At 45.8% G+C, this 537910-nt stretch overlaps 217 non-coding genes and 27 pseudogenes across 217 annotated transcripts; 126 read left to right on the top strand and 118 right to left on the bottom strand.

The window, feature by feature from the left end:
• Positions 1 to 9619: 9619 nt before the first annotated feature.
• On the bottom strand, positions 9620 to 9810 carry LOC141208054 (U2 spliceosomal RNA). Its single transcript, XR_012278324.1, has one exon. It is a non-coding gene; the product is annotated as a U2 spliceosomal RNA (small nuclear RNA).
• A 1115-nt stretch (positions 9811 to 10925) lies between these two features.
• On the bottom strand, positions 10926 to 11116 carry LOC141208053 (U2 spliceosomal RNA). Its single transcript, XR_012278323.1, has one exon. It is a non-coding gene; the product is annotated as a U2 spliceosomal RNA (small nuclear RNA).
• Positions 11117 to 12231: 1115 nt separating this feature from the next.
• LOC141208052 (U2 spliceosomal RNA) lies at positions 12232 to 12422 on the bottom strand. Its single transcript, XR_012278322.1, has one exon. It is a non-coding gene; the product is annotated as a U2 spliceosomal RNA (small nuclear RNA).
• A 1115-nt stretch (positions 12423 to 13537) lies between these two features.
• LOC141208092 (U2 spliceosomal RNA) lies at positions 13538 to 13728 on the bottom strand. Its single transcript, XR_012278360.1, has one exon. It is a non-coding gene; the product is annotated as a U2 spliceosomal RNA (small nuclear RNA).
• A 1115-nt stretch (positions 13729 to 14843) lies between these two features.
• LOC141208096 (U2 spliceosomal RNA) lies at positions 14844 to 15034 on the bottom strand. Its single transcript, XR_012278364.1, has one exon. It is a non-coding gene; the product is annotated as a U2 spliceosomal RNA (small nuclear RNA).
• Positions 15035 to 16149: 1115 nt separating this feature from the next.
• On the bottom strand, positions 16150 to 16342 carry LOC141208148 (U2 spliceosomal RNA). Its single transcript, XR_012278414.1, has one exon. It is a non-coding gene; the product is annotated as a U2 spliceosomal RNA (small nuclear RNA).
• Positions 16343 to 21913: 5571 nt separating this feature from the next.
• Positions 21914 to 21991, bottom strand: LOC141208195 (U2 spliceosomal RNA; annotated as a pseudogene).
• Positions 21992 to 23106: 1115 nt separating this feature from the next.
• Positions 23107 to 23297, bottom strand: LOC141208051 (U2 spliceosomal RNA). The gene has a single exon (XR_012278321.1). It is a non-coding gene; the product is annotated as a U2 spliceosomal RNA (small nuclear RNA).
• A 1115-nt stretch (positions 23298 to 24412) lies between these two features.
• On the bottom strand, positions 24413 to 24603 carry LOC141208050 (U2 spliceosomal RNA). The gene has a single exon (XR_012278320.1). It is a non-coding gene; the product is annotated as a U2 spliceosomal RNA (small nuclear RNA).
• Positions 24604 to 25718: 1115 nt separating this feature from the next.
• On the bottom strand, positions 25719 to 25909 carry LOC141208049 (U2 spliceosomal RNA). Its single transcript, XR_012278319.1, has one exon. It is a non-coding gene; the product is annotated as a U2 spliceosomal RNA (small nuclear RNA).
• Positions 25910 to 27024: 1115 nt separating this feature from the next.
• LOC141208048 (U2 spliceosomal RNA) lies at positions 27025 to 27215 on the bottom strand. The gene has a single exon (XR_012278318.1). It is a non-coding gene; the product is annotated as a U2 spliceosomal RNA (small nuclear RNA).
• Positions 27216 to 28330: 1115 nt separating this feature from the next.
• Positions 28331 to 28521, bottom strand: LOC141208046 (U2 spliceosomal RNA). Its single transcript, XR_012278316.1, has one exon. It is a non-coding gene; the product is annotated as a U2 spliceosomal RNA (small nuclear RNA).
• A 1118-nt stretch (positions 28522 to 29639) lies between these two features.
• LOC141208160 (U2 spliceosomal RNA) lies at positions 29640 to 29854 on the bottom strand (annotated as a pseudogene).
• A 6386-nt stretch (positions 29855 to 36240) lies between these two features.
• Positions 36241 to 36423, bottom strand: LOC141208178 (U2 spliceosomal RNA). The gene has a single exon (XR_012278436.1). It is a non-coding gene; the product is annotated as a U2 spliceosomal RNA (small nuclear RNA).
• A 799-nt stretch (positions 36424 to 37222) lies between these two features.
• LOC141208214 (U2 spliceosomal RNA) lies at positions 37223 to 37314 on the bottom strand (annotated as a pseudogene).
• A 9278-nt stretch (positions 37315 to 46592) lies between these two features.
• Positions 46593 to 46783, bottom strand: LOC141208045 (U2 spliceosomal RNA). Its single transcript, XR_012278315.1, has one exon. It is a non-coding gene; the product is annotated as a U2 spliceosomal RNA (small nuclear RNA).
• Positions 46784 to 47898: 1115 nt separating this feature from the next.
• On the bottom strand, positions 47899 to 48081 carry LOC141208144 (U2 spliceosomal RNA). The gene has a single exon (XR_012278410.1). It is a non-coding gene; the product is annotated as a U2 spliceosomal RNA (small nuclear RNA).
• Positions 48082 to 48605: 524 nt separating this feature from the next.
• On the bottom strand, positions 48606 to 48721 carry LOC141208203 (U2 spliceosomal RNA; annotated as a pseudogene).
• Positions 48722 to 49836: 1115 nt separating this feature from the next.
• On the bottom strand, positions 49837 to 50027 carry LOC141208044 (U2 spliceosomal RNA). The gene has a single exon (XR_012278314.1). It is a non-coding gene; the product is annotated as a U2 spliceosomal RNA (small nuclear RNA).
• A 1112-nt stretch (positions 50028 to 51139) lies between these two features.
• LOC141208043 (U2 spliceosomal RNA) lies at positions 51140 to 51330 on the bottom strand. The gene has a single exon (XR_012278313.1). It is a non-coding gene; the product is annotated as a U2 spliceosomal RNA (small nuclear RNA).
• Positions 51331 to 52442: 1112 nt separating this feature from the next.
• Positions 52443 to 52633, bottom strand: LOC141208042 (U2 spliceosomal RNA). The gene has a single exon (XR_012278312.1). It is a non-coding gene; the product is annotated as a U2 spliceosomal RNA (small nuclear RNA).
• A 1115-nt stretch (positions 52634 to 53748) lies between these two features.
• LOC141208041 (U2 spliceosomal RNA) lies at positions 53749 to 53939 on the bottom strand. Its single transcript, XR_012278311.1, has one exon. It is a non-coding gene; the product is annotated as a U2 spliceosomal RNA (small nuclear RNA).
• A 1116-nt stretch (positions 53940 to 55055) lies between these two features.
• Positions 55056 to 55246, bottom strand: LOC141208040 (U2 spliceosomal RNA). Its single transcript, XR_012278310.1, has one exon. It is a non-coding gene; the product is annotated as a U2 spliceosomal RNA (small nuclear RNA).
• Positions 55247 to 56358: 1112 nt separating this feature from the next.
• On the bottom strand, positions 56359 to 56546 carry LOC141208155 (U2 spliceosomal RNA). The gene has a single exon (XR_012278421.1). It is a non-coding gene; the product is annotated as a U2 spliceosomal RNA (small nuclear RNA).
• A 6470-nt stretch (positions 56547 to 63016) lies between these two features.
• LOC141208039 (U2 spliceosomal RNA) lies at positions 63017 to 63207 on the bottom strand. The gene has a single exon (XR_012278309.1). It is a non-coding gene; the product is annotated as a U2 spliceosomal RNA (small nuclear RNA).
• A 1115-nt stretch (positions 63208 to 64322) lies between these two features.
• On the bottom strand, positions 64323 to 64513 carry LOC141208038 (U2 spliceosomal RNA). The gene has a single exon (XR_012278308.1). It is a non-coding gene; the product is annotated as a U2 spliceosomal RNA (small nuclear RNA).
• A 1112-nt stretch (positions 64514 to 65625) lies between these two features.
• Positions 65626 to 65816, bottom strand: LOC141208037 (U2 spliceosomal RNA). The gene has a single exon (XR_012278307.1). It is a non-coding gene; the product is annotated as a U2 spliceosomal RNA (small nuclear RNA).
• Positions 65817 to 66931: 1115 nt separating this feature from the next.
• On the bottom strand, positions 66932 to 67129 carry LOC141208154 (U2 spliceosomal RNA). The gene has a single exon (XR_012278420.1). It is a non-coding gene; the product is annotated as a U2 spliceosomal RNA (small nuclear RNA).
• Positions 67130 to 73516: 6387 nt separating this feature from the next.
• On the bottom strand, positions 73517 to 73707 carry LOC141208035 (U2 spliceosomal RNA). Its single transcript, XR_012278305.1, has one exon. It is a non-coding gene; the product is annotated as a U2 spliceosomal RNA (small nuclear RNA).
• Positions 73708 to 74822: 1115 nt separating this feature from the next.
• Positions 74823 to 75013, bottom strand: LOC141208034 (U2 spliceosomal RNA). The gene has a single exon (XR_012278304.1). It is a non-coding gene; the product is annotated as a U2 spliceosomal RNA (small nuclear RNA).
• Positions 75014 to 76128: 1115 nt separating this feature from the next.
• LOC141208033 (U2 spliceosomal RNA) lies at positions 76129 to 76319 on the bottom strand. The gene has a single exon (XR_012278303.1). It is a non-coding gene; the product is annotated as a U2 spliceosomal RNA (small nuclear RNA).
• Positions 76320 to 77434: 1115 nt separating this feature from the next.
• Positions 77435 to 77625, bottom strand: LOC141208032 (U2 spliceosomal RNA). Its single transcript, XR_012278302.1, has one exon. It is a non-coding gene; the product is annotated as a U2 spliceosomal RNA (small nuclear RNA).
• Positions 77626 to 78740: 1115 nt separating this feature from the next.
• LOC141208176 (U2 spliceosomal RNA) lies at positions 78741 to 78922 on the bottom strand. Its single transcript, XR_012278435.1, has one exon. It is a non-coding gene; the product is annotated as a U2 spliceosomal RNA (small nuclear RNA).
• A 5989-nt stretch (positions 78923 to 84911) lies between these two features.
• LOC141208031 (U2 spliceosomal RNA) lies at positions 84912 to 85102 on the bottom strand. Its single transcript, XR_012278301.1, has one exon. It is a non-coding gene; the product is annotated as a U2 spliceosomal RNA (small nuclear RNA).
• Positions 85103 to 86217: 1115 nt separating this feature from the next.
• LOC141208119 (U2 spliceosomal RNA) lies at positions 86218 to 86408 on the bottom strand. The gene has a single exon (XR_012278387.1). It is a non-coding gene; the product is annotated as a U2 spliceosomal RNA (small nuclear RNA).
• A 1115-nt stretch (positions 86409 to 87523) lies between these two features.
• Positions 87524 to 87714, bottom strand: LOC141208030 (U2 spliceosomal RNA). The gene has a single exon (XR_012278300.1). It is a non-coding gene; the product is annotated as a U2 spliceosomal RNA (small nuclear RNA).
• A 1115-nt stretch (positions 87715 to 88829) lies between these two features.
• On the bottom strand, positions 88830 to 89020 carry LOC141208118 (U2 spliceosomal RNA). The gene has a single exon (XR_012278386.1). It is a non-coding gene; the product is annotated as a U2 spliceosomal RNA (small nuclear RNA).
• Positions 89021 to 90135: 1115 nt separating this feature from the next.
• On the bottom strand, positions 90136 to 90326 carry LOC141208029 (U2 spliceosomal RNA). Its single transcript, XR_012278299.1, has one exon. It is a non-coding gene; the product is annotated as a U2 spliceosomal RNA (small nuclear RNA).
• Positions 90327 to 91438: 1112 nt separating this feature from the next.
• Positions 91439 to 91629, bottom strand: LOC141208028 (U2 spliceosomal RNA). The gene has a single exon (XR_012278298.1). It is a non-coding gene; the product is annotated as a U2 spliceosomal RNA (small nuclear RNA).
• A 1115-nt stretch (positions 91630 to 92744) lies between these two features.
• On the bottom strand, positions 92745 to 92935 carry LOC141208108 (U2 spliceosomal RNA). The gene has a single exon (XR_012278376.1). It is a non-coding gene; the product is annotated as a U2 spliceosomal RNA (small nuclear RNA).
• A 1115-nt stretch (positions 92936 to 94050) lies between these two features.
• LOC141208107 (U2 spliceosomal RNA) lies at positions 94051 to 94241 on the bottom strand. The gene has a single exon (XR_012278375.1). It is a non-coding gene; the product is annotated as a U2 spliceosomal RNA (small nuclear RNA).
• Positions 94242 to 95353: 1112 nt separating this feature from the next.
• Positions 95354 to 95544, bottom strand: LOC141208027 (U2 spliceosomal RNA). The gene has a single exon (XR_012278297.1). It is a non-coding gene; the product is annotated as a U2 spliceosomal RNA (small nuclear RNA).
• Positions 95545 to 96659: 1115 nt separating this feature from the next.
• Positions 96660 to 96850, bottom strand: LOC141208026 (U2 spliceosomal RNA). Its single transcript, XR_012278296.1, has one exon. It is a non-coding gene; the product is annotated as a U2 spliceosomal RNA (small nuclear RNA).
• Positions 96851 to 97965: 1115 nt separating this feature from the next.
• LOC141208106 (U2 spliceosomal RNA) lies at positions 97966 to 98156 on the bottom strand. Its single transcript, XR_012278374.1, has one exon. It is a non-coding gene; the product is annotated as a U2 spliceosomal RNA (small nuclear RNA).
• A 1112-nt stretch (positions 98157 to 99268) lies between these two features.
• LOC141208024 (U2 spliceosomal RNA) lies at positions 99269 to 99459 on the bottom strand. The gene has a single exon (XR_012278294.1). It is a non-coding gene; the product is annotated as a U2 spliceosomal RNA (small nuclear RNA).
• Positions 99460 to 100574: 1115 nt separating this feature from the next.
• On the bottom strand, positions 100575 to 100765 carry LOC141208023 (U2 spliceosomal RNA). The gene has a single exon (XR_012278293.1). It is a non-coding gene; the product is annotated as a U2 spliceosomal RNA (small nuclear RNA).
• Positions 100766 to 101880: 1115 nt separating this feature from the next.
• LOC141208104 (U2 spliceosomal RNA) lies at positions 101881 to 102071 on the bottom strand. Its single transcript, XR_012278372.1, has one exon. It is a non-coding gene; the product is annotated as a U2 spliceosomal RNA (small nuclear RNA).
• A 1112-nt stretch (positions 102072 to 103183) lies between these two features.
• LOC141208021 (U2 spliceosomal RNA) lies at positions 103184 to 103374 on the bottom strand. The gene has a single exon (XR_012278292.1). It is a non-coding gene; the product is annotated as a U2 spliceosomal RNA (small nuclear RNA).
• A 1115-nt stretch (positions 103375 to 104489) lies between these two features.
• Positions 104490 to 104676, bottom strand: LOC141208157 (U2 spliceosomal RNA). Its single transcript, XR_012278423.1, has one exon. It is a non-coding gene; the product is annotated as a U2 spliceosomal RNA (small nuclear RNA).
• A 6390-nt stretch (positions 104677 to 111066) lies between these two features.
• LOC141208020 (U2 spliceosomal RNA) lies at positions 111067 to 111257 on the bottom strand. The gene has a single exon (XR_012278291.1). It is a non-coding gene; the product is annotated as a U2 spliceosomal RNA (small nuclear RNA).
• Positions 111258 to 112372: 1115 nt separating this feature from the next.
• LOC141208135 (U2 spliceosomal RNA) lies at positions 112373 to 112564 on the bottom strand. Its single transcript, XR_012278401.1, has one exon. It is a non-coding gene; the product is annotated as a U2 spliceosomal RNA (small nuclear RNA).
• Positions 112565 to 113680: 1116 nt separating this feature from the next.
• Positions 113681 to 113871, bottom strand: LOC141208019 (U2 spliceosomal RNA). The gene has a single exon (XR_012278290.1). It is a non-coding gene; the product is annotated as a U2 spliceosomal RNA (small nuclear RNA).
• A 1115-nt stretch (positions 113872 to 114986) lies between these two features.
• LOC141208103 (U2 spliceosomal RNA) lies at positions 114987 to 115177 on the bottom strand. The gene has a single exon (XR_012278371.1). It is a non-coding gene; the product is annotated as a U2 spliceosomal RNA (small nuclear RNA).
• Positions 115178 to 116289: 1112 nt separating this feature from the next.
• Positions 116290 to 116480, bottom strand: LOC141208018 (U2 spliceosomal RNA). The gene has a single exon (XR_012278289.1). It is a non-coding gene; the product is annotated as a U2 spliceosomal RNA (small nuclear RNA).
• Positions 116481 to 117598: 1118 nt separating this feature from the next.
• LOC141208102 (U2 spliceosomal RNA) lies at positions 117599 to 117789 on the bottom strand. Its single transcript, XR_012278370.1, has one exon. It is a non-coding gene; the product is annotated as a U2 spliceosomal RNA (small nuclear RNA).
• A 1115-nt stretch (positions 117790 to 118904) lies between these two features.
• LOC141208101 (U2 spliceosomal RNA) lies at positions 118905 to 119095 on the bottom strand. Its single transcript, XR_012278369.1, has one exon. It is a non-coding gene; the product is annotated as a U2 spliceosomal RNA (small nuclear RNA).
• A 1115-nt stretch (positions 119096 to 120210) lies between these two features.
• Positions 120211 to 120401, bottom strand: LOC141208017 (U2 spliceosomal RNA). Its single transcript, XR_012278288.1, has one exon. It is a non-coding gene; the product is annotated as a U2 spliceosomal RNA (small nuclear RNA).
• Positions 120402 to 121516: 1115 nt separating this feature from the next.
• LOC141208016 (U2 spliceosomal RNA) lies at positions 121517 to 121707 on the bottom strand. The gene has a single exon (XR_012278287.1). It is a non-coding gene; the product is annotated as a U2 spliceosomal RNA (small nuclear RNA).
• Positions 121708 to 122822: 1115 nt separating this feature from the next.
• Positions 122823 to 123013, bottom strand: LOC141208015 (U2 spliceosomal RNA). Its single transcript, XR_012278286.1, has one exon. It is a non-coding gene; the product is annotated as a U2 spliceosomal RNA (small nuclear RNA).
• Positions 123014 to 124128: 1115 nt separating this feature from the next.
• On the bottom strand, positions 124129 to 124319 carry LOC141208222 (U2 spliceosomal RNA). The gene has a single exon (XR_012278458.1). It is a non-coding gene; the product is annotated as a U2 spliceosomal RNA (small nuclear RNA).
• A 1115-nt stretch (positions 124320 to 125434) lies between these two features.
• On the bottom strand, positions 125435 to 125625 carry LOC141208014 (U2 spliceosomal RNA). Its single transcript, XR_012278285.1, has one exon. It is a non-coding gene; the product is annotated as a U2 spliceosomal RNA (small nuclear RNA).
• A 1115-nt stretch (positions 125626 to 126740) lies between these two features.
• On the bottom strand, positions 126741 to 126931 carry LOC141208138 (U2 spliceosomal RNA). The gene has a single exon (XR_012278404.1). It is a non-coding gene; the product is annotated as a U2 spliceosomal RNA (small nuclear RNA).
• Positions 126932 to 128043: 1112 nt separating this feature from the next.
• On the bottom strand, positions 128044 to 128234 carry LOC141208095 (U2 spliceosomal RNA). The gene has a single exon (XR_012278363.1). It is a non-coding gene; the product is annotated as a U2 spliceosomal RNA (small nuclear RNA).
• Positions 128235 to 129349: 1115 nt separating this feature from the next.
• Positions 129350 to 129540, bottom strand: LOC141208180 (U2 spliceosomal RNA). The gene has a single exon (XR_012278437.1). It is a non-coding gene; the product is annotated as a U2 spliceosomal RNA (small nuclear RNA).
• A 1115-nt stretch (positions 129541 to 130655) lies between these two features.
• On the bottom strand, positions 130656 to 130842 carry LOC141208168 (U2 spliceosomal RNA). Its single transcript, XR_012278431.1, has one exon. It is a non-coding gene; the product is annotated as a U2 spliceosomal RNA (small nuclear RNA).
• Positions 130843 to 133695: 2853 nt separating this feature from the next.
• LOC141208012 (U2 spliceosomal RNA) lies at positions 133696 to 133886 on the bottom strand. Its single transcript, XR_012278283.1, has one exon. It is a non-coding gene; the product is annotated as a U2 spliceosomal RNA (small nuclear RNA).
• A 1114-nt stretch (positions 133887 to 135000) lies between these two features.
• On the bottom strand, positions 135001 to 135191 carry LOC141208011 (U2 spliceosomal RNA). Its single transcript, XR_012278282.1, has one exon. It is a non-coding gene; the product is annotated as a U2 spliceosomal RNA (small nuclear RNA).
• Positions 135192 to 136306: 1115 nt separating this feature from the next.
• Positions 136307 to 136497, bottom strand: LOC141208136 (U2 spliceosomal RNA). The gene has a single exon (XR_012278402.1). It is a non-coding gene; the product is annotated as a U2 spliceosomal RNA (small nuclear RNA).
• Positions 136498 to 137615: 1118 nt separating this feature from the next.
• LOC141208110 (U2 spliceosomal RNA) lies at positions 137616 to 137806 on the bottom strand. The gene has a single exon (XR_012278378.1). It is a non-coding gene; the product is annotated as a U2 spliceosomal RNA (small nuclear RNA).
• Positions 137807 to 138921: 1115 nt separating this feature from the next.
• LOC141208010 (U2 spliceosomal RNA) lies at positions 138922 to 139112 on the bottom strand. The gene has a single exon (XR_012278281.1). It is a non-coding gene; the product is annotated as a U2 spliceosomal RNA (small nuclear RNA).
• A 1115-nt stretch (positions 139113 to 140227) lies between these two features.
• LOC141208009 (U2 spliceosomal RNA) lies at positions 140228 to 140418 on the bottom strand. The gene has a single exon (XR_012278280.1). It is a non-coding gene; the product is annotated as a U2 spliceosomal RNA (small nuclear RNA).
• A 1115-nt stretch (positions 140419 to 141533) lies between these two features.
• Positions 141534 to 141724, bottom strand: LOC141208008 (U2 spliceosomal RNA). Its single transcript, XR_012278279.1, has one exon. It is a non-coding gene; the product is annotated as a U2 spliceosomal RNA (small nuclear RNA).
• Positions 141725 to 142839: 1115 nt separating this feature from the next.
• On the bottom strand, positions 142840 to 143021 carry LOC141208143 (U2 spliceosomal RNA). Its single transcript, XR_012278409.1, has one exon. It is a non-coding gene; the product is annotated as a U2 spliceosomal RNA (small nuclear RNA).
• Positions 143022 to 143545: 524 nt separating this feature from the next.
• On the bottom strand, positions 143546 to 143661 carry LOC141208202 (U2 spliceosomal RNA; annotated as a pseudogene).
• A 1115-nt stretch (positions 143662 to 144776) lies between these two features.
• Positions 144777 to 144967, bottom strand: LOC141208007 (U2 spliceosomal RNA). Its single transcript, XR_012278278.1, has one exon. It is a non-coding gene; the product is annotated as a U2 spliceosomal RNA (small nuclear RNA).
• Positions 144968 to 146082: 1115 nt separating this feature from the next.
• LOC141208109 (U2 spliceosomal RNA) lies at positions 146083 to 146273 on the bottom strand. Its single transcript, XR_012278377.1, has one exon. It is a non-coding gene; the product is annotated as a U2 spliceosomal RNA (small nuclear RNA).
• A 1115-nt stretch (positions 146274 to 147388) lies between these two features.
• Positions 147389 to 147579, bottom strand: LOC141208006 (U2 spliceosomal RNA). Its single transcript, XR_012278277.1, has one exon. It is a non-coding gene; the product is annotated as a U2 spliceosomal RNA (small nuclear RNA).
• A 1115-nt stretch (positions 147580 to 148694) lies between these two features.
• On the bottom strand, positions 148695 to 148885 carry LOC141208005 (U2 spliceosomal RNA). The gene has a single exon (XR_012278276.1). It is a non-coding gene; the product is annotated as a U2 spliceosomal RNA (small nuclear RNA).
• Positions 148886 to 150000: 1115 nt separating this feature from the next.
• LOC141208004 (U2 spliceosomal RNA) lies at positions 150001 to 150191 on the bottom strand. Its single transcript, XR_012278275.1, has one exon. It is a non-coding gene; the product is annotated as a U2 spliceosomal RNA (small nuclear RNA).
• A 1115-nt stretch (positions 150192 to 151306) lies between these two features.
• On the bottom strand, positions 151307 to 151497 carry LOC141208003 (U2 spliceosomal RNA). The gene has a single exon (XR_012278274.1). It is a non-coding gene; the product is annotated as a U2 spliceosomal RNA (small nuclear RNA).
• A 1115-nt stretch (positions 151498 to 152612) lies between these two features.
• LOC141208142 (U2 spliceosomal RNA) lies at positions 152613 to 152794 on the bottom strand. Its single transcript, XR_012278408.1, has one exon. It is a non-coding gene; the product is annotated as a U2 spliceosomal RNA (small nuclear RNA).
• Positions 152795 to 153318: 524 nt separating this feature from the next.
• Positions 153319 to 153434, bottom strand: LOC141208201 (U2 spliceosomal RNA; annotated as a pseudogene).
• Positions 153435 to 154549: 1115 nt separating this feature from the next.
• LOC141208001 (U2 spliceosomal RNA) lies at positions 154550 to 154740 on the bottom strand. The gene has a single exon (XR_012278272.1). It is a non-coding gene; the product is annotated as a U2 spliceosomal RNA (small nuclear RNA).
• A 1115-nt stretch (positions 154741 to 155855) lies between these two features.
• Positions 155856 to 156046, bottom strand: LOC141208099 (U2 spliceosomal RNA). The gene has a single exon (XR_012278367.1). It is a non-coding gene; the product is annotated as a U2 spliceosomal RNA (small nuclear RNA).
• A 1115-nt stretch (positions 156047 to 157161) lies between these two features.
• Positions 157162 to 157352, bottom strand: LOC141208111 (U2 spliceosomal RNA). Its single transcript, XR_012278379.1, has one exon. It is a non-coding gene; the product is annotated as a U2 spliceosomal RNA (small nuclear RNA).
• Positions 157353 to 158467: 1115 nt separating this feature from the next.
• Positions 158468 to 158665, bottom strand: LOC141208153 (U2 spliceosomal RNA). The gene has a single exon (XR_012278419.1). It is a non-coding gene; the product is annotated as a U2 spliceosomal RNA (small nuclear RNA).
• Positions 158666 to 164228: 5563 nt separating this feature from the next.
• Positions 164229 to 164306, bottom strand: LOC141208199 (U2 spliceosomal RNA; annotated as a pseudogene).
• Positions 164307 to 165421: 1115 nt separating this feature from the next.
• On the bottom strand, positions 165422 to 165612 carry LOC141208000 (U2 spliceosomal RNA). Its single transcript, XR_012278271.1, has one exon. It is a non-coding gene; the product is annotated as a U2 spliceosomal RNA (small nuclear RNA).
• Positions 165613 to 166727: 1115 nt separating this feature from the next.
• Positions 166728 to 166918, bottom strand: LOC141207999 (U2 spliceosomal RNA). Its single transcript, XR_012278270.1, has one exon. It is a non-coding gene; the product is annotated as a U2 spliceosomal RNA (small nuclear RNA).
• Positions 166919 to 168033: 1115 nt separating this feature from the next.
• LOC141208163 (U2 spliceosomal RNA) lies at positions 168034 to 168223 on the bottom strand. Its single transcript, XR_012278428.1, has one exon. It is a non-coding gene; the product is annotated as a U2 spliceosomal RNA (small nuclear RNA).
• A 6175-nt stretch (positions 168224 to 174398) lies between these two features.
• Positions 174399 to 174589, bottom strand: LOC141207998 (U2 spliceosomal RNA). The gene has a single exon (XR_012278269.1). It is a non-coding gene; the product is annotated as a U2 spliceosomal RNA (small nuclear RNA).
• A 1115-nt stretch (positions 174590 to 175704) lies between these two features.
• Positions 175705 to 175888, bottom strand: LOC141208152 (U2 spliceosomal RNA). The gene has a single exon (XR_012278418.1). It is a non-coding gene; the product is annotated as a U2 spliceosomal RNA (small nuclear RNA).
• A 789-nt stretch (positions 175889 to 176677) lies between these two features.
• Positions 176678 to 176769, bottom strand: LOC141208212 (U2 spliceosomal RNA; annotated as a pseudogene).
• Positions 176770 to 177883: 1114 nt separating this feature from the next.
• Positions 177884 to 178074, bottom strand: LOC141208089 (U2 spliceosomal RNA). Its single transcript, XR_012278357.1, has one exon. It is a non-coding gene; the product is annotated as a U2 spliceosomal RNA (small nuclear RNA).
• A 1115-nt stretch (positions 178075 to 179189) lies between these two features.
• Positions 179190 to 179380, bottom strand: LOC141207997 (U2 spliceosomal RNA). Its single transcript, XR_012278268.1, has one exon. It is a non-coding gene; the product is annotated as a U2 spliceosomal RNA (small nuclear RNA).
• Positions 179381 to 180495: 1115 nt separating this feature from the next.
• On the bottom strand, positions 180496 to 180686 carry LOC141208100 (U2 spliceosomal RNA). The gene has a single exon (XR_012278368.1). It is a non-coding gene; the product is annotated as a U2 spliceosomal RNA (small nuclear RNA).
• A 1114-nt stretch (positions 180687 to 181800) lies between these two features.
• Positions 181801 to 181991, bottom strand: LOC141207996 (U2 spliceosomal RNA). The gene has a single exon (XR_012278267.1). It is a non-coding gene; the product is annotated as a U2 spliceosomal RNA (small nuclear RNA).
• A 1115-nt stretch (positions 181992 to 183106) lies between these two features.
• Positions 183107 to 183297, bottom strand: LOC141207995 (U2 spliceosomal RNA). The gene has a single exon (XR_012278266.1). It is a non-coding gene; the product is annotated as a U2 spliceosomal RNA (small nuclear RNA).
• Positions 183298 to 184412: 1115 nt separating this feature from the next.
• On the bottom strand, positions 184413 to 184588 carry LOC141208181 (U2 spliceosomal RNA; annotated as a pseudogene).
• Positions 184589 to 185382: 794 nt separating this feature from the next.
• On the bottom strand, positions 185383 to 185474 carry LOC141208211 (U2 spliceosomal RNA; annotated as a pseudogene).
• A 1115-nt stretch (positions 185475 to 186589) lies between these two features.
• On the bottom strand, positions 186590 to 186780 carry LOC141207994 (U2 spliceosomal RNA). Its single transcript, XR_012278265.1, has one exon. It is a non-coding gene; the product is annotated as a U2 spliceosomal RNA (small nuclear RNA).
• Positions 186781 to 187898: 1118 nt separating this feature from the next.
• LOC141207993 (U2 spliceosomal RNA) lies at positions 187899 to 188089 on the bottom strand. The gene has a single exon (XR_012278264.1). It is a non-coding gene; the product is annotated as a U2 spliceosomal RNA (small nuclear RNA).
• Positions 188090 to 189207: 1118 nt separating this feature from the next.
• LOC141207992 (U2 spliceosomal RNA) lies at positions 189208 to 189398 on the bottom strand. Its single transcript, XR_012278263.1, has one exon. It is a non-coding gene; the product is annotated as a U2 spliceosomal RNA (small nuclear RNA).
• A 1115-nt stretch (positions 189399 to 190513) lies between these two features.
• LOC141207990 (U2 spliceosomal RNA) lies at positions 190514 to 190704 on the bottom strand. Its single transcript, XR_012278261.1, has one exon. It is a non-coding gene; the product is annotated as a U2 spliceosomal RNA (small nuclear RNA).
• Positions 190705 to 191822: 1118 nt separating this feature from the next.
• On the bottom strand, positions 191823 to 192013 carry LOC141207989 (U2 spliceosomal RNA). The gene has a single exon (XR_012278260.1). It is a non-coding gene; the product is annotated as a U2 spliceosomal RNA (small nuclear RNA).
• A 1109-nt stretch (positions 192014 to 193122) lies between these two features.
• LOC141207988 (U2 spliceosomal RNA) lies at positions 193123 to 193313 on the bottom strand. The gene has a single exon (XR_012278259.1). It is a non-coding gene; the product is annotated as a U2 spliceosomal RNA (small nuclear RNA).
• Positions 193314 to 194428: 1115 nt separating this feature from the next.
• LOC141207987 (U2 spliceosomal RNA) lies at positions 194429 to 194619 on the bottom strand. The gene has a single exon (XR_012278258.1). It is a non-coding gene; the product is annotated as a U2 spliceosomal RNA (small nuclear RNA).
• Positions 194620 to 195734: 1115 nt separating this feature from the next.
• Positions 195735 to 195925, bottom strand: LOC141207985 (U2 spliceosomal RNA). The gene has a single exon (XR_012278257.1). It is a non-coding gene; the product is annotated as a U2 spliceosomal RNA (small nuclear RNA).
• Positions 195926 to 197040: 1115 nt separating this feature from the next.
• On the bottom strand, positions 197041 to 197231 carry LOC141207984 (U2 spliceosomal RNA). Its single transcript, XR_012278256.1, has one exon. It is a non-coding gene; the product is annotated as a U2 spliceosomal RNA (small nuclear RNA).
• A 1115-nt stretch (positions 197232 to 198346) lies between these two features.
• LOC141207983 (U2 spliceosomal RNA) lies at positions 198347 to 198537 on the bottom strand. Its single transcript, XR_012278255.1, has one exon. It is a non-coding gene; the product is annotated as a U2 spliceosomal RNA (small nuclear RNA).
• Positions 198538 to 199652: 1115 nt separating this feature from the next.
• LOC141207982 (U2 spliceosomal RNA) lies at positions 199653 to 199843 on the bottom strand. Its single transcript, XR_012278254.1, has one exon. It is a non-coding gene; the product is annotated as a U2 spliceosomal RNA (small nuclear RNA).
• A 1115-nt stretch (positions 199844 to 200958) lies between these two features.
• Positions 200959 to 201149, bottom strand: LOC141207981 (U2 spliceosomal RNA). The gene has a single exon (XR_012278253.1). It is a non-coding gene; the product is annotated as a U2 spliceosomal RNA (small nuclear RNA).
• A 1115-nt stretch (positions 201150 to 202264) lies between these two features.
• On the bottom strand, positions 202265 to 202455 carry LOC141207980 (U2 spliceosomal RNA). The gene has a single exon (XR_012278252.1). It is a non-coding gene; the product is annotated as a U2 spliceosomal RNA (small nuclear RNA).
• Positions 202456 to 203570: 1115 nt separating this feature from the next.
• On the bottom strand, positions 203571 to 203761 carry LOC141207978 (U2 spliceosomal RNA). The gene has a single exon (XR_012278250.1). It is a non-coding gene; the product is annotated as a U2 spliceosomal RNA (small nuclear RNA).
• Positions 203762 to 204876: 1115 nt separating this feature from the next.
• Positions 204877 to 205063, bottom strand: LOC141208170 (U2 spliceosomal RNA). The gene has a single exon (XR_012278433.1). It is a non-coding gene; the product is annotated as a U2 spliceosomal RNA (small nuclear RNA).
• Positions 205064 to 211453: 6390 nt separating this feature from the next.
• Positions 211454 to 211644, bottom strand: LOC141207977 (U2 spliceosomal RNA). The gene has a single exon (XR_012278249.1). It is a non-coding gene; the product is annotated as a U2 spliceosomal RNA (small nuclear RNA).
• Positions 211645 to 212759: 1115 nt separating this feature from the next.
• Positions 212760 to 212938, bottom strand: LOC141208165 (U2 spliceosomal RNA; annotated as a pseudogene).
• Positions 212939 to 213732: 794 nt separating this feature from the next.
• Positions 213733 to 213824, bottom strand: LOC141208210 (U2 spliceosomal RNA; annotated as a pseudogene).
• Positions 213825 to 243222: 29398 nt separating this feature from the next.
• Positions 243223 to 243413, top strand: LOC141207976 (U2 spliceosomal RNA). Its single transcript, XR_012278248.1, has one exon. It is a non-coding gene; the product is annotated as a U2 spliceosomal RNA (small nuclear RNA).
• A 1115-nt stretch (positions 243414 to 244528) lies between these two features.
• On the top strand, positions 244529 to 244719 carry LOC141207975 (U2 spliceosomal RNA). Its single transcript, XR_012278247.1, has one exon. It is a non-coding gene; the product is annotated as a U2 spliceosomal RNA (small nuclear RNA).
• A 1115-nt stretch (positions 244720 to 245834) lies between these two features.
• On the top strand, positions 245835 to 246025 carry LOC141207974 (U2 spliceosomal RNA). Its single transcript, XR_012278246.1, has one exon. It is a non-coding gene; the product is annotated as a U2 spliceosomal RNA (small nuclear RNA).
• Positions 246026 to 247140: 1115 nt separating this feature from the next.
• LOC141207973 (U2 spliceosomal RNA) lies at positions 247141 to 247331 on the top strand. The gene has a single exon (XR_012278245.1). It is a non-coding gene; the product is annotated as a U2 spliceosomal RNA (small nuclear RNA).
• Positions 247332 to 248449: 1118 nt separating this feature from the next.
• On the top strand, positions 248450 to 248640 carry LOC141207972 (U2 spliceosomal RNA). The gene has a single exon (XR_012278244.1). It is a non-coding gene; the product is annotated as a U2 spliceosomal RNA (small nuclear RNA).
• Positions 248641 to 249755: 1115 nt separating this feature from the next.
• On the top strand, positions 249756 to 249946 carry LOC141207971 (U2 spliceosomal RNA). The gene has a single exon (XR_012278243.1). It is a non-coding gene; the product is annotated as a U2 spliceosomal RNA (small nuclear RNA).
• Positions 249947 to 251061: 1115 nt separating this feature from the next.
• Positions 251062 to 251252, top strand: LOC141207969 (U2 spliceosomal RNA). Its single transcript, XR_012278242.1, has one exon. It is a non-coding gene; the product is annotated as a U2 spliceosomal RNA (small nuclear RNA).
• Positions 251253 to 252367: 1115 nt separating this feature from the next.
• Positions 252368 to 252558, top strand: LOC141207968 (U2 spliceosomal RNA). The gene has a single exon (XR_012278241.1). It is a non-coding gene; the product is annotated as a U2 spliceosomal RNA (small nuclear RNA).
• A 1115-nt stretch (positions 252559 to 253673) lies between these two features.
• On the top strand, positions 253674 to 253864 carry LOC141207966 (U2 spliceosomal RNA). Its single transcript, XR_012278239.1, has one exon. It is a non-coding gene; the product is annotated as a U2 spliceosomal RNA (small nuclear RNA).
• Positions 253865 to 260252: 6388 nt separating this feature from the next.
• On the top strand, positions 260253 to 260442 carry LOC141208159 (U2 spliceosomal RNA). The gene has a single exon (XR_012278425.1). It is a non-coding gene; the product is annotated as a U2 spliceosomal RNA (small nuclear RNA).
• A 2412-nt stretch (positions 260443 to 262854) lies between these two features.
• LOC141208158 (U2 spliceosomal RNA) lies at positions 262855 to 263047 on the top strand. The gene has a single exon (XR_012278424.1). It is a non-coding gene; the product is annotated as a U2 spliceosomal RNA (small nuclear RNA).
• Positions 263048 to 264162: 1115 nt separating this feature from the next.
• Positions 264163 to 264353, top strand: LOC141208121 (U2 spliceosomal RNA). The gene has a single exon (XR_012278388.1). It is a non-coding gene; the product is annotated as a U2 spliceosomal RNA (small nuclear RNA).
• A 1115-nt stretch (positions 264354 to 265468) lies between these two features.
• On the top strand, positions 265469 to 265659 carry LOC141208098 (U2 spliceosomal RNA). Its single transcript, XR_012278366.1, has one exon. It is a non-coding gene; the product is annotated as a U2 spliceosomal RNA (small nuclear RNA).
• Positions 265660 to 271771: 6112 nt separating this feature from the next.
• LOC141208171 (U2 spliceosomal RNA) lies at positions 271772 to 271948 on the top strand (annotated as a pseudogene).
• A 1115-nt stretch (positions 271949 to 273063) lies between these two features.
• Positions 273064 to 273254, top strand: LOC141208114 (U2 spliceosomal RNA). The gene has a single exon (XR_012278382.1). It is a non-coding gene; the product is annotated as a U2 spliceosomal RNA (small nuclear RNA).
• Positions 273255 to 274369: 1115 nt separating this feature from the next.
• Positions 274370 to 274560, top strand: LOC141208134 (U2 spliceosomal RNA). Its single transcript, XR_012278400.1, has one exon. It is a non-coding gene; the product is annotated as a U2 spliceosomal RNA (small nuclear RNA).
• A 1115-nt stretch (positions 274561 to 275675) lies between these two features.
• On the top strand, positions 275676 to 275866 carry LOC141208091 (U2 spliceosomal RNA). The gene has a single exon (XR_012278359.1). It is a non-coding gene; the product is annotated as a U2 spliceosomal RNA (small nuclear RNA).
• A 1112-nt stretch (positions 275867 to 276978) lies between these two features.
• On the top strand, positions 276979 to 277169 carry LOC141208113 (U2 spliceosomal RNA). The gene has a single exon (XR_012278381.1). It is a non-coding gene; the product is annotated as a U2 spliceosomal RNA (small nuclear RNA).
• A 1115-nt stretch (positions 277170 to 278284) lies between these two features.
• On the top strand, positions 278285 to 278475 carry LOC141208133 (U2 spliceosomal RNA). Its single transcript, XR_012278399.1, has one exon. It is a non-coding gene; the product is annotated as a U2 spliceosomal RNA (small nuclear RNA).
• A 1115-nt stretch (positions 278476 to 279590) lies between these two features.
• LOC141208090 (U2 spliceosomal RNA) lies at positions 279591 to 279781 on the top strand. Its single transcript, XR_012278358.1, has one exon. It is a non-coding gene; the product is annotated as a U2 spliceosomal RNA (small nuclear RNA).
• Positions 279782 to 280896: 1115 nt separating this feature from the next.
• Positions 280897 to 281087, top strand: LOC141208125 (U2 spliceosomal RNA). The gene has a single exon (XR_012278392.1). It is a non-coding gene; the product is annotated as a U2 spliceosomal RNA (small nuclear RNA).
• Positions 281088 to 282202: 1115 nt separating this feature from the next.
• Positions 282203 to 282393, top strand: LOC141207965 (U2 spliceosomal RNA). The gene has a single exon (XR_012278238.1). It is a non-coding gene; the product is annotated as a U2 spliceosomal RNA (small nuclear RNA).
• Positions 282394 to 283508: 1115 nt separating this feature from the next.
• On the top strand, positions 283509 to 283699 carry LOC141207964 (U2 spliceosomal RNA). Its single transcript, XR_012278236.1, has one exon. It is a non-coding gene; the product is annotated as a U2 spliceosomal RNA (small nuclear RNA).
• A 1115-nt stretch (positions 283700 to 284814) lies between these two features.
• On the top strand, positions 284815 to 285005 carry LOC141207963 (U2 spliceosomal RNA). Its single transcript, XR_012278235.1, has one exon. It is a non-coding gene; the product is annotated as a U2 spliceosomal RNA (small nuclear RNA).
• Positions 285006 to 286120: 1115 nt separating this feature from the next.
• Positions 286121 to 286311, top strand: LOC141207962 (U2 spliceosomal RNA). The gene has a single exon (XR_012278234.1). It is a non-coding gene; the product is annotated as a U2 spliceosomal RNA (small nuclear RNA).
• Positions 286312 to 287426: 1115 nt separating this feature from the next.
• LOC141207961 (U2 spliceosomal RNA) lies at positions 287427 to 287617 on the top strand. The gene has a single exon (XR_012278233.1). It is a non-coding gene; the product is annotated as a U2 spliceosomal RNA (small nuclear RNA).
• Positions 287618 to 288732: 1115 nt separating this feature from the next.
• On the top strand, positions 288733 to 288923 carry LOC141207960 (U2 spliceosomal RNA). The gene has a single exon (XR_012278232.1). It is a non-coding gene; the product is annotated as a U2 spliceosomal RNA (small nuclear RNA).
• A 1115-nt stretch (positions 288924 to 290038) lies between these two features.
• Positions 290039 to 290229, top strand: LOC141207959 (U2 spliceosomal RNA). Its single transcript, XR_012278230.1, has one exon. It is a non-coding gene; the product is annotated as a U2 spliceosomal RNA (small nuclear RNA).
• Positions 290230 to 293182: 2953 nt separating this feature from the next.
• LOC141208191 (U2 spliceosomal RNA) lies at positions 293183 to 293366 on the top strand. Its single transcript, XR_012278447.1, has one exon. It is a non-coding gene; the product is annotated as a U2 spliceosomal RNA (small nuclear RNA).
• A 1118-nt stretch (positions 293367 to 294484) lies between these two features.
• LOC141207958 (U2 spliceosomal RNA) lies at positions 294485 to 294675 on the top strand. Its single transcript, XR_012278229.1, has one exon. It is a non-coding gene; the product is annotated as a U2 spliceosomal RNA (small nuclear RNA).
• A 1115-nt stretch (positions 294676 to 295790) lies between these two features.
• Positions 295791 to 295981, top strand: LOC141207957 (U2 spliceosomal RNA). Its single transcript, XR_012278228.1, has one exon. It is a non-coding gene; the product is annotated as a U2 spliceosomal RNA (small nuclear RNA).
• A 1115-nt stretch (positions 295982 to 297096) lies between these two features.
• On the top strand, positions 297097 to 297287 carry LOC141207955 (U2 spliceosomal RNA). The gene has a single exon (XR_012278226.1). It is a non-coding gene; the product is annotated as a U2 spliceosomal RNA (small nuclear RNA).
• A 1115-nt stretch (positions 297288 to 298402) lies between these two features.
• Positions 298403 to 298593, top strand: LOC141208064 (U2 spliceosomal RNA). The gene has a single exon (XR_012278334.1). It is a non-coding gene; the product is annotated as a U2 spliceosomal RNA (small nuclear RNA).
• A 1112-nt stretch (positions 298594 to 299705) lies between these two features.
• Positions 299706 to 299896, top strand: LOC141207954 (U2 spliceosomal RNA). Its single transcript, XR_012278224.1, has one exon. It is a non-coding gene; the product is annotated as a U2 spliceosomal RNA (small nuclear RNA).
• Positions 299897 to 301014: 1118 nt separating this feature from the next.
• LOC141207953 (U2 spliceosomal RNA) lies at positions 301015 to 301205 on the top strand. Its single transcript, XR_012278223.1, has one exon. It is a non-coding gene; the product is annotated as a U2 spliceosomal RNA (small nuclear RNA).
• A 1118-nt stretch (positions 301206 to 302323) lies between these two features.
• Positions 302324 to 302514, top strand: LOC141207952 (U2 spliceosomal RNA). The gene has a single exon (XR_012278222.1). It is a non-coding gene; the product is annotated as a U2 spliceosomal RNA (small nuclear RNA).
• Positions 302515 to 303629: 1115 nt separating this feature from the next.
• Positions 303630 to 303820, top strand: LOC141207951 (U2 spliceosomal RNA). Its single transcript, XR_012278221.1, has one exon. It is a non-coding gene; the product is annotated as a U2 spliceosomal RNA (small nuclear RNA).
• A 6390-nt stretch (positions 303821 to 310210) lies between these two features.
• LOC141208169 (U2 spliceosomal RNA) lies at positions 310211 to 310405 on the top strand. Its single transcript, XR_012278432.1, has one exon. It is a non-coding gene; the product is annotated as a U2 spliceosomal RNA (small nuclear RNA).
• A 1115-nt stretch (positions 310406 to 311520) lies between these two features.
• On the top strand, positions 311521 to 311711 carry LOC141208137 (U2 spliceosomal RNA). The gene has a single exon (XR_012278403.1). It is a non-coding gene; the product is annotated as a U2 spliceosomal RNA (small nuclear RNA).
• Positions 311712 to 312826: 1115 nt separating this feature from the next.
• On the top strand, positions 312827 to 313017 carry LOC141208239 (U2 spliceosomal RNA). The gene has a single exon (XR_012278474.1). It is a non-coding gene; the product is annotated as a U2 spliceosomal RNA (small nuclear RNA).
• Positions 313018 to 314135: 1118 nt separating this feature from the next.
• Positions 314136 to 314213, top strand: LOC141208198 (U2 spliceosomal RNA; annotated as a pseudogene).
• A 5564-nt stretch (positions 314214 to 319777) lies between these two features.
• LOC141208146 (U2 spliceosomal RNA) lies at positions 319778 to 319974 on the top strand. Its single transcript, XR_012278412.1, has one exon. It is a non-coding gene; the product is annotated as a U2 spliceosomal RNA (small nuclear RNA).
• Positions 319975 to 326579: 6605 nt separating this feature from the next.
• LOC141208161 (U2 spliceosomal RNA) lies at positions 326580 to 326768 on the top strand. The gene has a single exon (XR_012278426.1). It is a non-coding gene; the product is annotated as a U2 spliceosomal RNA (small nuclear RNA).
• Positions 326769 to 327883: 1115 nt separating this feature from the next.
• LOC141208238 (U2 spliceosomal RNA) lies at positions 327884 to 328074 on the top strand. Its single transcript, XR_012278473.1, has one exon. It is a non-coding gene; the product is annotated as a U2 spliceosomal RNA (small nuclear RNA).
• Positions 328075 to 329189: 1115 nt separating this feature from the next.
• LOC141208237 (U2 spliceosomal RNA) lies at positions 329190 to 329380 on the top strand. Its single transcript, XR_012278472.1, has one exon. It is a non-coding gene; the product is annotated as a U2 spliceosomal RNA (small nuclear RNA).
• A 1115-nt stretch (positions 329381 to 330495) lies between these two features.
• Positions 330496 to 330686, top strand: LOC141208124 (U2 spliceosomal RNA). Its single transcript, XR_012278391.1, has one exon. It is a non-coding gene; the product is annotated as a U2 spliceosomal RNA (small nuclear RNA).
• A 1115-nt stretch (positions 330687 to 331801) lies between these two features.
• On the top strand, positions 331802 to 331992 carry LOC141208236 (U2 spliceosomal RNA). The gene has a single exon (XR_012278471.1). It is a non-coding gene; the product is annotated as a U2 spliceosomal RNA (small nuclear RNA).
• A 1112-nt stretch (positions 331993 to 333104) lies between these two features.
• On the top strand, positions 333105 to 333295 carry LOC141208235 (U2 spliceosomal RNA). Its single transcript, XR_012278470.1, has one exon. It is a non-coding gene; the product is annotated as a U2 spliceosomal RNA (small nuclear RNA).
• A 1115-nt stretch (positions 333296 to 334410) lies between these two features.
• On the top strand, positions 334411 to 334601 carry LOC141208233 (U2 spliceosomal RNA). The gene has a single exon (XR_012278468.1). It is a non-coding gene; the product is annotated as a U2 spliceosomal RNA (small nuclear RNA).
• A 1118-nt stretch (positions 334602 to 335719) lies between these two features.
• LOC141208196 (U2 spliceosomal RNA) lies at positions 335720 to 335797 on the top strand (annotated as a pseudogene).
• Positions 335798 to 341360: 5563 nt separating this feature from the next.
• LOC141208156 (U2 spliceosomal RNA) lies at positions 341361 to 341554 on the top strand. The gene has a single exon (XR_012278422.1). It is a non-coding gene; the product is annotated as a U2 spliceosomal RNA (small nuclear RNA).
• Positions 341555 to 343414: 1860 nt separating this feature from the next.
• On the top strand, positions 343415 to 343506 carry LOC141208209 (U2 spliceosomal RNA; annotated as a pseudogene).
• Positions 343507 to 344300: 794 nt separating this feature from the next.
• LOC141208164 (U2 spliceosomal RNA) lies at positions 344301 to 344481 on the top strand (annotated as a pseudogene).
• Positions 344482 to 345598: 1117 nt separating this feature from the next.
• On the top strand, positions 345599 to 345789 carry LOC141208232 (U2 spliceosomal RNA). Its single transcript, XR_012278467.1, has one exon. It is a non-coding gene; the product is annotated as a U2 spliceosomal RNA (small nuclear RNA).
• A 1118-nt stretch (positions 345790 to 346907) lies between these two features.
• LOC141208231 (U2 spliceosomal RNA) lies at positions 346908 to 347098 on the top strand. The gene has a single exon (XR_012278466.1). It is a non-coding gene; the product is annotated as a U2 spliceosomal RNA (small nuclear RNA).
• Positions 347099 to 348213: 1115 nt separating this feature from the next.
• LOC141208230 (U2 spliceosomal RNA) lies at positions 348214 to 348404 on the top strand. Its single transcript, XR_012278465.1, has one exon. It is a non-coding gene; the product is annotated as a U2 spliceosomal RNA (small nuclear RNA).
• Positions 348405 to 349519: 1115 nt separating this feature from the next.
• LOC141208229 (U2 spliceosomal RNA) lies at positions 349520 to 349710 on the top strand. The gene has a single exon (XR_012278464.1). It is a non-coding gene; the product is annotated as a U2 spliceosomal RNA (small nuclear RNA).
• A 1115-nt stretch (positions 349711 to 350825) lies between these two features.
• Positions 350826 to 351016, top strand: LOC141208228 (U2 spliceosomal RNA). Its single transcript, XR_012278463.1, has one exon. It is a non-coding gene; the product is annotated as a U2 spliceosomal RNA (small nuclear RNA).
• A 1118-nt stretch (positions 351017 to 352134) lies between these two features.
• Positions 352135 to 352325, top strand: LOC141208227 (U2 spliceosomal RNA). Its single transcript, XR_012278462.1, has one exon. It is a non-coding gene; the product is annotated as a U2 spliceosomal RNA (small nuclear RNA).
• Positions 352326 to 353443: 1118 nt separating this feature from the next.
• On the top strand, positions 353444 to 353634 carry LOC141208226 (U2 spliceosomal RNA). The gene has a single exon (XR_012278461.1). It is a non-coding gene; the product is annotated as a U2 spliceosomal RNA (small nuclear RNA).
• Positions 353635 to 354749: 1115 nt separating this feature from the next.
• LOC141208225 (U2 spliceosomal RNA) lies at positions 354750 to 354940 on the top strand. Its single transcript, XR_012278460.1, has one exon. It is a non-coding gene; the product is annotated as a U2 spliceosomal RNA (small nuclear RNA).
• A 1115-nt stretch (positions 354941 to 356055) lies between these two features.
• Positions 356056 to 356246, top strand: LOC141208223 (U2 spliceosomal RNA). The gene has a single exon (XR_012278459.1). It is a non-coding gene; the product is annotated as a U2 spliceosomal RNA (small nuclear RNA).
• A 1115-nt stretch (positions 356247 to 357361) lies between these two features.
• On the top strand, positions 357362 to 357552 carry LOC141208221 (U2 spliceosomal RNA). Its single transcript, XR_012278457.1, has one exon. It is a non-coding gene; the product is annotated as a U2 spliceosomal RNA (small nuclear RNA).
• Positions 357553 to 358667: 1115 nt separating this feature from the next.
• On the top strand, positions 358668 to 358858 carry LOC141208220 (U2 spliceosomal RNA). The gene has a single exon (XR_012278456.1). It is a non-coding gene; the product is annotated as a U2 spliceosomal RNA (small nuclear RNA).
• A 1115-nt stretch (positions 358859 to 359973) lies between these two features.
• On the top strand, positions 359974 to 360164 carry LOC141208219 (U2 spliceosomal RNA). The gene has a single exon (XR_012278455.1). It is a non-coding gene; the product is annotated as a U2 spliceosomal RNA (small nuclear RNA).
• Positions 360165 to 361279: 1115 nt separating this feature from the next.
• LOC141208207 (U2 spliceosomal RNA) lies at positions 361280 to 361371 on the top strand (annotated as a pseudogene).
• Positions 361372 to 362170: 799 nt separating this feature from the next.
• Positions 362171 to 362353, top strand: LOC141208190 (U2 spliceosomal RNA). The gene has a single exon (XR_012278446.1). It is a non-coding gene; the product is annotated as a U2 spliceosomal RNA (small nuclear RNA).
• Positions 362354 to 368743: 6390 nt separating this feature from the next.
• LOC141208166 (U2 spliceosomal RNA) lies at positions 368744 to 368934 on the top strand. Its single transcript, XR_012278429.1, has one exon. It is a non-coding gene; the product is annotated as a U2 spliceosomal RNA (small nuclear RNA).
• Positions 368935 to 370049: 1115 nt separating this feature from the next.
• Positions 370050 to 370240, top strand: LOC141208128 (U2 spliceosomal RNA). The gene has a single exon (XR_012278394.1). It is a non-coding gene; the product is annotated as a U2 spliceosomal RNA (small nuclear RNA).
• A 1115-nt stretch (positions 370241 to 371355) lies between these two features.
• On the top strand, positions 371356 to 371546 carry LOC141208127 (U2 spliceosomal RNA). The gene has a single exon (XR_012278393.1). It is a non-coding gene; the product is annotated as a U2 spliceosomal RNA (small nuclear RNA).
• Positions 371547 to 372661: 1115 nt separating this feature from the next.
• On the top strand, positions 372662 to 372753 carry LOC141208206 (U2 spliceosomal RNA; annotated as a pseudogene).
• Positions 372754 to 373547: 794 nt separating this feature from the next.
• LOC141208182 (U2 spliceosomal RNA) lies at positions 373548 to 373732 on the top strand. The gene has a single exon (XR_012278438.1). It is a non-coding gene; the product is annotated as a U2 spliceosomal RNA (small nuclear RNA).
• Positions 373733 to 374847: 1115 nt separating this feature from the next.
• LOC141208205 (U2 spliceosomal RNA) lies at positions 374848 to 374939 on the top strand (annotated as a pseudogene).
• Positions 374940 to 375733: 794 nt separating this feature from the next.
• Positions 375734 to 375912, top strand: LOC141208179 (U2 spliceosomal RNA; annotated as a pseudogene).
• Positions 375913 to 377027: 1115 nt separating this feature from the next.
• LOC141208218 (U2 spliceosomal RNA) lies at positions 377028 to 377218 on the top strand. The gene has a single exon (XR_012278453.1). It is a non-coding gene; the product is annotated as a U2 spliceosomal RNA (small nuclear RNA).
• Positions 377219 to 378330: 1112 nt separating this feature from the next.
• On the top strand, positions 378331 to 378521 carry LOC141208217 (U2 spliceosomal RNA). The gene has a single exon (XR_012278452.1). It is a non-coding gene; the product is annotated as a U2 spliceosomal RNA (small nuclear RNA).
• A 1115-nt stretch (positions 378522 to 379636) lies between these two features.
• LOC141208216 (U2 spliceosomal RNA) lies at positions 379637 to 379827 on the top strand. The gene has a single exon (XR_012278451.1). It is a non-coding gene; the product is annotated as a U2 spliceosomal RNA (small nuclear RNA).
• A 1115-nt stretch (positions 379828 to 380942) lies between these two features.
• LOC141208215 (U2 spliceosomal RNA) lies at positions 380943 to 381133 on the top strand. The gene has a single exon (XR_012278450.1). It is a non-coding gene; the product is annotated as a U2 spliceosomal RNA (small nuclear RNA).
• Positions 381134 to 382248: 1115 nt separating this feature from the next.
• LOC141208208 (U2 spliceosomal RNA) lies at positions 382249 to 382439 on the top strand. The gene has a single exon (XR_012278449.1). It is a non-coding gene; the product is annotated as a U2 spliceosomal RNA (small nuclear RNA).
• Positions 382440 to 383554: 1115 nt separating this feature from the next.
• LOC141208197 (U2 spliceosomal RNA) lies at positions 383555 to 383745 on the top strand. Its single transcript, XR_012278448.1, has one exon. It is a non-coding gene; the product is annotated as a U2 spliceosomal RNA (small nuclear RNA).
• Positions 383746 to 384857: 1112 nt separating this feature from the next.
• LOC141208186 (U2 spliceosomal RNA) lies at positions 384858 to 385048 on the top strand. The gene has a single exon (XR_012278442.1). It is a non-coding gene; the product is annotated as a U2 spliceosomal RNA (small nuclear RNA).
• A 6114-nt stretch (positions 385049 to 391162) lies between these two features.
• Positions 391163 to 391346, top strand: LOC141208184 (U2 spliceosomal RNA). The gene has a single exon (XR_012278440.1). It is a non-coding gene; the product is annotated as a U2 spliceosomal RNA (small nuclear RNA).
• Positions 391347 to 392461: 1115 nt separating this feature from the next.
• On the top strand, positions 392462 to 392652 carry LOC141208130 (U2 spliceosomal RNA). The gene has a single exon (XR_012278396.1). It is a non-coding gene; the product is annotated as a U2 spliceosomal RNA (small nuclear RNA).
• A 1115-nt stretch (positions 392653 to 393767) lies between these two features.
• On the top strand, positions 393768 to 393958 carry LOC141208173 (U2 spliceosomal RNA). The gene has a single exon (XR_012278434.1). It is a non-coding gene; the product is annotated as a U2 spliceosomal RNA (small nuclear RNA).
• Positions 393959 to 395073: 1115 nt separating this feature from the next.
• LOC141208162 (U2 spliceosomal RNA) lies at positions 395074 to 395264 on the top strand. The gene has a single exon (XR_012278427.1). It is a non-coding gene; the product is annotated as a U2 spliceosomal RNA (small nuclear RNA).
• Positions 395265 to 396379: 1115 nt separating this feature from the next.
• On the top strand, positions 396380 to 396570 carry LOC141208151 (U2 spliceosomal RNA). Its single transcript, XR_012278417.1, has one exon. It is a non-coding gene; the product is annotated as a U2 spliceosomal RNA (small nuclear RNA).
• Positions 396571 to 397685: 1115 nt separating this feature from the next.
• On the top strand, positions 397686 to 397876 carry LOC141208140 (U2 spliceosomal RNA). Its single transcript, XR_012278406.1, has one exon. It is a non-coding gene; the product is annotated as a U2 spliceosomal RNA (small nuclear RNA).
• Positions 397877 to 398991: 1115 nt separating this feature from the next.
• On the top strand, positions 398992 to 399182 carry LOC141208129 (U2 spliceosomal RNA). The gene has a single exon (XR_012278395.1). It is a non-coding gene; the product is annotated as a U2 spliceosomal RNA (small nuclear RNA).
• Positions 399183 to 401949: 2767 nt separating this feature from the next.
• On the top strand, positions 401950 to 402140 carry LOC141208116 (U2 spliceosomal RNA). The gene has a single exon (XR_012278384.1). It is a non-coding gene; the product is annotated as a U2 spliceosomal RNA (small nuclear RNA).
• Positions 402141 to 403255: 1115 nt separating this feature from the next.
• Positions 403256 to 403335, top strand: LOC141208194 (U2 spliceosomal RNA; annotated as a pseudogene).
• Positions 403336 to 408897: 5562 nt separating this feature from the next.
• On the top strand, positions 408898 to 409090 carry LOC141208147 (U2 spliceosomal RNA). Its single transcript, XR_012278413.1, has one exon. It is a non-coding gene; the product is annotated as a U2 spliceosomal RNA (small nuclear RNA).
• A 1115-nt stretch (positions 409091 to 410205) lies between these two features.
• LOC141207950 (U2 spliceosomal RNA) lies at positions 410206 to 410396 on the top strand. The gene has a single exon (XR_012278220.1). It is a non-coding gene; the product is annotated as a U2 spliceosomal RNA (small nuclear RNA).
• A 1115-nt stretch (positions 410397 to 411511) lies between these two features.
• On the top strand, positions 411512 to 411702 carry LOC141208105 (U2 spliceosomal RNA). The gene has a single exon (XR_012278373.1). It is a non-coding gene; the product is annotated as a U2 spliceosomal RNA (small nuclear RNA).
• A 1115-nt stretch (positions 411703 to 412817) lies between these two features.
• LOC141208094 (U2 spliceosomal RNA) lies at positions 412818 to 413008 on the top strand. Its single transcript, XR_012278362.1, has one exon. It is a non-coding gene; the product is annotated as a U2 spliceosomal RNA (small nuclear RNA).
• Positions 413009 to 414123: 1115 nt separating this feature from the next.
• Positions 414124 to 414314, top strand: LOC141208097 (U2 spliceosomal RNA). The gene has a single exon (XR_012278365.1). It is a non-coding gene; the product is annotated as a U2 spliceosomal RNA (small nuclear RNA).
• Positions 414315 to 415423: 1109 nt separating this feature from the next.
• LOC141208082 (U2 spliceosomal RNA) lies at positions 415424 to 415614 on the top strand. The gene has a single exon (XR_012278351.1). It is a non-coding gene; the product is annotated as a U2 spliceosomal RNA (small nuclear RNA).
• A 6176-nt stretch (positions 415615 to 421790) lies between these two features.
• Positions 421791 to 422009, top strand: LOC141208174 (U2 spliceosomal RNA; annotated as a pseudogene).
• A 1118-nt stretch (positions 422010 to 423127) lies between these two features.
• Positions 423128 to 423318, top strand: LOC141208117 (U2 spliceosomal RNA). The gene has a single exon (XR_012278385.1). It is a non-coding gene; the product is annotated as a U2 spliceosomal RNA (small nuclear RNA).
• Positions 423319 to 429494: 6176 nt separating this feature from the next.
• On the top strand, positions 429495 to 429684 carry LOC141208188 (U2 spliceosomal RNA). The gene has a single exon (XR_012278444.1). It is a non-coding gene; the product is annotated as a U2 spliceosomal RNA (small nuclear RNA).
• Positions 429685 to 430799: 1115 nt separating this feature from the next.
• On the top strand, positions 430800 to 430990 carry LOC141208071 (U2 spliceosomal RNA). The gene has a single exon (XR_012278340.1). It is a non-coding gene; the product is annotated as a U2 spliceosomal RNA (small nuclear RNA).
• Positions 430991 to 432105: 1115 nt separating this feature from the next.
• LOC141208058 (U2 spliceosomal RNA) lies at positions 432106 to 432296 on the top strand. Its single transcript, XR_012278328.1, has one exon. It is a non-coding gene; the product is annotated as a U2 spliceosomal RNA (small nuclear RNA).
• A 1115-nt stretch (positions 432297 to 433411) lies between these two features.
• LOC141208132 (U2 spliceosomal RNA) lies at positions 433412 to 433602 on the top strand. The gene has a single exon (XR_012278398.1). It is a non-coding gene; the product is annotated as a U2 spliceosomal RNA (small nuclear RNA).
• A 1115-nt stretch (positions 433603 to 434717) lies between these two features.
• Positions 434718 to 434908, top strand: LOC141208047 (U2 spliceosomal RNA). The gene has a single exon (XR_012278317.1). It is a non-coding gene; the product is annotated as a U2 spliceosomal RNA (small nuclear RNA).
• Positions 434909 to 436023: 1115 nt separating this feature from the next.
• LOC141208193 (U2 spliceosomal RNA) lies at positions 436024 to 436113 on the top strand (annotated as a pseudogene).
• A 5544-nt stretch (positions 436114 to 441657) lies between these two features.
• On the top strand, positions 441658 to 441852 carry LOC141208150 (U2 spliceosomal RNA). The gene has a single exon (XR_012278416.1). It is a non-coding gene; the product is annotated as a U2 spliceosomal RNA (small nuclear RNA).
• A 1115-nt stretch (positions 441853 to 442967) lies between these two features.
• LOC141208036 (U2 spliceosomal RNA) lies at positions 442968 to 443158 on the top strand. Its single transcript, XR_012278306.1, has one exon. It is a non-coding gene; the product is annotated as a U2 spliceosomal RNA (small nuclear RNA).
• Positions 443159 to 444273: 1115 nt separating this feature from the next.
• Positions 444274 to 444464, top strand: LOC141208025 (U2 spliceosomal RNA). The gene has a single exon (XR_012278295.1). It is a non-coding gene; the product is annotated as a U2 spliceosomal RNA (small nuclear RNA).
• Positions 444465 to 445579: 1115 nt separating this feature from the next.
• Positions 445580 to 445770, top strand: LOC141208141 (U2 spliceosomal RNA). Its single transcript, XR_012278407.1, has one exon. It is a non-coding gene; the product is annotated as a U2 spliceosomal RNA (small nuclear RNA).
• A 1115-nt stretch (positions 445771 to 446885) lies between these two features.
• Positions 446886 to 447076, top strand: LOC141208123 (U2 spliceosomal RNA). Its single transcript, XR_012278390.1, has one exon. It is a non-coding gene; the product is annotated as a U2 spliceosomal RNA (small nuclear RNA).
• A 1115-nt stretch (positions 447077 to 448191) lies between these two features.
• On the top strand, positions 448192 to 448382 carry LOC141208013 (U2 spliceosomal RNA). Its single transcript, XR_012278284.1, has one exon. It is a non-coding gene; the product is annotated as a U2 spliceosomal RNA (small nuclear RNA).
• Positions 448383 to 454558: 6176 nt separating this feature from the next.
• On the top strand, positions 454559 to 454777 carry LOC141208172 (U2 spliceosomal RNA; annotated as a pseudogene).
• Positions 454778 to 455895: 1118 nt separating this feature from the next.
• LOC141208115 (U2 spliceosomal RNA) lies at positions 455896 to 456086 on the top strand. Its single transcript, XR_012278383.1, has one exon. It is a non-coding gene; the product is annotated as a U2 spliceosomal RNA (small nuclear RNA).
• Positions 456087 to 462262: 6176 nt separating this feature from the next.
• On the top strand, positions 462263 to 462452 carry LOC141208187 (U2 spliceosomal RNA). Its single transcript, XR_012278443.1, has one exon. It is a non-coding gene; the product is annotated as a U2 spliceosomal RNA (small nuclear RNA).
• A 1115-nt stretch (positions 462453 to 463567) lies between these two features.
• LOC141208002 (U2 spliceosomal RNA) lies at positions 463568 to 463758 on the top strand. Its single transcript, XR_012278273.1, has one exon. It is a non-coding gene; the product is annotated as a U2 spliceosomal RNA (small nuclear RNA).
• Positions 463759 to 464873: 1115 nt separating this feature from the next.
• On the top strand, positions 464874 to 465064 carry LOC141207991 (U2 spliceosomal RNA). Its single transcript, XR_012278262.1, has one exon. It is a non-coding gene; the product is annotated as a U2 spliceosomal RNA (small nuclear RNA).
• Positions 465065 to 466179: 1115 nt separating this feature from the next.
• Positions 466180 to 466370, top strand: LOC141208131 (U2 spliceosomal RNA). The gene has a single exon (XR_012278397.1). It is a non-coding gene; the product is annotated as a U2 spliceosomal RNA (small nuclear RNA).
• A 1115-nt stretch (positions 466371 to 467485) lies between these two features.
• Positions 467486 to 467676, top strand: LOC141207979 (U2 spliceosomal RNA). Its single transcript, XR_012278251.1, has one exon. It is a non-coding gene; the product is annotated as a U2 spliceosomal RNA (small nuclear RNA).
• Positions 467677 to 468791: 1115 nt separating this feature from the next.
• LOC141208192 (U2 spliceosomal RNA) lies at positions 468792 to 468881 on the top strand (annotated as a pseudogene).
• A 5544-nt stretch (positions 468882 to 474425) lies between these two features.
• Positions 474426 to 474620, top strand: LOC141208149 (U2 spliceosomal RNA). Its single transcript, XR_012278415.1, has one exon. It is a non-coding gene; the product is annotated as a U2 spliceosomal RNA (small nuclear RNA).
• A 1115-nt stretch (positions 474621 to 475735) lies between these two features.
• Positions 475736 to 475926, top strand: LOC141207967 (U2 spliceosomal RNA). Its single transcript, XR_012278240.1, has one exon. It is a non-coding gene; the product is annotated as a U2 spliceosomal RNA (small nuclear RNA).
• A 1115-nt stretch (positions 475927 to 477041) lies between these two features.
• On the top strand, positions 477042 to 477232 carry LOC141207956 (U2 spliceosomal RNA). The gene has a single exon (XR_012278227.1). It is a non-coding gene; the product is annotated as a U2 spliceosomal RNA (small nuclear RNA).
• Positions 477233 to 478347: 1115 nt separating this feature from the next.
• On the top strand, positions 478348 to 478538 carry LOC141208139 (U2 spliceosomal RNA). The gene has a single exon (XR_012278405.1). It is a non-coding gene; the product is annotated as a U2 spliceosomal RNA (small nuclear RNA).
• Positions 478539 to 479653: 1115 nt separating this feature from the next.
• LOC141208122 (U2 spliceosomal RNA) lies at positions 479654 to 479844 on the top strand. Its single transcript, XR_012278389.1, has one exon. It is a non-coding gene; the product is annotated as a U2 spliceosomal RNA (small nuclear RNA).
• A 1115-nt stretch (positions 479845 to 480959) lies between these two features.
• On the top strand, positions 480960 to 481051 carry LOC141208204 (U2 spliceosomal RNA; annotated as a pseudogene).
• Positions 481052 to 481845: 794 nt separating this feature from the next.
• Positions 481846 to 482032, top strand: LOC141208183 (U2 spliceosomal RNA). The gene has a single exon (XR_012278439.1). It is a non-coding gene; the product is annotated as a U2 spliceosomal RNA (small nuclear RNA).
• A 1115-nt stretch (positions 482033 to 483147) lies between these two features.
• LOC141208234 (U2 spliceosomal RNA) lies at positions 483148 to 483338 on the top strand. Its single transcript, XR_012278469.1, has one exon. It is a non-coding gene; the product is annotated as a U2 spliceosomal RNA (small nuclear RNA).
• The last annotated feature ends 54572 nt before the right edge of the window (positions 483339 to 537910 follow it).

The raw sequence follows: 537910 nt of genomic DNA, 5'->3' as shown, positions 1-537910 counted from the left end.
TCTGCCCGCTGCTTCGGCAGTCCTGTCCTGTCCTGCCCTGCTTCTGCCCGCTGCTCCGGCAGTCCTGTCCTGTCCTGCCCTGCTTCTGCCCGCTGCTCCGGCAGTCCTGTCCTGTCCTGCCCTGCTTCTGCCCGCTGCTCCGGCAGTCCTGTCCTGTCCTGCCCTGCTTCTGCCCGCTGCTCCGGCAGTCCTGTCCTGTCCTGCCCTGCTTCTGCCCGCTGCTCCGGCAGTCCTGTCCTGTCCTGCCCTGCTTCTGCCCGCTGCTCCGGCAGTCCTGTCCTGTCCTGCCCTGCTTCTGCCCGCTGCTCCGGCAGTCCTGTCCTGTCCTGCCCTGCTTCTGCCCGCTGCTCCGGCAGTCCTGTCCTGTCCTGCCCTGCTTCTGCCCGCTGATCCGGCAGTCCTGTCCTGCCCTGCTTCTGCCCGCTGATCCGGCAGTCCTGTCCTGCCCTGCTTCTGCCCGCTGCTCCGGCAGTCCTGTCCTGCCCTGCTTGTGCTTGCTGCTCCTGCAGCCCCGTCCTGCTCTGTTCTTGCCCACCGCTTTGGGTGTTCCCTCTCTGCTGTGGTTGTCTACCGCATCTGCGGTTCTGTCACCCAGTCTGTACTGGGTCTTAACCTTTCTGTGCTCCAGCCCGTCCTTTCGGCCAGTACCTCCCTGCCTGCATACTCGCCTGTATCCACCCCTCTGCATACCTGCCGTGTTTGCTTACATCCACCAGTCTGTGCCAGCCTAACCTGCCTGTTCCAGTAATTCCAGTGTGGGTCAACCCCCGTGTCCGGAGTTTGACCTGGAGTAGCACCTGGTCCCTCTGCCCGGTTTCTCCCTGGTGCACTGGCGTCGTATGCCGTCGTGCCACCTTGGTCGGATCGGCCAGATACTTAGTCACGCCCCTCCAGGCACTCTCCGGTCCATGGTCCAGTGGAACCACAACACCCGCACACGCCAGTCAGTCCGGGCGTGTGCATAACAGCATGCTCAGGCCATGGTTCCCGTTGAGCCCCACGGCCTTCGCTCTCTGAGAAGTTTTCCAGCGAATACATGCATTAAAAATATATAAATAAAAGTTTTTTTTTTTCTCAGCTGAGTTCCAGGCGAATTACGCACCCGTCCAGATGGATCTATCTGCTCTCGTTCCTGCGGATCCGCCACGTTACTATGGGGATCCAAGACAAAGTCGTGCATTTGTGGAGCAATGCATGCTACACTTCAAGTTCTACCCTCTATGTTTTCCCACCGATCGGGTTAAGGTGGCATTCATTATGTCTTACCTGGCGGGTGATGCCTTGGAATGGATCAACCCCCTATATGAAACACGGGATCCGATCCTCCTGGACCTAATGGCCTTCCTGGTGGCCTTTCTAATGGTCTTCGATGATCCTAACCCGGAGCTCCTGCTGAAGCTTCACCTCCCAATATCCCGGAGCAGCCCCGATGGGTAATGTGTGTGGGTAGCGCAATAGTCCTCCAGCCCAATGAGACTACTGCCCACCCAGAATCCTCACAGGGTGACTACGCTTTCCGGAATACTTCTCCCAACCTCAAGAGGCAGTCCAGACGTGCTAGACGTAGAGGCAAGCCGTCACGCCAGGGTCTGTCCTCCCTGAGACCTCCTGACCCCAACCTTGAAGTCCCTACTGAAGCTTCATCTCCCTGTATCCCGGAGAAGCCCCAATGGGTAATGTGTGTGGGTAGTGCTCCGGTTCTCCTGCCCGAAGAGACTTCTGCCCATCCAGACTCCACACAGGAGAACTTCCTGCACCCAGCATCAGATGCTTCACCCACTTTAACCGGTGTGCATGTCCAAGGATGCTCCAAAGCTGTGGTTACCTCAGAGTCTGTGCACCTCTACTACCTGGCGGAGGACCCCCTGTTGCCTCCTGAATCCTCCGGGATACCACTCGATGACAAATGGAGAGAGACTTCTCTACACTCGGTACTCGATACTTTGTCCGCTTCGTCCTGTGAGCCTGACAATGGGTACCCCAAAGTGGTAGTTACCCCCGAGTCTCTACACCCCTCCGACCAGGCGGAGGACCTCCAGTTGTCTCCAGAACCCTTCGGGGTGCTACCTGGTAGCGAAAGGACAGAGACTCTCCTATACTCTGTACCTGATACCTCGCTCGCTTCGTCCAGTGAGTCCAACCTAGTGTACTCCGAAGCAGAGGTTACTCCCGAGTCTCTACACCCCTCCGACCAGGCGGAGGACCTCCAGTTGTGTCCAGAACCCTTCGGGGTGCTACCTGGTAGCGAAAGGACAGAGACTCTCCTTTACTCTGTACCTGATACCTCGCTCGCTTCGTCCAGTGAGTCCAACCTAGTGTACTCCGAAGCAGAGGTTAATCCCGAGTCTCTACACCCCTCCGACCAGGCGGAGGACCTCCAGTTGTCTCCAGAACCCTTCGGGGTGCCACCTGGTGGTGAATGGACAGAGACTTTCCTATATCCTGGATCTGATACCTCGCTTGCTTCGTCCAGTGAGTCCGACCTTGTGTACTCTGAAGCAGATGTTTTCTCTGAGCCTCTGCACTCTTCTGACCCGGCGGAGGACCTCCAGTTGTTTCCTGAATTCTCCGGGGTACCACCAGATAACAAAGAGACAGTGACTTTTCCTCATTATGTACCTGATAACCCGTCTATTTCTTCCTGTGAGCTTGACAAGATGTACCTCGAAGCAGAGATTACCCCCAAGTCTCTGTCCCCCTCCAACCCGGTGAAGGACTTCCAGTCGTCTCCTGTACCCTCTGGGGTGCCACCTGAAAATATGTGGAGAGAGACTTCCTTGTGTGCTGTTCCTGGTACTCCACCCGTTTCGTCTGTTGCTAGGGATGGCTGGATAGGAGGTAGCATCCTAGCTAACCAGATGAAATCAATTTTTCCTGTGGACAGTGGAAGTGATCTCCTTGAAGTGAACGACTGGTCCTCGAATTCCCTGCGGAAGATTCTGGCAGGCCTGAAGAAGAGGGGGCGTAAGGGGGGGGGTACTGTAACATACCTGGCGGCGTCCTTGCATGGTGGTCCATCTCCCACTGTGCAAGAGCGCGCACTTGATCTCCAGTCCAGAATGTCTCTCTGGCTTCCCTCCTTGCTGTCTGTTTGTCTGTTTTGGCTGCATAGGGCGACACCCGCTGAACTTCCTGTTTCTTGTACCTGCTGTGGACACGCCCCTGTTGCACCTTCAGCCTATTGCTGTCCATCTTTGGGTATTTATACCACCTTCTTCCTCAAGATGGCGCCTGAGCATTGTGTCCTGTCAGTCGGCTTTTTGTCTCTGACATGCCAGGTCCTATCCTGTTTTCCTGCCTGTTTTCCAGTTCTGTGTCTGAACTGTGGTCTGTTTTTGTGAACACGCTTCTTGCCTGTTCTTTCGCCTTCTAGGGGCCGTATTCCTAGATCTGCCTGTCTGTGCCTTGCGATATCTGTTCCCGTCTGAACAGAGTCCTGTTTGTGTCCCTGCCTTGTGGTATCTGTTCCTGTCTGAACTGAGTCCTGTCTATTTCTCCTGTCTTGCAGTATCTGTTCCCGTGTCTGAACTGAGTCCTGTCTATGTCTCCTGCCTTGTGGTATCAGTTCCCGTGTCTGAACTGAGTCCTGTCTGTGTACTCTTGCCTGCTGCCTTTCCTGGAGGCTGTATTTCCAGGCCTGTCTGAACACGCTCCTAGCCTGTTCCTCCCGCCTTCTAGGGGCCGATTACCTAGATCCGTTCCTGTATCTTGTCTGTCCTGTCTGAACACGCTCCTTGCCTGTTCGTCCCGCCTCTCTGGGGGCCGTATTCCCAGACCCGCTCCTGTATCCCGCTGCAGTGTCGGTCTCTTCCGTACACTCAGTTCCAGTCTGAACTCTCTCCTATCCTTTACCTGTTTTGCCTCTGTCTGTTCCTTTCCTTTTTCTGCAGAGTCTGAACTCGTACCTAACTCCTGCTTGTTGTCTCTGTACTCCCGTTTGTGAGTTTGTGGTCCCCTCGCTACTTCACTGCAAGTACCCTGTGGGTATCTGGCTCTGCCTTTCCCTTCCTGTCTGTTCCGTGTGAACAGAGCCCTGTCCGTCCTGCTCTGACTCCTTGCTCACTGCTCCGGCAGTCCTGTCCTGCCCTGCTTCTGCCCGCTGCTCCGGCAGTCCTGTCCTGCCCTGCTTCTGCCCGCTGCTCCGGCAGTCCTGTCCTGCCCTGCTTCTGCCCGCTGCTCCGGCAGTCCTGTCCTGCCCTGCTTCTGCCCGCTGCTCCGGCAGTCCTGTCCTGCCCTGCTTCTGCCCGCTGCTCTGGCAGTCCTGTCCTGCCCTGCTTCTGCCCGCTGCTTCGGCAGTCCTGTCCTGTCCTGCCCTGCTTCTGCCCGCTGCTCCGGCAGTCCTGTCCTGTCCTGCCCTGCTTCTGCCCGCTGCTCCGGCAGTCCTGTCCTGTCCTGCCCTGCTTCTGCCCGCTGCTCCGGCAGTCCTGTCCTGTCCTGCCCTGCTTCTGCCCGCTGCTCCGGCAGTCCTGTCCTGTCCTGCCCTGCTTCTGCCCGCTGCTCCGGCAGTCCTGTCCTGTCCTGCCCTGCTTCTGCCCGCTGCTCCGGCAGTCCTGTCCTGTCCTGCCCTGCTTCTGCCCGCTGCTCCGGCAGTCCTGTCCTGTCCTGCCCTGCTTCTGCCCGCTGCTCCGGCAGTCCTGTCCTGTCCTGCCCTGCTTCTGCCCGCTGCTCCGGCAGTCCTGTCCTGTCCTGCCCTGCTTCTGCCCGCTGATCCGGCAGTCCTGTCCTGCCCTGCTTCTGCCCGCTGATCCGGCAGTCCTGTCCTGCCCTGCTTCTGCCCGCTGCTCCGGCAGTCCTGTCCTGCCCTGCTTGTGCTTGCTGCTCCTGCAGCCCCGTCCTGCTCTGTTCTTGCCCACCGCTTTGGGTGTTCCCTCTCTGCTGTGGTTGTCTACCGCATCTGCGGTTCTGTCACCCAGTCTGTACTGGGTCTTAACCTTTCTGTGCTCCAGCCCGTCCTTTCGGCCAGTACCTCCCTGCCTGCATACTCGCCTGTATCCACCCCTCTGCATACCTGCCGTGTTTGCTTACATCCACCAGTCTGTGCCAGCCTAACCTGCCTGTTCCAGTAATTCCAGTGTGGGTCAACCCCCGTGTCCGGAGTTTGACCTGGAGTAGCACCTGGTCCCTCTGCCCGGTTTCTCCCTGGTGCACTGGCGTCGTATGCCGTCGTGCCACCTTGGTCGGATCGGCCAGATACTTAGTCACGCCCCTCCAGGCACTCTCCGGTCCATGGTCCAGTGGAACCACAACACCCGCACACGCCAGTCAGTCCGGGCGTGTGCATAACAGCATGCTCAGGCCATGGTTCCCGTTGAGCCCCACGGCCTTCGCTCTCTGAGAAGTTTTCCAGCGAATACATGCATTAAAAATATATAAATAAAAGTTTTTTTTTTTCTCAGCTGAGTTCCAGGCGAATTACGCACCCGTCCAGATGGATCTATCTGCTCTCGTTCCTGCGGATCCGCCACGTTACTATGGGGATCCAAGACAAAGTCGTGCATTTGTGGAGCAATGCATGCTACACTTCAAGTTCTACCCTCTATGTTTTCCCACCGATCGGGTTAAGGTGGCATTCATTATGTCTTACCTGGCGGGTGATGCCTTGGAATGGATCAACCCCCTATATGAAACACGGGATCCGATCCTCCTGGACCTAATGGCCTTCCTGGTGGCCTTTCTAATGGTCTTCGATGATCCTAACCCGGAGGCTCCTGCTGAAGCTTCACCTCCCAATATCCCGGAGCAGCCCCGATGGGTAATGTGTGTGGGTAGCGCAATAGTCCTCCAGCCCAATGAGACTACTGCCCACCCAGAATCCTCACAGGGTGACTACGCTTTCCGGAATACTTCTCCCAACCTCAAGAGGCAGTCCAGACGTGCTAGACGTAGAGGCAAGCCGTCACGCCAGGGTCTGTCCTCCCTGAGACCTCCTGACCCCAACCTTGAAGTCCCTACTGAAGCTTCATCTCCCTGTATCCCGGAGAAGCCCCAATGGGTAATGTGTGTGGGTAGTGCTCCGGTTCTCCTGCCCGAAGAGACTTCTGCCCATCCAGACTCCACACAGGAGAACTTCCTGCACCCAGCATCAGATGCTTCACCCACTTTAACCGGTGTGCATGTCCAAGGATGCTCCAAAGCTGTGGTTACCTCAGAGTCTGTGCACCTCTACTACCTGGCGGAGGACCCCCTGTTGCCTCCTGAATCCTCCGGGATACCACTCGATGACAAATGGAGAGAGACTTCTCTACACTCGGTACTCGATACTTTGTCCGCTTCGTCCTGTGAGCCTGACAATGGGTACCCCAAAGTGGTAGTTACCCCCGAGTCTCTACACCCCTCCGACCAGGCGGAGGACCTCCAGTTGTCTCCAGAACCCTTCGGGGTGCTACCTGGTAGCGAAAGGACAGAGACTCTCCTATACTCTGTACCTGATACCTCGCTCGCTTCGTCCAGTGAGTCCAACCTAGTGTACTCCGAAGCAGAGGTTACTCCCGAGTCTCTACACCCCTCCGACCAGGCGGAGGACCTCCAGTTGTGTCCAGAACCCTTCGGGGTGCTACCTGGTAGCGAAAGGACAGAGACTCTCCTTTACTCTGTACCTGATACCTCGCTCGCTTCGTCCAGTGAGTCCAACCTAGTGTACTCCGAAGCAGAGGTTAATCCCGAGTCTCTACACCCCTCCGACCAGGCGGAGGACCTCCAGTTGTCTCCAGAACCCTTCGGGGTGCCACCTGGTGGTGAATGGACAGAGACTTTCCTATATCCTGGATCTGATACCTCGCTTGCTTCGTCCAGTGAGTCCGACCTTGTGTACTCTGAAGCAGATGTTTTCTCTGAGCCTCTGCACTCTTCTGACCCGGCGGAGGACCTCCAGTTGTTTCCTGAATTCTCCGGGGTACCACCAGATAACAAAGAGACAGTGACTTTTCCTCATTATGTACCTGATAACCCGTCTATTTCTTCCTGTGAGCTTGACAAGATGTACCTCGAAGCAGAGATTACCCCCAAGTCTCTGTCCCCCTCCAACCCGGTGAAGGACTTCCAGTCGTCTCCTGTACCCTCTGGGGTGCCACCTGAAAATATGTGGAGAGAGACTTCCTTGTGTGCTGTTCCTGGTACTCCACCCGTTTCGTCTGTTGCTAGGGATGGCTGGATAGGAGGTAGCATCCTAGCTAACCAGATGAAATCAATTTTTCCTGTGGACAGTGGAAGTGATCTCCTTGAAGTGAACGACTGGTCCTCGAATTCCCTGCGGAAGATTCTGGCAGGCCTGAAGAAGAGGGGGCGTAAGGGGGGGGGTACTGTAACATACCTGGCGGCGTCCTTGCATGGTGGTCCATCTCCCACTGTGCAAGAGCGCGCACTTGATCTCCAGTCCAGAATGTCTCTCTGGCTTCCCTCCTTGCTGTCTGTTTGTCTGTTTTGGCTGCATAGGGCGACACCCGCTGAACTTCCTGTTTCTTGTACCTGCTGTGGACACGCCCCTGTTGCACCTTCAGCCTATTGCTGTCCATCTTTGGGTATTTATACCACCTTCTTCCTCAAGATGGCGCCTGAGCATTGTGTCCTGTCAGTCGGCTTTTTGTCTCTGACATGCCAGGTCCTATCCTGTTTTCCTGCCTGTTTTCCAGTTCTGTGTCTGAACTGTGGTCTGTTTTTGTGAACACGCTTCTTGCCTGTTCTTTCGCCTTCTAGGGGCCGTATTCCTAGATCTGCCTGTCTGTGCCTTGCGATATCTGTTCCCGTCTGAACAGAGTCCTGTTTGTGTCCCTGCCTTGTGGTATCTGTTCCTGTCTGAACTGAGTCCTGTCTATTTCTCCTGTCTTGCAGTATCTGTTCCCGTGTCTGAACTGAGTCCTGTCTATGTCTCCTGCCTTGTGGTATCAGTTCCCGTGTCTGAACTGAGTCCTGTCTGTGTACTCTTGCCTGCTGCCTTTCCTGGAGGCTGTATTTCCAGGCCTGTCTGAACACGCTCCTAGCCTGTTCCTCCCGCCTTCTAGGGGCCGATTACCTAGATCCGTTCCTGTATCTTGTCTGTCCTGTCTGAACACGCTCCTTGCCTGTTCGTCCCGCCTCTCTGGGGGCCGTATTCCCAGACCCGCTCCTGTATCCCGCTGCAGTGTCGGTCTCTTCCGTACACTCAGTTCCAGTCTGAACTCTCTCCTATCCTTTACCTGTTTTGCCTCTGTCTGTTCCTTTCCTTTTTCTGCAGAGTCTGAACTCGTACCTAACTCCTGCTTGTTGTCTCTGTACTCCCGTTTGTGAGTTTGTGGTCCCCTCGCTACTTCACTGCAAGTACCCTGTGGGTATCTGGCTCTGCCTTTCCCTTCCTGTCTGTTCCGTGTGAACAGAGCCCTGTCCGTCCTGCTCTGACTCCTTGCTCACTGCTCCGGCAGTCCTGTCCTGCCCTGCTTCTGCCCGCTGCTCCGGCAGTCCTGTCCTGCCCTGCTTCTGCCCGCTGCTCCGGCAGTCCTGTCCTGCCCTGCTTCTGCCCGCTGCTCCGGCAGTCCTGTCCTGCCCTGCTTCTGCCCGCTGCTCCGGCAGTCCTGTCCTGCCCTGCTTCTGCCCGCTGCTCTGGCAGTCCTGTCCTGCCCTGCTTCTGCCCGCTGCTTCGGCAGTCCTGTCCTGTCCTGCCCTGCTTCTGCCCGCTGCTCCGGCAGTCCTGTCCTGTCCTGCCCTGCTTCTGCCCGCTGCTCCGGCAGTCCTGTCCTGTCCTGCCCTGCTTCTGCCCGCTGCTCCGGCAGTCCTGTCCTGTCCTGCCCTGCTTCTGCCCGCTGCTCCGGCAGTCCTGTCCTGTCCTGCCCTGCTTCTGCCCGCTGCTCCGGCAGTCCTGTCCTGTCCTGCCCTGCTTCTGCCCGCTGCTCCGGCAGTCCTGTCCTGTCCTGCCCTGCTTCTGCCCGCTGCTCCGGCAGTCCTGTCCTGTCCTGCCCTGCTTCTGCCCGCTGCTCCGGCAGTCCTGTCCTGTCCTGCCCTGCTTCTGCCCGCTGATCCGGCAGTCCTGTCCTGCCCTGCTTCTGCCCGCTGATCCGGCAGTCCTGTCCTGCCCTGCTTCTGCCCGCTGCTCCGGCAGTCCTGTCCTGCCCTGCTTGTGCTCGCTGCTCCTGCAGCCCCGTCCTGCTCTGTTCTTGCCCACCGCTTTGGGCGTTCCCTCTCTGCTGTGGTTGTCTACCGCATCTGCGGTTCTGTGACCCAGTCTGTACTGGGTCTTAACCTTTCTGTGCTCCAGCCCGTCCTTTCGGCCAGTACCTCCCTGCCTGCATACTCGCCTGTATTCACCCCTCTGCATACCTGCCGTGTTTGCTTACATCCACCAGTCTGTGCCAGCCTAACCTGCCTGTTCCAGTAATTCCAGTGTGGGTCAACCCCCGTGTCCGGAGTTTGACCTGGAGTAGCACCTGGTCCCTCTGCCCGGTTTCTCCCTGGTGCACTGGCGTCGTATGCCGTCGTGCCACCTTGGTCGGATCGGCCAGATACTTAGTCACGCCCCTCCAGGCACTCTCCGGTCCATGGTCCAGTGGAACCACAACACCCGCACACGCCAGTCAGTCCGGGCGTGTGCATAACAAAAATGAACAAAAAACATTGAATTCAATTCTTTCTGATTTTAGAAACTGCATTAAAGAAGGGGTGCACCGGTCCTGGAGATACTGCAATACCAGGTCAATGCGTGGAGTGGACAGAGCAAGCTCTTTTTCCATCTCCCTGTTCTAAAAATCCATTTAATATATGGTCCCCAGATAGGGGACGTATCAGATATTAAACTGATAAGAACAGATACTACACTTGATCTTAGCCAAAAGGCCGAGAAGCGATAACCAGAATTGGTTTCAAACTACGGAGCCACCCAAGGATCCTGAAAAGTCCATTTGTGGAGATGAGCTCCTGGACTCCCGTTAAGAAGACATGTTGTCAACCTCTAGATCCCTTACATGCCTGCACTTTTCGGCTTGCTGCTGCTGCAATCCACGCGTTTTAGATCTGCATAACTCCACCTCTTTAAACACAGCACCTTCACCCCCTGCTGTTCCCACCCGCCTCAACACCGTTGGAAGGGAGGAGAACCAATTAAGGCGGGGGGTGGGGTGGAACGAGCAGCTGTCTACCCTTAGCAGGAGGGCTCCTGATTACATACCTCTCCTGCTGCTGCTGCTGCTGGCTGTCCAGCAGCAGACTGAAGGTGGCTGCTGCTGTGCACAGGTATATAAAGGCTCAGAGCCTATTATGACACGCGCAGCCAGCGTTCCATTGCCACATTCCATCTACTGCAGGCAGGATACCTGGCTGGCTGAATGTCGCTGAGAAGCTCACAGAGACCGCCATAAGCAACAGTTTAACAGAATGCCACAGACTAATCAACCAAACTTTTTGGGTTGGGTTCTCTTTTATAGTCTGCAGGCATTAAATGAAAGAAGTCAGTGTTCCAGCAGAAGGAGACAACGTTTCAGAAAAGGCATTGTAGCAAACCAAAAAAGAAATTTTAAGCGCAGCAGAGTAACCAGCGCACATACCTGTTAGCTCAGGTGAGTTTAAAAGGCTGCTGTTGATAACAAGGGCATTTGCTAAATAGATGGTGTGTGTGCAACAATATACTGAAATGTCAATTATATTGTGCAGCTTATCTCACCACCTGTAGTTATTTAGGTGAAAGCTCCAAAATGCTTGCCTAATATGTCTGTTTATCCAAAAGGAAGTAAAAAGGGAGAGCTAGAAAGATAGCATTGCATCACATTACATGGCAATGCAATGCACAGTTGCTGAAGTTGAACCAAAATGAGCTTGTAATCTGGCTTCTGCAACTTTGAACATGAAAAATCCAATGAGGAGAAGAAAAGCAAAGCCAAAGAGTCCATCCCAAAATCCGACAAACAAGCAAAATGAACAAAAAACATTGAATTCAATTCTTTCTGATTTTAGAAACTGCATTAAAGAAGGGGTGCACCGGTCCTGGAGATACTGCAATACCAGGTCAATGCGTGGAGTGGACAGAGCAAGCTCTTTTTCCATCTCCCTGTTCTAAAAATCCATTTAATATATGGTCCCCAGATAGGGGACGTATCAGATATTAAACTGATAAGAACAGATACTACACTTGATCTTAGCCAAAAGGCCGAGAAGCGATAACCAGAATTGGTTTCAAACTACGGAGCCACCCAAGGATCCTGAAAAGTCCATTTGTGGAGATGAGCTCCTGGACTCCCGTTAAGAAGACATGTTGTCAACCTCTAGATCCCTTACATGCCTGCACTTTTCGGCTTGCTGCTGCTGCAATCCACGCGTTTTAGATCTGCATAACTCCACCTCTTTAAACACAGCACCTTCACCCCCTGCTGTTCCCACCCGCCTCAACACCGTTGGAAGGGAGGAGAACCAATTAAGGCGGGGGGTAGGGTGGAACGAGCAGCTGTCTACCCTTAGCAGGAGGGCTCCTGATTACATACCTCTCCTGCTGCTGCTGCTGCTGGCTGTCCAGCAGCAGACTGAAGGTGGCTGCTGCTGTGCACAGGTATATAAAGGCTCAGAGCCTATTATGACACGCGCAGCCAGCGTTCCATTGCCACATTCCATCTACTGCAGGCAGGATACCTGGCTGGCTGAATGTCGCTGAGAAGCTCACAGAGACCGCCATAAGCAACAGTTTAACAGAATGCCACAGACTAATCAACCAAACTTTTTGGGTTGGGTTCTCTTTTATAGTCTGCAGGCATTAAATGAAAGAAGTCAGTGTTCCAGCAGTAGGAGACAACGTTTCAGAAAAGGCATTGTAGCAAACCAAAAAAGAAATTTTAAGCGCAGCAGAGTAACCAGCGCACATACCTGTTAGCTCAGGTGAGTTTAAAAGGCTGCTGTTGATAACAAGGGCATTTGCTAAATAGATGGTGTGTGTGCAACAATATACTGAAAGGTCAATTATATTGTGCAGCTTATCTCACCACCTGTAGTTATTTAGGTGAAAGCTCCAAAATGCTTGCCTAATATGTCTGTTTATCCAAAAGGAAGTAAAAAGGGAGAGCTAGAAAGATAGCATTGCATCACATTACATGGCAATGCAATGCACAGTTGCTGAAGTTGAACCAAAATGAGCTTGTAATCTGGCTTCTGCAACTTTGAACATGAAAAATCCAATGAGGAGAAGAAAAGCAAAGCCAAAGAGTCCATCCCAAAATCCGACAAACAAGCAAAATGAACAAAAAACATTGAATTCAATTCTTTCTGATTTTAGAAACTGCATTAAAGAAGGGGTGCACCGGTCCTGGAGATACTGCAATACCAGGTCAATGCGTGGAGTGGACAGAGCAAGCTCTTTTTCCATCTCCCTGTTCTAAAAATCCATTTAATATATGGTCCCCAGATAGGGGACGTATCAGATATTAAACTGATAAGAACAGATACTACACTTGATCTTAGCCAAAAGGCCGAGAAGCGATAACCAGAATTGGTTTCAAACTACGGAGCCACCCAAGGATCCTGAAAAGTCCATTTGTGGAGATGAGCTCCTGGACTCCCGTTAAGAAGACATGTTGTCAACCTCTAGATCCCTTACATGCCTGCACTTTTCGGCTTGCTGCTGCTGCAATCCACGCGTTTTAGATCTGCATAACTCCACCTCTTTAAACACAGCACCTTCACCCCCTGCTGTTCCCACCCGCCTCAACACCGTTGGAAGGGAGGAGAACCAATTAAGGCGGGGGGTGGGGTGGAACGAGCAGCTGTCTACCCTTAGCAGGAGGGCTCCTGATTACATACCTCTCCTGCTGCTGCTGCTGCTGGCTGTCCAGCAGCAGACTGAAGGTGGCTGCTGCTGTGCACAGGTATATAAAGGCTCAGAGCCTATTATGACACGCGCAGCCAGCGTTCCATTGCCACATTCCATCTACTGCAGGCAGGATACCTGGCTGGCTGAATGTCGCTGAGAAGCTCACAGAGACCGCCATAAGCAACAGTTTAACAGAATGCCACAGACTAATCAACCAAACTTTTTGGGTTGGGTTCTCTTTTATAGTCTGCAGGCATTAAATGAAAGAAGTCAGTGTTCCAGCAGAAGGAGACAACGTTTCAGAAAAGGCATTGTAGCAAACCAAAAAAGAAATTTTAAGCGCAGCAGAGTAACCAGCGCACATACCTGTTAGCTCAGGTGAGTTTAAAAGGCTGCTGTTGATAACAAGGGCATTTGCTAAATAGATGGTGTGTGTGCAACAATATACTGAAAGGTCAATTATATTGTGCAGCTTATCTCACCACCTGTAGTTATTTAGGTGAAAGCTCCAAAATGCTTGCCTAATATGTCTGTTTATCCAAAAGGAAGTAAAAAGGGAGAGCTAGAAAGATAGCATTGCATCACATTACATGGCAATGCAATGCACAGTTGCTGAAGTTGAACCAAAATGAGCTTGTAATCTGGCTTCTGCAACTTTGAACATGAAAAATCCAATGAGGAGAAGAAAAGCAAAGCCAAAGAGTCCATCCCAAAATCCGACAAACAAGCAAAATGAACAAAAAACATTGAATTCAATTCTTTCTGATTTTAGAAACTGCATTAAAGAAGGGGTGCACCGGTCCTGGAGAAACTGCAATACCAGGTCAATGCGTGGAGTGGACAGAGCAAGCTCTTTTTCCATCTCCCTGTTCTAAAAATCCATTTAATATATGGTCCCCAGATAGGGGACGTATCAGATATTAAACTGATAAGAACAGATACTACACTTGATCTTAGCCAAAAGGCCGAGAAGCGATAACCAGAATTGGTTTCAAACTACGGAGCCACCCAAGGATCCTGAAAAGTCCATTTGTGGAGATGAGCTCCTGGACTCCCGTTAAGAAGACATGTTGTCAACCTCTAGATCCCTTACATGCCTGCACTTTTCGGCTTGCTGCTGCTGCAATCCACGCGTTTTAGATCTGCATAACTCCACCTCTTTAAACACAGCACCTTCACCCCCTGCTGTTCCCACCCGCCTCAACACCGTTGGAAGGGAGGAAAACCAATTAAGGCGGGGGGTGGGGTGGAACGAGCAACTGTCTACCCTTAGCAGGAGGGCTCCTGATTACATACCTCTCCTGCTGCTGCTGCTGCTGGCTGTCCAGCAGCAGACTGAAGGTGGCTGCTGCTGTGCACAGGTATATAAAGGCTCAGAGCCTATTATGACACGCGCAGCCAGCGTTCCATTGCCACATTCCATCTACTGCAGGCAGGATACCTGGCTGGCTGAATGTCGCTGAGAAGCTCACAGAGACCGCCATAAGCAACAGTTTAACAGAATGCCACAGACTAATCAACCAAACTTTTTGGGTTGGGTTCTCTTTTATAGTCTGCAGGCATTAAATGAAAGAAGTCAGTGTTCCAGCAGAAGGAGACAACGTTTCAGAAAAGGCATTGTAGCAAACCAAAAAAGAAATTTTAAGCGCAGCAGAGTAACCAGCGCACATACCTGTTAGCTCAGGTGAGTTTAAAAGGCTGCTGTTGATAACAAGGGCATTTGCTAAATAGATGGTGTGTGTGCAACAATATACTGAAAGGTCAATTATATTGTGCAGCTTATCTCACCACCTGTAGTTATTTAGGTGAAAGCTCCAAAATGCTTGCCTAATATGTCTGTTTATCCAAAAGGAAGTAAAAAGGGAGAGCTAGAAAGATAGCATTGCATCACATTACATGGCAATGCAATGCACAGTTGCTGAAGTTGAACCAAAATGAGCTTGTAATCTGGCTTCTGCAACTTTGAACATGAAAAATCCAATGAGGAGAAGAAAAGCAAAGCCAAAGAGTCCATCCCAAAATCCGACAAACAAGCAAAATGAACAAAAAACATTGAATTCAATTCTTTCTGATTTTAGAAACTGCATTAAAGAAGGGGTGCACCAGTCCTGGAGATAATGCAATACCAGGTCAATGCGTGGAGTGGACAGAGCAAGCTCTTTTTCCATCTCCCTGTTCTAAAAATCCATTTAATATATGGTCCCCAGATAGGGGACGTATCAGATATTAAACTGATAAGAACAGATACTACACTTGATCTTAGCCAAAAGGCCGAGAAGCGATAACCAGAATTGGTTTCAAACTACGGAGCCACCCAAGGATCCTGAAAAGTCCATTTGTGGAGATGAGCTCCTGGACTCCCGTTAAGAAGACATGTTGTCAACCTCTAGATCCCTTACATGCCTGCACTTTTCGGCTTGCTGCTGCTGCAATCCACGCGTTTTAGATCTGCATAACTCCACCTCTTTAAACACAGCACCTTCACCCCCTGCTGTTCCCACCCGCCTCAACACCGTTGGAAGGGAGGAGAACCAATTAAGGCGGGGGGTGGGGTGGAACGAGCAGCTGTCTACCCTTAGCAGGAGGGCTCCTGATTACATACCTCTCCTGCTGCTGCTGCTGCTGGCTGTCCAGCAGCAGACTGAAGGTGGCTGCTGCTGTGCACAGGTATATAAAGGCTCAGAGCCTATTATGACACGCGCAGCCAGCGTTCCATTGCCACATTCCATCTACTGCAGGCAGGATACCTGGCTGGCTGAATGTCGCTGAGAAGCTCACAGAGACCGCCATAAGCAACAGTTTAACAGAATGCCACAGACTAATCAACCAAACTTTTTGGGTTGGGTTCTCTTTTATAGTCTGCAGGCATTAAATGAAAGAAGTCAGTGTTCCAGCAGAAGGAGACAACGTTTCAGAAAAGGCATTGTAGCAAACCAAAAAAGAAATTTTAAGCGCATCAGAGTAACCAGCGCACATACCTGTTAGCTCAGGTGAGTTTAAAAGGCTGCTGTTGATAACAAGGGCATTTGCTAAATAGATGGTGTGTGTGCAACAATATACTGAAAGGTCAATTATATTGTGCAGCTTATCTCACCACCTGTAGTTATTTAGGTGAAAGCTCCAAAATGCTTGCCTAATATGTCTGTTTATCCAAAAGGAAGTAAAAAGGGAGAGCTAGAAAGATAGCATTGCATCACATTACATGGCAATGCAATGCACAGTTGCTGAAGTTGAACCAAAATGAGCTTGTAATCTGGCTTCTGCAACTTTGAACATGAAAAATCCAATGAGGAGAAGAAAAGCAAAGCCAAAGAGTCCATCCCAAAATCCGACAAACAAGCAAAATGAACAAAAAACATTGAATTCAATTCTTTCTGATTTTAGAAACTGCATTAAAGAAGGGGTGCACCGGTCCTGGAGATACTGCAATACCAGGTCAATGCGTGGAGTGGACAGAGCAAGCTCTTTTTCCATCTCCCTGTTCTAAAAATCCATTTAATATATGGTCCCCAGATAGGGGACGTATCAGATATTAAACTGATAAGAACAGATTTTTTGATTGAATATATCTTTTATTAGCACAAAAAATAAGTTAACAGACAGTGTACAGTGCCGCAGCCCAGTACACACAGAATTCTACATCATATTTACATAGCATGAGGATACGACGCACTAACTAGACACATCACACCCCTATGCTACACAAAACACTCAATCTGAAAGAAAAAGCATGTCAATCAATACAGTACGAAGAATCGTGATAAGAGATGGGGATTGGGAAAAAGGGGATGGGGAGGGGAAAATCACAGGCCCGAAGCTTTATTGAAAGACAAGACACATAAGGGGAGAGGGGGAGGAGGGGTTTAGTCCTCATCCTCGTCCTCCGGACCGTCCACGATGGAATAGTCTCTGAGCAGGCTGTGGATCAGCCTGCGGCAGTCCTGGATGGACATCCTCTCCCTCCTCAAGATGAGCCGGTTCCTGGCGACCCAAACGGCATCCTTGAAGCAGTTCATAAGGCGCCAAGCCTCCTGGATGGCTCCGACGGTATGAACCCCAGGGAAGAGTCCGTAAAGCACAGAATGGTGCGATAGGCTCGCCCTGGGGACAGAGTTCCTCAGGTCGTCCTCAAGGGCAGTCAACAGGCGCTGTGCAAATCCGCAGTCCCAAAAAGTGTGCAAAGATGTTTCCTCCACGAAGGGGCACCTTGGGCAGTACCGGGTCTTGCACAGGTTCCGGGCATGCATGAATGACCGGACGGGCAGTCCGCCCTGAATCGCCATCCACGACAAGTCCTTGTGCCCGTTGGTCAGCCTGTCAGACGACACATTTGTCCACACAGTCTCCAGCGTGTCCTGGTGAAGTCCTGTGATGTTCTCCACGTCATCCTTGGCTCTGATGAGCTTGTGGATAGTTTTGGGCTTCCACAAGTCGGGCTTGAGTCCCTCCAGTTGATGTTCCCCCACAAATCGAACGACGTCTCCGTAGAACCATGGCGTCGTCCAGTTGTAGGGGAAGGAGCTGTCCCACTTGTCCCAGCCGAGTCGCCTCCAAAGAGGAAGCAGGAAGAAGCGAGACATGGACCTGCCCGCGGAGCCATTCTTGACTTGCAAAGTCCGGCGGACACAATCACACACAAAAGAGGATCGCAGGAGGGTGGGGATATCTGGAACGCCCTTCCCACCCTTGCGAGGCTCCTTGTACATGACGGCCCGCCTGACTCTGTCCATCTTGGATCCCCAGACAAAGTGAAACACTGTCCTGGTAATGGCCCTGCACACAGTGACGTGTGGGGGCCAGGCCTGCGCCGTGTACTGCAAGACGGGCAGGACCTCATTACGCAGGACGAGTGCCTTACCCTCACAAGTGAGGTGTCTGAGTCTCCAGAGTCCGATCCGTTGCTTCACTTTGGCCAAGCGTTCTTGCCAGGACTTGAGGGCCGCTCCTTCCTTCCCGAACCAGACTCCCAGCACCTTGAGGAAATCCGGTTGAATGTTGAAGGGGAAGAGGGCGGAGGAGGCCGGCTGCCAATCCCCGAAGAGCATGGCTTCCGACTTCCTGCAGTTGACTTTGGCCCCTGAAGCCCGGCCGAACCTCTCACACGTCTGGACGAGGGCGTCGACTGAACCACGATCAGCGCAGAAGACGGTGACGTCGTCCATGTAGAGCGAGCACTTGACCTCGTGTCGTCCCGGACCCGGTGCGGTGATCCCTCTGATCTCTCCATTCTGCCGGATAGCCTCTGCGAAGAGTTCTATAACACAAACAAAAAGAAGAGGTGATAGAGGGCAGCCTTGTCTGACCCCAGAGAGGACAGGGAAGGGGTCAGTCTTCCAGCCGTTCACCAACACCGAGCTGTGGATATCAAAATACATCAGACGGACATACGAACAAAACATGTTACCCAAACCTAACCGGTGCAGAGCTCGGCCCATGAACTCGTGGGAAACCCGGTCGAAGGCCTTCTCCTGATCCAAGGAGACCAGGGCCGCGTGTGCGCGGCGGACCTTGATGTACTCGACCGTGTCCCGCACGAGAGCGAGGCTGTCTGCGATGCGACGTCCAGGGATGCCGCAGGTCTGGTCCGGGTGGATGATCCGTCTGATGACCGTCTTAAGTCGTGTCGCCATCGTCTTGGCCAGGATCTTGTAGTCCACGTTGAGCAGAGTGATGGGACGCCAATTCCTCAGGTCGCACCTCTCTCCCTTCCGCTTGTACAGGATCGTGACCATTCCTTCCCTCAAAGATGGAGGCATTCTACCCTCCACCACCATCTCCTCGTACAGGTCCAACAGGTCCGGACAGATGAGGTCTCCCAGCGCTACATAGAGCTCCGCTGGAAGACCATCACTGCCCGGGGTCCTGCCGGTCCTAAAGGATTTAGCGGCAGAGAGCAATTCGCCCACCATCAGAGGTTTGTCCAAGGCTGCCGTGCCTGCAGGATCAAGATGGTTAGTGATACCTGACAGGAACTTATCAGCAGCGTCGGGGTCGGTAGTCTTGTGGGAGTAGAGTTTGCTGTAGAAGTCGCTGACGACCCTCATCACGTCCTCCTTCCCACGTCGCATGTTTCCGCTCTCGTCTCGCAGCTCGTTCAGGGGCGTGTGACCGGCATGAAGTTTCCTGAAAAAGAATGAGTTACATTTCTCACCCTTCTCCAGATTCTCCACTTTGGAACGGAAGACGATTCGCTTGGACTCCTCCTCAAAGTGCCTTTTCAGGCTCTTCTTGGTCTCCTCCAGCTCCTCCCTCACGTCCCACGTCCCAGCCGCAGTGAAGAAGGTCCTGCAGCGACCGCAGCTCGCGCTGCAGCCCTCTGAAGTCCCTCCTCTTCTCACACGCCTGTTGTCGACCCTTGGCCTGAAAGAAACAGCGAAACTCAAGTTTAACATATTCCCACCAATCAGAGACTGTTTGGAAGCTACCCTTGTAGGACTGCCACATTGCGTAGGCTGCTCTCAGCTCCTCCACGACTTCATCCTGAGCCAGCAGAGCACAATTCAGCTTCCAGGAGCCGGGGCCGGACGGAAAACCGTCGCCGAGGACACCTTGTAAGTGAATGGCTCTGTGGTCGGAGAAGAAGCAGGGGACCATCGAGCGCCTACTCTGCCTGACTGCCCGAGAGGTGAACACAAAGTCAATCCTGGAGCGGAGTGAGCCATCGGGTCGGCTCCACGAATAGTTCGTGGAGCCTCTCCCCATGGAGCCCACCACGTCCTGAAGAGAGGCCTCGGTTACCATCTCGATGAGCAGCTTGGACGTGATGTCCAACTTGGCAGATGTGCCAGAACTACGACCATCCTCCTCGATGGGGCAGTTGAAATCCCCGGCCATCACTAAGGTCCTGGTGGTGGCAAGCTGAAGCCGCAGGGTCTGGAAAAGCTCCAAACGCTCATTCTTCAGTGGGGACGCATACACGTTGATGAACCTGACAGGTTCTCCTGCCCAGTTGCCATCTACAACAAGAGCCCTGCCGCAGATGAGCTCCTGGACGGACTCAAGCGTGAATGCGCCCCCCCTGATCAGAATTGCGACCCCCGCAGACTTGCAGTCACCCCCACCGGACCAGTAGGATGGACCGTGGGACCACTCCCTGGCCAGATGTTTGAAGGACCTAGAGGAGGGAAGGGAACATTCCTGCAACATATAAACATCACACAACTGGGAAGTAAGGAAGGCATAAATAGTCTGACGTCTGAACTTGTCCTTGATGCTCCTGACATTAATGGAAAATAAGTTAATATTAGCCATCATGTAGGGAAAAAAGAAAAAGTTAGCGCAGGCAATACACCTTAGTTACCACTCCGGTCGGGTGGTCCCTCGTCGGTGTTGACTGCTGGTGACGGGATCACCAGCAGGCCCTCTTCCTCCATCTGGTCAAGCAGCGCGGCCTCGATCTCGGCGACCACCAGTTCCTCCTCTTCTGGCTCGGCCACCAGGGTCTCAACCATGTGCTCCATCTCTTCTGGCTCAGGGAGGGTATCCTCCTTTTCGCCTACGAAATCCAGAATCTTCTTTTTGGAGGATTCAGTAGCAGGGCTGTCCTCCACTTTCCTCTTTCCCCGGGTTGGAACTGGGGAGACAAGAAGGGGAAAATCCTCCTCGGAATAGATAGCGGCGGGTGGAGGAAAGGTTAATTCCACCGCTACCATGGTCTGGGGAGGGAGAGTGGCTGCCGGGGCAGGGGAAAGGACACCTGCTGAGGAGTAGGGGAAGGAGGAAGAGGAAGTGGAATCCTCAGCAGGGGTGGCCGGGGTGGGGGGGGATTGGACGGGGGTGGCAGGGGGAGGGATCGAGAGAGGGGTGACAGAACTCTTACCCTCCTTTGACTTTTTCTTCTGCTTCGGAGCTGTTGGGACCGTTGCTGGGGCTTTGGCCACCGACTCCTTGACCGCTTTGGCCTTGGTCATCTCGGCCTTGGCCGCTGGGGCCTTGGTTGTCGCGTCCTTGACCTTCACAGGCCTGGTCGTCGGGGCCTTGTCCTCCGGAGCTGGGGTCGTCCCAACCACCGATGCCCAGGATCTCTCACGCTTGGGGCAATCCTTGTATAGATGAGCCGCCAGCCCACACAGGTTGCAGGACGTCTTCTTCGGGCAGTCCTTCGAGCTGTGTCCCGTCACTCGACAAATCCTGCAGGCATCCTCCTTGCAGTCCTTCATCTCGTGGCCGTTCTTGCCGCATCTCCTGCAGTTCCGCGGCATGTCCGGGTAATAGATGAGGCCGTAGGAGTTGCCCAGGGAGAATGTCGGGGGCAGGTGCCGAAGTCCGTCTGAGTACGCCAGGTCCCTGTGAAGTCTAACGGTCACCGACCACTTACCTGTCCAGAAGCCGAGTCCATTCAGGATGTGAGAGGGTTCCTTCACAACCAAACAGAAGCGTCTCAGGAAGGTACAGATGTCTTGGCCTGGGGTGTGCGGGTTGCGCATGGAGACCGTGATCCTCCTTTCGTCCCTCTGGATAGGGCAGCTACCTGTAAAGGCAGAGGAAGAATTATCCGGTCCTTTTGCGCTTACCATTTCCCAGAACCTCCTGCAGGTGTTCACAGTGGCAAAGGTGACGAAGAAGATCCCCGTCAAGAAGGTCTGGATGCTGAGGGTGTCCGACCTGGAGAAGCCTCGATCCAGCAGCATCTTCTGGCAGAACACGTCCGAGGACATGTCCGGCACCCTCCCATCCACTTCCTTCAGCTTCAGGGCCACCGTCTGCCGCATCCATGGCTCCAGGGCTGGAGCTTCGTGGTGGGGCTTCTGGGGTCCCTTCTGCTGGCCAGTCGTGGAGGCAGAGTCCTTGGGGTCAGAATCGGCTCCTGGCTGGGCCCTCCTGGCTGTCCCCTGCTCCAGGCTCTTCTTTTCAGCCTTCCTCGCAGCGCTTGCCATGGCTTTCCTCCTGCAGTTACTTCTTGGAGCTGGAGCTGGAACTCTTCCCGGAATGGGTGGAGCTATGCAGATTCTTCTCCCGTCGTGTTCTGGACAAATTCCCCGAAAGGTCTTTGTCTCGATGATTTTCTTCCTCGAAGATTCCACAGGACAGCCCGATTCTTCTCCGAGTCTTCGTCTTCTTCTGGATTCTTTAGAGCTTCTTCCTCCCACCGATATCCGCCTTCCTTCTCCGATGTCAGCTGGGCTCCGAAGCTCCTCTCCTTCCGAGTTCGATCGCTCTCGTCAAGTGTAGATCGTAGCTCTTGTGTTCTTAAAAGAACAGATACTACACTTGATCTTAGCCAAAAGGCCGAGAAGCGATAACCAGAATTGGTTTCAAACTACGGAGCCACCCAAGGATCCTGAAAAGTCCATTTGTGGAGATGAGCTCCTGGACTCCCGTTAAGAAGACATGTTGTCAACCTCTAGATCCCTTACATGCCTGCACTTTTCGGCTTGCTGCTGCTGCAATCCACGCGTTTTAGATCTGCATAACTCCACCTCTTTAAACACAGCACCTTCACCCCCTGCTGTTCCCACCCGCCTCAACACCGTTGGAAGGGAGGAGAACCAATTAAGGCGGGGGGTGGGGTGGAACGAGCAGCTGTCTACCCTTAGCAGGAGGGCTCCTGATTACATACCTCTCCTGCTGCTGCTGCTGCTGGCTGTCCAGCAGCAGACTGAAGGTGGCTGCTGCTGTGCACAGGTATATAAAGGCTCAGAGCCTATTATGACACGCGCAGCCAGCGTTCCATTGCCACATTCCATCTACTGCAGGCAGGATACCTGGCTGGCTGAATGTCGCTGAGAAGCTCACAGAGACCGCCATAAGCAACAGTTTAACAGAATGCCACAGACTAATCAACCAAACTTTTTGGGTTGGGTTCTCTTTTATAGTCTGCAGGCATTAAATGAAAGAAGTCAGTGTTCCAGCAGAAGGAGACAACGTTTCAGAAAAGGCATTGTAGCAAACCAAAAAAGAAATTTTAAGCGCAGCAGAGTAACCAGCGCACATACCTGTTAGCTCAGGTGAGTTTAAAAGGCTGCTGTTGATAACAAGGGCATTTGCTAAATAGATGGTGTGTGTGCAACAATATACTGAAAGGTCAATTATATTGTGCAGCTTATCTCACCACCTGTAGTTATTTAGGTGAAAGCTCCAAAATGCTTGCCTAATATGTCTGTTTATCCAAAAGGAAGTAAAAAGGGAGAGCTAGAAAGATAGCATTGCATCACATTACATGGCAATGCAATGCACAGTTGCTGAAGTTGAACCAAAATGAGCTTGTAATCTGGCTTCTGCAACTTTGAACATGAAAAATCCAATGAGGAGAAGAAAAGCAAAGCCAAAGAGTCCATCCCAAAATCCGACAAACAAGCAAAATGAACAAAAAACATTGAATTCAATTCTTTCTGATTTTAGAAACTGCATTAAAGAAGGGGTGCACCGGTCCTGGAGATACTGCAATACCAGGTCAATGCGTGGAGTGGACAGAGCAAGCTCTTTTTCCATCTCCCTGTTCTAAAAATCCATTTAATATATGGTCCCCAGATAGGGGACGTATCAGATATTAAACTGATAAGAACAGATACTACACTTGATCTTAGCCAAAAGGCCGAGAAGCGATAACCAGAATTGGTTTCAAACTACGGAGCCACCCAAGGATCCTGAAAAGTCCATTTGTGGAGATGAGCTCCTGGACTCCCGTTAAGAAGACATGTTGTCAACCTCTAGATCCCTTACATGCCTGCACTTTTCGGCTTGCTGCTGCTGCAATCCACGCGTTTTAGATCTGCATAACTCCACCTCTTTAAACACAGCACCTTCACCCCCTGCTGTTCCCACCCGCCTCAACACCGTTGGAAGGGAGGAGAACCAATTAAGGCGGGGGGTGGGGTGGAACGAGCAGCTGTCTACCCTTAGCAGGAGGGCTCCTGATTACATACCTCTCCTGCTGCTGCTGCTGCTGGCTGTCCAGCAGCAGACTGAAGGTGGCTGCTGCTGTGCACAGGTATATAAAGGCTCAGAGCCTATTATGACACGCGCAGCCAGCGTTCCATTGCCACATTCCATCTACTGCAGGCAGGATACCTGGCTGGCTGAATGTCGCTGAGAAGCTCACAGAGACCGCCATAAGCAACAGTTTAACAGAATGCCACAGACTAATCAACCAAACTTTTTGGGTTGGGTTCTCTTTTATAGTCTGCAGGCATTAAATGAAAGAAGTCAGTGTTCCAGCAGAAGGAGACAACGTTTCAGAAAAGGCATTGTAGCAAACCAAAAAAGAAATTTTAAGCGCAGCAGAGTAACCAGCGCACATACCTGTTAGCTCAGGTGAGTTTAAAAGGCTGCTGTTGATAACAAGGGCATTTGCTAAATAGATGGTGTGTGTGCAACAATATACTGAAAGGTCAATTATATTGTGCAGCTTATCTCACCACCTGTAGTTATTTAGGTGAAAGCTCCAAAATGCTTGCCTAATATGTCTGTTTATCCAAAAAGAAGTAAAAAGGGAGAGCTAGAAAGATAGCATTCCATCACATTACATGGCAATGCAATGCACAGTTGCTGAAGTTGAACCAAAATGAGCTTGTAATCTGGCTTCTGCAACTTTGAACATGAAAAATCCAATGAGGAGAAGAAAAGCAAAGCCAAAGAGTCCATCCCAAAATCCGACAAACAAGCAAAATGAACAAAAAACATTGAATTCAATTCTTTCTGATTTCAGAAACTGCATTAAAGAAGGGGTGCACCGGTCCTGGAGATACTGCAATACCAGGTCAATGCGTGGAGTGGACAGAGCAAGCTCTTTTTCCATCTCCCTGTTCTAAAAATCCATTTAATATATGGTCCCCAGATAGGGGACGTATCAGATATTAAACTGATAAGAACAGATACTACACTTGATCTTAGCCAAAAGGCCGAGAAGCGATAACCAGAATTGGTTTCAAACTACGGAGCCACCCAAGGATCCTGAAAAGTCCATTTGTGGAGATGAGCTCCTGGACTCCCGTTAAGAAGACATGTTGTCAACCTCTAGATCCCTTACATGCCTGCACTTTTCGGCTTGCTGCTGCTGCAATCCACGCGTTTTAGATCTGCATAACTCCACCTCTTTAAACACAGCACCTTCACCCCCTGCTGTTCCCACCCGCCTCAACACCGTTGGAAGGGAGGAGAACCAATTAAGGCGGGGGGTGGGGTGGAACGAGCAGCTGTCTACCCTTAGCAGGAGGGCTCCTGATTACATACCTCTCCTGCTGCTGCTGCTGCTGGCTGTCCAGCAGCAGACTGAAGGTGGCTGCTGCTGTGCACAGGTATATAAAGGCTCAGAGCCTATTATGACACGCGCAGCCAGCGTTCCATTGCCACATTCCATCTACTGCAGGCAGGATACCTGGCTGGCTGAATGTCGCTGAGAAGCTCACAGAGACCGCCATAAGCAACAGTTTAACAGAATGCCACAGACTAATCAACCAAACTTTTTGGGTTGGGTTCTCTTTTATAGTCTGCAGGCATTAAATGAAAGAAGTCAGTGTTCCAGCAGAAGGAGACAACGTTTCAGAAAAGGCATTGTAGCAAACCAAAAAAGAAATTTTAAGCGCAGCAGAGTAACCAGCGCACATACCTGTTAGCTCAGGTGAGTTTAAAAGGCTGCTGTTGATAACAAGGGCATTTGCTAAATAGATGGTGTGTGTGCAACAATATACTGAAAGGTCAATTATATTGTGCAGCTTATCTCACCACCTGTAGTTATTTAGGTGAAAGCTCCAAAATGCTTGCCTAATATGTCTGTTTATCCAAAAGGAAGTAAAAAGGGAGAGCTAGAAAGATAGCATTGCATCACATTACATGGCAATGCAATGCACAGTTGCTGAAGTTGAACCAAAATGAGCTTGTAATCTGGCTTCTGCAACTTTGAACATGAAAAATCCAATGAGGAGAAGAAAAGCAAAGCCAAAGAGTCCATCCCAAAATCCGACAAACAAGCAAAATGAACAAAAAACATTGAATTCAATTCTTTCTGATTTTAGAAACTGCATTAAAGAAGGGGTGCACCGGTCCTGGAGATACTGCAATACCAGGTCAATGCGTGGAGTGGACAGAGCAAGCTCTTTTTCCATCTCCCTGTTCTAAAAATCCATTTAATATATGGTCCCCAGATAGGGGACGTATCAGATATTAAACTGATAAGAACAGATACTACACTTGATCTTAGCCAAAAGGCCGAGAAGCGATAACCAGAATTGGTTTCAAACTACGGAGCCACCCAAAGATCCTGAAAAGTCCATTTGTGGAGATGAGCTCCTGGACTCCCGTTAAGAAGACATGTTGTCAACCTCTAGATCCCTTACATGCCTGCACTTTTCGGCTTGCTGCTGCTGCAATCCACACGTTTTAGATCTGCATAACTCCACCTCTTTAAACACAGCACCTTCACCCCCTGCTGTTCCCACCCGCCTCAACACCGTTGGAAGGGAGGAGAACCAATTAAGGCGGGGGGTGGGGTGGAACGAGCAGCTGTCTACCCTTAGCAGGAGGGCTCCTGATTACATACCTCTCCTGCTGCTGCTGCTGCTGGCTGTCCAGCAGCAGACTGAAGGTGGCTGCTGCTGTGCACAGGTATATAAAGGCTCAGAGCCTATTATGACACGCGCAGCCAGCGTTCCATTGCCACATTCCATCTACTGCAGGCAGGATACCTGGCTGGCTGAATGTCGCTGAGAAGCTCACAGAGACCGCCATAAGCAACAGTTTAACAGAATGCCACAGACTAATCAACCAAACTTTTTGGGTTGGGTTCTCTTTTATAGTCTGCAGGCATTAAATGAAAGAAGTCAGTGTTCCAGCAGAAGGAGACAACGTTTCAGAAAAGGCATTGTAGCAAACCAAAAAAGAAATTTTAAGCGCAGCAGAGTAACCAGCGCACATACCTGTTAGCTCAGGTGAGTTTAAAAGGCTGCTGTTGATAACAAGGGCATTTGCTAAATAGATGGTGTGTGTGCAACAATATACTGAAAGGTCAATTATATTGTGCAGCTTATCTCACCACCTGTAGTTATTTAGGTGAAAGCTCCAAAATGCTTGCCTAATATGTCTGTTTATCCAAAAGGAAGTAAAAAGGGAGAGCTAGAAAGATAGCATTGCATCACATTACATGGCAATGCAATGCACAGTTGCTGAAGTTGAACCAAAATGAGCTTGTAATCTGGCTTCTGCAACTTTGAACATGAAAAATCCAATGAGGAGAAGAAAAGCAAAGCCAAAGAGTCCATCCCAAAATCCGACAAACAAGCAAAATGAACAAAAAACATTGAATTTAATTCTTTCTGATTTTAGAAACTGCATTAAAGAAGGGGTGCACCGGTCCTGGAGATACTGCAATACCAGGTCAATGCGTGGAGTGGACAGAGCAAGCTCTTTTTCCATCTCCCTGTTCTAAAAATCCATTTAATATATGGTCCCCAGATAGGGGACGTATCAGATATTAAACTGATAAGAACAGATACTACACTTGATCTTAGCCAAAAGGCCGAGAAGCGATAACCAGAATTGGTTTCAAACTACGGAGCCACCCAAGGATCCTGAAAAGTCCATTTGTGGAGATGAGCTCCTGGACTCCCGTTAAGAAGACATGTTGTCAACCTCTAGATCCCTTACATGCCTGCACTTTTCGGCTTGCTGCTGCTGCAATCCACGCGTTTTAGATCTGCATAACTCCACCTCTTTAAACACAGCACCTTCACCCCCTGCTGTTCCCACCCGCCTCAACACCGTTGGAAGGGAGGAGAACCAATTAAGGCGGGGGGTGGGGTGGAACGAGCAGCTGTCTACCCTTAGCAGGAGGGCTCCTGATTACATACCTCTCCTGCTGCTGCTGCTGCTGGCTGTCCAGCAGCAGACTGAAGGTGGCTGCTGCTGTGCACAGGTATATAAAGGCTCAGAGCCTATTATGACACGCGCAGCCAGCGTTCCATTGCCACATTCCATCTACTGCAGGCAGGATACCTGGCTGGCTGAATGTCGCTGAGAAGCTCACAGAGACCGCCATAAGCAACAGTTTAACAGAATGCCACAGACTAATCAACCAAACTTTTTGGGTTGGGTTCTCTTTTATAGTCTGCAGGCATTAAATGAAAGAAGTCAGTGTTCCAGCAGAGGGAGACAACGTTTCAGAAAAGGCATTGTAGCAAACCAAAAAAGAAATTTTAAGCGCAGCAGAGTAACCAGCGCACATACCTGTTAGCTCAGGTGAGTTTAAAAGGCTGCTGTTGATAACAAGGGCATTTGCTAAATAGATGGTGTGTGTGCAACAATATACTGAAAGGTCAATTATATTGTGCAGCTTATCTCACCACCTGTAGTTATTTAGGTGAAAGCTCCAAAATGCTTGCCTAATATGTCTGTTTATCCAAAAGGAAGTAAAAAGGGAGAGCTAGAAAGATAGCATTGCATCACATTACATGGCAATGCAATGCACAGTTGCTGAAGTTGAACCAAAATGAGCTTGTAATCTGGCTTCTGCAACTTTGAACATGAAAAATCCAATGAGGAGAAGAAAAGCAAAGCCAAAGAGTCCATCCCAAAATCCGACAAACAAGCAAAATGAACAAAAAACATTGAATTCAATTCTTTCTGATTTTAGAAACTGCATTAAAGAAGGGGTGCACCGGTCCTGGAGATACTGCAATACCAGGTCAATGCGTGGAGTGGACAGAGCAAGCTCTTTTTCCATCTCCCTGTTCTAAAAATCCATTTAATATATGGTCCCCAGATAGGGGACGTATCAGATATTAAACTGATAAGAACAGATACTACACTTGATCTTAGCCAAAAGGCCGAGAAGCGATAACCAGAATTGGTTTCAAACTACGGAGCCACCCAAGGATCCTGAAAAGTCCATTTGTGGAGATGAGCTCCTGGACTCCCGTTAAGAAGACATGTTGTCAACCTCTAGATCCCTTACATGCCTGCACTTTTCGGCTTGCTGCTGCTGCAATCCACGCGTTTTAGATCTGCATAACTCCACCTCTTTAAACACAGCACCTTCACCCCCTGCTGTTCCCACCCGCCTCAACACCGTTGGAAGGGAGGAGAACCAATTAAGGCGGGGGGTGGGGTGGAACGAGCAGCTGTCTACCCTTAGCAGGAGGGCTCCTGATTACATACCTCTCCTGCTGCTGCTGCTGCTGCTGGCTGTCCAGCAGCAGACTGAAGGTGGCTGCTGCTGTGCACAGGTATATAAAGGCTCAGAGCCTATTATGACACGCGCAGCCAGCGTTCCATTGCCACATTCCATCTACTGCAGGCAGGATACCTGGCTGGCTGAATGTCGCTGAGAAGCTCACAGAGACCGCCATAAGCAACAGTTTAACAGAATGCCACAGACTAATCAACCAAACTTTTTGGGTTGGGTTCTCTTTTATAGTCTGCAGGCATTAAATGAAAGAAGTCAGTGTTCCAGCAGAAGGAGACAACGTTTCAGAAAAGGCATTGTAGCAAACCAAAAAAGAAATTTTAAGCGCAGCAGAGTAACCAGCGCACATACCTGTTAGCTCAGGTGAGTTTAAAAGGCTGCTGTTGATAACAAGGGCATTTGCTAAATAGATGGTGTGTGTGCAACAATATACTGAAAGGTCAATTATATTGTGCAGCTTATCTCACCACCTGTAGTTATTTAGGTGAAAGCTCCAAAATGCTTGCCTAATATGTCTGTTTATCCAAAAGGAAGTAAAAAGGGAGAGCTAGAAAGATAGCATTGCATCACATTACATGGCAATGCAATGCACAGTTGCTGAAGTTGAACCAAAATGAGCTTGTAATCTGGCTTCTGCAACTTTGAACATGAAAAATCCAATGAGGAGAAGAAAAGCAAAGCCAAAGAGTCCATCCCAAAATCCGACAAACAAGCAAAATGAACAAAAAACATTGAATTCAATTCTTTCTGATTTTAGAAACTGCATTAAAGAAGGGGTGCACCGGTCCTGGAGATACTGCAATACCAGGTCAATGCGTGGAGTGGACAGAGCAAGCTCTTTTTCCATCTCCCTGTTCTAAAAATCCATTTAATATATGGTCCCCAGATAGGGGACGTATCAGATATTAAACTGATAAGAACAGATTTCTTTTTTTTTTTTTTTTTTACACTCAGATTACAAAGTCTTGGAATCAACAAAAAGATAAGAAGACTCAAATCCATCATCGTGCATTCTACCAATTTTAATACTTCTCCAAATCTTTTATTTTCCTTTTTCTTTTATATATATATATTTATTTATTTTTTCCCTCTTTTTTTTTTTTTTTTAAAAATTATATAGTTTTGGCTATTTTTTTTTGTTTGTTTTTGTTCTTCTTTTTTTGTTTTTCCACAGGTTTTCAAAAAATCAAATCTTACAAGGTAAGTTCATTCCATTTACATTGTTTCCATTTCTCATTTGCTTTCACCTTGCCAAGCGTCATTTTGTCCCTCCAGAAATACATGTACAAATAACTTAGACATAATTTAATACACTGGTCGACTGTTACTTCCTTATGTTTAAACACTAAAATGTTCCTTGCTTTCCACAATGCCGCCTTCACACATGCAATAATAATCCATACAATTTTAAAATCCTCCTCTCTTATCCCCATCCCATAAAATACTCTGTAAAAATCCAAAAAATTAACAGTACTCACAGCTCTCACTATATTGCACACTTTCCTCCATATTGTCTGTGCAAAATTACAATTCCAGAAGATGTGCATGGGTGTTTCACTATTCCCACACCTGGATCTTGGGCACACTTCAGATCTTACCAACCCACGCCTGTGTTGGAACTCACGGGTTGGCAGGCAGTCTTTTACTATACACCAGAGTAAATCCCTGTGTTCATTAGATAACACACTATAATTTACATTCATCCAGATTCTTTCCACAATTTTGAATGAAAAATGTTCCACAGGACTGATACCTATTCTCTCTTCCAGGATTTTTAGGATTTTTTTATGGCATTTAAGAACATTTATTTCGACCATCTTAAGTTTAAAATCTCTTAAAATTTTTTCTAAAACAATATAATTTCCTGGAGGTAAAAACCTATAAGGCCTATTTAGAGACATCTCCAACCATTTATAATTTCTAATATAGAAACCTAAATTATATATAGAAAACAACTTTAGCTTAGAGCCTGGTCCTAATAAAGTGCATACACAGTTCGCTACATACTTTGCATATAAAAAGGACCTAATATCCGGAAAACCTTTCCCACCTTTTTTCTTTGATTTATATATCTCCTCTCTCTTTACTCTTTCCATCTTGGATCTCCATAAAAAATTAAAACATACCTTAATAACTCTCTTCATGATATTATTTTGGGGGATAAAAACTGTTGAGACATATAAAAACATTGGGAGTAAAACCTGTCTAATAATTAAAATTTTTCCTTCCAGGGTAAGATCTCTCAACTGCCAGAAAGTAATCTTTTTCTTAACTCTTTCCAGCAGAGACTCCCAATTTCTTACATTACCACTTGACTCTGAGAAATAAATACCTAAAATTTTTACTTCATTCATTCTTGTTAATTTACACTCAGAATCTACAATAAAATCACCAACAGTTAAAATACCAGATTTTTCCATGTTAATTTTAAAACCCGATGCGCCCCCAAACCAATCCACTGTTCTTATGGCTCTGTTCATGCTTCTAGTGTCTTTAACTAAAACCGTCACATCATCCATATATGCCACCACTTTAACTTGTTCATTGCAACTCCCGGGAATAAAAAAACCATTGATTACCTTATCTCTCCTAAAAGCTGCTAAAAGTGGTTCAATTGCACAAATAAAAAGAATAGGGGATAAGGGACACCCCTGTTTAACGCCACAGTTTATTTTTACATTATCAGATAAAAAACCATTAATAGATATTTTGCTAAAACATGATTTGTAAAGAGATTTAATACGTTTGCTAAAAACATCCGGGCATCCCATTTTCTCTAAAACTGCAAATAAAAAATCATGGGCAACTCTATCGTACGCTTTTTCAAAATCCAAAGTAATTAGAGCAAGCTTTTGTTTTCTGTCTAAAACATCCCATAAAACATCCCTGATTAAAATCAATGAGTCGCTGATTCTCCGATTTGGCACTGCACACGTCTGATCCACTTCTATTACTGAGCCGATTACCTTTTTTAATCTATTTGCTAGTAACTTTGCATATACCTTACAGTCCGTATTTAAAAGGGTTATTGGTCTCCAATTTTTAATCAGTTCTTTATTTCCTTTCTTAAATAATAAAACAATAAGACCCTCCCACCACGACTCTGGGACACTAAAAGATGCTTCTGCTTCTAAAATTACTTCATAAAAATCCTCACCCATGATCTCCCATAAACACTTGTAAAATTCAACAGGTAGTCCATCTGCTCCCGGCGTTTTGTTATTTTGTAGCGTATTAATTGTATTAAAAACTTCCTCTTTAGTAAAATTCCCTATTAAAAAAGATTTATCTTCCGCATTAAAATTTTTTTCCAGTCCTTCTAAAAAATGTTTTTTTAGAGACACATCCGTGTTTTTAACAGAAAATAAATCATCATAAAATTCTTTTGCTTTCATCTTCTTCCCCTCCAAACTTGTTTCTCCTTCCAAAACCTTCATATAATCCTTCTTGTCACATATTTTTTTAAAAAAGAATTTTGTGCATTTTTCATCCTCGTCTAAAACTTTTACTCGGGAATTAAAAATAATTTCTTTACCTTTTTCTTTCAGGCAGTTTTGGATCTTTTCTTTTGTTGTTCGGATCGCCTCCTGCAGATCACATCCGTTATTTTCGAGGTGAAAAAAACATTGCAGTTTAGCATTAAGATCATTATAAAAAATACGTTTTGCAGCAGCTTTCTTCTTTCCTTCTTTAATAAAAAATATTTTTACCTCCTTCTTGACAAAATCCCACCAATTAAAAATAGATTTAAAAAACGTTTTTTTTAGCTTCAGTTTTTCATACAGCTTTTTAAAACCTTCCATAACCACCTCGTCTTGTAGTAGGGATACATTAAATTTCCAGTGTGACGGTCTTTTATCCACATCTGATTCTATTTTAAAACTACATTCTATTATTTTATGATCTGAAAAAGGTGTTGAATGCGTTTTAAAACCTGAGCATGTTAGGGCTTGAGATATAAAAATATAATCTATTCTGGATGAAACACCTCTCCCCACCCAAGTGACTTCATGCTCCTTTTTTTGTCCATCTAATGCCCATGTATCTTTAAGATTAAAAGCTGCTAAAATATTTCTAAGACATGAAGCTGACCCATCTTTTACATTTTTTAAATGACAATTAAAATCCCCACCTAAAACTAATGGATCTACTCCAGGTAAAAACAGCTGCAACAGTTCAAACAAATGTAATCTCAAGGCTTTTTCTGCATTTGCATACACATTAAAACACCTCACTTTCTTCCCATTTTTCTGCACATCAATTCTTAAAATCCTCCCAGGGTATATCTCTTCATAATTTACAATCTCCCAATCTTTAGAGCATAAAAACCCCACACCATCACTTTTTGACTCGTTCCCACCAGAAAAGCATAAGTTACCCTTCCATATACCCTGTAAATATTCATAGCTTATTTTTTTTGTCAAATTACATTCTTGTAGAAAGATAAAATCAATATTTTCATTATTTAAAAAATCATATAAAGCAGTTCTCTTATATAGGTCGTTAAACCCCTGAACATTCAGGGACATTGAGCGGATCATCTTCTAACATTTAGTGCAGGGCTCTTCCCTCCGCCCTCATTCTCTACTGCCGGAGAAGATGGGTCTACCTCCAGATCTGATACATCCGAAGATGACACACTCCCCAGCAGACTTGTTGCTTCTAATGCCTTTACTTTCCCACCACATGGTATTCCTTCATTATCACTTCTATCCACACTTCTTTTTAGAGATTTTTCTGTGCAGTCCATTTGTACCTGCGCGCAAGGTAAGCTCTGCGACAGGGAATTAGTAGGAGTGGACTCCACTACTTCTGGAATATCACTTTCCCCTCCACAACTACTCCCTTTACTTAGTGGAGAAATTTCTTGCAACATTTGACTCTTCTCTTCTCTCTTCTGATCTTCTTTCTTCTGTTCTTCTATCTTCTTCTTTTCATTCTTATCTTCTTTCTTCTTATCTTCTTTCTTCTGCTCTTCTCTCTTTTTCCTTTCCATCTGTTTCTTTATCTCCATGGCCCTTTTTTCTATGTCCTCTATCCTCTTCTGTTTTTCCTCTTCCTTCTTTCTCTTCCTTTCTTCCAACTTCCTTTCCTCTTCTTCTTGTGATTTTTTAACCCGTTCCTCCTTCTTCTTCTCCTTCATTGCCCGTCCCTCCTCTTCCTCTTTTCTCTTTCTTTCTGTCTCCTCCTTCTCACTCCTTTCTTTCTCCTCTTCCCCTTTTTCCTCTTCAGCAGCAATGCCTGCTTCCACATCGTCTTTAGCTTCTTGTTGCTGTTCTTCAGGCGATGTGTCCATCTCCTCTACATCCTTTTTCTTATTTTTAGGGCACTCATCCATCTGGTGAGGAGTACCCATGCAACTAAAACACTTGTTACATTCTGCATCCAGATGTCCATATTTTTTACACACACGGCAGTAGTGTGGCATCCCTGGGAAGAATAAATAACCGCGGCTATGGTTGATATAAACCTGCGGCGGAGGTCTGGACACGCCCCCCTCCTCATTCGGGTTCTTCCTAAATGATACCACATACACACGTTTCCCGTTCCACACTCCAAACTGTGTTTCCCCGCGTCTCTTAGGGATGATTTTGTCACAATACATTGATAGGTAACTTTCAACCTCAGAGTCTGTAATAAATGGACTAAACAAATGAATCGTCAGTACTTTCATTGAAAACTGAAAAGAGGGGATTACTTTCACCCCCTCCAGCTCTACCTTCTCTTTATTTACTTCATAAAGAGCGTAGGCACTTTCACACTGCGAGGCTTTATTAAGCGTAACATCATAAAGTCCTCGAGAAAAAAAAGATTGAAAGCAAAAAAGATGCTCCTTGTCGATCTTCAAGAGCTTACAAATAACATTGAAAATAAATTGAGAATCTTTCACCTGCCGGTGGTCAGGAGCAACCACGAACCTGATGGTGTCCTTCAGCGGATGCTCCTCCGAGAAATAATCATTCGGGTTGCTTGCTTGATTCTCCTTCCTTCCTCCAGGGTTTCTCCTTGTCTCCATGATTTTCCTCTTCTTTTCCAGATACCAAGGAAAATATCACACACGGATCGCAGCCTCCACGAAGTTCGTCCTCCCTCCAACACACCGTCCTCCGTAAAGAAAAGGCACTGCAGCTTTAGCACCGATTCCCAAAAGCAGCACTGGATATCTCCAAAGGCCAAGAATCGGTTCTGCCACCACAGTAACCTTCAGCCCAATGTCACAACCCACTACAGATCGTGCCAAAAGGCCGAGAAGCGATAACCAGAATTGGTTTCAAACTACGGAGCCACCCAAGGATCCTGAAAAGTCCATTTGTGGAGATGAGCTCCTGGACTCCCGTTAAGAAGACATGTTGTCAACCTCTAGATCCCTTACATGCCTGCACTTTTCGGCTTGCTGCTGCTGCAATCCACGCGTTTTAGATCTGCATAACTCCACCTCTTTAAACACAGCACCTTCACCCCCTGCTGTTCCCACCCGCCTCAACACCGTTGGAAGGGAGGAGAACCAATTAAGGCGGGGGGTGGGGTGGAACGAGCAGCTGTCTACCCTTAGCAGGAGGGCTCCTGATTACATACCTCTCCTGCTGCTGCTGCTGCTGGCTGTCCAGCAGCAGACTGAAGGTGGCTGCTGCTGTGCACAGGTATATAAAGGCTCAGAGCCTATTATGACACGCGCAGCCAGCGTTCCATTGCCACATTCCATCTACTGCAGGCAGGATACCTGGCTGGCTGAATGTCGCTGAGAAGCTCACAGAGACCGCCATAAGCAACAGTTTAACAGAATGCCACAGACTAATCAACCAAACTTTTTGGGTTGGGTTCTCTTTTATAGTCTGCAGGCATTAAATGAAAGAAGTCAGTGTTCCAGCAGAAGGAGACAACGTTTCAGAAAAGGCATTGTAGCAAACCAAAAAAGAAATTTTAAGCGCAGCAGAGTAACCAGCGCACATACCTGTTAGCTCAGGTGAGTTTAAAAGGCTGCTGTTGATAACAAGGGCATTTGCTAAATAGATGGTGTGTGTGCAACAATATACTGAAAGTTCAATTATATTGTGCAGCTTATCTCACCACCTGTAGTTATTTAGGTGAAAGCTCCAAAATGCTTGCCTAATATGTCTGTTTATCCAAAAGGAAGTAAAAAGGGAGAGCTAGAAAGATAGCATTGCATCACATTACATGGCAATGCAATGCACAGTTGCTGAAGTTGAACCAAAATGAGCTTGTAATCTGGCTTCTGCAACTTTGAACATGAAAAATCCAATGAGGAGAAGAAAAGCAAAGCCAAAGAGTCCATCCCAAAATCCGACAAACAAGCAAAATGAACAAAAAACATTGAATTCAATTCTTTCTGATTTTAGAAACTGCATTAAAGAAGGGGTGCACCGGTCCTGGAGATACTGCAATACCAGGTCAATGCGTGGAGTGGACAGAGCAAGCTCTTTTTCCATCTCCCTGTTCTAAAAATCCATTTAATATATGGTCCCCAGATAGGGGACGTATCAGATATTAAACTGATAAGAACAGATTTTTTTTTTTTTTTTATCGAAAGCCCGAATTCGTGTACAAAACCCGAGTGCGCTTAAAAATGTGACAAGTGCCACAAAAAAAAGTGCACTAGGATGCTGGTCTTCTTGAAACCCTCTCCAAAAGGAGAAGGGTCCCCCAAACCATTCCCCGTCCCTCCGAGCCAGAAGGCCACAGCGAGGAACAGGGACAAATAGCCACCTCCAGCCGGAGCCAGAGGCGACCCAATCTTACCCCCAATACCTGCCCGAGTTCTCACCCGAGCAAGGCACTGGGAGCCAAAGACTGTGCTCCCCTCCCGGAAGAGGGGAGCCAACAACGCTCTCCTCCCGAAAGAGGAGAGCCAGTGGGGTTCAGGGGGGAGCGGAACCTGATGGCCACACACTCCCCCCCTAGACCTGCCAAGAGAGGAACCCGTAAGGGAACCGCATCCCGACAAAATCCTAGTAAGGACGTGGACACACGTGAAAAAGTGGACACACAGTGACAAAAAAAAATTAAATAAATAGTGAAGGTTTCACAGTATAATACTGCCCGGACCTTCGACCGGGAATTGAAAAATTCCCCATCCTAAGGCCAGAAGGCCCGGAATAAGGGTGTGTGTGAAGAAAGAAATATTGAAGTGCTAGTGCAAATGTGCCATAAACTCAAGTGGGGTTCCCAATCCCAGTGAGTTAAGGCACCCCAGGGTCACCACTCCTGGGGCACTTCACACTTTGGGCTTTCGATCTTCCCCGGCCCAATGGCGTCGATCCTGGGGGGCCATGCTTTCCACCAGATGACTATATTAGCCACCTGGCGTACTAACAAGCGCCTAAACCCCAGTGTGCATAATGTATCAATCTACTAGGGCGGCCAACATCCAAAACCGCCTTTTCGAAAGATACTACACTTGATCTTAGCCAAAAGGCCGAGAAGCGATAACCAGAATTGGTTTCAAACTACGGAGCCACCCAAGGATCCTGAAAAGTCCATTTGTGGAGATGAGCTCCTGGACTCCCGTTAAGAAGACATGTTGTCAACCTCTAGATCCCTTACATGGCTGCACTTTTCGGCTTGCTGCTGCTGCAATCCACGCGTTTTAGATCTGCATAACTCCACCTCTTTAAACACAGCACCTTCACCCCCTGCTGTTCCCACCCGCCTCAACACCATTGTAAGGGAGGAGAACCAATTAAGGCGGGGGGTGGGGTGGAACGAGCAGCTGTCTACCCTTAGCAGGAGGGCTCCTGATTACATACCTCTCCTGCTGCTGCTGCTGCTGGCTGTCCAGCAGCAGACTGAAGGTGGCTGCTGCTGTGCACAGGTATATAAAGGCTCAGAGCCTATTATGACACGCGCAGCCAGCGTTCCATTGCCACATTCCATCTACTGCAGGCAGGATACCTGGCTGGCTGAATGTCGCTGAGAAGCTCACAGAGACCGCCATAAGCAACAGTTTAACAGAATGCCACAGACTAATCAACCAAACTTTTTGGGTTGGGTTCTCTTTTATAGTCTGCAGGCATTAAATGAAAGAAGTCAGTGTTCCAGTAGAGGGAGACAACGTTTCAGAAAAGGCATTGTAGCAAACCAAAAAAGAAATTTTAAGCGCAGCAGAGTAACCAGCGCACATACCTGTTAGCTCAGGTGAGTTTAAAAGGCTGCTGTTGATAACAAGGGCATTTGCTAAATAGATGGTGTGTGTGCAACAATATACTGAAAGGTCAATTATATTGTGCAGCTTATCTCACCACCTGTAGTTATTTAGGTGAAAGCTCCAAAATGCTTGCCTAATATGTCTGTTTATCCAAAAGGAAGTGTGATGAACCTGTAGCCGCCATCTTGGTAATGATAAATCATATCCAGGGATGGCCACACTTCAGCAGCCCCCACCCTTGGGACCTTCTGTTAAAACGTCAACTAGATAGTTTCCCCCCATCCAGGCTCCTGTAAGATAAGAAGCCTACTTAACACTTGAATGCTAGGAGCTTCAAAGACTTCGAGAGGAAACACAGCCAGCAGGGGGGGGTGCTTCGTCTATCTGTACCTGACCATTTGTCCCATAGGACTAGTTTCTTTGTCTGTCACAAGCATGGAGGCATAAGATATAGAAACATGAAAAGTACACGCATGTTGCATGGGATGGGCCAATAAAAAAATATCACGGCGTCCCGGAGCCATTGCGCACACAAGCCTCCGCGGTAGACGTTTGTACGTGCTCTGGAAGCCAAGATATAGCGCTGAGCCATTCCTGAGGACCGTATGGTATCATAATTGATATCAAAAGGTCGGTTACGGCGGCCCGAATCCATGGGAACCCCTGGGGGTATCATGAGACCATCCCAGAAGAAGTTATTGGGTTCCATAGAATTTGGGCTTCTGATCGAAGTTAGACCTGAGGGTGGAGACTGAGCCAGCTGACCTCACCAGCAGTGGGCGGGACGGGGCAGGTAAGATAGCAGGACAGACAAGAGACAAGTCAGTCTTGACCCAAGAGTGGTGTGCTGAACATCTGAGCACCAGCTGAGGCCACCAAGGGGAGGAGCAGTTTGACCATGCGGTGGTAGGCCTCAGCCTGTAACAAAGAACCGTGCCTGCGACCGCAGAATCCTCTCCCTGCGTCACAAGAAAATCAAGAAACCGGTAACTGATATGCTGTGGTGATTCTGTGTGTTGTATTCCATTGTTGTATAGTTTAGCCTGACCTTATACCTGTGTATATTTAGTTGTATATCGTGTATCTAGTGTATTATTATAATCAATTACCTCAAGTAATTGTGGGCCCGCCTTTTATTCTGCATAACGAACGCACGTCCGTGTGAGCTCGGCTCAAGCCAAAAACGCTACCCAGGGTTGGTTCCTGACCCGATATAGGCCCATTCACGGACTGGGCGTATATCTAAAATAGGGACTGGTGGCAGCATACCAACTGGGGATTGGGGACGGCTGGTAGTGACGGTCGGAGGTTCAGATATATATATTCCTGGCGCGGCCAAGGAAGATATATATACCGCCCTCACTACAGAGGGCCCCGATACCCAGTAGGTTACAGGACAGTCTCTCTGGCGACCGCTTATCCTAGGTGCAGTTCCTTGACTGACCTGAGGCTAAGAGGGCGCTAGCGAGTTGTGCTGTGTAGTGACGTTGAAGGGATAACACACTACCGTGTTCCCTGCGCTGGTTGCAGCTACCTGGCACTACTTTCTCTAGGTGCAGTACCTTGACTGACCTGAGAGGTAAGGGGGCGCCAGAGAGCTGCACCCACCGGCCGGCTTTCATCACATTGGTGGCAGAGCGGTGGGATTGCAGAATAATAGTGTTGTGGGACCCCTACTCCCAGGCACTAAAGACTGCCAGTGGTAACTTCCACTGCTGGAGTCTTAAGGTCAGCCCAACGTTAGACGGTCAGGCTAAAAGTATAACAAGGTGTGTGCAAACTCAGGGTTGCAGCGGTGTCGGTTACCAAGATGGCAGACGGCACCAGGAGCAAGACCCTGCAAGAGGCTAATGCTACGGTCCGTGTGGCAGGAGGGGAGGACATTGTTACTCATGGCGAGGAGGAGTCCAGCCCGGGCACCTCAGGGAGCCAGTCCCCAGTATACGGTCCCGCAGTGGGCTGCCCACCACCTACCCAGCCCAGCCTGTCCAGATCACAAGCCCTTTTACAAGCGGCTATGGCAAGTCTCCAGTCTCATGGCGATGCCGTCTACAAAACCCTCCTGGCAGCATCAGAGAAGGCAGCGGAGGAGGAGCGTGCAGAGCGGGCTGCGGAGCGGGCTGTGGAGCGGGCTGCGGAGCGTGAAGCTGCAGAGCGCCGGGAGGCTGCGGAGCGTGAAGCTGCAGAGCGCCGGGAGGTTGCGGAGCGTGCAGAGCGAGCTGCGGAGCGCCAGCACCAACTGGACCTGGCCCAGCGGGGGCTTCCGCTAGAGCAACCAACCCATCAGGAGACCAAGTCGTCCAAAGTCCGAGCTGAGGACTTCCCTCTACTGGAGAAGGATGGGGACCTGGACTCCTTTCTGGTGGCATTTGAACGGACCTGTCTTCAGCACCATCTGGCCCGGGATCAGTGGGCCAGATACCTGACCCCCCGTTTGAGGGGTAAGTCCCTGGATGCCTTGGGGGACTTACCTGCCGGGGAGGTACAGAACTACGACTGCATCAAGCGGGCCCTGATCCGGCAGTACAACCTCACTCCCGAGTCGTACCGCCAGAAGTTCCGGAGCCTGCTGCGTGGCCCCAAGGACACCTGGACCGATCATATGCGGGCGCTGTTGAGAGCCGCAGAGCACTGGACCTCGGGTCTAGCGCTTACTACCCGCCAGGAGGTCCAGGAACTGTTCGTCACGGAGCAGTTCTTGTGGAACTGCCCAGAGGACCTCCGACAGTTCCTCCGTGACCGAAAACCAACAGGGGCTTCTGCTACAGCCGCCCTGGCAGACGAGTATGCCAATAACAGGGCGCCTGAGCTGAAGAAGTCTGCCAGCAGCACCTGGAGAGGGGGTAAGCCCAGTCATGCCCCTGTTTCCCCGGCCCCTAGAACACAAGGGGTGTATCCCCCTGTTGCCCTCTCCAGGCAAGGACCAGACGTAAGACGTTGTCATCTATGCAACAAACCAGGACACTTTAGGGCTGAGTGTCCCCAGCGCCAAAAGACCCCATCCCAGTCCCAGAGAGCGCCCAATGTTTTGTGTGTGGGAGGGGGTGGTGGTAGGTCCCTGGACAACATCCAACCCGTCACCATAGGCCGTTCTGCGGTCATGGGACTGCGGGACACGGGCGCTGAACGAACACTGGTACGGCCTGAGGTGGTGTCCCCCCAGGACTTGGTACCAGGAAAGACTCTTTCCGTCTCCGGGGTTGGAGGCGTGGAGCCGGCACTTCCCGTTGCCATGGTGTATTTGGACTGGGGTGCCGGAAGGGGGATGCGGGAGGTGGGAGTAACGCCAAATATTCCCGCAAATGTTTTATTAGGGACCGACTTGGGGCGTCTAGTATCGCAGTATGTACCCTCTGAACCCCCAAGTTCGGCCCCCCAAGAGTGTATTGATTTGTCTGCTGCTAATGCCAACCATGTTGTATGTAGTGTGTGTCCTGCTGAGGAGGAGGGAGTGAAACCTGAGGGTAACACCTGCACAGACACAACACAAACAGGGTTAGTGAAAGCAGGTGGGGAGTGTGGGGATGCCCGCAGAGGTGCTCAGCCGGCGTGCCGTGACCTCTTGTCCTCCGGTGAGGGAGGGGGCGGGCAGGATTCTGTAGAGGGAAGCTCAGGGATGGAGAGGGGGGCAGCTACCGGCAGTGTAGGGCTCCCAGGGGTATCCAGGCTGCTGAGTATAGGCCCACTGCAGGGGGAGGAACAGGCCATGGGAGGTGGGGGTGTCCCAAGAGAGGAGCCGCCAGGTAAGACCCCAGGGCAGGAGTTCCCCACATCCGAGATGTCCAAAGGCCTAGGAAGCCTGCCTGATCGGGCGGCTTGGTCAGAAACAGAGGGGAAGCAGGCACTACCCACGGTCACAGCGGTCATAGCCGCTGTCACCAGGAGTGGGAGCGCCGGAGCCCAAGGAGCCTTGCAGAGGTCCGACGGCTTCCCCACTTCTGACCAAGTGTCTGCCGGGTCAGACAGCGGCCAGGTGACATGCCCGGAGGGGCTGACAGAGGATGTGGCAGTTTCGTCGATTCTGGCCACATCAAGTCAGGAATTTCAGGCTGCGTTGGAAGCAGACGACAGCCTGAAAGCTCTCAAGGAACAGGCGGCACAGCCTCCCATGGAGTCAGACTGCGAGCGTGTGGTCTGGGACCAGGGACGGCTGTACCGGGTAACGGTCCAGCAGGGTTCACCGGAGGCGTGGCCCAGGGACCGACAGTTAGTGGTACCCTATCCGTTCAGGGCGGAATTGTTGCGGATCGCACACGAGATTCCGATGGCCGGACACCTAGGGATCGCTAAAACCAAGGCCAGGATAGCTCAGCATTTCTACTGGCCTGGGATGGGAGCCGCGGTGGGTGCCTACTGCCGTTCGTGTGACACCTGTCAGAGGGTGGGGAAGGCGGGGCCGCGCCCCAAAGCCCCACTGGTAACTCTGCCAATCATCGAAGAGCCTTTCTCGAGGGTCGCTGTGGATCTTATTGGACCTCTGTCCACTCCCAGCCACTCCGGGAAATGCTTCATACTCACGGTAGTGGACTATGCCACCCGGTACCCGGAAGCGGTAGCTTTGTCGTCCATTCGGGCCGACAAGGTGGCTACCGCCTTACTGGAGATCTTCTCCAGAGTGGGTTTCCCCCAAGAAATGCTCACCGACCGAGGGACCCAGTTCATGTCGCGGCTGATGGAGTCCCTCTGTAAGCAAATGCAGGTGCAACATCTGGTGGCCAGCCCGTATCACCCACAGACTAATGGCCTGTGTGAGCGGTTCAATGGCACCTTAAAGCAGATGCTTAAGATGTTGGTCGACTCCCACGGGAGAGACTGGGAGCGTTACCTCCCACACCTCCTATTTGCTTACCGGGAGGTTCCGCAGGCCTCAACGGGGTTCTCCCCCTTTGAGCTCCTGTACGGGCGACGGGTACGGGGCCCCCTGGCTCTGGTGAAGGAAGCATGGGAAGGGGATTTGGCCACCCCCGAGGTGTCGGTCATCGAGTATGTCGTGCGCCACCGGGACAGGATGATGGCCTTGGCAAAGCTGGTGCAGGACAATATGGCCCAGGCCCAGGCCGACCAGAAGCGGTGGTACGACCAGAATGCTTGTGAGAGGACCTACCAGGTGGGTCAAAAGGTGTGGGTACTGGTCCCCGTACCACAGAACAAGCTTCACGCAGCCTGGGAAGGTCCCTACTTCGTGCACCAGAAACTCAATGCCGTCACCTATCTGGTCACCCTGGATCACGCCCGTGGAAGGAGGAAGGCCTTCCACGTGAACATGATGAAGGCTCATCATGAGCGGGAAGCGACTGCCCACCCAGTGTGCAACCTTCCCGAGGAAGGAGAGGTAGAAAGCCTCCTGGATCTGCTCACCCAAGCCAAGGCGGGTGGGTCCATCGAGGATGTGGGGGTTGGCCACCAGCTCACGGAGGACCAACGGTCCCAGCTGGGGACCACCCTGCACCCCTTCCGGGGGCTGTTCAGCAGCCTGCCCGGAAGGACTGAGATGGCTGTCCACGACGTGGACACTGGCGATCACCCGCCGATCCGGCGTTCAGCATATCGGGTCTCTTTCGAGGTGCAGGGAAACATGCGCCAAGAGATAGACGAGATGCTGAAGCTGGGGGTGATCCAGGCATCCAGCAGCGCGTGGGCCTCGCCTGTAGTCCTCGTACCAAAGAAGGACCGAACTACACGGTTCTGCGTGGACTACCGGGGGCTCAACGCTGTAACGGCCACCGATGCGTTCCCCATACCACGCATCGATGACCTGCTCGATCGGATGGCCGGGGCTAAGTACCTGACCATCATGGATCTGAGCCGGGGGTACTGGCAGATTCCTCTGACCCCCGCGGCAAGGGAACGCTCTGCCTTTATCACCCCTTTTGGACTGTACGAGTCCACAGTGATGCCATTCGGCATGAAGAATGCCCCTGCCACTTTTCAGCGGATGGTCAATACGCTGCTTGAGGGACTTGAAGGGTACGCGGCTGCGTACTTGGACGATATTGCAGTCTTCAGTCCCACTTGGGAGGATCACCTAGAGCACCTGCGGCAGGTGCTCGGTCGGATCCACCGGGCAGGCTTGACCATCAAGCCGGAAAAGTGCCAGCTGGGCATGAGTGAGGTCCTCTACCTGGGTCACCGGGTAGGCGGGGGGGTTCTGAAGCCAGAACCGGGGAAAGTGGATGCCATCGCATCCTGGCCCACTCCTAGGACCAAAAAGCAGGTGATGTCCTTCTTGGGGACCGCCGGGTACTATAGGAGGTTCGTCCCACACTATAGCACCCTGGCCAAGCCCCTGACGGACCTCACCAAGAAGAAGCTGCCCGTCGCAGTCGACTGGACAGTCGCCTGCGAGACAGCTTTCGGGGCACTCAAGGCCGCCCTAAGTAGCTCCCCTGTACTGCAAGCTGCCGACTTCGACCGGCCGTTTGTGGTACAGACCGACGCCAGTGACTTTGGCCTCGGTGCTGTGCTAAGTCAGGTCAACACGACAGGCCAGGAACATCCTGTCTTGTACCTGAGCAGGAAGCTACTGCCCCGGGAGGTGGCTTACTCCACGGTGGAAAAAGAATGCCTGGCAATTGTATGGGCCCTGCAGCGTCTGCAGCCCTACTTGTACGGGAGCCATTTCACCGTGGAGACGGACCACAACCCCCTCAGCTGGTTACACACGGTCTCTGGGTCGAATGGCAGGTTGCTACGCTGGAGCCTCGCTCTCCAGCAGTACCACTTCTCCATTCGCCACAGAAGAGGCCGTGACCACGGTAACGCTGACGGGTTATCCCGGCAAGGGGAGGGTGCAGAAGGACGCACGGGGGAACACAGGAATGTGCTACCCCCTCGCGCCCTCGTATAGGGGGAGGTGTGATGAACCTGTAGCCGCCATCTTGGTAATGATAAATCATATCCAGGGATGGCCACACTTCAGCAGCCCCCACCCTTGGGACCTTCTGTTAAAACGTCAACTAGATAGTTTCCCCCCATCCAGGCTCCTGTAAGATAAGAAGCCTACTTAACACTTGAATGCTAGGAGCTTCAAAGACTTCGAGAGGAAACACAGCCAGCAGGGGGGGGTGCTTCGTCTATCTGTACCTGACCATTTGTCCCATAGGACTAGTTTCTTTGTCTGTCACAAGCATGGAGGCATAAGATATAGAAACATGAAAAGTACACGCATGTTGCATGGGATGGGCCAATAAAAAAATATCACGGCGTCCCGGAGCCATTGCGCACACAAGCCTCCGCGGTAGACGTTTGTACGTGCTCTGGAAGCCAAGATATAGCGCTGAGCCATTCCTGAGGACCGTATGGTATCATAATTGATATCAAAAGGTCGGTTACGGCGGCCCGAATCCATGGGAACCCCTGGGGGTATCATGAGACCATCCCAGAAGAAGTTATTGGGTTCCATAGAATTTGGGCTTCTGATCGAAGTTAGACCTGAGGGTGGAGACTGAGCCAGCTGACCTCACCAGCAGTGGGCGGGACGGGGCAGGTAAGATAGCAGGACAGACAAGAGACAAGTCAGTCTTGACCCAAGAGTGGTGTGCTGAACATCTGAGCACCAGCTGAGGCCACCAAGGGGAGGAGCAGTTTGACCATGCGGTGGTAGGCCTCAGCCTGTAACAAAGAACCGTGCCTGCGACCGCAGAATCCTCTCCCTGCGTCACAAGAAAATCAAGAAACCGGTAACTGATATGCTGTGGTGATTCTGTGTGTTGTATTCCATTGTTGTATAGTTTAGCCTGACCTTATACCTGTGTATATTTAGTTGTATATCGTGTATCTAGTGTATTATTATAATCAATTACCTCAAGTAATTGTGGGCCCGCCTTTTATTCTGCATAACGAACGCACGTCCGTGTGAGCTCGGCTCAAGCCAAAAACGCTACCCAGGGTTGGTTCCTGACCCGATATAGGCCCATTCACGGACTGGGCGTATATCTAAAATAGGGACTGGTGGCAGCATACCAACTGGGGATTGGGGACGGCTGGTAGTGACGGTCGGAGGTTCAGATATATATATTCCTGGCGCGGCCAAGGAAGATATATATACCGCCCTCACTACAGAGGGCCCCGATACCCAGTAGGTTACAGGACAGTCTCTCTGGCGACCGCTTATCCTAGGTGCAGTTCCTTGACTGACCTGAGGCTAAGAGGGCGCTAGCGAGTTGTGCTGTGTAGTGACGTTGAAGGGATAACACACTACCGTGTTCCCTGCGCTGGTTGCAGCTACCTGGCACTACTTTCTCTAGGTGCAGTACCTTGACTGACCTGAGAGGTAAGGGGGCGCCAGAGAGCTGCACCCACCGGCCGGCTTTCATCACAGGAAGTAAAAAGGGAGAGCTAGAAAGATAGCATTGCATCACATTACATGGCAATGCAATGCACAGTTGCTGAAGTTGAACCAAAATGAGCTTGTAATCTGGCTTCTGCAACTTTGAACATGAAAAATCCAATGAGGAGAAGAAAAGCAAAGCCAAAGAGTCCATCCCAAAATCCGACAAACAAGCAAAATGAACAAAAAACATTGAATTCAATTCTTTCTGATTTTAGAAACTGCATTAAAGAAGGGGTGCACCGGTCCTGGAGATACTGCAATACCAGGTCAATGCGTGGAGTGGACAGAGCAAGCTCTTTTTCCATCTCCCTGTTCTAAAAATCCATTTAATATATGGTCCCCAGATAGGGGACGTATCAGATATTAAACTGATAAGAACAGATACTACACTTGATCTTAGCCAAAAGGCCGAGAAGCGATAACCAGAATTGGTTTCAAACTACGGAGCCACCCAAGGATCCTGAAAAGTCCATTTGTGGAGATGAGCTCCTGGACTCCCGTTAAGAAGACATGTTGTCAACCTCTAGATCCCTTACATGCCTGCACTTTCCGGCTTGCTGCTGCTGCAATCCACGCGTTTTAGATCTGCATAACTCCACCTCTTTAAACACAGCACCTTCACCCCCTGCTGTTCCCACCCGCCTCAACACCGTTGGAAGGGAGGAGAACCAATTAAGGCGGGGGGTGGGGTGGAACGAGCAGCTGTCTACCCTTAGCAGGAGGGCTCCTGATTACATACCTCTCCTGCTGCTGCTGCTGCTGGCTGTCCAGCAGCAGACTGAAGGTGGCTGCTGCTGTGCACAGGTATATAAAGGCTCAGAGCCTATTATGACACGCGCAGCCAGCGTTCCATTGCCACATTCCATCTACTGCAGGCAGGATACCTGGCTGGCTGAATGTCGCTGAGAAGCTCACAGAGACCGCCATAAGCAACAGTTTAACAGAATGCCACAGACTAATCAACCAAACTTTTTGGGTTGGGTTCTCTTTTATAGTCTGCAGGCATTAAATGAAAGAAGTCAGTGTTCCAGCAGAGGGAGACAACGTTTCAGAAAAGGCATTGTAGCAAACCAAAAAAGAAATTTTAAGCGCAGCAGAGTAACCAGCGCACATACCTGTTAGCTCAGGTGAGTTTAAAAGGCTGCTGTTGATAACAAGGGCATTTGCTAAATAGATGGTGTGTGTGCAACAATATACTGAAAGGTCAATTATATTGTGCAGCTTATCTCACCACCTGTAGTTATTTAGGTGAAAGCTCCAAAATGCTTGCCTAATATGTCTGTTTATCCAAAAGGAAGTAAAAAGGGAGAGCTAGAAAGATAGCATTGCATCACATTACATGGCAATGCAATGCACAGTTGCTGAAGTTGAACCAAAATGAGCTTGTAATCTGGCTTCTGCAACTTTGAACATGAAAAATCCAATGAGGAGAAGAAAAGCAAAGCCAAAGAGTCCATCCCAAAATCCGACAAACAAGCAAAATGAACAAAAAACATTGAATTCAATTCTTTCTGATTTTAGAAACTGCATTAAAGAAGGGGTGCACCGGTCCTGGAGATACTGCAATACCAGGTCAATGCGTGGAGTGGACAGAGCAAGCTCTTTTTCCATCTCCCTGTTCTAAAAATCCATTTAATATATGGTCCCCAGATAGGGGACGTATCAGATATTAAACTGATAAGAACAGATTTTTTTGATTGAAGCTGCATCCAAGGCACTGAAAAATGTGACCGAAGTCACACCAAAACAGCGCACGAGGCGAGGATTCATGTGGACCCTTCCCGGAGGAGAGGGTCCCCAATAAACCATCCCCATCCCTCCGAGCCAGAAGGCCACAGCGAGGGTCAGGGATCTCCGATGCTCTCCCTAGCCGAAGCCGGAGAAGAGCCGTTTTCGTGCTCCCAGCTTCCATCTAGGCTGCCACCCTAGTGGAGCTGGAGCCTGTGTTGGTTTCTCAGCCCAAAGCTGACCGGACCTCCGACCGGGTTTATAAAAATTCCCCTTCCTAGCCCGGAGGCCAGGAATAGGGGGGGTTGCTCAGAAAGTATGATTGGCAAAGGTGCGGCGTGCTACGAAGCCAAGTCTTTCTGGGGTTCCCAGTCCCAGTAAGCTTGGACTCCCACCAGGGCGCCTACTCCTGGGGCACATTGCTCCAAAGCCCTCACACTTACCCAGCCTAGTGACTTCGATCCTGGAGGGCCATGTTTTCCATCAGATAACTCTATGAGCCACCTGGCGTACTAACAAGTGCACCAAACCAGTGTGTAATATGCATCAATTTACTAGGGCAGCCCAAGGACAAAACTGCCTTTTCAAAAGATACTACACTTGATCTTAGCCAAAAGGCCGAGAAGCGATAACCAGAATTGGTTTCAAACTACGGAGCCACCCAAGGATCCTGAAAAGTCCATTTGTGGAGATGAGCTCCTGGACTCCCGTTAAGAAGACATGTTGTCAACCTCTAGATCCCTTACATGCCTGCACTTTTCGGCTTGCTGCTGCTGCAATCCACGCGTTTTAGATCTGCATAACTCCACCTCTTTAAACACAGCACCTTCACCCCCTGCTGTTCCCACCCGCCTCAACACCGTTGGAAGGGAGGAGAACCAATTAAGGCGGGGGGTGGGGTGGAACGAGCAGCTGTCTACCCTTAGCAGGAGGGCTCCTGATTACATACCTCTCCTGCTGCTGCTGCTGCTGGCTGTCCAGCAGCAGACTGAAGGTGGCTGCTGCTGTGCACAGGTATATAAAGGCTCAGAGCCTATTATGACACGCGCAGCCAGCGTTCCATTGCCACATTCCATCTACTGCAGGCAGGATACCTGGCTGGCTGAATGTCGCTGAGAAGCTCACAGAGACCGCCATAAGCAACAGTTTAACAGAATGCCACAGACTAATCAACCAAACTTTTTGGGTTGGGTTCTCTTTTATAGTCTGCAGGCATTAAATGAAAGAAGTCAGTGTTCCAGCAGAGGGAGACAACGTTTCAGAAAAGGCATTGTAGCAAACCAAAAAAGAAATTTTAAGCGCAGCAGAGTAACCAGCGCACATACCTGTTAGCTCAGGTGAGTTTAAAAGGCTGCTGTTGATAACAAGGGCATTTGCTAAATAGATGGTGTGTGTGCAACAATATACTGAAAGGTCAATTATATTGTGCAGCTTATCTCACCACCTGTAGTTATTTAGGTGAAAGCTCCAAAATGCTTGCCTAATATGTCTGTTTATCCAAAAGGAAGTAAAAAGGGAGAGCTAGAAAGATAGCATTGCATCACATTACATGGCAATGCAATGCACAGTTGCTGAAGTTGAACCAAAATGAGCTTGTAATCTGTCTTCTGCAACTTTGAACATGAAAAATCCAATGAGGAGAAGAAAAGCAAAGCCAAAGAGTCCATCCCAAAATCCGACAAACAAGCAAAATGAACAAAAAACATTGAATTCAATTCTTTCTGATTTTAGAAACTGCATTAAAGAAGGGGTGCACCGGTCCTGGAGATACTGCAATACCAGGTCAATGCGTGGAGTGGACAGAGCAAGCTCTTTTTCCATCTCCCTGTTCTAAAAATCCATTTAATATATGGTCCCCAGATAGGGGACGTATCAGATATTAAACTGATAAGAACAGATACTACACTTGATCTTAGCCAAAAGGCCGAGAAGCGATAACCAGAATTGGTTTCAAACTACGGAGCCACCCAAGGATCCTGAAAAGTCCATTTGTGGAGATGAGCTCCTGGACTCCCGTTAAGAAGACATGTTGTCAACCTCTAGATCCCTTACATGCCTGCACTTTTCGGCTTGCTGCTGCTGCAATCCACGCGTTTTAGATCTGCATAACTCCACCTCTTTAAACACAGCACCTTCACCCCCTGCTGTTCCCACCCGCCTCAACACCGTTGGAAGGGAGGAGAACCAATTAAGGCGGGGGGTGGGGTGGAACGAGCAGCTGTCTACCCTTAGCAGGAGGGCTCCTGATTACATACCTCTCCTGCTGCTGCTGCTGGCTGTCCAGCAGCAGACTGAAGGTGGCTGCTGCTGTGCACAGGTATATAAAGGCTCAGAGCCTATTATGACACGCGCAGCCAGCGTTCCATTGCCACATTCCATCTACTGCAGGCAGGATACCTGGCTGGCTGAATGTCGCTGAGAAGCTCACAGAGACCGCCATAAGCAACAGTTTAACAGAATGCCACAGACTAATCAACCAAACTTTTTGGGTTGGGTTCTCTTTTATAGTCTGCAGGCATTAAATGAAAGAAGTCAGTGTTCCAGCAGAAGGAGACAACGTTTCAGAAAAGGCATTGTAGCAAACCAAAAAAGAAATTTTAAGCGCAGCAGAGTAACCAGCGCACATACCTGTTAGCTCAGGTGAGTTTAAAAGGCTGCTGTTGATAACAAGGGCATTTGCTAAATAGATGGTGTGTGTGCAACAATATACTGAAAGGTCAATTATATTGTGCAGCTTATCTCACCACCTGTAGTTATTTAGGTGAAAGCTCCAAAATGCTTGCCTAATATGTCTGTTTATCCAAAAGGAAGTAAAAAGGGAGAGCTAGAAAGATAGCATTGCATCACATTACATGGCAATGCAATGCACAGTTGCTGAAGTTGAACCAAAATGAGCTTGTAATCTGGCTTCTGCAACTTTGAACATGAAAAATCCAATGAGGAGAAGAAAAGCAAAGCCAAAGAGTCCATCCCAAAATCCGACAAACAAGCAAAATGAACAAAAAACATTGAATTCAATTCTTTCTGATTTTAGAAACTGCATTAAAGAAGGGGTGCACCGGTCCTGGAGATACTGCAATACCAGGTCAATGCGTGGAGTGGACAGAGCAAGCTCTTTTTCCATCTCCCTGTTCTAAAAATCCATTTAATATATGGTCCCCAGATAGGGGACGTATCAGATATTAAACTGATAAGAACAGATACTACACTTGATCTTAGCCAAAAGGCCGAGAAGCGATAACCAGAATTGGTTTCAAACTACGGAGCCACCCAAGGATCCTGAAAAGTCCATTTGTGGAGATGAGCTCCTGGACTCCCGTTAAGAAGACATGTTGTCAACCTCTAGATCCCTTACATGCCTGCACTTTTCGGCTTGCTGCTGCTGCAATCCACGCGTTTTAGATCTGCATAACTCCACCTCTTTAAACACAGCACCTTCACCCCCTGCTGTTCCCACCCGCCTCAACACCGTTGGAAGGGAGGAGAACCAATTAAGGCGGGGGGTGGGGTGGAACGAGCAGCTGTCTACCCTTAGCAGGAGGGCTCCTGATTACATACCTCTCCTGCTGCTGCTGCTGGCTGTCCAGCAGCAGACTGAAGGTGGCTGCTGCTGTGCACAGGTATATAAAGGCTCAGAGCCTATTATGACACGCGCAGCCAGCGTTCCATTGCCACATTCCATCTACTGCAGGCAGGATACCTGGCTGGCTGAATGTCGCTGAGAAGCTCACAGAGACCGCCATAAGCAACAGTTTAACAGAATGCCACAGACTAATCAACCAAACTTTTTGGGTTGGGTTCTCTTTTATAGTCTGCAGGCATTAAATGAAAGAAGTCAGTGTTCCAGCAGAGGGAGACAACGTTTCAGAAAAGGCATTGTAGCAAACCAAAAAAGAAATTTTAAGCGCAGCAGAGTAACCAGCGCACATACCTGTTAGCTCAGGTGAGTTTAAAAGGCTGCTGTTGATAACAAGGGCATTTGCTAAATAGATGGTGTGTGTGCAACAATATACTGAAAGGTCAATTATATTGTGCAGCTTATCTCACCACCTGTAGTTATTTAGGTGAAAGCTCCAAAATGCTTGCCTAATATGTCTGTTTATCCAAAAGGAAGTAAAAAGGGAGAGCTAGAAAGATAGCATTGCATCACATTACATGGCAATGCAATGCACAGTTGCTGAAGTTGAACAAAAATGAGCTTGTAATCTGGCTTCTGCAACTTTGAACATGAAAAATCCAATGAGGAGAAGAAAAGCAAAGCCAAAGAGTCCATCCCAAAATCCGACAAACAAGCAAAATGAACAAAAAACATTGAATTCAATTCTTTCTGATTTTAGAAACTGCATTAAAGAAGGGGTGCACCGGTCCTGGAGATACTGCAATACCAGGTCAATGCGTGGAGTGGACAGAGCAAGCTCTTTTTCCATCTCCCTGTTCTAAAAATCCATTTAATATATGGTCCCCAGATAGGGGACGTATCAGATATTAAACTGATAAGAACAGATACTACACTTGATCTTAGCCAAAAGGCCGAGAAGCGATAACCAGAATTGGTTTCAAACTACGGAGCCACCCAAGGATCCTGAAAAGTCCATTTGTGGAGATAAGCTCCTGGACTCCCGTTAAGAAGACATGTTGTCAACCTCTAGATCCCTTACATGCCTGCACTTTTCGGCTTGCTGCTGCTGCAATCCACGCGTTTTAGATCTGCATAACTCCACCTCTTTAAACACAGCACCTTCACCCCCTGCTGTTCCCACCCGCCTCAACACCGTTGGAAGGGAGGAGAACCAATTAAGGCGGGGGGTGGGGTGGAACGAGCAGCTGTCTACCCTTAGCAGGAGGGCTCCTGATTACATACCTCTCCTGCTGCTGCTGCTGCTGGCTGTCCAGCAGCAGACTGAAGGTGGCTGCTGCTGTGCACAGGTATATAAAGGCTCAGAGCCTATTATGACACGCGCAGCCAGCGTTCCATTGCCACATTCCATCTACTGCAGGCAGGATACCTGGCTGGCTGAATGTCGCTGAGAAGCTCACAGAGACCGCCATAAGCAACAGTTTAACAGAATGCCACAGACTAATCAACCAAACTTTTTGGGTTGGGTTCTCTTTTATAGTCTGCAGGCATTAAATGAAAGAAGTCAGTGTTCCAGCAGAGGGAGACAACGTTTCAGAAAAGGCATTGTAGCAAACCAAAAAAGAAATTTTAAGCGCAGCAGAGTAACCAGCGCACATACCTGTTAGCTCAGGTGAGTTTAAAAGGCTGCTGTTGATAACAAGGGCATTTGCTAAATAGATGGTGTGTGTGCAACAATATACTGAAAGGTCAATTATATTGTGCAGCTTATCTCACCACCTGTAGTTATTTAGGTGAAAGCTCCAAAATGCTTGCCTAATATGTCTGTTTATCGAAAAGGAAGTAAAAAGGGAGAGCTAGAAAGATAGCATTGCATCACATTACATGGCAATGCAATGCACAGTTGCTGAAGTTGAACCAAAATGAGCTTGTAATCTGGCTTCTGCAACTTTGAACATGAAAAATCCAATGAGGAGAAGAAAAGCAAAGCCAAAGAGTCCATCCCAAAATCCGACAAACAAGCAAAATGAACAAAAAACATTGAATTCAATTCTTTCTGATTTTAGAAACTGCATTAAAGAAGGGGTGCACCGGTCCTGGAGATACTGCAATACCAGGTCAATGCGTGGAGTGGACAGAGCAAGCTCTTTTTCCATCTCCCTGTTCTAAAAATCCATTTAATATATGGTCCCCAGATAGGGGACGTATCAGATATTAAACTGATAAGAACAGATACTACACTTGATCTTAGCCAAAAGGCCGAGAAGCGATAACCAGAATTGGTTTCAAACTACGGAGCCACCCAAGGATCCTGAAAAGTCCATTTGTGGAGATGAGCTCCTGGACTCCCGTTAAGAAGACATGTTGTCAACATCTAGATCCCTTACATGCCTGCACTTTTCGGCTTGCTGCTGCTGCAATCCACGCGTTTTAGATCTGCATAACTCCACCTCTTTAAACACAGCACCTTCACCCCCTGCTGTTCCCACCCGCCTCAACACCGTTGGAAGGGAGGAGAACCAATTAAGGCGGGGGGTGGGGTGGAACGAGCAGCTGTCTACCCTTAGCAGGAGGGCTCCTGATTACATACCTCTCCTGCTGCTGCTGCTGCTGGCTGTCCAGCAGCAGACTGAAGGTGGCTGCTGCTGTGCACAGGTATATAAAGGCTCAGAGCCTATTATGACACGCGCAGCCAGCGTTCCATTGCCACATTCCATCTACTGCAGGCAGGATACCTGGCTGGCTGAATGTCGCTGAGAAGCTCACAGAGACCGCCATAAGCAACAGTTTAACAGAATGCCACAGACTAATCAACCAAACTTTTTGGGTTGGGTTCTCTTTTATAGTCTGCAGGCATTAAATGAAAGAAGTCAGTGTTCCAGCAGAGGGAGACAACGTTTCAGAAAAGGCATTGTAGCAAACCAAAAAAGAAATTTTAAGCGCAGCAGAGTAACCAGCGCACATACCTGTTAGCTCAGGTGAGTTTAAAAGGCTGCTGTTGATAACAAGGGCATTTGCTAAATAGATGGTGTGTGTGCAACAATATACTGAAAGGTCAATTATATTGTGCAGCTTATCTCACCACCTGTAGTTATTTAGGTGAAAGCTCCAAAATGCTTGCCTAATATGTCTGTTTATCCAAAAGGAAGTAAAAAGGGAGAGCTAGAAAGATAGCATTGCATCACATTACATGGCAATGCAATGCACAGTTGCTGAAGTTGAACCAAAATGAGCTTGTAATCTGGCTTCTGCAACTTTGAACATGAAAAATCCAATGAGGAGAAGAAAAGCAAAGCCAAAGAGTCCATCCCAAAATCCGACAAACAAGCAAAATGAACAAAAAAACATTGAATTCAATTCTTTCTGATTTTAGAAACTGCATTAAAGAAGGGGTGCACCGGTCCTGGAGATACTGCAATACCAGGTCAATGCGTGGAGTGGACAGAGCAAGCTCTTTTTCCATCTCCCTGTTCTAAAAATCCATTTAATATATGGTCCCCAGATAGGGGACGTATCAGATATTAAACTGATAAGAACAGATACTACACTTGATCTTAGCCAAAAGGCCGAGAAGCGATAACCAGAATTGGTTTCAAACTACGGAGCCACCCAAGGATCCTGAAAAGTCCATTTGTGGAGATGAGCTCCTGGACTCCCGTTAAGAAGACATGTTGTCAACCTCTAGATCCCTTACATGCCTGCACTTTTCGGCTTGCTGCTGCTGCAATCCACGCGTTTTAGATCTGCATAACTCCACCTCTTTAAACACAGCACCTTCACCCCCTGCTGTTCCCACCCGCCTCAACACCGTTGGAAGGGAGGAGAACCAATTAAGGCGGGGGGTGGGGTGGAACGAGCAGCTGTCTACCCTTAGCAGGAGGGCTCCTGATTACATACCTCTCCTGCTGCTGCTGCTGGCTGTCCAGCAGCAGACTGAAGGTGGCTGCTGCTGTGCACAGGTATATAAAGGCTCAGAGCCTATTATGACACGCGCAGCCAGCGTTCCATTGCCACATTCCATCTACTGCAGGCAGGATACCTGGCTGGCTGAATGTCGCTGAGAAGCTCACAGAGACCGCCATAAGCAACAGTTTAACAGAATGCCACAGACTAATCAACCAAACTTTTTGGGTTGGGTTCTCTTTTATAGTCTGCACGCATTAAATGAAAGAAGTCAGTGTTCCAGCAGAGGGAGACAACGTTTCAGAAAAGGCATTGTAGCAAACCAAAAAAGAAATTTTAAGCGCAGCAGAGTAACCAGTGCACATACCTGTTAGCTCAGGTGAGTTTAAAAGGCTGCTGTTGATAACAAGGGCATTTGCTAAATAGATGGTGTGTGTGCAACAATATACTGAAAGGTCAATTATATTGTGCAGCTTATCTCACCACCTGTAGTTATTTAGGTGAAAGCTCCAAAATGCTTGCCTAATATGTCTGTTTATCCAAAAGGAAGTAAAAAGGGAGAGCTAGAAAGATAGCATTGCATCACATTACATGGCAATGCAATGCACAGTTGCTGAAGTTGAACCAAAATGAGCTTGTAATCTGGCTTCTGCAACTTTGAACATGAAAAATCCAATGAGGAGAAGAAAAGCAAAGCCAAAGAGTCCATCCCAAAATCCGACAAACAAGCAAAATGAACAAAAAACATTGAATTCAATTCTTTCTGATTTTAGAAACTGCATTAAAGAAGGGGTGCACCGGTCCTGGAGATACTGCAATACCAGGTCAATGCGTGGAGTGGACAGAGCAAGCTCTTTTTCCATCTCCCTGTTCTAAAAATCCATTTAATATATGGTCCCCAGATAGGGGACGTATCAGATATTAAACTGATAAGAACAGATTTTTTTTTTAATTTGGCTATCCCCTCACAGGGATAAAACCAGTTTTATTTAAAAATTACACAGATGTACAGAAATAAAAGCAACATTTTACATCATTACAAATTTTTATACATTGTCTCGAAACATACGAGACTTAAAAGCATAAATTATTCAAATAGGATAAAAATTTGCATATATTCAAATTAATAAAATGTTACAAAAATTCAAAATGTGTTCCATACATTGACATCCCATTTTAGGGAGATATTTGGATTATTTTTTTTATCTAATAAAAAATATACATACATTTCACTTAAACAAAAACTAAAAACATCATTTAAAGACAATTCATCATGATTAAAAATTAAAATATTTCGGGCTTTCCAGAGAGCTATTTTGGCGCAATTTATTGTCTTCCATGCCATAATTTTTTGGTCTTTTGTTGGGCATTCCATAAGTCCATAAAGTATTGTGGCGTAGTTAAAGTCTTTGAGGTCTGCCACTTTTTCCATCAGAGGGAGCAATTTTCTCCAGAACGCTTTTGCAAAAGGACAAGTCCATAGTAGATGTTTCACTGATTCCTCCTCTTGACATCCGCTTCTTGGGCAAATGGCAGACCTCACGAGTCCTCTTCTATGTTGGAATGCCCGGCACGGAAGACATTGGTGTGCGCAGCTCCAAGCCAAATCTTTCTGTATATTAAAAAGATATTTTGCATTAATGACTTTCCATATATTCAATATTTGTTCATCATCATAGCGCTCAATGTTACATAACTCTTCATTTTTACAAAGACTTTTAATTAATTTCTTACTATTTTGTAGATCTCCCGCTTCTTTACCCCCTAAATTAAAATGAATCACTATTTTTTCTAAAATTAAATAATGCGTTGGCAGTTTAAAAGCATATGGAGATGATAAAACCGTTTCAAACCACCCAAACTTTCTCATAAAAAAACCAGTGTTATAACGCATAAAAAAGGACCAATAGTGATTTTTAAAAAGGGCATTAAAACAGAAGCAAAAAAATTTAATTAAAAGGAATCTACTAAAATCTGGAAAGTCTTTCCCACCTTTGAGCTTTGGTTTTGTTACAATTTCTCTTTTTAATTTCTCCATCTTAGAACTCCAGAAAAAAGTAAAACATGCTTTAGTGATCTTTTTTAAAATATTTACAGGGGGAGGGAAAACCAAACTCAAATACAATAAAAGAGGCAAAATGACCATTTTTATAATTAATACTTTACCCTCCATCGTTAATTTTCTCATATTCCACATACATATTTTCGTATTCACTTTCTGAGCTACCGCCTCCCAGTTATTTAGACCATTATTGGATTCACAGAAAGAAATACCTAAAATATTAATAGATTCAGTTATTGGAATAAAAACATCGTGTAAAATCATCTCCCCAATATTTAAAATACTACTCTTATTAAAATTAACCTTAAAACCAGAAGCTGTACAAAAGGATTGGATCTGTTTGAGTGAGTTTTGTAGTGATGGTGCATCTCGGCAAAGGACCGCCACATCGTCCATGTAACCCACCACTTTTGCTTCTGTTCCTTTGCTTCCAGGTAGAGGGATACCACATATTTGTCTATCTCTACGGATTGCACATAAAAGTGGCTCAAGAGCACAAATAAAAAGTAGTGGGGACAGGGGGCACCCCTGTTTTACCCCTGATTTTAAAAAAACATCTTGTGTCTTAAAACCATTTACTAAAATCTTACTTGTGCAGTCCTTATAAAACGCTTTAAGAGATAATAAAAACCTTTCTGGTATGCCCATTTTTTCTAAAACCTTAAAAAGATAAAAATGAGAAATCTGATCAAAAGCTTTTTCGAAGTCAATTGATAAAATTGCCATCTTCCCTTTTCTGTTTTTAATGTCTTCAATACAGTCTTTAACAAGGTTTAGATTGTCCCAGATACTGCGCTCAGGCACACCACATACTTGGTTTGAGTGGATTATTTTTCCTATAATTTTTTTAAGGCGGTTTGCACAAATTTTTGCCATTATTTTATAGTCACAGTTTAGTAGGGTTATAGGTCTCCAGTTTTTTAAGTCTGTCTTATCACCTTTCTTATATAATAATGAGACCTCCCCTTTTTTCCAGGATTTTAATAAAACCTTATCATTAAAAACTTCAGTAAAAACATAAAACAGATCCTCTTTTAAAATATCATAAAATTTTACATAAAACTCTATAGGAATACCGTCTGATCCAGGGACTTTTCCAATTTTAAAACTTTTTATGGTTTGTAAAATTTCTTCTTCTGTTATGTTTTGTGATAAAAATTCTTGGGAGGCGGTATCTAAAACAGATGTTATTTCTTCTAGGGAATTTTGCATTATATTTTCATCTATTGTTTTATCATTAAAAAGATTAAAATAGCAACCATGTACCTTTTCCAAAATTTTTCCCATATTTTTCTCTCCATCTATATCTTCAATTACTGTTTTTTTCTCTCTAATTTTTTAAAAAAAATATCTAGAACATTTTTCGTCTTCCTCCACATGTTTTATTCTGGAGCGGAAAATGAGCTCTTTCCCTTTTTGTTCTAGTGATTTTGTTATTTCTTCTTTCAGTATTTTAATATCTTTTTCTACTTCTAGACCATTTTCTCTAAGTTTATATAAGGTCTGTAACCGGGTATTTAAATTATTATATAATTCTAGCTTTTCTTTTGCTTTATATATGCTTTTCTTAATAAAAAAATCTTTTATTTTTTTTTTCATTTTATCCCACCAGGCACTTATAGGGACATTTACATCTTTCTTCCTCCTGCAGTTTTTATAAAATTCAATAAAATCCGATAAAATCTTAGAATCATTTAAAAGGGATACATTCATTTTCCAAGTTTTTTTCCCACATTTTTTATTAGCATTAATTTTTACACTAAAAGATAAAAATTTATGATCTGAGAAGATATTATCGTGGGTTTCACATTTATCAGGTAAAATTTGTTCTGAACCAAATATAAAATCTATTCTTGAACTGCAATTTAAATTGCTCCAGGTAAAGCCGGCTTCTACTGAACTAGTCTTGTTGCATTCTTTATAAATATCAACAAGTCTAAAATCACTTAAAATATTACTTAACATACCGGAAGTTTTGTCATAATTTCTACTTACGGCTGTAGAGCGCCGACTTTCACCCTTTAAAATACAATTAAAATCACCTGCCAAGATAAAAGGTTCAGAGGTATTAATAAATAATGGTAAAATCTCTAACATGTCAGCTCTTTCATTTTTATCTGGGGACCCATAAAAATTTAAAAATTGCCATTTTACACCATTAATAAAAGCTTTAACTAATAACATACGACCTGGTAAAATCTCTTGGATAAAATCAATTTGAACGTTTCCCTTAAAAAGTATAGCTATCCCTGCTGATCCGGTAACATTTGACCCGGACCACACTGATGGGCCACATTTCCAATCCTCTTTGTATTTTTTGTAGGATACTGTGTGAGGGATATTGCATTCCTGTAAAAAGAAGACGGAAGCCGTAAGACAAGTTAAAAAATTAAATAATGTTACTCTTCTGGTTTTTGATTTTAGACCCCTCACATTGAGGGAAATGCCCTTAAGTTCTGCCATTGGAGGAAAGTAAAAAAATTATATAAAACAGAAATCCGGAACTTACTTCCTATCCGCTGAACCGGCCAGACCACTTACGCTCGAGCTACTTCCCTCGTCCGAATTTATCGTAAGTAAGGACTCCATGGAGGAGGAACTTGACTCACCAAGACAATGACCCAACGCTACATGTGAGTAGCTTGGGAGACAACTAAGAAGAACAGCACCCTGGGTCTCCATGGGCTGGCCATTCAGATCCTTATCAGGTGGGTCCCCAGGTGGCTCCCCTGCACCCAGGGGAGGCCGACACACAGGGGAAGGTTGTGTACAAGGCAATGTACCCGAGCTCATGGAGCTGGCAAGGTCCGGCTCCCCACCGGGGTCAGCAGGGTCCGGGACCTTTGGGGGACCAACGTCCACCTCCCCACCAGGAGATGTGTCCATCTGATCCCCATCAGCCGCTCCATTCGAACCATCTTTCTTCCCTCTTTTCTTTTTATGGGGACCCACCGTAGTCCAGTTAGCCTCAGACTCAGGCCCAGGAAACCCAGTTTTTGCCTCGGGCTCGGTGTCAACCTTCTGCCGGTCTCTTTTGGTTTTACCGATCATGCCCTTTTGTTCCTTTTCCGCCTTTCTTTTAGCCTCCCTGTTGTCTTGGTGCCAACTTTTCCTCACTGCTTGGGAGTTACCCTTCATTACCTCTGAGCTTTCCTCATCACTCGAATCGCCCTCTTTGCTCGCTGAGGCTCCAGGTTGTTGTTCCTCCTCCTGAGGGGTGGTCTGACCTGTTGGTTCATTTTCGGATGTCCTGGCCTTTTCCTTCCGTCTCTGTTCGGCCTCCCAGAACCTATGTGGGCATGAAAAATAAAAATGACCAGGTTTTTGGCAGAAATTACATTTTTTATCATGAGGACATTCTTTGGTGTCATGTTCTGTACTAGCACAGTTTCTACAGGTTGCCTCACAGTCATCCTTAAAATGGCCATATTTTCCACAGTTTCTACAAAAGGGTGGCATACCAGAAAAAAAGAAGTCTCCATTTGAGGAACCTATTTTAAAACGTGCAGGAGGGAGTTTCACACCACCTGGGAAATTAGGGTCTCTTTCACATGTTACTAGAAATTTCCATTTGGACGTCCATATGTGAAACTCATTAAGTACTTTCCCTATACATTTTACACTTTTAAAGTACATTGCAAGAAAACATGTTAGTTCCACTGAAGTAACGAAAGGAGAAAATACTTTAAGGATTACCATTTTTACCTCATCCAGGACGTGCTCGATAACTAGTATTCCTTTTAGAATAGGATTGTTTTTTGCCTTTCTGGCTCTTACCAGGACATCCTGAAAAATGCCTTCCCCGGTGAAGGTGATGTCATAATCGCCACGCCTCGGATAATCCTGGATAGAGAGAATCTCGTTCTTCTGCACATGAAAGAGCCCTTCAAGCACGTCCTGGACTACGTACCGCAATTTCCTTTCATCACTTCCGCCCTCTGTGAAATGAATACGGATAGTGTTTTTAAGCCTCGCATAGTGAGGCACGAGGTTGGGGTCAACCTCCATGGTAGCGCAACAAGAAAAAGCAAATCGCAAACCTCTTGCAATCTGCGCCTTTCAGAGTTCTGTAAACAAAAACACCTGAGAGGCTGGGGGGGATCGCAACCCGTTACCCTGGGACTAAGCCCTCTCCCAATAGCAGCAGGCAGGGGAGCCCACCGAAGTGGGTCACCCTGCAAGGCCGAGGAGAGGGGTACCCGAGTACCTTCTGGACCACAGTCGCCTGTACAAGACACTTGACCGCAGCCAAAAGGCCGAGAAGCGATAACCAGAATTGGTTTCAAACTACGGAGCCACCCAAGGATCCTGAAAAGTCCATTTGTGGAGATGAGCTCCTGGACTCCCGTTAAGAAGACATGTTGTCAACCTCTAGATCCCTTACATGCCTGCACTTTTCGGCTTGCTGCTGCTGCAATCCACGCGTTTTAGATCTGCATAACTCCACCTCTTTAAACACAGCACCTTCACCCCCTGCTGTTCCCACCCGCCTCAACACCGTTGGAAGGGAGGAGAACCAATTAAGGCGGGGGGTGGGGTGGAACGAGCAGCTGTCTACCCTTAGCAGGAGGGCTCCTGATTACATACCTCTTCTGCTGCTGCTGCTGCTGGCTGTCCAGCAGCAGACTGAAGGTGGCTGCTGCTGTGCACAGGTATATAAAGGCTCAGAGCCTATTATGACACGCGCAGCCAGCGTTCCATTGCCACATTCCATCTACTGCAGGCAGGATACCTGGCTGGCTGAATGTCGCTGAGAAGCTCACAGAGACCGCCATAAGCAACAGTTTAACAGAATGCCACAGACTAATCAACCAAACTTTTTGGGTTGGGTTCTCTTTTATAGTCTGCAGGCATTAAATGAAAGAAGTCAGTGTTCCAGCAGAGGGAGACAACGTTTCAGAAAAGGCATTGTAGCAAACCAAAAAAGAAATTTTAAGCGCAGCAGAGTAACCAGCGCACATACCTGTTAGCTCAGGTGAGTTTAAAAGGCTGCTGTTGATAACAAGGGCATTTGCTAAATAGATGGTGTGTGTGCAACAATATACTGAAAGGTCAATTATATTGTGCAGCTTATCTCACCACCTGTAGTTATTTAGGTGAAAGCTCCAAAATGCTTGCCTAATATGTCTGTTTATCCAAAAGGAAGTAAAAAGGGAGAGCTAGAAAGATAGCATTGCATCACATTACATGGCAATGCAATGCACAGTTGCTGAAGTTGAACCAAAATGAGCTTGTAATCTGGCTTCTGCAACTTTGAACATGAAAAATCCAATGAGGAGAAGAAAAGCAAAGCCAAAGAGTCCATCCCAAAATCCGACAAACAAGCAAAATGAACAAAAAACATTGAATTCAATTCTTTCTGATTTTAGAAACTGCATTAAAGAAGGGGTGCACCGGTCCTGGAGATACTGCAATACCAGGTCAATGCGTGGAGTGGACAGAGCAAGCTCTTTTTCCATCTCCCTGTTCTAAAAATCCATTTAATATATGGTCCCCAGATAGGGGACGTATCAGATATTAAACTGATAAGAACAGATACTACACTTGATCTTAGCCAAAAGGCCGAGAAGCGATAACCAGAATTGGTTTCAAACTACGGAGCCACCCAAGGATCCTGAAAAGTCCATTTGTGGAGATGAGCTCCTGGACTCCCGTTAAGAAGACATGTTGTCAACCTCTAGATCCCTTACATGCCTGCACTTTTCGGCTTGCTGCTGCTGCAATCCACGCGTTTTAGATCTGCATAACTCCACCTCTTTAAACACAGCACCTTCACCCCCTGCTGTTCCCACCCGCCTCAACACCGTTGGAAGGGAGGAGAACCAATTAAGGCGGGGGGTGGGGTGGAACGAGCAGCTGTCTACCCTTAGCAGGAGGGCTCCTGATTACATACCTCTCCTGCTGCTGCTGCTGCTGGCTGTCCAGCAGCAGACTGAAGGTGGCTGCTGCTGTGCACAGGTATATAAAGGCTCAGAGCCTATTATGACATGCGCAGCCAGCGTTCCATTGCCACATTCCATCTACTGCAGGCAGGATACCTGGCTGGCTGAATGTCGCTGAGAAGCTCACAGAGACCGCCATAAGCAACAGTTTAACAGAGTGCCACAGACTAATCAACCAAACTTTTTGGGTTGGGTTCTCTTTTATAGTCTGCAGGCATTAAATGAAAGAAGTCAGTGTTCCAGCAGAGGGAGACAACGTTTCAGAAAAGGCATTGTAGCAAACCAAAAAAGAAATTTTAAGCGCAGCAGAGTAACCAGCGCACATACCTGTTAGCTCAGGTGAGTTTAAAAGGCTGCTGTTGATAACAAGGGCATTTGCTAAATAGATGGTGTGTGTGCAACAATATACTGAAAGGTCAATTATATTGTGCAGCTTATCTCACCACCTGTAGTTATTTAGGTGAAAGCTCCAAAATGCTTGCCTAATATGTCTGTTTATCCAAAAGGAAGTAAAAAGGGAGAGCTAGAAAGATAGCATTGCATCACATTACATGGCAATGCAATGCACAGTTGCTGAAGTTGAACCAAAATGAGCTTGTAATCTGGCTTCTGCAACTTTGAACATGAAAAATCCAATGAGGAGAAGAAAAGCAAAGCCAAAGAGTCCATCCCAAAATCCGACAAACAAGCAAAATGAACAAAAACCATTGAATTCAATTCTTTCTGATTTTAGAAACTGCATTAAAGAAGGGGTGCACCGGTCCTGGAGATACTGCAATACCAGGTCAATGCGTGGAGTGGACAGAGCAAGCTCTTTTTCCATCTCCCTGTTCTAAAAATCCATTTAATATATGGTCCCCAGATAGGGGACGTATCAGATATTAAACTGATAAGAACAGATACTACACTTGATCTTAGCCAAAAGGCCGAGAAGCGATAACCAGAATTGGTTTCAAACTACGGAGCCACCCAAGGATCCTGAAAAGTCCATTTGTGGAGATGAGCTCCTGGACTCCCGTTAAGAAGACATGTTGTCAACCTCTAGATCCCTTACATGCCTGCACTTTTCGGCTTGCTGCTGCTGCAATCCACGCGTTTTAGATCTGCATAACTCCACCTCTTTAAACACAGCACCTTCACCCCCTGCTGTTCCCACCCGCCTCAACACCGTTGGAAGGGAGGAGAACCAATTAAGGCGGGGGGTGGGGTGGAACGAGCAGCTGTCTACCCTTAGCAGGAGGGCTCCTGATTACATACCTCTCCTGCTGCTGCTGCTGGCTGTCCAGCAGCAGACTGAAGGTGGCTGCTGCTGTGCACAGGTATATAAAGGCTCAGAGCCTATTATGACATGCGCAGCCAGCGTTCCATTGCCACATTCCATCTACTGCAGGCAGGATACCTGGCTGGCTGAATGTCGCTGAGAAGCTCACAGAGACCGCCATAAGCAACAGTTTAACAGAATGCCACAGACTAATCAACCAAACTTTTTGGGTTGGGTTCTCTTTTATAGTCTGCAGGCATTAAATGAAAGAAGTCAGTGTTCCAGCAGAGGGAGACAACGTTTCAGAAAAGGCATTGTAGCAAACCAAAAAAGAAATTTTAAGCGCAGCAGAGTAACCAGCGCACATACCTGTTAGCTCAGGTGAGTTTAAAAGGCTGCTGTTGATAACAAGGGCATTTGCTAAATAGATGGTGTGTGTGCAACAATATACTGAAAGGTCAATTATATTGTGCAGCTTATCTCACCACCTGTAGTTATTTAGGTGAAAGCTCCAAAATGCTTGCCTAATATGTCTGTTTATCCAAAAGGAAGTAAAAAGGGAGAGCTAGAAAGATAGCATTGCATCACATTACATGGCAATGCAATGCACAGTTGCTGAAGTTGAACCAAAATGAGCTTGTAATCTGGCTTCTGCAACTTTGAACATGAAAAATCCAATGAGGAGAAGAAAAGCAAAGCCAAAGAGTCCATCCCAAAATCCGACAAACAAGCAAAATGAACAAAAAACATTGAATTCAATTCTTTCTGATTTTAGAAACTGCATTAAAGAAGGGGTGCACCGGTCCTGGAGATACTGCAATACCAGGTCAATGCGTGGAGTGGACAGAGCAAGCTCTTTTTCCATCTCCCTGTTCTAAAAATCCATTTAATATATGGTCCCCAGATAGGGGACGTATCAGATATTAAACTGATAAGAACAGATACTACACTTGATCTTAGCCAAAAGGCCGAGAAGCGATAACCAGAATTGGTTTCAAACTACGGAGCCACCCAAGGATCCTGAAAAGTCCATTTGTGGAGATGAGCTCCTGGACTCCCGTTAAGAAGACATGTTGTCAACCTCTAGATCCCTTACATGCCTGCACTTTTCGGCTTGCTGCTGCTGCAATCCACGCGTTTTAGATCTGCATAACTCCACCTCTTTAAACACAGCACCTTCACCCTCTGCTGTTCCCACCCGCCTCAACACCGTTGGAAGGGAGGAGAACCAATTAAGGCGGGGGGTGGGGTGGAACGAGCAGCTGTCTACCCTTAGCAGGAGGGCTCCTGATTACATACCTCTCCTGCTGCTGCTGCTGCTGGCTGTCCAGCAGCAGACTGAAGGTGGCTGCTGCTGTGCACAGGTATATAAAGGCTCAGAGCCTATTATGACACGCGCAGCCAGCGTTCCATTGCCACATTCCATCTACTGCAGGCAGGATACCTGGCTGGCTGAATGTCGCTGAGAAGCTCACAGAGACCGCCATAAGCAACAGTTTAACAGAATGCCACAGACTAATCAACCAAACTTTTTGGGTTGGGTTCTCTTTTATAGTCTGCAGGCATTAAATGAAAGAAGTCAGTGTTCCAGCAGAGGGAGACAACGTTTCAGAAAAGGCATTGTAGCAAACCAAAAAAGAAATTTTAAGCGCAGCAGAGTAACCAGCGCACATACCTGTTAGCTCAGGTGAGTTTAAAAGGCTGCTGTTGATAACAAGGGCATTTGCTAAATAGATGGTGTGTGTGCAACAATATACTGAAAGGTCAATTATATTGTGCAGCTTATCTCACCACCTGTAGTTATTTAGGTGAAAGCTCCAAAATGCTTGCCTAATATGTCTGTTTATCCAAAAGAAAGTGAAAAGGGAGAGCTAGAAAGATAGCATTGCATCACATTACATGGCAATGCAATGCACAGTTGCTGAAGTTGAACCAAAATGAGCTTGTAATCTGGCTTCTGCAACTTTGAACATGAAAAATCCAATGAGGAGAAGAAAAGCAAAGCCAAAGAGTCCATCCCAAAATCCGACAAACAAGCAAAATGAACAAAAAACATTGAATTCAATTCTTTCTGATTTTAGAAACTGCATTAAAGAAGGGGTGCACCGGTCCTGGAGATACTGCAATACCAGGTCAATGCGTGGAGTGGACAGAGCAAGCTCTTTTTCCATCTCCCTGTTCTAAAAATCCATTTAATATATGGTCCCCAGATAGGGGACGTATCAGATATTAAACTGATAAGAACAGATTTTTTTTTTAATTTGGCTATCCCCCACATGGGGATAAAAACCGTTTATTTAAAATTTAACAAATTACAGAAATAAAACCATTACATCCACATTACACTTTCGGGACTTCAAAGAAAAATAAAAATTCCATCACAGCAAATTTTACAAGACTTCAAATATTCCATAGGTTAAAAAGCCATTTGCCTGCCAACGTTACATTCTTTTTCCTGTCCAATAAATAGTATATGTACATTTCACTTTTACAAAAGGCTAAAACATCATCTACTGGTAACATTTCATGTTTAAAAACAGCAATATTTCTAGCATTCCAGAGCGCTATCTTGGCACAATTCACTATCTTCCACGCCATTATTTTTTGGTCCATTGTTGGGCATTCCAGAAGACCATATAACACTGATGCAAAATTAAAGTCCTTGAGGTCCACCATTTTCTCCAGCAGGGGGATTAGTCTTCTCCAGAACTCTTTAGCAAAAGCACAAGTCCATAAAAGATGCTTCACTGTCTCTTCTTCTTGACAACCTTCTCTTGGGCAGATGGCAGACCTCACAAAACCTCTTCTGTACTGGAATGCCCGGCAAGGAAGACAGTGGTGTGCGCAGCTCCAAGACATGTCTTTCTGTACATTAAAAAGATAAGGGGCGTTAATCGTTTTCCATATGTGTACAGTTTTGTCATCATCATAACGTTCAATATCACACAACGTCACATCAGTACTAATTTGTTTGAGTAGTGTCTTGCTGTTACATAGATCCCCTGTCTGTTTCTTAGTCAAATTAAAATCAAGAATAATTTTCTTTAAAATCTCATAATGTGCAGGTAGGTTAAAAGCATAAGGAGAGGATAAAACTGTTTCAAACCAACCAAACCTTCTCATGAGAAAACCAGTGTTAAAACGCATAAAATAGGAAAGGTAATTATCTTTAAAAAGGGTTTTAAAACAGAAACAGAAAAAATGTATTAAAAGAAACTTATCTAAAACAGGGAAATCTTTCCCACCTTTAACCTTTGGCTTTGTCACAATTTCTCTTTTGAGTTTCTCCATTTTTGAGCCCCAAAAAAAGGTAAAACATACTTTTGTAATTCGTTTCAACAAATTTGTAGGAGGGGGGAACACCAAACTAAGATATAACAGGATAGGTAATATCACCATTTTTACAATCAGAACTTTACCTTCCATTGACAGCTTTCTCATATTCCACATGCAGATTTTCTGATTAATTTTCTGTGCTGCCGCATCCCAGCTATTAAAACCATTATTAGATTCATTAAAAGAAACACCTAAAATAGTAATGGAATCTGTAACTGCAATTGGTACATCATGTAAACTCATTCCCCCGACATTTAAAATATTACATTTAGTAAGATTAATTTTAAAACCGGAAACTGTACAAAAAGACTGAATTTGGCTTATCGTTTTTTGTATTGAAGGTACATCACATCCAAACACGGCTACATCATCCATATAGCTTACAACTTTAACTTGTAGACCGTTCCCTCCGGGTAAGGGTACTCCACATATTTGCTTATCCCGGCGTATTGTACATAAAAGGGGTTCTATAGCACATATAAAAAGCAGGGGGGACAAAGGGCAACCCTGCTTCACCCCTGATTTTAAAACTACCTCTTTTGTTTTAAAACCATTAACTAAAATCTTACTCGTACAATCATTATAAAAAGCTTTAAGAGACAATAAAAACCCACCCGGAATGCCCATTTTTTCTAAAACTTTAAAAAGATAAAAATGAGACACGCGGTCAAAAGCTTTCTCAAAATCCACCGCTAGGATTGACATCTTTGTCTTTCTGGTTTTTACATCTTCAATACAATCTTTCACCAGGTTTAAATTGTCCCAGATACTACGGCCAGGTACCCCGCATACCTGATTTGCATGAATTACTTTATGTATCACCTTTTTCAACCGATTTGCACAGATCTTAGCCATAATTTTGTAATCACTATTTAAAAGAGTTATCGGCCTCCAGTTTTTAAGATCCGTTTTGTCACCTTTTTTGTATAGTAGTGATACCTCACCTTTCTTCCATGAGTTGAGTAAAACCTTATTATTAAAAACTTCGGAAAACAAATTAAACAAATCATCTTTTAAAATATCATAAAAACTTATATAAAACTCTATGGGGATACCATCAGGGCCGGGCACTTTACCATTTTTAAAACTCTTCATGGTTTCTAAAATCTCTTCCTCAACTAGAGGTTGGGATAAAAAACTTTGGGCATCAGCATCTAGGGTGGACTTGATCTCCCCCAGGAAAGTGTGTATTAAATCATGGTCTACAGTTTTTACATTAAAAAGATCATTAAAATAGACATTTACCTTATCCAATATAATGTTGATATTATTATCTCCATCTATGTTATCAATTATTGTTTTTGTCTGTTTGTTTTTCTTAAAAAAATACCTGGAACAAGTCTCATCCTCTTCTACGTGTTTTACCTTTGAACGAAAAATCAGTTCTTTTCCTTTTTGTTCCAACCACTTTGAAATTTCTCCTTTAAGACTCAATATATCATTACCTACATCCAGACCATTGTCTTTGAATTTGTACAATGTCTGTAACCTGATATTAAGAAAATTATAGATCTCAAACTTTTCTTTAGCTTTTTGTATGCTTTTCTTAATAAAGAAATCTTTAATGCTTATTTTCATTCTATCCCACCAGGAGCTAAAAGAAATATTGGGGTTTTTCCTTTTTCTACACTTTACATAAAACTCAATAAAATCCGATAAAATTTGTGGATCTTTTAAAAGGGACACATTCAATTTCCAAGATTTCTTACCACATTTCTTCTTTCCATTAATCCTCACTCTAAAAGATAAAACCTTGTGATCTGAGAGAATATTAGTTAAAACTTCACATTTCACTGGCAGTATTTTTTCTGAACCTAAAACAAAATCTATCCTGGAGCTACATGTAGAATTGCTCCAGGTGAAACCAGCGTCTATAGGGCTATCCTTGTTACATTCTTTATACACATCAGTTAATTTACAATCATTTATAATATTGCTTAACATTCCAGACGTTTTGTCATAATTTCTACTCACGGAACCGGAGCGTCGGCTTTCGCCTTTTAAAATACAATTAAAATCACCTGCCAGGATAAAAGGTTCAGAAATGTTAATAAATAAAGGTAAAATTTCCAGCATATCAGCCCTTTCATTTTTATCAGGTGACCCATAAAAATTTAAAAACTGCCATCTTGTCCCATCAATAAAAGCCTTAACTAAAAGAATACGACCCGGTAAAATATCTTGGATAAAATCAATAGACACATTTCCCATAAAAAGTATAGCTACCCCGGCTGATCCAGTTGCATTTGATCCAGACCAGACCGATGGACCATGTTTCTACTCTTCCTTATATTTTTTGTAAGAAATCTTATGAGGGATATGACATTCTTGTAAAAAGAAAACAGAAGCTGTAAAACAGGTTAAAAAATGTAAAACAGTAGCTCTTCTGGTCTTGGATCCTATGCCTCTCACATTGAGGGAAACACCACCAATGTCAGCCATCATAACAAATGGTTAGGAAGAAACAAAAACTGGACTTTACCTATCCGATGGACGGATCAGACCACTTGGACTTTCACCAACGCCCTCATCTGAATCCACCGTTATCAAAGAGTCTTCATCATCGGAGAAGGAACATTCACTTAAATTAAGACCCGACGCTACTGGGGTGTAGCTCGGAAGGATATTGAGAGAAAGGTTACACTGGGTCTCCATAGGCTGACCATTTAGGTCCTCGTCAGGTGGGTCTCCGAGAGGCTCCGCACTCCCCTGCTGACCCGCAGAGGGTCGTAACACAGGGGCAGGCTGCGCACATGGCGGAGCCTCAGAGTCCCCGGAGGCAGCCAGGTTCGGGGCCCCACCTGGGGCAGCAGAGCCCCGGGACCTCGGGATTCCAGAGTCTACACCCCCGTGAGGGGATGTATCCATCTCCTCCCTATTAGCCACCTCCACGGAACCATTCTTTTTCTTATTATGAGACCTCACCAAATGCCACGTACTGCCCTCGCTCTCGTGAGACCCAGTGGGAATTTTGGGCTCGGTGTCAGCCTTTTGGCGCTCTTTTTTGGCCTTACCGACCGCCCCTTTATGATCTTTCTCAGCCTTCCTTTTAGCCTCCTTATGGTCTTTCAGCCAGCTCCTGGGCTCCTGTGAGTTACCTGTCATTGACTCGGAGGGATTGTTACTAGTCGAAGCGCCCTTATCACCTCCCGAGGCTCCAGGTTGCTGTTCCTCCTCCTGAGGGGTGGTCTGATTGGCCCGTCCATTCCCGGATGTCTTGGACTTCTCCTTTTGTTTTTGTTCATCCTCTCTGAACCTGTGAGGGCAAGAAAAATAGAAATGACCAGGTGTCCGACAAAAAGAGCATTTTTTTTCATTTGGGCACTCCTTTGTGTCATGTTCAGTACTGGCACAATTTCTACAAGTGGCACCACAACTATCCTTAGAGTGCCCATAGAGACCACAATACCTACAGAAAAGTGGCATTCCTGAGAAAAAAAAATCCCCATTAGTTTGCCCTATTTTAAATCGAGCTGGAGGAAGTCTCACACCTCCAGGGAATTTTGGGTCTCTTTCACATTTTACTAAAAACTTCCATTTTGAGGTCCAGATGTTAAACTCATTCAACACTTTCCCAATCAATTTCACACTTTTAAAATAAACTGACAAAAAGGAAATAACCTCTGGTGCCGTTATGAAGGGTGAGAAGATTTTCACAACCACCATCTTTACCTCATCCAGGACGTGCTCGATAATCTGAATCCCTTTTAGACCAGGGCTATTTTCTACCGACTTAACTCTGGACAAAACATCTTTGAAAATACCTTCGCCAGTAAAGGTTACATCATAGTCTCCACGTCGAGGATAATCCTGGATAGAAAGGATTTCGTTGGTTCTGACGTGGAGCAGTTTCTCAAGCACGTCCTGGACTACATATCCCAGATTCCGCATATCGGAACCACCAGCCGTAAAGCGGACCCTTATGGTGTTCTTGAGCCTCGCATATAGAGGCACGAGGTTGGGGTCAACCTCCATGGTATGGCGCAACAAAATGCAAATTGCAACCGCCTGCAATCTGCGCCTTCAGAGCTTTGTGATAAAGCACCTGAAGGCTGGGGGATCGCTGCCCGTTACCCTAGGACTAATCCCTCTCCCTAATAGCAGCAGGCAGGTGAAGCCCACCGAAGTGGACGATCCTGCCAGGCCAAGGAGAGGGGTACCTGAGTGCCCTTCAACTGAAACCTCCTGCTGTGAAGCAATTGGTCTCAGCCAAAAGGCCGAGAAGCGATAACCAGAATTGATTTCAAACTACGGAGCCACCCAAGGATCCTGAAAAGTCCATTTGTGGAGATGAGCTCCTGGACTCCCGTTAAGAAGACATGTTGTCAACCTCTAGATCCCTTACATGCCTGCACTTTTCGGCTTGCTGCTGCTGCAATCCACGCGTTTTAGATCTGCATAACTCCACCTCTTTAAACACAGCACCTTCACCCCCTGCTGTTCCCACCCGCCTCAACACCGTTGGAAGGGAGGAGAACCAATTAAGGCGGGGGGTGGGGTGGAACGAGCAGCTGTCTACCCTTAGCAGGAGGGCTCCTGATTACATACCTCTCCTGCTGCTGCTGCTGCTGGCTGTCCAGCAGCAGACTGAAGGTGGCTGCTGCTGTGCACAGGTATATAAAGGCTCAGAGCCTATTATGACACGCGCAGCCAGCGTTCCATTGCCACATTCCATCTACTGCAGGCAGGATACCTGGCTGGCTGAATGTCGCTGAGAAGCTCACAGAGACCGCCATAAGCAACAGTTTAACAGAATGCCACAGACTAATCAACCAAACTTTTTGGGTTGGGTTCTCTTTTATAGTCTGCAGGCATTAAATGAAAGAAGTCAGTGTTCCAGCAGAGGGAGACAACGTTTCAGAAAAGGCATTGTAGCAAACCAAAAAAGAAATTTTAAGCGCAGCAGAGTAACCAGCGCACATACCTGTTAGCTCAGGTGAGTTTAAAAGGCTGCTGTTGATAACAAGGGCATTTGCTAAATAGATGGTGTGTGTGCAACAATATACTGAAAGGTCAATTATATTGTGCAGCTTATCTCACCACCTGTAGTTATTTAGGTGAAAGCTCCAAAATGCTTGCCTAATATGTCTGTTTATCCAAAAGGAAGTAAAAAGGGAGAGCTAGAAAGATAGCATTGCATCACATTACATGGCAATGCAATGCACAGTTGCTGAAGTTGAACCAAAATGAGCTTGTAATCTGGCTTCTGCAACTTTGAACATGAAAAATCCAATGAGGAGAAGAAAAGCAAAGCCAAAGAGTCCATCGCAAAATCCGACAAACAAGCAAAATGAACAAAAAACATTGAATTCAATTCTTTCTGATTTTAGAAACTGCATTAAAGAAGGGGTGCACCGGTCCTGGAGATACTGCAATACCAGGTCAATGCGTGGAGTGGACAGAGCAAGCTCTTTTTCCATCTCCCTGTTCTAAAAATCCATTTAATATATGGTCCCCAGATAGGGGACGTATCAGATATTAAACTGATAAGAACAGATACTACACTTGATCTTAGCCAAAAGGCCGAGAAGCGATAACCAGAATTGGTTTCAAACTACGGAGCCACCCAAGGATCCTGAAAAGTCCATTTGTGGAGATGAGCTCCTGGACTCCCGTTAAGAAGACATGTTGTCAACCTCTAGATCCCTTACATGCCTGCACTTTTCGGCTTGCTGCTGCTGCAATCCACGCGTTTTAGATCTGCATAACTCCACCTCTTTAAACACAGCACCTTCACCCCCTGCTGTTCCCACCCGCCTCAACACCGTTGGAAGGGAGGAGAACCAATTAAGGCGGGGGGTGGGGTGGAACGAGCAGCTGTCTACCCTTAGCAGGAGGGCTCCTGATTACATACCTCTCCTGCTGCTGCTGCTGCTGGCTGTCCAGCAGCAGACTGAAGGTGGCTGCTGCTGTGCACAGGTATATAAAGGCTCAGAGCCTATTATGACACGCGCAGCCAGCGTTCCATTGCCACATTCCATCTACTGCAGGCAGGATACCTGGCTGGCTGAATGTCGCTGAGAAGCTCACAGAGACCGCCATAAGCAACAGTTTAACAGAATGCCACAGACTAATCAACCAAACTTTTTGGGTTGGGTTCTCTTTTATAGTCTGCAGGCATTAAATGAAAGAAGTCAGTGTTCCAGCAGAGGGAGACAACGTTTCAGAAAAGGCATTGTAGCAAACCAAAAAAGAAATTTTAAGCGCAGCAGAGTAACCAGCGCACATACCTGTTAGCTCAGGTGAGTTTAAAAGGCTGCTGTTGATAACAAGGGCATTTGCTAAATAGATGGTGTGTGTGCAACAATATACTGAAAGGTCAATTATATTGTGCAGCTTATCTCACCACCTGTAGTTATTTAGGTGAAAGCTCCAAAATGCTTGCCTAATATGTCTGTTTATCCAAAAGGAAGTAAAAAGGGAGAGCTAGAAAGATAGCATTGCATCACATTACATGGCAATGCAATGCACAGTTGCTGAAGTTGAACCAAAATGAGCTTGTAATCTGGCTTCTGCAACTTTGAACATGAAAAATCCAATGAGGAGAAGAAAAGCAAAGCCAAAGAGTCCATCCCAAAATCCGACAAACAAGCAAAATGAACAAAAAACATTGAATTCAATTCTTTCTGATTTTAGAAACTGCATTAAAGAAGGGGTGCACCGGTCCTGGAGATACTGCAATACCAGGTCAATGCGTGGAGTGGACAGAGCAAGCTCTTTTTCCATCTCCCTGTTCTAAAAATCCATTTAATATATGGTCCCCAGATAGGGGACGTATCAGATATTAAACTGATAAGAACAGATACTACACTTGATCTTAGCCAAAAGGCCGAGAAGCGATAACCAGAATTGGTTTCAAACTACGGAGCCACCCAAGGATCCTGAAAAGTCCATTTGTGGAGATGAGCTCCTGGACTCCCGTTAAGAAGACATGTTGTCAACCTCTAGATCCCTTACATGCCTGCACTTTTCGGCTTGCTGCTGCTGCAATCCACGCGTTTTAGATCTGCATAACTCCACCTCTTTAAACACAGCACCTTCACCCCCTGCTGTTCCCACCCGCCTCAACACCGTTGGAAGGGAGGAGAACCAATTAAGGCGGGGGGTGGGGTGGAACGAGCAGCTGTCTACCCTTAGCAGGAGGGCTCCTGATTACATAGCTCTCCTGCTGCTGCTGCTGCTGGCTGTCCAGCAGCAGACTGAAGGTGGCTGCTGCTGTGCACAGGTATATAAAGGCTCAGAGCCTATTATGACACGCGCAGCCAGCGTTCCATTGCCACATTCCATCTACTGCAGGCAGGATACCTGGCTGGCTGAATGTCGCTGAGAAGCTCACAGAGACCGCCATAAGCAACAGTTTAACAGAATGCCACAGACTAATCAACCAAACTTTTTGGGTTGGGTTCTCTTTTATAGTCTGCAGGCATTAAATGAAAGAAGTCAGTGTTCCAGCAGAGGGAGACAACGTTTCAGAAAAGGCATTGTAGCAAACCAAAAAAGAAATTTTAAGCGCAGCAGAGTAACCAGCGCACATACCTGTTAGCTCAGGTGAGTTTAAAAGGCTGCTGTTGATAACAAGGGCATTTGCTAAATAGATGGTGTGTGTGCAACAATATACTGAAAGGTCAATTATATTGTGCAGCTTATCTCACCACCTGTAGTTATTTAGGTGAAAGCTCCAAAATGCTTGCCTAATATGTCTGTTTATCCAAAAGGAAGTAAAAAGGGAGAGCTAGAAAGATAGCATTGCATCACATTACATGGCAATGCAATGCACAGTTGCTGAAGTTGAACCAAAATGAGCTTGTAATCTGGCTTCTGCAACTTTGAACATGAAAAATCCAATGAGGAGAAGAAAAGCAAAGCCAAAGAGTCCATCCCAAAATCCGACAAACAAGCAAAATGAACAAAAAACATTGAATTCAATTCTTTCTGATTTTAGAAACTGCATTAAAGAAGGGGTGCACCGGTCCTGGAGATACTGCAATACCAGGTCAATGCGTGGAGTGGACAGAGCAAGCTCTTTTTCCATCTCCCTGTTCTAAAAATCCATTTAATATATGGTCCCCAGATAGGGGACGTATCAGATATTAAACTGATAAGAACAGATACTACACTTGATCTTAGCCAAAAGGCCGAGAAGCGATAACCAGAATTGGTTTCAAACTACGGAGCCACCCAAGGATCCTGAAAAGTCCATTTGTGGAGATGAGCTCCTGGACTCCCGTTAAGAAGACATGTTGTCAACCTCTAGATCCCTTACATGCCTGCACTTTTCGGCTTGCTGCTGCTGCAATCCACGCGTTTTAGATCTGCATAACTCCACCTCTTTAAACACAGCACCTTCACCCCCTGCTGTTCCCACCCGCCTCAACACCGTTGGAAGGGAGGAGAACCAATTAAGGCGGGGGGTGGGGTGGAACGAGCAGCTGTCTACCCTTAGCAGGAGGGCTCCTGATTACATACCTCTCCTGCTGCTGCTGCTGCTGGCTGTCCAGCAGCAGACTGAAGGTGGCTGCTGCTGTGCACAGGTATATAAAGGCTCAGAGCCTATTATGACACGCGTAGCCAGCGTTCCATTGCCACATTCCATCTACTGCAGGCAGGATACCTGGCTGGCTGAATGTCGCTGAGAAGCTCACAGAGACCGCCATAAGCAACAGTTTAACAGAATGCCACAGACTAATCAACCAAACTTTTTGGGTTGGGTTCTCTTTTATAGTCTGCAGGCATTAAATGAAAGAAGTCAGTGTTCCAGCAGAGGGAGACAACGTTTCAGAAAAGGCATTGTAGCAAACCAAAAAAGAAATTTTAAGCGCAGCAGAGTAACCAGCGCACATACCTGTTAGCTCAGGTGAGTTTAAAAGGCTGCTGTTGATATCAAGGGCATTTGCTAAATAGATGGTGTGTGTGCAACAATATACTGAAAGGTCAATTATATTGTGCAGCTTATCTCACCACCTGTAGTTATTTAGGTGAAAGCTCCAAAATGCTTGCCTAATATGTCTGTTTATCCAAAAGGAAGTAAAAAGGGAGAGCTAGAAAGATAGCATTGCATCACATTACATGGCAATGCAATGCACAGTTGCTGAAGTTGAACCAAAATGAGCTTGTAATCTGGCTTCTGCAACTTTGAACATGAAAAATCCAATGAGGAGAAGAAAAGCAAAGCCAAAGAGTCCATCCCAAAATCCGACAAACAAGCAAAATGAACAAAAAACATTGAATTCAATTCTTTCTGATTTTAGAAACTGCATTAAAGAAGGGGTGCACCGGTCCTGGAGATACTGCAATACCAGGTCAATGCGTGGAGTGGACAGAGCAAGCTCTTTTTCCATCTCCCTGTTCTAAAAATCCATTTAATATATGGTCCCCAGATAGGGGACGTATCAGATATTAAACTGATAAGAACAGATACTACACTTGATCTTAGCCAAAAGGCCGAGAAGCGATAACCAGAATTGGTTTCAAACTACGGAGCCACCCAAGGATCCTGAAAAGTCCATTTGTGGAGATGAGCTCCTGGACTCCCGTTAAGAAGACATGTTGTCAACCTCTAGATCCCTTACATGCCTGCACTTTTCGGCTTGCTGCTGCTGCAATCCACGCGTTTTAGATCTGCATAACTCCACCTCTTTAAACACAGCACCTTCACCCCCTGCTGTTCCCACCCGCCTCAACACCGTTGGAAGGGAGGAGAACCAATTAAGGCGGGGGGTGGGGTGGAACGAGCAGCTGTCTACCCTTAGCAGGAGGGCTCCTGATTACATACCTCTCCTGCTGCTGCTGCTGCTGGCTGTCCAGCAGCAGACTGAAGGTGGCTGCTGCTGTGCACAGGTATATAAAGGCTCAGAGCCTATTATGACATGCGCAGCCAGCGTTCCATTGCCACATTCCATCTACTGCAGGCAGGATACCTGGCTGGCTGAATGTCGCTGAGAAGCTCACAGAGACCGCCATAAGCAACAGTTTAACAGAATGCCACAGACTAATCAACCAAACTTTTTGGGTTGGGTTCTCTTTTATAGTCTGCAGGCATTAAATGAAAGAAGTCAGTGTTCCAGCAGAGGGAGACAACGTTTCAGAAAAGGCATTGTAGCAAACCAAAAAAGAAATTTTAAGCGCAGCAGAGTAACCAGCGCACATACCTGTTAGCTCAGGTGAGTTTAAAAGGCTGCTGTTGATAACAAGGGCATTTGCTAAATAGATGGTGTGTGTGCAACAATATACTGAAAGGTCAATTATATTGTGCAGCTTATCTCACCACCTGTAGTTATTTAGGTGAAAGCTCCAAAATGCTTGCCTAATATGTCTGTTTATCCAAAAGGAAGTAAAAAGGGAGAGCTAGAAAGATAGCATTGCATCACATTACATGGCAATGCAATGCACAGTTGCTGAAGTTGAACCAAAATGAGCTTGTAATCTGGCTTCTGCAACTTTGAACATGAAAAATCCAATGAGGAGAAGAAAAGCAAAGCCAAAGAGTCCATCCCAAAATCCGACAAACAAGCAAAATGAACAAAAAACATTGAATTCAATTCTTTCTGATTTTAGAAACTGCATTAAAGAAGGGGTGCACCGGTCCTGGAGATACTGCAATACCAGGTCAATGCGTGGAGTGGACAGAGCAAGCTCTTTTTCCATCTCCCTGTTCTAAAAATCCATTTAATATATGGTCCCCAGATAGGGGACGTATCAGATATTAAACTGATAAGAACAGATTTTTTTCTTTTTCATTTTGTTCTTATATTTCAGTTGTTATTTCTCTTCTAATATTTCTCTTGCCTTATAATCTGTTCATGCTACAAGGTTCCACAGATGAAAATTCCATAGACTCTTGGCTCTTTTTTTCCCAATTCTCTTCAGATCTAACAGGTAATAAATATATATTTCACTTAGTGCTAATTTTATGCATTCACTTTCACTTATAAAATCTCTTTTAAAAAGCAATATGTTTCGGACTTTCCATAGCGCATTCTTTATTCCATTTATCATTATCCAGATGACTCTTTCTTTTTCTTTTGATTGACATGTAAAATTTCCATATAAAACTACTTCGTGATTTAAAAACTTAAGACCAGTAACAAACTTTAAGAGACTTCCAACTTCTTTCCAGACATTTTGGGCATAAAAACAGTTCCAAAAGGTGTGTAAAACTGTTTCCTCTCTAACACAGCCTGTTCTAGGGCATCTTGCAGTATTGCACAATCCCCTTCTGTGTTGAAAAAATCTAACAGGAACACATTCTTGCACTATTGCCCATGCCAAGTCTTTATATTCATTTGTTAGATAAGGTGCATAAGTCATTCTCCAAATTCTTCCACTTTTAGTGTATGTAAAGTTTGCCACTGCTGTCATCGTTTCTTTTCTCTTTGTCTCTAGAGCCAGTCTTCTTGAATTTGACAGCATCTCCACATCTATTTCAGGTAAGTTATAAAGTCTAATTGTTTTTTCTAGTAAGACATATTGTTTTGGCAGTGTAATTAGGACAGGAGAATTTTGGGGCAATGTTATCCACTTTCTTTTCCTAAAGATATCTCCAGCTGCATATCTTAAGTAGAAAGACCAATGAGTTCTTAGATTGGTCATTTTGAAGCAAAAACTAAAGAACTTTAGGTACAAAAATTTTTTGATATTTGGGATATTCTTTCCACCATATTTATGCTGCTTGTACATTGTCTCTCTTCGAACCTTCTCCATTTTTGATCCCCACAGAAAAAGAAAAATTTGTCTCTGGAGAAACTTTACTGTGTTCTCATTCGGAGGGTACACCATACTTAAAAACAACATTATCGGCAACAACAAAGACTTAATGATCAAGTTTTTACCTTCCATTGATAATTTTCTGAGTTTCCATAAACTTATCTTCTTTTTCATTTTCTCCTTCACCAACTGCCAACTTTCTTCTCCATCATTCTTCTTTGTAAACACAACACCTAAAATTTTGATCTTATCACTTCTTATTTTAAGTTGAGGAATCTGCGCATCTGACCAATCACCGAATCCAAGACATTCGCTCTTCTCCAAGTTCAGTTTGAAGGCAGATGCTAAACAGAAAAAATCAGTAGTTCTTACTGCTCTTCTCAGCGATTGTTCTGAGTCGCACATGATCGTGATGTCATCCATGTACCCCAGTGACTTAGTACTTAGTCCATTTCCACCTGGTATGGGTACACCTTTCACCATCTTATCTTTCCTCAACATTGCCAGTAGAGGCTCGATTGTGCAGATAAAAAGCAGAGGCGAGAGTGGGCATCCTTGTTTGACGCCCGACTTTAGAAAAACTTCTGAAGATAAAAAACCATTAATTAAAATCCTGCTAAAACTTCCATCATATAAAAGTGCAATGTGCTTAATAAAAACATCCGGGAATTTCATTTTCTTTAACACAGAATACAGGTACTTATGAGAGACTCTGTCGTACGCTTTCTGGAAATCAAGGGACAGAAGAGCTAGCTTTTGCTTCCTCTCTTGCTGATACCATATTGCGTCCCGTATAATATTCAAGTTTTCTGCAATTGTACGACCAGGCACACCACATACCTGATCAGGATGCACGACCTTCTCTATCACCTTCTTCATTCTGTTCACCATGATTTTTGCCATAATTTTATAATCTACGTTGAGTAACGTGATTGGTCTCCAGTTCTCTAGATTAGTCTTATCTCCTTTTTTAAAAAGCAGGGTGACCACACCACTTCTCCAAGATTCAGGCAATTTGTCACATAAAAAGACAGCTTTAAAAAACTCAAACAGGTCGTCTTTTAAAATCTCCCAAAAAGTAAGATAAAATTCAATTTGTAGTCCGTCAGTACCCGGTGTTTTTCCTCTAGAAAAGCTTTTGATTGCACTTAGCAGTTCTTCTTCACAGATATCTTCAATCAACAACTCTTGATCTTGCTTTTCAAGGTGATTCTGCAATGAATTAAGAGCATCAGGTAAAAAATCAGCGTCAATTTTCTTTTCGCTAAAAAGATTTTGATAAAAAGTTTGCGCTTTGTCCAACAGTCCATCTTTAGTTGTTTCACCATCAAGTTCTTTAATTAATTCTTTGCGTTCTAAAGATTTTTTGAAAAAGAACCTGGAACATGTTTCATTTTTTTCCATATGTTCTACCTTGGCGTTGAAAATTATTTCTTTGCCTTTCTGTTCAATTGCTTTTTTAATGTCTTCTTTGACTTGTAAAATAACATCCTCCATATCTATCCCTGCATTTCTGAGTTTGTAACCTGTTTGCAGTTTTGTATTCAGGTCTTTAAACCATTTCTGATTCTGTCTGGCCTTCCTTTTGCCAGCTAAGAGAAAAAAATGTCTAATTTGAAACTTCACATACTCCCACCATTCTAGAATTCTTTTGTAATAACGTTTTTTCCCCTGTAGTTTTTTATAAAATTTCAAAAATTCCTCTTTTATACTTTCATCTTCCAGCAGCAGAGTGTTCAACTTCCAGACACCTCGCCCTTTCTCTAGACTGGGCAATTCCAAGTGAGTAATTAACGTTTTGTGGTCAGAAAAGATGTTACCTGTTAGATCCACTTTATTCACTTTAAAACTCTGTGATGTCAGAACAAAGTCAATTCTTGATTTTAGAAGATTTTTCTCCCAAGTGTATCCTGGTTCAGAGGTATTCTTTACTCTCCAGACATCATTCAGGCAAGTATCGTCGATTAGATTTTTTAACTGCATCTCAGTTTTGTCTTTCCTTCTAGTACCTGATGTCCTATTTTCATCAGACCGGATACAATTGAAGTCACCGCCAACCACAGTTGGTGTAGGACCAGGTATAAAGAGTTTGATGATATCTAATAAACTGGATCTTTCCTCTTTAATCGGAGATGCATAAACATTAATCAGCTTGAACTCGGATCCACAGTAACTCACATTAACAACTAGTGCACGTCCAGGTTCAACTTCAGTGAACGAGGTAACCTTAAAGTCTTTGTTTTTAAACAGGACGCCAACACCAGTAGCACGCGATCCATTTTCACCGGACCAGATGGAAGGTCCGTTCGCCCAATCTTCCCTTAGTTTGTTATAGTTAGGGTCATGGTCAATGCCGCATTCTTGAAGTAAAAAAATATCAGCATCTAAAGTCATCAGGTAAGAAAAGCAGCTCTCTTGACAGAGCCCTTTAAACTCCTCACATTTAGTGAGGCAATTTTGAGTGTAGCCATAAATCATTTAAACAGAACTTGAGTCCGTATCTGACATGAATCCGACCGGGGTAGAGGGACCCGCAGAAACGTCCGTGTCTGAGAATTCCTCGATGTTCACCGGATCAGATGGGTTTACAGGTTTAGGAACTGAGATGATCGGTTTAGGTGAGTAATTAGGGAGGACTATTTTCAAACGCCCAGCAGGTCTTTTGCTGGCGCTCTCTCCCTTAAACAAACTCGACTTCTCCTTTTTCCTTTTCCTCAAAACCTCCACGTCAATGTCAATCTCCTCCTCCTCCTCCTCACCACCAGCCTCCTTAGAAGACTCCTCTCCCATCTCCACTTCAGACTCAGCTGGATTCTCCTCCACCACATGACCATCTGGACTCTCCGACCAATCCTTGAGAACAATGCTATCCCCAGGCGGGTCCCCAGCAGTGTCCTTGGGCGGATCCCCAGAAGGGTTCCCGGGAGGGTCCTTGGATTTGTCTGTTTGTTCTTCAGGACTGGACCGCTTCGGAGGGGCTCCCCCCCGAGCTGCATCTGCATAGCTGAAGGTCTTTTTTCTCAACGGACAATCCCGAAAAGAGTGCCCAGGGATACGGCAGATATTACAGATCATCTGATTTGGGCAGTTCAGAGTGACATGTCCTTTTTGATAGCACTTCTTGCAAAGAGCGTTCTCCTCCTTGCAGCTCTCAAAGGAATGCCCAAAGTCCATACATTTTCTGCAGAAGATAGGCATCCCTGGATAGAAGAGTCTTCCTCTCTCTCTGCCAATCAGGAAGCTCTGAGGCGGATGATTGAGTCCACCAATTCCCAAACCTTCTCTCAGCTTCACGATGAACTTGTATTTTCCGGTCCACAACCTCTCAGAGTTCATGATTTTGTGAGAGAAGTGGACCTCAGAGCAATAGTTATGCAGAAACGCAGCCACATCCTTTTCAGAGACATGCGGATTGCTCATATGAACCACCACAGACTTCTCTTCTGCCAGGCAGAGGGTCACAAAACACAGTCCTTTAAGATCTTCCTCCTGAAGTCTCAGCTTGATCTGATGGTAAAAATTCTGAGATGCCACTTCAGAGGTCAGGGTAAGCACAAAGCGTCCAGGAGCATCTTGAAGTGCCAGAATGTTCTCCCTTTTCACCTGCAGGATCTCAAGCAGGACTTTCCTCATGAAGAAAGACAGGGAGAACTTGTCACGGGCTCGCTCTTCAACTTCAATCTTGAAAGAGTTCTTGATCTTCAAGTCGCCAGCTCCAGCAGAACGGAGAGTAGCCGATGTCGCCATCGCCATATTCAGGTAAGTCGATCGCCTTCTTGGTTCTCTTCAGCACGCACACCCCCTATAGCAGCAGGAGGCTTAAGACAGTAGAACTGTCGATGCCTCAAGGCCGAGGATGCGATAGGCTTTGGAGTCTTCCAGCAACAACACTTGGTCGTAGCCAAAAGGCCGAGAAGCGATAACCAGAATTGGTTTCAAACTACGGAGCCACCCAAGGATCCTGAAAAGTCCATTTGTGGAGATGAGCTCCTGGACTCCCGTTAAGAAGACATGTTGTCAACCTCTAGATCCCTTACATGCCTGCACTTTTCGGCTTGCTGCTGCTGCAATCCACGCGTTTTAGATCTGCATAACTCCACCTCTTTAAACACAGCACCTTCACCCCCTGCTGTTCCCACCCACCTCAACACCGTTGGAAGGGAGGAGAACCAATTAAGGCGGGGGGTGGGGTGGAACGAGCAGCTGTCTACCCTTAGCAGGAGGGCTCCTGATTACATACCTCTCCTGCTGCTGCTGCTGCTGGCTGTCCAGCAGCAGACTGAAGGTGGCTGCTGCTGTGCACAGGTATATAAAGGCTCAGAGCCTATTATGACACGCGCAGCCAGCGTTCCATTGCCACATTCCATCTACTGCAGGCAGGATACCTGGCTGGCTGAATGTCGCTGAGAAGCTCACAGAGACCGCCATAAGCAACAGTTTAACAGAATGCCACAGACTAATCAACCAAACTTTTTGGGTTGGGTTCTCTTTTATAGTCTGCAGGCATTAAATGAAAGAAGTCAGTGTTCCAGCAGAGGGAGACAACGTTTCAGAAAAGGCATTGTAGCAAACCAAAAAAGAAATTTTAAGCGCAGCAGAGTAACCAGCGCACATACCTGTTAGCTCAGGTGAGTTTAAAAGGCTGCTGTTGATAACAAGGGCATTTGCTAAATAGATGGTGTGTGTGCAACAATATACTGAAAGGTCAATTATATTGTGCAGCTTATCTCACCACCTGTAGTTATTTAGGTGAAAGCTCCAAAATGCTTGCCTAATATGTCTGTTTATCCAAAAGGAAGTAAAAAGGGAGAGCTAGAAAGATAGCATTGCATCACATTACATGGCAATGCAATGCACAGTTGCTGAAGTTGAACCAAAATGAGCTTGTAATCTGGCTTCTGCAACTTTGAACATGAAAAATCCAATGAGGAGAAGAAAAGCAAAGCCAAAGAGTCCATCCCAAAATCCGACAAACAAGCAAAATGAACAAAAAACATTGAATTCAATTCTTTCTGATTTTAGAAACTGCATTACAGAAGGGGTGCACCGGTCCTGGAGATACTGCAATACCAGGTCAATGCGTGGAGTGGACAGAGCAAGCTCTTTTTCCATCTCCCTGTTCTAAAAATCCATTTAATATATGGTCCCCAGATAGGGGACGTATCAGATATTAAACTGATAAGAACAGATACTACACTTGATCTTAGCCAAAAGGCCGAGAAGCGATAACCAGAATTGGTTTCAAACTACGGAGCCACCCAAGGATCCTGAAAAGTCCATTTGTGGAGATGAGCTCCTGGACTCCCGTTAAGAAGACATGTTGTCAACCTCTAGATCCCTTACATGCCTGCACTTTTCGGCTTGCTGCTGCTGCAATCCACGCGTTTTAGATCTGCATAACTCCACCTCTTTAAACACAGCACCTTCACCCCCTGCTGTTCCCACCCGCCTCAACACCGTTGGAAGGGAGGAGAACCAATTAAGGCGGGGGGTGGGGTGGAACGAGCAGCTGTGTACCCTTAGCAGGAGGGCTCCTGATTACATACCTCTCCTGCTGCTGCTGCTGCTGGCTGTCCAGCAGCAGACTGAAGGTGGCTGCTGCTGTGCACAGGTATATAAAGGCTCAGAGCCTATTATGACACGCGCAGCCAGCGTTTCATTGCCACATTCCATCTACTGCAGGCAGGATACCTGGCTGGCTGAATGTCGCTGAGAAGCTCACAGAGACCGCCATAAGCAACAGTTTAACAGAATGCCACAGACTAATCAACCAAACTTTTTGGGTTGGGTTCTCTTTTATAGTCTGCAGGCATTAAATGAAAGAAGTCAGTGTTCCAGCAGAGGGAGACAACGTTTCAGAAAAGGCATTGTAGCAAACCAAAAAAGAAATTTTAAGCGCAGCAGAGTAACCAGCGCACATACCTGTTAGCTCAGGTGAGTTTAAAAGGCTGCTGTTGATAACAAGGGCATTTGCTAAATAGATGGTGTGTGTGCAACAATATACTGAAAGGTCAATTATATTGTGCAGCTTATCTCACCACCTGTAGTTATTTAGGTGAAAGCTCCAAAATGCTTGCCTAATATGTCTGTTTATCCAAAAGGAAGTAAAAAGGGAGAGCTAGAAAGATAGCATTGCATCACATTACATGGCAATGCAATGCACAGTTGCTGAAGTTGAACCAAAATGAGCTTGTAATCTGGCTTCTGCAACTTTGAACATGAAAAATCCAATGAGGAGAAGAAAAGCAAAGCCAAAGAGTCCATCCCAAAATCCGACAAACAAGCAAAATGAACAAAAAACATTGAATTCAATTCTTTCTGATTTTAGAAACTGCATTAAAGAAGGGGTGCACCGGTCATGGAGATACTGCAATACCAGGTCAATGCGTGGAGTGGACAGAGCAAGCTCTTTTTCCATCTCCCTGTTCTAAAAATCCATTTAATATATGGTCCCCAGATAGGGGACGTATCAGATATTAAACTGATAAGAACAGATACTACACTTGATCTTAGCCAAAAGGCCGAGAAGCGATAACCAGAATTGGTTTCAAACTACGGAGCCACCCAAGGATCCTGAAAAGTCCATTTGTGGAGATGAGCTCCTGGACTCCCGTTAAGAAGACATGTTGTCAAGCTCTAGATCCCTTACATGCCTGCACTTTTCGGCTTGCTGCTGCTGCAATCCACGCGTTTTAGATCTGCATAACTCCACCTCTTTAAACACAGCACCTTCACCCCCTGCTGTTCCCACCCGCCTCAACACCGTTGGAAGGGAGGAGAACCAATTAAGGCGGGGGGTGGGGTGGAACGAGCAGCTGTCTACCCTTAGCAGGAGGGCTCCTGATTACATACCTCTCCTGCTGCTGCTGCTGCTGGCTGTCCAGCAGCAGACTGAAGGTGGCTGCTGCTGTGCACAGGTATATAAAGGCTCAGAGCCTATTATGACACGCGCAGCCAGCGTTCCATTGCCACATTCCATCTACTGCAGGCAGGATACCTGGCTGGCTGAATGTCGCTGAGAAGCTCACAGAGACCGCCATAAGCAACAGTTTAACAGAATGCCACAGACTAATCAACCAAACTTTTTGGGTTGGGTTCTCTTTTATAGTCTGCAGGCATTAAATGAAAGAAGTCAGTGTTCCAGCAGAGGGAGACAACGTTTCAGAAAAGGCATTGTAGCAAACCAAAAAAGAAATTTTAAGCGCAGCAGAGTAACCAGCGCACATACCTGTTAGCTCAGGTGAGTTTAAAAGGCTGCTGTTGATAACAAGGGCATTTGCTAAATAGATGGTGTGTGTGCAACAATATACTGAAAGGTCAATTATATTGTGCAGCTTATCTCACCACCTGTAGTTATTTAGGTGAAAGCTCCAAAATGCTTGCCTAATATGTCTGTTTATCCAAAAGGAAGTAAAAAGGGAGAGCTAGAAAGATAGCATTGCATCACATTACATGGCAATGCAATGCACAGTTGCTGAAGTTGAACCAAAATGAGCTTGTAATCTGGCTTCTGCAACTTTGAACATGAAAAATCCAATGAGGAGAAGAAAAGCAAAGCCAAAGAGTCCATCCCAAAATCCGACAAACAAGCAAAATGAACAAAAAACATTGAATTCAATTCTTTCTGATTTTAGAAACTGCATTACAGAAGGGGTGCACCGGTCCTGGAGATACTGCAATACCAGGTCAATGCGTGGAGTGGACAGAGCAAGCTCTTTTTCCATCTCCCTGTTCTAAAAATCCATTTAATATATGGTCCCCAGATAGGGGACGTATCAGATATTAAACTGATAAGAACAGATACTACACTTGATCTTAGCCAAAAGGCCGAGAAGCGATAACCAGAATTGGTTTCAAACTACGGAGCCACCCAAGGATCCTGAAAAGTCCATTTGTGGAGATGAGCTCCTGGACTCCCGTTAAGAAGACATGTTGTCAACCTCTAGATCCCTTACATGCCTGCACTTTTCGGCTTGCTGCTGCTGCAATCCACGCGTTTTAGATCTGCATAACTCCACCTCTTTAAACACAGCACCTTCACCCCCTGCTGTTCCCACCCGCCTCAACACCGTTGGAAGGGAGGAGAACCAATTAAGGCGGGGGGTGGGGTGGAACGAGCAGCTGTGTACCCTTAGCAGGAGGGCTCCTGATTACATACCTCTCCTGCTGCTGCTGCTGCTGGCTGTCCAGCAGCAGACTGAAGGTGGCTGCTGCTGTGCACAGGTATATAAAGGCTCAGAGCCTATTATGACACGCGCAGCCAGCGTTCCATTGCCACATTCCATCTACTGCAGGCAGGATACCTGGCTGGCTGAATGTCGCTGAGAAGCTCACAGAGACCGCCATAAGCAACAGTTTAACAGAATGCCACAGACTAATCAACCAAACTTTTTGGGTTGGGTTCTCTTTTATAGTCTGCAGGCATTAAATGAAAGAAGTCAGTGTTCCAGCAGAGGGAGACAACGTTTCAGAAAAGGCATTGTAGCAAACCAAAAAAGAAATTTTAAGCGCAGCAGAGTAACCAGCGCACATACCTGTTAGCTCAGGTGAGTTTAAAAGGCTGCTGTTGATAACAAGGGCATTTGCTAAATAGATGGTGTGTGTGCAACAATATACTGAAAGGTCAATTATATTGTGCAGCTTATCTCACCACCTGTAGTTATTTAGGTGAAAGCTCCAAAATGCTTGCCTAATATGTCTGTTTATCCAAAAGGAAGTAAAAAGGGAGAGCTAGAAAGATAGCATTGCATCACATTACATGGCAATGCAATGCACAGTTGCTGAAGTTGAACCAAAATGAGCTTGTAATCTGGCTTCTGCAACTTTGAACATGAAAAATCCAATGAGGAGAAGAAAAGCAAAGCCAAAGAGTCCATCCCAAAATCCGACAAACAAGCAAAATGAACAAAAAACATTGAATTCAATTCTTTCTGATTTTAGAAACTGCATTAAAGAAGGGGTGCACCGGTCATGGAGATACTGCAATACCAGGTCAATGCGTGGAGTGGACAGAGCAAGCTCTTTTTCCATCTCCCTGTTCTAAAAATCCATTTAATATATGGTCCCCAGATAGGGGACGTATCAGATATTAAACTGATAAGAACAGATACTACACTTGATCTTAGCCAAAAGGCCGAGAAGCGATAACCAGAATTGGTTTCAAACTACGGAGCCACCCAAGGATCCTGAAAAGTCCATTTGTGGAGATGAGCTCCTGGACTCCCGTTAAGAAGACATGTTGTCAAGCTCTAGATCCCTTACATGCCTGCACTTTTCGGCTTGCTGCTGCTGCAATCCACGCGTTTTAGATCTGCATAACTCCACCTCTTTAAACACAGCACCTTCACCCCCTGCTGTTCCCACCCGCCTCAACACCGTTGGAAGGGAGGAGAACCAATTAAGGCGGGGGGTGGGGTGGAACGAGCAGCTGTCTACCCTTAGCAGGAGGGCTCCTGATTACATACCTCTCCTGCTGCTGCTGCTGCTGGCTGTCCAGCAGCAGACTGAAGGTGGCTGCTGCTGTGCACAGGTATATAAAGGCTCAGAGCCTATTATGACACGCGCAGCCAGCGTTCCATTGCCACATTCCATCTACTGCAGGCAGGATACCTGGCTGGCTGAATGTCGCTGAGAAGCTCACAGAGACCGCCATAAGCAACAGTTTAACAGAATGCCACAGACTAATCAACCAAACTTTTTGGGTTGGGTTCTCTTTTATAGTCTGCAGGCATTAAATGAAAGAAGTCAGTGTTCCAGCAGAGGGAGACAACGTTTCAGAAAAGGCATTGTAGCAAACCAAAAAAGAAATTTTAAGCGCAGCAGAGTAACCAGCGCACATACCTGTTAGCTCAGGTGAGTTTAAAAGGCTGCTGTTGATAACAAGGGCATTTGCTAAATAGATGGTGTGTGTGCAACAATATACTGAAAGGTCAATTATATTGTGCAGCTTATCTCACCACCTGTAGTTATTTAGGTGAAAGCTCCAAAATGCTTGCCTAATATGTCTGTTTATCCAAAAGGAAGTAAAAAGGGAGAGCTAGAAAGATAGCATTGCATCACATTACATGGCAATGCAATGCACAGTTGCTGAAGTTGAACCAAAATGAGCTTGTAATCTGGCTTCTGCAACTTTGAACATGAAAAATCCAATGAGGAGAAGAAAAGCAAAGCCAAAGAGTCCATCCCAAAATCCGACAAACAAGCAAAATGAACAAAAAACATTGAATTCAATTCTTTCTGATTTTAGAAACTGCATTAAAGAAGGGGTGCACCGGTCCTGGAGATACTGCAATACCAGGTCAATGCGTGGAGTGGACAGAGCAAGCTCTTTTTCCATCTCCCTGTTCTAAAAATCCATTTAATATATGGTCCCCAGATAGGGGACGTATCAGATATTAAACTGATAAGAACAGATACTACACTTGATCTTAGCCAAAAGGCCGAGAAGCGATAACCAGAATTGGTTTCAAACTACGGAGCCACCCAAGGATCCTGAAAAGTCCATTTGTGGAGATGAGCTCCTGGACTCCCATTAAGAAGACATGTTGTCAACCTCTAGATCCCTTACATGCCTGCACTTTTCGGCTTGCTGCTGCTGCAATCCACGCGTTTTAGATCTGCATAACTCCACCTCTTTAAACACAGCACCTTCACCCCCTGCTGTTCCCACCCGCCTCAACACCGTTGGAAGGGAGGAGAACCAATTAAGGCGGGGGGTGGGGTGGAACGAGCAGCTGTCTACCCTTAGCAGGAGGGCTCCTGATTACATACCTCTCCTGCTGCTGCTGCTGGCTGTCCAGCAGCAGACTGAAGGTGGCTGCTGCTGTGCACAGGTATATAAAGGCTCAGAGCCTATTATGACACGCGCAGCCAGCGTTCCATTGCCACATTCCATCTACTGCAGGCAGGATACCTGGCTGGCTGAATGTCGCTGAGAAGCTCACAGAGACCGCCATAAGCAACAGTTTAACAGAATGCCACAGACTAATCAACCAAACTTTTTGGGTTGGGTTCTCTTTTATAGTCTGCAGGCATTAAATGAAAGAAGTCAGTGTTCCAGCAGAGGGAGACAACGTTTCAGAAAAGGCATTGTAGCAAACCAAAAAAGAAATTTTAAGCGCAGCAGAGTAACCAGCGCACATACCTGTTAGCTCAGGTGAGTTTAAAAGGCTGCTGTTGATAACAAGGGCATTTGCTAAATAGATGGTGTGTGTGCAACAATATACTGAAAGGTCAATTATATTGTGCAGCTTATCTCACCACCTGTAGTTATTTAGGTGAAAGCTCCAAAATGCTTGCCTAATATGTCTGTTTATCCAAAAGGAAGTAAAAAGGGAGAGCTAGAAAGATAGCATTGCATCACATTACATGGCAATGCAATGCACAGTTGCTGAAGTTGAACCAAAATGAGCTTGTAATCTGGCTTCTGCAACTTTGAACATGAAAAATCCAATGAGGAGAAGAAAAGCAAAGCCAAAGAGTCCATCCCAAAATCCGACAAACAAGCAAAATGAACAAAAAACATTGAATTCAATTCTTTCTGATTTTAGAAACTGCATTAAAGAAGGGGTGCACCGGTCCTGGAGATACTGCAATACCAGGTCAATGCGTGGAGTGGACAGAGCAAGCTCTTTTTCCATCTCCCTGTTCTAAAAATCCATTTAATATATGGTCCCCAGATAGGGGACGTATCAGATATTAAACTGATAAGAACAGATACTACACTTGATCTTAGCCAAAAGGCCGAGAAGCGATAACCAGAATTGGTTTCAAACTACGGAGCCACCCAAGGATCCTGAAAAGTCCATTTGTGGAGATGAGCTCCTGGACTCCCGTTAAGAAGACATGTTGTCAACCTCTAGATCCCTTACATGCCTGCACTTTTCGGCTTGCTGCTGCTGCAATCCACGCGTTTTAGATCTGCATAACTCCACCTCTTTAAACACAGCACCTTCACCCCCTGCTGTTCCCACCCGCCTCAACACCGTTGGAAGGGAGGAGAACCAATTAAGGCGGGGGGTGGGGTGGAACGAGCAGCTGTCTACCCTTAGCAGGAGGGCTCCTGATTACATACCTCTCCTGCTGCTGCTGCTGCTGGCTGTCCAGCAGCAGACTGAAGGTGGCTGCTGCTGTGCACAGGTATATAAAGGCTCAGAGCCTATTATGACACGCGCAGCCAGCGTTCCATTGCCACATTCCATCTACTGCAGGCAGGATACCTGGCTGGCTGAATGTCGCTGAGAAGCTCACAGAGACCGCCATAAGCAACAGTTTAACAGAATGCCACAGACTAATCAACCAAACTTTTTGGGTTGGGTTCTCTTTTATAGTCTGCAGGCATTAAATGAAAGAAGTCAGTGTTCCAGCAGAGGGAGACAACGTTTCAGAAAAGGCATTGTAGCAAACCAAAAAAGAAATTTTAAGCGCAGCAGAGTAACCAGCGCACATACCTGTTAGCTCAGGTGAGTTTAAAAGGCTGCTGTTGATAACAAGGGCATTTGCTAAATAGATGGTGTGTGTGCAACAATATACTGAAAGGTCAATTATATTGTGCAGCTTATCTCACCACCTGTAGTTATTTAGGTGAAAGCTCCAAAATGCTTGCCTAATATGTCTGTTTATCCAAAAGGAAGTAAAAAGGGAGAGCTAGAAAGATAGCATTGCATCACATTACATGGCAATGCAATGCACAGTTGCTGAAGTTGAACCAAAATGAGCTTGTAATCTGGCTTCTGCAACTTTGAACATGAAAAATCCAATGAGGAGAAGAAAAGCAAAGCCAAAGAGTCCATCCCAAAATCCGACAAACAAGCAAAATGAACAAAAAACATTGAATTCAATTCTTTCTGATTTTAGAAACTGCATTAAAGAAGGGGTGCACCGGTCCTGGAGATACTGCAATACCAGGTCAATGCGTGGAGTGGACAGAGCAAGCTCTTTTTCCATCTCCCTGTTCTGAAAATCCATTTAATATATGGTCCCCAGATAGGGGACGTATCAGATATTAAACTGATAAGAACAGATACTACACTTGATCTTAGCCAAAAGGCCGAGAAGCGATAACCAGAATTGGTTTCAAACTACGGAGCCACCCAAGGATCCTGAAAAGTCCATTTGTGGAGATGAGCTCCTGGACTCCCGTTAAGAAGACATGTTGTCAACCTCTAGATCCCTTACATGCCTGCACTTTTCGGCTTGCTGCTGCTGCAATCCACGCGTTTTAGATCTGCATAACTCCACCTCTTTAAACACAGCACCTTCACCCCCTGCTGTTCCCACCCGCCTCAACACCGTTGGAAGGGAGGAGAACCAATTAAGGCGGGGGGTGGGGTGGAACGAGCAGCTGTCTACCCTTAGCAGGAGGGCTCCTGATTACATACCTCTCCTGCTGCTGCTGCTGCTGGCTGTCCAGCAGCAGACTGAAGGTGGCTGCTGCTGTGCACAGGTATATAAAGGCTCAGAGCCTATTATGACACGCGCAGCCAGCGTTCCATTGCCACATTCCATCTACTGCAGGCAGGATACCTGGCTGGCTGAATGTCGCTGAGAAGCTCACAGAGACCGCCATAAGCAACAGTTTAACAGAATGCCACAGACTAATCAACCAAACTTTTTGGGTTGGGTTCTCTTTTATAGTCTGCAGGCATTAAATGAAAGAAGTCAGTGTTCCAGCAGAGGGAGACAACGTTTCAGAAAAGGCATTGTAGCAAACCAAAAAAGAAATTTTAAGCGCAGCAGAGTAACCAGCGCACATACCTGTTAGCTCAGGTGAGTTTAAAAGGCTGCTGTTGATAACAAGGGCATTTGCTAAATAGATGGTGTGTGTGCAACAATATACTGAAAGGTCAATTATATTGTGCAGCTTATCTCACCACCTGTAGTTATTTAGGTGAAAGCTCCAAAATGCTTGCCTAATATGTCTGTTTATCCAAAAGGAAGTAAAAAGGGAGAGCTAGAAAGATAGCATTGCATCACATTACATGGCAATGCAATGCACAGTTGCTGAAGTTGAACCAAAATGAGCTTGTAATCTGGCTTCTGCAACTTTGAACATGAAAAATCCAATGAGGAGAAGAAAAGCAAAGCCAAAGAGTCCATCCCAAAATCCGACAAACAAGCAAAATGAACAAAAAACATTGAATTCAATTCTTTCTGATTTTAGAAACTGCATTAAAGAAGGGGTGCACCGGTCCTGGAGATACTGCAATACCAGGTCAATGCGTGGAGTGGACAGAGCAAGCTCTTTTTCCATCTCCCTGTTCTGAAAATCCATTTAATATATGGTCCCCAGATAGGGGACGTATCAGATATTAAACTGATAAGAACAGATACTACACTTGATCTTAGCCAAAAGGCCGAGAAGCGATAACCAGAATTGGTTTCAAACTACGGAGCCACCCAAGGATCCTGAAAAGTCCATTTGTGGAGATGAGCTCCTGGACTCCCGTTAAGAAGACATGTTGTCAACCTCTAGATCCCTTACATGCCTGCACTTTTCGGCTTGCTGCTGCTGCAATCCACGCGTTTTAGATCTGCATAACTCCACCTCTTTAAACACAGCACCTTCACCCCCTGCTGTTCCCACCCGCCTCAACACCGTTGGAAGGGAGGAGAACCAATTAAGGCGGGGGGTGGGGTGGAACGAGCAGCTGTCTACCCTTAGCAGGAGGGCTCCTGATTACATACCTCTCCTGCTGCTGCTGCTGGCTGTCCAGCAGCAGACTGAAGGTGGCTGCTGCTGTGCACAGGTATATAAAGGCTCAGAGCCTATTATGACACGCGCAGCCAGCGTTCCATTGCCACATTCCATCTACTGCAGGCAGGATACCTGGCTGGCTGAATGTCGCTGAGAAGCTCACAGAGACCGCCATAAGCAACAGTTTAACAGAATGCCACAGACTAATCAACCAAACTTTTTGGGTTGGGTTCTCTTTTATAGTCTGCAGGCATTAAATGAAAGAAGTCAGTGTTCCAGCAGAGGGAGACAACGTTTCAGAAAAGGCATTGTAGCAAACCAAAAAAGAAATTTTAAGCGCAGCAGAGTAACCAGCGGACATACCTGTTAGCTCAGGTGAGTTTAAAAGGCTGCTGTTGATAACAAGGGCATTTGCTAAATAGATGGTGTGTGTGCAACAATATACTGAAAGGTCAATTATATTGTGCAGCTTATCTCACCACCTGTAGTTATTTAGGTGAAAGCTCCAAAATGCTTGCCTAATATGTCTGTTTATCCAAAAGGAAGTAAAAAGGGAGAGCTAGAAAGATAGCATTGCATCACATTACATGGCAATGCAATGCACAGTTGCTGAAGTTGAACCAAAATGAGCTTGTAATCTGGCTTCTGCAACTTTGAACATGAAAAATCCAATGAGGAGAAGAAAAGCAAAGCCAAAGAGTCCATCCCAAAATCCGACAAACAAGCAAAATGAACAAAAAACATTGAATTCAATTCTTTCCGATTTTAGAAACTGCATTAAAGAAGGGGTGCACCGGTCCTGGAGATACTGCAATACCAGGTCAATGCGTGGAGTGGACAGAGCAAGCTCTTTTTCCATCTCCCTGTTCTAAAAATCCATTTAATATATGGTCCCCAGATAGGGGACGTATCAGATATTAAACTGATAAGAACAGATACTACACTTGATCTTAGCCAAAAGGCCGAGAAGCGATAACCAGAATTGGTTTCAAACTACGGAGCCACCCAAGGATCCTGAAAAGTCCATTTGTGGAGATGAGCTCCTGGACTCCCGTTAAGAAGACATGTTGTCAACCTCTAGATCCCTTACATGCCTGCACTTTTCGGCTTGCTGCTGCTGCAATCCACGCGTTTTAGATCTGCATAACTCCACCTCTTTAAACACAGCACCTTCACCCCCTGCTGTTCCCACCCGCCTCAACACCGTTGGAAGGGAGGAGAACCAATTAAGGCGGGGGGTGGGGTGGAACGAGCAGCTGTCTACCCTTAGCAGGAGGGCTCCTGATTACATACCTCTCCTGCTGCTGCTGCTGCTGGCTGTCCAGCAGCAGACTGAAGGTGGCTGCTGCTGTGCACAGGTATATAAAGGCTCAGAGCCTATTATGACACGCGCAGCCAGCGTTCCATTGCCACATTCCATCTACTGCAGGCAGGATACCTGGCTGGCTGAATGTCGCTGAGAAGCTCACAGAGACCGCCATTAGCAACAATTTAACAGAATGCCACAGACTAATCAACCAAACTTTTTGGGTTGGGTTCTCTTTTATAGTCTGCAGGCATTAAATGAAAGAAGTCAGTGTTCCAGCAGAGGGAGACAACGTTTCAGAAAAGGCATTGTAGCAAACCAAAAAAGAAATTTTAAGCGCAGCAGAGTAACCAGCGCACATACCTGTTAGCTCAGGTGAGTTTAAAAGGCTGCTGTTGATAACAAGGGCATTTGCTAAATAGATGGTGTGTGTGCAACAATATACTGAAAGGTCAATTATATTGTGCAGCTTATCTCACCACCTGTAGTTATTTAGGTGAAAGCTCCAAAATGCTTGCCTAATATGTCTGTTTATCCAAAAGGAAGTAAAAAGGGAGAGCTAGAAAGATAGCATTGCATCACATTACATGGCAATGCAATGCACAGTTGCTGAAGTTGAACCAAAATGAGCTTGTAATCTGGCTTCTGCAACTTTGAACATGAAAAATCCAATGAGGAGAAGAAAAGCAAAGCCAAAGAGTCCATCCCAAAATCCGACAAACAAGCAAAATGAACAAAAAACATTGAATTCAATTCTTTCTGATTTTAGAAACTGCATTAAAGAAGGGGTGCACCGGTCCTGGAGATACTGCAATACCAGGTCAATGCGTGGAGTGGACAGAGCAAGCTCTTTTTCCATCTCCCTGTTCTAAAAATCCATTTAATATATGGTCCCCAGATAGGGGACGTATCAGATATTAAACTGATAAGAACAGATACTACACTTGATCTTAGCCAAAAGGCCGAGAAGCGATAACCAGAATTGGTTTCAAACTACGGAGCCACCCAAGGATCCTGAAAAGTCCATTTGTGGAGATGAGCTCCTGGACTCCCGTTAAGAAGACATGTTGTCAACCTCTAGATCCCTTACATGCCTGCACTTTTCGGCTTGCTGCTGCTGCAATCCACGCGTTTTAGATCTGCATAACTCCACCTCTTTAAACACAGCACCTTCACCCCCTGCTGTTCCCACCCGCCTCAACACCGTTGGAAGGGAGGAGAACCAATTAAGGCGGGGGGTGGGGTGGAACGAGCAGCTGTCTACCCTTAGCAGGAGGGCTCCTGATTACATACCTCTCCTGCTGCTGCTGCTGCTGGCTGTCCAGCAGCAGACTGAAGGTGGCTGCTGCTGTGCACAGGTATATAAAGGCTCAGAGCCTATTATGACACGCGCAGCCAGCGTTCCATTGCCACATTCCATCTACTGCAGGCAGGATACCTGGCTGGCTGAATGTCGCTGAGAAGCTCACAGAGACCGCCATAAGCAACAGTTTAACAGAATGCCACAGACTAATCAACCAAACTTTTTGGGTTGGGTTCTCTTTTATAGTCTGCAGGCATTAAATGAAAGAAGTCAGTGTTCCAGCAGAGGGAGACAACGTTTCAGAAAAGGCATTGTAGCAAACCAAAAAAGAAATTTTAAGCGCAGCAGAGTAACCAGCGCACATACCTGTTAGCTCAGGTGAGTTTAAAAGGCTGCTGTTGATAACAAGGGCATTTGCTAAATAGATGGTGTGTGTGCAACAATATACTGAAAGGTCAATTATATTGTGCAGCTTATCTCACCACCTGTAGTTATTTAGGTGAAAGCTCCAAAATGCTTGCCTAATATGTCTGTTTATCCAAAAGGAAGTAAAAAGGGAGAGCTAGAAAGATAGCATTGCATCACATTACATGGCAATGCAATGCACAGTTGCTGAAGTTGAACCAAAATGAGCTTGTAATCTGGCTTCTGCAACTTTGAACATGAAAAATCCAATGAGGAGAAGAAAAGCAAAGCCAAAGAGTCCATCCCAAAATCCGACAAACAAGCAAAATGAACAAAAAACATTGAATTCAATTCTTTCTGATTTTAGAAACTGCATTAAAGAAGGGGTGCACCGGTCCTGGAGATACTGCAATACCAGGTCAATGCGTGGAGTGGACAGAGCAAGCTCTTTTTCCATCTCCCTGTTCTGAAAATCCATTTAATATATGGTCCCCAGATAGGGGACGTATCAGATATTAAACTGATAAGAACAGATACTACACTTGATCTTAGCCAAAAGGCCGAGAAGCGATAACCAGAATTGGTTTCAAACTACGGAGCCACCCAAGGATCCTGAAAAGTCCATTTGTGGAGATGAGCTCCTGGACTCCCGTTAAGAAGACATGTTGTCAACCTCTAGATCCCTTACATGCCTGCACTTTTCGGCTTGCTGCTGCTGCAATCCACGCGTTTTAGATCTGCATAACTCCACCTCTTTAAACACAGCACCTTCACCCCCTGCTGTTCCCACCCGCCTCAACACCGTTGGAAGGGAGGAGAACCAATTAAGGCGGGGGGTGGGGTGGAACGAGCAGCTGTCTACCCTTAGCAGGAGGGCTCCTGATTACATACCTCTCCTGCTGCTGCTGCTGGCTGTCCAGCAGCAGACTGAAGGTGGCTGCTGCTGTGCACAGGTATATAAAGGCTCAGAGCCTATTATGACACGCGCAGCCAGCGTTCCATTGCCACATTCCATCTACTGCAGGCAGGATACCTGGCTGGCTGAATGTCGCTGAGAAGCTCACAGAGACCGCCATAAGCAACAGTTTAACAGAATGCCACAGACTAATCAACCAAACTTTTTGGGTTGGGTTCTCTTTTATAGTCTGCAGGCATTAAATGAAAGAAGTCAGTGTTCCAGCAGAGGGAGACAACGTTTCAGAAAAGGCATTGTAGCAAACCAAAAAAGAAATTTTAAGCGCAGCAGAGTAACCAGCGCACATACCTGTTAGCTCAGGTGAGTTTAAAAGGCTGCTGTTGATAACAAGGGCATTTGCTAAATAGATGGTGTGTGTGCAACAATATACTGAAAGGTCAATTATATTGTGCAGCTTATCTCACCACCTGTAGTTATTTAGGTGAAAGCTCCAAAATGCTTGCCTAATATGTCTGTTTATCCAAAAGGAAGTAAAAAGGGAGAGCTAGAAAGATAGCATTGCATCACATTACATGGCAATGCAATGCACAGTTGCTGAAGTTGAACCAAAATGAGCTTGTAATCTGGCTTCTGCAACTTTGAACATGAAAAATCCAATGAGGAGAAGAAAAGCAAAGCCAAAGAGTCCATCCCAAAATCCGACAAACAAGCAAAATGAACAAAAAACATTGAATTCAATTCTTTCTGATTTTAGAAACTGCATTAAAGAAGGGGTGCACCGGTCCTGGAGATACTGCAATACCAGGTCAATGCGTGGAGTGGACAGAGCAAGCTCTTTTTCCATCTCCCTGTTCTAAAAATCCATTTAATATATGGTCCCCAGATAGGGGACGTATCAGATATTAAACTGATAAGAACAGATACTACACTTGATCTTAGCCAAAAGGCCGAGAAGCGATAACCAGAATTGGTTTCAAACTACGGAGCCACCCAAGGATCCTGAAAAGTCCATTTGTGGAGATGAGCTCCTGGACTCCCGTTAAGAAGACATGTTGTCAACCTCTAGATCCCTTACATGCCTGCACTTTTCGGCTTGCTGCTGCTGCAATCCACGCGTTTTAGATCTGCATAACTCCACCTCTTTAAACACAGCACCTTCACCCCCTGCTGTTCCCACCCGCCTCAACACCGTTGGAAGGGAGGAGAACCAATTAAGGCGGGGGGTGGGGTGGAACGAGCAGCTGTCTACCCTTAGCAGGAGGGCTCCTGATTACATACCTCTCCTGCTGCTGCTGCTGCTGGCTGTCCAGCAGCAGACTGAAGGTGGCTGCTGCTGTGCACAGGTATATAAAGGCTCAGAGCCTATTATGACACGCGCAGCCAGCGTTCCATTGCCACATTCCATCTACTGCAGGCAGGATACCTGGCTGGCTGAATGTCGCTGAGAAGCTCACAGAGACCGCCATAAGCAACAATTTAACAGAATGCCACAGACTAATCAACCAAACTTTTTGGGTTGGGTTCTCTTTTATAGTCTGCAGGCATTAAATGAAAGAAGTCAGTGTTCCAGCAGAGGGAGACAACGTTTCAGAAAAGGCATTGTAGCAAACCAAAAAAGAAATTTTAAGCGCAGCAGAGTAACCAGCGCACATACCTGTTAGCTCAGGTGAGTTTAAAAGGCTGCTGTTGATAACAAGGGCATTTGCTAAATAGATGGTGTGTGTGCAACAATATACTGAAAGGTCAATTATATTGTGCAGCTTATCTCACCACCTGTAGTTATTTAGGTGAAAGCTCCAAAATGCTTGCCTAATATGTCTGTTTATCCAAAAGGAAGTAAAAAGGGAGAGCTAGAAAGATAGCATTGCATCACATTACATCGCAATGCAATGCACAGTTGCTGAAGTTGAACCAAAATGAGCTTGTAATCTGGCTTCTGCAACTTTGAACATGAAAAATCCAATGAGGAGAAGAAAAGCAAAGCCAAAGAGTCCATCCCAAAATCCGACAAACAAGCAAAATGAACAAAAAACATTGAATTCAATTCTTTCTGATTTTAGAAACTGCATTAAAGAAGGGGTGCACCGGTCCTGGAGATACTGCAATACCAGGTCAATGCGTGGAGTGGACAGAGCAAGCTCTTTTTCCATCTCCCTGTTCTAAAAATCCATTTAATATATGGTCCCCAGATAGGGGACGTATCAGATATTAAACTGATAAGAACAGATACTACACTTGATCTTAGCCAAAAGGCCGAGAAGCGATAACCAGAATTGGTTTCAAACTACGGAGCCACCCAAGGATCCTGAAAAGTCCATTTGTGGAGATGAGCTCCTGGACTCCCGTTAAGAAGACATGTTGTCAACCTCTAGATCCCTTACATGCCTGCACTTTTCGGCTTGCTGCTGCTGCAATCCACGCGTTTTAGATCTGCATAACTCCACCTCTTTAAACACAGCACCTTCACCCCCTGCTGTTCCCACCCGCCTCAACACCGTTGGAAGGGAGGAGAACCAATTAAGGCGGGGGGTGGGGTGGAACGAGCAGCTGTCTACCCTTAGCAGGAGGGCTCCTGATTACATACCTCTCCTGCTGCTGCTGCTGCTGGCTGTCCAGCAGCAGACTGAAGGTGGCTGCTGCTGTGCACAGGTATATAAAGGCTCAGAGCCTATTATGACACGCGCAGCCAGCGTTCCATTGCCACATTCCATCTACTGCAGGCAGGATACCTGGCTGGCTGAATGTCGCTGAGAAGCTCACAGAGACCGCCATAAGCAACAGTTTAACAGAATGCCACAGACTAATCAACCAAACTTTTTGGGTTGGGTTCTCTTTTATAGTCTGCAGGCATTAAATGAAAGAAGTCAGTGTTCCAGCAGAGGGAGACAACGTTTCAGAAAAGGCATTGTAGCAAACCAAAAAAGAAATTTTAAGCGCAGCAGAGTAACCAGCGCACATACCTGTTAGCTCAGGTGAGTTTAAAAGGCTGCTGTTGATAACAAGGGCATTTGCTAAATAGATGGTGTGTGTGCAACAATATACTGAAAGGTCAATTATATTGTGCAGCTTATCTCACCACCTGTAGTTATTTAGGTGAAAGCTCCAAAATGCTTGCCTAATATGTCTGTTTATCCAAAAGGAAGTAAAAAGGGAGAGCTAGAAAGATAGCATTGCATCACATTACATGGCAATGCAATGCACAGTTGCTGAAGTTGAACCAAAATGAGCTTGTAATCTGGCTTCTGCAACTTTGAACATGAAAAATCCAATGAGGAGAAGAAAAGCAAAGCCAAAGAGTCCATCCCAAAATCCGACAAACAAGCAAAATGAACAAAAAACATTGAATTCAATTCTTTCTGATTTTAGAAACTGCATTAAAGAAGGGGTGCACCGGTCCTGGAGATACTGCAATACCAGGTCAATGCGTGGAGTGGACAGAGCAAGCTCTTTTTCCATCTCCCTGTTCTGAAAATCCATTTAATATATGGTCCCCAGATAGGGGACGTATCAGATATTAAACTGATAAGAACAGATACTACACTTGATCTTAGCCAAAAGGCCGAGAAGCGATAACCAGAATTGGTTTCAAACTACGGAGCCACCCAAGGATCCTGAAAAGTCCATTTGTGGAGATGAGCTCCTGGACTCCCGTTAAGAAGACATGTTGTCAACCTCTAGATCCCTTACATGCCTGCACTTTTCGGCTTGCTGCTGCTGCAATCCACGCGTTTTAGATCTGCATAACTCCACCTCTTTAAACACAGCACCTTCACCCCCTGCTGTTCCCACCCGCCTCAACACCGTTGGAAGGGAGGAGAACCAATTAAGGCGGGGGGTGGGGTGGAACGAGCAGCTGTCTACCCTTAGCAGGAGGGCTCCTGATTACATACCTCTCCTGCTGCTGCTGCTGGCTGTCCAGCAGCAGACTGAAGGTGGCTGCTGCTGTGCACAGGTATATAAAGGCTCAGAGCCTATTATGACACGCGCAGCCAGCGTTCCATTGCCACATTCCATCTACTGCAGGCAGGATACCTGGCTGGCTGAATGTCGCTGAGAAGCTCACAGAGACCGCCATAAGCAACAGTTTAACAGAATGCCACAGACTAATCAACCAAACTTTTTGGGTTGGGTTCTCTTTTATAGTCTGCAGGCATTAAATGAAAGAAGTCAGTGTTCCAGCAGAGGGAGACAACGTTTCAGAAAAGGCATTGTAGCAAACCAAAAAAGAAATTTTAAGCGCAGCAGAGTAACCAGCGCACATACCTGTTAGCTCAGGTGAGTTTAAAAGGCTGCTGTTGATAACAAGGGCATTTGCTAAATAGATGGTGTGTGTGCAACAATATACTGAAAGGTCAATTATATTGTGCAGCTTATCTCACCACCTGTAGTTATTTAGGTGAAAGCTCCAAAATGCTTGCCTAATATGTCTGTTTATCCAAAAGGAAGTAAAAAGGGAGAGCTAGAAAGATAGCATTGCATCACATTACATGGCAATGCAATGCACAGTTGCTGAAGTTGAACCAAAATGAGCTTGTAATCTGGCTTCTGCAACTTTGAACATGAAAAATCCAATGAGGAGAAGAAAAGCAAAGCCAAAGAGTCCATCCCAAAATCCGACAAACAAGCAAAATGAACAAAAAACATTGAATTCAATTCTTTCTGATTTTAGAAACTGCATTAAAGAAGGGGTGCACCGGTCCTGGAGATACTGCAATACCAGGTCAATGCGTGGAGTGGACAGAGCAAGCTCTTTTTCCATCTCCCTGTTCTAAAAATCCATTTAATATATGGTCCCCAGATAGGGGACGTATCAGATATTAAACTGATAAGAACAGATACTACACTTGATCTTAGCCAAAAGGCCGAGAAGCGATAACCAGAATTGGTTTCAAACTACGGAGCCACCCAAGGATCCTGAAAAGTCCATTTGTGGAGATGAGCTCCTGGACTCCCGTTAAGAAGACATGTTGTCAACCTCTAGATCCCTTACATGCCTGCACTTTTCGGCTTGCTGCTGCTGCAATCCACGCGTTTTAGATCTGCATAACTCCACCTCTTTAAACACAGCACCTTCACCCCCTGCTGTTCCCACCCGCCTCAACACCGTTGGAAGGGAGGAGAACCAATTAAGGCGGGGGGTGGGGTGGAACGAGCAGCTGTCTACCCTTAGCAGGAGGGCTCCTGATTACATACCTCTCCTGCTGCTGCTGCTGCTGGCTGTCCAGCAGCAGACTGAAGGTGGCTGCTGCTGTGCACAGGTATATAAAGGCTCAGAGCCTATTATGACACGCGCAGCCAGCGTTCCATTGCCACATTCCATCTACTGCAGGCAGGATACCTGGCTGGCTGAATGTCGCTGAGAAGCTCACAGAGACCGCCATAAGCAACAGTTTAACAGAATGCCACAGACTAATCAACCAAACTTTTTGGGTTGGGTTCTCTTTTATAGTCTGCAGGCATTAAATGAAAGAAGTCAGTGTTCCAGCAGAGGGAGACAACGTTTCAGAAAAGGCATTGTAGCAAACCAAAAAAGAAATTTTAAGCGCAGCAGAGTAACCAGCGCACATACCTGTTAGCTCAGGTGAGTTTAAAAGGCTGCTGTTGATAACAAGGGCATTTGCTAAATAGATGGTGTGTGTGCAACAATATACTGAAAGGTCAATTATATTGTGCAGCTTATCTCACCACCTGTAGTTATTTAGGTGAAAGCTCCAAAATGCTTGCCTAATATGTCTGTTTATCCAAAAGGAAGTAAAAAGGGAGAGCTAGAAAGATAGCATTGCATCACATTACATGGCAATGCAATGCACAGTTGCTGAAGTTGAACCAAAATGAGCTTGTAATCTGGCTTCTGCAACTTTGAACATGAGAAATCCAATGAGGAGAAGAAAAGCAAAGCCAAAGAGTCCATCCCAAAATCCGACAAACAAGCAAAATGAACAAAAAACATTGAATTCAATTCTTTCTGATTTTAGAAACTGCATTAAAGAAGGGGTGCACCGGTCCTGGAGATACTGCAATACCAGGTCAATGCGTGGAGTGGACAGAGCAAGCTCTTTTTCCATCTCCCTGTTCTAAAAATCCATTTAATATATGGTCCCCAGATAGGGGACGTATCAGATATTAAACTGATAAGAACAGATTTTTTTTAATTTGGCTATCCCCTGCAGAGGGATAAAACCGTTTATTAAAACTTTAACAAATTACAAGCATAATTACACAAATACCAAACGTTAAAAGACAAATGAAATTTACAAAACAAAAAAATACAAAGATTTTAAATAATTAGGTTCCATTGGTCAACAAGCCATTTTTTGGAAATATGTACATTTTTCTTTTTGTCAATTAAATAATAAGTATACATTTCACATAAACATAAACTTAAAACATCATTCACTGATAAAACATCTTGTTTAAAAATAGCAATGTTGCGCGCTTTCCAGAGAGATGACTTGGCGCAGTTCACTGTCTTCCAAGCCATTGTGTACTGGTCCATTGTGGGGCATTCCATAAGTCCGTATAGCACAGTTTTATATGTAAAGTCCTTGAGGTCTGCCACCCTTTCCAGTAGGGGGAGCAGTCTTCTCCAGAAATCCTTTGCAAAATTACATGTCCATAATAGATGTTCCACCGTTTCCTCGTCTTGGCATCCGGCTCTTGGGCAGATGGCAGACCTCACAAATCCTCTTCTGTATTGGAATGCCCGGCAAGGAAGACAGCGGTGCATGCAACTCCAAGCCAGATCTCTCTGTTCATTAAAAAGATAAAAAACGTTAATCATTTTCCAGATAGACATAGATTTGTCATCATCATATCTGTCAACATTACATATTTCCTCACTTTTACGTATTTCTTTAATTAGTTTCTTACTATTTCTTAATTCCTCTATTTTCTTAGTCCCTAAATTAAAATCGGACACTATTTTCCTTAAAATCTCATAATGCGTCGACAAATTAAAAGCATGGGGCACAGATATATTAACTTCATACCATCCAAACTTTCTCATAAAAAATCCTGTATTAAAACGCATAAAAAAGGACCAATAGTGATTCTTAAAAAGGGCATTAAAACAGTAAACGAACAGATGGATTAAAAGAAACTTATTAAAATCTGGAAAATCTTTACCACCTTTTACTTTTGATTTCATCATGATTTCTCTTTTCAGCTTTTCCATTTTTGAGTTCCAAAAGAAGGTAAAACAGGTTTTGGTTATCTTTTTTAAAACATTAACAGGCGGGGGGAAAACCATGCTAAGATACAATAAAAGAGGTAAAATCACCATCTTTAAAACCAATACTTTACCCTCCATTGTAAGTCTCCTCATGTTCCACATACATATTTTCGTATTTACTTTCTGTGTAACTGTTTCCCAACTATTATAACCATCATTATTTTCAGTGAATGATATACCTAAAATGGAAATGGATTCGGAGACATTAATTGGTACATCACGTAAAATCATCCCCCCAACACTTAAAATGTTACACTTATTAAAATTGATTTTAAAACCAGAAGCTAGACAAAAGGATTGCACTTGATGGAGAGTGGCCGTAAGTGATGGTGCATCTGTACACAAGACCGCCACGTCATCCATGTAGCCTACAACCTTGGCCTCCAAACCACCGCTTCCAGGCAGAGGGACACCGCATATCTGTTTATTTTGGCGTATTGCACATAACATTGGTTCCAGTGCACAGATAAACAGTAGGGGGGACAGAGGGCATCCCTGTTTCACCCCTGACCGTAAAAATACCTCTTGTGTCTTAAAACCATTCACTAAAATCTTACTTGTACAATCCTTGTAAAATGCTTTAAGCGATAGTAAAAACCCTTCTGGTATGCCCATTTTCTCTAAAACTTTAAAAAGATAAAAGTGTGAGACACGGTCAAATGCTTTTTCAAAATCAATAGATAAAATCGCTATTTTCCCCTTTCTGTCTTTCACATCCTCAATACAGTATTTCACTAAATTCAGATTGTCCCATATACTGCGCCCCGGCACCCCACACACTTGATTAGAATGAATAACTTTGCTGATGACTTCTTTTAGACGATTTGCACAAATTTTAGCCATTATTTTATAGTCACAATTTAAAAGTGTTATTGGTCTCCAGTTTTCTAATTTTGATTTATCGCCTTTTTTGTATAGGAGGGAGACTTCACCTTTCTTCCAGGAATTTAATAAAACCTTATTATTAAAAACCTCAGTAAACAAATAAAACAAATCATCTTTTAAAATATCATAAAAACATACATAAAATTCTATTGGGATGCCATCAGGACCAGGGACCTTTCCAGTTTTAAAACTTTTAATAGTTTTTAACACTTCTTGTTCCGTTAAAACTTGGGATAAAAACTCTTGGGATGCGGGATCTAAAACAGCTGTTAGTCCTTGCAGTGAATCATCCATTAATTTATTATCTATATTTTTTCCATTAAAAAGATTAGAAAAAAAAACCTCAACTTTACCCAGCATATTTTTTATATTATTCTCACCATCTATATGGTCAATTATCACTTTTTCTTTTTTATTTTTCCTAAAAAAATATCTGGAACACTTTTCATTTTCTTCTATATGTTGTACTCTAGAACGAAAAATTATCTCTTTTCCTTTTTGTTCTAGCCATTTTGAAATCTCTTCTTTTAAGTTTGAAATATCAACTTGTACATCTATCCCATTGTCTCTGAGCTTAAATAATGTTTGTAGGCGGGTATTTAAAATTCTATATTCTTCATATTTTTCTTTGGCTCTACATATACTCTTTTTAATAAAAAAGTCTTTTATTTTTACTTTCATTCTATCCCACCATACACTCATAGTCTCATTTGTTTTTTTCCCTTTTCTACATTTCCTATAAAACTCAATAAAATCTGATAAAATCTGCGGGTCGGTTAAAAGGGATACGTTCATTTTCCAGCTTTTCTTACCACATTTTTTGTTGTCATTTACTTTTATGGTAAAGGATAAAAGTTTATGGTCTGAAAATATATTAGTTAAAACTTCACATTTGGCAGGTATTGTTTTATCTGAACCAAAAATAAAATCAATCCTAGAGCTACAATTAGCATTGCTCCAAGTGAAACCGGCGTCCTCTGTGCTGTCACTATGACACTCTTTATATATGTCTATCAATTTAGCATCTTTGACTATATCATGTAGCATACCTGAGGTTTTATCGTAGTTCCTGCTTACAGAGCTGGAGCGCCGGTTTTCACCTTTTAAAACACAATTAAAATCCCCTGCTAAGATAAAAGGTTCAGAGTTATTAATAAATAATGGTAAAAGATCAAGCATTTCGGCTCTTTCATTTTTCTCTGGGGATCCATAAAAATTTAAAAACTGCCATCTAATACCATCAATAAAAGCTTTCACTAATAAAATACGACCTGGTAAAATTTCCTGAATAAAATCAATTAAAACGTTCCCTTTAAAAAGTATGGCTACACCCGCTGATCCTGCAGCATTCGATCCGGACCAGACAGATGGCCCACACTTCCACTCATCTTTATATTTTTGATATGACATTTCATGTGGGATATTACATTCTTGCAGAAAAAATACAGATGCAGTAAAACACGTAAAAAAATTAAAAAGAGCAGTTCTTCTCGTGTTAGATTTTATGCCTCTCACGTTGAGGGAAATACCTTTGAGTTCAGCCATCATTAGAAAATGTAGAAATTTTACTTAGGTAACTAAGAGCAACGGATTTACCTGTCCGATGAACCTGATCAGACCACTGGGCTTGCGCCTCCCTCCTCATCTGATATTATCGTCACGAGAGTCTCCGTGGAGGAGGAAAGATTACCACATTTATATAAACCCGACGCTACACTGGCATAGCTCGGAGGGCTGGCTGGCAGAACCCGCTGGGTCTCCATTGGCTGGCCATGCAGTTCCTCATCAGGTGGGTCCCCGAGGGGTTCCGACGCCCCTGTTTGACCTGTAGAAGGTCGTCCTAAAGGAGGAGGTTGCGCACAAGGCAGAGCCTCTGACTCTTCAGAGGCAGCAAGATCCCGGTCCCCACTTGTAGCAGCGGAGACCGAAACCCCTGAGGGTCCAGCGTCCACGTCCCCTTCTGGAGAAGTGTCCATCTGTTCACCTCCTGCTGCCTCCTCCGAACCACCCTTTTTCTTTTTCTTAGGACCCACCTTTATCCACTCAGCGCCCTCAGCACTAGGAGACCCAGACTGGGCATGGGCTTCTGTGTCGGCCTTTTGCCGGTCCCTTTTGACCTTACCAGTAGTGCCCTTCTGCTCCTTCTCAGCCCTCCTTTTGGACTCCCGCAGGTCCTGCAGCCAGGTTTTGGGATTTGGTATTTTACCTGTCATAGACTCTGGAGACACTTCACTATTTGGTACGCCCTTATTGTCTCCAGAGGCTCCAGGTTGTTGTTCCTCCTCCTGAGGGGTGGTCTGATCTTTTGGTCCTTGGTCGGACGTCTTGGACTTCCCCTTTTGCTCATCTTCCCGAAATCTGTGAGGGCAAGAAAAATAAAAGTGACCTGGAGTCTGGCAAAAACTGCATTTCTTTTCCTTAGGGCATTCTTTTGTCTCATGTTCTTCACTAGCACAATTTCTACATGATACATGACAGTTTTCTTTTGAATGACCATAGCGCCCACAATTTCTGCAATATACTGGCATCCCAGAAAAGAAGAAATCCCCATTTGTTTGCCCAATTTTGAAACGGGCAGGGGGGAGCCGTATACCACCTGGTGTATTTGGATCTCTTGTACACTTCACAAGGAATTTCCACTTAGATGTCCATATGTTATATTCGTTTAATATCTTCCCAATACATTTAACACTTTTAAAATAAATTGCTAGAAATGACATTACTTCTGGAGCAGAAACAAAGGGCGAAAATATTTTTACAATAACCAGTCTTACCTCATCCAGGACGTGCTCAACAATTTGTATCCCTTTCAAAACAGGACTATTTTCAACTTTTTTTAACTTTTCTAGTACATCTCTAAAAATACCTTCTCCGGTGAATGTGATGTCATAGTCACCTCTTCTGGGATAATCCTGGATGGAGAGAATTTCATTCCTTTGTACGCCAAGAAGGTTCCTGAGCACGTCCTGGACTACATACCCTAATTTCCTCATATCCGAGCCACCCGCCGTGAAGTGAACTCGGATAGAGTTTTTTAGCCTCGCATAAAGAGGCACGAGGTTTGGGTCAACCTCCATGGAAAAAGGCAACAAGGTTGCAAATTGCAGCCGCTTGCAATCTGCGCTCCCAGTGTTCTTGCAGCGAAAAACACCTGGAAGCTGGGGGATCGCAACTCGTTACCCTGGGACTAAGCCCTCTCCCTAATAGCAGCAAGCAGGTTAAGTCCACCAAAGTGGACAATCCTGCCAGGCCAAGGAGAGGGGTACCCGAGTGCCCTTCAACCACAATCTCCTGCAATAAAGCACTTGATCGTAGCCAAAAGGCCGAGAAGCGATAACCAGAATTGGTTTCAAACTACGGAGCCACCCAAGGATCCTGAAAAGTCCATTTGTGGAGATGAGCTCCTGGACTCCCGTTAAGAAGACATGTTGTCAACCTCTAGATCCCTTACATGCCTGCACTTTTCGGCTTGCTGCTGCTGCAATCCACGCGTTTTAGATCTGCATAACTCCACCTCTTTAAACACAGCACCTTCACCCCCTGCTGTTCCCACCCGCCTCAACACCGTTGGAAGGGAGGAGAACCAATTAAGGCGGGGGGTGGGGTGGAACGAGCAGCTGTCTACCCTTAGCAGGAGGGCTCCTGATTACATACCTCTCCTGCTGCTGCTGCTGCTGGCTGTCCAGCAGCAGACTGAAGGTGGCTGCTGCTGTGCACAGGTATATAAAGGCTCAGAGCCTATTATGACACGCGCAGCCAGCGTTCCATTGCCACATTCCATCTACTGCAGGCAGGATACCTGGCTGGCTGAATGTCGCTGAGAAGCTCACAGAGACCGCCATAAGCAACAGTTTAACAGAATGCCACAGACTAATCAACCAAACTTTTTGGGTTGGGTTCTCTTTTATAGTCTGCAGGCATTAAATGAAAGAAGTCAGTGTTCCAGCAGAGGGAGACAACGTTTCAGAAAAGGCATTGTAGCAAACCAAAAAAGAAATTTTAAGCGCAGCAGAGTAACCAGCGCACATACCTGTTAGCTCAGGTGAGTTTAAAAGGCTGCTGTTGATAACAAGGGCATTTGCTAAATAGATGGTGTGTGTGCAACAATATACTGAAAGGTCAATTATATTGTGCAGCTTATCTCACCACCTGTAGTTATTTAGGTGAAAGCTCCAAAATGCTTGCCTAATATGTCTGTTTATCCAAAAGGAAGTAAAAAGGGAGAGCTAGAAAGATAGCATTGCATCACATTACATGGCAATGCAATGCACAGTTGCTGAAGTTGAACCAAAATGAGCTTGTAATCTGGCTTCTGCAACTTTGAACATGAGAAATCCAATGAGGAGAAGAAAAGCAAAGCCAAAGAGTCCATCCCAAAATCCGACAAACAAGCAAAATGAACAAAAAACATTGAATTCAATTCTTTCTGATTTTAGAAACTGCATTAAAGAAGGGGTGCACCGGTCCTGGAGATACTGCAATACCAGGTCAATGCGTGGAGTGGACAGAGCAAGCTCTTTTTCCATCTCCCTGTTCTAAAAATCCATTTAATATATGGTCCCCAGATAGGGGACGTATCAGATATTAAACTGATAAGAACAGATACTACACTTGATCTTAGCCAAAAGGCCGAGAAGCGATAACCAGAATTGGTTTCAAACTACGGAGCCACCCAAGGATCCTGAAAAGTCCATTTGTGGAGATGAGCTCCTGGACTCCCGTTAAGAAGACATGTTGTCAACCTCTAGATCCCTTACATGCCTGCACTTTTCGGCTTGCTGCTGCTGCAATCCACGCGTTTTAGATCTGCATAACTCCACCTCTTTAAACACAGCACCTTCACCCCCTGCTGTTCCCACCCGCCTCAACACCGTTGGAAGGGAGGAGAACCAATTAAGGCAGGGGGTGGGGTGGAACGAGCAGCTGTCTACCCTTAGCAGGAGGGCTCCTGATTACATACCTCTCCTGCTGCTGCTGCTGCTGGCTGTCCAGCAGCAGACTGAAGGTGGCTGCTGCTGTGCACAGGTATATAAAGGCTCAGAGCCTATTATGACACGCGCAGCCAGCGTTCCATTGCCACATTCCATCTACTGCAGGCAGGATACCTGGCTGGCTGAATGTCGCTGAGAAGCTCACAGAGACCGCCATAAGCAACAGTTTAACAGAATGCCACAGACTAATCAACCAAACTTTTTGGGTTGGGTTCTCTTTTATAGTCTGCAGGCATTAAATGAAAGAAGTCAGTGTTCCAGCAGAGGGAGACAACGTTTCAGAAAAGGCATTGTAGCAAACCAAAAAAGAAATTTTAAGCGCAGCAGAGTAACCAGCGCACATACCTGTTAGCTCAGGTGAGTTTAAAAGGCTGCTGTTGATAACAAGGGCATTTGCTAAATAGATGGGGTGTGTGCAACAATATACTGAAAGGTCAATTATATTGTGCAGCTTATCTCACCACCTGTAGTTATTTAGGTGAAAGCTCCAAAATGCTTGCCTAATATGTCTGTTTATCCAAAAGGAAGTAAAAAGGGAGAGCTAGAAAGATAGCATTGCATCACATTACATGGCAATGCAATGCACAGTTGCTGAAGTTGAACCAAAATGAGCTTGTAATCTGGCTTCTGCAACTTTGAACATGAGAAATCCAATGAGGAGAAGAAAAGCAAAGCCAAAGAGTCCATCCCAAAATCCGACAAACAAGCAAAATGAACAAAAAACATTGAATTCAATTCTTTCTGATTTTAGAAACTGCATTAAAGAAGGGGTGCACCGGTCCTGGAGATACTGCAATACCAGGTCAATGCGTGGAGTGGACAGAGCAAGCTCTTTTTCCATCTCCCTGTTCTAAAAATCCATTTAATATATGGTCCCCAGATAGGGGACGTATCAGATATTAAACTGATAAGAACAGATACTACACTTGATCTTAGCCAAAAGGCCCGAGAAGCGATAACCAGAATTGGTTTCAAACTACGGAGCCACCCAAGGATCCTGAAAAGTCCATTTGTGGAGATGAGCTCCTGGACTCCCGTTAAGAAGACATGTTGTCAACCTCTAGATCCCTTACATGCCTGCACTTTTCGGCTTGCTGCTGCTGCAATCCACGCGTTTTAGATCTGCATAACTCCACCTCTTTAAACACAGCACCTTCACCCCCCTGCTGTTCCCACCCGCCTCAACACCGTTGGAAGGGAGGAGAACCAATTAAGGCGGGGGGTGGGGTGGAACGAGCAGCTGTCTACCCTTAGCAGGAGGGCTCCTGATTACATACCTCTCCTGCTGCTGCTGCTGCTGGCTGTCCAGCAGCAGACTGAAGGTGGCTGCTGCTGTGCACAGGTATATAAAGGCTCAGAGCCTATTATGACACGCGCAGCCAGCGTTCCATTGCCACATTCCATCTACTGCAGGCAGGATACCTGGCTGGCTGAATGTCGCTGAGAAGCTCACAGAGACCGCCATAAGCAACAGTTTAACAGAATGCCACAGACTAATCAACCAAACTTTTTGGGTTGGGTTCTCTTTTATAGTCTGCAGGCATTAAATGAAAGAAGTCAGTGTTCCAGCAGAGGGAGACAACGTTTCAGAAAAGGCATTGTAGCAAACCAAAAAAGAAATTTTAAGCGCAGCAGAGTAACCAGCGCACATACCTGTTAGCTCAGGTGAGTTTAAAAGGCTGCTGTTGATAACAAGGGCATTTGCTAAATAGATGGTGTGTGTGCAACAATATACTGAAAGGTCAATTATATTGTGCAGCTTATCTCACCACCTGTAGTTATTTAGGTGAAAGCTCCAAAATGCTTGCCTAATATGTCTGTTTATCCAAAAGGAAGTAAAAAGGGAGAGCTAGAAAGATAGCATTGCATCACATTACATGGCAATGCAATGCACAGTTGCTGAAGTTGAACCAAAATGAGCTTGTAATCTGGCTTCTGCAACTTTGAACATGAGAAATCCAATGAGGAGAAGAAAAGCAAAGCCAAAGAGTCCATCCCAAAATCCGACAAACAAGCAAAATGAACAAAAAACATTGAATTCAATTCTTTCTGATTTTAGAAACTGCATTAAAGAAGGGGTGCACCGGTCCTGGAGATACTGCAATACCAGGTCAATGCGTGGAGTGGACAGAGCAAGCTCTTTTTCCATCTCCCTGTTCTAAAAATCCATTTAATATATGGTCCCCAGATAGGGGACGTATCAGATATTAAACTGATAAGAACAGATACTACACTTGATCTTAGCCAAAAGGCCGAGAAGCGATAACCAGAATTGGTTTCAAACTACGGAGCCACCCAAGGATCCTGAAAAGTCCATTTGTGGAGATGAGCTCCTGGACTCCCGTTAAGAAGACATGTTGTCAACCTCTAGATCCCTTATATGCCTGCACTTTTCGGCTTGCTGCTGCTGCAATCCACGCGTTTTAGATCTGCATAACTCCACCTCTTTAAACACAGCACCTTCACCCCCTGCTGTTCCCACCCGCCTCAACACCGTTGGAAGGGAGGAGAACCAATTAAGGCGGGGGGTGGGGTGGAACGAGCAGCTGTCTACCCTTAGCAGGAGGGCTCCTGATTACATACCTCTCCTGCTGCTGCTGCTGCTGGCTGTCCAGCAGCAGACTGAAGGTGGCTGCTGCTGTGCACAGGTATATAAAGGCTCAGAGCCTATTATGACACGCGCAGCCAGCGTTCCATTGCCACATTCCATCTACTGCAGGCAGGATACCTGGCTGGCTGAATGTCGCTGAGAAGCTCACAGAGACCGCCATAAGCAACAGTTTAACAGAATGCCACAGACTAATCAACCAAACTTTTTGGGTTGGGTTCTCTTTTATAGTCTGCAGGCATTAAATGAAAGAAGTCAGTGTTCCAGCAGAGGGAGACAACGTTTCAGAAAAGGCATTGTAGCAAACCAAAAAAGAAATTTTAAGCGCAGCAGAGTAACCAGCGCACATACCTGTTAGCTCAGGTGAGTTTAAAAGGCTGCTGTTGATAACAAGGGCATTTGCTAAATAGATGGTGTGTGTGCAACAATATACTGAAAGGTCAATTATATTGTGCAGCTTATCTCACCACCTGTAGTTATTTAGGTGAAAGCTCCAAAATGCTTGCCTAATATGTCTGTTTATCCAAAAGGAAGTAAAAAGGGAGAGCTAGAAAGATAGCATTGCATCACATTACATGGCAATGCAATGCACAGTTGCTGAAGTTGAACCAAAATGAGCTTGTAATCTGGCTTCTGCAACTTTGAACATGAAAAATCCAATGAGGAGAAGAAAAGCAAAGCCAAAGAGTCCATCCCAAAATCCGACAAACAAGCAAAATGAACAAAAAACATTGAATTCAATTCTTTCTGATTTTAGAAACTGCATTAAAGAAGGGGTGCACCGGTCCTGGAGATACTGCAATACCAGGTCAATGCGTGGAGTGGACAGAGCAAGCTCTTTTTCCATCTCCCTGTTCTAAAAATCCATTTAATATATGATCCCCAGATAGGGGACGTATCAGATATTAAACTGATAAGAACAGATACTACACTTGATCTTAGCCAAAAGGCCGAGAAGCGATAACCAGAATTGGTTTCAAACTACGGAGCCACCCAAGGATCCTGAAAAGTCCATTTGTGGAGATGAGCTCCTGGACTCCCGTTAAGAAGACATGTTGTCAACCTCTAGATCCCTTACATGCCTGCACTTTTCGGCTTGCTGCTGCTGCAATCCACGCGTTTTAGATCTGCATAACTCCACCTCTTTAAACACAGCACCTTCACCCCCTGCTGTTCCCACCCGCCTCAACACCGTTGGAAGGGAGGAGAACCAATTAAGGCGGGGGGTGGGGTGGAACGAGCAGCTGTCCCTTAGCAGGAGGGCTCCTGATTACATACCTCTCCTGCTGCTGCTGCTGCTGGCTGTCCAGCAGCAGACTGAAGGTGGCTGCTGCTGTGCACAGGTATATAAAGGCTCAGAGCCTATTATGACACGCGCAGCCAGCGTTCCATTGCCACATTCCATCTACTGCAGGCAGGATACCTGGCTGGCTGAATGTCGCTGAGAAGCTCACAGAGACCGCCATAAGCAACAGTTTAACAGAATGCCACAGACTAATCAACCAAACTTTTTGGGTTGGGTTCTCTTTTATAGTCTGCAGGCATTAAATGAAAGAAGTCAGTGTTCCAGCAGAGGGAGACAACGTTTCAGAAAAGGCATTGTAGCAAACCAAAAAAGAAATTTTAAGCGCAGCAGAGTAACCAGCGCACATACCTGTTAGCTCAGGTGAGTTTAAAAGGCTGCTGTTGATAACAAGGGCATTTGCTAAATAGATGGTGTGTGTGCAACAATATACTGAAAGGTCAATTATATTGTGCAGCTTATCTCACCACCTGTAGTTATTTAGGTGAAAGCTCCAAAATGCTTGCCTAATATGTCTGTTTATCCAAAAGGAAGTAAAAAGGGAGAGCTAGAAAGATAGCATTGCATCACATTACATGGCAATGCAATGCACAGTTGCTGAAGTTGAACCAAAATGAGCTTGTAATCTGGCTTCTGCAACTTTGAACATGAAAAATCCAATGAGGAGAAGAAAAGCAAAGCCAAAGAGTCCATCCCAAAATCCGACAAACAAGCAAAATGAACAAAAAACATTGAATTCAATTCTTTCTGATTTTAGAAACTGCATTAAAGAAGGGGTGCACCGGTCCTGGAGATACTGCAATACCAGGTCAATGCGTGGAGTGGACAGAGCAAGCTCTTTTTCCATCTCCCTGTTCTAAAAATCCATTTAATATATGGTCCCCAGATAGGGGACGTATCAGATATTAAACTGATAAGAACAGATACTACACTTGATCTTAGCCAAAAGGCCGAGAAGCGATAACCAGAATTGGTTTCAAACTACGGAGCCACCCAAGGATCCTGAAAAGTCCATTTGTGGAGATGAGCTCCTGGACTCCCGTTAAGAAGACATGTTGTCAACCTCTAGATCCCTTACATGCCTGCACTTTTCGGCTTGCTGCTGCTGCAATCCACGCGTTTTAGATCTGCATAACTCCACCTCTTTAAACACAGCACCTTCACCCCCTGCTGTTCCCACCCGCCTCAACACCGTTGGAAGGGAGGAGAACCAATTAAGGCGGGGGGTGGGGTGGAACGAGCAGCTGTCTACCCTTAGCAGGAGGGCTCCTGATTACATACCTCTCCTGCTGCTGCTGCTGCTGCTGGCTGTCCAGCAGCAGACTGAAGGTGGCTGCTGCTGTGCACAGGTATATAAAGGCTCAGAGCCTATTATGACACGCGCAGCCAGCGTTCCATTGCCACATTCCATCTACTGCAGGCAGGATACCTGGCTGGCTGAATGTCGCTGAGAAGCTCACAGAGACCGCCATAAGCAACAGTTTAACAGAATGCCACAGACTAATCAACCAAACTTTTTGGGTTGGGTTCTCTTTTATAGTCTGCAGGCATTAAATGAAAGAAGTCAGTGTTCCAGCAGAGGGAGACAACGTTTCAGAAAAGGCATTGTAGCAAACCAAAAAAGAAATTTTAAGCGCAGCAGAGTAACCAGCGCACATACCTGTTAGCTCAGGTGAGTTTAAAAGGCTGCTGTTGATAACAAGGGCATTTGCTAAATAGATGGTGTGTGTGCAACAATATACTGAAAGGTCAATTATATTGTGCAGCTTATCTCACCACCTGTAGTTATTTAGGTGAAAGCTCCAAAATGCTTGCCTAATATGTCTGTTTATCCAAAAGGAAGTAAAAAGGGAGAGCTAGAAAGATAGCATTGCATCACATTACATGGCAATGCAATGCACAGTTGCTGAAGTTGAACCAAAATGAGCTTGTAATCTGGCTTCTGCAACTTTGAACATGAAAAATCCAATGAGGAGAAGAAAAGCAAAGCCAAAGAGTCCATCCCAAAATCCGACAAACAAGCAAAATGAACAAAAAACATTGAATTCAATTCTTTCTGATTTTAGAAACTGCATTAAAGAAGGGGTGCACCGGTCCTGGAGATACTGCAATACCAGGTCAATGCGTGGAGTGGACAGAGCAAGCTCTTTTTCCATCTCCCTGTTCTAAAAATCCATTTGATATATGGTCCCCAGATAGGGGACGTATCAGATATTAAACTGATAAGAACAGATACTACACTTGATCTTAGCCAAAAGGCCGAGAAGCGATAACCAGAATTGGTTTCAAACTACGGAGCCACCCAAGGATCCTGAAAAGTCCATTTGTGGAGATGAGCTCCTGGACTCCCGTTAAGAAGACATGTTGTCAACCTCTAGATCCCTTACATGCCTGCACTTTTCGGCTTGCTGCTGCTGCAATCCACGCGTTTTAGATCTGCATAACTCCACCTCTTTAAACACAGCACCTTCACCCCCTGCTGTTCCCACCCGCCTCAACACCGTTGGAAGGGAGGAGAACCAATTAAGGCGGGGGGTGGGGTGGAACGAGCAGCTGTCTACCCTTAGCAGGAGGGCTCCTGATTACATACCTCTCCTGCTGCTGCTGCTGCTGGCTGTCCAGCAGCAGACTGAAGGTGGCTGCTGCTGTGCACAGGTATATAAAGGCTCAGAGCCTATTATGACACGCGCAGCCAGCGTTCCATTGCCACATTCCATCTACTGCAGGCAGGATACCTGGCTGGCTGAATGTCGCTGAGAAGCTCACAGAGACCGCCATAAGCAACAGTTTAACAGAATGCCACAGACTAATCAACCAAACTTTTTGGGTTGGGTTCTCTTTTATAGTCTGCAGGCATTAAATGAAAGAAGTCAGTGTTCCAGCAGAGGGAGACAACGTTTCAGAAAAGGCATTGTAGCAAACCAAAAAAGAAATTTTAAGCGCAGCAGAGAAACCAGCGCACATACCTGTTAGCTCAGGTGAGTTTAAAAGGCTGCTGTTGATAACAAGGGCATTTGCTAAATAGATGGTGTGTGTGCAACAATATACTGAAAGGTCAATTATATTGTGCAGCTTATCTCACCACCTGTAGTTATTTAGGTGAAAGCTCCAAAATGCTTGCCTAATATGTCTGTTTATCCAAAAGGAAGTAAAAAGGGAGAGCTAGAAAGATAGCATTGCATCACATTACATGGCAATGCAATGCACAGTTGCTGAAGTTGAACCAAAATGAGCTTGTAATCTGGCTTCTGCAACTTTGAACATGAAAAATCCAATGAGGAGAAGAAAAGCAAAGCCAAAGAGTCCATCCCAAAATCCGACAAACAAGCAAAATGAACAAAAAACATTGAATTCAATTCTTTCTGATTTTAGAAACTGCATTAAAGAAGGGGTGCACCGGTCCTGGAGATACTGCAATACCAGGTCAATGCGTGGAGTGGACAGAGCAAGCTCTTTTTCCATCTCCCTGTTCTAAAAATCCATTTGATATATGGTCCCCAGATAGGGGACGTATCAGATATTAAACTGATAAGAACAGATACTACACTTGATCTTAGCCAAAAGGCCGAGAAGCGATAACCAGAATTGGTTTCAAACTACGGAGCCACCCAAGGATCCTGAAAAGTCCATTTGTGGAGATGAGCTCCTGGACTCCCGTTAAGAAGACATGTTGTCAACCTCTAGATCCCTTACATGCCTGCACTTTTCGGCTTGCTGCTGCTGCAATCCACGCGTTTTAGATCTGCATAACTCCACCTCTTTAAACACAGCACCTTCACCCCCTGCTGTTCCCACCCGCCTCAACACCGTTGGAAGGGAGGAGAACCAATTAAGGCGGGGGGTGGGGTGGAACGAGCAGCTGTCTACCCTTAGCAGGAGGGCTCCTGATTACATACCTCTCCTGCTGCTGCTGCTGCTGGCTGTCCAGCAGCAGACTGAAGGTGGCTGCTGCTGTGCACAGGTATATAAAGGCTCAGAGCCTATTATGACACGCGCAGCCAGCGTTCCATTGCCACATTCCATCTACTGCAGGCAGGATACCTGGCTGGCTGAATGTCGCTGAGAAGCTCACAGAGACCGCCATAAGCAACAGTTTAACAGAATGCCACAGACTAATCAACCAAACTTTTTGGGTTGGGTTCTCTTTTATAGTCTGCAGGCATTAAATGAAAGAAGTCAGTGTTCCAGCAGAGGGAGACAACGTTTCAGAAAAGGCATTGTAGCAAACCAAAAAAGAAATTTTAAGCGCAGCAGAGAAACCAGCGCACATACCTGTTAGCTCAGGTGAGTTTAAAAGGCTGCTGTTGATAACAAGGGCATTTGCTAAATAGATGGTGTGTGTGCAACAATATACTGAAAGATCAATTATATTGTGCAGCTTATCTCACCACCTGTAGTTATTTAGGTGAAAGCTCCAAAATGCTTGCCTAATATGTCTGTTTATCCAAAAGGAAGTAAAAAGGGAGAGCTAGAAAGATAGCATTGCATCACATTACATGGCAATGCAATGCACAGTTGCTGAAGTTGAACCAAAATGAGCTTGTAATCTGGCTTCTGCAACTTTGAACATGAAAAATCCAATGAGGAGAAGAAAAGCAAAGCCAAAGAGTCCATCCCAAAATCCGACAAACAAGCAAAATGAACAAAAAACATTGAATTCAATTCTTTCTGATTTTAGAAACTGCATTAAAGAAGGGGTGCACCGGTCCTGGAGATACTGCAATACCAGGTCAATGCGTGGAGTGGACAGAGCAAGCTCTTTTTCCATCTCCCTGTTCTAAAAATCCATTTAATATATGGTCCCCAGATAGGGGACGTATCAGATATTAAACTGATAAGAACAGATACTACACTTGATCTTAGCCAAAAGGCCGAGAAGCGATAACCAGAATTGGTTTCAAACTACGGAGCCACCCAAGGATCCTGAAAAGTCCATTTGTGGAGATGAGCTCCTGGACTCCCGTTAAGAAGACATGTTGTCAACCTCTAGATCCCTTACATGCCTGCACTTTTCGGCTTGCTGCTGCTGCAATCCACGCGTTTTAGATCTGCATAACTCCACCTCTTTAAACACAGCACCTTCACCCCCTGCTGTTCCCACCCGCCTCAACACCGTTGGAAGGGAGGAGAACCAATTAAGGCGGGGGGTGGGGTGGAACGAGCAGCTGTCTACCCTTAGCAGGAGGGCTCCTGATTACATACCTCTCCTGCTGCTGCTGCTGCTGGCTGTCCAGCAGCAGACTGAAGGTGGCTGCTGCTGTGCACAGGTATATAAAGGCTCAGAGCCTATTATGACACGCGCAGCCAGCGTTCCATTGCCACATTCCATCTACTGCAGGCATTATACCTGGCTGGCTGAATGTCGCTGAGAAGCTCACAGAGACCGCCATAAGCAACAGTTTAACAGAATGCCACAGACTAATCAACCAAACTTTTTGGGTTGGGTTCTCTTTTATAGTCTGCAGGCATTAAATGAAAGAAGTCAGTGTTCCAGCAGAGGGAGACAACGTTTCAGAAAAGGCATTGTAGCAAACCAAAAAAGAAATTTTAAGCGCAGCAGAGAAACCAGCGCACATACCTGTTAGCTCAGGTGAGTTTAAAAGGCTGCTGTTGATAACAAGGGCATTTGCTAAATAGATGGTGTGTGTGCAACAATATACTGAAAGATCAATTATATTGTGCAGCTTATCTCACCACCTGTAGTTATTTAGGTGAAAGCTCCAAAATGCTTGCCTAATATGTCTGTTTATCCAAAAGGAAGTAAAAAGGGAGAGCTAGAAAGATAGCATTGCATCACATTACATGGCAATGCAATGCACAGTTGCTGAAGTTGAACCAAAATGAGCTTGTAATCTGGCTTCTGCAACTTTGAACATGAAAAATCCAATGAGGAGAAGAAAAGCAAAGCCAAAGAGTCCATCCCAAAATCCGACAAACAAGCAAAATGAACAAAAAACATTGAATTCAATTCTTTCTGATTTTAGAAACTGCATTAAAGAAGGGGTGCACCGGTCCTGGAGATACTGCAATACCAGGTCAATGCGTGGAGTGGACAGAGCAAGCTCTTTTTCCATCTCCCTGTTCTAAAAATCCATTTAATATATGGTCCCCAGATAGGGGACGTATCAGATATTAAACTGATAAGAACAGATACTACACTTGATCTTAGCCAAAAGGCCGAGAAGCGATAACCAGAATTGGTTTCAAACTACGGAGCCACCCAAGGATCCTGAAAAGTCCATTTGTGGAGATGAGCTCCTGGACTCCCGTTAAGAAGACATGTTGTCAACCTCTAGATCCCTTACATGCCTGCACTTTTCGGCTTGCTGCTGCTGCAATCCACGCGTTTTAGATCTGCATAACTCCACCTCTTTAAACACAGCACCTTCACCCCCTGCTGTTCCCACCCGCCTCAACACCGTTGGAAGGGAGGAGAACCAATTAAGGCGGGGGGTGGGGTGGAACGAGCAGCTGTCTACCCTTAGCAGGAGGGCTCCTGATTACATACCTCTCCTGCTGCTGCTGCTGCTGGCTGTCCAGCAGCAGACTGAAGGTGGCTGCTGCTGTGCACAGGTATATAAAGGCTCAGAGCCTATTATGACACGCGCAGCCAGCGTTCCATTGCCACATTCCATCTACTGCAGGCATTATACCTGGCTGGCTGAATGTCGCTGAGAAGCTCACAGAGACCGCCATAAGCAACAGTTTAACAGAATGCCACAGACTAATCAACCAAACTTTTTGGGTTGGGTTCTCTTTTATAGTCTGCAGGCATTAAATGAAAGAAGTCAGTGTTCCAGCAGAGGGAGACAACGTTTCAGAAAAGGCATTGTAGCAAACCAAAAAAGAAATTTTAAGCGCAGCAGAGTAACCAGCGCACATACCTGTTAGCTCAGGTGAGTTTAAAAGGCTGCTGTTGACAACAAGGGCATTTGCTAAATAGATGGTGTGTGTGCAACAATATACTGAAAGGTCAATTATATTGTGCAGCTTATCTCACCACCTGTAGTTATTTAGGTGAAAGCTCCAAAATGCTTGCCTAATATGTCTGTTTATCCAAAAGGAAGTAAAAAGGGAGAGCTAGAAAGATAGCATTGCATCACATTACATGGCAATGCAATGCACAGTTGCTGAAGTTGAACCAAAATGAGCTTGTAATCTGGCTTCTGCAACTTTGAACATGAAAAATCCAATGAGGAGAAGAAAAGCAAAGCCAAAGAGTCCATCCCAAAATCCGACAAACAAGCAAAATGAACAAAAAACATTGAATTCAATTCTTTCTGATTTTAGAAACTGCATTAAAGAAGGGGTGCACCGGTCCTGGAGATACTGCAATACCAGGTCAATGCGTGGAGTGGACAGAGCAAGCTCTTTTTCCATCTCCCTGTTCTAAAAATCCATTTAATATATGGTCCCCAGATAGGGGACGTATCAGATATTAAACTGATAAGAACAGATACTACACTTGATCTTAGCCAAAAGGCCGAGAAGCGATAACCAGAATTGGTTTCAAACTACGGAGCCACCCAAGGATCCTGAAAAGTCCATTTGTGGAGATGAGCTCCTGGACTCCCGTTAAGAAGACATGTTGTCAACCTCTAGATCCCTTACATGCCTGCACTTTTCGGCTTGCTGCTGCTGCAATCCACGCGTTTTAGATCTGCATAACTCCACCTCTTTAAACACAGCACCTTCACCCCCTGCTGTTCCCACCCGCCTCAACACCGTTGGAAGGGAGGAGAACCAATTAAGGCGGGGGGTGGGGTGGAACGAGCAGCTGTCTACCCTTAGCAGGAGGGCTCCTGATTACATACCTCTCCTGCTGCTGCTGCTGCTGGCTGTCCAGCAGCAGACTGAAGGTGGCTGCTGCTGTGCACAGGTATATAAAGGCTCAGAGCCTATTATGACACGCGCAGCCAGCGTTCCATTGCCACATTCCATCTACTGCAGGCAGGATACCTGGCTGGCTGAATGTCGCTGAGAAGCTCACAGAGACCGCCATAAGCAACAGTTTAACAGAATGCCACAGACTAATCAACCAAACTTTTTGGGTTGGGTTCTCTTTTATAGTCTGCAGGCATTAAATGAAAGAAGTCAGTGTTCCAGCAGAGGGAGACAACGTTTCAGAAAAGGCATTGTAGCAAACCAAAAAAGAAATTTTAAGCGCAGCAGAGTAACCAGCGCACATACCTGTTAGCTCAGGTGAGTTTAAAAGGCTGCTGTTGACAACAAGGGCATTTGCTAAATAGATGGTGTGTGTGCAACAATATACTGAAAGGTCAATTATATTGTGCAGCTTATCTCACCACCTGTAGTTATTTAGGTGAAAGCTCCAAAATGCTTGCCTAATATGTCTGTTTATCCAAAAGGAAGTAAAAAGGGAGAGCTAGAAAGATAGCATTGCATCACATTACATGGCAATGCAATGCACAGTTGCTGAAGTTGAACCAAAATGAGCTTGTAATCTGGCTTCTGCAACTTTGAACATGAAAAATCCAATGAGGAGAAGAAAAGCAAAGCCAAAGAGTCCATCCCAAAATCCGACAAACAAGCAAAATGAACAAAAAACATTGAATTCAATTCTTTCTGATTTTAGAAACTGCATTAAAGAAGGGGTGCACCGGTCCTGGAGATACTGCAATACCAGGTCAATGCGTGGAGTGGACAGAGCAAGCTCTTTTTCCATCTCCCTGTTCTAAAAATCCATTTAATATATGGTCCCCAGATAGGGGACATATCAGATATTAAACTGATAAGAACAGATACTACACTTGATCTTAGCCAAAAGGCCGAGAAGCGATAACCAGAATTGGTTTCAAACTACGGAGCCACCCAAGGATCCTGAAAAGTCCATTTGTGGAGATGAGCTCCTGGACTCCCGTTAAGAAGACATGTTGTCAACCTCTAGATCCCTTACATGCCTGCACTTTTCGGCTTGCTGCTGCTGCAATCCACGCGTTTTAGATCTGCATAACTCCACCTCTTTAAACACAGCACCTTCACCCCCTGCTGTTCCCACCCGCCTCAACACCGTTGGAAGGGAGGAGAACCAATTAAGGCAGGGGGTGGGGTGGAACGAGCAGCTGTCTACCCTTAGCAGGAGGGCTCCTGATTACATACCTCTCCTGCTGCTGCTGCTGCTGGCTGTCCAGCAGCAGACTGAAGGTGGCTGCTGCTGTGCACAGGTATATAAAGGCTCAGAGCCTATTATGACACGCGCAGCCAGCGTTCCATTGCCACATTCCATCTACTGCAGGCAGGATACCTGGCTGGCTGAATGTCGCTGAGAAGCTCACAGAGACCGCCATAAGCAACAGTTTAACAGAATGCCACAGACTAATCAACCAAACTTTTTGGGTTGGGTTCTCTTTTATAGTCTGCAGGCATTAAATGAAAGAAGTCAGTGTTCCAGCAGAGGGAGACAACGTTTCAGAAAAGGCATTGTAGCAAACCAAAAAAGAAATTTTAAGCGCAGCAGAGTAACCAGCGCACATACCTGTTAGCTCAGGTGAGTTTAAAAGGCTGCTGTTGATAACAAGGGCATTTGCTAAATAGATGGTGTGTGTGCAACAATATACTGAAAGGTCAATTATATTGTGCAGCTTATCTCACCACCTGTAGTTATTTAGGTGAAAGCTCCAAAATGCTTGCCTAATATGTCTGTTTATCCAAAAGGAAGTAAAAAGGGAGAGCTAGAAAGATAGCATTGCATCACATTACATGGCAATGCAATGCACAGTTGCTGAAGTTGAACCAAAATGAGCTTGTAATCTGGCTTCTGCAACTTTGAACATGAAAAATCCAATGAGGAGAAGAAAAGCAAAGCCAAAGAGTCCATCCCAAAATCCGACAAACAAGCAAAATGAACAAAAAACATTGAATTCAATTCTTTCTGATTTTAGAAACTGCATTAAAGAAGGGGTGCACCGGTCCTGGAGATACTGCAATACCAGGTCAATGCGTGGAGTGGACAGAGCAAGCTCTTTTTCCATCTCCCTGTTCTAAAAATCCATTTAATATATGGTCCCCAGATAGGGGACGTATCAGATATTAAACTGATAAGAACAGATACTACACTTGATCTTAGCCAAAAGGCCGAGAAGCGATAACCAGAATTGGTTTCAAACTACGGAGCCACCCAAGGATCCTGAAAAGTCCATTTGTGGAGATGAGCTCCTGGACTCCCGTTAAGAAGACATGTTGTCAACCTCTAGATCCCTTACATGCCTGCACTTTTCGGCTTGCTGCTGCTGCAATCCACGCGTTTTAGATCTGCATAACTCCACCTCTTTAAACACAGCACCTTCACCCCCTGCTGTTCCCACCCGCCTCAACACCGTTGGAAGGGAGGAGAACCAATTAAGGCGGGGGGTGGGGTGGAACGAGCAGCTGTCTACCCTTAGCAGGAGGGCTCCTGATTACATACCTCTCCTGCTGCTGCTGCTGCTGGCTGTCCAGCAGCAGACTGAAGGTGGCTGCTGCTGTGCACAGGTATATAAAGGCTCAGAGCCTATTATGACACGCGCAGCCAGCGTTCCATTGCCACATTCCATCTACTGCAGGCAGGATACCTGGCTGGCTGAATGTCGCTGAGAAGCTCACAGAGACCGCCATAAGCAACAGTTTAACAGAATGCCACAGACTAATCAACCAAACTTTTTGGGTTGGGTTCTCTTTTATAGTCTGCAGGCATTAAATGAAAGAAGTCAGTGTTCCAGCAGAGGGAGACAACGTTTCAGAAAAGGCATTGTAGCAAACCAAAAAAGAAATTTTAAGCGCAGCAGAGTAACCAGCGCACATACCTGTTAGCTCAGGTGAGTTTAAAAGGCTGCTGTTGATAACAAGGGCATTTGCTAAATAGATGGTGTGTGTGCAACAATATACTGAAAGGTCAATTATATTGTGCAGCTTATCTCACCACCTGTAGTTATTTAGGTGAAAGCTCCAAAATGCTTGCCTAATATGTCTGTTTATCCAAAAGGAAGTAAAAAGGGAGAGCTAGAAAGATAGCATTGCATCACATTACATGGCAATGCAATGCACAGTTGCTGAAGTTGAACCAAAATGAGCTTGTAATCTGGCTTCTGCAACTTTGAACATGAAAAATCCAATGAGGAGAAGAAAAGCAAAGCCAAAGAGTCCATCCCAAAATCCGACAAACAAGCAAAATGAACAAAAAACATTGAATTCAATTCTTTCTGATTTTAGAAACTGCATTAAAGAAGGGGTGCACCGGTCCTGGAGATACTGCAATACCAGGTCAATGCGTGGAGTGGACAGAGCAAGCTCTTTTTCCATCTCCCTGTTCTAAAAATCCATTTAATATATGGTCCCCAGATAGGGGACGTATCAGATATTAAACTGATAAGAACAGATACTACACTTGATCTTAGCCAAAAGTCCGAGAAGCGATAACCAGAATTGGTTTCAAACTACGGAGCCACCCAAGGATCCTGAAAAGTCCATTTGTGGAGATGAGCTCCTGGACTCCCGTTAAGAAGACATGTTGTCAACCTCTAGATCCCTTACATGCCTGCACTTTTCGGCTTGCTGCTGCTGCAATCCACGCGTTTTAGATCTGCATAACTCCACCTCTTTAAACACAGCACCTTCACCCCCTGCTGTTCCCACCCGCCTCAACACCGTTGGAAGGGAGGAGAACCAATTAAGGCGGGGGGTGGGGTGGAACGAGCAGCTGTCTACCCTTAGCAGGAGGGCTCCTGATTACATACCTCTCCTGCTGCTGCTGCTGGCTGTCCAGCAGCAGACTGAAGGTGGCTGCTGCTGTGCACAGGTATATAAAGGCTCAGAGCCTATTATGACACGCGCAGCCAGCGTTCCATTGCCACATTCCATCTACTGCAGGCAGGATACCTGGCTGGCTGAATGTCGCTGAGAAGCTCACAGAGACCGCCATAAGCAACAGTTTAACAGAATGCCACAGACTAATCAACCAAACTTTTTGGGTTGGGTTCTCTTTTATAGTCTGCAGGCATTAAATGAAAGAAGTCAGTGTTCCAGCAGAGGGAGACAACGTTTCAGAAAAGGCATTGTAGCAAACCAAAAAAGAAATTTTAAGCGCAGCAGAGTAACCAGCGCACATACCTGTTAGCTCAGGTGAGTTTAAAAGGCTGCTGTTGATAACAAGGGCATTTGCTAAATAGATGGTGTGTGTGCAACAATATACTGAAAGGTCAATTATATTGTGCAGCTTATCTCACCACCTGTAGTTATTTAGGTGAAAGCTCCAAAATGCTTGCCTAATATGTCTGTTTATCCAAAAGGAAGTAAAAAGGGAGAGCTAGAAAGATAGCATTGCATCACATTACATGGCAATGCAATGCACAGTTGCTGAAGTTGAACCAAAATGAGCTTGTAATCTGGCTTCTGCAACTTTGAACATGAAAAATCCAATGAGGAGAAGAAAAGCAAAGCCAAAGAGTCCATCCCAAAATCCGACAAACAAGCAAAATGAACAAAAAACATTGAATTCAATTCTTTCTGATTTTAGAAACTGCATTAAAGAAGGGGTGCACCGGTCCTGGAGATACTGCAATACCAGGTCAATGCGTGGAGTGGACAGAGCAAGCTCTTTTTCCATCTCCCTGTTCTAAAAATCCATTTAATATATGGTCCCCATTTAGGGGACGTATCAGATATTAAACTGATAAGAACAGATACTACACTTGATCTTAGCCAAAAGGCCGAGAAGCGATAACCAGAATTGGTTTCAAACTACGGAGCCACCCAAGGATCCTGAAAAGTCCATTTGTGGAGATGAGCTCCTGGACTCCCGTTAAGAAGACATGTTGTCAACCTCTAGATCCCTTACATGCCTGCACTTTTCGGCTTGCTGCTGCTGCAATCCACGCGTTTTAGATCTGCATAACTCCACCTCTTTAAACACAGCACCTTCACCCCCTGCTGTTCCCACCCGCCTCAACACCGTTGGAAGGGAGGAGAACCAATTAAGGCGGGGGGTGGGGTGGAACGAGCAGCTGTCTACCCTTAGCAGGAGGGCTCCTGATTACATACCTCTCCTGCTGCTGCTGCTGCTGGCTGTCCAGCAGCAGACTGAAGGTGGCTGCTGCTGTGCACAGGTATATAAAGGCTCAGAGCCTATTATGACACGCGCAGCCAGCGTTCCATTGCCACATTCCATCTACTGCAGGCAGGATACCTGGCTGGCTGAATGTCGCTGAGAAGCTCACAGAGACCGCCATAAGCAACAGTTTAACAGAATGCCACAGACTAATCAACCAAACTTTTTGGGTTGGGTTCTCTTTTATAGTCTGCAGGCATTAAATGAAAGAAGTCAGTGTTCCAGCAGAGGGAGACAACGTTTCAGAAAAGGCATTGTAGCAAACCAAAAAAGAAATTTTAAGCGGAGCAGAGTAACCAGCGCACATACCTGTTAGCTCAGGTGAGTTTAAAAGGCTGCTGTTGATAACAAGGGCATTTGCTAAATAGATGGTGTGTGTGCAACAATATACTGAAAGGTCAATTATATTGTGCAGCTTATCTCACCACCTGTAGTTATTTAGGTGAAAGCTCCAAAATGCTTGCCTAATATGTCTGTTTATCCAAAAGGAAGTAAAAAGGGAGAGCTAGAAAGATAGCATTGCATCACATTACATGGCAATGCAATGCACAGTTGCTGAAGTTGAACCAAAATGAGCTTGTAATCTGGCTTCTGCAACTTTGAACATGAAAAATCCAATGAGGAGAAGAAAAGCAAAGCCAAAGAGTCCATCCCAAAATCCGACAAACAAGCAAAATGAACAAAAAACATTGAATTCAATTCTTTCTGATTTTAGAAACTGCATTAAAGAAGGGGTGCACCGGTCCTGGAGATACTGCAATACCAGGTCAATGCGTGGAGTGGACAGAGCAAGCTCTTTTTCCATCTCCCTGTTCTAAAAATCCATTTAATATATGGTCCCCAGATAGGGGACATATCAGATATTAAACTGATAAGAACAGATACTACACTTGATCTTAGCCAAAAGGCCGAGAAGCGATAACCAGAATTGGTTTCAAACTACGGAGCCACCCAAGGATCCTGAAAAGTCCATTTGTGGAGATGAGCTCCTGGACTCCCGTTAAGAAGACATGTTGTCAACCTCTAGATCCCTTACATGCCTGCACTTTTCGGCTTGCTGCTGCTGCAATCCACGCGTTTTAGATCTGCATAACTCCACCTCTTTAAACACAGCACCTTCACCCCCTGCTGTTCCCACCCGCCTCAACACCGTTGGAAGGGAGGAGAACCAATTAAGGCGGGGGGTGGGGTGGAACGAGCAGCTGTCTACCCTTAGCAGGAGGGCTCCTGATTACATACCTCTCCTGCTGCTGCTGCTGCTGGCTGTCCAGCAGCAGACTGAAGGTGGCTGCTGCTGTGCACAGGTATATAAAGGCTCAGAGCCTATTATGACACGCGCAGCCAGCGTTCCATTGCCACATTCCATCTACTGCAGGCAGGATACCTGGCTGGCTGAATGTCGCTGAGAAGCTCACAGAGACCGCCATAAGCAACAGTTTAACAGAATGCCACAGACTAATCAACCAAACTTTTTGGGTTGGGTTCTCTTTTATAGTCTGCAGGCATTAAATGAAAGAAGTCAGTGTTCCAGCAGAGGGAGACAACGTTTCAGAAAAGGCATTGTAGCAAACCAAAAAAGAAATTTTAAGCGCAGCAGAGTAACCAGCGCACATACCTGTTAGCTCAGGTGAGTTTAAAAGGCTGCTGTTGATAACAAGGGCATTTGCTAAATAGATGGTGTGTGTGCAACAATATACTGAAAGGTCAATTATATTGTGCAGCTTATCTCACCACCTGTAGTTATTTAGGTGAAAGCTCCAAAATGCTTGCCTAATATGTCTGTTTATCCAAAAGGAAGTAAAAAGGGAGAGCTAGAAAGATAGCATTGCATCACATTACATGGCAATGCAATGCACAGTTGCTGAAGTTGAACCAAAATGAGCTTGTAATCTGGCTTCTGCAACTTTGAACATGAAAAATCCAATGAGGAGAAGAAAAGCAAAGCCAAAGAGTCCATCCCAAAATCCGACAAACAAGCAAAATGAACAAAAAACATTGAATTCAATTCTTTCTGATTTTAGAAACTGCATTAAAGAAGGGGTGCACCGGTCCTGGAGATACTGCAATACCAGGTCAAAGCGTGGAGTGGACAGAGCAAGCTCTTTTTCCATCTCCCTGTTCTAAAAATCCATTTAATATATGGTCCCCAGATAGGGGACGTATCAGATATTAAACTGATAAGAACAGATTTTTTTTTTTTTTTTTTTTTTTTTAAAACCTATTCAGGTTAAAATTAAAGTCCACTCCACAGTCCTCTTCTCCCCAAAGGGAGACAAGACGTGGACTCCAACTTAAATCATCATCAGGTTTTGGTACTTTTAATGTCAGAAAAAAAAATTACAAAAATACAACAATACTTACAAAGAAAGAAATGTTTCAGAACCTGAATGGATACCAAAAAAATAAAAATTAAATTATAACTGTATTAACAACAGTAATAACATCAAGTAAAATACTTGTAACCATTATCAAAAGCATGAACCCCAACCCAACTCAGAACCTTAAGGGACAAATCTTCAACCCTTGATGCTGAAAAAACTTGTTTCGATACACCATCTGGTATTCTATATTTCACACAAAAAACATTTTTATCTCTTATTAGTTCTTTCCTAACATTCTCTATAAGATAGTCCAAACGTTTCTCATCATACAACTTACGGTACAACCGGTTAAAATATTCTGCATTCTTTATAAACATAGGTTGTTGAAAAACAACTATATTTTCTTCCATTGCCACCTCCACTTCCTGTTCCTTTCTCTTTTCTTGCTTTTTAACCTTACCACGGCCAGTTCCCTGACTTACACCTCCCATTTCACTCTCTACCCTATCCCCCCAATCTACTCTTGTTTTCTCCATCTCCCTCTGCACTCCTACAGGTTTGCTTTCTTTTCCCTTTACCACCAACACCTTTTCTACACTTTCCTCCTTTCTCTCTACCAAAACCTTTTTAACCACTACCTCCTTCTCTTTATTTCTTTTCCTCTTTGGGCAATTCTTAAAAACATGCGTATCTTCCTGACACAAGTTGCACTTCCTCCGATCTTTACAATCCTTTGACTCATGATCACCTTTTTTGCAAAAACCACATACACCACCCGAACAATTTTCCTTTCCATGCCCGTATTGACGACAAACTCGACAAAAAGTGGGTATACCACTGAAAAAAATATCACCATTTATATTACCCAACTTAAACCTAGCTGGGGGAAGCAACACAGTCCCCTGCTCATCTTCTTTGAAACGGACCAAAAATTTCCACTTCGAAGTCCAAAAACCAAATTCATTATAAATCTTCCCTTTTGGTGTTACTGACAAACAAAAAAACTCCAAAAATGTAAGAACATCCTCTTCGTCCACCAATGGAGAGTACATTTTAACAATGATCCATTTATCTCTAACGGGGAAGTGTGGCATTACACTTATCCCCTCCATTCTTTTATCCTGGCTTGCAGTCATTTTCCTTAGATATCCTTCAAAAAAAACTTTGTCAACAAAAACTATATCATAAACACCCCTCCTGGGGTAGTCCATTATCGCCAACACTTCTTCTGTCTTCAAACCAAAAAGATCCACAAGAACTTGACTCATCACATACCTAAAATCCTTTTGATCTCGAAAGTTCTCCTGAACAACCAAACGAATAGAATTCTGCACCTTAGCGAATTCAGGCACATGATCTTCCTCTCCTTCATGTGATGCTGCAGACATCTTCTTCACAAACAGGTTCTCCTCTTCTCAATAGAAACCTTCAACACCGAAGTGCCAGGTAGATGATCGCCTCCCGTTGCCCGGGGACTAATCCGACTCCCTAATAGCAGCAGGGAGGTGAAGCCCTGCTGAAAAACAGAGCGATCCCCCCAGGCCAAGGAGCCGGGTACCCCGAGCACCTCTCAGCCAAGACCAAGGCAGCAGCCGCTAGATCACTGCACTTGATCTTAGCCAAAAGGCCGAGAAGCGATAACCAGAATTGGTTTCAAACTACGGAGCCACCCAAGGATCCTGAAAAGTCCATTTGTGGAGATGAGCTCCTGGACTCCCGTTAAGAAGACATGTTGTCAACCTCTAGATCCCTTACATGCCTGCACTTTTCGGCTTGCTGCTGCTGCAATCCACGCGTTTTAGATCTGCATAACTCCACCTCTTTAAACACAGCACCTTCACCCCCTGCTGTTCCCACCCGCCTCAACACCGTTGGAAGGGAGGAGAACCAATTAAGGCGGGGGGTGGGGTGGAACGAGCAGCTGTCTACCCTTAGCAGGAGGGCTCCTGATTACATACCTCTCCTGCTGCTGCTGCTGCTGGCTGTCCAGCAGCAGACTGAAGGTGGCTGCTGCTGTGCACAGGTATATAAAGGCTCAGAGCCTATTATGACACGCGCAGCCAGCGTTCCATTGCCACATTCCATCTACTGCAGGCAGGATACCTGGCTGGCTGAATGTCGCTGAGAAGCTCACAGAGACCGCCATAAGCAACAGTTTAACAGAATGCCACAGACTAATCAACCAAACTTTTTGGGTTGGGTTCTCTTTTATAGTCTGCAGGCATTAAATGAAAGAAGTCAGTGTTCCAGCAGAGGGAGACAACGTTTCAGAAAAGGCATTGTAGCAAACCAAAAAAGAAATTTTAAGCGCAGCAGAGTAACAAGCGCACATACCTGTTAGCTCAGGTGAGTTTAAAAGGCTGCTGTTGATAACAAGGGCATTTGCTAAATAGATGGTGTGTGTGCAACAATATACTGAAAGGTCAATTATATTGTGCAGCTTATCTCACCACCTGTAGTTATTTAGGTGAAAGCTCCAAAATGCTTGCCTAATATGTCTGTTTATCCAAAAGGAAGTAAAAAGGGAGAGCTAGAAAGATAGCATTGCATCACATTACATGGCAATGCAATGCACAGTTGCTGAAGTTGAACCAAAATGAGCTTGTAATCTGGCTTCTGCAACTTTGAACATGAAAAATCCAATGAGGAGAAGAAAAGCAAAGCCAAAGAGTCCATCCCAAAATCCGACAAACAAGCAAAATGAACAAAAAACATTGAATTCAATTCTTTCTGATTTTAGAAACTGCATTAAAGAAGGGGTGCACCGGTCCTGGAGATACTGCAATACCAGGTCAATGCGTGGAGTGGACAGAGCAAGCTCTTTTTCCATCTCCCTGTTCTAAAAATCCATTTAATATATGGTCCCCAGATAGGGGACGTATCAGATATTAAACTGATAAGAACAGATACTACACTTGATCTTAGCCAAAAGGCCGAGAAGCGATAACCAGAATTGGTTTCAAACTACGGAGCCACCCAAGGATCCTGAAAAGTCCATTTGTGGAGATGAGCTCCTGGACTCCCGTTAAGAAGACATGTTGTCAACCTCTAGATCCCTTACATGCCTGCACTTTTCGGCTTGCTGCTGCTGCAATCCACGCGTTTTAGATCTGCATAACTCCACCTCTTTAAACACAGCACCTTCACCCCTGCTGTTCCCACCCGCCTCAACACCGTTGGAAGGGAGGAGAACCAATTAAGGCGGGGGGTGGGGTGGAACGAGCAGCTGTCTACCCTTAGCAGGAGGGCTCCTGATTACATACCTCTCCTGCTGCTGCTGCTGCTGGCTGTCCAGCAGCAGACTGAAGGTGGCTGCTGCTGTGCACAGGTATATAAAGGCTCAGAGCCTATTATGACACGCGCAGCCAGCGTTCCATTGCCACATTCCATCTACTGCAGGCAGGATACCTGGCTGGCTGAATGTCGCTGAGAAGCTCACAGAGACCGCCATAAGCAACAGTTTAACAGAATGCCACAGACTAATCAACCAAACTTTTTGGGTTGGGTTCTCTTTTATAGTCTGCAGGCATTAAATGAAAGAAGTCAGTGTTCCAGCAGAGGGAGACAACGTTTCAGAAAAGGCATTGTAGCAAACCAAAAAAGAAATTTTAAGCGCAGCAGAGTAACCAGCGCACATACCTGTTAGCTCAGGTGAGTTTAAAAGGCTGCTGTTGATAACAAGGGCATTTGCTAAATAGATGGTGTGTGTGCAACAATATACTGAAAGGTCAATTATATTGTGCAGCTTATCTCACCACCTGTAGTTATTTAGGTGAAAGCTCCAAAATGCTTGCCTAATATGTCTGTTTATCCAAAAGGAAGTAAAAAGGGAGAGCTAGAAAGATAGCATTGCATCACATTACATGGCAATGCAATGCACAGTTGCTGAAGTTGAACCAAAATGAGCTTGTAATCTGGCTTCTGCAACTTTGAACATGAAAAATCCAATGAGGAGAAGAAAAGCAAAGCCAAAGAGTCCATCCCAAAATCCGACAAACAAGCAAAATGAACAAAAAACATTGAATTCAATTCTTTCTGATTTTAGAAACTGCATTAAAGAAGGGGTGCACCGGTCCTGGAGATACTGCAATACCAGGTCAATGCGTGGAGTGGACAGAGCAAGCTCTTTTTCCATCTCCCTGTTCTAAAAATCCATTTAATATATGGTCCCCAGATAGGGGACGTATCAGATATTAAACTGATAAGAACAGATACTACACTTGATCTTAGCCAAAAGGCCGAGAAGCGATAACCAGAATTGGTTTCAAACTACGGAGCCACCCAAGGATCCTGAAAAGTCCATTTGTGGAGATGAGCTCCTGGACTCCCGTTAAGAAGACATGTTGTCAACCTCTAGATCCCTTACATGCCTGCACTTTTCGGCTTGCTGCTGCTGCAATCCACGCGTTTTAGATCTGCATAACTCCACCTCTTTAAACACAGCACCTTCACCCCCTGCTGTTCCCACCCGCCTCAACACCGTTGGAAGGGATGAGAACCAATTAAGGCGGGGGGTGGGGTGGAACGAGCAGCTGTCTACCCTTAGCAGGAGGGCTCCTGATTACATACCTCTCCTGCTGCTGCTGCTGCTGGCTGTCCAGCAGCAGACTGAAGATGGCTGCTGCTGTGCACAGGTATATAAAGGCTCAGAGCCTATTATGACACGCGCAGCCAGCGTTCCATTGCCACATTCCATCTACTGCAGGCAGGATACCTGGCTGGCTGAATGTCGCTGAGAAGCTCACAGAGACCGCCATAAGCAACAGTTTAACAGAATGCCACAGACTAATCAACCAAACTTTTTGGGTTGGGTTCTCTTTTATAGTCTGCAGGCATTAAATGAAAGAAGTCAGTGTTCCAGCAGAGGGAGACAACGTTTCAGAAAAGGCATTGTAGCAAACCAAAAAAGAAATTTTAAGCGCAGCAGAGTAACCAGCGCACATACCTGTTAGCTCAGGTGAGTTTAAAAGGCTGCTGTTGATAACAAGGGCATTTGCTAAATAGATGGTGTGTGTGCAACAATATACTGAAAGGTCAATTATATTGTGCAGCTTATCTCACCACCTGTAGTTATTTAGGTGAAAGCTCCAAAATGCTTGCCTAATATGTCTGTTTATCCAAAAGGAAGTAAAAAGGGAGAGCTAGAAAGATAGCATTGCATCACATTACATGGCAATGCAATGCACAGTTGCTGAAGTTGAACCAAAATGAGCTTGTAATCTGGCTTCTGCAACTTTGAACATGAAAAATCCAATGAGGAGAAGAAAAGCAAAGCCAAAGAGTCCATCCCAAAATCCGACAAACAAGCAAAATGAACAAAAAACATTGAATTCAATTCTTTCTGATTTTAGAAACTGCATTAAAGAAGGGGTGCACTGGTCCTGGAGATACTGCAATACCAGGTCAATGCGTGGAGTGGACAGAGCAAGCTCTTTTTCCATCTCCCTGTTCTAAAAATCCATTTAATATATGGTCCCCAGATAGGGGACGTATCAGATATTAAACTGATAAGAACAAATAGTACACTTGATCTTAGCCAAAAGGCCGAGAAGCGATAACCAGAATTGGTTTCAAACTACGGAGCCACCCAAGGATCCTGAAAAGTCCATTTGTGGAGATGAGCTCCTGGACTCCCGTTAAGAAGACATGTTGTCAACCTCTAGATCCCTTACATGCCTGCACTTTTCGGCTTGCTGCTGCTGCAATCCACGCGTTTTAGATCTGCATAACTCCACCTCTTTAAACACAGCACCTTCACCCCCTGCTGTTCCCACCCGCCTCAACACCGTTGGAAGGGAGGAGAACCAATTAAGGCGGGGGGTGGGGTGGAACGAGCAGCTGTCTACCCTTAGCAGGAGGGCTCCTGATTACATACCTCTCCTGCTGCTGCTGCTGCTGCTGGCTGTCCAGCAGCAGACTGAAGGTGGCTGCTGCTGTGCACAGGTATATAAAGGCTCAGAGCCTATTATGACACGCGCAGCCAGCGTTCCATTGCCACATTCCATCTACTGCAGGCAGGATACCTGGCTGGCTGAATGTCGCTGAGAAGCTCACAGAGACCGCCATAAGCAACAGTTTAACAGAATGCCACAGACTAATCAACCAAACTTTTTGGGTTGGGTTCTCTTTTATAGTCTGCAGGCATTAAATGAAAGAAGTCAGTGTTCCAGCAGAGGGAGACAACGTTTCAGAAAAGGCATTGTAGCAAACCAAAAAAGAAATTTTAAGCGCAGCAGAGTAACCAGCGCACATACCTGTTAGCTCAGGTGAGTTTAAAAGGCTGCTGTTGATAACAAGGGCATTTGCTAAATAGATGGTGTGTGTGCAACAATATACTGAAAGGTCAATTATATTGTGCAGCTTATCTCACCACCTGTAGTTATTTAGGTGAAAGCTCCAAAATGCTTGCCTAATATGTCTGTTTATCCAAAAGGAAGTAAAAAGGGAGAGCTAGAAAGATAGCATTGCATCACATTACATGGCAATGCAATGCACAGTTGCTGAAGTTGAACCAAAATGAGCTTGTAATCTGGCTTCTGCAACTTTGAACATGAAAAATCCAATGAGGAGAAGAAAAGCAAAGCCAAAGAGTCCATCCCAAAATCCGACAAACAAGCAAAATGAACAAAAAACATTGAATTCAATTCTTTCTGATTTTAGAAACTGCATTAAAGAAGGGGTGCACCGGTCCTGGAGATACTGCAATACCAGGTCAATGCGTGGAGTGTACAGAGCAAGCTCTTTTTCCATCTCCCTGTTCTAAAAATCCATTTAATATATGGTCCCCAGATAGGGGACGTATCAGATATTAAACTGATAAGAACAGATACTACACTTGATCTTAGCCAAAAGGCCGAGAAGCGATAACCAGAATTGGTTTCAAACTACGGAGCCACCCAAGGATCCTGAAAAGTCCATTTGTGGAGATGAGCTCCTGGACTCCCGTTAAGAAGACATGTTGTCAACCTCTAGATCCCTTACATGCCTGCACTTTTCGGCTTGCTGCTGCTGCAATCCACGCGTTTTAGATCTGCATAACTCCACCTCTTTAAACACAGCACCTTCACCCCCTGCTGTTCCCACCCGCCTCAACACCGTTGGAAGGGAGGAGAACCAATTAAGGCGGGGGGTGGGGTGGAACGAGCAGCTGTCTACCCTTAGCAGGAGGGCTCCTGATTACATACCTCTCCTGCTGCTGCTGCTGCTGGCTGTCCAGCAGCAGACTGAAGGTGGCTGCTGCTGTGCACAGGTATATAAAGGCTCAGAGCCTATTATGACACGCGCAGCCAGCGTTCCATTGCCACATTCCATCTACTGCAGGCAGGATACCTGGCTGGCTGAATGTCGCTGAGAAGCTCACAGAGACCGCCATAAGCAACAGTTTAACAGAATGCCACAGACTAATCAACCAAACTTTTTGGGTTGGGTTCTCTTTTATAGTCTGCAGGCATTAAATGAAAGAAGTCAGTGTTCCAGCAGAGGGAGACAACGTTTCAGAAAAGGCATTGTAGCAAACCAAAAAAGAAATTTTAAGCGCAGCAGAGTAACCAGCGCACATACCTGTTAGCTCAGGTGAGTTTAAAAGGCTGCTGTTGATAACAAGGGCATTTGCTAAATAGATGGTGTGTGTGCAACAATATACTGAAAGGTCAATTATATTGTGCAGCTTATCTCACCACCTGTAGTTATTTAGGTGAAAGCTCCAAAATGCTTGCCTAATATGTCTGTTTATCCAAAAGGAAGTAAAAAGGGAGAGCTAGAAAGATAGCATTGCATCACATTACATGGCAATGCAATGCACAGTTGCTGAAGTTGAACCAAAATGAGCTTGTAATCTGGCTTCTGCAACTTTGAACATGAAAAATCCAATGAGGAGAAGAAAAGCAAAGCCAAAGAGTCCATCCCAAAATCCAACAAACAAGCAAAATGAACAAAAAACATTGAATTCAATTCTTTCTGATTTTAGAAACTGCATTAAAGAAGGGGTGCACCGGTCCTGGAGATACTGCAATACCAGGTCAATGCGTGGAGTGGACAGAGCAAGCTCTTTTTCCATCTCCCTGTTCTAAAAATCCATTTAATATATGGTCCCCAGATAGGGGACGTATCAGATATTAAACTGATAAGAACAGATACTACACTTGATCTTAGCCAAAAGGCCGAGAAGCGATAACCAGAATTGGTTTCAAAGTACGGAGCCACCCAAGGATCCTGAAAAGTCCATTTGTGGAGATGAGCTCCTGGACTCCCGTTAAGAAGACATGTTGTCAACCTCTAGATCCCTTACATGCCTGCACTTTTCGGCTTGCTGCTGCTGCAATCCACGCGTTTTAGATCTGCATAACTCCACCTCTTTAAACACAGCACCTTCACCCCCTGCTGTTCCCACCCGCCTCAACACCGTTGGAAGGGAGGAGAACCAATTAAGGCGGGGGGTGGGGTGGAACGAGCAGCTGTCTACCCTTAGCAGGAGGGCTCCTGATTACATACCTCTCCTGCTGCTGCTGCTGCTGGCTGTCCAGCAGCAGACTGAAGGTGGCTTCTGCTGTGCACAGGTATATAAAGGCTCAGAGCCTATTATGACACGCGCAGCCAGCGTTCCATTGCCACATTCCATCTACTGCAGGCAGGATACCTGGCTGGCTGAATGTCGCTGAGAAGCTCACAGAGACCGCCATAAGCAACAGTTTAACAGAATGCCACAGACTAATCAACCAAACTTTTTGGGTTGGGTTCTCTTTTATAGTCTGCAGGCATTAAATGAAAGAAGTCAGTGTTCCAGCAGAGGGAGACAACGTTTCAGAAAAGGCATTGTAGCAAACCAAAAAAGAAATTTTAAGCGCAGCAGAGTAACCAGCGCACATACCTGTTAGCTCAGGTGAGTTTAAAAGGCTGCTGTTGATAACAAGGGCATTTGCTAAATAGATGGTGTGTGTGCAACAATATACTGAAAGGTCAATTATATTGTGCAGCTTATCTCACCACCTGTAGTTATTTAGGTGAAAGCTCCAAAATGCTTGCCTAATATGTCTGTTTATCCAAAAGGAAGTAAAAAGGGAGAGCTAGAAAGATAGCATTGCATCACATTACATGGCAATGCAATGCACAGTTGCTGAAGTTGAACCAAAATGAGCTTGTAATCTGGCTTCTGCAACTTTGAACATGAAAAATCCAATGAGGAGAAGAAAAGCAAAGCCAAAGAGTCCATCCCAAAATCCAACAAACAAGCAAAATGAACAAAAAACATTGAATTCAATTCTTTCTGATTTTAGAAACTGCATTAAAGAAGGGGTGCACCGGTCCTGGAGATACTGCAATACCAGGTCAATGCGTGGAGTGGACAGAGCAAGCTCTTTTTCCATCTCCCTGTTCTAAAAATCCATTTAATATATGGTCCCCAGATAGGGGACGTATCAGATATTAAACTGATAAGAACAGATACTACACTTGATCTTAGCCAAAAGGCCGAGAAGCGATAACCAGAATTGGTTTCAAAGTACGGAGCCACCCAAGGATCCTGAAAAGTCCATTTGTGGAGATGAGCTCCTGGACTCCCGTTAAGAAGACATGTTGTCAACCTCTAGATCCCTTACATGCCTGCACTTTTCGGCTTGCTGCTGCTGCAATCCACGCGTTTTAGATCTGCATAACTCCACCTCTTTAAACACAGCACCTTCACCCCCTGCTGTTCCCACCCGCCTCAACACCGTTGGAAGGGAGGAGAACCAATTAAGGCGGGGGGTGGGGTGGAACGAGCAGCTGTCTACCCTTAGCAGGAGGGCTCCTGATTACATACCTCTCCTGCTGCTGCTGCTGCTGGCTGTCCAGCAGCAGACTGAAGGTGGCTTCTGCTGTGCACAGGTATATAAAGGCTCAGAGCCTATTATGACACGCGCAGCCAGCGTTCCATTGCCACATTCCATCTACTGCAGGCAGGATACCTGGCTGGCTGAATGTCGCTGAGAAGCTCACAGAGACCGCCATAAGCAACAGTTTAACAGAATGCCACAGACTAATCAACCAAACTTTTTGGGTTGGGTTCTCTTTTATAGTCTGCAGGCATTAAATGAAAGAAGTCAGTGTTCCAGCAGAGGGAGACAACGTTTCAGAAAAGGCATTGTAGCAAACCAAAAAAGAAATTTTAAGCGCAGCAGAGTAACCAGCGCACATACCTGTTAGCTCAGGTGAGTTTAAAAGGCTGCTGTTGATAACAAGGGCATTTGCTAAATAGATGGTGTGTGTGCAACAATATACTGAAAGGTCAATTATATTGTGCAGCTTATCTCACCACCTGTAGTTATTTAGGTGAAAGCTCCAAAATGCTTGCCTAATATGTCTGTTTATCCAAAAGGAAGTAAAAAGGGAGAGCTAGAAAGATAGCATTGCATCACATTACATGGCAATGCAATGCACAGTTGCTGAAGTTGAACCAAAATGAGCTTGTAATCTGGCTTCTGCAACTTTGAACATGAAAAATCCAATGAGGAGAAGAAAAGCAAAGCCAAAGAGTCCATCCCAAAATCCAACAAACAAGCAAAATGAACAAAAAACATTGAATTCAATTCTTTCTGATTTTAGAAACTGCATTAAAGAAGGGGTGCACCGGTCCTGGAGATACTGCAATACCAGGTCAATGCGTGGAGTGGACAGAGCAAGCTCTTTTTCCATCTCCCTGTTCTAAAAATCCATTTAATATATGGTCCCCAGATAGGGGACGTATCAGATATTAAACTGATAAGAACAGATACTACACTTGATCTTAGCCAAAAGGCCGAGAAGCGATAACCAGAATTGGTTTCAAACTACGGAGCCACCCAAGGATCCTGAAAAGTCCATTTGTGGAGATGAGCTCCTGGACTCCCGTTAAGAAGACATGTTGTCAACCTCTAGATCCCTTACATGCCTGCACTTTTCGGCTTGCTGCTGCTGCAATCCACGCGTTTTAGATCTGCATAACTCCACCTCTTTAAACACAGCACCTTCACCCCCTGCTGTTCCCACCCGCCTCAACACCGTTGGAAGGGAGGAGAACCAATTAAGGCGGGGGGTGGGGTGGAACGAGCAGCTGTCTACCCTTAGCAGGAGGGCTCCTGATTACATACCTCTCCTGCTGCTGCTGCTGCTGGCTGTCCAGCAGCAGACTGAAGGTGGCTTCTGCTGTGCACAGGTATATAAAGGCTCAGAGCCTATTATGACACGCGCAGCCAGCGTTCCATTGCCACATTCCATCTACTGCAGGCAGGATACCTGGCTGGCTGAATATCGCTGAGAAGCTCACAGAGACCGCCATAAGCAACAGTTTAACAGAATGCCACAGACTAATCAACCAAACTTTTTGGGTTGGGTTCTCTTTTATAGTCTGCAGGCATTAAATGAAAGAAGTCAGTGTTCCAGCAGAGGGAGACAACGTTTCAGAAAAGGCATTGTAGCAAACCAAAAAAGAAATTTTAAGCGCAGCAGAGTAACCAGCGCACATACCTGTTAGCTCAGGTGAGTTTAAAAGGCTGCTGTTGATAACAAGGGCATTTGCTAAATAGATGGTGTGTGTGCAACAATATACTGAAAGGTCAATTATATTGTGCAGCTTATCTCACCACCTGTAGTTATTTAGGTGAAAGCTCCAAAATGCTTGCCTAATATGTCTGTTTATCCAAAAGGAAGTAAAAAGGGAGAGCTAGAAAGATAGCATTGCATCACATTACATGGCAATGCAATGCACAGTTGCTGAAGTTGAACCAAAATGAGCTTGTAATCTGGCTTCTGCAACTTTGAACATGAAAAATCCAATGAGGAGAAGAAAAGCAAAGCCAAAGAGTCCATCCCAAAATCCGACAAACAAGCAAAATGAACAAAAAACATTGAATTCAATTCTTTCTGATTTTAGAAACTGCATTAAAGAAGGGGTGCACCGCTCCTGGAGATACTGCAATACCAGGTCAATGCGTGGAGTGGACAGAGCAAGCTCTTTTTCCATCTCCCTGTTCTAAAAATCCATTTAATATATGGTCCCCAGATAGGGGACGTATCAGATATTAAACTGATAAGAACAGATTTTTTGATTGAAGCTGCATCCAAGGCACTGAAAAATGTGACCGAAGTCACACCAAAACAGCGCACGAGGCGAGGATTCATGTGGACCCTTCCCGGAGGAGAGGGTCCCCAATAAACCATCCCCATCCCTCCGAGCCAGAAGGCCACAGCGAGGGTCAGGGATCTCCGATGCTCTCCCTAGCCGAAGCCGGAGAAGAGCCGTTTTCGTGCTCCCAGCTTCCATCTAGGCTGCCACCCTAGTGGAGCTGGAGCCTGTGTTGGTTTCTCAGCCCAAAGCTGACCGGACCTCCGACCGGGTTTATAAAAATTCCCCTTCCTAGCCCGGAGGCCAGGAATAGGGGGGGTTGCTCAGAAAGTATGATTGGCAAAGGTGCGGGTTGCAACGAAGCCAAGTCTTTCTGGGGTTCCCAGTCCCAGTAAGCTTGGACTCCCACCAGGGCGCCTACTCCTGGGGCACATTGCTCCAAAGCCCTCACACTTACCCAGCCTAGTGACTTCGATCCTGGAGGGCCATGTTTTCCATCAGATAACTCTATGAGCCACCTGGCGTACTAACAAGTGCACCAAACCAGTGTGTAATATGCATCAATTTACTAGGGCAGCCCAAGGACAAAACTGCCTTTTCAAAAGATACTACACTTGATCTTAGCCAAAAGGCCGAGAAGCGATAACCAGAATTGGTTTCAAACTACGGAGCCACCCAAGGATCCTGAAAAGTCCATTTGTGGAGATGAGCTCCTGGACTCCCGTTAAGAAGACATGTTGTCAACCTCTAGATCCCTTACATGCCTGCACTTTTCGGCTTGCTGCTGCTGCAATCCACGCGTTTTAGATCTGCATAACTCCACCTCTTTAAACACAGCACCTTCACCCCCTGCTGTTCCCACCCGCCTCAACACCGTTGGAAGGGAGGAGAACCAATTAAGGCGGGGGGTGGGGTGGAACGAGCAGCTGTCTACCCTTAGCAGGAGGGCTCCTGATTACATACCTCTCCTGCTGCTGCTGCTGCTGGCTGTCCAGCAGCAGACTGAAGGTGGCTGCTGCTGTGCACAGGTATATAAAGGCTCAGAGCCTATTATGACACGCGCAGCCAGCGTTCCATTGCCACATTCCATCTACTGCAGGCAGGATACCTGGCTGGCTGAATGTCGCTGAGAAGCTCACAGAGACCGCCATAAGCAACAGTTTAACAGAATGCCACAGACTAATCAACCAAACTTTTTGGGTTGGGTTCTCTTTTATAGTCTGCAGGCATTAAATGAAAGAAGTCAGTGTTCCAGCAGAGGGAGACAACGTTTCAGAAAAGGCATTGTAGCAAACCAAAAAAGAAATTTTAAGCGCAGCAGAGTAACCAGCGCACATACCTGTTAGCTCAGGTGAGTTTAAAAGGCTGCTGTTGATAACAAGGGCATTTGCTAAATAGATGGTGTGTGTGCAACAATATACTGAAAGGTCAATTATATTGTGCAGCTTATCTCACCACCTGTAGTTATTTAGGTGAAAGCTCCAAAATGCTTGCCTAATATGTCTGTTTATCCAAAAGGAAGTAAAAAGGGAGAGCTAGAAAGATAGCATTGCATCACATTACATGGCAATGCAATGCACAGTTGCTGAAGTTGAACCAAAATGAGCTTGTAATCTGGCTTCTGCAACTTTGAACATGAAAAATCCAATGAGGAGAAGAAAAGCAAAGCCAAAGAGTCCATCCCAAAATCCGACAAACAAGCAAAATGAACAAAAAACATTGAATTCAATTCTTTCTGATTTTAGAAACTGCATTAAAGAAGGGGTGCACCGGTCCTGGAGATACTGCAATACCAGGTCAATGCGTGGAGTGGACAGAGCAAGCTCTTTTTCCATCTCCCTGTTCTAAAAATCCATTTAATATATGGTCCCCAGATAGGGGACGTATCAGATATTAAACTGATAAGAACAGATACTACACTTGATCTTAGCCAAAAGGCCGAGAAGCGATAACCAGAATTGGTTTCAAACTACGGAGCCACCCAAGGATCCTGAAAAGTCCATTTGTGGAGATGAGCTCCTGGACTCCCGTTAAGAAGACATGTTGTCAACCTCTAGATCCCTTACATGCCTGCACTTTTCGGCTTGCTGCTGCTGCAATCCACGCGTTTTAGATCTGCATAACTCCACCTCTTTAAACACAGCACCTTCACCCCCTGCTGTTCCCACCCGCCTCAACACCGTTGGAAGGGATGAGAACCAATTAAGGCGGGGGGTGGGGTGGAACGAGCAGCTGTCTACCCTTAGCAGGAGGGCTCCTGATTACATACCTCTCCTGCTGCTGCTGCTGCTGGCTGTCCAGCAGCAGACTGAAGATGGCTGCTGCTGTGCACAGGTATATAAAGGCTCAGAGCCTATTATGACACGCGCAGCCAGCGTTCCATTGCCACATTCCATCTACTGCAGGCAGGATACCTGGCTGGCTGAATGTCGCTGAGAAGCTCACAGAGACCGCCATAAGCAACAGTTTAACAGAATGCCACAGACTAATCAACCAAACTTTTTGGGTTGGGTTCTCTTTTATAGTCTGCAGGCATTAAATGAAAGAAGTCAGTGTTCCAGCAGAGGGAGACAACGTTTCAGAAAAGGCATTGTAGCAAACCAAAAAAGAAATTTTAAGCGCAGCAGAGTAACCAGCGCACATACCTGTTAGCTCAGGTGAGTTTAAAAGGCTGCTGTTGATAACAAGGGCATTTGCTAAATAGATGGTGTGTGTGCAACAATATACTGAAAGGTCAATTATATTGTGCAGCTTATCTCACCACCTGTAGTTATTTAGGTGAAAGCTCCAAAATGCTTGCCTAATATGTCTGTTTATCCAAAAGGAAGTAAAAAGGGAGAGCTAGAAAGATAGCATTGCATCACATTACATGGCAATGCAATGCACAGTTGCTGAAGTTGAACCAAAATGAGCTTGTAATCTGGCTTCTGCAACTTTGAACATGAAAAATCCAATGAGGAGAAGAAAAGCAAAGCCAAAGAGTCCATCCCAAAATCCGACAAACAAGCAAAATGAACAAAAAACATTGAATTCAATTCTTTCTGATTTTAGAAACTGCATTAAAGAAGGGGTGCACCGGTCCTGGAGATACTGCAATACCAGGTCAATGCGTGGAGTGTACAGAGCAAGCTCTTTTTCCATCTCCCTGTTCTAAAAATCCATTTAATATATGGTCCCCAGATAGGGGACGTATCAGATATTAAACTGATAAGAACAGATACTACACTTGATCTTAGCCAAAAGGCCGAGAAGCGATAACCAGAATTGGTTTCAAACTACGGAGCCACCCAAGGATCCTGAAAAGTCCATTTGTGGAGATGAGCTCCTGGACTCCCGTTAAGAAGACATGTTGTCAACCTCTAGATCCCTTACATGCCTGCACTTTTCGGCTTGCTGCTGCTGCAATCCACGCGTTTTAGATCTGCATAACTCCACCTCTTTAAACACAGCACCTTCACCCCCTGCTGTTCCCACCCGCCTCAACACCGTTGGAAGGGAGGAGAACCAATTAAGGCGGGGGGTGGGGTGGAACGAGCAGCTGTCTACCCTTAGCAGGAGGGCTCCTGATTACATACCTCTCCTGCTGCTGCTGCTGCTGGCTGTCCAGCAGCAGACTGAAGGTGGCTGCTGCTGTGCACAGGTATATAAAGGCTCAGAGCCTATTATGACACGCGCAGCCAGCGTTCCATTGCCACATTCCATCTACTGCAGGCAGGATACCTGGCTGGCTGAATGTCGCTGAGAAGCTCACAGAGACCGCCATAAGCAACAGTTTAACAGAATGCCACAGACTAATCAACCAAACTTTTTGGGTTGGGTTCTCTTTTATAGTCTGCAGGCATTAAATGAAAGAAGTCAGTGTTCCAGCAGAGGGAGACAACGTTTCAGAAAAGGCATTGTAGCAAACCAAAAAAGAAATTTTAAGCGCAGCAGAGTAACCAGCACACATACCTGTTAGCTCAGGTGAGTTTAAAAGGCTGCTGTTGATAACAAGGGCATTTGCTAAATAGATGGTGTGTGTGCAACAATATACTGAAAGGTCAATTATATTGTGCAGCTTATCTCACCACCTGTAGTTATTTAGGTGAAAGCTCCAAAATGCTTGCCTAATATGTCTGTTTATCCAAAAGGAAGTAAAAAGGGAGAGCTAGAAAGATAGCATTGCATCACATTACATGGCAATGCAATGCACAGTTGCTGAAGTTGAACCAAAATGAGCTTGTAATCTGGCTTCTGCAACTTTGAACATGAAAAATCCAATGAGGAGAAGAAAAGCAAAGCCAAAGAGTCCATCCCAAAATCCAACAAACAAGCAAAATGAACAAAAAACATTGAATTCAATTCTTTCTGATTTTAGAAACTGCATTAAAGAAGGGGTGCACCGGTCCTGGAGATACTGCAATACCAGGTCAATGCGTGGAGTGGACAGAGCAAGCTCTTTTTCCATCTCCCTGTTCTAAAAATCCATTTAATATATGGTCCCCAGATAGGGGACGTATCAGATATTAAACTGATAAGAACAGATACTACACTTGATCTTAGCCAAAAGGCCGAGAAGCGATAACCAGAATTGGTTTCAAACTACGGAGCCACCCAAGGATCCTGAAAAGTCCATTTGTGGAGATGAGCTCCTGGACTCCCGTTAAGAAGACATGTTGTCAACCTCTAGATCCCTTACATGCCTGCACTTTTCGGCTTGCTGCTGCTGCAATCCACGCGTTTTAGATCTGCATAACTCCACCTCTTTAAACACAGCACCTTCACCCCCTGCTGTTCCCACCCGCCTCAACACCGTTGGAAGGGAGGAGAACCAATTAAGGCGGGGGGTGGGGTGGAACGAGCAGCTGTCTACCCTTAGCAGGAGGGCTCCTGATTACATACCTCTCCTGCTGCTGCTGCTGCTGGCTGTCCAGCAGCAGACTGAAGGTGGCTTCTGCTGTGCACAGGTATATAAAGGCTCAGAGCCTATTATGACACGCGCAGCCAGCGTTCCATTGCCACATTCCATCTACTGCAGGCAGGATACCTGGCTGGCTGAATGTCGCTGAGAAGCTCACAGAGACCGCCATAAGCAACAGTTTAACAGAATGCCACAGACTAATCAACCAAACTTTTTGGGTTGGGTTCTCTTTTATAGTCTGCAGGCATTAAATGAAAGAAGTCAGTGTTCCAGCAGAGGGAGACAACGTTTCAGAAAAGGCATTGTAGCAAACCAAAAAAGAAATTTTAAGCGCAGCAGAGTAACCAGCGCACATACCTGTTAGCTCAGGTGAGTTTAAAAGGCTGCTGTTGATAACAAGGGCATTTGCTAAATAGATGGTGTGTGTGCAACAATATACTGAAAGGTCAATTATATTGTGCAGCTTATCTCACCACCTGTAGTTATTTAGGTGAAAGCTCCAAAATGCTTGCCTAATATGTCTGTTTATCCAAAAGGAAGTAAAAAGGGAGAGCTAGAAAGATAGCATTGCATCACATTACATGGCAATGCAATGCACAGTTGCTGAAGTTGAACCAAAATGAGCTTGTAATCTGGCTTCTGCAACTTTGAACATGAAAAATCCAATGAGGAGAAGAAAAGCAAAGCCAAAGAGTCCATCCCAAAATCCAACAAACAAGCAAAATGAACAAAAAACATTGAATTCAATTCTTTCTGATTTTAGAAACTGCATTAAAGAAGGGGTGCACCGGTCCTGGAGATACTGCAATACCAGGTCAATGCGTGGAGTGGACAGAGCAAGCTCTTTTTCCATCTCCCTGTTCTAAAAATCCATTTAATATATGGTCCCCAGATAGGGGACGTATCAGATATTAAACTGATAAGAACAGATACTACACTTGATCTTAGCCAAAAGGCCGAGAAGCGATAACCAGAATTGGTTTCAAACTACGGAGCCACCCAAGGATCCTGAAAAGTCCATTTGTGGAGATGAGCTCCTGGACTCCCGTTAAGAAGACATGTTGTCAACCTCTAGATCCCTTACATGCCTGCACTTTTCGGCTTGCTGCTGCTGCAATCCACGCGTTTTAGATCTGCATAACTCCACCTCTTTAAACACAGCACCTTCACCCCCTGCTGTTCCCACCCGCCTCAACACCGTTGGAAGGGAGGAGAACCAATTAAGGCGGGGGGTGGGGTGGAACGAGCAGCTGTCTACCCTTAGCAGGAGGGCTCCTGATTACATACCTCTCCTGCTGCTGCTGCTGCTGGCTGTCCAGCAGCAGACTGAAGGTGGCTGCTGCTGTGCACAGGTATATAAAGGCTCAGAGCCTATTATGACACGCGCAGCCAGCGTTCCATTGCCACATTCCATCTACTGCAGGCAGGATACCTGGCTGGCTGAATGTCGCTGAGAAGCTCACAGAGACCGCCATAAGCAACAGTTTAACAGAATGCCACAGACTAATCAACCAAACTTTTTGGGTTGGGTTCTCTTTTATAGTCTGCAGGCATTAAATGAAAGAAGTCAGTGTTCCAGCAGAGGGAGACAACGTTTCAGAAAAGGCATTGTAGCAAACCAAAAAAGAAATTTTAAGCGCAGCAGAGTAACCAGCGCACATACCTGTTAGCTCAGGTGAGTTTAAAAGGCTGCTGTTGATAACAAGGGCATTTGCTAAATAGATGGTGTGTGTGCAACAATATACTGAAAGGTCAATTATATTGTGCAGCTTATCTCACCACCTGTAGTTATTTAGGTGAAAGCTCCAAAATGCTTGCCTAATATGTCTGTTTATCCAAAAGGAAGTAAAAAGGGAGAGCTAGAAAGATAGCATTGCATCACATTACATGGCAATGCAATGCACAGTTGCTGAAGTTGAACCAAAATGAGCTTGTAATCTGGCTTCTGCAACTTTGAACATGAAAAATCCAATGAGGAGAAGAAAAGCAAAGCCAAAGAGTCCATCCCAAAATCCAACAAACAAGCAAAATGAACAAAAAACATTGAATTCAATTCTTTCTGATTTTAGAAACTGCATTAAAGAAGGGGTGCACCGGTCCTGGAGATACTGCAATACCAGGTCAATGCGTGGAGTGGACAGAGCAAGCTCTTTTTCCATCTCCCTGTTCTAAAAATCCATTTAATATATGGTCCCCAGATAGGGGACGTATCAGATATTAAACTGATAAGAACAGATACTACACTTGATCTTAGCCAAAAGGCCGAGAAGCGATAACCAGAATTGGTTTCAAACTACGGAGCCACCCAAGGATCCTGAAAAGTCCATTTGTGGAGATGAGCTCCTGGACTCCCGTTAAGAAGACATGTTGTCAACCTCTAGATCCCTTACATGCCTGCACTTTTCGGCTTGCTGCTGCTGCAATCCACGCGTTTTAGATCTGCATAACTCCACCTCTTTAAACACAGCACCTTCACCCCCTGCTGTTCCCACCCGCCTCAACACCGTTGGAAGGGAGGAGAACCAATTAAGGCGGGGGGTGGGGTGGAACGAGCAGCTGTCTACCCTTAGCAGGAGGGCTCCTGATTACATACCTCTCCTGCTGCTGCTGCTGCTGGCTGTCCAGCAGCAGACTGAAGGTGGCTTCTGCTGTGCACAGGTATATAAAGGCTCAGAGCCTATTATGACACGCGCAGCCAGCGTTCCATTACCACATTCCATCTACTGCAGGCAGGATACCTGGCTGGCTGAATGTCGCTGAGAAGCTCACAGAGACCGCCATAAGCAACAGTTTAACAGAATGCCACAGACTAATCAACCAAACTTTTTGGGTTGGGTTCTCTTTTATAGTCTGCAGGCATTAAATGAAAGAAGTCAGTGTTCCAGCAGAGGGAGACAACGTTTCAGAAAAGGCATTGTAGCAAACCAAAAAAGAAATTTTAAGCGCAGCAGAGTAACCAGCGCACATACCTGTTAGCTCAGGTGAGTTTAAAAGGCTGCTGTTGATAACAAGGGCATTTGCTAAATAGATGGTGTGTGTGCAACAATATACTGAAAGGTCAATTATATTGTGCAGCTTATCTCACCACCTGTAGTTATTTAGGTGAAAGCTCCAAAATGCTTGCCTAATATGTCTGTTTATCCAAAAGGAAGTAAAAAGGGAGAGCTAGAAAGATAGCATTGCATCACATTACATGGCAATGCAATGCACAGTTGCTGAAGTTGAACCAAAATGAGCTTGTAATCTGGCTTCTGCAACTTTGAACATGAAAAATCCAATGAGGAGAAGAAAAGCAAAGCCAAAGAGTCCATCCCAAAATCCGACAAACAAGCAAAATGAACAAAAAACATTGAATTCAATTCTTTCTGATTTTAGAAACTGCATTAAAGAAGGGGTGCACCGGTCCTGGAGATACTGCAATACCAGGTCAATGCGTGGAGTGGACAGAGCAAGCTCTTTTTCCATCTCCCTGTTCTAAAAATCCATTTAATATATGGTCCCCAGATAGGGGACGTATCAGATATTAAACTGATAAGAACAGATACTACACTTGATCTTAGCCAAAAGGCCGAGAAGCGATAACCAGAATTGGTTTCAAACTACGGAGCCACCCAAGGATCCTGAAAAGTCCATTTGTGGAGATGAGCTCCTGGACTCCCGTTAAGAAGACATGTTGTCAACCTCTAGATCCCTTACATGCCTGCACTTTTCGGCTTGCTGCTGCTGCAATCCACGCGTTTTAGATCTGCATAACTCCACCTCTTTAAACACAGCACCTTCACCCCCTGCTGTTCCCACCCGCCTCAACACCGTTGGAAGGGAGGAGAACCAATTAAGGCGGAGGGTGGGGTGGAACGAGCAGCTGTCTACCCTTAGCAGGAGGGCTCCTGATTACATACCTCTCCTGCTGCTGCTGCTGCTGGCTGTCCAGCAGCAGACTGAAGGTGGCTTCTGCTGTGCACAGGTATATAAAGGCTCAGAGCTTATTATGACACGCGCAGCCAGCGTTCCATTGCCACATTCCATCTACTGCAGGCAGTATACCTGGCTGGCTGAATATCGCTGAGAAGCTCACAGAGACCGCCATAAGCAACAGTTTAACAGAATGCCACAGACTAATCAACCAAACTTTTTGGGTTGGGTTCTCTTTTATAGTCTGCAGGCATTAAATGAAAGAAGTCAGTGTTCCAGCAGAGGGAGACAACGTTTCAGAAAAGGCATTGTAGCAAACCAAAAAAGAAATTTTAAGCGCAGCAGAGTAACCAGCGCACATACCTGTTAGCTCAGGTGAGTTTAAAAGGCTGCTGTTGATAACAAGGGCATTTGCTAAATAGATGGTGTGTGTGCAACAATATACTGAAAGGTCAATTATATTGTGCAGCTTATCTCACCACCTGTAGTTATTTAGGTGAAAGCTCCAAAATGCTTGCCTAATATGTCTGTTTATCCAAAAGGAAGTAAAAAGGGAGAGCTAGAAAGATAGCATTGCATCACATTACATGGCAATGCAATGCACAGTTGCTGAAGTTGAACCAAAATGAGCTTGTAATCTGGCTTCTGCAACTTTGAACATGAAAAATCCAATGAGGAGAAGAAAAGCAAAGCCAAAGAGTCCATCCCAAAATCCGACAAACAAGCAAAATGAACAAAAAACATTGAATTCAATTCTTTCTGATTTTAGAAACTGCATTAAAGAAGGGGTGCACCGCTCCTGGAGATACTGCAATACCAGGTCAATGCGTGGAGTGGACAGAGCAAGCTCTTTTTCCATCTCCCTGTTCTAAAAATCCATTTAATATATGGTCCCCAGATAGGGGACGTATCAGATATTAAACTGATAAGAACAGATTTTTTGATTGAAGCTGCATCCAAGGCACTGAAAAATGTGACCGAAGTCACACCAAAACAGCGCACGAGGCGAGGATTCATGTGGACCCTTCCCGGAGGAGAGGGTCCCCAATAAACCATCCCCATCCCTCCGAGCCAGAAGGCCACAGCGAGGGTCAGGGATCTCCGATGCTCTCCCTAGCCGAAGCCGGAGAAGAGCCGTTTTCGTGCTCCCAGCTTCCATCTAGGCTGCCACCCTAGTGGAGCTGGAGCCTGTGTTGGTTTCTCAGCCCAAAGCTGACCGGACCTCCGACCGGGTTTATAAAAATTCCCCTTCCTAGCCCGGAGGCCAGGAATAGGGGGGGTTGCTCAGAAAGTATGATTGGCAAAGGTGCGGGTTGCAACGAAGCCAAGTCTTTCTGGGGTTCCCAGTCCCAGTAAGCTTGGACTCCCACCAGGGCGCCTACTCCTGGGGCACATTGCTCCAAAGCCCTCACACTTACCCAGCCTAGTGACTTCGATCCTGGAGGGCCATGTTTTCCATCAGATAACTCTATGAGCCACCTGGCGTACTAACAAGTGCACCAAACCAGTGTGTAATATGCATCAATTTACTAGGGCAGCCCAAGGACAAAACTGCCTTTTCAAAAGATACTACACTTGATCTTAGCCAAAAGGCCGAGAAGCGATAACCAGAATTGGTTTCAAACTACGGAGCCACCCAAGGATCCTGAAAAGTCCATTTGTGGAGATGAGCTCCTGGACTCCCGTTAAGAAGACATGTTGTCAACCTCTAGATCCCTTACATGCCTGCACTTTTCGGCTTGCTGCTGCTGCAATCCACGCGTTTTAGATCTGCATAACTCCACCTCTTTAAACACAGCACCTTCACCCCCTGCTGTTCCCACCCGCCTCAACACCGTTGGAAGGGAGGAGAACCAATTAAGGCGGGGGGTGGGGTCGAACGAGCAGCTGTCTACCCTTAGCAGGAGGGCTCCTGATTACATACCTCTCCTGCTGCTGCTGCTGCTGGCTGTCCAGCAGCAGACTGAAGGTGGCTGCTGCTGTGCACAGGTATATAAAGGCTCAGAGCCTATTATGACACGCGCAGCCAGCGTTCCATTGCCACATTCCATCTACTGCAGGCAGGATACCTGGCTGGCTGAATGTCGCTGAGAAGCTCACAGAGACCGCCATAAGCAACAGTTTAACAGAATGCCACAGACTAATCAACCAAACTTTTTGGGTTGGGTTCTCTTTTATAGTCTGCAGGCATTAAATGAAAGAAGTCAGTGTTCCAGCAGAGGGAGACAACGTTTCAGAAAAGGCATTGTAGCAAACCAAAAAAGAAATTTTAAGCGCAGCAGAGTAACCAGCGCACATACCTGTTAGCTCAGGTGAGTTTAAAAGGCTGCTGTTGATAACAAGGGCATTTGCTAAATAGATGGTGTGTGTGCAACAATATACTGAAAGGTCAATTATATTGTGCAGCTTATCTCACCACCTGTAGTTATTTAGGTGAAAGCTCCAAAATGCTTGCCTAATATGTCTGTTTATCCAAAAGGAAGTAAAAAGGGAGAGCTAGAAAGATAGCATTGCATCACATTACATGGCAATGCAATGCACAGTTGCTGAAGTTGAACCAAAATGAGCTTGTAATCTGGCTTCTGCAACTTTGAACATGAAAAATCCAATGAGGAGAAGAAAAGCAAAGCCAAAGAGTCCATCCCAAAATCCGACAAACAAGCAAAATGAACAAAAAACATTGAATTCAATTCTTTCTGATTTTAGAAACTGCATTAAAGAAGGGGTGCACCGGTCCTGGAGATACTGCAATACCAGGTCAATGCGTGGAGTGGACAGAGCAAGCTCTTTTTCCATCTCCCTGTTCTAAAAATCCATTTAATATATGGTCCCCAGATAGGGGACGTATCAGATATTAAACTGATAAGAACAGATACTACACTTGATCTTAGCCAAAAGGCCGAGAAGCGATAACCAGAATTGGTTTCAAACTACGGAGCCACCCAAGGATCCTGAAAAGTCCATTTGTGGAGATGAGCTCCTGGACTCCCGTTAAGAAGACATGTTGTCAACCTCTAGATCCCTTACATGCCTGCACTTTTCGGCTTGCTGCTGCTGCAATCCACGCGTTTTAGATCTGCATAACTCCACCTCTTTAAACACAGCACCTTCACCCCTAGCTGTTCCCACCCGCCTCAACACCGTTGGAAGGGAGGAGAACCAATTAAGGCGGAGGGTGGGGTGGAACGAGCAGCTGTCTACCCTTAGCAGGAGGGCTCCTGATTACATACCTCTCCTGCTGCTGCTGCTGCTGGCTGTCCAGCAGCAGACTGAAGGTGGCTGCTGCTGTGCACAGGTATATAAAGGCTCAGAGCCTATTATGACACGCGCAGCCAGCGTTCCATTGCCACATTCCATCTACTGCAGGCAGGATACCTGGCTGGCTGAATGTCGCTGAGAAGCTCACAGAGACCGCCATAAGCAACAGTTTAACAGAATGCCACAGACTAATCAACCAAACTTTTTGGGTTGGGTTCTCTTTTATAGTCTGCAGGCATTAAATGAAAGAAGTCAGTGTTCCAGCAGAGGGAGACAACGTTTCAGAAAAGGCATTGTAGCAAACCAAAAAAGAAATTTTAAGCGCAGCAGAGTAACCAGCGCACATACCTGTTAGCTCAGGTGAGTTTAAAAGGCTGCTGTTGATAACAAGGGCATTTGCTAAATAGATGGTGTGTGTGCAACAATATACTGAAAGGTCAATTATATTGTGCAGCTTATCTCACCACCTGTAGTTATTTAGGTGAAAGCTCCAAAATGCTTGCCTAATATGTCTGTTTATCCAAAAGGAAGTAAAAAGGGAGAGCTAGAAAGATAGCATTGCATCACATTACATGGCAATGCAATGCACAGTTGCTGAAGTTGAACCAAAATGAGCTTGTAATCTGGCTTCTGCAACTTTGAACATGAAAAATCCAATGAGGAGAAGAAAAGCAAAGCCAAAGAGTCCATCCCAAAATCCGACAAACAAGCAAAATGAACAAAAAACATTGAATTCAATTCTTTCTGATTTTAGAAACTGCATTAAAGAAGGGGTGCACCGGTCCTGGAGATACTGCAATACCAGGTCAATGCGTGGAGTGGACAGAGCAAGCTCTTTTTCCATCTCCCTGTTCTAAAAATCCATTTAATATATGGTCCCCAGATAGGGGACGTATCAGATATTAAACTGATAAGAACAGATACTACACTTGATCTTAGCCAAAAGGCTGAGAAGCGATAACCAGAATTGGTTTCAAACTACGGAGCCACCCAAGGATCCTGAAAAGTCCATTTGTGGAGATGAGCTCCTGGACTCCCGTTAAGAAGACATGTTGTCAACCTCTAGATCCCTTACATGCCTGCACTTTTCGGCTTGCTGCTGCTGCAATCCACGCGTTTTAGATCTGCATAACTCCACCTCTTTAAACACAGCACCTTCACCCCCTGCTGTTCCCACCCGCCTCAACACCGTTGGAAGGGAGGAGAACCAATTAAGGCGGGGGGTGGGGTGGAACGAGCAGCTGTCTACCCTTAGCAGGAGGGCTCCTGATTACATACCTCTCCTGCTGCTGCTGCTGCTGGCTGTCCAGCAGCAGACTGAAGGTGGCTGCTGCTGTGCACAGGTATATAAAGGCTCAGAGCCTATTATGACACGCGCAGCCAGCGTTCCATTGCCACATTCCATCTACTGCAGGCAGGATACCTGGCTGGCTGAATGTCGCTGAGAAGCTCACAGAGACCGCCATAAGCAACAGTTTAACAGAATGCCACAGACTAATCAACCAAACTTTTTGGGTTGGGTTCTCTTTTATAGTCTGCAGGCATTAAATGAAAGAAGTCAGTGTTCCAGCAGAGGGAGACAACGTTTCAGAAAAGGCATTGTAGCAAACCAAAAAAGAAATTTTAAGCGCAGCAGAGTAACCAGCGCACATACCTGTTAGCTCAGGTGAGTTTAAAAGGCTGCTGTTGATAACAAGGGCATTTGCTAAATAGATGGTGTGTGTGCAACAATATACTGAAAGGTCAATTATATTGTGCAGCTTATCTCACCACCTGTAGTTATTTAGGTGAAAGCTCCAAAATGCTTGCCTAATATGTCTGTTTATCCAAAAGGAAGTAAAAAGGGAGAGCTAGAAAGATAGCATTGCATCACATTACATGGCAATGCAATGCACAGTTGCTGAAGTTGAACCAAAATGAGCTTGTAATCTGGCTTCTGCAACTTTGAACATGAAAAATCCAATGAGGAGAAGAAAAGCAAAGCCAAAGAGTCCATCCCAAAATCCGACAAACAAGCAAAATGAACAAAAAACATTGAATTCAATTCTTTCTGATTTTAGAAACTGCATTAAAGAAGGGGTGCACCGGTCCTGGAGATACTGCTATACCAGGTCAATGCGTGGAGTGGACAGAGCAAGCTCTTTTTCCATCTCCCTGTTCTAAAAATCCATTTAATATATGGTCCCCAGATAGGGGACGTATCAGATATTAAACTGATAAGAACAGATACTACACTTGATCTTAGCCAAAAGGCCGAGAAGCGATAACCAGAATTGGTTTCAAACTACGGAGCCACCCAAGGATCCTGAAAAGTCCATTTGTGGAGATGAGCTCCTGGACTCCCGTTAAGAAGACATGTTGTCAACCTCTAGATCCCTTACATGCCTGCACTTTTCGGCTTGCTGCTGCTGCAATCCACGCGTTTTAGATCTGCATAACTCCACCTCTTTAAACACAGCACCTTCACCCCCTGCTGTTCCCACCCGCCTCAACACCGTTGGAAGGGAGGAGAACCAATTAAGGCGGGGGGTGGGGTGGAACGAGCAGCTGTCTACCCTTAGCAGGAGGGCTCCTGATTATATACCTCTCCTGCTGCTGCTGCTGCTGGCTGTCCAGCAGCAGACTGAAGGTGGCTGCTGCTGTGCACAGGTATATAAAGGCTCAGAGCCTATTATGACACGCGCAGCCAGCGTTCCATTGCCACATTCCATCTACTGCAGGCAGGATACCTGGCTGGCTGAATGTCGCTGAGAAGCTCACAGAGACCGCCATAAGCAACAGTTTAACAGAATGCCACAGACTAATCAACCAAACTTTTTGGGTTGGGTTCTCTTTTATAGTCTGCAGGCATTAAATGAAAGAAGTCAGTGTTCCAGCAGAGGGAGACAACGTTTCAGAAAAGGCATTGTAGCAAACCAAAAAAGAAATTTTAAGCGCAGCAGAGTAACCAGCGCACATACCTGTTAGCTCAGGTGAGTTTAAAAGGCTGCTGTTGATAACAAGGGCATTTGCTAAATAGATGGTGTGTGTGCAACAATATACTGAAAGGTCAATTATATTGTGCAGCTTATCTCACCACCTGTAGTTATTTAGGTGAAAGCTCCAAAATGCTTGCCTAATATGTCTGTTTATCCAAAAGGAAGTAAAAAGGGAGAGCTAGAAAGATAGCATTGCATCACATTACATGGCAATGCAATGCACAGTTGCTGAAGTTGAACCAAAATGAGCTTGTAATCTGGCTTCTGCAACTTTGAACATGAAAAATCCAATGAGGAGAAGAAAAGCAAAGCCAAAGAGTCCATCCCAAAATCCGACAAACAAGCAAAATGAACAAAAAACATTGAATTCAATTCTTTCTGATTTTAGAAACTGCATTAAAGAAGGGGTGCACCGGTCCTGGAGATACTGCAATACCAGGTCAATGCGTGGAGTGGACAGAGCAAGCTCTTTTTCCATCTCCCTGTTCTAAAAATCCATTTAATATATGGTCCCCAGATAGGGGACGTATCAGATATTAAACTGATAAGAACAGATTTTTTTTTTTGATTGAATATATCTTTTATTAGCACAAAAAATAAGTTAACAGACAGTGTACAGTGCCGCAGCCCAGTACACACAGAATTCTACATCATATTTACATAGCATGAGGATACGACGCACTAACTAGACACATCACACCCCTATGCTACACAAAACACTCAATCTGAAAGAAAAGCATGTCAATCAATACAGTACGACGAACCGTGATAAGGGATGGGGATTGGGAAAAAGGGGATGGGGAGGGGAAAATCACAGGCCCGAAGCTTTATTGAAAGACAAGACACATAAGGGGAGAGGGGGAGGAGGGGTTTAGTCCTCGTCCTCGTCCTCCGGACCGTCCATGATGGAATAGTCTCTGAGCAGGCTGTGGATCAGCCTGCGGCAGTCCTGGATGGACATCCTCTCCCTCCTCAAGATGAGCCGGTTCCTGGCGACCCAATCGGCATCCTTGAAGCAGTTCATAAGGCGCCAAGCCTCCTGGATGGCTCCGACGGTATGAACCCCAGGAAAGAGTCCGTAAAGCACAGAATGGTGCGATAGGCTCGCCCTGGGGACAGAGTTCCTCAGGTCGTCCTCAAGTGCAGTCAATAGGCGCTGTGCAAATCCGCAGTCCCAAAAAGTGTGCAAAGATGTTTCCTCCACGAAGGGGCACCTTGGGCAGTACCGGGTCTTGCACAGGTTCCGGGCATGCATGAATGACCGGACGGGCAGTCCGCCCTGAATCGCCATCCACGACAAGTCCTTGTGCCCGTTGGTCAGCCTGTCAGACGACACATTTGTCCACACAGTCTCCAGCGTGTCCTGGTGAAGTCCTGTGATGTTCTCCACGTCATCCTTGGCTCTGATTAGCTTGTGGATAGTTTTGGGCTTCCACAAGTCGGGCTTGAGTCCCTCCAGTTGATGCTCCCCCACAAATCGAACGACGTCTCCGTAGAACCATGGCGTCGTCCAGTTGTAGGGGAAGGAGCTGTCCCACTTGTCCCAGCCGAGTCGCCTCCAAAGAGGAAGCAGGAAGAAGCGAGACATGGACCTGCCCGCGGAGCCATTCTTGACTTGCAAAGTCCGGCGGACACAATCACACACAAAAGAGGATCGCAGGAGGGTGGGGATATCTGGAACGCCCTTCCCACCCTTGCGAGGCTCCTTGTACATGACGGCCCGCCTGACTCTGTCCATCTTGGATCCCCAGACAAAGTGAAACACTGTCCTGGTAATGGCCCTGCACACAGTGACGTGTGGGGGCCAGGCCTGCGCCGTGTACTGCAAGACGGGCAGGACCTCATTACGCAGGATGAGTGCCTTACCCTCACAAGTGAGGTGTCTGAGGCTCCAGAGTCCGATCCGTTGCTTCACCTTGGCCAAGCGTTCTTGCCAGGACTTGAGGGCCGCTCCTTCCTTCCCGAACCAGACTCCCAGCACCTTGAGGAAATCCGGTTGAATGTTGAAGGGGAAGGGGGCGGAGGAGGCCGGCTGCCAATCCCCGAAGAGCATGGCTTCCGACTTCCTGCAGTTGACTTTGGCCCCTGAAGCCCGGCCGAACCTCTCACACGTCTGGACGAGGGCGTCGACTGAACCACGATCAGCGCAGAAGACGGTGACGTCGTCCATGTAGAGCGAGCACTTGACCTCGTGTCGTCCCGGACCCGGTGCGGTGATCCCTCTGATCTCTCCATTCTGCCGGATAGCCTCTGCGAAGAGTTCTATAACACAAACAAAAAGAAGAGGTGATAGAGGGCAGCCTTGTCTGACCCCAGAGAGGACAGGGAAGGGGTCAGTCTTCCAGCCGTTCACCAACACCGAGCTGTGGATATCAAAATACATCAGACGGACATACGAACAAAACATGTTACCCAAACCTAACCGGTGCAGAGCTCGGCCCATGAACTCGTGGGAAACCCGGTCGAAGGCCTTCTCCTGATCCAAGGAGACCAGGGCCGCGTGTGCGCGGCGGACCTTGATGTACTCGACCGTGTCCCGCACGAGAGCGAGGCTGTCTGCGATGCGACGTCCAGGGATGCCGCAGGTCTGGTCCGGGTGGATGATCCGTCCGATGACCGTCTTAAGTCGTGTCGCCATCGTCTTGGCCAGGATCTTGTAGTCCACGTTGAGCAGAGTGATGGGACGCCAATTCCTCAGGTCGCACCTCTCTCCCTTCCGCTTGTACAGGATCGTGACCATTCCTTCCCTCAAAGATGGAGGCATTCTACCCTCCACCACCATCTCCTCGTACAGGTCCAACAGGTCCGGACAGATGAGGTCTCCCAGCGCTACATAGAGCTCCGCTGGAAGACCATCACTGCCCGGGGTCCTGCCGGTCCTAAAGGATTTAGCGGCAGAGAGCAATTCGCCCACCATCAGAGGTTTGTCCAAGGCTGCCGTGCCTGCAGGATCAAGATGGTTAGTGATACCTGACAGGAACTTATCAGCAGCGTCGGGGTCGGTAGTCTTGTGGGAGTAGAGTTCGCTGTAGAAGTCGCTGACGACCCTCATCACGTCCTCCTTCCCACGTCGCATGTTTCCGCTCTCGTCTCGCAGCTCGTTCAGGGGCGTGTGACCGGCATGAAGTTTCCTGAAAAAGAATGAGTTACATTTCTCACCCTTCTCCAGATTCTCCACTTTGGAACGGAAGATGATTCGCTTGGACTCCTCCTCAAAGTGCCTTTTCAGGCTCTTCTTGGTCTCCTCCAGCTCCTCCCTCACGTCCCAGCCGCAGTGAAGAAGGTCCTGCAGCGACCGCAGCTCGCGCTGCAGCCCTCTGAAGTCCCTCCTCTTCTCACACGCCTGTTGTCGACCCTTGGCCTGAAAGAAACAGCGAAACTCAAGTTTAACATATTCCCACCAATCAGAGACTGTTTGGAAGCTACCCTTGTAGGACTGCCACATTGCGTAGGCTGCTCTCAGCTCCTCCACGACTTCATCCTGAGCCAGCAGAGCACAATTCAGCTTCCAGGAGCCGGGGCCGGACGGAAAACCGTCGCCGAGGACACCTTGTAAGTGAATGGCTCTGTGGTCGGAGAAGAAGCAGGAGACCATCGAGTGCCTACTCTGCCTGACTGCCCGAGAGGTGAACACAAAGTCAATCCTGGAGCGGAGTGAGCCATCGGGTCGGCTCCACGAATAGTTCGTGGAGCCTCTCCCCATGGAGCCCACCACGTTCTGAAGAGAGGCCTCGGTTACCATCTCGATGAGCAGCTTGGACGTGATGTCCAACTTGGCAGATGTGCCAGAACTACGACCGTCCTCCTCGATGGGGCAGTTGAAATCCCCGGCCATCACTAAGGTCCTGGTGGTGGCAAGCTGAAGCCGCAGGGTCTGGAAAAGCTCCAAACGCTCATTCTTCAGTGGGGACGCATACACGTTGATGAACCTGACAGGTTCTCCCGCCCAGTTGCCATCTACAACAAGAGCCCTGCCGCAGATGAGCTCCTGGACGGACTCAAGCGTGAATGCGCCCCCCCTGATCAGAATTGCGACCCCCGCAGACTTGCAGTCACCCCCACCGGACCAGTAGGATGGACCGTGGGACCACTCCCTGGCCAGATGTTTGAAGGACCTAGAGGAGGGAAGGGAACATTCCTGCAACATATAAACATCACACAACTGGGAAGTAAGGAAGGCATAAATAGTCTGACGTCTGAACTTGTCCTTGATGCTCCTGACATTAATGGAAAATAAGTTAATATTAGCCATCATGTAGGGAAAAAAGAAAAAGTTAGCGCAGGCAATACACCTTAGTTACCACTCCGGTCGGGTGGTCCCTCGTCGGTGTTGACTGCTGGTGACGGGATCACCAGCAGGCCCTCTTCCTCCATCTGGTCAAGCAGCGCGGCCTCGATCTCGGCGACCACCAGTTCCTCCTCTTCTGGCTCGGCCACCAGGGTCTCAACCATGTGCTCCATCTCTTCTGGCTCAGGGAGGGTATCCTCCTTTTCGCCTACGAAATCCAGAATCTTCTTTTTGGAGGATTCAGTAGCAGGGCTGTCCTCCACCTTCCTCTTTCCCCGGGTTGGAACTGGGGAGACAAGAAGGGGAAAATCCTCCTCGGAATAGATAGCGGCGGGTGGAGGAAAGGTTAATTCCACCGCTACCATGGTCTGGGGAGCGAGAGTGGCTGCCGGGGCAGGGGAAAGGACACCTGCTGAGGAGTAGGGGAAGGAGGAAGAGGAAGTGGAATCCTCAGCAGGGGTGGCCGGGGTGGGGGGGGATTGGACGGGGGTGGCAGGGGGAGGGATCGAGAGAGGAGTGACAGAACTCTTACCCTCCTTTGACTTTTTCTTCTGCTTCGGAGCTGCTGGGACCGTCGCTGGGGCTTTGGCCACCGACTCCTTGACCGCTTTGGCCTTGGTCGTCTCGGCCTTGGCCGCTGGGGCCTTGGTCGTCGCGTCCTTGACCTTCACAGGCCTGGTCGTCGGGGCCTTGTCCTCCGTAGCTGGGGTCGTCGCAACCACCGATGCCCAGGATCTCTCACGCCTGGGGCAATCCTTGTACAGATGAGCCGCCAGCCCACACAGGTTGCAGGACGTCTTCTTCGGGCAGTCCTTCGAGCTGTGTCCCGTCACTCGACAAATCCTGCAGGCATCCTCCTTGCAGTCCTTCATCTCGTGGCCGTTCTTGCCGCATCTCCTGCAGTTCCGCGGCATGTCCGGGTAATAGATGAGGCCGTAGGAGTTGCCCAGGGAGAATGTCGGGGGCAGGTGCCGAAGTCCGTCTGAGTACGCCAGGTCCCTGTGAAGTCTAACGGTCACCGACCACTTACCTGTCCAGAAGCCGAGTCCATTCAGGATGTGAGAGGGTTCCTTCACAACCAAACAGAAGCGTCTCAGGAAGGTACAGATGTCTTGGCCTGGGGTGTGCGGGTTGCGCATGGAGACCGTGATCCTCCTTTCATCCCTCTGGATAGGGCAGCTACCTGTAAAGGCAGAGAAAGAATTATCCGGTCCTTTTGCGCTTACCATTTCCCAGAACCTCCTGCAGGTGTTCACAGTGGCGAAGGTGACGAAGAAGATCCCCGTCAAGAAGGTCTGGATGCTGAGGGTGTCCGACCTGGAGAAGCCTCGATCCAGCAGCATCTTCTGGCAGAACACGTCCGAGGACATGTCCGGCACCCTCCCATCCACTTCCTTCAGCTTCAGGGCCACCGTCTGCCGCATCCATGGCTCCAGGGCTGGAGCTTCGTGGCGGGGCTTCTGGGGTCCCTTCTGCTGGCCAGTCGTGGAGGCAGAGTCCTTGGGGTCAGAATCGGCTCCTGGCTGGGCCCTCCTGGCTGTCCCCAGCTCCAGGCTCTTCTTTTCGGCCTTCCTCGCAGCGCTTGCCATGGCTTTCCTCCTGCAGTTACTTCTTGGAGCTGGATCTGGAACTCTTCCCGGAATGGGTGGAGCTATGCAGATTCTTCTCCCGTCGTGTTCTGGACAAATTCCCCGAAAGGTCTTTGTCTCGATGATTTTCTTCCTCGAAGATTCCACAGGACAGCCCGATTCTTCTCCGAGTCTTCGTCTTCTTCTGGATTCTTTAGAGCTTCTTCCTCCCACCGATATCCGCCTTCGTTCTCCGATGTCAGCTGGGATCCGAAGCTCTTCTCCTTCCGAGTTCGATCGCTCTCGTCAAGTGTAGATCGTAGCTCTTGTGTTCTTAAAAGAACAGATACTACACTTGATCTTAGCCAAAAGGCCGAGAAGCGATAACCAGAATTGGTTTCAAACTACGGAGCCACCCAAGGATCCTGAAAAGTCCATTTGTGGAGATGAGCTCCTGGACTCCCGTTAAGAAGACATGTTGTCAACCTCTAGATCCCTTACATGCCTGCACTTTTCGGCTTGCTGCTGCTGCAATCCACGCGTTTTAGATCTGCATAACTCCACCTCTTTAAACACAGCACCTTCACCCCCTGCTGTTCCCACCCGCCTCAACACCGTTGGAAGGGAGGAGAACCAATTAAGGCGGGGGGTGGGGTGGAACGAGCAGCTGTGTACCCTTAGCAGGAGGGCTCCTGATTACATACCTCTCCTGCTGCTGCTGCTGCTGGCTGTCCAGCAGCAGACTGAAGGTGGCTGCTGCTGTGCACAGGTATATAAAGGCTCAGAGCCTATTATGACACGCGCAGCCAGCGTTCCATTGCCACATTCCATCTACTGCAGGCAGGATACCTGGCTGGCTGAATGTCGCTGAGAAGCTCACAGAGACCGCCATAAGCAACAGTTTAACAGAATGCCACAGACTAATCAACCAAACTTTTTGGGTTGGGTTCTCTTTTATAGTCTGCAGGCATTAAATGAAAGAAGTCAGTGTTCCAGCAGAAGGAGACAACGTTTCAGAAAAGGCATTGTAGCAAACCAAAAAAGAAATTTTAAGCGCAGCAGAGTAACCAGCGCACATACCTGTTAGCTCAGGTGAGTTTAAAAGGCTGCTGTTGATAACAAGGGCATTTGCTAAATAGATGGTGTGTGTGCAACAATATACTGAAAGGTCAATTATATTGTGCAGCTTATCTCACCACCTGTAGTTATTTAGGTGAAAGCTCCAAAATGCTTGCCTAATATGTCTGTTTATCCAAAAGGAAGTAAAAAGGGAGAGCTAGAAAGATAGCATTGCATCACATTACATGGCAATGCAATGCACAGTTGCTGAAGTTGAACCAAAATGAGCTTGTAATCTGGCTTCTGCAACTTTGAACATGAAAAATCCAATGAGGAGAAGAAAAGCAAAGCCAAAGAGTCCATCCGAAAATCCGACAAACAAGCAAAATGAACAAAAAACATTGAATTCAATTCTTTCTGATTTTAGAAACTGCATTAAAGAAGGGGTGCACCGGTCCTGGAGATACTGCAATACCAGGTCAATGCGTGGAGTGGACAGAGCAAGCTCTTTTTCCATCTCCCTGTTCTAAAAATCCATTTAATATATGGTCCCCAGATAGGGGACGTATCAGATATTAAACTGATAAGAACAGATACTACACTTGATCTTAGCCAAAAGGCCGAGAAGCGATAACCAGAATTGGTTTCAAACTACGGAGCCACCCAAGGATCCTGAAAAGTCCATTTGTGGAGATGAGCTCCTGGACTCCCGTTAAGAAGACATGTTGTCAACCTCTAGATCCCTTACATGCCTGCACTTTTCGGCTTGCTGCTGCTGCAATCCACGCGTTTTAGATCTGTATAACTCCACCTCTTTAAACACAGCACCTTCACCCCCTGCTGTTCCCACCCGCCTCAACACCGTTGGAAGGGAGGAGAACCAATTAAGGCGGGGGGTGGGGTGGAACGAGCAGCTGTCTACCCTTAGCAGGAGGGCTCCTGATTACATACCTCTCCTGCTGCTGCTGCTGCTGGCTGTCCAGCAGCAGACTGAAGGTGGCTGCTGCTGTGCACAGGTATATAAAGGCTCAGAGCCTATTATGACACGCGCAGCCAGCGTTCCATTGCCACATTCCATCTACTGCAGGCAGGATACCTGGCTGGCTGAATGTCGCTGAGAAGCTCACAGAGACCGCCATAAGCAACAGTTTAACAGAATGCCACAGACTAATCAACCAAACTTTTTGGGTTGGGTTCTCTTTTATAGTCTGCAGGCATTAAATGAAAGAAGTCAGTGTTCCAGCAGAGGGAGACAACGTTTCAGAAAAGGCATTGTAGCAAACCAAAAAAGAAATTTTAAGCGCAGCAGAGTAACCAGCGCACATACCTGTTAGCTCAGGTGAGTTTAAAAGGCTGCTGTTGATAACAAGGGCATTTGCTAAATAGATGGTGTGTGTGCAACAATATACTGAAAGGTCAATTATATTGTGCAGCTTATCTCACCACCTGTAGTTATTTAAGTGAAAGCTCCAAAATGCTTGCCTAATATGTCTGTTTATCCAAAAGGAAGTAAAAAGGGAGAGCTAGAAAGATAGCATTGCATCACATTACATGGCAATGCAATGCACAGTTGCTGAAGTTGAACCAAAATGAGCTTGTAATCTGGCTTCTGCAACTTTGAACATGAAATATCCAATGAGGAGAAGAAAAGCAAAGCCAAAGAGTCCATCCCAAAATCCGACAAACAAGCAAAATGAACAAAAAACATTGAATTCAATTCTTTCTGATTTTAGAAACTGCATTAAAGAAGGGGTGCACCGGTCCTGGAGATACTGCAATACCAGGTCAATGCGTGGAGTGGACAGAGCAAGCTCTTTTTCCATCTCCCTGTTCTAAAAATCCATTTAATATATGGTCCCCAGATAGGGGACGTATCAGATATTAAACTGATAAGAACAGATACTACACTTGATCTTAGCCAAAAGGCCGAGAAGCGATAACCAGAATTGGTTTCAAACTACGGAGCCACCCAAGGATCCTGAAAAGTCCATTTGTGGAGATGAGCTCCTGGACTCCCGTTAAGAAGACATGTTGTCAACCTCTAGATCCCTTACATGCCTGCACTTTTCGGCTTGCTGCTGCTGCAATCCACGCGTTTTAGATCTGCATAACTCCACCTCTTTAAACACAGCACCTTCACCCCCTGCTGTTCCCACCCGCCTCAACACCGTTGAAAGGGAGGAGAACCAATTAAGGCGGGGGGTGGGGTGGAACGAGCAGCTGTCTACTCTTAGCAGGAGGGCTCCTGATTACATACCTCTCCTGCTGCTGCTGCTGCTGGCTGTCCAGCAGCAGACTGAAGGTGGCTGCTGCTGTGCACAGGTATATAAAGGCTCAGAGCCTATTATGACACGCGCAGCCAGCGTTCCATTGCCACATTCCATCTACTGCAGGCAGGATACCTGGCTGGCTGAATGTCGCTGAGAAGCTCACAGAGACCGCCATAAGCAACAGTTTAACAGAATGCCACAGACTAATCAACCAAACTTTTTGGGTTGGGTTCTCTTTTATAGTCTGCAGGCATTAAATGAAAGAAGTCAGTGTTCCAGCAGAGGGAGACAACGTTTCAGAAAAGGCATTGTAGCAAACCAAAAAAGAAATTTTAAGCGCAGCAGAGTAACCAGCGCACATACCTGTTAGCTCAGGTGAGTTTAAAAGGCTGCTGTTGATAACAAGGGCATTTGCTAAATAGATGGTGTGTGTGCAACAATATACTGAAAGGTCAATTATATTGTGCAGCTTATCTCACCACCTGTAGTTATTTAGGTGAAAGCTCCAAAATGCTTGCCTAATATGTCTGTTTATCCAAAAGGAAGTAAAAAGGGAGAGCTAGAAAGATAGCATTGCATCACATTACATGGCAATGCAATGCACAGTTGCTGAAGTTGAACCAAAATGAGCTTGTAATCTGGCTTCTGCAACTTTGAACATGAAAAATCCAATGAGGAGAAGAAAAGCAAAGCCAAAGAGTCCATCCCAAAATCCGACAAACAAGCAAAATGAACAAAAAACATTGAATTCAATTCTTTCTGATTTTAGAAACTGCATTAAAGAAGGGGTGCACCGGTCCTGGAGATACTGCAATACCAGGTCAATGCGTGGAGTGGACAGAGCAAGCTCTTTTTCCATCTCCCTGTTCTAAAAATCCATTTAATATATGGTCCCCAGATAGGGGACGTATCAGATATTAAACTGATAAGAACAGATCAGGTTTCAACATATTTTATTAAGTGCGTAAAAGATGGTTTACAATCAAAAACAACAACACAAACAGTACATTATTAAAACACAGAATTCCACCCATAAAAACCCCATATACGATTAGCATCCCTCCTCCCAATACATTTGACATCCCTCAAGTAATAAATATTCATCTGGCTAAAAGCAATTTTAAGACAATCCTTCACAGAAATAGCATCACGTTTAAAAAGTAAAATATTGCGTGCCTTCCAAAGGGCGTCTTTAAAACAGTTAATCATACACCAACATATACAATACTGTTGAGGGGTCGGACATTTAAAAAGGCCATATAAAACATATTCATGGTTAAAATCTCTTAAACCGCAAGTCCATTTTAAAAGAATCCCAACTTTGTGCCAAAGTTCCTGTGCAAATGGGCAATTCCACATAAGGTGCAAGGTGGTTTCGTCATTAACACATGAGTCTCTGGGGCATTTGGCTCTGGCCACCAGGCCTCTCCTTTGTTGAAATTCTCTGGTGGGGAGGCACTGGTGGACCACCATCCATGCGATGTCCTTATGTCCATTTGCTAAGAATTTCCCGAAGACATTCTTCCAAACTTGCTTCGATCTCTCTTCTGAGAAATTTACTATGGGAGTCACATCTTCATTCCTCCTCAGAAAAGATAAAAGCTTCTTGCGGTCTTTAAAAATGTCCATATTAAAATCACCAAGGCTATAAAATCGAACAGTCTTTTCTAAGATTGCTTGGTGTTTGGGGGGGCATAGTAAAACAGGGGAATTCAACGACAACTTAAACCATCTTTTAAAAATCATCCCACAAGTATATTTTAAAAAATAACTTAGCGCACTATTACCATTAAAATGTTTGAAACAAAAGCAGAAATAATTTAAATACAAATAAATATGTAAATCGGGGACATACCTTCCGCCGTTCATTTTATTCTTCCTCATTATTTCTCGCCTTAATTTTTCCATTTTGGAGTTCCATAAAAACATAAAGATCATCCTAGTCATTTTTTTAATTAAAACATCAGAGGGGGGGTACACCATAGCTATATACAGTATGAGGGGTAACAACACTGATTTTATAATTAAAATTTTCCCCTCCATTGTTAGGGACCTCAAACCCCAAAATGATATTTTCTTTGACATTTTTTCTATGACATTCTCCCAGCTTTGAGTTCCCACATTCTCCTCGTTAAAAACAACTCCAAGAATTTTTACATTGTCTCGTTTTATAGTGAGCTGCGGGAGTTGGGCGGTGTCCCAGGATCCCAAAGTCAGACATTCAGATTTATTTAAATTAAGTTTAAAACCGGATGCCTGGGAAAAAAAATCAATGCGCAACACCGCCCTCCGGAGGGAAGCAGGGTCCACGCACACAACCGTCACGTCATCCATGTAGCCAAAGACTCTCACATCACTGCCACCTCCGCCTGGAACAGGAACCCCTCTAATCACTTTGTCTTTCCTTATTGCGCTCAGCAGGGGCTCCATGGCGCAGATGAACAGGATGGGCGACAAGGGGCATCCCTGCTTCACTCCGGACTCAAGGGGAACTCCATCTGTTAAAAAGCCATTAAGAGAAATTTGACTAAAACAATTTTTATATAAAATCTTAATACAATTTAAAAGCATATTAGGGATACCCATTCTTTTTAAAACTCTAAAAAGAAATCTATGAGAGACTCTATCGAAAGCTTTTTCAAAATCTAGGGCTAAAAGAGCTACATTTTGACCCCGGTCTCTGGAATACCAAATTACATCCCTTAATACGTTTAAAACCTCTGAAATACTTCTGCCTGGTACACTACAAACCTGCTCAGGCTGGATTAGTTTGGCAATGACACTCCTGAGCCGGTCTGCAACCACCTTAGCAAGTACCTTGTAATCAACATTTAGGAGAGTTATGGGTCTCCAATTCGCTAGAGTACTGCGGTCACCTTTTTTATATATCAAAGACACCACTCCTCTCCTCCACGAAAATGGCAACTGTTCACAAATAAAAACTTCTTTAAAAAGCATAAAAAGTTCCTCTTTTAAAATGTCCCAAAAAGTAAGGTAAAATTCTACAGGTAGTCCATCACACCCAGGTGCTTTGCCCTTAGAGAAACTTTTAAAAACATAAAATAATTCCTCTAAAACAATATCGCGTTCTAAAAACTCCTGGTCTGTAAAATTTAACTTAAAATCGAGATCATTAAGAGCATCAGATAAAAAGGACTCATCTATACACTTTTTACTAAAAAGATGCTTATAAAAGTTAAAAGTAGCATTCAACATTCCCTGCATAGATGTTTCACCCTCTAGATTTGTGATCACTTCTCTTTTATCCATGACTTTTTTGAAGAAGAAGCGAGAGCACTTCTCCCCCTCCTCCAAGTGCTGCACTCTAGAGTTAAAAATAATCTCTTTCCCCTTTGTGTCTATGCAGTTCTGAATTTCAGTTTTTAGGCTAGCAATATCATCTCCCACCTCCACCCCTAGCTCTTTGAATTTAAAAAGTGTTTGCAGTTTGGTGTTAAGATCACTAAAACATCTTTTTTTCTCGCTAGCTTTACGTCTCCCTGCTTTTATAAAAAACATTCTGACTTTTTTTTTCAAATTTTCCCACCAGGTTACCATAGGGGCATCAGAAGGTTTTTGTCGCCGCCAGGCTTGATAGGCTTTACCAAAGTCTTGTCGAATCAGAGGGTCCTCCAGCAGGTAAGTACTTAGACGCCAGAGGCCCCTGTTGACCCTCTGTTCATCCCGGTATTCTAGATGCACCTCCAAGCCCTTATGGTCAGAAAATATATTTGATGTTAAAACACATTTTACAGGGTTAAAATCATCTGATAGGAAAATAAAATCGATCCTGGAGGACACCCCTCTTCCGGACCACGTATAACCAGGGTCCGTCGGCAGGAGTGACCTCCACGCATCGCATAATTTAAAATCAGTTATAAAATCTTTCAATAGATGACATGACTTATCCAATTTGCGTAAAGGGTCACCCCCTGCTCGTTGTTCACTAGCACAAAGACAATTAAAATCACCCCCTACGACCAGGGGAGATGACCCAGTACAGTACAATGGCAATATCCCAAATAAATTAATTCTCTCTTGCTTATCAGGGGGAGCATAAATATTCATTACACGTAGGGTAAAACCATTAAATTTAAAATGCACTAAAACCACTCTGCCTGGTACTATTTCTGTGACAGCATTTATAGTAATATTTCTCCCACGACAGAGGAAGCCCATCCCCGCTGACTTGTTGTCATTGGAGCCAGACCAGATGGAGGGCCCCAGTCTCCAATCTGTCTTGATATCATTATAATTTAGTGCATGTTGTATCCCGCATTCCTGTAATAAACATATGTCAAAGTCAGTGGTTTCTAAATACTTGAATAGAGCAGCCCTACGAACTGGGCTCTTTAATGACCTCACATTCAGTGAGACAAGTCTTATTGTGGGCATTCATAGGTCAGGGTGGTGGATCTTCCATGAGGACACCTGACTCAAAGCCCTGTATATCAAATTGCTCCAGGACATCCGGGCTAGATGACCCAAACGACTCGATATTCTGTGAGCCGGCGGTTGCCCCCTCGTAGGTCACGGTTCCCAGCCACATTCCAGGAGACGCTGGGGATTCGACATTCCGTCTCTTTTTCGGGGCAGACTCCACTAGGTCACTGGTGCAGTCCTCCTCTTCCTCCACCTCCTCCAGGGGGGGAGACTGGTCCATCAGGACAAGATCAGCAACACAGATTTCCTGATGTTCGCCACCTAGAAGCAAAGCCCCCTCATCTGGCTGGCTAATCGCCCTGGAAGATCCTGAGGCCATCGCTGCGTGGTCCCCTGTAGCCAACCGCACAGGGGCACCACCCTCCAGCCCAACAGGATCGGTATCGGGAACCATCGATACGGAGGATACCCTCCCAGAAGGAGGACCCCCCCGCTCCGGTCCATGCGAGGTCCGCCCATCGTTAAGGGACTTCGATGCAGGTGCCGCCCCAGAGGGGCCTCCGGCTCCCTGCTCCATCCCAGCCTTCTCGCCCTTCGAACCGCCCTCCGACGCCGGCCTGCCAGTGAAGACCGGTGGGCGCATCGGCTCAGCTTCAGAAGATGCAGCTTCTGCGTAGGTCCTGGTCCTGGTCCTGTTGGGGCATCCTCGGAACATGTGCCCCGCCTCACCGCAGAGATTACATTTCCTCCCAGCGGGACAGTCCTTCATTAAATGTCCGTAACAGCTGCAATTATTGCAGCGGTCTACTTTCCTGCCCGAGCAGGACGTTTGGGTATGACCCATTTGTCCACAGTTCCTGCAACATACTGGCATTCCAGGATAAAATAAGTAGCCTCTGCTCTTACCGATTACGAAGGTTGAGGGAGGGTGTAGCATTCCTCCCACTCCACTAAGGTCCCTCTTTAGACGGGCCATATACCTTCTCTTGCCGCACCAGAAGCCTACCGCGTTCTTCACAGTACCCAGGTATCTCAGATCATCACAATAGCGGGTAAGGTAGGTCGAGATGTCTGCAGCTTCCACAAAGGGGTTCGGGAAATGCACCACGATGGGGATCTCGTCATAAGCATACAAGAGACAAAAGGTTAGTCCATCCAACTCATCTAAGTAGTTTTTCTCGTTTACCTTTTGTACGAGTTGCTGACAGCATCCCTGGCTCTTGAAGGTGATGGTGTATGTCCCCTTGTACTCGTTGTCCTGGAAGCAGAATATGTCTTCCCGCCGAAACTCCAGAACTCCAAGAAGAATCCTATGGCAGATGTAGTCCAAATTCTTCTCCATCCTCGATGCTGCTCCAACTTCAATCCTCACGGTGTTCCGCATCCGGGCATCACCCGATGAATATGTGAGCGTTGCCGGCATCCTTCACTCATGAACGTACCGACTCTTCTCTCTGAAAGGCGCAAGCCTTCATGGGATCCCTTCCCGTTGCTCCCGGACTAATCCTTCCTCCCAATAGCAGCAGGGGGGTTAAGTCCCTCCGAAGAGGAACGATCCCCCCAGGCCGAGAGAAAGGGTACCAAGAGCACCTCACAGGCAAGACCACACAGGTAAACCTGATAGATCGTGCCAAAAGGCCGAGAAGCGATAACCAGAATTGGTTTCAAACTACGGAGCCACCCAAGGATCCTGAAAAGTCCATTTGTGGAGATGAGCTCCTGGACTCCCGTTAAGAAGACATGTTGTCAACCTCTAGATCCCTTACATGCCTGCACTTTTCGGCTTGCTGCTGCTGCAATCCACGCGTTTTAGATCTGCATAACTCCACCTCTTTAAACACAGCACCTTCACCCCCTGCTGTTCCCACCCGCCTCAACACCGTTGGAAGGGAGGAGAACCAATTAAGGCGGGGGGTGGGGTGGAACGAGCAGCTGTCTACCCTTAGCAGGAGGGCTCCTGATTACATACCTCTCCTGCTGCTGCTGCTGCTGGCTGTCCAGCAGCAGACTGAAGGTGGCTGCTGCTGTGCACAGGTATATAAAGGCTCAGAGCCTATTATGACACGCGCAGCCAGCGTTCCATTGCCACATTCCATCTACTGCAGGCAGGATACCTGGCTGGCTGAATGTCGCTGAGAAGCTCACAGAGACCGCCATAAGCAACAGTTTAACAGAATGCCACAGACTAATCAACCAAACTTTTTGGGTTGGGTTCTCTTTTATAGTCTGCAGGCATTAAATGAAAGAAGTCAGTGTTCCAGCAGAGGGAGACAACGTTTCAGAAAAGGCATTGTAGCAAACCAAAAAAGAAATTTTAAGCGCAGCAGAGTAACCAGCGCACATACCTGTTAGCTCAGGTGAGTTTAAAAGGCTGCTGTTGATAACAAGGGCATTTGCTAAATAGATGGTGTGTGTGCAACAATATACTGAAAGGTCAATTATATTGTGCAGCTTATCTCACCACCTGTAGTTATTTAGGTGAAAGCTCCAAAATGCTTGCCTAATATGTCTGTTTATCCAAAAGGAAGTAAAAAGGGAGAGCTAGAAAGATAGCATTGCATCACATTACATGGCAATGCAATGCACAGTTGCTGAAGTTGAACCAAAATGAGCTTGTAATCTGGCTTCTGCAACTTTGAACATGAAAAATCCAATGAGGAGAAGAAAAGCAAAGCCAAAGAGTCCATCCCAAAATCCGACAAACAAGCAAAATGAACAAAAAACATTGAATTCAATTCTTTCTGATTTTAGAAACTGCATTAAAGAAGGGGTGCACCGGTCCTGGAGATACTGCAATACCAGGTCAATGCGTGGAGTGGACAGAGCAAGCTCTTTTTCCATCTCCCTGTTCTAAAAATCCATTTAATATATGGTCCCCAGATAGGGGACGTATCAGATATTAAACTGATAAGAACAGATACTACACTTGATCTTAGCCAAAAGGCCGAGAAGCGATAACCAGAATTGGTTTCAAACTACGGAGCCACCCAAGGATCCTGAAAAGTCCATTTGTGGAGATGAGCTCCTGGACTCCCGTTAAGAAGACATGTTGTCAACCTCTAGATCCCTTACATGCCTGCACTTTTCGGCTTGCTGCTGCTGCAATCCACGCGTTTTAGATCTGCATAACTCCACCTCTTTAAACACAGCACCTTCACCCCCTGCTGTTCCCACCCGCCTCAACACCGTTGGAAGGGAGGAGAACCAATTAAGGCGGGGGGTGGGGTGGAACGAGCAGCTGTCTACCCTTAGCAGGAGGGCTCCTGATTACATACCTCTCCTGCTGCTGCTGCTGCTGGCTGTCCAGCAGCAGACTGAAGGTGGCTGCTGCTGTGCACAGATATATAAAGGCTCAGAGCCTATTATGACACGCGCAGCCAGCGTTCCATTGCCACATTCCATCTACTGCAGGCAGGATACCTGGCTGGCTGAATGTCGCTGAGAAGCTCACAGAGACCGCCATAAGCAACAGTTTAACAGAATGCCACAGACTAATCAACCAAACTTTTTGGGTTGGGTTCTCTTTTATAGTCTGCAGGCATTAAATGAAAGAAGTCAGTGTTCCAGCAGAGGGAGACAACGTTTCAGAAAAGGCATTGTAGCAAACCAAAAAAGAAATTTTAAGCGCAGCAGAGTAACCAGCGCACATACCTGTTAGCTCAGGTGAGTTTAAAAGGCTGCTGTTGATAACAAGGGCATTTGCTAAATAGATGGTGTGTGTGCAACAATATACTGAAAGGTCAATTATATTGTGCAGCTTATCTCACCACCTGTAGTTATTTAGGTGAAAGCTCCAAAATGCTTGCCTAATATGTCTGTTTATCCAAAAGGAAGTAAAAAGGGAGAGCTAGAAAGATAGCATTGCATCACATTACATGGCAATGCAATGCACAGTTGCTGAAGTTGAACCAAAATGAGCTTGTAATCTGGCTTCTGCAACTTTGAACATGAAAAATCCAATGAGGAGAAGAAAAGCAAAGCCAAAGAGTCCATCCCAAAATCCGACAAACAAGCAAAATGAACAAAAAACATTGAATTCAATTCTTTCTGATTTTAGAAACTGCATTAAAGAAGGGGTGCACCGGTCCTGGAGATACTGCAATACCAGGTCAATGCGTGGAATGGACAGAGCAAGCTCTTTTTCCATCTCCCTGTTCTAAAAATCCATTTAATATATGGTCCCCAGATAGGGGACGTATCAGATATTAAACTGATAAGAACAGATTTTTTATTTTAATCGAAAGCCCGAATTCGTGTACAAAACCCGAGTGCGCTTAAAAAAGTGACAAGTGCCACAAAAAAAGTGCACTAGGATGCTGGTCTTCTTGAAACCCTCTCCAAAAGGAGAAGGGTCCCCCAAACCATTCCCCGTCCCTCCGAGCCAAAAGGCCACAGCGAGGAACAGGGACAAAAAGCCACCTCCAGCCGAAGCCAGAGGCGACCCAATCTTACCCCCAGCACCTGCCCGAGTTCTCACCCGAGCAAGGCACTGGGAGCCAAAGACTGTGCTCCCCTCCCGGAAGAGGGGAGCCAACAACGCTGTCCTCCCGAAAGAGGAGAGCCAGGGGGGTTCAGGGGGGAGCGGAACCTGATGGCCACACACTCCCCCCCTAGACCTGACAAGAGAGGAACCCGTAAGGGAACCGCATCCCGACAAAATCCTAGTAGGACGTGACACACGTGAATAAGTGGACACACAGTGACAAAGAAATTAAATAAATAGTGAAGGTTTCACAGTATAATACTGCCCGGACCTTCGACCAGGAATTGAAAAATTCCCCATCCTAAGGCCAGAAGGCCCGGAATAAGGGTGTGTGCGAAGAAAGAAAATTTGAAGTGCTTGTGCAAATGTGCCATAAACTCAAGTGGGGTTCCCAATCCCAGTGAGTTAAGGCACCCCAGGGTCACCACTCCTGGGGCACTTCACACTTCGGGCTTTCGATCTTCCCCGGCCCAATGGCGTCGATCCTGGGGGGCCATGCTTTCCACCAGATGACTATATTAGCCACCTGGCGTACTAACAAGCGCCTAAACCCCAGTGTGCATAATGTATCAATCTACTAGGGCGGCCAACATCCAAAACCGCCTTTTCGAAAGATACTACACTTGATCTTAGCCAAAAGGCCGAGAAGCGATAACCAGAATTGGTTTCAAACTACGGAGCCACCCAAGGATCCTGAAAAGTCCATTTGTGGAGATGAGCTCCTGGACTCCCGTTAAGAAGACATGTTGTCAACCTCTAGATCCCTTACATGCCTGCACTTTTCGGCTTGCTGCTGCTGCAATCCACGCGTTTTAGATCTGCATAACTCCACCTCTTTAAACACAGCACCTTCACCCCCTGCTGTTCCCACCCGCCTCAACACCGTTGGAAGGGAGGAGAACCAATTAAGGCGGGGGGTGGGGTGGAACGAGCAGCTGTCTACCCTTAGCAGGAGGGCTCCTGATTACATACCTCTCCTGCTGCTGCTGCTGCTGGCTGTCCAGCAGCAGACTGAAGGTGGCTGCTGCTGTGCACAGGTATATAAAGGCTCAGAGCCTATTATGACACGCGCAGCCAGCGTTCCATTGCCACATTCCATCTACTGCAGGCAGGATACCTGGCTGGCTGAATGTTGCTGAGAAGCTCACAGAGACCGCCATAAGCAACAGTTTAACAGAATGCCACAGACTAATCAACCAAACTTTTTGGGTTGGGTTCTCTTTTATAGTCTGCAGGCATTAAATGAAAGAAGTCAGTGTTCCAGCAGAGGGAGACAACGTTTCAGAAAAGGCATTGTAGCAAACCAAAAAAGAAATTTTAAGCGCAGCAGAGTAACCAGCGCACATACCTGTTAGCTCAGGTGAGTTTAAAAGGCTGCTGTTGATAACAAGGGCATTTGCTAAATAGATGGTGTGTGTGCAACAATATACTGAAAGGTCAATTATATTGTGCAGCTTATCTCACCACCTGTAGTTATTTAGGTGAAAGCTCCAAAATGCTTGCCTAATATGTCTGTTTATCCAAAAGGAAGTAAAAAGGGAGAGCTAGAAAGATAGCATTGCATCACATTACATGCAATGCAATGCACAGTTGCTGAAGTTGAACCAAAATGAGCTTGTAATCTGGCTTCTGCAACTTTGAACATGAAAAATCCAATGAGGAGAAGAAAAGCAAAGCCAAAGAGTCCATCCCAAAATCCGACAAACAAGCAAAATGAACAAAAAACATTGAATTCAATTCTTTCTGATTTTAGAAACTGCATTAAAGAAGGGGTGCACCGGTCCTGGAGATATTGCAATACCAGGTCAATGCGTGGAGTGGACAGAGCAAGCTCTTTTTCCATCTCCCTGTTCTAAAAATCCATTTAATATATGGTCCCCAGATAGGGGACGTATCAGATATTAAACTGATAAGAACAGATACTACACTTGATCTTAGCCAAAAGGCCGAGAAGCGATAACCAGAAATGGTTTCAAACTACGGAGCCACCCAAGGATCCTGAAAAGTCCATTTGTGGAGATGAGCTCCTGGACTCCCGTTAAGAAGACATGTTGTCAACCTCTAGATCCCTTACATGCCTGCACTTTTCGGCTTGCTGCTGCTGCAATCCACGCGTTTTAGATCTGCATAACTCCACCTCTTTAAACACAGCACTTTCACCCCCTGCTGTTCCCACCCGCCTCAACACCGTTGGAAGGGAGGAGAACCAATTAAGGCGGGGGGTGGGGTGGAAGGAGCAGCTGTCTACCCTTAGCAGGAGGGCTCCTGATTACATACCTCTCCTGCTGCTGCTGCTGCTGGCTGTCCAGCAGCAGACTGAAGGTGGCTGCTGCTGTGCACAGGTATATAAAGGCTCAGAGCCTATTATGACACGCGCAGCCAGCGTTCCATTGCCACATTCCATCTACTGCAGGCAGGATACCTGGCTGGCTGAATGTCGCTGAGAAGCTCACAGAGACCGCCATAAGCAACAGTTTAACAGAATGCCACAGACTAATCAACCAAACTTTTTGGGTTGGGTTCTCTTTTATAGTCTGCAGGCATTAAATGAAAGAAGTCAGTGTTCCAGCAGAGGGAGACAACGTTTCAGAAAAGGCATTGTAGCAAACCAAAAAAGAAATTTTAAGCGCAGCAGAGTAACCAGCGCACATACCTGTTAGCTCAGGTGAGTTTAAAAGGCTGCTGTTGATAACAAGGGCATTTGCTAAATAGATGGTGTGTGTGCAACAATATACTGAAAGGTCAATTATATTGTGCAGCTTATCTCACCACCTGTAGTTATTTAGGTGAAAGCTCCAAAATGCTTGCCTAATATGTCTGTTTATCCAAAAGGAAGTAAAAAGGGAGAGCTAGAAAGATAGCATTGCATCACATTACATGGCAATGCAATGCACAGTTGCTGAAGTTGAACCAAAATGAGCTTGTAATCTGGCTTCTGCAACTTTGAACATGAAAAATCCAATGAGGAGAAGAAAAGCAAAGCCAAAGAGTCCATCCCAAAATCCGACAAACAAGCAAAATGAACAAAAAACATTGAATTCAATTCTTTCTGATTTTAGAAACTGCATTAAAGAAGGGGTGCACCGGTCCTGGAGATACTGCAATACCAGGTCAATGCGTGGAGTGGACAGAGCAAGCTCTTTTTCCATCTCCCTGTTCTAAAAATCCATTTAATATATGGTCCCCAGATAGGGGACGTATCAGATATTAAACTGATAAGAACAGATACTACACTTGATCTTAGCCAAAAGGCCGAGAAGCGATAACCAGAATTGGTTTCAAACTACGGAGCCACCCAAGGATCCTGAAAAGTCCATTTGTGGAGATGAGCTCCTGGACTCCCGTTAAGAAGACATGTTGTCAACCTCTAGATCCCTTACATGCCTGCACTTTTCGGCTTGCTGCTGCTGCAATCCACGCGTTTTAGATCTGCATAACTCCACCTCTTTAAACACAGCACCTTCACCCCCTGCTGTTCCCACCCGCCTCAACACCGTTGGAAGGGAGGAGAACCAATTAAGGCGGGGGGTGGGGTGGAACGAGCAGCTGTCTACCCTTAGCAGGAGGGCTCCTGATTACATACCTCTCCTGCTGCTGCTGCTGCTGGCTGTCCAGCAGCAGACTGAAGGTGGCTGCTGCTGTGCACAGGTATATAAAGGCTCAGAGCCTATTATGACACGCGCAGCCAGCGTTCCATTGCCACATTCCATCTACTGCAGGCAGGATACCTGGCTGGCTGAATGTCGCTGAGAAGCTCACAGAGACCGCCATAAGCAACAGTTTAACAGAATGCCACAGACTAATCAACCAAACTTTTTAGGTTGGGTTCTCTTTTATAGTCTGCAGGCATTAAATGAAAGAAGTCAGTGTTCCAGCAGAGGGAGACAACGTTTCAGAAAAGGCATTGTAGCAAACCAAAAAAGAAATTTTAAGCGCAGCAGAGTAACCAGCGCACATACCTGTTAGCTCAGGTGAGTTTAAAAGGCTGCTGTTGATAACAAGGGCATTTGCTAAATAGATGGTGTGTGTGCAACAATATACTGAAAGGTCAATTATATTGTGCAGCTTATCTCACCACCTGTAGTTATTTAGGTGAAAGCTCCAAAATGCTTGCCTAATATGTCTGTTTATCCAAAAGGAAGTAAAAAGGGAGAGCTAGAAAGATAGCATTGCATCACATTACATGGCAATGCAATGCACAGTTGCTGAAGTTGAACCAAAATGAGCTTGTAATCTGGCTTCTGCAACTTTGAACATGAAAAATCCAATGAGGAGAAGAAAAGCAAAGCCAAAGAGTCCATCCCAAAATCCGACAAACAAGCAAAATGAACAAAAAACATTGAATTCAATTCTTTCTGATTTTAGAAACTGCATTAAAGAAGGGGTGCACCAGTCCTGGAGATACTGCAATACCAGGTCAATGCGTGGAGTGGACAGAGCAAGCTCTTTTTCCATCTCCCTGTTCTAAAAATCCATTTAATATATGGTCCCCAGATAGGGGACGTATCAGATATTAAACTGATAAGAACAGATACTACACTTGATCTTAGCCAAAAGGCCGAGAAGCGATAACCAGAATTGGTTTCAAACTACGGAGCCACCCAAGGATCCTGAAAAGTCCATTTGTGGAGATGAGCTCCTGGACTCCCGTTAAGAAGACATGTTGTCAACCTCTAGATCCCTTACATGCCTGCACTTTTCGGCTTGCTGCTGCTGCAATCCACGCGTTTTAGATCTGCAGACTCCACCTCTTTAAACACAGCACCTTCACCCCCTGCTGTTCCCACCCGCCTCAACACCGTTGGAAGGGAGGAGAACCAATTAAGGCGGGGGGTGGGGTGGAACGAGCAGCTGTCTACCCTTAGCAGGAGGGCTCCTGATTACATACCTCTCCTGCTGCTGCTGCTGCTGGCTGTCCAGCAGCAGACTGAAGGTGGCTGCTGCTGTGCACAGGTATATAAAGGCTCAGAACCTATTATGACACGCGCAGCCAGCGTTCCATTGCCACATTCCATCTACTGCAGGCAGGATACCTGGCTGGCTGAATGTCGCTGAGAAGCTTACAGAGACCGCCATAAGCAACAGTTTAACAGAATGCCACAGACTAATCAACCAAACTTTTTGGGTTGGGTTCTCTTTTATAGTCTGCAGGCATTAAATGAAAGAAGTCAGTGTTCCAGCAGAGGGAGACAACGTTTCAGAAAAGGCATTGTAGCAAACCAAAAAAGAAATTTTAAGCGCAGCAGAGTAACCAGCGCACATACCTGTTAGCTCAGGTGAGTTTAAAAGGCTGCTGTTGATAACAAGGGCATTTGCTAAATAGATGGTGTGTGTGCAACAATATACTGAAAGGTCAATTATATTGTGCAGCTTATCTCACCACCTGTAGTTATTTAGGTGAAAGCTCCAAAATGCTTGCCTAATATGTCTGTTTATCCAAAAGGAAGTAAAAAGGGAGAGCTAGAAAGATAGCATTGCATCACATTACATGGCAATGCAATGCACAGTTGCTGAAGTTGAACCAAAATGAGCTTGTAATCTGGCTTCTGCAACTTTGAACATGAAAAATCCAATGAGGAGAAGAAAAGCAAAGCCAAAGAGTCCATCCCAAAATCCGACAAACAAGCAAAATGAACAAAAAACATTGAATTCAATTCTTTCTGATTTTAGAAACTGCATTAAAGAAGGGGTGCACCGGTCCTGGAGATACTGCAATACCAGGTCAATGCGTGGAGTGGACAGAGCAAGCTCTTTTTCCATCTCCCTGTTCTAAAAATCCATTTAATATATGGTCCCCAGATAGGGGACGTATCAGATATTAAACTGATAAGAACAGATACTACACTTGATCTTAGCCAAAAGGCCGAGAAGCGATAACCAGAATTGGTTTCAAACTACGGAGCCACCCAAGGATCCTGAAAAGTCCATTTGTGGAGATGAGCTCCTGGACTCCCGTTAAGAAGACATGTTGTCAACCTCTAGATCCCTTACATGCCTGCACTTTTCGGCTTGCTGCTGCTGCAATCCACGCGTTTTAGATCTGCATAACTCCACCTCTTTAAACACAGCACCTTCACCCCGTGCTGTTCCCACCCGCCTCAACACCGTTGGAAGGGAGGAGAACCAATTAAGGCGGGGGGTGGGGTGGAACGAGCAGCTGTCTACCCTTAGCAGGAGGGCTCCTGATTACATACCTCTCCTGCTGCTGCTGCTGCTGGCTGTCCAGCAGCAGACTGAAGGTGGCTGCTGCTGTGCACAGGTATATAAAGGCTCAGAGCCTATTATGACACGCGCAGCCAGCGTTCCATTGCCACATTCCATCTACTGCAGGCAGGATACCTGGCTGGCTGAATGTCGCTGAGAAGCTCACAGAGACCGCCATAAGCAACAGTTTAACAGAATGCCACAGACTAATCAACCAAACTTTTTGGGTTGGGTTCTCTTTTATAGTCTGCAGGCATTAAATGAAAGAAGTCAGTGTTCCAGCAGAGGGAGACAACGTTTCAGAAAAGGCATTGTAGCAAACCAAAAAAGAAATTTTAAGCGCAGCAGAGTAACCAGCGCACATACCTGTTAGCTCAGGTGAGTTTAAAAGGCTGCTGTTGATAACAAGGGCATTTGCTAAATAGATGGTGTGTGTGCAACAATATACTGAAAGGTCAATTATATTGTGCAGCTTATCTCACCACCTGTAGTTATTTAGGTGAAAGCTCCAAAATGCTTGCCTAATATGTCTGTTTATCCAAAAGGAAGTAAAAAGGGAGAGCTAGAAAGATAGCATTGCATCACATTACATGGCAATGCAATGCACAGTTGCTGAAGTTGAACCAAAATGAGCTTGTAATCTGGCTTCTGCAACTTTGAACATGAAAAATCCAATGAGGAGAAGAAAAGCAAAGCTAAAGAGTCCATCCCAAAATCCGACAAACAAGCAAAATGAACAAAAAACATTGAATTCAATTCTTTCTGATTTTAGAAACTGCATTAAAGAAGGGGTGCACCGGTCCTGGAGATACTGCAATACCAGGTCAATGCGTGGAGTGGACAGAGCAAGCTCTTTTTCCATCTCCCTGTTCTAAAAATCCATTTAATATATGGTCCCCAGATAGGGGACGTATCAGATATTAAACTGATAAGAACAGATACTACACTTGATCTTAGCCAAAAGGCCGAGAAGCGATAACCAGAATTGGTTTCAAACTACGGAGCCACCCAAGGATCCTGAAAAGTCCATTTGTGGAGATGAGCTCCTGGACTCCCGTTAAGAAGACATGTTGTCAACCTCTAGATCCCTTACATGCCTGCACTTTTCGGCTTGCTGCTGCTGCAATCCACGCGTTTTAGATCTGCATAACTCCACCTCTTTAAACACAGCACCTTCACCCCCTGCTGTTCCCACCTGCCTCAACACCGTTGGAAGGGAGGAGAACCAATTAAGGCGAGGGGTGGGGTGGAACGAGCAGCTGTCTACCCTTAGCAGGAGGGCTCCTGATTACATACCTCTCCTGCTGCTGCTGCTGCTGGCTGTCCAGCAGCAGACTGAAGGTGGCTGCTGCTGTGCACAGGTATATAAAGGCTCAGAGCCTATTATGACACGCGCAGCCAGCGTTCCATTGCCACATTCCATCTACTGCAGGCAGGATACCTGGCTGGCTGAATGTCGCTGAGAAGCTCACAGAGACCGCCATAAGCAACAGTTTAACAGAATGCCACAGACTAATCAACCAGACTTTTTGGGTTGGGTTCTCTTTTATAGTCTGCAGGCATTAAATGAAAGAAGTCAGTGTTCCAGCAGAGGGAGACAACGTTTCAGAAAAGGCATTGTAGCAAACCAAAAAAGAAATTTTAAGCGCAGCAGAGTAACCAGCGCACATACCTGTTAGCTCAGGTGAGTTTAAAAGGCTGCTGTTGATAACAAGGGCATTTGCTAAATAGATGGTGTGTGTGCAACAATATACTGAAAGGTCAATTATATTGTGCAGCTTATCTCACCACCTGTAGTTATTTAGGTGAAAGCTCCAAAATGCTTGCCTAATATGTCTGTTTATCCAAAAGGAAGTAAAAAGGGAGAGCTAGAAAGATAGCATTGCATCACATTACATGGCAATGCAATGCACAGTTGCTGAAGTTGAACCAAAATGAGCTTGTAATCTGGCTTCTGCAACTTTGAACATGAAAAATCCAATGAGGAGAAGAAAAGCAAAGCCAAAGAGTCCATCCCAAAATCCGACAAACAAGCAAAATGAACAAAAAACATTGAATTCAATTCTTTCTGATTTTAGAAACTGCATTAAAGAAGGGGTGCACCGGTCCTGGAGATACTGCAATACCAGGTCAATGCGTGGAGTGGACAGAGCAAGCTCTTTTTCCATCTCCCTGTTCTAAAAATCCATTTAATATATGGTCCCCAGATAGGGGACGTATCAGATATTAAACTGATAAGAACAGATTTTTTTTTTTTGAAAGCCCGAATTCGTGTACAAAACCCGAGTGCGCTTAAAAAAGTGACAAGTGCCACAAAAAAAGTGCACTAGGATGCTGGTCTTCTTGAAACCCTCTCCAAAAGGAGAAGGGTCCCCCAAACCATTCCCCATCCCTCCGAGCCAAAAGGCCACAGCGAGGAACAGGGACAAAAAGCCACCTCCAGCCGAAGCCAGAGGCGACCCAATCTTACCCCCAGCACCTGCCCGAGTTCTCACCCGAGCAAGGCACTGGGAGCCAAAGACTGTGCTCCCCTCCCGGAAGAGGGGAGCCAACAACGCTCTCCTCCCGAAAGAGGAGAGCCAGGGGGGTTCAGGGGGGAGCGGAACCTGATGGCCACACACTCCCCCCCTAGACCTGCCAAGAGAGGAACCCGTAAGGGAACCGCATCCCGACAAAATCCTAGTAGGACGTGACACACGTGAATAAGTGGACACACAGTGACAAAGAAATTAAATAAATAGTGAAGGTTTCACAGTATAATACTGCCCGGACCTTCGACCGGGAATTGAAAAATTCCCCATCCTAAGGCCAGAAGGCCCGGAATAAGGGTGTGTGCGAAGAAAGAAAATTTGAAGTGCTTGTGCAAATGTGCCATAAACTCAAGTGGGGTTCCCAATCCCAGTGAGTTAAGGCACCCCAGGGTCACCACTCCTGGGGCACTTCACACTTCGGGCTTTCGATCTTCCCCGGCCCAATGGCGTCGATCCTGGGGGGCCATGCTTTCCACCAGATGACTATATTAGCCACCTGGCGTACTAACAAGCGCCTAAACCCCAGTGTGCATAATGTATCAATCTACTAGGGCGGCCAACATCCAAAACCGCCTTTTCGAAAGATACTACACTTGATCTTAGCCAAAAGGCCGAGAAGCGATAACCAGAATTGGTTTCAAACTACGGAGCCACCCAAGGATCCTGAAAAGTCCATTTGTGGAGATGAGCTCCTGGACTCCCGTTAAGAAGACATGTTGTCAACCTCTAGATCCCTTACATGCCTGCACTTTTCGGCTTGCTGCTGCTGCAATCCACGCGTTTTAGATCTGCATAACTCCACCTCTTTAAACACAGCACCTTCACCCCCTGCTGTTCCCACCCGCCTCAACACCGTTGGAAGGGAGGAGAACCAATTAAGGCGGGGGGTGGGGTGGAACAAGCAGCTGTCTACCCTTAGCAGGAGGGCTCCTGATTACATACCTCTCCTGCTGCTGCTGCTGCTGGCTGTCCAGCAGCAGACTGAAGGTGGCTGCTGCTGTGCACAGGTATATAAAGGCTCAGAGCCTATTATGACACGCGCAGCCAGCGTTCCATTGCCACATTCCATCTACTGCAGGCAGGATACCTGGCTGGCTGAATGTCGCTGAGAAGCTCACAGAGACCGCCATAAGCAACAGTTTAACAGAATGCCACAGACTAATCAACCAAACTTTTTGGGTTGGGTTCTCTTTTATAGTCTGCAGGCATTAAATGAAAGAAGTCAGTGTTCCAGCAGAAGGAGACAACGTTTCAGAAAAGGCATTGTAGCAAACCAAAAAAGAAATTTTAAGCGCAGCAGAGTAACCAGCGCACATACCTGTTAGCTCAGGTGAGTTTAAAAGGCTGCTGTTGATAACAAGGGCATTTGCTAAATAGATGGTGTGTGTGCAACAATATACTGAAAGGTCAATTATATTGTGCAGCTTATCTCACCACCTGTAGTTATTTAGGTGAAAGCTCCAAAATGCTTGCCTAATATGTCTGTTTATCCAAAAGGAAGTAAAAAGGGAGAGCTAGAAAGATAGCATTGCATCACATTACATGGCAATGCAATGCACAGTTGCTGAAGTTGAACCAAAATGAGCTTGTAATCTGGCTTCTGCAACTTTGAACATGAAAAATCCAATGAGGAGAAGAAAAGCAAAGCCAAAGAGTCCATCCCAAAATCCGACAAACAAGCAAAATGAACAAAAAACATTGAATTCAATTCTTTCTGATTTTAGAAACTGCATTAAAGAAGGGGTGCACCGGTCCTGGAGATACTGCAATACCAGGTCAATGCGTGGAGTGGACAGAGCAAGCTCTTTTTCCATCTCCCTGTTCTAAAAATCCATTTAATATATGGTCCCCAGATAGGGGACGTATCAGATATTAAACTGATAAGAACAGATACTACACTTGATCTTAGCCAAAAGGCCGAGAAGCGATAACCAGAATTGGTTTCAAACTACGGAGCCACCCAAGGATCCTGAAAAGTCCATTTGTGGAGATGAGCTCCTGGACTCCCGTTAAGAAGACATGTTGTCAACCTCTAGATCCCTTACATGCCTGCACTTTTCGGCTTGCTGCTGCTGCAATCCACGCGTTTTAGATCTGCATAACTCCACCTCTTTAAACACAGCACCTTCACCCCCTGCTGTTCCCACCCGCCTCAACACCGTTGGAAGGGAGGAGAACCAATTAAGGCGGGGGGTGGGGTGGAACGAGCAGCTGTCTACCCTTAGCAGGAGGGCTCCTGATTACATACCTCTCCTGCTGCTGCTGCTGCTGCTGGCTGTCCAGCAGCAGACTGAAGGTGGCTGCTGCTGTGCACAGGTATATAAAGGCTCAGAGCCTATTATGACACGCGCAGCCAGCGTTCCATTGCCACATTCCATCTACTGCAGGCAGGATACCTGGCTGGCTGAATGTCGCTGAGAAGCTCACAGAGACCGCCATAAGCAACAGTTTAACAGAATGCCACAGACTAATCAACCAAACTTTTTGGGTTGGGTTCTCTTTTATAGTCTGCAGGCATTAAATGAAAGAAGTCAGTGTTCCAGCAGAGGGAGACAACGTTTCAGAAAAGGCATTGTAGCAAACCAAAAAAGAAATTTTAAGCGCAGCAGAGTAACCAGCGCACATACCTGTTAGCTCAGGTGAGTTTAAAAGGCTGCTGTTGATAACAAGGGCATTTGCTAAATAGATGGTGTGTGTGCAACAATATACTGAAAGGTCAATTATATTGTGCAGCTTATCTCACCACCTGTAGTTATTTAGGTGAAAGCTCCAAAATGCTTGCCTAATATGTCTGTTTATCCAAAAGGAAGTAAAAAGGGAGAGCTAGAAAGATAGCATTGCATCACATTACATGGCAATGCAATGCACAGTTGCTGAAGTTGAACCAAAATGAGCTTGTAATCTGGCTTCTGCAACTTTGAACATGAAAAATCCAATGAGGAGAAGAAAAGCAAAGCCAAAGAGTCCATCCCAAAATCCGACAAACAAGCAAAATGAACAAAAAACATTGAATTCAATTCTTTCTGATTTTAGAAACTGCATTAAAGAAGGGGTGCACCGGTCCTGGAGATACTGCAATACCAGGTCAATGCGTGGAGTGGACAGAGCAAGCTCTTTTTCCATCTCCCTGTTCTAAAAATCCATTTAATATATGGTCCCCAGATAGGGGACGTATCAGATATTAAACTGATAAGAACAGATACTACACTTGATCTTAGCCAAAAGGCCGAGAAGCGATAACCAGAATTGGTTTCAAACTACGGAGCCACCCAAGGATCCTGAAAAGTCCATTTGTGGAGATGAGCTCCTGGACTCCCGTTAAGAAGACATGTTGTCAACCTCTAGATCCCTTACATGCCTGCACTTTTCGGCTTGCTGCTGCTGCAATCCACGCGTTTTAGATCTGCATAACTCCACCTCTTTAAACACAGCACCTTCACCCCCTGCTGTTCCCACCCGCCTCAACACCGTTGGAAGGGAGGAGAACCAATTAAGGCGGGGGGTGGGGTGGAACGAGCAGCTGTCTACCCTTAGCAGGAGGGCTCCTGATTACATACCTCTCCTGCTGCTGCTGCTGCTGCTGGCTGTCCAGCAGCAGACTGAAGGTGGCTGCTGCTGTGCACAGGTATATAAAGGCTCAGAGCCTATTATGACACGCGCAGCCAGCGTTCCATTGCCACATTCCATCTACTGCAGGCAGGATACCTGGCTGGCTGAATGTCGCTGAGAAGCTCACAGAGACCGCCATAAGCAACAGTTTAACAGAATGCCACAGACTAATCAACCAAACTTTTTGGGTTGGGTTCTCTTTTATAGTCTGCAGGCATTAAATGAAAGAAGTCAGTGTTCCAGCAGAGGGAGACAACGTTTCAGAAAAGGCATTGTAGCAAACCAAAAAAGAAATTTTAAGCGCAGCAGAGTAACCAGCGCACATACCTGTTAGCTCAGGTGAGTTTAAAAGGCTGCTGTTGATAACAAGGGCATTTGCTAAATAGATGGTGTGTGTGCAACAATATACTGAAAGGTCAATTATATTGTGCAGCTTATCTCACCACCTGTAGTTATTTAGGTGAAAGCTCCAAAATGCTTGCCTAATATGTCTGTTTATCCAAAAGGAAGTAAAAAGGGAGAGCTAGAAAGATAGCATTGCATCACATTACATGGCAATGCAATGCACAGTTGCTGAAGTTGAACCAAAATGAGCTTGTAATCTGGCTTCTGCAACTTTGAACATGAAAAATCCAATGAGGAGAAGAAAAGCAAAGCCAAAGAGTCCATCCCAAAATCCGACAAACAAGCAAAATGAACAAAAAACATTGAATTCAATTCTTTCTGATTTTAGAAACTGCATTAAAGAAGGGGTGCACCGGTCCTGGAGATACTGCAATACCAGGTCAATGCGTGGAGTGGACAGAGCAAGCTCTTTTTCCATCTCCCTGTTCTAAAAATCCATTTAATATATGGTCCCCAGATAGGGGACGTATCAGATATTAAACTGATAAGAACAGATACTACACTTGATCTTAGCCAAAAGGCCGAGAAGCGATAACCAGAATTGGTTTCAAACTACGGAGCCACCCAAGGATCCTGAAAAGTCCATTTGTGGAGATGAGCTCCTGGACTCCCGTTAAGAAGACATGTTGTCAACCTCTAGATCCCTTACATGCCTGCACTTTTCGGCTTGCTGCTGCTGCAATCCACGCGTTTTAGATCTGCATAACTCCACCTCTTTAAACACAGCACCTTCACCCCCTGCTGTTCCCACCCGCCTCAACACCGTTGGAAGGGAGGAGAACCAATTAAGGCGGGGGGTGGGGTGGAACGAGCAGCTGTCTACCCTTAGCAGGAGGGCTCCTGATTACATACCTCTCCTGCTGCTGCTGCTGCTGGCTGTCCAGCAGCAGACTGAAGGTGGCTGCTGCTGTGCACAGGTATATAAAGGCTCAGAGCCTATTATGACACGCGCAGCCAGCGTTCCATTGCCACATTCCATCTACTGCAGGCAGGATACCTGGCTGGCTGAATGTCGCTGAGAAGCTCACAGAGACCGCCATAAGCAACAGTTTAACAGAATGCCACAGACTAATCAACCAAACTTTTTGGGTTGGGTTCTCTTTTATAGTCTGCAGGCATTAAATGAAAGAAGTCAGTGTTCCAGCAGAGGGAGACAACGTTTCAGAAAAGGCATTGTAGCAAACCAAAAAAGAAATTTTAAGCGCAGCAGAGTAACCAGCGCACATACCTGTTAGCTCAGGTGAGTTTAAAAGGCTGCTGTTGATAACAAGGGCATTTGCTAAATAGATGGTGTGTGTGCAACAATATACTGAAAGGTCAATTATATTGTGCAGCTTATCTCACCACCTGTAGTTATTTAGGTGAAAGCTCCAAAATGCTTGCCTAATATGTCTGTTTATCCAAAAGGAAGTAAAAAGGGAGAGCTAGAAAGATAGCATTGCATCACATTACATGGCAATGCAATGCACAGTTGCTGAAGTTGAACCAAAATGAGCTTGTAATCTGGCTTCTGCAACTTTGAACATGAAAAATCCAATGAGGAGAAGAAAAGCAAAGCCAAAGAGTCCATCCCAAAATCCGACAAACAAGCAAAATGAACAAAAAACATTGAATTCAATTCTTTCTGATTTTAGAAACTGCATTAAAGAAGGGGTGCACCGGTCCTGGAGATACTGCAATACCAGGTCAATGCGTGGAGTGGACAGAGCAAGCTCTTTTTCCATCTCCCTGTTCTAAAAATCCATTTAATATATGGTCCCCAGATAGGGGACGTATCAGATATTAAACTGATAAGAACAGATACTACACTTGATCTTAGCCAAAAGGCCGAGAAGCGATAACCAGAATTGGTTTCAAACTACGGAGCCACCCAAGGATCCTGAAAAGTCCATTTGTGGAGATGAGCTCCTGGACTCCCGTTAAGAAGACATGTTGTCAACCTCTAGATCCCTTACATGCCTGCACTTTTCGGCTTGCTGCTGCTGCAATCCACGCGTTTTAGATCTGCATAACTCCACCTCTTTAAACACAGCACCTTCACCCCCTGCTGTTCCCACCCGCCTCAACACCGTTGGAAGGGAGGAGAACCAATTAAGGCGGGGGGTGGGGTGGAACGAGCAGCTGTCTACCCTTAGCAGGAGGGCTCCTGATTACATACCTCTCCTGCTGCTGCTGCTGCTGCTGGCTGTCCAGCAGCAGACTGAAGGTGGCTGCTGCTGTGCACAGGTATATAAAGGCTCAGAGCCTATTATGACACGCGCAGCCAGCGTTCCATTGCCACATTCCATCTACTGCAGGCAGGATACCTGGCTGGCTGAATGTCGCTGAGAAGCTCACAGAGACCGCCATAAGCAACAGTTTAACAGAATGCCACAGACTAATCAACCAAACTTTTTGGGTTGGGTTCTCTTTTATAGTCTGCAGGCATTAAATGAAAGAAGTCAGTGTTCCAGCAGAGGGAGACAACGTTTCAGAAAAGGCATTGTAGCAAACCAAAAAAGAAATTTTAAGCGCAGCAGAGTAACCAGCGCACATACCTGTTAGCTCAGGTGAGTTTAAAAGGCTGCTGTTGATAACAAGGGCATTTGCTAAATAGATGGTGTGTGTGCAACAATATACTGAAAGGTCAATTATATTGTGCAGCTTATCTCACCACCTGTAGTTATTTAGGTGAAAGCTCCAAAATGCTTGCCTAATATGTCTGTTTATCCAAAAGGAAGTAAAAAGGGAGAGCTAGAAAGATAGCATTGCATCACATTACATGGCAATGCAATGCACAGTTGCTGAAGTTGAACCAAAATGAGCTTGTAATCTGGCTTCTGCAACTTTGAACATGAAAAATCCAATGAGGAGAAGAAAAGCAAAGCCAAAGAGTCCATCCCAAAATCCGACAAACAAGCAAAATGAACAAAAAACATTGAATTCAATTCTTTCTGATTTTAGAAACTGCATTAAAGAAGGGGTGCACCGGTCCTGGAGATACTGCAATACCAGGTCAATGCGTGGAGTGGACAGAGCAAGCTCTTTTTCCATCTCCCTGTTCTAAAAATCCATTTAATATATGGTCCCCAGATAGGGGACGTATCAGATATTAAACTGATAAGAACAGATACTACACTTGATCTTAGCCAAAAGGCCGAGAAGCGATAACCAGAATTGGTTTCAAACTACGGAGCCACCCAAGGATCCTGAAAAGTCCATTTGTGGAGATGAGCTCCTGGACTCCCGTTAAGAAGACATGTTGTCAACCTCTAGATCCCTTACATGCCTGCACTTTTCGGCTTGCTGCTGCTGCAATCCACGCGTTTTAGATCTGCATAACTCCACCTCTTTAAACACAGCACCTTCACCCCCTGCTGTTCCCACCCGCCTCAACACCGTTGGAAGGGAGGAGAACCAATTAAGGCGGGGGGTGGGGTGGAACGAGCAGCTGTCTACCCTTAGCAGGAGGGCTCCTGATTACATACCTCTCCTGCTGCTGCTGGCTGTCCAGCAGCAGACTGAAGGTGGCTGCTGCTGTGCACAGGTATATAAAGGCTCAGAGCCTATTATGACACGCGCAGCCAGCGTTCCATTGCCACATTCCATCTACTGCAGGCAGGATACCTGGCTGGCTGAATGTCGCTGAGAAGCTCACAGAGACCGCCATAAGCAACAGTTTAACAGAATGCCACAGACTAATCAACCAAACTTTTTGGGTTGGGTTCTCTTTTATAGTCTGCAGGCATTAAATGAAAGAAGTCAGTGTTCCAGCAGAGGGAGACAACGTTTCAGAAAAGGCATTGTAGCAAACCAAAAAAGAAATTTTAAGCGCAGCAGAGTAACCAGCGCACATACCTGTTAGCTCAGGTGAGTTTAAAAGGCTGCTGTTGATAACAAGGGCATTTGCTAAATAGATGGTGTGTGTGCAACAATATACTGAAAGGTCAATTATATTGTGCAGCTTATCTCACCACCTGTAGTTATTTAGGTGAAAGCTCCAAAATGCTTGCCTAATATGTCTGTTTATCCAAAAGGAAGTAAAAAGGGAGAGCTAGAAAGATAGCATTGCATCACATTACATGGCAATGCAATGCACAGTTGCTGAAGTTGAACCAAAATGAGCTTGTAATCTGGCTTCTGCAACTTTGAACATGAAAAATCCAATGAGGAGAAGAAAAGCAAAGCCAAAGAGTCCATCCCAAAATCCGACAAACAAGCAAAATGAACAAAAAACATTGAATTCAATTCTTTCTGATTTTAGAAACTGCATTAAAGAAGGGGTGCACCGGTCCTGGAGATACTGCAATACCAGGTCAATGCGTGGAGTGGACAGAGCAAGCTCTTTTTCCATCTCCCTGTTCTAAAAATCCATTTAATATATGGTCCCCAGATAGGGGACGTATCAGATATTAAACTGATAAGAACAGATACTACACTTGATCTTAGCCAAAAGGCCGAGAAGCGATAACCAGAATTGGTTTCAAACTACGGAGCCACCCAAGGATCCTGAAAAGTCCATTTGTGGAGATGAGCTCCTGGACTCCCGTTAAGAAGACATGTTGTCAACCTCTAGATCCCTTACATGCCTGCACTTTTCGGCTTGTTGCTGCTGCAATCCACGCGTTTTAGATCTGCATAACTCCACCTCTTTAAACACAGCACCTTCACCCCCTGCTGTTCCCACCCGCCTCAACACCGTTGGAAGGGAGGAGAACCAATTAAGGCGGGGGGTGGGGTGGAACGAGCAGCTGTCTACCCTTAGCAGGAGGGCTCCTGATTACATACCTCTCCTGCTGCTGCTGCTGCTGGCTGTCCAGCAGCAGACTGAAGGTGGCTGCTGCTGTGCACAGGTATATAAAGGCTCAGAGCCTATTATGACACGCGCAGCCAGCGTTCCATTGCCACATTCCATCTACTGCAGGCAGGATACCTGGCTGGCTGAATGTCGCTGAGAAGCTCACAGAGACCGCCATAAGTAACAGTTTAACACAATGCCACAGACTAATCAACCAAACTTTTTGGGTTGGGTTCTCTTTTATAGTCTGCAGGCATTAAATGAAAGAAGTCAGTGTTCCAGCAGAGGGAGACAACGTTTCAGAAAAGGCATTGTAGCAAACCAAAAAATAAATTTTAAGCGCAGCAGAGTAACCAGCGCACATACCTGTTAGCTCAGGTGAGTTTAAAAGGCTGCTGTTGATAACAAGGGCATTTGCTAAATAGATGGTGTGTGTGCAACAATATACTGAAAGGTCAATTATATTGTGCAGCTTATCTCACCACCTGTAGTTATTTAGGTGAAAGCTCCAAAATGCTTGCCTAATATGTCTGTTTATCCAAAAGGAAGTAAAAAGGGAGAGCTAGAAAGATAGCATTGCATCACATTACATGGCAATGCAATGCACAGTTGCTGAAGTTGAACCAAAATGAGCTTGTAATCTGGCTTCTGCAACTTTGAACATGAAAAATCCAATGAGGAGAAGAAAAGCAAAGCCAAAGAGTCCATCCCAAAATCCGACAAACAAGCAAAATGAACAAAAAACATTGAATTCAATTCTTTCTGATTTTAGAAACTGCATTAAAGAAGGGGTGCACCGGTCCTGGAGATACTGCAATACCAGGTCAATGCGTGGAGTGGACAGAGCAAGCTCTTTTTCCATCTCCCTGTTCTAAAAATCCATTTAATATATGGTCCCCAGATAGGGGACGTATCAGATATTAAACTGATAAGAACAGATACTACACTTGATCTTAGCCAAAAGGCCGAGAAGCGATAACCAGAATTGGTTTCAAACTACGGAGCCACCCAAGGATCCTGAAAAGTCCATTTGTGGAGATGAGCTCCTGGACTCCCGTTAAGAAGATATGTTGTCAACCTCTAGATCCCTTACATGCCTGCACTTTTCGGCTTGCTGCTGCTGCAATCCACGCGTTTTAGATCTGCATAACTCCACCTCTTTAAACACAGCACCTTCACCCCCTGCTGTTCCCACCCGCCTCAACACCGTTGGAAGGGAGGAGAACCAATTAAGGCGGGGGGTGGGGTGGAACGAGCAGCTGTCTACCCTTAGCAGGAGGGCTCCTGATTACATACCTCTCCTGCTGCTGCTGCTGCTGGCTGTCCAGCAGCAGACTGAAGGTGGCTGCTGCTGTGCACAGGTATATAAAGGCTCAGAGCCTATTATGACACGCGCAGCCAGCGTTCCATTGCCACATTCCATCTACTGCAGGCAGGATACCTGGCTGGCTGAATGTCGCTGAGAAGCTCACAGAGACCGCCATAAGCAACAGTTTAACAGAATGCCACAGACTAATCAACCAAACTTTTTGGGTTGGGTTCTCTTTTATAGTCTGCAGGCATTAAATGAAAGAAGTCAGTGTTCCAGCAGAGGGAGACAACGTTTCAGAAAAGGCATTGTAGCAAACCAAAAAAGAAATTTTAAGCGCAGCAGAGTAACCAGCGCACATACCTGTTAGCTCAGGTGAGTTTAAAAGGCTGCTGTTGATAACAAGGGCATTTGCTAAATAGATGGTGTGTGTGCAACAATATACTGAAAGGTCAATTATATTGTGCAGCTTATCTCACCACCTGTAGTTATTTAGGTGAAAGCTCCAAAATGCTTGCCTAATATGTCTGTTTATCCAAAAGGAAGTAAAAAGGGAGAGCTAGAAAGATAGCATTGCATCACATTACATGGCAATGCAATGCACAGTTGCTGAAGTTGAACCAAAATGAGCTTGTAATCTGGCTTCTGCAACTTTGAACATGAAAAATCCAATGAGGAGAAGAAAAGCAAAGCCAAAGAGTCCATCCCAAAATCCGACAAACAAGCAAAATGAACAAAAAACATTGAATTCAATTCTTTCTGATTTTAGAAACTGCATTAAAGAAGGGGTGCACCGGTCCTGGAGATACTGCAATACCAGGTCAATGCGTGGAGTGGACAGAGCAAGCTCTTTTTCCATCTCCCTGTTCTAAAAATCCATTTAATATATGGTCCCCAGATAGGGGACGTATCAGATATTAAACTGATAAGAACAGATACTACACTTGATCTTAGCCAAAAGGCCGAGAAGCGATAACCAGAATTGGTTTCAAACTACGGAGCCACCCAAGGATCCTGAAAAGTCCATTTGTGGAGATGAGCTCCTGGACTCCCGTTAAGAAGACATGTTGTCAACCTCTAGATCCCTTACATGCCTGCACTTTTCGGCTTGCTGCTGCTGCAATCCACGCGTTTTAGATCTGCATAACTCCACCTCTTTAAACACAGCACCTTCACCCCCTGCTGTTCCCACCCGCCTCAACACCGTTGGAAGGGAGGAGAACCAATTAAGGCGGGGGGTGGGGTGGAACGAGCAGCTGTCTACCCTTAGCAGGAGGGCTCCTGATTACATACCTCTCCTGCTGCTGCTGCTGCTGGCTGTCCAGCAGCAGACTGAAGGTGGCTGCTGCTGTGCACAGGTATATAAAGGCTCAGAGCCTATTATGACACGCGCAGCCAGCGTTCCATTGCCACATTCCATCTACTGCAGGCAGGATACCTGGCTGGCTGAATGTCGCTGAGAAGCTCACAGAGACCGCCATAAGCAACAGTTTAACAGAATGCCACAGACTAATCAACCAAACTTTTTGGGTTGGGTTCTCTTTTATAGTCTGCAGGCATTAAATGAAAGAAGTCAGTGTTCCAGCAGAGGGAGACAACGTTTCAGAAAAGGCATTGTAGCAAACCAAAAAAGAAATTTTAAGCGCAGCAGAGTAACCAGCGCACATACCTGTTAGCTCAGGTGAGTTTAAAAGGCTGCTGTTGATAACAAGGGCATTTGCTAAATATATGGTGTGTGTGCAACAATATACTGAAAGGTCAATTATATTGTGCAGCTTATCTCACCACCTGTAGTTATTTAGGTGAAAGCTCCAAAATGCTTGCCTAATATGTCTGTTTATCCAAAAGGAAGTAAAAAGGGAGAGCTAGAAAGATAGCATTGCATCACATTACATGGCAATGCAATGCACAGTTGCTGAAGTTGAACCAAAATGAGCTTGTAATCTGGCTTCTGCAACTTTGAACATGAAAAATCCAATGAGGAGAAGAAAAGCAAAGCCAAAGAGTCCATCCCAAAATCCGACAAACAAGCAAAATGAACAAAAAACATTGAATTCAATTCTTTCTGATTTTAGAAACTGCATTAAAGAAGGGGTGCACCGGTCCTGGAGATACTGCAATACCAGGTCAATGCGTGGAGTGGACAGAGCAAGCTCTTTTTCCATCTCCCTGTTCTAAAAATCCATTTAATATATGGTCCCCAGATAGGGGACGTATCAGATATTAAACTGATAAGAACAGATACTACACTTGATCTTAGCCAAAAGGCCGAGAAGCGATAACCAGAATTGGTTTCAAACTACGGAGCCACCCAAGGATCCTGAAAAGTCCATTTGTGGAGATGAGCTCCTGGACTCCCGTTAAGAAGACATGTTGTCAACCTCTAGATCCCTTACATGCCTGCACTTTTCGGCTTGCTGCTGCTGCAATCCATGCGTTTTAGATCTGCATAACTCCACCTCTTTAAACACAGCACCTTCACCCCCTGCTGTTCCCACCCGCCTCAACACCGTTGGAAGGGAGGAGAACCAATTAAGGCGGGGGGTGGGGTGGAACGAGCAGCTGTCTACCCTTAGCAGGAGGGCTCCTGATTACATACCTCTCCTGCTGCTGCTGCTGCTGGCTGTCCAGCAGCAGACTGAAGGTGGCTGCTGCTGTGCACAGGTATATAAAGGCTCAGAGCCTATTATGACACGCGCAGCCAGCGTTCCATTGCCACATTCCATCTACTGCAGGCATTATACCTGGCTGGCTGAATGTCGCTGAGAAGCTCACAGAGACCGCCATAAGCAACAGTTTAACAGAATGCCACAGACTAATCAACCAAACTTTTTGGGTTGGGTTCTCTTTTATAGTCTGCAGGCATTAAATGAAAGAAGTCAGTGTTCCAGCAGAGGGAGACAACGTTTCAGAAAAGGCATTGTAGCAAACCAAAAAAGAAATTTTAAGCGCAGCAGAGTAACCAGCGCACATACCTGTTAGCTCAGGTGAGTTTAAAAGGCTGCTGTTGATAACAAGGGCATTTGCTAAATAGATGGTGTGTGTGCAACAATATACTGAAAGGTCAATTATATTGTGCAGCTTATCTCACCACCTGTAGTTATTTAGGTGAAAGCTCCAAAATGCTTGCCTAATATGTCTGTTTATCCAAAAGGAAGTAAAAAGGGAGAGCTAGAAAGATAGCATTGCATCACATTACATGGCAATGCAATGCACAGTTGCTGAAGTTGAACCAAAATGAGCTTGTAATCTGGCTTCTGCAACTTTGAACATGAAAAATCCAATGAGGAGAAGAAAAGCAAAGCCAAAGAGTCCATCCCAAAATCCGACAAACAAGCAAAATGAACAAAAAACATTGAATTCAATTCTTTCTGATTTTAGAAACTGCATTAAAGAAGGGGTGCACCGGTCCTGGAGATACTGCAATACCAGGTCAATGCGTGGAGTGGACAGAGCAAGCTCTTTTTCCATCTCCCTGTTCTAAAAATCCATTTAATATATGGTCCCCAGATAGGGGACGTATCAGATATTAAACTGATAAGAACAGATACTACACTTGATCTTAGCCAAAAGGCCGAGAAGCGATAACCAGAATTGGTTTCAAACTACGGAGCCACCCAAGGATCCTGAAAAGTCCATTTGTGGAGATGAGCTCCTGGACTCCCGTTAAGAAGACATGTTGTCAACCTCTAGATCCCTTACATGCCTGCACTTTTCGGCTTGCTGCTGCTGCAATCCACGCGTTTTAGATCTGCATAACTCCACCTCTTTAAACACAGCACCTTCACCCCCTGCTGTTCCCACCCGCCTCAACACCGTTGGAAGGGAGGAGAACCAATTAAGGCGGGGGGTGGGGTGGAACGAGCAGCTGTCTACCCTTAGCAGGAGGGCTCCTGATTACATACCTCTCCTGCTGCTGCTGCTGCTGGCTGTCCAGCAGCAGACTGAAGGTGGCTGCTGCTGTGCACAGGTATATAAAGGCTCAGAGCCTATTATGACACGCGCAGCCAGCGTTCCATTGCCACATTCCATCTACTGCAGGCAGGATACCTGGCTGGCTGAATGTCGCTGAGAAGCTCACAGAGACCGCCATAAGCAACAGTTTAACAGAATGCCACAGACTAATCAACCAAACTTTTTGGGTTGGGTTCTCTTTTATAGTCTGCAGGCATTAAATGAAAGAAGTCAGTGTTCCAGCAGAGGGAGACAACGTTTCAGAAAAGGCATTGTAGCAAACCAAAAAAGAAATTTTAAGCGCAGCAGAGTAACCAGCGCACATACCTGTTAGCTCAGGTGAGTTTAAAAGGCTGCTGTTGATAACAAGGGCATTTGCTAAATAGATGGTGTGTGTGCAACAATATACTGAAAGGTCAATTATATTGTGCAGCTTATCTCACCACCTGTAGTTATTTAGGTGAAAGCTCCAAAATGCTTGCCTAATATGTCTGTTTATCCAAAAGGAAGTAAAAAGGGAGAGCTAGAAAGATAGCATTGCATCACATTACATGGCAATGCAATGCACAGTTGCTGAAGTTGAACCAAAATGAGCTTGTAATCTGGCTTCTGCAACTTTGAACATGAAAAATCCAATGAGGAGAAGAAAAGCAAAGCCAAAGAGTCCATCCCAAAATCCGACAAACAAGCAAAATGAACAAAAAACATTGAATTCAATTCTTTCTGATTTTAGAAACTGCATTAAAGAAGGGGTGCACCGGTCCTGGAGATACTGCAATACCAGGTCAATGCGTGGAGTGGACAGAGCAAGCTCTTTTTCCATCTCCCTGTTCTAAAAATCCATTTAATATATGGTCCCCAGATAGGGGACGTATCAGATATTAAACTGATAAGAACAGATACTACACTTGATCTTAGCCAAAAGGCCGAGAAGCGATAACCAGAATTGGTTTCAAACTACGGAGCCACCCAAGGATCCTGAAAAGTCCATTTGTGGAGATGAGCTCCTGGACTCCCGTTAAGAAGACATGTTGTCAACCTCTAGATCCCTTACATGCCTGCACTTTTCGGCTTGCTGCTGCTGCAATCCACGCGTTTTAGATCTGCATAACTCCACCTCTTTAAACACAGCACCTTCACCCCCTGCTGTTCCCACCCGCCTCAACACCGTTGGAAGGGAGGAGAACCAATTAAGGCGGGGGGTGGGGTGGAACGAGCAGCTGTCTACCCTTAGCAGGAGGGCTCCTGATTACATACCTCTCCTGCTGCTGCTGCTGCTGGCTGTCCAGCAGCAGACTGAAGGTGGCTGCTGCTGTGCACAGGTATATAAAGGCTCAGAGCCTATTATGACACGCGCAGCCAGCGTTCCATTGCCACATTCCATCTACTGCAGGCAGGATACCTGGCTGGCTGAATGTCGCTGAGAAGCTCACAGAGACCGCCATAAGCAACAGTTTAACAGAATGCCACAGACTAATCAACCAAACTTTTTGGGTTGGGTTCTCTTTTATAGTCTGCAGGCATTAAATGAAAGAAGTCAGTGTTCCAGCAGAGGGAGACAACGTTTCAGAAAAGGCATTGTAGCAAACCAAAAAAGAAATTTTAAGCGCAGCAGAGTAACCAGCGCACATACCTGTTAGCTCAGGTGAGTTTAAAAGGCTGCTGTTGATAACAAGGGCATTTGCTAAATAGATGGTGTGTGTGCAACAATATACTGAAAGGTCAATTATATTGTGCAGCTTATCTCACCACCTGTAGTTATTTAGGTGAAAGCTCCAAAATGCTTGCCTAATATGTCTGTTTATCCAAAAGGAAGTAAAAAGGGAGAGCTAGAAAGATAGCATTGCATCACATTACATGGCAATGCAATGCACAGTTGCTGAAGTTGAACCAAAATGAGCTTGTAATCTGGCTTCTGCAACTTTGAACATGAAAAATCCAATGAGGAGAAGAAAAGCAAAGCCAAAGAGTCCATCCCAAAATCCGACAAACAAGCAAAATGAACAAAAAACATTGAATTCAATTCTTTCTGATTTTAGAAACTGCATTAAAGAAGGGGTGCACCGGTCCTGGAGATACTGCAATACCAGGTCAATGCGTGGAGTGGACAGAGCAAGCTCTTTTTCCATCTCCCTGTTCTAAAAATCCATTTAATATATGGTCCCCAGATAGGGGACGTATCAGATATTAAACTGATAAGAACAGATACTACACTTGATCTTAGCCAAAAGGCCGAGAAGCGATAACCAGAATTGGTTTCAAACTACGGAGCCACCCAAGGATCCTGAAAAGTCCATTTGTGGAGATGAGCTCCTGGACTCCCGTTAAGAAGACATGTTGTCAACCTCTAGATCCCTTACATGCCTGCACTTTTCGGCTTGCTGCTGCTGCAATCCACGCGTTTTAGATCTGCATAACTCCACCTCTTTAAACACAGCACCTTCACCCCCTGCTGTTCCCACCCGCCTCAACACCGTTGGAAGGGAGGAGAACCAATTAAGGCGGGGGGTGGGGTGGAACGAGCAGCTGTCTACCCTTAGCAGGAGGGCTCCTGATTACATACCTCTCCTGCTGCTGCTGCTGCTGGCTGTCCAGCAGCAGACTGAAGGTGGCTGCTGCTGTGCACAGGTATATAAAGGCTCAGAGCCTATTATGACACGCGCAGCCAGCGTTCCATTGCCACATTCCATCTACTGCAGGCAGGATACCTGGCTGGCTGAATGTCGCTGAGAAGCTCACAGAGACCGCCATAAGCAACAGTTTAACAGAATGCCACAGACTAATCAACCAAACTTTTTGGGTTGGGTTCTCTTTTATAGTCTGCAGGCATTAAATGAAAGAAGTCAGTGTTCCAGCAGAGGGAGACAACGTTTCAGAAAAGGCATTGTAGCAAACCAAAAAAGAAATTTTAAGCGCAGCAGAGTAACCAGCGCACATACCTGTTAGCTCAGGTGAGTTTAAAAGGCTGCTGTTGATAACAAGGGCATTTGCTAAATAGATGGTGTGTGTGCAACAATATACTGAAAGGTCAATTATATTGTGCAGCTTATCTCACCACCTGTAGTTATTTAGGTGAAAGCTCCAAAATGCTTGCCTAATATGTCTGTTTATCCAAAAGGAAGTAAAAAGGGAGAGCTAGAAAGATAGCATTGCATCACATTACATGGCAATGCAATGCACAGTTGCTGAAGTTGAACCAAAATGAGCTTGTAATCTGGCTTCTGCAACTTTGAACATGAAAAATCCAATGAGGAGAAGAAAAGCAAAGCCAAAGAGTCCATCCCAAAATCCGACAAACAAGCAAAATGAACAAAAAACATTGAATTCAATTCTTTCTGATTTTAGAAACTGCATTAAAGAAGGGGTGCACCGGTCCTGGAGATACTGCAATACCAGGTCAATGCGTGGAGTGGACAGAGCAAGCTCTTTTTCCATCTCCCTGTTCTAAAAATCCATTTAATATATGGTCCCCAGATAGGGGACGTATCAGATATTAAACTGATAAGAACAGATACTACACTTGATCTTAGCCAAAAGGCCGAGAAGCGATAACCAGAATTGGTTTCAAACTACGGAGCCACCCAAGGATCCTGAAAAGTCCATTTGTGGAGATGAGCTCCTGGACTCCCGTTAAGAAGACATGTTGTCAACCTCTAGATCCCTTACATGCCTGCACTTTTCGGCTTGCTGCTGCTGCAATCCACGCGTTTTAGATCTGCATAACTCCACCTCTTTAAACACAGCACCTTCACCCCCTGCTGTTCCCACCCGCCTCAACACCGTTGGAAGGGAGGAGAACCAATTAAGGCGGGGGGTGGGGTGGAACGAGCAGCTGTCTACCCTTAGCAGGAGGGCTCCTGATTACATACCTCTCCTGCTGCTGCTGCTGCTGGCTGTCCAGCAGCAGACTGAAGGTGGCTGCTGCTGTGCACAGGTATATAAAGGCTCAGAGCCTATTATGACACGCGCAGCCAGCGTTCCATTGCCACATTCCATCTACTGCAGGCATTATACCTGGCTGGCTGAATGTCGCTGAGAAGCTCACAGAGACCGCCATAAGCAACAGTTTAACAGAATGCCACAGACTAATCAACCAAACTTTTTGGGTTGGGTTCTCTTTTATAGTCTGCAGGCATTAAATGAAAGAAGTCAGTGTTCCAGCAGAGGGAGACAACGTTTCAGAAAAGGCATTGTAGCAAACCAAAAAATAAATTTTAAGCGCAGCAGAGTAACCAGCGCACATACCTGTTAGCTCAGGTGAGTTTAAAAGGCTGCTGTTGATAACAAGGGCATTTGCTAAATAGATGGTGTGTGTGCAACAATATACTGAAAGGTCAATTATATTGTGCAGCTTATCTCACCACCTGTAGTTATTTAGGTGAAAGCTCCAAAATGCTTGCCTAATATGTCTGTTTATCCAAAAGGAAGTAAAAAGGGAGAGCTAGAAAGATAGCATTGCATCACATTACATGGCAATGCAATGCACAGTTGCTGAAGTTGAACCAAAATGAGCTTGTAATCTGGCTTCTGCAACTTTGAACATGAAAAATCCAATGAGGAGAAGAAAAGCAAAGCCAAAGAGTCCATCCCAAAATCCGACAAACAAGCAAAATGAACAAAAAACATTGAATTCAATTCTTTCTGATTTTAGAAACTGCATTAAAGAAGGGGTGCACCGGTCCTGGAGATACTGCAATACCAGGTCAATGCGTGGAGTGGACAGAGCAAGCTCTTTTTCCATCTCCCTGTTCTAAAAATCCATTTAATATATGGTCCCCAGATAGGGGACGTATCAGATATTAAACTGATAAGAACAGATACTACACTTGATCTTAGCCAAAAGGCCGAGAAGCGATAACCAGAATTGGTTTCAAACTACGGAGCCACCCAAGGATCCTGAAAAGTCCATTTGTGGAGATGAGCTCCTGGACTCCCGTTAAGAAGACATGTTGTCAACCTCTAGATCCCTTACATGCCTGCACTTTTCGGCTTGCTGCTGCTGCAATCCACGCGTTTTAGATCTGCATAACTCCACCTCTTTAAACACAGCACCTTCACCCCCTGCTGTTCCCACCCGCCTCAACACCGTTGGAAGGGAGGAGAACCAATTAAGGCGGGGGGTGGGGTGGAACGAGCAGCTGTCTACCCTTAGCAGGAGGGCTCCTGATTACATACCTCTCCTGCTGCTGCTGCTGCTGGCTGTCCAGCAGCAGACTGAAGGTGGCTGCTGCTGTGCACAGGTATATAAAGGCTCAGAGCCTATTATGACACGCGCAGCCAGCGTTCCATTGCCACATTCCATCTACTGCAGGCAGGATACCTGGCTGGCTGAATGTCGCTGAGAAGCTCACAGAGACCGCCATAAGCAACAGTTTAACAGAATGCCACAGACTAATCAACCAAACTTTTTGGGTTGGGTTCTCTTTTATAGTCTGCAGGCATTAAATGAAAGAAGTCAGTGTTCCAGCAGAGGGAGACAACGTTTCAGAAAAGGCATTGTAGCAAACCAAAAAAGAAATTTTAAGCGCAGCAGAGTAACCAGCGCACATACCTGTTAGCTCAGGTGAGTTTAAAAGGCTGCTGTTGATAACAAGGGCATTTGCTAAATAGATGGTGTGTGTGCAACAATATACTGAAAGGTCAATTATATTGTGCAGCTTATCTCACCACCTGTAGTTATTTAGGTGAAAGCTCCAAAATGCTTGCCTAATATGTCTGTTTATCCAAAAGGAAGTAAAAAGGGAGAGCTAGAAAGATAGCATTGCATCACATTACATGGCAATGCAATGCACAGTTGCTGAAGTTGAACCAAAATGAGCTTGTAATCTGGCTTCTGCAACTTTGAACATGAAAAATCCAATGAGGAGAAGAAAAGCAAAGCCAAAGAGTCCATCCCAAAATCCGACAAACAAGCAAAATGAACAAAAAACATTGAATTCAATTCTTTCTGATTTTAGAAACTGCATTAAAGAAGGGGTGCACCGGTCCTGGAGATACTGCAATACCAGGTCAATGCGTGGAGTGGACAGAGCAAGCTCTTTTTCCATCTCCCTGTTCTAAAAATCCATTTAATATATGGTCCCCAGATAGGAGACGTATCAGATATTAAACTGATAAGAACAGATTTTTTTTAATTTGGCTATCCCCTGCAGAGGGATAAAACCGTTTATTAAAACTTTAACAAATTACAAGCATAATTAAACAAATACCAAACGTTAAAAGACAAATGAAATTTACAAAACAAAAAAATACAAAGATTTTAAATAATTAGGTTCCATTGGTCAACAAGCCATTTTTTGGAAATATGTACATTCTTCTTTTTGTCAATTAAATAATAAGTATACATTTCACATAAACATAAACTTAAAACATCATTCACTGATAAATCATCTTGTTTAAAAATAGCAATGTTGCGCGCTTTCCAGAGAGATGACTTGGCGCAGTTCACTGTCTTCCAAGCCATTGTGTACTGGTCCATTGTGGGGCATTCCATAAGTCCGTATAGCACAGTTTTATATGTAAAGTCCTTGAGGTCTGCCACCCTTTCCAGTAGGGGGAGCAGTCTTCTCCAGAAATCCTTTGCAAAATTACATGTCCATAATAGATGTTCCACCGTTTCCTCGTCTTGGCATCCGGCTCTTTGGCAGATGGCAGACCTCACAAATCCTCTTCTGTATTGGAATGCCCGGCAAGGAAGACAGCGGTGCATGCAACTCCAAGCCAGATCTCTCTGTTCATTAAAAAGATAAAAAATGTTAATCATTTTCCAGATAGACATAGATTTGTCATCATCATATCTGTCAACATTACATATTTCCTCACTTTTACGTATTTCTTTAATTAGTTTCTTACTATTTCTTAATTCCTCTATTTTCTTAGTCCCTAAATTAAAATCGGACACTATTTTCCTTAAAATCTCATAATGCGTCGACAAAATAAAAGCATGGGGCACAGATATATTAACTTCATACCATCCAAACTTTCTCATAAAAAATCCTGTATTAAAACGCATAAAAAAGGACCAATAGTGATTCTTAAAAAGGGCATTAAAACAGTAAACGAACAGATGGATTAAAAGAAAGCTATTAAAATCTGGAAAATCTTTACCACCTTTTACTTTTGATTTCATCACGATTTCTCTTTTCAGCTTTTCCATTTTTGAATTCCAAAAGAAGGTAAAACAGGTTTTGGTTATCTTTTTTAAAACATTAACAGGCGGGGGGAAAACCATGCTAAGATACAATAAAAGAGGTAAAATCACCATCTTTAAAACCAATACTTTACCCTCCATTGTAAGTCTCCTCATGTTCCACATACATATTTTCGTATTTACTTTCTGTGTAACTGTTTCCCAACTATTATAACCATCATTATTTTCAGTGAATGATATACCTAAAATGGAAATGGATTCGGAGACATTAATTGGTACATCACGTAAAATCATCCCCCCAACACTTAAAATGTTACACTTATTAAAATTGATTTTAAAACCAGAAGCTAGACAAAAGGATTGCACTTGATGGAGAGTGGCCGTAAGTGATGGTGCATCTGTACACAAGACCGCCACGTCATCCATGTAGCCTACAACCTTGGCCTCCAAACCACCGCTTCCAGGCAGAGGGACACCGCATATCTGTTTATTTTGGCGTATTGCACATAACATTGGTTCCAGTGCACAGATAAACAGTAGGGGGGACAGAGGGCATCCCTGTTTCACCCCTGACCGTAAAAATACCTCTTGTGTCTTAAAACCATTCACTAAAATCTTACTTGTACAATCCTTGTAAAATGCTTTAAGCGATAGTAAAAACCCTTCTGGTATGCCCATTTTCTCTAAAACTTTAAAAAGATAAAAGTGTGAGACACGGTCAAATGCTTTTTCAAAATCAATAGATAAAATCGCCATTTTCCCCTTTCTGTCTTTCACATCCTCAATACAGTCTTTCACTAAATTCAGATTGTCCCATATACTGCGCCCCGGCACCCCACACACTTGATTAGAATGAATAACTTTGCTGATGACTTCTTTTAGACGATTTGCACAAATTTTAGCCATTATTTTATAGTCACAATTTAAAAGTGTTATTGGTCTCCAGTTTTCTAATTTTGATTTATCACCTTTTTTGTATAGGAGGGAGACTTCACCTTTCTTCCAGGAATTTAATAAAACCTTATTATTAAAAACCTCAGTAAACAAATAAAACAAATCATCTTTTAAAATATCATAAAAACATACATAAAATTCTATTGGGATGCCATCAGGACCAGGGGCCTTTCCAGTTTTAAAACTTTTAATAGTTTTTAACACTTCTTGTTCCGTTAAAACTTGGGATAAAAACTCTTGGGATGCGGGATCTAAAACAGCTGTTAGTCCTTGCAGCGAATCATCCATTAATTTATTATCTATATTTTTTCCATTAAAAAGATTAGAAAAAAAAACCTCAACTTTACCCAGCATATTTTTTATATTATTCTCACCATCTATATGGTCAATTATCACTTTTTCTTTTTTATTTTTCCTAAAAAAATATCTGGAACACTTTTCATTTTCTTCTATATGTTGTACTCTAGAACGAAAAATTATCTCTTTTCCTTTTTGTTCTAGCCATTTTGAAATCTCTTCTTTTAAGTTTGAAATATCAAGTTGTACATCTATCCCATTGTCTCTGAGCTTAAATAATGTTTGTAGGCGGGTATTTAAAATTCTATATTCTTCATATTTTTCTTTGGCTCTACATATACTCTTTTTAATAAAAAAGTCTTTTATTTTTACTTTCATTCTATCCCACCATACACTCATAGTCTCATTTGTTTTTTTCCCTTTTCTACATTTCCTATAAAACTCAATAAAATCTGATAAAATCTGCGGGTCGGTTAAAAGGGATACGTTCATTTTCCAGCTTTTCTTACCACATTTTTTGTTGTCATTTACTTTTATGGTAAAGGATAAAAGTTTATGGTCTGAAAATATATTAGTTAAAACTTCACATTTGGCAGGTATTGTTTTATCTGAACCAAAAATAAAATCAATCCTAGAGCTACAATTAGCATTGCTCCAAGTGAAACCGGCGTCCTCTGGGCTGTCACTATGACACTCTTTATATATGTCTATCAATTTAGCATCTTTGACTATATCATGTAGCATACCTGAGGTTTTATCGTAGTTCCTGCTTACAGAGCTGGAGCGCCGGTTTTCACCTTTTAAAACACAATTAAAATCCCCTGCTAAGATAAAAGGTTCAGAGTTATTAATAAATAATGGTAAAAGATCAAGCATTTCGGCTCTTTCATTTTTCTCTGGGGATCTATAAAAATTTAAAAACTGCCATCTAATACCATCAATAAAAGCTTTTACTAATAAAATACGACCTGGTAAAATTTCCTGAATAAAATCAATTAAAACGTTCCCTTTAAAAAGTATGGCTACACCCGCTGATCCTGCAGCATTCGATCCGGACCAGACAGATGGCCCACACTTCCACTCATCTTTATATTTTTGATATGACATTTCATGTGGGATATTACATTCTTGCAGAAAAAATACAGATGCAGTAAAACACGTAAAAAAATTAAAAAGAGCAGTTCTTCTCGTGTTAGATTTTATGCCTCTCACGTTGAGGGAAATACCTTTCAGTTCAGCCATCATTAGAAAATGTAGAAATTTTACTTAGGTAACTAAGAGCAACGGATTTACCTGTCCGATGAACCTGATCAGACCACTGGGCTTGCGCCTCCCTCCTCATCTGATAGTATCGTCACGAGAGTCTCCGTGGAGGAGGAAAGATTACCACATTTATATAAACCCGACGCTACACTGGCATAGCTCGGAGGGCTGGCTGGCAGAACCCGCTGGGTCTCCATTGGCTGGCCATGCAGTTCCTCATCAGGTGGGTCCCCGAGGGGTTCCGCCGCCCCTGTTTGACCTGTAGAAGGTCGTCCTATAGGAGGAGGATGCGCACAAGGCAGAGCCTCTGACTCTTCAGAGGCAGCAAGATCCCGGTCCCCACCTGTAGCAGCGGAGACCGAAACCCCTGAGGGTCCAGCGTCCACGTCCCCTTCTGGAGAAGTGTCCATCTGTTCACCTCCTGCTGCCTCCTCCGAACCACCCTTTTTCTTTTTCTTAGGACCCACCTTTATCCACTCAGCGCCCTCAGCACTAGGAGACCCAGACTGGGCATGGGCTTCTGTGTCGGCCTTTTGCCGGTCCCTTTTGACCTTACCAGTAGTGCCCTTCTGCTCCTTCTCAGCCCTCCTTTTGGACTCCCGCAGGTCCTGCAGCCAGGTTTTGGGATTTGGTATTTTACCTGTCATAGACTCTGGAGACACTTCACTATTTGGTACGCCCTTATTGTCTCCAGAGGCTCCAGGTTGTTGTTCCTCCTCCTGAGGGGTGGTCTGATCTTTTGGTCCTTGGTCGGACGTCTTGGACTTCCCCTTTTGCTCATCTTCCCGAAATCTGTGAGGGCAAGAAAAATAAAAGTGACCTGGAGTCTGGCAAAAACTGCATTTCTTTTCCTTAGGGCATTCTTTTGTCTCATGTTCTTCACTAGCACAATTTCTACATGATACATGACAGTTTTCTTTTGAATGACCATAGCGCCCACAATTTCTGCAATATACTGGCATCCCAGAAAAGAAGAAATCCCCATTTGTTTGCCCAATTTTGAAACGGGCAGGGGGGAGCCGTATACCACCTGGTGTATTTGGATCTCTTGTACACTTCACAAGGAATTTCCACTTAGATGTCCATATGTTATATTCGTTTAATATCTTCCCAATACATTTAACACTTTTAAAATAAATTGCTAGAAATGACATTACTTCTGGAGCAGAAACAAAGGGAGAAAATATTTTTACAATAACCAGTCTTACCTCATCCAGGACGTGCTCAACAATTTGTATCCCTTTCAAAACAGGACTATTTTCAACTTTTTTTAACTTTTCTAGTACATCTCTAAAAATACCTTCTCCGGTGAATGTGATGTCATAGTCACCTCTTCTGGGATAATCCTGGATGGAGAGAATTTCATTCCTTTGTACGCCAAGAAGGTTCCTGAGCACGTCCTGGACTACATACCCTAATTTCCTCATATCCGAGCCACCCGCCGTGAAGTGAACTCGGATAGAGTTTTTTAGCCTCGCATAAAGAGGCACGAGGTTAGGGTCAACCTCCATGGAAAAACGCAACAAGGTTGCAAATTGCAGCCGCTTGCAATCTGCGCTCCCAGTGTTCTTGCAGCGAAAAACACCTGGAAGCTGGGGGATCGCAACTCGTTACCCTGGGACTAAGCCCTCTCCCTAATAGCAGCAAGCAGGCTAAGTCCACCAAAGTGGACGATCCTGCCAGGCCAAGGAGAGGGGTACCCGAGTGCCCTTCAACCACAATCTCCTGCAATAAAGCACTTGATCGTAGCCAAAAGGCCGAGAAGCGATAACCAGAATTGGTTTCAAACTACGGAGCCACCCAAGGATCCTGAAAAGTCCATTTGTGGAGATGAGCTCCTGGACTCCCGTTAAGAAGACATGTTGTCAACCTCTAGATCCCTTACATGCCTGCACTTTTCGGCTTGCTGCTGCTGCAATCCACGCATTTTAGATCTGCATAACTCCACCTCTTTAAACACAGCACCTTCACCCCCTGCTGTTCCCACCCGCCTCAACACCGTTGGAAGGGAGGAGAACCAATTAAGGCGGGGGGTGGGGTGGAACGAGCAGCTGTCTACCCTTAGCAGGAGGGCTCCTGATTACATACCTCTCCTGCTGCTGCTGCTGCTGGCTGTCCAGCAGCAGACTGAAGGTGGCTGCTGCTGTGCACAGGTATATAAAGGCTCAGAGCCTATTATGACACGCGCAGCCAGCGTTCCATTGCCACATTCCATCTACTGCAGGCAGGATACCTGGCTGGCTGAATGTCGCTGAGAAGCTTACAGAGACCGCCATAAGCAACAGTTTAACAGAATGCCACAGACTAATCAACCAAACTTTTTGGGTTGGGTTCTCTTTTATAGTCTGCAGGCATTAAATGAAAGAAGTCAGTGTTCCAGCAGAGGGAGACAACGTTTCAGAAAAGGCATTGTAGCAAACCAAAAAAGAAATTTTAAGCGCAGCAGAGTAACCAGCGCACATACCTGTTAGCTCAGGTGAGTTTAAAAGGCTGCTGTTGATAACAAGGGCATTTGCTAAATAGATGGTGTGTGTGCAACAATATACTGAAAGGTCAATTATATTGTGCAGCTTATCTCACCACCTGTAGTTATTTAGGTGAAAGCTCCAAAATGCTTGCCTAATATGTCTGTTTATCCAAAAGGAAGTAAAAAGGGAGAGCTAGAAAGATAGCATTGCATCACATTACATGGCAATGCAATGCACAGTTGCTGAAGTTGAACCAAAATGAGCTTGTAATCTGGCTTCTGCAACTTTGAACATGAAAAATCCAATGAGGAGAAGAAAAGCAAAGCCAAAGAGTCCATCCCAAAATCCGACAAACAAGCAAAATGAACAAAAAACATTGAATTCAATTCTTTCTGATTTTAGAAACTGCATTAAAGAAGGGGTGCACCGGTCCTGGAGATACTGCAATACCAGGTCAATGCGTGGAGTGGACAGAGCAAGCTCTTTTTCCATCTCCCTGTTCTAAAAATCCATTTAATATATGGTCCCCAGATAGGGGACGTATCAGATATTAAACTGATAAGAACAGATACTACACTTGATCTTAGCCAAAAGGCCGAGAAGCGATAACCAGAATTGGTTTCAAACTACGGAGCCACCCAAGGATCCTGAAAAGTCCATTTGTGGAGATGAGCTCCTGGACTCCCGTTAAGAAGACATGTTGTCAACCTCTAGATCCCTTACATGCCTGCACTTTTCGGCTTGCTGCTGCTGCAATCCACGCGTTTTAGATCTGCATAACTCCACCTCTTTAAACACAGCACCTTCACCCCGTGCTGTTCCCACCCGCCTCAACACCGTTGGAAGGGAGGAGAACCAATTAAGGCGGGGGGTGGGGTGGAACGAGCAGCTGTCTACCCTTAGCAGGAGGGCTCCTGATTACATACCTCTCCTGCTGCTGCTGCTGCTGGCTGTCCAGCAGCAGACTGAAGGTGGCTGCTGCTGTGCACAGGTATATAAAGGCTCAGAGCCTATTATGACACGCGCAGCCAGCGTTCCATTGCCACATTCCATCTACTGCAGGCAGGATACCTGGCTGGCTGAATGTCGCTGAGAAGCTCACAGAGACCGCCATAAGCAACAGTTTAACAGAATGCCACAGACTAATCAACCAAACTTTTTGGGTTGGGTTCTCTTTTATAGTCTGCAGGCATTAAATGAAAGAAGTCAGTGTTCCAGCAGAGGGAGACAACGTTTCAGAAAAGGCATTGTAGCAAACCAAAAAAGAAATTTTAAGCGCAGCAGAGTAACCAGCGCACATACCTGTTAGCTCAGGTGAGTTTAAAAGGCTGCTGTTGATAACAAGGGCATTTGCTAAATAGATGGTGTGTGTGCAACAATATACTGAAAGGTCAATTATATTGTGCAGCTTATCTCACCACCTGTAGTTATTTAGGTGAAAGCTCCAAAATGCTTGCCTAATATGTCTGTTTATCCAAAAGGAAGTAAAAAGGGAGAGCTAGAAAGATAGCATTGCATCACATTACATGGCAATGCAATGCACAGTTGCTGAAGTTGAACCAAAATGAGCTTGTAATCTGGCTTCTGCAACTTTGAACATGAAAAATCCAATGAGGAGAAGAAAAGCAAAGCCAAAGAGTCCATCCCAAAATCCGACAAACAAGCAAAATGAACAAAAAACATTGAATTCAATTCTTTCTGATTTTAGAAACTGCATTAAAGAAGGGGTGCACCGGTCCTGGAGATACTGCAATACCAGGTCAATGCGTGGAGTGGACAGAGCAAGCTCTTTTTCCATCTCCCTGTTCTAAAAATCCATTTAATATATGGTCCCCAGATAGGGGACGTATCAGATATTAAACTGATAAGAACAGATTTTTTTTTTGTTTTGAAAGCCCGAATTCGTGTACAAAACCCGAGTGCGCTTAAAAAAGTGACAAGTGCCACAAAAAAAGTGCACTAGGATGCTGGTCTTCTTGAAACCCTCTCCAAAAGGAGAAGGGTCCCCCAAACCATTCCCCGTCCCTCCGAGCCAAAAGGCCACAGCGAGGAACAGGGACAAAAAGCCACCTCCAGCCGAAGCCAGAGGCGACCCAATCATACCCCCAGCACCTGCCCGAGTTCTCACCCGAGCAAGGCACTGGGAGCCAAAGACTGTGCTCCCCTCCCGGAAGAGGGGAGCCAACAACGCTCTCCTCCCGAAAGAGGAGAGCCAGGGGGGTTCAGGGGGGAGCGGAACCTGATGGCCACACACTCCCCCCCTAGACCTGCCAAGAGAGGAACCCGTAAGGGAACCGCATCCCGACAAAATCCTAGTAGGACGTGACACACGTGAATAAGTGGACACACAGTGACAAAGAAATTAAATAAATAGTGAAGGTTTCACAGTATAATACTGCCCGGACCTTCAACCGGGAATTGAAAAATTCCCCATCCTAAGGCCAGAAGGCCCGGAATAAGGGTGTGTGCGAAGAAAGAAAATTTGAAGTGCTTGTGCAAATGTGCCATAAACTCAAGTGGGGTTCCCAATCCCAGTGAGTTAAGGCACCCCAGGGTCACCACTCCTGGGGCACTTCACACTTCGGGCTTTCGATCTTCCCCGGCCCAATGGCGTCGATCCTGGGGGGCCATGCTTTCCACCAGATGACTATATTAGCCACCTGGCGTACTAACAAGCGCCTAAACCCCAGTGTGCATAATGTATCAATCTACTAGGGCGGCCAACATCCAAAACCGCCTTTTCGAAAGATACTACACTTGATCTTAGCCAAAAGGCCGAGAAGCGATAACCAGAATTGGTTTCAAACTACGGAGCCACCCAAGGATCCTGAAAAGTCCATTTGTGGAGATGAGCTCCTGGACTCCCGTTAAGAAGACATGTTGTCAACCTCTAGATCCCTTACATGCCTGCACTTTTCGGCTTGCTGCTGCTGCAATCCACGCGTTTTAGATCTGCATAACTCCACCTCTTTAAACACAGCACCTTCACCCCCTGCTGTTCCCACCCGCCTCAACACCGTTGGAAGGGAGGAGAACCAATTAAGGCGGGGGGTGGGGTGGAACGAGCAGCTGTCTACCCTTAGCAGGAGGGCTCCTGATTACATACCTCTCCTGCTGCTGCTGCTGCTGGCTGTCCAGCAGCAGACTGAAGGTGGCTGCTGCTGTGCACAGGTATATAAAGGCTCAGAGCCTATTATGACACGCGCAGCCAGCGTTCCATTGCCACATTCCATCTACTGCAGGCAGGATACCTGGCTGGCTGAATGTCGCTGAGAAGCTCACAGAGACCGCCATAAGCAACAGTTTAACAGAATGCCACAGACTAATCAACCAAACATTTTGGGTTGGGTTCTCTTTTATAGTCTGCAGGCATTAAATGAAAGAAGTCAGTGTTCCAGCAGAGGGAGACAACGTTTCAGAAAAGGCATTGTAGCAAACCAAAAAAGAAATTTTAAGCGCAGCAGAGTAACCAGCGCACATACCTGTTAGCTCAGGTGAGTTTAAAAGGCTGCTGTTGATAACAAGGGCATTTTTAACATCTGTTTGAGGGTACCGTTGAATCGCTCACACAAACCATTGGTCTGTGGGTGATACGCGCTCGATACCAAATGCTGCTCCTGCATTTTCTTACATAGGGCCTCCATTAAGTGTGACATGAACTGGGTCCCCTGGTTGGTAAGCATCTCCCTGGGAAATCCTACTCGCGAAAAGATGGCCAAGAGGGCATCCGCCACCTTATCCACCCTAATTGAGGACAGGGCTACTGCCTCCGGATACCGGGTAGCATAGTCTACCACGGTAAGGATGAAACATTTTCCAGAGCTGCTGGGTATGGCCAGTGGTCCCACAATGTCCACAGCAATCCTCTGGAAAGGCTCCTCTATCACTGGCAAGGAGATCAGGGGGGCTTTGGGGGCCGGCCCTGACTTTCCCACTCTTTGACATGTGGTACAGGAGCGACAGTAGTTCACCACATCTGTCCTCATTTTGGGCCAATAAAAGTGATGAGACAGCCGGGCCTTGGTTTTGCTGACCCCCAAGTGTCCAGCGAGTAGAATTTCATGGGCGATCCGCAACAACTCATCCCTGAATTGGTAGGGGACGACCAGGTGTCTTTCCCTCAGCCACTCCTGTTGGGGTGTACAGGGAACTGTCTACCGGTACAACCTCCCTTGGTCCCAGAATACCCTCTCCTTATCCGACTCGGAGGTGGGTTCCTCAGCGAGGCTCCTTAACGTCTCCAGGCTAGCATCTGAGTGCAGAGCTGCCTGAAACTCCTGGCTGGAGGAAACCAGAAATGAGGTTAAGGCCACATCCTCACTGGGACCCTCTGGGACCGGCCCTGGGTCCATACATGATCCTGTTATTCCTCTGCTCGAGAAGGGTCCAGAAGGCAGGGCGTTACTTGCATTCTGGGCACTCTGACTGCAGGTAACAGCGGCTATATAGGCCGTCTCCCCGGGGAATAACACCGTCTCATTAGCCTGCGAGGCCATGAGAACTACTTCTCCATCATCCTCCATTACCTCAGGCACAGTGCTACGTATGGGGCAGCGACTATCAGCCAGGTCACCTTCTGTTGTGACTAGTGTTGAGCCACCCCCGTAGTGTTCGAGTTCGGTTCGGTTCGTCGAACACCCGTGTGTTCGCCGAACTGTTCGTCGAACTGTTCGTCGAACACCTTCGAACACCGTTAAAACCAATGGCAGGCAAACAAAAACACATAGAAACACATAGAAAACACCTTCAAAGGTGTCCAAAAGCTGACAAACTGCTCAGAAGACACAACTAACACATGGAAAAGTGACAAGTACATATAGTCATGCGAAAAGAAAAGAGGTGGAGGAGTAAAAGGAGGGGGAGACACAGATATAGGCATGTCATGCCCTTCTAAAATCCAAAAAGTGAGAAGCCGAGACGGCCAGTCCGCTCCTGCCCGTGCCACCTCCGTGTCGCCGGGTTTGTGCCAGAGCCGCGGTGAACCCTGACGGCCAGCCCCCCTCTCCCAATACTGGTGCCTGTCCGCTGGTGGGTCGAGAGAGCCCCCTGTGGTGGAGGCAGCTCTAAGCTTTTTAATTTAAATTGTCCCTCTAATTTGAATGAATACACTTTAAATCCATTTACAAGGATCTATTGGAGGGCAAGTCTCATGCCAGCAGCCGCGTAATTCCAGCTCCAGTAGCATCCACTAAAGCTGCTGCAGTTAAAAAGCTTTTATAAGGATCGAGCTCGGCTGTCCACCGCAAGGCATCCTAGTGCCAGTCCCAGCCCCTATGCCTTGGGGTGCCTCCTGATGCTCTTCACTGAGTATCCCGTGGTCCCAAAGCATTTCCTTTGAAAAAATTAAGTGTCCAAACTACAGGTGGTGTAGCTTGCTTAACAGCCGGGATAATCCGCTGACTAGCAGACACTGCTACTAGGCACAAAGTATTTCCTGGGCTAGATGCAGTTAAAAATTTGTAAGTAGATACTCTCGTTGGATGCTGAGAAAGCATTCCATAGAGTCTCCTGGCACGCCATATATGATTCTCTTAAAAAGCTTGGGGTAGGGGTCTAGGGGACCCTTTTATAGCCAAAATCACGGCCCTGTATCACAATACGTCACCTAGGCTGAAGATAAATGGAACTGTAGCACCGAGGGCTCGGTTGCTACAGACGTATTGCACCTCACCCAGAGGTGTGATATCTCACTCTCAGATAAGGATGGAGTGTGGATCAGGACCCGACACCTGCATGCATTACACCACATTGCCGTGGGGCAGGGCGACCAATATGCCCCTGAGATGGGCACGACAGTCCCTGTCCCTGGCTGGAGTGGGGGGAGGGAACACTGAGGAAGGGGAACCCTGCAGTGCAGGAGCAGGGAGGAAGCAGTTCCTGGGTGCATTGAGAAGGGAGTATAAAAGGTGGGCACCATCTTAGTTCAGTGCAGAGAAGTCTGAGCAGAAGTGGCAGGGAGCAGGGGCTCTGCATGAGCTCTGCTCCGGAGGCGGGCCTAGTAACAGAGGCCCAGGCCTGCAAGAGGGAGAAGGAAGGAAGAGGAGCGGAGAAGGCTCCAGGAACGAGGAATGAAGGGATCCCAGGGGTGCGGACGGGCGAGTCGCCACCACACGCCCGAATCCACCTGCGTGGAGGGGTCAGGCCAAAGGGGGAGACCGGTCCCCGAACTAGTGGAGGCAGGAAAGACCCTCAGCTAGAAACCGGAGGCTCTGACATTTTATGTGGCGCAGCCCCTTGCTCCACCCGCTAGGAAGGCACCACATAGGGTCAGGGAAACTGGCGCCAAGTTTACCAAGAGGAGGCCCGAGGCAGCCGGACAGAAGTGTTGGTAAGAAAGGCCAGACAAAGGACACACAAAGGGGGTCCTGTGAAGCGCTCCAAAGTTATCTGGGAGTTGTCTGAGCCCCTCACCTGGTGAGCACAGTACAACGTGGGCAGCCGTTACCTGCAGACGTGGTCTGGATAATAAGAACTGTGAGTAAAGGCCCTGAACTGCATCACTGACTCCGTGTCGTTACTGCTGCTGCCCTGCACCATCACCCCCATCCTCCGCATACACTGCCCTGAGGCTATACTCCTACCGTGGGGAGTTATGCTACGCTCTGCTGCACCCACAACACCAGCCTTAGCGGTCTGCCCTGTAGCGGCGGTTCACTCTGACCGCAATCCACGGGTGGCGTAGTCGGACATTTAAACATCAAAACCACATAAATAGTTCCGCCACTGGTTTGACCGCCCTGAGCCACGGAACCGGATCGCCGCCACGAAGACTACAACCACCAGCATCCACCAAAAAGGGTCCGGCTCCGGGTGTCCCAAGGCCCAGGGGGTGCGTCAGAACATTTTCATCACCTTTCACAATCACCAATGGGACAAGGCAGGGATGTCCTCTGTCCCCTCTCTTATACATCCTAGTGACGGAGCACCTGCTCTCATCAATTCGCCATAACCCCAATATTAGGTGGATTGAGGTGGGAGGCACCGAGTACAAGTGCTCTCTATTTGCTGATGATGTCCTAGTATATATCACTCAATCACATATATCCATCCCTGCTGTTATGGCTGAAATAGATCACTTTGTTACATGGTAAAATTTTAAAATCAATGCAGCGAAGTCTGAGGCCCTCGATGTCTCCCTCCCTAAATCCATATAGGATTCCATCCAGTCCAACTTTCCCTTTGCCTGGCCCTCACAGGGTATCAAATACTTAGGAATTCCTATTCATAGAGACCTCTCCCATCTATGTTATCTTAATTTTGGGCCCTTTATTGAACAATTCCATACAGACCACGGTTGGCAAGTTAGAACTGTAAGATTCACTACGTGAACCACTGGTGTTTTGTGGAAAAGCACATGTACACCGCGTTCCAAATTATTATGCAAAAAGTGTTTAGGAGCGATAAGGGAAGAATTTGTTTGTTTGTCAGTTAAACTCATTGATGGTGATGTGTGTCAGGGCTCTTTATATCACTGTAAGCAATTGCAGACACCTGTGCTAATTAGTTTGGCAGGTGTGTCCAATGAAAGGCAAGACTACTTAAGAAGGCTCTCTCACATTATTAAGCAGCCTACATTTTCTGCCAAAATGGGAAAGAAAAAGGATGTGTCGGCTGCTGAGAAGCAACAAATTGTGGAGTGTTTAGGTCAAGGCATGACTACAATCAACATTGTGCGATGATCAGGATGAAGTGTCTTGGCAATCAAGAAGTATGTAGCTGATTCACAGTACACACGTGTGCGTGCTGATAAGGGCAAATTGAGGACTCTTTCCTACAGGCAATTACGTCAGGTTGAAAGAGCAGCGGCAAAAAAGCCTTGTCATAGCAGCAGACAAGTTTTTGAAGCTGCTTGTGCCTCCAACGTCCCCCGAACAACAAGATGCAGGGTCCTTCAGAGGTTTGCAGCTGTGCATACGCCATCCTGTCGACCTCCTCTATCCACTTCACACAAGCAGAAACGGCTCCAGTGGGCCAAACATTACATGAAGACTGATTTCAAAACTGTTTTGTTCACGGATGAGTGCCGTGCAGCGCTCGATGGTCCAGATGAATGGAGTGGAGGATGGCTGGTTGATGGACACCCCACGCAAACACGGCTACAGCGCCAACAAGGAGGAGGTGGAGTAATATTTTGGGCTGGAATCATGGGGAGAGAGATTGTCGGCCCCTTTAGGATCCCTGAAGGCGCTAAAGATGAACTCCATAATGTATGTGGATTTTCTCAAACAGCACTTCCTGCCATGGTTCAAGAAGAAGAACCGTGTATTTCACAGCAAGATCATTTTTCTGCATGATAATGCACCATCTCATGCTGCACATAAAACATCTGCATCTCTGGCTGATATGGGCATAAAAGGGGACAAACTTATGGTGTGACCCCCATGCTCCCCTGACCTCTACCCCATTCAGAACCTTTGGAGCATCATTAAAAGGAGTGTCTATGATGGCGGGAGGCAGTTCACATCTAAGCAACAGCTCTGGGAGGGTATTCTGTCCTCATGCAAAACAATTGAAGCAGAAACCATCCAAAACCTGACAAATTCAATGGACGAGAGAGTTCAGAAGCTCCTTTCGAACAAGGGGTCCTATGTGAAAATGTAACATCACCTAGAATAAAGTTTTGAGTTGAAAACTGTTTGATTTCAGTTTCTAACAACCTGCTAATGCTTATAATTTCAAAAATGACCATTTTTTTGGTCTTTATTAAAATGAAAAGGTTGATCGAAAAGTTTGGGGGATCTAAGAGTGTGGCAACCCAGTAGTCATGATTACTTCGAATTCTGACAATATGAGGGTCATGCTGCAGGTAGTGCAGCAAGAAGGCACTTATGTGTCTTGCGCATCTCGGAGCCCCAAAATTATTTTCCGGGCTAGATGCAGCTAAAAATTATTTTTAATTTTAAATCTGGTGAAGCTTATTATAGATGGCCTAATAGGATCAGTGCTGCACACTGCTACAAAGCCCAAATTATTTTCCAGTCAAGATACAGATAAACATGATTAGTAATTTGAAAGCTTAAAACGGTTGGTAGGGTGATTTTAACCAATCATCAAGCTTTTACTCTCCCCAGGATGACACAGGGGTAGAAAAGTCGTTTCGGATCCATGATTTGTTCATCTTTATGAACGTGAGTCTGTCTACATTATCAGTGGAGAGCCGCGTGCGCTTATCTGTCAGCACACCACCAGCAGCGCTGAACACACGTTCAGACAGAACGCTGGCTGCGGGGCATGACAAGATCTCCAAGGCGTAAGTGGCTAGCTCCGGCCATTTATCCAGATTGGAAGCCCAAAAAGAGCAAGGGTCCAGTGACACAGTCGTGGCTTCAATGTTTACTTGGAGATACTCCTGTACCATCGTCTCTAGGCGTTGACTATGTGTCAGACTTCTTGTCTCCTGTGGCCTTGCAAAGGATGGGCTAAAAAAGTGGTGAAATGATTCCGCAAAATTGATGTTACCAGCAGATACTGTGGTTCTGTTACGGTTTGAGTGCTGAACACTTGACGGTCCCACGGTTGGCAAGTTGGAACTGTGAGATTCACTACGTGCACCACTGGTATTTTGTGGAAAAGCACATGTAAGATTCTGCAACAGTCTCTGCTGATACTCCTGCATGCGTGCATCCCTTTCTATGGCAGGAATAATTTCTGCAAATTTACTTTTGTACCGGGGATCTAACAGTGTGGCAACCCAGTAGTCAGGATTATTTCTAATTCTCACAATTCGAGGGTCATGTTGCAGGTAGTGCAGCAAGAAGGCACTCATGTGTGTTGCGCATCCAGGAGCACCAAGTCCCTGTTGTGTTGGTGGCGAGGTAACAATCATGCTTCCTTCCTCTGTCCTCTCCCCCCAACCTCGCACAACAGAAATGTGATCAAGGTCTCCCTCATCTGATGAGTCTTCCATCAGTTCGTCCTCCACTTCTTCCTGGGCTCCTGCACCTTCCTCACTAGTTTGGCTGCTACCATGCGCCCTGGTAAAATCATCTCCCCCACCCTCACATGCCTGCCGCCTTGGTGCTGCCGACCGTCTGGACCTTGCAGATGTTAGCCCTTCCGCATACAACTCCTCCTCCTCTACTTCCTCCACCTCCTCTTGTGCCACCACCTGACTCCGAATTCTGTTTAACATGTGCTCCAGCATGTAAATCACCGGAATAGTCATGCTGATAATGGCATCGTCAGCACTAAACATCTTCGTCGCCATTTCAAAACTGTGCAGAAGGGTGCATAGGTCCCTGATCTGAGACCACTCCTCCAGCGTGATTTGCCCCACCTCTGAATCTCGTTGGCCCAGGCTATACGTCAGAACGTATTGCACCAGGGCTTGTCGGTGCTGCCACAGTCGCTGCAACATGTGCAGAGTTGAATTCCACCGGGTAGGCACATCGCATTTTAGCCGGTGAAGTGGCAGGCCCAACGACTTCTGTAGAGATGTAAGTCGCTGAGCTGCGGGATGTGAACGGCGGAAGTGAGCACACAGCGACCGTGCCCTCTGCAGAAGGCCATCTAGTCTGGGATAGTGGGCTAAAAATTGCTGGACAACCAGGTTCAACACGTGAGCCATACAAGGCACGTGTGTGACATTGCCCCGGCGAAGGGCCGCACCCAGGTTTGCAGCATTGTCGCACATGGCCTTCCCTGGTTTCAGGTCCAGTGGAGACAACCATTCATGAAATTGGTTCTCCAGAGCTGACCACAACTCCTCAGCTGTGTGACTCACATTTCCCAGACATTTCAATGTAAAAACGTTGAGCCCTACTGCCAGCATAGTAAGGAGGTGTGCAGGATCCCTTCTGCGCAGTTAGAAAGCTTGTGGCATGACCAGACAGGCTTTGGGTGCAGGTGGAAGACCGAGAGGAGGTTGAGGAGGCAGAAGCAGTGGAGGAACTTTGACATAAAGAGGATTGACGCACAACTCGTGGGGACGGCAAGACTTGGACAGCAGCCCCTTGTCCTGCTATCACCATAGTTACCCAGTGCCCAGTCAGCGACATGTAACGCCCCTGTCCATGCCTACTCGTCCAAGTGTCTGTGGTGAAATGCACCCTGTCACACACAGAGTTTCTCAAAGAAGCGGTGATGTTGTGTGCGACATGCTGGTGGAGCGCAGGCACACCTTTCTTTGAGAAGTAGTGCCGACTGGGCATCTGGTACTGGGGCACTGCGACGGACATAAGGTCTCGAAAATCCTCTGTGTCCACCAGGCGGAAAGGCAGCATTTCTGTAGCCAAGAGCTTGCAGATGGTGAAATTCAACCTCTTAGCTTTCTCATGGCTAGGAGGAAATGGTCTTTTACTTGTCCACATCTGAGGGACCGAGGGCTGGCTATTGTGCTTAGACGGGGTTGATAAGGGTGTCCCCGGCAAACTGCCGGTCTGTGAGGAAGATGCAGGCGGACATGTTAGGTTGCCTTGATCCAAAGGTGGTGCTATCGATGTCGGACAGCGCTCAAGACCAGCTGGTGTTACCACCTCCAAAGAAAATGATGACCTGCCAATCACGCTGGCTGTTGCGGGTAAAGAGGTGGCAGGTCTGCGCCCCAAAACATGTGTGACTGCTGTCCCCCCAGTCACAGAGGATGAAGAGGCCGCGGATGCACAAGATATGGCAGACGGTGGTTGGCCCGGCCGGCTAGGCCGCATTGTAGCACACTGAGCTTCCCACTGCAACTTATGCTTCATGTCCATGTGCCGGTTCATGCATGAAGTACTCAAACTATGTATTTTTTGGCCTCTACTTAGCTTTTGCTGACAAATGTTACAGATAACACGAGTTGGGTCATCTTTATCGATCTGAAAAAATGCCCAGGCTATGCAAGGCTTAGCACCCATGCGACCTGAAGAGCCACCACGACTTGTGGTGAGAGGCAGAGTTGTGTTTGAGGATGCAGTTGTTGACGTGCTTCCAGTACTACGTCTCTGTCCAGGAAGGCGCAACCTGACCTCGTCGTCACTAGCATCTTCCTCCACCTCCTCTGCTGACCTCATCTCTTGGCTGACTGTGGGTTGACAGTAAGTGGGATCTCCGACCTCATCATCATCACCCTGTGCGTTATCACACCCGTCGTCCTCAGAGCCAACCTGTTCCTGCCCTGACAAAAAACTAAAGTTGTCGCTCCAATCAGGTATTTGAGTCTTATCATCGTCTTCCTCATTGTCTCCACCAACAGGAGTTACAGTTTGGGAATGAGGGTCTACATTATGGTCAGAACCTTCTGCGTCTGGTCCTGGATCCGACTCATAAAGATTCTGGGCATCAGTGCAGATCATTTCCTCGTCTGGATTCACAGAAGCGCTGGAGTCGACCTCTGATTCCCAGGCTATAGTATGAGTAAACAGCTCTGCAGACTCAACCATCTGTTCTACCTCATACTCAGACGGGCAGCTGGAGATTTGGGAGCTGTGAGGAAGCAAGTGCGATTTGGGTGACACCTTTGAGGACTGGAGTATTTGTGATGTTGAAGTTGATGTGGAGGAGAGCCCACTTAAAGGAGCACTTGATATCCGTTGAAGCACCTGCTGTTTTTGTGCCTCATCTGGAATTTGTAGCGATTGGCGTGGCCGTAAGAAAGGGATCTTATCACATTGTCCGCTAAAAGAAGTAGACATTTTAGTTTGGCTGGAAGATGGTCTTTCTTCTGCACCTACCCCACGGACACAACCTTTTTTCCCCTTCCCAACACGCCTATTCCCCTTTCCACCAGCAGCAGGCCTTTTTCCACTCATTTTGGTGGTTAACTAATTCACAACTCTGGAGTTGTTTGCACAAAAAAACAATGGATGGTAACCGAGCAGAGCTGAGTGGCCAAACTGTGGTATTAGGCCAAAACTATTGGCTGGGTTAGATGCTGAAAAAAATTATTTTTAATTTGCAACCTGATGGAGGTCAGTATAGATGGACTAATAGACCAAGTCCCACACACCGCTAGAAGCCCAAATATTTTTTCAGAGCTAGATGCAGAAATTTTTTTTATTCAATTTGCAACCTGATGGAGGTCAGTATAGATGGACTAATAGACCAAGTCCCACACACTGCTAGAAGCCCAAATATTTTTTCAGAGCTAGATGCAGAAAAAAATTATTTTTAATTTGCAACCTGATGGAGGTCAGTATAGATGGACTAATAGACCAAGTCCCACACACCGCTAGAAGCCCAAATATTTTTTCAGAGCTAGATGCAGAAAAAAATTATATTCAATTTGCAACCTGCTGGAGGTCAGTATAGAAGGACTAATAGAACAAGTCCCACACACTGCTAGAAGCCCAAATATTTTTTCAGAGCTAAATGAAGAAAAAAATTATTTTTAATTTGCAACCTGATGGAGGTCAGTATAGATGGACTAATAGAACAAGTCCCACACGCTGCTAGAAGCCCAAATATTTTTTCAGAGATAAATGAAGAAAAAAATTATTTTTAATTTGCAACCTGATGGAGGTCAGTATAGATGGACTAATAGACCAAGTCCCACACACTGCTAGAAGCCCAAATATTTTTTCAGAGCTAGATGCAGAAAAAAATTATTTTTAATTTGCAACCTGATGGAGGTCAGTATAGATGGACTAATAGACCAAGTCCCACACACTGCTAGAAGCCCAAATATTTTTTCAGAGCTAGATGCAGAAAAAAATTATTTTTAATTTGCAACCTGATGGAGGTCAGTATAGATGGACTAATAGAACAAGTCCCACACGCTGCTAGAAGCCCAAATATTTTTTCAGAGATAAATGAAGAAAAAAATTATTTTTAATTTGCAACCTGATGGAGGTCAGTATAGATGGACTAATAGACCAAGTCCCACACACTGCTAGAAGCCCAAATATTTTTTCAGAGCTAGATGCAGAAAAAAATTATTTTTAATTTGCAACCTGATGGAGGTCAGTATAGATGGACTAATAGAATGATGAGATGCCCAAAAGATTTTACTTCACTAGGTGCAGTAAAAAAATTGGTATTCTATACACAGGTGGTATATCTTGCAACACAGATAGGCTACTCCACTGACTAACACACTCTGCAATAGGCCAAAAAGGATTAGCTTTGCTAGATTCAGCCAAATGCTGTGAAAAAAACTTGCACAGCACTGGCACAGACCTGCCTGGCAAAAACTGATAGGAACTGATGTAACCTAGTCCTGAAAAGGACTCCAATTACAATTAGTCTTTACTCCCACAATCTATCTATTTAAGAGCACAGACCTGCTTGATAAAAGTCGTAGGAAATGCTGTAACCTAGTCCTTAAAAGGACTGCAATCACAACTATTCCCTACTCCCAAGCTATCTGTATATTTGTGCGAAAATTGGCTTGAAATTAACAAGGTATAGCGCACACAGCAACAGCGGTGCCGTCTAACACGCAGCTGCAGCAGTGAGAAAATGGTGGCGACGGGGAAAATGGCTTGGTCTTATAGGGCAAGGACATGTGACATACACTGCCAATCACACATGCCCTTGCTTGTGTGAAAAAAAGCACTTCGCTCCGTGTGTGCGCTGCTGATAGGCTGACAGATTGCACCTCCCCACTGCAAATGCGGGAAAGAGAAAAAAAAATGGAGATCTTCATTGTTCCTGCAGAGATCCATCCCCTGCCCCTCCCCCCGCCCCGCTGTACACTCAAACTGCGTATTAACATTAATTTTCATCATTACTGAGAAAAAATCCAGTTATGATTTTGGTGCACGAACAGTTATCGAACATAACCTCGAACAGCCGAATTTTTCTCAAATTGTTCGTGTTCGCCGACCGGCTCGAACACCGCCCAAAACAGCTCGAATTTGAGATTGGCGAACAGTTCGAGTAGAACAACGCTCATCTCTAGTTGTGACACTGGTCACTGGCACAGCACCACCTGCTTCATGGTCTTCGTGCCTCTCCCCATTACCCTTGGCACTGACATTTGCTCCTGCTAGGGGATCCTCAGCAACATCACCCCGCAGAGTGACATCGCTGAGTTCTCCTGCACCTTCCAATACAACATTATTAGTGTTGAGCGAACATGCTCGACACTGCTCGGTACTCGCCCGAGCATCACGCTACTCGGGATGTTCGGCGAGCTCCGAGCATTTCCGGGTTACTCGGGCGGGAGCTCGGGTCTCCGCCCTACATGTTTGGCGCTCTTTACAGAGCCAATGAACATGCAGGGATTGCCAGCCAGTCACTGTAATGCCGCAGCCATGTTGTTTGTGGGCATTACAGTGATTGGCTGGCCGCACAGCGTCACCTTGAGTATTTAAAACCGGGCGCCGCCATCTTGGACACAGTCGCTCCGGATCAGACAGTGTAGGGACAGCGCTGCTGATTTAGGGAGAGATATATGCTGCAAAATAGTTAGTGTAGGGTCTGTAAAGGCTGCCAGATCAAACAAACAGTCCTTCTCAGGACTAATATCCATCCCAGGTATATCAGGCAGGCAGGCAGGCTGTATAGGAGACGCAGTGGTTATACCAGCAAACGCTGCATTACAGTCCTGTGTGCTGCTCCTGTTGCTGAAATTGCTGGACTTAGCTCCAGGTCCCGGGGGCCAGGAAAAATCCTTTTTTTTATCTAAATCCTCTTTTTTTTTCCCTCCTTCACAATGTACAAATACCCATCTTATTAACCTTTTGGTGTCCCCCCCCCCCAAAAAAAAAAAGTGTGCCTCTGATTTTTCAGACACAAATATATCTGTTGAAAATAGTCTGGTGTAGGCCAGAGAAATAGAAGTGTGGTTTTGCAGTTCTATGGGCCATTTGTATCTAAAAAAAACAGTTTGAGTGTGTCGCTCACTGTTCAGCCGCAAATATATATATTTAAAAAAGTCTGGTATACACCAGTAAATTATTACTGTGGTTTTGATGTTCCACAGTAAAACATCTCTATTATCCTGTTTTTGGCATTTTTTGCTGTATAAAAATAATAATAGTGTCTCCCTGATTTTTCAGACACAAATATATCTGTTGAAAATAGTCTGGTGTAGGCCAGAGAGACAGAAGTGTGCTTTTGCTGTTCCACGGTAAAAAATCTCTATTATCCTGCTTTTTGCATTTTTTGCTGTAAAAAAAAAATAATAGTGTCTCCCTGATTTTTCAGACACAAATATATCTGTTGAAAATAGTCTGGTGTAGGCCCGAGAAATACAAGTGTGGTTTTGCAGTTCCACGGTTCAAACCTCTGTATTATCCACTTTTGGGCCATTTGTATCTAAAAAAAACAGTTTGAGTGTGTCGCTCACTGTTCAGCCGCAAATATATATATATTTTAAAAAGCCTGGTATACACCAGTAAATTATAATTGTGGTTTTGCCATCCCACGGTAAAAAATCTCTATTATTCAGGTTTTGGTAGTTTTTTCCGTAAAGAAAAACAGTAGTGTCTCCTGACTGTTGTGACACAAAAATATATCTGTTGAAAATAGTCTTGTGTAGGCCCGACATCCCAGTGTGGTTTCGCAGTTCCACGGGTCAAATCGCTGTACTATCCAGTTTTGGGCCTTTGGTATCTAAAAAAAAGCAGTTTGAGTGTGTCGCTCACTGTTGAGCCGCAAATATCTCTATTTAAAAAAGTGTGGTATACTCCAGTAAACAATAACTGTGGTTTTCCTCTTCCACGGTTCTAATCTACTCTTTATTACCCTTTTTCCATTGATAGTGCAAGTGTAAGCTATTTTACTTCATTTACAATGGGCAAGGTGCGTGGCAAGGGACGTGGAAGTGGACGTTTTGGTGATGGTTCGAGCAGAGGACGGGGCCGTGGCCAAGGTGAAAATGTGCCACAACCAACAGCCACATCTTCTCGCTCCCACTTCTTGACCGAATTACTAGGGAAGCACAGAACAACACCAGTATTGAGAACTGATCAGTGTGAACAGGTTATTAATTGGATAGCAGACAATACTTCCAGTTACCTGGGCACCACCACCTCCGGTCTGTCTTCCACACGGTCAACTCTTAGTAGCCGTGAGTCTCGACCGCATACTCCACCTCACCCTGATGCTCCTTCATCCCACCATGCCGAGTGTAGTCAGACAGCAAGTGATCCCACACTTGGACACTCTGAAGAGCTGTTCACTGGTCCATTTCCATATTTGGGCCCCTCGCCTGATACGCTTGAAGTGGTGGAAGAGGAGATCCCATGTTGCGATGCCCAAATATTTGAACAGCCACGGCCACAGGAAGTCAACGTTGGCAATCTGTCACAAGAGGTGGACGATGACGAGACACAATTGCCAGGAAGTGAGGAGGAGGATCGTGGTGCGCAAGTGGAAGATGAGGAGGTGGTGGATGATCTAGTAACTGACCCAACGTGGAAGGAGGACATGCAGAGTGAGGCCAGCAGCACACAGGGGGAGGGAGGCAGAGTACCCCAACAGGCAGGAAGAAGCAGTGTGGTGGCCGCAGACAGAAGGCAGGCAACCGTTCCCCGTAACACCAACACGAGGGACGTTGCCAGTACAAGCGGTAGGTCTTCCAGAGTCTGGAATTTTTTTAAAGACTCTGCTGATAACCCCAAAAAGGCCATATGTTCCACCTGCCATGCCAGCATCAGCAGGGGTGACAAAACTACCAGCCTGACCACCACCAGCATGATCAGGCACATGGCAGCAAAGCACCCGACTTTGTGGGGCGAAACCCAGGGTCCACGACCAGTGTCAGCGGGTGTCACCACTGCTTCTTCCACTGTTGTGCGTGCAATAGAACCCCCTGTTGTGTGTGCAAGGCAATCCCCTGTCCATACTGCATATAAAGATGCCCCCTCCTCTCAGTCTTCACTAGAGATGAGCGTTGTTCTACTCGAACTGTTCACCAATCTCAAATTCGAGCTGTTTTGGGGGGTGTTCGAGCCGTTCGGCGAACACGAACAATTTGAGAAAAATTCGGCTGTTCGAGGTTATGTTCGATAACTGTTCGTGCACCAAAATCATAACTGGATTTTTGCTCAGTAATGATGAAAATTAATGTTAATACGCAGTTTGAGTGTACAGCGGGGTGGGGGGAGGGGCAGGGGATGGATCTCTGCAGGAACAATGAAGATCTCCATTTTTTTTCTCTTTCCCGCATTTGCAGTGGGGAGGTGCAATCTGTCAGCCTATCAGCAGCGCACACACGGAGCGAAGTGCTTTTTTTCACACAAGCAAGGGCATGTGTCATTGGCAGTGTATGTCACATGTCCTTGCCCTATAAGACCAAGCCATTTTCCCCGTCGCCACCATTTTCTCACTGCTGCAGCTGCGTGTTAGACGGCACCGCTGTTGCTGTGTGCGCTATACCTTGTTAATTTCAAGCCAATTTTCGCACAAATCTACAGATAGCTTGGGAGTAGGGAATAGTTGTGATTGCAGTCCTTTTAAGGACTAGGTTACAGCATTTCCTATGACTTTTATCAGGCAGGTCTGTGCTCTTAAATAGATAGGTTGTGGGAGTAAAGACTAATTGTAATTGGAGTCCTTTTCAGGACTAGGTTACATCAGTTCCTATCAGTTTTTGCCAGGCAGGTCTGTGCCAGTGCTGTGCAAGTTTTTTTCACAGCATTTGGCTGAATCTAGCAAAGCTAATCCTTTTTGGCCTATTGCAGAGTGTGTTAGTCAGTGGAGTAGCCTATCTGTGTTGCAAGATATACCACCTGTGTATAGAATACCAATTTTTTTACTGCACCTAGTGAAGTAAAATCTTTTGGGCATAGCATCATTCTATTAGTCCATCTATACTGACCTCCATCAGGTTGCAAATTGAATATAATTTTTTTCTGCATCTAGCTCTGAAAAAATATTGGGCTTCTAGCTGTGTGTGGGACTTGTTCTATTAATCCATCTATACAGACCTCCATCAGGTTGCAAACTGAATATATTTTTTTCTGCATCTACCTCTGAAAAAATATTGGGCTTCTAGCTGTGTGTGGGACTTGTTCTATTAATCCATCTATACAGACCTCCATCAGGTTGCAAACTGAATATATATTTTTCTGCATCTACCTCTGAAAAAATATTCGGCTTCTAGCAGTGTGTGGGACTTGTTCTATTAATCCATCTATACAGACCTCCATCAGGTTGCAAACTGAATATATTTTTTTCTGCATCTACCTCTGAAAAAATATTGGGCTTCTAGCTGTGTGTGGGAATTGTTCTATTAATCCATCTATACAGACCTCCATCAGGTTGCAAACTGAATATATTTTTTTCTGCATCTACCTCTGAAAAAATATTGGGCTTCTAGCTCTGTGTGGGACTTGTTCTATTAATCCATCTATACAGATCTCCATCAGGTTGCAAACTGAATATAATTTTTTTCTGCATCTACCTCTGAAAAAATATTTGGGCTTCTAGCTGTGTGTGGGACTTGTTCTATTAGTCCATCTATACTGACCTCCATAAGGTTGCAAACTGAATATAATTTTTTTCTGCATCTAGCTCTGAAAAAATGTTTGGCCTTCTAGCAGTGTGTGGGACTTGTTCTATTAGTCCATCTATACTGACCTCCATCAGGTTGCAAACTGAATATAATTTTTTTCTGCATCTACCTCTGAAAAAATATTTGGGCTTCTAGCTGTGTGTGGGACTTGTTCTATTAGTCCATCTATACTGACCTCCATAAGGTTGCAAACTGAATATAATTTTTTTCTGCATCTACCTCTGAAAAAATATTTGGCCTTCTAGCTGTGTGTGGGACTTGTTCTATTAGTCCATCTATACTGACCTCCATCAGGTTGCAAATTGAATATAATATTTTTCTGCATCTAGCTCTGAAAAAATGTTTGGCCTTCTAGCAGTGTTCTGGGACTTGCTCTATTAGTCCATCTATACTGACCTCCATCAGGTTGCAAACTGAATATATTTTTTTCTGCATCTACCTCTGAAAAAATATTGGGCTTCTAGCTGTGTGTGGGACTTGTTCTATTAATCCATCTATACAGACCTCCATCAGGTTGCAAACTGAATATATTTTTTTCTGCATCTACCTCTGAAAAAATATTGGGCTTCTAGCTGTGTGTGGGACTTGTTCTATTAATCCATCTATACTGACCTCCATCAGGTTGCAAATTGAATATAATATTTTTCTGCATCTAGCTCTGAAAAAATGTTTGGCCTTCTAGCAGTGTGTGGGACTTGTTCTATTAGTCCATCTATACTGACCTCCATCAGGTTGCAAACTGAATATAATTTTTTTCTGCATCTACCTCTGAAAAAATATTTGGGCTTCTAGCTGTGTGTGGGACTTGTTCTATTAGTCCATCTATAGTGACCTCCATAAGGTTGCAAACTGAATATAATTTTTTTCTGCATCTACCTCTGAAAAAATATTTGGCCTTCTAGCTGTGTGTGGGACTTGTTCTATTAGTCCATCTATACTGACCTCCATCAGGTTGCAAATTGAATATAATTTTTTTCTGCATCTAGCTCTGAAAAAATGTTTGGCCTTCTAGCAGTGTGTGGGACTTGTTCTATTAGTCCATCTATACTGACCTCCATCAGGTTGCAAACTGAATATAATTTTTTTCTGCATCTACCTCTGAAAAAATATTTGGCCTTCTAGCTGTGTGTGGGACTTGTTCTATCAGTCCATCTATACTGACCTCCATCAGGTTGCAAATTGAATATAATATTTTTCTGCATCTAGCTCTGAAAAAATGTTTGGCCTTCTAGCAGTATGTGGGACTTGTTCTATTAGTCCATCTATACTGACCTCCATCAGGTTGCAAACTGAATATATTTTTTTCTGCATCTACCTCTGAAAAAATATTGGGCTTCTAGCTGTGTGTGGGACTTGTTCTATTAATCCATCTATACAGACCTCCATCAGGTTGCAAACTGAATATAATTTTTTTCTGCATCTACCTCTGAAAAAATATTTGGGCTTCTAGCTGTGTGTGGGACTTGTTCTATTAGTCCATCTATACTGACCTCCATAAGGTTGCAAACTGAATATAATTTTTTTCTGCATCTAGCACTGAAAAAATATTTGGCCTTCTAGCAGTGTGTGGGACTTGTTCTATTAGTCATCTATACTGACCTCCATCAGGTTGCAAATTCAAAATAATTTTTTGTCTGCACCTACCTCTGAAAAAATATTTGGCCTTCTAGCAGTGTGTGGGACTTGTTCTATTAATCCATCTATACTGACCTCCATCAGGTTGCAAACTGAATATAATTTTTTTCTGCATCTAACTCTGAAAAAATATTTGGCCTTCTAGCAGTGTGTGGGTCTCATTGTGTTAGGCCATCTATACCAAGCTCCACCAGCTTTTCAATTAATAATAATTTTTCGCTGCATCTAGCCCTGAAAATAATTTTTCTTCCCAATAGTGGTAGCAATAGAAATATGGGGCGCGCTCCTGGCTTACAAAAATATACGCTTCATAACAAAAAACACCAGCTTAGCGCACTGCATTAATAAGATGGCATCATCGTCTCTCCCAGTGCTAGGCCTACTACCCAGGCTAGCATTCCTGTGCCTAAAACACAATGTATGGGTCCACGCTAGCCACTATGCTGAGGGGTTTAAAGCTGCTGCTAACGCTTTATAACAATTCAATTGGCAGATTTTCACAGAGCTCTTCCACAAGGCCCACCCATCGGGACAACAGTTGCCCACCTTCCCTATGGGATCTAGTGGCGAATAGTTGATGCCATTAATCAGAGCGTCAGTTGCCCCGTCGACGTGGCAAGCATACGGTAAGGCATGGGAAGAGTGGACACGACTAGTAGCAGGCAGACGGGTTGACCAATGTGAACAAGCCAGATCACAAGTCACCATAGAATTTCTCCACCAGCTAATGATGAGGGGCATATCAGGGGCGTCAGCGCAGCGGTGTCTGACCGGAGTAGCATTTCACTTCCAACTACTGAATTGGGGAGATGTGACAAAGATTCATCATCAGACAATCCATAAAAGGGTGGAAAAGGGGTCAGCCAAGTCAGGAGTGTAGACGTCCCGTCCCGTGTCACTAAAACTGATTTCTCACATCATATCCCTAACACCATTAACATGACACTCACAATTTGAAGCAACACTACTGTCTACTGCATTTGTGATCGCCTTCTTCGGGGCGCTATGCATAAGCGAATTAGTCCCTCAATCCAAAATTAGCACCAGTGGAGGCTTATTACACCAGGACGTAGTCATAGGCAATAATGCAATACGTCTACGCATACACAAATCGAAAATGGTTCCAGCGGGCAGGGGCACTTGGGTACTTCTACAACCCACAAGCGGTACACTGAGTCGGGTAACAATAGTAAAACCATATCTAACCATCAGATCACAAAGTAATTTGTTCCTATCACACATTGATGGGACGCCATTATCAAGATACCAGTTCCAAGCTATATTTAATAAATGCATAACATCGGCAGGGAACCACCCCAAAGATTATGGGACACACTCATTCCGCATAGACGCGGCCACAGAAGCAGCAAGAGCAGGACTGTCAGAAACGGAAGTTCAGAGGATAGAGAGATGGTGATCCACGTGTTTGGCAAGATACATAAGACCGGACTTGTTATCCTAACGTGGTTTGTTTCTTTTACAGGTGACGCTAAGCCAACAGTGTGGGTGATAGGCCACTCGTATATATATTGGGCAGATTAAAGGGCGAAAGTTCGCCCAGGCGGGAGGAAATTAGAGTTTCATAACACATGTTTCAACTGGAGAGGTATTAGAGGCCTGCTATGGCCACAGGTACTAATGGAGGTAATCAAGGTAGGGAGAGAGGCAAGATGTCTGGTCATCTTAGTTATACAGGCCGGGGGAAACAACCTAGGTCATCACAAGAGCGCATAACTAATGGCAATAATGAAACTAGACACTGAGCGCTTCAGAGAATTTTTCACAAAACTAGCTATAGTATGGTCAGAGATTGTGCCGATAGCGGTATGGCAAGGTGCGCGAGACATCACGGCCATCGAATGGACAAGGCGGGTAATAAATATTCGGATGGCAAAATTTAGAAGAGACAGAGGCGGTGTAGTGGTACGACACCGACAACTGGAAGGAGATAAAGCAGGCCTCATACGGCCCGACGGTGTTCACTTAATGGATATTGGACTGGACATATTCCTGTCAGGACTCCAGGACGGAGTGGAACAAGCGTTAAGAGTGATGGGTGGGGGTCAGAGTCCTGCATACGAGTACGCAGGATCCTCCGTGGCCTGGAAATAGAAAGGACATGTTGGAGAGTTACACTTGTTGGCCAAGTTGCCGGAGTGGAGACCCAGGGCATGCTGCAACAAGCTGAATTATTTTAGAAATAAAATGTCTTTCTAATGGAATGAGTATAAAGAGTTAATAAAGCTGTGACCGATCCTCACCCATCCAGTTGTAAGAGTTACATTATTGTATTGTCAAGGAAAGGGGGGCGGTAGGGGGGCTGAGCGTCTGGGTTTGGTTGGGAGTCCCCACAGTCTGCCTAGGCTAGATGCATTTAAAAATTCTTATTAGATACACAGGCGGTGCAGCTTGCTTCGCAGCTGGGCTACTACGCCCAAAGTATTGCCTAGGCTAGATGCAGTTAAAAATTCTACGCTGACTAGCAGACACTGAAGATTTGGAGCAGACTTCTGAGTAAACAGCTCTTCAGACTCAATCATCTCAATCATCTGTGTTACCCCAAGCCATAGTGTATGTAGTTTCTTACAGTTAAAAGGGGGGGGGGAGCGACCCAACCCACCTGGAATTGACGATGCCAACGTCACGTAAGACACAGCAAGGGGACTCCAAAAAGAGTTTCCATTTTTTCCCAAAATTGTGGCACAGACACCACTTAACCCTAGAACGCATACCTGGGGCCTCGCAGTCCCGCCCTGTTAATTGTTTTCTATTTTCTGCAAGATTACTTTAGTTAGAATTTTGAAACTCTAGGTATTCTTCATGTATATAGTTGTTTGTCATTTGAGTTTGACTTATTCAATGTTATTTGCACACGGGCCTAAAAGGCCCCAGGTATATGAAAGTGTAGATTTTTATGGTCATGCGTTCTAGGGTTAAGTGGCATCAATTGCCCCACAGTTGCTTAAAACGGTTGGTGAGGTGATATTACCAAATCCTCAAGCTTTTAGCCTCCCAAGGATAACACAGGATTAGAAAAGTCCTTGCGAATCCATGATTTGTTCATCTTTATGAACGTGAGTCTGTCTACATTCTCAGTGGACAGCCGCGTGCGCTTATCTGTCAGCACACCATCAGCAGCGCTGAACACACGTTCAGAGAGAACACTGGCTGCAGGGCATGACAAGATCTCCAAGGCGTGAGTGGCGAGCTCCGGCCATTTTTCCAGATTGGAATACCAAAATGAGCAAGGGTCCAGTGACACAGTCATGGCTTCGATGTTCACTTGGAGATACTCCTGCACCATCCTCTCTAGGCATTGACTATGTGTCAGACTTCTTGTCTCCTGTGGCCTTGCAAAGGATGGTCTAAAAAAGTGGTGAAACGATTTCACAAAATTGCTGTTACCAGCAGATACTGTGTTACTGTTACGGTTTGAGTGATGAAGACTCGACAGTCCCGCGGTTGGCAAGTTAGAACTGTGAGATTCACTTCGTGCATCACTGGTGTTTTGTGGAAAAGCACATGTAAGATTCTGCAACAGCGTCTGCAGATACTCCTGCATGCGTCAATCCCTTTTTATGGCAGGAATTATTTCGGCAAATTTACTTTTGTACCGGGGATCTAAGAGTGTGGCAACCCAGTAGTCGAGATTACTTCGAATTCTGCAATCTGAGGGTCATGTTGCAGGTAGTGCAGCAAGAAGGCACTCATGTGTCTTGCGCATCCAGGAGGACCAAGTCCTTGTTGTGTTGGTAGCGAGGTAAGAATCATGCTTCTTTCCTCAGCCCTCTCCCCCCAACCTCGCACAACAGAAATGTGATCAAGGTCTCCCTCATCTGAGTCTTCCATGCCCATCGCCAGCTCATCCTCCACTTCTTCCTCGGCTCCTGCACCTTCCTCAACAGTTTGGCTGCTACCATGCGCCCTGTTTAATCCCTCTCCCCCACCCTCCCATGCCTGCCTCCTTGGTGCTGCCAACCGTCTGGACCTTGGAGATGTTATCCCTTCCGCATACGACTCCTCCTCTACTTCCTCCACCTCCTCTTGTCCGACCACCTGACTCTGAATTCTGTTTAATGTGTGCTCCAGCATGTAAATCACCGGAATAGTTATGCTGATAATGGCATCGTCGTCAGCACTAAACATCTTCGTCGCCATTTCAAAACTGTGCAGAAAGGTGTGTGGCGCCCCTGAGGGTGCAGTCACCACAGAGTTACTGCATCTCACCCAGAGGTGTGGTATCTCACCCTCAGGTAAGGAAGGCGTATGGCTCGGGACCCTAACACCTGCATCCAACACATACCCGCAGTGGGGTTAGGGCGAGATTGCTCCTAAGGGAGAGCACAGTCCCAGGTCCCTAGCTGGTGGGAGGATCCTATGTAGTGGGTGCTTAGGGGAGCAGCTTAGGGGAGCACATGACAGGGAGAGTATAAATAGGAAGCCATCTTAGAAAGAGCAAGCCAGTCAGAGGAGGAAAAGTGACAGGAGCAGAGGCTCGGCATGAGCTCTGCTCCGGAGGCGGGCCTAGCCTGGGAGGCCCAGGACTGAAGGAGAGAAGAGAGGAGTGGGAGCAGGAAGGCTCCAGGAACCGAAGGGACCCTAGGGCTACGGGCCGTGCAGAAGGCCACCTGTACTCCCGCTGCTACCAGGAGGTAGAGGGGTCAGGCCAGATAAGGGGAACCGGTCCCTCAACTAGAGGAGAAACAGCAAGGCTCAACTAGAAACCGGAGGCTGCAGCATTTCATGTACTGCAGGCAAAAGTCCACACCAGTCTCACTAAGAAGGTAGCCACATAGGACCCAGGGGACAGAACACAAGTCGCCCGCCAAGGCCCGAGGATACCGGATAGAAGTGTCACTGGGTGTGAGGTGCAGGGAGAAGGCCAGAGAAAGGACACACAGAAGGGGGTCCTGCTAAGTACTCCGGAGCTATCTGGGGGTGGACTGAGCCCCTCACTGAGTACGCACAGCACGACGGGTGAGATAGCTCTGGTACCTGTAATCTGGACTGCAACAACTGTGAGTAAAGATCTTGGGACTGCATCACACGGACTCTGTGTTCATTACTGACTCCCTGCACTACAACCACCATCATCCACCCACACTGCCCTGAAGCTACACTCTTCCTGTGGTGAGTAATAATACCATTGCAGCAAAACCACCAGCTTCAGAGTACTGTTCCGCAGCGGCGGCCCCTTTGGCCGCACTCCACAGGTGGCGTAGTCGGACATTATAAAATCCATATATACAAATTACCGTTGGATTGACCGCCCTGGGTCACGGACCGGGTCACCGCCACAGTGACTACAACCCCCAGCGTCTACCGGCCCGGCTCCGGGTACCCCACGGCCCAGGGGGCGCGTCAACTTCATAGGTCCCTGATCTGAGACCACTCCTGCTGTGTGATTTGCCCCACCTCTGGATCTCGTTGGCCCAGGCTATACGTCAGAAACTATTGCACCAGGGCTTGTCGGTGCTGCCACAGTCGCTGCAACATGTGCAGAGTTGAATTCCACCGTGTCGGCACATCGCATTTCAGCCGGTGAACTGGCAGGCCCAACGACTTCTGTAGAGATGTAAGTCGTTGAGCTGTGGGATGCGAACGGCGGAAGTGAGCACACAGCGACCGTGCCCTCTGCAGAAGGCCATCTAGTCCGGGATAGTGGGCTAAAAATTTATGGACAACCAGGTTCAACACGTGAGCCATACAAGGCACGTGTGTAACATTGCCCCGGCGAAGGGCCGCACCCAGGTTTGCAGCATTGTCGCACACGGCCTTCCCTGGTTGCAGGTCCAGTGGAGACAACCATTCATGAAACTGGGTCTCCAGAGCTGACCACAAGTCCTCAGCTGTGTGACTCACATTTCCCAGACATTTCAAAGTAAACACTGATGCCGTTGAGCCCTGCTGCCAGCATAGTAAGGAGGTGCGCAGTTAGAAAGCAGGTGGCATTACCAGACAGGCTTTGGGTGCAGGTGGAGGACCGAGAGGAGGTTGAGGAGGCAGAAGCAGTGGAGGAACTTCTAGATAAAGAGGATTGACGTACAACTCGCGGGGACGGCAAGACTTGGACAGCAGCCCCTTGTCCTGCTGTCACCATAGTTACCCAGTGCCCTGTCAGCGACATGTAACGCCCCTGTCCATGCCTACTCGTCCAAGTGTCTGTGGTGAAATGCACCCTGTCACACACAGAGTTTCTCAAAGAAGCGGTGATGTTGTGTGCGACATGCTGGTGGAGCGCAGGCACACCTTTCTTTGAGAAGTAGTGCCGACTGGGCATCTGGTACTGGGGCACTGCGACGGACATAAGGTCTCAAAAATCCACTGTGTCCTCCAGGCGGAAAGGCAGCATTTCTGTAGCCAACAGCTTGCAGATGGTGAAATTCAACCTCTTAGCTTTCTCATGGCTAGGAGGAAATGGTCTTTTACTTGTCCACATCTGAGGGACCGAGTGCTGGCTGTTGTGCTTTGACGGGGTTGAGTAGGGTGTCCCTGGCAAACTGCCGGTCTGTGAGGAAGATGCAGGCGGACATGTTAGGTTGCCTTGATCCAAAGATGGTGCTCTCGATGTCAGAGAGCTCTCAACACCAGCAGGTGTTTCCACTTCCCAATGAACTGACGACCTGCCAATCACACTGGCTGTTGCAGGTAAAGAGGTGGCAGGTCTGCGTCCAAAAACATGTGTGACTGCTGTCCCCCCAGTCACAGAGGATGAAGAGGCCGCGGATGCACAAGACGGGGCAGACGGTGGTTGGCCCAGCCTGCTAGGCCGCATTGTAGCACAGTGAGCTTCCCACTGCAACTTATGCTTCATATCCATGTGACGGTACATGCATGAAGTACTCAAACTATGGATTTTTTGGCCTCTACTTAGCTTTTGGTGACAAATATTACAGATAACACGAGTTGGGTCATCCTTATCGATCTGAATAAATGCCCAGGCTATGCAAGGCTTAGAGCCCATGCGACCTGAAGAGCCACTACGACTTGTGGTCAGAGGCGGAGTTGTGGTTGAGGATGCAGTTGTTGACGTGCTTCCAGTACTCCGTCTCTGTCCAGGAAGGCGCAACCTAACCTCGTCGTCAATAGCATCTGTGACGCCCCGCTGCGCTTGGTATCACAGATCCTAGAAGAGTGTATTGATGGAATCCTCCACAAGAGGCCCCCATAAACATTCACACATCTCCACCTTCCACCTCAGACCAGCAGAGGGAGCCCGTTAGGGATATAAATAGGGAAGGTGGAGCTAGGCAGTTCAGTTCCTCTGAAGAGTTCCTGCAGTAGAGAAGCCTAAGAGAGGTCAGTCTGCAGTGGAGCTCAGTCTAGTCTAGAGAACTCAGTTAATAGTTCAGCAGTGGAGCACGAGGCTCCTGCTAGCTAGATTCAGGGAGCCCAGATAGAGCTTAAGGTGTGCCGGCGTCATAAGATCGGTGAAGCGCGGCAAGCTGCCGTTAGTGTGTATAGCCTATTGAGGGCCCGAGTAGGCCGAAGGCGAGTGGCGAGTTAGTACATAAGGGGCAGAGGAGCTTAACCAGCTCACCCCGAAGCATTTACCGGACACCGGATCCGAGCTTACCGGGATCTCTATGACCCAGTAAGGCATAACCGGAATCCCTGGAGAACTACAAGTCCCAGGATCGCTAAGGTGCTGATACGTAACAGAGCCAGGAGACGCTTAGGCCCCGCATACTGGGAGCGTGAACTTCAAGAGAAGGCCCTACCACAAGGTCAGCCAGCGCAGGACAGAGACAAAGTTAGGCCTAGCTCCAGGCAGGTCAGAAACTTACTGCGCAGAGGCAAGAAACAGGAGGCCCTACACCCGCTCATTGGGGAGGATCCTGATATGCACCCTTCACCCTACAGTGCTCCAGGATGTGCCTGAATTTCCTCCAGTAAAAGGTACTGAAGTGACTACCGTGTCCGTTTCCGTTCTTGCTCTGACCCAGCTGGGTCTCGCCTGTCCTGCATTCCCCCTGCATACGCTGCCCTGAGACCTAGCTCCACCTGTGGGGAGCTATACCATCGAGCTGCCTTATCACGGGCCTCAGTGGACTGCTGCAGCGCTGGTGCTTCTCACCAGATACCACAGGTGGTGTCACAAACTCTTATAAAATTAACAATTATCCACCCTTTTAAAGAGTGACCCCAGGGTACGGGCCAGGGAGCCGACCACCGCGACATCCCAAAGGCCAGGCAAAGGCAAGGGTGACCTCATCGACTGGCTGACTGTGGGTTGACAGTAAGTGGGATCTCCAACCTTGTCATCATCACCCTGTGTGTTATCACACCCTTCGTCCTCAAAGCCAACCTCTTCCTGCCCTGACCGAAAAATCAAGTTGTCGCTCCAATCAGGTATTTGAGTCTCATCATCGTCTTCATCATTGTCTCCACCAACAGGAGTTACAGTTTGGGAACGAGGGTCTACATTATGCTCAGAACCTTCTTCATCTGGTCCTGGATCCGACTTATAAAGATTCTGGGCATCAGTGCAGATCATTTCCTCGTCTGGATTAACAGAAGCTCTGGAGCAGACCTCCGTTTCCCAGGCTATAGTATGAGTAAACAGCTGTGCAGACTCAACCATCTGTGTTACCCCATACTCAGACGGGCAGCTGGAGACTTGGGAGCTGTGAGGAAGCAAGTGCGATTGGGGTGACACCTCTGAGGACTGGAGTATTTGTGATGTTGAAGTTGAGGTGGAGGAGAGCCCACTTGAAGGAGCACTTGATATCCGCTGAAGCACCTGCTGTTTTTGTGCCTCATCTGGAATTTGTAGCGATGGGCGTGTCCGTAACAAAGGGATCGTATCACATTGTCCACGAAAAGAAGTCGACATGTTAGTTTGGCTGGAAGATGGTCTTTCCTCTGCAGATGTTACTCCTCCCCCACCGCGGGGGGCTCGACCCACCAGCGGACAGGCACCAGTATTAGGAGAGGGGGGCTGGCCGTCAGGGTCCACCGCGGCTCTGGCACAAACCCGTCGACACGGAGGTGGCACGGGCAGGAACGGACTGGCCGTGTCGGCTTCTCACTTTTTGGATTTTAGAAGGGCATGACATGCCTATATCTGTGTCTCCCCCTCCTTTTACTCCTCCACCTCTTTTATTTTCGCATGACTATATGTACTTGTCATTTTTCCATGTGTTAGTTATGTCTTCTGAGCAGTTTGTCAGCTTTTGGACACCTTTGAAGGTGTTTTCTATGTGTTTCTATGTGTTTTTGTTTGCCTGCCATTGGTTTTAACGGTGTTCGAAGGTGTTCGACGAACAGTTCGACGAACAGTTTGGCGAACACACGGGTGTTCGACGAACCGAACCGAACTCGAACACTACGGGGGTGGCTCAACACTAGTCTTCACTTGTTATGGCAGTTTCTCAAGAAACAGCATCAACGTCCACGTCCACGTCCCACCGCAGCGTTCAATTGTCCATATCCCAGACCTTTGAACGAAAGCGGAAATTCGCAGCTAATGCCCCACAGGCCACAGTCCTAAATTCGCACATTTCACGACTGCTTGCATTGGAAATGCTGCCTTTTAGGCTGGTGGAGACGGAATCCTTCCGCAATCTTATGGCGGTGGCCGTCCCTCGGTACTCGGTCCCCTGCCGACACTATTTTGCCCGGTGTGCCATCCCCGCACTACACAAGCACGTGTCCCAAAGCATCTGCCGTGCCCTCAACAATGCAGTTACTGGGAGAGTCCACCTGACAACGGACACGTGGACAAGTGCTTGTGGCCAGGGACGGTACATCTCTCTGACGGCACACTGGGTAAACATAGTGGAAGCCGGGACCTAGTCGGACCTTGGGACGGAACACATCCTCCCCACACCGAGGATTGCGGGCCCTATGTCAGTCAGAGTTGCCCCCACAGTGTACAGCTCCTGCGCATCCTCCTCCTCCTCCTCCTCCTCCTCATGTTCAGCCTCCATCTCAGATATCACCACTAGTGTTGAGCCACCCCCGTAGTGTTCGGGTTCGGTTCGGTTCGTCGAACACCGGGATGTTCGAGGAACTGTTCGTCGAACTGTTCGTCGAACACCTTAGAACACCGTCGAACACCGTTAAAACCAATGGCAGGCAAACAAAAACACATAGAAACACATAGAAAACACCTGCAAAGGTGTCCAAAAGCTGACAAACTGCTCAGAAGACACTCTCTTTAAAAAAGCCGGCCGGCAAATTCAGCAGCGACATACACCGGTACCCGACAATTTAGACAAGAAGGAATAGAGCATCACACATAGATTAGATAGATAGAAACATGGTAGTCACACATATAAGAAGCACAGTGACAGTGTTGGTTACTGCACTTGTCATTTAGTGTAAAGGATTTATTAAAAAAAATATTAGTGTTTTCATGCACCGTCTCTTTAAAAAAGCCGGCCGGCAATTCAGCATCTGTACCCGACAATTTAGAACAGAAAGAATAGAGCTTCACACATAGATTAGATAGATAGAAACATGTCAGTCACATATATAATAAGTACAGTGATAGTGTTGCTTACTGTACTTGTCATTTAGTGTAAAGGATTTATTTAAAAAAATAATAGTGTTTTCATGCACTGTCTCTTTAAAAAAGCCGGCCGGCAATTCAGCAGCGGTACCCGACAATTTAGAACAGAAAGATAGAGCATCACACATAGATTAGATAGATAGAAACATGTCAGTCACATATATATGAAGTACAGTGATAGTGTTGGTTACTGTACTTGTCATTTAGTATTAAAATAAAGGATTTATTATTAAAAAAATTGGCGTGGGGTTCCCCTTAATTTTAGGCTCTAGCGGAGGTTAAGCAGACGGCTGGGGCAGATGTTTGAAGCCTGGGAAGGGGGTAATACCCACGGAGCTTCCCAGGCTACTAATATCAGCCCCCAGCTGAATACATAGCCTTTACTAGCTATTAAAATGGGGGACCCCCCAAAAAAAATGACGTGGGGTCCCCCCTAATTTAATAGCTAGCAAAGGCTAGGCAGACAGCTGGGGGCTGATATTAATAGCCCAGGAAGGGAGCCATGAATATTGGCCCCCTCCCAGGCTAGAAACACCAGCCGTCAGCCGCCCCAGAAATGGCGCATTCATAGGATGCGCCAATTCTGGCACTTAGCCACAAATGGACTTTTCAGGATCCTTGGGTGGCTCCGTAGTTTGAAACCAATTCTGGTTATCGCTTCTCGGCCTTTTGGCTAAGATCAAGTGTAGTATCTGTTCTTATCAGTTTAATATCTGATACGTCCCCTATCTGGGGACCATATATTAAATGGATTTTTAGAACAGGGAGATGGAAAAAGAGCTTGCTCTGTCCACTCCACGCATTGACCTGGTATTGCAGTATCTCCAGGACCGGTGCACCCCTTCTTTAATGCAGTTTCTAAAATCAGAAAGAATTGAATTCAATGTTTTTTGTTCATTTTGCTTGTTTGTCGGATTTTGGGATGGACTCTTTGGCTTTGCTTTTCTTCTCCTCATTGGATTTTTCATGTTCAAAGTTGCAGAAGCCAGATTACAAGCTCATTTTGGTTCAACTTCAGCAACTGTGCATTGCATTGCCATGTAATGTGATGCAATGCTATCTTTCTAGCTCTCCCTTTTTACTTCCTTTTGGATAAACAGACATATTAGGCAAGCATTTTGGAGCTTTCACCTAAATAACTACAGGTGGTGAGATAAGCTGCACAATATAATTGACCTTTCAGTATATTGTTGCACACACACCATCTATTTAGCAAATGCCCTTGTTATCAACAGCAGCCTTTTAAACTCACCTGAGCTAACAGGTATGTGCGCTGGTTACTCTGCTGCGCTTAAAATTTCTTTTTTGGTTTGCTACAATGCCTTTTCTGAAACGTTGTCTCCCTCTGCTGGAACACTGACTTCTTTCATTTAATGCCTGCAGACTATAAAAGAGAACCCAACCCAAAAAGTTTGGTTGATTAGTCTGTGGCATTCTGTTAAACTGTTGCTTATGGCGGTCTCTGTGAGCTTCTCAGCGACATTCAGCCAGCCAGGTATCCTGCCTGCAGTAGATGGAATGTGGCAATGGAACGCTGGCTGCGCGTGTCATAATAGGCTCTGAGCCTTTATATACCTGTGCACAGCAGCAGCCACCTTCAGTCTGCTGCTGGACAGCCAGCAGCAGCAGCAGCAGGAGAGGTATGTAATCAGGAGCCCTCCTGCTAAGGGTAGACAGCTGCTCGTTCCACCCCACCCCCCGCCTTAATTGGTTCTCCTCCCTTCCAACGGTGTTGAGGCGGGTGGGAACAGCAGGGGGTGAAGGTGCTGTGTTTAAAGAGGTGGAGTTATGCAGATCTAAAACGCGTGGATTGCAGCAGCAGCAAGCCGAAAAGTGCAGGCATGTAAGGGATCTAGAGGTTGACAACATGTCTTCTTAACGGGAGTCCAGGAGCTCATCTCCACAAATGGACTTTTCAGGATCCTTGGGTGGCTCTGTAGTTTGAAACCAATTCTGGTTATCGCTTCTCGGCCTTTTGGCTAAGATCAAGTGTAGTATCTGTTCTTATCAGTTTAATATCTGATACGTCCCCTATCTGGGGACCATATATTAAATGGATTTTTAGAACAGGGAGATGGAAAAAGAGCTTGCTCTGTCCACTCCACGCATTGACCTGGTATTGCAGTATCTCCAGGACCGGTGCACCCCTTCTTTAATGCAGTTTCTAAAATCAGAAAGAATTGAATTCAATGTTTTTTGTTCATTTTGCTTGTTTGTCGGATTTTGGGATGGACTCTTTGGCTTTGCTTTTCTTCTCCTCATTGGATTTTTCATGTTCAAAGTTGCAGAAGCCAGATTACAAGCTCATTTTGGTTCAACTTCAGCAACTGTGCATTGCATTGCCATGTAATGTGATGCAATGCTATCTTTCTAGCTCTCCCTTTTTACTTCCTTTTGGATAAACAGACATATTAGGCAAGCATTTTGGAGCTTTCACCTAAATAACTACAGGTGGTGAGATAAGCTGCACAATATAATTGACCTTTCAGTATATTGTTGCACACACACCATCTATTTAGCAAATGCCCTTGTTATCAACAGCAGCCTTTTAAACTCACCTGAGCTAACAGGTATGTGCGCTGGTTACTCTGCTGCGCTTAAAATTTCTTTTTTGGTTTGCTACAATGCCTTTTCTGAAACGTTGTCTCCCTCTGCTGGAACACTGACTTCTTTCATTTAATGCCTGCAGACTATAAAAGAGAACCCAACCCAAAAAGTTTGGTTGATTAGTCTGTGGCATTCTGTTAAACTGTTGCTTATGGCGGTCTCTGTGAGCTTCTCAGCGACATTCAGCCAGCCAGGTATCCTGCCTGCAGTAGATGGAATGTGGCAATGGAACGCTGGCTGCGCGTGTCATAATAGGCTCTGAGCCTTTATATACCTGTGCACAGCAGCAGCCACCTTCAGTCTGCTGCTGGACAGCCAGCAGCAGCAGCAGCAGGAGAGGTATGTAATCAGGAGCCCTCCTGCTAAGGGTAGACAGCTGCTCGTTCCACCCCACCCCCCGCCTTAATTGGTTCTCCTCCCTTCCAACGGTGTTGAGGCGGGTGGGAACAGCAGGGGGTGAAGGTGCTGTGTTTAAAGAGGTGGAGTTATGCAGATCTAAAACGCGTGGATTGCAGCAGCAGCAAGCCGAAAAGTGCAGGCATGTAAGGGATCTAGAGGTTGACAACATGTCTTCTTAACGGGAGTCCAGGAGCTCATCTCCACAAATGGACTTTTCAGGATCCTTGGGTGGCTCCGTAGTTTGAAACCAATTCTGGTTATCGCTTCTCGGCCTTTTGGCTAAGATCAAGTGTAGTATCTGTTCTTATCAGTTTAATATCTGATACGTCCCCTATCTGGGGACCATATATTAAATGGATTTTTAGAACAGGGAGATGGAAAAAGAGCTTGCTCTGTCCACTCCACGCATTGACCTGGTATTGCAGTATCTCCAGGACCGGTGCACCCCTTCTTTAATGCAGTTTCTAAAATCAGAAAGAATTGAATTCAATGTTTTTTGTTCATTTTGCTTGTTTGTCGGATTTTGGGATGGACTCTTTGGCTTTGCTTTTCTTCTCCTCATTGGATTTTTCATGTTCAAAGTTGCAGAAGCCAGATTACAAGCTCATTTTGGTTCAACTTCAGCAACTGTGCATTGCATTGCCATGTAATGTGATGCAATGCTATCTTTCTAGCTCTCCCTTTTTACTTCCTTTTGGATAAACAGACATATTAGGCAAGCATTTTGGAGCTTTCACCTAAATAACTACAGGTGGTGAGATAAGCTGCACAATATAATTGACCTTTCAGTATATTGTTGCACACACACCATCTATTTAGCAAATGCCCTTGTTATCAACAGCAGCCTTTTAAACTCACCTGAGCTAACAGGTATGTGCGCTGGTTACTCTGCTGCGCTTAAAATTTCTTTTTTGGTTTGCTACAATGCCTTTTCTGAAACGTTGTCTCCCTCTGCTGGAACACTGACTTCTTTCATTTAATGCCTGCAGACTATAAAAGAGAACCCAACCCAAAAAGTTTGGTTGATTAGTCTGTGGCATTCTGTTAAACTGTTGCTTATGGCGGTCTCTGTGAGCTTCTCAGCGACATTCAGCCAGCCAGGTATCCTGCCTGCAGTAGATGGAATGTGGCAATGGAACGCTGGCTGCGCGTGTCATAATAGGCTCTGAGCCTTTATATACCTGTGCACAGCAGCAGCCACCTTCAGTCTGCTGCTGGACAGCCAGCAGCAGCAGCAGCAGGAGAGGTATGTAATCAGGAGCCCTCCTGCTAAGGGTAGACAGCTGCTCGTTCCACCCCACCCCCCGCCTTAATTGGTTCTCCTCCCTTCCAACGGTGTTGAGGCGGGTGGGAACAGCAGGGGGTGAAGGTGCTGTGTTTAAAGAGGTGGAGTTATGCAGATCTAAAACGCGTGGATTGCAGCAGCAGCAAGCCGAAAAGTGCAGGCATGTAAGGGATCTAGAGGTTGACAACATGTCTTCTTAACGGGAGTCCAGGAGCTCATCTCCACAAATGGACTTTTCAGGATCCTTGGGTGGCTCCGTAGTTTGAAACCAATTCTGGTTATCGCTTCTCGGCCTTTTGGCTAAGATCAAGTGTAGTATCTGTTCTTATCAGTTTAATATCTGATACGTCCCCTATCTGGGGACCATATATTAAATGGATTTTTAGAACAGGGAGATGGAAAAAGAGCTTGCTCTGTCCACTCCACGCATTGACCTGGTATTGCAGTATCTCCAGGACCGGTGCACCCCTTCTTTAATGCAGTTTCTAAAATCAGAAAGAATTGAATTCAATGTTTTTTGTTCATTTTGCTTGTTTGTCGGATTTTGGGATGGACTCTTTGGCTTTGCTTTTCTTCTCCTCATTGGATTTTTCATGTTCAAAGTTGCAGAAGCCAGATTACAAGCTCATTTTGGTTCAACTTCAGCAACTGTGCATTGCATTGCCATGTAATGTGATGCAATGCTATCTTTCTAGCTCTCCCTTTTTACTTCCTTTTGGATAAACAGACATATTAGGCAAGCATTTTGGAGCTTTCACCTAAATAACTACAGGTGGTGAGATAAGCTGCACAATATAATTGACCTTTCAGTATATTGTTGCACACACACCATCTATTTAGCAAATGCCCTTGTTATCAACAGCAGCCTTTTAAACTCACCTGAGCTAACAGGTATGTGCGCTGGTTACTCTGCTGTGCTTAAAATTTCTTTTTTGGTTTGCTACAATGCCTTTTCTGAAATGTTGTCTCCCTCTGCTGGAACACTGACTTCTTTCATTTAATGCCTGCAGACTATAAAAGAGAACCCAACCCAAAAAGTTTGGTTGATTAGTCTGTGGCATTCTGTTAAACTGTTGCTTATGGCGGTCTCTGTGAGCTTCTCAGCGACATTCAGCCAGCCAGGTATCCTGCCTGCAGTAGATGGAATGTGGCAATGGAACGCTGGCTGCGCGTGTCATAATAGGCTCTGAGCCTTTATATACCTGTGCACAGCAGCAGCCACCTTCAGTCTGCTGCTGGACAGCCAGCAGCAGCAGCAGCAGCAGGAGAGGTATGTAATCAGGAGCCCTCCTGCTAAGGGTAAACAGCTGCTCGTTCCACCCCACCCCCCGCCTTAATTGGTTCTCCTCCCTTCCAACGGTGTTGAGGCGGGTGGGAACAGCAGGGGGTGAAGGTGCTGTGTTTAAAGAGGTGGAGTTATGCAGATCTAAAACGCGTGGATTGCAGCAGCAGCAAGCCGAAAAGTGCAGGCATGTAAGGGATCTAGAGGTTGACAACATGTCTTCTTAACGGGAGTCCAGGAGCTCATCTCCACAAATGGACTTTTCAGGATCCTTGGGTGGCTCCGTAGTTTGAAACCAATTCTGGTTATCGCTTCTCGGCCTTTTGGCTAAGATCAAGTGTAGTATCTGTTCTTATCAGTTTAATATCTGATACGTCCCCTATCTGGGGACCATATATTAAATGGATTTTTAGAACAGGGAGATGGAAAAAGAGCTTGCTCTGTCCACTCCACGCATTGACCTGGTATTGCAGTATCTCCAGGACCGGTGCACCCCTTCTTTAATGCAGTTTCTAAAATCAGAAAGAATTGAATTCAATGTTTTTTGTTCATTTTGCTTGTTTGTCGGATTTTGGGATGGACTCTTTGGCTTTGCTTTTCTTCTCCTCATTGGATTTTTCATGTTCAAAGTTGCAGAAGCCAGATTACAAGCTCATTTTGGTTCAACTTCAGCAACTGTGCATTGCATTGCCATGTAATGTGATGCAATGCTATCTTTCTAGCTCTCCCTTTTTACTTCCTTTTGGATAAACAGACATATTAGGCAAGCATTTTGGAGCTTTCACCTAAATAACTACAGGTGGTGAGATAAGCTGCACAATATAATTGACCTTTCAGTATATTGTTGCACACACACCATCTATTTAGCAAATGCCCTTGTTATCAACAGCAGCCTTTTAAACTCACCTGAGCTAACAGGTATGTGCGCTGGTTACTCTGCTGCGCTTAAAATTTCTTTTTTGGTTTGCTACAATGCCTTTTCTGAAACGTTGTCTCCCTCTGCTGGAACACTGACTTCTTTCATTTAATGCCTGCAGACTATAAAAGAGAACCCAACCCAAAAAGTTTGGTTGATTAGTCTGTGGCATTCTGTTAAACTGTTGCTTATGGCGGTCTCTGTGAGCTTCTCAGCGACATTCAGCCAGCCAGGTATCCTGCCTGCAGTAGATGGAATGTGGCAATGGAACGCTGGCTGCGCGTGTCATAATAGGCTCTGAGCCTTTATATACCTGTGCACAGCAGCAGCCACCTTCAGTCTGCTGCTGGACAGCCAGCAGCAGCAGCAGCAGGAGAGGTATGTAATCAGGAGCCCTCCTGCTAAGGGTAGACAGCTGCTCGTTCCACCCCACCCCCCGCCTTAATTGGTTCTCCTCCCTTCCAACGGTGTTGAGGCGGGTGGGAACAGCAGGGGGTGAAGGTGCTGTGTTTAAAGAGGTGGAGTTATGCAGATCTAAAACGCGTGGATTGCAGCAGCAGCAAGCCGAAAAGTGCAGGCATGTAAGGGATCTAGAGGTTGACAACATGTCTTCTTAACGGGAGTCCAGGAGCTCATCTCCACAAATGGACTTTTCAGGATCCTTGGGTGGCTCCGTAGTTTGAAACCAATTCTGGTTATCGCTTCTCGGCCTTTTGGCTAAGATCAAGTGTAGTATCTGTTCTTATCAGTTTAATATCTGATACGTCCCCTATCTGGGGACCATATATTAAATGGATTTTTAGAACAGGGAGATGGAAAAAGAGCTTGCTCTGTCCACTCCACGCATTGACCTGGTATTGCAGTATCTCCAGGACCGGTGCACCCCTTCTTTAATGCAGTTTCTAAAATCAGAAAGAATTTAATTCAATGTTTTTTGTTCATTTTGCTTGTTTGTCGGATTTTGGGATGGACTCTTTGGCTTTGCTTTTCTTCTCCTCATTGGATTTTTCATGTTCAAAGTTGCAGAAGCCAGATTACAAGCTCATTTTGGTTCAACTTCAGCAACTGTGCATTGCATTGCCATGTAATGTGATGCAATGCTATCTTTCTAGCTCTCCCTTTTTACTTCCTTTTGGATAAACAGACATATTAGGCAAGCATTTTGGAGCTTTCACCTAAATAACTACAGGTGGTGAGATAAGCTGCACAATATAATTGACCTTTCAGTATATTGTTGCACACACACCATCTATTTAGCAAATGCCCTTGTTATCAACAGCAGCCTTTTAAACTCACCTGAGCTAACAGGTATGTGCGCTGGTTACTCTGCTGCGCTTAAAATTTCTTTTTTGGTTTGCTACAATGCCTTTTCTGAAACGTTGTCTCCCTCTGCTGGAACACTGACTTCTTTCATTTAATGCCTGCAGACTATAAAAGAGAACCCAACCCAAAAAGTTTGGTTGATTAGTCTGTGGCATTCTGTTAAACTGTTGCTTATGGCGGTCTCTGTGAGCTTCTCAGCGACATTCAGCCAGCCAGGTATCCTGCCTGCAGTAGATGGAATGTGGCAATGGAACGCTGGCTGCGCATGTCATAATAGGCTCTGAGCCTTTATATACCTGTGCACAGCAGCAGCCACCTTCAGTCTGCTGCTGGACAGCCAGCAGCAGCAGCAGCAGGAGAGGTATGTAATCAGGAGCCCTCCTGCTAAGGGTAGACAGCTGCTCGTTCCACCCCACCCCCCGCCTTAATTGGTTCTCCTCCCTTCCAACGGTGTTGAGGCGGGTGGGAACAGCAGGGGGTGAAGGTGCTGTGTTTAAAGAGGTGGAGTTATGCAGATCTAAAACGCGTGGATTGCAGCAGCAGCAAGCCGAAAAGTGCAGGCATGTAAGGGATCTAGAGGTTGACAACATGTCTTCTTAACGGGAGTCCAGGAGCTCATCTCCACAAATGGACTTTTCAGGATCCTTGGGTGGCTCCGTAGTTTGAAACCAATTCTGGTTATCGCTTCTCGGCCTTTTGGCTAAGATCAAGTGTAGTATCTGTTCTTATCAGTTTAATATCTGATACGTCCCCTATCTGGGGACCATATATTAAATGGATTTTTAGAACAGGGAGATGGAAAAAGAGCTTGCTCTGTCCACTCCACGCATTGACCTGGTATTGCAGTATCTCCAGGACCGGTGCACCCCTTCTTTAATGCAGTGTCTAAAATCAGAAAGAATTGAATTCAATGTTTTTTGTTCATTTTGCTTGTTTGTCGGATTTTGGGATGGACTCTTTGGCTTTGCTTTTCTTCTCCTCATTGGATTTTTCATGTTCAAAGTTGCAGAAGCCAGATTACAAGCTCATTTTGGTTCAACTTCAGCAACTGTGCATTGCATTGCCATGTAATGTGATGCAATGCTATCTTTCTAGCTCTCCCTTTTTACTTCCTTTTGGATAAACAGACATATTAGGCAAGCATTTTGGAGCTTTCACCTAAATAACTACAGGTGGTGAGATAAGCTGCACAATATAATTGACCTTTCAGTATATTGTTGCACACACACCATCTATTTAGCAAATGCCCTTGTTATCAACAGCAGCCTTTTAAACTCACCTGAGCTAACAGGTATGTGCGCTGGTTACTCTGCTGCGCTTAAAATTTCTTTTTTGGTTTGCTGCAATGCCTTTTCTGAAACGTTGTCTCCTTCTGCTGGAACACTGACTTCTTTCATTTAATGCCTGCAGACTATAAAAGAGAACCCAACCCAAAAAGTTTGGTTGATTAGTCTGTGGCATTCTGTTAAACTGTTGCTTATGGCGGTCTCTGTGAGCTTCTCAGTAACATTCAGCCAGCCAGGTATCCTGCCTGCAGTAGATGGAATGTGGCAATGGAACGCTGGCTGCGCGTGTCATAATAGGCTCTGAGCCTTTATATACCTGTGCACAGCAGCAGCCACCTTCAGTCTGCTGCTGGACAGCCAGCAGCAGCAGCAGCAGGAGAGTTATGTAATCAGGAGCCCTCCTGCTAAGGGTAGACAGCTGCTCGTTCCACCCCACCCCCCGCCTTAATTGGTTCTCCTCCCTTCCAATGGTGTTGAGGCGGGTGGGAACAGCAGGGGGTGAAGGTACTGTGTTTAAAGAGGTGGAGTTATGCAGATCTAAAACGCGTGGATTGCAGCAGCAGCAAGCCGAAAAGTGCAGGCATGTAAGGGATCTAGAGGTTGACAACATGTCTTCTTAACGGGAGTCCAGGAGCTCATCTCCACAAATGGACTTTTCAGGATCCTTGGGTGGCTCCGTAGTTTGAAACCAATTCTGGTTATCGCTTCTCGGCCTTTTGGCTAAGATCAAGTGTAGTATCTGTTCTTATCAGTTTAATATCTGATACGTCCCCTATCTGGGGACCATATATTAAATGGATTTTTAGAACAGGGAGATGGAAAAAGAGCTTGCTCTGTCCACTCCACGCATTGACCTGGTATTGCAGTATCTCCAGGACCGGTGCACCCCTTCTTTAATGCAGTTTCTAAAATCAGAAAGAATTGAATTCAATGTTTTTTGTTCATTTTGCTTGTTTGTCGGATTTTGGGATGGACTCTTTGGCTTTGCTTTTCTTCTCCTCATTGGATTTTTCATGTTCAAAGTTGCAGAAGCCAGATTACAAGCTCATTTTGGTTCAACTTCAGCAACTGTGCATTGCATTGCCATGTAATGTGATGCAATGCTATCTTTCTAGCTCTCCCTTTTTACTTCCTTTTGGATAAACAGACATATTAGGCAAGCATTTTGGAGCTTTCACCTAAATAACTACAGGTGGTGAGATAAGCTGCACAATATAATTGACCTTTCAGTATATTGTTGCACACACACCATCTATTTAGCAAATGCCCTTGTTATCAACAGCAGCCTTTTAAACTCACCTGAGCTAACAGGTATGTGCGCTGGTTACTCTGCTGCGCTTAAAATTTCTTTTTTGGTTTGCTACAATGCCTTTTCTGAAACGTTGTCTCCCTCTGCTGGAACACTGACTTCTTTCATTTAATGCCTGCAGACTATAAAAGAGAACCCAACCCAAAAAGTTTGGTTGATTAGTCTGTGGCATTCTGTTAAACTGTTGCTTATGGCGGTCTCTGTGAGCTTCTCAGCGACATTCAGCCAGCCAGGTATCCTGCCTGCAGTAGATGGAATGTGGCAATGGAACGCTGGCTGCGCGTGTCATAATAGGCTCTGAGCCTTTATATACCTGTGCACAGCAGCAGCCACCTTCAGTCTGCTGCTGGACAGCCAGCAGCAGCAGCAGCAGGAGAGGTATGTAATCAGGAGCCCTCCTGCTAAGGGTAGACAGCTGCTCGTTCCACCCCACCCCCCGCCTTAATTGGTTCTCCTCCCTTCCAACGGTGTTGAGGCGGGTGGGAACAGCAGGGGGTGAAGGTGCTGTGTTTAAAGAGGTGGAGTTATGCAGATCTAAAACGCGTGGATTGCAGCAGCAGCAAGCCGAAAAGTGCAGGCATGTAAGGGATCTAGAGGTTGACAACATGTCTTCTTAACGGGAGTCCAGGAGCTCATCTCCACAAATGGACTTTTCAGGATCCTTGGGTGGCTCCGTAGTTTGAAACCAATTCTGGTTATCGCTTCTCGGCCTTTTGGCTAAGATCAAGTGTAGTATCTGTTCTTATCAGTTTAATATCTGATACGTCCCCTATCTGGGGACCATATATTAAATGGATTTTTAGAACAGGGAGATGGAAAAAGAGCTTGCTCTGTCCACTCCACGCATTGACCTGGTATTGCAGTATCTCCAGGACCGGTGCACCCCTTCTTTAATGCAGTTTCTAAAATCAGAAAGAATTGAATTCAATGTTTTTTGTTCATTTTGCTTGTTTGTCGGATTTTGGGATGGACTCTTTGGCTTTGCTTTTCTTCTCCTCATTGGATTTTTCATGTTCAAAGTTGCAGAAGCCAGATTACAAGCTCATTTTGGTTCAACTTCAGCAACTGTGCATTGCATTGCCATGTAATGTGATGCAATGCTATCTTTCTAGCTCTCCCTTTTTACTTCCTTTTGGATAAACAGACATATTAGGCAAGCATTTTGGAGCTTTCACCTAAATAACTACAGGTGGTGAGATAAGCTGCACAATATAATTGACCTTTCAGTATATTGTTGCACACACACCATCTATTTAGCAAATGCCCTTGTTATCAACAGCAGCCTTTTAAACTCACCTGAGCTAACAGGTATGTGCGCTGGTTACTCTGCTGCGCTTAAAATTTCTTTTTTGGTTTGCTACAATGCCTTTTCTGAAACGTTGTCTCCCTCTGCTGGAACACTGACTTCTTTCATTTAATGCCTGCAGACTATAAAAGAGAACCCAACCCAAAAAGTTTGGTTGATTAGTCTGTGGCATTCTGTTAAACTGTTGCTTATGGCGGTCTCTGTGAGCTTCTCAGCGACATTCAGCCAGCCAGGTATCCTGCCTGCAGTAGATGGAATGTGGCAATGGAACGCTGGCTGCGCGTGTCATAATAGGCTCTGAGCCTTTATATACCTGTGCACAGCAGCAGCCACCTTCAGTCTGCTGCTGGACAGCCAGCAGCAGCAGCAGCAGGAGAGGTATGTAATCAGGAGCCCTCCTGCTAAGGGTAGACAGCTGCTCGTTCCACCCCACCCCCCGCCTTAATTGGTTCTCCTCCCTTCCAATGGTGTTGAGGCGGGTGGGAACAGCAGGGGGTGAAGGTGCTGTGTTTAAAGAGGTGGAGTTATGCAGATCTAAAACGCGTGGATTGCAGCAGCAGCAAGCCGAAAAGTGCAGGCATGTAAGGGATCTAGAGGTTGACAACATGTCTTCTTAACGGGAGTCCAGGAGCTCATCTCCACAAATGGACTTTTCAGGATCCTTGGGTGGCTCCGTAGTTTGAAACCAATTCTGGTTATCGCTTCTCGGCCTTTTGGCTAAGATCAAGTGCTTTATTGCAGGAGATTGTGGTTGAAGGGCACTCGGGTACCCCTCTCCTTGGCCTGGCAGGATCGTCCACTTTGGTGGACTTAACCTGCTTGCTGCTATTAGGGAGAGGGCTTAGTCCCAGGGTAACGAGTTGCGATCCCCCAGCTTCCAGGAGTTTTTCGCTGCAAAAACACTGGGAGCGCAGATTGCAAGCGGCTGCAATTTGCAACCTTGTTGCGTTTTTCCATGGAGGTTGACCCTAACCTCGTGCCTCTTTATGCAAGGCTAAAAAACTCTATCCGAGTTCACTTCACGGCAGGTGGCTCGGATATGAGGAAATTAGGGTATGTAGTCCAGGACGTGCTCAGGAACCTTCTTGGCGTACAAAGGAATGAAATTCTCTCCATCCAGGATTATCCCAGAAGAGGTGACTATGACATCACATTCACCGGAGAAGGTATTTTTAGAGATGTACTAGAAAAGTTAAAAAAAGTTGAAAATAGTCCTGTTTTGAAAGGGATACAAATTGTTGAGCACGTCCTGGATGAGGTAAGACTGGTTATTGTAAAAATATTTTCGCCCTTTGTTTCTGCTCCAGAAGTAATGTCATTTCTAGCAATTTATTTTAAAAGTGTTAAATGTATTGGGAAGATATTAAACGAATATAACATATGGACATCTAAGTGGAAATTCCTTGTGAAGTGTACAAGAGATCCAAATACACCAGGTGGTATACGGCTCCCCCCTGCCCGTTTCAAAATTGGGCAAACAAATGGGGATTTCTTCTTTTCTGGGATGCCAGTATATTGCAGAAATTGTGGGCGCTATGGTCATTCAAAAGAAAACTGTCATGTATCATGTAGAAATTGTGCTAGTGAAGAACATGAGACAAAAGAATGCCCTAAGGAAAAGAAATGCAGTTTTTGCCAGACTCCAGGTCACTTTTATTTTTCTTGCCCTCACAGATTTCGGGAAGATGAGCAAAAGGGGAAGTCCAAGACGTCCGACCAAGGACCAAAAGATCAGACTACCCCTCAGGAGGAGGAACAACAACCTGGAGCCTCTGGAGACAATAAGGGCGTACCAAATAGTGAAGTGTCTCCAGAGTCTATGACAGGTAAAATACCAAATCCCAAAACCTGGCTGCAGGACCAGCGGGAGTCCAAAAGGAGGGCTGAGAAGGAGCAGAAGGGCACTACTGGTAAGGTCAAAAGGGACCGGCAAAAGGCCGACACAGAAGCCCATGCCCAGTCTGGGTCTCCTAGTGCTGAGGGCGCTGAGTGGATAAAGGTGGGTCCTAAGAAAAAGAAAAAGGGTGGTTCGGAGGAGGCAGCAGGAGGTGAACAGATGGACACTTCTCCAGAAGGGGACGTGGACGCTGGACCCTCAGGGGTTTCGGTCTCCGCTGCTACAGGTGGGGACCGGGATCTTGCTGCCTCTGAAGAGTCAGAGGCTCTGCCTTGTGCGCAACCTCCTCCTATAGGACGACCTTCTACAGGTCAAACAGGGGCGGCGGAACCCCTCGGGGACCCACCTGATGAGGAACTGCATGGCCAGCCAATGGAGACCCAGCGGGTTCTGCCAGCCAGCCCTCCGAGCTATGCCAGTGTAGCGTCGGGTTTATATAAATGTGGTAATCTTTCCTCCTCCACGGAGACTCTCGTGACGATACTATCAGATGAGGAGGGAGGCGCAAGCCCAGTGGTCTGATCAGGTTCATCGGACAGGTAAATCCGTTGCTCTTAGTTACCTAAGTAAAATTTCTACATTTTCTAATGATGGCTGAACTCAAAGGTATTTCCCTCAACGTGAGAGGCATAAAATCTAACACGAGAAGATCTGCTCTTTTTAATTTTTTTACGTGTTTTACTGCATCTGTATTTTTTCTGCAAGAATGTAATATCCCACATGAAATGTCATATCAAAAATATAAAGATGAGTGGAAGTGTGGGCCATCTGTCTGGTCCGGATCGAATGCTGCAGGATCAGCGGGTGTAGCCATACTTTTTAAAGGGAACGTTTTAATTGATTTTATTCAGGAAATTTTACCAGGTCGTATTTTATTAGTGAAAGCTTTTATTGATGGTATTAGATGGCAGTTTTTAAATTTTTATGGATCCCCAGAGAAAAATGAAAGAGCCGAAATGCTTGATCTTTTACCATTATTTATTAATAACTCTGAACCTTTTATCTTAGCAGGGGATTTAATTGTGTTTTAAAAGGTGAAAACCGGCGCTCCAGCTCTGTAAGCAGGAACTACGATAAAACCTCAGGTATGCTACATGATATAGTCAAAGATGCTAAATTGATAGACATATATAAAGAGTGTCATAGTGACAGCACAGAGGACGCCGGTTTCACTTGGAGCAATGCTAATTGTAGCTCTAGGATTGATTTTATTTTTGGTTCAGATAAAACAATACCTGCCAAATGTGAAGTTTTAACTAATATATTTTCAGACCATAAACTTTTATCCTTTACCATAAAAGTAAATGACAACAAAAAATGTGGTAAGAAAAGCTGGAAAATGAACGTATCCCTTTTAACCGACCCGCAGATTTTATCAGATTTTATTGAGTTTTATAGGAAATGTAGAAAAGGGAAAAAACAAATGAGACTATGAGTGTATGGTGGGATAGAATGAAAGTAAAAATAAAAGACTTTTTTATTAAAAAGAGTATATGTAGAGCCAAAGAAAAATATGAAGAATATAGAATTTTAAATACCCGCCTACAAACATTATTTAAGCTCAGAGACAATGGGATAGATGTACAACTTGATATTTCAAACTTAAAAGAAGAGATTTCAAAATGGCTAGAACAAAAAGGAAAAGAGATAATTTTTCGTTCTAGAGTACAACATATAGAAGAAAATGAAAAGTGTTCCAGATATTTTTTTAGGAAAAATAAAAAAGAAAAAGTGATAATTGACCATATAGATGGTGAGAATAATATAAAAAATATGCTGGGTAAAGTTGAGTTTTTTTTTTCTAATCTTTTTAATGGAAAAAATATAGATAATAAATTAATGGATGATTCGCTGCAAGGACTAACAGCTGTTTTAGATCCCGCATCCCAAGAGTTTTTATCCCAAGTTTTAACGGAACAAGAATAGTTAAAAACTATTAAAAGTTTTAAAACTGGAAAGGTCCCTGGTCCTGATGGCATCCCAATAGAATTTTATGTATGTTTTTATGATATTTTAAAAGATGATTTGTTTTATTTGTTTACTGAGGTTTTTAATAATAAGGTTTTATTAAATTCCTGGAAGAAAGGTGAAGTCTCCCTCCTATACAAAAAAGGCGATAAATCAAAATTAGAAAACTGGAGACCAATAACACTTTTAAATTGTGACTATAAAATAATGGCTAAAATTTGTGCAAATCGTCTAAAAGAAGTCATCAGCAAAGTTATTCATTCTAATCAAGTGTGTGGGGTGCCGGGGCGCAGTATATGGGACAATCTGAATTTAGTGAAAGACTGTATTGAGGATGTGAAAGACAGAAAGGGGAAAATGGCGATTTTATCTATTGATTTTGAAAAAGCATTTGACCGTGTCTCACACTTTTATCTTTTTAAAGTTTTAGAGAAAATGGGCATACCAGAAGGGTTTTTACTATCGCTTAAAGCATTTTACAAGGATTGTACAAGTAAGATTTTAGTGAATGGTTTTAAGACACAAGAGGTATTTTTACGGTCAGGGGTGAAACAGGGATGCCCTCTGTCCCCCCTACTGTTTATCTGTGCACTGGAACCAATGTTATGTGCAATACGCCAAAATAAACAGATATGCGGTGTCCCTCTGCCTGGAAGCGGTGGTTTGGAGGCCAAGGTTGTAGGCTACATGGATGACGTGGCGGTCTTGTGTACAGATGCACCATCACTTACGGCCACTCTCCATCAAGTGCAATCCTTTTGCCTAGCTTCTGGTTTTAAAATCAATTTTAATAAGTGTAACATTTTAAGTGTTGGGGGGATGATTTTACGTGATGTACCAATTAATGTCTCCGAATCCATTTCCATTTTAGGTATATCATTCACTGAAAATAATGATGGTTATAATAGTTGGGAAACAGTTATACAGAAAGTAAATACGAAAATATGTATGTGGAACATGAGGAGACTTACAATGGAGGGTAAAGTATTGGTTTTAAAGATGGTGATTTTACCTCTTTTATTGTATCTTAGCATGGTTTTCCCCCCGCCTGTTAATGCTTTAAAAAAGATAACCAAAACCTGTTTTACCTTCTTTTGGAACTCAAAAATGGAAAAGCTGAAAAGAGAAATCGTGATGAAATCAAAAGTAAAAGGTGGTAAAGATTTTCCAGATTTTAATAGGTTTCTTTTAATCCATCTGTTCGTTTACTGTTTTAATGCCCTTTTTAAGAATCACTATTGGTCCTTTTTTATGCGTTTTAATACAGGATTTTTTATGAGAAAGTTTGGATGGTATGAAGTTAATATATCTGTGCCCCATGCTTTTAATTTGTCGACGCATTATGAGATTTTAAGGAAAATAGTGTCCGATTTTAATTTAGGGACTAAGAAAATAGAGGAATTAAGAAATAGTAAGAAACTAATTAAAGAAATACGTAAAAGTGAGGAAATATGTAATGTTGACAGATATGATGATGACAAATCTATGTCTATCTGGAAAATGATTAACGTTTTTTATCTTTTTAATGAACAGAGAGATCTGGCTTGGAGTTGCATGCACCGCTGTCTTCCTTGCCGGGCATTCCAATACAGAAGAGGATTTGTGAGGTCTGCCATCTGCCCAAGAACCGGATGCCAAGACGAAGAAACGGTGGAACATCTATTATGGACATGTAATTTTGCAAAGGATTTCTGGAGAAGACTGCTCCCCCTACTGGAAAGGGTGGCAGACCTCAAGGACTTTACATATAAAACTGTGCTATACGGACTTATGGAATGCCCCACAATGGACCAGTACACAATGGCTTGGAAGACAGTGAACTGCGCCAAGTCATCTCTCTGGAAAGCGCGCAACATTGCTATTTTTAAACAAGATGTTTTATCAGTGAATGATGTTTTAAGTTTATGTTTATGTGAAATGTATACTTATTATTTAATTGACAAAAAGAAGAATGTACATATTTCCAAAAAATGGCTTGTTGACCAATGGAACCTAATTATTTAAAATCTTTGTATTTTTTTGTTTTGTAAATTTCATTTGTCTTTTAACGTTTGGTATTTGTGTAATTATGCTTGTAATTTGTTAAAGTTTTAATAAACGGTTTTATCCCTCTGCAGGGGATAGCCAAATTAAAAAAAAAAATCTGTTCTTATCAGTTTAATATCTGATACGTCCCCTATCTGGGGACCATATATTAAATGGATTTTTAGAACAGGGAGATGGAAAAAGAGCTTGCTCTGTCCACTCCACGCATTGACCTGGTATTGCAGTATCTCCAGGACCGGTGCACCCCTTCTTTAATGCAGTTTCTAAAATCAGAAAGAATTGAATTCAATGTTTTTTGTTCATTTTGCTTGTTTGTCGGATTTTGGGATGGACTCTTTGGCTTTGCTTTTCTTCTCCTCATTGGATTTTTCATGTTCAAAGTTGCAGAAGCCAGATTACAAGCTCATTTTGGTTCAACTTCAGCAACTGTGCATTGCATTGCCATGTAATGTGATGCAATGCTATCTTTCTAGCTCTCCCTTTTTACTTCCTTTTGGATAAACAGACATATTAGGCAAGCATTTTGGAGCTTTCACCTAAATAACTACAGGTGGTGAGATAAGCTGCACAATATAATTGACCTTTCAGTATATTGTTGCACACACACCATCTATTTAGCAAATGCCCTTGTTATCAACAGCAGCCTTTTAAACTCACCTGAGCTAACAGGTATGTGCGCTGGTTACTCTGCTGCGCTTAAAATTTCTTTTTTGGTTTGCTACAATGCCTTTTCTGAAACGTTGTCTCCCTCTGCTGGAACACTGACTTCTTTCATTTAATGCCTGCAGACTATAAAAGAGAACCCAACCCAAAAAGTTTGGTTGATTAGTCTGTGGCATTCTGTTAAACTGTTGCTTATGGCGGTCTCTGTGAGCTTCTCAGCGACATTCAGCCAGCCAGGTATCCTGCCTGCAGTAGATGGAATGTGGCAATGGAACGCTGGCTGCGCGTGTCATAATAGGCTCTGAGCCTTTATATACCTGTGCACAGCAGCAGCCACCTTCAGTCTGCTGCTGGACAGCCAGCAGCAGCAGCAGCAGGAGAGGTATGTAATCAGGAGCCCTCCTGCTAAGGGTAGACAGCTGCTCGTTCCACCCCACCCCCCGCCTTAATTGGTTCTCCTCCCTTCCAACGGTGTTGAGGCGGGTGGGAACAGCAGGGGGTGAAGGTGCTGTGTTTAAAGAGGTGGAGTTATGCAGATCTAAAACGCGTGGATTGCAGCAGCAGCAAGCCGAAAAGTGCAGGCATGTAAGGGATCTAGAGGTTGACAACATGTCTTCTTAACGGGAGTCCAGGAGCTCATCTCCACAAATGGACTTTTCAGGATCCTTGGGTGGCTCCGTAGTTTGAAACCAATTCTGGTTATCGCTTCTCGGCCTTTTGGCTAAGATCAAGTGCAGTGATCTACCAGTTGCTGCCTTGGCCTTGGCTAGGAGGTGCCCAGGGTACCCGGCTCCTTGGCCTGGGGGGATCGCTTTGTCTAACGGCAGGGCTTCACCCTCCTGCTGCTATTGGGGAGTCGGATTAGTCCCTGGGCAACGAGAGGCGATCACCGTGTCACCACACATAGCTGTGGGGGGCAGTTCTTTTGGAGGAAGAAGATGGAGTTGCCGAGGAAGAGGAACTGTTTACGGTTCTATGTGAAGACGGAGTTGGAGGATTTTTCGTTGGAGGAGAATCAGATCTTGGATATTCTGTTCAAGTATGGGACGATCATTGAAGAGGACATTTTTTGTATGCAAGAAATCAAGTTTAAAAAGGTATTTGACGTAACACTGAAGTCTGAAGAAAAGTGTATTTGTCTTCTCAAGAATTGGGAAGGAAAAGAAATTGGCGTTAATGCTCTTTTTGCTGGAAGGCCGAAAAAGGTGGTTATCTGTATGGATGACCCCTTTGTAGAGATGGAGGAAGTGATGGAGTTTTTGAAGCCATGGAGTATTTTGGTAAAATTCCAGAAGGACTACTTAAATAAAGTGGGAGTCTGGAATGGGAAGAGAAGTTTCCTAGTTTGGGAAAATGGACAAAATGAACTAAGTTTAGGAAGGATTGTTATAAATGGTAAATGTGGATTCAGTTATGTGGAAAATGGTAAAAGAAGAATTGATAACGGGAAACCTGGATTTTGTTATGAGGAAGGTGGGAAAAAAGAGGAGAAAGGGAAAAAGATATTTGAAGAATCGTTTGAAGATTGTAAAGAGAAAGAAGACAAAGATATACAAGTAGTTGAAAATAAGAAGGAGTTTGTGGGAGAGAAGCAGGAGTTCTCAGGAGTTGGGGACTCTATGTTTTGCAGACTGGAGAGAGTACCTAGAAGTAAAGACGTTAAGGAAAAAAGGAAGGTGGATGATAAGGGAAAAGAGAAAGTATATGCAGGATTGTGTTGATACCAGTGCTGAAGGTGAAGAAGATGAAAAGATATTGCTGCAAGGTTTTGACTGGAAATTGTTGGACATGTCATGGAGGAAGAAGAAACGTGGAAGAAGAAAAATGTTGAGTTGATGTTTTTGTTGGAAGTTTTTTGTTGTTGACGTAAGGATATGTTATGTTATGTTTTATTTATTAATTATCATTAAATTTTCTTAAAAAAAACAAAAAGTTGAATTCGGATGATGAAGGCGTAGGCGACATTTTTTGGTTATCCATGCAAATGGAATTTAATTTATGTCGCGTCTTCTGACGCATTCAATTGAAAAAAAAAAAATCTGTTCTTATCAGTTTAATATCTGATACGTCCCCTATCTGGGGACCATATATTAAATGGATTTTTAGAACAGGGAGATGGAAAAAGAGCTTGCTCTGTCCACTCCACGCATTGACCTGGTATTGCAGTATCTCCAGGACCGGTGCACCCCTTCTTTAATGCAGTTTCTAAAATCAGAAAGAATTGAATTCAATGTTTTTTGTTCATTTTGCTTGTTTGTCGGATTTTGGGATGGACTCTTTGGCTTTGCTTTTCTTCTCCTCATTGGATTTTTCATGTTCAAAGTTGCAGAAGCCAGATTACAAGCTCATTTTGGTTCAACTTCAGCAACTGTGCATTGCATTGCCATGTAATGTGATGCAATGCTATCTTTCTAGCTCTCCCTTTTTACTTCCTTTTGGATAAACAGACATATTAGGCAAGCATTTTGGAGCTTTCACCTAAATAACTACAGGTGGTGAGATAAGCTGCACAATATAATTGACCTTTCAGTATATTGTTGCACACACACCATCTATTTAGCAAATGCCCTTGTTATCAACAGCAGCCTTTTAAACTCACCTGAGCTAACAGGTATGTGCGCTGGTTACTCTGCTGCGCTTAAAATTTCTTTTTTGGTTTGCTACAATGCCTTTTCTGAAACGTTGTCTCCCTCTGCTGGAACACTGACTTCTTTCATTTAATGCCTGCAGACTATAAAAGAGAACCCAACCCAAAAAGTTTGGTTGATTAGTCTGTGGCATTCTGTTAAACTGTTGCTTATGGCGGTCTCTGTGAGCTTCTCAGCGACATTCAGCCAGCCAGGTATCCTGCCTGCAGTAGATGGAATGTGGCAATGGAACGCTGGCTGCGCGTGTCATAATAGGCTCTGAGCCTTTATATACCTGTGCACAGCAGCAGCCACCTTCAGTCTGCTGCTGGACAGCCAGCAGCAGCAGCAGCAGGAGAGGTATGTAATCAGGAGCCCTCCTGCTAAGGGTAGACAGCTGCTCGTTCCACCCCACCCCCCGCCTTAATTGGTTCTCCTCCCTTCCAACGGTGTTGAGGCGGGTGGGAACAGCAGGGGGTGAAGGTGCTGTGTTTAAAGAGGTGGAGTTATGCAGATCTAAAACGCGTGGATTGCAGCAGCAGCAAGCTGAAAAGTGCAGGCATGTAAGGGATCTAGAGGTTGACAACATGTCTTCTTAACGGGAGTCCAGGAGCTCATCTCCACAAATGGACTTTTCAGGATCCTTGGGTGGCTCCGTAGTTTGAAACCAATTCTGGTTATCGCTTCTCGGCCTTTTGGCTAAGATCAAGTGTAGTATCTGTCCTTATCAGTTTAATATCTGATACGTCCCCTATCTGGGGACCATATATTAAATGGATTTTTAGAACAGGGAGATGGAAAAAGAGCTTGCTCTGTCCACTCCACGCATTGACCTGGTATTGCAGTATCTCCAGGACCGGTGCACCCCTTCTTTAATGCAGTTTCTAAAATCAGAAAGAATTGAATTCAATGTTTTTTGTTCATTTTGCTTGTTTGTCGGATTTTGGGATGGACTCTTTGGCTTTGCTTTTCTTCTCCTCATTGGATTTTTCATGTTCAAAGTTGCAGAAGCCAGATTTTAAGCTCATTTTGGTTCAACTTCAGCAACTGTGCATTGCATTGCCATGTAATGTGATGCAATGCTATCTTTCTAGCTCTCCCTTTTTACTTCCTTTTGGATAAACAGACATATTAGGCAAGCATTTTGGAGCTTTCACCTAAATAACTACAGGTGGTGAGATAAGCTGCACAATATAATTGACCTTTCAGTATATTGTTGCACACACACCATCTATTTAGCAAATGCCCTTGTTATCAACAGCAGCCTTTTAAACTCACCTGAGCTAACAGGTATGTGCGCTGGTTACTCTGCTGCGCTTAAAATTTCTTTTTTGGTTTGCTACAATGCCTTTTCTGAAACGTTGTCTCCCTCTGCTGGAACACTGACTTCTTTCATTTAATGCCTGCAGACTATAAAAGAGAACCCAACCCAAAAAGTTTGGTTGATTAGTCTGTGGCATTCTGTTAAACTGTTGCTTATGGCGGTCTCTGTGAGCTTCTCAGCGACATTCAGCCAGCCAGGTATCCTGCCTGCAGTAGATGGAATGTGGCAATGGAACGCTGGCTGCGCGTGTCATAATAGGCTCTGAGCCTTTATATACCTGTGCACAGCAGCAGCCACCTTCAGTCTGCTGCTGGACAGCCAGCAGCAGCAGCAGCAGGAGAGGTATGTAATCAGGAGCCCTCCTGCTAAGGGTAGACAGCTGCTCATTCCACCCCACCCCCCGCCTTAATTGGTTCTCCTCCCTTCCAACGGTGTTGAGGCGGGTGGGAACAGCAGGGGGTGAAGGTGCTGTGTTTAAAGAGGTGGAGTTATGCAGATCTAAAACGCGTGGATTGCAGCAGCAGCAAGCCGAAAAGTGCAGGCATGTAAGGGATCTAGAGGTTGACAACATGTCTTCTTAACGGGAGTCCAGGAGCTCATCTCCACAAATGGACTTTTCAGGATCCTTGGGTGGCTCCGTAGTTTGAAACCAATTCTGGTTATCGCTTCTCAGCCTTTTGGCTAAGATCAAGTGTAGTATCTGTTCTTATCAGTTTAATATCTGATACGTCCCCTATCTGGGGACCATATATTAAATGGATTTTTAGAACAGGGAGATGGAAAAAGAGCTTGCTCTGTCCACTCCACGCATTGACCTGGTATTGCAGTATCTCCAGGACCGGTGCACCCCTTCTTTAATGCAGTTTCTAAAATCAGAAAGAATTGAATTCAATGTTTTTTGTTCATTTTGCTTGATTGTCGGATTTTGGGATGGACTCTTTGGCTTTGCTTTTCTTCTCCTCATTGGATTTTTCATGTTCAAAGTTGCAGAAGCCAGATTACAAGCTCATTTTGGTTCAACTTCAGCAACTGTGCATTGCATTGCCATGTAATGTGATGCAATGCTATCTTTCTAGCTCTCCCTTTTTACTTCCTTTTGGATAAACAGACATATTAGGCAAGCATTTTGGAGCTTTCACCTAAATAACTACAGGTGGTGAGATAAGCTGCACAATATAATTGACCTTTCAGTATATTGTTGCACACACACCATCTATTTAGCAAATGCCCTTGTTATCAACAGCAGCCTTTTAAACTCACCTGAGCTAACAGGTATGTGCGCTGGTTACTCTGCTGCGCTTAAAATTTCTTTTTTGGTTTGCTACAATGCCTTTTCTGAAACGTTGTCTCCCTCTGCTGGAACACTGACTTCTTTCATTTAATGCCTGCAGACTATAAAAGAGAACCCAACCCAAAAAGTTTGGTTGATTAGTCTGTGGCATTCTGTTAAACTGTTGCTTATGGCGGTCTCTGTGAGCTTCTCAGCGACATTCAGCCAGCCAGGTATCCTGCCTGCAGTAGATGGAATGTGGCAATGGAACGCTGGCTGCGCGTGTCATAATAGGCTCTGAGCCTTTATATACCTGTGCACAGCAGCAGCCACCTTCAGTCTGCTGCTGGACAGCCAGCAGCAGCAGCAGCAGCAGGAGAGGTATGTAATCAGGAGCCCTCCTGCTAAGGGTAGACAGCTGCTCGTTCCACCCCACCCCCCGCCTTAATTGGTTCTCCTCCCTTCCAACGGTGTTGAGGCGGGTGGGAACAGCAGGGGGTGAAGGTGCTGTGTTTAAAGAGGTGGAGTTATGCAGATCTAAAACGCGTGGATTGCAGCAGCAGCAAGCCGAAAAGTGCAGGCATGTAAGGGATCTAGAGGTTGACAACATGTCTTCTTAACGGGAGTCCAGGAGCTCATCTCCACAAATGGACTTTTCAGGATCCTTGGGTGGCTCCGTAGTTTGAAACCAATTCTGGTTATCGCTTCTCGGCCTTTTGGCTCAGATCAAGTGTCTGGACATCAGGTTCCTTGAGTGCTAGCCCTCGGCCTTCCAGCATCGCCACTCCGGTGGCTTAAGCTGGATGCTGCTATAGGGGGAGAGTGAGGAGGAAACGGGAAGGCGATTTCCGTGGCTGACTATGGGAGTCAAGCTGAAATTTGCTGGGACCGGGGACCCCCGGGTCAAGAATGGATTTCGCATTGAGATTTCCGAGGAGAAGAAGGGACATTTTTCCATGTCCTACCTGGTGAATGCCATCTTCTATGAAGCATTGAAGATTAAGAAGTCGGACATTCTTTGCCTGCAGGAATTTAGAAGTCATGGAAGGTATGTGCTGGTTCTTTCTACTATGGCTGCTTGCCAAAATCTTTATAGAACCTTGAAAGGCCATACTGAGAACTCCCTCCTAGATGGACTCACTTTTACTGTCCTCTATTCAAAGGGGGATGTTCCTGTTGTTGTGTTTATGCACAATCCCTTTATCCCCCAGGAGGACATTACTGTATTCTTGAGGAGGCATTGTACTTATGTGCATTTTTCCCACAAGATCTCGAATGAAGAAGGCTTGTGGACTGGCAAATACAAGTACTTTGTTCGTTTTGCTACAGACCCCGAGGGGCCAGGGGGCATACATTATCCTCCTATGAGTTTCTCTATTGGGAGAGACACTGGTTTCTTGTACTTTCCTGATGCTCCTTTTTTCTGCAGAAGATGTAACAAGTATGGTCATGTCCAGGAGTCCTGCAGGTATCCGCCAACCTGCAGGAGGTGTAACACGTCTGGTCATATGGCGAAAGACTGCAAGAACCAGGTAAAGTGTGATGCTTGTGGTGAGGAGGGGCATGTTCTTAGGCAGTGTCAAGCTAGAACCACTCCTAAGTCTTTTGCTCAAGTGGTCGCGGAGGGGCCTGCTGTTCCTTCGACTTCTACTAGGGTTCCACAAGGTCCCCTTCCGGATGTCGGGGAGGCAACTGCTCCCCAAGAGGAAGAGGATGGCACTCAGATGGACGACATATTTGAAGATGCCCAGCTTCAGCCTCCTGCGTCAGGAGGCTTTGACATGGTGATTCCAGAGGTGATGTCACCTTTCCCTCCCCAGTTTGGTGTCCGTGGTGAGGGGGAAATGGACTTGTCCAATTCTCCTGTCATATCTTGGTGCAATACTGCTTCAGAGGAGATCGGGGGCGGTGGCCAAGGGGACTTGTCTGCTGTCCGTTTCTCTGATGAGGAGGATCCTGATGTGGTCAAGAAGAAGCCAAGGACTGAGTGTTCATCCATTGCTGCCGTGTGTGATAGCCCGGTGGACTCTCGTGCTTACCCGTCAGATGTATTTTCTCCTGACATTGTTACATTTGGCATTCAGCCAGATGGTAATAGCTTTGCTTTGCTTGATGAAGTTTGAGTTGATGTTTTCTTTCTTTTTTTTTCAGGTTATGTGTGATCCCCTTTAGTTATGCCGCATCATTCTGGATGGGACATTGTGTCCCTTAATGTTAGGCAAATTAGATCTGTTACCCGAAGAACAACAGTTCTGGATTATCTAAAGGGTTTGAGTGCAGATGTCTATTGTCTACAAGAGTGTGGGATTACTGAATCTCCAGGGGATAAGGACCGGCCTTATGGCCAGTATGTTTGGTCGGGGTCCAGCTTTAACAAAAATGATGGTGTGGGGATTTTAGTTGGTAATAAGAATATTACTATTGATAGTTACACGGTTGTGGAGGTGGGTCGCTGCATTATTGTTTTTTTGAGTTATAGGGGGTGGAAGGTTAGAATGATTAATTTATATTGTCCTACTAAAAAAGAGGAGCGGCTTGCTCTTCTTGAGAAATTGAGTTTTTTTCTCCCTGGAAAAATTCCTACAGTTTTTGTTGGTGACTGTAATTGTGTCACAGAAGGTAATGTGGACATTACGGGAAAAAAGTTATCTCAACTTATTTCTGATTTTTCTTTCTTAGACGCTGCAATACTTGAGTATGGCATTCCACCACCGCCTACATATTATGCTGACCGTGGTAATATTTCATCGAGGATAGATAGGATGTTATTTTCCAAAAATATGGTTTGTTCAAGTTATGTTCAACATAAGGTACCTTTTTCTGATCATGAGTGTTTGCGTGGAGTTTTTAGTGCGAATGGGGACATGGTGTTTGGGGGTGGGGTTTGGAAATTGAATACGAGGTTGTTGGAGGATGAGGAGGTGATGAGTGAGTTGGAGAAAAGGTATGCAAGTTGGAGGTGGCGTAAGCGTGATTTTGGTAGTGTGCTTGAATGGTGGGATTGGGTGAAATTACAGTTAAAAACTTTCTTTAAAAAATGGGGCTACAAAAAAGCTGCCAGATATCGTAATAGATTTAATGACTTAAGTAGACGGATTGATTGGTTGCGTGGGTGTGTTAGGAAAGGAATGGATATGTCTGATCAGCTTGAGGTTGCTAAGAATGAGTTAAAATGTCTTCTGGATGAAAAAGGTAAAGAGATTATTTACCGTACCAAGTTAGAGCATTTGGAAAAGAATGAAAAGTGCACCAGGTACTTTTTTAAAAAAATGAATGGAAGGAAGTTGGATTTGAGTGAAGTGGTAGGTGAAGATGGATCTAGTGTGGTTGGGAAGAATGTGTTGAATGAGGTGAATGGCTTCTATAGTAAGTTGTACGATGAGAAATGGATTGATCCTGGACTTGTGTCGCATGTATTGAGTGGTATGGAGAAGAGACTTGGTTCGGATGAATGTGATGCTTTGTGTGAGGATGTTATTTTGGATGAGGTGAGGAATGTTGTTATGAGTGCTAAAAAGAATAAGACGCCTGGGAAGGATGGGTTGCCTGTGGAGCTGTATGTGAAAGCTTGGGAGTTTTTGGGTAAGGACTTGACTGAGGTTTGTAGGTATATGTGGATGAATGGTGTTTTGTGTGACAGTATGAAAGAGGGTATAGTGGTTCTTGTGTTTAAGAAGGGTGAGAAAAAGCGTTTGGAGAACTGGAGACCCATATCATTGCTTAACGCTGATTATAAGGTCTACAGTAAATTGTTAGCAAATCGTATGCGTGAGGTGATTGGTAGGGTTGTGGAGGATGACCAAGTGTGTGCCGTGCCTGGTCGGAGTATAAGTGATAATTTGTTATTGTTAAGGGATATGCTTGGGGATTGTAAGACTAGAAAGCAGAAGTGTATGGTGTTAGCAATTGATTTCGAAAAGGCTTTTGATAGAGTTTCGCATGTGTTTCTGTTTAAAGTATTGGAGAGGATGGGTTTCCCTAGGGTTTTTCTGAATGGAGTTAAGTCTTTATATGATTATGTGTCAAGTGAGTTTTTAGTGAATGGATGGTTGTCTGACAAAGTGATGATTAGGTCTGGTGTAAGACAGGGGTGCCCTATGTCCCCTGTCTTGTTTGTATGTGTGATTGAGCCTTTGCTGTGTTTAGTGAGACGTGAGAAAATGATGAGAGGATTCTTAGTGCCTGGGAGTGGTGGTAAGCATGTGAAGGTGTTAGGTTACATGGATGATGTTGTGATGGTGAGTGAAAGTATGGCTTCAATGAGTAGGGTGAGGTTGCTTTTGGATTTTTTCTGTGGTGCATCAGGTTTTAGAGTTAACTGGACTAAGTGTAGTTTCAAATGCTTTGGAGATGACAGTATTCGTATGGAAGGTGTTAAGTATGAGGAGAGTGCAATTAAGGTTTTAGGGGTATTTTTCAATGATGATCTGAAAGGAAATGAGAGTTGGGACGAGTGTGGTATGCGTGTTGAGCGAAAATTGAATTTTTGGAGAATGAGAGATCTTTCTTTGCGGGGCAAAGTTCTAGTTATCAAAGCAGTGATCTTACCCATTCTGCTTTTTGTGGCCATAATTTTTCCATCCCCTTTTAGGAAAGTGAAGAGAGTTGAGAAAATGATTTTTTCCTTTTTCTGGTGCAGCAAGATGGAGAAGCTGAAGAGGGAAAGCCTTTATAAGGCCTGCCAGCATGGTGGTTTGGGATTTCCTAATGTTGAGGTTTTTTTAGGGCTCCATTATATTAAGACGATTGTGGTATTGTTGGGTAAAGGTAATAAGGGTGCATGTATGGCAAGTTATTCTGCAGGATGGATGTTGTATGGGTTAGGTTGGAGAAAGAGGGATGCGAGAGTGCCTGTGTCTTTTAAGTGTCCGGTGTGGTATGAGGTGATTGAGAAGTTTGTCAAGAAGTATGATTTGCTGAGTGTGCCGGTGGATGAGTTTAGAATGACTAAGAGGGTGTATAGGAAATTGTGTGCAAATGAGGTCGAGTCTAATATTGTTGGTTTGAGAGGGAATGAGGTTGCGGATGCTTGGAGAAAGTTGGGTATGTATGGGATGTCCAACAAACAGAAGGATGTAGTGTGGATGGCGTTTCACAATATTCTTCCAGTGAGAGACATTCAAAAGAAGAGAGGTTTGATTAGGTCGGATGTTTGTCCAAGAGATGGATGTAATGGTTGTGAGACGGTTATGCATCTGATGTGGAATTGTGATTTTGCGCAAGACGTGTGGAAATGTGTAGGGGGGTTGTGTAGGAGTTTGGCAGGAGTGACTTTTGTGGATTGGCGTGTGGTTATGTTTGGTACTGGTGCAAGTGGACGTGTAAAGGAGAGAGTTTTGTGGTTAATTATGGCTTGTGTGTTAGAAAGTTTGTGGGATGTGAGGAATCTTTGTGTATTTAAAAGGAAATCAATTACAGTAAATGAATGTATTAGGATTATTTTTTCTAGGCTATTTTTGATTTACAAGATGGATAGTAGTAGCGGTGGTGGAACAGATGCCGAGGGAATATGGAAATTTAAAAAGTGGAGGCATATTGTAAAATTTCAGTGATCTTTTGGTTTATATTAATAAGATGTTCTTCTTTCTGTAATATTAGGTTACTTTATGCTTAATAAATATGGCCATGATGATGAGAAGTTTTTTTTGCAACAGTTTTGGTATATCCTACTGATTTGCTATAAAACTAACCTGAATGGTTTAAAAAAAAAAAAAAAAATCTGTTCTTATCAGTTTAATATCTGATACGTCCCCTATCTGGGGACCATATATTAAATGGATTTTTAGAACAGGGAGATGGAAAAAGAGCTTGCTCTGTCCACTCCACGCATTGACCTGGTATTGCAGTATCTCCAGGACCGGTGCACCCCTTCTTTAATGCAGTTTCTAAAATCAGAAAGAATTGAATTCAATGTTTTTTGTTCATTTTGCTTGTTTGTCGGATTTTGGGATGGACTCTTTGGCTTTGCTTTTCTTCTCCTCATTGGATTTTTCATGTTCAAAGTTGCAGAAGCCAGATTACAAGCTCATTTTGGTTCAACTTCAGCAACTGTGCATTGCATTGCCATGTAATGTGATGCAATGCTATCTTTCTAGCTCTCCCTTTTTACTTCCTTTTGGATAAACAGACATATTAGGCAAGCATTTTGGAGCTTTCACCTAAATAACTACAGGTGGTGAGATAAGCTGCACAATATAATTGACCTTTCAGTATATTGTTGCACACACACCATCTATTTAGCAAATGCCCTTGTTATCAACAGCAGCCTTTTAAACTCACCTGAGCTAACAGGTATGTGCGCTGGTTACTCTGCTGCGCTTAAAATTTCTTTTTTGGTTTGCTACAATGCCTTTTCTGAAACGTTGTCTCCTTCTGCTGGAACACTGACTTCTTTCATTTAATGCCTGCAGACTATAAAAGAGAACCCAACCCAAAAAGTTTGGTTGATTAGTCTGTGGCATTCTGTTAAACTGTTGCTTATGGCGGTCTCTGTGAGCTTCTCAGCGACATTCAGCCAGCCAGGTATCCTGCCTGCAGTAGATGGAATGTGGCAATGGAACGCTGGCTGCGCGTGTCATAATAGGCTCTGAGCCTTTATATACCTGTGCACAGCAGCAGCCACCTTCAGTCTGCTGCTGGACAGCCAGCAGCAGCAGCAGCAGGAGAGGTATGTAATCAGGAGCCCTCCTGCTAAGGGTAGACAGCTGCTCGTTCCACCCCACCCCCCGCCTTAATTGGTTCTCCTCCCTTCCAACGGTGTTGAGGCGGGTGGGAACAGCAGGGGGTGAAGGTGCTGTGTTTAAAGAGGTGGAGTTATGCAGATCTAAAACGCGTGGATTGCAGCAGCAGCAAGCCGAAAAGTGCAGGCATGTAAGGGATCTAGAGGTTGACAACATGTCTTCTTAACGGGAGTCCAGGAGCTCATCTCCACAAATGGACTTTTCAGGATCCTTGGGTGGCTCCGTAGTTTGAAACCAATTCTGGTTATCGCTTCTCGGCCTTTTGGCTAAGATCAAGTGTAGTATCTGTTCTTATCAGTTTAATATCTGATACGTCCCCTATCTGGGGACCATATATTAAATAGATTTTTAGAACAGGGAGATGGAAAAAGAGCTTGCTCTGTCCACTCCACACATTGACCTGGTATTGCAGTATCTCCAGGACCGGTGCACCCCTTCTTTAATGCAGTTTCTAAAATCAGAAAGAATTGAATTCAATGTTTTTTGTTCATTTTGCTTGTTTGTCGGATTTTGGGATGGACTCTTTGGCTTTGCTTTTCTTCTCCTCATTGGATTTTTCATGTTCAAAGTTGCAGAAGCCAGATTACAAGCTCATTTTGGTTCAACTTCAGCAACTGTGCATTGCATTGCCATGTAATGTGATGCAATGCTATCTTTCTAGCTCTCCCTTTTTACTTCCTTTTGGATAAACAGACATATTAGGCAAGCATTTTGGAGCTTTCACCTAAATAACTACAGGTGGTGAGATAAGCTGCACAATATAATTGACCTTTCAGTATATTGTTGCACACACACCATCTATTTAGCAAATGCCCTTGTTATCAACAGCAGCCTTTTAAACTCACCTGAGCTAACAGGTATGTGCGCTGGTTACTCTGCTGCGCTTAAAATTTCTTTTTTGGTTTGCTACAATGCCTTTTCTGAAACGTTGTCTCCTTCTGCTGGAACACTGACTTCTTTCATTTAATGCCTGCAGACTATAAAAGAGAACCCAACCCAAAAAGTTTGGTTGATTAGTCTGTGGCATTCTGTTAAACTGTTGCTTATGGCGGTCTCTGTGAGCTTCTCAGCGACATTCAGCCAGCCAGGTATCCTGCCTGCAGTAGATGGAATGTGGCAATGGAACGCTGGCTGCGCGTGTCATAATAGGCTCTGAGCCTTTATATACCTGTGCACAGCAGCAGCCACCTTCAGTCTGCTGCTGGACAGCCAGCAGCAGCAGCAGCAGGAGAGGTATGTAATCAGGAGCCCTCCTGCTAAGGGTAGACAGCTGCTCGTTCCACCCCACCCCCCGCCTTAATTGGTTCTCCTCCCTTCCAACGGTGTTGAGGCGGGTGGGAACAGCAGGGGGTGAAGGTGCTGTGTTTAAAGAGGTGGAGTTATGCAGATCTAAAACGCGTGGATTGCAGCAGCAGCAAGCCGAAAAGTGCAGGCATGTAAGGGATCTAGAGGTTGACAACATGTCTTCTTAACGGGAGTCCAGGAGCTCATCTCCACAAATGGACTTTTCAGGATCCTTGGGTGGCTCCGTAGTTTGAAACCAATTCTGGTTATCGCTTCTCGGCCTTTTGGCTAAGATCAAGTGTAGTATCTGTTCTTATCAGTTTAATATCTGATACGTCCCCTATCTGGGGACCATATATTAAATGGATTTTTAAAACAGGGAGATGGAAAAAGAGCTTGCTCTGTCCACTCCACCCATTGACCTGGTATTGCAGTGTCTCCAGGACCGGTGCACCCCTTCTTTAATGCAGTTTCTAAAATCAGAAAGAATTGAATTCAATGTTTTTTGTTCATTTTGCTTGTTTGTCGGATTTTGGGATGGACTCTTTGGCTTTGCTTTTCTTCTCCTCATTGGATTTCTCATGTTCAAAGTTGCAGAAGCCAGATTACAAGGTCATTTTGGTTCAACTTCAGCAACTGTGCATTGCATTGCCATGTAATGTGATGCAATGCTATCTTTCTAGCTCTCCCTTTTTACTTCCTTTTGGATAAACAGACATATTAGGCAAGCATTTTGGAGCTTTCACCTAAATAACTACAGGTGGTGAGATAAGCTGCACAATATAATTGACCTTTCAGTATATTGTTGCACACACACCATCTATTTAGCAAATGCCCTTGTTATCAACAGCAGCCTTTTAAACTCACCTGAGCTAACAGGTATGTGCGCTGGTTACTCTGCTGCGCTTAAAATTTCTTTTTTGGTTTGCTACAATGCCTTTTCTGAAACGTTGTCTCCTTCTGCTGGAACACTGACTTCTTTCATTTAATGCCTGCAGACTATAAAAGAGAACCCAACCCAAAAAGTTTGGTTGATTAGTCTGTGGCATTCTGTTAAACTGTTGCTTATGGCGGTCTCTGTGAGCTTCTCAGCGACATTCAGCCAGCCAGGTATCCTGCCTGCAGTAGATGGAATGTGGCAATGGAACGCTGGCTGCGCGTGTCATAATAGGCTCTGAGCCTTTATATACCTGTGCACAGCAGCAGCCACCTTCAGTCTGCTGCTGGACAGCCAGCAGCAGCAGCAGCAGGAGAGGTATGTAATCAGGAGCCCTCCTGCTAAGGGTAGACAGCTGCTCGTTCCACCCCACCCCCCGCCTTAATTGGTTCTCCTCCCTTCCAACGGTGTTGAGGCGGGTGGGAACAGCAGGGGGTGAAGGTGCTGTGTTTAAAGAGGTGGAGTTATGCAGATCTAAAACGCGTGGATTGCAGCAGCAGCAAGCCGAAAAGTGCAGGCATGTAAGGGATCTAGAGGTTGACAACATGTCTTCTTAACGGGAGTCCAGGAGCTCATCTCCACAAATGGACTTTTCAGGATCCTTGGGTGGCTCCGTAGTTTGAAACCAATTCTGGTTATCGCTTCTCGGCCTTTTGGCTAAGATCAAGTGTAGTATCTGTTCTTATCAGTTTAATATCTGATACGTCCCCTATCTGGGGACCATATATTAAATGGATTTTTAAAACAGGGAGATGGAAAAAGAGCTTGCTCTGTCCACTCCACGCATTGACCTGGTATTGCAGTATCTCCAGGACCGGTGCACCCCTTCTTTAATGCAGTTTCTAAAATCAGAAAGAATTGAATTCAATGTTTTTTGTTCATTTTGCTTGTTTGTCGGATTTTGGGATGGACTCTTTGGCTTTGCTTTTCTTCTCCTCATTGGATTTTTCATGTTCAAAGTTGCAGAAGCCAGATTACAAGCTCATTTTGGTTCAACTTCAGCAACTGTGCATTGCATTGCCATGTAATGTGATGCAATGCTATCTTTCTAGCTCTCCCTTTTTACTTCCTTTTGGATAAACAGACATATTAGGCAAGCATTTTGGAGCTTTCACCTAAATAACTACAGGTGGTGAGATAAGCTGCACAATATAATTGACCTTTCAGTATATTGTTGCACACACACCATCTATTTAGCAAATGCCCTTGTTATCAACAGCAGCCTTTTAAACTCACCTGAGCTAACAGGTATGTGCGCTGGTTACTCTGCTGCGCTTAAAATTTCTTTTTTGGTTTGCTACAATGCCTTTTCTGAAACGTTGTCTCCTTCTGCTGGAACACTGACTTCTTTCATTTAATGCCTGCAGACTATAAAAGAGAACCCAACCCAAAAAGTTTGGTTGATTAGTCTGTGGCATTCTGTTAAACTGTTGCTTATGGCGGTCTCTGTGAGCTTCTCAGCGACATTCAGCCAGCCAGGTATCCTGCCTGCAGTAGATGGAATGTGGCAATGGAACGCTGGCTGCGCGTGTCATAATAGGCTCTGAGCCTTTATATACCTGTGCACAGCAGCAGCCACCTTCAGTCTGCTGCTGGACAGCCAGCAGCAGCAGCAGGAGAGGTATGTAATCAGGAGCCCTCCTGCTAAGGGTAGACAGCTGCTCGTTCCACCCCACCCCCCGCCTTAATTGGTTCTCCTCCCTTCCAACGGTGTTGAGGCGGGTGGGAACAGCAGGGGGTGAAGGTGCTGTGTTTAAAGAGGTGGAGTTATGCAGATCTAAAACGCGTGGATTGCAGCAGCAGCAAGCCGAAAAGTGCAGGCATGTAAGGGATCTAGAGGTTGACAACATGTCTTCTTAACGGGAGTCCAGGAGCTCATCTCCACAAATGGACTTTTCAGGATCCTTGGGTGGCTCCGTAGTTTGAAACCAATTCTGGTTATCGCTTCTCGGCCTTTTGGCTAAGATCAAGTGTAGTATCTGTTCTTATCAGTTTAATATCTGATACGTCCCCTATCTGGGGACCATATATTAAATAGATTTTTAGAACAGGGAGATGGAAAAAGAGCTTGCTCTGTCCACTCCACACATTGACCTGGTATTGCAGTATCTCCAGGACCGGTGCACCCCTTCTTTAATGCAGTTTCTAAAATCAGAAAGAATTGAATTCAATGTTTTTTGTTCATTTTGCTTGTTTGTCGGATTTTGGGATGGACTCTTTGGCTTTGCTTTTCTTCTCCTCATTGGATTTTTCATGTTCAAAGTTGCAGAAGCCAGATTACAAGCTCATTTTGGTTCAACTTCAGCAACTGTGCATTGCATTGCCATGTAATGTGATGCAATGCTATCTTTCTAGCTCTCCCTTTTTACTTCCTTTTGGATAAACAGACATATTAGGCAAGCATTTTGGAGCTTTCACCTAAATAACTACAGGTGGTGAGATAAGCTGCACAATATAATTGACCTTTCAGTATATTGTTGCACACACACCATCTATTTAGCAAATGCCCTTGTTATCAACAGCAGCCTTTTAAACTCACCTGAGCTAACAGGTATGTGCGCTGGTTACTCTGCTGCGCTTAAAATTTCTTTTTTGGTTTGCTACAATGCCTTTTCTGAAACGTTGTCTCCTTCTGCTGGAACACTGACTTCTTTCATTTAATGCCTGCAGACTATAAAAGAGAACCCAACCCAAAAAGTTTGGTTGATTAGTCTGTGGCATTCTGTTAAACTGTTGCTTATGGCGGTCTCTGTGAGCTTCTCAGCGACATTCAGCCAGCCAGGTATCCTGCCTGCAGTAGATGGAATGTGGCAATGGAACGCTGGCTGCGCGTGTCATAATAGGCTCTGAGCCTTTATATACCTGTGCACAGCAGCAGCCACCTTCAGTCTGCTGCTGGACAGCCAGCAGCAGCAGCAGCAGGAGAGGTATGTAATCAGGAGCCCTCCTGCTAAGGGTAGACAGCTGCTCGTTCCACCCCACCCCCCGCCTTAATTGGTTCTCCTCCCTTCCAACGGTGTTGAGGCGGGTGGGAACAGCAGGGGGTGAAGGTGCTGTGTTTAAAGAGGTGGAGTTATGCAGATCTAAAACGCGTGGATTGCAGCAGCAGCAAGCCGAAAAGTGCAGGCATGTAAGGGATCTAGAGGTTGACAACATGTCTTCTTAACGGGAGTCCAGGAGCTCATCTCCACAAATGGACTTTTCAGGATCCTTGGGTGGCTCCGTAGTTTGAAACCAATTCTGGTTATCGCTTCTCGGCCTTTTGGCTAAGATCAAGTGTAGTATCTGTTCTTATCAGTTTAATATCTGATACGTCCCCTATCTGGGGACCATATATTAAATGGATTTTTAAAACAGGGAGATGGAAAAAGAGCTTGCTCTGTCCACTCCACCCATTGACCTGGTATTGCAGTGTCTCCAGGACCGGTGCACCCCTTCTTTAATGCAGTTTCTAAAATCAGAAAGAATTGAATTCAATGTTTTTTGTTCATTTTGCTTGTTTGTCGGATTTTGGGATGGACTCTTTGGCTTTGCTTTTCTTCTCCTCATTGGATTTCTCATGTTCAAAGTTGCAGAAGCCAGATTACAAGGTCATTTTGGTTCAACTTCAGCAACTGTGCATTGCATTGCCATGTAATGTGATGCAATGCTATCTTTCTAGCTCTCCCTTTTTACTTCCTTTTGGATAAACAGACATATTAGGCAAGCATTTTGGAGCTTTCACCTAAATAACTACAGGTGGTGAGATAAGCTGCACAATATAATTGACCTTTCAGTATATTGTTGCACACACACCATCTATTTAGCAAATGCCCTTGTTATCAACAGCAGCCTTTTAAACTCACCTGAGCTAACAGGTATGTGCGCTGGTTACTCTGCTGCGCTTAAAATTTCTTTTTTGGTTTGCTACAATGCCTTTTCTGAAACGTTGTCTCCTTCTGCTGGAACACTGACTTCTTTCATTTAATGCCTGCAGACTATAAAAGAGAACCCAACCCAAAAAGTTTGGTTGATTAGTCTGTGGCATTCTGTTAAACTGTTGCTTATGGCGGTCTCTGTGAGCTTCTCAGCGACATTCAGCCAGCCAGGTATCCTGCCTGCAGTAGATGGAATGTGGCAATGGAACGCTGGCTGCGCGTGTCATAATAGGCTCTGAGCCTTTATATACCTGTGCACAGCAGCAGCCACCTTCAGTCTGCTGCTGGACAGCCAGCAGCAGCAGCAGCAGGAGAGGTATGTAATCAGGAGCCCTCCTGCTAAGGGTAGACAGCTGCTCGTTCCACCCCACCCCCCGCCTTAATTGGTTCTCCTCCCTTCCAACGGTGTTGAGGCGGGTGGGAACAGCAGGGGGTGAAGGTGCTGTGTTTAAAGAGGTGGAGTTATGCAGATCTAAAACGCGTGGATTGCAGCAGCAGCAAGCCGAAAAGTGCAGGCATGTAAGGGATCTAGAGGTTGACAACATGTCTTCTTAACGGGAGTCCAGGAGCTCATCTCCACAAATGGACTTTTCAGGATCCTTGGGTGGCTCCGTAGTTTGAAACCAATTCTGGTTATCGCTTCTCGGCCTTTTGGCTAAGATCAAGTGTAGTATCTGTTCTTATCAGTTTAATATCTGATACGTCCCCTATCTGGGGACCATATATTAAATGGATTTTTAAAACAGGGAGATGGAAAAAGAGCTTGCTCTGTCCACTCCACGCATTGACCTGGTATTGCAGTATCTCCAGGACCGGTGCACCCCTTCTTTAATGCAGTTTCTAAAATCAGAAAGAATTGAATTCAATGTTTTTTGTTCATTTTGCTTGTTTGTCGGATTTTGGGATGGACTCTTTGGCTTTGCTTTTCTTCTCCTCATTGGATTTTTCATGTTCAAAGTTGCAGAAGCCAGATTACAAGCTCATTTTGGTTCAACTTCAGCAACTGTGCATTGCATTGCCATGTAATGTGATGCAATGCTATCTTTCTAGCTCTCCCTTTTTACTTCCTTTTGGATAAACAGACATATTAGGCAAGCATTTTGGAGCTTTCACCTAAATAACTACAGGTGGTGAGATAAGCTGCACAATATAATTGACCTTTCAGTATATTGTTGCACACACACCATCTATTTAGCAAATGCCCTTGTTATCAACAGCAGCCTTTTAAACTCACCTGAGCTAACAGGTATGTGCGCTGGTTACTCTGCTGCGCTTAAAATTTCTTTTTTGGTTTGCTACAATGCCTTTTCTGAAACGTTGTCTCCTTCTGCTGGAACACTGACTTCTTTCATTTAATGCCTGCAGACTATAAAAGAGAACCCAACCCAAAAAGTTTGGTTGATTAGTCTGTGGCATTCTGTTAAACTGTTGCTTATGGCGGTCTCTGTGAGCTTCTCAGCGACATTCAGCCAGCCAGGTATCCTGCCTGCAGTAGATGGAATGTGGCAATGGAACGCTGGCTGCGCGTGTCATAATAGGCTCTGAGCCTTTATATACCTGTGCACAGCAGCAGCCACCTTCAGTCTGCTGCTGGACAGCCAGCAGCAGCAGCAGCAGGAGAGGTATGTAATCAGGAGCCCTCCTGCTAAGGGTAGACAGCTGCTCGTTCCACCCCACCCCCCGCCTTAATTGGTTCTCCTCCCTTCCAACGGTGTTGAGGCGGGTGGGAACAGCAGGGGGTGAAGGTGCTGTGTTTAAAGAGGTGGAGTTATGCAGATCTAAAACGCGTGGATTGCAGCAGCAGCAAGCCGAAAAGTGCAGGCATGTAAGGGATCTAGAGGTTGACAACATGTCTTCTTAACGGGAGTCCAGGAGCTCATCTCCACAAATGGACTTTTCAGGATCCTTGGGTGGCTCCGTAGTTTGAAACCAATTCTGGTTATCGCTTCTCGGCCTTTTGGCTAAGATCAAGTGTAGTATCTGTTCTTATCAGTTTAATATCTGATACGTCCCCTATCTAGGGACCATATATTAAATGGATTTTTAGAACAGGGAGATGGAAAAAGAGCTTGCTCTGTCCACTCCACGCATTGACCTGGTATTGCAGTATCTCCAGGACCGGTGCACCCCTTCTTTAATGCAGTTTCTAAAATCAGAAAGAATTGAATTCAATGTTTTTTGTTCATTTTGCTTGTTTGTCGGATTTTGGGATGGACTCTTTGGCTTTGCTTTTCTTCTCCTCATTGGATTTTTCATGTTCAAAGTTGCAGAAGCCAGATTACAAGCTCATTTTGGTTCAACTTCAGCAACTGTGCATTGCATTGCCATGTAATGTGATGCAATGCTATCTTTCTAGCTCTCCCTTTTTACTTCCTTTTGGATAAACAGACATATTAGGCAAGCATTTTGGAGCTTTCACCTAAATAACTACAGGTGGTGAGATAAGCTGCACAATATAATTGACCTTTCAGTATATTGTTGCACACACACCATCTATTTAGCAAATGCCCTTGTTATCAACAGCAGCCTTTTAAACTCACCTGAGCTAACAGGTATGTGCGCTGGTTACTCTGCTGCGCTTAAAATTTCTTTTTTGGTTTGCTACAATGCCTTTTCTGAAACGTTGTCTCCTTCTGCTGGAACACTGACTTCTTTCATTTAATGCCTGCAGACTATAAAAGAGAACCCAACCCAAAAAGTTTGGTTGATTAGTCTGTGGCATTCTGTTAAACTGTTGCTTATGGCGGTCTCTGTGAGCTTCTCAGCGACATTCAGCCAGCCAGGTATCCTGCCTGCAGTAGATGGAATGTGGCAATGGAACGCTGGCTGCGCGTGTCATAATAGGCTCTGAGCCTTTATATACCTGTGCACAGCAGCAGCCACCTTCAGTCTGCTGCTGGACAGCCAGCAGCAGCAGCAGCAGGAGAGGTATGTAATCAGGAGCCCTCCTGCTAAGGGTAGACAGCTGCTCGTTCCACCCCACCCCCCGCCTTAATTGGTTCTCCTCCCTTCCAACGGTGTTGAGGCGGGTGGGAACAGCAGGGGGTGAAGGTGCTGTGTTTAAAGAGGTGGAGTTATGCAGATCTAAAACGCGTGGATTGCAGCAGCAGCAAGCCGAAAAGTGCAGGCATGTAAGGGATCTAGAGGTTGACAACATGTCTTCTTAACGGGAGTCCAGGAGCTCATCTCCACAAATGGACTTTTCAGGATCCTTGGGTGGCTCCGTAGTTTGAAACCAATTCTGGTTATCGCTTCTCGGCCTTTTGGCTAAGATCAAGTGTAGTATCTGTTCTTATCAGTTTAATATCTGATACGTCCCCTATCTGGGGACCATATATTAAATGGATTTTTAGAACAGGGAGATGGAAAAAGAGCTTGCTCTGTCCACTCCACGCATTGACCTGGTATTGCAGTATCTCCAGGACCGGTGCACCCCTTCTTTAATGCAGTTTCTAAAATCAGAAAGAATTGAATTCAATGTTTTTTGTTCATTTTGCTTGTTTGTCGGATTTTGGGATGGACTCTTTGGCTTTGCTTTTCTTCTCCTCATTGGATTTTTCATGTTCAAAGTTGCAGAAGCCAGATTACAAGCTCATTTTGGTTCAACTTCAGCAACTGTGCATTGCATTGCCATGTAATGTGATGCAATGCTATCTTTCTAGCTCTCCCTTTTTACTTCCTTTTGGATAAACAGACATATTAGGCAAGCATTTTGGAGCTTTCACCTAAATAACTACAGGTGGTGAGATAAGCTGCACAATATAATTGACCTTTCAGTATATTGTTGCACACACACCATCTATTTAGCAAATGCCCTTGTTATCAACAGCAGCCTTTTAAACTCACCTGAGCTAACAGGTATGTGCGCTGGTTACTCTGCTGCGCTTAAAATTTCTTTTTTGGTTTGCTACAATGCCTTTTCTGAAACGTTGTCTCCTTCTGCTGGAACACTGACTTCTTTCATTTAATGCCTGCAGACTATAAAAGAGAACCCAACCCAAAAAGTTTGGTTGATTAGTCTGTGGCATTCTGTTAAACTGTTGCTTATGGCGGTCTCTGTGAGCTTCTCAGCGACATTCAGCCAGCCAGGTATCCTGCCTGCAGTAGATGGAATGTGGCAATGGAACGCTGGCTGCGCGTGTCATAATAGGCTCTGAGCCTTTATATACCTGTGCACAGCAGCAGCCACCTTCAGTCTGCTGCTGGACAGCCAGCAGCAGCAGCAGCAGGAGAGGTATGTAATCAGGAGCCCTCCTGCTAAGGGTAGACAGCTGCTCGTTCCACCCCACCCCCCGCCTTAATTGGTTCTCCTCCCTTCCAACGGTGTTGAGGCGGGTGGGAACAGCAGGGGGTGAAGGTGCTGTGTTTAAAGAGGTGGAGTTATGCAGATCTAAAACGCGTGGATTGCAGCAGCAGCAAGCCGAAAAGTGCAGGCATGTAAGGGATCTAGAGGTTGACAACATGTCTTCTTAACGGGAGTCCAGGAGCTCATCTCCACAAATGGACTTTTCAGGATCCTTGGGTGGCTCCGTAGTTTGAAACCAATTCTGGTTATCGCTTCTCGGCCTTTTGGCTAAGATCAAGTGTAGTATCTGTTCTTATCAGTTTAATATCTGATACGTCCCCTATCTGGGGACCATATATTAAATGGATTTTTAGAACAGGGAGATGGAAAAAGAGCTTGCTCTGTCCACTCCACGCATTGACCTGGTATTGCAGTATCTCCAGGACCGGTGCACCCCTTCTTTAATGCAGTTTCTAAAATCAGAAAGAATTGAATTCAATGTTTTTTGTTCATTTTGCTTGTTTGTCGGATTTTGGGATGGACTCTTTGGCTTTGCTTTTCTTCTCCTCATTGGATTTTTCATGTTCAAAGTTGCAGAAGCCAGATTACAAGGTCATTTTGGTTCAACTTCAGCAACTGTGCATTGCATTGCCATGTAATGTGATGCAATGCTATCTTTCTAGCTCTCCCTTTTTACTTCCTTTTGGATAAACAGACATATTAGGCAAGCATTTTGGAGCTTTCACCTAAATAACTACAGGTGGTGAGATAAGCTGCACAATATAATTGACCTTTCAGTATATTGTTGCACACACACCATCTATTTAGCAAATGCCCTTGTTATCAACAGCAGCCTTTTAAACTCACCTGAGCTAACAGGTATGTGCGCTGGTTACTCTGCTGCGCTTAAAATTTCTTTTTTGGTTTGCTACAATGCCTTTTCTGAAACGTTGTCTCCTTCTGCTGGAACACTGACTTCTTTCATTTAATGCCTGCAGACTATAAAAGAGAACCCAACCCAAAAAGTTTGGTTGATTAGTCTGTGGCATTCTGTTAAACTGTTGCTTATGGCGGTCTCTGTGAGCTTCTCAGCGACATTCAGCCAGCCAGGTATCCTGCCTGCAGTAGATGGAATGTGGCAATGGAACGCTGGCTGCGCGTGTCATAATAGGCTCTGAGCCTTTATATACCTGTGCACAGCAGCAGCCACCTTCAGTCTGCTGCTGGACAGCCAGCAGCAGCAGCAGCAGGAGAGGTATGTAATCAGGAGCCCTCCTGCTAAGGGTAGACAGCTGCTCGTTCCACCCCACCCCCCGCCTTAATTGGTTCTCCTCCCTTCCAACGGTGTTGAGGCGGGTGGGAACAGCAGGGGGTGAAGGTGCTGTGTTTAAAGAGGTGGAGTTATGCAGATCTAAAACGCGTGGATTGCAGCAGCAGCAAGCCGAAAAGTGCAGGCATGTAAGGGATCTAGAGGTTGACAACATGTCTTCTTAACGGGAGTCCAGGAGCTCATCTCCACAAATGGACTTTTCAGGATCCTTGGGTGGCTCCGTAGTTTGAAACCAATTCTGGTTATCGCTTCTCGGCCTTTTGGCTAAGATCAAGTGTAGTATCTGTTCTTATCAGTTTAATATCTGATACGTCCCCTATCTGGGGACCATATATTAAATGGATTTTTAGAACAGGGAGATGGAAAAAGAGCTTGCTCTGTCCACTCCACGCATTGACCTGGTATTGCAGTATCTCCAGGACCGGTGCACCCCTTCTTTAATGCAGTTTCTAAAATCAGAAAGAATTGAATTCAATGTTTTTTGTTCATTTTGCTTGTTTGTCGGATTTTGGGATGGACTCTTTGGCTTTGCTTTTCTTCTCCTCATTGGATTTTTCATGTTCAAAGTTGCAGAAGCCAGATTACAAGCTCATTTTGGTTCAACTTCAGCAACTGTGCATTGCATTGCCATGTAATGTGATGCAATGCTATCTTTCTAGCTCTCCCTTTTTACTTCCTTTTGGATAAACAGACATATTAGGCAAGCATTTTGGAGCTTTCACCTAAATAACTACAGGTGGTGAGATAAGCTGCACAATATAATTGACCTTTCAGTATATTGTTGCACACACACCATCTATTTAGCAAATGCCCTTGTTATCAACAGCAGCCTTTTAAACTCACCTGAGCTAACAGGTATGTGCGCTGGTTACTCTGCTGCGCTTAAAATTTCTTTTTTGGTTTGCTACAATGCCTTTTCTGAAACGTTGTCTCCTTCTGCTGGAACACTGACTTCTTTCATTTAATGCCTGCAGACTATAAAAGAGAACCCAACCCAAAAAGTTTGGTTGATTAGTCTGTGGCATTCTGTTAAACTGTTGCTTATGGCGGTCTCTGTGAGCTTCTCAGCGACATTCAGCCAGCCAGGTATCCTGCCTGCAGTAGATGGAATGTGGCAATGGAACGCTGGCTGCGCGTGTCATAATAGGCTCTGAGCCTTTATATACCTGTGCACAGCAGCAGCCACCTTCAGTCTGCTGCTGGACAGCCAGCAGCAGCAGCAGCAGGAGAGGTATGTAATCAGGAGCCCTCCTGCTAAGGGTAGACAGCTGCTCGTTCCACCCCACCCCCCGCCTTAATTGGTTCTCCTCCCTTCCAACGGTGTTGAGGCGGGTGGGAACAGCAGGGGGTGAAGGTGCTGTGTTTAAAGAGGTGGAGTTATGCAGATCTAAAACGCGTGGATTGCAGCAGCAGCAAGCCGAAAAGTGCAGGCATGTAAGGGATCTAGAGGTTGACAACATGTCTTCTTAACGGGAGTCCAGGAGCTCATCTCCACAAATGGACTTTTCAGGATCCTTGGGTGGCTCCGTAGTTTGAAACCAATTCTGGTTATCGCTTCTCGGCCTTTTGGCTAAGATCAAGTGTAGTATCTGTTCTTATCAGTTTAATATCTGATACGTCCCCTATCTGGGGACCATATATTAAATGGATTTTTAGAACAGGGAGATGGAAAAAGAGCTTGCTCTGTCCACTCCACGCATTGACCTGGTATTGCAGTATCTCCAGGACCGGTGCACCCCTTCTTTAATGCAGTTTCTAAAATCAGAAAGAATTGAATTCAATGTTTTTTGTTCATTTTGCTTGTTTGTCGGATTTTGGGATGGACTCTTTGGCTTTGCTTTTCTTCTCCTCATTGGATTTTTCATGTTCAAAGTTGCAGAAGCCAGATTACAAGGTCATTTTGGTTCAACTTCAGCAACTGTGCATTGCATTGCCATGTAATGTGATGCAATGCTATCTTTCTAGCTCTCCCTTTTTACTTCCTTTTGGATAAACAGACATATTAGGCAAGCATTTTGGAGCTTTCACCTAAATAACTACAGGTGGTGAGATAAGCTGCACAATATAATTGACCTTTCAGTATATTGTTGCACACACACCATCTATTTAGCAAATGCCCTTGTTATCAACAGCAGCCTTTTAAACTCACCTGAGCTAACAGGTATGTGCGCTGGTTACTCTGCTGCGCTTAAAATTTCTTTTTTGGTTTGCTACAATGCCTTTTCTGAAACGTTGTCTCCTTCTGCTGGAACACTGACTTCTTTCATTTAATGCCTGCAGACTATAAAAGAGAACCCAACCCAAAAAGTTTGGTTGATTAGTCTGTGGCATTCTGTTAAACTGTTGCTTATGGCGGTCTCTGTGAGCTTCTCAGCGACATTCAGCCAGCCAGGTATCCTGCCTGCAGTAGATGGAATGTGGCAATGGAACGCTGGCTGCGCGTGTCATAATAGGCTCTGAGCCTTTATATACCTGTGCACAGCAGCAGCCACCTTCAGTCTGCTGCTGGACAGCCAGCAGCAGCAGCAGCAGGAGAGGTATGTAATCAGGAGCCCTCCTGCTAAGGGTAGACAGCTGCTCGTTCCACCCCACCCCCCGCCTTAATTGGTTCTCCTCCCTTCCAACAGTGTTGAGGCGGGTGGGAACAGCAGGGGGTGAAGGTGCTGTGTTTAAAGAGGTGGAGTTATGCAGATCTAAAACGCGTGGATTGCAGCAGCAGCAAGCCGAAAAGTGCAGGCATGTAAGGGATCTAGAGGTTGACAACATGTCTTCTTAACGGGAGTCCAGGAGCTCATCTCCACAAATGGACTTTTCAGGATCCTTGGGTGGCTCCGTAGTTTGAAACCAATTCTGGTTATCGCTTCTCGGCCTTTTGGCTAAGATCAAGTGTAGTATCTGTTCTTATCAGTTTAATATCTGATACGTCCCCTATCTGGGGACCATATATTAAATGGATTTTTAGAACAGGGAGATGGAAAAAGAGCTTGCTCTGTCCACTCCACGCATTGACCTGGTATTGCAGTATCTCCAGGACCGGTGCACCCCTTCTTTAATGCAGTTTCTAAAATCAGAAAGAATTGAATTCAATGTTTTTTGTTCATTTTGCTTGTTTGTCGGATTTTGGGATGGACTCTTTGGCTTTGCTTTTCTTCTCCTCATTGGATTTTTCATGTTCAAAGTTGCAGAAGCCAGATTACAAGCTCATTTTGGTTCAACTTCAGCAACTGTGCATTGCATTGCCATGTAATGTGATGCAATGCTATCTTTCTAGCTCTCCCTTTTTACTTCCTTTTGGATAAACAGACATATTAGGCAAGCATTTTGGAGCTTTCACCTAAATAACTACAGGTGATGAGATAAGCTGCACAATATAATTGACCTTTCAGTATATTGTTGCACACACACCATCTATTTAGCAAATGCCCTTGTTATCAACAGCAGCCTTTTAAACTCACCTGAGCTAACAGGTATGTGCGCTGGTTACTCTGCTGCGCTTAAAATTTCTTTTTTGGTTTGCTACAATGCCTTTTCTGAAACGTTGTCTCCTTCTGCTGGAACACTGACTTCTTTCATTTAATGCCTGCAGACTATAAAAGAGAACCCAACCCAAAAAGTTTGGTTGATTAGTCTGTGGCATTCTGTTAAACTGTTGCTTATGGCGGTCTCTGTGAGCTTCTCAGCGACATTCAGCCAGCCAGGTATCCTGCCTGCAGTAGATGGAATGTGGCAATGGAACGCTGGCTGCGCGTGTCATAATAGGCTCTGAGCCTTTATATACCTGTGCACAGCAGCAGCCACCTTCAGTCTGCTGCTGGACAGCCAGCAGCAGCAGCAGCAGGAGAGGTATGTAATCAGGAGCCCTCCTGCTAAGGGTAGACAGCTGCTCGTTCCACCCCACCCCCCGCCTTAATTGGTTCTCCTCCCTTCCAACGGTGTTGAGGCGGGTGGGAACAGCAGGGGGTGAAGGTGCTGTGTTTAAAGAGGTGGAGTTATGCAGATCTAAAACGCGTGGATTGCAGCAGCAGCAAGCCGAAAAGTGCAGGCATGTAAGGGATCTAGAGGTTGACAACATGTCTTCTTAACGGGAGTCCAGGAGCTCATCTCCACAAATGGACTTTTCAGGATCCTTGGGTGGCTCCGTAGTTTGAAACCAATTCTGGTTATCGCTTCTCGGCCTTTTGGCTAAGATCAAGTGTAGTATCTGTTCTTATCAGTTTAATATCTGATACGTCCCCTATCTGGGGACCATATATTAAATGGATTTTTAGAACAGGGAGATGGAAAAAGAGCTTGCTCTGTCCACTCCACGCATTGACCTGGTATTGCAGTATCTCCAGGACCGGTGCACCCCTTCTTTAATGCAGTTTCTAAAATCAGAAAGAATTGAATTCAATGTTTTTTGTTCATTTTGCTTGTTTGTCGGATTTTGGGATGGACTCTTTGGCTTTGCTTTTCTTCTCCTCATTGGATTTTTCATGTTCAAAGTTGCAGAAGCCAGATTACAAGGTCATTTTGGTTCAACTTCAGCAACTGTGCATTGCATTGCCATGTAATGTGATGCAATGCTATCTTTCTAGCTCTCCCTTTTTACTTCCTTTTGGATAAACAGACATATTAGGCAAGCATTTTGGAGCTTTCACCTAAATAACTACAGGTGGTGAGATAAGCTGCACAATATAATTGACCTTTCAGTATATTGTTGCACACACACCATCTATTTAGCAAATGCCCTTGTTATCAACAGCAGCCTTTTAAACTCACCTGAGCTAACAGGTATGTGCGCTGGTTACTCTGCTGCGCTTAAAATTTCTTTTTTGGTTTGCTACAATGCCTTTTCTGAAACGTTGTCTCCTTCTGCTGGAACACTGACTTCTTTCATTTAATGCCTGCAGACTATAAAAGAGAACCCAACCCAAAAAGTTTGGTTGATTAGTCTGTGGCATTCTGTTAAACTGTTGCTTATGGCGGTCTCTGTGAGCTTCTCAGCGACATTCAGCCAGCCAGGTATCCTGCCTGCAGTAGATGGAATGTGGCAATGGAACGCTGGCTGCGCGTGTCATAATAGGCTCTGAGCCTTTATATACCTGTGCACAGCAGCAGCCACCTTCAGTCTGCTGCTGGACAGCCAGCAGCAGCAGCAGCAGGAGAGGTATGTAATCAGGAGCCCTCCTGCTAAGGGTAGACAGCTGCTCGTTCCACCCCACCCCCCGCCTTAATTGGTTCTCCTCCCTTCCAACAGTGTTGAGGCGGGTGGGAACAGCAGGGGGTGAAGGTGCTGTGTTTAAAGAGGTGGAGTTATGCAGATCTAAAACGCGTGGATTGCAGCAGCAGCAAGCCGAAAAGTGCAGGCATGTAAGGGATCTAGAGGTTGACAACATGTCTTCTTAACGGGAGTCCAGGAGCTCATCTCCACAAATGGACTTTTCAGGATCCTTGGGTGGCTCCGTAGTTTGAAACCAATTCTGGTTATCGCTTCTCGGCCTTTTGGCTAAGATCAAGTGTAGTATCTGTTCTTATCAGTTTAATATCTGATACGTCCCCTATCTGGGGACCATATATTAAATGGATTTTTAGAACAGGGAGATGGAAAAAGAGCTTGCTCTGTCCACTCCACGCATTGACCTGGTATTGCAGTATCTCCAGGACCGGTGCACCCCTTCTTTAATGCAGTTTCTAAAATCAGAAAGAATTGAATTCAATGTTTTTTGTTCATTTTGCTTGTTTGTCGGATTTTGGGATGGACTCTTTGGCTTTGCTTTTCTTCTCCTCATTGGATTTTTCATGTTCAAAGTTGCAGAAGCCAGATTACAAGCTCATTTTGGTTCAACTTCAGCAACTGTGCATTGCATTGCCATGTAATGTGATGCAATGCTATCTTTCTAGCTCTCCCTTTTTACTTCCTTTTGGATAAACAGACATATTAGGCAAGCATTTTGGAGCTTTCACCTAAATAACTACAGGTGATGAGATAAGCTGCACAATATAATTGACCTTTCAGTATATTGTTGCACACACACCATCTATTTAGCAAATGCCCTTGTTATCAACAGCAGCCTTTTAAACTCACCTGAGCTAACAGGTATGTGCGCTGGTTACTCTGCTGCGCTTAAAATTTCTTTTTTGGTTTGCTACAATGCCTTTTCTGAAACGTTGTCTCCTTCTGCTGGAACACTGACTTCTTTCATTTAATGCCTGCAGACTATAAAAGAGAACCCAACCCAAAAAGTTTGGTTGATTAGTCTGTGGCATTCTGTTAAACTGTTGCTTATGGCGGTCTCTGTGAGCTTCTCAGCGACATTCAGCCAGCCAGGTATCCTGCCTGCAGTAGATGGAATGTGGCAATGGAACGCTGGCTGCGCGTGTCATAATAGGCTCTGAGCCTTTATATACCTGTGCACAGCAGCAGCCACCTTCAGTCTGCTGCTGGACAGCCAGCAGCAGCAGCAGCAGGAGAGGTATGTAATCAGGAGCCCTCCTGCTAAGGGTAGACAGCTGCTCGTTCCACCCCACCCCCCGCCTTAATTGGTTCTCCTCCCTTCCAACGGTGTTGAGGCGGGTGGGAACAGCAGGGGGTGAAGGTGCTGTGTTTAAAGAGGCGGAGTTATGCAGATCTAAAACGCGTGGATTGCAGCAGCAGCAAGCCGAAAAGTGCAGGCATGTAAGGGATCTAGAGGTTGACAACATGTCTTCTTAACGGGAGTCCAGGAGCTCATCTCCACAAATGGACTATTCAGGATCCTTGGGTGGCTCCGTAGTTTGAAACCAATTCTGGTTATCGCTTCTCGGCCTTTTGGCTAAGATCAAGTGCAGTGATCTACCGGTTGCTGCCTTGGTCTTGGCTGAGAGGTGCCTTGGGTACCCGGCTCCTTGGCCTCGGGGGATCGCTGCATGTAGCAGTGCGGCTTCACCCCCTTGCTGCTTTTGGGGAGCCGGATTAGTCCCTGGGCAACGAGGGGCGATCAGCCTGCCTGCTTTTTTTAAGTAGGCGAGGAGGATTTTTGCCACGTTTGGTGTGAAGATATGGACGGGAGAAGCCCAAATATGCTGACCTGTGAAGAGGTCCCAGTTTTTGCAAGACTGAAGAATGCAGTGCGGTTTATTTTTTTGGATCCAGAGAAGAAGAAGTCTGGCTTGTTTTTTTTGGTAGAGAAGATTTTGTTTGGACTATTGGAAGTTCAAATGGAACAAGTTTTGTCTATGTTGGAGTTCCCGAAGAGAGGGATATATGATGTTATTTTTTGTTCAGAAGATATCTTTTCTGACTTTTGGAAGAGAATGGATCTAGTGAAGGAAGATTCGATACTTGAAGGTGTTTTTTTTGTGTCGCATTTTCCTAGGAAGGAAAGGCTAATAGTAATAAGGATGTATAGTCCTTTCATATTGGAAGAAGAGATCATGACCTTTTTATCCCGGTACTGTGAGAAAGTGAGTTCTGCTGGCAAAATGTTTAACCGATATGGTTTTTGGACCACGAGGTGGAGGTTCCTGGTCAAGTTCAAGGAAAGTTCGGATGGTGTTGTGGTACTCCCACCAAGTAGATTCAAAATCGGGACAGTTAATGGAGATATGTTCTTTACAGGTATGCCGAAGTTTTGTAGGCGTTGTAAACAGTATGGCCATGAAAAGGATTCCTGTACATTACAGTGGTGTGCCAAGTGTGAAGAAGTGGGACATAAGGCAGAGAATTGTGAAAAAAGTAAGAAATGTAATCTATGTGGTGGCAGTGGTCATTTATATGATTGCTGTCCTGTCAATAAAAGGGAGGAGAAGTCAGTTGACAAGGAAGATGGAAATGAAGAAGAGTCTGAAGCTGCCCCCCATGATGAAACGGAAGAGAACATATCTCAAAAGAAGGAGGAACAAATAAGAGATATAAGAAAAGAAGGTGATCATATGGAAGAAGATACTGAGAGTGATATCACAGGCGTTGAGATTGAAAATACTAGCTTGGAAGAAGAAGTGGAGGTGGATAGGGAGTCAGAAGATCAGGAGGAAAGTGAGTCCTCCAGTCAGGATGAAAAGGAAGGTGCTGTAAGTAATATGGAAGAGGAGGAGGAGGGTGAAGAAACTAGTGAAGAAGAAAGAGAGGATGTCGCATGTGAAGCCAGAGAAGAAATTGAAGGAGTTTTGTCATCTGGGAAGGACTCTAGTGAAGCAAAGGATGTTTCAGAAAAAAATATGAGGGAGATGGAGGAGAGACAAGAAGTGTTGAAAATGCTAGAGAGTTGTGAAGGGGGGAGTCAGGCTAGTCTAAGGCGCAAAGTGTGGAATAACATTTATAGCGATATGCATCGTTTTTTTTCAACTTACAGAATACCTCAGTCGTTGGCTAAAGAGGTAGAAGAAGCTTGGGATGGTCGGTTTCTGGATGGAAGGCTTTTGAATGCCTTGGCAGCATATGGCCTGAAGAGAGGAATGTTGCCTTAAATCGTAATGGTAAAGATTGTAATGTTGTGATGTAAAGAATATGGAATAACTGTATTGTGATAATATAAACGTATATATATAAAATAAGATTGGAAAAATGGATATATGACCCACAATGATGGATAACAACCGAATACCATTTGGAAATCATTGCAAAGCATGAAATGGTAAATATGGGACTTGTAATCTGAGTGGAAAAAAAAAAAAAAAAAAAAATCTGTTCTTATCAGTTTAATATCTGATACGTCCCCTATCTGGAGACCATATATTAAATGGATTTTTAGAACAGGGAGATGGAAAAAGAGCTTGCTCTGTCCACTCCACGCATTGACCTGGTATTGCAGTATCTCCAGGACCGGTGCACCCCTTCTTTAATGCAGTTTCTAAAATCAGAAAGAATTGAATTCAATGTTTTTTGTTCATTTTGCTTGTTTGTCGGATTTTGGGATGGACTCTTTGGCTTTGCTTTTCTTCTCCTCATTGGATTTTTCATGTTCAAAGTTGCAGAAGCCAGATTACAAGCTCATTTTGGTTCAACTTCAGCAACTGTGCATTGCATTGCCATGTAATGTGATGCAATGCTATCTTTCTAGCTCTCCCTTTTTACTTCCTTTTGGATAAACAGACATATTAGGCAAGCATTTTGGAGCTTTCACCTAAATAACTACAGGTGGTGAGATAAGCTGCACAATATAATTGACCTTTCAGTATATTGTTGCACACACACCATCTATTTAGCAAATGCCCTTGTTATCAACAGCAGCCTTTTAAACTCACCTGAGCTAACAGGTATGTGCGCTGGTTACTCTGCTGCGCTTAAAATTTCTTTTTTGGTTTGCTACAATGCCTTTTCTGAAACGTTGTCTCCTTCTGCTGGAACACTGACTTCTTTCATTTAATGCCTGCAGACTATAAAAGAGAACCCAACCCAAAAAGTTTGGTTGATTAGTCTGTGGCATTCTGTTAAACTGTTGCTTATGGCGGTCTCTGTGAGCTTCTCAGCGACATTCAGCCAGCCAGGTATCCTGCCTGCAGTAGATGGAATGTGGCAATGGAACGCTGGCTGCGCGTGTCATAATAGGCTCTGAGCCTTTATATACCTGTGCACAGCAGCAGCCACCTTCAGTCTGCTGCTGGACAGCCAGCAGCAGCAGCAGCAACAGGAGAGGTATGTAATCAGGAGCCCTCCTGCTAAGGGTAGACAGCTGCTCGTTCCACCCCACCCCCCGCCTTAATTGGTTCTCCTCCCTTCCAACGGTGTTGAGGCGGGTGGGAACAGCAGGGGGTGAAGGTGCTGTGTTTAAAGAGGTGGAGTTATGCAGATCTAAAACGCGTGGATTGCAGCAGCAGCAAGCCGAAAAGTGCAGGCATGTAAGGGATCTAGAGGTTGACAACATGTCTTCTTAACGGGAGTCCAGGAGCTCATCTCCACAAATGGACTTTTCAGGATCCTTGGGTGGCTCCGTAGTTTGAAACCAATTCTGGTTATCGCTTCTCGGCCTTTTGGCTAAGATCAAGTGTAGTATCTGTTCTTATCAGTTTAATATCTGATACGTCCCCTATCTGGGGACCATATATTAAATGGATTTTTAGAACAGGGAGATGGAAAAAGAGCTTGCTCTGTCCACTCCACGCATTGACCTGGTATTGCAGTATCTCCAGGACCGGTGCACCCCTTCTTTAATGCAGTTTCTAAAATCAGAAAGAATTGAATTCAATGTTTTTTGTTCATTTTGCTTGTTTGTCGGATTTTGGGATGGACTCTTTGGCTTTGCTTTTCTTCTCCTCATTGGATTTTTCATGTTCAAAGTTGCAGAAGCCAGATTACAAGCTCATTTTGGTTCAACTTCAGCAACTGTGCATTGCATTGCCATGTAATGTGATGCAATGCTATCTTTCTAGCTCTCCCTTTTTACTTCCTTTTGGATAAACAGACATATTAGGCAAGCATTTTGGAGCTTTCACCTAAATAACTACAGGTGGTGAGATAAGCTGCACAATATAATTGACCTTTCAGTATATTGTTGCACACACACCATCTATTTAGCAAATGCCCTTGTTATCAACAGCAGCCTTTTAAACTCACCTGAGCTAACAGGTATGTGCGCTGGTTACTCTGCTGCGCTTAAAATTTCTTTTTTGGTTTGCTACAATGCCTTTTCTGAAACGTTGTCTCCCTCTGCTGGAACACTGACTTCTTTCATTTAATGCCTGCAGACTATAAAAGAGAACCCAACCCAAAAAGTTTGGTTGATTAGTCTGTGGCATTCTGTTAAACTGTTGCTTATGGCGGTCTCTGTGAGCTTCTCAGCGACATTCAGCCAGCCAGGTATCCTGCCTGCAGTAGATGGAATGTGGCAATGGAACGCTGGCTGCGCGTGTCATAATAGGCTCTGAGCCTTTATATACCTGTGCACAGCAGCAGCCACCTTCAGTCTGCTGCTGGACAGCCAGCAGCAGCAGCAGCAGGAGAGGTATGTAATCAGGAGCCCTCCTGCTAAGGGTAGACAGCTGCTCGTTCCACCCCACCCCCCGCCTTAATTGGTTCTCCTCCCTTCCAACGGTGTTGAGGCGGGTGGGAACAGCAGGGGGTGAAGGTGCTGTGTTTAAAGAGGTGGAGTTATGCAGATCTAAAACGCGTGGATTGCAGCAGCAGCAAGCCGAAAAGTGCAGGCATGTAAGGGATCTAGAGGTTGACAACATGTCTTCTTAACGGGAGTCCAGGAGCTCATCTCCACAAATGGACTTTTCAGGATCCTTGGGTGGCTCCGTAGTTTGAAACCAATTCTGGTTATCGCTTCTCGGCCTTTTGGCTAAGATCAAGTGTAGTATCTGTTCTTATCAGTTTAATATCTGATACGTCCCCTATCTGGGGACCATATATTAAATGGATTTTTAGAACAGGGAGATGGAAAAAGAGCTTGCTCTGTCCACTCCACGCATTGACCTGGTATTGCAGTATCTCCAGGACCGGTGCACCCCTTCTTTAATGCAGTTTCTAAAATCAGAAAGAATTGAATTCAATGTTTTTTGTTCATTTTGCTTGTTTGTCGGATTTTGGGATGGACTCTTTGGCTTTGCTTTTCTTCTCCTCATTGGATTTTTCATGTTCAAAGTTGCAGAAGCCAGATTACAAGCTCATTTTGGTTCAACTTCAGCAACTGTGCATTGCATTGCCATGTAATGTGATGCAATGCTATCTTTCTAGCTCTCCCTTTTTACTTCCTTTTGGATAAACAGACATATTAGGCAAGCATTTTGGAGCTTTCACCTAAATAACTACAGGTGGTGAGATAAGCTGCACAATATAATTGACCTTTCAGTATATTGTTGCACACACACCATCTATTTAGCAAATGCCCTTGTTATCAACAGCAGCCTTTTAAACTCACCTGAGCTAACAGGTATGTGCGCTGGTTACTCTGCTGCGCTTAAAATTTCTTTTTTGGTTTGCTACAATGCCTTTTCTGAAACGTTGTCTCCCTCTGCTGGAACACTGACTTCTTTCATTTAATGCCTGCAGACTATAAAAGAGAACCCAACCCAAAAAGTTTGGTTGATTAGTCTGTGGCATTCTGTTAAACTGTTGCTTATGGCGGTCTCTGTGAGCTTCTCAGCGACATTCAGCCAGCCAGGTATCCTGCCTGCAGTAGATGGAATGTGGCAATGGAACGCTGGCTGCGCGTGTCATAATAGGCTCTGAGCCTTTATATACCTGTGCACAGCAGCAGCCACCTTCAGTCTGCTGCTGGACAGCCAGCAGCAGCAGCAGCAGGAGAGGTATGTAATCAGGAGCCCTCCTGCTAAGGGTAGACAGCTGCTCGTTCCACCCCACCCCCCGCCTTAATTGGTTCTCCTCCCTTCCAACGGTGTTGAGGCGGGTGGGAACAGCAGGGGGTGAAGGTGCTGTGTTTAAAGAGGTGGAGTTATGCAGATCTAAAACGCGTGGATTGCAGCAGCAGCAAGCCGAAAAGTGCAGGCATGTAAGGGATCTAGAGGTTGACAACATGTCTTCTTAACGGGAGTCCATGAGCTCATCTCCACAAATGGACTTTTCAGGATCCTTGGGTGGCTCCGTAGTTTGAAACCAATTCTGGTTATCGCTTCTCGGCCTTTTGGCTAAGATCAAGTGTAGTATCTGTTCTTATCAGTTTAATATCTGATACGTCCCCTATCTGGGGACCATATATTAAATGGATTTTTAGAACAGGGAGATGGAAAAAGAGCTTGCTCTGTCCACTCCACGCATTGACCTGGTATTGCAGTATCTCCAGGACCGGTGCACCCCTTCTTTAATGCAGTTTCTAAAATCAGAAAGAATTGAATTCAATGTTTTTTGTTCATTTTGCTTGTTTGTCGGATTTTGGGATGGACTCTTTGGCTTTGCTTTTCTTCTCCTCATTGGATTTTTCATGTTCAAAGTTGCAGAAGCCAGATTACAAGCTCATTTTGGTTCAACTTCAGCAACTGTGCATTGCATTGCCATGTAATGTGATGCAATGCTATCTTTCTAGCTCTCCCTTTTTACTTCCTTTTGGATAAACAGACATATTAGGCAAGCATTTTGGAGCTTTCACCTAAATAACTACAGGTGGTGAGATAAGCTGCACAATATAATTGACCTTTCAGTATATTGTTGCACACACACCATCTATTTAGCAAATGACCTTGTTATCAACAGCAGCCTTTTAAACTCACCTGAGCTAACAGGTATGTGCGCTGGTTACTCTGCTGCGCTTAAAATTTCTTTTTTGGTTTGCTACAATGCCTTTTCTGAAACGTTGTCTCCCTCTGCTGGAACACTGACTTCTTTCATTTAATGCCTGCAGACTATAAAAGAGAACCCAACCCAAAAAGTTTGGTTGATTAGTCTGTGGCATTCTGTTAAACTGTTGCTTATGGCGGTCTCTGTGAGCTTCTCAGCGACATTCAGCCAGCCAGGTATCCTGCCTGCAGTAGATGGAATGTGGCAATGGAACGCTGGCTGCGCGTGTCATAATAGGCTCTGAGCCTTTATATACCTGTGCACAGCAGCAGCCACCTTCAGTCTGCTGCTGGACAGCCAGCAGCAGCAGCAGCAGGAGAGGTATGTAATCAGGAGCCCTCCTGCTAAGGGTAGACAGCTGCTCGTTCCACCCCACCCCCCGCCTTAATTGGTTCTCCTCCCTTCCAACGGTGTTGAGGCGGGTGGGAACAGCAGGGGGTGAAGGTGCTGTGTTTAAAGAGGTGGAGTTATGCAGATCTAAAACGCGTGGATTGCAGCAGCAGCAAGCCGAAAAGTGCAGGCATGTAAGGGATCTAGAGGTTGACAACATGTCTTCTTAACGGGAGTCCAGGAGCTCATCTCCACAAATGGACTTTTCAGGATCCTTGGGTGGCTCCGTAGTTTGAAACCAATTCTGGTTATCGCTTCTCGGCCTTTTGGCTAAGATCAAGTGTAGTATCTGTTCTTATCAGTTTAATATCTGATACGTCCCCTATCTGGGGACCATATATTAAATGGATTTTTAGAACAGGGAGATGGAAAAAGAGCTTGCTCTGTCCACTCCACGCATTGACCTGGTATTGCAGTATCTCCAGGACCAGTGCACCCCTTCTTTAATGCAGTTTCTAAAATCAGAAAGAATTGAATTCAATGTTTTTTGTTCATTTTGCTTGTTTGTCGGATTTTGGGATGGACTCTTTGGCTTTGCTTTTCTTCTCCTCATTGGATTTTTCATGTTCAAAGTTGCAGAAGCCAGATTACAAGCTCATTTTGGTTCAACTTCAGCAACTGTGCATTGCATTGCCATGTAATGTGATGCAATGCTATCTTTCTAGCTCTCCCTTTTTACTTCCTTTTGGATAAACAGACATATTAGGCAAGCATTTTGGAGCTTTCACCTAAATAACTACAGGTGGTGAGATAAGCTGCACAATATAATTGACCTTTCAGTATATTGTTGCACACACACCATCTATTTAGCAAATGCCCTTGTTATCAACAGCAGCCTTTTAAACTCACCTGAGCTAACAGGTATGTGCGCTGGTTACTCTGCTGCGCTTAAAATTTCTTTTTTGGTTTGCTACAATGCCTTTTCTGAAACGTTGTCTCCTTCTGCTGGAACACTGACTTCTTTCATTTAATGCCTGCAGACTATAAAAGAGAACCCAACCCAAAAAGTTTGGTTGATTAGTCTGTGGCATTCTGTTAAACTGTTGCTTATGGCGGTCTCTGTGAGCTTCTCAGCGACATTCAGCCAGCCAGGTATCCTGCCTGCAGTAGATGGAATGTGGCAATGGAACGCTGGCTGCGCATGTCATAATAGGCTCTGAGCCTTTATATACCTGTGCACAGCAGCAGCCACCTTCAGTCTGCTGCTGGACAGCCAGCAGCAGCAGCAGCAGGAGAGGTATGTAATCAGGAGCCCTCCTGCTAAGGGTAGACAGCTGCTCGTTCCACCCCACCCCCCGCCTTAATTGGTTCTCCTCCCTTCCAACGGTGTTGAGGCGGGTGGGAACAGCAGGGGGTGAAGGTGCTGTGTTTAAAGAGGTGGAGTTATGCAGATCTAAAACGCGTGGATTGCAGCAGCAGCAAGCCGAAAAGTGCAGGCATGTAAGGGATCTAGAGGTTGACAACATGTCTTAACGGGAGTCCAGGAGCTCATCTCCACAAATGGACTTTTCAGGATCCTTGGGTGGCTCCGTAGTTTGAAACCAATTCTGGTTATCGCTTCTCGGCCTTTTGGCTAAGATCAAGTGTAGTATCTGTTCTTATCAGTTTAATATCTGATACGTCCCCTATCTGGGGACCATATATTAAATGGATTTTTAGAACAGGGAGATGGAAAAAGAGCTTGCTCTGTCCACTCCACGCATTGACCTGGTATTGCAGTATCTCCAGGACCGGTGCACCCCTTCTTTAATGCAGTTTCTAAAATCAGAAAGAATTGAATTCAATGTTTTTTGTTCATTTTGCTTGTTTGTCGGATTTTGGGATGGACTCTTTGGCTTTGCTTTTCTTCTCCTCATTGGATTTTTCATGTTCAAAGTTGCAGAAGCCAGATTACAAGCTCATTTTGGTTCTACTTCAGCAACTGTGCATTGCATTGCCATGTAATGTGATGCAATGCTATCTTTCTAGCTCTCCCTTTTTACTTCCTTTTGGATAAACAGACATATTAGGCAAGCATTTTGGAGCTTTCACCTAAATAACTACAGGTGGTGAGATAAGCTGCACAATATAATTGACCTTTCAGTATATTGTTGCACACACACCATCTATTTAGCAAATGCCCTTGTTATCAACAGCAGCCTTTTAAACTCACCTGAGCTAACAGGTATGTGCGCTGGTTACTCTGCTGCGCTTAAAATTTCTTTTTTGGTTTGCTACAATGCCTTTTCTGAAACGTTGTCTCCTTCTGCTGGAACACTGACTTCTTTCATTTAATGCCTGCAGACTATAAAAGAGAACCCAACCCAAAAAGTTTGGTTGATTAGTCTGTGGCATTCTGTTAAACTGTTGCTTATGGCGGTCTCTGTGAGCTTCTCAGCGACATTCAGCCAGCCAGGTATCCTGCCTGCAGTAGATGGAATGTGGCAATGGAACGCTGGCTGCGCGTGTCATAATAGGCTCTGAGCCTTTATATACCTGTGCACAGCAGCAGCCACCTTCAGTCTGCTGCTGGACAGCCAGCAGCAGCAGCAGCAGCAGGAGAGGTATGTAATCAGGAGCCCTCCTGCTAAGGGTAGACAGCTGCTCGTTCCACCCCACCCCCCGCCTTAATTGGTTCTCCTCCCTTCCAACGGTGTTGAGGCGGGTGGGAACAGCAGGGGGTGAAGGTGCTGTGTTTAAAGAGGTGGAGTTATGCAGATCTAAAACGCGTGGATTGCAGCAGCAGCAAGCCGAAAAGTGCAGGCATGTAAGGGATCTAGAGGTTGACAACATGTCTTCTTAACGGGAGTCCAGGAGCTCATCTCCACAAATGGACTTTTCAGGATCCTTGGGTGGCTCCGTAGTTTGAAACCAATTCTGGTTATCGCTTCTCGGCCTTTTGGCTAAGATCAAGTGTAGTATCTGTTCTTATCAGTTTAATATCTGATACGTCCCCTATCTGGGGACCATATATTAAATGGATTTTTAGAACAGGGAGATGGAAAAAGAGCTTGCTCTGTCCACTCCACGCATTGACCTGGTATTGCAGTATCTCCAGGACCGGTGCACCCCTTCTTTAATGCAGTTTCTAAAATCAGAAAGAATTGAATTCAATGTTTTTTGTTCATTTTGCTTGTTTGTCGGATTTTGGGATGGACTCTTTGGCTTTGCTTTTCTTCTCCTCATTGGATTTTTCATGTTCAAAGTTGCAGAAGCCAGATTACAAGCTCATTTTGGTTCAACTTCAGCAACTGTGCATTGCATTGCCATGTAATGTGATGCAATGCTATCTTTCTAGCTCTCCCTTTTTACTTCCTTTTGGATAAACAGACATATTAGGCAAGCATTTTGGAGCTTTCACCTAAATAACTACAGGTGGTGAGATAAGCTGCACAATATAATTGACCTTTCAGTATATTGTTGCACACACACCATCTATTTAGCAAATGCCCTTGTTATCAACAGCAGCCTTTTAAACTCACCTGAGCTAACAGGTATGTGCGCTGGTTACTCTGCTGCGCTTAAAATTTCTTTTTTGGTTTGCTACAATGCCTTTTCTGAAACGTTGTCTCCTTCTGCTGGAACACTGACTTCTTTCATTTAATGCCTGCAGACTATAAAAGAGAACCCAACCCAAAAAGTTTGGTTGATTAGTCTGTGGCATTCTGTTAAACTGTTGCTTATGGCGGTCTCTGTGAGCTTCTCAGCGACATTCAGCCAGCCAGGTATCCTGCCTGCAGTAGATGGAATGTGGCAATGGAACGCTGGCTGCGCGTGTCATAATAGGCTCTGAGCCTTTATATACCTGTGCACAGCAGCAGCCACCTTCAGTCTGCTGCTGGACAGCCAGCAGCAGCAGCAGCAGCAGGAGAGGTATGTAATCAGGAGCCCTCCTGCTAAGGGTAGACAGCTGCTCGTTCCACCCCACCCCCCGCCTTAATTGGTTCTCCTCCCTTCCAACGGTGTTGAGGCGGGTGGGAACAGCAGGGGGTGAAGGTGCTGTGTTTAAAGAGGTGGAGTTATGCAGATCTAAAACGCGTGGATTGCAGCAGCAGCAAGCCGAAAAGTGCAGGCATGTAAGGGATCTAGAGGTTGACAACATGTCTTCTTAACGGGAGTCCAGGAGCTCATCCCCACAAATGGACTTTTCAGGATCCTTGGGTGGCTCCGTAGTTTGAAACCAATTCTGGTTATCGCTTCTCGGCCTTTTGGCTAAGATCAAGTGTAGTATCTGTTCTTATCAGTTTAATATCTGATACGTCCCCTATCTGGGGACCATATATTAAATGGATTTTTAGAACAGGGAGATGGAAAAAGAGCTTGCTCTGTCCACTCCACGCATTGACCTGGTATTGCAGTATCTCCAGGACCGGTGCACCCCTTCTTTAATGCAGTTTCTAAAATCAGAAAGAATTGAATTCAATGTTTTTTGTTCATTTTGCTTGTTTGTCGGATTTTGGGATGGACTCTTTGGCTTTGCTTTTCTTCTCCTCATTGGATTTTTCATGTTCAAAGTTGCAGAAGCCAGATTACAAGCTCATTTTGGTTCAACTTCAGCAACTGTGCATTGCATTGCCATGTAATGTGATGCAATGCTATCTTTCTAGCTCTCCCTTTTTACTTCCTTTTGGATAAACAGACATATTAGGCAAGCATTTTGGAGCTTTCACCTAAATAACTACAGGTGGTGAGATAAGCTGCACAATATAATTGACCTTTCAGTATATTGTTGCACACACACCATCTATTTAGCAAATGCCCTTGTTATCAACAGCAGCCTTTTAAACTCACCTGAGCTAACAGGTATGTGCGCTGGTTACTCTGCTGCGCTTAAAATTTCTTTTTTGGTTTGCTACAATGCCTTTTCTGAAACGTTGTCTCCTTCTGCTGGAACACTGACTTCTTTCATTTAATGCCTGCAGACTATAAAAGAGAACCCAACCCAAAAAGTTTGGTTGATTAGTCTGTGGCATTCTGTTAAACTGTTGCTTATGGCGGTCTCTGTGAGCTTCTCAGCGACATTCAGCCAGCCAGGTATCCTGCCTGCAGTAGATGGAATGTGGCAATGGAACGCTGGCTGCGCGTGTCATAATAGGCTCTGAGCCTTTATATACCTGTGCACAGCAGCAGCCACCTTCAGTCTGCTGCTGGACAGCCAGCAGCAGCAGCAGCAGGAGAGGTATGTAATCAGGAGCCCTCCTGCTAAGGGTAGACAGCTGCTCGTTCCACCCCACCCCCCGCCTTAATTGGTTCTCCTCCCTTCCAATGGTGTTGAGGCGGGTGGGAACAGCAGGGGGTGAAGGTGCTGTGTTTAAAGAGGTGGAGTTATGCAGATCTAAAACGCGTGGATTGCAGCAGCAGCAAGCCGAAAAGTGCAGGCATGTAAGGGATCTAGAGGTTGACAACATGTCTTCTTAACGGGAGTCCAGGAGCTCATCTCCACAAATGGACTTTTCAGGATCCTTGGGTGGCTCCGTAGTTTGAAACCAATTCTGGTTATCGCTTCTCGGCCTTTTGGCTAAGATCAAGTGTAGTATCTGTTCTTATCAGTTTAATATCTGATACGTCCCCTATCTGGGGACCATATATTAAATGGATTTTTAGAACAGGGAGATGGAAAAAGAGCTTGCTCTGTCCACTCCACGCATTGACCTGGTATTGCAGTATCTCCAGGACCGGTGCACCCCTTCTTTAATGCAGTTTCTAAAATCAGAAAGAATTGAATTCAATGTTTTTTGTTCATTTTGCTTGTTTGTCGGATTTTGGGATGGACTCTTTGGCTTTGCTTTTCTTCTCCTCATTGGATTTTTCATGTTCAAAGTTGCAGAAGCCAGATTACAAGCTCATTTTGGTTCAACTTCAGCAACTGTGCATTGCATTGCCATGTAATGTGATGCAATGCTATCTTTCTAGCTCTCCCTTTTTACTTCCTTTTGGATAAACAGACATATTAGGCAAGCATTTTGGAGCTTTCACCTAAATAACTACAGGTGGTGAGATAAGCTGCACAATATAATTGACCTTTCAGTATATTGTTGCACACACACCATCTATTTAGCAAATGCCCTTGTTATCAACAGCAGCCTTTTAAACTCACCTGAGCTAACAGGTATGTGCGCTGGTTACTCTGCTGCGCTTAAAATTTCTTTTTTGGTTTGCTACAATGCCTTTTCTGAAACGTTGTCTCCTTCTGCTGGAACACTGACTTCTTTCATTTAATGCCTGCAGACTATAAAAGAGAACCCAACCCAAAAAGTTTGGTTGATTAGTCTGTGGCATTCTGTTAAACTGTTGCTTATGGCGGTCTCTGTGAGCTTCTCAGCGACATTCAGCCAGCCAGGTATCCTGCCTGCAGTAGATGGAATGTGGCAATGGAACGCTGGCTGCGCGTGTCATAATAGGCTCTGAGCCTTTATATACCTGTGCACAGCAGCAGCCACCTTCAGTCTGCTGCTGGACAGCCAGCAGCAGCAGCAGCAGGAGAGGTATGTAATCAGGAGCCCTCCTGCTAAGGGTAGACAGCTGCTCATTCCACCCCACCCCCCGCCTTAATTGGTTCTCCTCCCTTCCAACGGTGTTGAGGCGGGTGGGAACAGCAGGGGGTGAAGGTGCTGTGTTTAAAGAGGTGGAGTTATGCAGATCTAAAACGCGTGGATTGCAGCAGCAGCAAGCCGAAAAGTGCAGGCATGTAAGGGATCTAGAGGTTGACAACATGTCTTCTTAACGGGAGTCCAGGAGCTCATCTCCACAAATGGACTTTTCAGGATCCTTGGGTGGCTCCGTAGTTTGAAACCAATTCTGGTTATCGCTTCTCGGCCTTTTGGCTAAGATCAAGTGCTTTATTGCAGGAGATTGTGGTTGAAGGGCACTCGGGTACTCCTCTCCTTGGCCTGGCAGGATCGTCCACTTTGGTGGACTTAACCTGCTTGCTGCTATTAGGGAGAGGGCTTAGTCCCAGGGTAACGAGTTGCGATCCCCCAGCTTCCAGGTGTTTTTCGCTGCAAGAACACTGGGAGCGCAGATTGCAAGCGGCTGCAACTTGCAACCTTGTTGCGTTTTTCCATGGAGGTTGACCCTAACCTCGTGCCTCTTTATGCGAGGCTAAAAAACTCTATCCGAGTTCACTTCACGGCGGGTGGCTCGGATATGAGGAAATTAGGGTATGTAGTCCAGGACGTGCTCAGGAACCTTCTTGGCGTACAAAGGAATGAAATTCTCTCCATCCAGGATTATCCCAGAAGAGGTGACTATGACATCACATTCACCGGAGAAGGTATTTTTAGAGATGTACTAGAAAAGTTAAAAAAAGTTGAAAATAGTCCTGTTTTGAAAGGGATACAAATTGTTGAGCACGTCCTGGATGAGGTAAGACTGGTTATTGTAAAAATATTTTCGCCCTTTGTTTCTGCTCCAGAAGTAATGTCATTTCTAGCAATTTATTTTAAAAGTGTTAAATGTATTGGGAAGATATTAAACGAATATAACATATGGACATCTAAGTGGAAATTCCTTGTGAAGTGTACAAGAGATCCAAATACACCAGGTGGTATACGGCTCCCCCCTGCCCGTTTCAAAATTGGGCAAACAAATGGGGATTTCTTCTTTTCTGGGATGCCAGTATATTGCAGAAATTGTGGGCGCTATGGTCATTCAAAAGAAAACTGTCATGTATCATGTAGAAATTGTGCTAGTGAAGAACATGAGACAAAAGAATGCCCTAAGGAAAAGAAATGCAGTTTTTGCCAGACTCCAGGTCACTTTTATTTTTCTTGCCCTCACAGATTTCGGGAAGATGAGCAAAAGGGGAAGTCCAAGACGTCCGACCAAGGACCAAAAGATCAGACCACCCCTCAGGAGGAGGAACAACAACCTGGAGCCTCTGGAGACAATAAGGGCGTACCAAATAGTGAAGTGTCTCCAGAGTCTATGACAGGTAAAATACCAAATCCCAAAACCTGGCTGCAGGACCTGCGGGAGTCCAAAAGGAGGGCTGAGAAGGAGCAGAAGGGCACTACTGGTAAGGTCAAAAGGGACCGGCAAAAGGCCGACACAGAAGCCCATGCCCAGTCTGGGTCTCCTAGTGCTGAGGGCGCTGAGTGGATAAAGGTGGGTCCTAAGAAAAAGAAAAAGGGTGGTTCGGAGGAGGCAGCAGGAGGTGAACAGATGGACACTTCTCCAGAAGGGGACGTGGACGCTGGACCCTCAGGGGTTTCGGTCTCCGCTGCTACAGGTGGGGACCGGGATCTTGCTGCCTCTGAAGAGTCAGAGGCTCTGCCTTGTGCGCAACCTCCTCCTATAGGACGACCTTCTACAGGTCAAACAGGGGCGGCGGAACCCCTCGGGGACCCACCTGATGAGGAACTGCATGGCCAGCCAATGGAGACCCAGCGGGTTCTGCCAGCCAGCCCTCCGAGCTATGCCAGTGTAGCGTCGGGTTTATATAAATGTGGTAATCTTTCCTCCTCCACGGAGACTCTCGTGACGATACTATCAGATGAGGAGGGAGGCGTAAGCCCAGTGGTCTGATCAGGTTCATCGGACAGGTAAATCCGTTGCTCTTAGTTACCTAAGTAAAATTTCTACATTTTCTAATGATGGCTGAACTCAAAGGTATTTCCCTCAACGTGAGAGGCATAAAATCTAACACGAGAAGAACTGCTCTTTTTAATTTTTTTACGTGTTTTACTGCATCTGTATTTTTTCTGCAAGAATGTAATATCCCACATGAAATGTCATATCAAAAATATAAAGATGAGTGGAAGTGTGGGCCATCTGTCTGGTCCGGATCGAATGCTGCAGGATCAGCGGGTGTAGCCATACTTTTTAAAGGGAACGTTTTAATTGATTTTATTCAGGAAATTTTACCAGGTCGTATTTTATTAGTGAAAGCTTTTATTGATGGTATTAGATGGCAGTTTTTAAATTTTTATGGATCCCCAGAGAAAAATGAAAGAGCCGAAATGCTTGATCTTTTACCATTATTTATTAATAACTCTGAACCTTTTATCTTAGCAGGGGATTTTAATTGTGTTTTAAAAGGTGAAAACCGGCGCTCCAGCTCTGTAAGCAGGAACTACGATAAAACCTCAGGTATGCTACATGATATAGTCAAAGATGCTAAATTGATAGACATATATAAAGAGTGTCATAGTGACAGCCCAGAGGACGCCGGTTTCACTTGGAGCAATGCTAATTGTAGCTCTAGGATTGATTTTATTTTTGGTTCAGATAAAACAATACCTGCCAAATGTGAAGTTTTAACTAATATATTTTCAGACCATAAACTTTTATCCTTTACCATAAAAGTAAATGACAACAAAAAATGTGGTAAGAAAAGCTGGAAAATGAATGTATCCCTTTTAACCGACCCGCAGATTTTATCAGATTTCATTGAGTTTTATAGGAAATGTAGAAAAGGGAAAAAAACAAATGAGACTATGAGTGTATGGTGGGATAGAATGAAAGTAAAAATAAAAGACTTTTTTATTAAAAAGAGTATATGTAGAGCCAAAGAAAAATATGAAGAATATAGAATTTTAAATACCCGCCTACAAACATTATTTAAGCTCAGAGACAATGGGATAGATGTACAACTTGATATTTCAAACTTAAAAGAAGAGATTTCAAAATGGCTAGAACAAAAAGGAAAAGAGATCATTTTTCGTTCTAGAGTACAACATATAGAAGAAAATGAAAAGTGTTCCAGATATTTTTTTAGGAAAAATAAAAAAGAAAAAGTGATAATTGACCATATAGATGGTGAGAATAATATAAAAAATATGCTGGGTAAAGTTGAGGTTTTTTTTTCTAATCTATTTAATGGAAAAAATATAGATAATAAATTAATGGATGATTCGCTGCAAGGACTAACAGCTGTTTTAGATCCCGCATCCCAAGAGTTTTTATCCCAAGTTTTAACGGAACAAGAAGTGTTAAAAACTATTAAAAGTTTTAAAACTGGAAAGGTCCCTGGTCCTGATGGCATCCCAATAGAATTTTATGTATGTTTTTATGATATTTTAAAAGATGATTTGTTTTATTTGTTTACTGAGGTTTTTAATAATAAGGTTTTATTAAATTCCTGGAAGAAAGGTGAAGTCTCCCTCCTATACAAAAAAGGTGATAAATCAAAATTAGAAAACTGGAGACCAATAACACTTTTAAATTGTGACTATAAAATAATGGCTAAAATTTGTGCAAATCGTCTAAAAGAAGTCATCAGCAAAGTTATTCATTCTAATCAAGTGTGTGGGGTGCCGGGGCGCAGTATATGGGACAATCTGAATTTAGTGAAAGACTGTATTGAGGATGTGAAAGACAGAAAGGGGAAAATGGCGATTTTATCTATTGATTTTGAAAAAGCATTTGACCGTGTCTCACACTTTTATCTTTTTAAAGTTTTAGAGAAAATGGGCATACCAGAAGGGTTTTTACTATCGCTTAAAGCATTTTACAAGGATTGTACAAGTAAGATTTTAGTGAATGGTTTTAAGACACAAGAGGTATTTTTACGGTCAGGGGTGAAACAGGGATGCCCTCTGTCCCCCTTACTGTTTATCTGTGCACTGGAACCAATGTTATGTGCAATACGCCAAAATAAACAGATATGCGGTGTCCCTCTGCCTGGAAGCGGTGGTTTGGAGGCCAAGGTTGTAGGCTACATGGATGACGTGGCGGTCTTGTGTACAGATGCACCATCACTTACGGCCACTCTCCATCAAGTGCAATCCTTTTGTCTAGCTTCTGGTTTTAAAATCAATTTTAATAAGTGTAACATTTTAAGTGTTGGGGGGATGATTTTACGTGATGTACCAATTAATGTCTCCGAATCCATTTCCATTTTAGGTATATCATTCACTGAAAATAATGATGGTTATAATAGTTGGGAAACAGTTACACAGAAAGTAAATACGAAAATATGTATGTGGAACATGAGGAGACTTACAATGGAGGGTAAAGTATTGGTTTTAAAGATGGTGATTTTACCTCTTTTATTGTATCTTAGCATGGTTTTCCCCCCGCCTGTTAATGTTTTAAAAAAGATAACCAAAACCTGTTTTACCTTCTTTTGGAACTCAAAAATGGAAAAGCTGAAAAGAGAAATCGTGATGAAATCAAAAGTAAAAGGTGGTAAAGATTTTCCAGATTTTAATAGGTTTCTTTTAATCCATCTGTTCGTTTACTGTTTTAATGCCCTTTTTAAGAATCACTATTGGTCCTTTTTTATGCGTTTTAATACAGGATTTTTTATGAGAAAGTTTGGATGGTATGAAGTTAATATATCTGTGCCCCATGCTTTTAATTTGTCGACGCATTATGAGATTTTAAGGAAAATAGTGTCCGATTTTAATTTAGGGACTAAGAAAATAGAGGAATTAAGAAATAGTAAGAAACTAATTAAAGAAATACGTAAAAGTGAGGAAATATGTAATGTTGACAGATATGATGATGACAAATCTATGTCTATCTGGAAAATGATTAACGTTTTTTATCTTTTTAATGAACAGAGAGATCTGGCTTGGAGTTGCATGCACCGCTGTCTTCCTTGCCGGGCATTCCAATACAGAAGAGGATTTGTGAGGTCTGCCATCTGCCCAAGAGCCGGATGCCAAGACGAGGAAACGGTGGAACATCTATTATGGACATGTAATTTTGCAAAGGATTTCTGGAGAAGACTGCTCCCCCTACTGGAAAGGGTGGCAGACCTCAAGGACTTTACATATAAAACTGTGCTATACGGACTTATGGAATGCCCCACAATGGACCAGTACACAATGGCTTGGAAGACAGTGAACTGCGCCAAGTCATCTCTCTGGAAAGCGCGCAACATTGCTATTTTTAAACAAGATGTTTTATCAGTGAATGATGTTTTAAGTTTATATTTATGTCAAATGTATACTTATTATTTAATTGACAAAAAGAAGAATGTACATATTTCCAAAAAATGGCTTGTTGACCAATGGAACCTAATTATTTAAAATCTTTGTATTTTTTTGTTTTGTAAATTTCATTTGTCTTTTAACGTTTGGTATTTGTGTAATTATGCTTGTAATTTGTTAAAGTTTTAATAAACGGTTTTATCCCTCTGCAGGGGATAGCCAAATTAAAAAAAAAAAAAAAATCTGTTCTTATCAGTTTAATATCTGATACGTCCCCTATCTGGGGACCATATATTAAATGGATTTTTAGAACAGGGAGATGGAAAAAGAGCTTGCTCTGTCCACTCCACGCATTGACCTGGTATTGCAGTATCTCCAGGACCGGTGCACCCCTTCTTTAATGCAGTTTCTAAAATCAGAAAGAATTGAATTCAATGTTTTTTGTTCATTTTGCTTGTTTGTCGGATTTTGGGATGGACTCTTTGGCTTTGCTTTTCTTCTCCTCATTGGATTTTTCATGTTCAAAGTTGCAGAAGCCAGATTACAAGCTCATTTTGGTTCAACTTCAGCAACTGTGCATTGCATTGCCATGTAATGTGATGCAATGCTATCTTTCTAGCTCTCCCTTTTTACTTCCTTTTGGATAAACAGACATATTAGGCAAGCATTTTGGAGCTTTCACCTAAATAACTACAGGTGGTGAGATAAGCTGCACAATATAATTGACCTTTCAGTATATTGTTGCACACACACCATCTATTTAGCAAATGCCCTTGTTATCAACAGCAGCCTTTTAAACTCACCTGAGCTAACAGGTATGTGCGCTGGTTACTCTGCTGCGCTTAAAATTTCTTTTTTGGTTTGCTACAATGCCTTTTCTGAAACGTTGTCTCCTTCTGCTGGAACACTGACTTCTTTCATTTAATGCCTGCAGACTATAAAAGAGAACCCAACCCAAAAAGTTTGGTTGATTAGTCTGTGGCATTCTGTTAAACTGTTGCTTATGGCGGTCTCTGTGAGCTTCTCAGCGACATTCAGCCAGCCAGGTATCCTGCCTGCAGTAGATGGAATGTGGCAATGGAACGCTGGCTGCGCGTGTCATAATAGGCTCTGAGCCTTTATATACCTGTGCACAGCAGCAGCCACCTTCAGTCTGCTGCTGGACAGCCAGCAGCAGCAGCAGCAGGAGAGGTATGTAATCAGGAGCCCTCCTGCTAAGGGTAGACAGCTGCTCGTTCCACCCCACCCCCCGCCTTAATTGGTTCTCCTCCCTTCCAACGGTGTTGAGGCGGGTGGGAACAGCAGGGGGTGAAGGTGCTGTGTTTAAAGAGGTGGAGTTATGCAGATCTAAAACGCGTGGATTGCAGCAGCAGCAAGCCGAAAAGTGCAGGCATGTAAGGGATCTAGAGGTTGACAACATGTCTTCTTAACGGGAGTCCAGGAGCTCATCTCCACAAATGGACTTTTCAGGATCCTTGGGTGGCTCCGTAGTTTGAAACCAATTCTGGTTATCGCTTCTCGGACTTTTGGCTAAGATCAAGTGTAGTATCTGTTCTTATCAGTTTAATATCTGATACGTCCCCTATCTGGGGACCATATATTAAATGGATTTTTAGAACAGGGAGATGGAAAAAGAGCTTGCTCTGTCCACTCCACGCATTGACCTGGTATTGCAGTATCTCCAGGACCGGTGCACCCCTTCTTTAATGCAGTTTCTAAAATCAGAAAGAATTGAATTCAATGTTTTTTGTTCATTTTGCTTGTTTGTCGGATTTTGGGATGGACTCTTTGGCTTTGCTTTTCTTCTCCTCATTGGATTTTTCATGTTCAAAGTTGCAGAAGCCAGATTACAAGCTCATTTTGGTTCAACTTCAGCAACTGTGCATTGCATTGCCATGTAATGTGATGCAATGCTATCTTTCTAGCTCTCCCTTTTTACTTCTTTTTGGATAAACAGACATATTAGGCAAGCATTTTGGAGCTTTCACCTAAATAACTACAGGTGGTGAGATAAGCTGCACAATATAATTGACCTTTCAGTATATTGTTGCACACACACCATCTATTTAGCAAATGCCCTTGTTATCAACAGCAGCCTTTTAAACTCACCTGAGCTAACAGGTATGTGCGCTGGTTACTCTGCTGCGCTTAAAATTTCTTTTTTGGTTTGCTACAATGCCTTTTCTGAAACGTTGTCTCCTTCTGCTGGAACACTGACTTCTTTCATTTAATGCCTGCAGACTATAAAAGAGAACCCAACCCAAAAAGTTTGGTTGATTAGTCTGTGGCATTCTGTTAAACTGTTGCTTATGGCGGTCTCTGTGAGCTTCTCAGCGACATTCAGCCAGCCAGGTATCCTGCCTGCAGTAGATGGAATGTGGCAATGGAACGCTGGCTGCGCGTGTCATAATAGGCTCTGAGCCTTTATATACCTGTGCACAGCAGCAGCCACCTTCAGTCTGCTGCTGGACAGCCAGCAGCAGCAGCAGCAGGAGAGGTATGTAATCAGGAGCCCTCCTGCTAAGGGTAGACAGCTGCTCGTTCCACCCCACCCCCCGCCTTAATTGGTTCTCCTCCCTTCCAACGGTGTTGAGGCGGGTGGGAACAGCAGGGGGTGAAGGTGCTGTGTTTAAAGAGGTGGAGTTATGCAGATCTAAAACGCGTGGATTGCAGCAGCAGCAAGCCGAAAAGTGCAGGCATGTAAGGGATCTAGAGGTTGACAACATGTCTTCTTAACGGGAGTCCAGGAGCTCATCTCCACAAATGGACTTTTCAGGATCCTTGGGTGGCTCCGTAGTTTGAAACCAATTCTGGTTATCGCTTCTCGGCCTTTTGGCTAAGATCAAGTGTAGTATCTGTTCTTATCAGTTTAATATCTGATACGTCCCCTATCTGGGGACCATATATTAAATGGATTTTTAGAACAGGGAGATGGAAAAAGAGCTTGCTCTGTCCACTCCACGCATTGACCTGGTATTGCAGTATCTCCAGGACCGGTGCACCCCTTCTTTAATGCAGTTTCTAAAATCAGAAAGAATTGAATTCAATGTTTTTTGTTCATTTTGCTTGTTTGTCGGATTTTGGGATGGACTCTTTGGCTTTGCTTTTCTTCTCCTCATTGGATTTTTCATGTTCAAAGTTGCAGAAGCCAGATTACAAGCTCATTTTGGTTCAACTTCAGCAACTGTGCATTGCATTGCCATGTAATGTGATGCAATGCTATCTTTCTAGCTCTCCCTTTTTACTTCCTTTTGGATAAACAGACATATTAGGCAAGCATTTTGGAGCTTTCACCTAAATAACTACAGGTGGTGAGATAAGCTGCACAATATAATTGACCTTTCAGTATATTGTTGCACACACACCATCTATTTAGCAAATGCCCTTGTTATCAACAGCAGCCTTTTAAACTCACCTGAGCTAACAGGTATGTGCGCTGGTTACTCTGCTGCGCTTAAAATTTCTTTTTTGGTTTGCTACAATGCCTTTTCTGAAACGTTGTCTCCTTCTGCTGGAACACTGACTTCTTTCATTTAATGCCTGCAGACTATAAAAGAGAACCCAACCCAAAAAGTTTGGTTGATTAGTCTGTGGCATTCTGTTAAACTGTTGCTTATGGCGGTCTCTGTGAGCTTCTCAGCGACATTCAGCCAGCCAGGTATCCTGCCTGCAGTAGATGGAATGTGGCAATGGAACGCTGGCTGCGCGTGTCATAATAGGCTCTGAGCCTTTATATACCTGTGCACAGCAGCAGCCACCTTCAGTCTGCTGCTGGACAGCCAGCAGCAGCAGCAGCAGCAGGAGAGGTATGTAATCAGGAGCCCTCCTGCTAAGGGTAGACAGCTGCTCGTTCCACCCCACCCCCCGCCTTAATTGGTTCTCCTCCCTTCCAACGGTGTTGAGGCGGGTGGGAACAGCAGGGGGTGAAGGTGCTGTGTTTAAAGAGGTGGAGTTATGCAGATCTAAAACGCGTGGATTGCACCAGCAGCAAGCCGAAAAGTGCAGGCATGTAAGGGATCTAGAGGTTGACAACATGTCTTCTTAACGGGAGTCCAGGAGCTCATCTCCACAAATGGACTTTTCAGGATCCTTGGGTGGCTCCGTAGTTTGAAACCATTTCTGGTTATCGCTTCTCGGCCTTTTGGCTAAGATCAAGTGTAGTATCTGTTCTTTTAAGAACACAAGAGCTACGATCTACACTTGACGAGAGCGATCGAACTCGGAAGGAGAAGAGCTTCGGAGCCCAGCTGACATCAGAGAACGAAGGCGGATATCGGTGGGAGGAAGAAGCTCTAAAGAATCCAGAAGAAGACGAAGACTCGGAGAAGAATCGGGCTGTCCTGTGGAATCTTCGAGGAAGAAAATCATCGTGACAAAGACCTTTCGGGGAATTTGTCCAGAACACGACGGGAGAAGAATCTGCATAGCTCCACCCATTCCGGGAAGAGTTCCAGATCCAGCTCCAAGAAGTAACTGCAGGAGGAAAGCCATGGCAAGCGCTGCGAGGAAGGCCGAAAAGAAGAGCCTGGAGCTGGGGACAGCCAGGAGGGCCCAGCCAGGAGCCGATTCTGACCCCAAGGACTCTGCCTCCACGACTGGCCAGCAGAAGGGACCCCAGAAGCCCCGCCACGAAGCTCCAGCCCTGGAGCCATGGATGCGGCAGACGGTGGCCCTGAAGCTGAAGGAAGTGGATGGGAGGGTGCCGGACATGTCCTCGGACGTGTTCTGCCAGAAGATGCTGCTGGATCGAGGCTTCTCCAGGTCGGACACCCTCAGCATCCAGACCTTCTTGACGGGGATCTTCTTCGTCACCTTCGCCACTGTGAACACCTGCAGGAGGTTCTGGGAAATGGTAAGCGCAAAAGGACCGGATAATTCTTTCTCTGCCTTTACAGGTAGCTGCCCTATCCAGAGGGATGAAAGGAGGATCACGGTCTCCATGCGCAACCCGCACACCCCAGGCCAAGACATCTGTACCTTCCTGAGACGCTTCTGTTTGGTTGTGAAGGAACCCTCTCACATCCTGAATGGACTCGGCTTCTGGACAGGTAAGTGGTCGGTGACCGTTAGACTTCACAGGGACCTGGCGTACTCAGACGGACTTCGGCACCTGCCCCCGACATTCTCCCTGGGCAACTCCTACGGCCTCATCTATTACCCGGACATGCCGCGGAACTGCAGGAGATGCGGCAAGAACGGCCACGAGATGAAGGACTGCAAGGAGGATGCCTGCAGGATTTGTCGAGTGACGGGACACAGCTCGAAGGACTGCCCGAAGAAGACGTCCTGCAACCTGTGTGGGCTGGCGGCTCATCTGTACAAGGATTTCCCCAGGCGTGAGAGATCCTGGGCATCGGTGGTTGCGACGACCCCAGCTACGGAGGACAAGGCCCCGACGACCAGGCCTGTGAAGGTCAAGGACGCGACGACCAAGGCCCCAGCGGCCAAGGCCGAGACGACCAAGGCCAAAGCGGTCAAGGAGTCGGTGGCCAAAGCCCCAGCGACGGTCCCAGCAGCTCCGAAGCAGAAGAAAAAGTCAAAGGAGGGTAAGAGTTCTGTCACCCCTCTCTCGATCCCTCCCCCTGCCACCCCCGTCCAATCCCCCCCCACCCCGGCCACCCCTGCTGAGGATTCCACTTCCTCTTCCTCCTTCCCCTACTCCTCAGCAGGTGTCCTTTCCCCTGCCCCGGCAGCCACTCTCCCTCCCCAGACCATGGTAGCGGTGGAATTAACCTTTCCTCCACCCGCCGCTATCTATTCCGAGGAGGATTTTCCCCTTCTTGTCTCCCCAGTTCCAACCCGGGGAAAGAGGAAGGTGGAGGACAGCCCTGCTACTGAATCCTCCAAAAAGAAGATTCTGGATTTCATAGGCGAAAAGGAGGATACCCTCCCTGAGCCAGAAGAGATGGAGCACATGGTTGAGACCCTGGTGGCCGAGCCAGAAGAGGAGGAACTGGTGGTCGCCGAGATCGAGGCCGCGCTGCTTGACCAGATGGAGGAAGAGGGCCTGCTGGTGATCCCGTCACCAGCAGTCAACACCGACGAGGGACCACCCGACCGGAGTGGTAACTAAGGTGTATTGCCTGCGCTAACTTTTTCTTTTTTCCCTACATGATGGCTAATATTAACTTATTTTCCATTAATGTCAGGAGCATCAAGGACAAGTTCAGACGTCAGACTATTTATGCCTTCCTTACTTCCCAGTTGTGTGATGTTTATATGTTGCAGGAATGTTCCCTTCCCTCCTCTAGGTCCTTCAAACATCTGGCCAGGGAGTGGTCCCACGGTCCATCCTACTGGTCCGGTGGGGGTGACTGCAAGTCTGCGGGGGTCGCAATTCTGATCAGGGGGGGCGCATTCACGCTTGAGTCCGTCCAGGAGCTCATCTGCGGCAGGGCTCTTGTTGTAGATGGCAACTGGGCGGGAGAACCTGTCAGGTTCATCAACGTGTATGCGTCCCCACTGAAGAATGAGCGTTTGGAGCTTTTCCAGACCCTGCGGCTTCAGCTTGCCACCACCAGGACCTTAGTGATGGCCGGGGATTTCAACTGCCCCATCGAGGAGGACGGTCGTAGTTCTGGCACATCTGCCAAGTTGGACATCACGTCCAAGCTGCTCATCGAGATGGTAACCGAGGCCTCTCTTCAGGACGTGGTGGGCTCCATGGGGAGAGGCTCCACGAACTATTCGTGGAGCCGACCCGATGGCTCACTCCGCTCCAGGATTGACTTTGTGTTCACCTCTCGGGCAGTCAGGCAGAGTAGGCACTCGATGGTCTCCTGCTTCTTCTCCGACCACAGAGCCATTCACTTACAAGGTGTCCTCGGCGACGGTTTTCCGTCCGGCCCCGGCTCCTGGAAGCTGAATTGTGCTCTGCTGGCTCAGGATGAAGTCGTGGAGGAGCTGAGAGCAGCCTACGCAATGTGGCAGTCCTACAAGGGTAGCTTCCAAACAGTCTCTGATTGGTGGGAATATGTTAAACTTGAGTTTCGCTGTTTCTTTCAGGCCAAGGGTCGACAACAGGCGTGTGAGAAGAGGAGGGACTTCAGAGGGCTGCAGCGCGAGCTGCGGTCGCTGCAGGACCTTCTTCACTGCGGCTGGGACGTGAGGGAGGAGCTGGAGGAGACCAAGAAGAGCCTGAAAAGGCACTTTGAGGAGGAGTCCAAGCGAATCATCTTCCGTTCCAAAGTGGAGAATCTGGAGAAGGGTGAGAAATGTAACTCATTCTTTTTCAGGAAACTTCATGCCGGTCACACGCCCCTGAACGAGCTGCGAGACGAGAGCGGAAACATGCGACGTGGGAAGGAGGACGTGATGAGGGTCGTCAGCGACTTCTACAGCGAACTCTACTCCCACAAGACTACCGACCCCGACGCTGCTGATAAGTTCCTGTCAGGTATCACTAACCATCTTGATCCTGCAGGCACGGCAGCCTTGGACAAACCTCTGATGGTGGGCGAATTGCTCTCTGCCGCTAAATCCTTTAGGACCGGCAGGACCCCGGGCAGTGATGGTCTTCCAGCGGAGCTCTATGTAGCGCTGGGAGACCTCATCTGTCCGGACCTGTTGGACCTGTACGAGGAGATGGTGGTGGAGGGTAGAATGCCTCCATCTTTGAGGGAAGGAATGGTCACGATCCTGTACAAGCGGAAGGGAGAGAGGTGCGACCTGAGGAATTGGCGTCCCATCACTCTGCTCAACGTGGACTACAAGATCCTGGCCAAGACGATGGCGACACGACTTAAGACGGTCATCGGACGGATCATCCACCCGGACCAGACCTGCGGCATCCCTGGACGTCGCATCGCAGACAGCCTCGCTCTCGTGCGGGACACGGTCGAGTACATCAAGGTCCGCCGCGCACACGCGGCCCTGGTCTCCTTGGATCAGGAGAAGGCCTCCGACCGGGTTTCCCACGAGTTCATGGGCCGAGCTCTGCACCGGTTAGGTTTGGGTAACATGTTTTGTTCGTATGTCCGTCTGATGTATTTTGATATCCACAGCTCGGTGTTGGTGAACGGCTGGAAGACTGACCCCTTCCCTGTCCTCTCTGGGGTCAGACAAGGCTGCCCTCTATCACCTCTTCTTTTTGTTTGTGTTATAGAACTCTTCGCAGAGGCTATCCGGCAGAATGGAGAGATCAGAGGGATCACCGCACCGGGTCCGGGACGACACGAGGTCAAGTGCTCGCTCTACATGGACGACGTCACCGTCTTCTGCGCTGATCGTGGTTCAGTCGACGCCCTCGTCCAGACGTGTGAGAGGTTCGGCCGGGCTTCAGGGGCCAAAGTCAACTGCAGGAAGTCGGAAGCCATGCTCTTCGGGGATTGGCAGCCGGCCTCCTCCGCCCCTTTCCCCTTCAACATTCAACCGGATTTCCTCAAGGTGCTGGGAGTCTGGTTCGGGAAGGAAGGAGCGGCCCTCAAGTCCTGGCAAGAACGCTTGGCCAAGGTGAAGCAACGGATCGGACTCTGGAGCCTCAGACACCTCACTTGTGAGGGTAAGGCACTCGTCCTGCATAATGAGGTCCTGCCCGTCTTGCAGTACACGGCGCAGGCATGGCCCCCACACGTCACTGTGTGCAGGGCCATTACCAGGACAGTGTTTCACTTTGTCTGGGGATCCAAGATGGACAGAGTCAGGCGGGCCGTCATGTACAAGGAGCCTCGCAAGGGTGGGAAGGGCGTTCCAGATATCCCCACCCTCCTGCGATCCTCTTTTGTGTGTGATTGTGTCCGCCGGACTTTGCAAGTCAAGAATGGCTCCGCGGGCAGGTCCATGTCTCGCTTCTTCCTGCTTCCTCTTTGGAGGCGACTCAGCTGGGACAAGTGGGACAGCTCCTTCCCCTACAACTGGACGACGCCATGGTTCTACGGAGACGTCGTTCGATTTGTGGGGGAGCATCAACTGGAGGGACTCAAGCCCGACTTGTGGAAGCCCAAAACTATCCACAAGCTAATCAGAGCCAAGGATGACGTGGAGAACATCACAGGACTTCACCAGGACACGCTGGAGACTGTGTGGACAAATGTGTCGTCTGACAGGCTGACCAACGGGCACAAGGACTTGTCGTGGATGGCGATTCAGGGCGGACTGCCCGTCCGGTCATTCATGCATGCCCGGAACCTGTGCAAGACCCGGTACTGCCCAAGGTGCCCCTTCGTGGAGGAAACATCTTTGCACACTTTTTGGGACTGCGGATTTGCACAGCGCCTATTGACTGCACTTGAGGACGACCTGAGGAACTCTGTCCCCAGGGCGAGCCTATCGCACCATTCTGTGCTTTACGGACTCTTCCCTGGGGTTCATACCGTCGGAGCCATCCAGGAGGCTTGGCGCCTTATGAACTGCTTCAAGGATGCCGTTTGGGTCGCCAGGAACCGGCTCATCTTGAGGAGGGAGAGGATGTCCATCCAGGACTGCCGCAGGCTGATCCACAGCCTGCTCAAAGACTATTCCATCATGGACGGTCCGGAGGACGAGGACGAGGACTAAACCCCTCCTCCCCCTCTCCCCTTATGTGTCTTGTCTTTCAATAAAGCTTCGGGCCTGTGATTTTCCCCTCCCCATCCCCTTTTTCCCAATCCCCATCCCTTATCACGGTTCGTCGTACTGTATTGATTGACATGCTTTTTCTTTCAGATTGAGTGTTTTGTGTAGCATAGGGGTGTGATGTGTCTAGTTAGTGCGTCGTATCCTCATGCTATGTAAATATGATGTAGAATTCTGTGTGTACTGGGCTGCGGCACTGTACACTGTCTGTTAACTTATTTTTTGTGCTAATAAAAGATATATTCAATCAAAAAAAAAATCTGTTCTTATCAGTTTAATATCTGATACGTCCCCTATCTGGGGACCATATATTAAATGGATTTTTAGAACAGGGAGATGGAAAAAGAGCTTGCTCTGTCCACTCCACGCATTGACCTGGTATTGCAGTATCTCCAGGACCGGTGCACCCCTTCTTTAATGCAGTTTCTAAAATCAGAAAGAATTGAATTCAATGTTTTTTGTTCATTTTGCTTGTTTGTCGGATTTTGGGATGGACTCTTTGGCTTTGCTTTTCTTCTCCTCATTGGATTTTTCATGTTCAAAGTTGCAGAAGCCAGATTACAAGCTCATTTTGGTTCAACTTCAGCAACTGTGCATTGCATTGCCATGTAATGTGATGCAATGCTATCTTTCTAGCTCTCCCTTTTTACTTCCTTTTGGATAAACAGACATATTAGGCAAGCATTTTGGAGCTTTCACCTAAACAACTACAGGTGGTGAGATAAGCTGCACAATATAATTGACCTTTCAGTATATTGTTGCACACACACCATCTATTTAGCAAATGCCCTTGTTATCAACAGCAGCCTTTTAAACTCACCTGAGCTAACAGGTATGTGCGCTGGTTACTCTGCTGCGCTTAAAATTTCTTTTTTGGTTTGCTACAATGCCTTTTCTGAAACGTTGTCTCCTTCTGCTGGAACACTGACTTCTTTCATTTAATGCCTGCAGACTATAAAAGAGAACCCAACCCAAAAAGTTTGGTTGATTAGTCTGTGGCATTCTGTTAAACTGTTGCTTATGGCGGTCTCTGTGAGCTTCTCAGCGACATTCAGCCAGCCAGGTATCCTGCCTGCAGTAGATGGAATGTGGCAATGGAACGCTGGCTGCGCGTGTCATAATAGGCTCTGAGCCTTTATATACCTGTGCACAGCAGCAGCCACCTTCAGTCTGCTGCTGGACAGCCAGCAGCAGCAGCAGCAGGAGAGGTATGTAATCAGGAGCCCTCCTGCTAAGGGTAGACAGCTGCTCGTTCCACCCCACCCCCCGCCTTAATTGGTTCTCCTCCCTTCCAACGGTGTTGAGGCGGGTGGGAACAGCAGGGGGTGAAGGTGCTGTGTTTAAAGAGGTGGAGTTATGCAGATCTAAAACGCGTGGATTGCAGCAGCAGCAAGCCGAAAAGTGCAGGCATGTAAGGGATCTAGAGGTTGACAACATGTCTTCTTAACGGGAGTCCAGGAGCTCATCTCCACAAATGGACTTTTCAGGATCCTTGGGTGGCTCCGTAGTTTGAAACCAATTCTGGTTATCGCTTCTCGGCCTTTTGGCTAAGATCAGGTGCAGTGATCTAAAGGTTGCTGCCTTGGTCTCGGCTAGGAGGTGCCTGGGGTACCCGACTTGTTGGCCTTGGGGGATCGCTCTCTCTTAACGGAGGGAGCTTCACCTCCTTGCAGCTATTGGCAGGTCGGCTTAGTCCCCGGACAACGGGGAGCGATCGCGTCTTGTCTTCGGGGCGACCCGAGGAAATAAGGGCGTTTTCCTTTGCTGAGCTTTATCGCTTAGTGGGCTGTGTAAGTTCTTGGGGTACCCCTCCCTCGGTCTTGGGTTTGTTCCTGCTTTTGTGGGATTCATTCCCTTGTTACTATTGGGGGAGGGCTTAGTCCCTGAGGGCCGAAAATGCCTTTTTCTTTTGGATTTGCGGTGGGGGAGACTCCACTGCGACAGTCCATTAGAATCATGGTGGATGAATGCCAGCGCCATGAGAAGAATCTGCAGTACATCGTGCATGAGATTCTTTTTGGGTTCTTCCACCTGGAGCGAGATAAGATCCTGTGTCTTTACGATCAGGAATTCCGTGGGCGATATACCATTTCCTTTATGGCTAAATCATGCTGTGATAATATCCATGCAGCACTGATGGTTGCGGACAAGGACGATGAGAGACTGAACGGGCTGAGCTTTGACTTCCTGTACGGTGAAGAGGAAGTACCCTTGGTGATCTTCATGTACAGCCCATTCGTCTCTGAGGGCGATATCGAAACCTTTTTGAAGCGTTACTGCAAGTCAGTGCGCTTCTCACATGATATCCTCAACTCCCAGCGCTTCTGGAATGGGAAGAGGAAATACCTGGTGAAGTTCCATCCAGATCAGAGCGGCATTGGTGGTCTTCACCACCCGCCTGCTAATTTTGCCATTGGTAATGTCAGGGGATTCCTACGCTACCCAGGAATGCCCCTTCAATGCCGGAATTGTCATGAATATGGGCATACACGAGAAAATTGTACAAGGGCTCATGTAGTCTTTTGCAACAAGTGCGGTAAGAGTGGGCACACCTCCGCTACGTGTGACTCTGAGATCGTATGTAACCTATGTGGGAAGGCAGGTCACGCCTTCAGGAATTGTCCGAGCAAAAAGTCAAAAACATATGACATGTTTAAGTCAGGTCAACTGACTATCCAAGAATACTTCGGAGGGAGTATTACTACACCTGCCCCTGGACCTGGGTTGGCGCACGCTGACGGGTCCGGAACAAATCCTTCAACGGCTCCGCCAGAGGGCCCGCTGGTAGTTCCACAGAAGGACGGTCGTAGGGGTTCCATAAGATTAACCGAGGGTTCGCTCTCTGTGGAATTGATCGATGTTCTGGCTCTAGATGTTGCCGTATCTCAGAGTCAAGAGGAAGGGTCCTCATCCAGCATGAATGCACCACCGGCATTATGTGGAACTGAGGAGACCTCTAGTACCCCGATTAAGCAAGCACCCAGATTCGCCACACCATCATCGGTGATCTTGGGTAAGGGCAAAAAGGGTACGCTCCTTAATCGATCAACCAGTGTGTCGGATAGAGAGACCTCTAGGGCGCGAAGTAAAAAGGACCCGGCTAAGACCCAGTCGAGCCCTGGTCCTCGAACCAGAAGTCGCAGTAGTTCCGTGACCAGACCAGAGGACAAGACGACCCAGAGGGATGACACCCGTTCCATAGACCAGACCGCCATGAGGACTGCAGATGCACAGGACTTGGAAAAGATGGACAGCTCCCAGCCTCTGAAAAGGCAACGGGAGGACGTAAAGCAACCTGATATCCAAAGAAAACACGGATGTCGAGGTCCAGATGAGGAGTCAAAAGTGGATGATGCCTTTTTGCCTGCTTCAGATCCCGGTAATATTAAACAAATCCTGACCCCTGGAGATGCGGAGGAGGAGGTGCCGTGTATTGACTTCTTCCCATCTTCAGATCCTGATTCTTCTTAATGTCTGTTCCTTTTAAAATCTCCTCACTAAATGTGAGGTCCCTAAAGAGCCCTACACGTAGGGCTGCTTTATTTTCTTATTTAGAGACATTGGACTTTGATTTCTGGTTTCTACAAGAATGTGGTATACAGAGTAATTTAAATTATAAGGACTTAAAAGAAGACTGGAAACTGGGCGCTTCTGTGTGGTCCGGTGCTAATGACTGTCGTGCTGCCGGAGTTGGACTACTTTGCCGTGGACATTCTACCATCATTCAATCTGTGACTGAAATTATACCTGGCAGAGCTATTTTAATACATCTTGTTTTTAATGGACTTTCTTTACGTTTATTAAATGTGTACGCTCCTCCTGGGAAGCAGGAAAGGGCGGATTTACTTGAAATATTGCCATTATTTTGTGTTGGGTCAACCCCCCTGCTAGTGGGAGGAGATTTTAATTGTTTACGTGATGGGGAATCCCGGCAGGGTGGGGATGTGAATCGTAAAGACCGTACCTCCTATTTGTTGAAAAGTTTAATTGATGATTTTAGATTACAGGACTGCTGGAAGGAACTCTTGCCGGCGGATCCAGGTGTTACATGGTCCAATGGAAGAGTTTCTTCTAGAATTGATTTCATATTTGCTTCTACTGCCTTTAAACCTTGTAAATGTTTTCTTTTATCTAATTTATTCTCTGATCATAAAGTTTTATCTGTGTTTTTAGAGTTAGCAGGGGAACAAAATACCTCAAGAGGCCCATGGAGATTAAATACAACTCTCCTAGAGGATATTGATATTCAAAAGAGGTTTGTGCAGGCCTACCAGTGCTGGCAATCAAAGAGAGACCCCCGCGCCTCGATGCTGGATTGGTGGGAAAGCATTAAACCTAAGATTAAATTATTTTTTATTAAGGCAGGGAAAATGAAAGCAAAAAAGAAAAAGCAGTGGTTTTATGTTTTTAATATGAGATTACAAGTACTCTTTAAACTAAAAGAAGTTGGTATTGATGTGGATGATGATATTGCAAATCTTAAGTCTGAAATAAAAAATGCTCTTAATGAAAAAGGAAAACAAATAATTTTTAACTCCCATGTACAGCACCTGGAGGAAGGAGAGAAATGCTCCCGATTCTTCTTCAAAAAGGTAATGGGGAGGAGGGACGCAATCCTAAATCTTGAAGGTGAAAATGATATTAAGGGTATGTTAGGAAAAGCTTTTAATTTTTATCAACTTCTTTTTAACACTAAAGTTATAGATCCATCCTTTTTAGAGTATGCTATTAATTCCCTTGATTTTAAGTTAGATATTTTAGACCAGGGTATTTTATCTAGGGATCTCACCAGTGAGGAACTTTTACAGATTTTTAAAAGTTTCTCCAGTGGGAAAGCCCCTGGGGAAGACGGTCTACCGATTGAGTTTTATCTGACTTTTTGGGGAATTTTAAAGAACGATATGTTTTTATTGTTTAAAGAAGCTTTTAATACTAATAAATTACCCCCATCTTGGAGGAGAGGTCTGGTATCTTTAATATATAAAAAAGGGGATAGGAGCCAACTTAAAAACTGGCGGCCTATTACGCTTTTAAACCTTGATTATAAAATTTTAGCTAAACTTATTGCAGTCCGTTTAAAACCCTTTATAGCCAAATTAATTCACCCTAACCAGGTATGTGGTGTTCCCGGAAGAACCATAGCTGAGTCCCTCAACATAATTAGGGATACCATATGGTATTCAAAAGAGAGAAGTCAAAACCTTGCTATTTTATCCTTAGACTTTGAAAAAGCTTTTGACAGGGTATCGCATGAATTTCTTTTTATGGTTCTTAAAAAAATGGCGTTTCCAGAGAAAATTTTAACCCGCATTATGCTTTTATATCATTCTTGTTTTAGTCAAATTTCTGTAAATGGGTTTTTAACGAAGGGGGTTCCTCTATTATCAGGGGTGAAACAAGGGTGCCCTCTCTCACCACTGCTCTTTATCTGTGTTATGGAACCACTATTAACCATACTGAGAAAAGATAAAGTAATTAAAGGGGTACCTATTCCCGGGAGTAGGGGTATGCAACTTAAAGCCCTAAGTTACATGGATGATGTTACCATACTATGTCCAGATTCCACATCTCTGAGGAGGGTATTGAGAAACACACAATTTTTCTGTGAAGCCTCAGGTTTTAAATTAAATATAGATAAATGTGACTGTTTTAATGTGGGGGGATGGGACTCCTCTTTGACCCCTGGGATAGTGATACAGAAAAATCACATAAAAATTTTAGGAATTATTTTTAACCAAGCCAATGAGGGGGACCCTAACTGGGACTCTGCAATGGATAAAATAGAAAAAAAGATCTCATTGTGGAATTTAAGGAACCTTAGTATGGAAGGTAAAATTTTAATTATTAAAGCTGTTTTAATTCCCATTATGTTGTATGTTGCAATGGTGTTTCCCCCTTCCAATTTACAAATCAAGAAAGTAACAAGAATTGTTTTTATGTTTTTATGGGGTTCAAAAATGGAAAAGTTAAAAAGAGATCTGATGTACAAATGTAAATCTAATGGAGGTAAAGATGTACCCAATTTTTTTACCTTTTTCCATATAAAGTATTTCTGCTTCTGTTTTAAGGTTTTTAAATCTGATGGCATTTTTAGTTATTTTTTAAAATATGCAGCAGGAATGATTTTTAAAAGGTGGTTTAGCCTACCTTTAAGTTCTCCTGTGCTCCTGTGCCCACCTAAACAGTATGTGATACTTGAGAAAACGGTCAGACTTTTAGGTCTCCAGGAATTGGAGCCTGATATATTGGGGGACCAAAGGAAGGTATCTATTGCTTGCAGACACTCTGAGGACACAATTCCTGTCTCCAATTTTTCACAGGCAAGGTCCAAAACGGTGTGGCGAAATGTGTACGGGAAATATCTTGCAAATGTACACAAGGACCTTGCCTGGGCTATCGTCCACCAGTGCCTCCCTACCCGTGAGTTTCAACATAGGCGGGGGCTGGTGGCGAGAGCCAAATGTCCAAGAGATATATGCGGGGAAAGTGAGTCTGTATTGCATCTCTTTTGGAATTGTCATTTTGCACAGGAGGTTTGGAGAAAGGTAGGCCCACTTTTAAAATGGGCATGTGGCCTGAAAGATTTTAATCACTTTTATGTCTTTTATGGTCTTTTTAAGTGTCCAAATTTTAAACAATTCCGAGTTGCCTGGATTATTATTAATTGTTTTAAAAATGCCATGTGGAAAGTTAGAAATATTTTACTCTTCAAACATGATCATATTGATTCAACAGACTGTATAAAAATTGCTTTAAGTGAAATGTATATTTACTATCTCAGAGATAAAAAACTGTATGGAGCAAAAGAAGCGGCTTCTATGTGGTGTGTACAATTATGGAACACAATTAGTGGTAATTAAATAAACCCAAGTACATCTGTAATTATGATTTTCTTAATTGTTACAATGGTTTTATGATGGTAAATTGTGTTTTTACAAAAAACTTGAATTGATTATTATCATGTTTTATCATTTTATTGTAATGTTATAAATGTTCTTTTTTAAAACCTTTGTAAATATACTTTTGAATCAATAAAATTGCGTTGAAACCTTATCTGTTCTTATCAGTTTAATATCTGATACGTCCCCTATCTGGGGACCATATATTAAATGGATTTTTAGAACAGGGAGATGGAAAAAGAGCTTGCTCTGTCCACTCCACGCATTGACCTGGTATTGCAGTATCTCCAGGACCGGTGCACCCCTTCTTTAATGCAGTTTCTAAAATCAGAAAGAATTGAATTCAATGTTTTTTGTTCATTTTGCTTGTTTGTCGGATTTTGGGATGGACTCTTTGGCTTTGCTTTTCTTCTCCTCATTGGATTTTTCATGTTCAAAGTTGCAGAAGCCAGATTACAAGCTCATTTTGGTTCAACTTCAGCAACTGTGCATTGCATTGCCATGTAATGTGATGCAATGCTATCTTTCTAGCTCTCCCTTTTTACTTCCTTTTGGATAAACAGACATATTAGGCAAGCATTTTGGAGCTTTCACCTAAATAACTACAGGTGGTGAGATAAGCTGCACAATATAATTGACCTTTCAGTATATTGTTGCACACACACCATCTATTTAGCAAATGCCCTTGTTATCAACAGCAGCCTTTTAAACTCACCTGAGCTAACAGGTATGTGCGCTGGTTACTCTGCTGCGCTTAAAATTTCTTTTTTGGTTTGCTACAATGCCTTTTCTGAAACGTTGTCTCCTTCTGCTGGAACACTGACTTCTTTCATTTAATGCCTGCAGACTATAAAAGAGAACCCAACCCAAAAAGTTTGGTTGATTAGTCTGTGGCATTCTGTTAAACTGTTGCTTATGGCGGTCTCTGTGAGCTTCTCAGCGACATTCAGCCAGCCAGGTATCCTGCCTGCAGTAGATGGAATGTGGCAATGGAACGCTGGCTGCGCGTGTCATAATAGGCTCTGAGCCTTTATATACCTGTGCACAGCAGCAGCCACCTTCAGTCTGCTGCTGGACAGCCAGCAGCAGCAGCAGCAGGAGAGGTATGTAATCAGGAGCCCTCCTGCTAAGGGTAGACAGCTGCTCGTTCCACCCCACCCCCCGCCTTAATTGGTTCTCCTCCCTTCCAACGGTGTTGAGGCGGGTGGGAACAGCAGGGGGTGAAGGTGCTGTGTTTAAAGAGGTGGAGTTATGCAGATCTAAAACGCGTGGATTGCAGCAGCAGCAAGCCGAAAAGTGCAGGCATGTAAGGGATCTAGAGGTTGACAACATGTCTTCTTAACGGGAGTCCAGGAGCTCATCTCCACAAATGGACTTTTCAGGATCCTTGGGTGGCTCCGTAGTTTGAAACCAATTCTGGTTATCGCTTCTCGGCCTTTTGGCTAAGATCAAGTGTAGTATCTGTTCTTATCAGTTTAATATCTGATACGTCCCCTATCTGGGGACCATATATTAAATGGATTTTTAGAACAGGGAGATGGAAAAAGAGCTTGCTCTGTCCACTCCACGCATTGACCTGGTATTGCAGTATCTCCAGGACCGGTGCACCCCTTCTTTAATGCAGTTTCTAAAATCAGAAAGAATTGAATTCAATGTTTTTTGTTCATTTTGCTTGTTTGTCGGATTTTGGGATGGACTCTTTGGCTTTGCTTTTCTTCTCCTCATTGGATTTTTCATGTTCAAAGTTGCAGAAGCCAGATTACAAGCTCATTTTGGTTCAACTTCAGCAACTGTGCATTGCATTGCCATGTAATGTGATGCAATGCTATCTTTCTAGCTCTCCCTTTTTACTTCCTTTTGGATAAACAGACATATTAGGCAAGCATTTTGGAGCTTTCACCTAAATAACTACAGGTGGTGAGATAAGCTGCACAATATAATTGACCTTTCAGTATATTGTTGCACACACACCATCTATTTAGCAAATGCCCTTGTTATCAACAGCAGCCTTTTAAACTCACCTGAGCTAACAGGTATGTGCGCTGGTTACTCTGCTGCGCTTAAAATTTCTTTTTTGGTTTGCTACAATGCCTTTTCTGAAACGTTGTCTCCTTCTGCTGGAACACTGACTTCTTTCATTTAATGCCTGCAGACTATAAAAGAGAACCCAACCCAAAAAGTTTGGTTGATTAGTCTGTGGCATTCTGTTAAACTGTTGCTTATGGCGGTCTCTGTGAGCTTCTCAGCGACATTCAGCCAGCCAGGTATCCTGCCTGCAGTAGATGGAATGTGGCAATGGAACGCTGGCTGCGTGTGTCATAATAGGCTCTGAGCCTTTATATACCTGTGCACAGCAGCAGCCACCTTCAGTCTGCTGCTGGACAGCCAGCAGCAGCAGCAGCAGGAGAGGTATGTAATCAGGAGCCCTCCTGCTAAGGGTAGACAGCTGCTCGTTCCACTCCACCCCCCGCCTTAATTGGTTCTCCTCCCTTCCAACGGTGTTGAGGCGGGTGGGAACAGCAGGGGGTGAAGGTGCTGTGTTTAAAGAGGTGGAGTTATGCAGATCTAAAACGCGTGGATTGCAGCAGTAGCAAGCTGAAAAGTGCAGGCATGTAAGGGATCTAGAGGTTGACAACATGTCTTCTTAACGGGAGTCCAGGAGCTCATCTCCACAAATGGACTTTTCAGGATCCTTGGGTGGCTCCGTAGTTTGAAACCAATTCTGGTTATCGCTTCTCGGCCTTTTGGCTAAGATCAAGTGTAGTATCTGTTCTTATCAGTTTAATATCTGATACGTCCCCTATCTGGGGACCATATATTAAATGGATTTTTAGAACAGGGAGATGGAAAAAGAGCTTGCTCTGTCCACTCCACGCATTGACCTGGTATTGCAGTATCTCCAGGACCGGTGCACCCCTTCTTTAATGCAGTTTCTAAAATCAGAAAGAATTGAATTCAATGTTTTTTGTTCATTTTGCTTGTTTGTCGGATTTTGGGATGGACTCTTTGGCTTTGCTTTTCTTCTCCTCATTGGATTTTTCATGTTCAAAGTTGCAGAAGCCAGATTACAAGCTCATTTTGGTTCAACTTCAGCAACTGTGCATTGCATTGCCATGTAATGTGATGCAATGCTATCTTTCTAGCTCTCCCTTTTTACTTCCTTTTGGATAAACAGACATATTAGGCAAGCATTTTGGAGCTTTCACCTAAATAACTACAGGTGGTGAGATAAACTGCACAATATAATTGACCTTTCAGTATATTGTTGCACACACACCATCTATTTAGCAAATGCCCTTGTTATCAACAGCAGCCTTTTAAACTCACCTGAGCTAACAGGTATGTGCGCTGGTTACTCTGCTGCGCTTAAAATTTCTTTTTTGGTTTGCTACAATGCCTTTTCTGAAACGTTGTCTCCTTCTGCTGGAACACTGACTTCTTTCATTTAATGCCTGCAGACTATAAAAGAGAACCCAACCCAAAAAGTTTGGTTGATTAGTCTGTGGCATTCTGTTAAACTGTTGCTTATGGCGGTCTCTGTGAGCTTCTCAGCGACATTCAGCCAGCCAGGTATCCTGCCTGCAGTAGATGGAATGTGGCAATGGAACGCTGGCTGCGCGTGTCATAATAGGCTCTGAGCCTTTATATACCTGTGCACAGCAGCAGCCACCTTCAGTCTGCTGCTGGACAGCCAGCAGCAGCAGCAGCAGGAGAGGTATGTAATCAGGAGCCCTCCTGCTAAGGGTAGACAGCTGCTCGTTCCACCCCACCCCCCGCCTTAATTGGTTCTCCTCCCTTCCAAGGGTGTTGAGGCGGGTGGGAACAGCAGGGGGTGAAGGTGCTGTGTTTAAAGAGGTGGAGTTATGCAGATCTAAAACGCGTGGATTGCAGCAGCAGCAAGCCGAAAAGTGCAGGCATGTAAGGGATCTAGAGGTTGACAACATGTCTTCTTAACGGGAGTCCAGGAGCTCATCTCCACAAATGGACTTTTCAGGATCCTTGGGTGGCTCCGTAGTTTGAAACCAATTCTGGTTATCGCTTCTCGGCCTTTTGGCTAAGATCAAGTGTAGTATCTGTTCTTATCAGTTTAATATCTGATACGTCCCCTATCTGGGGACCATATATTAAATGGATTTTTAGAACAGGAAGATGGAAAAAGAGCTTGCTCTGTCCACTCCACGCATTGACCTGGTATTGCAGTATCTCCAGGACCGGTGCACCCCTTCTTTAATGCAGTTTCTAAAATCAGAAAGAATTGAATTCAATGTTTTTTGTTCATTTTGCTTGTTTGTCGGATTTTGGGATGGACTCTTTGGCTTTGCTTTTCTTCTCCTCATTGGATTTTTCATGTTCAAAGTTGCAGAAGCCAGATTACAAGCTCATTTTGGTTCAACTTCAGCAACTGTGCATTGCATTGCCATGTAATGTGATGCAATGCTATCTTTCTAGCTCTCCCTTTTTACTTCCTTTTGGATAAACAGACATATTAGGCAAGCATTTTGGAGCTTTCACCTAAATAACTACAGGTGGTGAGATAAGCTGCACAATATAATTGACCTTTCAGTATATTGTTGCACACACACCATCTATTTAGCAAATGCCCTTGTTATCAACAGCAGCCTTTTAAACTCACCTGAGCTAACAGGTATGTGCGCTGGTTACTCTGCTGCGCTTAAAATTTCTTTTTTGGTTTGCTACAATGCCTTTTCTGAAACGTTGTCTCCTTCTGCTGGAACACTGACTTCTTTCATTTAATGCCTGCAGACTATAAAAGAGAACCCAACCCAAAAAGTTTGGTTGATTAGTCTGTGGCATTCTGTTAAACTGTTGCTTATGGCGGTCTCTGTGAGCTTCTCAGCGACATTCAGCCAGCCAGGTATCCTGCCTGCAGTAGATGGAATGTGGCAATGGAACGCTGGCTGCGCGTGTCATAATAGGCTCTGAGCCTTTATATACCTGTGCACAGCAGCAGCCACCTTCAGTCTGCTGCTGGACAGCCAGCAGCAGCAGCAGCAGGAGAGGTATGTAATCAGGAGCCCTCCTGCTAAGGGTAGACAGCTGCTCGTTCCACCCCACCCCCCGCCTTAATTGGTTCTCCTCCCTTCCAACGGTGTTGAGGCGGGTGGGAACAGCAGGGGGTGAAGGTGCTGTGTTTAAAGAGGTGGAGTTATGCAGATCTAAAACGCGTGGATTGCAGCAGCAGCAAGCCGAAAAGTGCAGGCATGTAAGGGATCTAGAGGTTGACAACATGTCTTCTTAACGGGAGTCCAGGAGCTCATCTCCACAAATGGACTTTTCAGGATCCTTGGGTGGCTCCGTAGTTTGAAACCAATTCTGGTTATCGCTTCTCGGCCTTTTGGCTAAGATCAAGTGTAGTATCTGTTCTTATCAGTTTAATATCTGATACGTCCCCTATCTGGGGACCATATATTAAATGGATTTTTAGAACAGGGAGATGGAAAAAGAGCTTGCTCTGTCCACTCCACGCATTGACCTGGTATTGCAGTATCTCCAGGACCGGTGCACCCCTTCTTTAATGCAGTTTCTAAAATCAGAAAGAATTGAATTCAATGTTTTTTGTTCATTTTGCTTGTTTGTCGGATTTTGGGATGGACTCTTTGGCTTTGCTTTTCTTCTCCTCATTGGATTTTTCATGTTCAAAGTTGCAGAAGCCAGATTACAAGCTCATTTTGGTTCAACTTCAGCAACTGTGCATTGCATTGCCATGTAATGTGATGCAATGCTATCTTTCTAGCTCTCCCTTTTTACTTCCTTTTGGATAAACAGACATATTAGGCAAGCATTTTGGAGCTTTCACCTAAATAACTACAGGTGGTGAGATAAGCTGCACAATATAATTGACCTTTCAGTATATTGTTGCACACACACCATCTATTTAGCAAATGCCCTTGTTATCAACAGCAGCCTTTTAAACTCACCTGAGCTAACAGGTATGTGCGCTGGTTACTCTGCTGCGCTTAAAATTTCTTTTTTGGTTTGCTACAATGCCTTTTCTGAAACGTTGTCTCCTTCTGCTGGAACACTGACTTCTTTCATTTAATGCCTGCAGACTATAAAAGAGAACCCAACCCAAAAAGTTTGGTTGATTAGTCTGTGGCATTCTGTTAAACTGTTGCTTATGGCGGTCTCTGTGAGCTTCTCAGCGACATTCAGCCAGCCAGGTATCCTGCCTGCAGTAGATGGAATGTGGCAATGGAACGCTGGCTGCGCGTGTCATAATAGGCTCTGAGCCTTTATATACCTGTGCACAGCAGCAGCCACCTTCAGTCTGCTGCTGGACAGCCAGCAGCAGCAGCAGGAGAGGTATGTAATCAGGAGCCCTCCTGCTAAGGGTAGACAGCTGCTCGTTCCACCCCACCCCCCGCCTTAATTGGTTCTCCTCCCTTCCAACGGTGTTGAGGCGGGTGGGAACAGCAGGGGGTGAAGGTGCTGTGTTTAAAGAGGTGGAGTTATGCAGATCTAAAACGCGTGGATTGCAGCAGCAGCAAGCCGAAAAGTGCAGGCATGTAAGGGATCTAGAGGTTGACAACATGTCTTCTTAACGGGAGTCCAGGAGCTCATCTCCACAAATGGACTTTTCAGGATCCTTGGGTGGCTCCGTAGTTTGAAACCAATTCTGGTTATCGCTTCTCGGCCTTTTGGCTAAGATCAAGTGTAGTATCTGTTCTTATCAGTTTAATATCTGATACGTCCCCTATCTGGGGACCATATATTAAATGGATTTTTAGAACAGGGAGATGGAAAAAGAGCTTGCTCTGTCCACTCCACGCATTGACCTGGTATTGCAGTATCTCCAGGACCGGTGCACCCCTTCTTTAATGCAGTTTCTAAAATCAGAAAGAATTGAATTCAATGTTTTTTGTTCATTTTGCTTGTTTGTCGGATTTTGGGATGGACTCTTTGGCTTTGCTTTTCTTCTCCTCATTGGATTTTTCATGTTCAAAGTTGCAGAAGCCAGATTACAAGCTCATTTTGGTTCAACTTCAGCAACTGTGCATTGCATTGCCATGTAATGTGATGCAATGCTATCTTTCTAGCTCTCCCTTTTTACTTCCTTTTGGATAAACAGACATATTAGGCAAGCATTTTGGAGCTTTCACCTAAATAACTACAGGTGGTGAGATAAGCTGCACAATATAATTGACCTTTCAGTATATTGTTGCACACACACCATCTATTTAGCAAATGCCCTTGTTATCAACAGCAGCCTTTTAAACTCACCTGAGCTAACAGGTATGTGCGCTGGTTACTCTGCTGCGCTTAAAATTTCTTTTTTGGTTTGCTACAATGCCTTTTCTGAAACGTTGTCTCCTTCTGCTGGAACACTGACTTCTTTCATTTAATGCCTGCAGACTATAAAAGAGAACCCAACCCAAAAAGTTTGGTTGATTAGTCTGTGGCATTCTGTTAAACTGTTGCTTATGGCGGTCTCTGTGAGCTTCTCAGCGACATTCAGCCAGCCAGGTATCCTGCCTGCAGTAGATGGAATGTGGCAATGGAACGCTGGCTGCGCGTGTCATAATAGGCTCTGAGCCTTTATATACCTGTGCACAGCAGCAGCCACCTTCAGTCTGCTGCTGGACAGCCAGCAGCAGCAGCAGCAGGAGAGGTATGTAATCAGGAGCCCTCCTGCTAAGGGTAGACAGCTGCTCGTTCCACCCCACCCCCCGCCTTAATTGGTTCTCCTCCCTTCCAACGGTGTTGAGGCGGGTGGGAACAGCAGGGGGTGAAGGTGCTGTGTTTAAAGAGGTGGAGTTATGCAGATCTAAAACGCGTGGATTGCAGCAGCAGCAAGCCGAAAAGTGCAGGCATGTAAGGGATCTAGAGGTTGACAACATGTCTTCTTAACGGGAGTCCAGGAGCTCATCTCCACAAATGGACTTTTCAGGATCCTTGGGTGGCTCCGTAGTTTGAAACCAATTCTGGTTATCGCTTCTCGGCCTTTTGGCTAAGATCAAGTGTAGTATCTGTTCTTATCAGTTTAATATCTGATACGTCCCCTATCTGGGGACCATATATTAAATGGATTTTTAGAACAGGGAGATGGAAAAAGAGCTTGCTCTGTCCACTCCACGCATTGACCTGGTATTGCAGTATCTCCAGGACCGGTGCACCCCTTCTTTAATGCAGTTTCTAAAATCAGAAAGAATTGAATTCAATGTTTTTTGTTCATTTTGCTTGTTTGTCGGATTTTGGGATGGACTCTTTGGCTTTGCTTTTCTTCTCCTCATTGGATTTTTCATGTTCAAAGTTGCAGAAGCCAGATTACAAGCTCATTTTGGTTCAACTTCAGCAACTGTGCATTGCATTGCCATGTAATGTGATGCAATGCTATCTTTCTAGCTCTCCCTTTTTACTTCCTTTTGGATAAACAGACATATTAGGCAAGCATTTTGGAGCTTTCACCTAAATAACTACAGGTGGTGAGATAAGCTGCACAATATAATTGACCTTTCAGTATATTGTTGCACACACACCATCTATTTAGCAAATGCCCTTGTTATCAACAGCAGCCTTTTAAACTCACCTGAGCTAACAGGTATGTGCGCTGGTTACTCTGCTGCGCTTAAAATTTCTTTTTTGGTTTGCTACAATGCCTTTTCTGAAACGTTGTCTCCTTCTGCTGGAACACTGACTTCTTTCATTTAATGCCTGCAGACTATAAAAGAGAACCCAACCCAAAAAGTTTGGTTGATTAGTCTGTGGCATTCTGTTAAACTGTTGCTTATGGCGGTCTCTGTGAGCTTCTCAGCGACATTCAGCCAGCCAGGTATCCTGCCTGCAGTAGATGGAATGTGGCAATGGAACGCTGGCTGCGCGTGTCATAATAGGCTCTGAGCCTTTATATACCTGTGCACAGCAGCAGCCACCTTCAGTCTGCTGCTGGACAGCCAGCAGCAGCAGCAGCAGCAGGAGAGGTATGTAATCAGGAGCCCTCCTGCTAAGGGTAGACAGCTGCTCGTTCCACCCCACCCCCCGCCTTAATTGGTTCTCCTCCCTTCCAACGGTGTTGAGGCGGGTGGGAACAGCAGGGGGTGAAGGTGCTGTGTTTAAAGAGGTGGAGTTATGCAGATCTAAAACGCGTGGATTGCACCAGCAGCAAGCCGAAAAGTGCAGGCATGTAAGGGATCTAGAGGTTGACAACATGTCTTCTTAACGGGAGTCCAGGAGCTCATCTCCACAAATGGACTTTTCAGGATCCTTGGGTGGCTCCGTAGTTTGAAACCATTTCTGGTTATCGCTTCTCGGCCTTTTGGCTAAGATCAAGTGTAGTATCTGTTCTTTTAAGAACACAAGAGCTACGATCTACACTTGACGAGAGCGATCGAACTCGGAAGGAGAAGAGCTTCGGAGCCCAGCTGACATCAGAGAACGAAGGCGGATATCGGTGGGAGGAAGAAGCTCTAAAGAATCCAGAAGAAGACGAAGACTCGGAGAAGAATCGGGCTGTCCTGTGGAATCTTCGAGGAAGAAAATCATCGTGACAAAGACCTTTCGGGGAATTTGTCCAGAACACGACGGGAGAAGAATCTGCATAGCTCCACCCATTCCGGGAAGAGTTCCAGATCCAGCTCCAAGAAGTAACTGCAGGAGGAAAGCCATGGCAAGCGCTGCGAGGAAGGCCGAAAAGAAGAGCCTGGAGCTGGGGACAGCCAGGAGGGCCCAGCCAGGAGCCGATTCTGACCCCAAGGACTCTGCCTCCACGACTGGCCAGCAGAAGGGACCCCAGAAGCCCCGCCACGAAGCTCCAGCCCTGGAGCCATGGATGCGGCAGACGGTGGCCCTGAAGCTGAAGGAAGTGGATGGGAGGGTGCCGGACATGTCCTCGGACGTGTTCTGCCAGAAGATGCTGCTGGATCGAGGCTTCTCCAGGTCGGACACCCTCAGCATCCAGACCTTCTTGACGGGGATCTTCTTCGTCACCTTCGCCACTGTGAACACCTGCAGGAGGTTCTGGGAAATGGTAAGCGCAAAAGGACCGGATAATTCTTTCTCTGCCTTTACAGGTAGCTGCCCTATCCAGAGGGATGAAAGGAGGATCACGGTCTCCATGCGCAACCCGCACACCCCAGGCCAAGACATCTGTACCTTCCTGAGACGCTTCTGTTTGGTTGTGAAGGAACCCTCTCACATCCTGAATGGACTCGGCTTCTGGACAGGTAAGTGGTCGGTGACCGTTAGACTTCACAGGGACCTGGCGTACTCAGACGGACTTCGGCACCTGCCCCCGACATTCTCCCTGGGCAACTCCTACGGCCTCATCTATTACCCGGACATGCCGCGGAACTGCAGGAGATGCGGCAAGAACGGCCACGAGATGAAGGACTGTAAGGAGGATGCCTGCAGGATTTGTCGAGTGACGGGACACAGCTCGAAGGACTGCCCGAAGAAGACGTCCTGCAACCTGTGTGGGCTGGCGGCTCATCTGTACAAGGATTGCCCCAGGCGTGAGAGATCCTGGGCATCGGTGGTTGCGACGACCCCAGCTACGGAGGACAAGGCCCCGACGACCAGGCCTGTGAAGGTCAAGGACGCGACGACCAAGGCCCCAGCGGCCAAGGCCGAGACGACCAAGGCCAAAGCGGTCAAGGAGTCGGTGGCCAAAGCCCCAGCGATGGTCCCAGCAGCTCTGAAGCAGAAGAAAAAGTCAAAGGAGGGTAAGAGTTCTGTCACCCCTCTCTCGATCCCTCCCCCTGCCACCCCCGTCCAATCCCCCCCACCCCGGCCACCCCTGCTGAGGATTCCACTTCCTCTTCCTCCTTCCCCTACTCCTCAGCAGGTGTCCTTTCCCCTGCCCCGGCAGCCACTCTCCCTCCCCAGACCATGGTAGCGGTGGAATTAACCTTTCCTCCACCCGCCGCTATCTATTCCGAGGAGGATTTTCCCCTTCTTGTCTCCCCAGTTCCAACCCGGGGAAAGAGGAAGGTGGAGGACAGCCCTGCTACTGAATCCTCCAAAAAGAAGATTCTGGATTTCGTAGGCGAAAAGGAGGATACCCTCCCTGAGCCAGAAGAGATGGAGCACATGGTTGAGACCCTGGTGGCCGAGCCAGAAGAGGAGGAACTGGTGGTCGCCGAGATTGAGGCCGCGCTGCTTGACCAGATGGAGGAAGAGGGCCTGCTGGTGATCCCGTCACCAGCAGTCAACACCGACGAGGGACCACCCGACCGGAGTGGTAACTAAGGTGTATTGCCTGCGCTAACTTTTTCTTTTTTCCCTACATGATGGCTAATATTAACTTATTTTCCATTAATGTCAGGAGCATCAAGGACAAGTTCAGACGTCAGACTATTTATGCCTTCCTTACTTCCCAGTTGTGTGATGTTTATATGTTGCAGGAATGTTCCCTTCCCTCCTCTAGGTCCTTCAAACATCTGGCCAGGGAGTGGTCCCACGGTCCATCCTACTGGTCCGGTGGGGGTGACTGCAAGTCTGCGGGGGTCGCAATTCTGATCAGGGGGGGCGCATTCACGCTTGAGTCCGTCCAGGAGCTCATCTGCGGCAGGGCTCTTGTTGTAGATGGCAACTGGGCGGGAGAACCTGTCAGGTTCATCAACGTGTATGCGTCCCCACTGAAGAATGAGCGTTTGGAGCTTTTCCAGACCCTGCGGCTTCAGCTTGCCACCACCAGGACCTTAGTGATGGCCGGGGATTTCAACTGCCCCATCGAGGAGGACGGTCGTAGTTCTGGCACATCTGCCAAGTCGGACATCACGTCCAAGCTGCTCATCGAGATGGTAACCGAGGCCTCTCTTCAGGACGTGGTGGGCTCCATGGGGAGAGGCTCCACGAACTATTCGTGGAGCCGACCCGATGGCTCACTCCGCTCCAGGATTGACTTTGTGTTCACCTCTCGGGCAGTCAGGCAGAGTAGGCACTCGATGGTCTCCTGCTTCTTCTCCGACCACAGAGCCATTCACTTACAAGGTGTCCTCGGCGACGGTTTTCCGTCCGGCCCCGGCTCCTGGAAGCTGAATTGTGCTCTGCTGGCTCAGGATGAAGTCGTGGAGGAGCTGAGAGCAGCCTACGCAATGTGGCAGTCCTACAAGGGTAGCTTCCAAACAGTCTCTGATTGGTGGGAATATGTTAAACTTGAGTTTCGCTGTTTCTTTCAGGCCAAGGGTCGACAACAGGAGTGTGAGAAGAGGAGGGACTTCAGAGGGCTGCAGCGCGAGCTGCGGTCGCTGCAGGACCTTCTTCACTGCGGCTGGGACGTGAGGGAGGAGCTGGAGGAGACCAAGAAGAGCCTGAAAAGGCACTTTGAGGAGGAGTCCAAGCGAATCATCTTCCGTTCCAAAGTGGAGAATCTGGAGAAGGGTGAGAAATGTAACTCATTCTTTTTCAGGAAACTTCATGCCGGTCACACGCCCCTGAACGAGCTGCGAGACGAGAGCGGAAACATGCGACGTGGGAAGGAGGACGTGATGAGGGTCGTCAGCGACTTCTACAGCGAACTCTACTCCCACAAGACTACCGACCCCGACGCTGCTGATAAGTTCCTGTCAGGTATCACTAACCATCTTGATCCTGCAGGCACGGCAGCCTTGGACAAACCTCTGATGGTGGGCGAATTGCTCTCTGCCGCTAAATCCTTTAGGACCGGCAGGACCCCGGGCAGTGATGGTCTTCCAGCGGAGCTCTATGTAGCGCTGGGAGACCTCATCTGTCCGGACCTGTTGGACCTGTACGAGGAGATGGTGGTGGAGGGTAGAATGCCTCCATCTTTGAGGGAAGGAATGGTCACGATCCTGTACAAGCGGAAGGGAGAGAGGTGCGACCTGAGGAATTGGCGTCCCATCACTCTGCTCAACGTGGACTACAAGATCCTGGCCAAGACGATGGCGACACGACTTAAGACGGTCATCGGACGGATCATCCACCCGGACCAGACCTGCGGCATCCCTGGACGTCGCATCGCAGACAGCCTCGCTCTCGTGCGGGACACGGTCGAGTACATCAAGGTCCGCCGCGCACACGCGGCCCTGGTCTCCTTGTATCAGGAGAAGGCCTTCGACCGGGTTTCCCACGAGTTCATGGGCCGAGCTCTGCACCGGTTAGGTTTGGGTAACATGTTTTGTTCGTATGTCCGTCTGATGTATTTTGATATCCACAGCTCGGTGTTGGTGAACGGCTGGAAGACTGACCCCTTCCCTGTCCTCTCTGGGGTCAGACAAGGCTGCCCTCTATCACCTCTTCTTTTTGTTTCTGTTATAGAACTCTTCGCAGAGGCTATCCGGCAGAATGGAGAGATCAGAGGGATCACCGCACCGGGTCCGGGACGACATGAGGTCAAGTGCTCGCTCTACATGGACGACGTCACCGTCTTCTGCGCTGATCGTGGTTCAGTCGACGCCCTCGTCCAGACGTGTGAGAGGTTCGGCCGGGCTTCAGGGGCCAAAGTCAACTGCAGGAAGTCGGAAGCCATGCTCTTCGGGGATTGGCAGCCGGCCTCCTCCGCCCCCTTCCCCTTCAACATTCAACCGGATTTCCTCAAGGTGCTGGGAGTCTGGTTCGGGAAGGAAAGAGCGGCCCTCAAGTCCTGGCAAGAACGCTTGGCCAAGGTGAAGCAACGGATCGGACTCTGGAGCCTCAGACACCTCACTTGTGAGGGTAAGGCACTCGTCCTGCGTAATGAGGTCCTGCCCGTCTTGCAGTACACGGCGCAGGCCTGGCCCCCACACGTCACTGTGTGCAGGGCCATTACCAGGACAGTGTTTCACTTTGTCTGGGGATCCAAGATGGACAGAGTCAGGCGGGCCGTCATGTACAAGGAGCCTCGCAAGGGTGGGAAGGGCGTTCCAGATATCCCCACCCTCCTGCGATCCTCTTTTGTGTGTGATTGTGTCCGCCGGACTTTGCAAGTCAAGAATGGCTCCGCGGGCAGGTCCATGTCTCGCTTCTTCCTGCTTCCTCTTTGGAGGCGACTCGGCTGGGACAAGTGGGACAGCTCCTTCCCCTACAACTGGACGACGCCATGGTTCTACGGAGACGTCGTTCGATTTGTGGGGGAGCATCAACTGGAGGGACTCAAGCCCGACTTGTGGAAGCCCAAAACTATCCACAAGCTAATCAGAGCCAAGGATGACGTGGAGAACATCACAGGACTTCACCAGGACACGCTGGAGACTGTGTGGACAAATGTGTCGTCTGACAGGCTGACCAACGGGCACAAGGACTTGTCGTGGATGGCGATTCAGGGCGGACTGCCCGTCCGGTCATTCATGCATGCCCGGAACCTGTGTAAGACCCGGTACTGCCCAAGGTGCCCCTTCGTGGAGGAAACATCTTTGCACACTTTTTGGGACTGCGGATTTGCACAGCGCCTATTGACTGCACTTGAGGACGACCTGAGGAACTCTGTCCCCAGGGCGAGCCTATCGCACCATTCTGTGCTTTACGGACTCTTCCCTGGGGTTCATACCGTCGGAGCCATCCAGGAGGCTTGGCGCCTTATGAACTGCTTCAAGGATGCCGTTTGGGTCGCCAGGAACCGGCTCATCTTGAGGAGGGAGAGGATGTCCATCCAGGACTGCCGCAGGCTGATCCACAGCCTGCTCAGAGACTATTCCATCATGGACGGTCCGGAGGACGAGGACGAGGACTAAACCCCTCCTCCCCCTCTCCCCTTATGTGTCTTGTCTTTCAATAAAGCTTCGGGCCTGTGATTTTCCCCTCCCCATCCCCTTTTTCCCAATCCCCATCCCTTATCACGGTTCGTCGTACTGTATTGATTGACATGCTTTTTCTTTCAGATTGAGTGTTTTGTGTAGCATAGGGGTGTGATGTGTCTAGTTAGTGCGTCGTATCCTCATGCTATGTAAATATGATGTAGAATTCTGTGTGTACTGGGCTGCGGCACTGTACACTGTCTGTTAACTTATTTTTTGTGCTAATAAAAGATATATTCAATCAAAAAAATCTGTTCTTATCAGTTTAATATCTGATACGTCCCCTATCTGGGGACCATATATTAAATGGATTTTTAGAACAGGGAGATGGAAAAAGAGCTTGCTCTGTCCACTCCACGCATTGAGCTGGTATTGCAGTATCTCCAGGATCGGTGCACCCCTTCTTTAATGCAGTTTCTAAAATCAGAAAGAATTGAATTCAATGTTTTTTGTTCATTTTGCTTGTTTGTTGGATTTTGGGATGGACTCTTTGGCTTTGCTTTTCTTCTCCTCATTGGATTTTTCATGTTCAAAGTTGCAGAAGCCAGATTACAAGCTCATTTTGGTTCAACTTCAGCAACTGTGCATTGCATTGCCATGTAATGTGATGCAATGCTATCTTTCTAGCTCTCCCTTTTTACTTCCTTTTGGATAAACAGACATATTAGGCAAGCATTTTGGAGCTTTCACCTAAATAACTACAGGTGGTGAGATAAGCTGCACAATATAATTGACCTTTCAGTATATTGTTGCACACACACCATCTATTTAGCAAATGCCCTTGTTATCAACAGCAGCCTTTTAAACTCACCTGAGCTAACAGGTATGTGCGCTGGTTACTCTGCTGCGCTTAAAATTTCTTTTTTGGTTTGCTACAATGCCTTTTCTGAAACGTTGTCTCCTTCTGCTGGAACACTGACTTCTTTCATTTAATGCCTGCAGACTATAAAAGAGAACCCAACCCAAAAAGTTTGGTTGATTAGTCTGTGGCATTCTGTTAAACTGTTGCTTATGGCGGTCTCTGTGAGCTTCTCAGCGACATTCAGCCAGCCAGGTATCCTGCCTGCAGTAGATGGAATGTGGCAATGGAACGCTGGCTGCGCGTGTCATAATAGGCTCTGAGCCTTTACAGGATCGGTGCACCCCTTCTTTAATGCAGTTTCTAAAATCAGAAAGAATTGAATTCAATGTTTTTTGTTCATTTTGCTTGTTTGTTGGATTTTGGGATGGACTCTTTGGCTTTGCTTTTCTTCTCCTCATTGGATTTTTCATGTTCAAAGTTGCAGAAGCCAGATTACAAGCTCATTTTGGTTCAACTTCAGCAACTGTGCATTGCATTGCCATGTAATGTGATGCAATGCTATCTTTCTAGCTCTCCCTTTTTACTTCCTTTTGGATAAACAGACATATTAGGCAAGCATTTTGGAGCTTTCACCTAAATAACTACAGGTGGTGAGATAAGCTGCACAATATAATTGACCTTTCAGTATATTGTTGCACACACACCATCTATTTAGCAAATGCCCTTGTTATCAACAGCAGCCTTTTAAACTCACCTGAGCTAACAGGTATGTGCGCTGGTTACTCTGCTGCGCTTAAAATTTCTTTTTTGGTTTGCTACAATGCCTTTTCTGAAACGTTGTCTCCTTCTGCTGGAACACTGACTTCTTTCATTTAATGCCTGCAGACTATAAAAGAGAACCCAACCCAAAAAGTTTGGTTGATTAGTCTGTGGCATTCTGTTAAACTGTTGCTTATGGCGGTCTCTGTGAGCTTCTCAGCGACATTCAGCCAGCCAGGTATCCTGCCTGCAGTAGATGGAATGTGGCAATGGAACGCTGGCTGCGCGTGTCATAATAGGCTCTGAGCCTTTATATACCTGTGCACAGCAGCAGCCACCTTCAGTCTGCTGCTGGACAGCCAGCAGCAGCAGCAGCAGGAGAGGTATGTAATCAGGAGCCCTCCTGCTAAGGGTAGACAGCTGCTCGTTCCACCCCACCCCCCGCCTTAATTGGTTCTCCTCCCTTCCAACGGTGTTGAGGCGGGTGGGAACAGCAGGGGGTGAAGGTGCTGTGTTTAAAGAGGTGGAGTTATGCAGATCTAAAACGCGTGGATTGCAGCAGCAGCAAGCCGAAAAGTGCAGGCATGTAAGGGATCTAGAGGTTGACAACATGTCTTCTTAACGGGAGTCCAGGAGCTCATCTCCACAAATGGACTTTTCAGGATCCTTGGGTGGCTCCGTAGTTTGAAACCAATTCTGGTTATCGCTTCTCGGCCTTTTGGCTAAGATCAAGTGTAGTATCTTTCGAAAAGGCGGTTTTGGATGTTGGCCGCCCTAGTAGATTGATACATTATGCACACTGGGGTTTAGGCGCTTGTTAGTACGCCAGGTGGCTAATATAGTCATCTGGTGGAAAGCATGGCCCCCCAGGATCGACGCCATTGGGCCGGGGAAGATCGAAAGCCCGAAGTGTGAAGTGCCCCAGGAGTGGTGACCCTGGGGTGCCTTAACTCACTGGGATTGGGAACCCCACTTGAGTTTATGGCACATTTGCACTAGCACTTCAATATTTCTTTCTTCACACACACCCTTATTCCGGGCCTTCTGGCCTTAGGATGGGGAATTTTTCAATTCCCGGTCGAAGGTCCGGGCAGTATTATACTGTGAAACCTTCACTATTTATTTAATTTTTTTTTGTCACTGTGTGTCCACTTTTTCACGTGTGTCCACGTCCTTACTAGGATTTTGTCGGGATGCGGTTCCCTTACGGGTTCCTCTCTTGGCAGGTCTAGGGGGGGAGTGTGTGGCCATCAGGTTCCGCTCCCCCCTGAACCCCACTGGCTCTCCTCTTTCGGGAGGAGAGCGTTGTTGGCTCCCCTCTTCCGGGAGGGGAGCACAGTCTTTGGCTCCCAGTGCCTTGCTCGGGTGAGAACTCGGGCAGGTATTGGGGGTAAGATTGGGTCGCCTCTGGCCCCGGCTGGAGGTGGCTATTTGTCCCTGTTCCTCGCAGTGGCCTTCTGGCTCGGAGGGACGGGGAATGGTTTGGGGGACCCTTCTCCTTTTGGAGAGGGTTTCAAGAAGACCAGCATCCTAGTGCACTTTTTTTTGTGGCAATTGTCACTTTTTTAAGCGCACTCGGGTTTTGTACACGAATTCGGGCTTTCGAAAAAAAAAAATCTGTTCTTATCAGTTTAATATCTGATACGTCCCCTATCTGGGGACCATATATTAAATGGATTTTTAGAACAGGGAGATGGAAAAAGAGCTTGCTCTGTCCACTCCACGCATTGACCTGGTATTGCAGTATCTCCAGGACCGGTGCACCCCTTCTTTAATGCAGTTTCTAAAATCAGAAAGAATTGAATTCAATGTTTTTTGTTCATTTTGCTTGTTTGTCGGATTTTGGGATGGACTCTTTGGCTTTGCTTTTCTTCTCCTCATTGGATTTTTCATGTTCAAAGTTGCAGAAGCCAGATTACAAGCTCATTTTGGTTCAACTTCAGCAACTGTGCATTGCATTGCCATGTAATGTGATGCAATGCTATCTTTCTAGCTCTCCCTTTTTACTTCCTTTTGGATAAACAGACATATTAGGCAAGCATTTTGGAGCTTTCACCTAAATAACTACAGGTGGTGAGATAAGCTGCACAATATAATTGACCTTTCAGTATATTGTTGCACACACACCATCTATTTAGCAAATGCCCTTGTTATCAACAGCAGCCTTTTAAACTCACCTGAGCTAACAGGTATGTGCGCTGGTTACTCTGCTGCGCTTAAAATTTCTTTTTTGGTTTGCTACAATGCCTTTTCTGAAACGTTGTCTCCTTCTGCTGGAACACTGACTTCTTTCATTTAATGCCTGCAGACTATAAAAGAGAACCCAACCCAAAAAGTTTGGTTGATTAGTCTGTGGCATTCTGTTAAACTGTTGCTTATGGCGGTCTCTGTGAGCTTCTCAGCGACATTCAGCCAGCCAGGTATCCTGCCTGCAGTAGATGGAATGTGGCAATGGAACGCTGGCTGCGCGTGTCATAATAGGCTCTGAGCCTTTATATACCTGTGCACAGCAGCAGCCACCTTCAGTCTGCTGCTGGACAGCCAGCAGCAGCAGCAGCAGCAGGAGAGGTATGTAATCAGGAGCCCTCCTGCTAAGGGTAGACAGCTGCTCGTTCCACCCCACCCCCCGCCTTAATTGGTTCTCCTCCCTTCCAACGGTGTTGAGGCGGGTGGGAACAGCAGGGGTGAAGGTGCTGTGTTTAAAGAGGTGGAGTTATGCAGATCTAAAACGCGTGGATTGCAGCAGCAGCAAGCCGAAAAGTGCAGGCATGTAAGGGATCTAGAGGTTGACAACATGTCTTCTTAACGGGAGTCCAGGAGCTCATCTCCACAAATGGACTTTTCAGGATCCTTGGGTGGCTCCGTAGTTTGAAACCAATTCTGGTTATCGCTTCTCGGCCTTTTGGCTAAGATCAAGTGTAGTATCTGTTCTTATCAGTTTAATATCTGATACGTCCCCTATCTGGGGACCATATATTAAATGGATTTTTAGAACAGGGAGATGGAAAAAGAGCTTGCTCTGTCCACTCCACGCATTGACCTGGTATTGCAGTATCTCCAGGACCGGTGCACCCCTTCTTTAATGCAGTTTCTAAAATCAGAAAGAATTGAATTCAATGTTTTTTGTTCATTTTGCTTGTTTGTCGGATTTTGGGATGGACTCTTTGGCTTTGCTTTTCTTCTCCTCATTGGATTTTTCATGTTCAAAGTTGCAGAAGCCAGATTACAAGCTCATTTTGGTTCAACTTCAGCAACTGTGCATTGCATTGCCATGTAATGTGATGCAATGCTATCTTTCTAGCTCTCCCTTTTTACTTCCTTTTGGATAAACAGACATATTAGGCAAGCATTTTGGAGCTTTCACCTAAATAACTACAGGTGGTGAGATAAGCTGCACAATATAATTGACCTTTCAGTATATTGTTGCACACACACCATCTATTTAGCAAATGCCCTTGTTATCAACAGCAGCCTTTTAAACTCACCTGAGCTAACAGGTATGTGCGCTGGTTACTCTGCTGCGCTTAAAATTTCTTTTTTGGTTTGCTACAATGCCTTTTCTGAAACGTTGTCTCCTTCTGCTGGAACACTGACTTCTTTCATTTAATGCCTGCAGACTATAAAAGAGAACCCAACCCAAAAAGTTTGGTTGATTAGTCTGTGGCATTCTGTTAAACTGTTGCTTATGGCGGTCTCTGTGAGCTTCTCAGCGACATTCAGCCAGCCAGGTATCCTGCCTGCAGTAGATGGAATGTGGCAATGGAACGCTGGCTGCGCGTGTCATAATAGGCTCTGAGCCTTTATATACCTGTGCACAGCAGCAGCCACCTTCAGTCTGCTGCTGGACAGCCAGCAGCAGCAGCAGCAGCAGGAGAGGTATGTAATCAGGAGCCCTCCTGCTAAGGGTAGACAGCTGCTCGTTCCACCCCACCCCCCGCCTTAATTGGTTCTCCTCCCTTCCAACGGTGTTGAGGCGGGTGGGAACAGCAGGGGGTGAAGGTGCTGTGTTTAAAGAGGTGGAGTTATGCAGATCTAAAACGCGTGGATTGCAGCAGCAGCAAGCCGAAAAGTGCAGGCATGTAAGGGATCTAGAGGTTGACAACATGTCTTCTTAACGGGAGTCCAGGAGCTCATCTCCACAAATGGACTTTTCAGGATCCTTGGGTGGCTCCGTAGTTTGAAACCAATTCTGGTTATCGCTTCTCGGCCTTTTGGCTAAGATCAAGTGTAGTATCTGTTCTTATCAGTTTAATATCTGATACGTCCCCTATCTGGGGACCATATATTAAATGGATTTTTAGAACAGGGAGATGGAAAAAGAGCTTGCTCTGTCCACTCCACGCATTGACCTGGTATTGCAGTATCTCCAGGACCGGTGCACCCCTTCTTTAATGCAGTTTCTAAAATCAGAAAGAATTGAATTCAATGTTTTTTGTTCATTTTGCTTGTTTGTCGGATTTTGGGATGGACTCTTTGGCTTTGCTTTTCTTCTCCTCATTGGATTTTTCATGTTCAAAGTTGCAGAAGCCAGATTACAAGCTCATTTTGGTTCAACTTCAGCAACTGTGCATTGCATTGCCATGTAATGTGATGCAATGCTATCTTTCTAGCTCTCCCTTTTTACTTCCTTTTGGATAAACAGACATATTAGGCAAGCATTTTGGAGCTTTCACCTAAATAACTACAGGTGGTGAGATAAGCTGCACAATATAATTGACCTTTCAGTATATTGTTGCACACACACCATCTATTTAGCAAATGCCCTTGTTATCAACAGCAGCCTTTTAAACTCACCTGAGCTAACAGGTATGTGCGCTGGTTACTCTGCTGCGCTTAAAATTTCTTTTTTGGTTTGCTACAATGCCTTTTCTGAAACGTTGTCTCCTTCTGCTGGAACACTGACTTCTTTCATTTAATGCCTGCAGACTATAAAAGAGAACCCAACCCAAAAAGTTTGGTTGATTAGTCTGTGGCATTCTGTTAAACTGTTGCTTATGGCGGTCTCTGTGAGCTTCTCAGCGACATTCAGCCAGCCAGGTATCCTGCCTGCAGTAGATGGAATGTGGCAATGGAACGCTGGCTGCGCGTGTCATAATAGGCTCTGAGCCTTTATATACCTGTGCACAGCAGCAGCCACCTTCAGTCTGCTGCTGGACAGCCAGCAGCAGCAGCAGCAGGAGAGGTATGTAATCAGGAGCCCTCCTGCTAAGGGTAGACAGCTGCTCGTTCCACCCCACCCCCCGCATTAATTGGTTCTCCTCCCTTCCAACGGTGTTGAGGCGGGTGGGAACAGCAGGGGGTGAAGGTGCTGTGTTTAAAGAGGTGGAGTTATGCAGATCTAAAACGCGTGGATTGCAGCAGCAGCAAGCCGAAAAGTGCAGGCATGTAAGGGATCTAGAGGTTGAGAACATGTCTTCTTAACGGGAGTCCAGGAGCTCATCTCCACAAATGGACTTTTCAGGATCCTTGGGTGGCTCCGTAGTTTGAAACCAATTCTGGTTATCGCTTCTCGGCCTTTTGGCTAAGATCAAGTGTAGTATCTGTTCTTATCAGTTTAATATCTGATACGTCCCCTATCTGGGGACCATATATTAAATGGATTTTTAGAACAGGGAGATGGAAAAAGAGCTTGCTCTGTCCACTCCACGCATTGACCTGGTATTGCAGTATCTCCAGGACCGGTGCACCCCTTCTTTAATGCAGTTTCTAAAATCAGAAAGAATTGAATTCAATGTTTTTTGTTCATTTTGCTTGTTTGTCGGATTTTGGGATGGACTCTTTGGCTTTGCTTTTCTTCTCCTCATTGGATTTTTCATGTTCAAAGTTGCAGAAGCCAGATTACAAGCTCATTTTGGTTCAACTTCAGCAACTGTGCATTGCATTGCCATGTAATGTGATGCAATGCTATCTTTCTAGCTCTCCCTTTTTACTTCATTTTGGATAAACAGACATATTAGGCAAGCATTTTGGAGCTTTCACCTAAATAACTACAGGTGGTGAGATAAGCTGCACAATATAATTGACCTTTCAGTATATTGTTGCACACACACCATCTATTTAGCAAATGCCCTTGTTATCAACAGCAGCCTTTTAAACTCACCTGAGCTAACAGGTATGTGCGCTGGTTACTCTGCTGCGCTTAAAATTTCTTTTTTGGTTTGCTACAATGCCTTTTCTGAAACGTTGTCTCCTTCTGCTGGAACACTGACTTCTTTCATTTAATGCCTGCAGACTATAAAAGAGAACCCAACCCAAAAAGTTTGGTTGATTAGTCTGTGGCATTCTGTTAAACTGTTGCTTATGGCGGTCTCTGTGAGCTTCTCAGCGACATTCAGCCAGCCAGGTATCCTGCCTGCAGTAGATGGAATGTGGCAATGGAACGCTGGCTGCGCGTGTCATAATAGGCTCTGAGCCTTTATATACCTGTGCACAGCAGCAGCCACCTTCAGTCTGCTGCTGGACAGCCAGCAGCAGCAGCAGCAGGAGAGGTATGTAATCAGGAGCCCTCCTGCTAAGGGTAGACAGCTGCTCGTTCCACCCCACCCCCCGCCTTAATTGGTTCTCCTCCCTTCCAACGGTGTTGAGGCGGGTGGGAACAGCAGGGGGTGAAGGTGCTGTGTTTAAAGAGGTGGAGTTATGCAGATCTAAAACGCGTGGATTGCAGCAGCAGCAAGCCGAAAAGTGCAGGCATGTAAGGGATCTAGAGGTTGACAACATGTCTTCTTAACGGGAGTCCAGGAGCTCATCTCCACAAATGGACTTTTCAGGATCCTTGGGTGGCTCCGTAGTTTGAAACCAATTCTGGTTATCGCTTCTCGGCCTTTTGGCTAAGATCAAGTGTAGTATCTGTTCTTATCAGTTTAATATCTGATACGTCCCCTATCTGGGGACCATATATTAAATGGATTTTTAGAACAGGGAGATGGAAAAAGAGCTTGCTCTGTCCACTCCACGCATTGACCTGGTATTGCAGTATCTCCAGGACCGGTGCACCCCTTCTTTAATGCAGTTTCTAAAATCAGAAAGAATTGAATTCAATGTTTTTTGTTCATTTTGCTTGTTTGTCGGATTTTGGGATGGACTCTTTGGCTTTGCTTTTCTTCTCCTCATTGGATTTTTCATGTTCAAAGTTGCAGAAGCCAGATTACAAGCTCATTTTGGTTCAACTTCAGCAACTGTGCATTGCATTGCCATGTAATGTGATGCAATGCTATCTTTCTAGCTCTCCCTTTTTACTTCCTTTTGGATAAACAGACATATTAGGCAAGCATTTTGGAGCTTTCACCTAAATAACTACAGGTGGTGAGATAAGCTGCACAATATAATTGACCTTTCAGTATATTGTTGCACACACACCATCTATTTAGCAAATGCCCTTGTTATCAACAGCAGCCTTTTAAACTCACCTGAGCTAACAGGTATGTGCGCTGGTTACTCTGCTGCGCTTAAAATTTCTTTTTTGGTTTGCTACAATGCCTTTTCTGAAACGTTGTCTCCTTCTGCTGGAACACTGACTTCTTTCATTTAATGCCTGCAGACTATAAAAGAGAACCCAACCCAAAAAGTTTGGTTGATTAGTCTGTGGCATTCTGTTAAACTGTTGCTTATGGCGGTCTCTGTGAGCTTCTCAGCGACATTCAGCCAGCCAGGTATCCTGCCTGCAGTAGATGGAATGTGGCAATGGAACGCTGGCTGCGCGTGTCATAATAGGCTCTGAGCCTTTATATACCTGTGCACAGCAGCAGCCACCTTCAGTCTGCTGCTGGACAGCCAGCAGCAGCAGCAGCAGGAGAGGTATGTAATCAGGAGCCCTCCTGCTAAGGGTAGACAGCTGCTCGTTCCACCCCACCCCCCGCCTTAATTGGTTCTCCTCCCTTCCAACGGTGTTGAGGCGGGTGGGAACAGCAGGGGGTGAAGGTGCTGTGTTTAAAGAGGTGGAGTTATGCAGATCTAAAACGCGTGGATTGCAGCAGCAGCAAGCCGAAAAGTGCAGGCATGTAAGGGATCTAGAGGTTGACAACATGTCTTCTTAACGGGAGTCCAGGAGCTCATCTCCACAAATGGACTTTTCAGGATCCTTGGGTGGCTCCGTAGTTTGAAACCAATTCTGGTTATCGCTTCTCGGCCTTTTGGCTAAGATCAAGTGTAGTATCTGTTCTTATCAGTTTAATATCTGATACGTCCCCTATCTGGGGACCATATATTAAATGGATTTTTAGAACAGGGAGATGGAAAAAGAGCTTGCTCTGTCCACTCCACGCATTGACCTGGTATTGCAGTATCTCCAGGACCGGTGCACCCCTTCTTTAATGCAGTTTCTAAAATCAGAAAGAATTGAATTCAATGTTTTTTGTTCATTTTGCTTGTTTGTCGGATTTTGGGATGGACTCTTTGGCTTTGCTTTTCTTCTCCTCATTGGATTTTTCATGTTCAAAGTTGCAGAAGCCAGATTACAAGCTCATTTTGGTTCAACTTCAGCAACTGTGCATTGCATTGCCATGTAATGTGATGCAATGCTATCTTTCTAGCTCTCCCTTTTTACTTCCTTTTGGATAAACAGACATATTAGGCAAGCATTTTGGAGCTTTCACCTAAATAACTACAGGTGGTGAGATAAGCTGCACAATATAATTGACCTTTCAGTATATTGTTGCACACACACCATCTATTTAGCAAATGCCCTTGTTATCAACAGCAGCCTTTTAAACTCACCTGAGCTAACAGGTATGTGCGCTGGTTACTCTGCTGCGCTTAAAATTTCTTTTTTGGTTTGCTACAATGCCTTTTCTGAAACGTTGTCTCCTTCTGCTGGAACACTGACTTCTTTCATTTAATGCCTGCAGACTATAAAAGAGAACCCAACCCAAAAAGTTTGGTTGATTAGTCTGTGGCATTCTGTTAAACTGTTGCTTATGGCGGTCTCTGTGAGCTTCTCAGCGACATTCAGCCAGCCAGGTATCCTGCCTGCAGTAGATGGAATGTGGCAATGGAACGCTGGCTGCGCGTGTCATAATAGGCTCTGAGCCTTTATATACCTGTGCACAGCAGCAGCCACCTTCAGTCTGCTGCTGGACAGCCAGCAGCAGCAGCAGCAGCAGGAGAGGTATGTAATCAGGAGCCCTCCTGCTAAGGGTAGACAGCTGCTCGTTCCACCCCACCCCCCGCCTTAATTGGTTCTCCTCCCTTCCAACGGTGTTGAGGCGGGTGGGAACAGCAGGGGGTGAAGGTGCTGTGTTTAAAGAGGTGGAGTTATGCAGATCTAAAACGCGTGGATTGCAGCAGCAGCAAGCCGAAAAGTGCAGGCATGTAAGGGATCTAGAGGTTGACAACATGTCTTCTTAACGGGAGTCCAGGAGCTCATCTCCACAAATGGACTTTTCAGGATCCTTGGGTGGCTCCGTAGTTTGAAACCAATTCTGGTTATCGCTTCTCGGCCTTTTGGCTAAGATCAAGTGTAGTATCTGTTCTTATCAGTTTAATATCTGATACGTCCCCTATCTGGGGACCATATATTAAATGGATTTTTAGAACAGGGAGATGGAAAAAGAGCTTGCTCTGTCCACTCCACGCATTGACCTGGTATTGCAGTATCTCCAGGACCGGTGCACCCCTTCTTTAATGCAGTTTCTAAAATCAGAAAGAATTGAATTCAATGTTTTTTGTTCATTTTGCTTGTTTGTCGGATTTTGGGATGGACTCTTTGGCTTTGCTTTTCTTCTCCTCATTGGATTTTTCATGTTCAAAGTTGCAGAAGCCAGATTACAAGCTCATTTTGGTTCAACTTCAGCAACTGTGCATTGCATTGCCATGTAATGTGATGCAATGCTATCTTTCTAGCTCTCCCTTTTTACTTCCTTTTGGATAAACAGACATATTAGGCAAGCATTTTGGAGCTTTCACCTAAATAACTACAGGTGGTGAGATAAGCTGCACAATATAATTGACCTTTCAGTATATTGTTGCACACACACCATCTATTTAGCAAATGCCCTTGTTATCAACAGCAGCCTTTTAAACTCACCTGAGCTAACAGGTATGTGCGCTGGTTACTCTGCTGCGCTTAAAATTTCTTTTTTGGTTTGCTACAATGCCTTTTCTGAAACGTTGTCTCCTTCTGCTGGAACACTGACTTCTTTCATTTAATGCCTGCAGACTATAAAAGAGAACCCAACCCAAAAAGTTTGGTTGATTAGTCTGTGGCATTCTGTTAAACTGTTGCTTATGGCGGTCTCTGTGAGCTTCTCAGCGACATTCAGCCAGCCAGGTATCCTGCCTGCAGTAGATGGAATGTGGCAATGGAACGCTGGCTGCGCGTGTCATAATAGGCTCTGAGCCTTTATATACCTGTGCACAGCAGCAGCCACCTTCAGTCTGCTGCTGGACAGCCAGCAGCAGCAGCAGCAGCAGGAGAGGTATGTAATCAGGAGCCCTCCTGCTAAGGGTAGACAGCTGCTCGTTCCACCCCACCCCCCGCCTTAATTGGTTCTCCTCCCTTCCAACGGTGTTGAGGCGGGTGGGAACAGCAGGGGGTGAAGGTGCTGTGTTTAAAGAGGTGGAGTTATGCAGATCTAAAACGCGTGGATTGCAGCAGCAGCAAGCCGAAAAGTGCAGGCATGTAAGGGATCTAGAGGTTGACAACATGTCTTCTTAACGGGAGTCCAGGAGCTCATCTCCACAAATGGACTTTTCAGGATCCTTGGGTGGCTCCGTAGTTTGAAACCAATTCTGGTTATCGCTTCTCGGCCTTTTGGCTAAGATCAAGTGTAGTATCTGTTCTTATCAGTTTAATATCTGATACGTCCCCTATCTGGGGACCATATATTAAATGGATTTTTAGAACAGGGAGATGGAAAAAGAGCTTGCTCTGTCCACTCCACGCATTGACCTGGTATTGCAGTATCTCCAGGACCGGTGCACCCCTTCTTTAATGCAGTTTCTAAAATCAGAAAGAATTGAATTCAATGTTTTTTGTTCATTTTGCTTGTTTGTCGGATTTTGGGATGGACTCTTTGGCTTTGCTTTTCTTCTCCTCATTGGATTTTTCATGTTCAAAGTTGCAGAAGCCAGATTACAAGCTCATTTTGGTTCAACTTCAGCAACTGTGCATTGCATTGCCATGTAATGTGATGCAATGCTATCTTTCTAGCTCTCCCTTTTTACTTCCTTTTGGATAAACAGACATATTAGGCAAGCATTTTGGAGCTTTCACCTAAATAACTACAGGTGGTGAGATAAGCTGCACAATATAATTGACCTTTCAGTATATTGTTGCACACACACCATCTATTTAGCAAATGCCCTTGTTATCAACAGCAGCCTTTTAAACTCACCTGAGCTAACAGGTATGTGCGCTGGTTACTCTGCTGCGCTTAAAATTTCTTTTTTGGTTTGCTACAATGCCTTTTCTGAAACGTTGTCTCCTTCTGCTGGAACACTGACTTCTTTCATTTAATGCCTGCAGACTATAAAAGAGAACCCAACCCAAAAAGTTTGGTTGATTAGTCTGTGGCATTCTGTTAAACTGTTGCTTATGGCGGTCTCTGTGAGCTTCTCAGCGACATTCAGCCAGCCAGGTATCCTGCCTGCAGTAGATGGAATGTGGCAATGGAACGCTGGCTGCGCGTGTCATAATAGGCTCTGAGCCTTTATATACCTGTGCACAGCAGCAGCCACCTTCAGTCTGCTGCTGGACAGCCAGCAGCAGCAGCAGCAGGAGAGGTATGTAATCAGGAGCCCTCCTGCTAAGGGTAGACAGCTGCTCGTTCCACCCCACCCCCCGCCTTAATTGGTTCTCCTCCCTTCCAACGGTGTTGAGGCGGGTGGGAACAGCAGGGGGTGAAGGTGCTGTGTTTAAAGAGGTGGAGTTATGCAGATCTAAAACGCGTGGATTGCAGCAGCAGCAAGCCGAAAAGTGCAGGCATGTAAGGGATCTAGAGGTTGACAACATGTCTTCTTAACGGGAGTCCAGGAGCTCATCTCCACAAATGGACTTTTCAGGATCCTTGGGTGGCTCCGTAGTTTGAAACCAATTCTGGTTATCGCTTCTCGGCCTTTTGGCTAAGATCAAGTGTAGTATCTGTTCTTATCAGTTTAATATCTGATACGTCCCCTATCTGGGGACCATATATTAAATGGATTTTTAGAACAGGGAGATGGAAAAAGAGCTTGCTCTGTCCACTCCACGCATTGACCTGGTATTGCAGTATCTCCAGGACCGGTGCACCCCTTCTTTAATGCAGTTTCTAAAATCAGAAAGAATTGAATTCAATGTTTTTTGTTCATTTTGCTTGTTTGTCGGATTTTGGGATGGACTCTTTGGCTTTGCTTTTCTTCTCCTCATTGGATTTTTCATGTTCAAAGTTGCAGAAGCCAGATTACAAGCTCATTTTGGTTCAACTTCAGCAACTGTGCATTGCATTGCCATGTAATGTGATGCAATGCTATCTTTCTAGCTCTCCCTTTTTACTTCCTTTTGGATAAACAGACATATTAGGCAAGCATTTTGGAGCTTTCACCTAAATAACTACAGGTGGTGAGATAAGCTGCACAATATAATTGACCTTTCAGTATATTGTTGCACACACACCATCTATTTAGCAAATGCCCTTGTTATCAACAGCAGCCTTTTAAACTCACCTGAGCTAACAGGTATGTGCGCTGGTTACTCTGCTGTGCTTAAAATTTCTTTTTTGGTTTGCTACAATGCCTTTTCTGAAACGTTGTCTCCTTCTGCTGGAACACTGACTTCTTTCATTTAATGCCTGCAGACTATAAAAGAGAACCCAACCCAAAAAGTTTGGTTGATTAGTCTGTGGCATTCTGTTAAACTGTTGCTTATGGCGGTCTCTGTGAGCTTCTCAGCGACATTCAGCCAGCCAGGTATCCTGCCTGCAGTAGATGGAATGTGGCAATGGAACGCTGGCTGCGCGTGTCATAATAGGCTCTGAGCCTTTATATACCTGTGCACAGCAGCAGCCACCTTCAGTCTGCTGCTGGACAGCCAGCAGCAGCAGCAGCAGGAGAGGTATGTAATCAGGAGCCCTCCTGCTAAGGGTAGACAGCTGCTCGTTCCACCCCACCCCCCACCTTAATTGGTTCTCCTCCCTTCCAACGGTGTTGAGGCGGGTGGGAACAGCAGGGGGTGAAGGTGCTGTGTTTAAAGAGGTGGAGTTATGCAGATCTAAAACGCGTGGATTGCAGCAGCAGCAAGCCGAAAAGTGCAGGCATGTAAGGGATCTAGAGGTTGACAACATGTCTTCTTAACGGGAGTCCAGGAGCTCATCTCCACAAATGGACTTTTCAGGATCCTTGGGTGGCTCCGTAGTTTGAAACCAATTCTGGTTATCGCTTCTCGGCCTTTTGGCTAAGATCAAGTGTAGTATCTGTTCTTATCAGTTTAATATCTGATACGTCCCCTATCTGGGGACCATATATTAAATGGATTTTTAGAACAGGGAGATGGAAAAAGAGCTTGCTCTGTCCACTCCACGCATTGACCTGGTATTGCAGTATCTCCAGGACCGGTGCACCCCTTCTTTAATGCAGTTTCTAAAATCAGAAAGAATTGAATTCAATGTTTTTTGTTCATTTTGCTTGTTTGTCGGATTTTGGGATGGACTCTTTGGCTTTGCTTTTCTTCTCCTCATTGGATTTTTCATGTTCAAAGTTGCAGAAGCCAGATTACAAGCTCATTTTGGTTCAACTTCAGCAACTGTGCATTGCATTGCCATGTAATGTGATGCAATGCTATCTTTCTAGCTCTCCCTTTTTACTTCCTTTTGGATAAACAGACATATTAGGCAAGCATTTTGGAGCTTTCACCTAAATAACTACAGGTGGTGAGATAAGCTGCACAATATAATTGACCTTTCAGTATATTGTTGCACACACACCATCTATTTAGCAAATGCCCTTGTTATCAACAGCAGCCTTTTAAACTCACCTGAGCTAACAGGTATGTGCGCTGGTTACTCTGCTGCACTTAAAATTTCTTTTTTGGTTTGCTACAATGCCTTTTCTGAAACGTTGTCTCCTTCTGCTGGAACACTGACTTCTTTCATTTAATGCCTGCAGACTATAAAAGAGAACCCAACCCAAAAAGTTTGGTTGATTAGTCTGTGGCATTCTGTTAAACTGTTGCTTATGGCGGTCTCTGTGAGCTTCTCAGCGACATTCAGGCAGCCAGGTATCCTGCCTGCAGTAGATGGAATGTGGCAATGGAACGCTGGCTGCGCGTGTCATAATAGGCTCTGAGCCTTTATATACCTGTGCACAGCAGCAGCCACCTTCAGTCTGCTGCTGGACAGCCAGCAGCAGCAGCAGCAGGAGAGGTATGTAATCAGGAGCCCTCCTGCTAAGGGTAGACAGCTGCTCGTTCCACCCCACCCCCCGCCTTAATTGGTTCTCCTCCCTTCCAACGGTGTTGAGGCGGGTGGGAACAGCAGGGGGTGAAGGTGCTGTGTTTAAAGAGGTGGAGTTATGCAGATCTAAAACGCGTGGATTGCAGCAGCAGCAAGCCGAAAAGTGCAGGCATGTAAGGGATCTAGAGGTTGACAACATGTCTTCTTAACGGGAGTCCAGGAGCTCATCTCCACAAATGGACTTTTCAGGATCCTTGGGTGGCTCCGTAGTTTGAAACCAATTCTGGTTATCGCTTCTCGGCCTTTTGGCTAAGATCAAGTGTAGTATCTGTTCTTATCAGTTTAATATCTGATACGTCCCCTATCTGGGGACCATATATTAAATGGATTTTTAGAACAGGGAGATGGAAAAAGAGCTTGCTCTGTCCACTCCACGCATTGACCTGGTATTGCAGTATCTCCAGGACCGGTGCACCCCTTCTTTAATGCAGTTTCTAAAATCAGAAAGAATTGAATTCAATGTTTTTTGTTCATTTTGCTTGTTTGTCGGATTTTGGGATGGACTCTTTGGCTTTGCTTTTCTTCTCCTCATTGGATTTTTCATGTTCAAAGTTGCAGAAGCCAGATTACAAGCTCATTTTGGTTCAACTTCAGCAACTGTGCATTGCATTGCCATGTAATGTGATGCAATGCTATCTTTCTAGCTCTCCCTTTTTACTTCCTTTTGGATAAACAGACATATTAGGCAAGCATTTTGGAGCTTTCACCTAAATAACTACAGGTGGTGAGATAAGCTGCACAATATAATTGACCTTTCAGTATATTGTTGCACACACACCATCTATTTAGCAAATGCCCTTGTTATCAACAGCAGCCTTTTAAACTCACCTGAGCTAACAGGTATGTGCGCTGGTTACTCAGCTGCGCTTAAAATTTCTTTTTTGGTTTGCTACAATGCCTTTTCTGAAACGTTGTCTCCTTCTGCTGGAACACTGACTTCTTTCATTTAATGCCTGCAGACTATAAAAGAGAACCCAACCCAAAAAGTTTGGTTGATTAGTCTGTGGCATTCTGTTAAACTGTTGCTTATGGCGGTCTCTGTGAGCTTCTCAGCGACATTCAGCCAGCCAGGTATCCTGCCTGCAGTAGATGGAATGTGGCAATGGAACGCTGGCTGCGCGTGTCATAATAGGCTCTGAGCCTTTATATACCTGTGCACAGCAGCAGCCACCTTCAGTCTGCTGCTGGACAGCCAGCAGCAGCAGCAGCAGGAGAGGTATGTAATCAGGAGCCCTCCTGCTAAGGGTAGACAGCTGCTCGTTCCACCCCACCCCCCGCCTTAATTGGTTCTCCTCCCTTCCAACGGTGTTGAGGCGGGTGGGAACAGCAGGGGGTGAAGGTGCTGTGTTTAAAGAGGTGGAGTTATGCAGATCTAAAACGCGTGGATTGCAGCAGCAGCAAGCCGAAAAGTGCAGGCATGTAAGGGATCTAGAGGTTGACAACATGTCTTCTTAACGGGAGTCCAGGAGCTCATCTCCACAAATGGACTTTTCCTGATCCTTGGGTGGCTCCGTAGTTTGAAACCAATTCTGGTTATCGCTTCTCGGCCTTTTGGCTAAGATCAAGTGTAGTATCTGTTCTTATCAGTTTAATATCTGATACGTCCCCTATCTGGGGACCATATATTAAATGGATTTTTAGAACAGGGAGATGGAAAAAGAGCTTGCTCTGTCCACTCCACGCATTGACCTGGTATTGCAGTATCTCCAGGACCGGTGCACCCCTTCTTTAATGCAGTTTCTAAAATCAGAAAGAATTGAATTCAATGTTTTTTGTTCATTTTGCTTGTTTGTCGGATTTTGGGATGGACTCTTTGGCTTTGCTTTTCTTCTCCTCATTGGATTTTTCATGTTCAAAGTTGCAGAAGCCAGATTACAAGCTCATTTTGGTTCAACTTCAGCAACTGTGCATTGCATTGCCATGTAATGTGATGCAATGCTATCTTTCTAGCTCTCCCTTTTTACTTCCTTTTGGATAAACAGACATATTAGGCAAGCATTTTGGAGCTTTCACCTAAATAACTACAGGTGGTGAGATAAGCTGCACAATATAATTGACCTTTCAGTATATTGTTGCACACACACCATCTATTTAGCAAATGCCCTTGTTATCAACAGCAGCCTTTTAAACTCACCTGAGCTAACAGGTATGTGCGCTGGTTACTCTGCTGCGCTTAAAATTTCTTTTTTGGTTTGCTACAATGCCTTTTCTGAAACGTTGTCTCCTTCTGCTGGAACACTGACTTCTTTCATTTAATGCCTGCAGACTATAAAAGAGAACCCAACCCAAAAAGTTTGGTTGATTAGTCTGTGGCATTCTGTTAAACTGTTGCTTATGGCGGTCTCTGTGAGCTTCTCAGCGACATTCAGCCAGCCAGGTATCCTGCCTGCAGTAGATGGAATGTGGCAATGGAACGCTGGCTGCGCGTGTCATAATAGGCTCTGAGCCTTTATATACCTGTGCACAGCAGCAGCCACCTTCAGTCTGCTGCTGGACAGCCAGCAGCAGCAGCAGCAGGAGAGGTATGTAATCAGGAGCCCTCCTGCTAAGGGTAGACAGCTGCTCGTTCCACCCCACCCCCCGCCTTAATTGGTTCTCCTCCCTTCCAACGGTGTTGAGGCGGGTGGGAACAGCAGGGGGTGAAGGTGCTGTGTTTAAAGAGGTGGAGTTATGCAGATCTAAAACGCGTGGATTGCAGCAGCAGCAAGCCGAAAAGTGCAGGCATGTAAGGGATCTAGAGGTTGACAACATGTCTTCTTAACGGGAGTCCAGGAGCTCATCTCCACAAATGGACTTTTCAGGATCCTTGGGTGGCTCCGTAGTTTGAAACCAATTCTGGTTATCGCTTCTCGGCCTTTTGGCTAAGATCAAGTGTAGTATCTGTTCTTATCAGTTTAATATCTGATACGTCCCCTATCTGGGGACCATATATTAAATGGATTTTTAGAACAGGGAGATGGAAAAAGAGCTTGCTCTGTCCACTCCACGCATTGACCTGGTATTGCAGTATCTCCAGGACCGGTGCACCCCTTCTTTAATGCAGTTTCTAAAATCAGAAAGAATTGAATTCAATGTTTTTTGTTCATTTTGCTTGTTTGTCGGATTTTGGGATGGACTCTTTGGCTTTGCTTTTCTTCTCCTCATTGGATTTTTCATGTTCAAAGTTGCAGAAGCCAGATTACAAGCTCATTTTGGTTCAACTTCAGCAACTGTGCATTGCATTGCCATGTAATGTGATGCAATGCTATCTTTCTAGCTCTCCCTTTTTACTTCCTTTTGGATAAACAGACATATTAGGCAAGCATTTTGGAGCTTTCACCTAAATAACTACAGGTGGTGAGATAAGCTGCACAATATAATTGACCTTTCAGTATATTGTTGCACACACACCATCTATTTAGCAAATGCCCTTGTTATCAACAGCAGCCTTTTAAACTCACCTGAGCTAACAGGTATGTGCGCTGGTTACTCTGCTGCGCTTAAAATTTCTTTTTTGGTTTGCTACAATGCCTTTTCTGAAACGTTGTCTCCTTCTGCTGGAACACTGACTTCTTTCATTTAATGCCTGCAGACTATAAAAGAGAACCCAACCCAAAAAGTTTGGTTGATTAGTCTGTGGCATTCTGTTAAACTGTTGCTTATGGCGGTCTCTGTGAGCTTCTCAGCGACATTCAGCCAGCCAGGTATCCTGCCTGCAGTAGATGGAATGTGGCAATGGAACGCTGGCTGCGCGTGTCATAATAGGCTCTGAGCCTTTATATACCTGTGCACAGCAGCAGCCACCTTCAGTCTGCTGCTGGACAGCCAGCAGCAGCAGCAGCAGGAGAGGTATGTAATCAGGAGCCCTCCTGCTAAGGGTAGACAGCTGCTCGTTCCACCCCACCCCCCGCCTTAATTGGTTCTCCTCCCTTCCAACGGTGTTGAGGCGGGTGGGAACAGCAGGGGGTGAAGGTGCTGTGTTTAAAGAGGTGGAGTTATGCAGATCTAAAACGCGTGGATTGCAGCAGCAGCAAGCCGAAAAGTGCAGGCATGTAAGGGATCTAGAGGTTGACAACATGTCTTCTTAACGGGAGTCCAGGAGCTCATCTCCACAAATGGACTTTTCAGGATCCTTGGGTGGCTCCGTAGTTTGAAACCAATTCTGGTTATCGCTTCTCGGCCTTTTGGCTAAGATCAAGTGTAGTATCTTTCGAAAAGGCGGTTTTGGATGTTGGCCGCCCTAGTAGATTGATACATTATGCACACTGGGGTTTAGGCGCTTGTTAGTACGCCAGGTGGCTAATATAGTCATCTGGTGGAAAGCATGGCCCCCCAGGATCGACGCCATTGGGCCGGGGAAGATCGAAAGCCCGAAGTGTGAAGTGCCCCAGGAGTGGTGACCCTGGGGTGCCTTAACTCACTGGGATTGGGAACCCCACTTGAGTTTATGGCACATTTGCACTAGCACTTCAATATTTCTTTCTTCACACACACCCTTATTCCGGGCCTTCTGGCCTTAGGATGGGGAATTTTTCAATTCCCGGTCGAAGGTCCGGGCAGTATTATACTGTGAAACCTTCACTATTTATTTAATTTTTTTTTGTCACTGTGTGTCCACTTTTTCACGTGTGTCCACGTCCTTACTAGGATTTTGTCGGGATGCGGTTCCCTTACGGGTTCCTCTCTTGGCAGGTCTAGGGGGGGAGTGTGTGGCCATCAGGTTCCGCTCCCCCCTGAACCCCACTGGCTCTCCTCTTTCGGGAGGAGAGCGTTGTTGGCTCCCCTCTTCCGGGAGGGGAGCACAGTCTTTGGCTCCCAGTGCCTTGCTCGGGTGAGAACTCGGGCAGGAATTGGGGGTAAGATTGGGTCGCCTCTGGCTCCGGCTGGAGGTGGCTATTTGTCCCTGTTCCTCGCTGTGGCCTTCTGGCTCGGAGGGACGGGGAATGGTTTGGGGGACCCTTCTCCTTTTGGAGAGGGTTTCAAGAAGACCAGCATCCTAGTGCACTTTTTTTTGTGGCACTTGTCACTTTTTTAAGCGCACTCGGGTTTTGTACACGAATTCGGGCTTTCGATAAAAAAAAAAAAAAAATCTGTTCTTATCAGTTTAATATCTGATACGTCCCCTATCTGGGGACCATATAATAAATGGATTTTTAGAACAGGGAGATGGAAAAAGAGCTTGCTCTGTCCACTCCACGCATTGACCTGGTATTGCAGTATCTCCAGGACCGGTGCACCCCTTCTTTAATGCAGTTTCTAAAATCAGAAAGAATTGAATTCAATGTTTTTTGTTCATTTTGCTTGTTTGTCGGATTTTGGGATGGACTCTTTGGCTTTGCTTTTCTTCTCCTCATTGGATTTTTCATGTTCAAAGTTGCAGAAGCCAGATTACAAGCTCATTTTGGTTCAACTTCAGCAACTGTGCATTGCATTGCCATGTAATGTGATGCAATGCTATCTTTCTAGCTCTCCCTTTTTACTTCCTTTTGGATAAACAGACATATTAGGCAAGCATTTTGGAGCTTTCACCTAAATAACTACAGGTGGTGAGATAAGCTGCACAATATAATTGACCTTTCAGTATATTGTTGCACACACACCATCTATTTAGCAAATGCCCTTGTTATCAACAGCAGCCTTTTAAACTCACCTGAGCTAACAGGTATGTGCGCTGGTTACTCTGCTGCGCTTAAAATTTCTTTTTTGGTTTGCTACAATGCCTTTTCTGAAACGTTGTCTCCTTCTGCTGGAACACTGACTTCTTTCATTTAATGCCTGCAGACTATAAAAGAGAACCCAACCCAAAATGTTTGGTTGATTAGTCTGTGGCATTCTGTTAAACTGTTGCTTATGGCGGTCTCTGTGAGCTTCTCAGCGACATTCAGCCAGCCAGGTATCCTGCCTGCAGTAGATGGAATGTGGCAATGGAACGCTGGCTGCGCGTGTCATAATAGGCTCTGAGCCTTTATATACCTGTGCACAGCAGCAGCCACCTTCAGTCTGCTGCTGGACAGCCAGCAGCAGCAGCAGCAGGAGAGGTATGTAATCAGGAGCCCTCCTGCTAAGGGTAGACAGCTGCTCGTTCCACCCCACCCCCCGCCTTAATTGGTTCTCCTCCCTTCCAACGGTGTTGAGGCGGGTGGGAACAGCAGGGGGTGAAGGTGCTGTGTTTAAAGAGGTGGAGTTATGCAGATCTAAAACGCGTGGATTGCAGCAGCAGCAAGCCGAAAAGTGCAGGCATGTAAGGGATCTAGAGGTTGACAACATGTCTTCTTAACGGGAGTCCAGGAGCTCATCTCCACAAATGGACTTTTCAGGATCCTTGGGTGGCTCCGTAGTTTGAAACCAATTCTGGTTATCGCTTCTCGGCCTTTTGGCTACGATCAAGTGCTTTATTGCAGGAGATTGTGGTTGAAGGGCACTCGGGTACCCCTCTCCTTGGCCTGGCAGGATCGTCCACTTTGGTGGACTTAACCTGCTTGCTGCTATTAGGGAGAGGGCTTAGTCCCAGGGTAACGAGTTGCGATCCCCCAGCTTCCAGGTGTTTTTCGCTGCAAGAACACTGGGAGCGCAGATTGCAAGCGGCTGCAATTTGCAACCTTGTTGCGTTTTTCCATGGAGGTTGACCCTAACCTCGTGCCTCTTTATGCGAGGCTAAAAAACTCTATCCGAGTTCACTTCACGGCGGGTGGCTCGGATATGAGGAAATTAGGGTATGTAGTCCAGGACGTGCTCAGGAACCTTCTTGGCGTACAAAGGAATGAAATTCTCTCCATCCAGGATTATCCCAGAAGAGGTGACTATGACATCACATTCACCGGAGAAGGTATTTTTAGAGATGTACTAGAAAAGTTAAAAAAAGTTGAAAATAGTCCTGTTTTGAAAGGGATACAAATTGTTGAGCACGTCCTGGATGAGGCAAGACTGGTTATTGTAAAAGTATTTTCGCCCTTTGTTTCTGCTCCAGAAGTAATGTCATTTCTAGCAATTTATTTTAAAAGTGTTAAATGTATTGGGAAGATATTAAACGAATATAACATATGGACATCTAAGTGGAAATTCCTTGTGAAGTGTACAAGAGATCCAAATACACCAGGTGGTATACGGCTCCCCCCTGCCCGTTTCAAAATTTGGCAAACAAATGGGGATTTCTTCTTTTCTGGGATGCCAGTATATTGCAGAAATTGTGGGCGCTATGGTCATTCAAAAGAAAACTGTCATGTATCATGTAGAAATTGTGCTAGTGAAGAACATGAGACAAAAGAATGCCCTAAGGAAAAGAAATGCAGTTTTTGCCAGACTCCAGGTCACTTTTATTTTTCTTGCCCTCACAGATTTCGGGAAGATGAGCAAAAGGGGAAGTCCAAGACGTCCGACCAAGGACCAAAAGATCAGACCACCCCTCAGGAGGAGGAACAACAACCTGGAGCCTCTGGAGACAATAAGGGCGTACCAAATAGTGAAGTGTCTCCAGAGTCTATGACAGGTAAAATACCAAATCCCAAAACCTGGCTGCAGGACCTGCGGGAGTCCAAAAGGAGGGCTGAGAAGGAGCAGAAGGGCACTACTGGTAAGGTCAAAAGGGACCGGCAAAAGGCCGACACAGAAGCCCATGCCCAGTCTGAGTCTCCTAGGGCTGAGGGCGCTGAGTGGATAAAGGTGGGTCCTAAGAAAAAGAAAAAGGGTGGTTCGGAGGAGGCAGCAGGAGGTGAACAGATGGACACTTCTCCAGAAGGGGACGTGGACGCTGGACCCTCAGGGGTTTCGGTCTCCGCTGCTACAGGTGGGGACCGGGATCTTGCTGCCTCTGAAGAGTCAGAGGCTCTGCCTTGTGCGCAACCTCCTCCTATAGGACGACCTTCTACAGGTCAAACACGGGCGGCGGAACCCCTCGGGGACCCACCTGATGAGGAACTGCATGGCCAGCCAATGGAGACCCAGCGGGTTCTGCCAGCCAGCCCTCCGAGCTATGCCAGTGTAGCGTCGGGTTTATATAAATGTGGTAATCTTTCCTCCTCCACGGAGACTCTCGTGACGATACTATCAGATGAGGAGGGAGGCGCAAGCCCAGTGGTCTGATCAGGTTCATCGGACAGGTAAATCCGTTGCTCTTAGTTACCTAAGTAAAATTTTTACATTTTCTAATGATGGCTGAACTCAAAGGTATTTCCCTCAACGTGAGAGGCATAAAATCTAACACGAGAAGAACTGCTCTTTTTAATTTTTTTACGTGATTTACTGCATCTGTATTTTTTCTGCAAGAATGTAATATCCCACATGAAATGTCATATCAAAAATATAAAGATGAGTGGAAGTGTGGGCCATCTGTCTGGTCCGGATCGAATGCTGCAGGATCAGCGGGTGTAGCCATACTTTTTAAAGGGAACGTTTTAATTGATTTTATTCAGGAAATTTTACCAGGTCGTATTTTATTAGTGAAAGCTTTTATTGATGGTATTAGATGGCAGTTTTTAAATTTTTATGGATCCCCAGAGAAAAATGAAAGAGCCGAAATGCTTGATCTTTTACCATTATTTATTAATAACTCTGAACCTTTTATTTTAGCAGGGGATTTTAATTGTGTTTTAAAAGGTGAAAACCGGCGCTCCAGCTCTGTAAGCAGGAACTACGATAAAACCTCAGGTATGCTACATGATATAGTCAAAGATGCTAAATTGATAGACATATATAAAGAGTGTCATAGTGACAGCCCAGAGGATGCCGGTTTCACTTGGAGCAATGCTAATTGTAGCTCTAGGATTGATTTTATTTTTGGTTCAGATAAAACAATACCTGCCAAATGTGAAGTTTTAACTAATATATTTTCAGACCATAAACTTTTATCCTTTACCATAAAAGTAAATGACAACAAAAAATGTGGTAAGAAAAGCTGGAAAATGAACGTATCCCTTTTAACCGACCCGCAGATTTTATCAGATTTTATTGAGTTTTATAGGAAATGTAGAAAAGGGAAAAAAACAAATGAGACTATGAGTGTATGGTGGGATAGAATGAAAGTAAAAATAAAAGACTTTTTTATTAAAAAGAGTATATGTAGAGCCAAAGAAAAATATGAAGAATATAGAATTTTAAATACCCGCCTACAAACATTATTTAAGCTCAGAGACAATGGGATAGATGTACAACTTGATATTTCAAACTTAAAAGAAGAGATTTCAAAATGGCTAGAACAAAAAGGAAAAGAGATCATTTTTCGTTCTAGAGTACAACATATAGAAGAAAATGAAAAGTGTTCCAGATATTTTTTTAGGAAAAATAAAAAAGAAAAAGTGATAATTGACCATATAGATGGTGAGAATAATATAAAAAATATGCTGGGTAAAGTTGAGGTTTTTTTTTCTAATCTTTTTAATGGAAAAAATATAGATAATAAATTAATGGATGATTCGCTGCAAGGACTAACAGCTGTTTTAGATCCCGCATCCCAAGAGTTTTTATCCCAAGTTTTAACGGAACAAGAAGTGTTAAAAACTATTAAAAGTTTTAAAACTGGAAAGGTCCCTGGTCCTGATGGCATCCCAATAGAATTTTATGTATGTTTTTATGATATTTTAAAAGATGATTTGTTTTATTTGTTTACTGAGGTTTTTAATAATAAGGTTTTATTAAATTCCTGGAAGAAAGGTGAAGTCTCCCTCCTATACAAAAAAGGTGATAAATCAAAATTAGAAAACTGGAGACCAATAACACTTTTAAATTGTGACTATAAAATAATGGCTAAAATTTGTGCAAATCGTCTAAAAGAAGTCATCAGCAAAGTTATTCATTCTAATCAAGTGTGTGGGGTGCCGGGGCGCAGTATATGGGACAATCTGAATTTAGTGAAAGACTGTATTGAGGATGTGAAAGACAGAAAGGGGAAAATGGCGATTTTATCTATTGATTTTGAAAAAGCATTTGACCGTGTCTCACACTTTTATCTTTTTAAAGTTTTAGAGAAAATGGGCATACCAGAAGGGTTTTTACTATCGCTTAAAGCATTTTACAAGGATTGTACAAGTAAGATTTTAGTGAATGGTTTTAAGACACAAGAGGTATTTTTACGGTCAGGGGTGAAACAGGGATGCCCTCTGTCCCCCCTACTGTTTATCTGTGCACTGGAACCAATGTTATGTGCAATACGCCAAAATAAACAGATATGCGGTGTCCCTCTGCCTGGAAGCGGTGGTTTGGAGGCCAAGGTTGTAGGCTACATGGATGACGTGGCGGTCTTGTGTACAGATGCACCATCACTTACGGCCACTCTCCATCAAGTGCAATCCTTTTGTCTAGCTTCTGGTTTTAAAATCAATTTTAATAAGTGTAACATTTTAAGTGTTGGGGGGATGATTTTACGTGATGTACCAATTAATGTCTCCGAATCCATTTCCATTTTAGGTATATCATTCACTGAAAATAATGATGGTTATAATAGTTGGGAAACAGTTATACAGAAAATAAATACGAAAATATGTATGTGGAACATGAGGAGACTTACAATGGAGGGTAAAGTATTGGTTTTAAAGATGGTGATTTTACCTCTTTTATTGTATCTTAGCATGGTTTTCCCCCCGCCTGTTAATGTTTTAAAAAAGATAACCAAAACCTGTTTTACCTTCTTTTGGAACTCAAAAATGGAAAAGCTGAAAAGAGAAATCGTGATGAAATCAAAAGTAAAAGGTGGTAAAGATTTTCCAGATTTTAATAGGTTTCTTTTAATCCATCTGTTCGTTTACTGTTTTAATGCCCTTTTTAAGAATCACTATTGGTCCTTTTTTATGCGTTTTAATACAGGATTTTTTATGAGAAAGTTTGGATGGTATGAAGTTAATATATCTGTGCCCCATGCTTTTAATTTGTCGACGCATTATGAGATTTTAAGGAAAATAGTGTCCGATTTTAATTTAGGGACTAAGAAAATAGAGGAATTAAGAAATAGTAAGAAACTAATTAAAGAAATACGTAAAAGTGAGGAAATATGTAATGTTGACAGATATGATGATGACAAATCTATGTCTATCTGGAAAATGATTAACGTTTTTTATCTTTTTAATGAACAGAGAGATCTGGCTTGGAGTTGCATGCACCGCTGTCTTCCTTGCCGGGCATTCCAATACAGAAGAGGATTTGTGAGGTCTGCCATCTGCCCAAGAGCCGGATGCCAAGAAGAGGAAACGGTGGAACATCTATTATGGACATGTAATTTTGCAAAGGATTTCTGGAGAAGACTGCTCCCCCTACTGGAAAGGGTGGCAGACCTCAAGGACTTTACATATAAAACTGTGCTATACGGACTTATGGAATGCCCCACAATGGACCAGTACACAATGGCTTGGAAGACAGTGAACTGCGCCAAGTCATCTCTCTGGAAAGCGCGCAACATTGCTATTTTTAAACAAGATGTTTTATCAGTGAATGATGTTTTAAGTTTATGTTTATGTGAAATGTATACTTATTATTTAATTGACAAAAAGAAGAATGTACATATTTCCAAAAAATGGCTTGTTGATCAATGGAACCTAATTATTTAAAATCTTTGTATTTTTTTGTTTTGTAAATTTCATTTGTCTTTTAACGTTTGGTATTTGTTTAATTATGCTTGTAATTTGTTAAAGTTTTAATAAACGGTTTTATCCCTCTGCAGGGGATAGCCAAATTAAAAAAAAAAAATCTGTTCTTATCAGTTTAATATCTGATACGTCCCCTATCTGGGGACCATATATTAAATGGATTTTTAGAACAGGGAGATGGAAAAAGAGCTTGCTCTGTCCACTCCACGCATTGACCTGGTATTGCAGTATCTCCAGGACCGGTGCACCCCTTCTTTAATGCAGTTTCTAAAATCAGAAAGAATTGAATTCAATGATTTTTGTTCATTTTGCTTGTTTGTCGGATTTTGGGATGGTCTCTTTGGCTTTGCTTTTCTTCTCCTCATTGGATTTTTCATGTTCAAAGTTGCAGAAGCCAGATTACAAGCTCATTTTGGTTCAACTTCAGCAACTGTGCATTGCATTGCCATGTAATGTGATGCAATGCTATCTTTCTAGCTCTCCCTTTTTACTTCCTTTTGGATAAACAGACATATTAGGCAAGCATTTTGGAGCTTTCACCTAAATAACTACAGGTGGTGAGATAAGCTGCACAATATAATTGACCTTTCAGTATATTGTTGCACACACACCATCTATTTAGCAAATGCCCTTGTTATCAACAGCAGCCTTTTAAACTCACCTGAGCTAACAGGTATGTGCGCTGGTTACTCTGCTGCGCTTAAAATTTCTTTTTTGGTTTGCTACAATGCCTTTTCTGAAACGTTGTCTCCTTCTGCTGGAACACTGACTTCTTTCATTTAATGCCTGCAGACTATAAAAGAGAACCCAACCCAAAAAGTTTGGTTGATTAGTCTGTGGCATTCTGTTAAACTGTTGCTTATGGCGGTCTCTGTGAGCTTCTCAGCGACATTCAGCCAGCCAGGTATCCTGCCTGCAGTAGATGGAATGTGGCAATGGAACGCTGGCTGCGCGTGTCATAATAGGCTCTGAGCCTTTATATACCTGTGCACAGCAGCAGCCACCTTCAGTCTGCTGCTGGACAGCCAGCAGCAGCAGCAGCAGGAGAGGTATGTAATCAGGAGCCCTCCTGCTAAGGGTAGACAGCTGCTCGTTCCACCCCACCCCCCGCCTTAATTGGTTCTCCTCCCTTCCAACGGTGTTGAGGCGGGTGGGAACAGCAGGGGGTGAAGGTGCTGTGTTTAAAGAGGTGGAGTTATGCAGATCTAAAACGCGTGGATTGCAGCAGCAGCAAGCCGAAAAGTGCAGGCATGTAAGGGATCTAGAGGTTGACAACATGTCTTCTTAACGGGAGTCCAGGAGCTCATCTCCACAAATGGACTTTTCAGGATCCTTGGGTGGCTCCGTAGTTTGAAACCAATTCTGGTTATCGCTTCTCGGCCTTTTGGCTAAGATCAAGTGTAGTATCTGTTCTTATCAGTTTAATATCTGATACGCCCCCTATCTGGGGACCATATATTAAATGGATTTTTAGAACAGGGAGATGGAAAAAGAGCTTGCTCTGTCCACTCCACGCATTGACCTGGTATTGCAGTATCTCCAGGACCGGTGCACCCCTTCTTTAATGCAGTTTCTAAAATCAGAAAGAATTGAATTCAATGTTTTTTGTTCATTTTGCTTGTTTGTCGGATTTTGGGATGGACTCTTTGGCTTTGCTTTTCTTCTCCTCATTGGATTTTTCATGTTCAAAGTTGCAGAAGCCAGATTACAAGCTCATTTTGGTTCAACTTCAGCAACTGTGCATTGCATTGCCATGTAATGTGATGCAATGCTATCTTTCTAGCTCTCCCTTTTTACTTCCTTTTGGATAAACAGACATATTAGGCAAGCATTTTGGAGCTTTCACCTAAATAACTACAGGTGGTGAGATAAGCTGCACAATATAATTGACCTTTCAGTATATTGTTGCACACACACCATCTATTTAGCAAATGCCCTTGTTATCAACAGCAGCCTTTTAAACTCACCTGAGCTAACAGGTATGTGCGCTGGTTACTCTGCTGCGCTTAAAATTTCTTTTTTGGTTTGCTACAATGCCTTTTCTGAAACGTTGTCTCCTTCTGCTGGAACACTGACTTCTTTCATTTAATGCCTGCAGACTATAAAAGAGAACCCAACCCAAAAAGTTTGGTTGATTAGTCTGTGGCATTCTGTTAAACTGTTGCTTATGGCGGTCTCTGTGAGCTTCTCAGCGACATTCAGCCAGCCAGGTATCCTGCCTGCAGTAGATGGAATGTGGCAATGGAACGCTGGCTGCGCGTGTCATAATAGGCTCTGAGCCTTTATATACCTGTGCACAGCAGCAGCCACCTTCAGTCTGCTGCTGGACAGCCAGCAGCAGCAGCAGCAGGAGAGGTATGTAATCAGGAGCCCTCCTGCTAAGGGTAGACAGCTGCTCGTTCCACCCCACCCCCCGCCTTAATTGGTTCTCCTCCCTTCCAACGGTGTTGAGGCGGGTGGGAACAGCAGGGGGTGAAGGTGCTGTGTTTAAAGAGGTGGAGTTATGCAGATCTAAAACGCGTGGATTGCAGCAGCAGCAAGCCGAAAAGTGCAGGCATGTAAGGGATCTAGAGGTTGACAACATGTCTTCTTAACGGGAGTCCAGGAGCTCATCTCCACAAATGGACTTTTCAGGATCCTTGGGTGGCTCCGTAGTTTGAAACCAATTCTGGTTATCGCTTCTCGGCCTTTTGGCTAAGATCAAGTGTAGTATCTGTTCTTATCAGTTTAATATCTGATACGCCCCCTATCTGGGGACCATATATTAAATGGATTTTTAGAACAGGGAGATGGAAAAAGAGCTTGCTCTGTCCACTCCACGCATTGACCTGGTATTGCAGTATCTCCAGGACCGGTGCACCCCTTCTTTAATGCAGTTTCTAAAATCAGAAAGAATTGAATTCAATGTTTTTTGTTCATTTTGCTTGTTTGTCGGATTTTGGGATGGACTCTTTGGCTTTGCTTTTCTTCTCCTCATTGGATTTTTCATGTTCAAAGTTGCAGAAGCCAGATTACAAGCTCATTTTGGTTCAACTTCAGCAACTGTGCATTGCATTGCCATGTAATGTGATGCAATGCTATCTTTCTAGCTCTCCCTTTTTACTTCCTTTTGGATAAACAGACATATTAGGCAAGCATTTTGGAGCTTTCACCTAAATAACTACAGGTGGTGAGATAAGCTGCACAATATAATTGACCTTTCAGTATATTGTTGCACACACACCATCTATTTAGCAAATGCCCTTGTTATCAACAGCAGCCTTTTAAACTCACCTGAGCTAACAGGTATGTGCGCTGGTTACTCTGCTGCGCTTAAAATTTCTTTTTTGGTTTGCTACAATGCCTTTTCTGAAACGTTGTCTCCTTCTGCTGGAACACTGACTTCTTTCATTTAATGCCTGCAGACTATAAAAGAGAACCCAACCCAAAAAGTTTGGTTGATTAGTCTGTGGCATTCTGTTAAACTGTTGCTTATGGCGGTCTCTGTGAGCTTCTCAGCGACATTCAGCCAGCCAGGTATCCTGCCTGCAGTAGATGGAATGTGGCAATGGAACGCTGGCTGCGCGTGTCATAATAGGCTCTGAGCCTTTATATACCTGTGCACAGCAGCAGCCACCTTCAGTCTGCTGCTGGACAGCCAGCAGCAGCAGCAGCAGGAGAGGTATGTAATCAGGAGCCCTCCTGCTAAGGGTAGACAGCTGCTCGTTCCACCCCACCCCCCGCCTTAATTGGTTCTCCTCCCTTCCAACGGTGTTGAGGCGGGTGGGAACAGCAGGGGGTGAAGGTGCTGTGTTTAAAGAGGTGGAGTTATGCAGATCTAAAACGCGTGGATTGCAGCAGCAGCAAGCCGAAAAGTGCAGGCATGTAAGGGATCTAGAGGTTGACAACATGTCTTCTTAACGGGAGTCCAGGAGCTCATCTCCACAAATGGACTTTTCAGGATCCTTGGGTGGCTCCGTAGTTTGAAACCAATTCTGGTTATCGCTTCTCGGCCTTTTGGCTAAGATCAAGTGTAGTATCTTTCGAAAAGGCGGTTTTGGATGTTGGCCGCCCTAGTAGATTGATACATTATGCACACTGGGGTTTAGGCGCTTGTTAGTACGCCAGGTGGCTAATATAGTCATCTGGTGGAAAGCATGGCCCCCCAGGATCGACGCCATTGGGCCGGGGAAGATCGAAAGCCCGAAGTGTGAAGTGCCCCAGGAGTGGTGACCCTGGGGTGCCTTAACTCACTGGGATTGGGAACCCCACTTGAGTTTATGGCACATTTGCACAAGCACTTCAAATTTTCTTTCTTCGCACACACCCTTATTCCGGGCCTTCTGGCCTTAGGATGGGGAATTTTTCAATTCCCGGTCGAAGGTCCGGGCAGTATTATACTGTGAAACCTTCACTATTTATTTAATTTCTTTGTCACTGTGTGTCCACTTATTCACGTGTGTCACGTCCTACTAGGATTTTGTCGGGATGCGGTTCCCTTACGGGTTCCTCTCTTGGCAGGTCTAGGGGGGGAGTGTGTGGCCATCAGGTTCCGCTCCCCCCTGAACCCCCCTGGCTCTCCTCTTTCGGGAGGAGAGCATTGTTGGCTCCCCTCTTCCGGGAGGGGAGCACAGTCTTTGGCTCCCAGTGCCTTGCTCGGGTGAGAACTCGGGCAGGTGCTGGGGGTAAGATTGGGTCGCCTCTGGCTTCGGCTGGAGGTGGCTTTTTGTCCCTGTTCCTCGCTGTGGCCTTTTGGCTCGGAGGGACGGGGAATGGTTTGGGGGACCCTTCTCCTTTTGGAGAGGGTTTCAAGAAGACCAGCATCCTAGTGCACTTTTTTTGTGGCACTTGTCACTTTTTTAAGCGCACTCGGGTTTTGTACACGAATTCGGGCTTTCAAAAAAAAAAAAAAAAAAAAATCTGTTCTTATCAGTTTAATATCTGATACGTCCCCTATCTGGGGACCATATATTAAATGGATTTTTAGAACAGGGAGATGGAAAAAGAGCTTGCTCTGTCCACTCCACGCATTGACCTGGTATTGCAGTATCTCCAGGACCGGTGCACCCCTTCTTTAATGCAGTTTCTAAAATCAGAAAGAATTGAATTCAATGTTTTTTGTTCATTTTGCTTGTTTCTCGGATTTTGGGATGGACTCTTTGGCTTTGCTTTTCTTCTCCTCATTGGATTTTTCATGTTCAAAGTTGCAGAAGCCAGATTACAAGCTCATTTTGGTTCAACTTCAGCAACTGTGCATTGCATTGCCATGTAATGTGATGCAATGCTATCTTTCTAGCTCTCCCTTTTTACTTCCTTTTGGATAAACAGACATATTAGGCAAGCATTTTGGAGCTTTCACCTAAATAACTACAGGTGGTGAGATAAGCTGCACAATATAATTGACCTTTCAGTATATTGTTGCACACACACCATCTATTTAGCAAATGCCCTTGTTATCAACAGCAGCCTTTTAAACTCACCTGAGCTAACAGGTATGTGCGCTGGTTACTCTGCTGCGCTTAAAATTTCTTTTTTGGTTTGCTACAATGCCTTTTCTGAAACGTTGTCTCCTTCTGCTGGAACACTGACTTCTTTCATTTAATGCCTGCAGACTATAAAAGAGAACCCAACCCAAAAAGTTTGGTTGATTAGTCTGTGGCATTCTGTTAAACTGTTGCTTATGGCGGTCTCTGTGAGCTTCTCAGCGACATTCAGCCAGCCAGGTATCCTGCCTGCAGTAGATGGAATGTGGCAATGGAACGCTGGCTGCGCGTGTCATAATAGGCTCTGAGCCTTTATATACCTGTGCACAGCAGCAGCCACCTTCAGTCTGCTGCTGGACAGCCAGCAGCAGCAGCAGCAGGAGAGGTATGTAATCAGGAGCCCTCCTGCTAAGGGTAGACAGCTGCTCGTTCCACCCCACCCCCCGCCTTAATTGGTTCTCCTCCCTTCCAACGGTGTTGAGGCGGGTGGGAACAGCAGGGGGTGAAGGTGCTGTGTTTAAAGAGGTGGAGTTATGCAGATCTAAAACGCGTGGATTGCAGCAGCAGCAAGCCGAAAAGTGCAGGCATGTAAGGGATCTAGAGGTTGACAACATGTCTTCTTAACGGGAGTCCAGGAGCTCATCTCCACAAATGGACTTTTCAGGATCCTTGGGTGGCTCCGTAGTTTGAAACCAATTCTGGTTATCGCTTCTCGGCCTTTTGGCTAAGATCAAGTGTAGTATCTTTCGAAAAGGCGGTTTTGGATGTTGGCCGCCCTAGTAGATTGATACATTATGCACACTGGGGTTTAGGCGCTTGTTAGTACGCCAGGTGGCTAATATAGTCATCTGGTGGAAAGCATGGCCCCCCAGGATCGACGCCATTGGGCCGGGGAAGATCGAAAGCCCGAAGTGTGAAGTGCCCCAGGAGTGGTGACCCTGGGGTGCCTTAACTCACTGGGATTGGGAACCCCACTTGAGTTTATGGCACATTTGCACAAGCACTTCAAATTTTCTTTCTTCGCACACACCCTTATTCCGGGCCTTCTGGCCTTAGGATGGGGAATTTTTCAATTCCCGGTCGAAGGTCCGGGCAGTATTATACTGTGAAACCTTCACTATTTATTTAATTTCTTTGTCACTGTGTGTCCACTTATTCACGTGTGTCACGTCCTACTAGGATTTTGTCGGGATGCGGTTCCCTTACGGGTTCCTCTCTTGGCAGGTCTAGGGGGGGAGTGTGTGGCCATCAGGTTCCGCTCCCCCCTGAACCCCCCTGGCTCTCCTCTTTCGGGAGGAGAGCGTTGTTGGCTCCCCTCTTCCGGGAGGGGAGCACAGTCTTTGGCTCCCAGTGCCTTGCTCGGGTGAGAACTCGGGCAGGTGCTGGGGGTAAGATTGGGTCGCCTCTGGCTTCGGCTGGAGGTGGCTTTTTGTCCCTGTTCCTCGCTGTGGCCTTTTGGCTCGGAGGGACGGGGAATGGTTTGGGGGACCCTTCTCCTTTTGGAGAGGGTTTCAAGAAGACCAGCATCCTAGTGCACTTTTTTTGTGGCACTTGTCACTTTTTTAAGCGCACTCGGGTTTTGTACACGAATTCGGGCTTTCAAAAAAAAAAAAAAATCTGTTCTTATCAGTTTAATATCTGATACGTCCCCTATCTGGGGACCATATATTAAATGGATTTTTAGAACAGGGAGATGGAAAAAGAGCTTGCTCTGTCCACTCCACGCATTGACCTGGTATTGCAGTATCTCCAGGACCGGTGCACCCCTTCTTTAATGCAGTTTCTAAAATCAGAAAGAATTGAATTCAATGTTTTTTGTTCATTTTGCTTGTTTCTCGGATTTTGGGATGGACTCTTTGGCTTTGCTTTTCTTCTCCTCATTGGATTTTTCATGTTCAAAGTTGCAGAAGCCAGATTACAAGCTCATTTTGGTTCAACTTCAGCAACTGTGCATTGCATTGCCATGTAATGTGATGCAATGCTATCTTTCTAGCTCTCCCTTTTTACTTCCTTTTGGATAAACAGACATATTAGGCAAGCATTTTGGAGCTTTCACCTAAATAACTACAGGTGGTGAGATAAGCTGCACAATATAATTGACCTTTCAGTATATTGTTGCACACACACCATCTATTTAGCAAATGCCCTTGTTATCAACAGCAGCCTTTTAAACTCACCTGAGCTAACAGGTATGTGCGCTGGTTACTCTGCTGCGCTTAAAATTTCTTTTTTGGTTTGCTACAATGCCTTTTCTGAAACGTTGTCTCCTTCTGCTGGAACACTGACTTCTTTCATTTAATGCCTGCAGACTATAAAAGAGAACCCAACCCAAAAAGTTTGGTTGATTAGTCTGTGGCATTCTGTTAAACTGTTGCTTATGGCGGTCTCTGTGAGCTTCTCAGCGACATTCAGCCAGCCAGGTATCCTGCCTGCAGTAGATGGAATGTGGCAATGGAACGCTGGCTGCGCGTGTCATAATAGGCTCTGAGCCTTTATATACCTGTGCACAGCAGCAGCCACCTTCAGTCTGCTGCTGGACAGCCAGCAGCAGCAGCAGCAGGAGAGGTATGTAATCAGGAGCCCTCCTGCTAAGGGTAGACAGCTGCTCGTTCCACCCCACCCCCCGCCTTAATTGGTTCTCCTCCCTTCCAACGGTGTTGAGGCGGGTGGGAACAGCAGGGGGTGAAGGTGCTGTGTTTAAAGAGGTGAAGTTATGCAGATCTAAAACGCGTGGATTGCAGCAGCAGTAAGCCGAAAAGTGCAGGCATGTAAGGGATCTAGAGGTTGACAACATGTCTTCTTAACGGGAGTCCAGGAGCTCATCTCCACAAATGGACTTTTCAGGATCCTTGGGTGGCTCCGTAGTTTGAAACTAATTCTGGTTATCGCTTCTCGGCCTTTTGGCTAAGATCAAGTGTAGTATCTGTTCTTATCAGTTTAATATCTGATACGTCCCCTATCTGGGGACCATATATTAAATGGATTTTTAGAACAGGGAGATGGAAAAAGAGCTTGCTCTGTCCACTCCACGCATTGACCTGGTATTGCAGTATCTCCAGGACCGGTGCACCCCTTCTTTAATGCAGTTTCTAAAATCAGAAAGAATTGAATTCAATGTTTTTTGTTCATTTTGCTTGTTTGTCGGATTTTGGGATGGACTCTTTGGCTTTGCTTTTCTTCTCCTCATTGGATTTTTCATGTTCAAAGTTGCAGAAGCCAGATTACAAGCTCATTTTGGTTCAACTTCAGCAACTGTGCATTGCATTGCCATGTAATGTGATGCAATGCTATCTTTCTAGCTCTCCCTTTTTACTTCCTTTTGGATAAACAGACATATTAGGCAAGCATTTTGGAGCTTTCACCTAAATAACTACAGGTGGTGAGATAAGCTGCACAATATAATTGACCTTTCAGTATATTGTTGCACACACACCATCTATTTAGCAAATGCCCTTGTTATCAACAGCAGCCTTTTAAACTCACCTGAGCTAACAGGTATGTGCGCTGGTTACTCTGCTGCGCTTAAAATTTCTTTTTTGGTTTGCTACAATGCCTTTTCTGAAACGTTGTCTCCTTCTGCTGGAACACTGACTTCTTTCATTTAATGCCTGCAGACTATAAAAGAGAACCCAACCCAAAAAGTTTGGTTGATTAGTCTGTGGCATTCTGTTAAACTGTTGCTTATGGCGGTCTCTGTGAGCTTCTCAGCGACATTCAGCCAGCCAGGTATCCTGCCTGCAGTAGATGGAATGTGGCAATGGAACGCTGGCTGCGCGTGTCATAATAGGCTCTGAGCCTTTATATACCTGTGCACAGCAGCAGCCACCTTCAGTCTGCTGCTGGACAGCCAGCAGCAGCAGCAGGAGAGGTATGTAATCAGGAGCCCTCCTGCTAAGGGTAGACAGCTGCTCGTTCCACCCCACCCCCCGCCTTAATTGGTTCTCCTCCCTTCCAACGGTGTTGAGGCGGGTGGGAACAGCAGGGGGTGAAGGTGCTGTGTTTAAAGAGGTGGAGTTATGCAGATCTAAAACGCGTGGATTGCAGCAGCAGCAAGCCGAAAAGTGCAGGCATGTAAGGGATCTAGAGGTTGACAACATGTCTTCTTAACGGGAGTCCAGGAGCTCATCTCCACAAATGGACTTTTCAGGATCCTTGGGTGGCTCCGTAGTTTGAAACCAATTCTGGTTATCGCTTCTCGGCCTTTTGGCTAAGATCAAGTGTAGTATCTGTTCTTATCAGTTTAATATCTGATACGTCCCCTATCTGGGGACCATATATTAAATGGATTTTTAGAACAGGGAGATGGAAAAAGAGCTTGCTCTGTCCACTCCACGCATTGACCTGGTATTGCAGTATCTCCAGGACCGGTGCACCCCTTCTTTAATGCAGTTTCTAAAATCAGAAAGAATTGAATTCAATGTTTTTTGTTCATTTTGCTTGTTTGTCGGATTTTGGGATGGACTCTTTGGCTTTGCTTTTCTTCTCCTCATTGGATTTTTCATGTTCAAAGTTGCAGAAGCCAGATTACAAGCTCATTTTGGTTCAACTTCAGCAACTGTGCATTGCATTGCCATGTAATGTGATGCAATGCTATCTTTCTAGCTCTCCCTTTTTACTTCCTTTTGGATAAACAGACATATTAGGCAAGCATTTTGGAGCTTTCACCTAAATAACTACAGGTGGTGAGATAAGCTGCACAATATAATTGACCTTTCAGTATATTGTTGCACACACACCATCTATTTAGCAAATGCCCTTGTTATCAACAGCAGCCTTTTAAACTCACCTGAGCTAACAGGTATGTGCGCTGGTTACTCTGCTGCGCTTAAAATTTCTTTTTTGGTTTGCTACAATGCCTTTTCTGAAACGTTGTCTCCTTCTGCTGGAACACTGACTTCTTTCATTTAATGCCTGCAGACTATAAAAGAGAACCCAACCCAAAAAGTTTGGTTGATTAGTCTGTGGCATTCTGTTAAACTGTTGCTTATGGCGGTCTCTGTGAGCTTCTCAGCGACATTCAGCCAGCCAGGTATCCTGCCTGCAGTAGATGGAATGTGGCAATGGAACGCTGGCTGCGCGTGTCATAATAGGCTCTGAGCCTTTATATACCTGTGCACAGCAGCAGCCACCTTCAGTCTGCTGCTGGACAGCCAGCAGCAGCAGCAGCAGGAGAGGTATGTAATCAGGAGCCCTCCTGCTAAGGGTAGACAGCTGCTCGTTCCACCCCACCCCCCGCCTTAATTGGTTCTCCTCCCTTCCAACGGTGTTGAGGCGGGTGGGAACAGCAGGGGGTGAAGGTGCTGTGTTTAAAGAGGTGGAGTTATGCAGATCTAAAACGCGTGGATTGCAGCAGCAGCAAGCCGAAAAGTGCAGGCATGTAAGGGATCTAGAGGTTGACAACATGTCTTCTTAACGGGAGTCCAGGAGCTCATCTCCACAAATGGACTTTTCAGGATCCTTGGGTGGCTCCGTAGTTTGAAACCAATTCTGGTTATCGCTTCTCGGCCTTTTGGCTAAGATCAAGTGTAGTATCTGTTCTTATCAGTTTAATATCTGATACGTCCCCTATCTGGGGACCATATATTAAATGGATTTTTAGAACAGGGAGATGGAAAAAGAGCTTGCTCTGTCCACTCCACGCATTGACCTGGTATTGCAGTATCTCCAGGACCGGTGCACCCCTTCTTTAATGCAGTTTCTAAAATCAGAAAGAATTGAATTCAATGTTTTTTGTTCATTTTGCTTGTTTGTCGGATTTTGGGATGGACTCTTTGGCTTTGCTTTTCTTCTCCTCATTGGATTTTTCATGTTCAAAGTTGCAGAAGCCAGATTACAAGCTCATTTTGGTTCAACTTCAGCAACTGTGCATTGCATTGCCATGTAATGTGATGCAATGCTATCTTTCTAGCTCTCCCTTTTTACTTCCTTTTGGATAAACAGACATATTAGGCAAGCATTTTGGAGCTTTCACCTAAATAACTACAGGTGGTGAGATAAGCTGCACAATATAATTAACCTTTCAGTATATTGTTGCACACACACCATCTATTTAGCAAATGCCCTTGTTATCAACAGCAGCCTTTTAAACTCACCTGAGCTAACAGGTATGTGCGCTGGTTACTCTGCTGCGCTTAAAATTTCTTTTTTGGTTTGCTACAATGCCTTTTCTGAAACGTTGTCTCCTTCTGCTGGAACACTGACTTCTTTCATTTAATGCCTGCAGACTATAAAAGAGAACCCAACCCAAAAAGTGTGGTTGATTAGTCTGTGGCATTCTGTTAAACTGTTGCTTATGGCGGTCTCTGTGAGCTTCTCAGCGACATTCAGCCAGCCAGGTATCCTGCCTGCAGTAGATGGAATGTGGCAATGGAACGCTGGCTGCGCGTGTCATAATAGGCTCTGAGCCTTTATATACCTGTGCACAGCAGCAGCCACCTTCAGTCTGCTGCTGGACAGCCAGCAGCAGCAGCAGCAGGAGAGGTATGTAATCAGGAGCCCTCCTGCTAAGGGTAGACAGCTGCTCGTTCCACCCCACCCCCCGCCTTAATTGGTTCTCCTCCCTTCCAACGGTGTTGAGGCGGGTGGGAACAGCAGGGGGTGAAGGTGCTGTGTTTAAAGAGGTGGAGTTATGCAGATCTAAAACGCGTGGATTGCAGCAGCAGCAAGCCGAAAAGTGCAGGCATGTAAGGGATCTAGAGGTTGACAACATGTCTTCTTAACGGGAGTCCAGGAGCTCATCTCCACAAATGGACTTTTCAGGATCCTTGGGTGGCTCCGTAGTTTGAAACCAATTCTGGTTATCGCTTCTCGGCCTTTTGGCTAAGATCAAGTGTAGTATCTGTTCTTATCAGTTTAATATCTGATACGTCCCCTATCTGGGGACCATATATTAAATGGATTTTTAGAACAGGGAGATGGAAAAAGAGCTTGCTCTGTCCACTCCACGCATTGACCTGGTATTGCAGTATCTCCAGGACCGGTGCACCCCTTCTTTAATGCAGTTTCTAAAATCAGAAAGAATTGAATTCAATGTTTTTTGTTCATTTTGCTTGTTTGTCGGATTTTGGGATGGACTCTTTGGCTTTGCTTTTCTTCTCCTCATTGGATTTTTCATGTTCAAAGTTGCAGAAGCCAGATTACAAGCTCATTTTGGTTCAACTTCAGCAACTGTGCATTGCATTGCCATGTAATGTGATGCAATGCTATCTTTCTAGCTCTCCCTTTTTACTTCCTTTTGGATAAACAGACATATTAGGCAAGCATTTTGGAGCTTTCACCTAAATAACTACAGGTGGTGAGATAAGCTGCACAATATAATTGACCTTTCAGTATATTGTTGCACACACACCATCTATTTAGCAAATGCCCTTGTTATCAACAGCAGCCTTTTAAACTCACCTGAGCTAACAGGTATGTGCGCTGGTTACTCTGCTGCGCTTAAAATTTCTTTTTTGGTTTGCTACAATGCCTTTTCTGAAACGTTGTCTCCTTCTGCTGGAACACTGACTTCTTTCATTTAATGCCTGCAGACTATAAAAGAGAACCCAACCCAAAAAGTTTGGTTGATTAGTCTGTGGCATTCTGTTAAACTGTTGCTTATGGCGGTCTCTGTGAGCTTCTCAGCGACATTCAGCCAGCCAGGTATCCTGCCTGCAGTAGATGGAATGTGGCAATGGAACGCTGGCTGCGCGTGTCATAATAGGCTCTGAGCCTTTATATACCTGTGCACAGCAGCAGCCACCTTCAGTCTGCTGCTGGACAGCCAGCAGCAGCAGCAGCAGGAGAGGTATGTAATCAGGAGCCCTCCTGCTAAGGGTAGACAGCTGCTCGTTCCACCCCACCCCCCGCCTTAATTGGTTCTCCTCCCTTCCAACGGTGTTGAGGCGGGTGGGAACAGCAGGGGGTGAAGGTGCTGTGTTTAAAGAGGTGGAGTTATGCAGATCTAAAACGCGTGGATTGCAGCAGCAGCAAGCCGAAAAGTGCAGGCATGTAAGGGATCTAGAGGTTGACAACATGTCTTCTTAACGGGAGTCCAGGAGCTCATCTCCACAAATGGACTTTTCAGGATCCTTGGGTGGCTCCGTAGTTTGAAACCAATTCTGGTTATCGCTTCTCGGCCTTTTGGCTAAGATCAAGTGTAGTATCTGTTCTTATCAGTTTAATATCTGATACGTCCCCTATCTGGGGACCATATATTAAATGGATTTTTAGAACAGGGAGATGGAAAAAGAGCTTGCTCTGTCCACTCCACGCATTGACCTGGTATTGCAGTATCTCCAGGACCGGTGCACCCCTTCTTTAATGCAGTTTCTAAAATCAGAAAGAATTGAATTCAATGTTTTTTGTTCATTTTGCTTGTTTGTCGGATTTTGGGATGGACTCTTTGGCTTTGCTTTTCTTCTCCTCATTGGATTTTTCATGTTCAAAGTTGCAGAAGCCAGATTACAAGCTCATTTTGGTTCAACTTCAGCAACTGTGCATTGCATTGCCATGTAATGTGATGCAATGCTATATTTCAAGCTCTCCCTTTTTACTTCCTTTTGGATAAACAGACATATTAGGCAAGCATTTTGGAGCTTTCACCTAAATAACTACAGGTGGTGAGATAAGCTGCACAATATAATTGACCTTTCAGTATATTGTTGCACACACACCATCTATTTAGCAAATGCCCTTGTTATCAACAGCAGCCTTTTAAACTCACCTGAGCTAACAGGTATGTGCGCTGGTTACTCTGCTGCGCTTAAAATTTCTTTTTTGGTTTGCTACAATGCCTTTTCTGAAACGTTGTCTCCTTCTGCTGGAACACTGACTTCTTTCATTTAATGCCTGCAGACTATAAAAGAGAACCCAACCCAAAAAGTTTGGTTGATTAGTCTGTGGCATTCTGTTAAACTGTTGCTTATGGCGGTCTCTGTGAGCTTCAAAGCGACATTCAGCCAGCCAGGTATCCTGCCTGCAGTAGATGGAATGTGGCAATGGAACGCTGGCTGCGCGTGTCATAATAGGCTCTGAGCCTTTATATACCTGTGCACAGCAGCAGCCACCTTCAGTCTGCTGCTGGACAGCCAGCAGCAGCAGCAGCAGGAGAGGTATGTAATCAGGAGCCCTCCTGCTAAGGGTAGACAGCTGCTCGTTCCACCCCACCCCCCGCCTTAATTGGTTCTCCTCCCTTCCAACGGTGTTGAGGCGGGTGGGAACAGCAGGGGGTGAAGGTGCTGTGTTTAAAGAGGTGGAGTTATGCAGATCTAAAACGCGTGGATTGCAGCAGCAGCAAGCCGAAAAGTGCAGGCATGTAAGGGATCTAGAGGTTGACAACATGTCTTCTTAACGGGAGTCCAGGAGCTCATCTCCACAAATGGACTTTTCAGGATCCTTGGGTGGCTCCGTAGTTTGAAACCAATTCTGGTTATCGCTTCTCGGCCTTTTGGCTAAGATCAAGTGTAGTATCTGTTCTTATCAGTTTAATATCTGATACGTCCCCTATCTGGGGACCATATATTAAATGGATTTTTAGAACAGGGAGATGGAAAAAGAGCTTGCTCTGTCCACTCCACGCATTGACCTGGTATTGCAGTATCTCCAGGACCGGTGCACCCCTTCTTTAATGCAGTTTCTAAAATCAGAAAGAATTGAATTCAATGTTTTTTGTTCATTTTGCTTGTTTGTCGGATTTTGGGATGGACTCTTTGGCTTTGCTTTTCTTCTCCTCATTGGATTTTTCATGTTCAAAGTTGCAGAAGCCAGATTACAAGCTCATTTTGGTTCAACTTCAGCAACTGTGCATTGCATTGCCATGTAATGTGATGCAATGCTATCTTTCTAGCTCTCCCTTTTTACTTCCTTTTGGATAAACAGACATATTAGGCAAGCATTTTGGAGCTTTCACCTAAATAACTACAGGTGGTGAGATAAGCTGCACAATATAATTGACCTTTCAGTATATTGTTGCACACACACCATCTATTTAGCAAATGCCCTTGTTATCAACAGCAGCCTTTTAAACTCACCTGAGCTAACAGGTATGTGCGCTGGTTACTCTGCTGCGCTTAAAATTTCTTTTTTGGTTTGCTACAATGCCTTTTCTGAAACGTTGTCTCCTTCTGCTGGAACACTGACTTCTTTCATTTAATGCCTGCAGACTATAAAAGAGAACCCAACCCAAAAAGTTTGGTTGATTAGTCTGTGGCATTCTGTTAAACTGTTGCTTATGGCGGTCTCTGTGAGCTTCTCAGCGACATTCAGCCAGCCAGGTATCCTGCCTGCAGTAGATGGAATGTGGCAATGGAACGCTGGCTGCGCGTGTCATAATAGGCTCTGAGCCTTTATATACCTGTGCACAGCAGCAGCCACCTTCAGTCTGCTGCTGGACAGCCAGCAGCAGCAGCAGGAGAGGTATGTAATCAGGAGCCCTCCTGCTAAGGGTAGACAGCTGCTCGTTCCACCCCACCCCCCGCCTTAATTGGTTCTCCTCCCTTCCAACGGTGTTGAGGCGGGTGGGAACAGCAGGGGGTGAAGGTGCTGTGTTTAAAGAGGTGGAGTTATGCAGATCTAAAACGCGTGGATTGCAGCAGCAGCAAGCCGAAAAGTGCAGGCATGTAAGGGATCTAGAGGTTGACAACATGTCTTCTTAACGGGAGTCCAGGAGCTCATCTCCACAAATGGACTTTTCAGGATCCTTGGGTGGCTCCGTAGTTTGAAACCAATTCTGGTTATCGCTTCTCGGCCTTTTGGCTAAGATCAAGTGTAGTATCTGTTCTTATCAGTTTAATATCTGATACGTCCCCTATCTGGGGACCATATATTAAATGGATTTTTAGAACAGGGAGATGGAAAAAGAGCTTGCTCTGTCCACTCCACGCATTGACCTGGTATTGCAGTATCTCCAGGACCGGTGCACCCCTTCTTTAATGCAGTTTCTAAAATCAGAAAGAATTGAATTCAATGTTTTTTGTTCATTTTGCTTGTTTGTCGGATTTTGGGATGGACTCTTTGGCTTTGCTTTTCTTCTCCTCATTGGATTTTTCATGTTCAAAGTTGCAGAAGCCAGATTACAAGCTCATTTTGGTTCAACTTCAGCAACTGTGCATTGCATTGCCATGTAATGTGATGCAATGCTATCTTTCTAGCTCTCCCTTTTTACTTCCTTTTGGATAAACAGACATATTAGGCAAGCATTTTGGAGCTTTCACCTAAATAACTACAGGTGGTGAGATAAGCTGCACAATATAATTGACCTTTCAGTATATTGTTGCACACACACCATCTATTTAGCAAATGCCCTTGTTATCAACAGCAGCCTTTTAAACTCACCTGAGCTAACAGGTATGTGCGCTGGTTACTCTGCTGCGCTTAAAATTTCTTTTTTGGTTTGCTACAATGCCTTTTCTGAAACGTTGTCTCCTTCTGCTGGAACACTGACTTCTTTCATTTAATGCCTGCAGACTATAAAAGAGAACCCAACCCAAAAAGTTTGGTTGATTAGTCTGTGGCATTCTGTTAAACTGTTGCTTATGGCGGTCTCTGTGAGCTTCTCAGCGACATTCAGCCAGCCAGGTATCCTGCCTGCAGTAGATGGAATGTGGCAATGGAACGCTGGCTGCGCGTGTCATAATAGGCTCTGAGCCTTTATATACCTGTGCACAGCAGCAGCCACCTTCAGTCTGCTGCTGGACAGCCAGCAGCAGCAGCAGCAGGAGAGGTATGTAATCAGGAGCCCTCCTGCTAAGGGTAGACAGCTGCTCGTTCCACCCCACCCCCCGCCTTAATTGGTTCTCCTCCCTTCCAACGGTGTTGAGGCGGGTGGGAACAGCAGGGGGTGAAGGTGCTGTGTTTAAAGAGGTGGAGTTATGCAGATCTAAAACGCGTGGATTGCAGCAGCAGCAAGCCGAAAAGTGCAGGCATGTAAGGGATCTAGAGGTTGACAACATGTCTTCTTAACGGGAGTCCAGGAGCTCATCTCCACAAATGGACTTTTCAGGATCCTTGGGTGGCTCCGTAGTTTGAAACCAATTCTGGTTATCGCTTCTCGGCCTTTTGGCACGATCCTTGTGATTGGTGTCAGGAGGCAGGTTCGTGATCACTGGAATTCTTTCTCGGCCTTTTCCGATTGGAACTGCTGCTATTGGGAAGGAAGGAAGGTGTTTCTCGTACCTTTCGGCGTGGAAGGAATTCTGGATCGTGGAGGAGGATTTCTTCAGGACTGGAGTTCTGGACGCTGCTGAACAGAAGGGATCGAGTCTGGTGCTGTTATTTTTGGACGTCATCGGGCTTTCTTTTGAATTTTCTCTGTGTGGAAATGGAGATGAATTTGGATCAGGACGATGCCTACATGAAGGACACCATCCGGTTTGTGGTGAGTGTGGAATTTAGGCAAGTTAAAAACTTGGACTTTTTGTACAGGAAAGTCTTTACTCCTATCTTGCATATCAGCAAGGATGAGTACTTTTGTGTTCAGTCATTTTCTAACAGAGGAGTACACGATGTGACTTTGAGAGGTGCTGGTGTATGTGAGAGGGTTTTTTCCAGTTTTAGATATGCTGCAGCCTGTGAGCATAGTGAGGTATTGGAAGGAATTTCAGCCACGCCTCGCTTTCAATTTGATCAAAGGATGCTAACAATACATATGTATAACCCTTTCATATCTGATGAGCAAGTGACTTCATACTTAAGAAGGTTTTGCTCCGTATTAATTATGAAAAAACGTTGTACGACTGGTTTTGGGGCCTGGAACGGCAAGAGACTGTATCAGGTCGTTTTTAAAAAGGACCCGTCAGTGGAGGGGGGTGTCTTAAGACCCCCACCAGTCGTGTTCATAAATAGAGATAGAGGCTTTTTGTTTTTTTCTAATATGCCACCATATTGTAAACGATGTCGGAAATATGGCCATATGGATGAAAATTGCGCCCCTTGTGAAGTATGTTCTGGCCCGGTTCATCAGGCGAGAGAGTGCCCAATGCAAGCCAGGCAAACATCTGAGGCTGATGCTGAAGATAAACAAGGGGATGGTGGGCAGATGGAGGATGGAGGATCAGAAAGTTCTTCTAATGTGGCGCAGGAAGTAGAGGTTCTGGCACCTCTAAGTAATAGAGAAAAAAGAGAAGAGAGGAAGAAAGCTGAAGAAAAGAAGAAAGAAGAAAGGAAGAAGGAAGAAAAGAAGAAGGAAGTAAAGAAGAAGGAAGAAAAGAAGAAGGAAGACAAGAAGAAGGAAGACAAGAAGAAAGAAGATAAAAAGAAAGAAGGAGAGAGGAAAGAAGATGGAAGAGAGGAAGGAACATTGGAAGAGGAAAAGGAGGGGCAACAAGGTATTGTGGATACAGTTGCTGCTCTGGCGGTATTATCAGAGATGTAGTCAGGGATTCCTTGTGCCCAGGAAAATATGGACTTAAGTTCAAAATCTTTGAAAAGGAGTACATGGGAAGAAGAGCAACAGGAGATCATGGAGGACTTGGGTGGGAAAAAATCTCGTGGTGACGCGTCTTCTTTGTTTGGGGATGTATCTCCCTCAAGTTCTTCTGATCAAGAATCCTTAATTGTGGATGTGAAATCACCTTTGGTAGATGAGGGCGGAGGGATTAGCCCTGGGCCTATTACTAGAAGATGATTACTGTTGTATCCCTGAATGTTCAGGGGTTGAACAATTTATACAAACGCACTGCATTATATGATTTTTTGAATAATGAGAAATGCGATTTTATTTTTTTACAAGAATGTAATTTAGAAAGGAAAATGAGCTATGAATATTTACGTGGAATATGGAAGGGTAACATGTTTTTTTCTGGTGGGAATGAATTGAAAAGTGATGGGGTGGGTTTTTTGTGCTCTAGTGAGTGGGAGGTGGTGAAGTATGAGGAAATTTACCCTGGTCGTATTCTATGTGTAGAAGTAATGAGGGAGGGTAAAAGGGTGCGTTGTTTTAATATTTATGCTCATACTGAGAAAAATCAAAGATTACATTTATTCGAGATTTTACAGCTTTTTTTATCAGGTGCGGATCCGATTTTAATTGGTGGGGATTTTAACTGCCAGTTAAATAATGTACGGGATGGGTCGGTAACCTGCCTTAAGAACATAATTTCTGCCTTCAGTTTAAAGGATGCATGGGCTATGGATGGTAGTAAAAAAGAATTTGAAGTTACGTGGTCAAACAGAGGTTTTACGTCTAGGATTGATCACTTTTTTATGTCTGATTCTTTTAAATGTTCCTCTTTTAAGACAAGTATTAATCCTTTTTCGGATCATAAGTTATTGGGATGCACTTTAGCAATAGACCCTTGCGGTAAGAAAAAACCTTCGCATTGGAAACTGAATGTTTCTTTATTACAGGGGGAGAATTTTAAAGAAGACTTTAAGGTTTTTTATAATGAATTAAAACTTAACAAAAAGGGTTTTAAGTGTATTTTAGACTGGTGGGATTTTATGAAGGGTAAGATCAGAACCTTCTTTGTTAAATTGGGAAAGAGGAAAGCGTATGAGAAAAGGCAGTTTTATGATGCGTTAAATGCTAATTTGCAGTGTTATTATTATTTTCAAAACAATGGAGTTAATATGGACAGCAGTATTAGTGAGGTAAAGGAGAAAATTCAGAATGCACTAAAAGAGAAGGGAAAAGAAATCATCTTCAACTCTAGGGTAAAGGTCCTGGATGAGGATGAGAAATGCACTAAGTTTTTCTTTAAAAAAATATGTGGAAAAAAGGATTTTATTGAGGTCTTAGAGGGTGAGGTGAGCCCAGAAGGGAAAGCATTGCAGGCCAAAATGTTTTATGATGATCTGTTTTCTCGAAAAAAGATTGATGAATCATTGAAAAACCATTTTTTAGAGGTTCTGGATAAAGCTCTTAGTGAGGAAGAAAAATTACTTTTATCTAGGGAGTTTACTAAGGAGGAGATATTTAATACTATTTGCACTTTACAAAATCAGAAGACACCAGGTGTGGATGGCCTCCCTGTGGAGTTTTACAGGGTTGTGTGGGATATTATAGGGGAAGATTTTTATGAGTTGTTTTCAGAAGTGGAGTCCTCTTTTAATATTCCCAAGTCATGGGCAGAAGGCCTTATTGTTTTATTATATAAAAAAGGAGGAAAAGAACTGATTAAAAATTGGAGGCCTATTACGCTGCTAAATACAGACTATAAAGTATATGCAAAACTATTGGCCAATAGATTAAAGAGTGTGATAGGGTCGGTTATTGAGGTGGATCAGTCTTGTGCAGTCCCGAATCGTAAGATTACCGACACGCTAATCTTACTGAGAGATATAATATGGGATGTGGCTGATAGGAAGCAGGACTTGGCCCTTGTTTCCCTTGACTTTGAGAAGGCATATGATAGGGTTGCTCATGAGTTTTTATTTGCCGTTTTAAAAAAAATAGGATGTCCTGGTGTTTTTATTGAACGTATTAAATGTCTGTATAAGTTATGTTTTAGTAAGATTTCTATTAATGGTTTTTTATCGGAAAATATTAATATTAATTGTGGGGTTAAGCAGGGGTGCCCCCTGTCGCCTATACTTTTCATTTGTGCAATAGAATCCCTTTTAACTGCTTTTAGGAAAGATAAAGTTATTAATGGCTTTTTTATTCCTGGCAGTAGGAATGACCAAGTGAAGGTTTTAGCTTATATGGATGATGTGTCAGTTTTAGTGCGGGACATTAAGAGTCTTCATAGAGTTTTAAGGACAGTTGTGTGGTTTGGTGGAGCATCTGGTTTTAAAATAAATTTAGAAAAATCAGGTGTTTTAACTATGGGTAAATTTCTTTTAAATTCGGATTGCATGCTGATGAGAGTAATGGAAATTAAAGTTTTAGGGGTATTTTTTACAGAGACATGTGGGAATGTGAGGAATTGGGAGTCCCTGCTTGAAAGGGTAAGGAAAAAGATTGATTTTTGGAACTTGAGAAGTTTAACAATGGAAGGCAAAATCTTGATAATAAAGCAGGTCTTACTTCCGATAATTTTATACATTTCAACTGTTTTTATACCTCCTATTAATGTAATGAAAAAGATAATTAAGTTATGTTTTAATTTCCTATGGAAGTCAAAAATGGAAAGGGTAAAAAGGGAAGAGTTGTACAAAATTAAAGGGAAAGGAGGGAAAGGCTTCCCAGACATCAGAACCTTCATTTATGCCAAGTATTTAGCTAATTGCATATGCACTTTATTAGGACCAGTTTCTAGGCTGAAAACCTTTTTAACATACAATTTGGGTTTTTTTATTAGGAAATACAAATGGTTACAAATGCATTTGGATCGGCCATATAAGTTTATGCCATCTGGGAATTATATTATTTTAGAAAGAATTCTGAGGGATTTTAAATTAATGAATATGGATCTTAAAATACTTGGAAATCATAAGAACATTTTAAAAGTCTTAGAAAGCAGGGTGATAGCTAGTCCGGTAGAGCGATTTTCCGATAATGTTGTAGATAAAATTTGGATTAATGCAAATTTTAAGTGTTTGACTAATGAACACAAGGACTTAATATGGTGTAGTATTAAAGACTGTCTGCCAACTCGAGATTTCCAATATAGAAGAGGATTGGTACGGTTTGAAAAATGCCCAAGACGTAAATGTGCTGCTGGCGAAACAGCTATGCACATTTTTTGGAACTGTTGTTATGCGCAATTAGTATGGAGAAAGATTAGTAATTTAGTTAAAGCTCTAAGTGGTGTTAATTTTCTAGATTTTAATAGGATTTTTTACGGGTTGGGTGTCAAGGATGAAGTGTTCAAGGTTGTATGGATAATTTTATCTTGTGTGAAAATGGCGCTTTGGAAAACTCGGAATATTTTGATTTTTAAACATAAGGAAGTATCGGTACAAGAATGTATTAAGTTATGCCTAAGTTATATGTTTTTATATTTCTGGAGAGATAAGGTGTTGTTTGGTGATAAAAAAGCTAATGAAATTTGGAAGCAAAAAGATTGGAATGTACTTACCTTGTGATGTTCTTGTTGCACCATATGTACCCCCCTGTAAAAAATGGAAATTCTAAAGTTAAAATGAAAATAAACTGGAATATGGAAAAAAAAAAAAAAAAAAAAAAAAATCTGTTCTTATCAGTTTAATATCTGATACGTCCCCTATCTGGGGACCATATATTAAATGGATTTTTAGAACAGGGAGATGGAAAAAGAGCTTGCTCTGTCCACTCCACGCATTGACCTGGTATTGCAGTATCTCCAGGACCGGTGCACCCCTTCTTTAATGCAGTTTCTAAAATCAGAAAGAATTGAATTCAATGTTTTTTGTTCATTTTGCTTGTTTGTCGGATTTTGGGATGGACTCTTTGGCTTTGCTTTTCTTCTCCTCATTGGATTTTTCATGTTCAAAGTTGCAGAAGCCAGATTACAAGCTCATTTTGGTTCAACTTCAGCAACTGTGCATTGCATTGCCATGTAATGTGATGCAATGCTATCTTTCTAGCTCTCCCTTTTTACTTCCTTTTGGATAAACAGACATATTAGGCAAGCATTTTGGAGCTTTCACCTAAATAACTACAGGTGGTGAGATAAGCTGCACAATATAATTGACCTTTCAGTATATTGTTGCACACACACCATCTATTTAGCAAATGCCCTTGTTATCAACAGCAGCCTTTTAAACTCACCTGAGCTAACAGGTATGTGCGCTGGTTACTCTGCTGCGCTTAAAATTTCTTTTTTAGTTTGCTACAATGCCTTTTCTGAAACGTTGTCTCCCTCTGCTGGAACACTGACTTCTTTCATTTAATGCCTGCAGACTATAAAAGAGAACCCAACCCAAAAAGTTTGGTTGATTAGTCTGTGGCATTCTGTTAAACTGTTGCTTATGGCGGTCTCTGTGAGCTTCTCAGCGACATTCAGCCAGCCAGGTATCCTGCCTGCAGTAGATGGAATGTGGCAATGGAACGCTGGCTGCGCGTGTCATAATAGGCTCTGAGCCTTTATATACCTGTGCACAGCAGCAGCCACCTTCAGTCTGCTGCTGGACAGCCAGCAGCAGCAGCAGCAGGAGAGGTATGTAATCAGGAGCCCTCCTGCTAAGGGTAGACAGCTGCTCGTTCCACCCCACCCCCCGCCTTAATTGGTTCTCCTCCCTTCCAACGGTGTTGAGGCGGGTGGGAACAGCAGGGGGTGAAGGTGCTGTGTTTAAAGAGGTGGAGTTATGCAGATCTAAAACGCGTGGATTGCAGCAGCAGCAAGCCGAAAAGTGCAGGCATGTAAGGGATCTAGAGGTTGACAACATGTCTTCTTAACGGGAGTCCAGGAGCTCATCTCCACAAATGGACTTTTCAGGATCCTTGGGTGGCTCCGTAGTTTGAAACCAATTCTGGTTATCGCTTCTCGGCCTTTTGGCTAAGATCAAGTGTAGTATCTGTTCTTATCAGTTTAATATCTGATACGTCCCCTATCTGGGGACCATATATTAAATGGATTTTTAGAACAGGGAGATGGAAAAAGAGCTTGCTCTGTCCACTCCACGCATTGACCTGGTATTGCAGTATCTACAGGACCGGTGCACCCCTTCTTTAATGCAGTTTCTAAAATCAGAAAGAATTGAATTCAATGTTTTTTGTTCATTTTGCTTGTTTGTCGGATTTTGGGATGGACTCTTTGGCTTTGCTTTTCTTCTCCTCATTGGATTTTTCATGTTCAAAGTTGCAGAAGCCAGATTACAAGCTCATTTTGGTTCAACTTCAGCAACTGTGCATTGCATTGCCATGTAATGTGATGCAATGCTATCTTTCTAGCTCTCCCTTTTTACTTCCTTTTGGATAAACAGACATATTAGGCAAGCATTTTGGAGCTTTCACCTAAATAACTACAGGTGGTGAGATAAGCTGCACAATATAATTGACCTTTCAGTATATTGTTGCACACACACCATCTATTTAGCAAATGCCCTTGTTATCAACAGCAGCCTTTTAAACTCACCTGAGCTAACAGGTATGTGCGCTGGTTACTCTGCTGCGCTTAAAATTTCTTTTTTGGTTTGCTACAATGCCTTTTCTGAAACGTTGTCTCCTTCTGCTGGAACACTGACTTCTTTCATTTAATGCCTGCAGACTATAAAAGAGAACCCAACCCAAAAAGTTTGGTTGATTAGTCTGTGGCATTCTGTTAAACTGTTGCTTATGGCGGTCTCTGTGAGCTTCTCAGCGACATTCAGCCAGCCAGGTATCCTGCCTGCAGTAGATGGAATGTGGCAATGGAACGCTGGCTGCGCGTGTCATAATAGGCTCTGAGCCTTTATATACCTGTGCACAGCAGCAGCCACCTTCAGTCTGCTGCTGGACAGCCAGCAGCAGCAGCAGCAGGAGAGGTATGTAATCAGGAGCCCTCCTGCTAAGGGTAGACAGCTGCTCGTTCCATCCCACCCCCCGCCTTAATTGGTTCTCCTCCCTTCCAACGGTGTTGAGGCGGGTGGGAACAGCAGGGGGTGAAGGTGCTGTGTTTAAAGAGGTGGAGTTATGCAGATCTAAAACGCGTGGATTGCAGCAGCAGCAAGCCGAAAAGTGCAGGCATGTAAGGGATCTAGAGGTTGACAACATGTCTTCTTAACGGGAGTCCAGGAGCTCATCTCCACAAATGGACTTTTCAGGATCCTTGGGTGGCTCCGTAGTTTGAAACCAATTCTGGTTATCGCTTCTCGGCCTTTTGGCTAAGATCAAGTGTAGTATCTGTTCTTATCAGTTTAATATCTGATACGTCCCCTATCTGGGGACCATATATTAAATGGATTTTTAGAACAGGGAGATGGAAAAAGAGCTTGCTCTGTCCACTCCACGCATTGACCTGGTATTGCAGTATCTCCAGGACCGGTGCACCCCTTCTTTAATGCAGTTTCTAAAATCAGAAAGAATTGAATTCAATGTTTTTTGTTCATTTTGCTTGTTTGTCGGATTTTGGGATGGACTCTTTGGCTTTGCTTTTCTTCTCCTCATTGGATTTTTCATGTTCAAAGTTGCAGAAGCCAGATTACAAGCTCATTTTGGTTCAACTTCAGCAACTGTGCATTGCATTGCCATGTAATGTGATGCAATGCTATCTTTCTAGCTCTCCCTTTTTACTTCCTTTTGGATAAACAGACATATTAGGCAAGCATTTTGGAGCTTTCACCTAAATAACTACAGGTGGTGAGATAAGCTGCACAATATAATTGACCTTTCAGTATATTGTTGCACACACACCATCTATTTAGCAAATGCCCTTGTTATCAACAGCAGCCTTTTAAACTCACCTGAGCTAACAGGTATGTGCGCTGGTTACTCTGCTGCGCTTAAAATTTCTTTTTTGGTTTGCTACAATGCCTTTTCTGAAACGTTGTCTCCTTCTGCTGGAACACTGACTTCTTTCATTTAATGCCTGCAGACTATAAAAGAGAACCCAACCCAAAAAGTTTGGTTGATTAGTCTGTGGCATTCTGTTAAACTGTTGCTTATGGCGGTCTCTGTGAGCTTCTCAGCGACATTCAGCCAGCCAGGTATCCTGCCTGCAGTAGATGGAATGTGGCAATGGAACGCTGGCTGCGCGTGTCATAATAGGCTCTGAGCCTTTATATACCTGTGCACAGCAGCAGCCACCTTCAGTCTGCTGCTGGACAGCCAGCAGCAGCAGCAGCAGGAGAGGTATGTAATCAGGAGCCCTCCTGCTAAGGGTAGACAGCTGCTCGTTCCACCCCACCCCCCGCCTTAATTGGTTCTCCTCCCTTCCAACGGTGTTGAGGCGGGTGGGAACAGCAGGGGGTGAAGGTGCTGTGTTTAAAGAGGTGGAGTTATGCAGATCTAAAACGCGTGGATTGCAGCAGCAGCAAGCCGAAAAGTGCAGGCATGTAAGGGATCTAGAGGTTGACAACATGTCTTCTTAACGGGAGTCCAGGAGCTCATCTCCACAAATGGACTTTTCAGGATCCTTGGGTGGCTCCGTAGTTTGAAACCAATTCTGGTTATCGCTTCTCGGCCTTTTGGCTAAGATCAAGTGTAGTATCTGTTCTTATCAGTTTAATATCTGATACGTCCCCTATCTGGGGACCATATATTAAATGGATTTTTAGAACAGGGAGATGGAAAAAGAGCTTGCTCTGTCCACTCCACGCATTGACCTGGTATTGCAGTATCTCCAGGACCGGTGCACCCCTTCTTTAATGCAGTTTCTAAAATCAGAAAGAATTGAATTCAATGTTTTTTGTTCATTTTGCTTGTTTGTCGGATTTTGGGATGGACTCTTTGGCTTTGCTTTTCTTCTCCTCATTGGATTTTTCATGTTCAAAGTTGCAGAAGCCAGATTACAAGCTCATTTTGGTTCAACTTCAGCAACTGTGCATTGCATTGCCATGTAATGTGATGCAATGCTATCTTTCTAGCTCTCCCTTTTTACTTCCTTTTGGATAAACAGACATATTAGGCAAGCATTTTGGAGCTTTCACCTAAATAACTACAGGTGGTGAGATAAGCTGCACAATATAATTGACCTTTCAGTATATTGTTGCACACACACCATCTATTTAGCAAATGCCCTTGTTATCAACAGCAGCCTTTTAAACTCACCTGAGCTAACAGGTATGTGCGCTGGTTACTCTGCTGCGCTTAAAATTTCTTTTTTGGTTTGCTACAATGCCTTTTCTGAAACGTTGTCTCCTTCTGCTGGAACACTGACTTCTTTCATTTAATGCCTGCAGACTATAAAAGAGAACCCAACCCAAAAAGTTTGGTTGATTAGTCTGTGGCATTCTGTTAAACTGTTGCTTATGGCGGTCTCTGTGAGCTTCTCAGCGACATTCAGCCAGCCAGGTATCCTGCCTGCAGTAGATGGAATGTGGCAATGGAACGCTGGCTGCGCGTGTCATAATAGGCTCTGAGCCTTTATATACCTGTGCACAGCAGCAGCCACCTTCAGTCTGCTGCTGGACAGCCAGCAGCAGCAGCAGCAGGAGAGGTATGTAATCAGGAGCCCTCCTGCTAAGGGTAGACAGCTGCTCGTTCCACCCCACCCCCCGCCTTAATTGGTTCTCCTCCCTTCCAACGGTGTTGAGGCGGGTGGGAACAGCAGGGGGTGAAGGTGCTGTGTTTAAAGAGGTGGAGTTATGCAGATCTAAAACGCGTGGATTGCAGCAGCAGCAAGCCGAAAAGTGCAGGCATGTAAGGGATCTAGAGGTTGACAACATGTCTTCTTAACGGGAGTCCAGGAGCTCATCTCCACAAATGGACTTTTCAGGATCCTTGGGTGGCTCCGTAGTTTGAAACCAATTCTGGTTATCGCTTCTCGGCCTTTTGGCTAAGATCAAGTGTAGTATCTGTTCTTATCAGTTTAATATCTGATACGTCCCCTATCTGGGGACCATATATTAAATGGATTTTTAGAACAGGGAGATGGAAAAAGAGCTTGCTCTGTCCACTCCACGCATTGACCTGGTATTGCAGTATCTCCAGGACCGGTGCACCCCTTCTTTAATGCAGTTTCTAAAATCAGAAAGAATTGAATTCAATGTTTTTTGTTCATTTTGCTTGTTTGTCGGATTTTGGGATGGACTCTTTGGCTTTGCTTTTCTTCTCCTCATTGGATTTTTCATGTTCAAAGTTGCAGAAGCCAGATTACAAGCTCATTTTGGTTCAACTTCAGCAACTGTGCATTGCATTGCCATGTAATGTGATGCAATGCTATCTTTCTAGCTCTCCCTTTTTACTTCCTTTTGGATAAACAGACATATTAGGCAAGCATTTTGGAGCTTTCACCTAAATAACTACAGGTGGTGAGATAAGCTGCACAATATAATTGACCTTTCAGTATATTGTTGCACACACACCATCTATTTAGCAAATGCCCTTGTTATCAACAGCAGCCTTTTAAACTCACCTGAGCTAACAGGTATGTGCGCTGGTTACTCTGCTGCGCTTAAAATTTCTTTTTTGGTTTGCTACAATGCCTTTTCTGAAACGTTGTCTCCTTCTGCTGGAATACTGACTTCTTTCATTTAATGCCTGCAGACTATAAAAGAGAACCCAACCCAAAAATTTTGGTTGATTAGTCTGTGGCATTCTGTTAAACTGTTGCTTATGGCGGTCTCTATGAGCTTCTCAGCGACATTCAGCCAGCCAGGTATCCTGCCTGCAGTAGATGGAATGTGGCAATGGAACGCTGGCTGCGCGTGTCATAATAGGCTCTGAGCCTTTATATACCTGTGCACAGCAGCAGCCACCTTCAGTCTGCTGCTGGACAGCCAGCAGCAGCAGCAGCAGGAGAGGTATGTAATCAGGAGCCCTCCTGCTAAGGGTAGACAGCTGCTCGTTCCACCCCACCCCCCGCCTTAATTGGTTCTCCTCCCTTCCAACGGTGTTGAGGCGGGTGGGAACAGCAGGGGGTGAAGGTGCTGTGTTTAAAGAGGTGGAGTTATGCAGATCTAAAACGCGTGGATTGCAGCAGCAGCAAGCCGAAAAGTGCAGGCATGTAAGGGATCTAGAGGTTGACAACATGTCTTCTTAACGGGAGTCCAGGAGCTCATCTCCACAAATGGACTTTTCAGGATCCTTGGGTGGCTCCGTAGTTTGAAACCAATTCTGGTTATCGCTTCTCGGCCTTTTGGCTAAGATCAAGTGTAGTATCTGTTCTTATCAGTTTAATATCTGATACGTCCCCTATCTGGGGACCATATATTAAATGGATTTTTAGAACAGGGAGATGGAAAAAGAGCTTGCTCTGTCCACTCCACGCATTGACCTGGTATTGCAGTATCTCCAGGACCGGTGCACCCCTTCTTTAATGCAGTTTCTAAAATCAGAAAGAATTGAATTCAATGTTTTTTGTTCATTTTGCTTGTTTGTCGGATTTTGGGATGGACTCTTTGGCTTTGCTTTTCTTCTCCTCATTGGATTTTTCATGTTCAAAGTTGCAGAAGCCAGATTACAAGCTCATTTTGGTTCAACTTCAGCAACTGTGCATTGCATTGCCATGTAATGTGATGCAATGCTATCTTTCTAGCTCTCCCTTTTTACTTCCTTTTGGATAAACAGACATATTAGGCAAGCATTTTGGAGCTTTCACCTAAATAACTACAGGTGGTGAGATAAGCTGCACAATATAATTGACCTTTCAGTATATTGTTGCACACACACCATCTATTTAGCAAATGCCCTTGTTATCAACAGCAGCCTTTTAAACTCACCTGAGCTAACAGGTATGTGCGCTGGTTACTCTGCTGCGCTTAAAATTTCTTTTTTGGTTTGCTACAATGCCTTTTCTGAAAGGTTGTCTCCTTCTGCTGGAACACTGACTTCTTTCATTTAATGCCTGCAGACTATAAAAGAGAACCCAACCCAAAAAGTTTGGTTGATTAGTCTGTGGCATTCTGTTAAACTGTTGCTTATGGCGGTCTCTGTGAGCTTCTCAGCGACATTCAGCCAGCCAGGTATCCTGCCTGCAGTAGATGGAATGTGGCAATGGAACGCTGGCTGCGCGTGTCATAATAGGCTCTGAGCCTTTATATACCTGTGCACAGCAGCAGCTACCTTCAGTCTGCTGCTGGACAGCCAGCAGCAGCAGCAGCAGGAGAGGTATGTAATCAGGAGCCCTCCTGCTAAGGGTAGACAGCTGCTCGTTCCACCCCACCCCCCGCCTTAATTGGTTCTCCTCCCTTCCAACGGTGTTGAGGCGGGTGGGAACAGCAGGGGGTGAAGGTGCTGTGTTTAAAGAGGTGGAGTTATGCAGATCTAAAACGCGTGGATTGCAGCAGCAGCAAGCCGAAAAGTGCAGGCATGTAAGGGATCTAGAGGTTGACAACATGTCTTCTTAACGGGAGTCCAGGAGCTCATCTCCACAAATGGACTTTTCAGGATCCTTGGGTGGCTCCGTAGTTTGAAACCAATTCTGGTTATCGCTTCTCGGCCTTTTGGCTAAGATCAAGTGTAGTATCTGTTCTTATCAGTTTAATATCTGATACGTCCCCTATCTGGGGACCATATATTAAATGGATTTTTAGAACAGGGAGATGGAAAAAGAGCTTGCTCTGTCCACTCCACGCATTGACCTGGTATTGCAGTATCTCCAGGACCGGTGCACCCCTTCTTTAATGCAGTTTCTAAAATCAGAAAGAATTGAATTCAATGTTTTTTGTTCATTTTGCTTGTTTGTCGGATTTTGGGATGGACTCTTTGGCTTTGCTTTTCTTCTCCTCATTGGATTTTTCATGTTCAAAGTTGCAGAAGCCAGATTACAAGCTCATTTTGGTTCAACTTCAGCAACTGTGCATTGCATTGCCATGTAATGTGATGCAATGCTATCTTTCTAGCTCTCCCTTTTTACTTCCTTTTGGATAAACAGACATATTAGGCAAGCATTTTGGAGCTTTCACCTAAATAACTATAGGTGGTGAGATAAGCTGCACAATATAATTGACCTTTCAGTATACAGTTATATGAAAAAGTTTGGGCACCCCTATTAATCTTAAGCTTAATGTTTTATAAAAATTGGTGTTTTTGCAACAGCTATTTCAGTTTGATATATGTAATAACTGTTGGAAACAGTAATGTTTCTGCCTTGAAATGAGGTTTATTGTACTAACAGAAAATGTGCAATCTGCATTCAAACAAAATTTGACAGGTGCATAAGTATGGGCACCCTTATCATTTTCTTGTTTTAAGTACTCCTACCTACTTTTTACTGACTTACTAAAGCACTTTTTTGGGTTTTGTAACCTCATTGAGCTTTGAACTTCATAGCCAGGTGTATGCAATCATGAGAAAAGCTACTTAAAGTGGCCACTTGCAAGTTTTTCTCCTGTTTGAATCTCCTCTGAAGAGTGGCATCATGGGCTCCTCAAAACGACTGTCAAATGATCTGAAAACAAAGATTATTCAACATAGTTGTTCAGGGGAAGGATACAAAAAGCTGTCTCAGAGATTTAACCTGTCAGTTTCCACTGTGAGGAACATAGTAAGGAAATGGAAGAACACAGGGAAAGTTCTTGTTAAGGCCAGAAGTGGCAGGCCAAGAAAAACATCAGAAAGGCAGAGAAGAAGAATGGTGAGATCAGTCAAGGACAATCCTCAGACCACCTCCAGAGAGCTGCAGCATCAACTTGCTGCAGATGGTGTCACTGTGCATCGGTCAACTATACAATGCACTTTGCACAAGGAGAAGCTGTATGGGAGAGTGATGCGAAAGAAGCCGTTTCTGCAAGCATGCCACAAACAGAGTCGGCTGAGGTATGCAAAAGCACATTTGGAGAAGCCAATTTCTTTTTGGAAGAAGGTCCTGTGGACTGATGAAACCAAGATTGAGTTGTTTGGTCATACAAAAAGGCGTTATGCATGGCGGCAAAAAAACACAGCATTCCAAGAAAAACACTTGCTACCCACAGTAAAATTTTGTGGAGGTTCCATCATGCTTTGGGGCTGTGTGGCCAATGCCGGCACCGGGAATCTTGTTAAAGTTGAGGGACGCATGGATTCCACTCAGTATCAGCAGATTCTTGACAATAATGTTCAAGAATCAGTGATAAAGTTGAAGTTACGCAGGGGATGGATCTTTCAGCGAGACAATGATCCAAAACACCGCTCCAAATCTACTCAGGCATTCATGTAGAGGAGCAATTACAATGTTCTGGAATCGCCATCCCAGTCCCCAGACATGAATATCATTGAACATCTGGGGGATCATTTGAAGAGGGCTGTCCATGCTCGGCGACCATCAAACTTAACTGAACTGGAATTGTTTTGTAAAGAGGAATGGTCAAAAATACCTTCATCCAGGATCCAGGAACTCATTAAAAGCTACAGGAAGCGACGAGAGGCTGTTAATTTTGCAAAAGGAGGATCTACTAAATATTAATGTCACTTTTCTGGTGAGGTGCCCATACTTATGCACCTGTCAAATGTTGTTTGAATGCAGAGTGCACATTTTCTGTTAGTACAATAAAACTCATTTCAAGGCAGAAACATTACTGTGTCCAACAGTTATTACATATATCAAACTGAAATAGCTGTTGCAAAAACACCAATTTTTATAAAACATTAAGCTTAAGATTAATAGGGGTGCCCAAACTTTTTCATATAACTGTATTGTTGCACACACACCATCTATTTAGCAAATGCCCTTGTTATCAACAGCAGCCTTTTAAACTCACCTGAGCTAACAGGTATGTGCGCTGGTTACTCTGCTGCGCTTAAAATTTCTTTTTTGGTTTGCTACAATGCCTTTTCTGAAACGTTGTCTCCTTCTGCTGGAACACTGACTTCTTTCATTTAATGCCTGCAGACTATAAAAGAGAACCCAACCCAAAAAGTTTGGTTGATTAGTCTGTGGCATTCTGTTAAACTGTTGCTTATGGCGGTCTCTGTGAGCTTCTCAGCGACATTCAGCCAGCCAGGTATCCTGCCTGCAGTAGATGGAATGTGGCAATGGAACGCTGGCTGCGCGTGTCATAATAGGCTCTGAGCCTTTATATACCTGTGCACAGCAGCAGCCACCTTCAGTCTGCTGCTGGACAGCCAGCAGCAGCAGCAGCAGGAGAGGTATGTAATCAGGAGCCCTCCTGCTAAGGGTAGACAGCTGCTCGTTCCACCCCACCCCCCGCCTTAATTGGTTCTCCTCCCTTCCAACGGTGTTGAGGCGGGTGGGAACAGCAGGGGGTGAAGGTGCTGTGTTTAAAGAGGTGGAGTTATGCAGATCTAAAACGCGTGGATTGCAGCAGCAGCAAGCCGAAAAGTGCAGGCATGTAAGGGATCTAGAGGTTGACAACATGTCTTCTTAACGGGAGTCCAGGAGCTCATCTCCACAAATGGACTTTTCAGGATCCTTGGGTGGCTCCGTAGTTTGAAACCAATTCTGGTTATCGCTTCTCGGCCTTTTGGCTAAGATCAAGTGTAGTATCTGTTCTTATCAGTTTAATATCTGATACGTCCCCTATCTGGGGACCATATATTAAATGGATTTTTAGAACAGGGAGATGGAAAAAGAGCTTGCTCTGTCCACTCCACGCATTGACCTGGTATTGCAGTATCTCCAGGACCGGTGCACCCCTTCTTTAATGCAGTTTCTAAAATCAGAAAGAATTGAATTCAATGTTTTTTGTTCATTTTGCTTGTTTGTCGGATTTTGGGATGGACTCTTTGGCTTTGCTTTTCTTCTCCTCATTGGATTTTTCATGTTCAAAGTTGCAGAAGCCAGATTACAAGCTCATTTTGGTTCAACTTCAGCAACTGTGCATTGCATTGCCATGTAATGTGATGCAATGCTATCTTTCTAGCTCTCCCTTTTTACTTCCTTTTGGATAAACAGACATATTAGGCAAGCATTTTGGAGCTTTCACCTAAATAACTACAGGTGGTGAGATAAGCTGCACAATATAATTGACCTTTCAGTATATTGTTGCACACACACCATCTATTTAGCAAATGCCCTTGTTATCAACAGCAGCCTTTTAAACTCACCTGAGCTAACAGGTATGTGCGCTGGTTACTCTGCTGAGCTTAAAATTTCTTTTTTGGTTTGCTACAATGCCTTTTCTAAAACGTTGTCTCCTTCTGCTGGAACACTGACTTCTTTCATTTAATGCCTGCAGACTATAAAAGAGAACCCAACCCAAAAAGTTTGGTTGATTAGTCTGTGGCATTCTGTTAAACTGTTGCTTATGGCGGTCTCTGTGAGCTTCTCAGCGACATTCAGCCAGCCAGGTATCCTGCCTGCAGTAGATGGAATGTGGCAATGGAACGCTGGCTGCGCGTGTCATAATAGGCTCTGAGCCTTTATATACCTGTGCACAGCAGCAGCCACCTTCAGTCTGCTGCTGGACAGCCAGCAGCAGCAGCAGCAGGAGAGGTATGTAATCAGGAGCCCTCCTGCTAAGGGTAGACAGCTGCTCGTTCCACCCCACCCCCCGCCTTAATTGGTTCTCCTCCCTTCCAACGGTGTTGAGGCGGGTGGGAACAGCAGGGGGTGAAGGTGCTGTGTTTAAAGAGGTGGAGTTATGCAGATCTAAAACGCGTGGATTGCAGCAGCAGCAAGCCGAAAAGTGCAGGCATGTAAGGGATCTAGAGGTTGACAACATGTCTTCTTAACGGGAGTCCAGGAGCTCATCTCCACAAATGGACTTTTCAGGATCCTTGGGTGGCTCCGTAGTTTGAAACCAATTCTGGTTATCGCTTCTCGGCCTTTTGGCTAAGATCAAGTGTAGTATCTGTTCTTTTAAGAACACAAGAGCTACGATCTACACTTGATGAGAGCGATCGAACTCGGAAGGAGAAGAGCTTCGGAGCCCAGCTGACATCAGAGAACGAAGGCGGATATCGGTGGGAGGAAGAAGCTCTAAAGAATCCAGAAGAAGACGAAGACTCGGAGAAGAATCGGGCTGTCCTGTGGAATCTTCGAGGAAGAAAATCATCGAGACAAAGACCTTTCGGGGAATTTGTCCAGAACACGACGGGAGAAGAATCTCCATAGCTCCACCCATTCCGGGAAGAGTTCCAGATCCAGCTCCAAGAAGTAACTGCAGGAGGAAAGCCATGGCAAGCGCTGCGAGGAAGGCCGAAAAGAAGAGCCTGGAGCTGGGGACAGCCAGGAGGGCCCAGCCAGGAGCCGATTCTGACCCCAAGGACTCTGCCTCCACGACTGGCCAGCAGAAGGGACCCCAGAAGCCCCGCCACGAAGCTCCAGCCCTGGAGCCATGGATGCGGCAGACGGTGGCCCTGAAGCTGAAGGAAGTGGATGGGAGGGTGCCGGACATGTCCTCGGACGTGTTCTGCCAGAAGATGCTGCTGGATCGAGGCTTCTCCAGGTCGGACACCCTCAGCATCCAGACCTTCTTGACGGGGATCTTCTTCGTCACCTTCGCCACTGTGAACACCTGCAGGAGGTTCTGGGAAATGGTAAGCGCAAAAGGACCGGATAATTCTTTCTCTGCCTTTACAGGTAGCTGCCCTATCCAGAGGGATGAAAGGAGGATCACGGTCTCCATGCGCAACCCGCACACCCCAGGCCAAGACATCTGTACCTTCCTGAGACGCTTCTGTTTGGTTGTGAAGGAACCCTCTCACATCCTGAATGGACTCGGCTTCTGGACAGGTAAGTGGTCGGTGACCGTTAGACTTCACAGGGACCTGGCGTACTCAGACGGACTTCGGCACCTGCCCCCGACATTCTCCCTGGGCAACTCCTACGGCCTCATCTATTACCCGGACATGCCGCGGAACTGCAGGAGATGCGGCAAGAACGGCCACGAGATGAAGGACTGCAAGGAGGATGCCTGCAGGATTTGTCGAGTGACGGGACACAGCTCGAAGGACTGCCCGAAGAAGACGTCCTGCAACCTGTGTGGGCTGGCGGCTCATCTGTACAAGGATTGCCCCAGGCGTGAGAGATCCTGGGCATCGGTGGTTGCGACGACCCCAGCTACGGAGGACAAGGCCCCGACGACCAGGCCTGTGAAGGTCAAGGACGCGACGACCAAGGCCCCAGCGGCCAAGGCCGAGACGACCAAGGCCAAAGCGGTCAAGGAGTCGGTGGCCAAAGCCCCAGCGACGGTCCCAGCAGCTCCGAAGCAGAAGAAAAAGTCAAAGGAGGGTAAGAGTTCTGTCACCCCTCTCTCGATCCCTCCCCCTGCCACCCCCGTCCAATCCCCCCCCACCCCAGCCACCCCTGCTGAGGATTCCACTTCCTCTTCCTCCTTCCCCTACTCCTCAGCAGGTGTCCTTTCCCCTGCCCCGGCAGCCACTCTCCCTCCCCAGACCATGGTAGCGGTGGAATTAACCTTTCCTCCACCCGCCGCTATCTATTCCGAGGAGGATTTTCCCCTTCTTGTCTCCCCAGTTCCAACCCGGGGAAAGAGGAAGGTGGAGGACAGCCCTGCTACTGAATCCTCCAAAAAGAAGATTCTGGATTTCGTAGGCGAAAAGGAGGATACCCTCCCTGAGCCAGAAGAGATGGAGCACATGGTTGAGACCCTGGTGGCCGAGCCAGAAGAGGAGGAACTGGTGGTCGCCGAGATTGAGGCCGCGCTGCTTGACCAGATGGAGGAAGAGGGCCTGCTGGTGATCCCGTCACCAGCAGTCAACACCGACGAGGGACCACCCGACCGGAGTGGTAACTAAGGTGTATTGCCTGCGCTAACTTTTTCTTTTTTCCCTACATGATGGCTAATATTAACTTATTTTCCATTAATGTCAGGAGCATCAAGGACAAGTTCAGACGTCAGACTATTTATGCCTTCCTTACTTCCCAGTTGTGTGATGTTTATATGTTGCAGGAATGTTCCCTTCCCTCCTCTAGGTCCTTCAAACATCTGGCCAGGGAGTGGTCCCACGGTCCATCCTACTGGTCCGGTGGGGGTGACTGCAAGTCTGCGGGGGTCGCAATTCTGATCAGGGGGGGCGCATTCACGCTTGAGTCCGTCCAGGAGCTCATCTGCGGCAGGGCTCTTGTTGTAGATGGCAACTGGGCGGGGGAACCTGTCAGGTTCATCAACGTGTATGCGTCCCCACTGAAGAATGAGCGTTTGGAGCTTTTCCAGACCCTGCGGCTTCAGCTTGCCACCACCAGGACCTTAGTGATGGCCGGGGATTTCAACTGCCCCATCGAGGAGGACGGTCGTAGTTCTGGCACATCTGCCAAGTTGGACATCACGTCCAAGCTGCTCATCGAGATGGTAACCGAGGCCTCTCTTCAGGACGTGGTGGGCTCCATGGGGAGAGGCTCCACGAACTATTCGTGGAGCCGACCCGATGGCTCACTCCGCTCCAGGATTGACTTTGTGTTCACCTCTCGGGCAGTCAGGCAGAGTAGGCACTCGATGGTCTCCTGCTTCTTCTCCGACCACAGAGCCATTCACTTACAAGGTGTCCTCGGCGACGGTTTTCCGTCCGGCCCCGGCTCCTGGAAGCTGAATTGTGCTCTGCTGGCTCAGGATGAAGTCGTGGAGGAGCTGAGAGCAGCCTACGCAATGTGGCAGTCCTACAAGGGTAGCTTCCAAACAGTCTCTGATTGGTGGGAATATGTTAAACTTGAGTTTCGCTGTTTCTTTCAGGCCAAGGGTCAACAACAGGAGTGTGAGAAGAGGAGGGACTTCAGAGGGCTGCAGCGCGAGCTGCGGTCGCTGCAGGACCTTCTTCACTGCGGCTGGGACGTGAGGGAGGAGCTGGAGGAGACCAAGAAGAGCCTGAAAAGGCACTTTGAGGAGGAGTCCAAGCGAATCATCTTCCGTTCCAAAGTGGAGAATCTTGAGAAGGGTGAGAAATGTAACTCATTCTTTTTCAGGAAACTTCATGCCGGTCACACGCCCCTGAACGAGCTGCGAGACGAGAGCGGAAACATGCGACGTGGGAAGGAGGACGTGATGAGGGTCGTCAGCGACTTCTACAGCGAACTCTACTCCCACAAGACTACCGACCCCGACGCTGCTGATAAGTTCCTGTCAGGTATCACTAACCATCTTGATCCTGCAGGCACGGCAGCCTTGGACAAACCTCTGATGGTGGGCGAATTGCTCTCTGCCGCTAAATCCTTTAGGACCGGCAGGACCCCGGGCAGTGATGGTCTTCCAGCGGAGCTCTATGTAGCGCTGGGAGACCTCATCTGTCCGGACCTGTTGGACCTGTACGAGGAGATGGTGGTGGAGGGTAGAATGCCTCCATCTTTGAGGGAAGGAATGGTCACGATCCTGTACAAGCGGAAGGGAGAGAGGTGCGACCTGAGGAATTGGCGTCCCATCACTCTGCTCAACGTGGACTACAAGATCCTGGCCAAGACGATGGCGACACGACTTAAGACGGTCATCGGACGGATCATCCACCCGGACCAGACCTGCGGCATCCCTGGACGTCGCATCGCAGACAGCCTCGCTCTCGTGCGGGACACGGTCGAGTACATCAAGGTCCGCCGCGCACACGCGGCCCTGGTCTCCTTGGATCAGGAGAAGGCCTTCGACCGGGTTTCCCACGAGTTCATGGGCCGAGCTCTGCACCGGTTAGGTTTGGGTAACATGTTTTGTTCGTATGTCCGTCTGATGTATTTTGATATCCACAGCTCGGTGTTGGTGAACGGCTGGAAGACTGACCCCTTCCCTGTCCTCTCTGGGGTCAGACAAGGCTGCCCTCTATCACCTCTTCTTTTTGTTTGTGTTATAGAACTCTTCGCAGAGGCTATCCGGCAGAATGGAGAGATCAGAGGGATCACCGCACCGGGTCCGGGACGACACGAGGTCAAGTGCTCGCTCTACATGGACGACGTCACCGTCTTCTGCGCTGATCGTGGTTCAGTCGACGCCCTCGTCCAGACGTGTGAGAGGTTCGGCCGGGCTTCAGGGGCCAAAGTCAACTGCAGGAAGTCGGAAGCCATGCTCTTCGGGGATTGGCAGCCGGCCTCCTCCGCCCCCTTCCCCTTCAACATTCAACCGGATTTCCTCAAGGTGCTGGGAGTCTGGTTCGGGAAGGAAGGAGCGGCCCTCAAGTCCTGGCAAGAACGCTTGGCCAAGGTGAAGCAACGGATCGGACTCTGGAGCCTCAGACACCTCACTTGTGAGGGTAAGGCACTCGTCCTGCGTAATGAGGTCCTGCCCGTCTTGCAGTACACGGCGCAGGCCTGGCCCCCACACGTCACTGTGTGCAGGGCCATTACCAGGACAGTGTTTCACTTTGTCTGGGGATCCAAGATGGACAGAGTCAGGCGGGCCGTCATGTACAAGGAGCCTCGCAAGGGTGGGAAGGGCGTTCCAGATATCCCCACCCTCCTGCGATCCTCTTTTGTGTGTGATTGTGTCCGCCGGACTTTGCAAGTCAAGAATGGCTCCGCGGGCAGGTCCATGTCTCGCTTCTTCCTGCTTCCTCTTTGGAGGCGACTCGGCTGGGACAAGTGGGACAGCTCCTTCCCCTACAACTGGACGACGCCATGGTTCTACGGAGACGTCGTTCGATTTGTGGGGGAGCATCAACTGGAGGGACTCAAGCCCGACTTGTGGAAGCCCAAAACTATCCACAAGCTAATCAGAGCCAAGGATGACGTGGAGAACATCACAGGACTTCACCAGGACACGCTGGAGACTGTGTGGACAAATGTGTCGTCTGACAGGCTGACCAACGGGCACAAGGACTTGTCGTGGATGGCGATTCAGGGCGGACTGCCCGTCCGGTCATTCATGCATGCCCGGAACCTGTGCAAGACCCGGTACTGCCCAAGGTGCCCCTTCGTGGAGGAAACATCTTTGCACACTTTTTGGGACTGCGGATTTGCACAGCGCCTATTGACTGCACTTGAGGACGACCTGAGGAACTCTGTCCCCAGGGCGAGCATATCGCACCATTCTGTGCTTTACGGACTCTTCCCTGGGGTTCATACCGTCGGAGCCATCCAGGAGGCTTGGCGCCTTATGAACTGCTTCAAGGATGCCGTTTGGGTCGCCAGGAACCGGCTCATCTTGAGGAGGGAGAGGATGTCCATCCAGGACTGCCGCAGGCTGATCCACAGCCTGCTCAGAGACTATTCCATCATGGACGGTCCGGAGGACGAGGACGAGGACTAAACCCCTCCTCCCCCTCTCCCCTTATGTGTCTTGTCTTTCAATAAAGCTTCGGGCCTGTGATTTTCCCCTCCCCATCCCCTTTTTCCCAATCCCCATCCCTTATCACGGTTCGTCGTACTGTATTGATTGACATGCTTTTTCTTTCAGATTGAGTGTTTTGTGTAGCATAGGGGTGTGATGTGTCTAGTTAGTGCGTCGTATCCTCATGCTATGTAAATATGATGTAGAATTCTGTGTGTACTGGGCTGCGGCACTGTACACTGTCTGTTAACTTATTTTTTGTGCTAATAAAAGATATATTCAATCAAAAAATCTGTTCTTATCAGTTTAATATCTGATACGTCCCCTATCTGGGGACCATATATTAAATGGATTTTTAGAACAGGGAGATGGAAAAAGAGCTTGCTCTGTCCACTCCACGCATTGACCTGGTATTGCAGTATCTCCAGGACCGGTGCACCCCTTCTTTAATGCAGTTTCTAAAATCAGAAAGAATTGAATTCAATGTTTTTTGTTCATTTTGCTTGTTTGTCGGATTTTGGGATGGACTCTTTGGCTTTGCTTTTCTTCTCCTCATTGGATTTTTCATGTTCAAAGTTGCAGAAGCCAGATTACAAGCTCATTTTGGTTCAACTTCAGCAACTGTGCATTGCATTGCCATGTAATGTGATGCAATGCTATCTTTCTAGCTCTCCCTTTTTACTTCCTTTTGGATAAACAGACATATTAGGCAAGCATTTTGGAGCTTTCACCTAAATAACTACAGGTGGTGAGATAAGCTGCACAATATAATTGACCTTTCAGTATATTGTTGCACACACACCATCTATTTAGCAAATGCCCTTGTTATCAACAGCAGCCTTTTAAACTCACCTGAGCTAACAGGTATGTGCGCTGGTTACTCTGCTGCGCTTAAAATTTCTTTTTTGGTTTGCTACAATGCCTTTTCTGAAACGTTGTCTCCTTCTGCTGGAACACTGACTTCTTTCATTTAATGCCTGCAGACTATAAAAGAGAACCCAACCCAAAAAGTTTGGTTGATTAGTCTGTGGCATTCTGTTAAACTGTTGCTTATGGCGGTCTCTGTGAGCTTCTCAGCGACATTCAGCCAGCCAGGTATCCTGCCTGCAGTAGATGGAATGTGGCAATGGAACGCTGGCTGCGCGTGTCGTAATAGGCTCTGAGCCTTTATATACCTGTGCACAGCAGCAGCCACCTTCAGTCTGCTGCTGGACAGCCAGCAGCAGCAGCAGCAGGAGAGGTATGTAATCAGGAGCCCTCCTGCTAAGGGTAGACAGCTGCTCGTTCCACCCCACCCCCCGCCTTAATTGGTTCTCCTCCCTTCCAACGGTGTTGAGGCGGGTGAGAACAGCAGGGGGTGAAGGTGCTGTGTTTAAAGAGGTGGAGTTATGCAGATCTAAAACGCGTGGATTGCAGCAGCAGCAAGCCGAAAAGTGCAGGCATGTAAGGGGTCTAGAGGTTGACAACATGTCTTCTTAACGGGAGTCCAGGAGCTCATCTCCACAAATGGACTTTTCAGGATCCTTGGGTGGCTCCGTAGTTTGAAACCAATTCTGGTTATCGCTTCTCGGCCTTTTGGCTAAGATCAAGTGTAGTATCTGTTCTTATCAGTTTAATATCTGATACGTCCCCTATCTGGGGACCATATATTAAATGGATTTTTAGAACAGGGAGATGGAAAAAGAGCTTGCTCTGTCCACTCCACGCATTGACCTGGTATTGCAGTATCTCCAGGACCAGTGCACCCCTTCTTTAATGCAGTTTCTAAAATCAGAAAGAATTGAATTCAATGTTTTTTGTTCATTTTGCTTGTTTGTCGGATTTTGGGATGGACTCTTTGGCTTTGCTTTTCTTCTCCTCATTGGATTTTTCATGTTCAAAGTTGCAGAAGCCAGATTACAAGCTCATTTTGGTTCAACTTCAGCAACTGTGCATTGCATTGCCATGTAATGTGATGCAATGCTATCTTTCTAGCTCTCCCTTTTTACTTCCTTTTGGATAAACAGACATATTAGGCAAGCATTTTGGAGCTTTCACCTAAATAACTACAGGTGGTGAGATAAGCTGCACAATATAATTGACCTTTCAGTATATTGTTGCACACACACCATCTATTTAGTAAATGCCCTTGTTATCAACAGCAGCCTTTTAAACTCACCTGAGCTAACAGGTATGTGCGCTGGTTACTCTGCTGCGCTTAAAATTTCTTTTTTGGTTTGCTACAATGCCTTTTCTGAAACGTTGTCTCCTTCTGCTGGGACACTGACTTCTTTCATTTAATGCCTGCAGACTATAAAAGAGAACCCAACCCAAAAAGTTTGGTTGATTAGTCTGTGGCATTCTGTTAAACTGTTGCTTATGGCGGTCTCTGTGAGCTTCTCAGCGACATTCAGCCAGCCAGGTATCCTGCCTGCAGTAGATGGAATGTGGCAATGGAACGCTGGCTGCGCGTGTCATAATAGGCTCTGAGCCTTTATATACCTGTGCACAGCAGCAGCCACCTTCAGTCTGCTGCTGGACAGCCAGCAGCAGCAGCAGCAGGAGAGGTATGTAATCAGGAGCCCTCCTGCTAAGGGTAGACAGCTGCTCGTTCCACCCCACCCCCCGCCTTAATTGGTTCTCCTCCCTTCCAACGGTGTTGAGGCGGGTGGGAACAGCAGGGGGTGAAGGTGCTGTGTTTAAAGAGGTGGAGTTATGCAGATCTAAAACGCGTGGATTGCAGCAGCAGCAAGCCAAAAAGTGCAGGCATGTAAGGGATCTAGAGGTTGACAACATGTCTTCTTAACGGGAGTCCAGGAGCTCATCTCCACAAATGGACTTTTCAGGATCCTTGGGTGGCTCCGTAGTTTGAAACCAATTCTGGTTATCGCTTCTCGGCCTTTTGGCTAAGATCAAGTGTAGTATCTGTTCTTATCAGTTTAATATCTGATACGTCCCCTATCTGGGGACCATATATTAAATGGATTTTTAGAACAGGGAGATGGAAAAAGAGCTTGCTCTGTCCACTCCACGCATTGACCTGGTATTGCAGTATCTCCAGGACCGGTGCACCCCTTCTTTAATGCAGTTTCTAAAATCAGAAAGAATTGAATTCAATGTTTTTTGTTCATTTTGCTTGTTTGTCGGATTTTGGAATGGACTCTTTGGCTTTGCTTTTCTTCTCCTCATTGGATTTTTCATGTTCAAAGTTGCAGAAGCCAGATTACAAGCTCATTTTGGTTCAACTTCAGCAACTGTGCATTGCATTGCCATGTAATGTGATGCAATGCTATCTTTCTAGCTCTCCCTTTTTACTTCCTTTTGGATAAACAGACATATTAGGCAAGCATTTTGGAGCTTTCACCTAAATAACTACAGGTGGTGAGATAAGCTGCACAATATAATTGACCTTTCAGTATATTGTTGCACACACACCATCTATTTAGCAAATGCCCTTGTTATCAACAGCAGCCTTTTAAACTCACCTGAGCTAACAGGTATGTGCGCTGGTTACTCTGCTGCGCTTAAAATTTCTTTTTTGGTTTGCTACAATGCCTTTTCTGAAACGTTGTCTCCTTCTGCTGGAACACTGACTTCTTTCATTTAATGCCTGCAGACTATAAAAGAGAACCCAACCCAAAAAGTTTGGTTGATTAGTCTGTGGCATTCTGTTAAACTGTTGCTTATGGCGGTCTCTGTGAGCTTCTCAGCGACATTCAGCCAGCCAGGTATCCTGCCTGCAGTAGATGGAATGTGGCAATGGAACGCTGGCTGCGCGTGTCATAATAGGCTCTGAGCCTTTATATACCTGTGCACAGCAGCAGCCACCTTCAGTCTGCTGCTGGACAGCCAGCAGCAGCAGCAGCAGGAGAGGTATGTAATCAGGAGCCCTCCTGCTAAGGGTAGACAGCTGCTCGTTCCACCCCACCCCCCGCCTTAATTGGTTCTCCTCCCTTCCAACGGTGTTGAGGCGGGTGGGAACAGCAGGGGGTGAAGGTGCTGTGTTTAAAGAGGTGGAGTTATGCAGATCTAAAACGCGTGGATTGCAGCAGCAGCAAGCCGAAAAGTGCAGGCATGTAAGGGATCTAGAGGTTGACAACATGTCTTCTTAACGGGAGTCCAGGAGCTCATCTCCACAAATGGACTTTTCAGGATCCTTGGGTGGCTCCGTAGTTTGAAACCAATTCTGGTTATCGCTTCTCGGCCTTTTGGCTAAGATCAAGTGTAGTATCTGTTCTTATCAGTTTAATATCTGATACGTCCCCTATCTGGGGACCATATATTAAATGGATTTTTAGAACAGGGAGATGGAAAAAGAGCTTGCTCTGTCCACTCCACGCATTGACCTGGTATTGCAGTATCTCCAGGACCGGTGCACCCCTTCTTTAATGCAGTTTCTAAAATCAGAAAGAATTGAATTCAATGTTTTTTGTTCATTTTGCTTGTTTGTCGGATTTTGGGATGGACTCTTTGGCTTTGCTTTTCTTCTCCTCATTGGATTTTTCATGTTCAAAGTTGCAGAAGCCAGATTACAAGCTCATTTTGGTTCAACTTCAGCAACTGTGCATTGCATTGCCATGTAATGTGATGCAATGCTATCTTTCTAGCTCTCCCTTTTTACTTCCTTTTGGATAAACAGACATATTAGGCAAGCATTTTGGAGCTTTCACCTAAATAACTACAGGTGGTGAGATAAGCTGCACAATATAATTGACCTTTCAGTATATTGTTGCACACACACCATCTATTTAGCAAATGCCCTTGTTATCAACAGCAGCCTTTTAAACTCACCTGAGCTAACAGGTATGTGCACTGGTTACTCTGCTGCGCTTAAAATTTCTTTTTTGGTTTGCTACAATGCCTTTTCTGAAACGTTGTCTCCTTCTGCTGGAACACTGACTTCTTTCATTTAATGCCTGCAGACTATAAAAGAGAACCCAACCCAAAAAGTTTGGTTGATTAGTCTGTGGCATTCTGTTAAACTGTTGCTTATGGCGGTCTCTGTGAGCTTCTCAGCGACATTCAGCCAGCCAGGTATCCTGCCTGCAGTAGATGGAATGTGGCAATGGAACGCTGGCTGCGCGTGTCATAATAGGCTCTGAGCCTTTATATACCTGTGCACAGCAGCAGCCACCTTCAGTCTGCTGCTGGACAGCCAGCAGCAGCAGCAGCAGGAGAGGTATGTAATCAGGAGCCCTCCTGCTAAGGGTAGACAGCTGCTCGTTCCACCCCACCCCCCGCCTTAATTGGTTCTCCTCCCTTCCAACGGTGTTGAGGCGGGTGGGAACAGCAGGGGGTGAAGGTGCTGTGTTTAAAGAGGTGGAGTTATGCAGATCTAAAACGCGTGGATTGCAGCAGCAGCAAGCCGAAAAGTGCAGGCATGTAAGGGATCTAGAGGTTGACAACATGTCTTCTTAACGGGAGTCCAGGAGCTCATCTCCACAAATGGACTTTTCAGGATCCTTGGGTGGCTCCGTAGTTTGAAACCAATTCTGGTTATCGCTTCTCAGCCTTTTGGCTAAGATCAAGTGTAGTATCTGTTCTTATCAGTTTAATATCTGATACGTCCCCTATCTGGGGACCATATATTAAATGGATTTTTAGAACAGGGAGATGGAAAAAGAGCTTGCTCTGTCCACTCCACGCATTGACCTGGTATTGCAGTATCTCCAGGACCGGTGCACCCCTTCTTTAATGCAGTTTCTAAAATCAGAAAGAATTGAATTCAATGTTTTTTGTTCATTTTGCTTGTTTGTCGGATTTTGGGATGGACTCTTTGACTTTGCTTTTCTTCTCCTCATTGGATTTTTCATGTTCAAAGTTGCAGAAGCCAGATTACAAGCTCATTTTGGTTCAACTTCAGCAACTGTGCATTGCATTGCCATGTAATGTGATGCAATGCTATCTTTCTAGCTCTCCCTTTTTACTTCCTTTTGGATAAACAGACATATTAGGCAAGCATTTTGGAGCTTTCACCTAAATAACTACAGGTGGTGAGATAAGCTGCACAATATAATTGACCTTTCAGTATATTGTTGCACACACACCATCTATTTAGCAAATGCCCTTGTTATCAACAGCAGCCTTTTAAACTCACCTGAGCTAACAGGTATGTGCGCTGGTTACTCTGCTGCGCTTAAAATTTCTTTTTTGGTTTGCTACAATGCCTTTTCTGAAACGTTGTCTCCTTCTGCTGGAACACTGACTTCTTTCATTTAATGCCTGCAGACTATAAAAGAGAACCCAACCCAAAAAGTTTGGTTGATTAGTCTGTGGCATTCTGTTAAACTGTTGCTTATGGCGGTCTCTGTGAGCTTCTCAGCGACATTCAGCCAGCCAGGTATCCTGCCTGCAGTAGATGGAATGTGGCAATGGAACGCTGGCTGCGCGTGTCATAATAGGCTCTGAGCCTTTATATACCTGTGCACAGCAGCAGCCACCTTCAGTCTGCTGCTGGACAGCCAGCAGCAGCAGGAGAGGTATGTAATCAGGAGCCCTCCTGCTAAGGGTAGACAGCTGCTCGTTCCACCCCACCCCCCGCCTTAATTGGTTCTCCTCCCTTCCAACGGTGTTGAGGCGGGTGGGAACAGCAGGGGGTGAAGGTGCTGTGTTTAAAGAGGTGGAGTTATGCAGATCTAAAACGCGTGGATTGCAGCAGCAGCAAGCCGAAAAGTGCAGGCATGTAAGGGATCTAGAGGTTGACAACATGTCTTCTTAACGGGAGTCCAGGAGCTCATCTCCACAAATGGACTTTTCAGGATCCTTGGGTGGCTCCGTAGTTTGAAACCAATTCTGGTTATCGCTTCTCGGCCTTTTGGCTAAGATCAAGTGTAGTATCTGTTCTTATCAGTTTAATATCTGATACGTCCCCTATCTGGGGACCATATATTAAATGGATTTTTAGAACAGGGAGATGGAAAAAGAGCTTGCTCTGTCCACTCCACGCATTGACCTGGTATTGCAGTATCTCCAGGACCGGTGCACCCCTTCTTTAATGCAGTTTCTAAAATCAGAAAGAATTGAATTCAATGTTTTTTGTTCATTTTGCTTGTTTGTCGGATTTTGGGATGGACTCTTTGGCTTTGCTTTTCTTCTCCTCATTGGATTTTTCATGTTCAAAGTTGCAGAAGCCAGATTACAAGCTCATTTTGGTTCAACTTCAGCAACTGTGCATTGCATTGCCATGTAATGTGATGCAATGCTATCTTTCTAGCTCTCCCTTTTTACTTCCTTTTGGATAAACAGACATATTAGGCAAGCATTTTGGAGCTTTCACCTAAATAACTACAGGTGGTGAGATAAGCTGCACAATATAATTGACCTTTCAGTATATTGTTGCACACACACCATCTATTTAGCAAATGCCCTTGTTATCAACAGCAGCCTTTTAAACTCACCTGAGCTAACAGGTATGTGCGCTGGTTACTCTGCTGCGCTTAAAATTTCTTTTTTGGTTTGCTACAATGCCTTTTCTGAAACGTTGTCTCCTTCTGCTGGAACACTGACTTCTTTCATTTAATGCCTGCAGACTATAAAAGAGAACCCAACCCAAAAAGTTTGGTTGATTAGTCTGTGGCATTCTGTTAAACTGTTGCTTATGGCGGTCTCTGTGAGCTTCTCAGCGACATTCAGCCAGCCAGGTATCCTGCCTGCAGTAGATGGAATGTGGCAATGGAACGCTGGCTGCGCGTGTCATAATAGGCTCTGAGCCTTTATATACCTGTGCACAGCAGCAGCCACCTTCAGTCTGCTGCTGGACAGCCAGCAGCAGCAGCAGCAGCAGGAGAGGTATGTAATCAGGAGCCCTCCTGCTAAGGGTAGACAGCTGCTCGTTCCACCCCACCCCCCGCCTTAATTGGTTCTCCTCCCTTCCAACGGTGTTGAGGCGGGTGGGAACAGCAGGGGGTGAAGGTGCTGTGTTTAAAGAGGTGGAGTTATGCAGATCTAAAACGCGTGGATTGCAGCAGCAGCAAGCCGAAAAGTGCAGGCATGTAAGGGATCTAGAGGTTGACAACATGTCTTCTTAACGGGAGTCCAGGAGCTCATCTCCACAAATGGACTTTTCAGGATCCTTGGGTGGCTCCGTAGTTTGAAACCAATTCTGGTTATCGCTTCTCGGCCTTTTGGCACGATCTATCAGGTTTACCTGTGTGGTCTTGCCTGTGAGGTGCTCTTGGTACCCTTTCTCTCGGCCTGGGGGGATCGTTCCTCTTCGGAGGGACTTAACCCCCCTGCTGCTATTGGGAGGAAGGATTAGTCCGGGAGCAACGGGAAGGGATCCTATGAAGGCTTGCGCCTTTCAGAGAGAAGAGTCGGTACGTTCCTGAGTGAAGGATGCCGGCAACGCTCACATATTCATCGGGTGATGCCCGGATGCGGAACACCGTGAGGATTGAAGTTGGAGCAGCATCGAGGATGGAGAAGAATTTGGACTACATCTGCCATAGGATTCTTCTTGGAGTTCTGGAGTTTCGGCGGGAAGACATATTCTGCTTCCAGGACAACGAGTACAAGGGGACATACACCATCACCTTCAAGAGCCAGGGATGCTGTCAGCAACTCGTACAAAAGGTAAACGAGAAAAACTACTTAGATGAGTTGGATGGACTAACCTTTTGTCTCTTGTATGCTTATGACGAGATCCCCATCGTGGTGCATTTCCCGAACCCCTTTGTGGAAGCTGCAGACATCTCGACCTACCTTACCCGCTATTGTGATGATCTGAGATACCTGGGTACTGTGAAGAACGCGGTAGGCTTCTGGTGCGGCAAGAGAAGGTATATGGCCCGTCTAAAGAGGGACCTTAGTGGAGTGGGAGGAATGCTACACCCTCCCTCAACCTTCGTAATCGGTAAGAGCAGAGGCTACTTATTTTATCCTGGAATGCCAGTATGTTGCAGGAACTGTGGACAAATGGGTCATACCCAAACGTCCTGCACGGGCAGGAAAGTAGACCGCTGCAATAATTGCAGCTGTTACGGACATTTAATGAAGGACTGTCCCGCTGGGAGGAAATGTAATCTCTGCGGTGAGGCGGGGCACATGTTCCGAGGATGCCCCAACAGGACCAGGACCAGGACCTACGCAGAAGCTGCATCTTCTGAAGCTGAGCCGATGCGCCCACCGGTCTTCACTGGCAGGCCGGCGTCGGAGGGCGGTTCGAAGGGCGAGAAGGCTGGGATGGAGCAGGGAGCCGGAGGCCCCTCTGGGGCGGCACCTGCATCGAAGTCCCTTAACGATGGGCGGACCTCGCATGGACCGGAGCGGGGGGGTCCTCCTTCTGGGAGGGTATCCTCCGTATCGATGGTTCCCGATACCGATCCTGTTGGGCTGGAGGGTGGTGCCCCTGTGCGGTTGGCTACAGGGGACCACGCAGCGATGGCCTCAGGATCTTCCAGGGCGATTAGCCAGCCAGATGAGGGGGCTTTGCTTCTAGGTGGCGAACATCAGGAAATCTGTGTTGCTGATCTTGTCCTGATGGACCAGTCTCCCCCCCTGGAGGAGGTGGAGGAAGAGGAGGACTGCACCAGTGACCTAGTGGAGTCTGCCCCGAAAAAGAGACGGAATGTCGAATCCCCAGCGTCTCCTGGAATGTGGCTGGGAACCGTGACCTACGAGGGGGCAACCGCCGGCTCACAGAATATCGAGTCGTTTGGGTCTTCTAGCCCGGATGTCCTGGAGCAATTTGATATACAGGGCTTTGAGTCAGGTGTCCTCATGGAAGATCCACCACCCTGACCTATGAATGCCCACAATAAGACTTGTCTCACTGAATGTGAGGTCATTAAAGAGCCCAGTTCGTAGGGCTGCTCTATTCAAGTATTTAGAAACCACTGACTTTGACATATGTTTATTACAGGAATGCGGGATACAACATGCACTAAATTATAATGATATCAAGACAGATTGGAGACTGGGGCCCTCCATCTGGTCTGGCTCCAATGACAACAAGTCAGCGGGGGTGGGCTTCCTCTGTCGTGGGAGAAATATTACTATAAATGCTGTCACAGAAATAGTACCAGGCAGAGTGGTTTTAGTGCATTTTAAATTTAATGGTTTTACCCTACGTGTAATGAATATTTATGCTCCCCCTGATAAGCAAGAGAGAATTAATTTATTTGGGATATTGCCATTGTACTGTACTGGGTCATCTCCCCTGGTCGTAGGGGGTGATTTTAATTGTCTTTGTGCTAGTGAACAACGAGCAGGGGGTGACCCTTTACGCAAATTGGATAAGTCATGTCATCTATTGAAAGATTTTATAACTGATTTTAAATTATGCGATGCGTGGAGGTCACTCCTGCCGACGGACCCTGGTTATACGTGGTCCGGAAGAGGGGTGTCCTCCAGGATCGATTTTATTTTCCTATCAGATGATTTTAACCCTGTAAAATGTGTTTTAACATCAAATATATTTTCTGACCATAAGGGCTTGGAGGTGCATCTAGAATACCGGGATGAACAGAGGGTCAACAGGGGCCTCTGGCGTCTAAGTACTTACCTGCTGGAGGACCCTCTGATTCGACAAGACTTTGGTAAAGCCTATCAAGCCTGGCGGCGACAAAAACCTTCTGATGCCCCTATGGTAACCTGGTGGGAAAATTTGAAAAAAAAAGTCAGAATGTTTTTTATAAAAGCAGGGAGACGTAAAGCTAGCGAGAAAAAAAGATGTTTTAGTGATCTTAACACCAAACTGCAAACACTTTTTAAATTCAAAGAGCTAGGGGTGGAGGTGGGAGATGATATTGCTAGCCTAAAAACTGAAATTCAGAACTGCATAGACACAAAGGGGAAAGAGATTATTTTTAACTCTAGAGTGCAGCACTTGGAGGAGGGGGAGAAGTGCTCTCGCTTCTTCTTCAAAAAAGTCATGGATAAAAGAGAAGTGATCACAAATCTAGAGGGTGAAACATCTATGCAGGGAATGTTGAATGCTACTTTTAACTTTTATAAGCATCTTTTTAGTAAAAAGTGTATAGATGAGTCCTTTTTATCTGATGCTCTTAATGATCTCGATTTTAAGTTAAATTTTACAGACCAGGAGTTTTTAGAACGCGATATTGTTTTAGAGGAATTATTTTATGTTTTTAAAAGTTTCTCTAAGGGTAAAGCACCTGGGTGTGACGGACTACCTGTAGAATTTTACCTTACTTTTTGGGACATTTTAAAAGAGGACCTTTTTATGCTTTTTAAAGAAGTTTTTATTTGTGAACAGTTGCCATTTTCGTGGAGGAGAGGAGTGGTGTCTTTGATATATAAAAAAGGTGACCGCAGTACTCTAGCGAATTGGAGACCCATAACTCTCCTAAACGTTGATTACAAGGTACTTGCTAAGGTGGTTGCAGACCGGCTCAGGAGTGTCATTGCCAAACTAATCCAGCCTGAGCAGGTTTGTAGTGTACCAGGCAGAAGTATTTCAGAGGTTTTAAACGTATTAAGGGATGTAATTTGGTATTCCAGAGACCGGGGTCAAAATGTAGCTCTTTTAGCCCTAGATTTTGAAAAAGCTTTCGATAGAGTCTCTCATAGATTTCTTTTTAGAGTTTTAAAAAGAATGGGTATCCCTAATATGCTTTTAAATTGTATTAAGATTTTATATAAAAATTGTTTTAGTCAAATTTCTCTTAATGGCTTTTTAACAGATGGAGTTCCCCTTGAGTCCGGAGTGAAGCAGGGATGCCCCTTGTCGCCCATCCTGTTCATCTGCGCCATGGAGCCCCTGCTGAGCGCAATAAGGAAAGACAAAGTGATTAGAGGGGTTCCTGTTCCAGGCGGAGGTGGCAGTGATGTGAGAGTCTTTGGCTACATGGATGACGTGACAGTTGTGTGCGTGGACCCTGCTTCCCTCCGGAGGGCGGTGTTGCGCATTGAATTTTTTTCCCAGGCATCCGGGTTTAAACTTAATTTAAATAAATCTGAATGTCTGACTTTGGGATCCTGGGACACCGCCCAACTCCCGCAGCTCACTATAAAACGAGACAATGTAAAAATTCTTGGAGTTGTTTTTAACGAGGAGAATGTGGGAACTCAAAGCTGGGAGAATGTCATAGAAAAAATGTCAAAGAAAATATCATTTTGGGGTTTGAGGTCCCTAACAATGGAGGGGAAAATTTTAATTATAAAATCAGTGTTGTTACCCCTCATACTGTATATAGCTATGGTGTACCCCCCCTCTGATGTTTTAATTAAAAAAATGACTAGGATGATCTTTATGTTTTTATGGAACTCCAAAATGGAAAAATTAAGGCGAGAAATAATGAGGAAGAATAAAATGAACGGCGGAAGGGATGTCCCCGACTTACATATTTATTTGTATTTAAATTATTTCTGCTTTTGTTTCAAACATTTTAATGGTAATAGTGCGCTAAGTTATTTTTTAAAATATACTTGTGGGATGATTTTTAAAAGATGGTTTAAGTTGTCGTTGAATTCCCCTGTTTTACTATGCCCCCCCAAACACCAAGCAATCTTAGAAAAGACTGTTCGATTTTATAGCCTTGGTGATTTTAATATGGACATTTTTAAAGACCGCAAGAAGCTTTTATCTTTTCTGAGGAGGAATGAAGATGTGACCCCCATAGTAAATTTCTCAGAAGAGAGATCGAAGCAAGTTTGGAAGAATGTCTTCGGGAAATTCTTAGCAAATGGACATAAGGACATCGCATGGATGGTGGTCCACCAGTGCCTCCCCACCAGAGAATTTCAACACAGGAGAGGCCTGGTGGCCAGAGCCAAATGCCCCAGAGACTCATGTGTTAATGACGAAACCACCTTGCACCTTATGTGGAATTGCCCATTTGCACAGGAACTTTGGCACAAAGTTGGGATTCTTTTAAAATGGACTTGCGGTTTAAGAGATTTTAACCATGAATATGTTTTATATGGCCTTTTTAAATGTCCGACCCCTCAACAGTATTGTATATGTTGGTGTATGATTAACTGTTTTAAAGACGCCCTTTGGAAGGCACGCAATATTTTACTTTTTAAACGTGATGCTATTTCTGTGAAGGATTGTCTTAAAATTGCTTTTAGCCAGATGTATATTTATTACTTGAGGGATGTCAAATGTATTGGGAGAAGGGATGCCAATCGTATATGGGGTTTTTATGGGTGGAATTCTGTGTTTTAATAATGTACTGTTTGTGTTGTTGTTTTTGATTGTAAACCATCTTTTACGCACTTAATAAATTATGTTGAAACCTGAAAAAAAAAAAAAAAAAAAAAAAAAAAATCTGTTCTTATCAGTTTAATATCTGATACGTCCCCTATCTGGGGACCATATATTAAATGGATTTTTAGAACAGGGAGATGGAAAAAGAGCTTGCTCTGTCCACTCCACGCATTGACCTGGTATTGCAGTATCTCCAGGACCGGTGCACCCCTTCTTTAATGCAGTTTCTAAAATCAGAAAGAATTGAATTCAATGTTTTTTGTTCATTTTGCTTGTTTGTCGGATTTTGGGATGGACTCTTTGGCTTTGCTTTTCTTCTCCTCATTGGATTTTTCATGTTCAAAGTTGCAGAAGCCAGATTACAAGCTCATTTTGGTTCAACTTCAGCAACTGTGCATTGCATTGCCATGTAATGTGATGCAATGCTATCTTTCTAGCTCTCCCTTTTTACTTCCTTTTGGATAAACAGACATATTAGGCAAGCATTTTGGAGCTTTCACCTAAATAACTACAGGTGGTGAGATAAGCTGCACAATATAATTGACCTTTCAGTATATTGTTGCACACACACCATCTATTTAGCAAATGCCCTTGTTATCAACAGCAGCCTTTTAAACTCACCTGAGCTAACAGGTATGTGCGCTGGTTACTCTGCTGCGCTTAAAATTTCTTTTTTGGTTTGCTACAATGCCTTTTCTGAAACGTTGTCTCCTTCTGCTGGAACACTGACTTCTTTCATTTAATGCCTGCAGACTATAAAAGAGAACCCAACCCAAAAAGTTTGGTTGATTAGTCTGTGGCATTCTGTTAAACTGTTGCTTATGGCGGTCTCTGTGAGCTTCTCAGCGACATTCAGCCAGCCAGGTATCCTGCCTGCAGTAGATGGAATGTGGCAATGGAACGCTGGCTGCGCGTGTCATAATAGGCTCTGAGCCTTTATATACCTGTGCACAGCAGCAGCCACCTTCAGTCTGCTGCTGGACAGCCAGCAGCAGCAGCAGCAGCAGGAGAGGTATGTAATCAGGAGCCCTCCTGCTAAGGGTAGACAGCTGCTCGTTCCACCCCACCCCCCGCCTTAATTGGTTCTCCTCCCTTCCAACGGTGTTGAGGCGGGTGGGAACAGCAGGGGGTGAAGGTGCTGTGTTTAAAGAGGTGGAGTTATGCAGATCTAAAACGCGTGGATTGCAGCAGCAGCAAGCCGAAAAGTGCAGGCATGTAAGGGATCTAGAGGTTGACAACATGTCTTCTTAACGGGAGTCCAGGAGCTCATCTCCACAAATGGACTTTTCAGGATCCTTGGGTGGCTCCGTAGTTTGAAACCAATTCTGGTTATCGCGTCTCGGCCTTTTGGCTAAGATCAAGTGTAGTATCTGTTCTTATCAGTTTAATATCTGATACGTCCCCTATCTGGGGACCATATATTAAATGGATTTTTAGAACAGGGAGATGGAAAAAGAGCTTGCTCTGTCCACTCCACGCATTGACCTGGTATTGCAGTATCTCCAGGACCGGTGCACCCCTTCTTTAATGCAGTTTCTAAAATCAGAAAGAATTGAATTCAATGTTTTTTGTTCATTTTGCTTGTTTGTCGGATTTTGGGATGGACTCTTTGGCTTTGCTTTTCTTCTCCTCATTGGATTTTTCATGTTCAAAGTTGCAGAAGCCAGATTACAAGCTCATTTTGGTTCAACTTCAGCAACTGTGCATTGCATTGCCATGTAATGTGATGCAATGCTATCTTTCTAGCTCTCCCTTTTTACTTCCTTTTGGATAAACAGACATATTAGGCAAGCATTTTGGAGCTTTCACCTAAATAACTACAGGTGGTGAGATAAGCTGCACAATATAATTGACCTTTCAGTATATTGTTGCACACACACCATCTATTTAGCAAATGCCCTTGTTATCAACAGCAGCCTTTTAAACTCACATGAGCTAACAGGTATGTGCGCTGGTTACTCTGCTGCGCTTAAAATTTCTTTTTTGGTTTGCTACAATGCCTTTTCTGAAACGTTGTCTCCTTCTGCTGGAACACTGACTTCTTTCATTTAATGCCTGCAGACTATAAAAGAGAACCCAACCCAAAAAGTTTGGTTGATTAGTCTGTGGCATTCTGTTAAACTGTTGCTTATGGCGGTCTCTGTGAGCTTCTCAGCGACATTCAGCCAGCCAGGTATCCTGCCTGCAGTAGATGGAATGTGGCAATGGAACGCTGGCTGCGCGTGTCATAATAGGCTCTGAGCCTTTATATACCTGTGCACAGCAGCAGCCACCTTCAGTCTGCTGCTGGACAGCCAGCAGCAGCAGCAGCAGGAGAGGTATGTAATCAGGAGCCCTCCTGCTAAGGGTAGACAGCTGCTCGTTCCACCCCACCCCCCGCCTTAATTGGTTCTCCTCCCTTCCAACGGTGTTGAGGCGGGTGGGAACAGCAGGGGGTGAAGGTGCTGTGTTTAAAGAGGTGGAGTTATGCAGATCTAAAACGCGTGGATTGCAGCAGCAGCAAGCCGAAAAGTGCAGGCATGTAAGGGATCTAGAGGTTGACAACATGTCTTCTTAACGGGAGTCCAGGAGCTCATCTCCACAAATGGACTTTTCAGGATCCTTGGGTGGCTCCGTAGTTTGAAACCAATTCTGGTTATCGCTTCTCGGCCTTTTGGCACGATCTATCAGGTTTACCTGTGTGGTCTTGCCTGTGAGGTGCTCTTGGTACCCTTTCTCTCGGCCTGGGGGGATCGTTCCTCTTCGGAGGGACTTAACCCCCCTGCTGCTATTGGGAGGAAGGATTAGTCCGGGAGCAACGGGAAGGGATCCCATGAAGGCTTGCGCCTTTCAGAGAGAAGAGTCGGTACGTTCCTGAGTGAAGGATGCCGGCAACGCTCACATATTCATCGGGTGATGCCCGGATGCGGAACACCGTGAGGATTGAAGTTGGAGCAGCATCGAGGATGGAGAAGAATTTGGACTACATCTGCCATAGGATTCTTCTTGGAGTTCTGGAGTTTCGGCGGGAAGACATATTCTGCTTCCAGGACAACGAGTACAAGGGGACATACACCATCACCTTCAAGAGCCAGGGATGCTGTCAGCAACTCGTACAAAAGGTAAACGAGAAAAACTACTTAGATGAATTGGATGGACTAACCTTTTGTCTCTTGTATGCTTATGACGAGATCCCCATCGTGGTGCATTTCCCGAACCCCTTTGTGGAAGCTGCAGACATCTCGACCTACCTTACCCGCTATTGTGATGATCTGAGATACCTGGGTACTGTGAAGAACGCGGTAGGCTTCTGGTGCGGCAAGAGAAGGTATATGGCCCGTCTAAAGAGGGACCTTAGTGGAGTGGGAGGAATGCTACACCCTCCCTCAACCTTCGTAATCGGTAAGAGCAGAGGCTACTTATTTTATCCTGGAATGCCAGTATGTTGCAGGAACTGTGGACAAATGGGTCATACCCAAACGTCCTGCACGGGCAGGAAAGTAGACCGCTGCAATAATTGCAGCTGTTACGGACATTTAATGAAGGACTGTCCCGCTGGGAGGAAATGTAATCTCTGCGGTGAGGCGGGGCACATGTTCCGAGGATGCCCCAACAGGACCAGGACCAGGACCTACGCAGAAGCTGCATCTTCTGAAGCTGAGCCGATGCGCCCACCGGTCTTCACTGGCAGGCCGGCGTCGGAGGGCGGTTGGAAGGGCGAGAAGGCTGGGATGGAGCAGGGAGCCGGAGGCCCCTCTGGGGCGGCACCTGCATCGAAGTCCCTTAACGATGGGCGGACCTCGCATGGACCGGAGCGGGGGGGTCCTCCTTCTGGGAGGGTATCCTCCGTATCGATGGTTCCCGATACCGATCCTGTTGGGCTGGAGGGTGGTGCCCCTGTGCGGTTGGCTACAGGGGACCACGCAGCGATGGCCTCAGGATCTTCCAGGGCGATTAGCCAGCCAGATGAGGGGGCTTTGCTTCTAGGTGGCGAACATCAGGAAATCTGTGTTGCTGATCTTGTCCTGATGGACCAGTCTCCCCCCCTGGAGGAGGTGGAGGAAGAGGAGGACTGCACCAGTGACCTAGTGGAGTCTGCCCCGAAAAAGAGACGGAATGTCGAAGCCCCAGCGTCTCCTGGAATGTGGCTGGGAACCGTGACCTACGAGGGGGCAACCGCCGGCTCACAGAATATCGAGTCGTTTGGGTCCTCTAGCCCGGATGTCCTGGAGCAATTTGATATACAGGGCTTTGAGTCAGGTGTCCTCATGGAAGATCCACCACCCTGACCTATGAATGCCCACATTAAGACTTGTCTCACTGAATGTGAGGTCATTAAAGAGCCCAGTTCGTAGGGCTGCTCTATTCAAGTATTTAGAAACCACTGACTTTGACATATGTTTATTACAGGAATGCGGGATACAACATGCACTAAATTATAATGATATCAAGACAGATTGGAGACTGGGGCCCTCTTTCTGGTCTGGCTCCAATGACAACAAGTCAGCGGGGGTGGGCTTCCTCTGTCGTGGGAGAAATATTACTATAAATGCTGTCACAGAAATAGTACCAGGCAGAGTGGTTTTAGTGCATTTTAAATTTAATGGTTTTACCCTACGTGTAATGAATATTTATGCCCCCCCTGATAAGCAAGAGAGAATTAATTTATTTGGGATATTGCCATTGTACTGTACTGGGTCATCTCCCCTGATCGTAGGGGGTGATTTTAATTGTCTTTGTGCTAGTGAACAACGAGCAGGGGGTGACCCTTTACGCAAATTGGATAAGTCATGTCATCTATTGAAAGATTTTATAACTGATTTTAAATTATGCGATGCGTGGAGGTCACTCCTGCCGACGGACCCTGGTTATACGTGGTCCGGAAGAGGGGTGTCCTCCAGGATCGATTTTATTTTCCTATCAGATGATTTTAACCCTGTAAAATGTGTTTTAACATCAAATATATTTTCTGACCATAAGGGCTTGGAGGTGCATCTAGAATACCGGGATGAACAGAGGGTCAACAGGGGCCTCTGGCGTCTAAGTACTTACCTGCTGGAGGACCCTCTGATTCGACAAGACTTTGGTAAAGCCTATCAAGCCTGGCGGCGACAAAAACCTTCTGATGCCCCTATGGTAACCTGGTGGGAAAATTTGAAAAAAAAAGTCAGAATGTTTTTTATAAAAGCAGGGAGACGTAAAGCTAGAGAGAAAAAAAGATGTTTTAGTGATCTTAACACCAAACTACAAACACTTTTTAAATTCAAAGAGCTAGGGGTGGAGGTGGGAGATGATATTGCTAGCCTAAAAACTGAAATTCAGAACTGCATAGACACAAAGGGGAAAGAGATTATTTTTAACTCTAGAGTGCAGCACTTGGAGGAGGGGGAGAAGTGCTCTCGCTTCTTCTTCAAAAAAGTCATGGATAAAAGAGAAGTGATCACAAATCTAGAGGGTGAAACATCTATGCAGGGAATGTTGAATGCTACTTTTAACTTTTATAAGCATCTTTTTAGTAAAAAGTGTATAGATGAGTCCTTTTTATCTGATGCTCTTAATGATCTCGATTTTAAGTTAAATTTTACAGACCAGGAGTTTTTAGAACGCGATATTGTTTTAGAGGAATTATTTTATGTTTTTAAAAGTTTCTCTAAGGGTAAAGCACCTGGGTGTGACGGACTACCTGTAGAATTTTACCTTACTTTTTGGGACATTTTAAAAGAGGACCTTTTTATGCTTTTTAAAGAAGTTTTTATTTGTGAACAGTTGCCATTTTCGTGGAGGAGAGGAGTGGTGTCTTTGATATATAAAAAAGGTGATCGCAGTGCTCTAGCGAATTGGAGACCCATAACTCTCCTAAACGTTGATTACAAGGTACTTGCTAAGGTGGTTGCAGACCGGCTCAGGAGTGTCATTGCCAAACTAATCCAGCCTGAGCAGGTTTGTAGTGTACCAGGCAGAAGTATTTCAGAGGTTTTAAACGTATTAAGGGATGTAATTTGGTATTCCAGAGACCGGGGTCAAAATGTAGCTCTTTTAGCCCTAGATTTTGAAAAAGCTTTCGATAGAGTCTCTCATAGATTTCTTTTTAGAGTTTTAAAAAGAATGGGTATCCCTAATATGCTTTTAAATTGTATTAAGATTTTATATAAAAATTGTTTTAGTCAAATTTCTCTTAATGGCTTTTTAACAGATGGAGTTCCCCTTGAGTCCGGAGTGAAGCAGGGATGCCCCTTGTCGCCCATCCTGTTCATCTGCGCCATGGAGCCCCTGCTGAGCGCAATAAGGAAAGACAAAGTGATTAGAGGGGTTCCTGTTCCAGGCGGAGGTGGCAGTGATGTGAGAGTCTTTGGCTACATGGATGACGTGACGGTTGTGTGCGTGGACCCTGCTTCCCTCCGGAGGGCGGTGTTGCGCATTGATTTTTTTTCCCAGGCATCCGGTTTTAAACTTAATTTAAATAAATCTGAATGTCTGACTTTGGGATCCTGGGACACCGCCCAACTCCCGCAGCTCACTATAAAACGAGACAATGTAAAAATTCTTGGAGTTGTTTTTAACGAGGAGAATGTGGGAACTCAAAGCTGGGAGAATGTCATAGAAAAAATGTCAAAGAAAATATCATTTTGGGGTTTGAGGTCCCTAACAATGGAGGGGAAAATTTTAATTATAAAATCAGTGTTGTTACCCCTCATACTGTATATAGCTATGGTGTACCCCCCCTCTGATGTTTTAATTAAAAAAATGACTAGGATGATCTTTATGTTTTTATGGAACTCCAAAATGGAAAAATTAAGGCGAGAAATAATGAGGAAGAATAAAATGAACGGCGGAAGGGATGTCCCCGACTTACATATTTATTTGTATTTAAATTATTTCTGCTTTTGTTTCAAACATTTTAATGGTAATAGTGCGCTAAGTTATTTTTTAAAATATACTTGTGGGATGATTTTTAAAAGATGGTTTAAGTTGTCGTTGAATTCCCCTGTTTTACTATGCCCCCCCAAACACCAAGCAATCTTAGAAAAGACTGTTCGATTTTATAGTCTTGGTGATTTTAATATGGACATTTTTAAAGACCGCAAGAAGCTTTTATCTTTTCTGAGGAGGAATGAAGATGTGACCCCCATAGTAAATTTCTCAGAAGAGAGATCGAAGCAAGTTTGGAAGAATGTCTTCGGGAAATTCTTAGCAAATGGACATAAGGACATCGCATGGATGGTGGTCCACCAGTGCCTCCCCACCAGAGAGTTTCAACACAGGAGAGGCCTGGTGGCCAGAGCAAAATGCCCCAGAGACTCATGTATTAATGACGAAACCACCTTGCACCTTATGTGGAATTGCCCATTTGCACAGGAACTTTGGCACAAAGTTGGGATTCTTTTAAAATGGACTTGCGGTTTAAGAGATTTTAACCATGAATATGTTTTATATGGCCTTTTTAAATGTCCGACCCCTCAACAGTATTGTATATGTTGGTGTATGATTAACTGTTTTAAAGACGCCCTTTGGAAGGCACGCAATATTTTACTTTTTAAACGTGATGCTATTTCTGTGAAGGATTGTCTTAAAATTGCTTTTAGTCAGATGTATATTTATTACTTGAGGGATGTCAAATGTATTGGGAGGAGGGATGCTAATCGTATATGGGGTTTTTATGGGTGGAATTCTGTGTTTTATTAATGTATTGTTTGTGTTGCTGTTTTTTGATTGTAAACCATCTTTTACGCACTTAATAAATTATGTTGAAACCTGATCTGTTCTTATCAGTTTAATATCTGATACGTCCCCTATCTGGGGACCATATATTAAATGGATTTTTAGAACAGGGAGATGGAAAAAGAGCTTGCTCTGTCCACTCCACGCATTGACCTGTTATTGCAGTATCTCCAGGACCGGTGCACCCCTTCTTTAATGCAGTTTCTAAAATCAGAAAGAATTGAATTCAATGTTTTTTGTTCATTTTGCTTGTTTGTCGGATTTTGGGATGGACTCTTTGGCTTTGCTTTTCTTCTCCTCATTGGATTTTTCATGTTCAAAGTTGCAGAAGCCAGATTACAAGCTCATTTTGGTTCAACTTCAGCAACTGTGCATTGCATTGCCATGTAATGTGATGCAATGCTATCTTTCTAGCTCTCCCTTTTTACTTCCTTTTGGATAAACAGACATATTAGGCAAGCATTTTGGAGCTTTCACCTAAATAACTACAGGTGGTGAGATAAGCTGCACAATATAATTGACCTTTCAGTATATTGTTGCACACACACCATCTATTTAGCAAATGCCCTTGTTATCAACAGCAGCCTTTTAAACTCACCTGAGCTAACAGGTATGTGCGCTGGTTACTCTGCTGCGCTTAAAATTTCTTTTTTGGTTTGCTACAATGCCTTTTCTGAAACGTTGTCTCCTTCTGCTGGAACACTGACTTCTTTCATTTAATGCCTGCAGACTATAAAAGAGAACCCAACCCAAAAAGTTTGGTTGATTAGTCTGTGGCATTCTGTTAAACTGTTGCTTATGGCGGTCTCTGTGAGCTTCTCAGCGACATTCAGCCAGCCAGGTATCCTGCCTGCAGTAGATGGAATGTGGCAATGGAACGCTGGCTGCGCGTGTCATAATAGGCTCTGAGCCTTTATATACCTGTGCACAGCAGCAGCCACCTTCAGTCTGCTGCTGGACAGCCAGCAGCAGCAGCAGCAGGAGAGGTATGTAATCAGGAGCCCTCCTGCTAAGGGTAGACAGCTGCTCGTTCCACCCCACCCCCCGCCTTAATTGGTTCTCCTCCCTTCCAACGGTGTTGAGGCGGGTGGGAACAGCAGGGGGTGAAGGTGCTGTGTTTAAAGAGGTGGAGTTATGCAGATCTAAAACGCGTGGATTGCAGCAGCAGCAAGCCGAAAAGTGCAGGCATGTAAGGGATCTAGAGATTGACAACATGTCTTCTTAACGGGAGTCCAGGAGCTCATCTCCACAAATGGACTTTTCAGGATCCTTGGGTGGCTCCGTAGTTTGAAACCAATTCTGGTTATCGCTTCTCGGCCTTTTGGCTAAGATCAAGTGTAGTATCTGTTCTTATCAGTTTAATATCTGATACGTCCCCTATCTGGGGACCATATATTAAATGGATTTTTAGAACAGGGAGATGGAAAAAGAGCTTGCTCTGTCCACTCCACGCATTGACCTGGTATTGCAGTATCTCCAGGACCGGTGCACCCCTTCTTTAATGCAGTTTCTAAAATCAGAAAGAATTGAATTCAATGTTTTTTGTTCATTTTGCTTGTTTGTCGGATTTTGGGATGGACTCTTTGGCTTTGCTTTTCTTCTCCTCATTGGATTTTTCATGTTCAAAGTTGCAGAAGCCAGATTACAAGCTCATTTTGGTTCAACTTCAGCAACTGTGCATTGCATTGCCATGTAATGTGATGCAATGCTATCTTTCTAGCTCTCCCTTTTTACTTCCTTTTGGATAAACAGACATATTAGGCAAGCATTTTGGAGCTTTCACCTAAATAACTACAGGTGGTGAGATAAGCTGCACAATATAATTGACCTTTCAGTATATTGTTGCACACACACCATCTATTTAGCAAATGCCCTTGTTATCAACAGCAGCCTTTTAAACTCACCTGAGCTAACAGGTATGTGCGCTGGTTACTCTGCTGCGCTTAAAATTTCTTTTTTGGTTTGCTACAATGCCTTTTCTGAAACGTTGTCTCCTTCTGCTGGAACACTGACTTCTTTCATTTAATGTCTGCAGACTATAAAAGAGAACCCAACCCAAAAAGTTTGGTTGATTAGTCTGTGGCATTCTGTTAAACTGTTGCTTATGGCGGTCTCTGTGAGCTTCTCAGCGACATTCAGCCAGCCAGGTATCCTGCCTGCAGTAGATGGAATGTGGCAATGGAACGCTGGCTGCGCGTGTCATAATAGGCTCTGAGCCTTTATATACCTGTGCACAGCAGCAGCCACCTTCAGTCTGCTGCTGGACAGCCAGCAGCAGCAGCAGCAGGAGAGGTATGTAATCAGGAGCCCTCCTGCTAAGGGTAGACAGCTGCTCGTTCCACCCCACCCCCCGCCTTAATTGGTTCTCCTCCCTTCCAACGGTGTTGAGGCGGGTGGGAACAGCAGGGGGTGAAGGTGCTGTGTTTAAAGAGGTGGAGTTATGCAGATCTAAAACGCGTGGATTGCAGCAGCAGCAAGCCGAAAAGTGCAGGCATGTAAGGGATCTAGAGGTTGACAACATGTCTTCTTAACGGGAGTCCAGGAGCTCATCTCCACAAATGGACTTTTCAGGATCCTTGGGTGGCTCCGTAGTTTGAAACCAATTCTGGTTATCGCTTCTCGGCCTTTTGGCTAAGATCAAGTGTAGTATCTGTTCTTATCAGTTTAATATCTGATACGTCCCCTATCTGGGGACCATATATTAAATGGATTTTTAGAACAGGGAGATGGAAAAAGAGCTTGCTCTGTCCACTCCACGCATTGACCTGGTATTGCAGTATCTCCAGGACCGGTGCACCCCTTCTTTAATGCAGTTTCTAAAATCAGAAAGAATTGAATTCAATGTTTTTTGTTCATTTTGCTTGTTTGTCGGATTTTGGGATGGACTCTTTGGCTTTGCTTTTCTTCTCCTCATTGGATTTTTCATGTTCAAAGTTGCAGAAGCCAGATTACAAGCTCATTTTGGTTCAACTTCAGCAACTGTGCATTGCATTGCCATGTAATGTGATGCAATGCTATCTTTCTAGCTCTCCCTTTTTACTTCCTTTTGGATAAACAGACATATTAGGCAAGCATTTTGGAGCTTTCACCTAAATAACTACAGGTGGTGAGATAAGCTGCACAATATAATTGACCTTTCAGTATATTGTTGCACACACACCATCTATTTAGCAAATGCCCTTGTTATCAACAGCAGCCTTTTAAACTCACCTGAGCTAACAGGTATGTGCGCTGGTTACTCTGCTGCGCTTAAAATTTCTTTTTTGGTTTGCTACAATGCCTTTTCTGAAACGTTGTCTCCTTCTGCTGGAACACTGACTTCTTTCATTTAATGCCTGCAGACTATAAAAGAGAACCCAACCCAAAAAGTTTGGTTGATTAGTCTGTGGCATTCTGTTAAACTGTTGCTTATGGCGGTCTCTGTGAGCTTCTCAGAGACATTCAGCCAGCCAGGTATCCTGCCTGCAGTAGATGGAATGTGGCAATGGAACGCTGGCTGCGCGTGTCATAATAGGCTCTGAGCCTTTATATACCTGTGCACAGCAGCAGCCACCTTCAGTCTGCTGCTGGACAGCCAGCAGCAGCAGCAGCAGGAGAGGTATGTAATCAGGAGCCCTCCTGCTAAGGGTAGACAGCTGCTCGTTCCACCCCACCCCCCGCCTTAATTGGTTCTCCTCCCTTCCAACGGTGTTGAGGCGGGTGGGAACAGCAGGGGGTGAAGGTGCTGTGTTTAAAGAGGTGGAGTTATGCAGATCTAAAACGCGTGGATTGCAGCAGCAGCAAGCCGAAAAGTGCAGGCATGTAAGGGATCTAGAGGTTGACAACATGTCTTCTTAACGGGAGTCCAGGAGCTCATCTCGACAAATGGACTTTTCAGGATCCTTGGGTGGCTCCGTAGTTTGAAACCAATTCTGGTTATCGCTTCTCGGCCTTTTGGCTAAGATCAAGTGTAGTATCTATTCTTATCAGTTTAATATCTGATACGTCCCCTATCTGGGGACCATATATTAAATGGATTTTTAGAACAGGGAGATGGAAAAAGAGCTTGCTCTGTCCACTCCACGCATTGACCTGGTATTGCAGTATCTCCAGGACCGGTGCACCCCTTCTTTAATGCAGTTTCTAAAATCAGAAAGAATTGAATTCAATGTTTTTTGTTCATTTTGCTTGTTTGTCGGATTTTGGGATGGACTCTTTGGCTTTGCTTTTCTTCTCCTCATTGGATTTTTCATGTTCAAAGTTGCAGAAGCCAGATTACAAGCTCATTTTGGTTCAACTTCAGCAACTGTGCATTGCATTGCCATGTAATGTGATGCAATGCTATCTTTCTAGCTCTCCCTTTTTACTTCCTTTTGGATAAACAGACATATTAGGCAAGCATTTTGGAGCTTTCACCTAAATAACTACAGGTGGTGAGATAAGCTGCACAATATAATTGACCTTTCAGTATATTGTTGCACACACACCATCTATTTAGCAAATGCCCTTGTTATCAACAGCAGCCTTTTAAACTCACCTGAGCTAACAGGTATGTGCGCTGGTTACTCTGCTGCGCTTAAAATTTCTTTTTTGGTTTGCTACAATGCCTTTTCTGAAACGTTGTCTCCTTCTGCTGGAACACTGACTTCTTTCATTTAATGCCTGCAGACTATAAAAGAGAACCCAACCCAAAAAGTTTGGTTGATTAGTCTGTGGCATTCTGTTAAACTGTTGCTTATGGCGGTCTCTGTGAGCTTCTCAGCGACATTCAGCCAGCCAGGTATCCTGCCTGCAGTAGATGGAATGTGGCAATGGAACGCTGGCTGCGCGTGTCATAATAGGCTCTGAGCCTTTATATACCTGTGCACAGCAGCAGCCACCTTCAGTCTGCTGCTGGACAGCCAGCAGCAGCAGCAGCAGGAGAGGTATGTAATCAGGAGCCCTCCTGCTAAGGGTAGACAGCTGCTCGTTCCACCCCACCCCCCGCCTTAATTGGTTCTCCTCCCTTCCAACGGTGTTGAGGCGGGTGGGAACAGCAGGGGGTGAAGGTGCTGTGTTTAAAGAGGTGGAGTTATGCAGATCTAAAACGCGTGGATTGCAGCAGCAGCAAGCCGAAAAGTGCAGGCATGTAAGGGATCTAGAGGTTGACAACATGTCTTCTTAACGGGAGTCCAGGAGCTCATCTCCACAAATGGACTTTTCAGGATCCTTGGGTGGCTCCGTAGTTTGAAACCAATTCTGGTTATCGCTTCTCGGCCTTTTGGCTAAGATCAAGTGTAGTATCTGTTCTTATCAGTTTAATATCTGATACGTCCCCTATCTGGGGACCATATATTAAATGGATTTTTAGAACAGGGAGATGGAAAAAGAGCTTGCTCTGTCCACTCCACGCATTGACCTGGTATTGCAGTATCTCCAGGACCGGTGCACCCCTTCTTTAATGCAGTTTCTAAAATCAGAAAGAATTGAATTCAATGTTTTTTGTTCATTTTGCTTGTTTGTCGGATTTTGGGATGGACTCTTTGGCTTTGCTTTTCTTCTCCTCATTGGATTTTTCATGTTCAAAGTTGCAGAAGCCAGATTACAAGCTCATTTTGGTTCAACTTCAGCAACTGTGCATTGCATTGCCATGTAATGTGATGCAATGCTATCTTTCTAGCTCTCCCTTTTTACTTCCTTTTGGATAAACAGACATATTAGGCAAGCATTTTGGAGCTTTCACCTAAATAACTACAGGTGGTGAGATAAGCTGCACAATATAATTGACCTTTCAGTATATTGTTGCACACACACCATCTATTTAGCAAATGCCCTTGTTATCAACAGCAGCCTTTTAAACTCACCTGAGCTAACAGGTATGTGCGCTGGTTACTCTGCTGCGCTTAAAATTTCTTTTTTGGTTTGCTACAATGCCTTTTCTGAAACGTTGTCTCCTTCTGCTGGAACACTGACTTCTTTCATTTAATGCCTGCAGACTATAAAAGAGAACCCAACCCAAAAAGTTTGGTTGATTAGTCTGTGGCATTCTGTTAAACTGTTGCTTATGGCGGTCTCTGTGAGCTTCTCAGCGACATTCAGCCAGCCAGGTATCCTGCCTGCAGTAGATGGAATGTGGCAATGGAACGCTGGCTGCGCGTGTCATAATAGGCTCTGAGCCTTTATATACCTGTGCACAGCAGCAGCCACCTTCAGTCTGCTGCTGGACAGCCAGCAGCAGCAGCAGCAGGAGAGGTATGTAATCAGGAGCCCTCCTGCTAAGGGTAGACAGCTGCTCGTTCCACCCCACCCCCCGCCTTAATTGGTTCTCCTCCCTTCCAACGGTGTTGAGGCGGGTGGGAACAGCAGGGGGTGAAGGTGCTGTGTTTAAAGAGGTGGAGTTATGCAGATCTAAAACGCGTGGATTGCAGCAGCAGCAAGCCGAAAAGTGCAGGCATGTAAGGGATCTAGAGGTTGACAACATGTCTTCTTAACGGGAGTCCAGGAGCTCATCTCCACAAATGGACTTTTCAGGATCCTTGGGTGGCTCCGTAGTTTGAAACCAATTCTGGTTATCGCTTCTCGGCCTTTTGGCTAAGATCAAGTGTAGTATCTGTTCTTTTAAGAACACAAGAGCTATGATCTACACTTGACGAGAGCGATCGAACTCGGAAGGAGAAGAGCTTCGGAGCCCAGCTGACATCGGAGAAGGAAGGCGGATATCGGTGGGAGGAAGAAGCTCTAAAGAATCCAGAAGAAGACGAAGACTCGGAGAAGAATCGGGCTGTCCTGTGGAATCTTCGAGGAAGAAAATCATCGAGACAAAGACCTTTCGGGGAATTTGTCCAGAACACGACGGGAGAAGAATCTGCATAGCTCCACCCATTCCGGGAAGAGTTCCAGATCCAGCTCCAAGAAGTAACTGCAGGAGGAAAGCCATGGCAAGCGCTGCGAGGAAGGCCGAAAAGAAGAGCCTGGAGCAGGGGACAGCCAGGAGGGCCCAGCCAGGAGCCGATTCTGACCCCAAGGACTCTGCCTCCACGACTGGCCAGCAGAAGGGACCCCAGAAGCCCCGCCACGAAGCTCCAGCCCTGGAGCCATGGATGCGGCAGACGGTGGCCCTGAAGCTGAAGGAAGTGGATGGGAGGGTGCCGGACATGTCCTCGGACGTGTTCTGCCAGAAGATGCTGCTGGATCGAGGCTTCTCCAGGTCGGACACCCTCAGCATCCAGACCTTCTTGACGGGGATCTTCTTCGTCACCTTCGCCACTGTGAACACCTGCAGGAGGTTCTGGGAAATGGTAAGCGCAAAAGGACCGGATAATTCTTTCTCTGCCTTTACAGGTAGCTGCCCTATCCAGAGGGACGAAAGGAGGATCACGGTCTCCATGCGCAACCCGCACACCCCAGGCCAAGACATCTGTACCTTCCTGAGACGCTTCTGTTTGGTTGTGAAGGAACCCTCTCACATCCTGAATGGACTCGGCTTCTGGACAGGTAAGTGGTCGGTGACCGTTAGACTTCACAGCGTACTCAGACGGACTTCGGCACCTGCCCCCGACATCCTCCCTGGGCAACTCCTACGGCCTCATCTATTACCCGGACATGCCGCGGAACTGCAGGAGATGCGGCAAGAACGGCCACGAGATGAAGGACTGCAAGGAGGATGCCTGCAGGATTTGTCGAGTGACGGGACACAGCTCGAAGGACTGCCCGAAGAAGACATCCTGCAACCTGTGTGGGCTGGCGGCTCATCTGTACAAGGATTGCCCCAAGCGTGAGAGATCCTGGGCATCGGTGGTTGCGACGACCCCAGCTACGGAGGACAAGGCCCCGACGACCAGGCCTGTGAAGGTCAAGGACGCGACGACCAAGGCCCCAGCGGCCAAGGCCGAGACGACCAAGGCCAAAGCGGTCAAGGAGTCGGTGGCCAAAGCCCCAGCGACGGTCCCAGCAGCTCCGAAGCAGAAGAAAAAGTCAAAGGAGGGTAAGAGTTCTGTCACCCCTCTCTCGATCCCTCCCCCTGCCACCCCCGTCCAATTCCCCCCCACCCCGGCCACCCCTGCTGAGGATTCCACTTTCTCTTCCTCCTTCCCCTACTCCTCAGCAGGTGTCCTTTCCCCTGCCCCGGCAGCCACTCTCCCTCCCCAGACCATGGTAGCGGTGGAATTAACCTTTCCTCCACCCGCCGCTATCTATTCCGAGGAGGATTTTCCCCTTCTTGTCTCCCCAGTTCCAACCCGGGGAAAGAGGAAGGTGGAGGACAGCCCTGCTACTGAATCCTCCAAAAAGAAGATTCTGGATTTCGTAGGCGAAAAGGAGGATACCCTCCCTGAGCCAGAAGAGATGGAGCACATGGTTGAGACCCTGGTGGCCGAGCCAGAAGAGGAGGAACTGGTGGTCGCCGAGATCGAGGCCGCGCTGCTTTACCAGATGGAGGAAGAGGGCCTGCTGGTGATCCCGTCACCAGCAGTCAACACCGACGAGGGACCACCCGACCGGAGTGGTAACTAAGGTGTATTGCCTGCGCTAACTTTTTCTTTTTTCCCTACATGATGGCTAATATTAACTTATTTTCCATTAATGTCAGGAGCATCAAGGACAAGTTCAGACGTCAGACTATTTATGCCTTCCTTACTTCCCAGTTGTGTGATGTTTATATGTTGCAGGAATGTTCCCTTCCCTCCTCTAGGTCCTTCAAACATCTGGCCAGGGAGTGGTCCCACGGTCCATCCTACTGGTCCGGTGGGGGTGACTGCAAGTCTGCGGGGGTCGCAATTCTGATCAGGGGGGGCGCATTCACGCTTGAGTCCGTCCAGGAGCTCATCTGCGGCAGGGCTCTTGTTGTAGATGGCAACTGGGCGGGAGAACCTGTCAGGTTCATCAACGTGTATGCATCCCCACTGAAGAATGAGCGTTTGGAGCTTTTCCAGACCCTGCGGCTTCAGCTTGCCACCACCAGGACCTTAGTGATGGCCGGGGATTTCAACTGCCCCATCGAGGAGGATGGTCGTAGTTCTGGCACATCTGCCAAGTTGGACATCACGTCCAAGCTGCTCATCGAGATGGTAACCGAGGCCTCTCTTCAGGACGTGGTGGGCTCCATGGGGAGAGGCTCCACGAACTATTCGTGGAGCCGACCCGATGGCTCACTCCGCTCCAGGATTGACTTTGTGTTCACCTCTCGGGCAGTCAGGCAGAGTAGGCACTCGATGGTCTCCTGCTTCTTCTCCGACCACAGAGCCATTCACTTACAAGGTGTCCTCGGCGACGGTTTTCCGTCCGGCCCCGGCTCCTGGAAGCTGAATTGTGCTCTGCTGGCTCAGGATGAAGTCGTGGAGGAGATGAGAGCAGCCTACGCAATGTGGCAGTCCTACAAGGGTAGCTTCCAAACAGTCTCTGATTGGTGGGAATATGTTAAACTTGAGTTTCGCTGTTTCTTTCAGGCCAAGGGTCGACAACAGGCGTGTGAGAAGAGGAGGGACTTCAGAGGGCTGCAGCGCGAGCTGCGGTCGCTGCAGGACCTTCTTCACTGCGGCTGGGACGTGAGGGAGGAGCTGGAGGAGACCAAGAAGAGCCTGAAAAGGCACTTTGAGGAGGAGTCCAAGCGAATCGTCTTCCGTTCCAAAGTGGAGAATCTGGAGAAGGGTGAGAAATGTAACTCATTCTTTTTCAGGAAACTTCATGCCGGTCACACGCCCCTGAACGAGCTGCGAGACGAGAGCGGAAACATGCGACGTGGGAAGGAGGACGTGATGAGGGTCGTCAGCGACTTCTACAGCGAACTCTACTCCCACAAGACTACTGACCCTGACGCTGCTGATAAGTTCCTGTCAGGTATCACTAACCATCTTGATCCTGCAGGCACGGCAGCCTTGGACAAACCTCTGATGGTGGGCGAATTGCTCTCTGCCGCTAAATCCTTTAGGACCGGCAGGACCCCGGGCAGTGATGGTCTTCCAGCGGAGCTCTATGTAGCGCTGGGAGACCTCATCTGTCCGGACCTGTTGGACCTGTACGAGGAGATGGTGGTGGAGGGTAGAATGCCTCCATCTTTGAGGGAAGGAATGGTCACGATCCTGTACAAGCGGAAGGGAGAGAGGTGCGACCTGAGGAATTGGCGTCCCATCACTCTGCTCAACGTGGACTACAAGATCCTGGCCAAGACGATGGCGACACGACTTAAGACGGTCATCGGACGGATCATCCACCCGGACCAGACCTGCGGCATCCCTGGACGTCGCATCGCAGACAGCCTCGCTCTCGTGCGGGACACGGTCGAGTACATCAAGGTCCGCCGCGCACACGCGGCCCTGGTCCCCTTGGATCAGGAGAAGGCCTTCGACCGGGTTTCCCACGAGTTCATGGGCCGAGCTCTGCACCGGTTAGGTTTGGGTAACATGTTTTGTTCGTATGTCCGTCTGATGTATTTTGATATCCACAGCTCGGTGTTGGTGAACGGCTGGAAGACTGACCCCTTCCCTGTCCTCTCTGGGGTCAGACAAGGCTGCCCTCTATCACCTCTTCTTTTTGTTTGTGTTATAGAACTCTTCGCAGAGGCTATCCGGCAGAATGGAGAGATCAGAGGGATCACCGCACCGGGTCCGGGACGACACGAGGTCAAGTGCTCGCTCTACATGGACGACGTCACCGTCTTCTGCGCTGATCGTGGTTCAGTCGACGCCCTCGTCCAGACGTGTGAGAGGTTCGGCCGGGCTTCAGGGGCCAAAGTCAACTGCAGGAAGTCGGAAGCCATGCTCTTCGGGGATTGGCAGCCGGCCTCCTCCGCCCCCTTCCCCTTCAACATTCAACCGGATTTCCTCAAGGTGCTGGGAGTCTGGTTCGGGAAGGAAGGAGCGGCCCTCAAGTCCTGGCAAGAACGCTTGGCCAAGGTGAAGCAACGGATCGGACTCTGGAGCCTCAGACACCTCACTTGTGAGGGTAAGGCACTCGTCCTGCGTAATGAGGTCCTGCCCGTCTTGCAGTACACGGCGCAGGCCTGGCCCCCACACGTCACTGTGTGCAGGGCCATTACCAGGACAGTGTTTCACTTTGTCTGGGGATCCAAGATGGACAGAGTCAGGCGGGCCGTCATGTACAAGGAGCCTCGCAAGGGTGGGAAGGGCGTTCCAGATATCCCCACCCTCCTGCGATCCTCTTTTGTGTGTGATTGTGTCCGCCGGACTTTGCAAGTCAAGAATGGCTCCGCAGGCAGGTCCATGTCTCGCTTCTTCCTGCTTCCTCTTTGGAGGCGACTCGGCTGGGACAAGTGGGACAGCTCCTTCCCCTACAACTGGACGACGCCATGGTTCTACGGAGACGTCGTTCGATTTGTGGGGGAGCATCAACTGGAGGGACTCAAGCTTGACTTGTGGAAGCCCAAAACTATCCACAAGCTAATCAGAGCCAAGGATGACGTGGAGAACATCACAGGACTTCACCAGGACACGCTGGAGACTGTGTGGACAAATGTGTCGTCTGACAGGCTGACCAACGGGCACAAGGACTTGTCGTGGATGGCGATTCAGGGCGGACTGCCCGTCCGGTCATTCATGCATGCCCGGAACCTGTGCAAGACCCGGTACTGCCCAAGGTGCCCCTTCGTGGAGGAAACATCTTTGCACACTTTTTGGGACTGCGGATTTGCACAGCGCCTATTGACTGCACTTGAGGACGACCTGAGGAACTCTGTCCCCAGGGCGAGCCTATCGCACCATTCTGTGCTTTACGGACTCTTCCCTGGGGTTCATACCGTCGGAGCCATCCAGGAGGCTTGGCGCCTTATGAACTGCTTCAAGGATGCCGTTTGGGTCGCCAGGAACCGGCTCATCTTGAGGAGGGAGAGGATGTCCATCCAGGACTGCCGCAGGCTGATCCACAGCCTGCTCAGAGACTATTCCATCATGGACGGTCCGGAGGACGAGGATGAGGACTAAACCCCTCCTCCCCCTCTCCCCTTATGTGTCTTGTCTTTCAATAAAGCTTCGGGCCTGTGATTTTCCCCTCCCCATCCCCTTTTTCCCAATCCCCATCCCTTATCACGGTTCGTCGTACTGTATTGATTGACATGCTTTTTCTTTCAGATTGAGTGTTTTGTGTAGCATAGGGGTGTGATGTGTCTAGTTAGTGCGTCGTATCCTCATGCTATGTAAATATGATGTAGAATTCTGTGAGTACTGGGCTGCGGCACTGTACACTGTCTGTTCACTTATTTTTTGTGCTAATAAAAGATATATTCAATCAAAAAAAATCTGTTCTTATCAGTTTAATATCTGATACGTCCCCTATCTGGGGACCATATATTAAATGGATTTTTAGAACAGGGAGATGGAAAAAGAGCTTGCTCTGTCCACTCCACGCATTGACCTGGTATTGCAGTATCTCCAGGACCGGTGCACCCCTTCTTTAATGCAGTTTCTAAAATCAGAAAGAATTGAATTCAATGTTTTTTGTTCATTTTGCTTGTTTGTCGGATTTTGGGATGGACTCTTTGGCTTTGCTTTTCTTCTCCTCATTGGATTTTTCATGTTCAAAGTTGCAGAAGCCAGATTACAAGCTCATTTTGGTTCAACTTCAGCAACTGTGCATTGCATTGCCATGTAATGTGATGCAATGCTATCTTTCTAGCTCTCCCTTTTTACTTCCTTTTGGATAAACAGACATATTAGGCAAGCATTTTGGAGCTTTCACCTAAATAACTACAGGTGGTGAGATAAGCTGCACAATATAATTGACCTTTCAGTATATTGTTGCACACACACCATCTATTTAGCAAATGCCCTTGTTATCAACAGCAGCCTTTTAAACTCACCTGAGCTAACAGGTATGTGCGCTGGTTACTCTGCTGCGCTTAAAATTTCTTTTTTGGTTTGCTACAATGCCTTTTCTGAAACGTTGTCTCCTTCTGCTGGAACACTGACTTCTTTCATTTAATGCCTGCAGACTATAAAAGAGAACCCAACCCAAAAAGTTTGGTTGATTAGTCTGTGGCATTCTGTTAAACTGTTGCTTATGGCGGTCTCTGTGAGCTTCTCAGCGACATTCAGCCAGCCAGGTATCCTGCCTGCAGTAGATGGAATGTGGCAATGGAACGCTGGCTGCGCGTGTCATAATAGGCTCTGAGCCTTTATATACCTGTGCACAGCAGCAGCCACCTTCAGTCTGCTGCTGGACAGCCAGCAGCAGCAGCAGCAGGAGAGGTATGTAATCAGGAGCCCTCCTGCTAAGGGTAGACAGCTGCTCGTTCCACCCCACCCCCCGCCTTAATTGGTTCTCCTCCCTTCCAACGGTGTTGAGGCGGGTGGGAACAGCAGGGGGTGAAGGTGCTGTGTTTAAAGAGGTGGAGTTATGCAGATCTAAAACGCGTGGATTGCAGCAGCAGCAAGCCGAAAAGTGCAGGCATGTAAGGGATCTAGAGGTTGACAACATGTCTTCTTAACGGGAGTCCAGGAGCTCATCTCCACAAATGGACTTTTCAGGATCCTTGGGTGGCTCCGTAGTTTGAAACCAATTCTGGTTATCGCTTCTCGGCCTTTTGGCTAAGATCAAGTGTAGTATCTGTTCTTATCAGTTTAATATCTGATACGTCCCCTATCTGGGGACCATATATTAAATGGATTTTTAGAACAGGGAGATGGAAAAAGAGCTTGCTCTGTCCACTCCACGCATTGACCTGGTATTGCAGTATCTCCAGGACCGGTGCACCCCTTCTTTAATGCAGTTTCTAAAATCAGAAAGAATTGAATTCAATGTTTTTTGTTCATTTTGCTTGTTTGTCGGATTTTGGGATGGACTCTTTGGCTTTGCTTTTCTTCTCCTCATTGGATTTTTCATGTTCAAAGTTGCAGAAGCCAGATTACAAGCTCATTTTGGTTCAACTTCAGCAACTGTGCATTGCATTGCCATGTAATGTGATGCAATGCTATCTTTCTAGCTCTCCCTTTTTACTTCCTTTTGGATAAACAGACATATTAGGCAAGCATTTTGGAGCTTTCACCTAAATAACTACAGGTGGTGAGATAAGCTGCACAATATAATTGACCTTTCAGTATATTGTTGCACACACACCATCTATTTAGCAAATGCCCTTGTTATCAACAGCAGCCTTTTAAACTCACCTGAGCTAACAGGTATGTGCGCTGGTTACTCTGCTGCGCTTAAAATTTCTTTTTTGGTTTGCTACAATGCCTTTTCTGAAACGTTGTCTCCTTCTGCTGGAACACTGACTTCTTTCATTTAATGCCTGCAGACTATAAAAGAGAACCCAACCCAAAAAGTTTGGTTGATTAGTCTGTGGCATTCTGTTAAACTGTTGCTTATGGCGGTCTCTGTGAGCTTCTCAGCGACATTCAGCCAGCCAGGTATCCTGCCTGCAGTAGATGGAATGTGGCAATGGAACGCTGGCTGCGCGTGTCATAATAGGCTCTGAGCCTTTATATACCTGTGCACAGCAGCAGCCACCTTCAGTCTGCTGCTGGACAGCCAGCAGCAGCAGCAGCAGGAGAGGTATGTAATCAGGAGCCCTCCTGCTAAGGGTAGACAGCTGCTCGTTCCACCCCACCCCCCGCCTTAATTGGTTCTCCTCCCTTCCAACGGTGTTGAGGCGGGTGGGAACAGCAGGGGGTGAAGGTGCTGTGTTTAAAGAGGTGGAGTTATGCAGATCTAAAACGCGTGGATTGCAGCAGCAGCAAGCCGAAAAGTGCAGGCATGTAAGGGATCTAGAGGTTGACAACATGTCTTCTTAACGGGAGTCCAGGAGCTCATCTCCACAAATGGACTTTTCAGGATCCTTGGGTGGCTCCGTAGTTTGAAACCAATTCTGGTTATCGCTTCTCGGCCTTTTGGCTAAGATCAAGTGTAGTATCTGTTCTTATCAGTTTAATATCTGATACGTCCCCTATCTGGGGACCATATATTAAATGGATTTTTAGAACAGGGAGATGGAAAAAGAGCTTGCTCTGTCCACTCCACGCATTGACCTGGTATTGCAGTATCTCCAGGACCGGTGCACCCCTTCTTTAATGCAGTTTCTAAAATCAGAAAGAATTGAATTCAATGTTTTTTGTTCATTTTGCTTGTTTGTCGGATTTTGGGATGGACTCTTTGGCTTTGCTTTTCTTCTCCTCATTGGATTTTTCATGTTCAAAGTTGCAGAAGCCAGATTACAAGCTCATTTTGGTTCAACTTCAGCAACTGTGCATTGCATTGCCATGTAATGTGATGCAATGCTATCTTTCTAGCTCTCCCTTTTTACTTCCTTTTGGATAAACAGACATATTAGGCAAGCATTTTGGAGCTTTCACCTAAATAACTACAGGTGGTGAGATAAGCTGCACAATATAATTGACCTTTCAGTATATTGTTGCACACACACCATCTATTTAGCAAATGCCCTTGTTATCAACAGCAGCCTTTTAAACTCACCTGAGCTAACAGGTATGTGCGCTGGTTACTCTGCTGCGCTTAAAATTTCTTTTTTGGTTTGCTACAATGCCTTTTCTGAAACGTTGTCTCCTTCTGCTGGAACACTGACTTCTTTCATTTAATGCCTGCAGACTATAAAAGAGAACCCAACCCAAAAAGTTTGGTTGATTAGTCTGTGGCATTCTGTTAAACTGTTGCTTATGGCGGTCTCTGTGAGCTTCTCAGCGACATTCAGCCAGCCAGGTATCCTGCCTGCAGTAGATGGAATGTGGCAATGGAACGCTGGCTGCGCGTGTCATAATAGGCTCTGAGCCTTTATATACCTGTGCACAGCAGCAGCCACCTTCAGTCTGCTGCTGGACAGCCAGCAGCAGCAGCAGCAGGAGAGGTATGTAATCAGGAGCCCTCCTGCTAAGGGTAGACAGCTGCTCGTTCCACCCCACCCCCCGCCTTAATTGGTTCTCCTCCCTTCCAACGGTGTTGAGGCGGGTGGGAACAGCAGGGGGTGAAGGTGCTGTGTTTAAAGAGGTGGAGTTATGCAGATCTAAAACGCGTGGATTGCAGCAGCAGCAAGCCGAAAAGTGCAGGCATGTAAGGGATCTAGAGGTTGACAACATGTCTTCTTAACGGGAGTCCAGGAGCTCATCTCCACAAATGGACTTTTCAGGATCCTTGGGTGGCTCCGTAGTTTGAAACCAATTCTGGTTATCGCTTCTCGGCCTTTTGGCTAAGATCAAGCGTAGTATGTGTTCTTATCAGTTTAATATCTGATACGTCCCCTATCTGGGGACCATATATTAAATGGATTTTTAGAACAGGGAGATGGAAAAAGAGCTTGCTCTGTCCACTCCACGCATTGACCTGGTATTGCAGTATCTCCAGGACCGGTGCACCCCTTCTTTAATGCAGTTTCTAAAATCAGAAAGAATTGAATTCAATGTTTTTTGTTCATTTTGCTTGTTTGTCGGATTTTGGGATGGACTCTTTGGCTTTGCTTTTCTTCTCCTCATTGGATTTTTCATGTTCAAAGTTGCAGAAGCCAGATTACAAGCTCATTTTGGTTCAACTTCAGCAACTGTGCATTGCATTGCCATGTAATGTGATGCAATGCTATCTTTCTAGCTCTCCCTTTTTACTTCCTTTTGGATAAACAGACATATTAGGCAAGCATTTTGGAGCTTTCACCTAAATAACTACAGGTGGTGAGATAAGCTGCACAATATAATTGACCTTTCAGTATATTGTTGCACACACACCATCTATTTAGCAAATGCCCTTGTTATCAACAGCAGCCTTTTAAACTCACCTGAGCTAACAGGTATGTGCGCTGGTTACTCTGCTGCGCTTAAAATTTCTTTTTTGGTTTGCTACAATGCCTTTTCTGAAACGTTGTCTCCTTCTCCTGGAACACTGACTTCTTTCATTTAATGCCTGCAGACTATAAAAGAGAACCCAACCCAAAAAGTTTGGTTGATTAGTCTGTGGCATTCTGTTAAACTGTTGCTTATGGCGGTCTCTGTGAGCTTCTCAGCGACATTCAGCCAGCCAGGTATCCTGCCTGCAGTAGATGGAATGTGGCAATGGAACGCTGGCTGCGCGTGTCATAATAGGCTCTGAGCCTTTATATACCTGTGCACAGCAGCAGCCACCTTCAGTCTGCTGCTGGACAGCCAGCAGCAGCAGCAGCAGGAGAGGTATGTAATCAGGAGCCCTCCTGCTAAGGGTAGACAGCTGCTCGTTCCACCCCACCCCCCGCCTTAATTGGTTCTCCTCCCTTCCAACGGTGTTGAGGCGGGTGGGAACAGCAGGGGGTGAAGGTGCTGTGTTTAAAGAGGTGGAGTTATGCAGATCTAAAACGCATGGATTGCAGCAGCAGCAAGCCGAAAAGTGCAGGCATGTAAGGGATCTAGAGGTTGACAACATGTCTTCTTAACGGGAGTCCAGGAGCTCATCTCCACAAATGGACTTTTCAGGATCCTTGGGTGGCTCCGTAGTTTGAAACCAATTCTGGTTATTGCTTCTCGGCCTTTTGGCTAAGATCAAGCGTAGTATCTGTTCTTATCAGTTTAATATCTGATACGTCCCCTATCTGGGGACCATATATTAAATGGATTTTTAGAACAGGGAGATGGAAAAAGAGCTTGCTCTGTCCACTCCACGCATTGACCTGGTATTGCAGTATCTCCAGGACCGGTGCACCCCTTCTTTAATGCAGTTTCTAAAATCAGAAAGAATTGAATTCAATGTTTTTTGTTCATTTTGCTTGTTTGTCGGATTTTGGGATGGACTCTTTGGCTTTGCTTTTCTTCTCCTCATTGGATTTTTCATGTTCAAAGTTGCAGAAGCCAGATTACAAGCTCATTTTGGTTCAACTTCAGCAACTGTGCATTGCATTGCCATGTAATGTGATGCAATGCTATCTTTCTAGCTCTCCCTTTTTACTTCCTTTTGGATAAACAGACATATTAGGCAAGCATTTTGGAGCTTTCACCTAAATAACTACAGGTGGTGAGATAAGCTGCACAATATAATTGACCTTTCAGTATATTGTTGCACACACACCATCTATTTAGCAAATGCCCTTGTTATCAACAGCAGCCTTTTAAACTCACCTGAGCTAACAGGTATGTGCGCTGGTTACTCTGCTGCGCTTAAAATTTCTTTTTTGGTTTGCTACAATGCCTTTTCTGAAACGTTGTCTCCTTCTGCTGGAACACTGACTTCTTTCATTTAATGCCTGCAGACTATAAAAGAGAACCCAACCCAAAAAGTTTGGTTGATTAGTCTGTGGCATTCTGTTAAACTGTTGCTTATGGCGGTCTCTGTGAGCTTCTCAGCGACATTCAGCCAGCCAGGTATCCTGCCTGCAGTAGATGGAATGTGGCAATGGAACGCTGGCTGCGCGTGTCATAATAGGCTCTGAGCCTTTATATACCTGTGCACAGCAGCAGCCACCTTCAGTCTGCTGCTGGACAGCCAGCAGCAGCAGCAGCAGGAGAGGTATGTAATCAGGAGCCCTCCTGCTAAGGGTAGACAGCTGCTCGTTCCACCCCACCCCCCGCCTTAATTGGTTCTCCTCCCTTCCAACGGTGTTGAGGCGGGTGGGAACAGCAGGGGGTGAAGGTGCTGTGTTTAAAGAGGTGGAGTTATGCAGATCTAAAACGCGTGGATTGCAGCAGCAGCAAGCCGAAAAGTGCAGGCATGTAAGGGATCTAGAGGTTGACAACATGTCTTCTTAACGGGAGTCCAGGAGCTCATCTCCACAAATGGACTTTTCAGGATCCTTGGGTGGCTCCGTAGTTTGAAACCAATTCTGGTTATCGCTTCTCGGCCTTTTGGCTAAGATCAAGTGTAGTATCTGTTCTTATCAGTTTAATATCTGATACGTCCCCTATCTGGGGACCATATATTAAATGGATTTTTAGAACAGGGAGATGGAAAAAGAGCTTGCTCTGTCCACTCCACGCATTGACCTGGTATTGCAGTATCTCCAGGACCGGTGCACCCCTTCTTTAATGCAGTTTCTAAAATCAGAAAGAATTGAATTCAATGTTTTTTGTTCATTTTGCTTGTTTGTCGGATTTTGGGATGGACTCTTTGGCTTTGCTTTTCTTCTCCTCATTGGATTTTTCATGTTCAAAGTTGCAGAAGCCAGATTACAAGCTCATTTTGGTTCAACTTCAGCAACTGTGCATTGCATTGCCATGTAATGTGATGCAATGCTATCTTTCTAGCTCTCCCTTTTTACTTCCTTTTGGATAAACAGACATATTAGGCAAGCATTTTGGAGCTTTCACCTAAATAACTACAGGTGGTGAGATAAGCTGCACAATATAATTGACCTTTCAGTATATTGTTGCACACACACCATCTATTTAGCAAATGCCCTTGTTATCAACAGCAGCCTTTTAAACTCACCTGAGCTAACAGGTATGTGCGCTGGTTACTCTGCTGCGCTTAAAATTTCTTTTTTGGTTTGCTACAATGCCTTTTCTGAAACGTTGTCTCCTTCTGCTGGAACACTGACTTCTTTCATTTAATGCCTGCAGACTATAAAAGAGAACCCAACCCAAAAAGTTTGGTTGATTAGTCTGTGGCATTCTGTTAAACTGTTGCTTATGGCGGTCTCTGTGAGCTTCTCAGCGACATTCAGCCAGCCAGGTATCCTGCCTGCAGTAGATGGAATGTGGCAATGGAACGCTGGCTGCGCGTGTCATAATAGGCTCTGAGCCTTTATATACCTGTGCACAGCAGCAGCCACCTTCAGTCTGCTGCTGGACAGCCAGCAGCAGCAGCAGCAGCAGGAGAGGTATGTAATCAGGAGCCCTCCTGCTAAGGGTAGACAGCTGCTCGTTCCACCCCACCCCCCGCCTTAATTGGTTCTCCTCCCTTCCAACGGTGTTGAGGCGGGTGGGAACAGCAGGGGGTGAAGGTGCTGTGTTTAAAGAGGTGGAGTTATGCAGATCTAAAACGCGTGGATTGCAGCAGCAGCAAGCCGAAAAGTGCAGGCATGTAAGGGATCTAGAGGTTGACAACATGTCTTCTTAACGGGAGTCCAGGAGCTCATCTCCACAAATGGACTTTTCAGGATCCTTGGGTGGCTCCGTAGTTTGAAACCAATTCTGGTTATCGCTTCTCGGCCTTTTGGCACGATCTATCAGGTTTACCTGTGTGGTCTTGCCTGTGAGGTGCTCTTGGTACCCTTTCTCTCGGCCTGGGGGGATCGTTCCTCTTCGGAGGGACTTAACCCCCCTGCTGCTATTGGGAGGAAGGATTAGTCCGGGAGCAACGGGAAGGGATCCTATGAAGGCTTGCGCCTTTCAGAGAGAAGAGTCGGTACGTTCCTGAGTGAAGGATGCCGGCAACGCTCACATATTCATCGGGTGATGCCCGGATGCGGAACACCGTGAGGATTGAAGTTGGAGCAGCATCGAGGATGGAGAAGAATTTGGACTACATCTGCCATAGGATTCTTCTTGGAGTTCTGGAGTTTCGGCGGGAAGACATATTCTGCTTCCAGGACAACGAGTACAAGGGGACATACACCATCACCTTCAAGAGCCAGGGATGCTGTCAGCAACTCGTACAAAAGGTAAACGAGAAAAACTACTTAGATGAGTTGGATGGACTAACCTTTTGTCTCTTGTATGCTTATGACGAGATCCCCATCGTGGTGCATTTCCCGAACCCCTTTGTGGAAGCTGCAGACATCTCGACCTACCTTACCCGCTATTGTGATGATCTGAGATACCTGGGTACTGTGAAGAACGCGGTAGGCTTCTGGTGCGGCAAGAGAAGGTATATGGCCCGTCTAAAGAGGGACCTTAGTGGAGTGGGAGGAATGCTACACCCTCCCTCAACCTTCGTAATCGGTAAGAGCAGAGGCTACTTATTTTATCCTGGAATGCCAGTATGTTGCAGGAACTGTGGACAAATGGGTCATACCCAAACGTCCTGCACGGGCAGGAAAGTAGACCGCTGCAATAATTGCAGCTGTTACGGACATTTAATGAAGGACTGTCCCGCTGGGAGGAAATGTAATCTCTGCGGTGAGGCGGGGCACATGTTCCGAGGATGCCCCAACAGGACCAGGACCAGGACCTACGCAGAAGCTGCATCTTCTGAAGCTGAGCCGATGCGCCCACCGGTCTTCACTGGCAGGCCGGCGTCGGAGGGCGGTTCGAAGGGCGAGAAGGCTGGGATGGAGCAGGGAGCCGGAGGCCCCTCTGGGGCGGCACCTGCATCGAAGTCCCTTAACGATGGGCGGACCTCGCATGGACCGGAGCGGGGGGGTCCTCCTTCTGGGAGGGTATCCTCCGTATCGATGGTTCCCGATACCGATCCTGTTGGGCTGGAGGGTGGTGCCCCTGTGCGGTTGGCTACAGGGGACCACGCAGCGATGGCCTCAGGATCTTCCAGGGCGATTAGCCAGCCAGATGAGGGGGCTTTGCTTCTAGGTGGCGAACATCAGGAAATCTGTGTTGCTGATCTTGTCCTGATGGACCAGTCTCCCCCCCTGGAGGAGGTGGAGGAAGAGGAGGACTGCACCAGTGACCTAGTGGAGTCTGCCCCGAAAAAGAGACGGAATGTCGAATCCCCAGCGTCTCCTGGAATGTGGCTGGGAACCGTGACCTACGAGGGGGCAACCGCCGGCTCACAGAATATCGAGTCGTTTGGGTCTTCTAGCCCGGATGTCCTGGAGCAATTTGATATACAGGGCTTTGAGTCAGGTGTCCTCATGGAAGATCCACCACCCTGACCTATGAATGCCCACAATAAGACTTGTCTCACTGAATGTGAGGTCATTAAAGAGCCCAGTTCGTAGGGCTGCTCTATTCAAGTATTTAGAAACCACTGACTTTGACATATGTTTATTACAGGAATGCGGGATACAACATGCACTAAATTATAATGATATCAAGACAGATTGGAGACTGGGGCCCTCCATCTGGTCTGGCTCCAATGACAACAAGTCAGCGGGGGTGGGCTTCCTCTGTCGTGGGAGAAATATTACTATAAATGCTGTCACAGAAATAGTACCAGGCAGAGTGGTTTTAGTGCATTTTAAATTTAATGGTTTTACCCTACGTGTAATGAATATTTATGCTCCCCCTGATAAGCAAGAGAGAATTAATTTATTTGGGATATTGCCATTGTACTGTACTGGGTCATCTCCCCTGGTCGTAGGGGGTGATTTTAATTGTCTTTGTGCTAGTGAACAACGAGCAGGGGGTGACCCTTTACGCAAATTGGATAAGTCATGTCATCTATTGAAAGATTTTATAACTGATTTTAAATTATGCGATGCGTGGAGGTCACTCCTGCCGACGGACCCTGGTTATACGTGGTCCGGAAGAGGGGTGTCCTCCAGGATCGATTTTATTTTCCTATCAGATGATTTTAACCCTGTAAAATGTGTTTTAACATCAAATATATTTTCTGACCATAAGGGCTTGGAGGTGCATCTAGAATACCGGGATGAACAGAGGGTCAACAGGGGCCTCTGGCGTCTAAGTACTTACCTGCTGGAGGACCCTCTGATTCGACAAGACTTTGGTAAAGCCTATCAAGCCTGGCGGCGACAAAAACCTTCTGATGCCCCTATGGTAACCTGGTGGGAAAATTTGAAAAAAAAAGTCAGAATGTTTTTTATAAAAGCAGGGAGACGTAAAGCTAGCGAGAAAAAAAGATGTTTTAGTGATCTTAACACCAAACTGCAAACACTTTTTAAATTCAAAGAGCTAGGGGTGGAGGTGGGAGATGATATTGCTAGCCTAAAAACTGAAATTCAGAACTGCATAGACACAAAGGGGAAAGAGATTATTTTTAACTCTAGAGTGCAGCACTTGGAGGAGGGGGAGAAGTGCTCTCGCTTCTTCTTCAAAAAAGTCATGGATAAAAGAGAAGTGATCACAAATCTAGAGGGTGAAACATCTATGCAGGGAATGTTGAATGCTACTTTTAACTTTTATAAGCATCTTTTTAGTAAAAAGTGTATAGATGAGTCCTTTTTATCTGATGCTCTTAATGATCTCGATTTTAAGTTAAATTTTACAGACCAGGAGTTTTTAGAACGCGATATTGTTTTAGAGGAATTATTTTATGTTTTTAAAAGTTTCTCTAAGGGTAAAGCACCTGGGTGTGACGGACTACCTGTAGAATTTTACCTTACTTTTTGGGACATTTTAAAAGAGGACCTTTTTATGCTTTTTAAAGAAGTTTTTATTTGTGAACAGTTGCCATTTTCGTGGAGGAGAGGAGTGGTGTCTTTGATATATAAAAAAGGTGACCGCAGTACTCTAGCGAATTGGAGACCCATAACTCTCCTAAACGTTGATTACAAGGTACTTGCTAAGGTGGTTGCAGACCGGCTCAGGAGTGTCATTGCCAAACTAATCCAGCCTGAGCAGGTTTGTAGTGTACCAGGCAGAAGTATTTCAGAGGTTTTAAACGTATTAAGGGATGTAATTTGGTATTCCAGAGACCGGGGTCAAAATGTAGCTCTTTTAGCCCTAGATTTTGAAAAAGCTTTCGATAGAGTCTCTCATAGATTTCTTTTTAGAGTTTTAAAAAGAATGGGTATCCCTAATATGCTTTTAAATTGTATTAAGATTTTATATAAAAATTGTTTTAGTCAAATTTCTCTTAATGGCTTTTTAACAGATGGAGTTCCCCTTGAGTCCGGAGTGAAGCAGGGATGCCCCTTGTCGCCCATCCTGTTCATCTGCGCCATGGAGCCCCTGCTGAGCGCAATAAGGAAAGACAAAGTGATTAGAGGGGTTCCTGTTCCAGGCGGAGGTGGCAGTGATGTGAGAGTCTTTGGCTACATGGATGACGTGACAGTTGTGTGCGTGGACCCTGCTTCCCTCCGGAGGGCGGTGTTGCGCATTGAATTTTTTTCCCAGGCATCCGGGTTTAAACTTAATTTAAATAAATCTGAATGTCTGACTTTGGGATCCTGGGACACCGCCCAACTCCCGCAGCTCACTATAAAACGAGACAATGTAAAAATTCTTGGAGTTGTTTTTAACGAGGAGAATGTGGGAACTCAAAGCTGGGAGAATGTCATAGAAAAAATGTCAAAGAAAATATCATTTTGGGGTTTGAGGTCCCTAACAATGGAGGGGAAAATTTTAATTATAAAATCAGTGTTGTTACCCCTCATACTGTATATAGCTATGGTGTACCCCCCCTCTGATGTTTTAATTAAAAAAATGACTAGGATGATCTTTATGTTTTTATGGAACTCCAAAATGGAAAAATTAAGGCGAGAAATAATGAGGAAGAATAAAATGAACGGCGGAAGGGATGTCCCCGACTTACATATTTATTTGTATTTAAATTATTTCTGCTTTTGTTTCAAACATTTTAATGGTAATAGTGCGCTAAGTTATTTTTTAAAATATACTTGTGGGATGATTTTTAAAAGATGGTTTAAGTTGTCGTTGAATTCCCCTGTTTTACTATGCCCCCCCAAACACCAAGCAATCTTAGAAAAGACTGTTCGATTTTATAGCCTTGGTGATTTTAATATGGACATTTTTAAAGACCGCAAGAAGCTTTTATCTTTTCTGAGGAGGAATGAAGATGTGACCCCCATAGTAAATTTCTCAGAAGAGAGATCGAAGCAAGTTTGGAAGAATGTCTTCGGGAAATTCTTAGCAAATGGACATAAGGACATCGCATGGATGGTGGTCCACCAGTGCCTCCCCACCAGAGAATTTCAACACAGGAGAGGCCTGGTGGCCAGAGCCAAATGCCCCAGAGACTCATGTGTTAATGACGAAACCACCTTGCACCTTATGTGGAATTGCCCATTTGCACAGGAACTTTGGCACAAAGTTGGGATTCTTTTAAAATGGACTTGCGGTTTAAGAGATTTTAACCATGAATATGTTTTATATGGCCTTTTTAAATGTCCGACCCCTCAACAGTATTGTATATGTTGGTGTATGATTAACTGTTTTAAAGACGCCCTTTGGAAGGCACGCAATATTTTACTTTTTAAACGTGATGCTATTTCTGTGAAGGATTGTCTTAAAATTGCTTTTAGCCAGATGTATATTTATTACTTGAGGGATGTCAAATGTATTGGGAGAAGGGATGCCAATCGTATATGGGGTTTTTATGGGTGGAATTCTGTGTTTTAATAATGTACTGTTTGTGTTGTTGTTTTTGATTGTAAACCATCTTTTACGCACTTAATAAATTATGTTGAAACCTGAAAAAAAAAAAAAAAAAAAAAAAAAAAATCTGTTCTTATCAGTTTAATATCTGATACGTCCCCTATCTGGGGACCATATATTAAATGGATTTTTAGAACAGGGAGATGGAAAAAGAGCTTGCTCTGTCCACTCCACGCATTGACCTGGTATTGCAGTATCTCCAGGACCGGTGCACCCCTTCTTTAATGCAGTTTCTAAAATCAGAAAGAATTGAATTCAATGTTTTTTGTTCATTTTGCTTGTTTGTCGGATTTTGGGATGGACTCTTTGGCTTTGCTTTTCTTCTCCTCATTGGATTTTTCATGTTCAAAGTTGCAGAAGCCAGATTACAAGCTCATTTTGGTTCAACTTCAGCAACTGTGCATTGCATTGCCATGTAATGTGATGCAATGCTATCTTTCTAGCTCTCCCTTTTTACTTCCTTTTGGATAAACAGACATATTAGGCAAGCATTTTGGAGCTTTCACCTAAATAACTACAGGTGGTGAGATAAGCTGCACAATATAATTGACCTTTCAGTATATTGTTGCACACACACCATCTATTTAGCAAATGCCCTTGTTATCAACAGCAGCCTTTTAAACTCACCTGAGCTAACAGGTATGTGCGCTGGTTACTCTGCTGCGCTTAAAATTTCTTTTTTGGTTTGCTACAATGCCTTTTCTGAAACGTTGTCTCCTTCTGCTGGAACACTGACTTCTTTCATTTAATGCCTGCAGACTATAAAAGAGAACCCAACCCAAAAAGTTTGGTTGATTAGTCTGTGGCATTCTGTTAAACTGTTGCTTATGGCGGTCTCTGTGAGCTTCTCAGCGACATTCAGCCAGCCAGGTATCCTGCCTGCAGTAGATGGAATGTGGCAATGGAACGCTGGCTGCGCGTGTCATAATAGGCTCTGAGCCTTTATATACCTGTGCACAGCAGCAGCCACCTTCAGTCTGCTGCTGGACAGCCAGCAGCAGCAGCAGCAGCAGGAGAGGTATGTAATCAGGAGCCCTCCTGCTAAGGGTAGACAGCTGCTCGTTCCACCCCACCCCCCGCCTTAATTGGTTCTCCTCCCTTCCAACGGTGTTGAGGCGGGTGGGAACAGCAGGGGGTGAAGGTGCTGTGTTTAAAGAGGTGGAGTTATGCAGATCTAAAACGCGTGGATTGCAGCAGCAGCAAGCCGAAAAGTGCAGGCATGTAAGGGATCTAGAGGTTGACAACATGTCTTCTTAACGGGAGTCCAGGAGCTCATCTCCACAAATGGACTTTTCAGGATCCTTGGGTGGCTCCGTAGTTTGAAACCAATTCTGGTTATCGCGTCTCGGCCTTTTGGCTAAGATCAAGTGTAGTATCTGTTCTTATCAGTTTAATATCTGATACGTCCCCTATCTGGGGACCATATATTAAATGGATTTTTAGAACAGGGAGATGGAAAAAGAGCTTGCTCTGTCCACTCCACGCATTGACCTGGTATTGCAGTATCTCCAGGACCGGTGCACCCCTTCTTTAATGCAGTTTCTAAAATCAGAAAGAATTGAATTCAATGTTTTTTGTTCATTTTGCTTGTTTGTCGGATTTTGGGATGGACTCTTTGGCTTTGCTTTTCTTCTCCTCATTGGATTTTTCATGTTCAAAGTTGCAGAAGCCAGATTACAAGCTCATTTTGGTTCAACTTCAGCAACTGTGCATTGCATTGCCATGTAATGTGATGCAATGCTATCTTTCTAGCTCTCCCTTTTTACTTCCTTTTGGATAAACAGACATATTAGGCAAGCATTTTGGAGCTTTCACCTAAATAACTACAGGTGGTGAGATAAGCTGCACAATATAATTGACCTTTCAGTATATTGTTGCACACACACCATCTATTTAGCAAATGCCCTTGTTATCAACAGCAGCCTTTTAAACTCACATGAGCTAACAGGTATGTGCGCTGGTTACTCTGCTGCGCTTAAAATTTCTTTTTTGGTTTGCTACAATGCCTTTTCTGAAACGTTGTCTCCTTCTGCTGGAACACTGACTTCTTTCATTTAATGCCTGCAGACTATAAAAGAGAACCCAACCCAAAAAGTTTGGTTGATTAGTCTGTGGCATTCTGTTAAACTGTTGCTTATGGCGGTCTCTGTGAGCTTCTCAGCGACATTCAGCCAGCCAGGTATCCTGCCTGCAGTAGATGGAATGTGGCAATGGAACGCTGGCTGCGCGTGTCATAATAGGCTCTGAGCCTTTATATACCTGTGCACAGCAGCAGCCACCTTCAGTCTGCTGCTGGACAGCCAGCAGCAGCAGCAGCAGGAGAGGTATGTAATCAGGAGCCCTCCTGCTAAGGGTAGACAGCTGCTCGTTCCACCCCACCCCCCGCCTTAATTGGTTCTCCTCCCTTCCAACGGTGTTGAGGCGGGTGGGAACAGCAGGGGGTGAAGGTGCTGTGTTTAAAGAGGTGGAGTTATGCAGATCTAAAACGCGTGGATTGCAGCAGCAGCAAGCCGAAAAGTGCAGGCATGTAAGGGATCTAGAGGTTGACAACATGTCTTCTTAACGGGAGTCCAGGAGCTCATCTCCACAAATGGACTTTTCAGGATCCTTGGGTGGCTCCGTAGTTTGAAACCAATTCTGGTTATCGCTTCTCGGCCTTTTGGCACGATCTATCAGGTTTACCTGTGTGGTCTTGCCTGTGAGGTGCTCTTGGTACCCTTTCTCTCGGCCTGGGGGGATCGTTCCTCTTCGGAGGGACTTAACCCCCCTGCTGCTATTGGGAGGAAGGATTAGTCCGGGAGCAACGGGAAGGGATCCCATGAAGGCTTGCGCCTTTCAGAGAGAAGAGTCGGTACGTTCCTGAGTGAAGGATGCCGGCAACGCTCACATATTCATCGGGTGATGCCCGGATGCGGAACACCGTGAGGATTGAAGTTGGAGCAGCATCGAGGATGGAGAAGAATTTGGACTACATCTGCCATAGGATTCTTCTTGGAGTTCTGGAGTTTCGGCGGGAAGACATATTCTGCTTCCAGGACAACGAGTACAAGGGGACATACACCATCACCTTCAAGAGCCAGGGATGCTGTCAGCAACTCGTACAAAAGGTAAACGAGAAAAACTACTTAGATGAATTGGATGGACTAACCTTTTGTCTCTTGTATGCTTATGACGAGATCCCCATCGTGGTGCATTTCCCGAACCCCTTTGTGGAAGCTGCAGACATCTCGACCTACCTTACCCGCTATTGTGATGATCTGAGATACCTGGGTACTGTGAAGAACGCGGTAGGCTTCTGGTGCGGCAAGAGAAGGTATATGGCCCGTCTAAAGAGGGACCTTAGTGGAGTGGGAGGAATGCTACACCCTCCCTCAACCTTCGTAATCGGTAAGAGCAGAGGCTACTTATTTTATCCTGGAATGCCAGTATGTTGCAGGAACTGTGGACAAATGGGTCATACCCAAACGTCCTGCACGGGCAGGAAAGTAGACCGCTGCAATAATTGCAGCTGTTACGGACATTTAATGAAGGACTGTCCCGCTGGGAGGAAATGTAATCTCTGCGGTGAGGCGGGGCACATGTTCCGAGGATGCCCCAACAGGACCAGGACCAGGACCTACGCAGAAGCTGCATCTTCTGAAGCTGAGCCGATGCGCCCACCGGTCTTCACTGGCAGGCCGGCGTCGGAGGGCGGTTCGAAGGGCGAGAAGGCTGGGATGGAGCAGGGAGCCGGAGGCCCCTCTGGGGCGGCACCTGCATCGAAGTCCCTTAACGATGGGCGGACCTCGCATGGACCGGAGCGGGGGGGTCCTCCTTCTGGGAGGGTATCCTCCGTATCGATGGTTCCCGATACCGATCCTGTTGGGCTGGAGGGTGGTGCCCCTGTGCGGTTGGCTACAGGGGACCACGCAGCGATGGCCTCAGGATCTTCCAGGGCGATTAGCCAGCCAGATGAGGGGGCTTTGCTTCTAGGTGGCGAACATCAGGAAATCTGTGTTGCTGATCTTGTCCTGATGGACCAGTCTCCCCCCCTGGAGGAGGTGGAGGAAGAGGAGGACTGCACCAGTGACCTAGTGGAGTCTGCCCCGAAAAAGAGACGGAATGTCGAAGCCCCAGCGTCTCCTGGAATGTGGCTGGGAACCGTGACCTACGAGGGGGCAACCGCCGGCTCACAGAATATCGAGTCGTTTGGGTCCTCTAGCCCGGATGTCCTGGAGCAATTTGATATACAGGGCTTTGAGTCAGGTGTCCTCATGGAAGATCCACCACCCTGACCTATGAATGCCCACATTAAGACTTGTCTCACTGAATGTGAGGTCATTAAAGAGCCCAGTTCGTAGGGCTGCTCTATTCAAGTATTTAGAAACCACTGACTTTGACATATGTTTATTACAGGAATGCGGGATACAACATGCACTAAATTATAATGATATCAAGACAGATTGGAGACTGGGGCCCTCTTTCTGGTCTGGCTCCAATGACAACAAGTCAGCGGGGGTGGGCTTCCTCTGTCGTGGGAGAAATATTACTATAAATGCTGTCACAGAAATAGTACCAGGCAGAGTGGTTTTAGTGCATTTTAAATTTAATGGTTTTACCCTACGTGTAATGAATATTTATGCCCCCCCTGATAAGCAAGAGAGAATTAATTTATTTGGGATATTGCCATTGTACTGTACTGGGTCATCTCCCCTGATCGTAGGGGGTGATTTTAATTGTCTTTGTGCTAGTGAACAACGAGCAGGGGGTGACCCTTTACGCAAATTGGATAAGTCATGTCATCTATTGAAAGATTTTATAACTGATTTTAAATTATGCGATGCGTGGAGGTCACTCCTGCCGACGGACCCTGGTTATACGTGGTCCGGAAGAGGGGTGTCCTCCAGGATCGATTTTATTTTCCTATCAGATGATTTTAACCCTGTAAAATGTGTTTTAACATCAAATATATTTTCTGACCATAAGGGCTTGGAGGTGCATCTAGAATACCGGGATGAACAGAGGGTCAACAGGGGCCTCTGGCGTCTAAGTACTTACCTGCTGGAGGACCCTCTGATTCGACAAGACTTTGGTAAAGCCTATCAAGCCTGGCGGCGACAAAAACCTTCTGATGCCCCTATGGTAACCTGGTGGGAAAATTTGAAAAAAAAAGTCAGAATGTTTTTTATAAAAGCAGGGAGACGTAAAGCTAGAGAGAAAAAAAGATGTTTTAGTGATCTTAACACCAAACTACAAACACTTTTTAAATTCAAAGAGCTAGGGGTGGAGGTGGGAGATGATATTGCTAGCCTAAAAACTGAAATTCAGAACTGCATAGACACAAAGGGGAAAGAGATTATTTTTAACTCTAGAGTGCAGCACTTGGAGGAGGGGGAGAAGTGCTCTCGCTTCTTCTTCAAAAAAGTCATGGATAAAAGAGAAGTGATCACAAATCTAGAGGGTGAAACATCTATGCAGGGAATGTTGAATGCTACTTTTAACTTTTATAAGCATCTTTTTAGTAAAAAGTGTATAGATGAGTCCTTTTTATCTGATGCTCTTAATGATCTCGATTTTAAGTTAAATTTTACAGACCAGGAGTTTTTAGAACGCGATATTGTTTTAGAGGAATTATTTTATGTTTTTAAAAGTTTCTCTAAGGGTAAAGCACCTGGGTGTGACGGACTACCTGTAGAATTTTACCTTACTTTTTGGGACATTTTAAAAGAGGACCTTTTTATGCTTTTTAAAGAAGTTTTTATTTGTGAACAGTTGCCATTTTCGTGGAGGAGAGGAGTGGTGTCTTTGATATATAAAAAAGGTGATCGCAGTGCTCTAGCGAATTGGAGACCCATAACTCTCCTAAACGTTGATTACAAGGTACTTGCTAAGGTGGTTGCAGACCGGCTCAGGAGTGTCATTGCCAAACTAATCCAGCCTGAGCAGGTTTGTAGTGTACCAGGCAGAAGTATTTCAGAGGTTTTAAACGTATTAAGGGATGTAATTTGGTATTCCAGAGACCGGGGTCAAAATGTAGCTCTTTTAGCCCTAGATTTTGAAAAAGCTTTCGATAGAGTCTCTCATAGATTTCTTTTTAGAGTTTTAAAAAGAATGGGTATCCCTAATATGCTTTTAAATTGTATTAAGATTTTATATAAAAATTGTTTTAGTCAAATTTCTCTTAATGGCTTTTTAACAGATGGAGTTCCCCTTGAGTCCGGAGTGAAGCAGGGATGCCCCTTGTCGCCCATCCTGTTCATCTGCGCCATGGAGCCCCTGCTGAGCGCAATAAGGAAAGACAAAGTGATTAGAGGGGTTCCTGTTCCAGGCGGAGGTGGCAGTGATGTGAGAGTCTTTGGCTACATGGATGACGTGACGGTTGTGTGCGTGGACCCTGCTTCCCTCCGGAGGGCGGTGTTGCGCATTGATTTTTTTTCCCAGGCATCCGGTTTTAAACTTAATTTAAATAAATCTGAATGTCTGACTTTGGGATCCTGGGACACCGCCCAACTCCCGCAGCTCACTATAAAACGAGACAATGTAAAAATTCTTGGAGTTGTTTTTAACGAGGAGAATGTGGGAACTCAAAGCTGGGAGAATGTCATAGAAAAAATGTCAAAGAAAATATCATTTTGGGGTTTGAGGTCCCTAACAATGGAGGGGAAAATTTTAATTATAAAATCAGTGTTGTTACCCCTCATACTGTATATAGCTATGGTGTACCCCCCCTCTGATGTTTTAATTAAAAAAATGACTAGGATGATCTTTATGTTTTTATGGAACTCCAAAATGGAAAAATTAAGGCGAGAAATAATGAGGAAGAATAAAATGAACGGCGGAAGGGATGTCCCCGACTTACATATTTATTTGTATTTAAATTATTTCTGCTTTTGTTTCAAACATTTTAATGGTAATAGTGCGCTAAGTTATTTTTTAAAATATACTTGTGGGATGATTTTTAAAAGATGGTTTAAGTTGTCGTTGAATTCCCCTGTTTTACTATGCCCCCCCAAACACCAAGCAATCTTAGAAAAGACTGTTCGATTTTATAGTCTTGGTGATTTTAATATGGACATTTTTAAAGACCGCAAGAAGCTTTTATCTTTTCTGAGGAGGAATGAAGATGTGACCCCCATAGTAAATTTCTCAGAAGAGAGATCGAAGCAAGTTTGGAAGAATGTCTTCGGGAAATTCTTAGCAAATGGACATAAGGACATCGCATGGATGGTGGTCCACCAGTGCCTCCCCACCAGAGAGTTTCAACACAGGAGAGGCCTGGTGGCCAGAGCAAAATGCCCCAGAGACTCATGTATTAATGACGAAACCACCTTGCACCTTATGTGGAATTGCCCATTTGCACAGGAACTTTGGCACAAAGTTGGGATTCTTTTAAAATGGACTTGCGGTTTAAGAGATTTTAACCATGAATATGTTTTATATGGCCTTTTTAAATGTCCGACCCCTCAACAGTATTGTATATGTTGGTGTATGATTAACTGTTTTAAAGACGCCCTTTGGAAGGCACGCAATATTTTACTTTTTAAACGTGATGCTATTTCTGTGAAGGATTGTCTTAAAATTGCTTTTAGTCAGATGTATATTTATTACTTGAGGGATGTCAAATGTATTGGGAGGAGGGATGCTAATCGTATATGGGGTTTTTATGGGTGGAATTCTGTGTTTTATTAATGTATTGTTTGTGTTGCTGTTTTTTGATTGTAAACCATCTTTTACGCACTTAATAAATTATGTTGAAACCTGATCTGTTCTTATCAGTTTAATATCTGATACGTCCCCTATCTGGGGACCATATATTAAATGGATTTTTAGAACAGGGAGATGGAAAAAGAGCTTGCTCTGTCCACTCCACGCATTGACCTGTTATTGCAGTATCTCCAGGACCGGTGCACCCCTTCTTTAATGCAGTTTCTAAAATCAGAAAGAATTGAATTCAATGTTTTTTGTTCATTTTGCTTGTTTGTCGGATTTTGGGATGGACTCTTTGGCTTTGCTTTTCTTCTCCTCATTGGATTTTTCATGTTCAAAGTTGCAGAAGCCAGATTACAAGCTCATTTTGGTTCAACTTCAGCAACTGTGCATTGCATTGCCATGTAATGTGATGCAATGCTATCTTTCTAGCTCTCCCTTTTTACTTCCTTTTGGATAAACAGACATATTAGGCAAGCATTTTGGAGCTTTCACCTAAATAACTACAGGTGGTGAGATAAGCTGCACAATATAATTGACCTTTCAGTATATTGTTGCACACACACCATCTATTTAGCAAATGCCCTTGTTATCAACAGCAGCCTTTTAAACTCACCTGAGCTAACAGGTATGTGCGCTGGTTACTCTGCTGCGCTTAAAATTTCTTTTTTGGTTTGCTACAATGCCTTTTCTGAAACGTTGTCTCCTTCTGCTGGAACACTGACTTCTTTCATTTAATGCCTGCAGACTATAAAAGAGAACCCAACCCAAAAAGTTTGGTTGATTAGTCTGTGGCATTCTGTTAAACTGTTGCTTATGGCGGTCTCTGTGAGCTTCTCAGCGACATTCAGCCAGCCAGGTATCCTGCCTGCAGTAGATGGAATGTGGCAATGGAACGCTGGCTGCGCGTGTCATAATAGGCTCTGAGCCTTTATATACCTGTGCACAGCAGCAGCCACCTTCAGTCTGCTGCTGGACAGCCAGCAGCAGCAGCAGCAGGAGAGGTATGTAATCAGGAGCCCTCCTGCTAAGGGTAGACAGCTGCTCGTTCCACCCCACCCCCCGCCTTAATTGGTTCTCCTCCCTTCCAACGGTGTTGAGGCGGGTGGGAACAGCAGGGGGTGAAGGTGCTGTGTTTAAAGAGGTGGAGTTATGCAGATCTAAAACGCGTGGATTGCAGCAGCAGCAAGCCGAAAAGTGCAGGCATGTAAGGGATCTAGAGATTGACAACATGTCTTCTTAACGGGAGTCCAGGAGCTCATCTCCACAAATGGACTTTTCAGGATCCTTGGGTGGCTCCGTAGTTTGAAACCAATTCTGGTTATCGCTTCTCGGCCTTTTGGCTAAGATCAAGTGTAGTATCTGTTCTTATCAGTTTAATATCTGATACGTCCCCTATCTGGGGACCATATATTAAATGGATTTTTAGAACAGGGAGATGGAAAAAGAGCTTGCTCTGTCCACTCCACGCATTGACCTGGTATTGCAGTATCTCCAGGACCGGTGCACCCCTTCTTTAATGCAGTTTCTAAAATCAGAAAGAATTGAATTCAATGTTTTTTGTTCATTTTGCTTGTTTGTCGGATTTTGGGATGGACTCTTTGGCTTTGCTTTTCTTCTCCTCATTGGATTTTTCATGTTCAAAGTTGCAGAAGCCAGATTACAAGCTCATTTTGGTTCAACTTCAGCAACTGTGCATTGCATTGCCATGTAATGTGATGCAATGCTATCTTTCTAGCTCTCCCTTTTTACTTCCTTTTGGATAAACAGACATATTAGGCAAGCATTTTGGAGCTTTCACCTAAATAACTACAGGTGGTGAGATAAGCTGCACAATATAATTGACCTTTCAGTATATTGTTGCACACACACCATCTATTTAGCAAATGCCCTTGTTATCAACAGCAGCCTTTTAAACTCACCTGAGCTAACAGGTATGTGCGCTGGTTACTCTGCTGCGCTTAAAATTTCTTTTTTGGTTTGCTACAATGCCTTTTCTGAAACGTTGTCTCCTTCTGCTGGAACACTGACTTCTTTCATTTAATGTCTGCAGACTATAAAAGAGAACCCAACCCAAAAAGTTTGGTTGATTAGTCTGTGGCATTCTGTTAAACTGTTGCTTATGGCGGTCTCTGTGAGCTTCTCAGCGACATTCAGCCAGCCAGGTATCCTGCCTGCAGTAGATGGAATGTGGCAATGGAACGCTGGCTGCGCGTGTCATAATAGGCTCTGAGCCTTTATATACCTGTGCACAGCAGCAGCCACCTTCAGTCTGCTGCTGGACAGCCAGCAGCAGCAGCAGCAGGAGAGGTATGTAATCAGGAGCCCTCCTGCTAAGGGTAGACAGCTGCTCGTTCCACCCCACCCCCCGCCTTAATTGGTTCTCCTCCCTTCCAACGGTGTTGAGGCGGGTGGGAACAGCAGGGGGTGAAGGTGCTGTGTTTAAAGAGGTGGAGTTATGCAGATCTAAAACGCGTGGATTGCAGCAGCAGCAAGCCGAAAAGTGCAGGCATGTAAGGGATCTAGAGGTTGACAACATGTCTTCTTAACGGGAGTCCAGGAGCTCATCTCCACAAATGGACTTTTCAGGATCCTTGGGTGGCTCCGTAGTTTGAAACCAATTCTGGTTATCGCTTCTCGGCCTTTTGGCTAAGATCAAGTGTAGTATCTGTTCTTATCAGTTTAATATCTGATACGTCCCCTATCTGGGGACCATATATTAAATGGATTTTTAGAACAGGGAGATGGAAAAAGAGCTTGCTCTGTCCACTCCACGCATTGACCTGGTATTGCAGTATCTCCAGGACCGGTGCACCCCTTCTTTAATGCAGTTTCTAAAATCAGAAAGAATTGAATTCAATGTTTTTTGTTCATTTTGCTTGTTTGTCGGATTTTGGGATGGACTCTTTGGCTTTGCTTTTCTTCTCCTCATTGGATTTTTCATGTTCAAAGTTGCAGAAGCCAGATTACAAGCTCATTTTGGTTCAACTTCAGCAACTGTGCATTGCATTGCCATGTAATGTGATGCAATGCTATCTTTCTAGCTCTCCCTTTTTACTTCCTTTTGGATAAACAGACATATTAGGCAAGCATTTTGGAGCTTTCACCTAAATAACTACAGGTGGTGAGATAAGCTGCACAATATAATTGACCTTTCAGTATATTGTTGCACACACACCATCTATTTAGCAAATGCCCTTGTTATCAACAGCAGCCTTTTAAACTCACCTGAGCTAACAGGTATGTGCGCTGGTTACTCTGCTGCGCTTAAAATTTCTTTTTTGGTTTGCTACAATGCCTTTTCTGAAACGTTGTCTCCTTCTGCTGGAACACTGACTTCTTTCATTTAATGCCTGCAGACTATAAAAGAGAACCCAACCCAAAAAGTTTGGTTGATTAGTCTGTGGCATTCTGTTAAACTGTTGCTTATGGCGGTCTCTGTGAGCTTCTCAGAGACATTCAGCCAGCCAGGTATCCTGCCTGCAGTAGATGGAATGTGGCAATGGAACGCTGGCTGCGCGTGTCATAATAGGCTCTGAGCCTTTATATACCTGTGCACAGCAGCAGCCACCTTCAGTCTGCTGCTGGACAGCCAGCAGCAGCAGCAGCAGGAGAGGTATGTAATCAGGAGCCCTCCTGCTAAGGGTAGACAGCTGCTCGTTCCACCCCACCCCCCGCCTTAATTGGTTCTCCTCCCTTCCAACGGTGTTGAGGCGGGTGGGAACAGCAGGGGGTGAAGGTGCTGTGTTTAAAGAGGTGGAGTTATGCAGATCTAAAACGCGTGGATTGCAGCAGCAGCAAGCCGAAAAGTGCAGGCATGTAAGGGATCTAGAGGTTGACAACATGTCTTCTTAACGGGAGTCCAGGAGCTCATCTCGACAAATGGACTTTTCAGGATCCTTGGGTGGCTCCGTAGTTTGAAACCAATTCTGGTTATCGCTTCTCGGCCTTTTGGCTAAGATCAAGTGTAGTATCTATTCTTATCAGTTTAATATCTGATACGTCCCCTATCTGGGGACCATATATTAAATGGATTTTTAGAACAGGGAGATGGAAAAAGAGCTTGCTCTGTCCACTCCACGCATTGACCTGGTATTGCAGTATCTCCAGGACCGGTGCACCCCTTCTTTAATGCAGTTTCTAAAATCAGAAAGAATTGAATTCAATGTTTTTTGTTCATTTTGCTTGTTTGTCGGATTTTGGGATGGACTCTTTGGCTTTGCTTTTCTTCTCCTCATTGGATTTTTCATGTTCAAAGTTGCAGAAGCCAGATTACAAGCTCATTTTGGTTCAACTTCAGCAACTGTGCATTGCATTGCCATGTAATGTGATGCAATGCTATCTTTCTAGCTCTCCCTTTTTACTTCCTTTTGGATAAACAGACATATTAGGCAAGCATTTTGGAGCTTTCACCTAAATAACTACAGGTGGTGAGATAAGCTGCACAATATAATTGACCTTTCAGTATATTGTTGCACACACACCATCTATTTAGCAAATGCCCTTGTTATCAACAGCAGCCTTTTAAACTCACCTGAGCTAACAGGTATGTGCGCTGGTTACTCTGCTGCGCTTAAAATTTCTTTTTTGGTTTGCTACAATGCCTTTTCTGAAACGTTGTCTCCTTCTGCTGGAACACTGACTTCTTTCATTTAATGCCTGCAGACTATAAAAGAGAACCCAACCCAAAAAGTTTGGTTGATTAGTCTGTGGCATTCTGTTAAACTGTTGCTTATGGCGGTCTCTGTGAGCTTCTCAGCGACATTCAGCCAGCCAGGTATCCTGCCTGCAGTAGATGGAATGTGGCAATGGAACGCTGGCTGCGCGTGTCATAATAGGCTCTGAGCCTTTATATACCTGTGCACAGCAGCAGCCACCTTCAGTCTGCTGCTGGACAGCCAGCAGCAGCAGCAGCAGGAGAGGTATGTAATCAGGAGCCCTCCTGCTAAGGGTAGACAGCTGCTCGTTCCACCCCACCCCCCGCCTTAATTGGTTCTCCTCCCTTCCAACGGTGTTGAGGCGGGTGGGAACAGCAGGGGGTGAAGGTGCTGTGTTTAAAGAGGTGGAGTTATGCAGATCTAAAACGCGTGGATTGCAGCAGCAGCAAGCCGAAAAGTGCAGGCATGTAAGGGATCTAGAGGTTGACAACATGTCTTCTTAACGGGAGTCCAGGAGCTCATCTCCACAAATGGACTTTTCAGGATCCTTGGGTGGCTCCGTAGTTTGAAACCAATTCTGGTTATCGCTTCTCGGCCTTTTGGCTAAGATCAAGTGTAGTATCTGTTCTTATCAGTTTAATATCTGATACGTCCCCTATCTGGGGACCATATATTAAATGGATTTTTAGAACAGGGAGATGGAAAAAGAGCTTGCTCTGTCCACTCCACGCATTGACCTGGTATTGCAGTATCTCCAGGACCGGTGCACCCCTTCTTTAATGCAGTTTCTAAAATCAGAAAGAATTGAATTCAATGTTTTTTGTTCATTTTGCTTGTTTGTCGGATTTTGGGATGGACTCTTTGGCTTTGCTTTTCTTCTCCTCATTGGATTTTTCATGTTCAAAGTTGCAGAAGCCAGATTACAAGCTCATTTTGGTTCAACTTCAGCAACTGTGCATTGCATTGCCATGTAATGTGATGCAATGCTATCTTTCTAGCTCTCCCTTTTTACTTCCTTTTGGATAAACAGACATATTAGGCAAGCATTTTGGAGCTTTCACCTAAATAACTACAGGTGGTGAGATAAGCTGCACAATATAATTGACCTTTCAGTATATTGTTGCACACACACCATCTATTTAGCAAATGCCCTTGTTATCAACAGCAGCCTTTTAAACTCACCTGAGCTAACAGGTATGTGCGCTGGTTACTCTGCTGCGCTTAAAATTTCTTTTTTGGTTTGCTACAATGCCTTTTCTGAAACGTTGTCTCCTTCTGCTGGAACACTGACTTCTTTCATTTAATGCCTGCAGACTATAAAAGAGAACCCAACCCAAAAAGTTTGGTTGATTAGTCTGTGGCATTCTGTTAAACTGTTGCTTATGGCGGTCTCTGTGAGCTTCTCAGCGACATTCAGCCAGCCAGGTATCCTGCCTGCAGTAGATGGAATGTGGCAATGGAACGCTGGCTGCGCGTGTCATAATAGGCTCTGAGCCTTTATATACCTGTGCACAGCAGCAGCCACCTTCAGTCTGCTGCTGGACAGCCAGCAGCAGCAGCAGCAGGAGAGGTATGTAATCAGGAGCCCTCCTGCTAAGGGTAGACAGCTGCTCGTTCCACCCCACCCCCCGCCTTAATTGGTTCTCCTCCCTTCCAACGGTGTTGAGGCGGGTGGGAACAGCAGGGGGTGAAGGTGCTGTGTTTAAAGAGGTGGAGTTATGCAGATCTAAAACGCGTGGATTGCAGCAGCAGCAAGCCGAAAAGTGCAGGCATGTAAGGGATCTAGAGGTTGACAACATGTCTTCTTAACGGGAGTCCAGGAGCTCATCTCCACAAATGGACTTTTCAGGATCCTTGGGTGGCTCCGTAGTTTGAAACCAATTCTGGTTATCGCTTCTCGGCCTTTTGGCTAAGATCAAGTGTAGTATCTGTTCTTTTAAGAACACAAGAGCTATGATCTACACTTGACGAGAGCGATCGAACTCGGAAGGAGAAGAGCTTCGGAGCCCAGCTGACATCGGAGAAGGAAGGCGGATATCGGTGGGAGGAAGAAGCTCTAAAGAATCCAGAAGAAGACGAAGACTCGGAGAAGAATCGGGCTGTCCTGTGGAATCTTCGAGGAAGAAAATCATCGAGACAAAGACCTTTCGGGGAATTTGTCCAGAACACGACGGGAGAAGAATCTGCATAGCTCCACCCATTCCGGGAAGAGTTCCAGATCCAGCTCCAAGAAGTAACTGCAGGAGGAAAGCCATGGCAAGCGCTGCGAGGAAGGCCGAAAAGAAGAGCCTGGAGCAGGGGACAGCCAGGAGGGCCCAGCCAGGAGCCGATTCTGACCCCAAGGACTCTGCCTCCACGACTGGCCAGCAGAAGGGACCCCAGAAGCCCCGCCACGAAGCTCCAGCCCTGGAGCCATGGATGCGGCAGACGGTGGCCCTGAAGCTGAAGGAAGTGGATGGGAGGGTGCCGGACATGTCCTCGGACGTGTTCTGCCAGAAGATGCTGCTGGATCGAGGCTTCTCCAGGTCGGACACCCTCAGCATCCAGACCTTCTTGACGGGGATCTTCTTCGTCACCTTCGCCACTGTGAACACCTGCAGGAGGTTCTGGGAAATGGTAAGCGCAAAAGGACCGGATAATTCTTTCTCTGCCTTTACAGGTAGCTGCCCTATCCAGAGGGACGAAAGGAGGATCACGGTCTCCATGCGCAACCCGCACACCCCAGGCCAAGACATCTGTACCTTCCTGAGACGCTTCTGTTTGGTTGTGAAGGAACCCTCTCACATCCTGAATGGACTCGGCTTCTGGACAGGTAAGTGGTCGGTGACCGTTAGACTTCACAGCGTACTCAGACGGACTTCGGCACCTGCCCCCGACATCCTCCCTGGGCAACTCCTACGGCCTCATCTATTACCCGGACATGCCGCGGAACTGCAGGAGATGCGGCAAGAACGGCCACGAGATGAAGGACTGCAAGGAGGATGCCTGCAGGATTTGTCGAGTGACGGGACACAGCTCGAAGGACTGCCCGAAGAAGACATCCTGCAACCTGTGTGGGCTGGCGGCTCATCTGTACAAGGATTGCCCCAAGCGTGAGAGATCCTGGGCATCGGTGGTTGCGACGACCCCAGCTACGGAGGACAAGGCCCCGACGACCAGGCCTGTGAAGGTCAAGGACGCGACGACCAAGGCCCCAGCGGCCAAGGCCGAGACGACCAAGGCCAAAGCGGTCAAGGAGTCGGTGGCCAAAGCCCCAGCGACGGTCCCAGCAGCTCCGAAGCAGAAGAAAAAGTCAAAGGAGGGTAAGAGTTCTGTCACCCCTCTCTCGATCCCTCCCCCTGCCACCCCCGTCCAATTCCCCCCCACCCCGGCCACCCCTGCTGAGGATTCCACTTTCTCTTCCTCCTTCCCCTACTCCTCAGCAGGTGTCCTTTCCCCTGCCCCGGCAGCCACTCTCCCTCCCCAGACCATGGTAGCGGTGGAATTAACCTTTCCTCCACCCGCCGCTATCTATTCCGAGGAGGATTTTCCCCTTCTTGTCTCCCCAGTTCCAACCCGGGGAAAGAGGAAGGTGGAGGACAGCCCTGCTACTGAATCCTCCAAAAAGAAGATTCTGGATTTCGTAGGCGAAAAGGAGGATACCCTCCCTGAGCCAGAAGAGATGGAGCACATGGTTGAGACCCTGGTGGCCGAGCCAGAAGAGGAGGAACTGGTGGTCGCCGAGATCGAGGCCGCGCTGCTTTACCAGATGGAGGAAGAGGGCCTGCTGGTGATCCCGTCACCAGCAGTCAACACCGACGAGGGACCACCCGACCGGAGTGGTAACTAAGGTGTATTGCCTGCGCTAACTTTTTCTTTTTTCCCTACATGATGGCTAATATTAACTTATTTTCCATTAATGTCAGGAGCATCAAGGACAAGTTCAGACGTCAGACTATTTATGCCTTCCTTACTTCCCAGTTGTGTGATGTTTATATGTTGCAGGAATGTTCCCTTCCCTCCTCTAGGTCCTTCAAACATCTGGCCAGGGAGTGGTCCCACGGTCCATCCTACTGGTCCGGTGGGGGTGACTGCAAGTCTGCGGGGGTCGCAATTCTGATCAGGGGGGGCGCATTCACGCTTGAGTCCGTCCAGGAGCTCATCTGCGGCAGGGCTCTTGTTGTAGATGGCAACTGGGCGGGAGAACCTGTCAGGTTCATCAACGTGTATGCATCCCCACTGAAGAATGAGCGTTTGGAGCTTTTCCAGACCCTGCGGCTTCAGCTTGCCACCACCAGGACCTTAGTGATGGCCGGGGATTTCAACTGCCCCATCGAGGAGGATGGTCGTAGTTCTGGCACATCTGCCAAGTTGGACATCACGTCCAAGCTGCTCATCGAGATGGTAACCGAGGCCTCTCTTCAGGACGTGGTGGGCTCCATGGGGAGAGGCTCCACGAACTATTCGTGGAGCCGACCCGATGGCTCACTCCGCTCCAGGATTGACTTTGTGTTCACCTCTCGGGCAGTCAGGCAGAGTAGGCACTCGATGGTCTCCTGCTTCTTCTCCGACCACAGAGCCATTCACTTACAAGGTGTCCTCGGCGACGGTTTTCCGTCCGGCCCCGGCTCCTGGAAGCTGAATTGTGCTCTGCTGGCTCAGGATGAAGTCGTGGAGGAGATGAGAGCAGCCTACGCAATGTGGCAGTCCTACAAGGGTAGCTTCCAAACAGTCTCTGATTGGTGGGAATATGTTAAACTTGAGTTTCGCTGTTTCTTTCAGGCCAAGGGTCGACAACAGGCGTGTGAGAAGAGGAGGGACTTCAGAGGGCTGCAGCGCGAGCTGCGGTCGCTGCAGGACCTTCTTCACTGCGGCTGGGACGTGAGGGAGGAGCTGGAGGAGACCAAGAAGAGCCTGAAAAGGCACTTTGAGGAGGAGTCCAAGCGAATCGTCTTCCGTTCCAAAGTGGAGAATCTGGAGAAGGGTGAGAAATGTAACTCATTCTTTTTCAGGAAACTTCATGCCGGTCACACGCCCCTGAACGAGCTGCGAGACGAGAGCGGAAACATGCGACGTGGGAAGGAGGACGTGATGAGGGTCGTCAGCGACTTCTACAGCGAACTCTACTCCCACAAGACTACTGACCCTGACGCTGCTGATAAGTTCCTGTCAGGTATCACTAACCATCTTGATCCTGCAGGCACGGCAGCCTTGGACAAACCTCTGATGGTGGGCGAATTGCTCTCTGCCGCTAAATCCTTTAGGACCGGCAGGACCCCGGGCAGTGATGGTCTTCCAGCGGAGCTCTATGTAGCGCTGGGAGACCTCATCTGTCCGGACCTGTTGGACCTGTACGAGGAGATGGTGGTGGAGGGTAGAATGCCTCCATCTTTGAGGGAAGGAATGGTCACGATCCTGTACAAGCGGAAGGGAGAGAGGTGCGACCTGAGGAATTGGCGTCCCATCACTCTGCTCAACGTGGACTACAAGATCCTGGCCAAGACGATGGCGACACGACTTAAGACGGTCATCGGACGGATCATCCACCCGGACCAGACCTGCGGCATCCCTGGACGTCGCATCGCAGACAGCCTCGCTCTCGTGCGGGACACGGTCGAGTACATCAAGGTCCGCCGCGCACACGCGGCCCTGGTCCCCTTGGATCAGGAGAAGGCCTTCGACCGGGTTTCCCACGAGTTCATGGGCCGAGCTCTGCACCGGTTAGGTTTGGGTAACATGTTTTGTTCGTATGTCCGTCTGATGTATTTTGATATCCACAGCTCGGTGTTGGTGAACGGCTGGAAGACTGACCCCTTCCCTGTCCTCTCTGGGGTCAGACAAGGCTGCCCTCTATCACCTCTTCTTTTTGTTTGTGTTATAGAACTCTTCGCAGAGGCTATCCGGCAGAATGGAGAGATCAGAGGGATCACCGCACCGGGTCCGGGACGACACGAGGTCAAGTGCTCGCTCTACATGGACGACGTCACCGTCTTCTGCGCTGATCGTGGTTCAGTCGACGCCCTCGTCCAGACGTGTGAGAGGTTCGGCCGGGCTTCAGGGGCCAAAGTCAACTGCAGGAAGTCGGAAGCCATGCTCTTCGGGGATTGGCAGCCGGCCTCCTCCGCCCCCTTCCCCTTCAACATTCAACCGGATTTCCTCAAGGTGCTGGGAGTCTGGTTCGGGAAGGAAGGAGCGGCCCTCAAGTCCTGGCAAGAACGCTTGGCCAAGGTGAAGCAACGGATCGGACTCTGGAGCCTCAGACACCTCACTTGTGAGGGTAAGGCACTCGTCCTGCGTAATGAGGTCCTGCCCGTCTTGCAGTACACGGCGCAGGCCTGGCCCCCACACGTCACTGTGTGCAGGGCCATTACCAGGACAGTGTTTCACTTTGTCTGGGGATCCAAGATGGACAGAGTCAGGCGGGCCGTCATGTACAAGGAGCCTCGCAAGGGTGGGAAGGGCGTTCCAGATATCCCCACCCTCCTGCGATCCTCTTTTGTGTGTGATTGTGTCCGCCGGACTTTGCAAGTCAAGAATGGCTCCGCGGGCAGGTCCATGTCTCGCTTCTTCCTGCTTCCTCTTTGGAGGCGACTCGGCTGGGACAAGTGGGACAGCTCCTTCCCCTACAACTGGACGACGCCATGGTTCTACGGAGACGTCGTTCGATTTGTGGGGGAGCATCAACTGGAGGGACTCAAGCTTGACTTGTGGAAGCCCAAAACTATCCACAAGCTAATCAGAGCCAAGGATGACGTGGAGAACATCACAGGACTTCACCAGGACACGCTGGAGACTGTGTGGACAAATGTGTCGTCTGACAGGCTGACCAACGGGCACAAGGACTTGTCGTGGATGGCGATTCAGGGCGGACTGCCCGTCCGGTCATTCATGCATGCCCGGAACCTGTGCAAGACCCGGTACTGCCCAAGGTGCCCCTTCGTGGAGGAAACATCTTTGCACACTTTTTGGGACTGCGGATTTGCACAGCGCCTATTGACTGCACTTGAGGACGACCTGAGGAACTCTGTCCCCAGGGCGAGCCTATCGCACCATTCTGTGCTTTACGGACTCTTCCCTGGGGTTCATACCGTCGGAGCCATCCAGGAGGCTTGGCGCCTTATGAACTGCTTCAAGGATGCCGTTTGGGTCGCCAGGAACCGGCTCATCTTGAGGAGGGAGAGGATGTCCATCCAGGACTGCCGCAGGCTGATCCACAGCCTGCTCAGAGACTATTCCATCATGGACGGTCCGGAGGACGAGGATGAGGACTAAACCCCTCCTCCCCCTCTCCCCTTATGTGTCTTGTCTTTCAATAAAGCTTCGGGCCTGTGATTTTCCCCTCCCCATCCCCTTTTTCCCAATCCCCATCCCTTATCACGGTTCGTCGTACTGTATTGATTGACATGCTTTTTCTTTCAGATTGAGTGTTTTGTGTAGCATAGGGGTGTGATGTGTCTAGTTAGTGCGTCGTATCCTCATGCTATGTAAATATGATGTAGAATTCTGTGAGTACTGGGCTGCGGCACTGTACACTGTCTGTTCACTTATTTTTTGTGCTAATAAAAGATATATTCAATCAAAAAAAATCTGTTCTTATCAGTTTAATATCTGATACGTCCCCTATCTGGGGACCATATATTAAATGGATTTTTAGAACAGGGAGATGGAAAAAGAGCTTGCTCTGTCCACTCCACGCATTGACCTGGTATTGCAGTATCTCCAGGACCGGTGCACCCCTTCTTTAATGCAGTTTCTAAAATCAGAAAGAATTGAATTCAATGTTTTTTGTTCATTTTGCTTGTTTGTCGGATTTTGGGATGGACTCTTTGGCTTTGCTTTTCTTCTCCTCATTGGATTTTTCATGTTCAAAGTTGCAGAAGCCAGATTACAAGCTCATTTTGGTTCAACTTCAGCAACTGTGCATTGCATTGCCATGTAATGTGATGCAATGCTATCTTTCTAGCTCTCCCTTTTTACTTCCTTTTGGATAAACAGACATATTAGGCAAGCATTTTGGAGCTTTCACCTAAATAACTACAGGTGGTGAGATAAGCTGCACAATATAATTGACCTTTCAGTATATTGTTGCACACACACCATCTATTTAGCAAATGCCCTTGTTATCAACAGCAGCCTTTTAAACTCACCTGAGCTAACAGGTATGTGCGCTGGTTACTCTGCTGCGCTTAAAATTTCTTTTTTGGTTTGCTACAATGCCTTTTCTGAAACGTTGTCTCCTTCTGCTGGAACACTGACTTCTTTCATTTAATGCCTGCAGACTATAAAAGAGAACCCAACCCAAAAAGTTTGGTTGATTAGTCTGTGGCATTCTGTTAAACTGTTGCTTATGGCGGTCTCTGTGAGCTTCTCAGCGACATTCAGCCAGCCAGGTATCCTGCCTGCAGTAGATGGAATGTGGCAATGGAACGCTGGCTGCGCGTGTCATAATAGGCTCTGAGCCTTTATATACCTGTGCACAGCAGCAGCCACCTTCAGTCTGCTGCTGGACAGCCAGCAGCAGCAGCAGCAGGAGAGGTATGTAATCAGGAGCCCTCCTGCTAAGGGTAGACAGCTGCTCGTTCCACCCCACCCCCCGCCTTAATTGGTTCTCCTCCCTTCCAACGGTGTTGAGGCGGGTGGGAACAGCAGGGGGTGAAGGTGCTGTGTTTAAAGAGGTGGAGTTATGCAGATCTAAAACGCGTGGATTGCAGCAGCAGCAAGCCGAAAAGTGCAGGCATGTAAGGGATCTAGAGGTTGACAACATGTCTTCTTAACGGGAGTCCAGGAGCTCATCTCCACAAATGGACTTTTCAGGATCCTTGGGTGGCTCCGTAGTTTGAAACCAATTCTGGTTATCGCTTCTCGGCCTTTTGGCTAAGATCAAGTGTAGTATCTGTTCTTATCAGTTTAATATCTGATACGTCCCCTATCTGGGGACCATATATTAAATGGATTTTTAGAACAGGGAGATGGAAAAAGAGCTTGCTCTGTCCACTCCACGCATTGACCTGGTATTGCAGTATCTCCAGGACCGGTGCACCCCTTCTTTAATGCAGTTTCTAAAATCAGAAAGAATTGAATTCAATGTTTTTTGTTCATTTTGCTTGTTTGTCGGATTTTGGGATGGACTCTTTGGCTTTGCTTTTCTTCTCCTCATTGGATTTTTCATGTTCAAAGTTGCAGAAGCCAGATTACAAGCTCATTTTGGTTCAACTTCAGCAACTGTGCATTGCATTGCCATGTAATGTGATGCAATGCTATCTTTCTAGCTCTCCCTTTTTACTTCCTTTTGGATAAACAGACATATTAGGCAAGCATTTTGGAGCTTTCACCTAAATAACTACAGGTGGTGAGATAAGCTGCACAATATAATTGACCTTTCAGTATATTGTTGCACACACACCATCTATTTAGCAAATGCCCTTGTTATCAACAGCAGCCTTTTAAACTCACCTGAGCTAACAGGTATGTGCGCTGGTTACTCTGCTGCGCTTAAAATTTCTTTTTTGGTTTGCTACAATGCCTTTTCTGAAACGTTGTCTCCTTCTGCTGGAACACTGACTTCTTTCATTTAATGCCTGCAGACTATAAAAGAGAACCCAACCCAAAAAGTTTGGTTGATTAGTCTGTGGCATTCTGTTAAACTGTTGCTTATGGCGGTCTCTGTGAGCTTCTCAGCGACATTCAGCCAGCCAGGTATCCTGCCTGCAGTAGATGGAATGTGGCAATGGAACGCTGGCTGCGCGTGTCATAATAGGCTCTGAGCCTTTATATACCTGTGCACAGCAGCAGCCACCTTCAGTCTGCTGCTGGACAGCCAGCAGCAGCAGCAGCAGGAGAGGTATGTAATCAGGAGCCCTCCTGCTAAGGGTAGACAGCTGCTCGTTCCACCCCACCCCCCGCCTTAATTGGTTCTCCTCCCTTCCAACGGTGTTGAGGCGGGTGGGAACAGCAGGGGGTGAAGGTGCTGTGTTTAAAGAGGTGGAGTTATGCAGATCTAAAACGCGTGGATTGCAGCAGCAGCAAGCCGAAAAGTGCAGGCATGTAAGGGATCTAGAGGTTGACAACATGTCTTCTTAACGGGAGTCCAGGAGCTCATCTCCACAAATGGACTTTTCAGGATCCTTGGGTGGCTCCGTAGTTTGAAACCAATTCTGGTTATCGCTTCTCGGCCTTTTGGCTAAGATCAAGTGTAGTATCTGTTCTTATCAGTTTAATATCTGATACGTCCCCTATCTGGGGACCATATATTAAATGGATTTTTAGAACAGGGAGATGGAAAAAGAGCTTGCTCTGTCCACTCCACGCATTGACCTGGTATTGCAGTATCTCCAGGACCGGTGCACCCCTTCTTTAATGCAGTTTCTAAAATCAGAAAGAATTGAATTCAATGTTTTTTGTTCATTTTGCTTGTTTGTCGGATTTTGGGATGGACTCTTTGGCTTTGCTTTTCTTCTCCTCATTGGATTTTTCATGTTCAAAGTTGCAGAAGCCAGATTACAAGCTCATTTTGGTTCAACTTCAGCAACTGTGCATTGCATTGCCATGTAATGTGATGCAATGCTATCTTTCTAGCTCTCCCTTTTTACTTCCTTTTGGATAAACAGACATATTAGGCAAGCATTTTGGAGCTTTCACCTAAATAACTACAGGTGGTGAGATAAGCTGCACAATATAATTGACCTTTCAGTATATTGTTGCACACACACCATCTATTTAGCAAATGCCCTTGTTATCAACAGCAGCCTTTTAAACTCACCTGAGCTAACAGGTATGTGCGCTGGTTACTCTGCTGCGCTTAAAATTTCTTTTTTGGTTTGCTACAATGCCTTTTCTGAAACGTTGTCTCCTTCTGCTGGAACACTGACTTCTTTCATTTAATGCCTGCAGACTATAAAAGAGAACCCAACCCAAAAAGTTTGGTTGATTAGTCTGTGGCATTCTGTTAAACTGTTGCTTATGGCGGTCTCTGTGAGCTTCTCAGCGACATTCAGCCAGCCAGGTATCCTGCCTGCAGTAGATGGAATGTGGCAATGGAACGCTGGCTGCGCGTGTCATAATAGGCTCTGAGCCTTTATATACCTGTGCACAGCAGCAGCCACCTTCAGTCTGCTGCTGGACAGCCAGCAGCAGCAGCAGCAGGAGAGGTATGTAATCAGGAGCCCTCCTGCTAAGGGTAGACAGCTGCTCGTTCCACCCCACCCCCCGCCTTAATTGGTTCTCCTCCCTTCCAACGGTGTTGAGGCGGGTGGGAACAGCAGGGGGTGAAGGTGCTGTGTTTAAAGAGGTGGAGTTATGCAGATCTAAAACGCGTGGATTGCAGCAGCAGCAAGCCGAAAAGTGCAGGCATGTAAGGGATCTAGAGGTTGACAACATGTCTTCTTAACGGGAGTCCAGGAGCTCATCTCCACAAATGGACTTTTCAGGATCCTTGGGTGGCTCCGTAGTTTGAAACCAATTCTGGTTATCGCTTCTCGGCCTTTTGGCTAAGATCAAGCGTAGTATGTGTTCTTATCAGTTTAATATCTGATACGTCCCCTATCTGGGGACCATATATTAAATGGATTTTTAGAACAGGGAGATGGAAAAAGAGCTTGCTCTGTCCACTCCACGCATTGACCTGGTATTGCAGTATCTCCAGGACCGGTGCACCCCTTCTTTAATGCAGTTTCTAAAATCAGAAAGAATTGAATTCAATGTTTTTTGTTCATTTTGCTTGTTTGTCGGATTTTGGGATGGACTCTTTGGCTTTGCTTTTCTTCTCCTCATTGGATTTTTCATGTTCAAAGTTGCAGAAGCCAGATTACAAGCTCATTTTGGTTCAACTTCAGCAACTGTGCATTGCATTGCCATGTAATGTGATGCAATGCTATCTTTCTAGCTCTCCCTTTTTACTTCCTTTTGGATAAACAGACATATTAGGCAAGCATTTTGGAGCTTTCACCTAAATAACTACAGGTGGTGAGATAAGCTGCACAATATAATTGACCTTTCAGTATATTGTTGCACACACACCATCTATTTAGCAAATGCCCTTGTTATCAACAGCAGCCTTTTAAACTCACCTGAGCTAACAGGTATGTGCGCTGGTTACTCTGCTGCGCTTAAAATTTCTTTTTTGGTTTGCTACAATGCCTTTTCTGAAACGTTGTCTCCTTCTCCTGGAACACTGACTTCTTTCATTTAATGCCTGCAGACTATAAAAGAGAACCCAACCCAAAAAGTTTGGTTGATTAGTCTGTGGCATTCTGTTAAACTGTTGCTTATGGCGGTCTCTGTGAGCTTCTCAGCGACATTCAGCCAGCCAGGTATCCTGCCTGCAGTAGATGGAATGTGGCAATGGAACGCTGGCTGCGCGTGTCATAATAGGCTCTGAGCCTTTATATACCTGTGCACAGCAGCAGCCACCTTCAGTCTGCTGCTGGACAGCCAGCAGCAGCAGCAGCAGGAGAGGTATGTAATCAGGAGCCCTCCTGCTAAGGGTAGACAGCTGCTCGTTCCACCCCACCCCCCGCCTTAATTGGTTCTCCTCCCTTCCAACGGTGTTGAGGCGGGTGGGAACAGCAGGGGGTGAAGGTGCTGTGTTTAAAGAGGTGGAGTTATGCAGATCTAAAACGCATGGATTGCAGCAGCAGCAAGCCGAAAAGTGCAGGCATGTAAGGGATCTAGAGGTTGACAACATGTCTTCTTAACGGGAGTCCAGGAGCTCATCTCCACAAATGGACTTTTCAGGATCCTTGGGTGGCTCCGTAGTTTGAAACCAATTCTGGTTATTGCTTCTCGGCCTTTTGGCTAAGATCAAGCGTAGTATCTGTTCTTATCAGTTTAATATCTGATACGTCCCCTATCTGGGGACCATATATTAAATGGATTTTTAGAACAGGGAGATGGAAAAAGAGCTTGCTCTGTCCACTCCACGCATTGACCTGGTATTGCAGTATCTCCAGGACCGGTGCACCCCTTCTTTAATGCAGTTTCTAAAATCAGAAAGAATTGAATTCAATGTTTTTTGTTCATTTTGCTTGTTTGTCGGATTTTGGGATGGACTCTTTGGCTTTGCTTTTCTTCTCCTCATTGGATTTTTCATGTTCAAAGTTGCAGAAGCCAGATTACAAGCTCATTTTGGTTCAACTTCAGCAACTGTGCATTGCATTGCCATGTAATGTGATGCAATGCTATCTTTCTAGCTCTCCCTTTTTACTTCCTTTTGGATAAACAGACATATTAGGCAAGCATTTTGGAGCTTTCACCTAAATAACTACAGGTGGTGAGATAAGCTGCACAATATAATTGACCTTTCAGTATATTGTTGCACACACACCATCTATTTAGCAAATGCCCTTGTTATCAACAGCAGCCTTTTAAACTCACCTGAGCTAACAGGTATGTGCGCTGGTTACTCTGCTGCGCTTAAAATTTCTTTTTTGGTTTGCTACAATGCCTTTTCTGAAACGTTGTCTCCTTCTGCTGGAACACTGACTTCTTTCATTTAATGCCTGCAGACTATAAAAGAGAACCCAACCCAAAAAGTTTGGTTGATTAGTCTGTGGCATTCTGTTAAACTGTTGCTTATGGCGGTCTCTGTGAGCTTCTCAGCGACATTCAGCCAGCCAGGTATCCTGCCTGCAGTAGATGGAATGTGGCAATGGAACGCTGGCTGCGCGTGTCATAATAGGCTCTGAGCCTTTATATACCTGTGCACAGCAGCAGCCACCTTCAGTCTGCTGCTGGACAGCCAGCAGCAGCAGCAGCAGGAGAGGTATGTAATCAGGAGCCCTCCTGCTAAGGGTAGACAGCTGCTCGTTCCACCCCACCCCCCGCCTTAATTGGTTCTCCTCCCTTCCAACGGTGTTGAGGCGGGTGGGAACAGCAGGGGGTGAAGGTGCTGTGTTTAAAGAGGTGGAGTTATGCAGATCTAAAACGCGTGGATTGCAGCAGCAGCAAGCCGAAAAGTGCAGGCATGTAAGGGATCTAGAGGTTGACAACATGTCTTCTTAACGGGAGTCCAGGAGCTCATCTCCACAAATGGACTTTTCAGGATCCTTGGGTGGCTCCGTAGTTTGAAACCAATTCTGGTTATCGCTTCTCGGCCTTTTGGCTAAGATCAAGTGTAGTATCTTTCGAAAAGGCGGTTTTGGATGTTGGCCGCCCTAGTAGATTGATACATTATGCACACTGGGGTTTAGGCGCTTGTTAGTACGCCAGGTGGCTAATATAGTCATCTGGTGGAAAGCATGGCCCCCCAGGATCGACGCCATTGGGCCGGGGAAGATCGAAAGCCCGAAGTGTGAAGTGCCCCAGGAGTGGTGACCCTGGGGTGCCTTAACTCACTGGGATTGGGAACCCCACTTGAGTTTATGGCACATTTGCACAAGCACTTCAAATTTTCTTTCTTCGCACACACCCTTATTCCGGGCCTTCTGGCCTTAGGATGGGGAATTTTTCAATTCCCGGTCGAAGGTCCGGGCAGTATTATACTGTGAAACCTTCACTATTTATTTAATTTCTTTGTCACTGTGTGTCCACTTATTCACGTGTGTCACGTCCTACTAGGATTTTGTCGGGATGCGGTTCCCTTACGGGTTCCTCTCTTGGCAGGTCTAGGGGGGGAGTGTGTGGCCATCAGGTTCCGCTCCCCCCTGAACCCCTCTGGCTCTCCTCTTTCGGGAGGAGAGCGTTGTTGGCTCCCCTCTTCCGGGAGGGGAGCACAGTCTTTGGCTCCCAGTGCCTTGCTCGGGTGAGAACTCGGGCAGGTGCTGGGGGTAAGATTGGGTCGCCTCTGGCTTCGGCTGGAGGTGGCTTTTTGTCCCTGTTCCTCGCTGTGGCCTTTTGGCTCGGAGGGACGGGGAATGGTTTGGGGGACCCTTCTCCTTTTGGAGAGGGTTTCAAGAAGACCAGCATCCTAGTGCACTTTTTTTGTGGCACTTGTCACTTTTTTAAGCGCACTCGGGTTTTGTACACGAATTCGGGCTTTCAAAAAAAAAAAAAAAAAAAAAAATCTGTTCTTATCAGTTTAATATCTGATACGTCCCCTATCTGGGGACCATATATTAAATGGATTTTTAGAACAGGGAGATGGAAAAAGAGCTTGCTCTGTCCACTCCACGCATTGACCTGGTATTGCAGTATCTCCAGGACCGGTGCACCCCTTCTTTAATGCAGTTTCTAAAATCAGAAAGAATTGAATTCAATGTTTTTTGTTCATTTTGCTTGTTTGTCGGATTTTGGGATGGACTCTTTGGCTTTGCTTTTCTTCTCCTCATTGGATTTTTCATGTTCAAAGTTGCAGAAGCCAGATTACAAGCTCATTTTGGTTCAACTTCAGCAACTGTGCATTGCATTGCCATGTAATGTGATGCAATGCTATCTTTCTAGCTCTCCCTTTTTACTTCCTTTTGGATAAACAGACATATTAGGCAAGCATTTTGGAGCTTTCACCTAAATAACTACAGGTGGTGAGATAAGCTGCACAATATAATTGACCTTTCAGTATATTGTTGCACACACACCATCTATTTAGCAAATGCCCTTGTTATCAACAGCAGCCTTTTAAACTCACCTGAGCTAACAGGTATGTGCGCTGGTTACTCTGCTGCGCTTAAAATTTCTTTTTTGGTTTGCTACAATGCCTTTTCTGAAACGTTGTCTCCTTCTGCTGGAACACTGACTTCTTTCATTTAATGCCTGCAGACTATAAAAGAGAACCCAACCCAAAAAGTTTGGTTGATTAGTCTGTGGCATTCTGTTAAACTGTTGCTTATGGCGGTCTCTGTGAGCTTCTCAGCGACATTCAGCCAGCCAGGTATCCTGCCTGCAGTAGATGGAATGTGGCAATGGAACGCTGGCTGCGCGTGTCATAATAGGCTCTGAGCCTTTATATACCTGTGCACAGCAGCAGCCACCTTCAGTCTGCTGCTGGACAGCCAGCAGCAGCAGCAGCAGGAGAGGTATGTAATCAGGAGCCCTCCTGCTAAGGGTAGACAGCTGCTCGTTCCACCCCACCCCCCGCCTTAATTGGTTCTCCTCCCTTCCAACGGTGTTGAGGCGGGTGGGAACAGCAGGGGGTGAAGGTGCTGTGTTTAAAGAGGTGGAGTTATGCAGATCTAAAACGCGTGGATTGCAGCAGCAGCAAGCCGAAAAGTGCAGGCATGTAAGGGATCTAGAGGTTGACAACATGTCTTCTTAACGGGAGTCCAGGAGCTCATCTCCACAAATGGACTTTTCAGGATCCTTGGGTGGCTCCGTAGTTTGAAACCAATTCTGGTTATCGCTTCTCGGCCTTTTGGCTAAGATCAAGTGTAGTATCTGTTCTTATCAGTTTAATATCTGATACGTCCCCTATCTGGGGACCATATATTAAATGGATTTTTAGAACAGGGAGATGGAAAAAGAGCTTGCTCTGTCCACTCCACGCATTGACCTGGTATTGCAGTATCTCCAGGACCGGTGCACCCCTTCTTTAATGCAGTTTCTAAAATCAGAAAGAATTGAATTCAATGTTTTTTGTTCATTTTGCTTGTTTGTCGGATTTTGGGATGGACTCTTTGGCTTTGCTTTTCTTCTCCTCATTGGATTTTTCATGTTCAAAGTTGCAGAAGCCAGATTACAAGCTCATTTTGGTTCAACTTCAGCAACTGTGCATTGCATTGCCATGTAATGTGATGCAATGCTATCTTTCTAGCTCTCCCTTTTTACTTCCTTTTGGATAAACAGACATATTAGGCAAGCATTTTGGAGCTTTCACCTAAATAACTACAGGTGGTGAGATAAGCTGCACAATATAATTGACCTTTCAGTATATTGTTGCACACACACCATCTATTTAGCAAATGCCCTTGTTATCAACAGCAGCCTTTTAAACTCACCTGAGCTAACAGGTATGTGCGCTGGTTACTCTGCTGCGCTTAAAATTTCTATCTTGTGTGATACCATCTGCTGAGCTGTGTATCTAATGCTCTCCTGTGTGATACTGTCTGCTGAGCTATGTATCTAATCCTCCCCTGTGCGATATTGTCTGCTGAGCTGTGTATCTAATCCTCTCCTGTGTGATACAGTCCGCTGAGCTATGTATCTAATCCTCCCCTGTGCGATATTGTCTGCTGAGCTGTGTATCTAATCCTCTCCTGTGTGACAGTCTGCTGAGCTGTGTATCTAATCCTCTCCTGTGTGATACTGTCTGCTGAGCTGTGCATCTAATCCTATCCTGTGTGATACTATCTGCTGAGCAGTGTATCTAATCCTATGCTGTGTGATACTGTCTGCTGAGCCGTGTATCTAATCCCGCCCTGTGCGATACTGTCTGCTGAGCCGTGTATCTAATCCACTCCTGTGTGATACTGTCTGATGAACTGTGTATCTAATCCTATCCTGTGTGATACTGTCTGCTGAGCCGTGTATCTAATCCACTCCTGTGTGATACTATCTGCTGAGCTTTGTATCTAATCCTGTGCTGTGTGATACTGTCAGCTGAGTTGTGTATCTAATCCTATCCTGTGTGATACCATCTGCTGAGCTGTGTATCTAATCCTTTCCTGTGTGATACTGTCTGCTGAGCTGTGTATCTAATCCTCTCCTGTGTGATACCGTCTGCTGAGCCGTGTATCTAATCCTCTCCTGTGTGATACTGTCTGCTGAGCTATGTATCTAATCCTCTCCTGTGTGATAATGTTTGCTGAGCTGTGTATCTAATTCTTTCCTGTGAGATACTGCCTGCTGAACTGTGTATCTAAGCCTATCCTGTGTGATACTGTCTGCTGAGCCGTGTATCTAATTCCATCCTGTTTGATACCATCTGCTGATCCGTGTATCTAATACTCTCCTGTGTGATACTGACTGCTGTGCTGTGTATCTAATCCTATGCTGTGTGATACTGTCTGCTGAGCTGTGTATCTAATCCTATGCTGTGTGATACTGTCTGCTGAGCTGTATCTCTAATCCTACCCTGTGTGATACTGTCTGCTCAACCGTGTATCTAATCCTCTCCTGTGTGATACCATCTGCTGAGCAGTGTATCTAATCCTCTCCTGTGTGATACCGGCTGCTGAGCTGTGTATCTAATCCTCTCCTGTGCGATACTCTCTGCTGAGCTGTGTATCTAATCCTTTCCTGTGTGATACTGTGTGCTGAGCTGTGTATCTAATCCTCTCCTGTGTGATACTGTCTGATGAGCTGTGTATCTAATCCTCTCCTGTGTGATACTGTCTGCTGAGCAGTGTATCTAATCCTCTCCTGTGTGATACTGTCTGCTGAGCTGTGTATCTAATCCTCTCCTGTGTGATACTGTCTGATGAACTGTGTATCTAATCCTATCCTGTGTGATACTGTCTGCTGAGCCGTGTATCTAATCCCGCCCTGTGCGATACTGTCTGCTGAGCCATGTATCTAATCCACCCGTGTGATACAGTCTGCTGAGCTGTGTATCTAATCCTATGCTGTGTGATACTGTCTGATGAACTGTGTTTCTAATCCTCTCCTGTGTGATACTGTCTGCTGAGCTGTGTATCTAATCCTATCCTGTGTGATACTGTCTGATGAACTGTGTTTCTAATCCTCTCCTGTGTGATACTGTCTGCTGAGCTGTGTATCTAATCCTATCCTGTGTGATACTGTCTGCTGAGCCGTGTATCTAATCCCGCCCTGTGCGATACTGTCTGCTGAGCCATGTATCTAATCCACCCGTGTGATACAGTCTGCTGAGCTGTGTATCTAATCCTATGCTGTGTGATACTGTCTGCTGAGCTGTGTATCTAATCCTCTCCTGTGTGATACTGTCTGCTGAGCTGTGTATCTAATCCTATGCTGTGTGATACTGTCTGCTGAGCTGTGTATCTAATCCTATCCTGTGTGATACTGTCAGCTGAACTGTGTATCTAATACTCTCCTGTGTGATACTGTCTGCTGAGCTGTGTATCTAATCCTCTCCTGTGTGATACTGTCTGTGGAGCCGTGTATCTAATCCTCTCCTGTGTGATACTGTCTGCTGAGCTGTGTATCTAATCCTCTCCTGTGTGATACTGTCTGATGAGCTGTGTATCTAATCCTCTCCTGTGTGACTCTGTCTGCTGAGCCGTGTATCTAATCCTCTCCTGTGTGATACTGTGTGCTGAGATGTGTATCTTATCCTATCCTGTGTGATACTGTTTGATGAGCTGTATATCTAAACCTGTCCTGTGTGATACCGTCTGCTGAGCAGTGTATCTAATCTTATCCTGTGATACTGTCTGCTGAGCTGTGTATCTAATCCCCTCCTGTGTGATTCTGTCTGCTGAGAAGTGTATCTAATCCTATGCTGTGTCATACTGTCTGCTGAGAAGTGTATCTAATCCTCTCCTGTGTGATACTGTCTGCTGAGCTGTGTATCTAATCATCTCCTGTGTGATAATGTCTGCTGAGCCGTGTATCTAATCCTATCCTGTGTGATACTGTCAGCTGAGCTGTGTATCTAATCCTATCCTGTGTAATACCATCTGCTGAGCAGTGTATCTAATCCTATCCTGTGTGATACTGTCTGCTGAGCCGTGTATCTAATCCTCTCCTGTGTGATACTGTGTGCTGAGCTGTGTATCTAATCCTCTCCTGTGCGTTACTGTCTGCTGAGCTGTGTATCTAATCCTCTCCTGTGTGATAATGTCTGATGAACTGTGTATCTAATCCTGTCCTATGTGATACTGTCAGCTGAGCTGTGTATCTAATCCTCTCCGGTGTGATACTGTCTGCTGTGTCATATATCTAATCCCGCCCTGTGCGATACTGTCTGCTGAGCCGTGTATCTAATCCACTCCTGTGTGATACTGTCTGATGAACTGTGTATCTAATCCTGTCCTATGTGATACTGTCAGCTGAGCTGTGTATCTAATCCTATCCTGTGTGATACCATCTGCTGAGCTGTGCATCTAATCCTCTCCTGTGTGATACTGTCTGCTGAGCTGTGCATCTAATCCTGTCCTGTGTGATACCGTCTGCTGAGCTATGTATCTAATCCTTTCCTGTGTGATACTGTCTGCTGAGCTGTGTATCTAATCCTCTCCTGTGCGGTACTGTCTGCTGAGCCGTGTATCTAATCCTCTCCTGTGCGATACCGTCTGCTGAGTAGTGTGTCTAATCCTTTCCTGTGCGATACTGTCTGCTGAGCTGTGTATCTAATCCTCTCCTGTGTGATACTGTCTGCTGAGCAGTGTGTCTAATCTTATACTGTGTGATACTGTCTCCTGAGCTGTGTATCTAATCCCCTCCTGTGTGATACTGTCTGCTGAGCTGTGTATCTAATCCTCTCCTGTGTGATACTGTCTGTTGAGCCGTGTATCTAATCCTATGCTGTGTGATAGTCTGCTGAGCAGTGTATCTAATCTTATACTGTGTGATACTGTCTGCTGAGCTGTGTATCTTTCTTCTGCTGGTTGTTCGCCTTTTTTTTGTTGTTCTGGGAGACATCCGTCGTTTGGGTCGTTCTCCAAGTTGGGATCTGCCGTGCCTGAGGAGGAGAATTTTTCCGGTGATTTGGAAAGAGTTTGGACGGATGTGCGTGGTAATCTTCAGGAGGCCAACAGAAAATCTAAAGACTACTTTGATAGGAAACGACAGGAGGTTTTGTTCGCTGTTGGTGACATGGTTTGGTTGTCCTCTAGGAATCTGCGGTTGAGGATTCCTTCTAAGAAATTGGGTCCCAAGTTTGTAGGGCCCTTTAAGGTGCTTCAGGTTGTCAACCAATCTGCTGTTAGGTTGGAGGTTCCTACCTCCTGGAGAATTAATCCGGTCTTTCATGTCTCTCTGTTAAAAAAAGCTGTTGTGTCGGATGGTGACGCCTCTGCCTCTGTTCCTCCGGTGGTGGAGGACGGGGAATATGAAATTTCTCGCATCCTTGACTCTAGACGGTATAGAGGTAGTTTGCAGTATCTTGTGGCCTGGAAAGGTTTCGGACCCGAGGATAACTCTTGGGTGAGGTCAGATGATGTTTCCGCGTCCAGACTTATCAGAGCGTTTCACAGGAGATTTCCTGATAAGCCTGGTCCTAGGGGATCCGGAGGATCCTCTTAGAAGGGGGGGTACTGTTAGAACCTTGCTGTTAGGTTTTTTTTCCTTTGCTGGTCACATGACCTTGTTGGCCTATTTAATCCTGCTCCGCCCTTCTGGCTTTGCTGGACTTCATTGTATATCTACTTTCTAGCTAGCCTGTGCTCTGTATCTAGCTCTGTTAGTTTGCTTGGTCTACGGACCTCTATGTTCTATCTATTTTGTTTGTTCGTCTGTCTGCTACTATTTCTGTTAGGAGGTGTCCCATATTCCTCCCAGTCCTTAGTACTTGTAGGGATTCCCTCCCCACATCTATAGGTCTCCGTACAGACTAGATTAGGACTTTAGCAGGTCTGATCGCAGGATCAGGTTCCCTGTTACATCGTAGGGATTCAGCTGAGTCCTATAGTAGGGACAGATCTCCTCTCTTTCCTTAGCTTTGGTAGCAGAACATAACAGATAGGGCCTTCTCTTTGGAGATCACTCTCCCTGGACGCTGGGACCTCCGTGACTCCTAGCCCTGGTACTGTAGTCAGCGTTTGGTGAACCTGGGACCTGTAGTCCTCCAGGGGTTCCGGTGGTTCCTACTGGGAATAAAGGGTCCCTGTAGGTGCAGACCCGGTGTCCGGTATATATATCGGGGTGAGCCTGGTATGCTCCTCTGCCCCCTTGCTACTTCTTCCTTCTTCTCTCTGCCTTCGGCCCACCCAAGGCCCTCACTAGGCTTTCAAACGTGCTGTAGGCCTTGGCTCGCCTAAGCAAAGCAGCCAGCTCGCTGCCTCTTCTCTGCTCTCTGAGCATCAGCACACTCTCTGCTCAATTCTGAGCTGTGTTCCGCTCTGTATCTGAACACTAATCTGAAACTAGAACTCTAATCTGAGCTGCCTAGCTCCACCCTCCCTATGTATATCCCTGACGGGATCCCTCTGCTGGTCTGAGGTGGTAGGGTGGAGGTGTGTGAATGTGTGAGGGCCTCTTGTGGAGAAGTCCATCCATGCACCCTTCTGGGTTCTTTAGCACCAGTGCGTAGCAGGGCGCCACAGTTTCCTATCACTAAGCCAGTTCTTAACCCACATACATATATTTTCCCCTATCCCCATTGTTCTCATTTTATGTATCAACCTTTTGTGTGGAACCGTATCAAAAGCTTTTGAAAAGTCCATATACACAACATCCACTGCATTTCCTTGGTCCAGTCCCGAACTTGCCTCCTCATAAAAACTGATCAGATTAGTCTGACAGGAACGGTCCCTCGTAAACCCATGTTGATATTGGGTCGTGAGGTTATTCTTCTTCAGATACTCTAGTATAGCATCTGTTAGGAAACCCTCCAGGATTTTACCCACAGTAGAGGTTAAGCTTACTGGCCTACAATTTCCAAGTTCAGTTTTTGTCCCCTTTTTGAACATTGGCACCACATTTGCTATACGCCAGTCCTGTGGTACAATAGCAAAAAGAACTTCGGCACTCCATACATGAAAATATAAGAAATATTGTATCTAGACTAATGTCACTTTGAAAAATGAAGGTTTTTTGCGCATAATTTGGCCAATTTATGTGTGCCCATCAACCACGACAAGGTCACCTTCGTATGATGGGAAACTACGCTATGCTACCACTGGATATGCCACTCTTGGGCTGTAAGCCTGTATAGACAATATGTCTCTGCTTGGGCTTTTAACCTACAATGTATGGGCTGGTAGAGCTAGTTAAAACCACCTGTGACTGAATGGGAGGGACACATGGTCAGAAAAAAGGCTGTCAAACTTCTAATAGTGTGAACACGTACCTGCTGCAATGCTCCAGGAGCGGGATCCCAAAAATGATTAATAGAAAAAAGAGAGGGGTCGCTCACTGGTCTATTCGGGTGCTCTGAAGAAAAGAGTAATCTCAATAGCAAAAAGAACTTCGGCACTCCATACATGAAAATATAAGAAATATTGTATCTAGACTAATGTCACTTTGAAAAATGAAGGTTTTTTGCGCATAATTTGGCCAATTTATGTGTGCCCATCAACCACGACAAGGTCACCTTCGTATGATGGGAAACTACGCTATGCTACCACTGGATATGCCACTCTTGGGCTGTAAGCCTGTATGGACAATATGTCTCTGCTTGGGCTTTTAACCTACAATGTATGGGCTGGTAGAGCTAGTTAAAACCACCTGTGACTGAATGGGAGGGACACATGGTCAGAAAAAAGGCTGTCAAACTTCTAATAGTGTGAACACGTACCTGCTGCAATGCTCCAGGAGCGGGATCCCAAAAATGATTAATAGAAAAAAGAGAGGGGTCGCTCACTGGTCTATTCGGGTGCTCTGAAGAAAAGAGTAATCTCAATAGCAAAAAGAACTTCGGCACTCCATACATGAAAATATAAGAAATATTGTATCTAGACTATTGTCACTTTGAAAAATGAAGGTTTTTTGCGCATAATTTGGCCAATTTATGTGTGCCCATCAACCACGACAAGGTCACCTTCGTATGATGGGAAACTACGCTATGCTACCACTGGATATGCCACTCTTGGGCTGTAAGCCTATATGGACAATATGTCTCTGCTTGGGCTTTTAACCTACAATGTATGGGCTGGTAGAGCTAGTTAAAACCACCTGTGACTGAATGGGAGGGACACATGGTCAGAAAAAAGGCTGTCAAACTTCTAATAGTGTGAACACGTACCTGCTGCAATGCTCCAGGAGCGGGATCCCAAAAATGATTAATAGAAAAAAGAGAGGGGTCGCTCACTGGTCTATTCGGGTGCTCTGAAGAAAAGAGTAATCTCAATAGCAAAAAGAACTTCGGCACTCCATACATGAAAATATAAGAAATATTTTTGGGATCCCGCTCCTGGAGCATTGCAGCAGGTACGTGTTCACACTATTAGAAGTTTGACAGCCTTTTTTCTGATCATGTGTCCCTCCCATTCAGTCACAGGTGGTTTTAACTAGCTCTACCAGCCCATACATTGTAGGTTAAAAGCCCAAGCAGAGACATATTGTCCATACAGGCTTACAGCCCAAGAGTGGCATATCCAGTGGTAGCATAGCGTAGTTTCCCATCATACGAAGGTGACCTTGTCATGGTTGATGGGCACACATAAATTGGCCAAATTATGCGTAAAAAACCTTCATTTTTCAAAGTGACATTAGTCTAGATACAATATTTCTTATATTTTCATGTATGGAGTGCCGAAGTTCTTTTTGCTATTGAGATTACTCTTTTCTTCAGAGCACCCGAATAGACCAGTGAGCGACCCCTCTCTTTTTTCTATTAATCATTTTTGGGATCCCGCTCCTGGAGCATTGCAGCAGGTACGTGTTCACACTATTAGAAGTTTGACAGCCTTTTTTCTGACCATGTGTCCCTCCCATTCAGTCACAGGTGGTTTTAACTAGCTCTACCAGCCCATACATTGTAGGTTAAAAGCCCAAGCAGAGACATATTGTCCATATAGGCTTACAGCCCAAGAGTGGCATATCCAGTGGTAGCATAGCGTAGTTTCCCATCATACGAAGGTGACCTTGTCGTGGTTGATGGGCACACATAAATTGGCCAAATTATGCGCAAAAAACCTTCATTTTTCAAAGTGACATTAGTCTAGATACAATATTTCTTATATTTTCATGTATGGAGTGCCGAAGTTCTTTTTGCTATTGAGATTACTCTTTTCTTCAGAGCACCCGAATAGACCAGTGAGCGACCCCTCTCTTTTTTCTATTAATCATTTTTGGGATCCCGCTCCTGGAGCATTGCAGCAGGTACGTGTTCACACTATTAGAAGTTTGACAGCCTTTTTTCTGACCATGTGTCCCTCCCATTCAGTCACAGGTGGTTTTAACTAGCTCTACCAGCCCATACATTGTAGGTTAAAAGCCCAAGCAGAGACATATTGTCCATACAGGCTTACAGCCCAAGAGTGGCATATCCAGTGGTAGCATAGCGTAGTTTCCCATCATACGAAGGTGACCTTGTCGTGGTTGATGGGCACACATAAATTGGCCAAATTATGCGCAAAAAACCTTCATTTTTCAAAGTGACATTAGTCCAGATACAATATTTCTTATATTTTCATGTATGGAGTGCCGAAGTTCTTTTTGCAATTGAGATTACTTTTTTCTTCAGAGCACCCGAATAGACCAGTGAGCGACCCCTCTCTTTTTTCTATTAATCATTTTTGGGATCCCGCTGCTGGAGCATTGCAGCAGGTACGTGTTCACACTATTAGAAGTTTGACAGCCTTTTTTCTGACCATGTGTCCCTCCCATTCAGTCACAGGTGGTTTTAACTAGCTCTACCAGCCCATACATTGTAGGTTAAAAGCCCAAGCAGAGACATATTGTCCATACAGGCTTACAGCCCAAGAGTGGCATATCCAGTGGTAGCGTAGCGTAGTTTCCCATCATACGAAGGTGACCTTGTCGTGGTTGATGGGCACACATAAATTGGCCAAATTATGCGCAAAAAACCTTCATTTTTCAAAGTGACATTAGTCTAGATACAATATTTCTTATATTTTCATGTATGGAGTGCCGAAGTTCTTTTTGCTATTGAGATTACTCTTTTCTTCAGAGCACCCGAATAGACCAGTCCTGTGGTACAGACCCTGTTATTATGGAATCTTTAAAGATTAAAAATAATGGTCTATCTATGACGTTACTTAATTCCTGCAGTACTCGTGGGTATATCCCATCCGGGCCCGGGGATTTGTCAACTTTAGTGATTTTTAGATGCCGCCAGACTTCCTGCTGGGTTAAGCAAGTGACATTTAATGGAGAATTTTTGTCATCACTAATCATGTTTTCTGTCATGCGATTTTCTTGTGTAAATACTGTTGAAAAAAAATCATTTAGCATATTGGCTTTTTCCTCATCCTCATCCACCATTTCACCCAGACTATTTTTAAGGGGGCCAACGCTATCATTTTTTAGTTTTTTACTATTTATGTAGTTAAAGAATATTTTGAGATTATTTTTACTTTCTCTGGCAATGAGTCTCTCTGTCTCAATCTTTGCTGCCTTGATTTGGTTTTTACAGAATTTATTTAATTTTCTGTATTGAATTAATGCCTCATCACTACCGACTGTTATGATCTGCAACATGTACTAAGGAAAGATAAGGGAAAACTGTCCCTACAGTAAAACTAAGCTGAATCCCTACGATGTAGCGGACTGCCTGTTCCTAGCGAACAGACCCGCCTAAGTCCTCGGCTAGTCTGAACGAGGACCTATAGCATAAGGGGAGGGGTCCCTAAAAGAACTAATGACTGGGACAAAAAATGGGACACCTCCTAAACAGAGAAATTGTTACAGAACACAAAAAGACAAACAGACAAAAAAGTACTAGAGGTCCCAGAAGGACCAAACGAACTGACAGAGAAAGGCACAGAAGCACCTGGCTAGAAAAACAGTCAAACACTGAAGTCCAGCACAGCCAAAAGGGCGGAGCTGGAATATAAAGGCCGATGGTCACGTGACCACAAAACACAAGAAGGAAAAAACAAACAGGAGGGTTCTAACAGTACCCCCTCTTTTATGAGGATCCTCCGGATCCTCCTGGCCCAGGCCTCCTGTGGAAAGCTTTAACAAGCCTAGGAGCAGAGACCTCATCCGTCCTTACCCAGGAGTTGTCTTCGGGACCGAAACCCTTCCAGGAGATAAGATACTGTAATCTCCCTCTATGCCATCTAGAATTCAAGATACGAGAAATTTCATATTCGCCGTCTTCCACCACAGGAGGAACTGAGACAGTGGCATCCCTATCTGATACATCAGCCTTTTTCAACAAGGAAACATGAAACAAAGGATTAATCTTCCAGTAAGTAGGGACATCCAACCTAACAGCAGACGGGTTAACAATCTGAAGCACTTTAAATGGACCCACAAACTTAGGACCCAGTTTTTTAGAGGGAATCCTCAACCGCAGGTTCTTTGAGGACAACCAAACCATGTCACCCACCGTAAACAAAACCTCCTTACGTTTCCTGTCAAAATACTTCTTGGACTTTGTTAGCCTCTTGAAGGTTGCAACGTACATTAGTCCAAACTCTCTCCAAATCACCGGAAAAATTCTCCTCCTCCGGCACCGCCGACCCCAATTTGGAGAACGAACCAAAAGACGGATGTCTCCCAGTACTACAAGAAAAAGGAGAACACCCTGCAGAGGAGGATGCATGATTGTTAAGAGCAAATTCTGCGAGAGGCAGAAACTCAGACCACCCCTCTTGATTGTCCGCCACAAAACCACGCAAAAACTGTTCAACATCCTGGTTCTTTGTTTCAGTCTGTCCATTAGACTCAGGATGATACCCAGACGAAAATGACAAATGGACTCCCAATCTGTCACAAAAAGCACGCCAAAAGCGAGCCACAAACTGAGGTCCTCTATCAGAAACAATATCCGTGGGAACGCCATGGAGCTTGACAATCTCCTTAACAAATGCCTTAGCGAGTGTCTTGGAACAGGGCAACTTAATGAATGGAACCAAATGACACATATTACTAAAACGGTCCACGACCACCCAGATGACAGTAAAACCCTCGGACACAGGAAGATCAGTAATAAAATCCATTGTGAGATGCGTCCAAGGCACACTAGGAACCTCCAGATGGCAAAGCAACCCCGCAGCAGGAGTATGTGAAGCCTTTGACCTAGCACACACAGTACATTGAGGCACCCACTAGATGACTTCCTTCTGCCATCCAGGCCACCAAAAACTGTGACTGATAAGTCTCTTAGTCTCCGAAATTCCTGGATGATCTGCCAGCCAAGACTCATGACACTCCACAAACAAATCTCTCCTAAAGGCTCTAGGCAAGTCTCTTAGTCTCCGAAATTCCTGGATGACCTGCCAACCGAGACTCATGACACTCCACAAACAAATCTCTCCTAAAGGCTCTGGGCACGAACAACCTCCCATGGGGAGTGTTAGATGGAGAATCATCTTGAGCTTTCAGAATCCCATTCTCCAAAACGGAGTCCAATGCCGCCACCACAACTCCTTTCTGTAAAATGCTCTCCTCCTCCTCAGCACCGACCATAGGAGAGAAGCTGCGAGATAAAGCATCAGCTTTAACGTTCTTAGTACCAGGGAAATAGGTAACAGAAAAATGAAACCGAGAAAAAAAAAGTGCCCACCTAGCTTGACGGGCATTCAAGCGATTGGCAGCATCCAGATAGATCAAATTCTTATGATCTGTGAAAACCTGAATATGAAATCCAGCACCTTGCAAAAAATGACACCAATGTTCAAACGCAAGTTTAATAGCCAGCAACTCCCGATTTCCAACATCATAATTCAGTTTGGTTTCCGAAATTTTTTTCGAAAAGAAGGCACAAGGATGTACTCCATCTTTGTTCTCCTGAGACAAAACTGCTCCGACCTCCACCGATTAAGCATCGACCTCGACCAAAAAAGGCTTAGTCTCATCAGGCTGCATAAGGATAGGGGCAGAACTGAACCTCTCTTTGAGATACTCAAACGCTTCAATGGCCTCAGTAGTCCACTGGACTGTATTCGCTCCTTTCCTGGTGAGATTGGTCAGAGGCTTAACAATTGCAGAAAAATTCTTAATGAAATTCCTATAATAATTGGCAAAACCCAAAAATCTCTGTATAGATTTCAAACCAATAGGCCTAAGCCGTTCCTGCACAGCCTGAACCTTCACCGGGTCCATCTCAAAGCCCTCACTGGAGACAATGTAGCCCAAAAAACGAATTTTCTGCACAGCGAACTCACATTTCTCCAGCTTAGCAAGGAGTGAATTATCACTCAATAACTGCAAAACTTCACGTACACTCTGCCAATGGGACTCTAGATCTGGTGAATAAATCAAAATGTCATCCAAATACACAACCACATCCTTACCAATCAAAGGTCTCAGGATGTCATTAATAAGGTTCTGAAAAAATGCAGGTGCATTGGTAAGACCAAAAGGCATCACCAGATTCTCAAAATGACCTACCAGAGTGTTGAAAGCAGTTTTCCATTCATCACCCTCCTTCACTCGTAACAAATTGTTTGCACCCTGGAGATCAATTTTAGAGAACCACTTGGCCCCACCAACTGGTTAAACAAGTCAGGAATTAACGGGAATGGGTAGGAATTGCGTACGGTAATCTTATTAATTTCCCGAAAATCCAGACATGGATGTAAACCCCTGTCCTTTTTTTTAACAAAGAAAAATCCAACTGCCACAGGCGACTTAGAAGGTCTAATGTGACCTGCAGCCAGGCTAGTCTGTATGTACTCCTCCAAGGCCTTTCTTTCAGGGATAGTCAGATTAAACAAGCGACTCTTGGGAAGAGTAGTTCCAGGAACAAACTCAATGGTGCAATCATAATCCCTATGAGGAGGTAAAACTTGCGATTCCTACTCTGAAAAAACCCTCCAAAAATCTTGAATAGGTACAGGTAATTTCCCTTTTTCCACAGCCGCAATGCGACCATTACAACATTTATCATAGCACTTCAGACTCCAAGACTTAATCACATTAGTAGACCAGTCCAGCAAAGGATTGTGCAGTTTTAACCAAGGCAATCCTAGAATGACCGGAGAGGGTAAAGTATCTAATACACCAAGTCCAAAATTTCTTGGTGAACTCCATTGATAGTGAGGGGAAATGCAGCAACCTTGTGAGTAATACATTTCAAGGGAGTGTTATAAATTGCAATCACAGAAATAGGTGATGACAAAAGTTTGGATTTCAATTTAAGGTTTTCCAAAAACCCTTTATCAATCACATTAAGTGTTGAACCACAATCCACAAATACCTGAAATTCAATCAAATTTTCCTATAAAGTAGTACTCCCAGAAAGAAATACTCCTGCAGAGCATAAACAAGCTATACGGGCGTAACTGAACTTTTTTTTTTCTTTACTTAAACGAAGCTCAGAATACTTAATCAAATGGTCAGCTTTACCACAATAAAGACACAATCCCTCAGCAAACCTCCGATCTCTTTCCTGAGAGGAGCAGATTTTCTGGGGACTAGGACCTGGCATTACAGGAGTCTTTACCTCATTCCGTCTAAATCTCAGTCTCTATCCACACGAACAGCTAATTACATGGCATCCTGCCAAGTCTCAGGTGCGGGGAATGCAATTAGCAAATCCTTAACCCTTTCACTCAGACCAGCAAGAAATAGACATTTCAGAGCTGGATCATTCCATTTAACTTCTGAGGCCAATCTTCTGAAGTGTGTGCAATAATTTTCAACATCACCTGACACCTGATTCAAACACCTGAGGTCTGCCTCAGCAGATGAGATTCGATCAGGATCGTCATATAATAGCCCCATAGCAGAAAAAAATTCTTCTACAGACCTTAAACATGGATCATTAGGTTGGAGAGAACAGGCCCACCCCTGTTGTTTCTTTGCGCAAAAGTGACATAATAAAACCAATGCGCTGTGATTCATTCCCAGAGGACCTTGCTCTCAAACGAAAATATAACAAACAAGCATTTTTAAAGGAAAAAAAATCTTGCTGTTTACCATAAAAAACATCAGGCAGTCCTACCTTGGGTTCCACAAAATGCGCTTCAGAACAGCCACTCACGTGTTGCTGGAGCTTGGCCACCTCCAGAGACAATCTCTGCAGGCGTTGAGCCAAATCCTGGACGGAAACTATACTGATCCCCGAATTTCTTTCCTTTTAGTTTTTTTGGGCTGAACTTACTGTTATGATTTGCAACATGTACTAAGGAAAGCTAACGGAAAATTGTCCCTACAGTAAAACTAAGCTGAATCCTTACGATGTAGCGGGCTGCCTGTTCCTAGCGAACAGACCCGCCTAAGTCCTTGGCTAGTCTGAATGAAGACCTATAGCATAAGGGGAGGGGTCCCTAAAAGAACTAAGGACTGGGACAAAAAATGGGACACCTCCTAAATAGAGAAGTTGTTGCAGAACACAAAAAGACAAACAGACAAGAAAGTGCAAGAGGTCCCAGAAGGACCAAACAAACTGACAGAGAAAGGCACAGAAGCACCTGACTAGACAAACAGTCAAACACTGAAGTCCAGCACAGCCAAAAGGGCAGAGCTGGAATATAAAGGCAGATGGTCACATGAGCGCAAAACACAAGATGGAAAAAACAAACAGGATAGTTCTAACACCTACTTGCTTTAGTTCTCTAAATGCTTTATTTTTGTCACTTATTTCACCCCTTACAGCTCTATTTAGCCATAGTGGTTTCCTCCTATTTCTAGCATGTTTATTCCCATAGGGTATATATTGTGCACAGGTCCTATTCAGGATGCTAATAAATGTCTCCCATTTGCTTTGTGTAGTTTTATGTCTCAGGATATCGTCCCAGTTTATTGCACTAAGATCATCTCTCAACCATTGGAAATTTGCCTTCCTGAAGTTTAGTGTCCTTGTAACCCCTCTACTACACATCTTATTAAAGGATACATGAAAACTTATTATTTTGTGATCAATATTACCCAAGTGACCCTCAACTCGTATATTTGATATGCAGTCTGGCCTGTTGTTTAATATTAGGTCTAGCAGTGCCCCCCTTCTTGTTGGGTCCTGCACCAGTTGTGAAAGTCTCTCATAGTTGTCAAAAACCTATTACCTTTGCTTGAACTACAGGTTTCCGTTCCCCAATGTATTTCAGGGTAGTTGAAGTCCCCCAGAATAATGATTTCTCCTTGAGTCGCTGCTTCATCTATTTGCTTTATGAGGATATTCTCCGCTGCTTCCATTATTTTTGGAGACTTATAGCAAACCTCTATCAGTAATTTATTATTTTTCCCCCCTCCCCTTATCTACACCCACAGGGACTCTACGTTTTCATTAGATTCACATATATTCTCACGCAAGATGGGTTTTAAGGATGATTTTACATATAAACACACACCCCCCCTCGCTTGTTTGTATGGTCATTTCTGAACAGACTATAGCCCTGTAAATTAACTGACCAGTCATGGCTCTCGTCCAGCCATGTCTCAGATATCCCCACCATGTCATAATTATTTTCCAACAAAATTAATTCTAATTCCTCCATTTTGTTGGCGAGGCTTCTGGCATTAGTGTACATGTATTTTATGCATCTCTCTGTACCTCTATTCCTTCTTACTATATTGACTGTTCTAACCCCAACCCCAATGTCTTTATATGTGCCCAGGTCACTATCTACACTATCTTCCCCACCTATAAAATGAATACCCTCCTCCCCAATCACTAGTTTAAACACTCCTCCAACCTTTCTCCCCCAGCGAAGCTGCACCCTCCCCATTGAGGTGCAGCTCGTCTCTAGCGTAGAATCTGTAGCCAACTGAGAAGTCAGCCTAGTTCTCCAGGAACCCAAACCCCTCCTTCCTACACCAGTTCTTGAGCCACTTATTTATCTCCCTAATCTCCCATTGCCTCTCTGGCGTGGCACGTGGTACAGGTAGTATTTCAGAGAATACCACCTTGGAGGTCCTAGCTTTAAGCTTGCAGCCTAATTCCCTGAAATTATCTTTAAGGACCTTCCACCTACCTCTAACTTTGTCATTTGTGCCAATGTGCACCATGACCGCTGGGTCCTCACCAGCCCCTCCCATTAATCTGTCAACCCGATCAGCGATGTGCCGGACTCGAGCGCCAGGTAGGCAGCACACTGTTCGACGATCCCTGTCTTTGTGACAGATTGCCCTATCTGTTCCCCTAATAATTGAGTCCCCCACTACCAGCACCTGCCTTGCTTGCCCTGCTCTCTTATCTCCCCCCTTACTGGAGCTAACACTCCTCCGGCTTTCAGAGGACATGCCTTGCTGCAGCAGTACTACCCCTGTACTGACACCCCCCTCATCTGCCAACTTTGCAAACTTATTGGGGTGTGCCAGATCAGGACTAGCCTCCCTGGCACTCTTCCCTCTACCCCACCTTCTAACTGTCACCCAGCTAGCTGCCTCACTGTCCTGCAGCTCCCTACTACCACCCTCCCCCACATCTACCCCAGTGAGCAGCTCCTCAGTGAGCAGCAGACTCCTTTCCATATTGTCAATGGATCTCAGTGTTGCCAGCTGCTCATTTAGATCCAGTACCTGGGCTTCCAAATGCACAATGTGCACACATCTAGCACAGCAGTATGCATCCACGACCGGCCTTTCAAGGATTTCATATGACTCACCCCCTGGGCCAGTGCTGCAGTGCGGCGCGCGTGCGCGCGGGGGATACCCGGAGCCGGATCCGATGGGGGTAGTAGTCTTCGTGTGGCGGTGACCCGGTCCGCGCCCAGGGTGGTCAAACTAAGTGGCAGTTATTGGTATGATGGTATTAGTGTCCGACTACGCCACCCGTTGAATGCGGTTATGAAACCGCCGCTGCAGGGCAGACCGCTGAGGCCGGTGGTATAGGTGTGCAGCAATGTTGATATAACCCCCAACGGGAGAGGTATGGCCTCAGGGCAGCGGATGTGGGTGATGTTGGGAGTGATGGTGTGGATGTCCCAGCACTAACGGTGTGACAAGGAAGCACGGAGACGCGAGGGTACAGTTCAGGGCCTTTACTGATGGTACAAGGCAAATTCCCCCGGGAGTACTGGCTAGTAGTTGGGGCCTGGTTAGTCTGCGAGTAAGCCGGAGTTCCCCTGGCCAGGTGGAGTTGTAGGCCCTCCCGTTAGTCTGTACCCTTCCTGGCTACCCTGCTTTCGGCGGTTACAAGTAGCCCACGTCCCTGGGTATACCGTGTGGTGCTCACCCGTATGGCTGGTGACCTGGGGCCTCCTGTTAGCCTCCGCTCCGGGATGGCGGTGCTGGTCCCTTCGTTGTGACTGAGCCTCCGGGCTTTTATGGCCAGAGGACCTGGAATCCCCTGCCGGATGGATTCTGCTGCTGGGTATATCTTAGTCCCCACAGCCTCGGACTCCTGTGTCCGGTTTTAGTACCTTCTCCCAGGGCGAGCTCTGCACAGCTCCAGCCCCTGGCGCTTCTCCTTGGCTCCTACAGAGCTCCTGATGTCTATCTGTCCCTGTTTCTGCGTGTCCAGACCAGACTCCGTCTCTGTCTGGAACTCCTCTCTCTAACCCTGCCTCAGCCCCAGTTTATGTAGGGGAAGTTCTTCCCCTCCCAGGACTGGGCAGGAGGTGTGGCATGCTTAGGATTCCTGCCCAGGAGACCTCCCACCTGCTCACAGACGTAATACTGCTATTACTGTGGAAACCAGACCCCTGGGGTGCCACATTCCCCCCTAGTGAAATTTAGTACTCCCGGACTAAACATATTTTTTTTTTTTCAAAACATAACAGGGTATAAACAATAACAATTAAATACATGAGATGGTCACGGCGTGTCCGTAACCGGGAAGCAATAAGGGTGTCCATTTCACCAAAGAACAGGGAGCCGTAACCAGGTAGGGGTCTGTCCTGCCCCGAGTCTTTAACAGTCTTTAGTCCATTCCTGGGTTACACTCCAAACATATTTACAACAGAGTTCCGGTTACTCACTGTCCATAACCTGTCAGTCCATATAAAGAAATCTGTAACTGAAAAACATAATTAGCAACGGCTACAACAAAACAGGTAAACATAAAATAGTTAAAGCAACTAGCCAACTTAGATTCTCCAACGTACGGGCATCTGGCCTCTGGTAACCCTAGTGGACCTACGGAGCTCACTAACTGGTCCTGCACTACAGGGTGTAGGAGGTGTTATGGGCAGGCTGGGCAGCTTTCTGCGCACTCTTTGGCTCACTAGGGGCACGGCAGGCTCACTACTAGCAGAGGGTTGATCCTCCTGTACTGCTGGCGTGGACTCTTCTGCCTCTTGGGTCGGCTGCTCTTCCAGCTCTACTGGTTCCTCTGTAGGCACTTGCGGGACCGGCTGGAGAAAGGTGAGGACGGGTACCACGACAGCACCGTTTACTTGTGTCCAAGACCGGGGGAAGTCTCCGAGTACAGTCCTGATCATTTCTTCCCTTTCCTCTGCGGGTCGAGGGTTTTCTTGATCTTCCTCTTCAGGGTTTTGCAGCTGCTCGGGACACTTCTTCAGGTGGTCTCTGGAGACAACGGCTGTGGTTTCTCCTCCATCCTTACTGATCACGCAAATCTTTGGGTTCTCATGGCTTGATGGCAGTACAGTGTACGGGTCCTTCTCCCACTGGTCGTCCAACTTGTGGAGCCGTCTTTTCCTCTTCAAGACCTGCTCTCCAGGTACCAGGGGAACAGCGGGAGCATACTGATTATAAGCCCTCTCTTGCCTTTCTCTAGCTTGAGACAGACTTCGCTCCACGCTCTCCTGCACTTTCCGATACTGCTGCTGCCGTCCTGTATCCCAGTCTGCCTCTGGCGAGGTGTCCTCGGGCGTCAGGACTCCCATATCCAGGTCGATAGGCAGCTTACCAGGCCTCGCTCTCATTAGGTAAGCCGGGGTACAGTTGGTAGAACCTACAGGGATGTGGTTGTATAGGTCCACCAGATCAGGCAGCTTCTCAGGCCACAGACTGCGTTCTTCCAGGGGCAATGTTTTCAGGAGGTCTATCACCACCTGGTTCATCTTCTCGCAGAGTCCATTAGTCTGTGGGTGATAGGGCGTTGTTCTTATCTTCGTGCAGCCATACAGGTTGCAGAACTCCTGGAAGACTTCCGCTTCGAAGGCTGGCCCTTGGTCTGTCAGCACTTGGTCCGGGTACCCGTGTGGACGGCAGAAGTGCTGCTGGAAGGCTCTAGCTGCTGTTTGAGCCGTTAAGTCCTTGACCGGGACCACCACCAGGAACCGGGAGTAATGATCTACGATTGTGAGGGCGTAGACATACCCAGATCTGCTTGGAGCCAGTTTCACATGGTCCAGGGCTGCCAGTTCCAGTGGCTGTCGGGTGATGATGGGCTGCAAGGGAGTCTTCTGGCTGGCACGGTCCTTCCTTCTTAGGTGGCACGGTCCACAGTCTCTGCACCACCTCTCGATGGCTCCTCTCATGCCTACCCAGTAGAACCATTCACGCAATAAGAACTCCAGCTTCTTCCACCCGAAATGTCCTGCTCCGTTGTGGTACGCCTCCAGAATCATAGCCGCGTCTCGTCTGGGGACCACTACCTGCCAGGTCAACTCATGTGTTCGAGAGTTAACCATTCTCCGGCACAACTTCTCCCTGTAGAGGAACAGCCTACTTTTCTCCTTCCACAGTTGCTTAGTCTCCTCTGGGGCGTCTGGGTCCAGACTGGCATCGGCTTGGGTCAGCATTTCCTTCACCAGACGGACTGCAGGATCACTATCTTGCGTCTCCGCCCAGTTGTAGTGGGGCAAGGGATTGAACGTCGCGGAGCGTCTGTCCTTCACACGGTGGGAATACAGGGTAATCCCATGACGGTGGAACGCAGGGAGCTCAACTTCTTCCAGATCTTCTGGATCTTCCCCTACGTCCGGTAAGTTCGGCATTCTAGACAGGGCATCCGTGTTGGCATTTGAGCGTCCTGCCCGGTATTTGATGGTGAATTCAAAGTTGGACAGGCGAGCCATCCATCTCTGTTCCAGAGCACCGAGCCTTGCAGTGTCCAGGTGTGTCAACGGGTTGTTATCCGTGTACACGATGAATTTGGAGGAGGCAAGGTAATGCTTGAAACGTTCGGTCACTGCCCACACTACTGCCAGGAACTCCAGCTTGAATGAGCTATAATTCTCAGGGTTCCTCTCGGTGGGTCGTAGCTTTCGGCTAGCGTAAGCGATTACTCGTTCTTTTCCTTGCTGGATCTGGGACAGCACGGCTCCTAGCCCGATGTTACTTGCGTCTGTGTGGAGGATAAAGGGCTGGCTGTAGTCTGGATATGCCAGGATTTCATCCCCCGTGAGGGCCATCTTCAGCTGGCAAAAGGACTCCTCTTCCAGCTTTTCCCACCTGAAGGGCGGCTTCTGGTTTTTGGCTTTTCGAGATTGACCTATCAGGAGGTCCTGCATAGGAGCTGCCATTTTGGTGAAACCGGGAATGAATCTTCGGTAGTAGCCTACCAACCCGAGGAACTGCCGCACTTCCTTTATGCTGGAGGGTCTTGGCCAGTCCTTAATCACGGTGATCTTATCAGGGTCAGGAGCCACTCCGTCAGCACTCACCACGTGTCCCAGGTATTGCACCTTTGGTTTCAGGAGGTGACACTTGGAGGGTTTCACCTTTAGGCCGTAGTTTGCCAGAGCTTCGAACACTTCTGCCAGGTGTTTCAGGTGGTCCTCGTAGGTCTTGGAATAGACGATGACATCGTCCAGGTATAACAGGACCGTCTCGAAGTTCCGGTGTCCCAGATAGCATTCCATCAACCGTTGGAAGGTTCCTGGTGCGTTGCAGAGCCCGAACGGCATACAGTTAAATTTGCTGAGACCCATCGGGGTGGTGAATGCGGTCTTCTCTCGGTCTGCCTCTGCTACAGGAACCTGCCAGTACCCGCTAGTGAGATCCAAAGTAGAGAAGAAGTTAGCAGATTTTAATGCAGCTAAGGACTCTTCTATCCTTGGTAACGGGTACGCATCTTTGTGTGTGATACGGTTGACCTTCCTGTAGTCTACACACATTCTCATAGTGTTGTCCTTCTTTTTCACTAAGACTAGTGGAGCTGCCCAGGGGCTACAGCTGTCCCTGATTACCCCAGCCTCCTTCATGTCTCTAAGCATCCCCTTGGCGTGTTGGTAGTGTGCAGGGGGTACGGGTCGGTATCTCTCCTTTATGGGAGGATGGTCTCCCGTGGGGATGTGGTGTTCTACCCCCTTTACTCGCCCGAAGTCTAACGGGTGTTTACTAAACACTCTCTCGTACTCTTGAACCACCCGATAGACTCCTTGTTTCTGGTGTGAGGGAGTGGAGTCAGTACCCAGATGTAGTTGCTGACACCAGTCCTCCACTGGTTTCTTAGAGCCGTTACCTTCCTCTGGTTGAGATGGAGGCAAGGGTTCCACGGCCTGTACAGAATTCTGGTTTATGGTGAACAATTTAGCTAGCGTGGCATACCGGGGCAGGTGTACTTCTCTCTCACCGATATTTATGATGCGAACGGGCACCCTCCCATGGCGTACATCGACCACCCCCCGTGCTGTCAAAATGGTGGGCCTACTGTCTGAGTAGACGGGTTCTACCATTGCTTGGTAGTCTCTACCTCTTAGACCAATAGCTGCCCGGCACCAAATCATCATCTCACTTTTTGGGGGCATGGCAATAGGGAACGGGTCACACATTCTCACGCTACCTATCTCACCACCAGATAGTTCCACCTGTTGCCGCTTCATCAGTGCCCGGATCTCTTTTTGGAGCACACGCTGCTGGCCGGAACTGGCGTTCTTGGCAACCTGCTGTAAAATGAGAATCACCTCTGCAAGACAATTTTCAATTACATTGGTTCCCAGGGTGATTCTAGGGTGACTCTCATGACGGTCTATGTCCACTATAATCAGTCCTTGTGCCGCCAGTTCGACTTTACCGATTTTAATGGTCACCTCCTTGAATCCCACCTGCAGCACGGGCTGACCATTGCTGGCGATGATACTCAGGTCGTCGTCTGGGTAGTGGGTTATGTCCGAATCATTCCAGTACTGCTTGAAGAGCACGTACGGGATGGTGGTGACCTGTGACCCAGTGTCTAGTAGGGCACTCATAGGAATGCCATCCAGTACCACAGGCAAGATTGGACGTCCCCCTACGTATTTATCACGCCAGTTTGATGGGCCTGATGGTCTTATGCCTGGGGGTTGGCCCTCTACCCCAGGTTGTGCCCGTTTAAATGACAGTACCTTGCCACATGTCCGGGTTGATTGCAGCGGCGGCAAATAAGTCGTCCGTCCTCGTTGTATCGATCGCTGGGTCTTCCTCTGGCCGGTGGGGTCCTCCTTGGTCGGCGCCACGGGATGTCCTCCGGTCCGGATGCCAGCTCGATCTTCCCTGCAGTAGAAACCTGTAAAGACTGCACAGTTCGGGTTAGCGCGGCAACGCTTTTAGTTAGCTCTTGGACCTGATGGTGCAGGTCTGTAGCCGGGTCACTGTTTAAAGCCTGCGCATCAGCTCCCACAGGCCCTGCAGACAAGGGCGCCGTCTCCTGGTGATAAGTGATAGCAAGGGCGCCTGTGGGTCACAGCGCCACCTGGTGCCGGTTCTCGGAGCACCCGGATGGCTCTGTCCTTGAACTGTGCAAAGTCCAGGTCAGGGTCCTGTAAGGCCATCGCCCGCAACTGGGTTCGGTGGGCATTGCACAGTAGACCCTCAATGAATTGTTCAGTCAACAGCTTATCTTCATTTCCCACGCTGTCAGGGTCTGCCTGCTTAATGGCTCTCAGGGCCTCTTGTAGGTTTAGAGCATAGTCTCTTATACTCTCATGTGCCCGTTGTTTGCACCCATAAAATCTTAGTTTTATTTCGGCTGAGGTGCGGGTGTCAAATGTGTCTTTCAGCCGGGTTAGTATGTCTCTGACAGTACTCTTCCTCCCAGGTGGCCAGGACTTTACCTCCCTTTGGGCTGCCCCGATTAATTGGGCCACCAGGATGCTCACTTTTTGCGCCTCCGTGAGGGGATACACCTGGAAGAGGCTATCCAGCCTTTCTCTGAAGTCATTTAGGGTATGTGACTCCCCTGAGTACTGGGGTAGCCAGGCTGCCCCCGGGATATAGGGCATGGTGAAAGGCATGACCGCAGCAGCGGTGGCGCTGGCGGCGGCTGTGGCGGTGAAGCTCTCCTCCGTATCCGACATCCTCCTCCCCCCTAGTGGACCGTGGCCTACCTTGCGATGATCCTCTTCCGTAGGCCGCGGCTCCGCAGTGGATCGTCAGGGTTGAGGACCTTCCGTCGCGCTCCTGTGACGTCGGCGTCTGCTGGGCTCCTTCCAGGACCTTACGCAACGTCTGGACGTGAGGCGGGGCTTCAGTTCTCGCGGGCTTTCGGAGTCCACGCCCCTCTTCTTCCCGCGCGGCGCCCTCAGGATGGCGTCCAATGGCGGGAAAACTCCACGGATGGCAGGAAGAAGGCAGAAGATGGCGTCGGATGGCGGGAATCGGCTCCAGATGGCGGGAAACGACACCGGACGGCGGGAAACTTCACCACAGGTAAGTATAAAAGTCTCTTTTTTTCAGGCACGCAGTACCCGGTGGTTGCGGGCACGTAATCCTGCCGACTACGCCAAAGTTGACTCACCCCCTGGGCCAGTGCTGTAGTGCGGCGCGCGTGCACGCGGGGGATACCCGGAGCCGGATCCGATGGGGGTAGTAGTCTTCGTGTGGCGGTGACCCGGTCCGTGCCCAGGGTGGTCAAACTAAGTGGCAGTTATTGGTATGATGGTATTAGTGTCCGACTACGCCACCCGTTGAATGCGGTTATGAAACCGCCGCTGCAGGGCAGACCGCTGAGGCCGGTGGTATAGGTGTGCAGCAATGTTGATATAACCCCCAACGGGAGAGGTATGGCCTCAGGGCAGCGGATGTGGGTGATGTTGGGAGTGATGGTGTGGATGTCCCAGCACTAACGGTGCGACAAGGAAGCACGGAGACGCGAGGGTACAGTTCAGGGCCTTTACTGATGGTACAAGGCAAATTCCCCCGGGAGTACTGGCTAGTAGTTGGGGCCTGGTTAGTCTGCGAGTAAGCCGGAGTTCCCCTGTCCAGGTGGAGTTGTAGGCCTTCCCATTAGTCTGTACCCTTCCTGGCTACCCTGCTTTCGGCGGTTACAAGTAGCCCACGTCCCTGGGTATACCGTGTGGTGCTCACCCGTATGGCTGGTGACCTGGGGCCTCCTGTTAGCCTCCGCTCCGGGATGGCGGTGCTGGTCCCTTCGTTGTGACTGAGCCTCCGGGCTTTTATGGCCAGAGGACCTGGAATCCCCTGCCGGATGGATTCTGCTGCTGGGTATATCTTAGTCCCCACAGCCTCGGACTCCTGTGTCCGGTTTTAGTACCTTCTCCCAGGGCGAGCTCTGCACAGCTCCAGCCCCTGGCGCTTCTCCTTGGCTCCTACAGAGCTCCTGATGTCTATCTGTCCCTGTTTCTGCGTGTCCAGACCAGACTCCGTCTCTGTCTGGAACTCCTCTCTCTAACCCTGCCTCAGCCCCAGTTTATGTAGGGGAAGTTCTTCCCCTCCCAGGACTGGGCAGGAGGTGTGGCATGCTTAGGATTCCTGCCCAGGAGACCTCCCACCTGCTCACAGACGTAATACTGCTATTACTGTGGAAACCAGACCCCTGGGGTGCCACACATATATGTGGCAAGATGTACACTGGATAGCATTGTCAATAATGGAGCTCATTTCCTAATGGGGATTGCACTAGATAGAAATGTTAAGTAAAAAGAAATGTAAAGAATTAATAAAATACAGACAGCCATTCAGTCCAAATTCCTCCCTTCCAAACTCCCTGAATCCAAGTCACTGAAAAACAAGTCACTCACTTACTTCCGTTTGCACTTACACTCCAGTCACACTCAGCTCCTTCATACTGGCTAAGGAAGAAGATTTAAAGAGGTTTTTTTTTTCCCCTTTTAGCAGCAATTCAACCCACAGCTCAATGCACTTCCAAAGGACTGGATGCCCCAACCAGCTGCTCCTTATAAACCCTTAATTATGACCCCTCACCCTTAAGTAACACCTTGTGAGTATAGCTACAAGTCAGGATTTAAGTGCAATTTAGTTAACCCTTAAATACACAGGTAGTAAAATAGGAGACTGTAAAACTGTAGAGAGAAAATAGGTTTTAAAAAGCCCAATAAAACTAAACAGGTAGAAAAGCACTCAGCAGGTCACAATTCAACAACTCACAGCAATTCACACAGGTATTTTCTGCAGGATTCCCAAATACCTCTTCACTGAAAAACAAGTCACGCACTTACTTCCGTTTGCACTTACGCTCCGGTCACACTCAGCTTGTTTACACTCGCTAAAGAAGAAGATTTAAAGAGTTTTTTTTTTCCCTTTTTGCAGCAATTCAACCCACAGCTCAATGCACTTCCAAAGGGCATGATATATAATAATGCATAAAAGATAATCAAAGAAGAAATGCTTAGAACTATCTTAGCAATAGATATCATTCTCAACGGACAAACACAACAATAGCAACTTACATGTGATTCCTGTAATAGTTCAAGGAGTTGTCCAGCTGTTCACAAAAAATGTACAGCTTCCCTATGTGACTGCATTGTATAGCATGACATGATATACTGTCGCTAAACGTATAAGGCGTTACTCCTGTGTGTGACCGTATGTAACTGCAACTCCATCTTTCTTTTAGAAACCTCATTGCAAGAAGGATAGTTAAAAACCTAAAAATAAAAATACCAAAAATCAGGTATTCAGAAGCCTCCACCAATAGGTCTAACCAGAAATGAAACGAGAGGTAAAATGAGAATCTGTGACATGTAAATCTGGAATTATAGAGGGTAACACCAGTCACCTGCAGCCTGGAAGCTTCACTGCAGTCAAGAGGGGCACATGAAGCTGGAGACCGTCCATTCAAGTCACACTACTACAGCGAAAGGCCACCTTTGTGTATCATCTTCATTGTAGGCTTTTGATTTTATTTATATTGTTTAGATTACAGTGATGTTTATCCATTACATTTTGTGACAAAAGAGCTGACATTCTATATATATATATATATGTATATATATATAGATATATATAGAGATATATATATATATATATATATATATATATATATATATATATATATATATATATACAGTACAGACAAAAATTTTGGACACACCTTCTCATTTAAAGATTTTTCTGTATTTTCTTGACTATGAAAATTGGACATTCACACTGAAGGCATCAAAACTATGAATTAACACATGTGGAATTATATACTTAACAAAAAAGTGTGAAACAACTGAAAATATGGCTTATATTCTAGGTTCTTCAAAGTAGCCACCTTTTGCTTTGATGACTGCTTTGCACACTCTTGGCATTCTCTTGATGAGCTTCAAGAGGTAGTCACAGGAAATGGTCTCCCAACAATCTTGAAGGAGTTCCCAGAGATGCTTAGCACTTGTTGGCCCTTTTGCCTTCACTCTGCGGTCCAGCTCACCCCAAACCATCTCGATTGGGTTCAGGTCTGGTGACTGTGGAGGCCCGGTCATCTGGCGTAGCACCCCATCACTCTCCTTCTTGGTCAAATAACCCTTACACAGCCTGGAGGTGTGTTAGGGGTCATTGTCCTGTTGATAAATAAATGATGGGCCAACAAAACGCAAACCGGAAGGAATAGCATGCTGCTGCAAGATGCTGTGGTAGCCATGCTGGTTCAGTATGCCTTCAATTTTGAATAAATCCCCAACAGTGTCACCAGCAATGCACCCCCACACACCCACAGTGGCTCTGAGCGAAAGACGCGGACATAAAGTTTGCCTCTGCTCCCGAGTCCACACAAGCTCCTATCTCCACAGTCTTCTGATCAAGAATGACTGAGGAAGGCAACAGAATTTTGGAGGAAACAAATTCATTTTCTTGTGACTCGCCTCCAACAGACACTAGAACTCCCCGTTTAACATGCGGAGAGCGACTGGCGCATCGCCCAGACACCCGAGGGGTGTGGGACAATAGACTGGATTTTATTGACTGTTTGGGAAGACAAAGACCCTCCGTGCGTGACACCTCCATGGGCACAGAAGGGTCGAAATTGCCCGAACCCTCACTCAGAGGCTCTGAGAAGGTTAGAGCAGAACGCTTCTGTAGCTTCTCAGCAGTCACCTCCAGTCGTCTCTCGGCAAACTGAAGGTCAATTCTGGTAGCGAGATTAATCAATGCCTCAGTCGTTACTGGCAGCTCTCGGGTAGCCAATGCATCTTTTACATGGGAGGCCAGACCTCTCCAGAAAATGAGAATCAGAGCTTTGTCTGGCCAATCCAACTCAGCTGCTAGGGTGCGGAAACTCACCGCATAGTCGCTTACGGACGACGTAGCCTGACTAATAACGAGAATACGCATGGCAGTGTCATTGGTGACCTCAGGACCCAAGAAAACCTGTTTGAGGGCTGTTGCGAAACCGGCTACAGTCTACACAACTGGATCCGACCATTCCCAGAGTGGAGTAGCCCACTCCAGCGCCCGCTCAGAAAGCAAGGAAAATATAAATCCCACCCTAGACCTATCAGTGGGGTACACCTGCGGTTGTAACTCGAAGTGCACCGCACATTGATTGAGAAACCCCTGACAGGTCCGAGCGCTCCCAGAAAACTTACTTGGAAGCGCTAGGCGAGGAGATGGGACAGGGGAGGGTATTAGGGCGGGTACCGTCTGGCCCACAGCCTGAGCGGTCAGAGTCGGAATGTCCAGAGTCGGCGGACATTGTTCTACTCGTTGCAACCGAGACTCCAGCTGCTGGATATGGCGTTGCATCGAGGATGAGCCGTTCTGACTCTGTGCAGTAGCCGTCACACTCAGCCAGACCCTGGCCTAGTCTAATGTTATGCTGGCGTGTCCTTTAATAAAATAAAACTTAAAGGACACATCGGGGGTCCATCGGACTGCAGAGGAGCTGCAGCAGCTGAGTCCCGGAGGAATGTTCAGCTAAGCACAGAGAAAGAAATGAACTAGTGTGTTAAGTGCACACACAAGTAGTAACTAACAAGGTACAATGCTGGGAGTTAGCAACACTCCAAAAATGAAACTAATAAACTTCTGCACTGCAAGATACCGCTGTGCAGAGCAGGAAGGATTTGGCAGCATGAAATGTCTGAGCACTAGGTGGCGGCGTATAGAGCTGCAGATAGCTGCAGGCCTAAAGAGGAGGAGGATCTCGGCAGCACCCAACACATGGGTGTAAAAGTGGCAGTGTGACCACACATACAATGGCGGACCCTGGGATGCTGGATCGGTAGCAAGGACGCCTCTGTGGCGTGGACACCAACCGGTGAACCAACACGGTAGAGCGTGCTGCTCACAGCATTCCCCTAGCCCTAATTGATGACTAGGATGACTAGGGAGCTTTCAGCAGGAACCCTTGACAACGACTCTAATGGTGACCCCCATCACAGTATTATTCTCCAACTGTAATCCCCACACAGTCCTCCATACAGTATAATGGCCTCACATAGTCCTCCATATGGTATAAGGACCCCACATAGTCCTCCATACAGTATAATGGGCACAAAAAAGTCCTCCATACAGTATAATGGCCCCACATAGTCCTCCATACAGTATAATGGACCCCACATAGTCCTCCATACAATATAATGGGCCCGACATAGTCCTCCATACAGTATAATGGGCACAAAAAGTCCTCCATACAGTATAATGGGCCCCACATAGTCCTCCATACAGTATAATGGCCCCACATAGTCCTCCATACAGTATAATGGGCCCCACATAGTGCTCAACACAGTATAATGGCCCCACATAGTCCGCCATACAGTATAATGGCCACAAAAAGTGCTCCATACAGTAATTTCCCCACACAGTGCTCCATATAGTGTAATGGCCCCACATAGTCCTCCATACACTGTATTGGCCCCACATAGTGCTCCATACAGTATAATTGCCACAAAAGTGCTTCATACAAGTGTAATGGCCCCACATAGTCCTCCATACAGTCTAATGGCCCCACATAGTCCTCCATATAGTGTAATGGGCCTCACATAGTCCTCCATACAGTGTAATGGGCCCCACATAGTGCTCCATACAGTATAATGGCCCCACATAGTCTGTCATATAGTGTAATGGCCCCACATGATGTTCCATGTTGTATAATGGCCCCACATAGTGCTCCATACAGTATAATGGCCCCACACAGTCCTCCATACAGTGTAATGGGCCCCACATAGTCCTCCATACAGCAAAATGGACCTCACATAGTGCTCCATACAAATGGGCCCCACATAGTCCTCCATACAGTATAATTGCCACAAAAAGTGCTTCATACAGTGTAATGGCCCCACATAGTCCTCCATACAGTATAATGGGCCCCACATAGTCCTCCATACAGTATAATGGCCTCACATAGTCCTCCATACAGAATAATGGGCCCCACATGATGCTCCATACTGTATAATGGTCCCACATAGTGTTCCATACTGTATAATGGCCCCACATGATGCTCCATACTGTATAATGGCCCCACATGATGCTCCATACTGTATAATGGCCCCACATGATGCTCCATACTGTATAATGATCCCAGATGATGCTCCATACAGTATAATAGCCCCATATAGTGCTCCATACTATAAAATGGCCCCACATGATGCTCCATACTTTATAATGGCCCCACATGATGCTCCATACTGTATAATGGCCCCTCATGATGCTCCATACTGTATAATTGCCCCACATGATGCTCCATACTGTATAACGACCCCACATAATGCTCCATACTTTATAATGGCCCCAAATGATGCTCCATACTGTATAATGGCCCCACATGATGCTCCATACTGTATAACGGCCCCACATGATGCTCCATACAGTATAATGGCCCCACATGATGCTCCATACTGTATAATGGCCCCACATAGTGCTCTATACTGTATAAAAGCCCTTAATGATGCTCCATACTGTATAATGTCCCCACATGATGATCCATACTTTATAACTGCCCCACATGATGCTTCATACAGTATAATGGCCCCACATGATGCTCCATACTGTATAATGGCCCATCATGATACTCCATACAGTATAATGGCCCCACATGATGCTCCATACTGTATAACGGCCCCACATGATGCTCCATACAGTATAATGGCCCCACATGATACTCCATACTGTATAATGGCCCCACATAGTGCTCCATACTGTATAAAAGCCCCACATGATGTTCCATATTGTATAATGGCCCCACATAGTGCTCCATACAGTATAATGGCCCCACACAGTCCTCCATACAGTGTAATGGGCCCCACATGATGCTCCAAAGAGTATAATGGACCTCACATAGTGCTCCATACAAATGGGCCCCACATAGTCTTCCATACAGTATAATTGCCACAAAACGTGCTTCATACAGTGTAATGGCCCCACATAGTCCTCCATACAGTATAATGGGCCCCACATAGTACTCCATACAGTGTAATGGGCCCCACGTAGTCCTCCATACAGTTTAATGGCCTCACATAGTCCTCCATACAGAATAATGGGCCCCACATGATGCTCCATACTGTATAATGGCCCCACATGATGCTCCATACTGTATAATGACCCCAGATGATGCTCCATACAGTATAATGGCCCCATACGATGCTCCATACTGTATAATGGCCCCACATGATGCTCCATACAGTATAATGGCCCCACATGATGCTCCATGCTATATAATGACCCCAGATGATGCTCCATACAGTATAATAGCCCCATATAGTGCTCCATACTATATAATGGCCCCACATGATGCTCCATACTGTATAATGGCCCTGCATGATGTTCCATACTGTATAATGACCCCATATGATGCTCCATACTGTATAATAGCCCCATATAGTGCTCCATACTTTATAAAGGCCCCACATGATGCTCCATACTTTATAATGGCCCCACATGATGCTCCATACTGTATAATGGCCCCTCATCATTCTCCATACTGTATAATGGCCCCACATGATGCTCCATACTGTATAACGGCCCCACATGATGCTCAATACAGTATAATGGCCCCACATGATGCTCCATACTGTATAATGGCCCCACATAGTGCTCCATACTGTATAAAAGCCCTTAATGATGCTCCATACTGTATAATGGCCCCACATGATGCTCCATAGTGTATAACGGCCCCACATGATGCTCCATACTTTATAATGGCCCCACATGATGCTCCATACTGTATAATGGCCCCTCATGATGCTCCATACTGTATAATGGCCCCACATGATGCTCCATACTATATAATGACCCCAGATGATGCTCCATACAGTATAATGGCCCCATATGATGCTCCATACTGTATAATGGCCCCACATGATGCTCCATACAGTATAATGGCCCCACATGATGCTCCATGCTGTATAATGACCCCAGATGATGCTCTATACAGTATAATAGTCCCATATAGTGCTCCATACTATAAAATGGCCCCACATGATGCTCCATACTGTATAATGGCCCTACATGATGTTCCATACTGTATAATGACCCCTTATGATGCTCCATACTGTATAATAGCCCCATATAGTGCTCCATACTTTATAAAGGCCCCACATGATGCTCCATACTTTATAATGGCCCCACATGATGCTCCATACTGTATAATGGCCCCTCATCATGCTCCATACTGTATAATGGCCCCACATGATGCTCCATACTGTATAATGGCCCTACATGATGTTCCATACTGTATAATGACCTCATATGATGCTCCATACTGTATAATAGCCCCATATAGTGCTCCATACTTTATAAAGGCCCCACATGATGCTCCATACTGTATAATGGTCCCACATAGTGTTCCATACTGTATAATGGCCCCACATGATGCTCTATACTGTATAATGGCCCCACATGATGCTCCATACTGTATAATGGCCCCACATGATGCTCCATACTGTATAATGATCCCAGATGATGCTCCATACTGTATAATTGCCCCACATGATGCTCCATACTGTATAATGGCCCCACATGATGCTCCATACTGTATAATGGCCCCTCATGATGCTCCATACTGTATAATTGCCCCACATGATGCTCCATACTGTATAACGACCCCACATGATGCTCCATACTTTATAATGGCCCCAAATGATGCTCCATACTGTATAATGGCCCCACATGATGCTCCATACTGTATAACGGCCCCACATGATGCTCCATACAGTATAATGGCCCCACATGATGCTCCATACTGTATAATGGCCCCACATAGTGCTCTATACTGTATAAAAGCCCTTAATGATGCTCCATACTGTATAATGGCCCCACATGATGATCCATACTTTATAACTGCCCCACATGATGCTCCATACAGTATAATGGCCCATCATGATGCTCCATACAGTATAATGGCCCCACATGATGCTCCATACTGTATAACGGCCCCACATGATGCTCCATACAGTATAATGGCCCCACATGATACTCCATACTGTATAATGGCCTTACATGATGTTCCATACTGTATAATGACCCCATATGATGCTCCATACTGTATAATAGCCCCATATAGTGCTCCATACTTTATAAAGGCCCCACATGATGCTCCATACTTTATAATGGCCCCACATGATGCTCCATACTGTATAACGGCCCCACATGATGCTCAATACAGTATAATGGCCCCACATGATGCTCCATACTGTATAATGGCCCCACATAGTGCTCCATACTGTATAAAAGCCCCTAATGATGCTCCATACTGTATAATGGCCCCACATGATGCTCCATAGTGTATAACGGCCCCGCATGATGCTCCATACTGTATAATGGCCTCACATGATGCTCCATACTGTATAATGGCCCCACATGATGCTCCATACTGTATAATGGCCCCACATAGTGCTCTATACTGTATAAAAGCCCCTAATGATGCTCCATACTGTATAATGGCCACACATGATGCTCCATACTGTATAACGGCCCCACATGATGCTCCATACAGTATAATGGCCCCACAAGATGCTCCGTACTGTATAATGGCCCCTCATGATGCTCCATTCTGTATAATGGCCCCATATGATGCTCCATACTGTATAACAGCCCCACATGATGCTCCATACAGTATAATGGCCCCACATGATGCTCCATACTGTATAATGGCCCCACATAGTGCTCCATACTGTATAAAAGCCCCTAATGATGCTCCATACTGTATAATGGCCCCACATGATGCTCCATGCTGTACAATGGCCCCACATTATGCTCCATACTGTATAATGGCCCCACATGATGCTCCATACTGTACAATGGCCCCACATGATTCTCCATACTGTTTAAAGGCCCCAGATTAAATACCTCTGCCCCTCACAACACTATCTGGTCTCTTCATATAGCGCAGTCCTGACTGTGGGCCTACACACCATCTCTCCAGCGCGCACGTTACCACAGAATTAGTGCCGCTGCCACTCTCCTCTGTACGCGTGCCTTCCCATCAGGCCGTGTGCCCTCCCATCAGGCTGTGCGCTAATGAAAGAGGGATGGCGCGCGGGCTGAGGAAAGTGGTGACGGCAGCAGTGCTGGGGAAATGACGCTCGTGCCCACCAGGAGGGCACTGCTTACCATAGGTTTGCCACTGCATTCTTATGGTATGGGATTGCATTAGTGCCTATGGCATGCACAGGTGTCACATCTTGATAGGTACCATCAATGTTGAGTATTATATAAAGGTTTTAGTACAACATATGCTACCATCCAAGCAACATATAATTCAGCAAGACAATGCTAAATCCCATACTGCATCCATCTGGACTCTTCACAGAAAAAGAGTTCAGATGATGAACTTACCTGCCTGCAGTCCAGGGCATTATGAAATGAAAAATCCAGCAGAGATGACCCAGGACTGTGGAATAGAATCCTACAACAGACAAGAATAAGACGACATTCCTTTCTCAAATCTCCAGCAATTGTTCTCCTCACTTCCCAGATGTTTACAGACTGTTGTGAAAAGAAGAGTGAGTGCATGCTACACAATGGTAGACATGGCCCTGTCCCAACTTTTAGGGATGTGTTGTTGCCATCAATTTCTAAATAATTAAATTTTTACAGCTAAAATGGAAACATTTTCAACTTCTGATCTGTGTTGTATGTTTTGAATAAGATATGGCTATAAGAGAGTTTTAGAGCATTGCATTCTTGTTTTCTTTACATTTTACTCAGCGTGGTTCTTTATATGGTGGTGTGGACTAGGACGTGTAGCTATTTCAGGAGGGTGTATCTTGCATTTACAAGCTACAGTGGGGAAAAAAGTATTTAGTCAGCCACCAATTGTGCAAGTTCTCCCACTTAAAAAGATGAGCGAGGCCTGTAATTGACATAGGTAGACCTCAACTATGAGACAAAATGAGAGAAAAAATCCTGAAAATCACATTGTCTGATTTGGAAAGAATTTTTTTTCAAATTTTGGTGGAAAATAAGTATTTGGTCAATTACCAAAGTTCATCTCAATACTTTGTTATATATCCTTTGTTGGCAATGACAGAGGTCAAATGTTTTCTGTAAGTCTTCACAAGGTTGGCACACACTGTTGCTGGTATGTTGTCCCATTCGTCTATGCAGATCTCCTCTAGAGCAGTGATGTTTTGGGGCTGTCGCTGGGCAACACAGACTTTCAACTCCCTCCAAAGTTTTCTATAGGGTATAGATCTGGACACTGGCTAGGCCACTCCAGGGCCTTGAAATGCTTCTTTCGAAGCTAGTCCTTCGTTGCCTTGGCGGTGTACTTGGCATCATTGTCATGCTGAAAGACCTAGCCACATTTCATCTTCAATGCCCTTGCTGATGGAAGGAGGTTTGCACTCAAAATCTGACGATACATGGCCCCATTCATTCTTTCATGTACATGGATCAGTCGTCCTGGTTCCTTGGCACAGAAACAGCCCCAAAGCATGATGTTGCCACCCCCATGCTTCACAGTAGGTATGGTGTTCTTTGGATGCAACTCAGCATTCTTTCTCCTCCAACACGACGAGTTGTGTTTTTACCAAACAGTTCTACTTTGGTTTCATCTGACCATATGACATTCTCCCAATACTCTTCTGGATCATCCAAATCCTCTCTAGCAAACTTCAGACGTGCCCGGACATGTAATGGCTTAAGCAGGTGGACACGTCTGGCACTGCAGGATCTGAGCCTGTGTAATGTTGGTTCCAGCTCTCTGCAGGTCATTCACTAGGTCCCATGTGTGGTTATGGGATTTTTGCTCACTGTTCTTGAGATCATTTTGACCCCACGGGGTGAGGTCTTGTGTGGAGCCCCAGATCGAGGGAGATTGTCCCATTTTCTAATTATTGCTCCCACAGTTGATTTCTTCACACCAAGCTGCTTGCCTATTGCAGATTCAGTCTTCCCAGCCTGGTGCAGGGCTACAATTTTGTTTCTGGTGTCCTTCGACAGCTCTTTGGTCTTCACCATAGTGGAGTTTGGAGTGTGACTGTTTGAGGTTGCGGACAGGCGTCTTTTATACTGATAACAAGTTCAAACAGGTGCCAGTACTACAGGTAATGAGTGGAGGACAGAGGAGCCAGTACTACAGGTAATGAGTGGAGGAAAGAGGAGCCAGTACTATAGGTAATGAGTGGAGGAAAGAGGAGCCAGTACTACAGGTAATGAGTGGAGGAAAGAGGAGCCAGTACTACAGGTAATGAGTGGAGGACAGAGGAGCCAGTACTACAGGTAATGAGTGGAGGAAAGAGGAGCCAGTACTACAGGTAATAAGTGGAGGACAGAGGAGCCAGTACTACAGGTAATGAGTGGAGGACAGAGGAGCCAGTACTACAGGTAATGAGTGGAGGACAGAGGAGCCAGTACTACAGGTAATGAGTGGAGGAAAGAGGAGCCAGTACTACAGGTAATGAGTGGAGGACAGAGGAGCCTCTTAAAGAAGTTACAGGTCTGTGAGAGCCAGAAATCTTGCTTGTTTGTTATTGACCAAATACTTATTTTCCACCAAAATTTGAAAACAATTTCTTTCCAAATCAGACAATGTGATTTTCAGGATTTGTTTTCTCATTTTGTCTCTCATAGTTGAGGTCGACCTATGATGTCAATTACAGGCCTCTCATCTTTTTAAGTGGGAGAACTTGCACAATTGGTGGCTGACTAAATACTTTTTTTCCCCATTGTATGGTCCATTTTTCAAAGTGGAGTGTTCCTTTGTTGTCTTTTCGAGTATATATGTATTATATGAGTGTTTCCCACTTCACAGCAGCTATAGATAATACACTGCAGCAAGTAAAATGGGATATTCATTTTACCATTTGCTTTTTGTTGTCTTTAGCATATTACACAGAGCAGGGGGTGGGTGCCCTGTGGACAATGCATTTAAATCCCATTCCTGCATACTACACGTATATCACACTGCCAAGGGGGTGCCTTGTCTACAGAGTAAGGAAGTTTCACTGTGCATTACATGTATATTACTGTGGCGGGGGGGCGCCCTATGCATAATGTATGGAAATCATGCTGATGTTATTACATGTATTTTGCAATGTCAAGGCTGTTCAGTGCTGGTGGAAAACGTGCAACATATTAAATAGTGAGGGCATTATCCATGTGCCTTTTCTTGTCTGAAGCATTTTCCAGTGTCGGGAGTGATCCTGGTCCTCAGTGCATATGTAAATTACATTGCTGCTCATTAAATGCTGCTGCTTAAATTACAGTCCGCAGTGTGTATGGAAATCACGCTGCTGCACATTGCATGTAAATTACAGTATCACGGCTGTCCCTGTACATAGAGTTATGGAGAAAACATGCAGTACACTAAATGGTGAGTTCATTTTCTCTTGCGTTTTTGTTGTTCTGCAGCATATTACTGTGTCCGTAGTTACAGTGGCTTGCAAATGTATTCAACGCCCCCCCTCCTCCCCGGCATTTTTCATGTTTTACTACCTCACCACCGGGAATCTCTTTTTTTTTCTGAGGGTTTACATCAGTTCATGTAAAGAACATGACTACAATTGTGAACATTTGGTGTTCTTTTTATTGTGAAGCAAACAAATAGAACAAAATAACTGAAAACTTCAGCGTGCATAACTATTCACCCCCCTAAAGTCAGTACTTTGTAGAGCCTCCTTTTGCGGCAATTATAGCTGCAAGTTGCTTTGGATAAGTCTCTATGAGCTTTCCACATCTTGCCACTGGATTGTTGCCTATTCCTTAAGGCAAAACGGCTTCAGCTCCTTCAAGTTAGATGGTTTCCTCTGGTGAACAGCAATCTTCAAGTCTGACCATAGATTCTCAATTGGATTAAGGTCTGGGCTTTGACTAGGCCACTCCAAAACATTTACACGTTTCCCCTTAAACCACTCGAGTGTTACTTTACCAGTATGCTTTAGGTCATTGTCTTGTTGGAAAGTGAACCTCCGTCCTAGTTTCAAATTACTGACAGACTGAAACAGGTTTTGCTAAAGAATCTCCCTGTATTTCTCACCATCCATCTTTCCCCTCGACTCAGAACATTTTCCCTGTCCTTGCTGCCAAAAAACATGGTTGATGGTCTTGGGGTGATGACCTTTGTTGGTTTGGTGCCACACATAGCGTTTGCCTTGGTGGCCAAAAAGTTAAATTTTGGTCTCATCTGACCACAGCACCTTCCTCCATTCATTCGGGGAGCCTCCGACATGTCTTTAAGCAAACTCAAACTGAGCATTACAATTTTTGTATGTTTGTAAAGATTTTTTTCTGCTCACTCTTCCATAAAGGCCAACTCAATGGAGCGTACGTCTTATTGTGGTCATATGCACAGATACTCCAGTCTCTGCTTGGGAACTCTGCAGCTCCTTCAGGGTTACATTCGGCCTCTGTGCTGCCTCTCGGATTAATGCCCTCCTTGTCCGGGCTGAGAGTTTTGGTGGGCGACCCTCTCTTGGCAGGTTTGTTGTGGTACCAGGTTTTTTCCATTTGATTATAATGGATTAGATGGTGCTCCGGGTAATCCTCGGAGATTGGGATATTTTTTCTATAACCCAACCCTGACTTGTACTTCTCAACAACTTTGTCCCTGACATGTTTGGGGATCTCCTTGGTCTTCATGGTGTTGTTTGGTTAGCGGTGCCTCTTGCTTAATGGTGTTGAAGCCTCTGTTACTTTTCAGAAAAGGTAAAGTATATACTGATAGACCATGTGACACTTACATTGCACACAGGCGGACTTCCTTTTACTAAGCATGTGACCTATGAAAGTAATTGCTTGCACCAGACGTTTTAAGAGACTACATAGCAAAAGGGGGAATACATATGCACATGCCAATTTTTGTTTATTTGATCCCATAAATTTAAATGTATGCCTATATTTTTCTCACTTCATTAATTTAGACTATTTAGTGCGGATGTATCACACACAAATCGGATTACAAAAGTATTTAAGCACAGGTTGTAATGTAACAAAATAAGTAAAAAGTCGAGGGGTTGAATACTTTCAAAGCCACTGTATTCCTGGTCTTCATTGTTTCTACAAATGACATTGCTGCTTATTACAGGCTGCTTCTTATATTACAGTCCACAGTGTGTATGTAAACCATGCAGATGTACAGTACAGTTTTCAGGGCTGTATCTGTACTTATTATTTATGGAAAACACACGGAGCACATTAAATGGCGAGTTCATTTCTTACAAGTTTTCTGTCTGTAGCATATTACAGTGTCCGGTGTTATCCCAGTCCTCAATGTTTCTAGGAATCACATTGCTACTTATTACAAGCTGCTGATTATATTACAGGCCACAGTGTTTGCAGAAATGGTGCAGCTGCATATTACATCGTCAGAACTCTACATAAACCTATGGCTGACACGTGACGCACAGTAAATGGTGAGTTCATTTCTCATCTGCTTTTCATTATCTGCAGTATATTGCAGTGATTCCTGGTCCTCAGTGTTAACACAAATCACACTGCTATTTATTTAAGGTACAAGTGCTTCTCACTAAATTAGAATATCATCAAACTGTTAATTTGAGTTCTTCAATACAAAAAGTGAAACTCGTATATTATATAGAGTCATTACACACAGAGTGATCTATTTCAAGTGCTTATTTCTGTTAATGTTGATGATTATGGCTTACAGCCAATGAAAACACAGCAGTCATTATCTCAGTAAATTAGAATACTTTACAACAACAGCTTGAAAAATGTTATTAAAATCCGAAATGTTGGCTTACTGAAATGTATGGTCAGTAAATGCCCTCAATACTTGGTCGGGGCTCCTTTTGCATCAATTACTGCATCAATGCGGCAATGTGGCATGGAGGCGATCATCCTGTGGCACTGCTGAGGTGTTATGGAAGCCCAGGTGGCTTTGATAGCAGCCATCAGCTCGTCTGCATTGTTGGGTCTGGTGTCTCTCATCTTCCTCTTGACAATACCCGATAGATTCTCTATGGGGTTATGATCAGGCGAGTTTGCTGCCAATCAAGCACAGTGATACTGTTGTTTTTACACCAGGTATTGGTACTTTTGGCCGTGTGGACAGGGGCCAAGTCCTGCTGGAGAATGACATTTCCATCTCCAAAAAGCTTGTCGGCAGAGGGAAGCATGAAGTGCTCTAAAATTTCCACGTAGATGGCTGTTCTGACTTTGGTCTTGATAAAACACAGTGGACCTACACCAGCAGATGACATGGCTCCCCAAACCATTACTGATTGTGGAAACTTCACACTAGACCTCAAGCAGGTTGGATTGTGGCCTCTCCACTCTTCCTCCAGACTCTGGGACATTGATTTCCAAATGAAATGCAAAATTTACTTTAATCTGAAAACAATACCTTGGACCACTGAGCATCAGTCCAGGTCTTTTTCTCCTTGGCCCAGGTAAGACGCTTCTGACGTTGTCTATTGGTCATGAGTGGCTTGACACAGGGAATGCGACACGTCTGTGTGTGGTGGCTCTTGAAGCAATGACTCCAGCAGCAGTCCACTCCTTACGAATCTCCCCCAAATTTTTGAATGGGCTTTTCTTAACAATCCTTTCAAGCCTGCTGTTATCCCAGTAGAGATGAGCGTTGTTCGACTCGAACTGTTCGCCAATCTCAAATTCGAGCTGTTTTGGGCGGTGTTCGAGCTGTTCGGCGAACACGAACAATTTGAGAAAAATTCGGCTGTTCGAGGTTATGTTCGATAACTGTTCGTGCACCAAAATCATAACTGGATTTTTTCTCAGTAATGATGAAAATTAATGTTAATACGCAGTTTGAGTGTACAGCGGGGTGGGGGGAGGGGCAGGGGATGGATCTCTGCAGGACCAATGAAGATCTCCATTTTTTTTTTCTCTTTCCCGCATTTACAGTGGGGAGGTGCAATCTGTCAGCCTATCAGCAGCGCACACACGGAGCGAAGTGCTTTTTTTCACACAAGCAAGGGCATGTTTCATTGGCAGTGTATGTCACATGTCCTTGCCCTACAAGACCAAGCCATTTTCCCCGTCGCCACCATTTTCTCACTGCTGCAGCTGCGTGTTAGACGGCACCGCTGTTGCTGTGTGCGCTATACCTTGTTAATTTCAAGCCAATTTTCGCACAAATCTACAGATAGCTTGGGAGTAGGGAATAGTTGTGATTGCAGTCCTTTTAAGGACTAGGTTACAGCATTTCCTACGACTTTTATCAGGCAGGTCTGTGCTCTTAAATAGATAGATTGTGGGAGTAAAGACTAATTGTAATTGCAGTCCTTTTCAGGACTAGGTTACATCAGTTCCTATCAGTTTTTGCCAGGCAGGTCTGTGCCAGTGCTGTGCAAGTTTTTTTCACAGCATTTGGCTGAATCTAGCTGTGTGTGGGACTTGTTGTATTAGTCCATCTATACTGACCTCCATCAGGTTGCAAACTGCATATATCTTTTTCTTTATCTACCTCTGAAAAAATATTGGGCTTCTAGCTGTGTGTGGGACTTGTTCTATTAATCCATCTATACAGACCTCCATCAGGTTGCAAACTGAATATATTTTTTTCTGCATCTACCTCTGAAAAAATATTGGGCTTCTAGCTGTGTGTGGGACTTGTTGTATTAGTCCATCTATACTGACCTCCATCAGGTTGCAAACTGAATATATTTTTTTCTGCATCTACCTCTGAAAAAATATTGGGCTTCTAGCTGTGTGTGGGACTTGTTCTATTAATCCATCTATACAGACCTCCATCAGGTTGCAAACTGAATATATTTTTTTCTGCATCTAGCTCTGAAAAAATATTTGGCCTTCTAGAAGTGTGTGGGACTTTCTCTATTAGTCCATCTATACTGACCTCCATCAGGTTGCAAATTGAATATAATTTTTTTCTCCATCTAACCCAGCCAATAGTTTTGGCCTAATACCACAGTTTGGCCACTCAGCTCTGCTCGGTTCCCATCCATTGTTTTTTTGTGCAAACAACTCCAGAGTTGTTAATTAGTTAACCACCAAAATGAGTGGAAAAAGGCCTGCTGCTGGTGGAAAGGGGAATAGGCGTGTTGGGAAGGGGAAAAAAGGTTGTGTCCGTGGGGTAGGTGTTAAAGCAACAGTAACATCTGCAGAAGAAAGACCATCTTCCAGCCAAACTAAAATGTCTACTTCTTTTAGCGGACAATGTGATAAGATCCCTTTCTTACGGCCACGCCAATCGCTACAAATTCCAGATGAGGCACAAAAACAGCAGGTGCTTCAACGGATATCAAGTGCTCCTTTAAGTGGGCTCTCCTCCACATCAACTTCAACATCACAAATACTCCAGTCCTCAAAGGTGTCACCCCAATCGCACTTGCTTCCTCACAGCTCCCAAATCTCCAGCTGCCCGTCTGAGTATGAGGTAGAACAGATGGTTGAGTCTGCAGAGCTGTTTACTCATACTATAGCCTGGGAATCAGAGGTCGACTGCAGCGCTTCTGTGAATCCAGACGAGGAAATGATCTGCACTGATGCCCAGAATCTTTATGAGTCGGATCCAGGACCAGACGCAGAAGGTTCTGACCATAATGTAGACCCTCATTCCCAAACTGTAACTCCTGTTGGTGGAGACAATGAGGAAGACGATGATAAGACTCAAATACCTGATTGGAGCGACAACTTTAGTTTTTTGTCAGGGCAGGAACAGGTTGGCTCTGAGGACGACGGGTGTGATAACGCACAGGGTGATGATGATGAGGTTGGAGATCCCACTTACTGTCAACCCACAGTCAGCCAAGAGATGAGGTCAGCAGAGGAGGTGGAGGAAGATGCTAGTGACGACGAGGTCAGGTTGCGCCTTCCTGGACAGAGACGTAGTACTGGAAGCACGTCAACAACTGCATCCTCAAACACAACTCTGCCTCTCACCACAAGTCATGGTGGCTCTTCAGGTCGCATGGGTGCTAAGCCTTGCATAGCCTGGGCATTTTTTCAGATCGATAAAGATGACCCAACTCGTGTTATCTGTAACATTTGTCAGCAAAAGCTAAGTAGAGGCCAAAAAATACATAGTTTGAGTACTTCATGCATGAACCGGCACATGGACATGAAGCATAAGTTGCAGTGGGAAGCTCAGTGTGCTACAATGCGGCCTAGCCGGCCGGGCCAACCACCGTCTGCCATATCTTGTGCATCCGCGGCCTCTTCATCCTCTGTGACTGGGGGGACAGCAGTCACACCTGTTTTGGGGCGCAGACCTGCCACCTCTTTACCTGCAACAGCCAGCGTGATTGGCAGGTCATCATTTTCTTTGGAGGTGGTAACACCAGCTGGTGTTGAGCGCTGTCCGACATCGATAGCACCACCTTTGGATCAAGGCAACCTAACATGTCCGCCTGCATCTTCCTCACAGACCGGCAGTTTGCCGGGGACACCCTTATCAACCCCGTCTAAGCACAATAGCCAGCCCTCGGTCCCTCAGATGTGGACAAGTAAAAGACCATTTCCTCCTAGCCATGAGAAAGCTAAGAGGTTGAATTTCACCATCTGCAAGATCTTGGCTACAGAAATGCTGCCTTTCCGCCTGGTGGACACAGAGGATTTTCGAGACCTTATGTCCGTCGCAGTGCCCCAGTACCAGATGCCCAGTCGGCACTACTTCTCAAAGAAAGGTGTGCCTGCGCTCCACCAGCATGTCGCACACAACATCACCGCTTCTTTGAGAAACTCTGTGTGTGACAGGGTGCATTTCACCACAGACACTTGGACGAGTAGGCATGGACAGGGGCGTTACATGTTGCTGACTGGGCACTGGGTAACTATGGTGACAGCAGGACAAGGGGCTGCTGTCCAAGTCTTGCCGTCCCCACGAGTTGTGCGTCAATCCTCTTTATGTCAAAGTTCCTCCACTGCTTCTGCCTCCTCAACCTCCTCTCGGTCTTCCACCTGCACCCAAAGCCTGTCTGGTCATGCCACAAGCTTTCTAACTGCGCAGAAGGGATCCTGCACACCTCCTTACTATGCTGGCAGTAGGGCTCAACGTCATCAGGCGGTTTTTACATTGAAATGTCTGAAAAATGTGAGTCACACAGCTGAGGAGTTGTGGTCAGCTCTGGAGAACCAATTTCATGAATGGTTGTCTCCACTGGACCTGAAACCAGGGAAGGCCGTGTGCGACAATGCTGCAAACCTGGGTGCGGCCCTTCGCCGGGGCAATGTCACACACGTGCCTTGAATTTTTAGCCCACTATCCCAGACTAGATGGCCTTCTGCAGAGGGCACGGTCGCTGTGTGCTCACTTTCGCCGTTCGCATCCCGCAGCTCAGCGACTTACATCTCTACAGAAGTCGTTGGGCCTGCCACTTCACCGGCTAAAATGCGATGTGCCTACCCGGTGGAATTCAACTCTGCACATGTTGCAGCGACTGTGGCAGCACCGACAAGCCCTGGTGTAATACGTTCTGACGTATAGCCTGGGCCAACGAGATCCAGAGGTGGGGCAAATCACGCTGGAGGAGTGGTCTCAGATCAGGGACCTATGCACCCTTCTGCACAGTTTTGAAATGGCGACGAAGATGTTTAGTGCTGACGATGCCATTATCAGCATGACTATTCCGGTGATTTACATGCTGGAGCACATGTTAAACAGAATTCGGAGTCAGGTGGTGGCACAAGAGGAGGTGGAGGAAGTAGAGGAGGAGGAGTTGTATGCGGAAGGGCTAACATCTGCAAGGTCCAGGGCGCATGGTAGCAGCCAAACTAGTGAGGAAGGTGCAGGAGCCCAGGAAGAAGTGGAGGACGAACTGATGGAAGACTCATCAGATGAGGGAGACCTTGATCACATTTCTGTTGTGCGAGGTTGGGGGGAGAGGACAGAGGAAGGAAGAATGATTGTTACCTCGCCACCAACACAACAGGGACTTGGTGCTCCTGGATGCGCAACACACATGAGTGCCTTCTTGCTGCACTACCTGCAACATGACCCTCGAATTGTGAGAATTAGAAATAATCCTGACTACTGGGTTGCCACACTGTTAGATCCCCGGTACAAAAGTAAATTTGCAGAAATTATTCCTGCCATAGAAAGGGATGCACGCATGCAGGAGTATCAGCAGAGACTGTTGCAGAATCTTACATGTGCTTTTCCACAAAATACCAGTGGTGCACGTAGTGAATCTCACAGTTCCAACTTGCCAACCGTGGGACCGTCAAGTGTTCAGCACTCAAACCGTAACAGAACCACAGTATCTGCTGGTAACATCAATTTTGCGGAATCATTTCACCACTTTTTTAGCCCATCCTTTGCAAGGCCACAGGAGACAAGAAGTCTGACACATAGTCAACGCCTAGAGACGATGGTACAGGAGTATCTCCAAGTAAACATTGAAGCCACGACTGTGTCACTGGACCCTTGCTCTTTTTGGGCTTCCAATCTGGATAAATGGCCGGAGCTAGCCACTTACGCCTTGGAGATCTTGTCATGCCCCGCAGCCAGCGTTCTGTCTGAACGTGTGTTCAGCGCTGCTGGTGGTGTGCTGACAGATAAGCGCACGCGGCTCTCCACTGATAATGTAGACAGACTCATGTTCATAAAGATGAACAAATCATGGATCCGAAACGACTTTTCTACCCCTGTGTCATCCTGGGGAGAGTAAAAGCTTGATGATTGGTTAAAATCACCCTACCAACCGTTTTAAGCTTTCAAATTACTAATCATGTTTATCTGTATCTTGGCTGGAAAATAATTTGGGCTTTGTAGCAGTGTGCAGCACTGATTCTATTAGGCCATCTATAATAAGCTCCACCAGATTTAAAATTACTAATCATGTTTATCTGTATCTTGACTGGAAAATAATTTGGGCTTTGTAGCAGTGTGCAGCACTGATCCTATTAGGCCATCTATACTAAAGCTTCACCAGATTTAAAATTAATAATAATTTTTAGCTGCATCTAGCCCGGAAAATAATTTTGGGGCTCCGAGATGCGCAAGACACATAAGTGCCTTCTTGCTGCACTACCTGCAGCATGACCCTCATATTGTCAGAATTCGAAGTAATCATGACTACTGGGTTGCCACACTCTTAGATCCCCCAAACTTTTCGATCAACCTTTTCATTTTAATAAAGACCAAAAAAATGGTCATTTTTGAAATTATAAGCATTAGCAGGTTGTTAGAAACTCAAATCAAACAGTTTTCAACTCAAAACTTTATTCTAGGTGATGTTACATTTTCACATAGGACCCTTGTTCGAAAGGAGCTTCTGAACTCTCTCGTCCATTGAATTTGTCAGGTTTTGGATGGTTTCTGCTTCAATTGTTTTGCATGAGGACAGAATACCCTCCCAGAGCTGTTGCTTAGATGTGAACTGCCTCCCGCCATCATAGACACTCCTTTTAATGATGCTCCAAAGGTTCTGAATGGGGTAGAGGTCAGGGGAGCATGGGGGTCACACCATAAGTTTGTCCCCTTTTATGCCCATATCAGCCAGAGATGCAGATGTTTTATGTGCAGCATGAGATGGTGCATTATCATGCAGAAAAATGATCTTGCTGTGAAATACACGGTTCTTCTTCTTGAACCATGGCAGGAAGTGCTGTTTGAGAAAATCCACATACATTATGGAGTTCATCTTTAGCGCCTTCAGGGATCCTAAAGGGGCCGACAATCTCTCTCCCCATGATTCCAGCCCAAAACATTACTCCACCTCCTCCTTGTTGGCGCTGTAGCCGTGTTTGCGTGGGGTGTCCATCAACCAGCCATCCTCCACTCCATCCATCTGGACCATCGAGCGCTGCACGGCACTCATCCGTGAACAAAACAGTTTTGAAATCAGTCTTCATGTAATGTTTGGCCCACTGGAGCCGTTTCTGCTTGTGTGAAGTGGATAGAGGAGGTCGACAGGATGGCGTATGCACAGCTGCAAACCTCTGAAGGACCCTGCATCTTGTTGTTCGGGGGACGTTGGAGGCACAAGCAGCTTCAAAAACTTGTCTGCTGCTATGACAAGGCTTTTTTGCCGCTGCTCTTTCATCCTGACGTAATTGCCTGTAGGAAAGAGTCCTCAATTTGCCCTTATCAGCACGCACACGTGTGTACTGTGAATCAGCTACATACTTCTTGATTGCCAAGACACTTCATCCTGATCATCGCACAATGTTGATTGTAGTCATGCCTTGACCTAAACACTCCACAATTTGTTGCTTCTCAGCAGCCGACACATCCTTTTTCTTTCCCATTTTGGCAGAAAATGTAGGCTGCTTAATAATGTGAGACAGCCTTCTTAAGTAGTCTTGCCTTTCATTGGACACACCTGCCAAACTAATTAGCACAGGTGTCTGCAATTGCTTACAGTGATATAAAGAGCCCTGACACATATCACCATCAATGAGTTTAACTGACAAACAAACAAATTCTTCCCTTATCACTTCTAAACACTTTTTGCATAATAATTTGGAACACAGTGTACATGTGCTTTTCCACAAAACACCAGTGGTTCACGTAGTGAATCTTACAGTTCTAACTTGCCAACCGTGGTCTGTATGGAGTTGTTCAATAAAGGGCCCAAAATTAAGATAACATAGATGGGAGAGGTCTCTATGAATAGGAATTCCTAAGTATTTGATACCCTGTGAGGGCCAGGCAAAGGGAAAGTTGGACTGGATGGAATCCTATATGGATTTGGGGAGGGAGACATCGAGGGCCTCAGACTTCGCTGCATTGATTTTAAAATTTGACCATGTAACAAAGTGATCTATTTCAGCCATAACAGCATGGATGGATATATGTGATTGAGTGATATATACTAGGACATCATCAGCAAATAGAGAGCACTTGTACTCGGTGCCTCCCACCTCAATCCACCTAATATTGGGGTTATGGCGAATTGATGAGAGCAGGTGCTCCGTCACTAGGATGTGTAAGAGAGGGGACAGAGAACATCCCTGCCTTGTCCCATTGGTGATTGTGAAAGGTGATGAAAATGTTCTGACGCGCCCCCTGGGCCTTGGGACACCCGGAGCCGGACCCTTTTTGGTGGATGCTGGTGGTTGTAGTCTCCGTGGCGGCAACCCGGTTCCGTTGCTCAGGGCGGTCAAACCAGTGGCGGAACTATTTATGTGGTTTTGATGTTTAAATGTCCGACTACGCCACCCGTGGATTGCGGTCAGAGTGAACCGCCGCTCCAGGGCAGACCGCTGAGGCTGGTGTTGTGGGTGCAGCAGAGCGTAGCATAACTCCCCACGGGAGGAGTATAGCCTCAGGGCAGTGTATGCGGAGGATGGGGGTGATGGTGCAGGGCAGCAGCAGTAATGACACGGAGTCAGTGATGCAGTCCAGGGCCTTTACTCACAGTTCTTATTATCCAGACCACGTCTGCAGGTAACGGCTGCCCACGTCGTACTGTGCTCACCAGGTGAGGGGCTCAGACAACTCCCAGATAACTTTGGAGCGCTTCACAGGACCCCCTTTGTGTGTCCTTTGTCTGGCCTTTCTTACCAACCCTTCTGTCCGGCTGCCTCGGGCCTCCTCTTGGTAAACTTGGCGCCAGTTTCCCTGACCCTATGTGGTGCCTTCCTAGCGGGTGTAGCGAGGGGCTGCGCCACATAAAATGTCACAGCCTCCTGTTTCTAGCTGAGGGTCGTTTCCTGCCTCCACTAGTTTCGGGGACCGGTCTCCCCCTTTGGCCTGACCCCTCCACGCAGGTGGATTCGGGCGTGCGGTGGCGACTCGCCCGTCCGCACCCCTGAGATCCCTTCGTTCCTCGTTCCTGGAGCCTTCTCCGCTCCTCTTCCTTCCTTCTCCCTCTTCCAGGCCTGGGCCTCTGTTACTAGGCCCGCCTCCGGAGCAGAGCTCATGCAGAGCCCCTGCTCCCTGCCACTTCTGCTCAGACTTCTCTGCACTGAACTAAGATGGTGCCCACCTTTTATACTCCCTTCTCAATGCACCCAGGAACTGCTTCCTCCCTGCTCCTGCACTACAGGGTTCCCCTTCCTCAGTGTTCCCTCCCCCCACTCCAGCCAGGGACAGGGACTGTCGTGCCCATCTCAGGGGCATATTGGTCGCCCTGCCCCACGGCAATGTGGTGTAATGCATGCAGGTGTCGGGTCCTGATCCACACTACATCCTTACCTGAGAGTGAGATATCACACCTCTGGGTGAGGTGCAATACCTCTGTAGCAACCGAGCCCTCAGGGTGCTACAGTTCCATTTATCTTCAGCCTAGGTGACGTATTGCGATACAGGGCCGTGATTTTGGCTATAAAAGGGTCCCCTAGACCCCTACCCCAAGCTTTTTAAGAGAATCATATATGGCGTGCCAGGAGACTCTATGGAATGCTTTCTCAGCATCCAACGAGAGTATCTAATTACAAATTTTTAACTGCATCTAGCCCAGGAAATACTTTGTGCCTAGTAGCAGTGTCTGCTAGTCAGCGGATTATCCCGGCTGTTAAGCAAGCTACACCACCTGTAGTTTGGACACTTCATTTTTTCAAAGGAAATGCTTCGGGACCACGGGATACTCAGTGAAGAGCATCAGGAGGCACCCCAAGGCATAGGGGCTCGGACTGGCAGTAGGATGCCTTGCGGTGGACAGCCGAGCTCGATCCTTATAAAAGCTTTTTAACTGCACCAGCTTTAGTGGACGCTACTGGAGCTGGAATTACGCGGCTGCTGGCATGAGACTTGCCCTCCAATAGATCCTTGTAAATGGATTTAAAGTGTATTTATTCAAATTAGAGAGACAATTTAAATTAAAAAGCTTAGAGCTGCCTCCACCACAGGGGGGCTCGCTCGACCCACCAGCGGACAGGCACCAGTATTGGGAGAGGGGGGCTGGCCGTCAGGGTTCACCGCGGTTCTGGCACAAACCCGGCGACACGGAGGTGGCACGGGCAGGAGCGGACTGAACGTGTTGGCTTCTCACTTTTTGGATTTTAGAAGGGCATGACATGCCTATATCTGTGTCTCCCCCTCCTTTTACTCCTCCACCTCTTTTCTTTTCGCATGACTATATGTACTTGTCACTTTTCCATGTGTTAGTTGTGTCTTCTGAGCAGTTTGTCAGCTTTTGGACACCTTTGAAGGTGTTTTCTATGTGTTTCTATGTGTTTTTGTTTGCCTGCCATTGGTTTTAACGGTGTTCGAAGGTGTTCAACGAACAGTTCGGCGAACACACGGGTGTTCGACGAACCGAACCGAACTCGAACACTACGGGGGTGGCTCAACACTAGTGATCAGACTGTGGAGACAGTTTCTGGATGATGAAGACATTTATGCCTTTGACTGGCCCTCATGTTTCCCAGACCTGAATCCTTTTGAGATCCGGTGGTTTGTTCTGTATCAGGCATCCAACAAAGTCAAGTAACATTACAAACTATGCAGGAGCTCACCGATGCCCTGATAACCCAGAATACCGCCCATTGTCTCATCAGGAGCATGCCCAGACATTGTCAGGAGTGCTACAGACACGTGGGGTCATACTTTTATTTTTCACGTCACTGTAAATACTTCTATACCATCCTTTGTTATTATTCTCTACGTCAAAAGATATCATAAGCAGAGAATGGGAAGATAAACAGCAAAACAAATAATTATTAAAACAAATCCAATGGAAATATTTATTTTTTATTTATTTACTTTTTAGTTCTTCAAACTCGAATTGTCTTCTTTCTTTTCTCACTTTATGCAGAGAAGTTTTGCTACAAGAAGCAGACGTTCCACGGGTAAGTCCTTACTGATACAACGCTGTTACAATGCCTTATACCAATGTTCCCAGCCGGCAGCTCTCTGCTGGCGTCAGAACTGCAACTCCTAGAATGGCATAAATAGCCATAGATTGGGCAAAACTGGCCGACACATCCACTGGTAAAACTCCAGAATAGTAATTTACAGGACTGACCGGAATGAAACAAGGATACTGATAGATGATGATGAATGGGTGAAGCTGCAGAAGAGACGATGTAGGACGGGGCGTGGCTCTGCCCGCTGTCAAGTTCTTCAAAAGTTGAACCATTTCGTCTCCAGATATGTTACTCCAGTTCCTGTAGTCCTTGACTGGAGTAACACTTCTGAAGGGGCACACGTACACGCACACCACTCATCAGATATGCCAAGTTCATTAAGTGTTGTGCGCCTCTTAATGAAAAGCATTCATGAATAAGATTTGCCGATTTCTTTAAGACTGGGGCCTGAAAAAGCACTCACAAAATGATTAAAATCATTTTCCTAGTCATTTCTATGGATAGAATATTTATGCGCCTAAAGTGGCATAATTCTTGATGAATTTGCCCGTCAGGCTTCCACAAGCACAGTAGTGCCTTAGTTTTGCAACTTTTGGTGGATCCAGCCAGGAGTGGAGTAAAAATGCTAAAATTCGCAACATTTTTGTGCTACTTTGAATTGCGACCAAAATTTTGCAACGTTTCAAAGTGTTGAACACTAGAAAACTGTTGAAAACAACTTGATGAGTCGGGCCCTATATCTCCAGCAGTGGCAGTAAATAAATGGAGCAATGAATGGAGTAATGAAGCTTGTGCAAGACTGTATCCCTCCATTCAAATGGAACAGAAAAAAACACAGAGGCGCTCTATGTGTGAACCAGCTTGGAGGTACAGAAATCCAGCGTTCTGGAATTGCTCACCTGGGATACTTGTGCTGACCATGCACAACACTGCATGAAATGTGAACTGAAAACACTCAAAGCTGCGGCACCGACCTCCTGTCCCAATTGCCAGAGAAGGAAGCAAAGGATAATCCAGGAAGGAGGATGAAATGCAGTTTCTCCAGGCGCTGCCACAAAGGATGACGAGCCAGATGGTAAGTAAGATTTTTCTATTGTTTTGTAATGGTAACAAGACTACACATTTCTGGGATGATTCAATTCAAATGGGACACTCTAGAGCCCCATGTTTTAAACTGTGGAGGTCCCAGTGTGGGATACCCAGTGGTCAGCAAGTATTTACTTTTTCGGTCGAAAGGTGATAACTTGCAGCCTTTGTAGCATATCTTTAAATGATTATTCTCATTTCTTCTCCAGAAGCGCGCTGCTCCCCTGTCTTCCTACTTTCTGCTCGGCAGGGCAAAGTGCGCTCCGGACTGGCTGACATTTTGGAGAAGCATCATAGATGCGCAATTGGCCCAAACTTAGTTCCCATGCCGCTATATGAAGCATCGGAGGATCACAGAAGTACTCAAGCTGGTTGGATTCACTCATCTGGCCAACTTCAGAGCAGCACTTGTAAGCTCTACAGCAAAGAGCTTGTAACTGTTGCGCTTCTCGCCTTGGAGAATGACCACCGAAATGAAATGGAAAAGACAGAAAATCATCTTTCCAGGTAATGCACTAATGTATGTTTTTCTTTATACTGAGCCATGTTTCCACATATTCAATATAATAAAATCTCATTCTCCCTCTATGAATGTTCATGTGCAGGAAAAAAACTGAGTAAAACTCTCTTCTTTATTAATTCCGGCATCTTTTTGACTTGCTACATATGAAAATAGTAGAAGATAAATATATAAGACTAATGCAGAAGACGACAGTCCAATGGGAACAGATATTGTGCCTTTATAGAAACAAATGTGCGGCCTTTGCAGTTGTCACCAAATTGATGCAATGTATCCTTATTCATAAAACAAAGATGTCTCTGCCGGGTTCTCAAAATACTATTTATTGATTTATATAGCTCTGTTTCTAACAATCCAAGCAATACAATAACTGCAAATATACAGCGAGTGAAATAAGTATTGAACGTTTCACCAATGTTCTACATAAATATGTTTTGAATGGTGCTATTGACATGAAATTCTCACCAGATTTCAGTAAAAACCCATCCAATCCACACAGGCAAAGAAATGAAACCATAAATGTCCATAAATGAAATCATGTGTAATAATGAAGAAGACACAGGGAAAATGTTTTGAACAAGCTTCCTGAAATTTATTTAATACTTCATACAAAAGTCTTTGGTGGTGATGACAGCTTTAAGACGCCTCCCGTAAGGAGAAACTAGTCGCATGCATTGCTCAGGAGTGATTTTGGCCAATTCTTCTACACAAACACTCTTCAAATCCTGAAGGTTCGGTGGGCTCCTTCTATGAATTTTGAACTTTAGTTCCTTCTATAAATTATGCAATTTTTACCAAATGTGGCAATACACCATATGTGGTTGTACACTAGAGTTTGAGCACACGGCAGGGATCGGATGAGTAGAAGCGCTACTTGGGTTTTAGAATGCAGATTCTGTTTGAATAGATTGAGGGTGCCATTAGCCGAGCCCCTGAGGTGTCAGATCAGCAGAAACCCCCACAAGTGACCCCATATTGGAAACTTTACTGCTTAAGGAATTCATCAAGGGGTGTAGTGAGTATTTTGAACCTACAGATGCCTCACAGAATATTATAACATTGGAATGTGGAAATTTCACATTTTAGTTGTTAAAATGTAATTTTTTTTATTAGCTACAAATGTGTCAGTTACATGAGGGTTAGTAGGTGAAACTGGACCCCAAAATTTATTCTGCAATTTCTCCCGAATATGGTGATGCTCTATATGTTGTCAGAAACTACTGTTTAGCCTCACGTCATGGCTGAGAAGGAAGGAGCGCTATTTGGATTTGAACCACAGATTTTGCTACAATAATTTTCGGGCAACATTTGCAGAGCCGTTAAGGTGCCGGAACAGCAGCAAACCTCCACAAGTGACCCCATTGCAGAATTTGGACCTCTCAATGAATTCATCTACGGCTCAAGTGACTATTTTGTAACATCCACGCCATAGTTTTTTGGGGGGAGAATTGCAAATATGCCAGCTCAGTGCCCACACATTGTGCCCAGTTGGTGTTTCTGGGGAAAACCTGTAAAATGCTAAGTGCGCTCTTCCCGCTACAATAATGCCAAAAATGTAGCCTCCTACTGTAGTTTAGGCACAGTGGGGCTCAGAAGGAGGGGGTATTTGGGAGCGTATATTTCACTGTATTTTAGTTGAGGGGTGGGAGCCATGTTGCTTTTCCAGAGTCTTTGTTCTACCAGTAACATGGGAACCCTCTAGATTTCCAGTGACAGATGGCAGATCTGAGTGGGGGCTTGTTTTGTGCAGGAAAAGTTAGGTTTTTTTTGGTAACATTTTGGAGTACAAAATATTTTTTGATCACTTTCAGTATGGTGGGATCACATGCTTGTGTTCTACGCTGAGCATTTATAACAGGGTTACTGAGTAAATCTCACAAAAATGCGATTCAAACGAAATCCCCAGAGGAACCATCCATCATAATGAGGCAGATGGAGACACTTTGGACTCTGTTTGCCGTCTATTCCGGTGGTATCCATCTTTTTTGGCATGCACAAAACTGTGGTCGCCCACACTTGTGCGCTAAAAAGATGCATAAAATAATGTGACACCACTGTAAGACACCAGAGTCCAAAGTGCCTCCATCTGCCTCTTTATAGTGAGTGGTTCCATTGGGAGTTTTGTCTGAATCGTGTCTTTTCTGAATCGCGTTTTCTCTGATTTACATAGAAACTCCAATGTAAGCGCTCAACAGAGAGCGCAGGATAAATGTGAATCAAGCCATATTCCAATTTTTGGGATGTAGAATGAACAAATAGACAGTAGTACAAGAACAGTTTTTATTTTTATTTTTGCGCTGCTCATCGTGCGGTATAAATTAATCTACGGGTCAGTGCAATTACAGCGATACCAGATTTATATAGTTTTTTATGTTTTTCTGCTGTCACGCAGTAAAAATTATTGTTTATAAAAAAAATAGTTTTTTTTTTGTCGCCATATTGTGAGAGCTATAAATTCTTTATCTTTTGACGAACAGAGCTGTATGAGGGCTTATTTTTCACAACGAGTTGAAGATTTTTTTGGTACCATTTTGGTTTACATAACAATTTTTGATTGCTTTTTACTAAGATTTTTCAGACACAGAATGAATAAAAAACAGCAATTCAGCTATTGTTTTTATACTGGACATTCTTTTGCACGATTCACCATGCGGTAAAAGTGATAAGACTGATTTATTCTTCTGGCCTGTATGACTGTATGATTACAGTGATATCAGATTCATATGACCCCCTGATTCATTTGCTGTTTTGGGGTAACTTTGTTTCTCCTATTTTCCCTTGTCCATCTCTTCTTAAGGGTATTATATAGACCTG

This window comes from Phyllobates terribilis, unplaced genomic scaffold (assembly GCF_046119375.1).
Source record: "Phyllobates terribilis strain yellow unplaced genomic scaffold, ASM4611937v1 Scaffold_168__1_contigs__length_4147262, whole genome shotgun sequence".
Classification (NCBI taxonomy): Eukaryota; Metazoa; Chordata; class Amphibia; order Anura; family Dendrobatidae; genus Phyllobates; species Phyllobates terribilis.
The sequence above is the reverse complement of the archived record's forward strand: the minus strand, read 5'-3'. Positions and strand labels throughout refer to the sequence as shown.